Source organism: Sus scrofa, chromosome 6, assembly GCF_054392235.1.
Source record: "Sus scrofa isolate SSC_HxYL_T2T_F1_AM1 chromosome 6, Sscrofa_HxYL_maternal_Yorkshire_Landrace_v2.0, whole genome shotgun sequence".
NCBI classification, from domain to species: Eukaryota; Metazoa; Chordata; class Mammalia; order Artiodactyla; family Suidae; genus Sus; species Sus scrofa.
The window spans coordinates 65,127,157-65,551,749 of NC_139388.1; the positions used below are offsets into that span (position 1 = coordinate 65,127,157).

The window sequence follows — 424,593 nt, forward strand, 5'->3', positions numbered from 1 at the left end:
GGGTGAGACCCAGATCTAAGGCAATCAACACATGGCATTTCTCTGGTCAGAACAATCAGTTCCTAGGGAGTCCAATGGAATGAAGCTTAGGGATTTTTTTTTTTCCCTTCCAATGACTGGAAGAGGTCCGTCTCCATCTGGAGGTGACTTAGGAAATGTGTCAAGAGGAGCTGCTGGAAACCACCATAAAACCACAAGGGAAGCCAGCCTGAGGATGAGGCCGGCACTTGAAGGGAGAGCCAGAGAACCACGGGGAGCCAGAGCTGTGGTTCTGACACCGGGCGTCTGGATCAAGCCCACCCTGATGCCCACACCCTGCCAGACATTCAAAACTGTCCTCATTTATACATGACTGAGTGGCTGCTTTTCCTACCTGCAACGAAGTGCATTTGCTGATAAAAGTGACTGCTTAAAATAAATTATTTATTCTTTGTGAACAGCAGCATCAGGAAGCGTGGGACAGTCAGACGTGCCAGGACCAGTAGCACAAGCACATTAAAATAAAAAGGGTGGTGGAAAGGCCCCAGAGAGAGGAGACTGGGGGAACTCTGTGTATACAAAGCTTCAGGTCAGCCTCAAGAAACTCCTTCAAGTTTAACTGCAAAAATAACTATGAAGAGAGACTCAGCTGCACACTTACTGAATCCAGTGAGGATTTAAACCCGAGTATCAGGCCTGCTGGAATTCACTCCCCTGCCCCTCCCACAAGCACTGAAACCGACGGCACAGCTGGTCCCTGTATCTATCTCACCTGATGACTGCTTAAAATAACGCAGCTCTCCCATCATGAAAAGTTTTATTTAAAAAAATGCTAACAGACCACTATAAGAAACTTTGGCATCCAAAGTGGTTACTGTTCTTACTAACTCTGCAAAAAAAAAAAAAAAAAAAAAAAAAAAAAAAAATCCCTCGCGAAAGACTTGCCAACTTTTACCGCTTATTAGCTTGTGTGTGTGGTGGGGGTGTTCCAGTAAGGTTCAGGGAGACTGCAGGGGGGCTGGGATGTCTGGAAGGCGGAGGACCCTCCCCCCCCCCCGCCCCAGCTCTTACCTGAGGAGGAACCTCACGGACTAACCACGGTGTGTGTGACAAGAGAAGAAATGTCCCCAGGTTCTCTGAAGAAGCTCTCCCCCCCACGGCCCTCCCCCACTTTACTATCGGAACGGAAACCGGGGCCTCTAAACACGCTGAGAGCGCTCACGATTTACTGAGAGCTGGGTCTGGTTCCTGGAGCTCCGGGGAGGTACCAGCCACAGCCAACTTCGCACTGTTCCCAAGTACGCTGGGCACTCAGGAGTTTGCGTTCTGGTTGGATGGTGTTGCGGACGCCCTGCCAGGAAAGCGCGTGCGTGCACCGGGGCCCCTATATTCCTAAATTTTGTGGGGCGGCGGCACCCTGGGTCGCCACGAGGGAACTGCCCCCCACCTGGTGCAAATTCATTGCTAAGGACCCCGCCCACCTGTGCAGATTCCCGGCTAAGGGTCCCGCCCACCTGTGCAGATTCCCGGCTGAGGGTCCCGCCCACCTGTGCGGATTCCCGGCTGAGGGCCCCGCCCACCTGTGCAGACTTCCGGCTAAGGCCCCGCCCACCTGTGCGGATTCCCGGCTGAGGGCTCCGCCCACTGGTGCGGATTCCCGGCTAAGGCTCCGCCCACCTGTGCAGATTCCCGGCTGAGGGTCCTGCCCACCTGTGCAGACTTCCGGCTGAGGGCCCCGCCCACCTGGTGCAGATTCCCGGCTGAGGGTCCCGCCCATCCGTGAGGATTCCCGGCTAAGGCCCCGCCCACCTTGCGGAGTCCCGGCTGAGGGCTCCGCCCACCGGTGCGGATTCCCGGCTAAGGCCCCCACCACCTGATGCAGTCCAGGAGTGGAGGGGCAGCCTCTCTAGGTGTGGATCCTCAGGTGCCGCGTGAGGTTGGTGTTCCGGCTGAAGGTTTTCCCACACTCGCCGCACCGGTAGGGCTTCTCCCCGGTGTGGATCCTCTGGTGCACCGTGAGCGAGGAGTTCTTGATGAAGGCCTTCCCGCACTGCGCGCACCGGTACGGCTTCTCGCCCGTGTGGATGCGCTGGTGCTCGATGAGGTAGGCGCTCTGGCTGAAGGCCTTCCCGCACTCGCTGCAGGCGTAGGGCTTCTCGCCCGTGTGGCCCATCTGGTGCACCAGCAGGGACGACCGGCCCGTGAAGTGCTTCTTGCAGATGTAGCAGGCGTAGGGCTTCTCGCCGGTGTGGATCCTCTGGTGCTGCGTCAGGGCGGAGTTCTTGCTGAAGGCCTTGCCGCACTGGCCGCACTCGAAGGGCTTCACGCCGATGTGCAGCCGCTGGTGCTGGATGAGGTAGGAGCTCTGGCTGAAGGCCTTGCCGCACTCGCCGCACGCGTAGGGCTTCTCGCCCGTGTGGTTGCGCCGGTGCAGCGTCAGCGACGAGCTCTTGTTGAAGGCGCGGCCGCAGTCCCCGCACGCGTACGGCTTCTCGCCCGTGTGCGTGCGCCGGTGCTCCGTCAGGTGCATGTTCTGGCTGAAGGCGCGGCCGCAGTCCCCGCACACGTAGGGCTTCTCGCCGGTGTGCGTGCGCTGGTGCACGATCAGGTGCATGTTCTGGCTGAAGGCCTTGCCGCAGTCCCCGCAGGCGTAGGGCTTCTCGCCCGTGTGCACCCTCTCGTGCTGGGCCAGGGACGAGGTCTTCCGGAAGGCCTTCCCGCACACGCCGCAGGCGTACGGCTTCTCGCCGGTGTGCGTGCGCTGGTGCACGATCAGGTTCATGCGCTGGCTGAAGGCCTTGCCGCAGTCCCCGCACGCGTAGGGCTTCTCGCCCGTGTGGACCCGCTGGTGGATGGTCAGAGACGACCGCTCCAGGAAGTGCTTTCCGCACACGTCACACTGGAAGGGCTTCTCCCCGCTGTGGATGCGCTGGTGCTTCATCAGCGACGAGCTGCGGCCGAAAGCCTTGCCACACTCGCTGCAGTCGTAGGATTTCTTCTCCACGTCCGGTCTGGAGGGTGTCCCGAGGTCCGAGTTCCTCGCGGGGGTCTTTCCCCGCATGGCAGACGGGTGCGCCCCCGCTTCTCCCGGATCCTCCGGCCGGGGGGAGCCCAGGGGGGGCCGCTGGTGAGCGAAGGCCTGCCATTCGCTACACTCGGAGGCCATCCCCCGGGAGGCTGCCGGCCGCCGGGGCCAAGTCCTAGCGTTTCCCCGCGGCGTCTCCACCCCGCCTCCCTGCGTCCGCGCGGCATCGGTGGCGGAACCCCAGCCAGCACTCCCTGCGTGTCCTTCCGCGACCACCTCCACCGATGGTTTGTCTCCGGAAATCTCCTCCTTTGGGTCCGGTTCTTTCATTTCAGGTCTAGTTTCCAAGTCTGCGAGGCAGAGAAGAGAAGAGAATATCCGTGGTTAGTGGGTGGACCTCAGAGCGCAGACGGAGAGGCCAACAGCAAGGCAATGGGCTGACGACGCATGTGGTTGAAGGAGGCGGCATCCACGTAGGAGGTGAGCAGAGAACAAGAAAGCCCCTCTAGGAGTTCTCATAGTGGTGCAGCAGCAGAATCGAATCCGACTGGCACCATGAGGTTGCAGTTCCATCCCTGGCCTCGCTCCGTGGGTTAAGGATCCAGGGTTGCCGTGAGCTGTGGTGTAGGTGGCAGACGCGGCTTGGATCTGGCGTGGCTGTGGCTGTGTCGCTCCACAGATGTTGCTCCGATGAGACCCCTAGCCTGGGAACCTCCATATGCCGCAGGTACCGCCCTAAAAAAAAGTCCCTCTGGGAGCTGGAGGAGGTGACTCCTGAGGGAAGCCCCAGGAGATAAACCGGGCTGGGGGAGGAGGCGGGTCAGAGGGTGAGGATTACCTCCCGGGGTCATCCTGCGCAGCCCCAAGCAGTCATGCTTCTCAGAGCATCAATTTTTACTAGAAATGATAAAAACACATCTTACTTATGCGGCAGCAGCCCCGCTCCGTCCCTCCCCTTGCCCAGTCCTGGAGCCACAGTGCCCAGCGGGGCTGGCTGCAGGCCTCTCCTCTCTGCACACCCACCCCTCCCGGGTAATCACAGCCAAGCGAGTCTCCTATCCCCTCCTAGAGTATCCTGTTAATTTCTATTTCCAGTCTGAGTTCTGGACTCTGTATCACGGACTTAATGGCTTCACGCCTAACATTTAAAAATTGTGGAGTTCCCGTCGTGGCGCAGTGGTTAACGAATCCGACCGGGAACCATAAGGGTGCGGGTTCGGTCCCTGGCCTTGCTCAGGGGGTTAACGATCTGGCGTTGCCGTGAGCTGTGGGGTGGGTCGCAGACGCGGCTCGGATCCCCCGTGGCTGTGCCTATGACGCAGGCCGGCGGCTACAGCTCCAATTCCACCCCTAGCCTGGGAACGTCCATATGCCGCGGGAGCGGCCCTAGAAAAGGCAAAAAGACAAAATAAATACATAAATAAAATAAAAATGGTGAGATCTTATATAAATATGTCATGGAACGTGTGGCACCAAGGACACAGGGGCAACAAAAAGCAGGAGTGGGGCAGCAGCTGTTCCCCGTCCTTTGTTTAACCCCCACCTTTGAGGCCCCTCCCCTAAGTCATCCAGGCCTTCTCCTCCTGCCAAGGGAGTCAGTCGACTTCACCATCTTCCCTGTCCTGTGCTTCCCAGATGTGTGCCCCCTGCCCGGACCCTGAGCTCTGCTGATGAATGTCAGAGGCCTTCCTTTGTCCCTCCAGGATAGGCTATGGCAAACCCAAGACATCTAATGGGAAACCTGTGATTTCAGAACCTCTGTTCCCCACCGCCCCGATGATTAAAAAGGGAGAAAGAGAGAGAGATTCATCAAAGAGACTTAGTAAAATAAGCCTGACCCAGAAGGACACGCACGTGAGGGTCCCAGAGGAGTCAGAGTCACAGAGACAGAAAGTAGATCATGGGTCCCAGGGGCTGGGGAGTGAGGGTTTAATGGAACCAAGCTTCCGTGTGGGAAGATGAAAAGATTTCTGGACATGGAGGGCAGTGATGGTGGCACAACAAGATGAATGTTTTTCTTTTTTGTCTTTTTTTGCCTTTTCTAGGGCTGCTCCCACAGCATATGGAAGTTCCCAGGCTAGAGGTCCAATAGGAGCTATAGCCACCAGCCTACGCCACAGCCACAGCAACGTGGGATCTGAGCCGCGTCTGTGACCCACCCCACAGCTCACGGCAACGCCGGATCGTTAACCCACTGAGCAAGGGCAGGGACTGAACCCGCAACCTCATGGTTCCCGGTCGGATTCATTAACCACTGCGCCACGACGGGAACTCCAAGATGAATGTTTTCTTTTTTTTTTTTTTTTTTTGGTCTTTTTGCCTTTTCTAGGGCCGCTCCCACGGCATATGGACGTTCCCAGGCTAGGGGTCTAATCGGAGCTGTAGCCGCCGGCCTATGCCAGAGCCACAGCAACGCGGGATCCCAGCCGAGTCTGCAACCTACACCACAGCTCACGGCAACGCCGGATCCTTAACCCACTGAGCAAGGCCAGGGATCGAACCCGCAACCTCATGGTTCCTAGTCGGATTTGTTAACCACTGTGCCACGACGGGAACTCCCAAGATGAATGTTTTCAACACCACTGAACTGTACACCTGAAAGTGGCTAAAATGGGAAATTTTATGTGTATTTTACATTTTTTTTAAAAAATGAAAAATTAAAAAACATTATTTTATGGCCACACCCATAGCATATGCGAGTTCCCAGACCAGAGACTGAATCTGTGCTTCTGCAGCGACCTGAGCCACTATGGTCGGATCCTTAACCCATTGTGCCACAGTGGGAGCTGCAAAACAATAAAAATTTTTTAAAAATAAAAAAGATTTATCAGTCATTCTTTTTTTTTTTTTTTTTTTGTCTTTTTGCCGTTTCTTGGGCTGCTCCCGCGGCATATGGAGGTTCCCAGGCTAGGGGTCTAATCGGAGCTGCAGCTGCCAGCCTACGCCAGAGCCACAGCAATGCAGGATCCGAGCCACGTCTGCAACCTACACCACAGCTCATGGCAACGCCGGATCCTTAACCCACTGAGCGAGGCCAGGAATCAAACTCGCAAGCTCATGGTTCCTAGTCAGATTCGTTAACCACTGCGCCACGATGGGAACTCCCAGCAGTCATTCTTGATTCACCCCTTCCCTCCCATCATCCAGAATGTCAAGTGCTGCTATCTATGCAAAATGGCTTGAACCAGACCAAATCTCTCCCCTACCACAATCAACTGCCAATAATGAAGTTGGGCACCACGGATTTCCTGCCTCCACCCTCTGCCCTATACAAGGCATTGTGCACTCAGCAGTCGGGGGTCTTCTGAGTCAGACCCAGCCCTCCAACACCGCCCCAACGCACTCAGAATCAGGGCCAAGCCTTACCACATGGGCCACTCACAGACAGAGCCGGCCGCGTCTCCCAACCTCTCTCCCGCTGCCGGCGCACCCGGCTTGCTTTCTTATCCTCAGGCGCACTTGCCTTCTGGTTCCTTTTTATCCCCTGGTCTGGGCTGAGTTCTTCCTGCCTGGGGCCCTGGCACAGGCTCTCCCCCCAGTATGCTGTGGCTGCTCATCCTCAGGCCTCAGGTAGCTTTTACCCTGCAGCGGGAGGCCTCTCCGTCCCTCCTGCGGCGGAAAGGAAGATACACTTCTGCAGGATGTGGTCCTGTGGTATGGTGTGATGCCCAGAGGAGAGGGCAGATGGGGTGTGAAGGCCTGTGGCGTGGGTGAGGGTAACTTCTCAGTAGGAAGAGGAAAGGAAGGCTGATGGTTTGGTTTGGTTTGGGTGCACGGGGGTCTGGGGCATGCTGGGGACATAAACGGGCAAAGATGGGAGGGGACGGAGTCTCAGCTGTGAAGTCTTTTGGAATAAATCCTAATATGAGAGCTGGAGGCAGAATGCCAGCAAAATCCCACAACTGAGGGACAGTGAAAAAGAGGCAGCCGCGCTTTCAGGGATTAAAACCCTTCAGGAGGTGCGGCAACATGGATGAACCTAGAGAATATTCAATTAGTGAAGTCAGAGGAAGACAAATATGATATGATAGCACTTATACACGGAATCTAAAAAATGATACAAATGAATCTATACAAAACAGAAACTGACAGACACAGAAAACAAATTTATGGTTACCAAAGGGGAAGGGGGATAGGTTTTGATGATGGTTGTACAATTATAAATATAGCATAATTCATTAATAATTAAAATTATTAAAAAAGGGGGAAGGGGAAGTAACAAATTAGGAGTATGGGATTAACAGACACAAACCATTACATATAAGTTAGATAAGCAACTAGGATATATCATATAGCACAGGGAACTATATTCAATGTCATGTAATAACCTATATTGGAAAAGAGTCTAAAAATATATACATGCTTACAAATGAATCACTTTGCTGTACACCTGAAACTAACACAATATTATAAATCAACTATACTTCAATTACAAACTACACATTTTAGGAGAGATCATTTGCAAAAATGCAAGCATCAGCTCTTAACTCATGAAAGGCTATGCGAACGTAGCTGAACGTCAGCCAAATTAGAATGACCTCGCCACGTGGCTGTTCACCAATCAGACTGGCAAGGGGCCAAGTGTCTGATGACGTGTGGCTGGTGACTGGGTGGATGTGGCCTTCACACCCACAAGGGAAATGGTAACTGGACAAGGTCTGCAAAGGCCATTCTGGCAAAGGGCTACAAACATCCAAAATGCTAATCATTCCTTTTGGTCTAAATGTGGATTCTTTTTTCATGGTACTAGATCTCTTGTCCTTTATCGTTTCCTGTCCCATGTTCTGTGTTTCTACAATTGCTTCCGATCACAAAGCAATTCATATCTGTTATTAAAACATCAAACGGCAAAAAATAACATATAAAATGGAAGTCTCCTGCAGTCTCACCATCTGAGTTAACGGTTTGGTGTATGTTTTTAGAACTTTTCATTTATTTTATTTTGCTTTTTAGGGCCACACCAGCAAAATATGGAGGTTCCCAGGCTAGCCGTCAAATTGGAGCTCTATGCAGCTGCTGGCCTACACCTCAGCCACAGCAAAGCCAGATCTGTGCCTCATCCGCGACCTACACCACAGCTCATGATATCCTCACGATCGAACCCTCACGGATACTAGTCGGATTGGTTTCCACTGCACAACAAAGGGAACTCCCATTTTTAGAATTTTTTTCCAGTGCATACTTTAAAAAAAATACAACACATCCTGTGCACGCACACACACACACACACACACACACACACACAAACACAGTTTTTTTCTAAAATATGGCCAAGGAATTCTTGCTGTGGTGCAGTCAGTTAAGAATCTGACTGCCGTGTGGAGATTCCCACTGTAGAGGTGTGGGTTCGATCCCTGGCTTGGTGCAGTGGGTTAAAGGATTTGGTGTTGCTGCAGCTGTGGTGGAGGTTGCAGCTGAGATTTGGGTTCAATTCCATATGCCATGGGTGTGGCCATAAAAAAATGTGGACAGGACAGTGTAACAGGGATAAGATTTCCCTACAGCTTAAAACAATGGGGAGGAAAAAAGGACGAAATACATAAAACAAAGGTTTTCAAGACAATGGACCTCGGGCAACAAAGGGCAGTGATTCCGGACAAGAATTGAAAGAGGCAGGCCCCACGGCTACCTAGCTGAATCGCTGGAGAGTCTGCAGGCACAGGAGGGGAAACTGAGGCAAAGCCCAGCAGGAGATGGAACTGAGAGTTAGAGGTAGGTGGAGTTCACAGGACAGAGTACTGGACAGAAACATGCGGTGAGAGGGCTCTGGAGACCCACAGGGTCCTCCCTCCAGGACGCGGGTTACCTATCAGGACATGCATACACAGAAACCACCCAAGGTGGGAGATGTGGAAAAGCACCCGAAAGGACTTGAAAACAGTAACCAGAGCCGAGGCAGGGCTGGGAACAGTGCCTTCTCACACCAGCCATGGAACTCGCACTACATAAATCACAGGTGTTGGGCAGAACATGCAGAGGGTCTTGTGGAGGTTAAGTCATCCGAGACTGAAGACAAGTCACCAAGGCAAAAATGAAAGCAGATCAGATGACATGGTACTGCTGTCAAGACAGACAGACAAACGGATGGAGCAGAACAGAGTCCAGAATCAGACCCACACATACAGGGACAACTGATTCCCTCCTTCCTTCCCTCCTTCCCACCTTCCCTCCCTCCTTCCCACCTTCCCTCCCTCCTTCCTTCCTCCCTTCCTTCCCTCCCTCCCTCCTTCCTTCCCTCCCTCCTTCCCTCCTTCCTTCCTTCTTCCCTCCTTCCTTCTTTCCTTCCTTCCTTCCCTCCTCCCTTCCTTCCTTCCCTCCTTCCTTCCTTCCTTCCTTCCCTCCTTCCCTCCCTCCCTCCTTCCTTCCTTCCCTCTTTCCTTCCTTCTTTCCCTCCTTCCTTCTTTCCTTTTTAGGGCCAAACCCACAGCATGTGGAGGTTCCCAGGCTAGGGGTCCAATGGGAGCCTATGCCACAGCCACCGCAACATGGGATCTGAGCCACATCTGTGACCTATCACAGCAATGCTGGATCCTTAACCCACTGAGCAAAGCTAGGGATCGAACCTGTGTCCTCATGGATGCTAGTCAGGTTTGCTAACCGCTGAGCCACGATGGGAACTCCAGGACAACTGATTTCTGACAAAAGTGCAAAGGCAATCCAGTGGGGAAAATTCAGTTGAAATGTTTCAGTGGAAAAATTCAATCTTTTCAACAAATGGAGGAAGAACTGGACATCTGTTTGACAACATAAGTGAACTTGAATTAACACTTTGCACCATTACAAAAATTAATTCTAAAGGGACGGTAGTAAAACCTAAAACTATACAGCTTATAGAAGAAAATCTTTTTGGCCTTGGGATAGGCAAAGATTTCAAAGATCTGACACCAAAAGCATGGTTACTAAGGAAAGTAACAGATCAGCTGGACTTCAAATTAAAAACTTCTCTTCTGAGTTCCTGTTGCAGCTCAGCAGAAACAAATCCAACTAGTATCCATGAGGAGGTGGGTCCGAGCCCTGGTCTTGCTCCGTGGGCTAAGGATCCAGCATTGCCGTGAGCTGTGGTGTAGGTCGCAGATGCGGCTTGGATCCCACATTGCTGTGGCGGTGGTGTAGGCCAGTGGCTACAGCTCCAATTAGACGCCTAGCCTGGGAACCTCCATATGCCGTGGGAGTGGCCATAGAAGAGGCAAACAAAAACAAAAACAAAAACAAGTGACTGGATGAACATACTGTGGTCTATCCATAAGGTGGAGTGGAACTCAGCAAAAAAAAAAAAAAAAAAAAAAAAAAAAAAAAAAGGAGTGAACTACAGTACATACAATAATGGGAGTGAAATTTGAAATAATTAACGCTGAGTGAAAGAAGTCAGACCGGAGAGAGCACCTGCTGCATGACTCCATGTATATATGAAACTCTAGGATATGCAGATTAAACCTCAGCGACATAGGCTGTGTGCCTGGGGGTGGAACGCAGTGCAGAGAGGGAGGCAGATGTTATCACGGGGCATGAGAAACGCTGGGGCGATGGGTATGGTCATTTCCTAGGTAATGGTGATGGTTTCCTGGGTGTACACAGATGCTGAAATGCACTGAATGGCCCCAATTAATTGTGCAGTTAGTTGTAGGTCAATTTTACTTCCACAAACGCTGTTAAAGAAATGACATCATACTCTAGTTCTGAAAGTTAGTGGAGTTTTTTGTTTTGTTTTTGTCTTTTTGCCATTTCTTGGGCCGCTCCCGCAGCACATGGAGGTTTCCAGGCTAGGGGTCCGCCGGCCTACACCAGAGCCCCAGCAACTTGAGATCCCAGCCGCGTCTGCAACCTACACCACAGCTCACGGCAACGCCGGATCCTTAATCCACTGAGCAAGGCCAGGGGTCGAACTGCAACCTCATGGTTCCTAGTTGGATTCATTAACCACTGTGCCACGATGGGAACTCCTGAAAGTAAGTGTTTTAACAATAAAGGGACGTTGCTCCATGTCAGGGCCTACCAAGAGGGCTCATCTTTGAAAAGCTGCATGGTTTCCATCATATGCCTACACCTCGATATGTTAGTCAGTCTTGTATAGGTGGCATTTTGATCATTTCTATTTGTTTTTCTTCCTACAGAAAACTATGCACATTTATAGAAAGATTTCTAAGGGCTATATCCCTAAAAATGGAACCATTCAAAATTTGGTTAATAATGACAAACTGGGGAGTTCCCGTCGTAGTGCAGCAGAAACGAATCTGACTAGGAACCAGGAGGTTGCGGGTTCCATCCCTGGCCTCACTCAGTGGGTTTCGGATCTGGTGTTGCCGTGAGCGTGGTGTAGCTTGCAGACCCGCCTCGGATCTCAAGTTGCCCTGGCTGTGGCCTAGGTGGGCAGCTATAGCTCTGATTAGACCCCTAGCCTGGGAATCTCCATATGCCGTGGGCACAGCCCTAAAATTAGGAAAAAAAAATTTAATGCCAAACTGTCCTCTAAAGCACAAAATTATACTCCTAAAAGGACAGAGTCCCTTTCCTTTTATTTACTCTCATAATACAGGCTATTATTCTTTTTCACCTATGTGTATCTCATAAGCAAAAACTTTTTTTTTTTTTTTTGCTTTTTAGGGCCACACCCCAGGTGCATGGAAGTTCCCAGGCTAGGGGTCGAATAAAAGCTACAGCTGCTGGCCCCCACCAGAGCCACAGCAACGTGGGGTCAGAGCAGCGTCTGTGACCTACACCACAGCTCACAGCAACATCAGATCCTTAACCCATTGAGTGAAACCAAGGATCAAACCCGTGTTCTCATGGATTCTAGTTGGGTTCGTTACCACTGCGCCATGACAGGAACTCCTCAACTTGATTTTTAGCTTCGAGTAGCGTGCTTTCAACGTTCTGTGTGGTCAGATCTGTCAGTCCTTTTTCTTATCTCCGTGTGGCCCTCACAGGACAGGCCTGTGGGAAATCAGTGCGTGAAGCTGCGCCTTACCCAGCGAGACCAGGTTCCGCAGGTTCTCCAGCATCACGTCTCTGTACAGGTCCTTCTGGGCAGGCTTCAGCTGCCGCCACTCCTCCCGCGTGAAGTCCACTGTCACATCCCGGAACGTCACTGACTCCTGGAAGAGGAAACCCACAACCCCTCACCGCAGGGCCCTCCTGACTGAGACCTGGCGGGATGGCCAGAAAAGCCAAGACGACTTAGGGAGGGCACATAGGACGTATCGGAAGTGACTCCGACAAGGACCAGCCAGTTTTCTTGGTGCCTAATTATACTGGGGTTGTCCTCTGACAGAGAAATAAAACAAACACGAGGCTCTTCAGAGCCGAAAGGGAGGCGCTGGGATACAGACACGGAAGGTTTAAGAACTAGTTCCTCACAGGAGGGGCAGATGGAAACACCTATAACTGACCCATAATCTGGCCAACACTGTCATGAAGGCATGAAGGAAATTCTCTGAGCAACAGCAGCTTTAGGGGGTGTCTGGGGAGACTTTGGAAAGGTGACACTGAGTGTAGTCTGGGGGTTGGGTCGGCAGTCAGCTCCTTGGAGGGAGATTCTGGAGGGAGGAAGCGCTTGGGTCAAGACCCGAGGTTTCACAGGCAGATTAGACCACTGAGGAATGAGGAGAAGTTCATGAGGTGGAAGCACAAAAGCCTTTCTGGCTGATGCTCTAAGTCCTGGGATGAAATGAATGTGGTTTAGCGAGAGGAGGAGGAGGAGGATGTTGACGGTTATGGGGAAGGTGGCAATGGTACCGATGGTAATAGTTAGGATGGTGGTGGTGGTGGTGATGGTGGGGATGATACTGATGGCAGTCGTGGTGATGGTGGGGATGGTGGGGATGATATTGGTGGTGACGACACCAATGTAATAGTGACGGTGATGGCGGCGATGATGGTGATGATATTGATGGTAATTGTGATGGTGGGGATGGTACTGGTGGTAATAGTGGTGATGGTGGGAATGACAAGGATGTTGGTGGTAATTGTGATGGTGGGGATGATATTGGTGGTAACTGTGGTGATGGTGGGGATGGTACTGGTGGTAATAGTGGTGATGGAGGGGATGACGAGGATGTTGGTGGTAACTGTGGTGATGGTGGGGATGATATTGGTGGTAACTGTGGTGATGGTGGGGATGATGGTGGTGACGACACTGATGTAATTGATAGTAGTGACGGTGATGGCGGTGATGATGGCGGTGATGATGGTGATGATACTGATGGCAATAGTGGTGATGATGATGTTTGCAATTGTAGATCCTAATACCTATCACTTTATGGGCAGCTGCTATGTGCCAGGTGTACTACTGCAAGTGTTGGTTATAGGCTGAATTATGCTCCCTCCTCTTCAAATTCATACGCTGTAGTCCTGCCCCCAGTACCTCAGAATGGGACCTTATTTGAGAACAGGGCCACTGGATGAGCTGAGGTCATACTGGAGTAGGTGGGCCCTAACCCAATACGACTGATGTCCTTATAAGAAGGGGAAATGTGGACACAGAGAAACGCAAACAAGGAGAACACAAGGCAAAAACTGGAATTGTGCTGCCAGAGCCAAGAACCACTGGAAGCTGGGAGAAAGGCCTGAAATTGACCCTTCCACAGAGACTTCACAAGGAGCATGGCCCCACCAACACCTTGATTTTTGACTTCCAGACTCCAGAACTGTGAGAAAATATATTTCTGTTGTTTTAGCCTCCCTGTCTATGGTACTTTGTGATGGCAGCCCTAGCAAACCAGTACACCTGTCCTGCTCACTACTATTTCCGTGTTTAGTATATTGCCTGGCATACAGAAGGCACTCAATGAACAGGTCTTTGTTTTGTTTTTCTCTTTAGGGCCACACCTGTGGTATATGAAGTTCCCAGGCTAGAGGCGGAATTGGAACTGCAGCTGCTGGCTGCAAGCTGCACTGAAAACAATATGGACAATCCTGAGTGCCTCAGAACTGACCCCTTACAGCAAAGGATGAAGGAGGGCAAGCAGCAGGGCCCGCCCGCTTCTTCAAGGTTGGGGAGATGCAGAAGTCAGAAGTCAGATTTAGCCCCAATTGCACTGAACCTGAGTTCTTTGCATGTGCATGTCTGAGGCCACTTATTTCAGTCTTTCATCTGTTTCGGTTTCATGTCCAATGGCACAAACCAATTCACCACAAAGAAAACCTCCCCAAGGATTTCCTGTTGTGGCTCCATGGTAACAAACTCCACTAGCACCTATGAGGACGCAGGTTTGATCCCTGGCCTCAGTCAGTGGGTTAAGGATCTGGCGTTGCTGTGAGCTGTGGTGTAGGTCGCAGACGCGGCTTGGATATGATATGGCTGTGGCTGTGGTGTAGTCAGGCAGCTACAGCTCTGATTTGACCCCTAGCCTGGGAATTTCCATATGCTGCACCTGTGGCCCTTAAAAATAAAAAAGAAAAAAGTTCATTGTTAACATCCAAATGAGCAATGGAAATAAAGGAAGAAAATATACGTGATGTGTGGCCTGTGGATGGAGGAGAAGAGACAGACTTGACTTTAAAAATATGATATGCTTTTGAACTTAAACAATATGGAGTTCCCATCATGGTGCAGCAGAAACGAATCCGACTAGGAACCATGAGGTTTCGGGTTCAATCCCTGGCCTCGCTCAGTGGGCTAAGTATCCGGCATTGCCATGAGCTGTGGTTTAGGTCACAGACTCAGCTCAGATCTGGTGTTGCTATGGCTGTGGTGTAGGCCGGCAGCTCTAGCTCTGATTAGACCCCTAGCCTGGGAACTTCCACATGCCGTGGGTGCGGCCCTAAAAAGACAAAAGACTACATATATAAAATAAGAAAAGCGAAGCTGGGAAGTATAGTTGCCACAAATATTTCCATACACATTTATTTATTTTTTCTTTCTTTTTGGCCGCACCGTGGCATGTGGAAGTTCCCAGTCCAGAGACTGAACCTGTGCCACAGCAGTGACCTGAGTCATAGCAGAGACAACACCAGGTCCTCAACCACTGAGCTACAAGGGAACTCCTATATACACTTCTTTAAAGTCTTCAAGAACACTAAGATTCTTGCAGAATGGCAAAGCACAAGATAGATCATTTAGCCCCTTGCAGAAATGGCTAATATTTTCTAAAAATGAAAGTTCATTTATATACATACAATGTTACTCAGAAAAGATCTTGTGACACCATTTGTAACCTATCATGCTTAAGGTTTATACTATTTGTCACATATATTCATTTATTCACATGGCCATTTATCATTTATATCCAACTTCCACAATAAATACCCAACGACCATAAATAACTGGAGACAAATAAATATCCAACAACAGGGGAACCACTAAGTAAGCCAAGTAAGATGTAAGCCCCAAGACAAAATTTCTATGGAGTCACTAAAATGGATCTACCAAGGGGTTTTTAACAATGTGGAAAAATGCTCAGCATGAAATCTTTGATGAAAAAGCACGATATAAAAACTGCTCAGCCCGGTGATTCTTATATTTTTGTCTTTTTATTTTTATTTTAGGGCTGCACTCACAGCATATGGAGGTTCCCAGGCTAGGGGTTGAATCGGAGTTGTAGCCACCAGCCTACGCCACAGCCGAGGCAATGCTGGATCCTTAACCCGCTGAGCGAGGCCAGGGATCGAACCTGCGTCCTCATGGATACTAGTCAGATTCATTTCTGCTGAGCCATGATGGGAATTCCAAGGGTGGTGCTTATTTTTGCAAAACAACGTGTATCCAGGGAGAGAGAGACACACACCAATATTCGAGGGTGGTTATCTTCTCGGATGAGATCAAGAGTCATTCTGACCCTGTTCTCTATGTTCTTCTGGATTTTCTAAGCTTAATGATCATGTATTTCCTTACCAACTAGGAATTTTCTTTTACTTTTATAACTGATTATTTATAGCATTGAAAAATGATTTTTTAAAAAGTCAAACTCACCAATATGAGATGGACACTGAGATGCACTGATTATGCAGCCCAAACAGGTGGTGTTATAAAGGTTTCAAAGTCTATGGAAAGCCAAAACACAAAACAAAACAAAAAAACTCCAAGATAAAAGTGGCAGAGCCAATGCTGGGTCAATTGTTAAAAATAATCATCAGAGAAGGAAGACAAATGAATACACAAATAATCCCCAAGGTTATTTCTTGGTAGAGGCATAATGGGTGAATTATATTGTCTTACCTATAGATTACTGGATTTTCCCTATTTTCTATAGAGATCGCATATATGTATATATTTTATTATGAAACATTTCCGGCATAAAAGCAAGTTTAGAGAAAAATACAACACACAGTCACATAGGTACCACCCATTTAAAACACCATCAACTTGTTCCAGCGAGTCTTGTACTTTTACTGCCTATGTGGCCGTTCATATGGGACACTTAGTGCTGTCTGCCCACTTGGAAAGGACACGTGTCAGCACAACGCTGCCTGGGCATCTCCGGAGGGACCCTTGAACACTTGATATAACACAGTTACAGTGTCACTTTCTAGGTGCCCTCCTGTGTCTCCTGTGGGCCCCAGGGCAGAACTGGTCACTCCCCAGCTGGCCTGTGCTCCTTGGTCAACCAAAGCCAGTGTCAGGGACAGTGCCGGAGCAGGCAGAGTGGACGGGAGCACCACCGTCCCTCCTCAGGGTGGACACAGGCCCCGGAGGTGGGGACATGGGCCCTGGGTGGGGGCTAGGGGTCAGGAGAAGCCCAGCCCCTTGGGCTGAGCCGCTGGAAAGGAGAGAGAGGCAGCTTGACTTACCAGGGCCCCGTCACTCAGCAGCTGGGTGGCCATCCCTGCACTGCCGACGGTGACCGGGGACGGCAGGCTGTGGTCGAGGGGGAAAAAGAGGGAGGCAAGGTGAGAGGCCCGCCTCACAACGCAGACAGGACAGACAGACAGACACACACACACACCTGTAGACAGGCAGGAGGGAGGGACACGCACACACGGCAACAGCAAACACTCAGGGTGCTTACCGCCTGCAAAGCACTGGACCGAGGTCTCTCGCTTAATCTCCCTAACGCCCCTGCAAGGTGGGCACGACTTCCACTCGTCCCATTTCACAGATGAGGAACCTGGGGCCAGTCACCCAAGACTATACAGCTGGGGCGGGAGCAGGGCAGAGTTCGTCCTGGGCAGTGCATGCTGTCTCCCAAGTGCACGCCTAGACACCCACGCACAGAAACTACACACACACACACACACACACACACACATTTCTCTCTTGCACTCCCATGAGATGGTGAGAGCAACAGGACCTTCCGCCTTCTCCCAGCCACCAAATCCAGATACCTTCCTTGGGTCTAAGTGCTGGCCCAGGGCTCCACCAGACCCCCCACCAACACTGCCCCCAACCTCCTAGTTTCAAGTAACACATACAGGTAAAAATCTTAGAGTTGTGCGGTGCACAGAAGAGTTGGTACATTTCAGCTGTTAGCATTACTGTTGTCGTTAGTGGAGAGTTTCCCAAGGAGTGGGACGTAGTCCTGTGAACTCTCAGCCGCAAAGCGCGGAGGCCCCAAAGGAACTCAGGATCGTGCACCCCAGCTTCTCTTCCAGTTCTCTGACCGCTCAGAAGTCCCAGCAGCAGCTAGAGCGTGCTAATGGCCCTCTGGCCCTGGTCACTCTCCCCATTGAACAAAACAAATGCAGAGCTCAGGACCCCAAATTATGCAGACCATAACATCTAGTTAGGATTGCCTGGCTTTGCTTTCATTTGTTTTAATGTGTTTCTCCTTTTTAACAGCAACACCCAGCTTCTATTCACAGCAGTCACACTGAGCGTACTTTTAAATTAAGCTGGTTTAAGTTAAAAATAACACCAAAAACAGTGAGCCAATTTAATAAAAGACAAAGTAAGGAGTTCCCACTGTGGCAAGCAACTGGACTTGGTGGCGTTTGTGCAGTGCCAGGATGAAGGTTTTTTCGTTTTGCTTTGTTTTGCTTTTTGGGTTCGCACCTGCGGCATACACAAGTTTTCAGGCTAGAGGTGGGATCGGAGCTACAGCTGCCAGCCACAGCCAGAGCAACTTGGGATCTGAGCTGTGTCTGTGACCTACACCACAGCTCACAGCAGCGCTGGAACCTTAACCCAATGAATGGGGCCAGGGATCGAACCTGAATCCTCGTGCATATGAGTTAGGTTCGTTACCACTGAGCCACAATGGGAACTCCTGAAGGTTTGAGTCCCAGCCTGGCACAGTGGGTTAAAGGAGCAGATGCTGCCACAGCTGCAGCATAGATCACAACTGAAGCTCAGATCTGATCCCTGACCTGGAAACTCCACATACTGCAGGGCAGCCAAAGGTGGGAAGAAAAAGACAAAGTAAAATATAAGACAGGGGCCCAAGTTAGGGCATATTTTTTGAGTTTAAGACATGCTGATTCAGGAGTTCTCGTCGTGAAGCAGTGGTTAACAAATCTGACTAGGAACCATGGGGTTGTGGGTTCGATCCCTGGCCTTGTTCAGTGGGTCAAGATCTAGTGTTGCTGTAGGTCGTGATGTAGCTCGGATCCTGCATGAGTGTGGCTCTGGCATAGGCCAGCGTCTACAGTTCCAATTAGAGCCCTAGCCTGGGAACCTCCATATGCCATGGGATGCGGCCCTAGAAAAGGCAAAAAGACAAAAAAAAAAAAAAAAAAAAAAAAAGACACACTGATTCAATCCTGGTTCACAGTGACCTGCCAGGACTTGCATGCCTCTCATGACAGGGAACTCACTACCTGTGTCACCAACACCTCTGATTGGAAACAGTTTATTTCTGCTATAAGCCAAAATAAATCTTCAACTCCTCATCACCTTGAAAAACCCCAGTCCTCTCCTACACAAAAGCCCTTTAGCTACTGCACCATTTCTCAAAGTGCCAGAATCACTAAGGATGCTTACCAAAATATTTATAATACAGAGGCTAGGCCCCTGCCCATACCCTCTGAATCAAATCATCTGGGATGGGGCCCCAGAATCAGAATTTCCAAACAAGCTTCCCAGGTGATTCTGATGCTTCTAAAAATCTAAGAACCACTAGCACAAAGAATAATCTTTTTGAGGCCAATGGCCCCACCTTTCACAAGCAAAAAGCTAGGTAATTTTAACTGCATGGGATATAAGCGATTTTAACTGCATGGGATATAAGTGATTTTAACTGCATGGGGTACACATAAGAATAGGCTGGTGCACATAAGAAGACTTCAGAGCAGCTGTTCCTAGCTGGGGTGATTCTGGACCTCCAGAGATATTTCAGTGATGTCTAGAGACATTGTCATTGCCACAAGTTGGGGGAGGGGTGCTGCACGGGCATTTAGTGAGAGGAGGCCAGGGATCCTGCTAAACATCCTACACTGCACAGGACAGCCCCTACAGCAAAGAATGTCAATGGTACAAAGGTTAAGAAGCCCCACTCGAGACCACAAAGGATCTCAAAGGCGGGGGCTTATGTCTCTCACACTTCACCTCCGTGAACCCCAGAGCACTGTGCCTGGCCCTCAGCAAAAGTGTCCTCCAGCTTAAAACTCTCCAGTGGCTAAGCCACAACATTAAAAACCGCACACTGTCTCCACCACTGCCCACGAGGCCCCCTCCTACTCTACTCCCGTCTCCAACACTTGGCCCCAGGTACACAGGCCTTTGAATCTGCTCCTCCTTTTGCCAGAAATGCTCTTCTCCAGCTGGCTCATTCTGTTAGCTCACATGTTACCTCCTTGGAGAATTCTCCCACTCCCAGGGCCCCGAGCTCCTGCAGCAACCACCCCCCAACTTTCACCATCTTCTTACAGCCCACATCATGGCTGATGATCACTGATGACTGCTGTTGATGTTGATGATCAATGATAACCACTGCCCCGGGAGGCAGAAATGATCAGTTTTGGACTGTGTTTCTGGCATCTAGGATAACACTGAGCTGAGTGAATGAATAAGCCAACTTTTATCACAGGCCTCCCACACAGAGATGAAGGAACAGGAGTCACTCAACATCTCTGGAAAGTGAGCTGGCCGTACACAAACCCCCAAATCCAGCAGCCCTGTTCCTAGGACTCTGCCCATAGCAACAAAAGCTCAGTGTGAAAGGTTATATATGGAAAAAAAAGATGTTTATTATAGCACTGTTCCCAGAATCCAACCAAACCGATAAACACACACACCAAAAAAAATGGAAGTAAAGCATAAATACCCCTCAGTAAAGGAATGTCAAATAAATGGTGGGACATCCATTGTATGAAGTATCAGGTCCACTTAGACAATAGGAGTGGAAGTTCCCTAGTGGTGCAGTGGATTAAGGATCCAGTGTTGCTGCAGCTGTGACACAGGTCACAACTGTGGTGCAGATTCGATCCCTGGCCTGGGAACTTTTGCGTGCCGCAGGTGCAGCCAAAAAAAAAAAAAAAAAAAAAAAAAAGAAAAAAACAGAGAAAAGAAAACAGGAGTGGGTTCTGCATCTGCTGACATATCTGCGATGTCACAATGAGAAAAGCAAATTGTTTATTTTTATACCTAACTTTAACCCCTCTATATAAAAATGGGCCAGCATGTGGTGCGTGTTTCTGTGCAGCGTTCTTAAGCTTGGGGAAGGCCATGGAATGGTGGACACCAGATGGTGCCTTGAGGGGTTGGAGGGGGAATGTGACATAGGCATTAATAATTTTCCTTTGTATTCCTTTGATGGTTCTCCTGGGTGCTTGACTTCCTATTAAAGTCATAATTTTTAAAAAAGAATTTAATTTTTAATTTTTTAATTTTTTTTTTGTCTTTTTCCAGGGCCACACCTGCAACATAAGGGGGTTCCCAGGCTAGGGGTCCAATTGGAGCTGTAGCTGCCGGCCTATACCATAGTCACAGCAACGTGGGAAATAGAATTTAATTTTTTAAATGTATTCTGACAGTCTCTTCAATAAGGGGTGCTGGGAAAACTGGACTGACTATATGTAAAAGGATAAAATTAGAACACTCTCTAACATCATGCACAAAAATAAACTCAAAATGGATTAAAGACTTAAACATAAGACCAGATACTTTTTTTTTTTTTTTTTTGGTCTTTTTGTCTTTTCTAGGGCTGCACCTGCAGCACATGGAGGTTCCCAGGCTAGGGGTCTAGTCGGAGCTATAGCCACTGGCCGACACCAGAGCCACAGCAACTCGGGATCGGAGCCACATCTGCAACCTACACCACAGATCACGGCAATGTCAGACCCTTAACCCACTGAGCGAGGCCAGGGATCAAACCTGAAACCTCATGGTTCCTAGTTGAATTCGTTAACCACTGAGCAACAATGGGAACTCCAGACCAGATACTATAAGACTCTTAGAGGAAAACAGGCATAACAGTCTTTGACATAAGTTAAGGCAATATTTTTTTGAATCCATCTCCTGGAGTAACGAAAATAAAAACAAAAATAAACAAATGGGACCTAATTAAACTTAAAACCATTTGCACAGCAAAGGAAGCCACAAACAAAACAAAAAGACAACCCCCAGAATGAGAGAAAATATTTGCAAAGAAGCAACCAACAAGGCATTAATCTCCAAAATATACAAACAACCTATGCAGCTCAATATTGAAAAAACAAACAACCCAAACAAAAACGGGCAGATCTAAAAGACACTTCTCCAAAGAAGACATACAGATGGCCAAAACCCACGTGAAAAGATGTTCAACATCACTAATTATTAGAGAAACACAAATCAAAACTACAATGAGGGACCACCTCAAACCAGTCAGAATGTCCATCATCAAAAAAAGTCTGCAAATAATAAATGCTGGAGAGGGTGTGGAAAAAAGACAACACTTCTACACTGTTGGTAGGATATAAACTGGTATGACCACTATGGAAACAGTATGGAGGTTCTGCAAAAAACTGAAAATAGAACTTTCATGAGATCCAGCAATCCCACTCCCGGGCATCTATCTGGACAAAACCATAATTCAAAAAGATACATGTATCCCAATGTTCACTGCAGCACTACTTACAACAGCCAAGACATCAAAGCAATCTAAATGTCCATCGAAAGAGGAATGGATACAGATGTGGTATGTATTCAAAATGAAATACTACTCAATCATAAAAAAGAACAAAACAATGTCATTTCCAGCAACATGGATAGACCTAGAGATTATCATACTACGTGAAGTAAGCCAGATAAAGATAAATATCATGATATCACTTACATGTGGAATCTAAAAAAATGATACAAATGAACTTGTTTACAAAACAGAAGCAAACTCAGAAAACAAACTTAAGATTACCAAAGGGGAGAGGTGGAGGGAGGGATGGACTGGAAATTTGGGACTGGCATATGCACACTACTGTATATGGAATGGATGGTCAACAGGAACCTGCTGTATAGCACAGGGAACTGTACTCAATATTCTGTAATAACCTATATAGAAAAGAATCTGAAAAAGAATGTATATCTGAGTTACTTTACTGTACAGCAGAAATTAACACAACATTATAAATCTATACTTCACTTAAACAAACAAACAAACAAAATGTATTCTTTCTGGACTGGCGATCTCCATCTGACTCCCATCCCTGCACTGTGAAGTCAATACTGGATCTGGCTGGATAGGGATGTGACCAGAGCCAACTTACCTAGGAAGTAACTTATCTGTAGAGGCTCAAAAGAATGTCTTAATTTCTTTAAAATCATTTTTTTTTTAAAGAGGTGGATCCAATCCAGCCTGGATTATACTTGTTTTTATATCAATCATAAACTATACATTTTTTAATTAAAAAAAAAGAGGGGAGCCCACAAAGGCAACAAAGGCACAGAGAAATGTCTGAGAAGTGACTTGCAGGGGGTTGATGACTGTTGAACACATGTGGCCTGAGATCTGTGTGGCTGCAAAGCCAGTGGCTCCCTCCTTCCTCTCCTTCCTCGAGTTTTCTGGCATTTCCTTCCTTCCATTGTTTCTAAGGGTAAGGTTCCCATGAGGGGAAGAAAAAAAAAAAAAAAAAAATCCTTCAACTCTGTGTCGGATGAGCTGAAAGGAAAAAAGGATTTCCCATTTGTCTGGTGGCTAAGCGTGGGAGCTCTGGAACCCAGACGCCTGGGTGGCGAGTTTGGTCACTCACTTAAATCACTGAGCCTTGGTTTCCCCATGTGTGAAATGCGGATGATGAGGTCCTTACCCTGGAGTTACTGGGAGTCTTATAAATGAGGTAGTCCCCACAAAATGCCCAAAATAGCACAATACACAATACACATTCCATAAACAAATCAACCCTGGTCAGGAGGTTGTAGGGGTCTCTGATCCTCATTTAAGAAGACTTTTGAGAGGCAATAGAAGAAACAGCCTCCCCATCCCCTATCTTGTCACCCACACACTTCCTGCCCCCTCAACCTTCCAGATTCTCCCATGAGCCAGAGAAGGCTCTGAGGGGCAGGAAGAGGCTGGGGAATCTGAGGACCCCAGGCCAGGAGACCTGCTGGGCAGATGAGACAGGGGGACACCTGGATGACATCCTCACTCAGAGACACTGAGGACAGAAATACAGGCAGACACACGCACACAACCAATGAAGGATGTGGACATAGGCAGTCACCCAGAGACAACCCCTCACAGGGACAGGCAAGACTAGACACAGAGTACACCCACGGAGACCAAGGCTGGTAGGCTCGCTCACACACACACACACACACACACGGGATATTCCTCGGCCTTCACAAAGAAGGAGATCCACACAAACAGATGTCAAAGGTTCAGTCTCGGGCCAACACACGTGCACACAGGTTCACCCCCTTCTGCATCCCATGAGACTGTCGGGGTAAACTTCCTGCACGCCTCTTCACAGCCCTCTCTCTGAGCCGGCACGTCTCCCCTCAGGCCGAACATCCTCTCCTCAACCCTCAATTCCCTCCCCCAGAGCCTTCACATCCCTCCCCACGCCCCCTCCCCTCGGTCTGCAAGCACCTGCCTCTCTCCTCTCCTCAGTCCATAATCCCCTTTCCTGAGCCTGACCGCCCCTCCCCTCAGTCAGCACGTCCCCCGCTGGCCCTCACGCCCACCCCTCAGTCAGCACGTCCCCCGCTGGCCCTCACGCCCTCCCCTCAGTCAGCACGTTCCTCGCTGGCCCTCACGCCCACCCCTCAGTCAGCACGACCCCCGCTGGCCCTCACGCCCACCCCTCAGTCAGCACGACCCCCGCTGGCCCTCACGCCCTCCCCTCAGTCAGCACGACCCCCGCTGGCCCTCACGCCCTCCCCTCAGTCAGCACGACCCCCGCTGGCCCTCACGCCCTCCCCTCAGTCAGCACGACCCCCGCTGGCCCTCACGCCCTCCCCTCAGTCAGCACGCCACCTCTCCGCCCTGCCCGGGGCCGGACTCACCAGCGCTGCTCTGTCCGGACAACGACCGGCGCCCTAGGCCCTCCGGGTCGCACTGCGCCTGCGCGGTCGGGAGGACTACACTTCCCAAAAGCCCGCGCGCCTCCGCCTCCGCTCAGGCCTCAGCACCCACGGAGCCGAGCAGGCCCGAGCCCCGACCGCGCGCCTCCATCTCCCAGAGGCCCCCGCGGCAGCGGAACCACGGCCAAACGGGATGGGGGTGTGGCTGGTGATTGAGGGAAGGAAGGGGAGGAAGAAGGAGAAAAAGCGGAGGTGGGGAGGGATTGCTCTGGGAGGGAGGGGGGACCATACTCCGGACTTCCGGGCTGGACTGAGGGACCATCCTGGGCATCTTTTCCTTTTCTTTTTCTTTCTTTCAGAAAACTCCCCTATTTTTATTATTATTTTTTGGCACATCCACGGCATGCGGGGTAAAGCAGTGACAATACCAGATCCTTCACCCACCGAGCAGCCAGGGAACTCCGCGGGCAACCTTCTTGAGTGTGATAATCATGCTGATTTGTAGAAAATTTATAAAGCATACAGGATTTATAAAGCATACAGAGACAAGAAGTAGCAAGTCATCATAAGAAAAAAAAAAATTCCCCTTTTCTGAGTTTCCTATATGCCAGCTCCTGTTTTTGGCTTTTTATGATTTTTGAACCACGTATTTAATCCTTACAATTAAGCAACTTTCCAGACGAGGACAGTGGTGCCTACAAGGGAGGTGGCACCAGAGACCAGTTGGGGAGCTGGGGTAGGGATCTGGCTTCCTGGCTGGGACTCTTACACCATAAACCACAAGGCCAAGTACAAAAACACTTGCTGAATGTTTGAATGGCCACAAAAATGGAAACAGCAGCTAGTCTTAAATGGTGATTATGACTTTAAATATTTTATTTTGAGATAAATATAATCCACATGCAGTTGTAAAAAACACAGGAACTGGAGTTCCTGTTGTGGTGCAGTGGAAACAAATCCGACTAGTATCCATGAGGTTCGATCCCTGCCCTCACTCAGTAGGTTGGGGATACGGTGTTGCCATGAGCTGTGGTGTAGTTTGTAAACCTGGCTTGGATCCAACGTTGCTGTGGCATAGGTGGGCAGCTGTAGCTCTGATTGGACCCCTAGCTTGGGAACTTCCATGTGGTGTGGCTGTGGCCCAAAAAGCAACAAACAAAAACCACTTATAGGAAACATTTATGCATTAATGTGGTACATTTGTTACAATTAATGAATCAATATTGATATATTATTAGTACCTAAACTCCATAGTTTACATTAAGGTTACTCTTTGTGTTGTACACTTATGTGGGTTTTGAGAAATGTATAAGAATATGTATCCATTACAGTAGTACATAGAATAGTTTCACTGCCCTAAAAATGTCCTGTGCTGCACCTGTTCGTCCTTCTTCATCTTTATGAACCCCTGTTATTTCTATCTCCATAGTTTTGTCTGTTCCAGAATGTTCTAGAGTTGGGATCAGGTAATATATAGACTTCCAGAATGGCTTCTTTCACTTAGAATTTAATATGCATTTAAGGTTCTCCATGGTTGTTTTTTTCTTGTTTTTTGTTTTTTGTTCTTTTTGCCATTTCTTGGGCCGCTCCCGCAGCATATGGAGGTTCCCAGGCTAGGGGTCTAATCGGAGCTGTAGCTACCGGCCTACACCAGGGCCACAGCAACAACGGGATCCAAGCCGAGTCTGCAACCTACACCACAGCTCACAGCAACGCCAAATCCTTAACCCACTGAGCACGGCCAGGGCTTGAACCCACAACCTCATGGTTCCTAGTTGGATTCATTAACCACTGAGCCACGATGGGAACTCCAAGGTTCTCCATGTTTTCTTTAAAGCTCATTTCTTTTTATCATTAATGTTATTAAATTAATAATATTTATTAGTATTAGTCAACTAATAAGCTATTGCATGTGCCACAGTGTTTTTCCATTCATCTACTAAAGGACATCTTGACTGCTTTCATAAAACTGCTAAAAACATCCATGTGCAGCTTATTGTGTGGACACGTTTCCAATTCGAGTCAATACCCACGAGTGTGGTTGCTGGATGGTGTGTTAAGCCAATGTTTAGCCTTGTAAGACACTGCCAAATTGTCTCCCAAAGTGCACTCCCACCAGCAATGAATGAGAGCTCTGGCCCCCCCACATCGTCGCCAGCATTTGTATTTTGATTGCTTTTGGATTTTTGCCATTTTAATAGGTGTGAGGTGGCATATTTGTTTTGAGTTGCAGTTACCTAATGACATATGATACTGAGCATCTATGCCTATTTGCTAACTGTATATCTTCTTTGGTGAGGTGTTTGTTCAGATTCTTTGCCCCCCCCTTTTCATAGTCAAGAAATAGATTTATTAAGATAGGAGGCTTGGAGTTCCCATCGTGGCTCAGTGGTTAACGAATCCGACTAGGAGCCATGAGGCTGCGGGTTCGATCCCTGGCCTTGCTCAGTGGGTTAAAGATTTGGCGTTGCCATGAGCTGTGGTGTAGCTTGTAGACGTGGCTTGGATCCCGCATGGCTGGGCCTGTGGCGTAGGCCGGTGGCTACAGCTCCGATTGGACCCCTAGCCTGGGAACCTCCATATGCTGAGGGAGCAGCCGTAGAAAAGGCAAAAAGACAATAAAAACAAACAAACAAAAAAACCAACCAAACAAAAAAAAAAAAAAAAAAAAATAGGAGGCTTGTGAGAGATGTAAGCAGGCAGGCAAGGAGGCTCTCTCCTTTGCCCATTTTTGACCTGTTGGTTTCTTGTTGTGTTTTAAGAATTCATTGTGTAATTGGGATGAGTCCTTTATCAGACACATGTTATGTCCCTCATCTGCCTACAAAATGTTGAGGATTTAAATGAAAACTAAGTTCCTGGGAATGGAGGAGCCACAAGGTGGATGGGCCCTGCATCCCCTTCATTGCCTGGTAAACTTTTGCTGGAATAAGAAACATCTCAGGGACCTTAAAATCTTGTACTGCAGACTGGCTCACCCCACCCCCGCTCACCAATTCACATATTGAAGCCCTAAGCACAATACCTTTAACTGTGTTTGGAGCTCGGGTCTTATTTATTCATTTATTTTGCTTTTTAGGGCCACACTTGCAGCATATGGAGGTTCTCAGGCTAGGGGCTGAGTCTGAGGTGCAACTGCGGGCCTCCACCACGGCCATAGCAGCTCCAGATCCAACTGCAGGCCTACACCACAGCCACAGCAGCTCGGGATCCAACTGCGGGCCTACACCACAGCCACAGCAACTTGGGATCCGAGCCAGGTCTGTGACCTACACCACAGCTCATGGCAGCACCGGATCCTTAACCCATTGGGCAGGGCCAGTGTTCAAACCCATGTCCTCATGTATACTGGTTGGGTTTGTTACCACTGAGCCACAATGGGAACTCCACGGAGATCAGGTCTTTAAAGGCGTGACTGACTGACCATGAGCCCATTAGGGTTGATCTTGATTCAGTCTGACTGGTGTCCTCAAAAGAAGAGATTAGGACACAGACACACACACAGGAAAGACCATGTGAGTTCACAGCAAGAAGCAGCTGTCTGCAACCCAAGGAGAGAGGCCTCAGGAGAAACCAGCCCTGCTGACACCTGGATCTTACCTTTAGAACTGAGAAAACAAATTTCCGAGTGTAAGCCACACAGTCTGTGGTATTTTTTATGGCAGCCCTCCCAAGCCAGTGCATCTGGGGAGGTGGAATCAGAGGCCCTGTTGGCGCTGCCCAAGCCCTGAGGCCCTGTGGGTCTGAAGTTCCTTTTCAGGGCACAGTCACCATCACCACCTCACCCAGTGGCTTCCCAGAAAGAGGAGGTCTGGGAACCAGATGCCTTTCCCAGTGGGTGAGTGTGTATATGTGTGAAGGGTGAGTGGGCCCAAAGGAGGGTGGACAAATTACTTCTAGAGCACCTGGCTCAGGATCCAAGATTCCAGCCAGCAGTGTGGGAGTATGGTGATGCTGCAGGTAGGTCTGTGTGTCCAGGTGTCCTGTACCTCCAACCATTCCCCCAGATGTCTTGGCTGACATGTTCCCAGGTCATGGGCACAGGCTCCATAAATGGGCGTCCCCCCCCCGCCTTTTTTTGGATGTGCCTGTGGCACGCAGAAGTTCCAGGCTAGAGATCAAAAACCCATGCCACAGCAGTGACAACACCAGATCCTTAGCTGCTAGGTCACCAGGGAACTCCTTCTTTTAGATTCTGATAACTTTTCTTTGTCACTTTCTGAAGGTCTGTAACAACTGGCAACTTTTTGTGCATTGAGCTATTTACAAAATATTCATGCATCTTTAAGATTACTTCTTCTTGGGTCTTGTTCTCCAGACCCTCATTCTTCTTGTTCTATTTACTGAGGCGCCATTGTCAGGATATACACATTTTAGTTCCCTGAAGAAGGAAATACTCAACAGATTTTTAAACAATAGTTTCAACACCTAAGTTTACCTAATTGACTGATTTTTATGGGCCCCAAGACAACTTTACACTAGGTTTATGTATGTTCAAAACAATGTTTCTAAATTATTTTGCCCATTTTGATGTTAACGTTCATTTTAAGCCACTTATGCCTAATTTACTTGTTGAGGCGTTTTCTCCTTTTTCATTACCTTTTCTTTAAAAGCATTTAGAATTTGATTAAAGGCTCTTATTTCCTCTGAAAATATTATATTTTAAAATGACAATAATGATTTAATTAAAGTCTCAGGAATACTGGGTAGAAAAAAATCCCCAATGGTGCTAGTCCCAATTTGAGTTACTAGGGAATTGCTGGTACATCAGACTGTCTCCTTTTGGGAACTGAATTCAAAATGTCTGGTAACAAGAACAACAGCCCAAAGATGACCACTCATTGCCCTAATGAGGAGTGTTCCAGAACATTCCATCAGGTTCCATGCACCATGGATACAAGGAGCACAAACACTTCCTGTGAAGGCTACTTGTGGTGTGCACAGTGGGACTTGTTCCTACTGTAATCTAGAAACATTGATTCCCTCAGTGTATCTATCACATGGCTCCTGTCCAAAAGTCAGGTCAGTTTTTCTGGGGTAAATTGCGAGAAACACTTCTCAGCTGTCACCACAATGTCTCTCGAGTGGCTCTGGTGTCTCCCCCTCTTCTTATAAGGCTACCAGTTCTTTCAGATTAGGGCCTTACCCTTGTCACTTCATTGTGTGATTAACCTTAATTTCCTCCCCAAGCTATATCTCTCCAGAGTCACAATGGGGTTTAGGGCTTCAACATATGAATCTTGGAGTGGGAGGAATACAATTCAGAACTTTCCACCACTTAACAATAAAATATGGAATTTAACCAGCATCCCACCTTAGCAATCCACAAAAGGAGTCTCCCAATTTGGTTTTAGGCTATCTTAACCCTATGACTTCGAACAGTGTAAGACATCTTTCAATAAGATCATACAAAGAACCTCGCTTGCTAGTACTTCGAAGAGTTCAAGATCTGAGTTTTAAATTACCCAAAGCAGTTAGATACCAGCAATGATCATATATACTCTTTGGACTCAGCATTCCTCCTCCTCTTGAAACTGTCATCCAGTACCCTAGACCTCTACTCATCTCAGGTGACAACTAAAAATAGTTCACTTGGGTGTCTGTTGGGTATCATCAGTTTGTACTTTCCTAGGCTAGAAAAGAAACAGGAGGCTTACCTACCTCATCTCAACCAAACACCAATCCCTAACACCTACAATCTTCCAAAGATTGACAGTCTTCATACAAAACAATGACTTGGTTAAGTTTCTTTGACTGCAAGCCAATGAGCAATATAAGCAGGAAACGAAGTACTGAAAGGATAGTGGGTGGTTTGAGGAACTGGAGCCTGAGAAAGCACAAGCACTAGGGTGGCTCCAAAGATCACAAGCACGAGGACACCGGTACCATCCCTTTAGAGAACAAATCCAACTGCCTTTCAAACTCCAGAGAGAATCTGATTGATCAGTTCCTCCAGAACCGTAAGACAGAGTATGGCCAGTTACTCGAAAGAGAAGAGACAGTGTAGTCAAAAGGAGGAAAGGAAAACGGGGCAGAGAAAACCAGAAAAACATGTCCTTTTTGGAGTTCCTGGTGTAGCTCAATGGTAACAAAATGATTAGTATCCATGAGGATGAGGGTTCTATCTCTGGCCCTGCTTAGTGGGTTAAGGATCCAGCAGTGCCATGAGCTTTGGTGTAGGCTGCAGATGCAGCTGCTGTGGCTGTGGTGTAGGCCGGCAGCTGCAGCTTCGATTCAGCCCCTAGCCTGGGAACCTCCATGTGCCTAAAATAAAAAATCAAACAAACAAAATCGAAAACAAAAAAATGTACTTTTGGTTTTATTTTTGATATCATGATTATGAGTTTATACTAGAATACAGGTCTGAAAAAATTCTTTCCATTTAGAATAGCACAGCTATCTTTTATGGCTACATACATATTTTTATTTTTTCAATAGCTGCATATAATTCTATTGAATGAATACAGCATAGTTAACTTATCCATTTACTCTGTACCCTAAGCCTCTAAGAGTTTATCATTTTTAAAAATTTGGGGGAAGTTCCCATCATGGCTTAGCGGAAACAAATCTGACTAGCAGTCATGAGAATGCAGGTTCGATCCCTGGCCTTGCTCAGTGGGTTAAGGATCTGGCATTGTTGTGAGTTGTGCTGTAGGTTGCAGACACGGATTGGATCTCAGGTTGCTGTGGCTGTGGTGTAGGCCAGGAGCTACAGCTCCCATTCTACCCCTAGCCTGGGAACCTCCATATGCTGTGGGTGCAGCCCTAAAAAGCAAAAAAATAAAATAAAATAAAATAAAATCTACTTTTGGTTTCATTTTTGATATTATGAGTTTATACTAGACTAGAATACAGGTCTGAAAAAATTCTCTCCATTTAGAACAGCACAGCTATCTTTTGCAGCTATATACACACTTTAATTTTTTCAACAGCTGTATATAATTCTATTGAATGAATACAGCATAATTAACTTACCCATTTACCCTGTACCCTAAGTTCCCATTGTGGCTTGGCGGAAACGATAATTAACTTACCCATTTACCCTGTACCCTAAGTTCCCATTGTGGCTTGGCGGAAACGAATCTGACTAGCATCCATGAGGATGCAGGTTCGATCCCTGGCCTCACTCAGTGGGTTAAGGAAGACAAAATATTTTTGCCATTACACACTTACCTACCTTCATACACTTTGGTTTCTGAGGTGTGTTGACTCAAATGGTCTATACATACAGCACTTTTAAAAAATTTATTTATTTATTTTCAGGGCTGAAATGGAGCTGCAGCTGCCGGCCTATGCCACAGCAACACAACATCCGAGCCGCATCTGTTAAGAAAGGCAAGGGTTTGAACCTGCATCCTCACGGATACTAGTTGGTTTCTTCACCCGGTGAGTCACAGTGGGATCTCCTACATACAGTAATTTATACGACAGACAATGGAACAGCCTTGTTTTTCACACAGTCACTCACACTGAGTATTATCACTCTTCTATGATTTAAAATCAACCTGTTGGGGAAAATAATAAAAATATCATTTTGCATTACCTTGATTACTAATGATAGTGGGTAATTTTTATTAGCTGTTTTTATTTCATCTTCTTTAAAATGGCCATTAGCTCTATCCATTTTTCTTTCTTTCTTTTTTTTCTGTCTTTTTGCCTTTTCTAGGGCTGCTCCCGCGGCACATGGAGGTTCCCAGGCTAGGGGTCTAATTGGAGCTGCAGCTGCCAGCCAATGCTGGATCCTTAACCCACTGAGCAAGGCCAGGGATCGAACCCGCAACCTCATGGTTCCTAGTCGGATTCGTTAACCACTGCGCCACGACAGGAACTCCCCTGTCCATTTTTCTGAGTTGCAGTGTTACTACAGCTGATGTGTAACAGTGCTTTGAACATGGTGGATTATTGCCCTTTGTTATATCTGTTGCAAACATTTTCTTTCAGTCTCTCACTTATCTATTAACTTTGACTCTGATGTTTTCCACACAGAAATGTTACTCAGTTTAACGTTAGCTCCTGGGTTATGTGTAATAGTTAAGAAGGCCTGTCTCAAGCTGAGGTTATAGAAATACTGTTTTTCTTGCACGTTAATATCATACATTTAGATCTTTAACCTATCAGAGCGGCATCAGTGTGCAAAGTATAGATCTGTTTTTCCAGAGAGCTAAGTGTCCCACAGCCATCTGACCAATCTGTTTCAACTCTGAACATACTAAAAGCCATTGAATCATATATTTTATTTTGGCCATACCCACAGCATGTGGAGGGTCCTGGGCCAGGAATCAAACCCACACCACAGTAGCAACCTGACCCATAGCAGTGATGCCAGGTCCTTAACCCACTAGCCACCAAGGAACCCATTTAACCTATTTTTTATTTTTTTGTCTTTACTAGGGCCGCACCTGTGGAATATGGAGGTTCCCAGGCTAGGGGTCTAATCGGAGCTGTAGCCACCAGCCTTTGCCAGAGCCACAGCAATGTGGAATCCGAGCCACATCTGTGACCTACACCACACCTCATGGCAATGCTGGATTCTTAAACTAGTAAGCCAAGGCCAGAGATTGAACCCGCAACCTCATGGTTCTTACTCAGATTTGTTAACCACTGCGCCATGACGGGAACTCCTCTATTTTTTAATATTAAAAAATATTTAACTTTTAACATCTACACTCATAAGCTTACTGCAATATGTATGTTCTTCTGTTTTGGTTTTAATCTTGTCAGTCTCATAGAATAAGAAGGTGGGAGGCTTGACTGGATTTATTTTATGCTCCAGAACAATTAAATATCCCAGGAATTGTCTCTGATGCTTTTCCATAGGTGAGAGTGTTGAACTACCTTTTGTACTTTATTTCATGGCTATTAACCTATTCACATTTTTGAGCTTGTTCATTTTAGTTCTTTTTAAATATCCTCTGGTTAGTCCTACATTCTACTGAATGCTTTTGTTCTAAGTACCAGGTAAGGTGAGACTTCCTCATCAACAATGCTGGATTTCCTTATATTCATACAAAGAGAGGAGCAAGCCACCATGTTATCCTGTATATCATAAAATCTTTCAATTCTGAATGTGTTCATCTTTCCTACCTACTAGGAGAGTAAAAAGTTATCTGCTCTAAAATTTGTAGGCTTCTTAGTCTCGACCTGCTGGCGCATTATACTTGCAGCTGAATATCACTGTAAGGCAACATCCACCTTAGTGACACTAATTACAAGCCAAGGATTGCATGCTAAACTCTTTAAGTGGATTACCTAACATTCCTTCTTTCCTTTTTTGTCTTTTTAGGGCCACATCCACCTCATATGGAAGTTCCTAGGCTAGGGGTCAAATTGGAGCTGTAGCTGCCGGCCTCCACCACAGCCACAGCAACGTGGGATCCGAGCCACATCTGTGACCTACACAACAGCTCACGGCAATGCTGGATCCTTAACCCATTGAGTGAGGCCAGGGATAGAACCTGAGTCCTCATGGATACTAGTCAGGTTCATTACTGCTGAGCCATGACGGGAACTCCCACCCAAATATTCTTCAAAACAAGTGTTTCAAATGGAAAAGTTACACGAATATAGATTTTTACAAGATTAAGCTGGCCACAGTGTTAAAAATGCACTTGAGCAGGAGGGAAAATGGTTATAACACTATGCAGAAATCCAAATGAGATGGCTTCGTCTTCGACTATGATAACGGGACAGTCATAGAGGTGTTTATAAAATTGAAACTAGAGGACTTGGTGGTATGTGGGTGACGAGGAGGGAAAAGATGACTCTCCAGGATGAATTCGCTGATGGTGAGCAAGGTGCACACTCTGTCTGAAGGCTTTTCCACATTCTTTACATTCATAGGGCCTTTCTCCAGTATGAATCCTCTTATGTAGTGTCAGATGGGCAATCTGGCTGAAGGCTTTGCTGCATTCTTTACACTCATAAGGTTTCTCTCCTGTGTGAATCCTTTGATGCAGAGTAAGGGATTTACGATGGCTAAAGGCTTTCCCACAGATGTTACAGTCATAAGGTTTTTCACCTGTGTGACACCTTTGGTGACAGATGAGCGATGCCCTCTGTCTGAATGCCTTCCCACATTCAAGACACACATACGGCCTCTTGCCAGTGTGGAGTCTCTGATGTTGAACAAGATAGGAGCCATCACTAAAGGCCTTCCCACATTCAATACATTCATAAGGCTTCTCGCCGGTATGGACTCTCTGGTGTTGAACAAGGTGTGCAATCTGGCTGAAGGCCTTGCCACATTCCTTACATTCATAGGGTTTCTCTCCAGTGTGTATTTTCTGATGCTGTGCAAGGTGTGCATTCTGGCTGAAGGTTTTGCTGCATTCCTTACATTCGTAAGGTTTCTCCCCAGTATGAATTCTCTGATGATGGGCGAGGTGTGTGCTCTGGCGAAAAGCTTTCCCACATTCCTTACATTCGTAGGGCTTCTCTCCAGTATGAACTCTTTGATGAAGAGTAAGTGAGCCACTATGGCTAAAGGCTTTCTCACAGATAGTACATTCATAGGGTTTCTCTCCTGTATGAATTCTCTGATGTACAGTCAGGGATGAGCCATGGCTAAAGGCCTTGCCACACACATTACATTTGTAAGGTCTCTCTCCAGTATGAATTCTCTTATGCTGAATAAGTCCTATGTGATCAGTGAAAGCTTTCCCACAATCAATACAATCAAATGGTTTCTCTCCAGTGTGACAATACCTCCGGTGACGTATAAGAGAAGCATTCTGCCTGAAAGCTTTCCCACAGTCAATACATTCATAGGGTCTTTTTCCAGTGTGAATCCTTCGATGATGAGCTAGGGATGAACAGTCACTAAAAGCCTTCCCACATTCGATGCATTCATAGGGTTTCTCTCCAGTATGAACTCTCTGGTGTTGAGCGAGATGTGCGAGCTGGCTGAAGGCTTTATTACACTGCTTACATTGATACGGTTTCTCTCCAGTATGAACTCTCTGATGCTGAATAAGATGAGCATTCTGGCTGAAGGCTTTCCCACATTCAGTACATTCAAAGGGTTTTTCTCCTGTATGGACTCTCTGATGTTGAGCAAGGTGGGCACTTTGGCTAAAGGCTTTCCCACATTCAATACATTCATAGGGTTTTTCTCCAGTGTGAATTCTTTGATGAAGAGTAAGAGTTGAGATTTTGCCGAAAGTTTTCTCACAGTCATTACATTTCAAAAGTTTCTTTTCTCCATAGACTTGTTTGTGTTTTTTAACAAAGGAATGTGTTTTTAAACTTTTATCTGTGTCAAAATTATATATTCTCTCTTCAATAGGAAGTGCCTGTTTTATATAAGATAATGTACTCAGATGAAAAATTGTCCCAGATTTGTTAGACTGATCTCCTTTCTCAATAAAGGTATTCATATGAATGACTGTCTCTTGCCTAAAATGTGTCTTCTGACTTATCAGCTCCCTCTTAAGCAGGTCTTCACATTTCCAGTTTTCTCCTAATGTGGAATATTCAAAGTCATAGCTTGGAAGTCTTTCCATTACCACTGCCTGGGATAATTTTTCCTCAAAGATTTCCTGGTCTGGAGATAATTCATTTGTCATCCACACATACTCCAAGTCTGAAAGATATTAAGGAAACAGATGTCTCCTTTATTTAATGCTGAAAGAATGGAAACTATCAAACGAAACCTTGTGATTCAAAACGGTGAAGCCAACAAAGGTACATGTTTTTGACAGTTCTTAAAGTTAAGCATTGGGACAATCCTCGCATTTCTGGAATAAACCCTCCTTGGTTATGGTATATTATGTCAGCACGACTCTTTATTTAAGATATTGCACCAATATTCATAATTGATTTTGTCTCTAATTCCCTTTCTTCATTGCTATTTTGATAATATCTTGGTATCGAATGGTATGCTGGGAGTGCCCACTGTGCCACAGTGCGTTAAGAATCTGACTGCAGTTGCTCAGGTTGCTACAAAGATTCAGGTTTGATCCCTGACCTGGCACAGTGGGTTAAAGTAACTGCAGCTCAGATTCAATCCCAGGTCCAAGGAACTTGCATATGTTGTGGGTGTGGTCATAACATTTTTTTAAAAAGTAATGCTGTCTTCATATACAGTTTCTTTTATAGTTCTCCTTTTCATTCTCCATCATGGAACACTTTAACAATGTTGATAATTTTCCTTATAGGCTTTATAGAATGTATTTGTGAAACTATATGGGGTTGTTGCTTCTTTTCTTGGGGAGGCAGTTCTTAAGATGCCCTTCTATATTTCTTCAACAGTAACTGGCTTGTTTAAATTTTCTATCTCTGGTGTCAGCTGTGGTAATTATAATTTCTTAAAGTATCATACGTTTCATCCAGGTTTTCATATTATTTAGAGAATTGAGTTTCAAAAATAGATTCACATGATTCTTTTAAGTACTTAGGCATCAGTGGTTATTTACCATTTTTTTTCTTGTGTTTTCTCTCATTTGTCCTGACAGTTTATATATAGTGTTGGCTTTCTAAGGAACCATAGATTTGATTCGTTTTCATTAGGTCTACTGTTTTCTAATTCATTTATTCCTACTTTTATCTCTAGCAGTATAAATCACCATATATAACTTATTCCAGTTTCACTGAGATTCACTTTGTACTTTTTCTAACATCCTGAATTGGATCCTTAATTCATTTATTATTTGCTAATGTACATCATTAGGGCTACAGGTGACCTACCAATATCCACTTCTTGAAACTTTGAGAACTAAAAGCACACTACAGACCAAAGAATAAACTTACCTCACTGGAAGCTCACTTCCTTACAATATATGTCTATAGGCTCTTACCTAGCTTTCTAAACCAAAAAAAAAAAAACAGCTTTCAAGCATTACAGCAAAAAAAATTAATAAAATAAAGAAAACAAACTGAGCTGAAAATCCCAAGTACAATAAAAGTGGGGAGATGATGGACAAGAAGGAGGTAACATGAGTGAGCTAATTTCTTCATCTTTCATATAGGTGTCAGAAGATTATGTTTTGAATCTCAAGTGGATAAATATTAAGATACAATTTAAAAATATATAAAGTCATAAAGTTAATTACTCACAGAACTAAAAACTCAAATTCAAGGGGTGGGATGGTATGACAGGGGGAAAAAGACCTTAACAATAAAGCAAAAAGAAATAATGATAAGAAACACCATAGAATTCCTGTCGTGGAGCAACAGAAACGAATCTGACTAGGAACCATGACGTTGCGGGTTTGATCCCTGGCCTTGCTTAGTAGGTTAAGGATCCAGCATTGCTGTGAGCTGTGGTGTAGGCTGCAGATGCAGCTTGGATCTGGTGTTGCTGTGGCTGGGGCGTAGACCAGCAGCTGTAGCTCCGATTAGACTCCTAGATTGGGAAGCTCCATATGCCACGGGTGTGGCCCTAAAAAAGCAAGCAAACAAACAAACAAAAGAAACACTAAAGAGAAGAATAAGCTATATAACAAGCTATAGTACTTGTTAACTTGATAAGTCACATTTTCTTTTCTTTTCTTTTTCCTGGCTGTCCCTGAGGCTTAGGGAAGTTCCCAGGTCAGGGATCAAACCTAAGCCACAGCAGTGACAATGCTGAATCCTTAACCTTGAGGCCACAAGGGAACTCCAAGTGACATTTTAAAGAAAGGAAACTATTTAAACGAGTTTGAAAAACTGAACACAAATCTGTCTAAGAATTCAGAGATGAAAGTCAGGGATGATTACAACAATACAGTACTTGAGCAGAACTAGATAAACATCAATGGAACATAAAAGAGTTCAGAAATAAGACTGGGAAATCTGCAGGAAATCAATAAAGGTAATGGTGGTATGGCTACTAGTGTGGAAGAGAAGATATACTTAAAAAACAGTGTTAGAACAAGAAGTTTTGGAGTTCCCGTTGTAGCTCAGAAGAAACGAGTATGACTAGTATTCATGAGAACATAGGTTCGATCCCTGGCCTCGCTCAGTGGTTAAAGATCTGGCATTGCCGTGAGCTGTGTCAGACATGGCTCGGATCTGGCGTGGCTGTGGCTGTGGCACAGGCCGGTGGCTACAGCTCTGATTCAACCCCTAGCCTGGGAACCTCCATATGCCTTGGGTGCGGCCCTAAAATGATCAAAAAAAAAAGAACAAGCAGTTTCAATTTGGGAAGGACATTGACAGGTATTTTCCAGTTAAGTATCAGAGGGAAGAAATACCTTTAAAATTGTTTTCCCAGTTCTAGTTCTCCTGTACTTACCTGGGCACAGGCCTCCTGTCGTCTCACCTGTCACCATCCAGGGCTCTTTACCTTGCTCAAGTAAGGAGATAACATCTGGTTTAGAAATGCAAAGACCTGCATAGAAGAGAAAATAAGAAAATTATCTCTGCGGTGGATATTCCAGGGCTATGACACAGTAAAATGGTACGGAGAGAAGAGAAACACGGTAGGAAAACGCCGATAAAGACGTGAAGGACTACAGAGGTGGAAAGACTTCCACGGGGAGGTGGGAGGACGAACACATTCTTACCCAGTGAAACCAGGTTCCCGTAGTTCTCTAACGTCACCTTCTTGTACAAAGTCCTTTGAGCAGGATTCAGCCATTCCCACTCGTCGTGGGAGAAGTCTATGGCTATATCCGTGAATGTCACCGAATCCTGAAATGACACGTATAATCTTGCTCAATCAGTGTACATGCCCTGACTTAGCTACTTCTAGGGTAAAGGATTATTATCATTTAGGAAAACAGAGCTGTGTGTCATTGCACTGGGGCGGGGGGGTCCTAAATGACCCAGGTCAGGTAGGTAGTTACGGAACAACTTTTCTGCCTGGGTATATTGTATATATTAGGAGAAAAGGAAAAAATATGATAGCCTCTGCTCTTGAAGCATTTTATGGTGTGAGAAGATATTCTCACATGAAAAAAATAAACGTTGACTGCATTCGAAACAGTATAAGCAAGCACTAAATTATTTTACCTATGTTGGGCGCTAGCTCACTTTTCTTTTTTGGCTGCCTTATGGCATATGGAGATCTTGGTGCCTTTTCTACATGGAGAAACTGAAGAATTCTGGGACTGCAATAGATAAAGTTTCAAGGAATGATGCTGACCTGAGGAACATGACTTCAATTTCCACAATATATTCTAAGAGATCTTAGATATTCAGAGAAGTGCCTACAAAAATGAGAGAAGAAAAATGCCTAGCCAGATTATTATTATTATTTTCTCTTTTGGCTGCTCCATGGCATACGGAGTTCCTGGACAAGGAATCAGATCCGAACCACAGTTGCAACCTACACGACAGCTGCAGCCTGTCACAGCTGCAGCAATGCTGGATCCTCCTAACCCACTGTGTGGGCCAAAGACTGAACCTGCATCCTGGTGCTGCAGAGATGCTGCATCCCATTGTGCCACAGCAGGAACTTCCATATTACTAACTTTTTTGGCCATGCCCATATCATGCAGAAGTTCCCAGGCAAGGATCAAACCCTCACCACCGCAGTGACCTGAGCCACAGCAGTGACAATGCCAGATTAACACAATGAACCACCAGGGAACTCCCATATAACTCTTCTTTTTGAAACACAAATATATATTTGGATTGGGAAACAACTCATTTGGCAAGTTGTTTTTTGATAATCTGCTGAGAAATTTCAGGAAAGATTATATGAGGTAAGCACATAACAAGCAATGTGTGTTTCATTATAGGGGCTGAATTTTTACCAACCAGGAAGGTAGTTCTCATTTTTTCCATTTCGTTATTTGTGATTTCAGTTACATCAACATTTACAAACAAATTTTAAATACATACCAGAATAAAACCGGAGAAAAAGTTTAGATTATTTCAAAGAATTCAGATTCTGGCACTGATTAGCTGGGCGATCTTTGCCAAGTCAACTAACTCCTGTGTGCCTCAAGATTTCCCACCTAAAAAGTGGGAATAATTTTAGTACCTACTTCACAGCAGCACTGTGAAAATTAAATGAAGTAACAGGCACAGTACCTCGCTAAATATTCAAGAACTGTTGGAGTTCCCATCGTGGCACAGTGGTTAACAAATCTGACTAGGAACCATGAGGTTGCAGGTTCGATCCCTGGCGTTGCTCAGTGGGTTAAGGATCTGGCATTGCCCTGAGCTGTGGTGTAGGTTGCAGACGTGGCTCAGATCCTGCGTTGCTGTGGCTCTGGTGTAAGCCAGTGGTTACGGCTCTGATGAGACCCCTAGCCTGGGAATCTCCATATGCTGTGGGAGCAGCCCTAGAAAAGGGAAAAAGACAAAAAACAAAAACAAAACTGTTACCTATGATAACAGTGAAAGAGAGATGGGAACGAAAGAGGAGGAGGCCAGGAAGAGGTGGAACTTTTGGTTTAAGATTGCAATGAAAGTCTTACTTAAACTTGATTTATTTCAGGATGCTGTAATGGTTAAGGACATAGTCTGTGAAGTCAGACCAGCTATGTTCACATCCTATTCCTGTTCTGCTCAGCAAACCTAAACTATTAGTTTTGTTTTTAACCACTGAAGATATTTTTTAATAATTCAAAAGAACAGCCTACTGCACTGACATATAAATAGTTACCATTTCTACTGCATTTCCTTCATTCCTAATGTTCCAAATTCCCTCCGGTACAATTTCTCCCTGAAAAACTTCCTTTAGCAATTCTTTTAGAAATCTGTCAGTGAAGTTTCTTAGTGTTCATCTACATGAGAAACTATTTCACCTTTATTCTTGAAGGCTATTTTTACCGGACATAGAATTCTTGGCTGACAATTCTCTTCTGTGAGCATTTTTTTTTTTTTTTTTGTCTTTTTGCTTTCTTAGGCCGCTCCTGCGGCATATGGAGGTTCCCAGGCTAGGGGTCGAATCGGAGCTGTAGCCACCGGCCTACGCCAGAGCCACCGCAACTCGGGATCCGAGCCACGTCTGCAACCTACACCACAGCTCACGGCAACGCCGGATCGTTAACCCACTGAGCAAGGGCAGGGACCGAACCCGCAACCTCATGGTTCCTAGTCGGATTCGTTAACCACTGCGCCACGACGGGAACTCCTTCTGTGAGCATTTTAAAAAAGTTGTTCTACTTCCTTCTGACTTCCATGGTTTCTGACGAGAAATCCAGAGTTATCCAAATTACTGTTGTCCTGTAGGCTTTGTTTTTCTTTGGCTGCTTTTGAGGGTTTTTTCCCCTCGTCTTTAATTTTCAGCAGTCTGATTATGGTGTTTCTGGGCAGGGATTCTCCGAGTTTATCACACTGGAATTTGCTGAGCTTCATAGATCCACACATGTACCTCTTTCACTGAGGTTGAGAATTTTTTTCCTTTTTTGCTTTTTAGGGCCGCACTTGCAGCACATGGAAATTCCCAGGCTAGGGGTCAAATAGGAGCTATAGCTGCCAGCCACAGCCACAACCACTCGGGATCACAGCTGCATCTGCAACCTACACCACATTTGCAGATGTTGCAACCTCCCAGCAACACTGGATCCTTAACCTAAAGACAGGAATCAAACCCGAGTCCTCATGGATACTAGTTGGATTTGTTACCGCTGAGCCATGACAGGAACTCTCTAAAATTGAGAATTTTTCAGCCATTATTTCTTTCTTTCTTTCTTTCTTTTTCTTTTTTTTTTTTTTTTTTTTGTCTTCTTGCCATTTCTTGGGCCACTCCCGCGGCATATGGAGGTTCCCAGGCTAGGGGTCGAATCGGAGCTGTAGCTGCCAGCCTACGCCACAGCCACAGCAACGCAGGATCTGAGCCGCGTCTGCAACCTACACCACAGCTCACGGCAACGCCAGATCCTTAACCCACTGAGCAAGGGCAGGGATCGAACCCGCAACCTCATGGTTCCTAGTCGGATTCATTAACCACTGAGCCGTGACGGGAACTCCTCAGTCATTATTTCTTCAACTTTTTTTCTACCTCACTTTCTCCTCTTTTGGGGGACTTCAATGATAGAAATTTAAACATTTGGTATTGTCTTAAGGGCTCTTGAAGCTCTGTTCATCCTTTTTCTCGCTGTTATTCATTAGATGGTTCCTATTTATCCTCAAGTTCACTAACTCTCTCGTCTGCCATCTCCATTGTGCCATTAAGCCCATCCAGTGAGCTCAGGTTATTAAACATTTTCATTGCTTTTTCATATTTTCTATTTCTTTGCTGAGACGATCTTTTCATTTGTTTCAAGGATGTTCACCTTTACTGGTTGGAGCACTTTCATGACAGCTGCTTTGAAGTCTTTATCAGGTAATTCCAACATTGGTGTCCTATCAGTGTTAGCATCTGGTGACTACCTTTTCTCCTCTGAATTGAAATTGTCCTAGTTTTTCATTAGCTGAGAATTTTGGATTGTACTACCAACACTTTGGATATTAGGAGACTCTATGTCTTATTTAAATTCTATGGAGATTGTTGGCTGATATTCTGTTCAGGATGCAAGTTCTAACCAGTCTTCTGCGGCTGTGGTTTTAACAGCAATCCCATTTTCAATGCCTCTGCATCGATATGAACCTGTGTCCTACTTATACCCCACTCGGTGGCCAGCCCGAGATGTAGACAGTGGGATTCCTTAGTTCACGTCTCACAGACACAATATGCTCTTTAGAGTCAGATACCTGCATGAGCAGCTCAGAGTAAGCTGCTTAAAAGCTCATAAACCACCTCAGGTTGACTTTCTCCCTCTCCAGTACTTTGTTTCCCAGGGGGCTCCCCTTTTCAGTCCCCATGAACGAAGCAAAATGATTTTTTTGGGGGGGGGATACACCCATGGCATGCACACGTTCCCAGGCCAGGGATCAAACCCATGCCATAGCAGGGACAATGCTGGATCCTTAACCCACTGAGCCATGGGGGAGCTGCCCCCCTTTCCCACTTCTTGAGCCTAAACTAGAAGGTTTCTCCTCCTGTTGTTTCTATCCATACCAACTCCCACTTCTAATCCTGTGCTTGCTGAATCCATACTTAGATACTGGGAGAGAAAAAAATATATATATACACATTGCAGGTATGGTGGGATTTCATATTTGGGGTTTATTTCCCCATCTGCCTATATACTTTTTAGAGACTTCAAATTACTGCTCTATGCATTCCGTCCTCATTTCATAGTGGCTTTCAGTGGGAATGACAGGAGCAATGTTCTCAGCCCATCTTACCCAGAAACAGGACTTCCCCAAATTCAGTGCAAATTATTCTTATTTTTATTTCTTTATTTTTATTCTTTTTTACATCAGCAGCATATGGAAGTTCCTGGGCCAGGGGTAACATCAGGGGTGAGGCATATGCCACAGCCATGGCAACATGGGATGCAAGCCACATCTGTGACCTATGCTGCAGGTTACGGCAACGCCAGATCCTCAACCCACTGGGTGAGGCCAGGGATTGAACCCACCTCCTTACAGAGATGTCGGATCCTTAACCCAATGAGCCACAATGGGAACTCCATAGGAAGTCCACTCTCCACCTGCAGCAGTGATCCCACCGTATAAATAAATGTTTTCTACCTTTGCATTTGTTCAACAGACCATAAGCTCTCTGAGAGGGGATTTAGGGACTAGGCAGATCGTGGAGCTCGACACTCCTCTAAAGATGGTATTTCTGTGTTGTCAGAGACTTATGGAAAAAAAAACTGAGCACAAGGGAGGGCCTGACAGCGGGTTATTTCTTGAGTGAAAAATAAACAACGAATGGGAAAAAGAGGAAACTCTATGAGAGGGCACTGGGCTGTGTGCGTCTACCCACAGTGCCATCACTCCTCAGAAAGAGAGGACCCAGGAACTCGGCCCCAGAGTGCAACAATTTTCAGAAGGAAACAAACATTAACAAATCCTGAAGAGCAAGACTATATTTTAGGAGGAAAAAGGGACTACTAACCAGGGACATGGTTTTAAGAAGTTCAATTCCCATCACCACCTCTTCTTCTCGGCACCTCATGTGGAGAAGGGCTTTACCCTGAGAGGGCACAGCTGGGGGGAGGAGAAAGGATTGGTGAGAGACTGAGTAACTCTAGCAATCACAGCCTGGAAACTTTTCCCTTTCCTTCCCTCTGATCTTCCCATATCTGTTCCCTGCCCTCACAGTCCAGCCACTCACTAGGAAACCTTTCATTTACAGTTGGGGCTCTGCACTGCTCTGGATTTTCAGGCTGAGCACAATCTCTCTCTCGATCAAAGACACCCATCCTTTCACAACAGACATGTCCTAGGCATGCTGCAAATATCACTACCCTGATCTGACCTTCACAGCTGTCAATGAAAATAGGGACCATGGCCACTACCGCACACATGAAAGTTCTGGAAAATGAACTTGTGCACAAGTCACAAGCTTGTAAACAACTACTCAGGATTTGTAAAAAGTCTATGAGACATGAAAAAAGCCATCTTCCCCAGAAAGGGGCATTACCTTTGTTACAGCAGTCCAGGTGGCTTGCAGAGAGATGGACCAAAACACCGTCAGGAGACCCAGGTTCTCATTTTGCTGTGTGACAAACTATAGTTCGGAAGAAGTCCCCTGTCCCCCGCTTTCTCCTGAATTCCACTGCTTTGGAAAAGCAGTATTATAATGATGACGATGCTAAGAATCAACACCTATAATGTGGCAGGGACTATAGCGAGTGCATTACTATGAGCGCACTCAACCTTATAATAGCCCTGTGAGGTATAGGTCACCATTTTACTTAACAGAAACTGGGTCAGAAAGTTCAAGAAAAAAAAACAAAACAAAACTGCAAAGCGGAGGTTTGGGATCTGAATTCGCGAACTTATTTAACCCCCTCAGGGTCAGTTTCTTCAACTGTCAAAAGTGGTTAACGATACCTACCTCAAGCAGTTGTGGAGGGGATTGCATGAGAGCTGGGACACAGGGGACTCTGGATCAGCCCGTCCTGGATGTGAAATCCTGGCTCCTCCACCTACTAGTGATCACTTGTCTTCTCTATTCTTCAGTGTCTCATCTGTAAAAAGGAGATGAAATGGTCTCACTTCAAAATGTTGCGAGGTTTGGAGTTAACATCCCCCAAAGGTCTTAGGACTGGGTCTGAGAGTTCCCGTCATGGCTCAAGGATGAACGAACCTGACTAGTATCCATGAAGACGCAGGTTTGTCCCTGGCCTTGCTCAGTGGGTTAAGGATCCAGTGTTGCCGTGAGCTGTGGTGTAGGTCGCAGATGCGGCTCGGATCCCGTTGTGGTGTAGGCCAGTAGCTATAGCCCTAATTTGACCCCTAGCCTGGGAACCTCCAAATGCCATGGGTGTGGCCCTAAAAAGACAAAAAAAAAAAAAAAAAAAAAGAGAGAGAGAGAGAGAGAGAACTGTGTCTGGCCTACATTGTGCACTTAGCAAACGTTAGCTTTAGTTACTGCATGCAATAAAACAAGCTAAGCACAATAAAGCTATGAGCACTGCTTCTCCCCCCCCCCCACTTTTAAATTAAAATAGTTGATTTACAGTGTTGTGTTAATTTTTGCTCTACAGCATAGTGACCCAGTCACACACACACATGTATATATTATATTATATACATTCTTTTTTATACTACCTTCCATCGTGTTCTATCCCAAGAGATTGGACATAGTTCCCTGTGCTGTCCAGGGAACTTCATTACTTATCCCCTTGCTCTTTATTCACTCTGGTTGGGAGAGTGCGGGGTGGCGAAAGACAGAGAAGTGTAGCAGTTTTGTTCATGTGTTAAAAGGTGACTAGGCCACAGAGAGGCTGGGATCCCATAGCACTTCCAGATGAGTTGTGAATCTGGCTTTCCTCCCAAGTCCCATCCTCCAAGATATATGGGGCAGGCCTCTAACAAGTTAAAAAAAAAATTAAATACTGAGTTCTTTCTTGAAGAGCAGCAGAGCACTCAGAGGTAAGGTTCTCATGCGGAATGCTCTCCCCTTTGGGTGTTTGGAGCTTCCCACCCAGACCAGAAGGAGACCCTGGATAAGTCAAGACCCTTCCCTGAATTCAGCTCCATACTCCGGCCAGGGGTGACGTCCAAAATCTTTGGTCCACCGGACTCTGAGGCCAGGGACGTCCTGCTGTAGCACTTGGGCCCAGGAGCAGCACCCCGAACCTTAATTTCCACTCCTACAGACACACCGAGGTTCTGTCACTCTTACCTCTATACTCAGTCCTGTGAACTTGGGGACGTGGCCCTACTTCCACACCTTCCAGGTGGGACTGGCAAGAATGCTCCAGAAGCCGCAGCGCCCCAACCAGGCACCTTCTCAGGCTTCGAGGGCTCTGGGTGCTTGAGTCTTGTGTGTGTGTGTGTGTGTGTGTGTGTGTGTGTGTGTGTGTGTGTGTGTGTGTCCGCCGGAGAGGAGGAAGAGGGAGGAAGTGGGGGTGGTCTCGGCCGGCGGTGTTTCCAGCTCTCGGGCAAATTCCTTCATTCGTTCCAGGACAAGCCGCTCCTCACATGCAGCTGGGACGTGCAGGTGCACAAAAGACAAGCGCAGAAACACAGGCCCCAGACTCACACTTGACTCATCCTCGCCCCCCAAGTCACATATTACACATGTACCCGACTTCTCGTCCCAGTCACACTCACACACACACACAACGCACCGCCACAGTCAAGCCACACGCGCGTGTTCAAGACGTCCCCTCCCCCACGTGCTCAGACAGCAACGCCGACCACTCGGCGCCTCCCCCGACCCCGGGGGTACCACTGCCACCGCGCCACTTGGGCTTTCTCCTCCGAACCTCAGCTCACGCCCACGCTGCAAGTCCTCGCCGGAAGTGGGCGTGTCCCCCAGCGCAAGGGCCCCTGGGAAAGGTAGTCCCCACAGGGGCGGTGGCGGCTTTCGGAAATCAGGCGGTGAGGCTGCCAGGCAGGGATCGTCTCCCCGGCTTGGTGACCACTGCCTTCTGTTCCCTGTTGTTGCCTCCTGGTCCGAACTAGAGCCGCCTAGAAGCTTTTCAGCCCAAACTTTGGGTCCCAGAAATTCCAGACACTTCCCTGCTGAGAGCCGAGTCACAAGGGCTTCTGGGAGCCGCCGCCGGCTCGGAGTGCGCAGGCGCATTGAGCTGGTGGAAAGCTTTGGAAATGGGCGGAGCTTAGGCGAGGGGTGCCTAGGGGGCGGAGCCTACAGGATCTAGGCGCGTGGGAGTTTGGATTTTGCCTCCCTTGTGCACTTGGGGCTGTGTGTGTGTGTGTGTGTGTGTGTGTGTGTGTGTGTGTGTGTGTGTGTCTGTGTGTGTGTGTGTGTGTGTGTGTGAAACCTGTCTTGTTTCATGCCTACCAGTTGTTTCTCTCTGATAAAATCTACTCTCCAGCCCATTTTGTCTCTCGCTGCTAGAATGAGGGTCCTTTGAACATACACCTTTGAGTCAAGGTTAGCGTCGTATTCCCAGTGGCTGTAAGAGTTTTTAACACATAGTAGATGCTCATTTTTAAAGAAATTACTTCATTTAGCATGGCGGTTTCATCCTGACACAGCTGTGCGGAGACTGGTCCACACACCCACGTCCAGACTCTAGCTTTCCGGGATCCAGTTTCCCGCAGACTTCATGGACTCCATCACGAAGTGAAGGTCTGGCTGTGAAGACGCCAGCTCTCAGGAATCAATGTTTGCATTTTTTTTTTTTTTTTTTTTTTGTCTTTTTAGGGCTGCACTAGCAGCATATGAAGGTTCCCAGGCTAGGGGTTGAATCCGAGCTGTAACCTCCGGCCTAAGCCACAGCCGCAGCCACAGCCACAGCAGTTGCTGGGTCCCAGCCGCATCTGCGACCTACACCACAGCTCAGGGCAACGCCAGATCCTTAACCCGCTGAGCGAGGCCAGGGATAGAACCCTCAATCTCATGGTTCCTAGTCGGTTCGTTGACCGCTGAGTCTCGATGAGAACTCCGCCCAAGTGTTGCTGGTTTTTTTTTTTTTTTTTTTTTTTTTTTTTTTTTTTTTCGTCTTTTTGCCTTTCCTAGGACCGCTCCCGAGGCATATGGAGATTCCCAGGCTAGGGGTCGAATCGGAGCTGTAGCCACTGGCCTTCGACAGAGGCACAGCAAGGTGGGATCCGAGCCACGTCTGCAACCTACACCACAGCTCACGGCAACGCCGGATCGTTAACCCACTGAGCAAGGCCAGGGATCAAACCTGCAACCTCATGGTTCCTAGTCAAATTCGTGAACCACTGCACCACGACAGGAACTCCTGCCCAAGTGTTTTTAATTAAAACAAAACCCTAGTGTAGTTTCATCCCTGGGGATCAAAGATTAAATGCAGTGACAATATCAGATATCATTGGAGTTCCCTTGTCACGCAGCAGGTTAAGATCTGGCATTGTCGCTGCAGCGGTCCAGGTCGCTGTGGCATGGGTTTGATCCCTGGTCTGAGAATATCCCTATGCCACAGGTGTGGTAGGAAAAAAAAAAAAAAAAATCAGAAATCAGGACATTTGTAAGGTTACCTACCGAGGCTTATTTTGACCATTTCACTTTATTCTCGTGATTGAGTGCTGCCCTGTAATTCAGCTATTACACATACCCCAGTTGAGTACACTTCCCACATGGAATCACTCTCATGGGTCCTGGTCCCTAAAGGAGACAGAAGGAAATGTTTAGTGTGTTGCGGTTTTGTGTCAAAAGAACATGGAAAGACTACTGGACCCTGACAGGGGACCTTGCAAAAGGAGCATGGACATAAATTATCCAAGCAGGTTAATAAAAACTCCTGTATTCTTTCAAGTCCTTGTATATTTCAAATCCTCAAAGTTTCAAAAACCGTGTCCTAGGACTTCCCGTCGTGGTGCAGTGGAAACGAATCCGACTAGGAACCGCAATGTAGCAGGTTTGATCCCTGGCCTTGTTCAGTGGGTTAAGGATCCGGCGTTGCCATGAGCTGTGGTGTAGGTCACAGACGAGGCTTGGATCTGGTGTTGCTGTGGCTGTGGCGTAGGTTGGTGGCTACAACTTCGATTAGACCCCTAGCCTGGGAACCTCCATATGCCACGGGTGCGGCCCTAAAAGACAAAAAAACAAAAACAAAAACCTGTGTCCTAGATTTCTGATGCACAATAAAGGATAAATTTCTGGATGAGATTAATTTATCTGTCTGGATTTCTAACTGTAGGTCATTTTAAATTCAGAGTTTGGTTATCAAGAGCGCAGTAATAGTGGAACTAGAAAAGCAGACCGGAGTTTTCTGTCACCAGATGTATAGCAAAGAGAATTCGTGTGGGAGGGGAGTTCTTAAGGTGTGAGAGAGAAAATCAAATTTTCTAAGATGCTTGAATCTTTTGTGATGGTCCCAATCCAAATGGGTTCAGATCTTTCCCAACACTTCACGTCCAGGTGGCAGGGTTGGGAATTCACTAAGTACCACAGCTCTGCAAATACCTGGATCTGCTGCTGCATTTGGCTTTCAGCAACTGCCAGCCCTGGGGTTAGAAGTGTTAGGATGTCTCCCAACACAGTCACAGGAAGGGTCTGATTTCGATGCCTTCCTTAATGTCAGAATTTCAAATGGTCTCTCACAACTGTATCATGATATCTTTTCCTAATGCGAAACAGGATTACAAGTTTCTCTTTCAATCTTTAATGCTTTGCTTCTCTAAATCCAATAATCATCCTCTAGTACCAATTTTTATGAGAATACAAGATGTCCCTAATATAGAATCAGAAGTTAAATACTGGAAGAATACCAGGTGCCTCAGAGATTTAAAGAACTGAGCAGGAGTTCCTGTTGTGGTGCAGTGGTTAACGAATCCGACTAGGAACCATGAGGTTGCGGGTTCAGTCCCTGGCCTCGCTCAGTGGGTTAACGATCCGGTGTTGCTGTGAGCTGTGGTGTAGGTTGCAGATGCGGCTCGGATCCTGTGTTGCTGTGGCTCTGGCATAGGCTGGGGGCTACAGCTGATTAGACCCCTAGCCTGGGAACCTCCATACGCCTCAGGAGCGGCCCAAAGGAATAGCAAAAAGACAAAAAAAAAAAAAGGAACAAAAAACTAGGATGCTGGGAAGCAGGAATCATTTTAATGGGTCAGATAGGTAGAGATGCAGAAATCTTTAGGATGCTGCCACAAGCTGACTTAATCCCACCTATTTCCAATCCAGCAGTGATATTCCACATCCTTAACAGATGGTACAATAAGGGGCCCAAATGATCAAGATGAATCCTGACTAAAAGAAAACATCCATTGTGGCCACACATAAAGCCTAATATTGGCCCTGTGTCGCCAATCAAAACGCAAAGAATGAAAAACCTGATTGGCTTAAATGGAGCCACATGTAACTGGCAGTTCACTAGAACAATACAGAATGAAGAAAGGCAAACTGCCAACAAAAAGCTAGGAAAAGTGTGTGTTAAAGACAAAAACAGATTTCAGTATACACACATATTCAATATTAATTTTTACTTTATGACTACAAGATGGTTTTACACATACGGTTCTGCAAATCATGTATTTCATTTAATACATTGTGAATGGACAATACTCCATAGGAGCAAATGTAGATCTTTTTTCTACTAACTGGATAATACTGCATTGAAAAAAAAATCACAATTTAATCAATCAGCTTGGCGAGACACTGAAATCCTTATTCGCCACTGCTAAAACAGTTTTGCAGTAAACATGATTTATACCTGTCTATTTATTCCAATGGGGTAAAAACTCTTAGACCCAGAATTTGTTTCAAAAGGAACGCACATTTACCATATGGATAGGTCATGCCGTACCGCCACCCTAAACAGGAGACAGATCTACACTGGGAAGGATGAACAGCTTCCTGTTTGCCCACACTGACACCGGTATGGGCTATTACCCACATTTTAGGTTTCAATCCAGGAACCCAGATCTGTTTTAAATTCGTAATTTTCAGATCAACAAAGAACCTAACAAATGTTCTTTGAAGTCTTCAGCCAGGACGGGCCTATTCCCCCCCTTCCCGTTTTCCATGTGTAACAGCTCTGTGTTCCTAAATGACAGAGTCTTTCATACGGGTTGTGTGTATTTTCCGCCAATTGTTTTACATCTTTTTGGCAGGTTTCGCCATACTGAAGTGTACCTCTTTGTACTGGCCGGCTTATTCTCTTCCTCGTGTTTTCCGGAGCTCCATGTCCTAGTCAGGAAAGCCTTTCTCCTTTCTGTATCTGCCTCTGACACGTTACTTCATAATTAGAGCTGCTAAATACAATCGTATTATATTTCTGTTAGCTCGAGGTATGCTTCTCTTCTTTTGGAGAGCAGATAATCAATTGTTAAACATCATTTCCCCAACAATGCAAAACAAATCTTATTACATACCCGAATATTTGTTCAAATGTCCTGCTATGTTTGCCAAATCCTCCTTCCTTGTTTTGTTTCAAATCAAACTGTCAAAGCAATCATATCCTATTGGGATTCTGTTGTAAATGACAAGCACAGAATTCGGGGTTTTTTTGGCTGCAGTGTGCAGCGGCTTGATGTGGGATCCTGGTTCTCAGATCAGGCACTCAACTGGGCTACAGTGGTAAAAGCGCCAAATCCTAACCACTAGACCACCAGGGAACTCCCAACAATTTACAAACATTTCAACAGCATTACCTCATCTAGAAAAATAATGTATTTCTTCTTTTGTTGACGTATTTTCTATTGTTCGACAGTTTAATAATATCTTTCCACCTCTATTCGTAGACTGCTTTATAGATTTCCTTGCTATTGATGGGAGACTTGTATTATCCTCATAGAAATAAGTACAACCTTCTGCGTATTTTTCTCTGCATGAGAGCAGGAGTTGGCTTCTCTGCACCAGAAGGGGAAGTAAATATCAGGTTTTGCAGACAGGACCATCTCTGCTGCAGCTACTCAGCTCTGCCACCAGGGACTGAAAGCAGCCACGGGCAGTACGTAAACACACCAGCATGGCTATGAGCCAATAAAATTTATTCATGGACACTGAAATTTAAATTTCATTATTTTCATAAACTCTTTTCACCTGTTCCTCTATTGAAGTAATTTTTAAAAATCAGATCATGGGCCACATAAACAGTCAGTGAGACTGGCCGTGCGTCACAGTCCAGATCAGTTTATCACAATGTTAGCGGTTCCTCGAAAATTTAATGGAACTCACTCACAAGCCCAGGTCACTTTCAGTGATCAACACTGGCAAAATTTTCTAATTCTTGAGTAACATGTCAGAAGGGTTTTGTTTGTTTTGCTTTTTTTAGGACTGCACTCACAGCACGTGGAAGGTCCCAGGCTAGGGGTCAAATCAGAGCTACAGCCACAGGACAACACCACAGCCACGGCAACATCAGATCCGAGCCGTGTCTATGACTTAACACCACAGCTCGTGGCAACACCGGACCCCTGACCCACTGAGCGAGGCCAGGGATCGAACCCGCATCCTCATGGATACCAGTTGGATTCACTTCCGCTGTACCACAATGGGAACTCCCACATGTCAGAAGTCTTAACTCTTGCATGTAAACCTTACCTTTTGCTAATTGATTCGGTTCTTTGGTTCTGGGTGGCCTACTCATCTGAGTTCTCTACACACTTTCTAGTAATTTTCTCACCAAGGTCACAGCACCCACACTTATGCATATAAGTGAAAAGCCACAACACTGATTTGACAGTACAGAATCAAGTTTTAAGTCAACAAAGGCACAGCCTCATTGACTATCTTGAAACTCCTGCTCCTGATCTAAAATTTGGTTTCTCCTAGCTTCACTCTATGCATCATTTTCAGTCAAGAGTTAACTATGGCAACTTTCCGATGTCCAAAAATAATGTTTTTAAAAGAGCTAATATTACTGAACACTTAGTATGGACCAGCCATTGTGCTACACACATCTTGCGCATGAACCGATTTGAAGGATCTCAACTAAGTTCCCACCCACATGAGGAGTGAATGAGTTTCATGTCCACACAAAAAAACCATCATTCTGACCGCAACATAAACAACCAACTTTTACGGGACAAAAGCAGAACGATATGAAGAACAGAGAGACGAGCTTTTCCGCTGCTGCGGCAGGGGCTCGTGATGCTATGGTGGTGGGAGGGAGGGTGGATTCCAGAGAAACTTGGGTACCAGATCCACAGGGCTCAACGTGGAGGGTACAGAAGGGCGTGTGGAGGCCCCCCCAGGGTGCGCTCTCTGGTGTGCGGAGTGGGAGGCCTGCCTGAAGGCCTTCCTGCTTCTCTTGGGGCCGTGGGGTCTCTCCCCCGTGTGCACTCGTTTGTGCTGATTGAGGTGTCCGATCTGGATGAAGGTCTTCCTGCACTCCTTGCACTCGTACGGCTTCTTTCCAGAATGAATTCGCTGGTGGACGCTGAGGGACTGGCGGTGGCTGAAGGCTTTGCCACACGCGCTACATTCGTATGGCTTCTCCCCAGTGTGACTCCTTCGGTGACAGATGAGGGACGATTTCGTCTTGAATGCCTTCCCGCACTCGAGGCACTCGTAAGGCCTTTGTCCAGTGTGAAGCCTCTGATGCTGAGTGCAGGATGAGTTATCCCCAAAGGCCTTCCCACACTCCATACATTTATAGGGTTTCTCTCCAGTGTGAACTCTCTGGTGCTGAATAAGATGTGTGGTCTGGCTGAAGGCCTTCCCGCACTCCTTACACTCATAGGGCTTCTCCCCTGTGTGCGTTTTCTGATGCTGTGCGAGGTGAGCCTTCTGCGTGAAAGCTTTGCTGCACACCTTACATTCATAGGGCTTCTCTCCAGTGTGAATCCTCTGATGGGTGGCCAGCTGGGAGCTGATGCTGAAGGACTTACCGCACTCCCCACATTCAAAGGGCTTCTCTCCAGTGTGAATCCTCAGGTGGCTGGCAAGGTGTATGTTCTGCCTAAAGGCTTTGCCGCACTCCTTACACTTGAAAGGCTTCTCTCCAGAATGTACCCTCTGGTGCTGAGTGAGTGACGCATGGTGGCTGAAGGCTTTTCGACACACGTCACACTCATAGGGTTTCTCTCCAGTATGAATCCTCTGATGGACAGTCAGGGATGAGCCATACCTGAAGGATTTGTCACACACATCACATTTGTAGGGCTTCTCTCCAGTATGAATTCTCCTGTGCTGATTGAGTCCGATGTGGTCACTGAAGGCTTTCCCACAGTCGATGCAGTCAAAGGGTTTCTCCCCGGTGTGGTAGTACCTCCAGTGGCGGATGAGGGATGTGTTCTGTATGAAGGCTTTCCCACACTCGATACATTCGTAGGGCTTCTTGCCAGTGTGACACCTCTGATGCCGGGCAAAGGACGAGCCATCGCTAAAGGCCTTTCCACATTCATTACATTTATAGGGCTTCTCTCCAGTGTGAATTCTCTGATGGACGGTGAGGGATGAGCTCTGGGTAAAAGTTTTCTTACATTCATTACATTTGAAAAGTTTTTTTCCTGAATAGATTCCTGCATGCTTTATTACCACTGAATTTTGGGGGAAAGCTTTTTTAACTGAATCACGACTGTGAACTCTCTCTTGTGAAACATCCAAATGGAACCATCTTCCAGATTTGTTATATATACGCTCTCTTTCCTTAGAGAGGGTTTTGTTATGGGTGACAGGCTCTCGCCTGAATTGTGTCTCTTGACCTACCAGCTTCCTTTCAAACAGACCCCCAGAATCCCAGCTTCCTCTGAAAGTGGAACACTCTAGGTTATTAGTGTTTGAAGTTCTGTCTGTTACCACTTCAGCAAATGAATCCTGCTTTGGAAGTAATTCCTGGGTCTCATGTATAGACTGTTGGCCTGAAAGATAAAAGTAATAAATAAGAAACATTTTCTTTATCATATATTAGGAAAAAAAGATAAGCTACGAAAAGGAAAACTGTGAAGACTCATTGTTAAATTAAGCCCTAATGCAACACTGTGCACCTCCAAACCTCATAAGCATGCAATCGACAACGCACCTGAAGAGACCTCAGACTAATCGCATATAGGAACCTAGGAGAGGTGAGTAGAAAAAAAGTTAAGTATATGTGGAATCAGTAACATGTCAGCAAAGTGAGGAATTGTTAAAATGTTCGGCAATCCCAGCACCTAAAACTACAGCCTATGACACACGCTGTCTTTACTACCCTCTCACCCCCGTCTACGCAGCTTCAAGGCCAGGGCAGTCAGCACATCGCAAAAGCTGTTCCAGGAAGCATGCCAAGCACAAAAAGACAACGTATTCTACAGCATTCATTAGTGCAACTCGAGATCCTCATACTAAGCGAAGTTAAGTCAGAAAGAGAAAGACAAACACTGCACAATATTGCTTATATGTGGAATCTAGAATATGGCACAAATGAACCTATCTACAAAACATAAACAGACTCACAGACATGGAGAACAGACTTGCCAAGGCGGAGTGGTGAGGGAGTAGATGGATGGGGAGTTTGGGGTTAGTGGATACAAACTACTCCCTTTAGAGTGGATAAGCAGTGAGGTCCTCCTATACAGCACAGGGAACTGTATCCAGACTCCAGATACAGACCATGATGGAAGATGGGATGAGAAAAAGGATGTACGTATACATGTATGACGGGGTCACTATGCAGTACAGCAGAAATCAGCACAATATTACCAATCAACTATACTTTAAGGAGAACAAAACATTCTTTAGGATGGCCTGAAAGCCCAACCTCTCCTCCATAACCAGAAACAGTGTTCTTGTCAACCATATCTTATGTGACTCATTTCAACAAAACCTACATTGCCCACTGGCGGCTAAAGCCCAGAAGGCACATGAGATCACGTCTACATTTACCTGCTTGCTCCCACAAGCGTGACGAAATTCTCCTGTCTTCTTCGGCTACTCACTAGTGGAGAGGGCCTTCAATTTCATTTTTCATTTTTTTTGGCCCTGCCCACAGCATGCAAAGTTCCCAGGCCAGGGACTGAACCTCCTAGGCCACCAGGAAACTCCTAGTTTCTCATTTTGAAGAGATTTCTTTGATCAAAACAGTGAGTGTGGATATTACATTTAATTATATTATACACACTAATGAAGAAGCGTATGTCTTATCTCAGACTATCATCTTGCAGGGAGGAGGAGTGAATATGCCTGAAATCCTTGTGCTAAATCACTCAGCATGTTCCGAAAATTTGTGCAAGTAGAGTTATATATAGATACACAGAGATCAAAGTGAACCTGGGAGATGACGCAGAAAGTGAGATGTGTCGGGAAAGATGATCTTAAAAAAGGGAAAAGAGGAGTTCCCGTTGTGGTTCAGGGGTTAATGAACCTGACTAGTATCCATGAGAATCAGGTTCGATCCCTGGCCTTGTTCAGTGGGTTAAGGATCAGGTGTTGCCGTGAGCTGTGGTGTAGGTTGCAGATGCGGCTTGGATCCTGCATTGCTGTGTCTGTGGCGTAGGCTGGCAGCTGCAGCTCTGATTGGACTCCTAGCCTAGGAACCTCCATATGCTGCTGGTGTGACCCTAAAAAAACCCCAAAAACGGGGGGGGGGGGGGATGAAAGCATTTTTTAAAATGACATCTAGATGATTAATGAGAACCTACTGTAGAGCAAAGGAAAATCTACTCAATAGTTTGTAACCACCTATATGAGAAAAAAGAATGAATATAGTTTTATGTATGGCTCATTCACCTTGTTGTGCACCTGAAACTAATACAATATTTTAAGTCAACTATACAGCAATAAAATTAAATTTTAAAATAAAATAATAAATAAAAGAATAATGAAGCACCAACATAAAATGACACCTAAACACCAAAAGCTTTCCTCCTTAGATCAGCAACTATCCAATGATGTCTTCTCTCACAACTTCTACTCAACACTGCACTGGAAATCCTAGCCAAAGCATTTAGAAACAGACATAAAAGGCATACAAATTAGAAAGGGGTAAAACTATCTGTAGATGACATGATCCCACATGTCTTTAAAGTTTCTTTAGAAAACCCTAAAGAATCTACAAGAAAAGTATTAGAGCTAATTCATCAATTTATCAAAACTGCAGAATATGAGATCAACACACAAAAATCAGCTGTATTTCCATACACTAGGAACAATCTGAAAAGGAAATTAGGAAAATAATCCCATGAAAAATAACCCCGAAAGAGTAAGTTATTTAGGAATAAAGTTACCTAAAAAGGTGCAAGAACGTACACAGAAAACCGCACGACTTTGCTTAATAACATTAAGACCGAAGTAAATGGAAAAACATCTTGTGTTCACGGACAGGACGACTCAGTGGCGTGAAGTAACAGAAAGACCCAAACAAATTCACTGTGTGGTACAAACAGGAGAAATACATCTATTAATAAAAAGAAAAAAACGGAGTTCCCGTCATGGCGCAGTGGTTAATGAATCCGACTAGGAACCATGAGGTTGCAAGTTCGATCCCTGGCCTCACTCAGTGAGTAAAGGATCCAGCATTGCCATGAGCTGTGGTGTAGGTTGCAGATGTGGCTCGGATCCCGTGTTGTGTGGCTCTGGTGTAGGCCGGCGGCTACAGCTCCCATTAGACCCCTGGCCTGGGAACCTCCCCATCTGCCACGAGTGCAGCCCTGAAAGGACAAAAAGCCAAAAGAAAAACAAAAGAAAAGAAAAAGAAAAAAATCAAAGTTAAAGCTTCTGTAAATGATACCGTCCAATCTGAAATATTAGATAGTGAGAAACATCACATGCAAATCTTTCAAGCCACAGGAAACTGGGAAAAAATACATCACCTTTATAAAAGAGGATTTACATTCATGCTTTATAAAGGCAAGGAAAACAGTCCCAACAGAAATATGGGCCGTGGGCATGAAGAAAATAATCTCTAAAACAAATCTAAACGGATACATTCCGAACATCATAAGTGGTCTGTGAGATAAAACCTAAACAAAACTCAATATTCAACCAACAGCTTGGAAAATACTAAACAAAACCCAAAATAGTCATTACTGGTGAAGCTGTCTGAAAACAAGTACTCTCATATATTGTTTGCTGATAGTATTGGAGCCTGCCAAGAAACTTCAAAAACATATACAATTTCATCACGCAAAGAAACATAGACAAACGGGATGACTGTTTGTTACAGGCAAAAACTGGAAAAGACAGGAACGTTCAAATGTCTTCAACAGTAAATTACTTAAGCAAATTACAGTATTTAAACAGACTGTAATCCCAGACTGCCACTTTGAAGATGCAGTTTGTTTCTTTCTTTTTTTTGTCTTTTTGCCATTTGTTGGGCCACTCCTGCGGCATATGGAGTGTCCCAGGCTGGGGGTCGAATTGGCGCTGTTGCTGCTGGCCTAGGCCAGAGCCACAGCAACACAGGATCCGAGCCACGTCTGCAACCTACACCACAGCTCACGGCAACGCCGGATCGTCAACCCACTGAGCAAGGGCAGGGACTAAACCCGCAACCTCATGGTTCCTAGTCCGGTTCGTTAACCACTGCGCCACGACGGGAACTCCTGAAGATGCAGTTTCTGTCTAGTTCCTTAGATATGAAGAGAAGTTATCAGAAAAGTAGTAATACAGTTTCACAATGTTAAAAACTCCAATCAAGACAGAAACTCTTATTACCATATGTGAAAAAGTTTGAGATCATACATTAAGAGAAAGGATTTGACCACATTTCCGTAACAAAAAAATAACTTTAGGCCATCATCTTTCACCCAGTAAGAGGCAAAACATTTCCACAGAAATACTCACTGCTATGATGCTGCAATTAAACCTACACGTGTAGCTATCTGCTCCTCGTGAGTCCACTAAAAACAAAGACAGCTCGGAGTTTCTTTTGAGTACTCGTTATTGTCACTGCGGTGGTTGTGGTTTGATCCCTGGCTGGGGAGCTTCTGCATGCCAAGGGCACGACCAAAACAACACGGGGAGGTGGTGGGTGGGGGAGCTCTCAGAGCCTAGCAGATGTCCATTTCCAGGGGTACAGCCATCCCCCCAAGGCACAGTCTTCACTCACACAAAGGTGCCTACTCTAAGCCTACTTTTAATTCCAAGAAATGTGATGTAAGCTAACTGAGCAGTGGCACGTGTTCATCAGGGCTCGAATCAAGGGCCTGAAGTTGCTTTGTTTACAAATCATTATTTTTATTCCATTCTATTCTATTTTGCTTTTTAGGGCTGCACCCACAGCATGTGGAGGTTCCCAGGCCAGGGATCCAACAAGAGCTACAGCTGCTGGCCTGCAACACAGCCACGGCGACATCAAACCCAAGCCGAGTGTGTGACCTACACCACAGCTCATGGCAATGCTGGATCCATAAGCCACTGCACGAGGCCAGGGATCAATCCTGCAATCTCAGGGTTCCTAGTTGGATTCATATCCAGTGTGCCACAACGGGAACTCCTACAAATTGATTTTAGAGGTCATGATTTTCTATTCTTTTCCTAGACAGGTGACAGTATTATACTTTTTTTTTTTTTGGCCACACCCATGGCATGTGGACGTTCCCAGGCCAGGGACTGAACCCATGCCATAGCAGCAACTTGAGCCACTGCAGTGACGCCAGATCCTTAACCCCCTGAGCCATCAGGGGACTCCAGCATTACACTTCCTAAAAACCATTATTTTCAGAAGTTTCTTTCCTTCCTTGTATATCGGATGAGGAAGATCCGTCTGCTCTCGTCTTGGACGGAAACAAGGCCGTGTGGGGTCTTCTCCTTTGCCTCTGTGATGCCGCAAGGGGCATTTCGCAGGCTCTACTTCCTGCGAGTCGCCCGTGTGCATGTCTCACCTCCTCCACTACGATGACCACCTGAGGGTCTGCGGCGCAGTGGAAACCCTCTTTCTCCCGCCGCCTGCTAGCGCCCAGCAGAGGGGCTCCCTTGAACAACTTCCATTCCCGGTTCTTACAAGAATGGATGCATCTCATCACCAAGATCAGACCTTTGGAAGCCAGCTCAAAAGTACCCTGGGGCAGGAAGAGGTCGCTGACGGAAGCGTGGCCAATCCATACCAGAGACCGAGTACAGGAGCAGCGCTACAGGGGGTGGGGGGAAGGCTGAGAGCCCTGAGCTCAGCCTCCTTCCAGACCTGAGGACGGGGCGCAGCCTCTGCCGGGAAGGTTACACTCTAAGCTGCCATGGCCTTTCCAGCCCAGGCCGCCCACTCACCTGAGGACAGGCCTCTCGCCAGCTCTCGCGGCAGCCTCCAGGGTGCCTTTGCGTGCTCCAGCAGCGAGACCAGATCCGGCTCAGACACACGGTGTCCTGCACGTGGGAAGAGACACGGGCCCCGGTCAGCTCCTTGCCATTCCTAACTGGACAACCGGCTCCTTGGCTCTGATGGGAAAGTGTTCTTTCTATGACAGGAGAGCCAGGGAGACACGTGGATAAGGGTCTGAAAGACTGAGGATGATGCTTCAAGCACGAAGAAGACACTAACTCTCAACTCCACAAATGTCATGCTCTTAGGAATCGCGAGTAAGGAATTCCTGCTGTGGCGCAGTAGGCTAAGGATCTGGTGTTGTCTCCGTGGTGGCACAGGTTCAATCCCTGGCCTGGTGCAGTGGGTTAAGGATCTGGCATGGCTGCGGCTGTGGTGTAGGTCACAGCTGCGGCTCAGATTCGATCCCTGGACTGGGAACCCCCATGTGCGGCAGGGGTGGCCAAACAAGTAAAAAAAAAAAAAAACAGGAGTAAAAATTCAACCCAGAGCTTTAGGAGACACCACCCAACACATGCACAACTCAAAACGGAGGAAGGAAAGGGGGCGGGATCCTGTCGACTCAGATTTGGGAGCGAGACGTCCTTACCCGCTGGCCGAAGACCGTGGTGCTCCCACACGGCGTCCTTACGGAAGCTCTTCCGAGCAGGGCCTGGATGCGGGGGGAGGTCCAGGTCCACGCTTGTGACGGTCACCACACCCTGAAATGGCACAAACATGCTTTTCATCCAACCCTGCTCGCGAACCCGCAGAGGCTCTGGGGGAGGGAGCTGTGTCCACGCGCTGTGACGGATGCCCTGTGCCAAGAGGGATCCAGGTCACACAATGACTGAGCCACTTATGTCATGTATATTTGGGGGGAAAAGAAAGAAAAACAGGGGAAACTGTTTCTGCCACGTGGAGTCTAATTTTGTGGAGGAGGACAAACTGACACAGGAAACGAATGTTCTCAAGCTCACTGGAGGCCTCCCCACCCTCAAAACAGGCTGTGCGATGAGACCGGCAGGGCTTTTCTCTCATGTGAAATCTTGGGTTGAGATCCTGGCTTAGGTTTTCTCACGCTCATGATCCTCCAAATGTTTCTGATCTAAACACATCTGTTTGTGACTCTCTGTGACCCAGTGTCCCCCCGGCTTTTCTCATAGGTATCAAGACTGTGGGTCCTGGAGTTCGCGTTGTGGCTAGTGGAAACAAACCCAACTAGTATCCATGAGGACGCAGGTTTGATCCCCGGCCTCGCTCAGTGGGTTAAGGATCCGGTGTTGCCATGAGCTGTGGTGTAGGTTGCAGACGGGGCTCAGATCTGGTGTCGCTGTGGCTGTGGTGTGGGCCGGCGGCTACAGCTCGAATTCGACCCCTAGGCTGGGAACCTCCACATGCCGTGAGAGCGGCCCCAGAAAAAGGAAAAGACGGGGGTCCTCTCGGGGCGGGGGTGGGGTGGGGGGCTGCTCTGTCCTGGACCCCCAGGGAACTTGCCCCACTCGGAAGAAGGGTTTCTGTGTGAAAGACACCGCGTCCTCCTCGAAGTGCCCCGCTGGAGATCTCGCAAACCCTATCTGAACGTGTCTCATGCCCGCTTCTGTCCTGACTCACCGCCTGCTGCTCCAACAGAGCGCGGTAGCCCCAGTCGCACCCTAGCGCGGGGCCCTCGAGACCGCGGTTGGCGAGTCTCTCCACCAGCACCGCCTGCGATAACTTCTCTTCGAAGCAGCTCTTCTTTGAAGACGCCTCCTTGGCCTTTGGCACAGCTTGTGGGTCTACAAGATATTTTAAAGAAAGTATCTTTTTTGTGTATTAGTGTGAAGACATTTTCCAAAATGGAATTCAATGAATTAAAATCCTCAAAAAACCCCAAAAAACCCACATTACTTTGAATCGTTTTGATATGGCCAACTGGCCTTCCAGTCCCCAAACTGTGGACCTTTCATCCTCAAGGACACGATGTGAACTTTCGCAGCTAAACGCTCGGCAAGGAAAGCATGTCGTGTTAGTGGAGAGAGAGGCTCACGAAGTGCCCGAGAGGAGACGCCTCACGGAGATTTCAACTAAGATAAAACGTGGCCAATACAGACAAAGAAGGGGCCGAGGCCACAGGAGGAAACACCACACCATCCTTAGTCCAGCTCGAGGAAGCCTCCCTTTGATGCTTTCTCCATTTAGCAAAAACTTCTTCTCTAGCTCTTTTTTCTTCCCTTAAATAATGTCTCTCTCTCTCATTAAATTTTTTTTTAATTTTTAACTTTTTTTGTCTTTGTGCCTTTTCTAGGGCTGCTCCTGCGGCATATGGAGGTCCCCAGGCTTAGGGGTCGAATTGGAGCTGTAGCCACTGGCCTACACCAGAGCCACAGCAACTCGGGATCCGAGCCGCGTCTGCAACCTACACCACAGCTCACGGCAACGCTGGATCCTTAACCCACTGAGCGAGGCCAGGGATCGAACCCGCAACCTCACGGTTTCTAGTCGGATTCGTTAACCACTGCACCATGACAGGAACTCCGTCTCTCTTTTTTTAAATGACAATGCTAACTACCCCGTGTTCAGATGCTAGTCTTAACAGTGCAAGTCTTCAAAATTGACTAAGGTCTCAGCGAGAGAGGAGGGAGCAGCAGCAGGAAAAAACCAGTTCCGCCTCGGAAACCTAGCTCAGAATGTGATTTAGTACCATGATAAGGGGCAGGCCTTCCCCCCAAACACCATGCCGTCTCTCCCGGGCCATGGGATGAGCCTCGTGAGCGTGGCAATCAGTTAAGTGTCCTGCTGGTACAAACTCTTCCTCTGAAGTGCGATGTGAACAAGGAGGTCCCACGAGAGTCCCAGTTCTTTAGAAACTGTGTCGCATCCAGGATTCCAGCAACCTCCAGAGACATCTGTATCCTGACTCTGCCTCTGGTGGTATTAATTGGCTGTTCCAGAAATAATGCTGTGGTGGGAATCTCTGGATTCCCCAGCGGAATGAATACCACGGCACCAACATTCCCTCCAATCACAATCAGTGTTCTTTCCGTGTGGGAGCCAAATGGGGCTGTCGGCCTGAACCCAGACTGCTCACGGCCCACGCAATCATCTCCCGACCCCTGACCCCTACTCCTCCTCTGCCCTCTCACCCTCCCGCCCAGGCTCTACTCTCGTACCTCGGTTTCCCTGGCTCAAGTCGGACATGACTGTTTTCTCCCTCTTAGGTCCCTGCCGACACCTGTGCTACGGAGGAGGGCACAGCCACCGCACTGGCGGGCACAGCCCGGCCCCGGCGCCCCTGGGACGGCCGGCACCCGGGTGACAGCCTCGCGCAAAGCTGACCCACAGTAAACACCGGTCAGGAGAAGGCCGTGAGTGAAAGTCGTATCATCAGAGAGATGGGACCGTAAAAACCACGGCACAGTCAGCCAGAGGTTCTTCTGGAGCAGAGGGGACTGTGAGAGCCAAGAAGCTGCTGGGAAAAGACGAGGGTACGTTTGGAGGGAGCAGAGGTGGAGGAAGAGCTGGAGAAGGACAATCTGGACAGCTCGGCCGCGATTCCCCCTCCGGCCAGAGGCTCAGGAGGAGCCTGGGGAGGGTCCCTCGCGTCCGAGGGGGCGGGGCTGTGCCGCAGTGACCTGGGCTCCCCTGCGCCCCCGCGCTCACCTGGGCACCCGCCGCCTGGCAGCTTTCTCTTCACCGTCCAGGGCTCCTTCCTCTGCTCCAACGAGGAGATCATGTCGGGCTTAGAGCTGCAAAGCCCTGGAGAGGGAAGAGCAAAGGGGCTGCGGTCAGGCTGGGGCTCTTCCCCGGCGTGGAAGAGGGCGGAGCCGGGCGGGGAGATACGAGAGCAGGACCCTCACCCAGCGAGACCAGGTTTCTGTAGTTCTCCAGCATCACGCTCCGGTAGAGGCTCCTCTGAGTCGCGTCCAGCCAGGCCCACTCGTCCTGGGAGAAGTCCACGGCCACGTCCCCAAAGGTGACCGAGCTCTGCAAGGACAAAGCCCCGTCCGTGCTGGCGCAGGGCACATGCCCCCCAGGGCCCACGTCGACGTCAGGACCCCCGGTTCCCGGAAGGTTTGGAGCCAGGGCCTTGAGGAAGGGAGGGCGAGTTGAGAGAGGCCGCAGGGCTGGGCCGTGATCCAGTCTGACCGGTGGTCTTTCTTGAAAGACAAAGAAGAAACCAGGGGCGGCGGAGTCCAGAGGGGAAACCAGGTGAGGACACAGCAAGAGGGGAGCGCCTGCGAGTCGGGAAAAGAGGCCGCAGGGGGGACAACGCCGCCGACCCCTCGATCATGCACAGCCTCCAGGGCCGCGAAGGGTGCATGTGCACACTGCCAGGTGCGGGGCACTGTCCTGGCAGCCTCTGCAACCCCACACAGGGCTCCGAGGATACCGTCTCTTCTCTCTAGGTAAGACATTATACGTGGGAGGAATGCTCTCCGGTGACCTGGAAATCTAGGCAACTGATGGACAGCTGACCTCATCGTGGCATCCTCTACAGAGAAACACTGGGAGAGAGGGAGGGAGAGCGCGAGCATGCGCCAGAGCCCCTACCTGTGGAGAGGTGGCAGTTTTGTGCAGGTGAAAGAAGCACGCACAAGAGAAATGCGTGACTCTGATTCTAAACAATAAATAATGGAGCCACGCTGTCACGTGCACGGTAGGTGCCAGAGCATTTTCCGCCACGGACACAGTCAGGCGGCCTGGACCAGCACGAGAACAGGAGACCAGAGACGCTGCTCTGGACAAGACCCCCAGTGTTCTCCTCCCGCACTGCAAGTAACGTAAACCCTCCTTCTCTCAGGAAAACAGCAGCGACAATGACAATGGGGAAATAAACCTGGAGGTGAACCTCACATGGCTGAACCGCATGCTGAGGTCTAAGGGCTTCCGTTTACTTTTTTAATGGGGGGGGGTGTTCTATTGACTTTTAGGGTTCACTGCATGTTGAATGTTCACCGAAAACAAACATGGGAGCTCCCACTGTGGCTCAGCGGGTTAAGAACCCAACACAGTATCTGTCCACGAGGATGTGAGTTGTGGGTTTGATCCCTGGCCTTGCGTAGTGGGTTAAGGATCCAGTGTTGCTGCCAGCTGCAGTGAAAGTTGCAGATGCGGCTTAGATCTGGTGTTGCTCTGGCTGTGGATTAGGCCTTAGCTGCAGCCCCGACTTTTGATTAAGGATCTGGTGGTGCTGCTGCTGTGGTGTGGGTTCCATCACTGGCTAGGAACTTCTGCATGCCAGGGGGGTGGCAGAAGGGCAGCAAGGAAGGAAGGACGGACTAAACCAAGAGAATTCTTTTTTCTGAAATAAAGATGGGTGTATAAGAATGAAAAATACAGTAAAGGTTTTAATTAATAAGATGCCTTTGAGAATCAAGGTGTATTGTGCAACATAGGAAACACAGCAAATACTTTATAACGGTTATAAATGGAGTATAACCTTTACCCACTGTGAATATTATGTTGTCCACTGAAACACATAAAACTGCACATCGAGGAGTTCCCATCGTGGCTCAGTGGTTAGCGAATCCGGCCAGGAACCATGAGGTTTTGGGTTCAATCCCTGGCCTTGCTCAGTGGGTTAAGGATCGCAGACGTGGCTCAGATCCTGCGTGGCTGTGGCTCTGGCGTAGGCTGGTGGCTACACCTCCGATTCCACCCCTAGCCTGGGAACCTACATATGCCGCAGGAGGGGCCCAAGAAATGCCAAAAAGACAAAACAAAAACAAAAACCCCACTGTACATTGAATATACCTCAAATGATAAAAGAATCAATGTGCCACCTGGGAGAAGCAGGGAGCATCGAGGAGGCAGGCCTGCTGCTCCTCCGCCCGCTGATGGCGGGATTTTATGTAGCAGCTTGTGATTTTAGTCTACAACGTGGACACACGCCAATGTATCTTAAACATTTAGTCAGTCCAACTCTGACCCCCGGCATCTGTGATTAACAGAGGGTAGGTTTCAGTGAGTAGCATCCTTGGTATGATGTGTGTGTGTTTCTTTTTTAATGGCTGTCCCTGCAGCATGTGAAGTTCCCGGGCCAGGGACTGAATCCCAGCCACAGCTGTTGCAGTGCCGGATCCTTTAACCCACTATGCAGGGCAGGGATCAAATCCATGCCTCTGCAGCGACCCGAGCGGCTGCGGTTGGATTCTTAACCCACTGCACCACGGTGGGAACTCTGCCTTGGGATGTTCAAAGCACAGACTCCATCAGTAAGCAAAAAAGTCCAACCACCCTAGAGGCTGAGCTCGAGACTGACCGCTCAGCTGCTCGAAACCTCAGCTACTTACGTAAGCCCTGTGTCTCCGGTGCCCACGTGTAAAAGGCAAAGAGCGACAGAACCAACCTCACAGACCTCGACGGGTTAAGCAGCGCTCAGAACCTGCCCTGCACATGCTCCGTGAACACTGGCTCTGCTGATGCTGACCAAAGGCTCAACCTTCCCATTTAAAGGCCGACCTCATTCTGCTGGAGATGAGGGTCACTCTGGGGTTTGGTCTGTGTCTACTGACACACTACCGCGTGTTCTTTAACTCACACCAACTGTGAAGACATTTTTAACGGAACCGTGTCAAGACAATTCAGAAGGGCCCACACACCCCGGAAACACCTGGTTAACACGTGCGGGAAGCAGCCAGGAACTGCCTGGTCCGCCTCGAGCAGAGCCGTGCTCACAGGCCTTTGAAATTTTACACAGGGGAACGAGAACACAGTCACACAGGACCATCAGTCACGCTTGCGGAAGGATCTGCCTTCACTTGGGGAAGCTGTTGGGAGCACTCTGAGCAGAAAGTGAAATGACAGAACCGGCTCCTCTGGCTACCGAGTTGGGAAGTGACCTCGAGGACCTTGAGAAGAAGGGGCCTGGTGTACATTAACGAGGACCAAGGCAGTGGTGGGCAGGGTGCCAATCGATAGATTCTGGGCACAATTTTCTTTTCAGGGCACACCCGTGGCATATGGAGGTTCCCAGGCTAGGGGTCGAATGAGAGCTGTAGCCGCCGGCCTACACCACAGCCACAGCAACGAGGGATCTGAGCCGAGCCGTGTCTGTGACCTACACCACAGCTCATGGCAGTGCTGGATCCTTAACCCACTGAGCAAGGCCACGAATCGAACCTGTGTCTTCATGGATACTAGTCAGGTTCATTACCGCTGTGCCACAACAGGAACTCCCTGGGTACAATTTGAAAAGTGCTGACAGGATTTGGAAAGGGACTAAATATGGGAGGTGAGGGCAAGAGCGGAGACCAGGATGACAGCACAGGTTGCGGCCTGAGTAACTGGGAACAGGAAACTACCACAACCTGAGACAGAGACAACGGTGGGAAGGGCTGGTTTAAGGGGGAACCTCAGGAACTTGGGTCTGGATGTGCTGGATCTGAGTTACCTTCTCGACTTCCAAGTGGAGGAGTCGAGTCGGACAGAGAGGCCTGGAGCTCAGGGGAGAGGGTAGGGCTGGAAAGGTGGACTGGGAGAAGCCAGTAGGTGGCTGGTCTGCACAGACAAGATCAGGCTGACCTCCCCAGGGGACGCTGAGCCAAGACGCTCTGTTCTTCTTCAAGGACAAGAACAGAGCCAAGAAAGAGCCCAGAGGTACGGCGACAGCTGTAGGTCAGGAGGATGAGGAGGAACTGGCCATAAAGCTGAGGAGTGGGGGGTGGGGGGTGGCAGTTACCTGTTTTTGTAAGTAAAGGAACACAATGCCACCCAATGACTTGCATGTTGCCTGTGGCTGCTTCGGCTCTGGAAGGCAGAGTGGAGCTGCTGCAGCAAAGACCTCACAGCCCGCAAAGCCTAAGATTTACTACCTGGCCCTTAACGGTGAATGCCTGCCAACCCCTGACTGTTTCAAACTCCAGGGACAGTCAAGAAAAACTGAGGACTGGGCACGGCCTTTGGTAACGGGGAGGTCACCAGTCACCTGCACAGTCTGGGCAACTGGAAGCTGGCTCAGGTATTTATGAGCTGCCTGTCACCTACTGAGGAGACACAGCTGAAAGAAACAAACAAGAACAGCATACTAGGAAGCCACACAGTCAGGTGGGGAAGAACCCCAGGGCGGCTGTTCCCTCTTCTGTCGGCCAAACCTCTCCTCTCCCTTCAAAACACAGCTCAGAAATCACCTCCCCGGTAAAGATCCCCCACTGTCCCCCACAGGCGACTAGAAAAAGGAGCTCCTCCAGCCTGCTCTTACAGTACCTGGTCCCGGAACTCATGCTCAAAACCGTGCAAGAGCCCAAGGCTTCCCACCAAAAGGCGGTGAGCAACTAGGGAGAAGCTACTGGCTTCTCCAGGGGATGGAACAAAGACACCACCAAACAAACCAGGCCCAACACAAGGGGCTGTCCTGCATGCGACAAGGGTACCTTTCCACTCCATCAGAGTCCCTCCGGGAAAAGCTGCACAGGGAAGGGCTGAATCATTTCCTCTTCTTTTGTTTTTGTTTTTCATCTTTGGCTGCCCCGTAGCACACAGAGCTCCCGAGCCAGGAATCAGATCTGAGCTACAGGTCTCCAGAGCGACCTACATTCCAGCTGCAGCAACGCCAGATCCTTAACCCCCTGTGCCAGGCTGGGGATAGAACCCTTGTCCCAGCACTTCTAAGATGCCAGTGATCCTGCTGAGCCACAGTGGGAGCTTCTGAATCAGTGGGGAACGAACAGGGAATGGGATGAAGAGGAAGCAGGGAGGGAGGCCCTGGGCTGGCCCTGTAGCTGGCCACGCACCAGATTGGGAGGAAATGGGAACAGGCTCCCCCAACAGGTCTCTTAAACTGAAAGCTTTTTTTGGCCTTTTGCTTTTTTAGGGCCACACCTGCGGCATGTGGAAGTTCCTGGACTAGGGTAGGGGGTTGAAGCAGAGATGCAGCTGCCCGCCTAGGCCTCAGCAACACAGGATCCCCAACTCTTTTGAGTGAGAGGCCAGGGATCAAACCCACATCCTCCTGGATAGTAGCTGGGTTCTTGACCCTCTGGGCCACAAGAGAAACTCCAAACTGAAAACTTTCACAAGAAGATAAACATCATTAAGTCCTGAGAAGCAGGCTTGCATTCCAGAGAGGAAAGAGGAAATGCCAACCCACCTGGGACGTGGTCTTCCGTTCAATTCCCCTTGCTGCCGCCTCCTGCCTGTGCTTCCTTTCCTGGAGGAGGACAGTGTCCCTGGAAGGCAGAGCTGGGGGAAGAGAAAGAAGGAGCTTGAGACCAGGCCTACACCACGCTCCCTTCTTGCTGAGTCTTAAAGGACAGCCATAAATCAGGAAGGAAGTCAACAAGCGGAGAGTCAAATGCTCTGACATGAGCGGGATAGGACCAACTTTGAAGGGGCAGCTGGGAAATGGTCACTTCTCTTCCTTAGGGGCTGCCACTGGTGGGGAGGCGGGATTCTTCTCTCAGGGAGCACTGAAAACAGGGAGGTGTCCAGTCAGGGTGACCTCCTAAGCTGACTGATGCTCTCGGATTAAATTTTCAAACCTCTGGCTGCCCCTGTCCACCAGCCCCAGACACTAGGGATGCCATTCACCAGCACTTGGGCCCCGAGAGGCCTCCTGCCCCAGACCTCACCCTCCCCACACTCTGAGATTAATCCGTCCCCGTCCACCCGCCCCGCCACCTGTCACCCTCACCTCTGTTCTCAGGCCCCGTGGTCGCCGCTCCTCGCTGGCCCTTGGATGTGAGACCATTCCTCGCGCGCGGCCTTCCCCGGGCAGGACGGGCGAAAGCAGCCGGGGTCCCCGCGGTCCGGCCTCGGTCCACCCCGTGCTTTGTGCGGGGGGCGCTTCGCCGCTGCGGGGACCCCAGCTCTCGGGCACCCGCGCTCGCCGCCCCCCGCATGTCACCGCCGCGCGCGCACAAGCCCCCGGTGTCGCAAACACAGCCCGGAGGCCGGGCACGCCCGGCACCCGGCGGGCCCCGTGCGGCCCCGCGCCGGGCCGGCAGCCGAGCCCACAGCGCAGCTGGGCCCGCTCGAACCTGGACCGCGCGCGCCGCCGCCGCCGGAAGTGGGCGTGTCCGCCCGCCGCGGCGCCCTCTGGGAAACGAAGTCCCAGCGGGCGTCGTGGCGACGCCCAGAGAAGCGCGGGCGGTGAGACGAAGGCCCTCCGGGTCCTACACAGCACCCGTCTGCTACGCCCTGGGCGGTTGCTCCCGGCCCTTCTGGACCGCAGCTGCCTGGGTGGTTGTCCACACCGGAACCGAGCCTGGCCGGAAGTACAGACGGCCCCACGAGACGGAACCGCGCCTCAAGGGCTTCTGGGAGTCGCGGCGGTCTTGGAGTACGCAGGCACCGTTGCAGGGTGGGGGCGGGGTTTGGGGAGGGGGGCGGGGCCTCGGGGCCGTGATAATTACCTGGGCGGGGCTCGTACCCTGGTTCTTGGAGCCCGCTTCTCCAAGGTGTCCCCCAACGAAGTTGGGGTAGGCGCGGGGTGGGGCGGGGGGTGAAAAGCAATCTTGGAAGTAGGCAGGGTCCACAATGTGATCGTGATGGGGTGTATATGAACACAGCCTAATTTCGTGTGTCTGCTTTGCATCCCACCTTTGACCTCCAGTGGGTCCTCTCTCCTGGATACAGGGGGGTCTCCCACCTCCCACACCAGTCCTCTAAATGCCACATCCCGGGGTCCAGCAGATCTGCGCCTTGTTCCCCCAAACTCTCCTCCAGGCTGGCTCTTTTCTGTCATTTGCTTGACATGTCCTGGGAGAGAGCTGCCAACCTGGCAAATACCACCAACCTCTTGTCAAGGAAAAGAATCAACAATCTATATAATAAGAATAGTTTTATTTGAGCCAAACTGAGAAGGAATGCCGGGAAAAGAGCCTCCCAGATTATTCTGAGAAACTGCTCCAAGAGAACCATGGTTTTCAGCAGTTGTATATATTGCTAGAAAAAAGTCAGAGATAGGGTTTCTTCAGTTTTTCAGAAAACAAACAAAAACAGACCAGCATGTTTACAGTGAGTCACGTGGCTTTGGAACCTGAAAAGGTAGTCTGAGGGATCCCAGGATGGGAGGCATTTAATCTTTATTTACTTACTTATGTATTTTTTGGCAGCACCCTTGGCATGTGGAAGTTCCTGGGCCAGGAATGGAATCCCAGCCACAGCTGCAGCAACGCCTGATCTTTAACCCACTGTGCAGGGCTGGGGATGGAACCTCGCTGCCTCAGAGACAGTGCTGGATCTTGCTGCACCACTGCAGGGACTCCTTAATCTTTATTTTTAACGTGGACATTGTTCTGGTCAATGTGCGCTTTTCTTTAATAATTAAAGCTGATGTACAATGTATGTTTGATAAGCCACAATCTATTTTAGTTAGTATAAAATTGAAGTTAAATCATCTATTAGGCAGAATATCTTCTCAGACCTTTTAAAATCCCCTCCAAGGAGTTCCCTGGTGGTCCAGCAGTTAAGGATCTGGCATTGTCACTGCTGTGGCTTGGATCACTGCTCTGGCCAGGTTTTTGTCTTTTGTCGGGAGCCATAAGGCTGCTCCAGTAAAGAAAGCAAAGCCACAGTCGGCACCTGCATGAGGCTTGTCTGGTTAGCAGAGCTACAGACAAGCTGAAGAAAGAAGAAGGATTGCGGATGCGTGAGGCTTGTCTGGTTAGCAGAGCTACAGACAAGCTGAAGAAAGAAGAAGGATTGCAGAGCAATCCCTTGAAAGACATCGGCTCCAGGAAAATAAAAATGATATCCCCTAAAAAATATGTTAATCTATTTTTCTGTGTTTATCCTTCCTTTTCTATCTCTATTCACAGCTTTCTTACTGCTAAAGATTTGCCCTGGGTATGTAAAACACTTGAACCAAAACAGAATGAAGTTATTTAAACAATGTAATGGAAAAAGCCTTTGTTTTGGAGTAACAATTTATGGCACCTATTTTGTGAGAGTATACAGGGGAAACATGATTTCAGTCCCTTTACTTAAAAAGAAGTTTGGGGCTGGGAAAATGTTGTTTGGCCTATAAATTGCTATTTTCTATAATAGATATATTTTTTAACAGTGTCACTTCTAACTTTCATCCCTTGTGGGGGCATTTGTTAATTTTTGGGTATAATACTCCTTTCTATTGAAATTGGTGGTTTGGAACTTACGTAAATCAGCACAATAGGTTAAATGCTTAGCTTGCTGGCGCCAAATAAATTGTGGTTTTAAGAATGCCATGAGCCCAAGGCTTTCATGCGTTTTGTTAACTACATACACCTTTAGTTAAAGAATGTTAGGTATCATAGTTCATTACTTATTAAAGCTTTGTTCTTAATATAGAATAGAATAGCTACTGTTGTTGACCTTTTAAGAAAAATACAGTGTGAAACTTTAAGTTTGTAATCTTGAAGGAAAATCTGAAGTTGAAAGGAACATGTTTTAACCTTCTTTTTTTGTATCTCGGGTGGAAGGAACAAAAGAGCTTTAAATCAAATGTTAATGTCAAATCTTACACAAAACCTAATTGTGATAGGGTATAAAAACTGATGCTTTTCATTTAATAAATTGGGTCATCTGCAGCATGCAGCTGAGGAGTTGGCTCCAATTCTTTCCGCGCCGTTTGTAGCCCATCCTCTCCTTCGGCATTCCCTGGCTGCTGGGGCTGGACCTCGGCAGTCTTTTTAGGGCTGCACCCACGGCATATGGAGGTTCCCAGGCTAGGGGTAGAATCAGAGCTGTAGGCGAGGCCTATGCCAGAGCCACAGCAACGCAGGATCCACCCGCGTCTGCGATGTACAACACAGCTCATGGCAAAGCTGGATCCTCAACCCACTGAGCGAGGCCAGGGATTGAACCTGTGTCCTCATGGATGCTAATTGGGTTTATTAATGCTGAGCCATGACAGGAACTCCTCTGGCCAGGTTTTGATCCCTGGTCTAGGAACATCTGCATGCCATGGGCATGGCCAAAAATAAATAAATAAATAGCACTAAACCTCAGACTCTCTTCCAAAGACTTTTAATCAAACAAACAAACAAAACCCCTCCATAACATTCATCATTATCTGAGTTGGCTGATGCCTTTACTCACTTACATATTTAGGGCTGGTCTTATGAGTCATTCAGAGTTTTCTTTCTTTCTTTTTTTTTTTTAAACTTCTTGCTTTCTGAGCAGCCTTTTTTTTTTGTTTTGCTTTTGGCCATGCCTGTGGCATGTGGAAGTTCCTGGGGTAGGGACTGAATCCATGCCTCAGCAGCAACCCAAGCTGCTACAGTGACAATGCCAGATCCTTAACCCATTGCCCCACATGAGAACTCCCTAGAACTTTTTTTTTTTTAAATCTATTTTATTGAAATACACTTCATTTACAACATTGTGTTAATTTGTGCTGTACAGCAAAGTGATTCAGTTATACACATACATATATATTTCTTTTTCATATTCTTTCCATTATGGTTTATTACAGAGTATTGAGTATAATTTCTGCACTAGACACTAGGACCTTGCTGTGTATCCATTCTATATGTAATAACAGTTTATGTCTGCTAACCCCGAACTCCCAATGCATCCCTCCTTCCCCCCACCTCCCCCTTGGCAACCACACGTCCCTTCTCTATGTCTGTGAGTCTGTTTAGTAGATATGTTCATTTCGTGTCATATGTTAGATTCCACATGTAAGTGATATCATGTGGTATTTGTCTTCCTCTTTTTGAGTTACTTAGTATGATCATCTCTAGATCCTTCCACGTTGCTGCAAATGACATTATTTCATGATTTTTTTATGGCTGATGAAATATCCCACTGTACATATATACCATATCGTTATCTATTTCTCTATAGTTGACACTCAGGTTGTTTCCATGTCTTGGCTATTGTAAATAATAATGCTGCTATGAACACAGCAGGGCATTATCTTTTCAAATTATACTATTGTCTGAACATATGTCCAGAAGTGGGCTTGCTGGATCACATGGAAACTCAATTTTCAGGTTTTTTTTTTTTTTGTTTTTTTTTTTCCTTCAGGAAACTCCATACTGTTTTCCACGGTGGCTGCACCAACTTACATCCCCAGCAGTGAAGGAGGGTGCCCTTTTCTCCACACCCTCTCCGGCATTTGTTATTTGTAGACTTACTGATGATGGCCATTCTGACAGGTGCAAGGTGTTACCTTGTAGTTTTGATTTGCATTTCTCTAATCATTAGTGAGGTTGAGTATTTTTTCATGTGCCTGTTGGGCATTGGTGTATTTTCTTTGGAGAAATGGCTATTCAGGTCTTCTGCCCATTTTTTCAATGGGGTTGTTGGTTTTTTTGCTTAATGGACATTTTATTTTATTTTTTTTATTCAAACTTTTTTTTTTTTTTTTTTTTTTGTCTTTTTGCCATTTCTTGGGCCGCTCCTGCGGCATATGGAGGTTCCCAGGCTAGGGGTCTAATTGGAGCTGTAGCTGCCGGCCTACGCCAGAGCCACAGCAATGCAGGATCCGAGCCACGTCTGCGACCTACACCACAGCTCACAGCAACGCCGGATCGTCAACCACTGAGCAAGGGCAGGGATTGAACCTGCAACCTCATGGTTCCTAGTCAGATTTGTTAACCACTGCGCCACGACGGGAACTCCTTAATGGGCATTTTAAACCTCCTTTTCTGTTGATTCTGTGTGTGTTCTTTCCCTTTTTGTTTTTCCTTTTGTGGTTTTATGAGTTCCTTTTATTTTATGCTGTATTACCTTCTTTTTGGTTCTTGCGAATCTGTTGCATGTCTTTAACTTGTGGTTACCCTGCTTCTCAAGTATGCTAACCCCTTCTTGTATTTACTTACTTTACATGGCTATATGGGCTCGAAAACTTTCTAAAACAAACAAGAATCTACATTTTCTTGCTATCCTCACCCACATTTTATGATTTTGATGTCCTCTTTCACGTCTTCATGGTTATCCTCGGGCTGATCATTGTGATTCTCACTTTCACAGAATTAAACATTTTTAAAAGTCTGTGTACTGCCTCATTTAGGTGATCTACCTTCCAATTGTGATTTTCTCTTTCCTATAGATTCTTGCTGCTTTTCTAAGTTGGAAAAGACTTTTCAATACCTCCTTTAAGAAAGGTTTAGTATTACTGTATTCTTTTCGTTTTTGCTTGTCTAAGAAATTACCTCTCCTTCTATTCTAAACGATGATTTTGCTGGATAGAGTATCCTAGGTTGCAGATTTTTTCCTTTCAGACATTAAATCTATCTTGCCACTCCCTCCTGGCCTGTGGTGTTTCTGCAGAGAACTCAGCTGATAGCCTTGTGGGGGCTCTTTGCTTTTCTCTTGCTTTAGAGTCTTCTCTTTTATGTCCACCATTTTAATTGTAATATGCCTTGGTGTGCGTCTCAGTTCATTTTGCTTGAGACCCTCTCTGCTTCCTTTATCTGACTTTAGCTGTTTCCTTCTTTAGGCTTAGGAAGTTCAGCCATAATTTCTTCAAATACATTTTCGGTACGCTTTTTTTCTTTTTTCTTTTTCTTTTTTGTCTTTTTTCTATTTCTTTGGGCCGCTCCCGCGGCATATGGAGGTTCCCAGGTTAGGGGTCGAATCGGAGCTGTAGCCACCAGCCTACGCCAGAGCCACAGCAACGTGTGATCCGAGCCACATCTGCAACCTACACCACATCTCACGGCAACACCGGATTGTTAACCCACCGAGCAACGGCAGGGACGGAACCTGCAACCTCATGGTTCCTAGCCGGATTTGTTAACCACTGAGCCCCGACGGGAACTCCCTCGATACGCTTTTCTTTTTTCTCCTCCTGGGATCCCTATTATGCGTAAATTGGAATGTTTTATATTATCTCATAGGACTGTATGCTGCTTTCCTTTTTCTTTTTTTTTTTTCATTTGGCTGTCTGCTGTTCTTATTGGGTAATTCCTGTTATTTTATCTTTCAGATCACTTTTTTGTTGTGTATTATTTAATCTATTTATTGCGTTTTGCTCAGCTTTTGCTCAGCAAATGAATTTTCTAGTTTTTCTTGGTTCCTTTTTATAGTTCCTAGTTTTTTTTATAGTAATCTGCATTTCTATTGATAGCCCTTAATTCCTTTGATATTTTCATTATCTGACCCCCCTTTTCTTTTTCGGCCACACCTGTAGCATATGGACGTTCCCAGGCCAGGGATCAAGTCTGAGGCACAGCTGCAACCTATGGCTGTGGTAACGCTGGATTTTTAACCCACTGTGCTAGGCCAGGGGTCAGACCCATGCCTCAGCAGTGAACCGAGCCACTGCAGAGACAATGCTGGATCCTTAACCTGCTGCACCTCATTATCTCCTTTTTGAATTCAGTGTCTACTAGACTGAAGAGGTCTGTCTCATTGTTCTTTCGGGGGAATTCTCTTAATCTTTTAATTGGGAATGGTTGTTTCATTTCACTTATATTTCTCTTACTCTATGAGTTTAGGAGAAATGGTTATTTACTCCTCTCTTGGAGGGCTATTTGTATGTGGGAGCATTCTTGTGTGGCCTGTTTGGTTTTAAGTCTTTTGGTGCTGGGGGTTGTTCTTAGCATGAATGCCTGCCTTGTCCGTCTTCAGTGTGTGCTGGCTCTTATCCTCTAGACTAGTGTTGTGATGACCAGAGCCTGCACTGGATATTAAACGGGGCCTCTTCTTTCCTCTGAGGTTGTCACTGCTCTCTCTGAAGCAGAGTCTGTTCTCTAGTTGGCAGGGTAGAGGCCCCCAGACCCGCTTTGAAGCTGTGATGTGAGGTAGGTAGAATTAGAGTGCTCTTCCTGTGGGAGAAGCCAGTGAGTACTCCTGCACTGGAGCTGTCCACCAGGGAGTGAGCTGTGTGGCATTGCCTGTTCTGTACACTCACAGAGTGTTGTTGGCACTACCTGTAGCTTCACCTCCATTGTGGGAAGGCAGGTGTCCCGGCCCTGGTGTTCCTCTGGTGCTGTGTTTACCAAGCCACCAGTGCAGATCCACAGGCGCAGATCCACTGAAGTCAGGTACAGGACTGCAACAGTCGCTTACCTGGTCCTGCCGTGGAAGCAGCCCAGACCCCAACCCAGCCTGTGTGTGTGTGTGCACACACACCCGCGCACACGTGCGTCCACAGGGCCCACAGCTGCAAAGGGCAGATCCATCCTGGCTAGGGGAGCACCCATAGTCCAACTGGATGTCCCGAAGGGGCTGAGATAACAAAAGCGGCAGCAGTGACGTAAATCTGAGGTTCGAACATCCCCTGGGGATCAGCTCTGATTTCAGCCTGCCTCCACAGCGGCCAACTGCTGGCACTACTGTGCTCCCTGAGCTTGTAGCATCGGCTCTGAGAAAGGCTGCTATGGTGGCGCCGCCCCACCCAAAATCAAACGAGCCTAGTCTGAGCTCCAGGACCACCTGGCAGATGAAAACATTAAATGCACATTCAGGGTGATTTGTTCTGGGACAATAGCTAATGGACACAACCGTTCTAAGCCAGGACTTTGAGTTGTGGGGGAAGCTGGAGAGAGGAGCTGTTTCCTCATACTGAAAAAAAGACTGGGGCTCTATATTTCTTTTTAAGATCCTGATCCCTGTTATCATGCCCATTTCACCAAAGGGCTGAACTTTTTAAATTAAATGTGTCAAACAAATGTCTACGTAATCATAACATCGACAATCAAAAGGCCAGCCGGGGACCCACAGACAAGTCTCTGGGTCTACTTTCATGGGTCACAATTACAATTTTGGACCAGGGAGGCAGTGGCGGGGAGCCTGGAGGACGAGGGGTCCAGTCTTGTGCCTGTGTGACCTCAGGCATTCCGTGGAGCATCTCTGAGCTTCGGTGTCCTTGGGGGGCACATGGGGATGGTGGGACAGGTGCTCCCTAGTGCCAGAGGGTAAACATGAGGAGAGAGGCTCAGCAGAGCGCCCGCCTATAGGAGCCCCTGGTAGGTGTCAGCCCTCATTCTTAGGCTGGTCCCCCAGTGTCTGCAGCGTTGCCACTGTCAACGGGCTCCTCCTCGGGCGAGCTCGGGTGTGGAGGCAGGTGCTGCTGCAGCTGGGCAAAGGTGTCCTCAGCCTTCTTGTCAGCATGCATCCTCTGGTGTCGGATGAGCGCGGAGGAGAAGCCGAAGGCCTTGCCGCAGCCGCTGCACTCGTAGGGCTTCTCCCCAGTGTGCACGATGTGGTGCTGGATCAGGTAGGAGCGGTTGCTGAAGGCCTTGCCACACTCAGGGCACGCGTAGGGCCGCTCGCCCGTGTGTGTCCGCCGGTGCAGCGTCAGTGAGGAGCCCTGGCCGAAGGCCTTGCCGCAGTCCCCGCACCGGAAGGGCTTCTGGCCGGTGTGGACCCTGCGGTGCTCGGTGAGGGAGGACGCGTGGCTGAAGTGAGCCCTGCACTCCAGGCACTCGTAGGGGCGGGCGCCCGTGTGCGCCAGGTGGTGCTGCGCCAGGTGCGAGTGGTTGCTGAAGGCGCGGCCGCAGTCCCGGCACGCGTAGGGCCGCTCCCCGGTGTGCACGCGCCTGTGCTGGCTCAGGTGCGACACCTGCGTGAAGGCCTTGCCGCACTGCGTGCACGTGTAGGGCTTCTCGCCCGTGTGGATGCGCCGATGCTCGGCCAGTGAGGCGCTCTGGCTGAAGGGTGCGCCGCACTCGGGGCACGTGTAGGGCTTCTCGCCCGTGTGCACGCGCTGGTGCTGCGCCAGGTGTGCCATCTGCGTGAAGGCCTTGGCACACTGGCCGCACGCGTAGGGCCGCTCGGCCGTGTGTGTGCGCTGGTGGCGGATGAGTGCGGACGAGAAGCGGAAGGCCTTGCTGCACTGCACGCACGCGAACGGCTTCTCGCCCGTGTGGATGCGCCGGTGCTCCAGCAGGGACGAGCGGCTGCGAAAGGCCTTGGCGCACTGGCTGCAGACAAAGGGCCGCTCGCCCGTGTGCACGCGCCGATGCTGCGCCAGGTGTGTGGGGCGCGTGAAGGCCTTGCCACAGTCTGGGCATCTGTGCGGCCGCTCGCCCGTGTGCATGCGCCAGTGCGCCGCCAGGTAGGAGCCCTGGCTGAAGGCCTTGCCGCACTTGGAGCAGGGGTAGGGCCGCTCGCCCGTGTGCGTCCGCCGGTGCAGCGTCAGGTGCACGCTCTGGCTGAAGGCCCTGCCGCAGTCGGGGCAGGAGAAGGGCTTCTCCCCCGTGTGCGTTCTCTGGTGCAGGGTGAAGGCCGAGCAGTAGCTAAAGGCCTTGCCGCAGTCCCCACACTTCCACGGCTTTCTGGGGCCCCCGCCTGCCTCCTCTGGGGTGCTCCTCAGATTTGGGCTCTTTGTTGGTGCACCGCGCCTCTGGGGACGGTTGTCAGCCTGGGTAGCGGGCGGACTCAATCTGGTTCCGGGGGTTCCACCGGGTTCCTCATGCGTGACGAGGAAACCCCTGGTGGGGTCTTCCCTGGGGGTCTCCTGTCTGTCCTTGAACTTACCATCCTGTTTCTGGGTCTCTCCCAACACGGAACCCCGGGGGACAGTGTCAGTCAAGAGTCCTTCCATCCTGGTTTCCCTGAGCTGCTGCTTCAATTTCACATCTTCCTTATCATATCTGAAAGAAAGAAAAAAAAAAGGCTTGTCACCTGTCCTAGGCTGAGAGAGGCTCAGCGCGGTGTCTGACAGTCCGGGGGAGATCACTCTTTGCGGTGGGGGCCGTCCTGTGGGATGGTGACCAGCATCCCTGGCCTCTACTCACTGGATGCCAGCAGCACTCCCATCCCCAAGTGCGACAACCAAAACTATCTCCAAATCCTACTGTTACAGGTTCTACCGCTTTCCCCAAAAAGATGTGTTGCAGTCCTAACCTCTGGTTCCTGTGAAGGTGACCTTACTAGAAAACTGGTCCCTGGCCATCCTTGGTGTCCCTGGCCATCCTTGGTGCCCCTGGCTTGGGGCTGCATCACTCCAACCCCATCTCTGTCCTCACGTGGCCTTCTCCCCTGTGTGTCTGTGTGTATCCTCTCCTCTTGTAGAGACACTGGTTGTTGGATCTAGGGCCTGCCCTACTCACACCAGTACAACTCACTTACCTGATGACATTTGCAACGTAAGATGACCTGATTCCAGCACTGTCACCTTCCAAGGTTCCAGGTTGCTAGGGCCGGAATGTTTGGGTTCCCCTCAAATCCATCTGCTGAATGAAGCCTTAACCCCTAGCATGAGGGTACTAGGAAGTGGGGCCTTGGGGAAGTGCTTTGGACATGAGGGTGGAGCCCTCCAGATGGGATCTGTACCCTTACAAGAGAGCCTGCTTCCTCCTCTGCTTTCTCCATCCTGTGAAGATGCCACTAGAAGGTGGCTGTTTGTAGCGCAGGAAGAGGATTCTCACCAGAATGCTCACCCAGCTGGAGCCCTGATCTCCGACGTCCAGCCTCCAGGACTATGAGATAAGCATCAGCTATGGGAGCCCCAACCCCCTAGTCTGTACGTTTTTGTTATTAGCAGCCTAGGCTGCCTAAGACCCAGAAGGGCATGACTTCTGGGAGGACACTCAAACTCAGATGCTCAGGGTGAGGAAGCCGGCTGCCCAGGGCCTCCGAGGCTCACAGGGCCATAGAACAGGGTTCATGTCAGCCCCTGGGACCAGGCTCCTCACTGGGTGACCCCAGGCACTGCAGGGTTACCCAGTCTGTGTTTTGTATATTCTCAGTGGAGAAGGGGGATCTATTTTCACATGAGCCTCAGCACACAGATGTTCCCAGAACCGCTAGATGGCTGTGGTGCATACAGCAGGCTCTCTGCTCTGGGCTCAGTCCCCGGGAAGGATGGGCTGAAGTAGGGGCCATCCTGGGGACCATCCTCCACTATCATCCCCCAAGCCACCCTTCCCTGAAAGACCCCATTAATGTGCATCTAGAAGGCCCTAAGTCTGCCCCGGGGGGGCATAATGCATTCCACTACCTATAGCCCCCCATCCACACCTCCACCCGCCTGTGCAACCACCTGCCAGCAAAGTCACCTTCACAGGCTGTGCCTGAGCCTCCCTCCAAAGGCCCTGAGCGCTCCTCATCCCCAGTGAGCTCCCCACCCCACCCCCAGCAAAGACGAGCTGGAGACGGGAGTGAGCAGGTATGTGTGGCACACAGTACGCAGAGCAGGTATGGGAAACCAGCCAAAGGTTCCACGGGTGGGTGGGCCACAAGTCCGGACCACGAGGAGAGGTTCGTTTTAACAAGCACACAGAGTGGGGCAGCCATCAACAGAGCGGTCCTGACTGTCAGGCTGAAATCAGCAGTGCTCCATCCTGGTCCAAAGCCCAGCAGCATTAGCGCCACCTTGACAAATGCAAAGTGCAGACCCCTCCCCAGGCCTAGTGACTCGAACCTGCCTGCCTTTTTTTTTTTGTCTTTTTGCCTTTTCTGGGGCCACTCCTGCGGCATATGGAGGTTCCCAGGCTAGGGGTCCAATCGCAGCTGTAGCCACCGGCCTACACCAGAGCCACAGCAACGCAGGATCCAAGCTGTGTCTGCGCCCTACACCACAGCCATGGCAATGCCGGATTCTTAACCCACTGCGTGAGGCCAGGGTTCGAACCTGCAACCTTAAGGTTCCTAGTCAGGTTCATTAACCACTGAGCCACGATGGGAACTCCCCTCAAACCTGCCTGTTCACAAGAGCCCCAGCTGGTTTTCAGGCACAGGAACACCTAAGAGGCATCGGTCCTGGCCACTCTGAAGCCAGCCTGGGTACATTATTATATTGGCCAAAATAATCAGCACCTGTTGAACACAGAGCTCCATGATCAGCACCCTTTAGCCTCTTTCATTCCTCAGCGAGGCTCCCAGAAGTGGCAACACCGGGCCTGTGGCCTGGCTCCAGAGCTTGTTCTCTTCCTCTCTCGCCTGCTTACAATCACAAAGGGCTCCACAAAACCACACTCCTCCCACGGCCTGCACGGCATCTCCCCGACCTCAGCCTCTACAACACCCACCCCTGCTCTGGGCTTGCCCTGCCCCAGCCAAGGCCTCCTCCCTGTTCCACAAACACTCCAGGCATGCTCCTGCCACAGGGCCTTTGCACTGACTGTTCTATCTGCCTGGCACATGCATCCACCAGTGCAGGCCTCACTGTGAAGACGGCTGCTCAGTGGAGACTTAAAGGAAATGACGGAGAGAGCACTCCCGGCCATGCGCACAGCGGGTGCAAAGGTCCTCAGGCAGGACCATCACAGGGTGAGAGAGGAAAAGCAAAGGGTCGGGGGGCTGGAGAAGAGTGACCTGGGGGGAAAGAGGGGAGATTAGGTAAGTGAGGGCCAGACCATGCAGGGTCTTTGTGCGGAGGTGAGAACTCTGCTAGTGGGAGCCAGACCGGGCCAGTCCCAGTTCTAGTGCCACCTCCACAGGCAGCCCTCAGGATTGAGTGGGGCCGGACTGCTCAGGCAGTGGTACCCACCTCGCAGGTTTGAGAGGATCAGGCCCTGTCCATGTGACTCTGGCTGTGGCCCCTGTCCTGGCAACCATGCCTCAGTGGGTCCAGTCAGCATCAGTGGGAGAAAGAAACAGGGACCCATGAAGATGCTGGGGTAGAGGCAGGTGGGTGGGTGGAATACGGACTCAGGGTATTTCCTCTGTGTGTGTGTGTGGCGGGGGGGGGGGAGGTAAGTGGATTCAGGGCGGGGTAAACCTGGGCGTGTCAGGTACACAAACAGGCCACCGAAGGGGAGACACAGACATGCTCAGTGGCAGACACACAAATGGAGTTGCACACAATGACACCATGGGGGTGGGAGTTACATCACCCCCCTCCTTGGCACTCTCATGGCCTTATACAGTCACCCATATGCTGTGGCAGTCTTCCCCACACAAGGAGGCAGGCAGTCTGGCACACCCACACAACTCCAAGCGCACCTGCCCCAGGCACACACACAACAAAGTCACACAAGCCGCTCTGCTCGACAGGCAGGCTCTGCCTGGGACATCACCCACAGTGGCAAACCCGGCCACACACACAGTCACGCAGCAGGCAGAGCTTCACACATGCCCAGAGCCACAAGTGTGCGGGGGCTCCAGACACACACACACACAGAGCAACCCCATGCTCTCAGTGTCTCTCATAAACACCCCGTGCACAGCCTTCCACATGCCGTCACACTCAGGCACACTCATACCATCCGGCACACCAGCCAATCCATCTACATTGCTGCACACCAAGAACAAGTTGCACACGTGCCCAAAATCACACATAGAGGACCCCAAATACCTAACACACACTCAAATTCATAGGCACAGGCCACCTGGGTCAGGCACGTGCAAACATACAGTGACACCTGGGTACGGACTCACACGAAGTCACAGGCACAGGTGCACGGGCTCAAAGTTCTGGAGTGATAGCTCACAGTGACGGGCGGACCTACACACACAGCGACACAGTTACACGCCCGCACCGGCACAAAGCAGTGGAGAGGCTCGAGGGGCGGGCCTCGCAAGCACAGGCACAGGGGGAGTCGAGGACGCACCTCGACACACAGACACGAGAGCACCCAGGCGCACACGCACTCACGCATGCGCACACCACACACCGGCGCGCTCGCCTCGGGGACCAGCTCCGAAGGCCGCTGGCGGCTCCCGCCGGGCCTGGTGGGCTCAGGTCGCCACAGTCTCTCGCCCTACCCGGCCCACGCGGACCCTCGGTGACCTCTCATTCTGTGGTGGTGCGGACGCGCCCGCCACTCAGGTCAAGGTGGCAGCCGTTACAGAAGAGCCCAGGCGCCAGACCGACCCAGAGAATTGCAGCCGGCTCCGGGAGCCCAAAGACTACAACTCCCAGAAGGCGCCGCGCTGCGCCTGCACAGAGACTCAGTTCCGCTGTATGGGCGTCCCTGAAACTACAACTCCCAGAAGGCCATGCGTCTGACTGGACTCTGCCTTCACGGAGCCCGGGGGAGGGCAAGGAGGTTGGGGGCGGGTCTTGGGCTGGTCTACCCCGAGCTCCGTCCACCACGCCGGGGCGCGATAGTGGGCGTGGCCAGTAATATGGAGGCGGGGCTCTTCTTCCTCAAGGAAGGGGCGGAGAGGAAGTAGGTATGAGAGACCCTTAGGATCAGAGAGGCTAAGTGAGTCACCCTGGGCCACACAGCACAGAAAGGGCCAGAGCGGGAGTTTGCAATCCTATTATACATGTATATATGCAAAGATCTTTCAACTACTCCTCAAGTGATGTAATTTCCAGACCTTTGCTGTCCAGGTCAGCCATTTTCACTCATAGTTACTCTCATGTTTATCATATTAAAATATATTCTCAAGTATAGCTTGAATCTCTATTCTTGGTAAAAAGACGTCCAAGGTTGGCAAGTAGTTGAATTGCACCTTACATGTATTTAGCCAATCCTCAGCTGAAGAACATTTATGTGACGTCCACATTCTCTTTGCGGCAAATGATGATCCTGTTGACATCTGGTTTTTCTCAGTTTTAAAAAAAGGTGATAAAATAAACAGAATCAGTCAGGGTCCTCCAGAGAAACAGAAGCAGTTGTGTGTGTGTACATCTATATCCATACACATATGTATTGATATCTATCCGTTGTCTATTATTTATCAAGAGATTGAGATTTCTTTTAAGGAATTGGCTTGCACAGTTGTGGGAATGGGTCAGTTTAGAATTTGTAGGGCTGGCCAACAGCTGGAAACACAGGGAACAGATGTGGCCGTCCTGAGACAGAATTTCTTCCCTGGGAAATCTCAGTTGTTGTTCCTAAGGCTTTCAACGGATTGGATGAGGCCCGCCCCACATTATCGAGGGTTGTCTTAAAGCAAACTGAGGTTCAGAGTGAACCTCTTTTATTAATTAATTAATTAATTAATTAATTTATCTTTTCTAGGGCTGCACCCATGGCATATGGAGGTTCCCAGGCTAGGGGTCCAATTGGAGCTGTAGCCGCCAGCCACAGCAACGCCAGATCTGAGCGGTGTGTGCAACTTACACCACAGCTCACGGCAACGCTGGATCCTTAACCCACTGAGCAAGGCCAGGGATCGAACCCGAAACCTCATGGTTCCTAGTCGGATTCGTTCACCACTGAGCCACAACGGGAACTCCGAAGTGAACCTCTTTTACAGAAGAACTTCAGAGAGACACCTGCATCTGCATTTAATTCAATCCCTGGGTACCAGAGCCTGGACAAGGTGGCACATCAAACTAACCATTTCAGGAGTCTCCTGCAACATGGGTAGAAAGGGATGTGTAGACAAATGAGAGAGCAAAACAGACAAGATCACTGTGAGCTCTCAGGATAATCAGAAAAATCATCAATCATCTCCCCCTCACTTTTTTTTTAAAGGGTACAGGCCAGATGTCACATGCACCCTGTGGTAGATGGAATGACTGGCCAATGGGGACCTGCTGTACAGCACAGGGACCTCTACCCTATATTCTGCGATAATCTATATGAGAAACGAATCTGAAAGAGAATAGATGTGTGTATATGGATCACTGAATCACTCTGTTGTACAGCAGAAATTATCACAACCTTTTAAGTCAACTATACGTCAATAAAACTAAAAGTTAAAAAAAGGGAAATGAGCCAAATGTAAACCAGGGTAAATACAGTTTTGTTCTTGGTCCCCTCTAAAGACACTGCGAAGACACGCCCACACTCATTTCTCAAACAAGGTGGTGCCAAGCTTTGGTGAACACGTGAGGGCACTGGGACATCACAGAAGGAAAACTAAAACTCAGAGCTGGTTTTTTCAAAATCAGAGGGAAAACGAGATTTCATGGATGCTGGTCAGATTCGTTTCTGCTGAGCCACAACGTGAACTCTGGAAAACAAGATTTCAGCAGAAGGCTGAGAAATGAAGTTTTAGGCCCCCTCCCAGGGGAATAATTCTTGCAACAGGGCTCCTGGAAGCTCAAGGAACACACTTGAAATGGACACGTTTATCCGAATGCAGTTTTGTAACGAAAGGGATACAGTTTTCCAGAGATCACCCTGTCCCCTGTCCCCTGGCCTGCCCAGAGCCTGGGCCCAGCCTGTGGGAAAGAAGAAGAGCTAAAGGTTGTCATGATGACGACGAAGCTGCGGATGGCAAGGCAGCCTGGGTCCAGGAGTGGCACCTGCTTCCGCCTCTGAGCATCATGACGTTATGTTGTCTTGAACCTTTCCCACCCGTCGCTCTGCCTGGCCCCCCCCCCGGGGGGGGGGGGCTTTCCCGTGTGGCCCCTCTGGGCAGGGCGCACACCCCTCCCTTGAAGGTAACAAGGTGTCTTTTAATGACCATCGTTTCCAGATCTGTTTACCGCTATGTGTGAGGTTTTGTGATCTGTGCACTTAGGTACCTGGTTTCGTGCACCCTCTGGGAGAGCCCAGGCACACCTCTTCATCCTGTGTCTCTGAGTGTGTGTGGTTGAAGGGGAGTTTGGAAGATGACTCTTTTTTTTTTTTTTTTTGCCTTTTCTGGGGCCGCTCTCACGGCATATGGAGGTTCCCAGGCTAGGGGTCCAATCAGAGCTGTAGCTGCCGGCCTACACCAGAGCAAAGCCAGGTTGGAGCCACGTCTGCAACCTACACCACAGCTCACGGCAGCACCGGATCCTTAACTCATGGAGCAAGGCCAGGGATCGAACCCGCAACCTCATGGTTCCTAGTCGGATTCATTAACCACGGCGCCACGACGGGAACTCCAGGGAGATGAGTCCTTGAACAACCAAGCTGGAGTTTCAGGCCCCTTTCCCTGCCCCATGTGTACCTTATTAGGACCCTGCCCAACCCCCAGATGCCCAAGCACGAGGTGGAGAGAAGGCAGGCCTGGCATCCTCCCCCTGGGACGTGCCCAGAACACCTCTCCTTGGATGTCTGGAGTCAGGATGGGTGTGATGAGGGAGACACGGGCTCAGGACCCCACAGGCAGGAGACCTCTCCCCTCCGAGCCCAGGGCTCTCATCTGTCAGAGGCAGACCCTCCTAAGACCCCCTGACAGGCAGGGCTGCTGGGCATGGCCTGCGTGTTCCACTCTGCGCACAGGCATCCTTCCAAAGAGGGGATCCGAGGAGGAACCCAGCCCACACTCCATCCCCAAGCTGGGTCCATGCCCGCGTGGCCTCTGTCCCCCGGGGCTGAACTGAAACTCGGAGACAGCGTTTTGGCTGAAGGAGCGAAAAACAGGTTTATTGATTTGCCAGGTAAAGGAGGCCACCGCAGTCCAATGCCCTCAAGACTGTGCCCTCCCTGGGGCAAGATTAAGAGGTGCTTTTATAGTTTGGGAGCAGAAAATAGGGCCTCAGGTAAGGATGATGGGTCGATGTAGATTTTCATTCTTCTTCAAAGTTGGTATGGAGTGGCCCCAGGACTGGTTCTGCTGGTCCTTCTCTCTGGTGTTCATTTGTTGGGGGTTTTAGTTCTTCAGAAGGACTCAAAGATACTGTTACATATATTCTTGGAGGAGGAACTAGGACCCTGCCCCAAGGCTGTTGTTTCTTGACGGCTCCTCCCCTGTTTGGATGAGCAACTGTCTGAACCCGTCCCTATGAACTCAGGGAAGGGCATGGAGGCTGAAGCTTGTTCCCTAAAAACAAGAAATGGGGGGACACAGAGAGGCTGTGTGCCCGGGATCCCCACAGGGCCCTGCTTGGTTTCATCAGGGCTGTGGGAACCCCGCCAGAGCGTTGTGTTGTACAGCCGAAGCCCTACAGCCTTCCCAGGCCATGTGCACACTTATCATAATTTGGGGAAAAGTCCTATTAAATAAAAAAAAAAACCCAAACACTTAAACAAAGGACACAAGACAAAAAAATAAATAAATAAAAAATTTAAAAAAGGACACAATGAACGTCTTTGCAGAACAGATACTGACGCACAGACTTTGAAAAAACTTATGGTTTCCAAAGAAGACAGGTTGGGTGTGTGTGGGGGGATGCACTGAGGGTTTGGGATGGAAATGCTATAAAATTTGTTTGTGATGATTGTTGTACAACTATAAATGTAACAAAACTCATTGAGAAATTAAAAAAAAAGAAAAGAAAATTAGAAAAAAAAAAAAAACAGACATATTCCGTACAAAAGTATCTCTTTTATTTTCTCTGGTCTAAAATTTCCCCCAGTTTTTTGGCGATATACTTGGCATATAACTTAATGATTTGGTACATGTATACATTATAAATGAATCACTACAATAAGTTTAGTTAATATCCATCGCATCCTACAGTTACAAACTTTTTTCTTGTGATGGGTACCCTTAAGATTTATTCCTCAAGGCACAGAAGGCTAAGGACCTGGCACTGGCACTACAGCAGCTCTGGTTACTGCTGTGGCACAGGTTCAGTCTCTGGCCGGGGAGCATCCACATGGCACAGGTACGGCAAAAAAAAGAAAAAAATTTCCTCCCTCTCACCTGAAGGAATGCCCTGAGTTCATGAAGGGCTGTGCAGTTGCTAGATGGCACCCTTGACCTGTGCCAGTATGTAAACAGGTTAGTTTTTTAAAATGCAAGCTTTTTTGTTGTGAAATATGATGCACAGAAGTAGATAAGATCTTACCATGCAAAGAATTATATTCAGTAATCTGATGTAACCATACCCCTGTCGAGTCAAATCGTACCTTTTCTTATTTCCAAAGACATTTTCATGCATCTGTCCTCACTTCCCTCTCTCTTCCCCAGAGCTGTGGGCACGGTCCCCGTGTCTAACACTGCGATTCTGTTTTGACTGCTGTTGGACTTTATATGTGTGGCTTCAGGCGCTAGATGTTCCAGAATATTTTGTTGAACACATTTCCGAGATTTAACCCTGGTTTGCCTGCAGGGACCACGTGGTCACTTCTATTAGGGTTTTTCTTTTTTTGGTTAAATTTTTTACGTATTTTGGTGTTCCTGGACCTTGATGCGGTTTTGGTTTGACGCTGCTGCAAACGTTCCTTCCTAAGTCTCATCGCTCAAGTCCACACGTTACTGCGCATTAATATACGTGCAGGGGAGTTCCCATCGTGGCGCAGTGGTTAACGAATCCGACTGGGAACCATGATGTTGCGGGTTCGATCCCTGGCCTCGCTCAGTGGGTTAAGGATCCAGCGTTGCTGTGAGCTGTGGTGTAGGTTGCAGACCCTGCTCGGATCCCGCGTTGGTGTGGCTCTGGTGTAGGCCAGTGGTTACAGCTCCGATTCGACCCCTAGCCTGGGAACCTCCATATGCCGCGGGAGCGGCCCAAGAAATAGCAAAAAGACAAAAATATATGTGTGTGTGTGTGTGTGTGTAGGAGAGGGATTGCTCTGTCATCGAATCCGTGCGTGTTATTCTTTAGCAGGTGCTGCCAAATGTATTGCTGCAGTCGACCCTTTTACACCCGCAATGATAGCGAGTGAATGTTACCCTTTATCGGCCGCTCCAGAACCAGGCGGTGAGCGCTGTTTGGTGGTGGTTGTACGGGAGGGTTTGCAGTGAGCGCTCCTCATGTTTTTCTTTTGCATTTTCCTGACAGCTACCGAGTTTGTGGGTTTTCATATCGATTCAATAGTCTCCCTTCTGATGGTCTCGTTTAAGGTGTTTCCCCCTCAATATTTTCGACTTTAGTTTTTTCCCCTCTTTTTCTTCATAGAGGTTATTTTTGTGTTCAAGATATGGGCTCTCTTTGAAATATATGTGTTGCGAATAATTTCCCAGACTATCGCCGGCATTTTCATTGCCTTCGTTGTGGGTGTATGCATGTGTGTGTTTGTGTGTGTTGATAAAGGCAGTGCCTGGTTTTAATATAGTCAAGCCAATCACACTGGTGTAGAAGTCGAAACAGCCACCAACAGAATGTGTCTCCTACTGTCTACTAAAAGTTTTATTGATTTTTCTTTTGTTTTTTTGCCTTTTCTAGGGCCACTCCTGTGGCATGTGGAGGTTCCCAGGCTAGGGGTCTAATCAGAGCTGTAGCTGCTGGCCTACACCAGAGCCACAGCAACACCAGATCCGAGCCAAGTCTGTGACCTACACCACAGCTCACAGCAACGCTGGATCCTTAACCCACTGAGCAAGGCCAGGGATTGAACCTGCAACCTCATGGTTCCTTGTTGGATTCTTTAACCTCTGAGCCACGATGGGAACTCCAAGTTTTATTGATTTTGAATTTACCTTTCCTTCTTCCTTTAGAGGGAATGTAATTTTAAGGATAGTTTGAGATGGAGAAAATTTCATGTTTCCTCTTAATAGTGGTGAATTGATCTGAGACCAGTAATTGAAATAGCTTTACTGTCTTCAGTCTCTGCAAAGCCATTTTCTCCTCTAAATGAAATAAACATCTGTGTGTTGGCTCGTGTCTTTACTCTCTCTTCTAGCTCATTGGTCAGATTTCCTTATTGTTAATGTTGGTGGCTTTGAGATAAGCATCGCTTTCTGCTAGAGCTGGTCCATTATCTTCCCATGTACATTTTATTTTATTTGACTTTTTAGGGCTGTGCTGGTGGCATATGGAGGTTCCCAGGCTAGGGGTCGACTCAGAGCTGTAGCCACTGACCTACACCACAGCTCACAGCAACCCTGGATCCTTAACCCACTGAGCGAGACCAGGGAACGAACCTGCATCCTCATGGATGTTAGTCAGATTTGTATCTGCTGAGCCACGACAGGAACTCCCCCACATACATTTTAGATTCAATTTGCCTTGTTTCACACATATGCATATGCTTACACATACATTTGTGGGATTTTGTGATGGCACAAGATCTATAGACTCATACATATTAAAATAAAAAGTGAAACTTACTGACTTCTCAAACGTATAACCTGCTTCCATTTATGTAGGTGCTCTTTAATTCTTCTTCTTCCTCTCTCTTTTTTTTAATTTTATGTTTTATTTTTAGGGCCTCACTTGCAGCATATGGAGCTTCCCAGGCTAGGGGTTGAATTGGAGCTGCAGCTGGTAGCCTACACCACAGCCACAGCAACACGGGATCTAAACCCCATCTGTGACCTATGCCACAGCTCATGGAAACACCAGATCCATAACCCACTGAGTGAGGCCAGGGATTGAACCCGCATCCTCATGGGTCCTAGAGGAGTTTTGTTACTGTGGAGCCATGATGGGAACTCCACACTTTCTTTTTTGTGATGAGCGTTCCTGGAAAGTTCTCTCTCAGCAAATGCCCAGTGTTTAATACAGTAGGAACCACAGCCATCATGCTGTTCATGAAATTTATAGACTTTTTCATCCCATCAAACTGCAACTTTTAATCAACCACGCCCTGTTTCCCTCCACCTCCTAGACTCTGGTAACCACCGTTCTATTATCTGCTTCTCTGTATTCATTTTTTTTAAACTTCCATGTACAAGTGAGATCATGCAGTTTTTTCCAGGAAGATTTGCTTTTGTTTCTTTGGGGACCAGCCCACCAAACAAACAAACAAATGCATACACACACACACACACACACACACACACACACACACACACACAAACAAAATTTCCCCTAAAAGCAAACCAAAACCAAAACCAAACCTACATTCAACTTTCTGCAAAAAGGGACTTTGAAAGCTAATGACAGAGTCTGACTTTGCCAAGACCAGCTCAGCAGGATGGGGCTGAAGAACGGGTGCTGTGGAACTTAAGGAAAAAAGTTAACATAAAATAAAACAAGACACAGAAACAGAGACAGTGAAGGTGGGAACCAGGGGACTCAAGTTCTCTGGGACCAAGAGCCCCGCCTCAAGAAAACACACCGCTGTTATTTTACTTTTTTGATGAGATCACATGAGGAGGGGCTATAGGTTGATACTCAAGCAAGAAGATTGGAAAAACATGTCTCATGACATGGCTTCTTCAATTTCTTTGGATAGGCTGAAGCCCCAAGCTCAGTGATATGCTGTCTCAAGGTCACAAGCAGGCTGACCAGCCCTCCTGGTTTGCCCAGCTTTGTTCCTAGAACCCAGGACTTTCAGCACTGAAACTGGGCAAATCTGGGAAAACCGGGCTGTCTTGCCAACTCTTAAAGGCAGAGGGACCTTGGTTTCCTTTGCCCAATGCTCGTTTTTGTCTGAGTGCATCCGTGGTCCCAGGTCTCGTTTATGTCTCACTCTATCACAGTCGCAGAACGGTGGTGTCGGGTGGCCGAGTGCCGTGACATTCTGGCTGTTCCACAGGAGGACAGCAGCCCAGCTCCTGCATGTCAAGGGCTGCTTCTCTGTCTCAGACTAAAATCCCCTGCAGACTTCTCTCTCTAAGTCTGTGAATGCTTTCTGGGCCACAAGCTGGATGGCTCTGTCCCTTTCAAGCACAAGAAGTATGATTCTCAGAAAGACCCTATAATGGATCTGTGCTATAGGTGGGACGACAGCCCCACACCCGGACTGTGAGTTCCCATCTGGAGTCACCTGCATGCTCATGGCGGCAGATTCTGATGGGAGGGAGGGATCCACTCACATGAAAGTTTTCCTCTAATGACTCTGAGGGATGCAGAAAGATTTCTTTTTTCCAACGTCCCAGTCCGATCTTTGCTAACAAGCACGGTTCCCCAGGTGGTGCCCAGGAACCTCCAGAGATGCAGGGGGAAGAGACTCCAATTACTCAGTGCTCCCTGCATCCTCAGTTCTCCATCCAGTCCCATGGGGCTTTCAGGAGACTCTGGGAGCCTGAAGGGCAAAAAGGCAGAGAGAGGGAAATGGAGCATCTTTCAGGGAGCCTGCTTGAGAAAAAGCTTAGATCCACGATATTTCACAGGGGCCCTTCGGATTTGCTTTCTTATTCTCCCCAAAGGTGCAGAGAAGCCTGAATCCTCTTTGTGTGTGGTGTCCTCGTGGAAAGCATGGATGAAGTTCCTGGATTAGACTCTACTGGATCCAGGTATGTGGTTGGGTATTGGGGAGGTGTGGGAAGAAGCTGGTCTAACTGATTCAGTTTTATCCATCCATCCATCCATCCATCCATCCATCCATCCATCCATTCAACCATCCATCCATCTCCAACCATCCATCCATCTCCATCCATCATCCATCATCCATCTCCATCCATCATCCATCTCCATCCATCATCCATCCATCCATTCAACCATCCATCCATCTCCAACCATCCATCCATCTCCATCCATCATCCATCATCCATCTCCATCCATCTCCATCCATCATCCATCTCCATCCATCATCCATCCATCCATCATCCATCCATCCATCTCCATCCATCGTCCATCATCCATCCATCGTCCATCTCCATCCATCATCCATAACCCACCCATCTCCATCCATCTGTCATCTGTCCATCTAGTCATCCTTCATCCACCCATCATCCATCCTGTCCTCTCTGCCTGGTGTCCTCTTCCCTCTCCCTCTTGGCCATGCCAATAGGGTCATATTTTTTTCTCCCAACACTCTCCCATCACTTCCTTGGGCAGCATTTCTGCCCCCTCAGATTAAGGCAGAGTCACTTTTGCTCATGTCAGAATCCCAAGTTCCTACAAGGGCTACATAGATACTTAGTTTTCCCACTGAATTCCCTTCTCCTAGTATAGACATCCCCTCTCATCCCCTCAAAGGACAGCATTCAATATGGGTGTCAGGTCAAAGGAGCAGATAAAGCTGTACACCCATTTCCTCCCTCATGTTAAAAAATTGTAGCCTATTCACTGTTCTCTTCCTCACTGTTGCATCCTAATAATTGCCTGAACCTAACTCACTCTCCTGTCCTTTTTATTTAAGGATATATTAGAAATCTATGTGCAGCACTGTAAACGTTTCCTTATTCTTTTCTTTTCACATATTTTCTGTGTTATGGATGGACCCCAAACCCATATTTATAGATACTGAGATAGTTTTTCATCTTCTGGGATATAACCTAGCATTTATCTTTTAAAAACACATTGGAGGAGTTCCCGTCATGGCTCCGTGGTTAACGAATCCGACGAGGAACATGAGGTTGCGGGTTCGATCCCTGACCTTGCTCAGTGGATTAAGGATCTGGCATTGCCGTGAGCTGTGGTGCAGATGTGGCTTGGATCCCGCGTTGCTGTGGCTCTGGCATATGCTGGTGTCTACAGCTCCGATTGGACCCCTAGCCTGGGAACCTCCATATGCCACAGGAGCAGCCCTAGAAAAGGCAAAAAGACAAAAAAACAAAACAAAAAACAACACATTGGAAAACTGTCCTGTTTACCTCTCGTTTTGCACACGTGATCACATTGGTACACAAGTTCCTAGGAGTTGCAGAATTTGATAAAAGATACAATGCACTTATGGATCGTCATGGAAGGGAGAAAAGTGGAAGCAGAACAAGGTCTTTCGACATTCCAGGGTGTCCCAAATCCTGTGAAGGGGCGATTAGAAGAGATTTGTGTTTATTCAGCATCCAGGATGGACCAGGCAGGTTTCTCCCTTACTATTCTTTTCTCATTCAATCTCCCAACTCTCCTGCCTGCATGGTGGGGTAATTCTCCCCATTTCCCAGATGAGGAACTGAGACCATGAACAGCGAAGGGACTTGGGGACGATGACACGGATTCAGGAGCATGGCGACTCTCTGTGTGAAGGAGGTGCCACGGCAGCCTCCTTGGGGACCTTTTGCCATAAGATGCTCAAATTCCTCAAGACCAGGAATCCCTGCCCTGTTGGATAGCCGTTTCACCTTCAGTTCCTGTGATATTGCCCTGCAGGTTTGAGGGTTACTTTATTTACATGCTCTTTGTCTCTATCCTGTCACCACCACCACTGATTGGAATTATTTGGTGTTTGGACACCTTAACTTATTACTAGGTCTCTGTACCTAGAGCAGACTCATGGGTAATAAACACTTGTCAAAGAAATGGGTGAGTAATGGTAGTTAGGGCTTGCTCTTTTCTTTTCTTTGTCCTTCAAGTCTCCACTTTGTTCTTAGTATTTTTCTTTTCTTTTCTTTTCTTTTCTTTTCTTTTCTTTTCTGCTTTTTTATGGCCGCACCCACAGCATGTGAAAATTCCCAGGCTGGGGGTGGAATCAGAGCTGTAGCCGCTGGCCTGCGCCACAGCCACAGCCACAGCCAGGCCACATTCGAGCTGCCTCTGTAACCTACACCACAGCTCATGGCAACACTGGATCCTTAACCCACTGAGTGAGGCCACGGGTACAACCCGTGTCCTCACGGATACTAGTCAGATTCGTTATTGTTGAGCCATGATGGAAACTCTCTTAGTGTTATTTAAAATATCTGGCCATGTAATTTCACTTCTCAATGATTACCCTAAGGAAAAAATTTTATAAGCATGTCAAGATGTATGTATAATAATAATTGACAAAAATTTTTATTGTAAAAATTTTTTATTATAGTTTAAAAATGTAAATAACTGAAAATGTCAAAATTAGGGATTAAATATGTAAACCATGCTACACCTATCAATGCTTGGAACATAACCTGATTTGAAAGCATTATGGAAAATCGATTCATTTGTAGGAAAATGTGTGAGCGCTAGCTTCATAAGTGAAGAAAAGTAGTTTCAAAATTAAATGAAATATACATTCCTGTTTTGCTTCTGTGTGTGTATGCATTTGTGTGTTTGTATTTCTAGGTTTTTGTGTATGCCAAGAAGTATGGTGTAAATGAGCTATAGTAAATTATGAATGTGTCCATAGTGGTAAAATTGGCCAATTAGTTTTATTTAGTTTTATCTTTGCAGTATTTTTTCTATTTCTGAAAAGTGTAAACATGATTAATTAAACATTGAGGATAATTAATAATATAAAGTGTTGCCTTCTTTTTGAACCTACCATATGCCAGCTTCTATGCTTTTTTTTTTTTTGTCTTTTTGCCATTTCTTGGACCACTCCCGCGGCATATGGAGGTTCCCAGGCTAGGGACTGAATAGGAGCTGTAGCCACAGGTCTACACCAGAGCCACAGCAACCGGGGATCCGAGCCGCGTCTGCAACCTACACCATAGCTCACGGCAACGCCGGATCCTTAACCCACTGAGCAAGGGCAGGGATTGAACCTGAAACCTCATGGTTCCTAGTCGGATTTGTTCACCACTGTGCCACGATGGGACCTCCATGTGCTTGCTATTTCTTAACCTTGCTTGTGTATAATCCCCCCAATGTTGCTGTGAGGAAGTCTTTTTGTTTGTTTGTATTTTGCTTTGCTTTTTAGGGCCATAGGTGCGGCATGTGGAGGTTCCCAGGCTAGGGGTTGAATTGGAGCTCTAGCTGCTGGCCTACACCACAGCCAGAGCAACGTGGGATCGGAGCCGAATCCACAACCTACACCACAGCTCATGGCAATGCTGGATCCTAAGCCCACTGAGCGAGGCCAAAGATTGAACCCCTGTCCTCATGGATACTAGTCAGATTCGTTTCTTCTGCACCATGATGGGAACTCCCCAAGGAGGATTCTTAAATCATTCACTTTACAGACGAACTCAGGAATCTGAGTGAGTTTTCCAAGTTTACACAGCGAAAGGACAGAGCTGGGATTTAAAGGTGGGCTGTTGTGACAGCTGATGTCTCATCCAGCCCTCTCTCCATTCTGCTTGCGGTTATAGGGATCTAAACGCGTTATAACTCATAAAACTGTAGACCAAGAAGATCAGCTTTATGTCTGTTAATTTGTAACCCGATATTTTTACTTTGGTTCTTTTAAGGAATTCACAAATGAGAACAGTAGGAGGAAAGCAAGCCATCTGTTTGTTCCACACTGGGGAGGAAGGGGAAGCAAGCAGGGTTTGGTGAGGTGACGACTCCTAAATTCCCATATGGACACCCCTGAGCCCGATCGGCAGGTGAATCAGGCCAGAAGGAAAAGCTCTACAGCTTTAGGAAGATGCTAAATGGAAGCCGACACATGTTTCTGCATCCCAGAGGCAGTGGTGAGCCAAGGAGAATCCTGATCTGACGAGGGCAGGCCTGCGTCCCAATCTCCACATGATTTTAAATGTTTTCGTTGCTAGTGCGGGATGAAAGCATAAATGAGAGCCCAACCTAACACCCTCGTGCTACTCTTTTTTTTAAAAAAATTGCTCAGTGAATTTTATTACATTTATAGCTATACAGTGATGAGTGCTGCTCTTTCTTTTAAAGTTTTATTGGAATTTAATTGACATACAATGTTGGGTTAGTTTCAGGTGTGCAGCAAAGTGAATCAGTTATACCTGCACATGTATCCATTCGGTTTCAGATTTTTTTTCCCTGTTCCCCATATAGGTTATTACACAGTATTGAGCAGAGTTCCCTGTGCTATGCAGTAGGTCCTTGTTACCATCTATTTTACATGTAGTAGTGCGCATTCATCAATCCCAACCCATAATTTATCCCTTCCCCCACCCGTTTCCCTTCAAATTTTTCTTTAGTCCATCACCTCTTTGAGGGCAGGGTCTGTTTTCTTGCTCACCTGTGATGTTCCATTGCCTGGGGTGGAGTTGGGCCTGAATTAACATCTACTCAAAAGCATGTGTTGAAGGCGTGAGTAAATCTCCTAAAGACGCAACGAATGAATCCATCCATAAATGGACTTGGGATAGAATGACTCAGCTCTAAATGCATGCACTAAATAACCCGTTAACCAGCACGTACAGGAGGCAGCGAATGAAGGACTCAATCCATCTGACACTCCGTCAGTCTACGCATCAACAAATGGTAATACGATTGGATGAGTCAGTGAGGGTTCTGAATGGCCACTTACATTAAGCACCATGCCCAGCAAAGGACATGGTAACGCGGGGGTGAGGACGTGGTGACCTTTGCAGCTGTGCCCGGGAAACCATGAACGGTGGTGCCTTGAAAGTGTGAAACTGTGTTTATCTGAAGTTGCCTGTTTCTGAATGACCCCTTAAGAGGATCCTATTCTCCCGCCCAGCTAGGGTTTCAGAAGGAGCATGAGCACCCAGAACAGCACAGGGGAGACCTTCGTGCTGCTTGGGCTGTCCCAGCACCCACGGGCTCAGGCTGTCTTCTTCTGCCTGCTTCTCCTGTCCTATCTCGTCACTCTTTTTGGGAACAGCCTCATCCTGCTCCTGATCTGCTGGGATCCCCAGCTCCACACGCCCATGTACTTCTTCCTCAGCAACCTGTCCTTCCTGGACGTATGTTACACCTCATCCAGCGTCCCCCAGGTTTTCATCAACTGCTTGGTGGCCCTTCCCATCATCTCGCTAGGACCATGCTTGGCCCAGATGGCCACGGGACTGTACCTGGGTGTCGTGGAGTGTCTCCTGCTGGCTGCCATGGCCTATGATCGCTCTTTGGCCATCGGTGACCCCCTGCGCTACTCTGTGCGCATGGGGCCCCGGCTTTGTGGCCTGCTGGCCAGGACCTCCTGGACGGCAGCCTTCTTGTTGACGGTGGTCCCTGTGATGACCATGCCCTTGGAGTTCTGTGGTCACCAGGTCATCAAGCTCCTGGTCCTGAGCTCATGGTCCTGCTCAAGCTTGCCTGCTCTGACCTGCATTTCTACAAGTCACTCCTGGTGGGCACCAGTGCCCTGACCCTGCTGGTCCCTCTCGCCTTCATCGTGGCCTCCTATGGAAGGATCCTGGTGGCAGTGCTGCGGCTGCGGTCCGTGGAGGGCTGAGGCAAGCCGTTTTCCACGTGTGGCTCCCACCTCACAGTGGTGGCCCTCTTCTATGGCACAGCTATCTCCATGTACATGAGGCCCCAGGACAAGCCCATCCACTATCAAGACAAGGTCGTTTCCATGACCTACGGCGTCCTCACCCCCATGATGAACCTCCTCATCTACAGCCTGCAGAACAAGGACATGAAAGGGGCCCTCAAGAGACTCCTGGGGAGAAGGACTGACCTCTAAGAGGTCGTATGGAGGGGAGAAGAGATAAGTTAACTTCATCGATTGCTGACTTGAGGCTGTGAACTGTATCCTTGCAACGATACTAGGAGGAGGTGTTACACCTTCTCTCGAACGCACAAAAACTTTTAAAAAATGCAATCCTATCATCCGAAAGTCTACAAACAATAAGGGCTGGAGAGGGTATGGAGAAAAGGGATCCCTCCTGCACTGTTGGGAATGTAAATTGGTGTAACCAGTGTGGAAAACAGTATGGAGATGCCTCAGGAAACTAAAAATAGAATTATCATTTGATCCAGTCATCCCACTCCTGGGCATCTATCCAGAGAAAACCAGGACTCGCAAAGACACATGTACTCCAATGTTCATTGCAGCACTATTTGCAATAGCTGAGACATGGAAACAACCTAAATGTCCATCGACAGAGGAGTGGATCAAGAAGATGTGGTACATATACACAATGGAATATTACTCAGCCATGAAAAGGAATGAAATATCGGCATTTGCAGCAACATGGGTGGACCTAGAAATGATGCTAAGTGAAGTCAGTCAGACAATGAGACACCAACATCAAATGCTATCGCTTACATGTGTAATCTAAAAAAAGGACACAATGAGCTTTTTTGTAGAACAGATACCAAGTCACAGACTTTGAAAAACTGATGGTTTCCAAAGGAGACACGTTGAGGGTGGGGGCATGGGCTGGGGGTTTGGGATGGAAATGCTATAAAATTGGGTTGTGGTGATTGCTATACAGCTCTAAATGTAATAAAATTCACTGAGTAATAAAAAATGCAGTCCTATACTAGTTCTTCTGTGGAAGTGAAGCAAAAACCAACTGGGCAGTAACGAGGGCAAGAGCCTAGGTTCAGTGTGTGTGTGTGTGTGTGTGTGTGAGTGTGTGTGTGTGTGGTTGTGTGGGGTGTGGACAAGAGGGGGACTGCCCCCAGAAGTTCCCAGTGGCTAAAGGGGAAAAGGAATGACCTACTCTGCCACCAGGGTTCAGGGCCCAGGGGCCAGCCCCCTGCAGGAGCTGTGACTATGGCCTCCTTTGTGGCCTTGGTGGCTCACTCTGGGAAGCTAAAAACGGTGTGTGTATTTCAGAGGCACTGATCTTGCTGCCTTTATGGCCCCTGCCAGCTAGTCCTTTCCTGCCTGGCATTACCTCTCTGCCAAGAGCTGTGAGAGATCAGGGATTTAACCTACTTACAAACTAGTCTATTCAGTGGATGCTGGAAAAAGACACGAGGATCCTGGGTCAGAGACAGAGGCCTCTAGTACTCAGGCCAAAGCAGAACCCAACACTTCAAGTTCGTTTGCTCCAGTTACCTGTGCCCTCGAAGTCCCACAGGGATGATTGAAAAGAGCTTATTACAGAAAAGAAAATCATAGACTTGGAGAAAAGACTTGTGGCTGCCCCGGGGGGGAGAGTGAGGGAGTGGGAGGGATCGGGAGCTTGGGGTTAACGAATGCAAACGATTGCTCTTGGAATGGATTAACCATGAGAGCCTGCTGTGTAGCACTGAGAACTATGTCTAGATCCTGACATCACAACACAGCAGTGGGAGGAAAAAGTATGTATACATGCATGTGTAACTTGGTCTCCGTGCTGTACAGCAGAAAAACAAAATCAATAAATTTTTCTAGACAAGAGCTTATTTGGGAGAATTTTGTGTGTAGCCGTCTGCCTTCTAGGAGACGAGCTCTGAGTGTAGAGGCTGTAACTCTTTTACAGTCAACAGAAGCAAGGTTGCTCTTTTGGGTAGAGGTTCTTTCAGGCTGTGAAATTCCTCATTGCAGACAAACCCTGAGAAATGGCCTGGGTAAAAAGAAGTCAGGTGGCGGTCCTGGCAGACCCAGTAAGAACTTGCATCCGTACTCACACACCAGTAATTTTTTCTTTTTCCAACACCTCCCTTTCCTCTGCAGTCCTCTCCTGTGTGGTCTCATTTGGTAAAGGTGGAGGATTGAAGCACCCAGCGTGGCAGGGACTAGCCCAAAGACCCACCACTAGGGCGGGGTACAGGCAAGACGGAGACCTGTTCATCTGATGTGCTGCCTCCCTGCAGCGTGATACCATAGCTGCGTAATGCAAAGAAAAGGACTCTGGCCCTTTCCCTTTATTCTGGGCACGGTTTCCTTTTATCCTGGCCTCGCTGCCTCGAGACTCTCTCCTACCACAGAGGTGTCACTTTCCCCATTGGGAACAGGATTGTGAAAATCATAACCATAGCTGGTGTATTTAACTATTGTTGGGTATCAAACTCTCCAAGTTACTTGACGTCACTGTTTCCCAATCCATCAGTTAGGATGGATCACCTCTATAGCAAAGATTGGTACTTTGCGTCCATAAAGCAGGCAAATATTTTCCTGGTTAAGCCCTTCACGTAACCTGCCCAGCTTCACCATTGACTAAGATTTCTCCTTGGAGCTGCAAGGACATTGAGTTTATAGATTCAGTGACAGTGAAGGGAGGCAGGTGATGCTTACCAACTTGTGCCAGGGTGACCTCAGAGCATATTTATGGAACAAACTGGGGTCAAGAGCCATTGTTTTATAAAGAGGAAGAAAAGGCCCCAACCAGGGACATGAAGCAACTTCAGCCACACATGAAATCTGTTTATGAATTTATTCCACCACTCGACCATCACTTAACATATGTCACAGGATAGGACCCAGGCTGGTTACTGAGGTGATAGAGCACAGATAATGCTCTTATAATTCCCGAATTCATGATGCCTTATGGCGTGTCTGTGGGTGCAACACTGGTTATTATAACATTTACATGCTCATTTCCCCAATTTTAGAACAGTTCCTGCATATATAATGTCTTTTAAAAATTGCTTTTGGCAACCCTGAAAAATCATACTCTTTTGAAAGATGGAGAAGGAAAAATAAAACAGGGGAAAAGAAGGGAGAAAGAGAGAGAAAATGCAATGGGAGAGAATGGCAATGGGAGAGATTGGCAAAGAGAGAGAGAACGGTGCATTCTGAAGGAAGGCGATTCCGGGAGAGAAATGAACAGGCAAATGGAAAAACTCGGAGAGAGAGAGTGCAAAAGACACTTCGATGCAGCAACTGACAAGTGAGTCAGAGAGACAAGCAGAAATGAAACAGAGTGAAGGACAGACATGAAGTGGCAGGGGGACCGATGAAGACATTTGGAGAAACCACAACAGAGAAAGACTGAAAAAGGCAGAGATATAGACACAAAGAGGGCTGGGAAACAAACAAACAAACAAAAAAAACTGACACAGATGTGGGGATAGAGAGAAGAGAACTTCAGAGAGAGAGGAATTGAGGGCTATTTAGGGAGCTGAACAAGGAAAGAGACAGGAAGGTAAGACAATGACAAAAGATAAAGAAATAAGCAAGGCTCCTGGCATCTCCCCACCCCGCCAGTCTGCCTTCAGTTCCCACATCCAGGGAGAGCAGGCAGAGCTCCCGGGAGAGCTCAAGCCAGGCTGTGCTCTTGCACCGAGGTCTCTCCACCAAAGCATCATTAGTGACGGCCAACTGGGGTTCCAAATGGGAGCCCAGAGTCCTGACCTGAGGCTTGGTCGGAGCAGGGAGTCTGGTGGTGGCTTCTTCCAGTCCCCTGGGACAAGGGTTCTCCTGGGAACCTGTGAGAGCACTTTAATTCTTCCTGTGATGGGGCCAGTTTGCCACCCTCTCAGCTTCTGAGCCCAGGTGCCAGGAATCCAGACGTGCTGCGCATCCTTGCTCTTGGGGAGCCATCTGACTGGCCTGCTATGGGGAGGAGCTGGAGCTTCGAAGCTGCTTCATGGTGAAGGAGGACATAGGACACTTCTGAGTGGAGGTGAGTCTGTGGCAGGTTGTGGAATTTGGGGAGATCCACATGCAGGCAGCCTGGTGTTTGGTGCTCCAGAGACCCCAATGTGCTCAATTATTTGTGTGTGAGGGCATGTGGGAGGGCAATTTGGGGGGCACAATGTGCCCCATTTTGAAGACTTTTGTGACCCAAAAGGCAGACACTCCTCCTCCCCCCCCCCCGCCTTTTTAGGGCCAAACCTGTGGCATATGGAGGTTCCCAGGCTAGGGGTTGAATCAGGAGCCACAGCCACAGCCACACCAGATCTGAGCCACGTCTGCGACCTACACCACCGCTCACAGCAACACCAGATCCTTTAACCCACTGAGCGGGGCCAGGGATTGAACCTGTGTCCTCATGGATGTTAGTCAGATTCGTTTCCACTGAGCCATGACAGGAACTCCGGCACACGCTACTTCCGCTTGCACCTCTTCTGCTGCGCTTCACCTGAACCCACAGCTTCTATACGTCTTTCAATGTGAGGTCATCTGCTTATCTCAGATCTCCGTCTCCAGCCATCACCTCCCTCTCTGCAGCCCCGGATCCTGCAGACAACTGCCTATGGAGAGAGTATTTATTTTTGGACTCCCAAAGTCCTAAAATTCAATAAGCTCCCCCCTCCCCCCAGTCAAGTTCCCTTAATACGTGGGAGTATTTGGAGAATAAGGATTCTTAATTTCAGGTGCATTTCATTTTTTAAGCACAGCTTAGTGCATGCATAGAACTCACAGCTTTTCTCCAATGGCTTCAGGTTTTGCAAACTGATCTTGTGCCCTCTGATTGCTACTCTCCGTGGTCTTGTTCCTACATGGTCTGGCCCATGTTGACCTCTCCAGCTTCATTTTTTTTTTTTTTTGAAGGGGGAGGCTGCCGTACCTGTGGCAGGCAGAAGGTCCCAGTTCAGGGATCAAACCCCCACCACAGCAGTAAGTGGAGCCACAGCAGTGACCCTCTGATTCTTAACCCATGAGGCCACTAGGGAACACCTCCATCTTCCTTCTTATCCTTCCCTTTATTTATGGCACTCCAGCTACTGGCATTCTGTTGTACCCCAAGCTTATTCCTGCCTTAGCACCGTTGCATTTGCCATTTCCTCTACCTCACATGCTCTTTAAAAAAATTTATTAGAATATAGTTGACTGTCAAAGTTGTGTTCATTTCAGGTGTACAGCAAAGTAAATCAGTTACACATATAAGTACACCTGTTCTTTTTCAGATTCTTTTCCCACATGGGTGGTTACACAGTATCGAGTAAAGTTCCCAGTGCTCTACAGTCCGTCCTTCTTACCCATCTATTTTCTATGCAGAAGTGTGTGCGTGTCTTCCCACAGCCCCAAACGCTCTTTCCGCAAGCGCTCAGGCTGAGGTATTCCTCAGGACATGGCTCGCATGTCAGATTCTCTGGTCTCTGCTTTAAAACAGCCCACCTGATGATCACACTCTATCATATTACACTCTAGTATTTCCTGCGTCACCGGTCGTCTCTCTCTGAAAACATATGATTGTTCGCTTGCTCGTTGGTTATCTGCCTCCCTAAGGGCAACATACGTTCTGGGATAGGAGAAGCATCATTTATCAGCCCCCCCCCCATGAACCCCAGGTGCCAGCACAGTTCCTCGTGCTTGTTAAGCAAAGAAATGCTTGAGGGGTTGGAGAGCAAATAGGGAAGGTTTAGAGGTTGAAGCACAGGTGGGGGTGCTAGGGGTGCCCGAAAAATAGTCCCAGGTAGGAAGGGCCTCGTAGAGGTGTGGAGGAATTTCCACCTTGTCCGGAGGCCAAGGAGACCCACGGGGGACGTTCGGGTTGGGTGGGGATATGATCCAGTGTGGTGCTTCTCTCCTGGAGAAGGAGAGTTAAGACAGATGGACAGGCAAGAAGCGAGGCGCCCACCTTCTCCTTTCCCCCCTCCCTCTCCTTCTTCTTCCAGCTGCACCTGCACCACATGGAAGCTCCCAGGCCAGGGGTCTAAACGGAGCTTCAGCGGCCAGCCTACACCACAGCCACAGCAACGTCCGATCCGAGCCGTGTCTGCGACCGACACCACGGCTCACGGCAGCGCCGGATCCTTCACCCACGGCGCAAGACCAGCAATGGAACCTGTGTCCTCATGGATGCTAGTCGGGTTTGTTAATCACTGAGCTGCGACAGGAACTCCAGGATTTCATTCTTTAAAAAATCTTACAGAATTTCTGATTTTCAGGGGTGTTACTGACATTTCAGAAACACAGTGCTAAAAGAAATCCTAAGCATGCCGCGGCATCTCACAGATTTTATGATATTGACATTCTGTTAAAAATTATGCATAACTTAATGGGAGGCTCCAGGACCATTAGGCATTTAAAATTAGAGCTATGGTATCCACAGTTTGAAAATGTCAGATTTGGGGACCATAGTCTCCAAGAGTACTTTAAAACGAGAATAAAATTGACACCGTAGCCATCTGAAGAAACACTATATGATTCGGGATTTTAACAGATAGGTACATCTGGAGATCTGGACCACGTTGAAGATACATCGAATAACTCTGAAATGAAATGGAGATGTGCCAGTCTGGGTCATCCTTCCATCTCCAGCGCCTAACACTGAATCCAGCCTGTGACGGGCACACAGGCTGACCCTCAGACTCTCCTAACAAGCATCTGGATTATTATTATTATTATTTTTGTCTTTTTGCCTTTTCTTGGGCCACTCCCTCGGCATATGGAGGTTCCCAGGCTAGGGGTTGAATCGGAGCTGTAGCCACCAGCCTACACCAGAGCCACAGCAACACGGGATCTGAGCTGTATCTGCAACCTACACCACAGCTCACGGCAACGCCAGATCCTTAACCCACTGAGCTAAGCCAGGGATGAAACACACAACCTCATGGTTCCTAGTCGGATTCACTAACCACTGTGCCATGACGGGAACTCCAGCTCCTGTTCTTCAAGAAGCTTGTGAGTTAGGTATAGTTCCTGTCCTCATCTAACAAAAGAGGAGACAGAGGCACAGAGGGGCGACGGCATTGTTCTCCATCAGGAGCAGACTCTTTACAGAACCACTCCAGGCCAGAGACACCCTTCCCCTGCCATGGGGAGGGGAAAGGGCCCTCCCAAGACAAAGGGAAGGCAACGTGCAACATCAGCACCTGGACACGCAGCCGGTTTTGTAACAATGTAGCAACCTGCATCGTGGATCTATAACTGTTCACTCAGAAATTACAGAATGTATGTTACCTTAAAAGGGGGACAAAGGGACCAAAGAGTAAAAGGAAAAAAAATCACGGAGGGTCGGAGGGCATGTAAGACAGCGCCCTGCCGCGTTCGGGGCTCAGCCTTTGGATATGAACCCACTGAGCCAGTGCCCACATGAATAAATGCTGCTCCCTGACAAAAAGGCCTCAGTGTCCTGTCTCCCTGTATGTAAGTCCTACAACACCCCCACCCCAGCCACTATCCTCCACTCTTAACAAATACGCACGAACACAACTTCAATGCCAGGCTCTGGCATCAGCCGTGGGGGTGTGGTCAGCTGGGAACAAGACCAGCATAGATCGCCCTCTTTTTTTTTTTTTGTCTTTTTAGGGCCACACCCAAGGCGTATGGAAGTTCCCAGGCTAGGAACTTGCCTACGCCAGAGCCACAGCAATGCTGGATCCAAGCCACCTCTGCAACCTACACCACAGGTCATAGCAACACCGGATCCTTCACCCACTGAGCAAGGCCAGGGATCAAACCTGTGTCCTCAGGAATCCTAGTCAGATTCCTTTCCGCTGAGCCACGACCGGAGCTCCCGCCCCGACTCTTGAGGAAGGGCACCATCCACAGAGTTCCTGGGAGAGGAACCGGCTAGATTTCTCTTCTGTCCACTGCCTGCCCTGTGCTTGACCACTGCAGATCCGGTGCTGCCAGAGGAGGAGCAGAGACCAGAGTCCTGAGCCGGGCTGTTTCTGCAATGAACTGACTCCTCTGCTGGTACTGGGGAGAGAGAAGGGGGACGGTGGGGAGAAGGGGGGTCGGGGAGGAGAGAGCATAGGAAGGGGAGTTAAGACAGGGAGGGGGAGAGATGACAGGTGCTGGAGAATAAGGGCTAGGCAGAGGGAAAAGACGGAGAGAGCTAGTGGTAAAGCCGGGAAAAGGAAGACAAGGGTAATTAGAGAAATGGGGAGAAACTAAGGAAGCAAGGAGTTCCCATCGTGGCGCAATGGTTAATGAATCCGACGAGGAACCATGAGGTTGCGGGTTCGATCCCTGACCTTGCTCAGTGGGTGAAGGATCCGGCGTTGCCGTGAGCTGTGGTGGAGGTTGCAGATGTGGCTCAGATCCCGCGTTGCTGTGGTTCTGGCGAAGGCCAGCAGCAACAGCTCCGATTCAACCCCTAGCCTGGGAACCTCCATATGCCGGCGGGAGCAGCCCAAGAAAAGGCAAATAAGACCAAAAATAAAATAAAATAAAAAATAAAACAACTAAGGAAGCAAGAAAGGGAAGAGGGAGAGAGGAAGAAATGAATGACCCAGTGAGAGCTTGCCCGGCGGCCGGCCAGAGACGGGGTGGGAAACAGAGGCAGAAAGAGGAGAGATGGAGGGGGAGGGAGAAGGAAGGAAGCAAAGGGGCCGAGGAAAAGGCCCGGTGCCGCACCCTCGCCCCACTAGGGGCTGCAGTGGGGCCTCACAATTGGGCTTCTCCCCCAGGATGGGCCCGGCTGCCTGGAATGAGACGCGGACCTCAGACTTTGTGCTGCTGGGGCTGTGGGCCCCGCCATCCCTGCGGCCCTTGCTGTGGGCGGCACTCCTGGCGGCCTACATGGCCACGGTCCTGGGCAATGGCACCCTCGTGGGACTGATCGCGCTGGACCGGCGGCTGCACCGGCCCATGTACCGCCTTCTCGCCCACCTGGCACTGCTGGACACCGCGTACGTGAGCACCACGCTCCCGCAGGCTCTGGCGCATATGATGGCACGCCGCCCCGGCACCCTCTCCCCGGCGCGCTGCGGGGCCCAGCTCTACGTGGGCATCTCCCTGGGCAGCAGCGAGGCCATCCTCCTGGCTGCCATGGCGCTGGACGGCTACCTGGCCGTGTGCCAGCCCCTGCGCTACACGGCGGTCATGATGCCGGCGCGCTGTGCCGCCCTGGCCACCACCGCGTGGGCGCTGGGCTTTCTGCTGTCGGTGCCCAACGCCGCGGCTGCGCTGCGCCTGCGCTTCTGCCCCGGGAGGCCCCCGGTGGACCACTTCTTCTGCGAGCTGCCGGCTGTGCTGAGGACCGCGTGTGCGGACACCACAGCCAATCACATGCTGGTCTATGGCTTGGGCACCCCCATCCTCTTGGTGCCGTTGGCCTTCATCCTTGCCTCCTACGCTTTGATTCTGGCGGCCGTGGGCAAGCTGCCTTCTGCCAAGAGCCGCCTCAAGGCTCTGTGCACTTGCAGCTCACACCTGGCGGTGGTGGGTCTCTTCTATGGCACGGTAACTGCCATGTACCTACGCCCCCAGGGCTCCAGCGCCCTGCCTGCCAAGCGCCACAAGCTGGTGGCTGTTTTCTATCTTGTCATAACTCCTGTCCTGAACCCACTCATCTACAGCCTTCGGAACAGCGAGGTCCATGCGGCAGCCTGCTATGCCCTCGCCCGCCTCCGGGGGTTCCGCACTGCCCTGGGTTGAGCGTGGGGAGCTGCCAGCACAGAGCTAGAAGCTTCCTCCTGGCTGTGATCTTGAACAGTACATGTCACTGGACCTCTCTGAATCCTTGAGTGCATTGTCTATATGTGCATAGGTCATATTGTCTCTGTGCATAGGTCAGGGGCCCACCAACATTGCTGTAACGGGCCAGAACGTAAATATTTTTTCAGCTTTGCCAGTTATACCTGCTCTGTTGCAACTGCTGAGCTCTGCCACTGCAGCCTGGGAGCCTCATACAATCTGTGAATGAGTATAATTGTAGGGGTCAACGTCTCTGAGAAAGAATGGACATGGGTATAGCATGGCTGATCGACTTTGCTGTACACCTGAAACCAATGCAACACTGTAAGTCACCTAGACTCCAAATTTATTTAAAAGAAAAAGAAAAAAAAACTCTTCAGGAATGCTGAGATTTGAATTTTATATAAATGCTCACTGATTACAAAATAATCTTCTTTTGATTTTCTTTTCAATCATGCGAAACCTTTTTTTTTTGTTTTTTTTGTTTTTTTTTTTTTTTTTTTTTTTTTGGCTTGAGGGTCACAGGCAATGGGATAGGGGCGTAGTTTGCAGATCCTTGATGTGGGATGAAAGACTGATCCAAAAGAATCAGTGGCAGGATGAAAATATGTCCAGTATGGACTTTCATTTTTTTTTTTTTTTTGACCCCAGCCCCATGTAAGACATTCGTTGTCACTCAGATATAATACATTGCCCTTGATGTAGAATTTACGGGCCAAGCTTTTTCAATAAGGACTTTGCGTGTCATCACTCACGCTGCAGAATAACCTGATGATGTAGATTAGACTGTGATCCTCCTTTCACACATTTAAAGGGGGGGGGATGAAGGCACAAGTAAGTCGTGTCACACATGCAGCTGGGAGGGGACGCATGAGAGTCAAAGGCGGGCAGTTTCCAGAACCACGTGTGACAGCATGGTTGCACCTGGTGTTACGCAAAGTCACCTGGAGAAAGCCAAGGCTGTGTGACCGCCCTCATGTGTGGGATCTGAAACTGACCTGGGTGTGGACAGGGAGGAAGATACAGCAAGACTGATTCCACATGGATGGGGCGTGGATATACATGGAGAAATCGATCCAGATGTGAGCAGAGAGAAAGGAATATGGATGTAGGTATAGATAACGACATGGGCATGGCTGAAACGTCACCCATCCTTCAGTCCTGGGACACCGATATTCTCTGTTCTACTCCATTTTGTTTTGTTTGGTTTTTTGGTTTTTTGTTTCTGTTTTTGTTTTTTGTCTGTGCCTGTGGCATGCAGAAATTCCTGGGCCAGGGATTGAACCCAAGCACAGCAGTGACAATGCTGGGTCCTTAACCTGCTGAGCCACCCGGGGAAATCGTGGTCTATCCCATTTCTAATACTGTTTGTGACTTAATAAACTGACTCACAGTTGGTAAAGCACTTAAATAGGCACCTGGCACATCCTGGGCAATCAACAAATGGTTAAGTTCACTCATTCATCCTACAAACACATATGGCGCCCTCTCAATATGATGGGGCTACTGCAGGGCCTGGAGAGGTGGCATTTTGGTCAGGCACGCAGTTATAACATACCGAGAACATTTCCAATTTTTTTTTTAATGCATTCACTGGATGTGGAAATTCCTGGGATAGGGATCAAACCTGCATCGCAACAGGTATCCAAGCCGCTGCAATGACAACACTGGATTCTTAATCCACTGAGCCACCAGGGAGCTCCTGGAGAATGTTTCTGGAGCCAGGCATTGTGCTAGTCCCCTAGAAGTAGGAGGTATATTGATCATTACCACACACACACACACACACACACACACACACACACACACACCATTAGGAGGTAGGAACTATTTTATGCCCCTTTTATAGAAGGGAAAACTGTATGTCATGATGTTCAAACCCTTTGCCCAAGCAAGCAAGGCGGGGAAGACTGGTTGCAAAGGTCACACACCCAACCGCTGTCATCAACAGCTAATACTTTCATTTTCTATAATAAGGCCCTTAAAATGGGTATTTTTATGGTTGAAGTGTGGCAGCCCTAGAGGAAAGAGCATGAATCCTAAGCACGGAGCTCCTTTCAGCTCCCCTGACATAACCAGGAGTCATGGGGGTGTGGGGAAGGGTGGCATGGCCATGATGAGACATGAGGGTGGGGGTGTGGGGCGCTGGGGGAATTTGGGGGGCTCAAATGCCAGCGTGAAGAACGTGGGCTTCTTATGTGAGTGATAGGAGCAGACAGAATCCAGCTCCTCTGGGATATCCTGGAGGCGGGAGGTAGGAAGGACCATGGGATAGAGAAGCCCAGGAGGAGGGAAGAGGGACCACAACCTCCAGGGAAGTGGAGGCTCCACGGTCCCCACTTCCCTCTGCCTGCACCTGGCACACCAGCATGGAGTTAGTAATGAATTCTCTGTGGGCTGAGTCCTCAGAGCCCTCATTCCGTGGCCAGAGCTGAAGACTGAAATCTCTGTTTCCTAGTCAGGCCCAGGAGCATCTAGATCAAGAGGGGTTGTTCTGTGCTCCAGACAGATCAAGAAGAAGGTGAGTGGGTCTTCGGCAAAGAGGAAGGGGTCCAGGGGGGAGAGGACTGGGGCACGTCTGCCTACTTGTGTGATGCTGGGCCCATCACAGCCCCTCTGCCAACATTGGGGATAATTTGTAACAGTGCATCATGGCCTTGTCATTCTTCAGTGGTGATGATGGTGGTGGCGGTGGTGACAGTGAGGGTGATGGTGATGGGGATGAGGATGAGGATGATGTTGATGGTGGTGGTGCTGCTGCTGCTGGTGGTGGTGATGGTGGTGAGGATGAAGATGATGTTGGTGGTGGTGATGGTGAGGATGATAGTGGTGGGGTGGTGATGATGGTGATGAAAATGATGGTAATACTGTGATGAGGATGGTGGTGATGGTGAGGATGATGGCGGGGTTGGTGAGGATGAGGGTGATGGAGATGAGGATGATGGGGATGAAAATGATGGTAATACTGTGATGAAGACATGGTGATGATAAGAAAGGGGCAGCAGTGATGGACATGGGGATGGAGCAGGGATGCTGATGGTGGTGATGATGGTGGTGGGGGTGGTGGTGATGATGGTGAGGATGGTGGTGGTGGTGGGGGTGGTGAGGATGAGGGTGATGGAGCTGAGGATGGTGATGATGGGGACGAAAATGATGGTAATACTGTGATGAGGACGTGGTGATGATAAGAAAGGGGTAACGGTGATGGATGGGGTGGGGATGGAGCAGGGATGCTGATGGTGGTGATGAGATTGATGATCATGGTTATTGAATGTTCACGGTGTTCTCACGCTGGTACATGATCTCAATGGATTCTCATGACCATCTCATGGGGTGGACACCTTGGGTTTCTTTCCATCCGATTGGCTTTGCAGCCAGCTTCCTGAAACTTTGGGGGGCATGTACACTTTGCCTGGCCTTTCTTCTCCACCAGCCCAGAGCCATCAGTGTTGTTACCTCGCCTTCTCAGGTGAGGGATTGGAGGCTTCACCCAGGTTAATCCACTTGCCCAAGGTTGCACGCTTATCTGACTGGACTGTCCTCACCCTCACATGTGGTGGAAGAGTTAAGCTCTAACTCTAGCCTCCCCTACCAAGCATGCCCCCATTAATAGTGTTTCATTAAACCTCCATTTAGGAGAATAACTTCAAGGCAGAAGGTCCCTTTCCTGTCCAGAGGTGAGTGTCTTAGGTGCCTCTGGGGCTGCGTGGAATGAGGCGCTGGGTTAACAGAGGCCGTTGTCATTCTGCAGCCTGTATTTGGTTCACCCCTGCCACGGCCAGGGTAGGGGTAGGAGGCTTCAGAGGGACATTAATAGCCAGTGTCTGGAAATCATATGGCAAGTGGAATCATTCCACGAGAGGGTGTCCTCAAATATAGACTTCACCTCGATGTGCCAGGAACTGAGGATTCAGTGGCAACCCAGGCAGAGAAGGTCCCTGCTTCAAAGGGGATAAGGTTTTGTAACCTCGGGAGTTCCCGCCATTGCTCAGCAGTTAAAGAACCCGACTAGTATCCATGAGGATGGGGGTTTGGCCCCTGGCCTCGCACAGTGGGTTAAGGATCCAGCATTGCTGTGAGTTGTGGTGTAGGTCACTGTCACGTCTTGGATCCCGAGTTGCTGTGGCTGTGGTGTAGGCTGGCAGCTGTAGCTCCAATTCGACCTGTAGCCTGGGAACTTCCATATGCCAAGAGTGCAGCCCAAAAAAGAAAAAAAAAAAGAAAGAAAAAAAAAGTGGTTTGTAAGCTCTTCATATCTTGTGGACCCAGATAAAGAAATTGTGAGCCCTTTACTAGATAGAGAATATTTCTATTGGTCCAAGAGACCAGTGGTCAAAGCGCCTGATATACTCTTCCAGTTTTACCAGGATTTTAATGATTTCTGTCTCTAAATTTCTATTTCTCTCTGTTTCGCTCTGTCTCCTTTTTCCTCTCTGTTTCTCTTTCTCTCTGCCTGTCCCTCTGCCTCTGTCTTGCTGTCACTCTTTCTCTAAGAAACATGGAATTAATTACCTGAGGACCAGCAGCCATTGTTTGTAAATGAGACCCTGCCCCCCCACCCTGGGCGAAGTGTGGATCCTTTTCTCATTAAAGACACTGACACACAAGTGCAACCAATGAGAAGCAACGTGGCTGAGAGCACATGTGAAACATGACTGCCCTCTCAGCCAACCCAGACCTCCTGTTAAAAGGCAGATTCTTTTTTAAAATCAGATGAATTTATTAGGGTAGATGTAATTTACAATGTTAAGTCAATTTTTGCTGTACAGCATAGTGACCCAGTCGCATATATACACATATGTATGTACACACACACACACACACACACACACACACACACACACACACACACACTCTTTTTCTCCTATTATCTTCCGTCATGGTCTCTCCCAAAAGACTGGATATAGGTCCCTGTGCTGCACAGAAGGACCTCATTGCTTATCCACTCTAAATGCAAAAGGCTGTGTTTCTAAACAGTTTCCAGGTGACTCTAACCCTGCCTGCTGCCGAGCACAGCCTGAAGAGCCAGGATCTAGGAAATCCTGTTAGAGCCCTAGCAAAACCTCTTAAACCACCACCAGCCACTCCTGGCCAAAAGCAAGAATGAGGATGATCAGGAAAGACCTTGAACCCAGACCGAGGGTGTGGCTGTCCTCTTGGGCAGTCACCCAGGCCAAGGTCGGAATCAGCTGACCTCCCCGTGAGCTTCGGGGAGCTGGCAAGTTGCTTAACGTTTTGAGTCTCTGAACAGCCAAATGGGCCTGTGAGTACTTAGTTTGAAGGACTGTCACGAAGATTCCATAACGGCGGTAAGTTGCCTAAAACAATGCCTGGGACAAAATAAGGCCCATATAAGGGCTTGGTACATATAATATTGAGTCCTTCTCTTTCCCTCCGTGGGCATAACCGCCAGCCTGAAGGTTCATCTATGTCATTCCCAGGAGGACAAAGAAAATGAACAGGGATTTCACAGAAAGAACAGTAGATTTTGCTGAGTTTAGACAGGATGGGTGTTGGGCAGAGTTTGGAGGTGGGCCTGCTGTAGCAGTTGTTTAGGGGGTGAGTATTATAGGAGAAAGATTCTAAAAACTGTCAGAGTGTCAGACAGTATTGTATTAAAAATAAAGTCAGGGAGTTCCCATTGTGGCACAGCAGAAATGAATCCAACTTGTATCCATGAGGACTTGGGTTCCATCCCTGGCCCTGCTTAGTGGGTTGGGGATCCAGGGAGCTGTGGGGTAGGGCACAGATGAGGCTCGGATCCCGCGTTGCTGTGGCTGTGGTGGAGGCCGGCAGCTATAGCTCTGACTTGACCCCTAGCCTGGGAACTTCTATATGCTGCAGGTGTGGCCCTAAAAAAAAAATCAATCAGTCAATCAATCAGTCAATCAAGGAGTTCCTGCGTGGTGCCGTGGGTTAGGTATCCAGCAGTGGCTTGGGTCATTGCTGTGGTGTGGATTCCATCCCTGGCCTTGGGAACTTCTGCGTGCCATGGATGGGTGTGGTCAAAAAAAAAAAAAAAAAAAAAAGGAAGAAAGAAAAGAAAATCAAGAGTCCAATGGCAGCAGCAAGAGGCACAGTCAGTCCCTCGTTTCCTCCAGGAGTTACTTGCACTTTCCATAGATCTGACGATACTGCCCCAGACAGGGATTCATTAAATGGCTGAGTTCTTTATAAAACAGATGCAATTTATAAGCTGCCTTAGATTCACCACCAGCAGCGCCCCCCAGCCCTTGCCTCCCCCCATGCCACTGTCTTGTTACTTTTTTGCAATATTCAGAGACAGTGTTTCTTAGCCTTAAGTGTAGCTCAAACAGAAGGAGGTCCCAGCAGTGCATTTTTCCTTAAATAAAAAGCCATTTCCATGCTGGTGTTTCTTAAATTTCTTTTGACTATGAGAACTAGGTAGAAATAGTTTACTTCCTGGGTAAGTACACAGACACACAGATACACACACACACACACACACACACACACACACACACACACACCTGAAAGGGAAGTTTCATGAACCAATTCTCACCCTTACTATGTACTGTCGACTTAAAAAAATATGCACAGCCTAAAAGTGGAGAGATAAATTTTTTATTTGGGGCAAAATGAGGACTATAGCCTGGGAGGCAGCATTTCAGATAACTCTGAGAAACTGCTCTAAAGAGATGGGGGAAAACTCAGCATAGACCTGATTTTGGTGGAGGCGGGGGTGGTACATGCATTGAAGCACACATTTGCTAAAGGCAGCTGCTGGTGGTCTCGTGAAGGTTATTGGTGGTCACAAGGAGCTGAGGCCCCGTGAAGAATTTTAGTGCTTTTCTAGATACGAGGAGATGCAAGAATTGGGCTCATAAAATCTCCTGAAAAAATCTCACTCTCAGAAGACTTGTTCTGCCTGTTTTCCCAGAGCACAGAGGGCTTCCCTCCTGGTCTCCACCCTGAGCTCCGTTCAGGGGTGCTGAGGGCCAGCAGTGGCAGTGGCTCAGGATTCAGTCCTTGTAGAGGTGGGTGGCAGGTGCCAAGCTCCAGCTCACAGTATCATGATCTCATTTTTAAAAATGTACCCTACTTCGTCATAAGAACGCGGGCCACATCCTACTAAATTTATTTCATCATCTATTAGTGGATCACAACCCGGATTTTGGAAAGTACTGCTCTGTGGCACAGAAAGAATCCATGCCTTCTTTTCAGGTGCTGGGAAATTGGAGTGAGAAGGCATAGCAGGAGGCAGCAATGTGCCCTGATGTACCACCTCTTCTTCATTTAATGGGTCCAACCAACATTAAAAAATTCAGATAGAATAGATAGATCCAAACCAAACAGAATAGAACACACTGTGTGGGGAGAAAGACCATTATTTTTGTCTTCTGTTTACTGGAAAAGAGGCAACCATTTAAAGGACCAGATTTTACGGAGCACCTACTGTGAACCAGGCAGAAGTCCTCATGGATGTAACACTCCGTGGGGCAGACAGATAATAAACAGGTGAGCAAATAAACGGGCCATTTCAAAGGTGCTTTCATTTTATTTTTGTCTTTTTTGCCATTTTCTTGGGCCGCTCTCGCAGCATATGGAGGTTCCCAGGCTAGGGGTCGAATCAGAGCTGTAGCCGCCAGACTACGCCAGAGTCACAGCGACGCGGGATCCGAGCCGTGTCTGCAACCTACACCACAGCTCACGGCAATGCCAGATCCTTAACCCACTGAGCAAGGCCAGGGATCGAACCGGCAAACTTGTGGTTCCTAGTCGGATTCGTTCGCCACTGAGCCATGATGGGAACACCTCAAAGGTGCTTTTAGGAATGAGATGATGGCACAGAGAGTGACTGGCATATGTCCATGTTGGGGTGTGGGGAGGGGCTCCCTTAAACCAGGTTATTGAGAAACAATTTCTCACAAGGAGGAGCATCCTAGCTGATATTTGAAGGAAGAGAGGAAGCAGTTATACAAACATGCAGTAACCTGTGTGTCTCAAGAAGCAGTAATAACAAGTGCAAAGGCCCTGGGGTGAGGAGAAAAGGCAGATATTCGTGGATCGTGAGTAGGTCTTTGAAGCCAGACTTAGCAGGAAGCTCAGCAGAAGAGGATGGAGAGGTGGCCAGGAACCAGTCCACACAGGACCCCGTAAAGGGGAAACAGTGTCCTAACACCCAGGAGAGGGGATGGCAGTGCAAAAGCCCTGAGGCAGGACAAGGCCTTGAGGGTGGGCGGGGCTCCGTGGAGCAGAGTCAGAGGTGGGCGGGGCTCCGTGGAGCAGAGTCGGAGGTGGGCGGGGCCAGGCCCGCCAGGGCCTAGAGGACTCCAGCAAGGCCTTTGGGGTCCCTGCCGCGTCCACCGGGTCTGCAAGGCGCGCCCTGAGTGTGACGGGGTCTGACTTGCCTTCTAATAAGATCCCTCCCTGCTCTGCAGAGCGCGCCCTGTCGGGTCAGCGGCCAGGCAGGCGCCCCTTCCCACTTCGTGGCTGCTCCTCACCTCTTCCCTCCCGCAGGCCGCCTCGTCCCGGGGGGCCGGCTCCCCACGCACCCCTGGGTCCATGCCTGCGGCCTGGGCTCCCCCGGGCGCCCCCGCTGCCCCGCCCTGGGCCAACCTGAGCTCGGCCGGCCAGTTCGTGCTGCTGGGCTTCGCGCACGTGCCCGCGCTGCGGCCGCCGCTCGCCGCGCTCTTCCTGCCCGCCTTCCTGCTCGCGCTGCTGGGCGACGCGCTCATCGTGCTGCTGCCCGCCCTGGACGCCGGCCTGCGCGCGCCCATGTACTTCTTCCTGCGCCAGCTGGCCCTGGTGGAGATGTGCTTCTCGCTGGACGTCGTGCCTCGGCTGCTGGGGACCCTGCTGCGGCCCGGGCGCGGCGTGTCGCCCGCGGGCTGCGCCCTGCAGCTGCTCCTGGTGCTGTCCTGTGTCTCGTCTGAGTGCTTCCTTCTGACGGCCATGGCCTGGGACCGCTACGTGGCCATCTGCAGGCCCCTGCGCTATGGCGCCATCGTGAGCCCGCGGCTCTGCCATCGGCTGGCCGCCGCGTGCTGGCTGGCGGGCGCGCCCGTGGCTCTGGTCTTCACCGTCTGGCTGTTCCGGTTCCCCTTCTGCGGGCCGCGTGGCATCCGCCACTTCTTCTGCGACATCGCCCCTCTGCTGAGCCTGGTGTGTGCCGACACCAGGGTTTTCGAGGACAACGTGTTGGTGGCCACGGTGCTGGTTATCATGGTTCCCTTCTGTCTGATAGCCACGTCCTACGCCCAGATTCTGGCCACCGTGCTGCAGATGCCGTCGGCCAGGGGGCGCCGCAAGGCCCTGTCCACCTGTGCCTCCCACCTCATCGTGGTGGTTCTGTTTTATGGCACCACGGGGGTCATCCACCTGCGACCCAAGGCCAGCTACTCCCCGGAGAGCAAGCAGGTGGTGTCCCTGTCCTACACCCTGGTGACCCCCATGCTCAACCCCCTCATCTACAGCCTGCGGAACAAGGAGGTGAAGGCTGCCCTGGGGCAGGTGTGTGTTCGAGGTAGAGGGACGCATATTCCAGGAGCAGTCTGATTCCAGAGCCTTTCATCCAATGCCTGGCTGGTCTTTAGACACCTCTCTATGCATCATACTGAATTCTTTCTGTTTCTCCTTGGATTCCCTGCTTTGCAACAGCACCAGCATCTCCCTAATGGCTGTCTGCAGCGGAGCCATCATTCACGCACTTGCCTTTGTTGAGTAGGGTAAGTTTCTGTTCCTGATAGTGGAGCATGATCCGTACTTGTGTTTAAAAGCACGGTAAGGAGTTCCTGTCATGACTCAGTGGAAACACATCTGACTGGCATCCATGAGGATGCAGGTTCGATCCCTGGCCTTGCTCAGTGGGTTGGGGATCCAGGGTTGCCATGAGCGGTGGTGCAGGTCCCGTGTTGCTGTAGCTGTGGCATAGGCCAGTGGATACAGCTCTGATGCTCGACCCCTAGCCATATGCCGTGGGTGTGCCCCCTCCAAAAAAAAAAAAAAAGTAGTGAAAGCACAGTTCCTGTGGAAGTGGCAAATACAAATGCAGGACAACCAGTTAATGTGAATTGCTGATAAGTTTTGAGTACACCTGTGTCCCGTGCACTATTTTTTGCAGTTACTTTTTAGTATATGTCCTTCTTCCTCATGGTGGAATGATATTCCATTTTGTGTGTGTGACATTTTCTTCATCCCTGTATTCGCTGATGGACATCCAGGTTGTTTCCATATCTTGGCTCTTGTGAATAATTCTGCTGTAAACATGGGAGTGGATATATCTCTTCAACTTTCTGTTTTCATTTCCTTTGGATGTATAACAAGAGGTGGAATTCCTGGATCATATGATAGCTTCATTTTTATTTTCTGGAGGACTCTCCTACTGTTTTCCATGGTGGCTGTTGCACCCTCTGTAGCGATATTTGTATACAAATGTTCATTTTAGAATTTTTTAGAATGGTAACAAAAAAAAGTGAAACAACCTAATTTTATAACATTGGGATTGGTAAAATAAATTATGGTGCCTAATATACAGTGAAATACTAAGCAGCTGTTAAAAAGTTATGAGACAGACCTGTATGTAGAGATACGGAAAGATGAACCATGATTAGGAGTTAAACAAAGAAATCATAAAAGAACTTGCATAGTATGATCCCATTTGTTAAAAACAAAAGTATACATACAATAATACATATATAAATCAATAGCAGCTCTTTTCTATTTTACCTACAAAGAGCAGATTTGAAATGGGAAAGGGAATGTTTACTTCCATAAGATTCAAACTTCTTATAAAAAGAAAATATTAGTTTCCTAATATTGAAACACTTAACAACTTCCTAACTGAAACACTTAACAACTTCCTTCAAGTATTTTGATACCTCTCCAATCTTTTTATTTTGGTAGAAAATCCATACCAAGCCCTTGACTTTTTTAAAAAAAAATTCTATTGGAATATAATTGATTTACAAAGTCGTGTTAATTTTAGGTGTGCAGCAAAGTAACTCAGTTTTACATAGACATACATTCAAGCCCTTGCCTGTGAAAGCATGAAGATATCACCTAAATTCAGCAGAAAATACATAGCTATAGGAGAAATATTTTCACACAGCTAGTACCTGACATTATTAGGATTTTAAACCCTGTCTGCCACTGAAGCTCTAAGTCTATGGTTACCTGATTTATATATGTGGTTTGCCGAATGAACATTCATTTTGTCTTTCCTTCCTTCCTTCCTTTCTGTCTGTCTGTCTGTCTTTCTTTTTTTCTTCTTTCTTTCTGCAGCATATGGAAGTTCCCGGGCTAGCTGTTGAATCGGAGCTGCAGCTGCCAGTCTATGCCACAGCCACAGCAATGTGGGATCTGAGACACGACTGCAACCTACACTACAGCTCATGGCAATGCCAGATCCTTAACCTACTGAGTGGGGCCAGGGATGGAACCCATGTCCTCATGGATACTAGTTGGGTTCATTGCTGCTGAATCACAAAGAGAACTCCGAATATTTATTTTCTTGACCCAACTTGCTGAGCTGAGTCAGCTCTGTAAGCCCCTGATCTAAAGACATCCAACTAGCTCCAGGCAGCTTTAAACAAAGGGGGTTGGGATCCCAATGGGAAGTGGGGTCTCAGAGAGATACCTGCACATCTGTGTTTATAGGAGTATTACTCACAATAGTTAAAAGGTGGAAACAAATGACAGATGAAGGGATAAACAAAATGTGGTCTCTCCATACCATTGGATCTTAGTCACTTTAAAGAGAAAGGACAGGAGTTCCCGTCGTGGCGGAGTGGTTAATGCAGCCGATTGGGAACCATGAGGTTGCAGGTTCAATCCCTGGCCTTGCTCAGTGGGTTAACGATCCGGCATTGCCGTGAGCTGTAGTGTAGGTTGCAGATGTGGCTTGGATCCTGAGTTGCTGTGGCTCTGGTGTAGGCTTGGCAGTTACAGCTCTGATTCGACCCCTAGCCTGGGAACCTCCATATGCCACGGGAGCGGCTCAAGAAAAGGCAAAAAGACTAAATAAATAAATATAAAGGACATTTTGATCCAGGCTACAACCTGGATGAACCTTGAGGACATTAAGCTCAATGGAATAAGCCAGTCACAGAAAAAGATACTGTATGATTCCACTAATATGAGTCAGATCCATAGAGACAGAAAGTAGAAAGGCAATGTCCGTGGGAGGAGGGGATAGGGAGTTAGTGTTTAGTGGTTACAGAGTTTCAGTTTTGCAAGACGAGAAGCGTTCTGGAGGTGGACGGTGGTGATGGTTGCACCACAGTGTAAACGAAGCTCATAACACTGAGCTGTACACTTAGAACCTGACTAAAATGATGGCTTTTATGTTATGCATATCTTATCAATTAAAAATCCATAAAGTAAAGAAGAGGGGATAAAGGGGGCTCATGGTAGCTTTTCCAAACAATGCAACCTCAGAAGATGACTCATTTCTGCAGGAGAACATGACACAAGAGAAGGTACACTTGGCTGATGGATCGGAACAAGACAAGAGACAGAAATATGAAAGGAAACTGGGTGTTGCAGGCATGAGGAGGAGTCCACATAGTGTAGGGACATATAATGTAGACCCTGAAATGTCACACTAAGGAATTCTACATTCATACAGAAGCCTCAGAGGAGAGTGTTTAAGAGAATCGTGCAAACGACCTGGCATGTGCTTTTTGTACATGTGGAGTGTTTCTGGTGCTGAGTGAGGCTGATCTTCAGAGTCTTTCCCAACCTTCAATTCAGTTAGTACATTCTCCTGAAAGTCTCCTGTAAGTCCCCATAACTAGACTAGTCCCCTTCCTCTGCTTCCTCAATTCCTAGTCCTCATCTAGTTCCATATTCACCTTGATGACAGACCTTGGACAGAAGTGAAGTCTGATTGGTTTTTGTGTTCCCAGCATACAGAACACATTCTAACACACAGTAGGGTATCAATGCATGCTTATTGACAGGGCCTAAAGATGGATTCTAAATTAGGGGTGGCTTTGCCCTCTTCCCTCAAGCCCAATTGTAATTCAGAAAAAAGAAAAGCCTTTCCCTTCTGTCAATTCCACAGAGATTAGGGGAGGGAGGCCTCAGAGATCCTTAGCTTTGTTTAAGCCGGTTTCTCTGCACGTTGGCATGGAGGACAGAGGCGGCGTGGCAGTGCCCAGACAACACCAGGTCAGAGTGTGTGCCAGGTGAAGACGTGAGGTGGGTCTGGCGGGAGCTCCTGCTCAGCACCATGGTCAGCGCCTTCCAGGTTGGTGTGAATTCAAGGAGCTCTCCCTGTCTTCCGACTACTGAACTCTCCGGTCCCATTCCCGAAAATTCTGTCCCTGAGTGCGAGCTCAGACCATCTGGTCACTGGCCAGAGACACGCAAGACTCCTCTTACGTGAGCTATTCAGGTAAGGAGTCTGGGTCGTTCACCTGCAGGGGGCAAAGGAAGGACTTATCCAGATGAGAAGAGAGGAAATAGTACTGGCAGCAGTCTACCCTATGACAGATGCTTTGTGAGTGTTTTCCTGTATGACCTCCATGAAGTATCTCAATAATCCTATAATATCATTACAAATACAGTTCCTCTTTTATGGATGGAGAAACTGAGGGTCAGTAAGAGGAGTAAAAATGCTAGATTTGATACAAGTAAGCAGTAGAGGATTTGGAATTGGAGTTCAGGTGCCTTGTATTCTAATGCCTGAATTCTCTCTGCCATACCGAGATGTCTCTGAGGAATGGTTGAAAAGGAATGGCTGGAAGTTTCTGTTAGGGCTAAGTGGTTTAAAAAACCGACTAGGAACCATCAGTTTCGATCCCTGGTCTTGATCAGTGGGTAAATGATCCTGTGTTGCCCTGAGCTGTAGTGTAGGTTGCAGATGCAGCTTGGCTGGCATTGCTGTGGCTGTGGTGTAGGCTGGCAGCTGCAGCTCCGATTCGACCCCTAGCCCGGGAACCTCCATATGCCATGGGGTGCGGCCCTAAAAAGGCAAAAAGACAAAAGAAAAGGAAAGAGAAAATGAATGGCTGGGATGGGAACTGAAAATCTGAGCAGAAGTTTTGAACTTGCAGAGTGACTTTGATTAAAGTGTAGTCACATCTTTGCACCTCCGCTGGTGAAGTTCCTTTCCCTAGGTGGCTCACACTCTCTGCTTTTTCTAACCTTAATAATTCTACAAATCCTTCAAGGCTCAGTTAAAACGTCAGACCCTCTGCATGCAAACTATGGCATTTAGAATGGATGAGCAATGAGACCCTGCTGTACAGCACAGGGAAATACATCCAATCTTTGGGGGTAGGCCATGATGGGAGATAATATGAGAAAAAGCATACACATACGTATATATAGGTATGCCTGGGCCACTTTGATGTACAGCAGAAACTGGCACGACATTGTTAATCCACTCTACGTCAATAAAAATAGATTTTAAAATGTCAGACCCTGTGTGAGGTTTTCCCAGTCCTTCCTTGTAGAAATAAATACCCCTTCATCAAACTCCTACTCTGCCTTGCTATCCGCACGACTGCCTGCCTGGATTATGCTAACTTGCCAGCCCTGAAATCCAGTTTGGAGGCTGGGCCAAAGGTTGGCTTCATTGTTTAGACTCAAACATGAGCAACTTCTTCCTCATGGAGAGGCAGCCACGTCCGAAGAAACGATCCCTGGCTTCAGTATCAGGTAGACCTGCACTGGACAGCAGGATTTGCCAGGAACTATCTGTGTGACTTGGTCAAGCTTCTTCCCCTCTCCAAGCTTTAGTTCCTCTTCTGTGATGTGCAGTACATAATCTTCACTCACAGGATGGTGAAAACATTTATTAGTGAAGTAATGTGTACCTCTTGAAATTATTAATTATTAATTACATAATAATTAGTCATTATTATGATAAAGGATCATATATATTTTTTCATGCCATACTATTTATTTTTTTAAATGATTTCTATTTTTTCCATTACAGTTGGTTCACAGTGTTCTGTCAATTTCTCCTGTACAGCAAAGTGACCCAGTCACACACACACACCCCTATATACATTCTTTTTCTCATGTTACCCTCCATCGCGTTCCATCATAAGTGACTAGATATAGGTCCCTGTGCTATACAGAAGGATCTCACTGCTTATCCACTCAGAATCCAAGAGTTTGCATCTATTAACCTCAGGCTCCCAGTCCTTCCCACACCCTCCCCCCTTGGCCACCGCAAGTTCGTTCTCCTAGACCATGAGTTTCTTTTCTGTAGATAAGTTCATTTGTGCCAGGTTATAGATTCCAGATATAAGTGATATCATGAGGGATTTGTCTTTATCTCTCTGGCTTCTTCACTTAGTATGAGAGTCTCTAGTTCCATCTCATACAATTTAATAATAATAGATAACATTTATTGATTACCCCATGTCAGAAACTTGGCACATGGCAACACTTTTGAGTACCCTGTAAGTACTAAAATAATTCCCACCTTGCAAATAAAGAAACTGAAGTTCCACCAGGACTTTGCCCAAATCTTGCAGTTATTTGGTGGAAGAGTAACTATTCAGAGCCAGGTCTATTTGACTCTTATTTAAGAGTGGAGTTATTACAGAAGTTGTGATGAAGATAATTATATCCATCTTTTTTTTTTTTTCCCCAGAAAAGGCTATCGAGGGTGGGACAGGCTATCTAAATGTGTCCAAGTTTAACCAATAAAGAAGAATAATATTGGAGTTCCCGTCATGGCTCGGTGGTTAACAAATCTGACCAGGAACCATGAGGCTGCAGGCCTCTGTTTTTTTTTTTAATTAAATTAAATTAAATTAATTTTTTTTGCTTTTTAGGGCCTCACCCATGACATATGGAAGTTCCCAGGCTAGGGGTTGAATCAGAGCTACTGCTGCCAGCCTACACCACAGCCACAGCGATGTGGGATCTGAACCACATCTGAGACCTACACCACAGCTCACGGCAACACTGGATCCTTAACCCACTGAGCGAGGCCAGGGATCAAACCCACACCCTCATGGATCCTACTTGGGTTTGTTTCCACTGGGCCACAGCAGGAACTGCCCACATCCGTTCATCTCTGTATCACCACTGTGCTGAGTGCATGTTGATGCTACAGACACATGTGCCAAGTACATGTTGAGAAAGTGAATCATGGAAGAAAAAAGCCCCATGGGGAGAGGGAGACACCGAGGGAAGAGGGCCGTTGAGGGGTTCTTGTCTGGAACCAAGAGGCGCTCCATCATTCAGCACTGAGGGGTTTGTCTGAAGAGCCCTCTTCAGGGCCACCGGCAGTTTCGACTTTGGTTTGGGGCAGATGTAACCTCTTTGCTTCTGGACTAGGGACAGCACCACCCACTACTGGATCAAAGAGAACAGACGTCAGTGGAGCCTGAAAGTGTGTTAATCCTCTTGCTTCATTTAATCATGTCTGAGGTTAGACGTATAATCAAGGGGATTGATGCCCAGAGCAGGGAAGTTACCAGGTAAATATGACCCTAGAATGCAGCTCTTTACCTGTAAGTTTTTTTTTTTTTTTGGTCTGTTAGGGCCATTCCCTCAGCATATGGAGGTTCTCAGGCTAGGGACTGAATCAGAGCTACAGCTGCCAGCCTACACCACAGCTACAGCAATGCAGGATCTGAGCTGCATCTGTGACCTGCACCACAGCTCACAGCCATGCCAGATCCTTAACCCACTGAGTAAGGCCAGGGATCACATCCTCATGCATCCTGGTCAGGTTTGTTACCACTGAGCCATGATGGGAACTCCCCATAAATCATATTTAATTGAGCATCAGCTTCATAATTTGCTGAGGGACCTTGAGCACAAGGCTTTTACTCTCCAAGTCTCTGGTTCTTCATCAGTAGAATGGGACTAAGAGGGCTGACTGTTTAGGATCATTGGGATGATGAAATAGGATCCTACCTATAAAGTCTTTGTCCAGGACCCCAAAGATGATATACTTGCAGGTACTTTGCACCTGGTATTTTGGGAAACTCAGATGCATTCTATGTAATCGTATCATCAACTGCAACCATTGTGTCTGTGTAGATATTTTCAATTTCCTCCTATAAAAACTGAGAATGTCAAACTGAGAGCCTTCAAGTGGCCCTTCTAGCCCTAACATTCCCTTCCTAGAGCAGAAGAATAAATTTCTTTTCCTCTTTGGCCAAAGTGCTTCAAAAAAATAAAATGAAAATTTTACCCCAGGAGTTCCCGTCGCAGCTCAGTGGAAACGAATCTGACTAGCATCCATGAGGATGCAGGTTCTACCCCTGGCCTCGCTCGGTGAGTTAAGGATCCAGCATTGCTGTGAGCTGTGATGTGCTGTGGCGTAGCTGTGGTGTAGGTCACAGATGTGATTTGGATCTGGCATGAGTGTGGCTGTGGCGTAGGGTGGCAGCTACAGCTCCAATTTGACCCCTAGCCTGAGAACCTCCATATGCTGAAGGTGTGGCCCTAAAAAGACAAAAAATCCTGCTTTTGTTTAGCATCCAAGGAAAAATTTACCACAAATCCCAAGAGAAAAGGAAGAAAATAATGAATATGGATCCAGTCACACCTGGAATGTCAAATCTATATTTTCTACTTACTTTTGGGAGGTCTTGTGGAAACTAACTGACTCTCTGATCCTTAGTTTCTAAATCTGTGAAATGGCAATATTAATGCTTACATCTCAGTGTTGGGAGGGGGATGAAATGTGAATAAAAATCACCTGACACAGCATCTGGCATCTGGTGAATGCGGCTACATGGGAATTATTGTTATTGCCAATCTCCACTCTGGAGCTCAGGATGCCAGAATTTATTTATGAGCCAATGGGGATTCAGAGAGTTTAAGTGACGTTCTCGAAACCCTCTTAAGGGGAACGTGGCATGTCGTGGATTGAGACGTGCCTGTGTTATTCCAAAGAAGGTCCCCATAAAAGGCAGAAGACAGACGAGGAGTAAACATCATCTGTGCTGTGCAGTTGGGACGGACGTGGCTGCTAGGCTGTGCAAAGAAGGCTTTGTGGAGGAGGTGAAGCTTAAGGTAGCTCCCTAACAGACCAAGGGCAGGTTTCACGAACAATACCACCTCATTGGCACTGGCGGGTAGTAAAATCAGACAGAACCTACTTGAAAACCCCCAGCGCTCTCACTTCATACTGGTAGCCTCTGGGAACCACAGTTTCTTCACCTTTACCAATAAGGGAAGTGACACCTCCTTTGCTTGGTATGGAAAGTGAATGAAGTCTTTTGTTCCATGACCCTAACCTGAACGTAGACACACATAACACATGTTATCTCCATCTTTATAACAAGAGATTTGCGGGGGAGAAGGCTGGAGATAGCCTTCTCTAGAGGAAGTCAGGAATCAAATGTCTATTTGCTTGTTTTAGAAAATTACACAGCTAACTCTTTTCTCTAATAGATGGTAAATCCTATCAATGCATGTCTTAAAAACAGTAGAGGAATCTCAGATTAGGGAGATGAGGAATATTCTCCACTCTAAGATACCCAGGAAAACCACTGAAATTCATGGGAAAATTGTTGCTTTTTCAGAAAATGTCCCCTAATTTTATCAAAAGTAATAACTCTTTTGCATAGAACTTAATGCTTCCATTTTCTTAAGCAATCTCCATAACATCTCATGGGAAGCAATATCATCCTTCCCATTTCACAGAGGAAAAAACCTAAGTCTTGCATAAATCAAGCAACATGCTAAAGATGGTAACAAGCGGACAGGCTAGGATTTCTGATCCCAAGATGGGTATCTTTCTAACCACCCTATATTGACTCCCTTCCAAATCACCAACCATCAGAAATTGAAGGGAAGGTCACCTAGGCAGAGTCCCACCGCTCCCAGCCAACTCCTCTGTCATTTGTTGCTGCATCTCCCAGAAAGTGTGAGGCCCATAAATCCAACTTTGATGTACCATGCACTGAGTAAACATGCATTGAGTAGCTGTAAGATACTGGAAACACACTCTCTTGCTAGATACCAAGAATAGAGCTGTGAGCAAGGCAGGTCCTGTTCCCTCCCCCAGGCTTACAATCCAGTTGGAGAGACCTGGAAAGATGGAACAAACAGACAAGTAATTTAAAAGAATAACAGTGTCTCTGTGATAGAGAGATAGAGAATAATGACACAGGGCTTGATAGCAGATTTTCAAGGAAGGCTTCTCTGAGGATATGACATTGAAAAATGTATGCCAGGGCTGTCAGGGATTCCCAGAAGTAGGAAAAGCACAAACGGGGAGAAGAGTGTTCCAGACAGAAGGAATGTCACGTGGGAATTCTTCAAGACTTGAAGAATCTTGGATCATTGGAAAGAGGGAAAGGGTACACATGGGGCTTCAATAGATGGGAGGAGAGGAAATATGACATGGCTCGAACCTGAAGCAGCTTGCAATGCTCAGAAAATTGGGGGGCTTGAAGGGCATGATAAGGAACATGATGTTTATTCTAAGAATAATGGAGAGAATGTCAAGTGTTCTAGGCAGAGGACTGACCCTGTATGATATATGATTTTCAACGACTCTACCAGCTGCTACGTGGAGAAGGATTGCAGAGGCAAGAAGACGAGATAAGGGGTTATTTCATTTACTTAAGAGAGATGATGGCTTGGATCTGGGGTGAGGCAAGAGGTAGAGAGATAGATGTGTGAAGTCTTTGTAGACGTATTTTGTTCTTAGATGGAGAGGTCCCTGAAGGTGGGCAACATGACCAGAGTCCAGGAGTTTGTCTTGCTGGGCTTGTCCACAAGGTTGGACATAAGGGACGTCCTGTTTGTCATCTTCCTGGCCCTCTACCTGCTGACCCTCCTGGAGAACACACTCATCGTCTTCCTCATCTGCAGTCACACCGACCTCCACAAGCCCATGTACTTCTTCCTGGGAAACCTGAGCTGCCTGGAGATGTGCTACGTGTCAGTGACCACGCCCAGCCTGCTCGTGGGGCTGTGGACGGGACCCTTTCACATCTCCTTCACAGCCTGCATGACCCAGCTCTTCTTCTTCATCTCTCTCATCTGCACGGAGTGCACCCTCCTGGCCTCCATGGCCTATGACCGCTATGTGGCCATCTGCCGCCCACTCCACTACCCACTGCTCATGAGGCCCCAGGTCTGCCTGAACTTGGCCATGGCCTCATGGATTGGTGGGTTACTGGTCTCAGTGGCCAAGACAACATGCATCGCCAGCCTGTCCTACTGTGGCCCCAATGTCCTCAACCAATTTTTCTGTGATGTCTCCCCTCTGCTCAACCTGTCCTGCACCCACGTGGCCCTGACGGAGCTGGTGGACTTCATCTCTGCCATTTTCATCCTCTGGGGTTCCCTCCTGGTGGCCATAGCCTCCTACTCAGCCATTGGGCTGACCGTGCTCCGCATGCCCTCAGCTGCCGCCCGCAGCAAGGCCTTCTCCACCTGCGTGTCCCACCTGGTGGTGGTGGGCATCTTCTACTCAGCCACCCTCTTCATCTACGCCCGTCCCAGCCGCATCAAATCCATGGACCTCAACAAGGTCCTCTCTGTCGTCTACACGGTGGCCACGCCCCTGTGCAACCCCGTCATCTACTGCCTGCGGAACAAGGAGGTCCAGGCAGCGCTGCAGAAAATGCTCCACTGGCGCTGAGGCTGCCTAGCATCAGACATGGGAGAGGTCTCAAGTTACCATACTTTATGTTCACATACCAAACCTTTCATCTTTAAACATGTACAGTTCCGTGGAGATTTAGTGCATTCACAGAGTTGTGCCACTGTCACCATTATCGAATTCCAGAATAGTTTCGTCACCCCCGAAAGTAACCCCTATGCACTAGAAGTCACTTCCCATCCCCTGCCCCACCCCCCAGCGCTAAAAACCACCAATCTTCCTTCTGTCTCTATGGATTTGCCTGTTTGGACATTTCGCATAAGTTTAGTAATATATAGAATTTTGTGTGGTCTCTTTTGCTTAGCATCATATTTTCAAGGTTCATGCATGGTGTAGCCTGTGTCAGTATGTCATTCCTTTTTATGGTTGGATAATATTCCATTATATGGGGAGTTTCCATTGGGGCTCAGCAGTTAAGAATCCGACATGGTGTCTGTGAGGATGCGGGTTCGATCCCTGGCCTCACTCAGTGGGTTAAGGACCTGGCGTTGTTGTGTGCTGTGGTGCAGGTCTCAGATGTGGCCTGGATCCCAAGTTGCTGTGGCTGTGGAACAGGCCATCAGCTACAGATCTGTTTGACCCCTAGCCTGGGAGCCTTCATATGCCACAGGCCTAAAAAGAAAATAAATTTCCATTTTATGGTTACACCATACTTAGTTGCCTATTTGCCGGTTGATAGATGTTTGAGTTGTTTCTACTTTTTAGCTATTAGGGATAATGCTGCTGTAGACATTTGCATATAACTATTTGTGTGGTAAACAGTTCTTTTCCCTCGAGTATGTACCTAGGAGTGGAATTTCTGGGTCATATGTTTATGCTATACTTCATGCTCTAAAGAACTATCAAACTGTTTTCAAAGCATTCAGTATCTTACTTCAACAATATAGGTATGTCAGGGTAAGGAGCGCCATTATAAATGGCCATTTATGGATGAAATAACACAAACGATTCTAATAAATCCCCTTAATGCTCAGGAAAAAATGGTAGTTACAATCTTGTACCATCCCTGTATCAGATCAGGAAAAATTCAAATGATTGTTAATAGCCACAATTGATGTGGCTTTGAAAAAATAGGGACTCTCTTATATGGCTGGTGGTGGAATAAATTGTTAAAACATTCTTGGAAGACAATCTGGTATCTCCTATTAAGATTCGAATTGTGCCTACATTTTGACCCTGAATCTCCACATCTGCAGATATCTCACAGGGAAATTAAAGCACTGATCTGTAAAAATACATGATAAATATGTTTATTGTAGCATTGTTTTAAGTGGGCCAATCTGGAAAGAACATGACTGTTCATCAATAGCATAATGACTGAGTAAATTACCATGCCCGCATATTATGAAACTTTATGAAGCCGTTTTAAAAAATTATATCTCTATATTGGCATGGAGACCTAATATAGTTATGGATCAAAATGTAAAACATTAGAGTAAATTCTAAATAGAAATTTAAATTTAAAAATGTGAAATATAAAAATTCTAGATGTCTTCATATGTTTGCTTAGATTTATTTTGAGAATGCACACTGCAAAATTAATTTTTTTTGCAATTTTCAGTAATCATGAAAAGTTATTATCTGATATCAGTACAATGTTTCTGGAGGGCAATTTGTCAATATGCAGTAAAACCTGAATGTCCCTGGGCTTTGAAAGAGTATCATTTTAAGGATTTTTTTCCCAAGGAAATAACGGGATGCCTACAACAACACAACTGTGAGAATATTTATTGCATTTTGCTCTTTCACTGGAGCACTGTTGGGAGAAACCTCCATTCAACAATAGAGGAGTCAGTAAAACAAACTGCAGGGAGTTCCCTTCATGGCTCAGCTGTCAATGAGCCCGAGCAAGAGCCACGAGGATGTGGCTTCGATCCCTGGCCTTGCTCAGTGGGTTAAGGATCCGTTTTTTGTGTTGCCCTGGGCTGTGGTGTAGGCTCAGGTGCGGATCAGATCTGGCGTTGCTGTGGCTGTGGTGTAGGCCAGCAGCTGTAGCTCCGATTGGTTCCCTAGCCTGGGAACCTTCATATGCCGCACGTGGGTGCAGCCCTAAAAAGGCAAAAGACAAAACAAACAAACAAAAACAAAAAACTGCATCACAGCTATGCAATAGAATCCTACCATGCCACAAAAAGTGAATTTTGTAAGTATATTTACTTCCATGAAAGGTGTCAGTTATATATCATGATGTGGAAAATTCAGGTTATAAAACAGCATGGACAGTGTAATTACATTTTGACTTTTTTTTCATTTTTTAGTTTTATCGAAGTATAGTTGACTTACAATGTTATGATGTTTTGATTTTTATTGCACTGTGTATATATGTATATACACATTGAAAGAATATGAGAGAATTTGAAAACCAGCACTATAAAATGCTAATGGTGAAGACTTTGCTTTCATTTTCGTGTCATTATATTTTGTCGAAAATTTTTGGTGGCAAGTATATATTGCTTTTAAAATGAAATTATTGTTCAATATTAAAAAATCACTTTAATCTCTCCCTTCTGTCCATGAGATAGAGCCAAATGTGACCCCCATTCTGCTTTGTGTTCAGTTTCCTTCTGCCCCACTGACTGACACAGTGCCCAGAAACACTGGGAGCTGTTGGGTTTCCAGTTTTCTTTTTTGTTGTTAAAGTGTAGCTGATTTACAGTGTTGAGTCAGTGTCCTCTATGTAGCAGTGTCCTCTATGTAGTTGCTCTATGTAGCAAAGTGACTCAGTCATATATATACATACTTTCTGTATTTTTTCATACTCTCTTCCATCATGTTCTACTCCAAGAGACTGGATATAGTTCCCTGTGCTATAATATAGGATCTCATTGCTTATCCATTCTAAATGTCATAGTTTGCATCTGCTAACCCCAAACTCCCCATCCATCCCATGCCCTCCCCCCATCCCCTTGGCAACCCTGAGTCTGTTTGCTATGTGTGTGAATCTGTTTCTGTTCTGTGGAAAGGTTCATTTGTACCAAATTTTAGATTCCACACAGAAGTGATGTCATAGGGTATTTGTCTTTCTCTTTCTGACTTACTTCACTTAGTGTAAGAATCTCTAGTTGCATCCATATTGCTGCAAGTGGCATTATTTTGTCCTTTTTTATGGCTGAGTAGTATTCCATTGTATACATGTACCACATCTTCTTATTCCATTCCTCTGTCGATGGACATTTAGGCTGTTTCCATGTCTTGATTACTGTCAATAGCGCTGCCCAATAGCACTGCAATGAACATAGGGGTGCATGTATCTTTTTGAATGAAACTTTTGTCTGGATATATGCCCGAGAGTGGGCTTGCTGGATCATATGGTAGTTCTATATTTAGTTTTCTAAGCACCCTCCATACTGTTTTCCATAGCCGTTGTACCAATTTGTGTTTCGTACAGCTTTCTTCTTTCCGCCTCCTTCTCTGTTCTGTGATCCATTTCCTTCATGGAATCACAGCTGCAGTAGACGCCTGATATTTTCTTGACACCACATCACCTAAAGAGGTGTCTTTTGTGATACACCCTAATGTTCCTAGGGAGAAGCACTACCCCACCCTCCATCCTTATGGCTTGAGTGAGCTGGCAGCCTCTCCTCTTAGCTCTAGGGGAAGGCAGGTGACACCAGCTGGCCAATCAGAGCATTGTAACCCCCTCCTCGCCGCCCCCCCAAACACGTGACACCACACCAGCTGGCCAATCAAAACATTGCACAGAACATTGCTCTCCTCACAGCCCTCCACCCCAATGGGAACTCCTAGTGAATTTTTGTGACCATTTTAAAGGGTATTCTGCTAACCATGGTCAGGTGGAAGGGGCCAGTTTTGAACTTTGCGTGGCACCTCATTTCTTTGCAGGGACAGAGAAATGAGGTCTGGAGAGTCTCACCCTAGGAATTAAATAATTTGGTCTGGAAGTGACACAATGACTTGGTGGCCAGGAGCACTCAGGTGATCCTACCCATGTAGCAAAGAGCCCAGAAAGTGCAATCATCTGTGTGCCTGGAAGGCAAAGGGCTGGAAACACCAGCGAAGATAACTAAAGACTATCTCAATATCAATAGCATGAAAAAAAAAAGATAATTGTTGTGTGTCCAACGTGTGTGACTATAAAATTTGGCAAATATTGGCAAATTGTTTCCCAAAAACACTGCTCAGTCTGCATTTCCACAGCAGTCCTAGAGGGTATCTTTCCCCCACATCCAACCGACACTAGGTTTTCTCAAAGGATTTCTTTCTTTCTTTCTTTCTTTTTAATTTGCTATGTGGAGGTGCATTTATTGAGCTCCATTTCTTTAGTAGTCATGGACATTGGACATTATTCTATAGTTTATTGGCCATTTCTATTGCATTTTTGGGGGATGAACTTTGGGTTATTTGTACAAATAGTCTGGAATAGATATCATTGTATGTCAGCTTTTGCCCACATCTTCCACTTTCTTCTCCAGGACAAATTTCCAAAGAAGAACTGGTGGATGTAAGGCCATTCAGATCTCAAGGCTTTTTGCATGTATATCAAACAGCCCTTCTAAAATGTACTAACATATACTCTCACCAACAACCCCAGAATATGCTCATTGCCCTTGAGGCTCTGTCAGCATGAGTTTTTATTACTTAAAATAAACATGAAAAATATCTTGTTACAATAAGTCATTCCATAGAAGGTAATTCTTTGAATTTCAGTTTTCCCTTGTAACATGCTCATTTACTCAGTTATAAAGGTAATACATGCTTATTGCAAAATATTCAAAGATATAAAATAGGAAATATGGTCTCATGCCTCCAAACAAGGCTAATAACTCTTTGATATGTACCTTTTCAGATTCCTTTCTAGGCACAGGTTAACACAAATAACCACTGCAATTAGTTTATTTATTATTATCATTTTACAAATCTTTGACATACTTTCATAGTGCTTCTTTCATTTTTAACTCAACAACATACTGTCTCCTCATGACAGTACCTGCGGGTCTGGTTTGTTGTTGTTGTTTCGGTGGTGCCCTCGGCATGCAGAAGTTTCCAGGCCAGAGATCAAACCCAAGCTGCAGCTGTAACCAGAGCCACAGCAGCGACAAGGCTAAATCCTTAGTTCATTGAGCCACGAGGGAAATCCCTGCAGGTCTGGTTTAATCGCTTTAATGAATGTGTGTGATTTCATACTATGCACATAACATAATATATTTAAAAAATAATTTCGTATCAGTGGACATTAGTGTTACTTGCAAAATTTTCCAATAAAATTTTTATTCCAAATTACAATGTTGCAATAAAAATTCTTGTGCTTACACTTTGCATTACACACACATACACACACACACACACACATATATATATTTTGTCTTTTTGTCTTTTTAGGGCCACACCCATGGCATATGGAGGTTCCCAGGCTAGGGGTCTAATCAGAGCTGTAGCCCTGGCCGCCACAGCCACAGCAATGCAGGATCCAAGCTGCGTCTGTGACCTACACCACAGCTCACGACAACACTGGATCCCCAACCCAGGGATTGAACGCTCAACCTCATGGTTCCTAGTTGGATTCATTAACCACTGAGCCACGACGGGAACGCCACATTTTTTTTTTTCAGTAGGCAAGGAGTAAATTTGCATGTCTTGGGTTACTGGAGAATCTTTTTGTAGGTTATCAGCCACTTAAATTTTTCCTTCAATAACTTCCTATTCATGACCATTTTTCTTTTGAGGTGCTCATATTTTTCTCCTTTATTTTAAAAAGTCTTTATACATTATGGCGTGAATATCTTCTTCTGGGTTTCTATCTGCCTTTGAAAGTCGTGTGTACATTTGGCCATGAACGTTTTAAAATCAGGAGCAGGAAACGTGAGCGCTCCCTGAGGAGACTCGGCGCGGGTGGAGGGTTTTCTGGAGCGCTGCGTGGACCTCCCTGTTCCGCAGGCAGTAGACAATCGGGCTGCATATGGGCGTGGCCACCGTGTAGATGATGGACAGCACCTTGTTGAGGTTGGTGGGTTCCACCCGGCTGGGGCGGGAATACACAAAGAGGACCACTGAGTAGAAGATGCCCACCACCACCAGGTGGGAGGCGCAGGTGGAGAAGGCTTTGCAGCGGGCGGTGGCAGAAGGCATGCGCAGCACAGCCCTCCCGATGGCGGCGTATGAGCCCAGAGCAATCAGCAGTGTCCCACAGAAAGTGAGGATGGCAGAGATGAAGTCCACCAGCTCCGTCAGGGCCACGTGGGTGCAGGACAGGTCGAGCAGAGGCGAGACATCACAGAAGAAGTGGTTGAGGACATTGGGGCCACAGTAGGACAGGCTGGCGATGCATGTTGTCTTGACCACTGAGACCAGCAGCCCCCCAAGCCACGACGTCATGGCCAAGCTCAGGCAGACCTGGGGCCTCATGAGCAGTGGGTAGTGGAGTGGGCGGCAGATGGCCACATAGCGATCATAGGCCATGGAGGCCAGGAGGGTGCACTTGGTGCCGATGAGCGATATGAATAAAAAAAACTGAATTATGCAGACGGCGAAAGGCACATGGCACGGACTGGCTCTCAGCCCCACGAGCAGGCTGGGCATGGTCACTGACACGTAGCACATCTCCAGGCAGCTCAGGTTTCCCAGGAAGAAGTACATGGGCTTGTGGAGGTCGGTGTGACTGCAGATGAGGAAGACGATGAGTGTGTTCTCCAGGAGGGTCAGCAGGTAGAGGGCCAGGAAGACGACAAACAGGACGTCCCTTATACCTTGCCTGGCAGACAAACCCAGTAGGATAAACTCTTGGACTCTGGACATATTGGCTAAGTCCAGAGACCGCTCCATCTACGTCAGAAAGAGAAAGATTGACAGAGTCATGGTCCATGAAAAAAATAAATGGGTAAAGGGGAAGAGCATATATAGTTAGGGCTCCTAGAGCCAGCGTAGCTTTGCTGAAGCCTGATGGTTGGACTGTTGTCAGAAGCACCATGAGCAGCAACTGGGAAACTGAAAAACTGGAAATGGAAAACTCTACACTGTACTTACTACACCTGTGATCATTGGCAAGATGCTCAGCCTTTATGTCCCTCCTCCCCCTTATCTATCTGTTAGATGGAGGTGAAGCCTATATCCAGGTGGTCCTTAGCCCTTGCGGATATTAAATATGGCAATAGATGGAAAGTGCTTTATAAAGCAAGGTGTAATTGTTCTGTTACTTTTTATGACTTTAAGTGATGTCTTCCTTCTTTTCCTTTTCTTTCCTTTCCTTTCCTTTCCTTTCCTTTCCTTTTCTTTCTTTCTTTCTTTTCTTTCTTTCTTTCTTTCTCTCTCTCTTTCTTTCTTTCTTTCTTTCTTTTCTTTCTTTCTTTTCTTTCTTTTCTTTCTTTTCTTTCTTTTCTTTCTTTTCTTTCTTTTCTTTCTCTCTTTCCTTCCCTCTCTCACTCTCTTTCTTTCTGAAAATTGTCCCAGGACCCCAGAAGTTGTCAGCACTATTTTCAATAAAGGTAGACTCACAATTCCCTTATTCTGAGACATATCCCTCTTTTAATTGGGTTGAATTTCTGGAGGCAATTTACTACTGTGTCTTAGAGAGAAGACCAGCTATAATGGTGTCTCTAAAGAGACCAGTGAGAAATGTCTTCCCTGAATACTTCTAAACACAACCCCTTCCAGAAAGAGAACATTTTTTTTAAGGAAAGAAACTGCATATACTTAGCATCACTTATGTGCCCCTACCCTGTACTGCACTTTTTGAACCCACTTTTTGAATCAGGCGATTGACTGATTTTCACAACCCTGCAAAAATCGGCATTATTTTACCAGTTCATATACAAGACGGTCCTGAAGCTCGCAGGCAGTAAGTGACTTTTCGAAAAGGATGGAGTTGTAGAAATTGGGGTCCTTTGCCTTTGCTGCTAGTATTGGGGATTCATCTTGCATTTTAGGTGACTAAGACATGGAGATTATTCTGTTTGGACCTACATCTGACTTATCACTTATATATATTCAAATATACTCCATATTTTCAGGTGCCTGAAATCAACCAGTGAGCAGAACTCATGTCCATGAGCTCTTGAAATTTATATTCTAGGTAGTAAGGGATAGAGAAGGCAAATGAAAGATAAATAATGAATTTCAGCAGGAAGTGCTGAGGAGAAAGCAAAACAGGATGGTTGGCATCTTCTGAAGGAGGCCATTTTAGGGTGGGCACTCAGGGAAAGAGCTTCTTTCAGGAGGGTAGTGACGTTTGAGTATATTTTCAACTAATGAGAAAGATAAGTGAATGTTGAGCTGGTGGAAGAGCATTCTGAGTGGAACAAGCAAAAGCAACTGCAAAAATCTTGTCAAGAAGGAGTTTAGCATCTTCCAGGAAAATAAAAGCCAGTGTAGCTGAAGGGTAAAGACGTAAGAGGAAGGGAAGAAATCAGCGTTCTTCCATCCATATGAGAAAAATCTATTTTTAGGTGGCTTCATCGCTCTTCAATTCATTCTGAGTCTCTCCTAGTGCTCCAATCTCTTTCGACATTCCCAATGCAAATTAACTTTCAGAGATTATTGGAATAATAGAATGGAATAAAGCCCAGAAACCGACCAAGCATAGATACAAACTTGATTCATGACATAAATTGTATTGTAGACAGGTGAGGAAGAGGACAGCCTTTGGAAGGAATGGTTCTTGAATAATTAGTTATCAGTATAGAGAAATAAAAAGAGGATGAAACCCTACATCACATAGCATGCACACACACAAAAAATCAATTTCGACTGGGCTAAAAACATACATGCGAAGTGCAAATCTCTGAGATTTTAGAAAAAAATACAGAAGCATGTCTTTTCAACATTGGACAGTTTAGAATACAATGACAATAAGGGGAAAGAATAAAAAACTTTTCCACTTTAAAATGTAAAAATTAGAGTGGATAAGCAATGAGATCCTGCTGTACGGCACAGGGAACTATATCTGTCACTTATGATGGAACATGATGGGAGATAATGTGAGAAAAAGAATGTATATATGTATGTGTGACTGGGTCACTTTGCTCTGCAGTAGAAATTGATAGAACGCTGTAAACCAACTATAATGGAAAAATAAAACTCATTAAAAAGAAAAATAAATAAAATTTCGAAAATTAAGATCATTAAAAAATTCTGATCACTACAAAATATTAGAAGAAAACTAACAAACTGGAAAAAATACACTTGCCATATGTATAAGTGAAGAGGGATTCTTGGGTGGGAATTGCAGAGAAATGGGTCAATTGATATGCAAAAATTTTTAGCAGAAAAATGGGCAAAGTTCTGAATGTGTATCTTACCAAAGAATGTTAGTCACTAGAAGTGTAAAAATATGCCCATCTTATTGGGAACCAAGGAAATGGAAATTAAAACCAAAATTAAACACCATTTTACAGCTGTGGAATTGTGGAATTCTGAAAACATAAAGTTTAACAATGAGAACTTTCATACACTACTGCAAGGAGCCTGAACTGATTCGAAAACTTCAGAAGACAATTTGGCATTATCGAGTAAATCTGTCCTAGAAATTCTACGTTCAAGCGTATCTCTATCCAGAGTAATGTTCATAGCAGCACAGTTTTCCTGGCAAAAATAAAAACACATAATGTAAACATCTCAAGTGTCCCATAATAGGATTGATATGTGAATTGTGATCTCTTTATAGAATGGGGTACTCTCCTGCAAGTAAATAAATGGATCAGAACCACATCTAACATCATCAATGAATCAACCTTAGAAACGTAATGAGAAAAAAAAAAGATGTTCATCTCAGTGGGCAAAGAGTGGTAATTCCGTTTATAAGAAATGAACCCTTGCAAAAGCTTAAGGAATACGTTGTTTAGAGATAAAAAGCCATGTGGCAAAATAAAGTAGGCAAATGTTGGGTCCCAAATTCAAGATAGTGGGGAGGAATGGGCTGGGGAGGGCACGCAGAGACGATAAATGGTCCGATAAATGGTCGTGTCCTTCTTCAAGTGGTGAGTGAATACAGGGCATTCACTGCTCTGTTATTTTTATACGCTCCTCCTGTGCTGCATATTTTCTTTTGCACCTACTGTTTATATAAAAGCCATGCTCAAAAGGACCTTGTGTATGTGTTAAAATGCACGTACCTGTACACCAATTTTATGCATGTTAATTTTTAAAATGAAATTTAAAGGAACTTTTCTCATGCCAACATCCTTCTCTAGAGGTAACGACTCAACGGTTTCCTGTGAGTCCTTCCAGAAATAGTGCCAGCATATTCCTGCACTTGTATTTTTATGTACCCCTCCTTAAAAACATAGTCCAATTCACACTTCAAGTATGAGTTCCAAGATCTCTCCGAATCAAATACTGTGTAATTTCTCCCTTGCTTTAGTGCCATTTCCCTCATTCGTTTTAGTAAAAAATGCTCCTGGAAGAGTCTCGCCATGTCCAAATTAAGGAAAAATCACCATGCTTCCAAGTGTGTTGGTTTATGCAAAGATAGATGAGATCACTAAAATAGTCCCCTTCAAGTAACAGATGGAAAAAATGTTAAATAATACAATGGCAGTAAATTATTTGTAGTTAATGTTGTTTTTTAATTACAGGGATGCAGTTTTGCCCAAGAGGGGAGATATGTTCTCGGTGGAAATTTTCATCTTGGTATTTTGGCACAGTGCTTCATTTTTCAGAGGAGCATAGGGTTGAGGGTGGGCGTCCTCGCTCTGAGTGGCTCAGGTTGGGCTGCCCTTGGACTTGAGTAAGTGTTGAGCCGGGTGGACAGGACACTGTCCTTGGTCCTGAAAACGAATGCCTGCCACCACTTCCTGCCACGGACTTGATGTCCTTCTTTTCCCGGGTTTATCTCTGTTCCTTCTTCTGCCTTTCTTTCCTGTCTATGTACCCCTGTTCAGGACTTAACATCTTCGTGAAGGCTTTGCCCCTCTGATAAATTCAGATGCCTTAGAATGTCCCTGATTAAACTGCTGAAGAATGGATACATGTACCGAAAAAAGCACTGGGCTCTTTGCGGATGATTCAAAAATTGGGAGTCGATTCCACAAACACTTGTCAGAAGACCTGGCATGTGGTTATCACCCACCTGGCTTTTGCCCCACAAGGAAACTTATGACCAACTTGCTAGCTGGGTAACTGAAAGATTCTTAATTTCTTGTAGCCTGAGTTACCTATTACTGAAATGATAATACTTCCACTAGGAACAAAAAGATACTGTCTGATGATAGCTTTCATATTACCTGTGTTCTGTGTATGAAAGAATTTAGACGCAGTATAATCTAGTGTATTTCCCATGGCCCACAGTAAGAAATACATTTTACATTGTGACCTAGTCACAATCACACACACATCCCATATAAATCTAGAAACTTAACAAAAACCACTTACCCTTATTTTGAGTCCTTTCAATATTTTCTCCCATATTCTATGCCATGTGATTTTAAAGGCTAGTGTGGACCTAAGACACGTATTTCATGAGCCTTCGTGAATTACTGGCATGCAGGTTAAGAGAAGGTCTTTGGAGTCAGACAGAATTCGTTGTAACCTGGGCTCTCTCTGACTTAGACAAAGACTGAACCTCTGAGCCTCATGTCTTTGTCTTAAGTATGGAGGTAACAACTCTGACTTCTTCAGACTGCCATGGGGATTAAGTCCAAAATAGCCTTTGTGGCACTCAGGTAGTGTCTGGCACCCTTTGGGGTGACTTTGGGCACCTTATAGGGGTGGGGCTTTTCCTGGTGCTCTCTCTTTTCTGTTCCAAATTAAATGATGCTATTTTCTTACCTCTTGGTTAAAGGAGACAGGTCCTGCTTGTCCTTCCTCAAGGAGACTCTGGGGATAACAAACATTCAGCGTCTGCCCCTGGACGCACGTGAAGACAAAGCATTGTCCAGTGTAGTCGAGGATCTCAGGACTGTTTGGAAGACGTTGTCTTTGGTCCTGATTGACGAGCTCACTGCCTCTCCTCGTTTCTCCATCTGTGTGTTCTAGGCGCTGCCAGGAGCACGCTGCTCCTTCAGCCAGCTGAAGAAAAAGGACAAGTTTAAATCCAAAGGACGGACCTTAGAGGACTGTCCTAATCTCTGTGGATTTAGAGACAACTTTGAAGGGAAAATTTTCGCAAAATTGTACTGGGGCTTGGGAAGGTGACTAAGAACTAACAATGGCTCCGAGGCTGTACTCATGCAGCTTGGAACCTCTCAACCATGACAGGACTTATGATGGATACTGGGATTGCAAAACTGAATGAAATTAATTCCTGCTCTCAAGGTCCTCCCAGAACACGGGGAGGTGCTGAGCCTGAAGGAGACCTTTGTACCATATTATAATATCATAAGAGGTGAAGAACCCATGGGTTTTAAGAAGAGGGGAAGCTGGAGGTCTGGGAAAACTTATCATAGGAGGAATATAAGAGTTCTGTCTCTCAGAAGTGTTACAACATAACTTGTTTGATACAAGAAACAGATAAATAGAACACTCTTCCAGCTCACATAGAAAATTAAAAATTCCTTTCCCCAGTGCCTTCTGAATACCTTAGCTCCCTAAGCTGGCATCCAACATTCAGTATTCTGTATATGTGACATAGTTTTTCTTCTCTATGCTTTGGGCTTCATACCAAACAGCTCTTCTATCTATTCCTGGAATTCCCAATGAATATTTGGAGGGAACCCTATCCATGTATTATTTTTCATTATTTCTCTCTTTCGTGCAACCAAATCAAATAGATAGGCTTAGAAGTAAAGTGCCCATAACTCTAGTGTAGAGTTTTTTTCAGGACCAGCAAAACCATCTGTTCACATTATGCCATGTTCAGAAAACAATGAAAAATATTTTGAGCAAATGGTATGGCCCACATCCTCACCAGTATGTATTTTTTTCTCCCATCTTTTGAGAGAATCAAAGTTAAAATACTTTCACACGCTCATGAATGTACCTCGTGTCTCTTCCCTATTCTCATACACGCACACCCCAAACAGTGCATTTTGTACGTCTCTGCCCATGCTGGTCCTTCTACCCAGCCTGTCTTTTCCCTTCCCCTCCACATGAAATTTAATTCATCCTTCAGGCTCATTTCCACTGACTTAGAGATGTGTTCCCCCACTTCCTCCTTTTGCAGACACCAAGAATTAACCCTTTGCCGCCAGTCAGAGAGCAGTGTTATAGAGTGAAAATGTCATGATCCCCAGTGGTTACCCAGAAACGTGGTGGAATGCCTGGGCTCCAAACCAAGGGAGAGAAATGCTCTGGGAGTTTGGAGCATGAATACCTGATCTTGAATTCCTGGTCTGTCATTCAGAGGTGGCGGGACTTTGCCTCCACCCCTCAGCCTCTGTGTCTCCCTCTGTCATGGGGTGATGACACATAGTGAAGAGTCGTCTTGAAGATTAAACTACCTAGTGCCTGTAAATCGCCCACTTGTCACTGTTCCTAGACCCGGTAGATGGTTAGTGAGTGGTAACTACTGCTGGCACTAACACAGGTGCAGTGGAGATCACCTGCACATCTCAGAGATGAAGGAAAAGTTAAATTAACAGGGATGGGTACCCATCTATCACAGTGATAGACACACAGTAGGCAGTCATGAACGCGAATTCTTTTTTCACTTATGTCTAAAAACTGCTTAGTTCTGGAAACACATAATTATGACTACCTTGATTCTCTCACAACTAACCTGTGATTCATTCAGAGAAGGGTCTTCATATTTTATTTCTGTCTTCTTTCTTCCTTTTCCTGCCCATGGCATGAGGAAGTTCCCAGGCTAGGGATTGAACCCAAGCCACAGCAGTGACAACACCAAGTCCTTAATTGCTGGGCCACCAGGGAACTCCTATTTCTGTATTCTTTGCAATGTAATGTTTGTTGATTGAGGGGGAATAAGACTAAGACTTGGACCTTGACTCCTAGAAAGTTTTCCTTAATGTGACTTGTTTTAACTTTGAAATACTTGACCGTGAACCATATAGGGATGTCTGGTGCAAAGGTGGTGAGGGTGGAAGAAGAGTCTGTTAGAGGTATGGCGCAGTCAGGTCTCCAAGGAATGGACCATAATATGTTTAACAAGTCCTTTATTCATAAACATTTGTGTAGTTTCCTAGCTTTTGCCAGTACAAACACTGCCGGTCAAAAAAGTCATACACAAATGAGTATATACTCTGGAACAGATAAGAGCAAATCTGTGGTGAAAAAAGTCAGAAAACTGATTACCTCTGGCAGAACTAAGAGAAAAGGAGTAAGAGAGAACTTTCTAGAAAAAAATAAATGTGCTGCATATTTATGGGGGTGTTGATATACACATTCTTCAAAAAATATTGACTGACGTCTAAGATTTGTGCATTTCATTATAAATAAATTTTATATACAGAGTGGAAAACAAATATTATGCTCTAGTTAGTAGAGTTGCTTTTCAAAGAGGTATGGGTTAGAAATTCTTCAGTTATTTTCCTCTGTTTCAAATTGTAAAATAATGTCCTTGCTTTTAGGAAACAAACACTAAAGCATGTACAAATAAATGGGCAAAATATCTCTAAATCACTTTCAAATAATTTTGAAAAAAATGGACATGAGAGGAAGAAAGAGAGAGAAAATAAGAAAATGGAGAAAAACTAAACAATTTGTGACAATGCATAAAATATATCAGAGTTTTAAGTACTCTTGCAACTTTTCTGTAAGTCTGAAATTGTATAAAAATTAAAAGACAACAAACAAAAAAATAAAACTAAAGGAATCCATAGTTGGTCATGATTTTGCTTTAATACATAAATCTCTACCATGTTTCCATGTGACACTAAAAATCTGCTTCTTTTCATTTCACAGCCAGATGTTCCTCTCAGATGAAGGTAATATGATGTATTGTATCCATTCATTCGTTTGATGGACACTTAGGTTATTTCATAGCCAGATGTTCCTTTCAGATGAAGGTATTAAAATGTATTGTATCCATTCATTTTTTTGATGGACACTTAGGTTACTTCTAATTTTTTTCATTACAAAGATACAAGGAATATCATTGCACATATTATCTCTCTTCACTTGTAGGGACAAATAGAGACACTTGGGAAATATTTGTCCATCTTCTAGGAATTGAATGTGGGATTGTTATATCTGTGTGTCTCCAATTGCTAGCAAACTTGAGCATCTGGTCGTGTGTGTTAATGACGCAGTTATGACTCATCTGTGAGGAGTTGCTTTCTCCTGGACATTGCCCACTTTTCTCAAGGGTAATTCAGCATTTGCTATTGATGGATATAAACTCATGTCTACTAGATGGGAAATACATTTCTCCTGCATTTCCTTTGCCTTCAATATCATTATGGTGTTTGGGACCGTGAAAAATTTAAGTCAGACTAACGTCCCAAGACCAGGATCAAGGCCAGTGGAGGGTTTTCTGCAGCACTGCATGGACCTCCTTGTTCCGCAGGCAGTAGATGATGGGGTTGCACAGGGGTGTGGCCACCGTGTAGATGACGGAGAGAACCTTGTTGAGGTCCATGGATTTGATGCGGCTGGGACGGCAGTAGATGAAGAGGGCCGCTGAGTAGAAGATGCCCACCACCACCAGGTGGGACGCGCAGGTGGAGAAGGCTTTGTGCCGGGCAGCGGCCGAAGGCATGCGGAGCACGGTCAGCCCAATGGCTGAGTAGGAGGCCAGAGCAACGAGCAGTGTCCCACAGAAGATGACGATGGCAGAGATGAAGTCCACCAGCTCCGTCAGGGCCACGTGGGTGCAGGACAGGTTGAGCAGAGGGGAGACATCACAGAAAAATTGGTTGAGGACATTGGGGCCACAGTAGGACAGGCTGGCGATGCATGCTGTTTTGATCACTGAGACCAGCATCCCCCCAGTCCACGATGTCATGGCCAGGCTTAGGCAGACCTGGGGCCTCATGAGCAGTGGGTAGTGGAGTGGGCGGCAGATGGCCACATAGCGGTCATAGGCCATGGAGGCCAGGAGGGTGCACTCCGTGCAGATGAGAGAGACGAAGAAGAAGAGCTGGGTCATGCAGGCTGTGAAGGAGATGTGAAAGGGTCCCGTCCACAGTCCCACGAGCAGGCTGGGCGTGGTCACTGACACGTAGCACATCTCCAGGCAGCTCAGGTTGCCCAGGAAGAAGTACATGGGCTTGTGGAGGTCGGTGTGACTGCAGATGAGGAAGACGATGAGTGTGTTCTCCAGGAGGGTCAGCAGGTAGAGGGCCAGGAAGGTGACAAATAGGACGTCCCTTATGTCCAACCTTGTGGACAAGCCCAGCAAGACAAACTCCTGGACTCTGGTCATGTTGCCCACCTTCACGGACCTCTCCATCTGTGGAGAGACAAAATTTGTTGACATTCTAGTTTCTACGGAGGCACAGTAGTAAAAAAAAAAAAAAATGAGAAAATGTTCATGGTGCCTGTAGAACCCAGGCACCGAACACCCAGCTTCTCTTGGAAATGGGCTGTTACAGAGAAAAATGCTTTCGTTACATGAGATAAAGGCTGAGCATGAGAGCAGATGATCTTGGATACTCTAATTGTTCTTCTTAGTAAGTCTAGGTCTTTAACCAAACAACTGGACTGACTGAAAACTGGGATACCACTTGCCTCCCAAGGTTTTTACAACAAATTAAATGAAGCATTTGATGGCAAGTTGCTCTACAGAATAAATTAGAATGGTTGTCATTTCTATTCTGAAAGAGGTTCTTTCTGAATTAACTTTTCCCTCTTTTCTACATGCTACGCAGGAATTTAGGCGTATTCTATAAATCCAAGACAGGAAGCTCTCTCTTTCTGTGAAAATGCTTCTCTTCCCGTAATGCAATCTTATATTCTAGATTATATTATGCTCAGTTACCGTGTTCAGTAAGGACGAAGGGGCAGCTTCCTTCCTGCGTTGGATTCCCACAAACGTGCACACACCTTTCAGCAGAGGGTTGAAAATGTAATTTATGTACCCAATCTGTGTAATCACATACAGACATAAGCATTATTTCTCCACTGTTATACTTAAGGAACTTGAGGCTCACAGAGGAAATTGTTACATAAACTGGGGCACACAATCTATTCTTGAAAACTTCTATAATTCCACTGAGTCCACAAGCCAGTAACATGCCAGAAATCCTAGTTATATTTTTATTCTATGCCAAAACACAGCTACGAGACTCAGACAGGTAAAATCACTTGCCCGAGATCACACAGCCAGGAAGCACCAGGGTCAAAAACAGCCGAGTCGCACTTCAGTGCTATGCCAATTCCACTGCACCACATTGCCACGATCAAGGCTGTGGAGCCCCAAAGCCTTTTTCTCCTGAGATACAGAGAGCAGAGAGTTGGCAGATAACTCAGCGACAGAGTCCTTCTGTCCATAGGGTATAAATTACAGAAGCCAATCAGTGACATTCACTGGGCTTCCATTTCTATGCTAGGAACATGGAATACACAGGTGACCGGGATGCATTTGGTCTCTGTGCAGGGGGAGCTGACTTCTTGTGAGAAAGAGAGAGAACAGTTTCTTGTGGACCCAGCCTTTCAGGCCCCTCTCCGTAATGACCACGCGCTGTGACCACGCGCTGATGCATCCTCTCGTTTGGCATCACACTCTGTCTTTTTCGCCAAAATTTATTCCTTCGCTAAGAGAGGCATCAGTTTCCGAACATTTGTAAGTGAGCTCTGGATCATCTTGTGAAAACCTACAGTATCACTTGTTCTTGGCATGTTGTCACATGTCTGTTGGAGAAAGTTTCAAAGTTGTGCAAAAAATCACCAAATCATCGAAGGATTTACAAACCAATACTCTCATTTTCCAGTATACTGTGCAACCTGGCCTTACATGCTCTTATTTCACACTTATGGTAAGTTTTATCACCAAATTTCTATCAGGTCACTATAGGTAATTGTTAACATCCATTTTTTTCTTTTTTTTCTTTTTCTTTTTTTTATTGCCTTTTCTAGGGCTGCTCCTGCGGCATATGGAGGTTCCCAGGCTAGGGGTCTAATAGGGAGCTGTTGCTGCCAGCCTACACCACAGCCATAGCAATGGGGGATCCAAGATGCATCTGCAACCTACACCACAGCTCACGGAAATGCTGGATCCTTAACCCACTGACCAAGGCCAGGGATCGAACCCACAACCTCATGGTTCCTAGTCGGATTCGTTAACCACTGAGCCACGACTGGAACTCCTGTTAACATCCACTTTTAAAAGACTGTCATGTCTGCTTGTCAATGTATAGATCGTTATAAGGACTAAGATTTATGTAATATAAAAATAGAGGTATATGATCAATGGGGGAAATGAATCCAAAGCATCAACTAGTTTAAACCAAAGTGTCAGGCAGTTCTTTGATCTTTTATGGGAAAACTGCCAATTAGGTATGCAGTGACCATGTTTGTGGCAAAAGTGCTTGGGCAAAGATGTCTACGGCAAGGCTTGTATGGAAAACCCATGCATTGAAGCTGGGTTTAGAAGCACAAAAAGCAGAGAGAGATGAGGATGGAGAGGTGGTCAAGGATCAGTCCATAGAAAACCTTGGGAATGTCATTTTCCCCAGTTATTTGCCACAATTAACAATGCAACAAAAGTTCAAGTGTTTCTTAAGACCCTTCTTCAAAATAGTATTCCAGGCGCTGTGCCAAGAATTTTCCATGTTATTTTATTGAGTTGTCTCAAAGAACTTTAAAAAATGGTATCATTATCGTTATTTTTCAAGGATGATGACTGAGTTTCAGAAAGTAAAATGTCTTGCCTCCTTAATATTTCAGAGACTCAATGTTTGAGTCAATACTATGTGAGAATTGCCATCTTACCTCATAGGGTTACTGAGAGGACTGAATAAAAATATAGCCACATATATAGTTGCTGACTGTACAACTTCAGACTTTTTACCAAAGTTCATACCAAAGTTGGGTGGATATGCCTTTATTTTTTTCCCCTTTTTAAGGCCTCACCCATGGCATATGGAAGTTCCCAAGCTAGGGGTTGAATTGGAGCTGCAATTGCCAGCCACATCTCCAGCCACGTGAGATCTGAGCTGCATCTTTGACCTACACCCAGCTCGCAGCAATGCCAGATCCCCAACCCACTGAGCGAGGCCAGGGATGGAACCCACCTCCTCATGGATACTAGTCAAATTCGTTTCCGCTGTGCCCCAAGGGGAGCTCCTTGGATCTATCTTTTGTCCCTGTAAAGGTCTAAGCATCAGTACGGGCTGATGGGGGCTGTCCATGATGCTGAACATGAGCTTCCCAGGAAACTGGGTTTCCGTTCTTTGTATTAGGATGTTCTGACACTAGAAGAAAGTGTTCTGGCTGAGGAGAGACTGCCTTCCCTGGGCTAACCAACTTTGAGAGATAGCTAAGAGCATGTATTCCTTATGCAAACCAACCCATCCAGGCCATACCTCAACTATCTGGTCCTTGAACCCCAGCGGGCTGTTCCTCTGCCCGAGTCATCCCAGGTCCAGGCACCAGGCAATGAGGCGCTACCCCTCCAGTCCAAAGCCTGCCAAAATTATGCAAACCAGCTCATGCTAAGTTCTCTTCTTGGTCCTGCCTTTAACCCCAGAGACAGTGGTGGCCTAAGTTCTTCCCTCGCTCTCGTCTCATGACACCCCTCTCTTTCCCAAGTGGCCCTGTACAGTGAGCCTCATGTCTCTAGGACCCGGGAGTGTAAAACTTCCTTTTTTCTGAGCATCTCTTCTCTCTCCTCCTATGGCCACACCTGAATGACCATCTCATTAAGGCAAACAAAACCCTAGCTCTGTGGTCCTAGTTAGGATTCGACGTAACCTTTTCATGTTCCAGTTGTATGTGCATCAAGAATAGGGGAAGCAACTCTACCTTGAAATGCGTAACTTCTGTGAATGAGGGACAGAAGAGTGTTATTGTTAAATCTTGGGCCCAGAGGTACACAGAATTGGATTTGAACCCTGTTGTCCTAATGACGCTCCTAACTTCTCTCACGAGAAGACAGATTCTGGTCTTGGAAAAGTCTGCTTCCACTCCAGTCCACAAACATAATCAAGTAAAGGCTTTGCTCAAAGAGGCAGTGCACCAGGAGAGGCAGGGTCTAGCCTCCAGGTGTTTGGACACTGAAAACTTTCCATCGGCGTGACTGAAAGAAGCATAAGTAATCCATTAGCCTCTATTCCTAATTTGTAATGTAGGAATCATTTTCTTTCGCTTAGAATTAATCAATTCCGTGTAATAGTAGCTACTATATACCAAATCCCTTGGGATGGTATAACATAGTGGTTAGAAGCCACTTCGAAGCCAGATGTTCATGCGTTTCAGGATAGCTCTCCCTTACTAATGGGATTGTCTTCAAGAAGCCACTTGACCTACTTACCTAGAGAAGAAATGTCCAGTAGAGCATGTTCATATGCTCTATAGAGATAGGTCTAAATTAGTTAGAGTTGGTACAGAGAATGCCTTGGGTGTTCTAATGAGAATGGTTCTTTCTATTGTTCCTCGTCTGCACCCACAGAGAACGTGTCCCCTCACTGGATAGCTGAGCGACAGTAGGTGCAGACGCCTTCTTGCTGATGCTGCACCTGGAGAAGGCGCCGATGTCCAGGTGGATCTGACTCCTGCCCAGAGGAGGAGAGTCCAGGGAATGGAGGACTTGCCTTTCAGTCCATCTGGAGAGGACCTGCCCCTGGTCTTGAATGAGGCATTCACTCTAACGAACCCCTTACTCTTGTTTTTGTCTGCAGTTCAGGATGCTCTGCATTGCTGAGCTGACTAGCCTCACAGTGAGAAGGAGGCAGAGAGGCAGGCTTAAACTGGAGCCCTGGACCTCAGGGACCCCCGCTGGTCTCTGTGGATTAGGAGGAGAGGTGGAGTGGAAGATGTTTTTTTCCTGATGTGCTGCAGAGGCTTGAAGGGAGGGGGAGCCGAGAAAAGTCAGTCTCGGAGCCACACGCAGTGGGGGTCATGCTGTGTTCTCTGGTTTCTTCCCAAATGCCTGTCCTTGTGCTCAGAGCCTGGAGTATAAAGATGAGAAACTGCTCTGCCCTTCCTTTATCCGATCCTGGGTTCTGGGGAGCACAATAACATGGAGCCCCATGTTCATAACCTGCTCTGAGAAGCACTAATTCATCTGAAGACCACAAGAGAGGGTCTTCTGGGTCTACGTACACTCGTAAAATTAAAAGTTAATAAAGAATATAAAAGAAAAGTATTTCATACTGTATTTTACTGAGTATTTTATTTAGCATACACATACCAGCCAAATTTCCAGGTCAAAATATACAAATCTATTTATTTTTAGTAGCCCAAATGCTCTTCTTAGAATGAATGAGTTATGTTGAATTCATGCACAGGATGGACAGGTAGGTTGCTTCTGATTTTTTTTCTTAATCTTTTTAGGGCCGCACCTGTGGCATAGGGAGGTTCCCAGGCCAGGGGTCTACTTGGAGCTGTAGCTGCTGACCTGCACCATAGCCACAGCAACAGGGGTCCGAACCACATCTGGACCTACACCATAGCTCACAGCAAGGCCACATCCTTAACCCACTGAACGAGGCCAGGGATTGAACCTGCAACCTCATGGTTACTAGTTGTGTTCATTAACCACTGAGCCATGATGGGAACTCCTGTTTCTGATTTTTTATTACAAACAAAGATGCAAAGAATGTCTGTGTACATATCAATCTCTACTTCTGGGGGCAACAGACACATTTGTGAAATATCTACCAATCTTCTAGTGATAAAAACGGTGGGATGGTTAAATGTACATTTCCTGTTTTACTAATGAAGTCAAGCAACTTGTCATGGGAATTACCAGTCAGTTATCATTCATTTTCAATGATTTGATTTCTCATAGACATTATTCGCAATTCTCTTTGGTAGATAAGATTTTTGCTATTGCTTGTTACAAAACTCACTATATATTAGGTGAGAAACATATTCCTTTAGTATTTAACTTGTTTTTCTTTTCTATTTTTAGGGCCACACCTGCAGCATATGGACGTTCCCAGGCTAGGGGTTGCATAGAGCTGTAGCTGTGCTGGCCTATACCACAGCCACAGCAATGCCAGATCTGAGCCACAGCTGCAACCAACACCACAGCTCATGGCAGTACCAGATTCTTAACCCTCTGAGTGAGGCAAGGGATCGAACCCATGTCCTCATGGATGCTAGTCACGTTAGTTACCATCATGCCACCAGCAGAAGTCCTAACTTGTTTTTCAATATTGCTTATGGTGTTTCAATCCATGAAATGTTTTATTTAGGAGATGTGGGGTTACTGTCCCAAGACCAGGATCAAGGCCAGTGGAGGGTTTTCTGCAGCACTGCATGGACCTCCTTGTTCCGCAGGCAGTAGATGATGGGGTTGCACAGGGGTGTGGCCACCGTGTAGATGACGGAGAGAACCTTGTTGAGGTCCATGGATTTGATGCGGCTGGGACGGCAGTAGATGAAGAGGGCCGCTGAGTAGAAGATGCCCACCACCACCAGGTGGGACGCGCAGGTGGAGAAGGCTTTGTGCCGGGCAGCGGCCGAAGGCATGCGGAGCACGGTCAGCCCAATGGCTGAGTAGGAGGCCAGAGCAACGAGCAGTGTCCCACAGAAGATGACGATGGCAGAGATGAAGTCCACCAGCTCCGTCAGGGCCACGTGGGTGCAGGACAGGTTGAGCAGAGGGGAGACATCACAGAAAAATTGGTTGAGGACATTGGGGCCACAGTAGGACAGGCTGGCGATGCATGTTGTCTTGGCCACTGAGACCAGTAACCCACCAATCCATGAGGCCATGGCCAAGTTCAGGCAGACCTGGGGCCTCATGAGCAGTGGGTAGTGGAGTGGGCGGCAGATGGCCACATAGCGGTCATAGGCCATGGAGGCCAGGAGGGTGCACTCCGTGCAGATGAGAGAGATGAAGAAGAAGAGCTGGGTCATGCAGGCTGTGAAGGAGATGTGAAAGGGTCCCGTCCACAGCCCCACGAGCAGGCTGGGCGTGGTCACTGACACGTAGCACATCTCCAGGCAGCTCAGGTTTCCCAGGAAGAAGTACATGGGCTTGTGGAGGTCGGTGTGACTGCAGATGAGGAAGATGATGAGTGTGTTCTCCAGGAGGGTCAGCAGGTAGAGGGCCAGGAAGGTGACAAACAGGACGTCCCTTATGTCCAACCTTGTGGACAAGCCCAGCAAGACAAACTCCTGGACTCTGGTCATGTTGCCCACCTTCAAGGACCTCTCCATCTGTGGAGAGACAAATAAGTTTGTTGACATCCTTGTTTCTGCAAAGACACAGTAAACAGGAAAAATGTTCACGGTGCCTGTAGAATCTAGGCACCGAACACCCAGCTTCTCTTGGAAATGGACTGTCATACAGAGTGATGCTGTAGATTTATGAGTCAAACTCTGGACAGGCGATCATTGTTTTACTCTGGTCACTCTTCTTACTAAATCTGTGTCCTTACAGAGTGAATTTTCACAGCAAACAGAAGGAAGAATAACACTGTTCGCCCATGAGTTTGATACAATAAACAAGGCATTGGATGGAAATTGCTTCAGATAAGAAATAAGAATGGTTATTTGGGTTCTGAAAAAAAAAACAGTTTTGAGACCAGTCTTTCCCTTTCTTTTTACACTCTGCATAGGAATTTAGGAGTTGTCTATCCATCTGAAGAAGAGGAAGACTCTCAGGTCTCTTGCTCAAAAATGTCATTCTTGTCTTAGTGTGAATTTACTTTGAGAATTGTATTAGACTGTAGGTCATCATGACATTGATCAAGCAGGGCAAAGAGGGAGGAGTTCCTGCGAAAATTGACGTGTCCTTGAGCCAAAGGTTGGTAATGTCATTTGCTGTATCCATATGCGTGATCACATAGTCCCATAGGCAGTATTTCCTTAGTGATACATTTCAGGAAGGACGGAGTTTATGTAAATTGGGGTGCAGAGTCTCATAACTAACACATCTATGATTTGTCAGTACCTATGATGCATCAGGAAGCTGCCACACAGCCTAGTTACATTCTCTGGTTCTATGTATAGGGCATGTATGGAGATCGCACAGGTAAATTCACTTTCCCAAGACCACACAGTCAGGAAGCAACAGAACAGGAGGAAAACACAGCTGGGCTTGACCTCAAGTCAATTGCACCACATGGTTACAATCAAGTGTGAACAATTTTTGATACTGTGACATGGAGAATAAAGAGCTGGCAAATAACCCAACTAGAGTCCTTTGGACTGTAGGGTTTTGGTTACAGAATTCACTCAGTGACTGTTGTTGTGCTTCCCTTTATGTGACAGGCAATGGGAATACCTGGGATTGCAAGGCAGATACATCCCTGTCGGCAGTGTGCCAGTTTCTTGTGAGAAAGAGACAATGAACAAGAGAGCCGATGTAATGGCAAGGCCATCTAGAAGGGATTAGAGTTATGATGAAATATGTGCAGGACCCTGTGACAGGGCATGGAAGACAACAGAAGCTAAATGCCTGAGGATGTAAGATAAGAGCTGAGGGACCCCCAACATGGAAAGCAATGGGGAAGGCATTCAGGACAAATGAAATATCCCCAAACCCTTCAACCGCTTGTCATGGACCAAGTTTTCCAGGCCCTTCTCCATAATGACCACTGTTTTGCACAACGGTAAGGGATCCCATCAACATGCCTCTGCCTGGCCATTTCTTCCTCGACCCACTTAAGTGGGTGATGTTCAAAATTTCAACCACCGCACTTGATCCCGAGGCCCCAAGATGATCTGACAGCTGTCGGGTCAGTGTTTATACCAGTGAAAAGAGGCAGTAGGCATCTCTCTCTCTCTCTGTATTCTCGTTAGTAATAGGCATTCTATTTTAAGCCTCATCCTTTTTTCGGCCACGCCCACAGCATGCAGAAGTTCCTGGGCCGGGGACATACTTTCTGCACCACCAAGCTTCATTAATAACGTATCTTGAAATGAATCCCGTTTGAGCATGGAGTTGACCTCATCCCTTTAATAGAGGAAGAATATTTTCTTACGTGGACGCTTCATGTTCTGAAGGGTCTCCCCAGCTCTCCCAAGGTCACAGGGCAGGTCTGATCTGTCCGTTAAGTCCCAGACCCCAGCACAGAGCCTGGGGTAATGACTACGTTTCAGCGAAAATAAAGGAGTCAATGGAGAAGCAGTAACAGGGAGGCGTGTGAATGCAAAGACTACAACGCATTTTGGGCTTCTCCCTGGGTGTAATGGGGACACAGGGAGGGTGTGATGATGGTTTAGGATTCACTTAACAAACACCAACGGCTGAGGGCACATTCCCAACACTGACTGAACACTTACCACGCACCACCCCTGGTACTGAGAACATCCGTGTATTAACCCATTTATTCTTCACAAACCCTCTTGGGATTGAGAACTTCCAGCACCAGCTCACGGGAAAAGGTCTGCCTTGGGCACTAGATGGGGACGTGTCTGTTCCAGTGAGGCTCAGCTTTACAGGTGGAAACAGCCTTTATCAAGCCAAGTCTAAATGTCAATATAATTCCAAATTATTTTTTATCCATGAGTTATTTTTTAACATGTATGTTAGTTTAGAAGGAGATACAGTGTTGAATAAGAATCCATTCTCGGAGTTCCCATTGTGCCTCATCGGATTAAGAACCCATGAGGATTTGGGTTCAACCCCTGGCCTCGCCCAGTGGGTTAAGGATCCAGCGTTGCCACAAGCTGTGCTGTGGGTCACAGATGCAGCTTGGATCGGGTGTTGCTGTGGCTGTAGCTGTGGCCAGCCGCTGCAGTTCTGATTCGACCCCTAGCCTGGGAACTTCCATATTCTGCGAGTGCAGCCCCCAAAAGACCAAAAAAAAAAAAAAATCCATTGTTGCTCTCCAGAGAAAGTTGGGTCACAATGTTTTCTGTCTCTGTTGCTTTGCATATTTTGTTTAACCTCTTTGTGCCTCAGTTTGACGTTATTCAAATTTTAGGTAACCATCAATCCCTCGAACACCCTAATTTCTCTGCTGTTGTAACAGCGACGATAGTGGTTAAGCTTAGCCTCAGAGTCATACAGAACTGGGTTTAAATCCCCTTGTCCTGAATGACACTCAGAATTTCTCTCCTTAGAAAACTGACTCTTGATGGGTAGAATTCTTTAATACTATTTAATTCCACTTCACCTCACTAATATTTATCATGTAAAGGCTTTGTGCAAAGAAGCAGTGCACCAGGAGGGGAGGGCATGCAGACATGAACGACCCTGGGTTTCAGCCTCAAAGCGTTGGAGAACTTTGAAGCCGGGTAGCTCCAGGAGAGGTATGTGATCCAGTTAAGCTTCCCTGGCCTCCTTTGCAGTTCAGGAGCCATTGTTTTCCCCCTAAAATTAATACATTCTAGGGGGGGATAAATTAGGAGTTTGGCATTAGCAGACACACATCACTGTAAACAAAATAATAACCCACAAGGATCTATGGTACAGCCCAGGAAAATCTGCTCAATAGTCTGTAATAACCTATGCAGGAAAAGAATCTGAAAAGGAACGGCTATATGTGTACATAGAACTTAATCATTTGCTGGACAGTCGAAATGAACATAACACTGTACATAAACAACACTATAACATAAAATACGACTTAAATAAAACCTTAATGAGTGCCATGCTCTGGGAGCTACTGCATGAGAGTCCTCTTTGGGACGGTAGGATGTACTGGTTAAAAGCAAGGACTTTGGGGAGTTCCCGTCGTGGCGCAGTGGTTAACGAATCCGACTAGGAACCATGAGGTTGCGGGTTCGGTCCCTGCCCTTGCTCAGTGGGTTAACGATCCGGCGTTGCCGTGAGCTGTGGTGTAGGTTGCAGACACGGCTCGGATCCCGAGTTGCTGTGGCTCTGGCATAGGCCGGTGGCTACAGCTCCGATTCGACACCTAGCCTGGGAACCTCCATATGCCGCGGGAGCGGCCCAAGAAATAGCAACAACAACAACAACAACAAAAAAAAAAAAAAAAAAGGAAGGACTTTGAACGAAGACAGACACAAAGGATCCCTTTCCACACCAATTGCATGGACCTCAGCAAGCCAGGTGTCCTATCCGTGCCTTGTAAACGACCAGGCAATCTGGGGTAACTGCTAAGTGAGAGGTAAATCAGCTGCTTTATCTAAAGTTTTTAGTGTCAGTACCTGGAATGCCTTAGGTGTTCTAGAAAAGAAAGTTCCTTTCTGTGCCGCTTCTCATCACCTTCACCGAATAGCAGTTGACCTCCTCATTTGATGGCGGAGGGACAGCAGGCACAGACCCCTTCTTCCTGACACTGCACCTGGAGCAGGCTCTGATGTCCAGGTGGACTGGGCTCCTGCCCAGAGGAGGAGAGACCAAGCAATGGGGGACTTGCCTGTCAGTCCATCTCAGAAGGACCTGCTCCTGGTCCTGAACAAGGCACCCACCCCTCCCACCCTTGTATATCTTTATAGCTCTGGTAGCTCTGTGTTGCTGAGCTGACTAGCCTCACAATGAGAAGGAAGCGGAGAAGCAGCCTTAAACGGGATCTCCAGACCTCAGAGACCTCCCCTGGTCTCTGTGGATTTGGTGAAGAGGTGGAGTGGAAGATGGTTTTTTACTGATGCTCTGTGGAGCCTTGAAGGGAGGGGGAGCCGAGGAAAGTCAGTCTCAGAGCCATGCTTAGTTCAACTATCAGGCATTGACGGATCTCTTCCCTAATGCCAGGCCCTGTGCTTGGATCCTGGGGCATGGAGATGGGTGAGAAACTGTTCCCACAAGTAAAACTAGATCCCTTCAAGTGTAGTCTCTATGCTGAAGCGAAGGAACTTCTCTGAATTATCTACTTAGAGTTTAAAAACTTCTTAAGGAGCTTGAGAGAAGAAATAAAGTAACGCATGTTTGAGGTGAGCTATTGGAGGTGAAGCCAGTAAATCAGTCACTAAAGGAGACAGAACGCCAACCCAAAGTGGCTTAAGTAAAAAGTGAATGTATTGGTTCATGTAAGAGGAATTCCCGAGGGCAGAACAGACTCCAAGCATTCCTGGAATCAAAACCTCAGCAAAGTCATTAGAAACACATCCCTGCCGTTGGTTCTGATTTTCTGTGCACTGACTCCATCATCCAGCAGGAATTTCCCTGTTAAACCAGACACTCACGGGCATCTACAAGCTTGCATCTTCATGGCCCCAAGTCTCCGGACGAAGATGTTTGAGCAAAAATCTCAGTGACTGGCTCTCTAAGGTAGATTCTAACGTTCTAAATTCCTTACTATTTTCTGTATTGATGTTGTTGGTTCCTCCCACAAATAGAGGGTGTACGTCCTTGCCCCGAGACTTTGGATTTGGCCATGTAACTTGCATGGGCCAACAACGTTTTATCGGGTGTGACGTCACCAAAGCTTGGAAAATTCATCGCACAGTTGGGTCTTCTCACGCAGCTATTATAATGAGAAAACTCATACTGGACCTAGGCCTCTGGTCCTAGGAGAAGAAGGGGAAACGTGGGAGCCAGTATTCTCTAGCTAAGCCAAGCCCACATCAGTCAGCACTCAGTGGCATAAGCAACGCTAGCCAAGATAAGAAGAATCCGCCTGACGACTCCAGCCTAGACTAGCTAGCCCTCAGCTGGCTGAAGATTCAGGAGGGTAAATACACGTTTGAAGACACTGCATTTCAGGAGTTCCCGTCGTGGCACAGTGGTTAACGAATCTGACTAGGAACCATGAGGACGCAGGTTCGATCCCTGGCCTCGCTCAGTGGGTGAAGGATCCGGCATTGCTGTGACCTGTGGTGTAGGTCGCAGATGCAGCTCGGATCCTGCGTTGCTGTGGCTCTGGTGTAGGCCAGCGGCTACAGCTCCGATTAGACCCCTAGCCTGGGAACTTCCATATGCCGCCAGAGCAGCCCTAGAAAAGACAAAAAACAAACAAACAAAACAAACAAACAAAAAAAACGACACTGCATTTCAGGATGGTTTTTATGCAACATTTTTGTGCCAGTCACAGACTCTCATTGACCCACATTAGTTCCATTTGCCACCACTTCCAGATAGTTGTGGTCAGGGACTGAACACTCTGTCAAGAGCCTTTTCTTATAAGGGTGGAACTGGCCCCATCACGACTGAAAGAGGGAGCATTGTGGTTCCCAGGGGAAAGAAAAAGTCAGAGTGCACTATATACTTGTACATAGAGCCTCTGCAAACACTGACGCCAACAACTCTGAAAGTGGTCCTAAGGAGGTCCCTCACGGGGTCCAGACCCCAGGTGATGGCAGCACACCCGCCGCAGGGCAGCCTTCACCTCCTTGTTCCGCAGGCTGTAGATGAGGGGGTTGAGCATGGGGGTCACCAGGGTGTAGGACAGGGACACCACCTGCTTGCTCTCCGGGGAGTAGCTGGCCTTGGGTCGCAGGTGGATGACCCCCGTGGTGCCATAAAACAGAACCACCACGATGAGGTGGGAGGCACAGGTGGACAGGGCCTTGCGGCGCCCCCTGGCCGACGGCATCCGCAGCACGGTGGCCAGAATCTGGGCGTAGGACGTGGCTATCAGACAGAAGGGAACCATGATAACCAGCACCGTGGCCACCAACACGTTGTCCTCGAAAACCCTGGTGTCGGCACACACCAGGCTCAGCAGAGGGGCGATGTCGCAGAAGAAGTGGCGGATGCCACGCGGCCCGCAGAAGGGGAACCGGAACAGCCAGACGGTGAAGACCAGAGCCACGGGCGCGCCCGCCAGCCAGCACGCGGCGGCCAGCCGATGGCAGAGCCGCGGGCTCACGATGGCGCCATAGCGCAGGGGCCTGCAGATGGCCACGTAGCGGTCCCAGGCCATGGCCGTCAGAAGGAAGCACTCAGACGAGACACAGGACAGCACCAGGAGCAGCTGCAGGGCGCAGCCCGCGGGCGACACGCCGCGCCCGGGCCGCAGCAGGGTCCCCAGCAGCCGAGGCACGACGTCCAGCGAGAAGCACATCTCCACCAGGGCCAGCTGGCGCAGGAAGAAGTGCATGGGCGCGCGCAGGCCGGCGTCCAGGGCGGGCAGCAGCACGATGAGCGCGTCGCCCAGCAGCGCGAGCAGGAAGGCGGGCAGGAAGAGCGCGGCGAGCGGCGGCCGCAGCGCGGGCACGTGCGCGAAGCCCAGCAGCACGAACTGGCCGGCCGAGCTCAGGTTGGCCCAGGGCGGGGCAGCGGGGGCGCCCGGGGGAGCCCAGGCCGCAGGCATGGACCCAGGGGTGCGTGGGGAGCCGGCCCCCCGGGACGAGGCGGCCTGCGGGAGGGAAGAGGTGAGGAGCAGCCACGAAGTGGGAAGGGGCGCCTGCCTGGCCGCTGACCCGACAGGGCGCGCTCTGCAGAGCAGGGAGGGATCTTATTAGAAGGCAAGTCAGACCCCGTCACACTCAGGGCGCGCCTTGCAGACCCGGTGGACGCGGCAGGGACCCCAAAGGCCTTGCTGGAGTCCTCTAGGCCCTGGCGGGCCTGGCCCCGCCCACCTCCGACTCTGCTCCACGGAGCCCCGCCCACCTCTGACTCTGCTCCACGGAGCCCCGCCCACCTCTGACTCTACTCCACGGAGCCCCGCCCACCCTCAAGGCCTTGTCCCGCCTCAGGGCTTTTGCACTGCCATCCCCTCTCCTGGGTGTTAGGACACTGTTTCCCCTTTATGGGGTCCTGTGTGGACTGGTTCCTGGCCACCTCTCCATCCTCTTCTGCTGAGCTTCCTGCTAAGTCTGGCTTCAAAGACCTACTCACGATCCACGAATATCTGCCTTTTCCCCTCACCCCAGGGCCTTTGCACTTGCACAATTCTATCCCTCACCCCCAGCCGTTGGCACTGTTGGACTTTCTCATCCTCCGGGTCTCCACTGAAGTATCCCCCTTTCGGGGTACTGGCCCTGATAGCTAGAAACAATGTAAGGTGCCACCTCGTGCACCGTCTACACAGTCTGGAGTTAGGTGGACTTTAGTTTGTCTTCCATGAGGTCTCTTTCTTCCTCGGGACTCGGTACCCCATGCAAGTGGACATCTTCCCACCAGATGCCCAGTATGACCTGTTCTTCTTTATGTGATGCTGTAACTTCTCTCTCCCAAGAGTTTTCGCAAAGAATGAGTGAAGTGGCACGCAGCAATTCTCAGCCCTGGGGCTGGCATGCAGGAGGAGCTCAGTAAGCATGGCCGAACACGTCCACGGGCCTCCATGTGTGTGGAAGGAACCCCACCCCCTACCGTGTCGTGTCTCTACTCCTATGGCATACAGGGTGAAGCTTAGCCACGCTGTCAGGGTATCCAGCCCCCCTTTAGGTATGGCCGCCCTGTTCATTCATTTATTTCAGCCAGAGGGTACCCACTGCACCGGGCACTGTGGCAGGCGGTGAGCTGGGATTTGGAGATGAATAGCAAAGTCAGACCTGTTTCTGGACCTCAGGGTGCTTTGGGTGAACAGAGGGGTGGCTTCCTCAGGAGGGGAGCAACAAGGTTTTTGCATAAAAGCCTCCCAACCCTGGTCTCATGTCTAGGTCATATTAGCTGCTCCATCAACAGTTAACTGCACACATCACCCCCTGTCCATGATTTTAGCCCCAGCACCTAATACAATGCTCGGTCCATAGCAGGTGCTGAACAGATATTTATAGACTGGTGAACATCTATAGGCAGTTACATTCCTCATGATCTAGTTCAATGTCTGGCAAAATAGAACTCGCTCAAAAATACCTGTTGAGTGGAATGGACGTTCCTTTGTGCAGCGAGGTAAGGATCCAGCGTTGCTGTAGCTGTGGCATGGGCTGCAGCTGCGGTAAGGGTTCAATCCCTGGCCTGGGAACTTCCACATACTGTGGGTGCAGCCAAAAAATAAATTGTTGAATATGTAAGGAGCAGATTTTTCTCATTTCTTGCTGTGCCCTTCTGCGTAGATGCATCCTTCTCATAATTTCCCCAGGTCCTCACTTCCTGCTCCTTTCTGCCTCACTCTGGCTGTTCCCACTCTTTTCCACAGAGCCCTAAAGCCATGCCAGTCTCAGCAGACAATGTGGTATCTGGCTACGCTGCCGAACAGTGGGAGCTGGAGTCAGGGTTGAAACTCCACATCTGCCCCATTTATTAACCCTCCCGTGCCTGCAAGAAAACTGTGTCCCTTCAATGCCTGCCTTCTGATCTGTAAGTAGTTTACATAGTTTTTTTTTAAAAAACCTCTCTATCTCAGGATTGTGGATGAAGAAAATTAAGCCCGGGGGATCAGTGTCTTCTTTCAAGTCAAGGGGGAACTGGCACTCTCACAATGAATAACTTTCCCAAAGTTGTCATCTGGTAAACAGTAGCCCGAGAGTCATGCCTAGTCTTTTCACATGCCAGGTTCACACCCTTAGTTCTTTCTCTTTTTTCTTTTGGTTGTGCCCACGGTGTGCAGAAATTCCCAGGCCAGGGATTGAACCCGAGCCACAGCTGCAACCTGAGCCACAGCAGTGACAACAGCAGGTCCTTAGCACTCTGAGCCACCAGGGAACTCCCTCACACCCCTACTTCTTGAAGTTGGGGATGTGTTTAAAAGAACAACCGTGTACACTGATTGGTGGTCTTATGTTGTGCCATCTCCATGACCAACACCCTGGCCTAGGCCATGATCGTCTTCCATGTAAAGGATGTCCTGCCCTTCTGCTTCCATTCTCACCAGCCCCAGCCCTTCTCCACCAGAGCCTGTGACTATAGTTCTCCGGAGGAGCACAGAACATCGTTCCTGCACCAGACTGGAGACTCTGTACCCATCTCCTGGTGGACACATTTTGGATTCTTCGTCTGGTATCTGAACCAGCAAGCGTCCCCATCACCTCTCCAGGCACCTGTATCTGCCTCCACGCTTCTGAAGATTTCTCCCTCGTCTTGTTTATTCAGCTGATATTTATTGACTATTCTGGTTTCAGCGAAGTAACGAGGCTTCTCTGTAGGGACCTTTGGGGCCAAGGGAGGAACCAGAGAGGGGCAGTCAGCTACAGTAATCCTGGAGAGGAATGAGAGCGTCTGGGGCTGGAGCGGTGAGGACGTGGGTAAAATCTGGGGGTGAGTCCGTAGCATCCCTGGTGCCTTGGGCAGGAGGGGTCTGAGGGGTGGAGGATGGGGCGGAGCCAAGGTAAACCCTAGCTGTTTGCCCACAGCAATGGGATACCGCCGTTTACGGAGGTGGAAAGACTCGGACATGGTCAGGTTTGGGGTGGGGGTAAGAAGAAGGAAGTTTCGGCTGGGGGATGTGAAGTCCCCCCAAGCTGGGTTGCTGTGGAGAGGGTGGGTGGACAGCACTGGGGTTCAGGTGCAAGCTTCGGGATGGGGATGAGCACTCGGGCACCGTGAGTGGAGAGAGGTCTTTCCGTCACGGATTGGATGCGCTCCCTCAGAGAGACGTCGATGGTGTAACGTCTCCAGATTTCCGCTTCCTCCTCAGTGGGGGGGGGGGGGAGTCCGAGAACCTACTGGCACCAGTGCTGTCATTGTGGCCTCAGTGCCACTGGGTGAAGTGCTGTGATTGTCACCCTCCTTTCGCGTATGAGGAAACTGGGTCACGGACGTTGAGTGACTTGGCTCAAGGGGATGAGGGGGCACGGATCTCAATCCCCAGCGTCCATCACCAGGATAAGCTCTATACTGTGTGGCCGCTGCACATGTCAGGTAACAGATCAGCGAGTAATGCATTAGCTCCCTCCCAGACGCCCGTCCGACTTACCCCAAACCCACACAGCACCCCCTCCTCCTGCCTCCCTCAGTCCTGGCGGATGTGGCCATCCATGGACCCCTCAGATTTGCACTTACCCAGTGAGACGTACCTTGTCTTCTTCCTCTGAGTCCCGGGGGTCGTGAGCGAAGCTCACACAGCACTGGGTTCAAACTCCTTCCTGATTATGAGCAAGGACTTTTGACCCTCTGAACTCCCATTGCCTATGAAAGAATAATATGTATGGAAAAAAAATCAAAGAAAAAAAGCAAACCAAAAAAGAAAAAAAACAAAACAAAACAAATACTATGTAGGTATTGGATCTTTCAATACATCCAATCCACAGGGTCTGGAGAATCCAATGAGTTTGCTTGGAAGACGCTAAACAATGCCATGGAAATCCTGGCTTGGAAAAACTAACCATTGGGCAATAGCCAAGAAGACATGTGTGGGTTTTAGATAAATGAGATGCTGGCTCTCCCATAAAATGTTAATTATTTTTGGCCCCAGAAGTTCCCAGGCCATGGACGGAACCCGCACCACGGCAGTAACCAAAGCCACAGCAGTGACAGCGCTACCCCGCTGAGCCATCAGGGGACTCCACAATTTTAATGTTTTTAAGGAAAATGGGATCCTCTGCTATTGATATGCTACTCAGTTTCATCCCCTGTCGAATGGGTCAGACCTTGGTACCTTCCTCATGATGGTGACTAAGAGTCAACCCAGATGATCTGATAGAACAAACTAGAGTTCCCATGTGGCTCAGCCGGTTAAGAACCTGACACAGTGTCTGAGAGGATGCGGGTTCAGTCCCTGGCTTCACTCAGCAGGTTGAGGATCCAGTGGTGCCACAAGCTACGATGTAGGTCACAGATGCGCCTCGGATCCAGTGTTGCTGTGACTGTGGTGTAGGCTGGCAGCCACAGCTCTGATTCGACCCCTAGCCTGGGAATGTCTATGTGCCATGGGTGCAGCCATTAGAAAAAAAAAAAAAAAGAAGAACAGGCTGGCATCTAGCAAGAGCTCAATGGTAGTTACTGTTATTACTAACCATTAAAAATAAATAGTTCCAGACATACCTCACTGGCTGTGTGACGTTGGGGCAATTTTGTCCCTACTCAAGCCTTCACTTCCACACAAGCGAATTGCAACTAGGAATACTGACCCCCCTTGTTGTGAGGCAGATTTTAGTCTCTGGTGATATCTGGGCATGTCTCAGATATGGCTCCTGCACTGCTCTCACCACAGGGAAATCAGAGCGGAATCAGAGCGGCACAGAGCCAGGGCTCTTGACTTTCATGCACAAAGGTGTTAAGGCAGGGAACTCAATACACATTTGATGAGCTTCCCGCTACCCCCCTCATGGTCATCCCACTTTAGAAGGTTTGGTTTCCGCAGGTGACCTCGCCCGCTTCCCTTCTGTGATTCTGGAGCCAAGACCAAGGCAGCATCCCCACTGAGTAGCTTTTAAGCCCTTACTTGCCTGTCTTTCATGACAGGAAGCTTATCACCCCGTGTGACAGCCCCTCCATCCTCAGATCTTCAGAATGACGATGAAGACCTTCCCACCAGCATTCGCACACATGATTGACAGGACTGTAAACTGGAGTAGAGTCTTTGGAGGGTGTAGTGGCAATATCTGCCCACTCAAACCCTCAGGAAAGTGTCTTGGCCCTGCGGTTCTCCTAGAGGACTTTATCCTTCTCATAGACTTGCATGTGCACTCAAAGGCTAATTCAAACAGAGCAGTATTTCTAAGAATATAAGACTAGAAGAAACCTGATGTCTGTCGGGCCTGGGGAAGCACATTACGGTGTATTCCTACAGTGGAAAACTCGACCGTGACGTAGTAGAAAAGGGTGCAAGAACAGTGTTCACACACAAGGTGCAATTGCATTTTGAAAACAAAATTGCAATTGGCTTTTAATCACAATTTGCATTTTAGCGTCTTTCATCCATGGGATGTTTTTCCATGTTAATAAAAATGTTCAGGAGTTTCCGTCATGGCTCAGTGGGAACGAATCTGACTAGCATCCATGAGGACGCAGGCTTGATCCCCGGCCTCGCTCAGTGGGTCCGGCATTGCCGTGAGCTGTGGTGCAAGTCGCAGACCCAGCTCAGATCTGGCAATTGCTATGGCTGTGGCATAGGCCAGCGACTGCAGGTCTAATTCGACCTCTAGCATGGGAACCTCCATAGGTTGCGTTGAATAAATTAAATAAAAAGTCTTAATTCAGGTCCTGCCAAGTAGCAAGCACTGAATTAGGGCTGTCTTGCTGTCATCATTAGCACGACCAAGTTGTATTCAATTTTTTAGAATCTTAAAGAATGCTGCAGTGGGCATCTTTGTAGACAAATGGGTTTGTTTTATCTTTTTAAATGAGTTTTGGTAAAAAAGAATTAAGAGAGTGAGAAGGAGGAAGTGAGGAATGAAAGAAGGAAAAAGGGCGTGAGAGAGGGAGAGAGGGAAGAAAGGAAGTAGAGAGGGAATTAGTTTATGGTTATCGAATATAGAGTTTTTGAAGAACAGCCAATGCTCTTCATTTTCAGACCAGAAAAGTGAAGCTCAGAGAGGGTCAGTCTGCCCACATGACCCAACAGTCTTTCTCCTACCTTCCTCCTCCTACCATCACTCCGTTCTGCAAGGTTACCTTCCAACAATGGATGAGGCAGGAAATGAAGCCCAGTCAGTGAACCTCACCGACTCACACAGCAAAGCATCCTGCCCCTGGTTAGATCCTCAGAAGACCCACCCTTTTCTCCCTGAACAACCAAAGATGCTCTGATGCCAAAGAGGATGAAGTTGACATCCCAGCTCCCAGTGCGTCCACAGCTCAGGGGCTTGGCTGGAGGCGGGGCTCCATGAGATATCAACCTCTGGCCAGGGACCTCGAGGCTGTCATTCTCCCTGAAGATCTCAGCATCAGGGTGGATTATCCACCTGTGTGCCCAGCTCCAGGGAGTGGTGAGACACTGCTGTTCTCTCCCGCAGCCCCTCGCCTGACACAGCTGGAGAGGATCCACCTCCCCATGGTGCAAAAGCCTAGTTCCAGCCCACGCCGGCTTGATGTTGGCAAGCATTGGGTCCTCTCCTCCTTTTCTGGTGGGAGTGCAGATGGATACGGCCACCCCGGTGGGAGAGCTGATAGAAGCAGGTTAAAATTAAAACCTGTCAACACCCACCCCCCACCAATCCTTGCCTTCCCTAATGCAAATCAAACCCTCAAAGAGATACCATCTGTCAACAGAACCACCACTGTCTGGGTGGGTTTTCTTTTTCTTTCTTTCTTTTTTTTTTTAATCAAAAATACAAGGGATAACAAATGCTGGTAATGGTGTGGAAAATGTTATTACTATCATGATTTTTCCAGGAAGAGAAATGAGTGAGCACCAAGATTCTGAGGCAGGAGGGCCTTTGCAGGAGATGAGGAAAACATCAGATACATGTTATAACACCTTGGAGGCCACAGCGAAGCTTCTGAACTTGGGGGTACCGTATTTCTGTTATAATGGGGAGCAGTGCAGAATTCTAACCCAGCGAATGATATAATCTGATGTTAGTTCCAGCCGAGTTATTTTTGTGACGTGGATTATGAGAATTGAATGAATTATGTATGTGAAACATGTATCCCTGGGGTTGGCACATGGGGATGCTCAGTCAGCTGCAGTGGACGTGTTACTGTCTAGCTCCCCTCTCCAGGCTGGGGGCTCCTTGAAAATAGGGTCTGCATCGCATTTACCTCTGTGTTCCCAGTGTCCGGGAGAGCCTGGCACAGTGTAGGGTCTGTGTGTTACAGTCTTGGGTTGCAGAGTTCCCATCATGGCTCAGCAGAAACGAATCCTGTTGGTATCCATGAGGCTGCGGGTTTGATCCCTGGCCTCACTTAATGGGTTGGGGTTCCAGCATTGCTGTGAGCTGTCATGTATGTCACAGAGGCAGTTTGGATCCAGCGTTGCTGTGGCTGTGGCTGTGGCTGGCAGCTGTAATTCTGATTTGACCCCTAGCTGGGGAACTTCCATATGCCATGAGTGAGGCCCTAAAAATAAAAAAAAATAAAAAAGAAAAGGTCTTTGTTAAACAAACACAGACTCTGTCAGGAGCAGAGGGCACCTGGGCCTCCGCATTTCTACTGGCAGAGGTCTCAAGGGGCCCCTAAAACCCGCATACTCCTTTTGAGAACTCTGTATTCACTCCCTCTCTGCCTCCAGACTCGAAACCTTGCCATTGCTTCCTGCCTTGAAACTTTCAGGATGCAACTTCTTGGGTCCTTTGCCACTCAGCAGATAAAATCAGGTCTCCTGGGTCGTTCCTCATTCTTCGGATGCTAAGCCCCTCCCAGATCCATGGGCGGAGAGGCGGAACGCTAGGCATTACCTCTCCTCCTTTACAGCCTTGGCAAGTGGGTAGAGTTGAAGCTGCGGTTTTAGCCATGCCTGTAGCCGGCCATGCCTCCTTCACAATCATCAACACTGAACCTGCCATGGGCTTCATGCAACTTGTTTATTGTCTTTCTGACCAGAATGTGAGCTCCATGAGGACGGGGCTTTGGTCCATTTTGTTCACTACTGTAACCCCAGTGCTCAGAGGAGTGCTTAGCACATAGTAAGCCCTCAATAAAGATTTGCTGATGGAATTGGTCAATAGCTAACTTAAGCCAAAGTATTGACTCTATCGGAAGTCTCTGCGGTGGCCGGTAGAATACATGGAAAAGCCAATTACGCTTCAGAAAACAGAGAATTGAGGCAACTCCAAGGACCCTAAGACCACATGATTCTCTGTTGGAATTTTCACAAAGAATTGGCTCCAAGCGTTTTCCATGCTTGAGCCACAGGAGGGGATAATGGATTGGCCACCTCTTGGTCAAAGAAGGACGGGGTGCCATGGTTGGGTTATCTCACTGACAGAGCACAGTCCCCTGTCCCCATAAGAATACGTTCAGCTGCAAGATATCAGGGGTCTTTTGAAAGTGGCCTAAGTCATAGCATGAGAAGATAAGCCATGGATCGAAAAGAAACACCTCAAAAGACACATCTGATACAGCACTGCTATCCAAAATATACAAAGAACCCTTCAAACTCAATCATAAGGAAAAACAACCACCCAATTTAAAAATGGGCAAAAGACCTTAATAGACACCTTACCAAAGAAAATATACAGATGCCAAATAAGCATGTGAAAATGTCCTGCATCATATGTCTCAGGGAAATACGTGTTAAAACAACAGCAAGACACCGCTGCACACCTATTAGAATGACAAAAATCCAGGACACTGACAACAGGAGTTCAATGGATAAGTAAACCGTGAGAGCCAGCACTTAAATTGTGCACAGGTGGGCCAGGTACATTGTACATGCTGTATGCATGTTGCTTTAGTTCTGATAACACCACTGTGGTCTGGTTATAATCATCGTTACCGTTTTGCAGACAGTAAAAACTGAGTCACGGAGAGGATAAGAACTGGATGAATGCCATCACCCGGTGAAAGGGGAACCAGGGTTTGGACTCTTATAGTCTTGTTTCAGAGACCGTGTAACCATACTATCCTCCTGATTCTTGAACCAATAATGAGTTTATTGCCTCTTAGGGTTGCCAGATAAAATATAGGACACTCACATTTAAGTTGCATAAAATCAACAGACTTTCCTTGAAGTAGAATTATATGAATATTTTAAAGTATGTTCCCAATATTGCACAGGCCATACTTAGACTTTCTAAAAGTTTATTTACCTGAAACTCCAATTTAACTGGGCATCCTGCACTTTTATTTATTTATTTGGTGTGGGGAAGGAAGATATTTATTTATTTGTTTATGTATTTATTTACAAGGTTTTATTGAAGTGTAATTGATTTACAAGGTTGTGATAATTTCTGCTGTATAACAGAGTAATTCAGTTATACATGTACACACAGCCATGCTCTTTCAGACTCTTTTCCCACATGGGTTATCATAGAATATTGGGTAGAGTTCTCTGAGCTATACAGCAGGTCCCCATTGACCAATCATTCCATATACCTTAGTGTGCCTATGCCAATTCCAACCCCCCAGTCCATCCCTTTCCCCCTTCCACAATCCTTTGGTAACCATATGTTTTTTCAAAGCCTGGGAGTCTGTTTCTGTTCTGCAAATAAGTTCATTTGTATCTATTTTTAGAATCCACATATAATTGATACCATATATTTGTCATTCACAGTCTGACATACTTCACTTAGTATGCTAATTTCTAGGTCCAGCCGTGTTGCTTCAAATGGCATTATTTCCTTCTTTTCATGGCTGAGTAATATTCCATTATCTATATGTACCACCTCTTTATCCATTTTTCTGTTGAGGGATATGTAGGTTGCTTCCATGTATTGGCTATTGTAAATAGTGCTGTGATGAACGCTAGGGTGTATGTATCTTTTCAAATTATGCTTTTCTCCAGATAGATGCCCAGGAGTGGGATTTCTGGATCATATGGTTGTTCTATTTTTAGTTTTTTGAGGCACCTCCATACTGTTTTCATAGTAATTGTACCAAATTACATTCCCACCAACAGCTGCACTTTTATTTGAGAAATCTGGCAACTCTACTTCCTCGAGTTTGCTATAGAGAGGTCGTTCCAGATTCGTTAATTCAGTGTAGCCATGATATCAGTGCTTCGCATTCACTTCTCTAGGTTTCTCCCCATGGTAATGAAACGGCTGCCAGTGCCCTCACGTACCCCGTCCTCACAGAACAACACCCATAAAACATCAAGGAAGAAAAAAGAAGGGAGGGAGGGGGATAATGTGGACTCTAGTTTCTCTTCCTGCCTCTTCATACAGGGGAAAGTCTTTCCAGTGGAGCAGCATCGGACTTCCCCTTCTATCTCATTGGCTGGACAGGACCACGCCCTCACCCCTAAACCAATAGCACTGGTTTTGGCTAATACGAATTCTGATTGACTTCCCAGAGCTGAGCACCCCGGTCCGTGAGTACCTTGCTTCCTAGCAATGCACTCGATCAGGGCTCTCTTGGCAAAGAAGCACCTGCCACTGCTTCAGTTATAATTGCTGCCTAATAGACCACCCCAGACTTAGAGGCATAAAACAACCCTGTTAACATCCTCCTGTTCTTTGGGTCAGGAATTGAGACAGAGCAGAGCAGGTTGGGCTTGTCTCTGCTCCTCAATGCCTGTGGCCTCAGCTGAGAAAGCTGAAGTCTAAAGAGTGGTGTCTCCTCATAAAGCAGGAATGATCTAGAAGTGTCTGTACCCATGTTTGGGTTGTCATCTGATTGTCAGGCAGAGCTCCTACATGTGGCCTCGATATGTCATGTATCCATGTGAACTAGTTTGGAAAGTCTCACAGAAGGACAGCTAGGCTAGGAGCGAGGAGCAGAGGAGACCAAGCACAAAGCAGGAGCTGTATCAAATTGTATGACCTTGGACAGTCATGGGGTCACGTCCTCTGCAGTCACAATCCCTCTCAGATTCAAGGGAAGGAAGCAAACATAAAAAGCAATTGTCTACCATTGCATGCTAAGCAAACACCTGTCGAAGGAGAAGCGGAGGAAGAGAGGAAGGAAGATGCGACCAGTCATTCTCTCTGCTTTCTTAAAAGCTCCTTAGAAGCATCCAGCTTGAGCCCCTATCCTAGAAGAAACCCCTTCCAGTTCTCTCTTACTGGGCCACCCCATAGTTTCCCTTCCCTGGCACCTGCTCTCTCAAGTTGCAGCAAGTTCCGTAAACTTAACTCCTTTTTTTTTTTTTTTTGGACAGCAGGTTGTTTCTGGTGGCCTTTGGTTGGTGGAGTTGAACAGTCCCTGTGTCTTGGGATGGCATGATCACTTGTGAAGGCTGGGGTTCTATGGTCCTGTTTCTCAAGCCTTAGCGCTCACACACTACACAAAACCATCTTCCTTGGGGAAGGTGAAGCAGCTGGTAGAAATCCAATCCTTTGTGGACAGTTAAAAAGAGAGGACCTCAGTTTCCTGCTGGTACCTTGTAGTAGATAGAATAAGGGGCCCCACAGAGATGTCCACCTGCCAATCCCCAAACCCAGGGGTATGTTACACTGCATGGCCATCGGGACGTGGCAGGTGTGGTTGATGATCTCGAGATGGGGAGAGGATGCTCCGTTACCCAGGTGGGCCCAATCAATCGTGAGGGTCCTTGTATAGGCGAACAGGGGGTGGGGGTGATGGGACGGGGAGGGTAGGAGAGACAGAGAAAATGGGATGACAGATGCAGAGGTCTGAGTGAGGCAATTTCTGCCTTTGAAGGTGGAGGAAGGAACCAGGAATAAAGGAATTTGTAGGTCTCGAAAAGCTGGGAAAGACAAGGAAGTGGTCTTTCTCGCAGAACCTCCTCTAGAAGGAATGGTACCCTGCCAACGTCTGTGAAACAGCTTTTCAGATTTCTGACCACCTGAACTGTAAGGTAATAAATTTGCTTTGTTTTATGCCACCAAGTTTGTGGTAATTTGTTATAGCAGCGATAGGCAGTTAATGCACTCTCCCTAGTAAGCAGGACTTGGGGCAGAATGCTCTCTCGTTTGGCTTGGGAAGCTTGCATGTTGTTCTCCAGAGGCGAGAGCAGTGGGTTGTGTTTTAAATGATAAAGAATTTGCCCAAGAGGCAGGTGGAACAGTGTCGGCTTGGGAGAATTCCTGTTTGGGAAGGTGAGGTGGATGTAAAGAAAGGAACAGATGTTAGGAGGTGTTGAAGGTTAAAGATGGTGAATTTTTGAGCCGTTTATTGAGACCAGGATTTGCAGGGCACCTGGGACAGCAAAATGAATATAGAGCTGCAGTGAGTGAACAAGCTAAGAAATGGGGGCCTGGAGGCCTGGATAAGGAGTTTGAGTGTTGTCCCTAGGGCAGAGGGGAGTCGAAGTACATCAATGATAAATGTAATTGTTGGAAATTTTTTTTCACAGTGACCAACATTAGTAATTGACTGTGAAAGAGTCACTATTTCTTTTAACTAATGTTTGGTTTTAAAGGTTTTCAATTTTGAAAATACTTGAAAGAATAGTTCAGCGAACACCGACACATCTCTCAGTGATTTGCCAATTGTTAACACTGTACTTCATTTTTTTTTATTTTCCTTTTTTTTTTTAGGACCACACCTGAGGCATATGGAGGTTCCCAGGCTAGGGGTCGAATTGGAGCTACAGCTGCCAGCCCACACCACAGCCACAGTAATGGCAGGATCCAAGCCGCATCTGCAACCTACACCACAGTTCACAGCAATGCCAGATCCTTAACCCAACGAGTGAGGCCAGGGATCGAACCCACCACCTCATGGTTCCTAGTCGGGTTCATTTCTGCTGCACCATGACAGGAACTCAGTAGGACTTTTTTAATCCACTCTAAATGTATGGGCTGCATCTATTTTCATTTTTAATTTAATTTTTATTTATGTTGGGGTGTAGTTGATACATGTTTTTGTTTTGTACAGCAAGGTGATTCAGTAATACATATACATATGTCCATTATTTTTCATATTCTTTTCCTATATAGATTATTACATAGTATTGAGTAGCGTTCCCTGTGCCATTCTGTAGGTCCTTGTTGATTATCTATTTCATATATAGTAGTGTGTATGTCTACTAAACTCCTAATTTACCCTATCTTTCCCCTTCAGTAACTGTGTTTTGTTTTTGAAGTCTGTGAGTCTCTATCTGTTTCATAGATAAGTTCATTCATGTCATATTTTAGATTCCACGCATAAGTGATATCAGTCTTTCTCTATCTGACTTACTTGGTATGATAATCTATGTTGCTGTAAATGGCATTGTTTCTTTCCTTTTTATGGCTAATATTCCTCTGTGTGTGTGTGTGTGTGTGTGACATATTCTGTATCCATTCTTCTGTTGATGGACATTCAGGTTACTTCCATGTCTTGGCTATTGTAAATAGTGCTGCAATAAACACTGGGGTGCATTATCTTTTGGAATTAGGATTTATTACAGATAATGCCCAGGAGTGGAATTTCTGGATTATATGGTAGTTCTATTTTTAGTCTTTTACGGAACCTCTGTACTGTTCTCCGTGGTGTGTGTACCAGTTTACATTCCCACCAGCAGTGTTGAAGCTTCCCTTTTCTCCACACCTTCTACAGTATTTATTGTTTGTAGATTTTTGATGATGGCCCTTCTGACTGGTGTGAAGTATTGCTCATTGTTACTTTGACATGCATTTCTCTAATAATTACCAATGTTGAACATCTTTTCATGTGGTTTTTGGCCAACTGTATGTCTTCTTTGGGGAAATGTCTATTTAGATCTTCTGCCCAGTTTTTTTTTTTTTTTTTTTTAATATTGAGCTGCATGGTATGTTTGTTTATTTTGGAGATTAATGCCAGTCACTTCATTTGGGAATATTTTCTCCCATTCTGTAGGCTGTCTGTTTTGTTCATGGTTTCCTTTGCCATGAAAAAGATTTTAAGTTTAATCAAGTCCCATTTGTTTATTTGTTTGTTTGTTTTTACGTTGGTATAGGAGGTGAATCCAAAAATATGTTGCTTGGATTTATGTCAAAGAGTGTTCTACCTATATTTTCCTCTAAGAATTTTAGAGTATCCAGTCTTACATTTAGATCCTTAACCCGTTTTGAGTTAATTTTTGTGTATAGTGTTAGAGGATGTTCTAATTTCATTTTTTTTACATGTAGCTCTCCAGTTCTTCCAGCACCACTTATTGAAGAGACTGTTTTTTCTCCGTTGTATATTCTTAACTCCTTTCTTATAGATTAATTGACCATAGGTGTGTGGGTTTATTTCAGGGCTTTCTATCCTGTTCTATTGATCTATATTTGTGTCATTACCATTTTGTTTTGATTACTGTAGCTTCATAGTTTAGTCTGAAATCGGGGAGCTTGATTCTTCTAGCTCCATTTTTCTTGCTCAGGATTGCTTTGGCTATTCAGGGTCTTTTGTGTTTCCATACAAAACTTAAATTTTTTTGTGCTAGCTCTGTGAAAAATGCCATTGGTAATTTGATAGAGATTATGTTGAATCTGTAGATTGCCCTAGGTAGTGTAGTCATTTTGACAATATTGAGTCTTCCAATCCAAGAACATTATGTATCTTTCCATCTATTTGTGTCATCTTTGATTTCTTTCATCAATATCTTATAGTCTTCAGAGTACAGGTCTTTAGCCTCCTTAGGTAGCTTTATTCCTAGATATTTTTTTGCCTTTTGATGTGATGGTAAATGTGATTTTTTACTTAATTTCTCTTTCTGATCTTTTGTTGTCAGTGTGTAGAAATGTAAGAGATTTCTGTGTATTAATTTTGTATGCTGCAAGTCTACTGAATTTATCGATGAGTTCTAGTAGTTTTCTGATAGCATCTTTAGGATTTTCTATGTATAGTGTCACATAATCTGCAAACAGGACAGTTTTACCTCTTCTTTTACAATTTGGGTTACTTTTGTTTCTTTTTATTCTCATATTGCCATGGCTAGAACTTCCAAATGTATGTTGGGTAAAAGTGGACAGCCTTGTCTCATTCCTGATCTTAGAGGAAATTCTTTGAGTTTTTCGTCAATGAGTATAGTGTTAGCTGTGGGTTTGTCATATATGGCCTTTATTACGTTGAAGTATGTTCCTTCTATGTCCACTTTCTGGAGAGTTTTATCATAAATTGTGTTGAATTTTGTTAAAAGCTTTTTTGCATCTATCAAGCTGTTCATATGATTTTTATTCTTCAATTTGTTAATGTGGTGTATCACACTGATTTACAGATAATGAAAAATCTTGCATCCCTGGAATTAATCCCACTTGAGCATGGAGTATGATTCTTTTAATGTATTTTTGGATTGGGTTTGTGAGTATTGGGGATTTTTGAATCTATGTTCATCAGTGATATTGATTTGTAATTTTGCTTTTAAAAAAATATGGCCACACCTGTGATTTATGGAAGTTCCTGGGCCAAGGATTGAATTTGAGCTACAGCTGCAGCATGCTTCAGCAATGCCAGATCCTTTAATCCATTTCATGGGGCTGGGGATCAAACTGACACCTCTGCATTGACCAGAGCTGCTGCAATCAGATTCTTAACCCACTGTGCCACAGCAGGAACTCCTGTAATTTTCTTTTTTTGTGATGTCTTTGTCTGGTTTGGGAGCAGGGTGATTGTAGCCTCATAGAATGAATTTGGAATTTTTCTTTCCTCTGCAACTTTTTTGGAATAGTTTCAGAAGAAAGGTAGTAACTCTTCTCTAACGTTTGGTAGATTTCACCTACGAAGCCATCTGGTCTTGGACTCTGCTTATCGGGCGTTTTAAATCACAGACTCGATTTTAGTGCTTGTGAATGGTTTGTTCATGTTTCCCCCTCTTCCTCGTTCAGTCTTGGGAGATGGCACCTTTGTAAGAATTTGTCTACTTCTTTTAAGTTGTCCATTTTATTGGCATATGGTTGCTTGTAGCAGTCTCTTACGAGCCTTTGTATTTCTATGGTGTCAGTTGTACATTTTTCTTTTTCATTTCTAATTTTGTTGATTTAAGCCCTTTCCCTTTTTTCTTTTTTTTTAACATACTTTTTTTTTTTTAAAAAAAGCATTGTTTTCCATCATGGTCTGTCTCAGGAGATTGGATATAATTCCCTATGCTATGCAGCAGGACCATATTGATTTCAGCTTTTTTTAGTTTAGTGAGTCTTGCTTTTTTGCCCAGCATGTGATCCATCCTGGAGAATGTTCCATGTGCACTTGGGAAGACTATGTATCCTGCTGCTTTAGGATGGAATGTTCTAAAAGTATCAATTAAGCCTATATGTTCTAATATGTCACTTAAGGCTCATGTTTCCTTATTGCTTTTCTGCCTGGATGATCTGCTCATTGATGTGAGTGGGGAAGAAACATCTTACTGTCATGAGTTGGCTAGGGGTGTGACTTGCATTTAGTGGATGGTGGCCAGGGATGCTGCTGTATATCCTACAGTGCACAGGAAAGTCCCCCACAACAAAAAATTGTCCAGCTCCAAATGTCAGTAATGCCATCGTTGAGAGACTCTGCTCTCATATATAGTCCACTTTTGTTAAACCAGCTGAAATTTAGAAAACTACTCACCTCTAAATACTTCAGCAGGCTTCCCTAAGAACAAGGGCATTCTACATCATAACCACAGTAATATTTTTTTTTATGTCCACACCCACATCATATGGAGGTTCCCAGGCTAGGGGTCGAATTGGAGCTGTAGCCTACACCACAGCCACAGCAATGTCAGAGCTGAGCCGTGTCTGCGACCTACGCCACAGCTCATGGTAATGCTGGATTCCTTAACCCACTGAGCAAGGCCTGGGATCGAACCTGCATTCTCATGGATGCTAGTCACATTCATTTCCACTGAGCCACACTGGGAACTCTACACAGTAATCTTTCTTAATATTTGTACAAGTCTATACAAGCTGGTTTGTATAAAAATTTCTTTATTCCAATAATGCTTTTTAACTGTTTCTTCCAGTCATCCAGAATGTGATCAAGGATCCACATTGCATTTAACTGTCATGTTTGTTTAGTTTCTTCTAATCTAGGATCATTTTTGTTTCATGATAATTTAGTTTTTTAAAGAATTTAGTTTATTTTTTAAAAGAATTTAGTCAGTTTTGTTAGATTCAGGATAAATATTTTTGGCAATAATAGTACATCGGTAATATTGGGTCTTTTTTTTTGTATAGCTCATTTGGAGACACAGGATGCCATTTTAAAGGGATCATCTCTTGATTCCCTGAAAATCCCATTCCATGCTCCATCAGATAACTCTCTCCTCTCACATCTCTTTGCTTCTAACTCATTTTATCTCCCTCTCCATTCCATTGTTGGTCTCTCAGCCCATTATGTAAAATAACCTCCTCTCCTTCTTCCCTATGTTCTCTTCCATCAGCTGCATCCTCCATTCTTTATCCATGCCTCTTTTCTCCTCTGTTGTCTGTCATCCCCACTCTTCCTTGTTTTCCTTACTTGTCTCCTCATGTCCCCATTTCTCCTTCTCCTCAATTATTTTTCCTCCCTCTTCTCCATGTCCCTTCTCTTTCCTACCTTGTTCATCCTCTCTGCCCTTCCCCCTCTGCTCTTTTACCTTCCTCCCTTGGGCTCCTGTCAGCTTCTGGCTTACAGAGAACATTCCTAGTTACCTGCCCAATATCCATTTCCCCCTTCTCCCTTCCTAACCAGCCCCACTTTTGCTCAGCCAGTTATGCACCCAGCCCCTAAGGTGGATTTAGATTCAAACCTATCCTGGAAATCTCATTGTCCATTAACTAGTTCATTTAGGGATCACCATGTGATCCAGTAACGGCCAATGAGACATAAGGGAAAGTTTGCTGGGAGCTCTTGGGAAAGCTTTGCTCTCTAACATGTGGTGAGAAAGATCACTTGCCTCCTTGCCTGCTTCTGTCTTGCTTCTGATAATTGTCATGAGCTTTGGTACCACAACAGCCTCAAAGGAAAACCAGGAAGAGATCCCTGAAGATGGAAGACTGGAAAAAGGGGCTCCAGGGTCCTGGATGGCTTTGATGTGTTACACTTGAAAGGAAATTTAAGGGAGTTTCCATTGTGGTTCACTGGGTTATGAACCCGACTGGTATCCGTGTAGATGTGAGTTCGATCCCTGGCCTCACCCAGTGGGTTAAGCATCCAGCATTGCTCTGAGATGTGGTGTAGGTTGGCAGCTACAGTTCTGATTCGATCCCTAGCCTGAAAACTTCCATATGCTGCAGGTGTAGCCCTAAAAAAAGAAAAAAATAAGGAAGTTTAGGAGACAGGTAAACTATATGCTGTGTTTTGGTCTTATTAGAACACATTCAGAAGAGTGTTTAACCAGCTATCAGAGCATCCCATGGCCCAGATTAATTGACACATATTTTATTCAGGTTTGTTAAGTTTTTACCTAACGTCCTTTTTCTATAGCAGGATCCCACCCAGGATCCTCCAAGACATTCAGTCCCTAAGGCTTCTCCGGCTCCTCTTGGCAGTGACACTTTCTCAGACTTTCTTTGTTTTGAGTGAGCTTGACAGTTTTGGAGATGACTGCTCAGGCATTATTGTAGGATGCCCCTCTGTTGAGATTCTTCTCGTGATTAGACTGGGGTTATCCCTCTTTCCATGTGTGACAGCTGAGAAGGCTCTAGGCATTGCCAGGTGTCCACGGGGAGCAAAGACTCCCCTGGGAACCTCTGCAGCAAAGAAACAAATCAGACCATTTTGGGCACGTAACAAGTTTTCAATCAAATGTGTGTTGTGTGCTTGGCACCGAAGGTGCAACAAGGGAACCGGTCACAGCCCTGTGCTCACCCGTGGGCCCATGTGACAAAGAGGATGTGTTCATAGAGCTGGAACACATCCAGCTAAGGAGTGACCGCCCTCAGCCACGTGGGAGAAATCTTCTCCTCTCTGGCAACTCTGGGATGTGTTTTCTCAGCACAAAGACAGAGTCGCTGGCCCTGGGGAAGAAGGGCCTGCCGCCTCCTCAGCTTCTCTGCTAATGAGTTCATCAAGTCAAAAGTTTGTCTTCCTAATTCCCAGGTCAGTCTCTGCTCGCCTGCTCCTAACGAGCTCAGAGGCCACAGTCCCCAATGGCTTTGGAAGGTGCAATGGAGAATTACTCCAGTTCTGCCTGGTTCCTCCAGCTCCAGCCCCCAGCCCCACGCCTCCAGGGTGGAGGGACCTCTCTGGGTGCTGGGTGCATTCTCAGAGTTCTCCTCCTCGGGGATCCAGGAGTTTCAACTTAATGAAGCTTTTCGTAGCCGTAAAAGGATGGGTAGTTATGAGGAGCTAAGTCGATGTGGGGCTAATGGAATTTCCAACTTGTGTGAGCAGGTGAGGGAAGTCTCACCAGACACCAGGACTTTCAGAGGGAGGCTGGTTGGGGTCAGCTGGAATTGGCACCTGATGTTCTTCAGTTATTTTATCTCTCTGTAGACACTAGACATTCAGCCCAGGAGCAGATGCTGAAGCTGTGTGCTTTGTCATGTCAGTGATTTCCTGAGTGAGAACAGCCAGCTCCGTGGCTTTATTTGACATTAATATTTTGATGACTCCCCCAAATGTACACCTCCAGCCCTGTCCTACCCTCCCAACCCCCCATCCCAGGTATCCCTCTCTGACTCAGTTTCTGCCACCCTCTCGGGCAGTGGTTGTCCCTGCCACATCGTGGGAACCCCAATGAGCCCCATGGTTGCCCCAGAAACTAGAGGGTATCCCCAAAATGTGAAAACATAGAGTAGAATTTATAAAAAAGTTTTGGTTTCAGAACGCTTATATACCTCAAAAAGTAAGTGGGAGTTCACTGGTGGCCTAGTGGTTAAGGATTTGGCGTTTTCACTTCTGTGGCTCAGATTGCTGCTGTGGTGTGGGTTTGATTCCCAGCCTGGAGACTTCTTCATGCCATGGGAGTGGCCAAGAAATATGCTGATGACCCCAAGGAGCTTTTGTTGCATAGATTTTATCCATCCATATTAGCTAAAAGGGAAAACTAAAATTGAGAAGTTTTAAAAACTTACCAAGTCATCTAAGAATAGCAACAATAAAGCCATTATATGTTAACACAAATAGCATATTTTAAGCAAATGTATTTTTCGAAACAAAATAGATTTAGTGGGAAGAGTAACATTGTCCTCTTATAAGGATGTTTAGCAATCTCATCATGTCTGACTTAACAGAAGGCAGTTGTGTTCACACGTCTACTTCTTCTTTTTTTTTTTTTTTCTTTTTGCCATTTCTTGGGCCATTCCCATGGCATATGGAGCTTCCCAGGGTAGGAGTTGAATCTGAGCTGTAGCCACCGGCCTATGCCAGAGCCACAGCAACGCGGCATCTGAGCCGCATCTGCAACCTACACCACAGCTCATGGCAACGCCGGATCCTTAACCCACTGAGCAAAGCCAGGGATCGAACCTGCAACCTCATGGTTCCTAGTCAGATTCGTTAACCACTGAGCCACGACGGGAACTCCGCACATGTCTACTTCTGATTTCAATCTGTTGCAATGGGTTGTTTCATTGAAGCTGGTCGGGAAAGCCCAGCTTTATATACATTATTGTTGGAAAAAGTAGAACTAACATGATAGTCTTTTTAGGTCAGTTTGGATATTCTTCTTTGACACTGTATTAACACATAAAATGGTGGTTTCTTTTTTAAAATTTAATTTTATTGGAGTATAGTGGACTTAAAATGAGTATAGTTTCAAGTGTACAGCAAAGTGAATCAGTCACACATGTAAATATATCCATTCTGTTTTCCCGTGTAGGTTATTACAGTCTATTGAGCAGATTTTCCTGGGCTGGACAGTCAGTTCTCCTGAGCCGTCTCTTTTGTGGAGAGTTGTGTATGTGTTATTCCCACTCTCCCAGTTCTTCCCCCAGTGGTTTCACCTGCGGCAACCAGAGGAGGCTGGGTTTTGAAATCTGAGTTTGTTTCTGGTCTGTAAATAAGTTCATTTGTGTCCTTTTTAAAGATTCCATATGTAAGTGATATCACATATTTGTCTTTCTCTGTCTGACTTACTTCGTTTGGTATGATAATCTCTAGGTCCATCCATGTTGCTGCAAATGCCAACATTTGATTCTTTTTTCATCCATTCCTCTGTTGAAGGACATTTCAGTTGCTACCACACCTTGGCTCTTGTATATAGGGCTGCAGTGTACACAGTGGTGCGTGTTTATTTTCAAATTATGGTTTTCTCCAGATAGATGCCCAGGAGTGGGATTGCTGGATCATATGGTAGGTCTACACTTAACTTTTTAAGGAGCCTCCATACTGTCTTCTAAAGTGGTTGCACCCATTTACACTCCCACCAACAGTGTGGGAGCGTCCCTTTTCTCCACACCCTCTCCAGCATTTATTGTTTGTAGATTCTGTGATGCTGGCCACTCTGACTGGTATAAGGTGGTACCTCACAATAGTTTCGATTTGGATTTCTCTAATAATTAGTGGTGGTGTGCATCTTTTCCTTTGGGGTTTTTTTTTTTTTGGTCATTTGTCTGTCTTTGGAGAAAAGTCTATTTAGATCTTCTGCTCATTTTTTAATTGTTTCTTTTAAATATAAAGCTCCATGAAATGTTTGTATATTTTTGAGATTATTTCTTTTTGTCATTTTTATGATTTTTATTTTTTCCATTATAGTTGGTTTAGAGTATTCTGTCAATTTTCTACTGTTCATCAAAGTGACCCAGTCAACCTCCCTCTCTCTCTCTTTCTCTTACACACACACACATATACATTCTTTTTTTACATTATCCTCCATCCTGTTCTATCACAAGTGGTGGAGATTAATTTCTTAATTAATTTCCATGTGGAATCTGAAACCACATTGATGAAGGTTTATACTCTGTTACATTAAAATCCATTGGCCTCTCTGACTTTCTTTTTGAATGGATCTTCCACCAGTGCATGGTCATGTAACAGCATGCCTTGGTCATGTGGGAGAAAAAAATTAGTTCATTGAGCCATGTATATTTTCCAGATGTTGACACTTCTTATTCTATAATATAAAAGAATCACATTCAGCAACGTCACCATCAGCCTCATCAGCAGCGCTCTGAGAGTTCTGATCTTGACGATGCCCTGAGAGGTGTGGGGACCTCCATGGGTCCCCAAAAACATAACAGAAAACATAACAATGGGGTAGAATAGAGAGCTGGGGACAAACACAGGCAGATACGGACTCCTAACCTGTCGTTGTGTGTCTCCAGGGCCTCAGAGGTCTCCACTTGGCACTCACATGTCTGTTTAATCCCTTCCGCTTGAGTTTCCGCTTGAGTCTGGCCTGGACCTAGAGACTGGAAGGGAGGGCAATGTCACCAGCCAGAGCAGGTCGCAAACGCCAGGCAGGGCACTCTGTCTTCCTCTCTTGCTCTCTCTGAGACAAGAAAGCTGTTGTGAGCTGCACTGTGGAGAGGCCACAAAGCCAGGAACTGAGGGTGGCCTCCAGCCAAGGGCCAGAGAGGGACCGAGGCCCTCCATCCAGCATCCCAGGGGGAACTGAATCTTGCCAATGACCACATAGGTTATCTTGGAAATGCATCCTTCACCAGTTCTTCCTTGATTTCATCTTTATGAGAAATCATAAGCCCATTTATCTAAGCTGTGCCCAGATTCCTGACCCACAGAAAACATAAGGTGATACTGTGTTGTCTTAAACCATGGAATTTTGGAGTCATTTCTTATGCAGCAAAAGATCACTAATACATACTAATTCTGTACTTGAGGAACAAAAATAAGATCTAGTCTGGTTTCTTCTAGTCCAGGCTAGGCTAGTCTTTTTAGGGCCACACTTAGAGCATACGGAAGTTCCCAGGGGTTGAATTGGAGCTGCATCTGCTGGCTTACGCCACAGCCACATCAGTGTGGGATCTGAGCTGCATCTGCGACCTGCTCCACAGCTTGCAGCTGTGCCATATCCTTAACCCACTGTGGGAGGCCAGGGATCAAACCTGCGTCCTCATAGATACTAGCCAGGTTCTTAACTCTCTGAGCCACAGTGGGAACTCCACGAGGTCTTATTTTACACCACATGCGGAAAGTAAATTTCAGGTATGTTAAAGGGATAAATGTAATATATAAAGCTTAGACACAGAAGAAGAAAATATAGATTATTTTGTAATGTCCACGTGGAAATTTCTACTTAAGAAAGGTGTAAACCCTGGAAAGAAAACCATAAGCTGATATGACCGTATAAATTGTTGAACTTCAGTATGATAAAAACTATTCTAAAGGAAAATGTTTAGGTCAAGAGCCTGGGGGAAAAATTGTACAAAGGATCAATATCTGTAATATTAAAAATACCTACAAATCAATAAAGAAAATCAAATCATCCAATAGAAGACATTTTGTGTACAAGCATTTCACAGAAGAACACAAGCATGTGACCATTTATGTAATAAGATGACCAGTCTCTCTAGAAACCGTAGGGATGTAAAGTAAAACAAAACAAAACATGATGATTTTTGGCCAGCAGATACGCAAACAATTAAAACTGATATATCCACTATTGGCTGGAAAGAAAAAAAGTGATACTCTTATACAGTTGGAATATACTGAGAAAAGTTGTGTTTGCTGACTGTGCATAATTAACGGGAGTTAAAAGGTGCATTCTCTTCAGTTTAACAATTTCACTTAACCAAACGTGTTCTATACATGGATGTAAATAGAGTACATTCTGCCTCGTGGCTCGACGCAAGATCAAAACACAAGGATCAGTAACTTATGTGAATCGCAGTAATAATGACCTAGGAAATGTCATGGAAAATGAGAGCCCATCTACAAGAGCCACCAAAACTCTGAGTTAATGAGAAAGAACAGAGCTATGCAAAACTTCCATGAAGAACAAATGTTGAAGATTTTATGAAAGACATAAAATAAGATGTCCGAGAAAGGGGCAAGGATGCTAATGGTAGAATTGTTCATCTTGGCAAAAAATGCCTAAAACAACCTAAAAGTCCACCCGTTTAGGGGTGGCTACACTGATTTCTCATTCGTAGAGTGGGATATTCTGTGGCAGACGAAAGGAGTGATGTATTTTTTTGTGACCCCTATTGATTCAACAAGTGTATCTTTAAGATGAGAGAAGCAAAAAATGAACCTTGCAAAACAATAGTTCTTGGGAGTAAAAGGTATTAATAACGCTCAGTAACATGAGTTATCACGGCTTTGGCTCTTACCAGAACACTCTGGAAAGGTCATAATCAGACCGCATGGCTGATGCCCTACTTGTCAGCCTTCTTCTCAGCCTCCGGGGGACAGAAAGTTCCCAGAGGTGACCTTGGATGAATTCCCAAGATGAGAGAGAAACAGGCATCAGGAGATGCCATGGCTTGGAGCCAAAGCCACAGATGTGAACCATGCTGGCCCATCTCCAACACTGTCCTTGCCTGGTGCTTATAACAGAGGATTCATTCTGGAGCAAGGAATCTGGCTTGGAGCTGTATCACCTCATCCCCTTGGAGGAACTGGCCTGCCACCAGCCCAGCGCAGCACCTCGGAGAGGCTTGGCCTCACCTGCTGCTCAGGAGGAGCGGTCAGGACACCCAGCCAGGTAGGTCTGGCGGCTCCAGGTTTCCGAGTGGCTTCCACCTCATCCCTGGGATGACCGGAGGCAACAGAACACTGATTAACACCTGCGGTTATAGGGATGGTCTGCCGGTTTGAACCCCACCATTGCCACTCCCTGGCAGTGTCACCTTGGCAAAGTGCTTAACCTCCCTGTCCCTTGGTCCTTCTGTCTGTACAAGGTGGATGATAAAACAGTGCCTGCCTCCAGCCGTGGTTGGGAGCAGTAAGGGGGTTGTACGGGACGTGCTCAGGGTGGCATCTGCCTCTCAGGAAGGGATATTTAAATGCGGGTTATCGTCTCCGGGACTGAAGACTGAGTAGTCAGAGAGGAACCCGGTGTGTTGACATTTGGGAGCCAGATACTTCTTTGCTGTGGGGGCCTTCCTGTGCACTGTAGGATGCTGAGCAGGCACCTGCTAGATGCAAGGAGCATCTTTCCCAAGGTGCAACAACCACAAATATCCCAGATTCCACCACATATCTCTTAAGAGAACACAGTCATCCTTGTTTGAGAACTGCCGGTGTGAGTGAGCTCCCCGTGTGTGGAGGCATGTAAGCCAAAGCTATGAGACTGTGGGGCGGGAATAATGGGAATGACATTCATGTGTTTGCAGAGAGGCAGTTCTCAGAATCTCATCCTACCCCAGAAGTGATGCTTCTGTGCCACTCCTTAGGCAAGACTGTTTCTCCCATTGGCCGATGGCTCAAATCCAGGGTCTCTGCCCCTCTCCACCCCTTCAGAGTATGTTGTTTGTGGCACTGTTATTTATCTCCATGAAGAAGTAATACCACATGGCTCTGATAAGCATAGACCCCTCCATTTGGAGAAGCCAATGAAGACACACAGTTTTTGTTAGAATCAGGCATTGTTCTAACAGCTACACATGTTCTAACTTCACTCAGTCCTCATTCCAATCCCATGGTGGAGGCATGGTTCTCCTCCATGTTTCAGACAAGGAAACCAGAGCGTAGAGAGGTTCAGTAACCTGCCTAAGGTCCCACAGCCAGGAAGGGGCAGGGCTGGGATTGAACCCAAGCAGCCTTTCTCCGAGTCTGGGCTGTAAACCGTGACACTGCTCCCTCTTGGCTGTGAGTAGCAACGCTGGCGACTTTCAAACTGGGTTTTTTCATGGAGGGATCCTGCCAGCAAATGAAACCTGAGCTGATGAACCAATAACAACTTAAGAGATAAGCACGGACCTGGCTCCGCCTGAAGGAAAGGGGTCAGATGCCTTCCAGACAAGCCCCCATGCCTCGGTGGCCCCCGAGGGCTCCATGGAAGTTCGGATGTGTCTTTGCACGTTCTTGGGTTTGCAACTGAGAAAGCTGGAAGAATGATAATGACAACCAGGACGGCTGATGGTTGCATAACTCATATGTTGCTACCAGGCAGTGTGATGCACAGTCTCACTTCCTTCCCAAATGACAGCATACACAAGTGCCACATTTTTTAAAAACTGAGTTTGGGAAAACATACGAGTGAGATGAGAAATGCGTGTCTAGTGAAGACCAGATGAATTGGTCAAGGTGTAAGGAATTCAATTTTGGAGCAGGGCAAAATCTGCCAGCTGTATTCTGTCGGAACACTGTAAATCTCTATCGTGGTAACGGATGTTGTCACATGTCTTTAATTAGCTCTTCGTGGGATGTTCGTGCATATTTCAGCTTGTCCCTGAGCGAACTGTCTGAAACGCTGCCAAGTGTGATGTTTTCTCTGCAGACACACAATATGGTAAATCACAGCAGACTATTCCATTTAGAATGGATGAGCAATGAGGTCCTGCTATACAGCTCAGGGAGCTACAGCCAATCTCTTGGGGGTAGACCATGAAGGAGGATAGTATGATAAAAAGAATATGTATATACATACATATGTATATATGTGTGTATGTATATAGGACTGGGTCACTTTGCTGTACAGCATGAATTGGCACAACATTGTAAACCAACTATAATTTTAAAAATGAAAAAAAATAATAAATTGCAGTTAGCAAGGAGTGTTCATCCATTTAGCCTTGAAAACCCTCTGGCACTGGCACCTGCAGGGTGCTGACGGAAACACCGGCCCGTGTGTTTCCCCGGGGACCTGTGGGAAGGGCGAAGGGGAGGAAGGGCATTAGCCGTGTGACCAGGCTGCTGTTATAAGTTTTCCTCTGATGCGGGAAGGCTCCACTTCTTCCTGACGTCGAGGGAGAATCTGCTCAGAAGAGGAGGGGGACCGAGTGGGAGGAAAGCTACTTCACCCCGTAACACATCACCTCCCATGCAGACCCTTCAACAGCGCACACTTCTCCTCCTGTGCTCTTAGAAACCCAAAGTCCAGAGGGGGTCTCCCAGGGCTGAAATCACGTTGGGGGCAGGGCTGCCCTCTTTCCTGGGGGGTCCCGGGGGGAGAATCCGTGGCTTTGCCTCTCCTGCATTCCTTGGCATGTGGCCTCTGGTGACACCCCCCCCCCCCCGCGCCCCGCTTCTGTCTCACTTTCCTCCGACTCTTGGCTTCCTTTCCCATGTAATGGGTTTCAGCAGTCTCTTACTCTGCGAGGGCTGCCGTAACACAGTGCACCCACCGAGTGGCTTAAAAATAACAAATGCATTCTGTCACAGCTCTGGAGGCCAGATGACCAAGAGCAAGGGGTGGGCAGGAGAAATCTCGCTTGCTTCTCCTTGCTCCAGGTAGTTTTGCGGCAGCCTCTGGCGTTCCTTGGCTTGCAGCTGCATCACTTCAGGCTCTGCCTTCGTTGGCACGTGGCCCCAGCCGTACTGGATGGGGGTCCTCCTGCTCTGGTGCCGCCTCGTCCTACCTAATTACCTCTGCAACAACCCGATTTCCAAATAGGTTACATTCGGAGGTACTGGGGGTAGGACTGCAGCCTGTCTTTTGGGGAGAAACACGATTCAACCTGAAACAACTCAGGTGACCCAGGATAATCCACCCCCATCTTGAAAGCCCTCAACCTCATCACATTTGCAAAGTCTTTTTTTTTTTTTTTTTTTTTTTTTTTTGCTTTTTAGGGCCGCACCTGTGGCATATGGAGGTTCCCAGGCTAGGGACAGAATCAGCTACCGCTGTCGGCCTCCACCACCACAGCAATGTGGGATCCAAGCCGCAACTGTGACCAACACCACAGCTCACAGCAATGCTGGATCTTTAACCTACTGAGTGAGGCTAGGGATAGAACCCGAAACTGCATGGATCCTAGTCGGATTTGTTAAGCACTGAGCCACAATGTGAACTCCTGCAAATTCATTTTTGCTCTGGAAGGTCAAATATTCACAGGTTTCAGGGGTTAGGATGTAGGCATCTTTGAAGGGGGTGTGTTATGCTACTGCTGAAGTGAGGTTGCTTATGTCCCATAGGAGACCACCAAGATTCAGCCAGGAGTTTCAGGCCAGCATCCAGCTGCCAGGAGCTGCCGCTCCATCGCAGCGGAAGTGAAAAATGGCAGGGGGCTGACGGAGGGAGAGAAAAGAAAAGGGTAGTAACACTTTCTATTAAGAAATATAAAACTAGGGAATTCCTATTGTGGCGCAGTCGTAAAGAACCCGACAAGTATCCATGAGGACGCAGGTTTGATCCCTGGCCTTGCTTGGTGGGTTAAGGATCTTGCATTGCTGTGACCTGTGGTGTAGGTTGCAGACCCAGCTCAGATACCACGGTGTTGTGGCTGTGGCATAGGCTGGCAGCTGCAGCTCTGATTCGACTCCTCGTCTACTTTTTAGGGTGTGGCCCTAAAAAGTAAGAAAGGGGAAAAAACAAGAATAAAAATATATTTTCAGCCTATTTTACTACCAGAAGCTCAGGGACCATGAAGGAACAAACATTTACAGAAAACCCTGAATAGAATAATGGTCAACTTTTCTTGGAAGTTCACCATATTCCAGGTGTTTTTTTTCTTTTTAAATTAAAATGTAGTTGATGTACACTGTTGTGCCAATGTCTTCTGAACAGCAAAGTGACCCAGTCATGCATATATATACACACATTCCCTTTCTCATATTATCTTCCACCATGGTCTATCCCAGGAGACTGATACAGTTCCCTGTGCTGTACAGTAGAACCTCATTGCTTATCCCAGGTGTTATTGTAAGTACCTTCTTCCATCACATTGTGTGACCTTCCTGATACTATAGTATCCCATTCTACAGAGGGGGAAACTGAGGCTTAGAGACATTAAGGTATTTGTCTAAGGTCACACAGAATCCAAACCCAGACTGGCTTCTTACAAAACATTATTTTTTATTTTTTCCCACGGTTTCAGTTTTAATTTATTCTTATTTACTTATTTATTTATTTTTGTCATTTGTCCTTTTTTTAGGGCTGCACCCACAGCATATGGAGGTTCCCAGGCTAGGGGTCGAATTGGAGCTGTAGCTGCTGGCCTACACCAGAGCTACAGCAACGTGGGATCCAAGCTGCGTCTGCAACCTGCACCACAGCTCACAGCAATGCCGGAACCTTAACCCACTGAGTGATGCCAGGGATGGAACCTGCATCCTCATGGATGCTAGTCAGATTTGTTTCCGCTGAGCCATGATAGGAACTCCCTAATTTATTCTTTTTAAAATGATTTTTATTTTTCCATTATAGATGCTTTGCAGTGTTCTGTCAAATTTCTGCTATACAGCAAAGTGACCCAGTCACACATACATACATACATTCTTTTTCTTACATTATCCTCCATCATGCTCCATCCCAAGTGACTAGATATAGTTCCCAGTGCTGTACAGCAGGAAAAACATTATTTAAAAAAAAAGTTTTAAAAGTGTTATTGTGGTATAGCTGACTTACAGTGTTGTATTAGCTTCAGGGTTACAGCAAAGTGAATCAGTTATGCATATACATATATCTAGTCTTCCCTTTCCCATATAGGTTATTATAGAACAAAAACATTCTATTTTTTGTCTTTTGTTGTCGCTATTTCTTGGGCCGCTCCCGCGGCATATGGAGGTTCCCAGGCTAGGGGTTGAATCGGGGCTGTAGCCACCGGCCTACGCCAGAGCCACAGCAACGTGGGATCCGAGCCGTGTCTGCAACCTACACCACAGCTCACGGCAACGCCGGATCATTAACCCACTGAACAAGGGCAGGGACCGAACCCGCAACCTCATGGTTCCTAGTCGGATTCGTTAACCACTGCGCCACGACGGGAACTCCACAAAAACATTCTTAAACATGACTTCCTTGCTGGGTACCACCTCCTGTGCTGGATGCTGGGAAATAAAAAGATGAATAAGAAGTGGTCCTACCCTCAGATGTGTGTGGGCGGGCTGGTCACAGTCTAGTGATGGAGATAGGTCATTTGCAGACCTCGGGCTGCACATAACTAAGAGGATACATAGTAACCCACATGGTAGGACCAAAAGTCTTAAACTCGTGCCCTCACTTGATAGACACAGGGTTTTAAATTTGAATGAACTGCCAGTATATAAGAGGCAAATGTTTCATATTAAAAAAAAAAAAAACCCTTGGAATTCTGGCTTCTCTTGAAAAATAGCAGCGAGTCTGGCATCTTGGTTGACCAAAGACAGTGGGCAAGAGCTTGGAGCAGCTCCCTCCTTTGACTAGAATCCTTGCCTCCACAGTCCCCACCCTTCCCTATTGTGTCCCTCAGCCAGGGTCACGCATGATGTCTCTGCCTGGCGTCTGGTGGTGTCTGAGTGTGAGATCTCCAGGGAAGACTGGTCATGCTCAGGTGTTTAGTGGAGAGTTGTTTGAGCATTGCTGCCAGACTTCCTCATCTTTCCTCCTAGGTCTGTTGTTGCATTATTCTCATGCCCCGCTCCTCCAGCACCCTCTGCTGTTCAGGCGCTTTTTCAAAGACCAAACATGACCAATCTCACGGCTGTACCTGTCTTTGTCCTCCGGGGATTCGCAGAGATCCCTGAAATACAGCTGCTCAGCACTGCCGCCTTCCTTCTGGTGTACCTGGCTGCGATTCTGGGGAACATCTCCATTGTGGCCGCTGTGAGCCTGGACGCCCGCCTGCACACACCCATGTACTTCTTCCTCAAACACCTCTCCCTGGTGGATATCTGCTCCGTGTCCACCACCCTGCCCCGGGCCCTGGTGGCCACCCTGCTGGGCTCTGGGCAGATTTCCCTCCCTGCATGTGCATCCCAGCTCTTCGCCTTTATCTGCCTTGGGTCCACAGAGTGTTTTCTCATCACCTGCATGGCTTATGACCGTTGTCTGGCCATCTACCGGCCCCTGGTGTACAGGGCAGCCATGAGCCCCCGGACCTGTGTGTCCCTGGTGGTGGTGGCCTGGGGCAGTGGGCTCCTCTACTCTGCCTTCCACACGGCCAACACCTTCTCCCTGCCCTTCTGTGGCCCCAACGTGATTGACCACTTCTTCTGTGACATCCTCCCCCTCATGCGCCTCGCCTGTGCAGGCGCTCGTGCCCACGCGGCTGCGGGACTTGCAGCTAGTGGCTGTGTCATCATAAGCTGCTTTGGCCTCACCGTCCTGTCCTACGTCCGTATCTTGGCCACCGTGATTCAGATCCGCTCAGTGGCTGGCCGCTGGAAGGCCTTCTCCACGTGTTCCTCCCACCTGGCCACGGTTCTCCTGTTTTACGGCACCGGCAGCTCTGCCTACATGCAGACCCCTGCACGCTACTCTCCGCGGCAAGGCCGCCTGGCTGCCATCTTCTACTCCATCCTCACCCCCACCCTGAATCCGCTGATCTACAGCCTGAGGAACAAGGACATGAAGGGATCCCTGCGGAAGCTCTGTCTTCAGGGCCATCTTAGGGTGTGGAAGGGACCCAGAAATCCAGCCTCACAGGGTTTTCCTTGTGGTCCTGGCAGGAGTGTTCCCATCTCCAGACACCATGAGGACCACACACAGTAACCCCCAAATTTGGCCACAAAGTTGGATGATGTTTGGTGCAGGAGGCTCCAGCATACCTCTGGATAAAATGGAGCTACTTTCAAAGTGCTTTTAGTTGAAGCAAATGGAACTGTTTGTACGCAGGGGAAGAGAGGACGCCAGGGAGCAAAGCTGGACCTCAGTATCTGTGTGGTTGCATTCTCGGGTTCAACTAACTGTGGAGTGTGGAGTATGGTTACAGCCCCTGGTTGGTTGAACGCTGGTGTGGAGGGAGGGCTGTGGAGCTTGAGCAGCCTGAGATTTTTTTTTATTAAAGAATAACTGATTTACAGTGTTGTGTCAGTTTCTGCTGAACAGCAAAGTGACCCAGCCATACAGATATACATTCATTTTTAGTATTATTTTCTATTATGGTCTAACCCGAGAAACTGGATATAGTTTCCGGTGCTATAAGTAGAACCTTGTCTTTTGTCCCCCTGGAGCATCCTTACATTTTGGTGTACTAGCAGGTCCTGGAACCAATCCCCTGTGGATACCAAAGGGCAAACATAGTGGGGGGGTGGTTATTCCATTGAAAAGCCCACTCCAGGAGACTGAGTCCACCAGGGGCTCTCCGCTCAGCTCATCTGCGTCCACAGGCCTCCCACAAGTGACCACACTTTGGCCTGCTCGTTGTGATTCTGATGTTTAGTGGTACACATTTTCCATCTAATATTTGTCCTTATGCAAATCAGTGACTTCATCAGAAGAAGCAGCTGTTCCAGAAAGAAAATTGTCCATATTATACTTGCAGAAATATGGTCTTGATGTGGTTCCTTGAAAGAGAATGTCAGAGGTCCTTTTTTTCTTTCTGTAATGTTTACCTGATAGCACTGTATTGGTTGAGTTTTGGGTTCAGCTGCATAAACTGAGACCAAACACAGTGGCTTAAATAATACAGAAGGTTTTTTTCTCTTTCCTTCTACGTGGGTGTCTCTATGCCAGAAAGTCATCCTGAGACAACATTCCTCCTATCTCACTGCTCTGCCATCCACTACAGTCTCCTTATCCACATGGTAGGCAATGGCTCACTAGCATCTCATTCACAATCTAGCTGCAGGAAGGAAGAAGAGGGAAAGCAGGATGCTTTTAAGATGTGACCTGGAAGTTGTACACATCACATGGATGTTATGTCATCCCATTGGCCACTGCTTAGTCACATGACCACACTGACCTGCAAAGGAGGTCTCCAGCTGGATTGCCATGGGTCCAGATTAAACTCTAGGAAAAAAAGGAGAGAGGAATATTTAGTAATTTTTTTGTATTTTGTCTTTTTTAGGGCTGCACCCGCAGCATATGGAGGTCCCCAGGCTAGGGGTCTAATTGGAACCACAGCTGCTGGCCTGCGCCACAGCCACAGCCACGCCAGATCCAAGCCGCATCTTTGACCTACACCAGAGCTCATGGCAATACCAGATCTTTAACCCACTGAGCAAGGCCAGGAATGGAATCCACAACCTCATGATTCCTAGTCAGATTCGTTTCTGCTGTGCCTTGACAGGAACTCCGACATTTACTAATTTTTAATCATTCCTTCACATCTGATATCTTGATGAGCCACCACTTTTAAATTTAGCCCTATCATCATTCTTCCAATTCTTCCCTTTTCTCCATATACAACATATCATTTTTTACAAAATTCTCTTCATTTTGTAGGTGTGGAAGGTAAGTTCAGATGGCTTAGCCAATTTACCCAAAGATCAGAGTGTTGAAAAAGGATTCAGTGTTTTTACTCCAGAGCCACTTGGGGTTCTCCTTTTATATTTTTATTTTTTTATTGCAATGATTTTTAATTTATATTTTATGTATGTATTTTGTTTTTAGGGCTGCACCTGCAGCATATGAAGTTTCCCAGGCTAGGGGTCAAATAGGAGCTACACCTGCCTGCCTACACCACAGCCCCTGTGACCTCCACCTCCACCACAGCTCACAGCAACACCGGATCCTTAACCCACTGAGCGAGGCCAGTGATTGAACCCACAACCTCATGGTTCCTAGTCGGATTTGTTTCCTCTGTGCCACGACGGGAACTCCAGGGTTGTCCTATTTTAAAGGGGAGGGTTCTATATAGAGATTGGATTGCATTTTTCTAAGACTTTAAAAAAGTCTTATTTGGTTGAGACACTTCATTGAGACTTTTTAGGAGAGGGTTGCAGTGCTTCCGGCATATCCTTGAGAGTTGAACAGTCTTTGGTGGTTACTGGGGTGTGGCAGGCACTTACCACTGAGTCACATTCTGGTGTATTCCCTTCTCCTTGAGTGTGGGAGGAAGCTGGATTTAACTTCAGCCAACAGAATATGGCAAAGATGATGGGCAAATGTCATGCCCATAATTACCTGAGATATACTCTCTGAAAGAGAAAACGCCCAGGGCACTTGGTGTAACTGCAGATTCCCGAGTGGCCAGCTCCCTATCAGCTCCAAGTCGCCTCATCGGAAGGACCTTCCGTGACCCTCCCATACAAAGAGGAACCCCTCTAGGTGATTCTTGATCCCCTCATCCTGTTGTATTATCACCATTGCATTTATCATCCTTCTGAAATTACCTCGATTTTTCAGTCTCCTTGTTCTGCCCTGAGTCCCCCACCCTTGTCCTGCACATTGAATCCCCATGAGAGCCGGGCTCTCTTCTTCAATGCTGTATCCTATGCATGTGATACAGATAGTGTCTGGCACACTCTAGGTGTTCAGTGTGTATTTTTTTGAACAAATATGAAGCTGAACAACAAAACACAAAAAACAGAGCTTCTCTGATGTAAGCTGGGGTCCAGGGCTGGGATCCCTGAGCCTTGGTGGTTTTTTACCTTCCTCTGCATGAGCATTTCTGCAGCATTTTCCTGGGATCTTTGGGCTCCACAAATCCATTCAGACACCCCTTTCTGAATCAGGTTAATACATGCTAGGAAATCAAATTAATCCATTAATATAATTAATTATATTCTAACTAATTCTAATTAATCAAATTAATTATAATTGATTATAATCTAATTAATTCATCCCACTAATTGGAAGATACTCTGTTATGTTCCAGTAGGAAAGAAAAAGACACTGCCAATCAAACCACGATGGCTCATCAATAAAACACACCCTGGGAGTTCCCGCTGTTGTGCAGCGCAAACAAATCTGACTAGTGTCTATGAGGATGTGGGTTCAGTCCTTAGCCTTGCTCATTGGGTTGGGGATTGGCGTTGCTGTGAGCTGTGGTGTAGACTGGCAGCTGTAGCTCTGGTTCAACCCCTAGCCTGGGAACTTCCATATGCCATGGGTGTGGCCCTAAAAAAAAGCAAAAAAAACCCCAAAAAACAAAAAACCCACCCAAAAACCAAGAAACCCACACACCCTGATTTCAAGGGTTAACATATACTCAGCCTTCAGATCACAGCTCAGAGATCACTTCCTTATCACGCTCTGCTGGCTGCTGGCCAACCTTGGTCATTTTTCCTTCTGAATTCAACACTCTGATTTCTCCAAAATACGCATTGCAATTTTTTTTTGTCTGCGCTCTCAGCATACAGAAGTTCAGGGGACCAGGGATTGAATCTGTATGGTGGCAGTGACAACACGGGATCCTTAACCCACTGAGCCGCCAGGGAGCTCCTGCATTGCCCACTTTCAATTATTGTGTAATTATTTATTTAAGATTCGTCCACCACACTAGAATGAAAGCTGAGTGAAGGTAGATATTACATTGGCTTGTTGACCCTCTTGAATGCCGTGCTGGTAAACCAGGTCTCTGAAAAAAAAAAAAAAGTAACATTTGCCATTTTCCTGGAGTAAATAATCTCACCACAGCTGATGTCAAGCTCCTGACAGCTTAACAATTTATTTGCAACATTCTTGAATGTTTAACAGGTCTTGTGATTGGGGAGGAGCAGGTTCCAGCACACAAATGACATGGGACCAGATGCTGTCTGCTCACAACAGAAGCTCAGACAACTCATAGGTGAAGGGGTAAATTGTCGTTGAATCACGTTGAGGGACTGTGTATCAAGTACTTTTAACTTAATGCCTCCACACACAGCTCTTTACTTCTCCTCCACACCTGCACAATCACCAATGTTCACCCCATTTGGTGGTCTTGCCATCCGTGGGCCACTCAGCACAGAACCCTAGAAGGCGTACTGTGTGGTCAGGCCACTCAAGGTGGCAGCTCTCTTGCTGCCTGCACATCCCCTGCCGGACCACCTCTTCACACACGACCACCTCTTCACACACGCCCTACTCACGTGCCAAGGCCCCAGCAGGTGATTGTTCTCAACAAAGGGGCGAGAGGGGCAAGGGTCACTGCTGGTTTCCCTGGTAACCAATGAGCCAACCTGAGGTCAATTCCCCTATAATTGGCACTCGCCCCTGCCCCACGAGAATGAAGCCTGCCGCCATGTTCTCCTGGCCTGTCTGCCTGCCGGCTGCTGCGCAAGGTGGGGTGTCCCTCCAGGACCCTGCTTTAGACGTGTAAGCCCCCCAATCCATGAAAGCATTGATGTGTCTGCGTTCTTTCTTCGATCTTGGAGCTGGGCAAGCATGGGGCTTGTAGGCTTGAGGGGTGCGGCCAACAGACCAAGGAAACACCTGTGAGTGGTGAGAAGTCAGGAAATACCGGAGGTGGGGGCCGTCCGCGAGCAAGTTGGGGCCCAAAGGTCTCAGGGTGATCCTGAAAGAGGGGTGTGGGAATCCCGGGTGGATATCCCCTAGGATGTGAGGCCCTGTGGTGGCGGTTGATCAAAGTAAATCTCGGAAATTGAGATACAGAGAAGTCATTCTGGCTTCTACATGAGTAAACTTGAATTTTATGCCAACTAAAATTCCTGTATGTGGCCTAGCAAACATACATTGTACAGCTGCTCTATTTAAGGAAAAGGCACCTTGACCAGGATTAAAGTCCATGGTTAAAATATTTTTAAGATTAAAGGCCCCTCTTCCTGGGAATCCAGTTTTGGTCCTCTTTTCATGATTAAGCCTCCCTCCAGGTGTGAAGGTCATATCGAATCTCTCTGTATGTGCTGGTCTGGTTTTTTGTTTTGTTTTTCAGTGTTGAAATAATGTAACCTTGAGATGTTTAATGTTGTTTGTTCTGACAAGATAGAAAACTGGGCTGAAAACCCTGCCTTGTCTGGAGCAGCTTCTCAGTCATCTTAAGAAGATGGCTTCTGGGCTGGTCCTCAGTTTGGCTCAAATAACTCTTTCCTATTCTTTCTGTAGATTGTTTATTGATTGTTTTCGTTAACATTGCTTGGTGTAGTTAGCAGGATATCAGAAAAGCCCACCTGAGGTCCCCTGCACACTACTTGGGCCCAGTGCTCGGTACTAAGCCCGGCACCTGGGGCTCCTCCAGCATCACACCACCCTTCATGAGCTTTGATGAGTCTTTCCTGATACTCAGATCTCCTTGTGTTAAGTGATGGCCCATGACTTTGAGTTGCGCAGTTACCTTAAGACATGGAGTGGTGAGAGGATGCTGGTATACTTCGTAGGCATATGATCTAGAAAGACATTTCTAGACAAAGGACCTGGAGGGAAGTTATTAGGCAGGAGGGCATTTTATAGTGAACTGGGTTGGCTGACTTTTAAAATGTGGCATAAATTTTTTTTTTGTCTTTTTGCTATTTCTTGGGCTGCTCCCGTGGCATATGGAGGTTCCCAGGCTAGGGGTTGAATCGGGGCTGTAGCCACCTGCCTACGCCAGAGCCACAGCAACGCGGGATCTGAGCCGCATCTGCAACCTACACCACAGCTCACGGCAACGCCGGATCATTAACCCACTAAGCAAGGGCAGGGACCGAACCCGCAACCTCATGGTTCCTAGTCGGATTCGTTAACCACTTCGCCATGACGGGAACTCCGGCGTAAAATTTTTTTATTAAAGTGTAGTTGATTTACAGTGTTGAGCCAGTTTCTGCTCTACAGCATAGTGACACTGTCATACATATAAATACATTCTATTTCTCATATTATCTCATATGGTCTATATCAGGAGATTGGATATAGCTCTCTGTGTTGTACAGTAGGACTTTATTGTTTATTCTAAATGTAATAGTTTGCATCGACTAACCCCAAACTCCCTGTCCATTCCACTCCCTCCCTCCTCCCTCTTAGCAGCCACAAGTCTGTGAGTCTGTTGCTGTTTTGTAGATAGGATCATTTGTGCCATATTTTAGATTCCACATGTAATTGATATCACATGATATTTTTCTTTCTCTTTCTGACTTAATCCACTTAGTATGAGAATCTCTGGTTGCATCCATGTTGCTGCAAATGGCATTATTTCATTCTTTTTATACCTGAGTAGTATTCCATTGTGTATATGTACCACATCCTCTTAATCCATTCCTCTGTTGATGGATGTTTAGGTTGTTTCCATGTCTTGGCTCTTGTGAATAGTGCTGCTGTGGGGTGCATGTGTATTTTTGTATGAGAGGGTTTCTTTTCTCCATATACACCCAGGAATGAGGTGGCTGGGTCATATGGTACTTCTCTTTTCAGTTTTATGAGAACCTTGTATGCTGTCTCCGTAGTTGTCAGACCGATGTGCATTCCCACCAAAAGTGAGGAAGGTTCCCTTTTCTCCACACCCTCTCCAGCCTTTGGAGACTTACTAATGATGGACATTCTGACCAGTGTGAGGTGGTACCTCATTGTAGTTTTAATTTGCATTTCTCTAATAATTAGTGATGTTGAGCATCTTTTCATGTTTTTTTTTTTTGTCATCTGTTTATTTTCTTTGGAAAAAAAGGCCTATTTAGGTCTTCTGCCCATTTTTCAATTGAGTTTTTTCTTTTTGTTCTTGCTGTTGTTGAGGAATTTTGGAGTGAACTGGGTTGGCAGGCTTAAAATGTGGCTTAATTTTTTTTTGAGTTGTATGGGTTGTTTGTATGTTTTGGAGATTAAGCCCTTGTCGGTTGCATCATTTGCAAAGATTTTCTCCTATTCTTTGTGTTGTCTTTTTTTTTTATGATTCCCTTTGCTGTCCAGAAGCTTTTGAGTTTAATTAGGTCCCATTGGTTTATTTTTGTTTTTATGGTCATTATTCTAGGAGGTGGATCAAACAAGATGTTGCTGTGGTTTATATCAAAGAGTGTTCTGTCTATGTTTTTCTCTAGGATTTTACACTGTCTCGCCTTACATTTGGGTCTTTAATCAATTTTGAGTTAATATTGTATATAGTTTTAGAGGATGTTCTAATTTCATTATTTTATGTGTTGTTCTCTAGTTTTCTCAGCCAGTTATTAAAGAGACTATCTTTCATCCACTGTATGTTCTTGCTTCCTTTGTTGTAGATTAGTTCACCATAGGCGCATGGGTTTATTTCTGGGTTTTCTATCTTGTTCCACTGATCTATATTTCTATTTTTGTGCCCATACCATACTGTTTTGATTTCTATAGACTTGTACTATATTCTGAAGACAGGAAGCCTGATTCCTTCAGTTCCATTTTTCTTTTTCAAGATTGCTTTGGCTATTGGGTTTTTTTTTTTTGTGTGTTTACATACACATTTTAAAATAGTCTATTTCTATGAAGAATGTCATTGGTAATTTGATAGGTATTGCATTGAATCTGTAGATTGCATTGGGTAGTATAGTCATTTTGATAGTATTGATTCTTCCAATCCAAGATCATGGTATATCTTTCCATATTTTTGTGTGGTCTTTGATTTCTTTCAACAGTGTGTTATAGTTTCGTGGCTTATAACTGAATTTAAATTGAACTTTAAGTTTGCACTTGATAATGAAATTAAACTAAAAGAAAATGGAAATTGTGCTTCTAAAGCCTCCCAGCTCCCAGGCAGGGAGCCACCCAGTGGGAACTCCAGCTGGTTTCTTACAATTGGTATGGAGCCAGTACTTGCAGGTACTTATCAAACCATTAATTGCCCAAGATGAAATTTTTTGGACATTCCAAAACTTTTTTTTATCTTTTTCAGCTGTATCTTATGGAAGTTCTTGGGCCAGAGATCAAATCCAAGCCACTGCTGTGACCTATACCACAGCTTCAGAAACACCAGTTTCTTAACCCACTATGCCACAGCAGGAACTCACCCAAACTGATTTTTGCATGCAAAGCTAAATACAGCTGGCTTGATAAAACATATTTCCAAAATTCTGACCTTGAGAGAGAAGTACTCCTAGGAGAAAGTTTGAAGTTATAACTTAGCGTGGTCTTGAAATGCAAACACCACTCACATTGTCTGAGACTGTAGCTTTGGCTCAATTAGTAGACTCTAAAACCTTTTTTAAAAAAGCCTTTTAAAACTCAAGTAGAAACTCTATGAGGTCTCAGTCTGTATCTCTATCTGGATGTATATGTGTCTGCATATACATTATAAGGTGGTATGTTTCTAACTCCAGATGATCTTGTCAATATGAATTTGTAAAAAAGCTCTATTTAATTGACAGAAAAGTAAGTGCTTAAAAATTAAATAGTTCTAAATGTAACAAAAAATTAATCCAAATGTTTAAAGGATCACATGGTTAAGAAATGAAAACCAGCCAAAGTTGTTGGTTTGATTGATAAAGACATGTCTTTAGGGTCATCAACATTAAGTATAATACTTTTATTGTTCCTAGGTTTACTAAAAGTCAGTCAGTTCATGCTATTTCTGTTAGAAAGCTTGTCGGCAAGAAAACTAATTGGTATGATAATATTTTCGTAAGTAATAAAATAGAGGTGGGATTCAAGTTTTTAGGTGAACTCTTTGAAAATGATTGTTTTAAAGTATGTCTACTTAAAATTAGTTTCTCCAGATGTTTGGTAACTTGAAACTTAAGCATTTTGCTAAATTAAATTCAGTGATGGGAATTCATCGACTATCCAGATCATTTCCAATTAATATAAAAATACTAAAACATTCATTGCTAAGCAGGTGTAAATTTAACATGTTTGGGTTTATTAGACACACATCTTATACCAGATTAATAAGAGAAGTTATTATGCTATTTGAAAAATGTATGTTTTTAGAGGTGATGGGTTAGAGTCTTAAGTTTGCTAATGAGGAAATACTGGTATGGCAGAGTCAGTGACTTCTTTTTGTGCATTTAATTTTATGGAATATACCAGACTTACAATGTTTGTTAGTTTCAAGTGTACAGCAGAGTGCATGAGCTGTACATGTAAATGTATTGATTTTTCCCTGTATAGGTTATTACAAACTATTGAGTGTATTTTCTTGTTCTATACAATATGTTCTCATTAATCATCTGTTTTATACAATGGTGTGTATGTATTATTACCACCCTCCCAATTCTTCCCTCCCCTCAACAGATTCACCTAGGTAACCTTAAGATTGGTTATGAAATATGTGAGTTGGTTTCTGTTTTGTAAATAAGTTCTTAGATCATTAGATTCCACATATCATGGATGTATGTTATTTGTCTTTGACTTAGTTTACTTAGTGTGATAATTTCTAGGTCCATCCATGTTACTGCAAATGACATTATTTCATTATTTTTTATGGCTGAATAATATTCCATTCTATATATGTATAACATCTTCTTTAGCCATTCCTCTGTCAATGGACAGTTTAGGTAGCTTCTTTGTCTTGGTTTTTGTAATTAGTGTTGCAATGCACATTGGGGTGCATGTATCTTTTTTTTCTTTGCATTTTTAAAGTTTTATTGAAGTATTATTGATTTACAATGTTATAATTTCTGCTGTACAACAAATTGATTAAGTTATACATTATATACATCCATTCTCAATCAGACTCTTTCCTCACACAGATGATCACAGAATATCAGGTAGAGTTCTCTGTGCTGTACAGGAGGTCCTAGTTGGCCAATCATTGCATATACTTCAGTGTGCATATGCCAGTCCCAAATCCTCAGTCCATCCTTCCCCCAGCCTGTCCCCTTTGGTAACCATAAGTGTTTCAAAGTCTGAGTCTATTTCTATTCTGGAAATAAGTTCATTTGTATCCTTTTTTTATATTTCACATATAAGTGATATCATATGATATTTGTCTTTTGCTGTCTAACTTAGTATGATAATTTCTAGGGCCATTTGTATTGATGCAAATGGCATAATTTTGTTCTTTATTGCTGAGTATATTCCATTTTATACACACACACACACACACACACACACACACACACACACACACACACACACACACATATACTACATCTTCTTTATCCAGTCCTCTGTCAATGGCCACTTATTCTTGACTGTTGAAAATAGTGCCACAACGAACACTGGGGTGCATGTATCTTTTTCAATTATGTTTTTTTTTCCAGATACATGCCCAGGAGTGGGATTGCTGGATCATATGGTAGTTCCATATTAGTTTTTCAAGGAACCTCCATGCTGTTCTCTATAGTGGTTGTACCAATTTACATTCTCACCAACTGTGTAGAGGGTTCCCTTTTCTCCACACCCTCTCCAGCAGTTATTGTTTGTAGACTTTTTTTTTTTGTCTTTTGTCTCTTTAGGGCCGCACCCACAGCATATGGAAGTCCCCAGGCTAGGTGTCTAATCAGAGCTGCAGCTGCCAGCCTACACCACAGCCACAGCAATGCCAGATCTGAGACCTACATCACAACTCATGGCAATGCTGGATCCTTAACCCACTGAGCAAGGCCAGGGATCGAACCTGCAAACTCATGGTTCCTAGTCAGATGTGTTTACACTGTACCACAATGGAAACTCCTGTTTGTAGACTTTTTTTTTTCTTTCATCACTTTATTTATTTACTTATTTTTTTCCCCCACTGTACAGCAAGGGGGTCAGGTTATCCTTACATGTATACATTACAATTATATTTTTCCCCCATGTAGACTTTTTGATAATGGCCATTCTTATCTGGTGTGAGGTGTATTTCATTGTAGCTTTGATATCTCTAATAATTGAGCATTTTCTATGTGCTTTTTTTTGCCATTTTTCTGTCTTCTCTGGAGAAATGTCTATTTAGATTTTCTGCCCATTTTTTAATTGTGTTTTTTATAAAAAACTGTGTGAGATGTTTGCATATTTTGGAGATTAATCACTTGTTATTTGCTTTGTTTACAAATATTTTCTCCTATGAGTTGTTTTTTCATTTTGATGATGGTTCCCATGCTGCGCAGAAGCTTTTAAGTTGAATTAGGTCCCATTTGTTTATTTTTGTTTTTCCTTATTCTAGGAGGTGGATCAAACAAAATATTGCTGTGGTTTATGTCAGAGTGTTCTGCCTATGTTTTCCTCTAGGACTGTGATAGTATCTGGCCTTATATTTAGGTCCTTGATCTGTTTTGGGTTTGTTTTCTGTATGGTGTTAGAGAATGTTCTAATTCCTTTTTTTTTACATGTAGCTATCCAGTTTTCCCAGGATCACTCATTTGAAGAGAGTATCTTTTTTTCCATTGTATATTCTTGCCTCCTTTGTCACAGATTAGTTGACGATATGTGCATGGGTTTATTCCTGGGTTTTCTATCCTGTTCCACTAATGTATATATTTCTATTTTTGTGTCAGTACAATACTGTTTTGATAACTGTAACTTTGTAGTATAGTCTGAGGTCAGGGAGCCTGATATCTCCTGTTCTGTTTCTCTTTTTCGATATTGCTTTCCCTATTCAGGATCTTGCGTATTTCCTTACAAACTAAAAATTTTTATTGTAGTTTTGTGAATAATGTAATTGGTAATTTGATAGGTATTGCATTGAATCTGTAGATTGCCATCCGTGGTGTGGTCATTTTTGACAATATTGATTCTTCCAATCCAAGAGCAAGGTACATATTTCCATCTCTTTGTGTCATCTTTGATTTCTTTCATCATGTCTTAGAGTTTCCAGAGTACAGGTCTTTGTCTCTAGGCAGGTTTACTCCTCAAGGTATTTTATTCTTGGGGTGCGATGGTAAATGGGATTGTCTCCCTAGTTTCTCTCCCTCATATTTCATTGTTGGTGTATAGAAATCCACTCATTTTCTGCATGTTAATTTTTAATTTTGTATCCTGCCACTTTACCAAATTCATTGATGAACTTTAACAGTTTTCTGGTAGAATCTTCAGGATTTTCTATATATAGTATCATGACATCTGCAAACATGATAGTTTCACTTCTCCAATTTGGATTCATTTTATTTCTTCTCTGACGGCCATGACCAAAACCTCCAAAACTATGTTGAATAACAGTGGTGAAAGTAGATGTCCTTGTCTTGTTCCTGATCCGAGCAGAAATGGTTTCCATTTATCACTGTTGAGAGTGATGTTTGCTGTGAGTTTGTCATATATGGCCTTTATTATGTTGAGGTAGGTTCCCTCTATGCCCACTTTCTGCAGAGTGTTTTGATCAGAAATAAGGGTTGAATTTTGTCAAAAGATTTTTTTTCTGCATCTATTGAGATTATGTAGTTTTTATTTTTCAGTTTGTTGGTGTGGTGCATCATGCTAATTGATTTGCAGATATTGAGTCATTGAGTCCCTGGGATAAATCCCATTTGATCATGGTGTATGGTCCTTGTAAGATATTGTTGGATTCGGTTTGCTAATACTTTGTTGAGGATTTTTGCATCTATGTTCATCAGTGATGCTGGCCTGTCATTTTCTTTTTTGTGTGTTTGGTATCTTTGCCTTGTTTTAGCACCAGGGTGATAGCGGCCTTGTAGAATGAGCTTGGGAGTGTTCCTTCCTCTGCAATTTTTTGGAAGAGTTTCAGCAGAAGAGGTGTTAACTCTTCTCTGAATGTTTGATAGAATTCGCCTATGAAGCCATCTAGTCTTGGACTTTTGCTTGTTGGAATTTTTTTATTTTTTAACCTTTTTTGGGGGTCTTTTTAGGGATGTACCATGGCATATTGAAGTTCCCAGGCTAGGGTCAAATTGGAGCTGTAGCTGCTGGCCCTATGCCACAGCTACACCAATGCCAGATCTGAGCCATGTCTGCAAACTACACTGCAGCTCTTGGCAATGCCAGATTGTTAACCCACTGAGTGAGGCCAGGGATCAAACCTGTGTCTTCACGGATACTATTTGGGTTTGTTACTGCTAAGCCACAATGGGAACCCCTTTGGAATTTTTTAAATCACAGTTTTAATTTCACTACTTCTGATTATTCTATTCATATTTTCTTTCTTCCTGGTTTCATCTTGGAATGTTTTACCTAGTTACTTGATTTTTCAGTAAAGATTATGGTTTTTAAAGGGCTTAAAATTATATGTAAGTGAAGTTACTAAAATAACAATGGAAGCATTTAATTTTGTAAAAAAGTAGATTTAACGTGGTTACAGATAAGAGAATGGAAAATATTTTGGGGAAAAAAGAAATAATTTTCTTAGATCTTTTAATTTCTTGATGAAAAAAATCTCAAACTAGGATTATGAGGAATATTATATCGTATAAGTAGCACTGTCAAATAAAAGGCAGCATTAGGCCTTTATGTTATGTGTATGAAAGTATTTTAAGTGTTCCAGTGGGGATATGAAATTCCTGGAGATCTTAGGTGTCCTGACATAACATGTTACCTGCCATCAAAATTGAGGCTCGAACTAAATGGGCTGAACCCAAACATTAGGGTCATGCCCTCGCTGACTTTCATTACAAAGGTAAACACAACAGTCTGTGTTATGGCCCATGTAGACCAAGTCCATTATGCTTCTACAAAATTAATCCTTCCTAAAAAGTGACCGATGAACTCATTTTATGGGACAAATAATTAAACATTTGTGATGTTTGGTCAATAATGCAGCATTTTCACTGTACTTAGCATCCCTGTCTTCTGACTCTTAAAAAGAACCAATGGCACTATCAAATTGAAATTGGCAGTACTTTCTAATTTTTTATTATGATTGACTTAGACTGTTCTGTCAATTTCTTCTGTACAGCAAAGTGACCCAGTCATACATGTATATACATTCTTTTTCTCACATTATCCTCCATGATGTTCTATTACAAGTGATTATATAATTCCCTGTGCTGTACAGCAGGACCCCATTGTCCATCCACTCCAAATGCAACAGTTTTCATCTACTAACCCCAGACTCCCACTCCCACCCACTCCCTCCCCTCCCCCAGCAAACAAAAGTCTCTCCTCCAGGTCCATGATCTTTTCTGTGTTGTAGGAAGATCATTCCTGCCGTATTTTAGACTCCACATAGAAGTGATACCATATGGTGTCTGTCTTTCTCTTTCTGACTTAACTTCACTCAGTATGAGAGTCTCTAGTTCCATCCATGTTGCTACAAATGGCATTATTTTGTCCTATTTATGGCTGAGTAGCACTCCATTGTACATATATATGTACAACATCTTCCTGATCCATTCATCTGTTGATGGGCATTTAGGTTGTCTGTATATCTCAGCTATTGTGAATAGTGCTGCAATGAACATATGGGTGCATGCATTTTTTTCAATGAAAGATTTTTCCAGATATATGCCCAGGAGTGGGATTGCTGGCTCATATGATAGTTCTATATTTAGTTTTCTGAGGTACCTCCATACTGTTTTCCATATTGGTTGTAGCAATTTACATTCCCACTAACAGTGAAGTTCTCTTTTCTTCACACCCTCTCCAGTATTTGTTATTTGTTGACTTGTTAATGAAGGCCAACTGGTGTGAGGCGGTACCTCATGGTAGATTTGATTTGCATTTCTCAATAATTACTGATGATGAGCATTTTCTCATGTGTCTGCTGGACATCTATGTGTCTCCTTCAGAGAAAGGTCTATTTAGTTCTTCTGCCCATTTTTCAATTGTGTTGTTTGTTTTTTTGCTCTTGAACTGTATGATTTGTTTACTTTGGAGAGTAAACCTTTGTCGGTTGAATCATTTGCAAAATTTTTCTCTGATTCCATGGTTTGTCTTTTCATTTTTTTTTTTTTTTGTCTTTTTGCTATTTCTTTGGGCCGCTCCCACGGCATATGGAGGTTCCCAGGCTAGGGGATGAATCGGAGCTGTAGCCACCGGCCTACGCCAGAGCCACAGCAACGCGGGATCCGAGCCGCGTCTGCAACCTACACCACAGCTCAGGGCAACGCCGGATCGTTAACCCACTGAGCAAGGGCAGGGACCGAACCCGCAACCTCATGGTTCCTAGTCGGATTCGTTAACCACTGCGCCACGACGGGAACTCCTGTCTTTTCATTTTTTAAATGGTTTCCTTTGCTGTGCAGAAGATTTTAAGTTTAATTAGGTCCTATTGGTTTGTGTCTTTATTGTATTTATTCTAGGAGGTGGATCAAACAAGATTTTGCTGTGATTTACATCAAAGAGCTTTCTACATATGATTTCCTCTGGGAGTTTTATAGTATCTGGCCCTACCTTTTAGATCTTTTATTCATTTTTCAGTTTATTTTTGTGTATGGAGTTTATTTTCATGTATGGTATTAGAAAATGTTCTAATTTCATTCTCTTCCACGCTGTTGTCCAGTTTTCCCAGCACCATTTGTTGAAGAGACTATCTTTCCTTCACTGTATGTTCTTTCCTCCTTTGTCATAGATGAATTGACCATAGGTGTTTGAGTTTTTTTCTGGGTTTTCTATCCTGTTTCACTGATCTATATTTCTGTTTTTGTGCCACTACCATACTGTTTGATGACTATAGCTTTGTAGTAAAGTCTGAAGTCGGGGAGCCTGATTCCTCCAGTTCCATTTTTTCTTTTCAATATTGCTTTGGCTATTTGAGGTCTTTGTGTTCGCACACAAATTTTGAGATAAATATTTTGCTCTAGTTCTGTAAAGAGTGTCATTGGTAATTAAATAGGGATTGAGTTGAATCTGCAGATTGCCTTAGGTATATTGTCATTTTGACTATGTTGATTCTTCAATCTAAGAACATGGTATATTTTTCCATCTCTTTGTGTCTTCTTTGATTTCTTTCATCAGCATCTGAGGGTTTTCAGAACAAGTCTTGTCCCTTTAGGTAGATTTCTTCCTAGGTATTTTTTTTTTTTGATGCAATGGTAAATGGGATGGTTTTCCTAATTTCTCTTTCTGATCTATCATTGTTGGTATATAGAAATGCATTCAATTTCTGCATGTTCATTTTGTATCCTGTGACTTTACCAAATTCATTGATCAGCGCTAATAGTTGCTGCTAACATCTTGAGGATTTTCTAGGTATAGTGTCATGTCATCTGCAAACAGTGATAGTTTTACTTCCTTTCCAATTTAGATTCCTTTTATTTCTTTTTCTTCTCTGATTGCCATGGCCAGGACTTCCAAAATTATGTTGAATAACATTGGTGAAAGAAGGCATCCTTGTCTTGTTCCTGATCATAGTGGAAATGCTTTCAGGTTTTCACCATTCAGAATGATGTTAACTGCGGGTTTTTCATAAATGACTTTTATTATATTGAGGCAGTTCCCCTTTGTGCCCACTCTCTGGAAAGTTTTTATCAGGAATGGGTGTTGAATTTTGTCAAAGCTTTTTCTGCATCTTGAAATAATCATATGGTTTTTATTTTTTGGTTTGTTGATATGGTGTATCACATTGATAAATTTGCAGATATTGAAGAATCCTTGCATCCCCGGGATAAATCCTATTTGATCATGGTGTGTGATCTTTTTAGTGGCAATACTTTCAAAAATATTCCATCTCTGTGGCACAAAGTTATTTTGCTAATGCTTCTCAACTATAGATCCATGCCTTTTGGCATATATCAGCTGTCTCCTGTGAAATAATCACAGGACAGTCTATGTGATTATATGAAGGTAAATATGAACTAACCTTACATTTTTAGATTACGTTATTGTCAAGGTCTTATTAAAACAATTAAAATGAAAAAATTAGCAGCTAACACCTTTCAGAGTGAGCTCCTTGGAAACGAAGGCCTTAAGGATCCTGGATCAGAACATGGAGATTTTTATTGGGAAAGACATAGAATAAAATATTCTTGGCAGCCACGTGAAGATGAACCTTACCAAGTATTATTAACCAATCCATGTGCTGATAAGTTAGAAGGTGTAGACTCATGAATTCACATTTCTCATTTAAAAACTTTCCCTTTTACCTGAATGCATTTCAATCCCTATGAATGACATCCACGGTTTGTTTGTTTTTTATTGAAGTATAGTTGCTTTAGTGTTGTGTCAATTTCTGCTATACAGCATAGTGACATAATTATACATGTATATACATTCTTTTTCTCATACTATTTTGCGTCATGTTCTATCCCAAGAGATTAGATACAGTTCCCTGTGCTGTACAGTATGACCTCATTGCTTATCCATTCTAAATGTCACAGTTTGCATCACCCTACCCCAACTCCCAGTCCATTGCACTCTCTTCCCCTCCCCCTTGGCAACCACAAGTCTGTTCTCTATGTCTGTGATCACCCCAGTATCAAGGGACAAATATTTAGATCACCCATGATTTGTATTGAAATATTTATGATCAAAAGGGGGAACTGATAAAAGAATAGTTTACATATTGAAATATAGTTTACATATTGAAGAATAGTTTACATATTTAAAGTCATTATTGCTTCTGCATGAGTTATTTTGAATTTTAGGCTAACATAGGCTGTTGGTCAACTATCGTACATGCATTGTACATCTGCTTTAACTAAGTAAAGAGCACATTGACCAGGAGTAAAGAAGGTCCATGGTTAAAGATTAAATGCCCCTCATCCTGGGAAGCCAATTCTGGTCCTCTTTGCATCTGGAGGTAGAAACATAAATACATTTATAATGTATACACAGATGCATATATCCAGATAGAGACAGAGACCTCATAATTTTCCTGCTTGAGGCCTTCTTCTTCTCCCTCTTTTTTTTTTTAAGGTTTTAGATTCTACTAATTGAGCCAATATTTCAGTACAAATCATGGGTGGTCTATGCACTCACAATAACAAAGAAACTCTTTAAAAATGCGTTTTCCTTGGAGTTCCCGTCGTGGTGCAGTGGTTGACGAATCCGACTAGGAACCATGAGGTTGCGGGTTCGGTCCATGCCCTTGCTCAGTGGGTTAACGATCCGGCATTGCCGTGAGCTGTGGTGTAGGTTGCAGACGCGGCTCGGATCCTGCGTTGCTGTGCCTCTGGCATAGGCCGGTGGCTACAGCTCCGATTCAACCCCTAGCCTGGGAACCTCCATATGCCGCGGGAGCGGCCCAAGAAATAGCAACAACAACAACAACAACAAAAGACAAAAAGACAAAAGACAAAAAAAAAAATGCGTTTTCCTCTTGGGGTATACCTTCTCCAATCTCCAATGATGAAGGTACCCACTTCACTGGGCAAATCGTGCAAGCCTTAAGGACAACAACAAAAAATCATCACAAACTTCTTCAAATTGTCATTGTCACTGTCTTCCCAGTCATCAGGCAAGTTCAACAAAACTAAGGGGAAAACTAGACTCTAACAAAGTAAGAATTAACAGCACGAGATTGAATGAATTGAGAAATTATTATTCTTATGAATTTCAATCTGAAATATTATCACATTTTAATCTCTGTTTTTCAGAGATAATGGAACCTTTTACTTAAACTGATTATGACTTAAACCATTTGGTAAATTATGCTTTTGTAAAGAGGACTGAAGCATTTACCTTTTTTCTCTACCTGATCCCTCTAGAATGTGGAAACTCATAGCTTCCTAGCAGCCTTATTTTCAGCCTAAATAAGGAAGGACACTTCCTAGCAAATGCAGGAACTTCAAGATGTTTTGTAACTTGAGGAAAGGAATCCACATAAATCTGTAGATGTTGTAGGTGTAATCTCATGGCATGGTTTTCTTGGCCTTAAGAGGCCTTTTGAAATTCAATTTGGGATCCCTTGCAAAAACATGCAGCAAAGCCAAATTTATTTTTTATTGGGAACATGAAACTATTTGTCATTTATTTTATCTTCTAAGAAATTTGAGTATAGGTGACCCACAATGCTATGTTAGTCTCAGGTGTACAGCAAAGTGAATCAGATATATCTCTTTTTTTTTTTTTCTTTTTAGGGCCATACTTGTGACATATGAAGGTTCCCAGGCTAGGAGTCAAATGAGAGCTGTAGCTGCCGGCCTACACCACAGCCACAGCAGTGTGGCATCTGAGCCAAGTCTGTGACCTCTACCACAGCTCATGGCAACACCAGATCCTTAACCCACCGAGCAAGGCTAGGGATCGAACCTGCATCCTCATGGACGCTAGTCAGATTTGTTGACTGCTGAGCCACAGTGGAAACTATACACACACACACACATATATGTATATCTCCATTCTTTTTCAGATTCTTTCCATATAGGCTAACACAGAGTAATGAATAGATTTCCCTGAGCTACATAGTAGGTCCTTGTTACCAGTTGATTTTGTACATAGTGGTGTGTATATGCCAGTCTTAACTTCCCGATCCATCCCTCCCCACATGTTTTCCCTTTGCTGACCACAAGCTCTGTCTTAAAATCCTTGGGTCTGCTTCTGTTTTGTGAATAAGTTCTTTTGTATTATTTTTATTAGATTCCACTTATTACTGATACCATATTTATCTGACTCCACTTAGTATGATAATCTCTATGTCCATCCATGTTGCCGCAAATGGATTTTTTATTGTCAAGTAATATTCCATTGTATATGTACCACACCTTATTTTTTCTTTTTCTGTATTTTCTTTATTTTTTTAAAGTTTTATTGAAGTATAGTTGATTTACAATGTTGTGATAATTTTTGCTGTACAACAAAGTGATTCAGTTATACACACACATTTTCTCTTTCAGATTCTTTTCCTGTATGGAGCATCACAGAATGTAGAGTTCTCTGTGCTAGCCTGCAGGTCCTAGTTGGCCAATCATTCCATATACCTCAGTGTGCATATGCCAGTCCCCAAACCCCAGTCCATCCCTCCCCCCATCACCTGTCCCCTTTGGTAACCATAAGTTTGTTTTCAGAGTCTGAGTGATTCTGTTTCTTTTCTGCAAAAAAGTTCATTTGTATCCTTTTGTTTTTTAGATTCCACATATAAGTGATATCATAGAAGTTCATCTTTCACTGTCAGACTTACTTCACTTAGTATGATAGTCTCTATGTCCATCCACATTGCTTCAAATAGCATTATTTCATTTATTTTTTATGGCCGAGTACTATTCCATTGTATATATGTACCACATCTTCTTTATCCAATCCTCTGTTAATGGACATTTAAGTTTCTTCCATGTTTTGACTACTGTAAATACTGCTGCAGTGAACATTGAGGTGCATATATACTTTGGAATCATGGTTTTCTTGAAATAGATGCACAGGAGTAGGATTGCTGGATCATAGGGTAGTTCTGTATTTAGTTTTTTTAGGAACCTCCACACTATACCTCATTGTGGATGCACCAATTTACATTCCCACCAACAGTGTAAGAGGGTTCCCTTTTCTCCACACCCTCTCCAGTATTTATTATTTGTAGATATTTTGATGGTGGCCATTCTGTCTGGTGTCAGATGATATCTCATTGTAGTTTTGCATTGCATTTCTCAATAATCAGTGATATTGAACACTTTTTCTTTTTTTTGGCCATATGCCTGTTTTCTCTGAAGGAATGTATATTTAGAGCTTTTGACCATTTTTTTCAGTTTCAAATATATATTTAAATACTGAAAATTCCTTGTTTAATTATTTAAACTTATTAAATGTTTGTTGTTTAAATTTTTCCAATTATCTATTTTTATTATAGTTGATTTATAATGTCCTGCCAATTTCTGCTGTATAGCAAATTGACCCAGTCATATATATATATATATACACACACACATATATATACACATACACATCCTTTTTCTCGAGTTACCTTCCATCCTATTCTGCTCTAAGAGGTTGGATATCGCTATATGGATATAACTCCCTGTACTGTATGGTAGGACCTTATTGCCCATCCATTCTAAGTGTAATAGTTTGCATCTACTGAACTCCCAAACTCCTGGTCCATCCCACGCCCTCCCCCACGGCAACTTCATCTCTTCTCTATGTCCGTGAGTCTGTTTCTGTTTTGCAGATAGCATCATTTGTTCCATATTTTAAATTCCACATGTAAGTGATAGCTTATGGTACTTGTCTTTCTCTTTCTGACTTACATCACTTAGCGTGAGAATCTCTAGTTGCATCCATGTTTCTGAAAATGGCACCTTTTTATAGCTGAGTAGTATACATGTACCATTCGTCTGTCAGTGGGCCTTTAGGTTGTTTCCATGTCTGGGCTCTTGTAAAGAATCCCGCAGTGAACATAGGGGTACATGTACATTTTTGAATTATAGTTTTGTCTGGATATATGCCAAGAACTGGAACTTCTAGATGACGTGGTTGTCCTACATTGAGTTTTCTGAGGAACCTCCATACTGTTTTCCAGAGTGGTTGTACCAGTTTACATTCCCACCAAGAGGATAGGAGGGTTCCCTATTCTCCACACCCTTTCTAGCATTTGTTATCTGTAGACTTAATTTTTTCTTTTTCACATTCTTGTCGTGCATAGATTATTACAAAATACTGGGTGGAGTTTTCTGTGCTATACAGCAGGTCCCTGCTGTCCAGTCATTCCGTATACCTCAGTGTGCATCTGCCCATCCCAAAGCCCCAGCCCATCCTCCCCACAACCCTCCTGTCCCCGTGGGAACCACAGGCTTTTCAAAGTTTAGGAGCCTGTTTCTGTTCTGAAAGTGAATTCGTTTGTATCCTTTTTAAGATTCTACATATGTGATATCATATGATAGTTGTCTTTCCCTGTCTAACTTCACTCAGTATGATAATTAATAGATGTGAACTATTGCATTTGGAGTGGATGAGTAATGAGATCTGCTGTCTGGCACAGAGAACTCTATCTAATCACTTGTGATGGAACGACAACCATCATAATATATGTATATGAATGACTGGGTCACTTTGCTGTACAGCAGAAATTGGCAGAACATTGTAAACTACAATTTAAAAAATTTAAAATAAAATGTGCTTTCCTCTTGGGGAATACCTTCTCCAATCTCCAGTGATGAAGGCACACATTCACTGGCCAAATTATACAAGCCTTAATATCAGCAGCCAAAAAGAACCTGGAAAATCTTTCCTGAAATCGTCACTGTTACTCTCATCCCCAGTCATCAGGCAAGTTCAACAAAACTAATAGAAAAACCTGACTCAAGCAAAATAAGAATTAATAACATGGGATTGAATGAATTGAGAAATTAGTTCAGACGAAAGTCTTAAGAATGCTATTTCTGACTTTTAATTTTTGTTTTCCAGAGATAAGGGAATCTTTTCCTTAAGCTGATTATGACTTATAGCCATCTGGTAAATTATGCTTTTGTATTGAAGCAGTTACCTTTTCTCTCTCTCTGATGCCTCTAGAATTTAGAAACTCTTGGGTTCCTCACAGCCTTTCCAAGGAAATAAGGTCACTTTCTGGCATATGTAGAAACTTTAAGATATTTTGAAGCTTGAGAAGTGTGGAATCCATCTAAATATGTAGATATGGCAGGTGTAATCTAATGGCATAGCTTTTCTGAGTTTGAGAGGCCTTTTCCAAACTTCATTTTAAATCTCTTATGGAAAGTTCCAGTAAAGCCAAATTTAAAAGAGCCCACATGATCAATTACAATTATGTAAATTATAAGGCCAAATGTATTAAAATCAGACATATTTTGTGAAAAGATCATTTTAATTTAATTATTTTAGTTAAAAATGAGGATAGTTTAGAGAAAGTGTGTCTCAATGATATAGCTTTGTGAATACTAATGTCTTATATATATATACTGAGGGTTCGTTTGTTTTGTTTCGTTTTGTCTTTTTAGGGCCGCACCCATAACATATGGAGGTTCCCAGGCTAGGAGCTGAATTGGAGCTATAGCCTCTGGCCTACGCCACAGCCACAATAATACCAGATCTGAGCTTCACCTGAAACCTACACCACAGCTCATGGCAACACCGGATCCCTAACCCACTGAGCAAGCCCAGGGATCAAACCTGCATCCTCATGGATGCCAGTCAGATTCATTTCCTCCGAGCCATGATGGGAACTCCTATACCGAAGTTTTGTATTTAGTACTTATAGGATACCTATTTGTTGTGTGTTCCAATATTTTAATGTCCAACTGAATTATTAAAAGCATATTCTAAGCTTGTTACTGAAGCTGATCACAGGAATCTGTCTTTGGATGAACTTGAAATTCCCCATAACCTGTACCTAGAGTGTGATGCACACCTGAAAAGACACCTTTTAAAGGACTCTCTCTCCAACTTAGATGGAAGGACCCTTCTCAGTTACTCTTAAGTGACACACACACTCAAACTGATGGGTATTGACTCTCAAAGTTGCATTTACCACTTAAGAAGGGCCTCTGTGCTAGGTTAGTCTAGAGAAAGAACTGCTGACTTCAACCAACCACGACTGCATTTTATTCATGTATTGTCTTCTTGCTCCAAGGAGTAACTTACAGGAAACGCCCACTGACCATGCTGATCTAACTTAGTTTACAGGCGGGTCCTACCTAAAAGATAAACAAGGACAGTATCAAGCTGGATATGCAGTAACATGCTGAGTGGTTATAATTGTAAGTCCTTCTTTACCAGAAGTGAATTCAGTACAACAAGGTGAATTCATTGCTTTAGTGGAGCTTCTCAATAGCTAAAGACCAGATAGAAAATAATTATACTGACAGTCATTATGCCTATGGAGTGGTACATGACCTTTAGAATATTATGAAACAATGAATTTTTTAACCTCTTCAGTAGAGCTTATAAAAAATGAAAAACAGTTTGCAGAGTTACCCATTGCTGTACAATTACCAAAAGCGATAGCAATGATTTAAACACCGGGACATTCTAAATCTGAGGTTACGGACGCTAAAGAAATCAGCGTGCCGATGATGCCACCAAGCAAGCAACTTCAACAAATCGATCTGTCCAGTCTCGAGGATGTCCGTGGCTCGCTGTGAATCCCGTGAACCCAGTGAAGGATTCCGTTTGCAGGCTCAGGAAAGTGCGGCTGAAGGAATGCCCATTGTGGTTCAGTGGGTTAAGGACCCAGTGTTGCCACAAGCAGTGGCACATGTCACAGATGCTGCTTGGATCTGATGTTGCCCTGCTTGTGACTGTGGCATAGCCAGCAGCTGCAGCTGTGATTTGACCCCCAACCCAGGAACCTACATATGCCATGGGTGTGGCCATAAAAAAAAAAGAAAAAATTGCCACTGAAGAAGATAAAGACGAAAATAAAAAGGGGAGATTTTTAAACCCCATAACACAAATATTGTCTGTGCTGACATAAAACCTAGACTGCCTCTTAGAGCCCAATTGCTGTTGCTCCAACATGTTTCCTAACTCACTGGGCACCTGAAAAAAAAAAGATTCTGTGGGAAAAACACACTTTTGGAAAATTTCTCCCTTGGTGGCTCATGAGGTTTGTATATGCTCATTGTAACATATGTCCTCAGTAGAATCCTGGAAATTCACTTCAGGAGTCACAAGCAATACCCCTTCCTAAGGGACTCTTTGAGGTATGAACTTTGTCTAAATGCAGTCATCTCAAGGAAACACACACAGGTATCTTAGTAATCGTCTGCATATTTTCACCCCGGGTGGAAACTTGTCCATGCCGAAGAGCCATGGCTTTAAGAGGAGGTGAATTTTTAACACAGATAATTCCTATTTAGGAAATTCCTTCTGAATCACACCTTGACTGGGGAGCTCATTTTACTGGACAAATAATTAAATCTCTTTGTGACGTTTCACCAATAATGCATCATTTACACTGCACACATGACCAGTCTTCAGGGTCGCTAGGTCTAATGGCACTATTTAAACGCAGTTGGCAAAACTTTCAGAAGCTCGTGCTTCTCAGCCTAGATCTATACCTGTGAGTAAACACCGGCTGTCTCCTTTTTCATTCATAACAGGGCAGCCTATGGGATTAGTTGAAAGAGTATAAGAACCATCCTCACTCCCAAGAGATAAGTTACATTATTGTCAAGGCCTCATTAAGACACTCGAGGAAGATGAAGAATACGTAGCTAACTCCTTTCACAGCGAGCTCTTGGGAGATGAAGACTTGAGGATCACGTGGAGCTCCTGCTGAGGCGCAGCAGAAGGGAATCTGGGTGGTATCCAGGAGGATGCGGGTTCGATGCCTGGCTTCGCTCATTGGGTTGGGGCTCTGGCGTTGCCGTGAGCTGTGGTGTAGGTCGTAGACGTGGCTCGGATCCCACGTGGCTGTGGCTGTGGTATAGGTCGGTGGCTGCAGCTCCGATTAGACCCCTAGCGTGGGAACTTCCAAATGCCATGGGGGCCAGCCTAAAAAGCAAAGAAGAAAAAAAGACTTAAAGGATCACGTATCATGACCTGGAGATATAATTTTTTAGAAAAGACGTAAGATTCATTGCAGCCACTTTGGGAGGGGCCCTTACCAGTCACGACTATCTGATCTCTGTGCTGCTCAACAAGACGGCATAGACTCGTGAATTCAGGTCTCTCACTTAAAACTTGCCTTTGTATCTGAATGGACTTCGTCCCCTGTGTCTGACACCCAGTTTTTGTTTTTGTTTTTGTTTTTTGTCTTTTTTTAGGGCTGCGCCCATAGTAGTATGATAACTATTGCATACTACTATGAGATAACCTAAGGGTTGGCTTAGGTTTTCTACTGGCTAGACAAGGAGGTCTTTGTGCTGCTGCTCATGCTACTCGTTAGACTTATATTAATCCTCTGGAGAAGTTAAGCTGAGTCCAGAAAAAAATTTTTCCAAAGGCAAAATGTTTACAAGAAGTAAGAAATACTGATCCTTTAAATGACCTCCCTTCAGGAATAGACTATTTTTCCCTCTTTACAAATAATAATCATTTTCATAATATATTATTTTTTTAGCTACCAAGCTACTTACTGTCTCATGATTTGCTTTAAGTCTATTTTTTTTTTTTTTTTGGCTTTTTTAAGGCTGTATCCATGGCAAATGGAAGTTCCCAGGCTAGGGGTTGAATTGGAGCTGCAGCCCCTGGGCTTTGCCACAGCCACAGCACTGCTGGATCTGAGCCGTCTCTATGATCTACACCACAGCTAACAGCAATGCCAGCTCCATAACCCAATGAGCGGGGCCAGGCATCAAACCTGCATCCTCATGGATCCTAGTTGGGCTCGTTAACCACTGAGCCATGAGGGACCCCCTTAAGTCTACTATCAATAAAAGAACAAGTATAATGTTTGTGTGACAATGTGATATGGTTGATAAAATGCATAGCCTGTGAAAATGCTTCTCTGTAAATATATCTCTGTGCTTATCCATTGCATTCAATTACCTCCCCCCCAACAAGGATAACTATGCATCTCTATTCCTACAAAGAGGAAAGAGGTATAACTAGCGCCAAGAGACAGGATGGACACAGGGCAAGAGCAATGACCACTCCAGACTCCAAGGGACAAATATTTTTTCCCTTAAATTTTTTTTATAACTCAACTGAATTTATCACATCTGTAGTTGTATAGTGATCATAACAATCTGATTTCACAGGATTCCCATACCACAGCCCAAGCACATCCCCCCACCCCCCGAACTGTCTCCTCTGGAGACCATAAGATTTTCAATGAAGGGACAAATATTTTGATCATCAGTGATTTCTACTGAAATATTTATGACCAAAAAGGTGTAATGTGTAATATAAATTTTCACACAGTGTGATACAAGGAAGTCATTCTGGCTTAAACATGAGTTAACCTGAATTTTGTGCTGACTAAAGTGGCCTGTCTGTGGCCTGTCATAATACATTGTACGTGTTCTTGTATTGTTTAAGGAGAGGGCACATGGACCAGGAGGAATGAAAATCCGTGATAAAAATAAAGCTTAGACTTCCCTCTTGCTGGAAAGTCACTCTGGTCCTTTTCATGATTAAGACGCCTTTCCCGGAAATCTTGTTCTGGTCTGGTTTTGGTTTTGCTTTCTTTTTCCAAGTTGAAGAAATGTAGCCACAACTTGTTTAGTGTTCTTCGTTCTGACAAGATATAGAACTGGAATGAAAATGCTGCTTTTTCTGGAAAAGCTTCTCTGGGTCTTCTGGGAAGAGGGCTTCAGAGCTAGTCCTTCATTTGGATCAAATAAATCTCTTTTCAGAGTTCCTGTCATGGCTCAGTGGAAGCAAATCTGAATAGCATCTGTGAGGACACAGGTTCAATCCCTGTCCTCGCTCCAGTGGGTTAAGGATCCAGCATTGCCATGAGCTGTGGCGTGGGTCTCAGACACAGCTCAGATCTGCTTGCTGTGTCTATGGTCCAGGCCAGCAGCTGTAGCTCCAGTTTGACCCCTAGCCTGGGAACCTCCATATGCTGTGGGTGTGGCCCTAAAAACAAAAAAAACTTTTTTCTATTTTATTCTGGATTGTTTATTGATGATTTTTTTTACACTCCTTCATATGATTAGCGGGATATCAGAAAAGCCCACTTGAGGTCACCTGGAGTTTACTTTAGACCAGTGTATGTACTGAGTATGGCCTCTTGAACCCCTCGGGCTTCACACCATCCTTCAGGTGCTTTGGTGAATTTTTTCTGATACTCAGATCTCCTTGCATTGTGATGGTCCTTAACATTCATTTGAGCTGTTGCCTTAAGACTTTGAGTGTTAAGAGGATGCTGGTGTATTTCCTAGGTAAAAAACCTGGAAGAAATTTCTAGACAAAGGACCTGGAGAGGAGTTTCCATCATGGCTCAGCAGTCAATGAACCTAACGAGTATCCATGAGGACATGGGTTTGATCCCTGGCCTTGTTCAATGCGTTAAGGATCCAGCGTTGCTGTTAGCTGCGGTGTAGGTTGCAGATGTGGCTCTGATCCTGTGTTGCTGTGGCTGTGGTGTAGGTGGGTAACTAGAGATCCAGTTTAACCCCTAGCCTGGGAACCTTCATATGTCGCAGGTGAGGCCCTAGGCACACACACACCAACCCCCCAGCCCCCCCAGAGAGAAGTTCCTAGGCAGGAAGGAGTGGAAGGAAATGTTGAAGTGAATTGGGTTGGCTGACTTTTAAAGGTGGCTCTAAGTTTAAATTTAATTTTTGATTTGCAATTGATTATTAAATGAAACTAAAAGAAAGCAAGAGACGGTGCCTCCAAAATCTCCAGCTCCTGGACAGGGAGCTACTCACTAGAATTCCAGCTGGTTTCTAAAATTGTTTTAGAACCAGTAATTGCCCAAGACGAAATTATTTTGACATTCCAAAACTGATTTAAAAAATTTATTATTTCCCCAATACAATTTTTTTTCTACTGTACAGCATGGTGACCCAGTTTCACATACATGTATACATTCTTTTTTCTCCCATTATCATGCTCCATCATAAATGATTAGACATAGTTCTTAGTGCTACACAGCAGGATCTCATTGCTAATCCATTCCAAAGGCAATAGTCTGCATCTATTAACCCCAAGCTCCCAATCCATCCCACTATCTCCCCCTCCCCCTTGGCAACCACAAGTCTATTCTCCCAAGTCCATGATTTTCTTTTCTGTGGAAAGTTTCTTTGTGCCATATATTAGATCCCAGATATAAGTGATATCATATGGTGTTTGTCTTTCTCTTTCTGACTTACTTCACTCAGTATGAGAGTCTCTAGTTCCATCCATGTTGCTGCAAATGGCATTATTTTGTTCTTTTTTATGGCCGAGTAGTACTCCATTGTATATATATGCCACATCTTCCGAATCCAATCATCTGTTGATGGACATTTGGGTTATTTCCATGTCTTGGCTATTGTGAATAGTGCTGCCATGAACATGTGGGTGCATGTTTGTTCTCAAGGAAAGTTTTGTCTGGATGTATGCCCAAGAGTAGGGTGGCTGGGTCATATGGTTGTTCTATGTATAGATTTCTAAGGTACCTCCATGCTGTTCTCCATAGTGGTGGTACCAGCTTACATTCCCACCAACAGTGCAGGAGGGTTCCCTTTTCTCCACACCTCCTCCAGCACTTGTTATTTGTGGACTTATTACTGATGGCCATTCTGACTGGTATGAGGTGGTATCTCATGGTAGTTTTGATTTGCATTTCTCTAATAATCAGTGATGTTGAGCATTGTTCCAAGTGCTTGTTGGCATTCTGTGTATCTTCTTGGAGAAATGTCTATTTAGGTCTTTTGCCCATTTTTCCATTGATTGATCGGCTTTTTTGCTGTTGAGGTGTATAATTCTAGAGATTAAGCCCTTAGCAATTGTATCATTTGAAACTATTTTCTCCCATTCTGTAAGTTGTCTTTTTGGTTTCCTTTGCTGTGCAAAAGCTTTTCAGTTTGATTAGGTCCCATGGGTTTATTTTTGCTCTTATTTCTGTTGCTTTGGGAGACTGACCTGAGAAAACATTTGTAAGGTCGATGTCAGAGAATGTTTCGCCTATGTTCTCTTTCAAGGGTTTGATAGTGTCTTGTCTTATACCTCAGTCTTTAAGCCATTTGGAGTTTGTTTTTGTGCATGGTGTGAGGGTGTGTTCTAGTTTCATTTTTTGCATGCAGCTGTCCAGGTTTCCCAGCAATTCTTGATGAAAAGACTGTCTTTTTCCCATTTTATGTTCTTGCCTCCTTTGTCAAAGATTAATTGACCACAGGTGTCTGGGTTATTTCTGGGCTCTCTATTCTGTTCCATTGGTCTGTCTGTCTGTTTTGGTACCAGTACCACACTGTCTTGTTGACTGTGGCTTTGTAATTATGCATCCTGCTTGGTTTTTTTCCCTCGGAATTGCTTTGGCAGTTCTGGGTCTTTTGTGGTTCCATATAAGTTTTTGTTCGCTGTAATTTTTTTTTGTCCTTTTGCCTTTTCTAGGGCTGTTTGCCATGGCATATGGAGGTTTCCAGACTAGAGGTCTAATCGGAGCTATAGATGCCAGCCTACACCAGAGCCACAGCAACGCAGGATATCTGAGCCGCATCTGTGACCCATACCACAGCTCACAGCAATGCCGGGTCCTTAACCCACTGAGCAAGGCCAGGGATCGAACCTGCAACCTCATGGTTACTAGTTGGATTTGTTAACCACTGGGCTATGACGGGAACTAATTTTGGATTGTTTGTTCTAGTTCTGTGAAAAATATAATCTGATTGGGATTGCATTGAATTTGTAGATTGCTTTGGGTAGTATGGCCATTTTTACAATATTAATTTTTCCAACCCAGGAGCATGGAATATCTTTCCATTTTTTTTTACATCTTCTTTAATTTCTTTCATTAATGTTTTATATTTCTCAGCATGTAAGTCTTTCACCTCCTTGGTCAGGTGTATACCCAGATATTTGATTTTTGGAGGTGCAATTTTAAAGGGTATTGTATTTCTGTATTTTCTAATTGTTAGTATACAGAAATGCGACTGATTTCTGAATGTTAATCTTATATCTTGCTCCTTTGATGAATTTGTTAATCAGTTCAAGTAGTTTTAGGGTTGAGTCCTTGGAGTTTTCTCTTCTTTTTTTTTTTTTTCTTTTTTCTTTTTTGTCTTTTTGCCTTTTCTAGGGCCGCTCTCACGGCATATGGAGGTTCCTAGGCTAGGGGTCGAATCGGAGCTGTAGCCACCGGCCTACGCCAGAGTCACAGCAACACAGGATCCGAGCTGCATCTGCGACCTACACCACAGCTCATGGCAATGCCAGATCCTTAACCCACTGAGCAAGGCCAGGGATTGAACCTGCAACCTTATGGTTCCTAGTCAGATTCGTTAACCACTGCGCCACGACGGGAACTCCTGGTTCCTGAGCTTTTTCATCTTGCTTGTGTTTTTCTTTTTCTGTGAATTAGGGGAAGCCAATCTGTAGTTTGGAACAGTCCAGGGCGGGCTAACAGGGCAGCTCCACTGGGGCAGGCGTGGGTGCCAGGAGCACAGCAGGTTGGTGGGGCTGGTCAGCATGGGCAGGTGTGGGTGCATGGCAGGCCGGTGTGTTGGGTCCGTGTGGGCCAGCCATGGGTTGCTGGGGTGCAAGGAGTTTTCTATGGCAGCCCACCCCTCCTCCTCTCCCCCTCCCATCAGTGGTGCCTTGTCTCTCCTGCGGGCGGACCTTCTCCTGGGTTTCTTCTTCCATGGCTTTCCACTCCCCAGCCCTTAGCGTACCGCTCCCCCACACCACTCCCAAGTCCCTTAGGCTGTCTTCACACCACCAACCCCAGCCCACTCCCAGGGACTGACCTCCAGAGCCTAAGTCTCAGTGCCCAGCCCTCACCTGAGCATCTCAAGCAGTGGTGTCTGTGCCAGTGGTTCAGATGACCTGTGCGTCTCTTGATCTGCTCCAAAACTGATTTTTGCATATACAGTTAGTTACAGCTGGCTTGAGAAAACATCTTTCCAAAATTTTGACCCTTAGAGTACTCCTAGGAGAAAACTGGAAGTTATAACTCTGGGCATGGTCTTGAAATGCAAACACAGGCTGCATTGCCTGAGTAGAATCTAAAATCTTTGGATCAATTAGTAGAATCTAAAATCTTTTTTAAAAATGAAGAAGAGACTTTTTACAGCTTAAGCAGGAAAACTGAGATTTCTGTCCATGCCTATATGGATGTTTGTGAGTCTATGTACATGTTATAAATGTGATGTGTTTCTGTTTCCAGATGATCTTATCAATGTGAATTTGTAAAAGAGCTCTACCTAATTGTCTTAAAAGTAAGTGCCTACAAATTAAGTATTTCTAAATGCAACCAAAAGCTAATGCAAATATTTAAAGAATCATGATACCTAGGATTTATTTTCAAGAAATGAAAACAAGCCCAAGTTGTTGGTTTGATAGATGCAGACACATCTTTAGGGCCATAAACGTTAAGTATAATGTTTTTATTCCTAGGTTTACTAAAAGTATCTCTCTGTTAGAGCCATGCTATCTCTGTTATAAAATTTGCCAGCAGGAAAATTAACTTGGTATGATAACATATTCATAAGTAATGAAACAGAGATAGATGGGGTTCAAGTTTTCAGGTGAACTCCTTGAAAATGATTGTTTTATGGTACATTGACCTAAAATTAGTTTCTCCAGATATTTAGTAACTTTAAAATTTAGTGTTTTGGTAAATTAAATCATAGGAATTCATTGACTGACAAGATTGTTGTGGTCCATGCATGCAGGTTGGAAAACGAATTTTCTAGATTCACAGTGGGGTGAAAAGAAAGGTAAGTTTAAAGAAATAAGAGATGCTACTAGTGCAACAAGATGACTTCCTGATAATCAGGGAGAGTTGACTCCAAGCTCATGGTCATATCTGTTCTTATAGCCCAGGGAGAGATGAGAGGTCTTGTGATGCACCTGCAGATCTGCTGATTGGTTGGTGAAAGAGGGGTCTTAAGATGTACTTGCTGGTTGGTGGGAGGTGTGTAAGGCCCTATGGGGTGGGGTGAGGTGTGGGTCACATACCTTTCTTCATAGGGGTAGGGAGGAGTGGCCCAGGTTGCTCAAGGTAAAGGAGGGGGCATTGCAATAAGATGGGTAGGGTGATAGGGGTCTGGTAATTTTTGTCTTGGCCAGAGGCTTGAGTTGTGTCTCCTTGAAGAGGCCTTGAAGTCCCACAAAGATCATTTCCAATGAAGATAAAAATAGTGAAACATTCATCACTAAGCAGGTATAAATTTACCTCCTTTGTCTTCGTTAGAGAAAAGTTAAAAATGTTTATGTTTATTAGATGCATGTTTTATACGACATTAAAAAGAGAAGTTATGAGAAAAATGTTAGTGGTTTTTATTATGTTCTTAAGTTTGCTGATCGGGAAATACTGGTATGTCAGAGTCAATTACTTATTTTTTAAATTTAATTTTATGGAGTATGTTTGACTTAAAATGTTCTGTTTCAGGATACAGCAAAGTGAATTGTTCATACATATATTTATTTATATCCATTCTTTTTATCCATATGTATATATTTATATCCATTCTTTTTTCCTGTATAGCTTATTACAGACTATTGAGATTTTCCTATGCTATACAGTATGTTCTCATTAATCATCTATTTTATACAGTAGTGTATGTTATTCTCATCCTCTGAATTCTTCCCTCCTTCCAGTGGTTTCATCTGTGATAAACATAAGATTGAATTTGAAATCTGTGATTTTGTTTCTGTTTTATAAATTGTTTGAATCATTTTACTAGATTCCTCATATAAGTGATATCCTATGATATTTGTCTTTGTCTGACCTACCTCACCAAGTATGATAATCTCTAGTTCCCTCCATGTTGCTGCAAATGCCATTATTTCAATGTTTTTATGGCTAATATTCCATTGCACATATGTGCCACATCTTCTTTATCCATTCCTGTGTCGATGGGCATATAGGTTGCTTCCATTTCTTGGCTATTGTAAATGGTGTTGCAATGATCACAGGGGTGCATGTATATTTAACAGATTTTTAATTAAAGTATAGTTGATTTGCAGTGTTGTGTCAATTTTTGCTGTACAGCAAAGTGACCCAGTCATACATATACATACATTCTTTTTTTCATATTATCTTCTATCACGTTCTCTCAGAAGAGATTGGAAATAGTTCCTTGTGCTATGTTATCTCATTGCATATCCCCCCTTTTTTTTGTCTTTTTAGGGCCACACCACAGCATATGGAAGTTTCCAGGCTAGGGGTCGAATTGGATCTGTAGCCACTGGCTACACCACAGCCATAGCAACGCCAGATCCGAGGCACATCTGTGACCTACAGCACAGCTCATGGCAATTCTGGATCCTTAACCCACTAAGTAAGGCCAGGTATTGAACCTGTGTCCTCATGGATGCTAGTCAGATGTGTTTCCACTGAGCCATGACGGGAACTCCCTGCATATCCATTCTACATGTAATAGTGTCTATCTATGAACCCCAAACTCCCAGTGCATCCCACTCCCTCCCCCTGTCCTTTGGCAACTAAAAATCTATCCTGTAAATGGGTTCATTTGTGCCATATTTGAGATTCCACATGTAAAGGAATATCATATAGTATTTGTTTCTGACTGACTTCACTAAGTATGAGAATCTCTACTTGCATCCATGTTGCTGTAAATTGCATTATTTTTTCTTTTTTTATTGCTGAGTAGCATTCCATTGTGTATGTGTATCACATCTTTATCTATTGCTGTCAGTGAACACTTAGGATGCTTCCATGTCTTGGCTATTGTAAATAGTGCTGCAATGAATATTGGGGTGCATCTATGTTTTTGAATTGTGGTTTTCTCTGAATAGATGCCCAGGAGTGGGATAGCTGGATCATAGGTACTTTTATATTAATTTTTTAAGAAACCTTCATACTGTTTTCTGTAGTGGTTGTACCAATTCACATCCCCACCAACAGTCTCTGAGGGTTCCCTTTTCTCTACATTCCCTCCAGCATCTATTATTTGTAGACATTTTGATAATAGTCATTCTTAGTGGTGTGAAGCGATACCTCATTGTTGCTTTGGTTTGCATTTCTCTAATAATTAGTGATGTTGAACATCTTTTCATGTTTTTTTTTTTTGCCTCTTCTTTGGCGATGCAATATCACATGGTATTTGTCCTTTCTCTTTCTGACTTAATATTACTGACTCTAGTTGCATCCATGTTGCTGTAAATGGCATTATTTCATTATTTTTTATGGCTAAGTAGTATTCCATTGTATATAGGTGCCACAACTTCTTATCCAGTCATCTGTCAGTGACATTTAGGTTGTTTCCATGTCTTGGCTCTTGTGGATAGTACTGCAATGAACATGTATCCTTTTGAATTATAGTGTTGTCTGCATATATGCCCAGGAGTGGAACTGGTGGATCCTATGACAGTTCTATATTTAGTATTTTTACTAACCTCCATAAAATTCTCCATAGAGGTTGCACCAATTTACATTCCCATCAATAGTGTAGGAGGGTTCCCTTTTCTCCACACTTTTCCAGCATTTGTTATTTGTAGACTGATTAATTATGACCATTCTGACTGGTATCAAGAGGTCCTCATAGTTTTGATTTGCAATTCTCTAATAATTAATGATGTTGAGCATCTTTTCATGTGCTTACTGGTCAACCATATGTCTTCTTTTTAGAAATGTCTATTTAGGTCCTCTGCCAATTTTTTGATTGGGTTGTTTGTTTCCCAGCACCACTTATTGAAGTGACTGTCTTCACTGCATTGGAGCTTGGATTTATTTGAGAGCTTTCTATACTGTTACACCAATCTCTATTTCTGTTTTTGTGCCAGTACCATATTTTTTTATTATTATAGCTGTGTAATATAGTCTGAAGTCAGGGAGCCTGATTCTTTCAGTTCCTTTTTTCTTTTTTTATAATGAATTTTATTATATTTAATGGTTGTACAACCATTATCACAATCCAATTTTAGAAATTTCCATCCCAAACTCTGAGTCCATCCCTTCCCCCCTGCACCTATCTCCTTTGGTAACCATAAGTTTTTCATGGTCTATGAGTCTGTTTCTGTTCTGCAAACAAATTTATTGTATCCTTCTTTTAGATTCTACATATAAGTGATATCATATGATGTTTTTGTCTCACTGTGTGACTAACTTCACTTAGCACGGTAATTTCTAGGTCTTTCCATGTTGCTGCAAATGCCGTTACTTCATTATTTTTCATGGCTGAGTACTATTCCATTGTATATATGTACCACGTCTTCTTTTATTCACTCCTCATTCAATGGATTGCTTCCATGTTTTGGCTGTTGTATATAGTGCTGCAGTGAACATTGGGGTACATGTATCCTTTTAAAAATTTTTATTACTCAATGAAGTTTATAACATCTGTAGTCATACATCAATCATCACAACCAAATTTTAAAACATTTCCATCCCAAATCCCCAGCACATCCCTCCTACCCCCAACCTGTCTCATTTGGAAACCATCAGTTTTTCAAAGTCTGTGCATCAGTATCTGTTCTGCAAAGAAATTCATTGTGTCCTTTTTTTAGATTCCACATGTCAGTGATAGCATTTGATGTTCATGTCTCACTGTCTGACAGACTTCACTTAGCATGATAATTTCTAGCTCCATCCATGTTGCTGCAAATGCAATTATTTCTTTCCTTTTAATGGCTGAATAATATTCCATTGTGTATATGTAACACATATTTATCCACTCCACTGTCAATGGACATTTAGGTTGTTTCCATGTCCTGGCTATTGTATATAGTGCTGCAATGAACATTGGAGTACATGTGTCTTTTCAAATCATGGTTTTCTCTGGATAGATGCCCAGGAGTGGGATTGCTGGATCAAATGGTAATTCTGTTTTTAGTTTTCTGAGGCATCTCCATACTGTTTTCCCCAGTGGTTGCACCAATTTACATTCCCACCAACAGTGTAATAGCGTTCCCTTTTCTGCACACCCTCTCCAGCATTTATTGTTTGTAGATTTTTTGACGATGGGGGGATAGATATATCTTTTTTTTTCATCTTTTTGTCTTTTGAGGGCCGTACCTATGGCATATGGAGTTTCCCAGGCTAGGGGTCTAATAGGATCTGTAGCCACCAGCCTATGCTAGAGCCACAGCAACACTGGATCCTTAACTGTCTGAATGAAGCCAGGGATCAAACCCGCAACCTCATGGTTCCTAGTCAGATTTGTTTCCACTGTGCCACAATGGGAACTCCACATGTGTCTCTTTGAGTCATGGTTTTCTCTGGATAGATTCCCAGGAGTGGGATTGCTGGATCATATGGTAATTCTATTTTTAGTTTTTTGAGGAATCTCCATACTGTTTTCCATAGTGGTTATACCAATTTACAGTCTCACGAACAGTATAAGAGAGTTCCCTTTTCTCCACACCCTCTCCAGCATTTCTTATTTGTAGACTTTTTGATGCTGGCAATTCTTGCTGATATACAGTGGTACCTCTTAGTAGTTTTGATTTGCATTTCTCTAATCATTAATGATGTTTTGAATATCTTTTCATGTGTTTTTTGACCATCTATATGTCTTCTTTGTAGAATTGTCTGTTTAGATCTTTTGCCTATTTTTTGATGGGGTTGTTTTCTTAATATTGAGCTGCAGGAGGTGTTTATGTATTTTGAAGATTAATCCCTTGTCAGTTGCTTCATTTGCAAATATTTTCTTCCATTCTGTGGATTGTCTTTTTGTTTGGCATTTCCTTTGCTGTGCAAAAATTTTTAAATTTAATTAGGTACCATTTGTTTGTTTTTGTTTTCTTTACTCTAGGAGGTGCATCTGAGATGATATTGCTGAGGTTTGTTTTGGAGAGTATTTGTCTTTTGCTTTCCTCTTAAGAGTTTTATAGTATCCAGTCTTATAGTTAGGTCTTTAATCCATTTTGAGTTTATTTTTGTGTATGGCATTAAAGAGTGTTCTAATTTCATTCTTTTACATGTAGGTGCCCAGTTTTCCCAGCACTGCTTATTGAAGGGACTGTATTTTCTCCATTGTGTATTCTTGCCTCTGTTATCATAGATTAATTGACCATAGGTGTGTGGGTTTAATTCTGGGATTTCTATCCTGTTCCACTGCTCTATATTTCTGGTTTTGTGCCAATACCATACTGTTTTGATTAATATAGCTTTGTAATATAGTCTGAAATGAGGGCTTCTTCCAGCTCCATTTTTCATTCTCAGGATTGCTTTGACTATTAGGGGTCTTTTGTGTTTCCAAACAAACTTTAAAATATTTTGTTCTAGTTCTATGAAAAATGCCATTGGTAATTTGATAGAGATTGCGCTGAATCTGTAGATTGCCTTCAGTAGTATAGTCGCTTTGACAATATTGACTCTTCCAATCCAAGAGCATGATATATCTTTCCATCTGTTTGTGTCATCTTTGAGTTCTTTCATCAGCATCTTATATGGTTTTCAGAATACAGGTCTTTTCTCTCTTTAGGTACGTTTATTCCTAGGTATTTTATTCTTCTATATGTGATGGTAAATAGGATTGCTTCCCTAATTTCTCTTCCTGATCTTTCATTGTTAGTATATAGTAATGCACTTGATTTCTATGTATTAATTTTGTGTCCTGCAACTTTACCAAATTCATTGATGAGCTCTAACAGTTTTCTGGTAACATCTTTAGGCTTTTCTATGTATAGTATCATGTCATCTGCAAACAGTGATAGTTTTACTTCTTCCTTTCCAATTTGGATTTTTTATTCCTTTTTTTTTTTTTTTTTGATCACCACGTCAAGGACTTCAAAACTATGTTGAAAAGTAGTGGTAGAATAGACATCCTTGTCTTGTTCCTGATCTTAGCAGAAATTCTTTCATCTTTTGACCATTGAGAATGATGTTAGCTGTGGGTTTGTCATATATGGCCTTTATCATGTTGAGGTATATTCCCTCTTTGCCCGCTTTCTGGAGCATTTTTGTCAGAAATGGGTGTTGGATTTTGTCAAAAGTTTGTTCTGCATCTGTTGAGAGAATCATATGGTTTTTATTCTTCACTTTGTTAATATGGTGTATCATAGTGATTGATTTGGGGATATTGAAACATCCTTGTATCACTGGGATAAACCCCACTTGATCATGGTGTATGATCTGTTTAATGTTTTGCTGGATTCAGTTTGCTAGTGTTTTGTTGAGGATTTTTGTATCTATCGTCATCAGTGATACTGGCCTGCAATTTTTTTTGTAGTAACTTTGTTTGATTTTGGTATCAGGGTGATGGTGGCCTCATAAAATGAGTTTGGGTGTGTTGCTTCCTCTACAAATTTTTGGAATAGTTTCAGAAGGGTAGGTGTAACTTTTCTGATGATTTGAGAGAATTCACCTGTAAAGACATCTGGTCCTGGACTTTTCTGTGTTAGAAGTTTTAAAATCACAGTTTCAATTTCAATACTTGTGATTAGTCCATTCATCTTTACTGTTTCATCTTGGTTTAGTATTGGAAGATTGTACTTTTATAAGACTTTGTCCACTTCTTCTAGGTTGTCCTTTTTTTGTGGGGGAGGGGGCGGTGCCACATATGCAGCATATGAAAATTCCCAAGCTAGTGGTCAAATTGAAGCTACAGTTGCTGGCCTAAACCAGAGCCACAGCAACACAGGATCTGAGCCATGTCTGTGACCTACACCACAGTTCATAGCACACCAAATCCTTAACCCATTGAGTGAGGCCAGGGATTGAACCCATGTCCTCTTGGATACTATGGGGTTTGTTTCTGCTGAGCCACAATGGGAACTCCCTAGGTTGTCCATTTTATTGGCATATAGTTGTTTGCAGTAGTCTCTTAGGATCCTTTGCTTTTCTTTGATGTCCATTGTAACTTTTTTCTCATTTCTAATTTTATTGATTTGAATCCTCTCTTTTTCTTAGGAGTCTGGCTAAGAGTTTATCAATTTTGTTGATGTTTTTAATGAACCAGCTTTTAGTTTCATTGATGTTTTTTCCTATGGCTTTCTTTCTGATTCATTTATTTCTGCTATGATCTTTATGATTTCTTTCCTTCTACTAAGTTGGGGTTTTGTCTTTTTTTCTTTCTCTAGTTGCTTTAGGTGTAAAGTTAGGTTGTTTATTTGAGATTTTTCTTATTTCCTGAGATAAGATTGCATTGCTGTAAACTACCCTCTCAGAACTGCTTTTGCTATGTCCCATAAGTTTTGGATTCATATCTTCATTGTCACTTGTCTCTAAGTACCTTTGATTTCCTCTTTGACTTCTTCAGTGATCCATTTGTTGTTTAGTAGCATATTGCTTAGCTTCCAGGATTTTGCTTTTTGCTGTTTTTTTCCTTTTTGTTGATTTCTAGTCTTACAGCATTTTAGTCAGAGAAACTGTTGGAAATAACTTTTTTTTAATTTACCAGGGCTTGTTCTGTAGCCCAAGATGTGATCTATCCTAGAGAATATTCCACATGCACTTGAGAAGAATTATATTCTGCTGCTTTGGGATGGAATATTCTGTAAATAAATAATTTATATGGTGCTGGGTGTCATTTAAGGCCTGTGTTTCCTTGTTTTTCTGTCTAGATGATCTGTCCATTGATGTAAGTGGGGTATTAAAGTCCCCCACTATTATTGTGTTGCTGTTGATTGCTTCTTTTATGGCTGTTAGCAGCTGCCTTATATATTGTGGTTCTCCTATGTTGGGTGCATATGTACTTACAGTTGTTGTGTCGTCTTCTTGAATTGATCCTTTGATGCTTGTGTAGTGTCCTTCTTTGTCTCTTGTGACCTTCTTTTTTTTTAATTTTCCCACTGTACAGCAAGGGGATCAAGTTATCCTTACATGTATACATTTTTCCCCACCATTTGTTCTGTTGCAGTATGAGTATCTAGACATAGTTCTGAGTGCTACTCAGCAGGATCTCCTTGTAAATCTATTCTAAGTTGTATCTGACAACCCCAAGCTCCCAATCCCTCCCACTCCCTCCCCCTCCCAACAGGCAGCCACAAGTCTATTTTCCAAGTCCATGATTTTCTTTTCTGTGGAGATGTTCCTTTGTGCTGGATATTAGATTCCAGTTATAACTGATATCATATAGTATTTGTCTTTGTCTTTCTGGCTCATTTCACTCAGTATGAGAGTCTCTAGTTCCATCCATGTTGCTGCAAATGGCATTATGTCATTCTTTTTTATGGCTGAGTAGTATTCCATTGTGTATGTATACCACATCTTCCGAATCCAATCATCTGTTGATGGACATTTGGGTTGTTTCCATGTCCTGGCTATTGTGAATAGTGCTGCAATGAACATGTGGGTGCATGTGTCTCTTTTAAGTAGAGTATTGTCCGGATATGTGCCCAAGAGTGGGATTGCAGGGTCATATGGAAGTTCTATGTATAGATTTCTAAGGTATCTCCAAACTGTTCTCCATAGTGGCTGTACCAGTTTACATTCCCACCAACAGTGCAGGAGGGTTCCCTTTTCTTCACAGCCCCTCCAGCACTTGTTATTTGTGGACTTATTAATGAGGGCCATTCTGACTGGTGTGAGGTGGTATCTCATGGTTGTTTTGATTTGCATTTCTCTAATAATCAGCGATGTTGAGCATTTTTTCATGTGTTTGTTGGCCATCTGTATATCTTCTTTGGAGAAATGTCTATTCAGGTCTTTTGCCCATTTTTCCATTGATTAATTGGCTTTTTTGCTGTTGGGTTGTATAAGTTGCTTATATATTCTAGAGATTAAGCCCTTGTCAGTTGCTTCATTCGAAACTGTTTTCTCCCATTCTGTAAGTTGTCTTTTTGTTTTCTTTTGGGTTTCCTTTGCTGTGCAAAAGCTTTTCAGTTTGATTAGGTCCCATGGGTTTATTTTTGCTCTTATTTCTATTGCTTTGGGAGACTGACCTGAGAAAATATTCATGATGTTGATGTTAGAGAGTGTTTTGCCTATGTTTTCTTCTAGGAGTTTGATGGTGTCCTGTTGTATATTTAAGTCTTTCAGCCATTTGGAGTTTATTTTTGGGCATGGTGTGAGGGTGTGTTCTAGTTTCATTTTTTTGCATGCAGCTGTCCAGGTTTCCCAGCAATGCTTGCTGAATAGACTTTCTTTTTCCCATTTTATGTTCTTGCCTCCCTTGTCAAAGATTAATTGACCATAGGTGTCAGGGTTTATTTCTGGGTTCTCTATTCTGTTCCATTGGTCTGTCTGTCTGTTTTGATACCAGTACCACACTGTTTTGATGACTGTGGCTTTGTAGTATTTCTTGAAGTCGGGGAGAGTGATGCCTCCTGCTTGGTTTTTGTTTCTCAGGATTGCTTTGGCGATTCTGGGTCTTTTGTTGTTCCATATAAATGTTTGGATTGTTTGTTCTAGTTCTGTGAAAAATGTCATGGGTCATTTGATAGGGATTGCATTGAATCTGTAGATTGCTTTGGGTAGTATGGCCATTTTTACAATGTTGATTTTTCCAATCCAGGAACATGGAATTCCATGTTCCATTTCCTTACATCTTCTTTGATTTCTTTGATTAAAGTTTTATAGTTCTCAGCATATGGGTCCTTTACCTCCTTGGTCAGGTGTATTCCGAGGTATTTGATTTTGTGAGGTGCAATTTTAAAAGGTATCGTGTTTTTGTATTCCTTTTCTAATATTTCATTGCTGGTATACAGAAATGCAACTGACTTCTGAATGTTAATCTTATAGCCTGCTACTTTGCTGTATTTATTAATCAGTTCAAGTAGTTTTTGGGTTGAGTCCTTAGGGTTTTCTATGTGTAGTGTCACGTCATCTGCATACAGTGACAGTTTTATCTCTTCTCTTCCTATATGGATGCCTTTTATTTCTTTTGTTGGCCTAATTGCTGTGGCTAGGACTTCCAAAACTATGTTGAAGAGCAGTGGTGAGAGTGGGCATCCCTGGCTTGTTCCAGATTTGAGTGAGAAGGCTTTCAGTTTTTCCCCATTGAGTATTATATTTGCTGTGGGTTTATCATAAATGGCTTTGATTATATTCAGGAATGTTCCCTCTATACCCACTTTGGCGAGGGTCTTGATCATGAGTGGATGTTGGGCTTTGTCAAATGCTTTTTCTGCGTCTATTGAGATGATCATATGATTTTTGACTTTTCTTTTGTTAATGTGGTGTATGACGTTCATTGATTTGCATATGTTGAACCATCCTTGTGAACCTGGGATGAACCCTACCTGGTCATGGTGTATAATTTTTTTGATATGTTGTTGGATTCGGTTGGCTAAGATTTTGTTGAGAATTTTTGCATCTATATTCATCAAAGATATTGGGCGATAGTTTTCTTTTTTGGTGTTATCTCTGTCTGGTTTTGGAATGAGGGTGATGGTGGCATCATAGAATGTCTTTGGGAGTACTCCTTCTTCTTCAACCTTTTGAAAGTGTTTAAGGAGGATGGGCACCAATTCCTCTTTATATGTTTGATAGAATTCGCCTGTGAAGCCATCTGGTCCTGGACTTTTATTTGTAGGGAGTGTTTTTATGACTTCTTCAATTTCATTTCTAGTGATGGGTCTGTTCAGTTGGTCTGTTTCTTCTTGATTCAGTTTTGGCAGGCTGTAAGATTCTAGAAAATTGTCCATTTCTTCCAGATTGTCAAGTTTGTTGGCATATAGTTGTTCATAGTATTCTCTTATGGTTTTTTGCATTTCTGCTGTATCTGTTGTGATTTCTCCTCTTTCATTTATAATTTTGGTTATTTGAGTTCTTTATCTCCTCTTTTTAGTGAGTCTGGCCAGGGGTTTGTCAATTTTGTTCACCTTTTCAAAGAACCAGCTCTTGGTTTTATTAATTTTCTCTATTGTTTTTTGAGTCTCTATTTTATTGATTTCTTCTTTGATCTTTATAATTTCCTTCCTTCTGCTGACTTTAGGCCTTTTTTGTTCTTCTTTTTCTAATTCGTTTAGGTGGAGTGTTAAGTTGTCAGTTTGGGATCTTTCTTCTTTTTTGAGAAAGGCCTGTATCGCTATAAATTTCCCTCTGAGCACTGCTTTTGCAGCATCCCATAGAAACAAGTAGCCGCACATGCGGCATATGGAAGTTCCCAGGCCAGGGGTCGAGCCACAGCCACTGTAGAAACAACTCCGAGTAGTTATGTTGTGAGCCACATGGGTAGTCTTCTTGCGACCTTCTTTATTTTAGTCTCATTCATCTGCTACGATACTACTACTTGAGTTTTCCTTTGACTTCCATTGGCATTTAATACCTTCTTACATCCCCTCATTTTCAATCTGTATGTGTCCTTAGGTCTGAAGTGAGTGTTTTGTAAACAATATATATTTGGGGAGTTCCCGTTGTGGCTCAGTGGTTAACAAATCCGACTAGAAACCATGTGGGTTTGATCCCTGGCCTTGCTCAGTGGTTTAAGGACCCGGTGTAGGTCACAGACAACTCTGCAATCTGATCACAGGGAGCTATGAGCTGTGGTGTAGGTCACAGATGCAGCTTGGATCCCGTGAGGCTGTGGCTGTGGTGTAGGCTGGCGGCTACAGCTCTGATTCAACCCCTAGCCTGGGAGCCTCCATGTGCTGCAGGAGTGGCCTTAGAAAAGGCAAAACGGCAAAAAGACAAAAAAAAAAAAAAAGCCCAATATATATTTGGGTTTGGTTTTTTATCCATTCAACCAGTCTGTATCTTTTGGTGGAACATTTAATCCATTTACATTCAAATGTAACTATGGATAAGTATGTACTTATTGCCATTTTCTTAATTGTTTGGTATTAATTTTAGGTTTTTTTCTTCCCTTTTGTGCTCTTGTGATTTGCTGATTATGTTTAATGTTGTGTTTGGTTTGCTTTTTTTTAATGTGTGTGTCCATTGGTTTTTTTTTTTTTTTTTTGGTTTATGGTTCCCATTAGATTTTGATACAGCAACCTATATATGTACAGAATTATTTTTCATCACTTATCTCAATATCAAATGCATTTTTAATGTTCAGCACTTGTCCTCTCCTCTTATTTTTGCCAGTTTTATATTATCTTTGTCTTTACAAGTGATTTTTCTCATTTGTAATTTTCTTATTTCCAAGTGTGGGCAATTGAAAATGTGTCTTGTTTCTAATTTTTTTTTCTGCCTAGAGAATTTCTTCAGTAGTCATTGTAGACGTCTTCTGGAGGTGCTTAGTTCTCTTAGCTTTTGTCTGAAAAGCTTTCGATCTCTCTGTCAAATCTGAATGAGAGCCTTGCTGGGTAGAGTAGTCTTGGTTCTAGATTGCTCCCCTTAATTACCTTAAATATATCTTGCCACTCCGTTTTATCAGGTTGCAGAGTTTCTGCTGAAAAGTCAGGCGTTATGCTTATGGCAGTTCCCCTATATATTATTTGTTGCTTTTCCTTTGCAGCTTTTTTTTCCTTTTTATTTAATTTTTGACAGTCTGATTAGTATGTGTCACGCTGTGTTTCTCCTTGGGTTTATCCTGTATGGGATGCTCTGTGCTCCCTCAACTTGAGTGAATGTTTCCCATATTAGGGAATTTTTCAGCTGTAACCTCTTTGAATGTTTTCTCAGGCCCTTTCTCTCTCTCCTCCTTCTGGAACCCTTATGGTGCAATGGTTGGTGTGTTTAATTTTGTCCTCGAGGTCTCAGACTCTGCTCAGTTCTTTTCATTCTTTCTCCTTTATTCTTTTCTGGGTCAGTGATTACCACCACTCTATCTTCCACCTCACTTATTCATTCTTCTGCCTCCATCATCCTGCTATTGATTCTTCCAGTGTGTTTTCCAGTTCAGGTATTGTGCTCTTCATCTTAGTTTGCTTGTTCTCTAGAACTTCTAGCTCTTTGTTAAATATTTCTTGTAACTCCTCAATCTATGTCTCCATTCTTTTTCCAATATCTTGGATCATCTATATGGTCATCACTCAATTCTTTTTCAGGTGGATTGCTTCTGTCCTCTTCATTTGGTTTTGCTTGTGTGTTTGTCTTGTTCCTTTGTCTGAAATTTATTTTTTTTCATCTCATATTGTGTAACTTTCTATGTCTATGATCCCTTTGATGGCAGGTGTGTAGATGCAGCAGCCGATGCCAGTCCTGCAGATCTCAGGAGTGGGGGTGGCTCACGTGTACCCAGAGCACATGATGGGAGCCATGGTGCTGTTTACCAAATGTCCGTCTCTTTATGAACATTTCAACTTACTGTCTTACTTCTGACTGTATTTTTGCCCAGTGTTCAGGATGGAAAGAAAATTCTTTGGTAAAGTTGTCACCAAGAACAACTCCAGCGGGGGCGGGGGGCAATCTAATGAATTATTGGATCTATCATCAAATTCCTTGGTCAAAACAAGACTGATGTTAGCCTCTAGAAATTCCTGTCTCCAACATTTCAGATGTCCCTAATGTAAGCACTTACCGAGAGAGACCTCCCTGTGGCCTAACCTTTCAGGTTCGAATTCGTCAACATGTTAATATGCCCATACCTTCTCTGATAAATCCTCAGTTCTAGAGATTATACGCAACTAACTCTAGGACCCCTTCACTCTATTGGTTACTTAATTAACAAATCTTAAAAAGCATAATTATGCCAGTAACTTCCTTATATCAAATACCACAAGCATGGCTTGCGAAAAGCTTACAGGAGAAATGCCATGGTTTAATACTGTATTAACAGAACTTCCAATTAATGAGGCTGTCAGTGAGAGCACTCTGGGAGGGGTCCCAGGCATTTTCCCCAGGGGTATTGGAATTGACCCCCTTTCATGTGCATCAGAGTGCACGCAGATGTCCAGCAGCTGGCACATGGAAGGCCCATGCTTATTGGGACATTAGGTCACCCTGCTGTGCATATGCAAGGAAAGAGATGAACCTTCTTCCTCCTTCCATTAAAGTTAAAAGGTGTATGTTAGGAGTTCTCCTGTGACGCACTGGGTTGATGATCTGGCATTGTCACTGCAGTGGCGGGAGTCACTGCTGTGGCACAGGTTCAGTCCCTGGCCTGGAAGCTTCCACATGCCATGAGCACAGCAATAAATAAATACATAAACAAGCAAGCAAGATACTAAGATACCCGGTTCAAAGGTTTTTGGAAATCTTATATCCTAGAACAGAACTATACAGAAACATGAGTGTGCTCAGAAATCAATCGGCCACCACTGGTCAGATAGCTAAAGGCAAAAAGCCTGGCAGCACAAGCGATATACCTAAATTTCTTTGCCCAAGGAGCATGAGATAAGATTTCTTAGATTTTCTACTGGCTGAAAAAGATGTTTGTTCAATTGCTCATACTACTCGTTACACCTTTATTAATACTTCTGGAGAAGTAAGACACACCTATAAAAAAGCAAAACAGTTACAAGAAGTATAAAAAACTGACCCTGTAGGTGACCAGTTTAACTCCATTCAGGAACGGACAATTTTCCCCTCTGCCTTACAAGTAATTGTCATTTTCATACATGTATAGTATATATATATAATATAATATATATAATTCTTAGCTATCAAGCTACTCATGATATGTATCACTGTTTGCTTTAAGTCTGCTGTTAAAAGCACACCTACAATGGGAGTTCCCATCATGGCTCAGCAGTTAATGAGTCTGACTAGCACCCATGAGGATGCAGGTTCAATCCCTGGCCTTGCTCAGTGGGTTAAGGATCCAGCATTGCCATGAGCTATGGTGTAGGTCACAGATGCGGCTCAGATCCTGTGTTGTGGCTGTGGCATAAACTGGCAGCTACAGTTCCGATTTGACCCCTAGCCTGAGAACCTCCATATCCCACAGGTGCAGCCCTAAAAAAGCACATACACAAAAAACCACACCTTCAATGTTTGTGTGACAATTCGATATGGTTATTAAAATGTATAATCTATGAAAATGCTTCCCTGTCAATATATTTGTGGTTATCATTCAGTCAATTGCTGCCCTCATGAAGATAATTAGGTAACTATCTTCCTAAAAAAAAGGAAAGAGGTGGAGTTCCCTTTGTGGCTCGGTGGTTAACAAATACCACTAGGATCCATAAGGATGGGGATTTGATCCCTGGCCACGCTCAGTGGGTTAAGGATCTGGCATTGCCGTGAGCTGTGGTGCAGGTCACAGATGCATCTTGGTCCCGCGTGGCTGTGGCTGTGTTGTATGCCTAGAGAACCCCTAGCCTGAGAACTTCCATGTGCTGCAGGTGTGGCCCTAAAAAGCAAAAAACAAAAAACAACAACAAAAAGAGGTGTAGCACCAAGGGACATGATAGACGTGAGGTGGTAAAAATGACCACCCCAGTCTCAGGGACAGATGTTTTAATCATAATACTTTCTATCAAAAGATTCACAATTGGGGAGTTCCCGTCGTGGCACAGTGGTTAACAAATCCGACTAGGAACCCTGAGGTTGCGGGTTCGATCCCTGGCCTTGCTTAGTGGGTTAAGGATCCGGTGTTGCCGTGAGCTGTGGTGAGATGTGGCTCGGATCCCGCGTTGCTATGGCTCTGGCGTAGACCGGTGGCTACAGCTCTGATTCGACTCCTAGCCTGGGAACCTCCATATGCCGTGGGAACGGCTCAAGAAAAAAGGCAAAAAGACAAAAAAAAAATTTACAACTGGAAGGGGTGGAAATTGATAAAAGATATATATATATCACTATATATTGTGATATAGTGAAGTCATTCTGGCTTCTACAAGAGTTAACTTGTATTTTATGCTAATGAAAATAGCCTGGGAGTTCCCATCCTGGCTCAGCAGTTAATGAACCTGACTAGTATCCATGAGGATGCAGGTTCCATCCCCGGCCTCACTCAGTTAAGGATCCAGTGTTGCCATGAGCTATGGTATAGGTTGCAAATGTGGCTCGTATCTGGGGTTGCTGAGGCTGTGGTGTAAACTGGCAGCTGTAGCTCTGATTCAACCCCTAGCCTGGGAAACTCCATATGTCACTGGTGCAGCCCTACAAGAGAAAAAGAAAAAGAAAAATAGCCTGTTTGCAGTCTACCACACATACATTGTACATTTGATTAAATTAAGAGCACGTTAATCAGGGGGAGGGAGTGGGAGGGATGGGGAACGTGGGCTTATCAGACACAACTTAGAATAGATGTACAAGGAGATCCTGCTGAATAGCATTGAGAACTTTGTCTAGATACTCATGTTGCAGCAGAACAAAGAGTGGGGAAAAATGTAATTGTAATGTATACATGTAAGGATAACTTGATCCCCTTGCTGTACAGTGGGAAAAAAAAAAAGAAACAGATTCACAGATATAGAGAATAAACTAGTGGTATCAGAGGGGAGAGGGAAGGGGGATGGGAAACATAGGGGAATAGGATTAAGAGATACAAACTACTATGTATAAATAAATTAGATATGTAGCAAGGATATTTTGTATGCCACAGGTAATTATTGCCTTTACCTTGTAATAAGTTTTAATGAAGTATAATTCCAAAAAAAAAAAAAAAGAGCACGTTAATCAGAAGAAAAGCATGCCCATGTTAAAAATAAAGATTAAACGCCTCCCTTTCTGGGAGCCAATGCTGGTCCTTCTCTGATGCTAAGACTCCCTTCCCAGGTGCCAGGGCCATGCTGATTCACTGTGTATGTGCTGGTGTTTTTGTTTTTTGTTTTGTTTTAACATTGAAGAGGTGTTATCCTGACTTGTTTAATGTTCTTTGTTCTCACAAGATATAAAACGTTGCTGAAAACTCTTTTTTGGAGCAGCTTCTCAGATTTATCTGGGAAGATGGCTTCTGGGCCAGTCCTTCATTTGGATCAAATAAACGTCGTCTATTCTTACGGTAGATCAAATAAACATCTTCTATTCTTTTTTTTTAAATTTTTCTTTCTTTTTTTAAATTACTCAATTGATCATATCTGTAGTTGTTTAATGATCATAAAAATCCAGTTTGACAGGATTTCTATCCCACAACCCAAGCACATCCCCCCACCCCCGAAACTGTCTCCTCCGGAGACCATAAGTTTTTCAATGTCTGTGAGTCAGCATCTGTTCTGCAAAGAAGTTCCATCTGTCCTTTTTTCAGATTCCACATGTCAGTGAAAGCATTTGATGTTGGTGTCTCATTGTATGGCTGGCTTCACTTAGCATGATAGTTTCTAGGTCCATCCATGTTGCTAAAAATGCTGGTATTTCGTTCTTTTTGATGGCTGAGTAATATTCCATTGCATATATGTACCACATCTTCTGGATCCACTCCTCTGTCAATGGGCATTTAGATTGTTTCCATGTCTTGGCTATTGCAAATAGTGCTGCAATGAACGTTGGAGTACATGTGTCTTTGCAAGTAATGTCTTCTATTCTTACGGTAGATCAAATAAACGTCTTCTCTTCTTACAGTAGGTTGCTTATTGGTTATTGGCATTAACATCACTTGGTGTCACCAGCAGGATATCAGGAAAACCACCTGAGGTCACCCGGAATCTACTTTGGATATCACTTCGTACCAAGAATGGGTCCCTCGAGTCCCCCTAGTTTCACACCACCCTTCAGGTGCTTTGGTGAATTTTTCCTGATATACATAGCTCCTTGTCTTAAGTGATGGTTCACAACTTTTATTTCAGGTGTTACCTTCAGGCTTGGAGTCTGAAGAGAGTGCCAGTGTATTTCCTAGGCAGAGGATCTAGGGGTGAGTCTCTAGACAGGAAGGCATGGATGAATTTGGGGGCAAATTAGGTTGGCTGACTTTTTAAAATAACGGCTTAAAATTGGAAATTAAAATTTCGTTTTAGACTTGAACTTGATAATAAAATGAAAGTAAAAGAAAGGAGGAGATTGTGCTTCTAAAGCCTCCTGGCTCCCAGACGGGCCACTACCCATGAGATTTCCATCCAGCATCCACAGTGGAGTCAGTTCTTTTTTTTTTTCCTTTTTTCATGTTTTTAAGACCACACCCATGGCATATGGAAGTTCCCAGGCTAGGGGTCTAATCAGAGCTGTAGCTACTGGCCTACACCACAGCCATAGCAACTCAGGATCCAAGCCACATCTGCAAACTTGACCACAGCTCACAGCAGTGCTGGATCCTTAATCCACTGAGCAAGGCCAGGGATCAAACCCACATTCTTATGGATACTAGTTGGGTTTGGTAACCACTGAGCCATGGCGGGAACTCCTCTTCTTCTTTTTTTTTTTTTTCTTAATTCTTGCAAGTCTTTTTCTAACCCTAAATTGGCCAAGATGAAAATATTTTGGCAATCCCAAACTGATTTTTGCATGCATGCACAATAAAATAGAGATGGCTTGGTAAAACTTTTTTTTTTTTTTTCAAAATTCTGACCTTGAAGGAGAAGTACTCCTAGGAGAAATCTTGAAGTTAAAACTCTTAGCATGTCCTTGAAAGGCAAACGCAACTCAGGTTGCCTGAGACCACGGTCTTGGCTCAACTTGTAATTTCTAAAACCTTAAAAAGAAGAAGGCCTTTTATAACTCAAGCAGGAGAACTGTGAGATCTCTGTGTCTAGCTGGATGTATGAATGTCTGTGTGTGTTATAAATGTGATACGTTTCTACCTTTAGATGATATTATCAGTATGAATTTGCAAAAGAGCTCTATTCCGTTGACTTTAAAGTAAGTGTTTTACAAATTAAATAGTTCTAGATGTAACCAAAAACTAATCTAAATACTTAAAGGATCACACAATCTAAGATTAATCTTTAGGAAATGAAAAAAAGCCGAAGTTGTTGGTTGATGCATGCAGACATGTCTTTAGGGTTATTAAGTGTAAAACTTTTGTTGGTCCTAGATTTACTAAAGCCAGCCAGTCCACGCCGCCTTTGTTATAAAGTTTGTCAACAAGACAATGAACTGGTAATATTTTCGTAAGTAATGAACTGGAGATAGATGGGATTCAGGCTTTTAGACGAACAATTTTAAAATGATTGTTTTGCAGTATATCTACCTAAAATCAGTATCTTCAGAAGTTTGGTGGCAACTTCAGCATTTTGCTGTGTTACATTGAATAATGGGAGTTTATTGACTATCCAGATCATACCAATTAGGATAAAATGCTGAAACATTCATGACAAAGCAGGTCTAAATTTACCTCCTTTGTCTTATTTAGAGAAAAACTAAAGACGTTTGGGTTGATGAGACACACATACCACATTTAAAAGGGAAGTTCTGTGATGTGAAAAATGTATGTTTTTAGAGGTTGTGGGTTATATTCTCAAGTTTGGTAATCAGGAAATCCCGGTATGACAGAGTCGATTACTTCCTGATTTTCAGTAGAGATTAAAGTTTTTTTTTAAGGTTAAAAATTATGTGGAATGAAGTTACTAAAATAATAAAAGTGTTTCCGTAAAAAAAAAAAAAAGTAGCTTTTATGTTGGTGATAGACAGTAGAAAGAATGGAATCGTTAATTTTGGGGGAATAAAGGAGAAGTAATTTTGTCATAGAGCTTGTTATTTCTCGATGGAAAAAATATTTTAAATTATGGGGTATGTTATATTTCATAAGTAGCATTGTCAAATAAAAGATAACAACATGAAGAGTTTACATAAGTATAGTAACTGTAAGTGTTCCAGAGGGATACGAAATTCCTGGAGATCTGATGGGTCCTGATGTAAAAAGTTATCTGTCACTGAAATTGAGGCTCACACTCAAAAAAGTATTTATGTGCGTGTGTATATGACTGAGTCACTTTGCTGTACAGCAGAAATTGGCACAACATTGTAAATCAACTTTAATTTAAAAATTAAATTTAAAAAACCCTGAGGCTCACAGTAAAGGGACTGCCCCCAACATTAGGGTAATGGACTCGCTGACTTCCATGCGAGGGCAAACAGAATAGAATCTCTAAGGTTTATGGCCCATGTAGAGAAAGTCCATTCTGCTTCTCCAAATTCATTCCTCATGGTTGGAATTTTGCCATCCTGATGTCCTTGTGATAAGCAACAGTTTGCTCCTAAATCAGAAATTGAGATGGGTAAATAACAGCTGTCAATTAAACAGAGCTATGGGAAAGCGGAGACGGCCCCTTGGCTCTTCCCAGCTCCTTGGCAAACCCTATTTGGGGGGGGGGGTCATCATTTCTTTTTTTTTAAAGTATTATTGAAGTATAATTGATTTACAAGGTTGTGATAATTTGTCTGCAACCCCCCCTTTTGTCTTTTGTCTTTTTAGGGCTACACCCATGGCATATGGAGGTTCCTAGGCTAGGGGTCAAATTGAAACTGTAGCCGCCAGCCTGTGCCACAGCCACACAGGATCTGAGCCTTGTCTGTGATCTACACCACATCTCATGGAAACGCTGGATCCTGAACCCACTGAGCAAGGCCAGAGATGGAACCCACATCCTCATGGATGCTAGTTGGGTTTGTTAATCACTGAGCCACGATAGGAACTCCAGACCCCATTTTTATTTGATAGGTTAAAGCCTTCCCTGGCTGCAAGGTTGATGCTCTTACAATGACAGAGAAACTTATTTTATTATTTTATTTATTTTAATTATTTTATTTATTTTATTTTAGTCTTTTTGCCTTTTATAGGGCTGCAGCCGCGGAATATGGAGGTTCCCAGGCTAGGGGTCAAATCAGAACTGCAGCCGTCAGCCTACATGGGAACCAAGCCACGTCTGTGACCTACACCACAGCTCACAGCAACGCCAGAGCCTTAACCCACTGAGCAAAGCCAAGGATCCAATCCACAACCTCATGGTTCTTATGATATATCTTCTGGATATTGATGTTTTATATATACTAAGTTTTCATATTTACTGCCTACATCCAAGGTGCCTCTTTGTTGAATGTCCCATTATTGTCCACTTTAACTGAATTATTACAAGTGTATTCTAAGCTTGCTTCTGAAGCTGATCACAGGAATCTGTCCTTGGTTGAGCATCAGATGCCCTGTTCTGTGCATCCAGGAGACGATGCATACCTGAAAAGCACTGTTGACGGACTCTGCCTCCGACTTAGAGGAAAAGCCCTTTCTCAGGTGCTCTTAAGTAACACACAATCAAATTGCAGGGAAGTGACTCATGAAGTTAAATCTCCCATTTAAGAAGGGCCTCTGTGCTAGACTCGTCTATAGAGAGGAGCACTGACCTCAAACCACCACGACTGCATTGTACTAGTGGGTTTATCTTCCTCCTTCTTGAGGTGACTTGGAGGAAACTGCTGTTGACAACGCCGATCTGACTGGGTTTACAAAGGGTCCCACTGAAGTGATGAACAAGGGTGCTATCGAGCTGCACGAGCAGTAACACCCGGAGTAGATATAAATGAAAGCCCCCTGTGGTTTTTTTTTTTTTTACCAGATATTAAGTCAGCACAACAAGGTGAATTCATTGCTTTAACCTGAGGTTGTAGACTAGTGAAAGACCAAATAAGGAATATATATACTGACAGTCATCATGCCTTTGGAGTGACACATAACTTAGGAATATTGCGCACAATGAGGATTTTTTAACATCTTCAGGAAAGCCTATAAAAATGGAAAATACTCTTCAGAATTATTAAATGCTGTAAATTCCCAAGAGATACAGCAATGATTAAAACACCAGGACATTCCAAGTCTGAGACTATGGATGCTAATGGAACTCAGCTTCCTGATTCTACTGCCAAGCAAGCAACTTTATAACTAATGTGTCCAGTCTCAAGAATGTCCACTGCAGACTTCCCATTGTGGCTCAGTGGTTAACGAATCTGACTAGGGATAATGAGGTTGAGGGTTTGATCCCTGGCCTCGCTCAGTGGGTTAGGGATCCAGCGTTGCTGTGAACGTGGTGTAGGTTGCATATGCAGCTTGGATCTGGCGTTGCTATGGCTCTGGCGTAGGCTGGTGGCTACAGCTCTGATTAGACCCCTAGCCTGGGAACCTCCACATGCTGCAGGCGTGGCACTAGAAAAGACAAAAAGACAGGAAAAAAAAAAAAAAGAATGTCCATTGCTCTCTGTTAACCCTTTGAACCCAAAGAGGGATTTTCTTCTACAGCTCAAGAAGTTGCCACTAAAAAAAAGAAACATGTTATAATAGAGATTTTTAACCCTGTCACACAAATACAGTTTGGACCCAATAAGAGCCCTGTAGTACCTTTTGGAGCCCAACTGCTGTTGTTCCAGCATATAAATTCTCTTAACTCATTGGGCACGTGAAAGACTATGAGTCAAATGGTATGTTTGGAAACTTTATCCCTTGGTGTCTCATAAGGTATATGCTTGCTGTAATATAGTCTAAATACAACCCTGAAAAATTTCAGACGTCACTTTCCCTTCCTAAGGTCACTTTGAGATATGACAGTTGGTCTTTGTCGAAATGCCACCATCTCAAGGAAAGAAATGTATCTTGGTAATGACTGGCATGTTTTCACACTGAGTGGAGACTTCTCCATGTGGAAGAGCCATGGCGTTAGCAGTAGGTGGGTTGTTCTTAGAAGAGATCTTCCTGTTTGGGGGATTCCTTCTAGACTTCAGTGACTGAAGAACTCATTCTACTGGGCAAATAGTTAAATCTATGTGTGACGTTTTGTCAATGATGTAGCATTTTCACTGCACTTTTGATTCACAATTTTCAGTACTGGTAGAAAGTATAATTACACTATCGAAATGCAATTTGCAAAACTTTAAGAAACATTTCATCTCTCGTGGACCAAAGCTCTTAAAGTTTCATGGAAGTATAGTTGATTTACAAAGTTGTGATAATTTCTGCTGTACAACAGAGTGATTCAGTTATACATGCACACATGCATTCTCTTTCAGATACTGTTCCCATATGGATTATCACAGAATATTGAGTAGCGTCCCCTGTGCTAGACAGCACGTCCCCATTGGCCAGTCATTCCGTATATCATAGTGTGCATATGGCAACCCCAAACCCCGGGTCCATCCCACCCACCACCCACCCCCTGCAGCCTGTCCCCTTTGGTAATCATAAGTTTGTTTTCAAAGTCTGCGAGTCTGTTTCTGTTCTGCAAATAAGTTCATTTGTATCTATTTTTAGGTTCCACATGTAAAAGTGTTATCATATGATGTTTATATTTCACCATCTAACTTTGCTTAGTATGATAATCTATCTCTAGGTCCATCCATGTTGCTACAAATGGCATTATTTCATTCTTTTTTCGTGGATAAGTAACATTCCATTGTATATATGTACTACTTTATTATTGGTTCCTTGGTCGATGGACATTTAGGTTTCTTCTATGTCTTGGCTATTGTAAACAGGGCTTCAGTGAATATTTATGTGCATATATGTTTTTTTTTAATTTTTTATTATTTATTTATTTATTTTTTATTATTTTGTCTTTTTGTCTTTTTTGTTGTTGTTGTTGTTGCTATTCCTTGGGCCGCTCCCGCGGCATATGGAGGTTCCCAGGCCAGGGGTTGAATCGGGGCTGTAGCCACCAGCCTACGCCAGAGCCACAGCAACGCAGGATCCGAGCCGCGTCTGCAACCTACACCACAGCTCACGGCAACGCCGGATCGTTAACCCACTGAGCAAGGGCAGGGACCGAACCTGCAACCTCATGGTTCCTAGTCGGATTCGTTAACCACTGCGCCACGATGGGAACTCCGCATATATGTTTTTGAATTATGGTTTTCTCTGGATAGATACCAGGAGTGGGATTGCTAGATCATATGGTAGTTTTACTTTTAGTTTTTTGAGGAAACTCCATGCTGTTTTACATAGCGGTTTTACCAATTTACATTCCCACCAACAGTAGAGGAAGGTTCCTTTTTCTCCACTCCCTCTCCAGCATTTATTGTTTGTAGACTTTTTGATGACAGCCATTCTTGTTCATGTAAGGTGGTACCTCTGGTGGTTTTGATTTGCATTTCTCTGATAAATTAGTGATGTTGAGCATCTTTGCATGTGCTTTTTTGCCATCCATTTGTCTTCTTTGGAGAAAGGTTTATTTATATCTTCTGAACATTTCTAATTTGGTTTTTGAAAAATATTGAGTTATATGATTTCTTTGTAAACTTTGGAGATTAATCCTTGTCAGTTGCTTCATTGGCAAGTTTTTTCTCCCATTCTGTGGGTTATCTTTTCATTTTGTCTATAATTTCCTTTGCTATGTAAAAGCTTTAAGTTTAACTAGGTCCCATTGGTTTTTTAATTTTATTTTCATTATTCTGGGAGGTGGATCTGAGAAAATATTGCTGTGGTTTATATCAGAGAGTGTTCTGCCTAATTTTCCTCAAAGTTTTATAGAATCTGGTCTTACATTTAGTCCTGTAATCCATTTTGAATTCATTTTTGTGCGTGGTGTTAGACAGTGTTCTAATTTCATTCTTTTGCATGTAGCTTTCCAGTTTTTGCAGCACCACTTATTGAAGAGGTGGTCTTTTCTCCACTGTATGTTCCTGCCTGCTTTGCTACAGATTAGTTTACCACAGGTGTGTGGGTTTATTTCTGGGCTTTTTATCCTGTTTTTGTGTCAATACCCTACTGGTTTGATTACTGCAGCTTTGTAGTATAGTCTGAAGTCAAGAAGCCTGATTCCTCCATCTCCATTTTTCTTTCCAAGGATTGCTTTGGCTATTTGGGGTCTTTTGCATTTCCATACAAATTTAAAATTTTGCTGTTCTAGTTATGCAAAAAACACCATTGGTAATTTGATAGGGATTATAATCAACCTGTAGATTGTCTTGGGTGTTATAGACATTTTGAAAACACTGATTTTTCCAATCCAAGAGCATGGTATATCTTTCTATCTGTTTGTGTCATCTTTGATTTCATTCACAGCATCTTATGGTTTTCAGAGTAACTTTTTATTTTGGTCTGTTGTTTCTTTGGGTAGGTTTATTCCTAGGTTTTGTATTCTTCTGATGTGATGGTGAATGGGATGTTTTCCCCATCTCTTTGTGGTCTTTCATCTGTTTGTGGACTTTCATACAGAAATGCAATAGACTCTGTGTACTAATTTTTTATCCTGCCACTTTACCAAATTCATTGAAGAACTGTAACAGTTTTCTGGTCATGTCTTTAGAATTTTCTTTTTTTTTTTCTTTTTTCTTTTTTTCTTTTGTCTTTTTGTCTTTTCTAGGGCTGCACCTGCGGCGTATGGAGATTCCCAGGCTAGGGGGCCTAATCGGAGTTGTAGCCACCAGCCTATGTCAGAGCCACAGCAACGCAGGATCTAAGCTGCATCTGCGACCTACACCACAGCTCACAGCAATGCTAGATCCTTAACCCACTGAGAAAGGCCAGGGATTGAACCCACAACCTCTTGGTTCCTAGTTGGATTTGTTAGCCACTGAGCCACGATGGGAACTCGTGGATTTTCTATGTATAGTATCATGTCATCCATAAACAATGATAGTTTTACTTTCTTCCCAATGTATATTCCTCTTATTTCTTTTTCTTCCCTGATTGTTGTGACTAGGAATTCTAAATCTATGTCGAATAAAAGCGGTAAGACTGGTCATCCTTATCTTGTTCCTGATCTTAGTGGGAATTCTTTTGGTTTTTCACCAATGAGTATGAAGTTAGCTGTGGGTTCATCTATTACGACCTTTATTCTGTTGAGGTAGGTTCCCTTTATGGCCACTTTCTTTTTTTTTTTTTTTTTTTGTCTTTTTGTCTTTTTGTCTTTTGTCTTTTTTGTTGTTATTGTTGCTATTTCTTGGGCCGCTCCACGGCATATGGAGGTTCCCAGGCTAGGGGTTGAATCGGAGCTGTAGCCACCGGCCTACGCCAGAGCCACAGCAACGTGGGATCCGAGCCGTGTCTGCAACCTACACCACAGCTCACGGCAATGCCGGATCGTTAACCCACTGAGCAAGGGCAGGGATCGAACCCACAACCTCATGGTTCCTAGTCGGATTCGTTAACCACTGCGCCACGACGGGAACTCCCTATGGCCACTTTCTGGAGGGTTTTTAACAAAAATGGGTCTTGGATTTTGTCAAAAGCTTTTCCTGCATCTATTGAGATGATGATATGCTTTTTATTCTTCCATTTGTTAATGTAGTATATCACACTGGCTAATTTATAGATACTAAAAAGTTCTTGGCATTTCCTGTTGTGGCTCAGCAGTAATGAACCTGACTAGTATCCAAGAGGATGCATGTTTGATCCCTGGTCCTGCTCAGTGGGTTAAGAATCCAGCATTGCAGTGACCTGTGGTGTAGGTTGTGAACGTGGCTCAGATCCTGTGTAGCTGTAGCCATGGCATAGGGCAGCAGCTGTAGCTCCCATTCGACCTGTAGCCTGGGAACTTCCATATTCTGCAATTGCAGCCTAAAAAAAAAGAAGAAAAAAAGAAAGGAAAGGAAGGAATGAAAGGAAGAAAGGAAAGAAAGAAAAAGAGTGAGTTCTTATATCCCTGGGACAAATCCCACTTGGTCATAGCATATCATCCTTTTAAAGTATTCTTAGTTTTGGTTCACTAGTATTTTGTTGAGTTTTTTTGTTTGTTGTTTTTTGCTTGCTTTTTATGGCTGCACTCATGCCGTATGGAGGTTCCCAGGCTAGGGGTTGAATGGGAGCTACATCTGCGAGCCTACACCACAGCCACAGCAATGCAGACCCAAGCCGAGTCTGCAGCCAACACCACAGCTCATTGCAATCCTGGATCCCTGATCCACTGAGTGAGGCCAGGATCAAACCTGCATTCTCATGGATACTAGTTGAATTCATTTCTGCTGTGCCAAATCATGAACTCCTTGTTGAGAATCTTTGCTTCTGTTGTTCATCAGTGATATTAGCCCATAATTTTCTTATGTTATTTTTGTCTGGTTTTGGCATCAGGGTGATGGTGGCCTCATAGAATGAGTTTGGGAGTGCTCCTTCCTTGGCAATTTTTTGAAATATTTTCAGAAGGGTTGGTGTTAACTTCTTTTGCAAATCGTTGATAGAATTCACCTATGAAGCCATCTGGTCCTAGACTCTTGTTTGTTGAAAGTTTTAAGTCACAGTTTCAATTTCAGTTCCTCTGTTTGGTTTGTTCATATTTTCTATTTCTTCCTGGTTCAGTTTTTGGAAGGTTGTACTTTTCTGAGGATTTGTCCATTTCTTCTAGATTGTCCAATTTATTGGCATATAGTTGCTCAGAGTAGTCTCTTATGATCCTTTGTACTTCTGTGGTGTCTGTTGTAACTTCTTTTTCAATTTCTAATTATATAGATTTGAGTCCTTTTTTCTTTGATAAGTCTGGCTAAGGGTTTATCAATTTTTTGATCTTCTCTATTGTTTTGTCTCTATTTATATCTGCTCTGATCTTTATGATTTATTTTCTTCTACTAATCTGGAACTTTGTCTGTTCTTACTTCTATAGTTTCTTTAAAAAAAACTTACCCCTTAAGGGATGGAAAATATATTTGAAGAAATTATCAATGGAAACTTCCCAAATCTAAAGGATACTGGGTTCAAAATACAAGAAGCACAGAGGGCCCCAAACAAACTGAACCCAAACAGACCCACACCAAGACACATCATAATAAAAATGGCGAAAGTTAGTGATAAAGAGAGGATCCTAAAGGCAGCAAGAGAAAAACAGAATGTTATCTACAAGGGAACCCCCATAAGAATATCAGCTGATTTCTCTACAGAAACACTACAGGCCAGGAGGGAATGGCAAGAGATATTTAAAGTGCTCAAAGGAAAAAATATGCAACCTAGAATACTCTATCCAGCAAGAATATCATTTAAAATAGAAGGGGAAATAAAAATTTTTCCCAACAAACAAAAACTTAAAGAATACAGCAACACAAAACCCAGGTTAAAGGAAATATTGAAAGGGCTTCTCTAAACCAAAAAGAAAGGAAGGAAAGGGAAGAAAAAAGAGAAGAAAAAAAAAAAAGAAGAGGAAGAACTAGGACTGAGGAAACTGCAGTCAGAGAGCAGTCACTCAAATAACCCAGCATACAGATTTAATCATGAACATGCTTCAAACAAAATAAAATTAAAAAGAAAAATATTAAAAAGTCATCAAAACCATAAAATGTGGGCAAGGGATGTTAGGAAATAAATAACCCTTTTTGTTTGTTTGTATGATTCTCTTCTTAATTTTAATATAGTAATGAAGTGTTTGAACTTACAGGACCATCAGGCTAAAACACACAATTATGGGAAGGGGTTAGCATACTTAAAAAACAGGGCAACCACAAGCCAAAACCAAATATTGCATTTGCAAAAAATGGAAAAAAAAATACACTCAAGCAGATAATAACAGGAGACCATCCAACCAAAAAAAAAAAAAAAAAAAAGAAAGGAAGAATGGAGAACCATAGAATCAACTGGAACACGAGGTTCAAAATGGCAATAAATAATCATCTATCAATTATCACCTTAAATGTCAATGGACTGAATGCCCCAATCAAAAGACACAGAGTGGCTGAGTGGATAAAAAGGCAAAAACCTTCAATATGCTGCCTACAAGAAACTCACCTTAGGACAAAAGATACATATAGATTGAAAGTGAAAGGGTGGGGAAAAATATTTCACGCCAATAGACATGACAGAAAAGCAGGAGTCGCAACGCTCATATCAGACAAAATAGACTTTAAAACAAAAGACATAAAGAAAGACAAAGGAGGATGCTACTTAATGATTAAGGGATCCATCCAAGGAGAGGATGTTACTATCGTCAGCATATATGCCCCAAATACAGGAGCACCCAGATACATACATCAAAAATTAACAGACATAAAGGGAGATATTGATGAGAATACCATCATAGTAGGAGACCTTAATACCCCCCTCACATCAATGGACAGATCCCCTAGACAGAAAACCAATAAAGCAACAGAGATCCTAAAGGAAACAATAGAAAAGTTAGAAAAGTTAGACTTAATTGATATCTTCAGGACACTACATCCAAAAAAAGCAGAATACACATTCTTCTCAAATGCTCAGGGAACATTCTCAAGAATCGACCACATATTGGGACACAAAGCGAATCTCAATAAATTTAGGAGCATAGAAATTACCTCAAGTATCTTCTCTGACCACAATGCCATGAAATTACAAATCAACCATGGGAAAAGGAAAGAGAAAAAACCTACTACATGGAGACTAAACAACATGCTACTAAAAAACCAATGGGTCAATGAGGAATTCAAGAAGGAAATTAAAAACTACCTTGAAACAAATGATAATGAAGACACAACCTCTCAAAATCTATGGGATGCTGCGAAAGCAGTGCTCAGAGGGAAATTTATAGCAATACAGGCCTTTCTCAAAAAAGAAGAAAGATCCCAAACTGACAACTTAACACTCCACCTAAACGAATTAGAAAAAGAAGAACAAAAAAGGCCTAAAGTCAGCAGAAGGAAGGAAATTATAAAGATCAAAGAAGAAATCAATAAAATAGAGACTCAAAAAACAATAGAGAAAATTAATAAAACCAAGAGCTGGTTCTTTGAAAAGGTGAACAAAATTGACAAACCCCTGGCCAGACTCACTAAAAAGAGGAGATAAAGAACTCAAATAACCAAAATTATAAATGAAAGAGGAGAAATCACAACAGATACAGCAGAAATGCAAAAAACCATAAGAGAATACTATGAACAACTATATGCCAACAAACTTGACAATCTGGAAGAAATGGACAATTTTCTAGAATCTTACAGCCTGCCAAAACTGAATCAAGAAGAAACAGACCAACTGAACAGACCCATCACTAGAAATGAAATTGAAGAAGTCATAAAAACACTCCCTACAAATAAAAGTCCAGGACCAGATGGCTTCACAGGCGAATTCTATCAAACATATAAAGAGGAATTGGTGCCCATCCTCCTTAAACACTTTCAAAAGGTTGAAGAAGAAGGAGTACTCCCAAAGACATTCTATGATGCCACCATCACCCTCATTCCAAAACCAGACAGAGATAACACCAAAAAAGAAAACTATCGCCCAATATCTTTGATGAATATAGATGCAAAAATTCTCAACAAAATCTTAGCCAACCGAATCCAACAACATATCAAAAAAATTATACACCATGACCAGGTAGGGTTCATCCCAGGTTCACAAGGATGGTTCAACATATGCAAATCAATGAACGTCATACACCACATTAACAAAAGAAAAGTCAAAAATCATATGATCATCTCAATAGACGCAGAAAAAGCATTTGACAAAGCCCAACATCCACTCATGATCAAGACCCTCGCCAAAGTGGGTATAGAGGGAACATTCCTGAATATAATCAAAGCCATTTATGATAAACCCACAGCAAATATAATACTCAATGGGGAAAAACTGAAAGCCTTCTCACTCAAATCTGGAACAAGCCAGGGATGCCCACTCTCACCACTGCTCTTCAACATAGTTTTGGAAGTCCTAGCCACAGCAATTAGGCCAACAAAAGAAATAAAAGGCATCCATATAGGAAGAGAAGAGATAAAACTGTCACTGTATGCAGATGACGTGACACTACACATAGAAAACCCTAAGGACTCAACCCAAAAACTACTTGAACTGATTAATAAATACAGCAAAGTAGCAGGCTATAAGATTAACATTCAGAAGTCAGTTGCATTTCTGTATACCAGCAATGAAATATTAGAAAAGGAATACAAAAACACGATACCTTTTAAAATTGCACCTCACAAAATCAAATACCTCGGAATACACCTGACCAAGGAGGTAAAGGACCCATATGCTGAGAACTATAAAACTTTAATCAAAGAAATCAAAGAAGATGTAAGGAAATGGAACATGGAATTCCATGTTCCTGGATTGGAAAAATCAACATTGTAAAAATGGCCATACTACCCAAAGCAATCTACAGATTCAATGCAATCCCTATCAAATGACCCATGACATTTTTCACAGAACTAGAACAAACAATCCAAACATTTATATGGAACAACAAAAGACCCAGAATCGCCAAAGCAATCCTGAGAAACAAAAACCAAGCAGGAGGCATCACTCTCCCCGACTTCAAGAAATACTACAAAGCCACAGTCATCAAAACAGTGTGGTACTGGTATCAAAACAGACAGACAGACCAATGGAACAGAATAGAGAACCCAGAAATAAACCCTGACACCTATGGTCAATTAATCTTTGACAAGGGAGGCAAGAACATAAAATGGGAAAAAGAAAGTCTATTCAGCAAGCATTGCTGGGAAACCTGGACAGCTGCATGCAAAAAAATGAAACTAGAACACACCCTCACACCATGCCCAAAAATAAACTCCAAATGGCTGAAAGACTTAAATATACAACAGGACACCATCAAACTCCTAGAAGAAAACATAGGCAAAACACTCTCTAACATCAACATCATGAATATTTTCTCAGGTCAGTCTCCCAAAGCAATAGAAATAAGAGCAAAAATAAACCCATGGGACCTCATCAAACTGAAAAGCTTTTGCACAGCAAAGGAAACCCAAAAGAAAACAAAAAGACAACTTACAGAATGGGAGAAAACAGTTTCGAATGAAGCAACTGACAAGGGCTTAATCTCTAGAATATATAAGCAACTTATACAACCCAACAGCAAAAAAGCCAATTAATCAATGGAAAAATGGGCAAAAGACCTGAATAGACATTTCTCCAAAGAAGATATACAGATGGCCAACAAACACATGAAAAAATGCTCAACATCGCTGATTGTTAGAGAAATGCAAATCAAAACTACCATGAGATATCACCTCACACCAGTCAGAATGGCCCTCATTAATAAGTCCACAAATAACAAGTGCTGGAGGGGCTGTGGAGAAAAGGGAACCCTCCTGCACTGTTGGTGGGAATGTAAACTGGTACAGCCACTATGGAGAACAGTTTGGAGATACCTTAGAAATCTATACATAGAACTTCCATATGACCCCGCAATCCCACTCTTGGGCATCTATCTGGACAAAACTCTCCTTAAAAGAGACACATGTTGGAGTTCCCATTGTGGCATAGTGGTTAGTGAATCCGACTAGGAACCATGAGGTTGCGGGTTCGATCCCTGGCCTTGCTCAGCGGGTTAAGGACCCGGCGTTGCTGTGAGCTGTCGTGAAGGTTGCAGACGCGGCTCGGATCCTGCATTGCTGTGGCTCTGGCGTAGGCTGGTGGCTATGGCTCCGATTCGACCCCTAGCCTGGGAACCTCCATATGCCTTGGAAGCAGCCCTAGAAAAGGCAAAAAGACAAAAAAAAAAAAAAAAAAAGTGACACGTGCACCCGCATGTTCATTGCAGCACTATTCACAATAGCCAGGACATGGAAACAACCCAAATGTCCATCAACAGATGATTGGATTCGGAAGATGTGGTCTATATACACAATGGAATACTACTCAGCCATAAAAAAGAATGACATAATGCCATTTGCAGCAACATGGATGGAACTAGAGACTCTCATACTGAGTGAAATGAGCCAGAAAGACAAAGACAAATACCATATGATATCACTTATAACTGGAATCTAATATCCAGCACAAATGAACATCTCCTCAGAAAAGAAAATCATGGACGTGGAGAAGAGACTTGCGGCTGCCTGATGGGAGGGGGAGGGAGTGGGAGGGATTGGGAGCTTGGGCTTATCAGACACAATTTAGAATAGATTTACAAGGAGATCCTGCTGAGTAGCACTGAGAACTATGTCTAGATACTCATGTTGCAACAGAAGAAAGGCTGGGGGAAAAATGTAATTGTAATGTATACATGTAAGGACAACCTGACCCCCTTGCTGTACAGTGGGAAAATTTTAAAAAATTATAAAAAAAAAACTTACCCCTTAAATGATCTGTTTAGTTGGCTTCCTTCAAGAATAGACAATTTTCTCTCTGCTTTACAAATAATTATCATTTAATAATATGACTCTTTTCTTTGCTCTCAAGCTACTCATGATATGTATCACTATTCCCTTTAAATGTACTGTTGATAAAAGCACATGTAATTTAAATGCATGGCTGATGCACTTTGCTGTACACCTGAAAGTAATACATTGTAAGTCAACTATAGTCCAATAAAATTTAGTTAAAAAATCAAGCATATGTTTCCTTGCCAATGTTTTGTTTATCTGTGCTTATCCATTATATTCAATTAACTAACCCTTCCGTGAGGATAACTAGGTAACCATATTGCTAAAAAGAGGACAGAGTTAGAACTAGCACTAGGGATTAGATGGACACAGGGCCCCCTGGCCTCAAAGGAGAAATATTTTGATCATCAGTGCTTTTTGTTGAATGACTTATGATCAGTCGGGGATATTGATAAAAGAAATTTTCACATATTGAGATACAGGGAAGTCATTCTGGCTTATACATGAGTTAACTCGAATTTTGTGCTAACTAAAACAGCCTGTTTGGGGCCACTCATACATACTTTGTACATCCGCTTTAATTATAAGAAAAGGTCATATTGACCAGGGGAAAGGATATCCAGGTGGAAAGTAAAGGTTAAAGGTCTCCCTGGGATGCCAGTGCTGGTCCTCCTTGGCTGAGGAGACCCTCCCCAGGTGCCAAGACCATACTGACTCACTGTGCATGTGCCGGCCTCTGTTTTGAAACACTGAAGAAATGTAATCTTGACATGTTTAACATTTTTTGATAAGACCTAAAACTGCTGAAAAACCCATCTTCTCCAGAGCAGATGGCTTCTGGGCTAGTCCTTAGTTTGGCTCAAGTAAAGCTCTTTTTATTTGTGTTATAGATTGTTTGGTGACTGTTTTTGTTAAGCTTGCCCTTGATGAGTGATGACCACCAAGAGATCCTGAGGACAGTGGTCCCCAGAGACTCTGCTGTTGACTCACAATGAGTCTCTCGTAATTGGTTAAGCTAACTCTCTAGAAAGAAGTGGTGTTTCTCCTCTTGTGTCTTTGAAATGTAAGTTATCTGTGTGGGCTCTCAGGAACTTTAAATAAATCACATATGATCTCTAAGGGAAAAAAGACTTTCTTAAGATTTTATAGAAATAGTTATGTTTTGGGAATGTCTATCCACTGCAGTCTCTTCAAATTGTGGTAACTTGAAACTAAACTAAATGAAGAGAGTTTATTAACCATCTGGGTCATTCAAATAGAATAAAATTTTGGAACATCGATTGTTGAGCACTTCTAAGTCTGCTCACTTTTGCATTCATAGGAGAGGAAGACTAAAGCATAACCTTTCCAATCAGGAAATGCTAGTGTGACAAACAGTTCACAATTACTTGCTTCTTAGTTTTTGCCAGAGATTAAGGTTTTAAGGGTTAAGATTATAATCAGTTATAATTCAAGTTACTGTAACCAAGTTTCTTTATTGATTACATGGTATCAGGTGTTTAACTGTTCCTTTTGAAGTCTTCTGTCATTCATAGATAGTTACTGTTATGCTCTAATGCTCTTGCAAAAGACCTTCAAGAAGATTCATAGGAAGGACCTTCAGACAAGCACAGGTCTCTGATAAATTTCAGGTCTTACTGCTGAATTGGATAAAAAATTAAAGAATTTGGAGTTCCCTTGTGGCCAGCAGTTAAGGATCTAGTATTGTCACTGCTATAGCTTGGGTCACTGCTATGGCATGAGTTCACTGTCTGGCCTAGGAATTTGCGAATGCCATGGCTGTGGCCAAAAAAATAAAAAGAAAGAAATTAAAGAATCGTAATGGAAAAACTGATGGCTTTATAAGAAGTTAACAAAAGGACTGCTTACAAGTGAATCAGTAAATGTGGTTATAATTTTTATGGTCTTTGTCTGCAATATTAGTGGATTTGACCTCTGTTTTCCAGATATAAAGAAGTTCTTCCCCTCAAGGTAGTTATGATTTACAGTATTTGGGGTCACTGTTTACTGCCTAAGACTCACTCCCCAGATGGCTCTTTGCTACTTTGTTATATTATTGTAAAGTTTGGATATGCTAATGTTTTATCTGAAGCGTATCACAGCAGTCTATCTTTGAATGAATGTCAGTTGCCTCACGACCAGCACCAGGGAACTATGCATGCTCAAGGACCCTTTTCAGGTATTCTTTTTTTTTTTTTTTTTTTTTGCCTGTGGGTTTATTGTTCTTTTTTAAATAAGCTCGCTTGTATCTTCTTTTCTTTTAGATTACACAAATAAGTGATATCATATGGTATTTGTCTTTGTCCGGCTTATTTCACTTAGTGAGATGATCTCTAGGTCTATCCGTGCTATTGCAAAGGCATTATTTCATTCTTTTTATGAGTGAGTAATATTCCATTTTATATATGTACCATACCTTGTTTTCTTCCTTACATGTTATTTTTATTTTTTATTTTTTATTACTCAATGAATTTATTACATTTATAGTTGTACAATGATCATCACAATCCAATTTTAGAGGTCTTCCATCCCACAACCCCAGCACATCCCTCCACCCCCCAAACTGTCTCCTTTGAAAACCGTTTTTCAAAGTCTGTGAGTCAGTATCTGTTCTGCAAAGTTCATTGTATCCTTTTTTCAGATTCCACATGTAAGTGATAGCATTTGGGGTTGGTGTCTCATTGTCTGACCGACTTCACTTAGCATGATAATTTCTAGGTCCATCCATGTTGCTAAAAATGCCGATATTTCTTTCCTTTTAATGGCTGAATAATATTCCATTGTGTATATGTACCACATCTTCTTGATCCACTCCTCTGTTGATGCACATTTAGGTTGTTTCCATGTCTTGGCTATTGCAAATAGTGCTGCAATGAACACTGGAGTACATGTGTGTTTTTGAGTCATGGTTTTCTCTGGATAGATACCCAGGAGTGGGATTGCCGGATCAAATGGTAATTCAGGTCTTTTGACCATTTTTCCATTGATTGATTGGTTTTTTTGCTGTTGGGTTATATAAGTTGTTTATATATTCTAGAGATTAAGCCCTTGTCAGTTGCATCATTTGAAACTGTTTTCTCGCATTCTGTAAGTTGTCTTTTTGTTTTCTTTTGGGTTTCCTTTGCTGTGCAAAAGCTTATCAGTTTGATTAGGTCCCATGGGTTTATTTTTGCTCTTATTTCTGTTGCTTTGGGAGACTGACCTGAGAAAACATTTGTAAGGTTGATGTCAGAGAATGTTTCGCCTATGTTCTCTTTCAGGGGTTTCATGGTGTTTTGCCTTATATTTAAGTCTTTAAGCCATTTTGATTTTATTTCCATGCATGGTGTGAGGGTGTGTTCTAGTTTCATTGATTTGCATGCAGCTGTCCATGTTTCCCAGCAATTTTTGATGAAAAGACTGTCTTTTTCCCATTTTATGTTCTTGCCTCCTTTGTCAAAGATTAATTGACCACAGGAGTCTGGGTTATTTCTGGGTTCTCTATTCTGTTCCATTGGTCTGTCTGTATGTTTTGGTACCAGTACCACACTGTCTTGCTGACTGTGGCTTTGTAATATTGCCTGAAGTCTGGGAGAATTATGCCTCCTGCTTGGTTTTTGTTTCTCAGGATTGCTTTGGTGATTCTGGGTCTTTTGTGTTTCCATGTAAATGTTTGGATTGTTTGTTCTAGTTCTGTGAAAAATGTCATGGGTCATTTGATAGGGATTGCATTGAATCTGTAGATTGCTTTGGGTAGTATGGCCATTTTTACAATATTAATTTTTCCAGCCCATGATCATGGGATATCTTTCCATTTCTTTGTATCCTCTTTAATTTCCTTGATTAATGTTATCTGGTTCTCGGCATATAAGTCTTTCACCTCCTTGATCTGGTGTATTTTTTTTTAATGTGTTGTTGGATTTGGTTTGTGAATATTTTGAGAATTTTTGTATCTACATTCATCAAAGATACTGGCTTATAACTTCCTTTTTTAGTGGTGTTTTTATCTGATTTTGGTATCAGGGTGATGGAGGCTTCAGAGAATGTAGTTGAGCGTGTTCCCTCCTCTTCAGTTTTTTGGACAAGTTTGAAAATGATTGGTATGAAGTCTTCTTTTTATGTTTGGTAGAATCCACCTGTTGAGCCATCTGGGCCTCAACTTTTGTTTGTAGGGAGTTTTTAAATTACAGATTCTATTTCATTTTTAGTTTTTGGTGTTCAAGTTATATGTTTCTTCTTGATTCATTGTTAGAAGGCTGTATGTTTCTAGAAAGTTGTTCATTTCCTCTAAGTTGTCAAATTTGTTGTCATATAATTGTTCACAGTAGTCTCTATGGTTTTTTGTATTTCTGTGGCATTGGTTATTATGTCTTTTTCATATTTTATTTGGGTTTTCGCTCTCCTTGATGAGCTTGCCCAGATGTTTGCTAATCTTGTTTACCCTTCCGAAGAACTAGTTCTTGGTTTCATTGATTTTTTTTCTGTTGTTTTTAATGTCTACTTTATTGATTTTCTCTCTGATCTTTATTATTTCCTTCCTTATTCTGATTTAGGTTTTGTTTGCTTTTCTGTTTATTTCAGGTGGTAGGTTAGCTTGTTTATATCTTTTTTTCCTTTTTAGGGCTGCATCTACAGCATATGGAAGTTCCCTGGCTGGGGGTCAAATTGGAGCTGTAGCTGCCATCCTATACCACAGCAAGACTAATGTTGGATCTGAGCCATGTCTATGTCCAACACCACAGCTCACAGCAAAGGCGGATCCTTAACCTACTGAACAAAGGTCGAGATCAAACCCAAAACCTCATGAATACTAGACAGGATCATTACTGCTGAGCCACTATGGGAACTTTCAGGTTAGCTTGTTTGAGACTTTTCTCATTTGTTATTTTTTTTATTATTTTCAGGAACGCCTGTATTGCTTTAAACTTCACTCTGGAAACTGCTTTTGCTGCCTCCCATAAATTTTATATTGTTGTGTTTTCATTGTCCTTTATCTCAATGTATTTTTAAATGTCCAATTTGATTTCATAGTTGAGCCACTGGTTTTTTAGTATCGTGTCATTTAGTCTCCATGTAATTGGGTTTTATTCTCTCTTCTTACATGGTTGATTTCTAGTTTTGTTTCACTGTGGTCAGAAAAGATGCTTGAGATAATTCCCATATTCTTAAATATGATGAGGCTTGTTTTGTGTCCTAGTATGTGGTCAGTCCTAGAAAATGTTCCATATGCACTTGAAAAGGATGTGTATTCTGTATATTGGTGAGGATGTAATGTTCTGAAAGCACCAGTTGTCTAACTCTTCTAATGTATCATTTAGGATCTCTGTTGCTTTATTGTTTTTCTGTCTAGAATATCTGTCCATTGATGTGAGGGAATGTTAAAGTCCCCTACTATTACTCTATTTCCATTAATTTCTCCATTTATGTCTGTTAGTATTTATTTTATGAATTTGTATGTTTCTATATTAGGTGCATATGTGTTGAAGAGTGTAAAATGCTTTTCTTGTATTGATCTTTTGTATCATTACATAGTATCCTCCTTGGCATAACTCACCCAGATTTCAGACAATATCACAAAGCTACAGTAATCAAGACAGTGTGGTACTGCTACCAAAACGGACGTACAGACCAGTGGAAAAGAATAGAGAACACAGAATAAACCCAGACACCTATGGTCAATTAATGTTCAACACGGGAAGCAAAAATATAAAATGGGGAAAGGACAGTCTTTTCAGCAAGTGGTGCTGGGAAACCTGGACAGCCACATGTAAATCAATGAAACTGGAACATACCCTCACACCATGCACAAAAATAAACTCAAAATGACTTAAAGATTTAAATATAAGACAAGACACTATAAAATTCCCAGAAGAGAACATAGGCACAACATTCTCTGACATCAACCTTACAAATGTTTTCTTAGGTCAGTCTGCCAAGGCAATAGAAATAAGAACAAAAATAAACCAATGGGACCTAATCAAACTGACTAGCAAAGGAAACCATTAAAAAAAAGAGATAACCTATGAAATGTAACTGACAAGGACTTAATCTCTAGAATATACAAACAACTTACACAACTCAACAGCAAATAAAAAACCCAATCAAAAGATGGGCAGAAGACCCAAACAGACGTTTCTCCAAAGAAGACATACAGATGGCCAACACAGGCATATGAAAAAATGCTCAACATTACTAATTATTCGATAAATGCAAATCAAAACTACCATGAGATACCACCTCACACCAGTTGGAATGGCCATCATTAACAAGTCAACAAATAGCAAATGCTGGGAGGGGTGTGGAGAAGAGAGAACCCTACTACACTATTGAAAGGAATGTCAATTGGTAAAAAAAAAAAAAAAAAAAAAAAAAAACACTGTGGAAAACAATATGGTGTTTTCCTCAGAAAACTAAATATAAAACTACCATATGATCTATCAACCCCACTCCTGAACATTTATCCAGAAAAAATATAGTTCCAAAAGATATATGCACCCACATATTTATAGCATCACTATCCACAATAGGCAAGATGTGGAAGCAACCAAAATGTTCATTGACAGATGAATGGATTAAGAAGATATGGTATATATATACAATGGAATACTACTCAGCCACAAGAAAGAACAAAATAATGCCATTCTCAGCAACATGGATGCAACTAGTGATTATCATACTAAGTGAAGGAAGTCAGAAAAAAACAAATACCACGTGATATCACTTAAACATAGGTTTATTTGTGCCATTAGATTATTTGTGACATTAGATTCTATCTACAAAACAGAAACAGACTCAGACATAGAAAACAGACTTGCTCCAATTAAAAGACACAGAGTGGCAAAATGGATTAAAAAAACAAGACCCTACAACATGCTACCTACAAGACACCCACTTGGGGGCAAAGGAGACACATAGATTAAAAGTGAGAAGATGGAAAAAGATACCTTACAAAAACAGACAAGAAAGCAGAGGTCACAATACCTATAGCAGAAAAAATAGACTTCTTAAAAAAATGAGGACACTATGTTTTTATTTTATAATTTTTATTTTTTCATTATAGTTGATTTACACTGTTCTGTCAATTTCTGCTGTACAGCAAAGTGACCCAATTATATATTTTTTTCTCACATTATCCTCCATCATTGTAAGGAAAATGAAGGGGAAGCAAGTGGGAAGGAAACAAGTGGAGATAATTTCAACAAAGCCAGATCACCTTTATTAGGCAAGACGGGGCTACTGCATTGAGGGTCGTCAGGAGGTTTGAATATATAGGGAGGCTAAGTATGGAAATTTTTTTTTTTTTGGCGAGGAGGTCTGTTTCTCGTCCAGATTGTTTTATCAGTTAAAGGTTAATGAGTTAGGTCCAGAGGAACAAGTTTCTGGGCTTGGACAATCGGTGTTTCTCTGGCATTTCCCTTGGTGTTTTTGGGAGTCAGTCTTCCAGAGAGAAAGGCCATTAAAGCGAAAAACCCTTCCTTCAATCATGTTCCATCACAAGTGACTAGATATAGTTCCCTGTACTAATCAGCAGGATCTCATTGCTTATCCACTCCAAATGCAATAGTTTGCATCTATTAACCCTAGAATCCCAGTCCATCCCGCTCCCCCTTGGCAAACACAAGTCTGTTCTCCAAGTCCATGAGTTTCTTTTCTGTGGAAAGGTTCATTTGTGCCAATTATTAAATTCCAGATGTACATGATATCATATGGTATTTGTCTTTCTCTTTCTGACTTACTTCACTTAGTATGAGAGTCTCTAGTTCCATCCATGTTGCAGCAAATGGCATTATTTTGTTCTTTCTTGTGGCTGAGTAGTATTCCATTGTGTATATATACCACATCTCCTTAATCCATTCATCTGTCAATGAACATTTAGGTTGTTTCCATGTCTTGGCTATTGTGAATAGTGCTGCAATGAACATGGGGGTGCATGCATATTTTTCAAGGAAAGTTTTGTCTAAATATATGCCCATGAGTGGGATTTCTGGGTCATGTAGTAGTTACATATTTAGTTTTCTGAGGTATCTATGTACTGTTTTCCATCTTAGTTGTACCAATTTACATTTCTACCAGCAGTGCAGGAGGGTCCCTTTTTCTCCACACCCCCTCCAGCGTGTTATGTGTAGACTTGTTAATGATGGCCATTCCGACTGGTGTGAGGTGGTATCTCATGGTAGTTTTGATTTGCATTTCTCTAATAATCAGGGATGTTAAGCATTTTTTTCATGTGCTTGTTGGCCATCTGTATATCTCTTTGGAGAAATGTCTGTTCACGTCTTTTGCCCATTTTTCCATTGGGTGGTTGGTTTTTTTGCTGTTGAGTTGTGTAAGTTGTTTGTATATTCTAGAGATTAAGTCCTTGTCAGTTACATTTCATAGGTTATCTCTTTTTTTTAATGGTTTCCTTTGCTAGTCAGTTTGATTAGGTCCCATTGGTTTATTTTTGTTCTTATTTCTATTGCCTTGGCAGACTGACCTAAGAAAACATTTGTAAGGTTGATGTCAGAGAATGTTGTGCCTATGTTCTCTTCTGGGAATTTTATAGTGTCTTGTCTTATATTTAAATCTTTAAGTCATTTTGAGTTTATTTTTGTGCATGGTGTGAGGGTATGTTCCAGTTTCATTGATTTACATGTGGCTGTCCAGGTTTCCCAGCACCACTTGCTGAAAAGACTGTCCTTTCCCCATTTTATATTTTTGCTTCCCGTGTTGAACATTAATTGACCATAGGTGTCTGGGTTTATTATGTGTTCTCTATTCTTTTCCACTGGTCTGTACGTCCGTTTTGGTAGCAGTACCACACTGTCTTGATTACTGTAGCTTTGTGATATTGTCTGAAATCTGGGTGAGTTATGCTACCTGCTTGATTTTTGTTCCTCACGTTTGCTTTGGCAATTTGAGGTCTTTTATAATTTTACATAAAATTTTTCATTATTCTAGTTCTGTGAAAAATGTCATAGGTAATTTGATAGGGATTGCATTGAATCTGTAGATTGCTTTGGGGAGTATGGCTGTTTTAACTATTCTTCCAATCCAGGAGCATGGGATACTGTTCTATTTCTTTGAATTATGTTTAATTTCCTTGATTGATGTTTTATAGTTCTCAGCATAAGTCTATCACCTCCTTGTTCACATTAGTTTATAAGTATTTGATTTTAGATGGTGTGATTTTAAAAAGCATTTTTATTTTTATATTCCTTTTCTGATAGTTCTTTGTTAGTATACAGAAATGCAATCAATTTCTGAATGTTAATCTTATACCCTTCTATTTTGCTGAATTTATTATTTCTAGTAGATTTTGTATGGAGTCTTTAGGGTTTTCCATATAGTATTATGTCATGCATATAATGACAATTTTACCTCTCCTCTTCCAATTTGGATGCCTTTTATTTCTTTTGTTTGTCTGATTGCTGTACCTAGCATTTGCAATACTATGTTGAATAAAAGTGGTGAGAGTGGGCATCATTGTCTTGTTCAAGATTTTAGCAGGAAGGCTTTCAGCTCTTCTCCATCGAGTATTATATTGGCTATGGGTTTGTCATAAATGGCTTTTATTATGTTAAGGTATGTTTTCTCTATACCCACTTTGGTAAGAGTTTTTATCATGAATGGATGTCAAATGCTTTTTCTGCATCTATTGAGATGATCATGTGATTTTTGGTGCCAGTACCACACTGTCTTGATACTGTAGCTTGTAATATTGTCTGAAATCTGGGTGAGTTATGTGGTATAGGAGAGTGTTTGATTTGCATATGTTTAACCATCCTAGTGAACTGTGGGGATGAATCCCACTTGGTCATGGTGTATAATGTTCTTTTATGTGCTGTTGGATTTGATTGGCTCTAATTTTTTTGAGAATTTTTGCATCTATATTCGTCAAAGATACTGGCCTAAGATGCCTATTCAGTAGCTCTAGATTTCTTCCTTGCTGAAAGATCACAGCTTTGTTTGGGGATTTGTAGAACCACAGGCTCAAGACAGCTGAGCTCCGTCTCCAGGCCCATGGAGGCCAGTAAAAATAAAAATAAAAATCATTTAAAAGTTAAAAAAAAAGGGAGTTCCCGTCGTGGCGCAGTGGTTAACGAATCCGACTAGGAACCATGAGGTTGCGGGTTCGGTCCCTGTCCTTGCTCAGTGGGTTAACGATCTGGCGTTGCCGTGAGCTGTGGTGTAGGTTGCAGACGCGGCTCGGATCCCGCGTTGCTGTGGCTCTGGCGTAGGCTGGTGCTACAGCTCCGATACGACCCCTAGCCTGGGAACCTCCATATGCCGTGGGAGTGGCCCAAAGAAATAGCAACAACAACAACAAAAAGACAAAAAGACAAAAAAAAAAAGTTAAAAAAAAGATACTGGCCTATAATTTTCTTTTTTGTAGTGTTTTTGTCTGGTTTTGGTATTTAGGGTGATGTGGCTTCATAGAATATCTTTGGGAGTGTTCCTTCTTGAATCTTTTTTGGAGAAGTTTGAAGCATTGGTGTGCATTCTTCTTTGTATGTTTGGTAGAATTCACCTGTGAAGCCATCTGGTCCTGGACTTTTATTTGTAGGGAGGGGTCTTTTTAAATTATATATTCAATTTCATTTTTAGTGAATGGTCTGTTAAAATTATCTGTTTCCTCTTGATTCAGTTTTGGTGGGCTGTATGTCTCTAGAAAGTTGCCCATTTCCTCTAGGTTTTCAAATTTGCTGCCATATAATTGTTCATAGTATTCTCTCATGCTTTTTGTATTTCTGCAGTATCCATTGAGACTTGTTCTTTTTTCATTTCTTATTTTATTTGGATTCTTTATTCTTCCTGGAAAGTCTGGCCAAAGGCTTGTCAGTTTTGTTTACTCTTTCAAAGAACCAACTCTTTGACGTATTTTTTTAATGTTATTTGAATCTCTATTTTATTAATTTCCTCTCTGATTTTGAGATTTGCTTTCCTGTTCTGACTTCAGGTTTTGTTTGTTCTTTTTCTAATTCTTTTAGGTGGTAGGTTAGGTTGTTGATGTGTGTTTTCTCTTCTTTTTTGAGGAAGATCTGTATTGCTATGAACTTCCTTCTAAGAACTACTTTTGTGGCAGCCCATAGATTTTTTATGTTCGTGTTTTCATTGTTTGTATCAAGCTATTTTTTAATTTCCTTTTTGATTTCCTCATTGACCCCTTGGTTTCTTGTTATTTAGTCTACATGTAGTCAGTTTTTTTCTAATTTGTTTCCTGTGGTTGATTTCTGGTTTCAGAAAAGATGAAGCATCAGAGAAGATGCTTGATATAATTTCTATACTAAATTTGTTCAGATTACTTTTGTGCCCCAGTATATTGTCAGTCATTGAGAATGTTCCATGCACACTTGAAAAGAATGTATATTTGGGGTTTTTTGGATGTAATCTCCTAAAAATATCAATTAAGTCTAACTGTTCTATTATGGCATTTATGATCTCTGTTGCCTTGACTTTTTGTCTAGAATGCCTGTCCATTCATATGAGTGGGATGTTAAAATCTCCTATGATTGGAGTTCCCATTGTGGTGCAGTGGAAACAAATCTGACTAATATGCATGAGGATGCAGTTTCAATCCCTGGCCTCACTCATTGGGTCAGGGATCCAGCGTTGCCATGGACTGTGGTGTAGGTCTCACATGTGGCTTGGATCCCATGTTGTGGCTGTGCTATAGGCCAGCAGCTGCAGCTCCGATTTGACCCCTAGCCTGGGAACTTCCATATGCCATATATGTGGTCCTACAAAAAAACAAAAAGTAAAATCTCCTGCAATTATTGTATTCCCATACATATATCCTTTTTATGTCTGTTAGTATTTGTTTTATATATTTGGGTGTTCCTATATTAGGAGCATATATATTTATGAGTGTAATATCCTCTTCTTGAATTGATACTTTTATCATTAAATAGCATCCTTATTTTTCTTTATGGCCTTTGTTTTAAAGTCTGTTTTTTCTGATGTGAGTATTGCACCTCCTACTTTCCTGTCATTTCCATTCACATTAAGTATCTTTTTCCATCCCCCTCACTTTCAATTTATGTCTCCTTTGCCTCGAGGTGAGTCATTTGTAGACAGCAATTATAGGCTTTTTTTTTTTTTTGTCTTTTTGCTATTTCATTGGGCCGCTCCCACGGCATATGGATGTTCCCAGGCTAGGGGTTGAATCGGAGCTGTAGCCGCCGGCCTATGCCAGAGTCACAGCAGCGCGGGATCTGAGCCGAGTCTGGAACTTACGCCACAGCTCACTTAACCACTGCACCACGATGGGACCTCCAGCTCTTTTTTTTTAATCCGTTCTTCCACTTTATCTCTTTTGACTGGAGTATTCAGTCCATTGACATTTAAGGTAATTAATGATAAACATGTATTTATTGCCCATTTTCAATCTTGCTTTCCAGTTGATTGTGTTTCTCCCTTGTTTCCCACCCCCGCCCCATTGGATGATTTCCTTTTATTTTATGCTTGTGTTCTCTTCTTTTTGGAATTTTGTGTTTTTGATTTGTGGTTGACCTGTTTTTCAAGTGTTAACCTTTTCTTATATCTGCTTGATTTAGACTGATAGTCACATAGGCTCAAATACATTCTTTAAGAAAGGGTCTACATTTTCTTACTCTCCTTCCCCACACTTTACGATTTTGATGTCCTTTTTTACATCTTCATGTTTATCCTTTTGCTGTTACTCGCATTTATCATTGCTTTCACAAATGTTTTTTCTTTCTTTCTGATCTGTGTACTGGCGTATGTATAAGTGATTGCTTTCCAATCGTGATTTCCTTCATCCTGTATCTTCTTACTTCTTTCCTGTTTAGATGAGATTTTTCAGTATTTCTTCTCGAATGAGTTTAGTATGGTTATATTCTTTCAGGTTTTGTGTGTGTGTGTATGAGAAATTCTTAAATTCTCCTTCTATTTTAAATTTTAATCTTGCTGGTTAGAGTATTCTATCCTGCAAATTTTTCTTTATTAGAACTTTGAATATATCTTGCCACTCTCTTCTGGCCTGTAGCTTTTCTGTCAAAAAAAAATCAGCTGATAGCCTTATGGTTGTTCCCTTGTAATTAACTCTGTTTTTCTCTTGCTTCCTTTAGAATTTTATCCTTATCTTTAACTTTTACCATTTTTATTATAAATGTCTTAGTGTAGGTCTGTTTGGGTTCAACTTGTTTGGGACCCTCTGTGCTTCCTGTATCTTGATATATGTTTCCTTTATATTTGTAAATTTTTCAGCCACAATTTCTTCAAATATATTTTCAATCCCATTTTCTTTTTCTTCTCCTTCTGGAATCCCTATTATTCATAGATTGGCATACTTTATCCCATGTATCTCTTTATTGCTTTGATTTTTTAAATTTGGTTTTCTGTATGCCGTCTTGATTGAGTGATTTCCCTTCATTCTATTTTCCAAGTCACTTACTCATTCCTCTTCATTATTCTTTCTTCAGTTCAATGCCTTTAACTCAGCTTTCATCTCTGCAAATAAACTTTCTGTTTTTTGGCTCCACCTTATAGTTTCTAGTTTCTTTTCAAAGTAATCTGTGTTACTGTTGATATTTGTGCTTAAGTCCTTCAGTATTTTCATTACCTCCTTTATGAACTCATTGCCCATTGGACTGCAGAGCTCTGTTTCTTTGTTTTCTGGTGACTTCTCCTGTTCTTACAACTGGGAGTCCTTTTTCATTTTGCTTATATTTTTCTTACTCTGTGAGTTAAGGGGCAAAAATTGTCTACTGTAATCTTGGAGGGCTATTTACATTCAGGAGTGTCCCTGGGTATCTTGTGAGGGCTTACTGTGTTTCTGGTGTGAGGGCTGCTTTTGGTTTGGATGCTTGCTTTCTCTTTCTTCAGAGTATACAGGCCATTTTCCCCTTGACAGGGAATGTGGAGTTGTATGGCCTGCACATGCTTCCTGGGAGATGGGGGCCACAGGCCCCACCTGCAGGTGGCATCTGATCCTGGGCCCTCAACAGTGTCAGTGACTCTCAGGTAGGGTTACACCCAGAGCCTGTGGCAGTGGCAGGGGGGTGTGTGTTCCAAGGGAGTTGAGATTTCATTTTGCTTATATTTTTCTTACTCTGTGAGTTAAGGGGTAAAAATTATCTACTGTAATCTTGGAGGGCTATTTCTCAGTTGCCCATAGTAGACATTTTGCAAATTTTATTTACCAGAAACAGAGTCAGTACAACAATTCAAATAAATTGCCTTAATTCTAGCTTGTCAACTGGCTAAAGATGAGGCAGCAAATATTTATACTGACATGCATTATGCTTTTAAAGTGGCAAACAATTTTGGAATGCTATGAAAACAATGAGGTTTTTAAACCTCTTCAGGACAACTTATAAAAAGGTCAAAAAAGAGATTTAAGAGGTATTAGTTGTTACACAACTGCCAAAAGAGTTAGCAATTATTAAAACAGCAGGGTATTCCAAATCTGACACTATAGAAGCTGATTTCTGAATGTTAATCTTGTATCCTGCTGCTTTGCTGAATTTGTTGATCAGTTCAAGTAGTTTTTAGGATCTTCTATATATAGTATCATGTCATCTGCATAGAGTGATAATTTTACCTCTTCCAATTTGGATATTTTTTATTTCTTTTGTTTGTCTGATTGCTGTGGCTGGGAATTCCAATACTATGTTGAATAAAAGTGGTGAGTGGGCATCCTTGTCTTGTTCCAGAGTTTAGCAGGAAGGCTTTCAGCTTTTCTCCATTGAGTATTACATTTGCTGTGGATTTGTCATAAATGGCTTTGATTATATTAAGGTATGTTCTTTCTATACCCACTTTGGTGAGAGTTATATCATGAATGAATCTTGGACTTTGTCAAATGCTTTTTCTGCATCTATTGAGATGATCATGTGGTTTTTTACTTTTCTTTTGTTAATGTGGTGTCTGACGTTGATTGGTTTGCATATGCTGAACCATCCTTGTGAACCTGGGATGAATCCCACTTGGTCGTGGTGCGTGATATTTTTTATCTGTTGTTGGATTTGGTTGGCTAATACTTTGTTGAGAATTTTTGCGCCTATGTTCATCATAGATATTGGCCTATCATTTTCTTTTTTGGTGGCTTCTTTGTCTGGTTTTGGTGTTAGAGTGAGGTGGCATCATAGAATGTCTTTGGGAGTGTTCCTTCTGCAACCTTTTGGAAAAGTTTAAGGAGGGTAGGCGCCAGCTCCTCTTTGTATGTTTGGTAGAATTTGCCTGTGAAGCCATTTGGTCCTGAACTTTTATTTTTAGGGCATGTCTTTATTACATATTCAATTTCATTTCTATGACTTGCAAGGAGATTATTGCTACTGGAAAAGACATCAGGTAAAGGACTCGCAGCCACCTTGGAGGGAACAGTATCAGGCCTCTTCTAAAGGAACCAAAGCTGTTTTTGACTTCCAACTAAGGCCAGCACTACCAGACAGGATGGGAAAAAGATGGCATCTGAAGGAAATAGCTGAGCCAAGATGCCAGACCAGGTCTGTGTACTGACTCCTTTGGCAATTGCTCATACTGGTGCTTGTGAGGCAAATACACTTCTTACACGCAAACAAGTGTAAGTTTCAAAAATCAGTCCCTTTGCTGGTTTTTGACCAGTTACCTTTGTCCTATACAACCAGATTTCCTGGTGGATTTCACCTCCCCAACACTCTTAACGGAATGGCCCTCCAGAATTTCTTTTTCTACTTTATCGTTTTTACCGGGGCGGGGGGAAGTGCTCCCACTGCATATGGAGGTTCCCAGGCTAGGGGTGGACTCAGAGCTACAGCTTCCGGCCTACACCAGAGCCACAGCAACGCGGGATCCGAGCTAAGTCTGTGACCTACACCACAGCTCATGGCAACCCCAGATCCTCAACCCACTGAGCAAGGCCAGAAATTGAACCTACATCTCATGGATGCTGGCCAGATTCATTTCTGCTGAGGCACAACGGGAACTCCTTTTTTTAAAAATCTTTTTAGGGCCACACCCATGTCATATGGAGGTTCCCAGGCTAGGGGTTGAATCAGAGCTGTATCCACTGGCCCTATGCCACAGCAAATGCCAGATCAAAGCTGCATCTGCAACCTACACAACGGCTCATGGCAACACCAGATCCTTAACCCACTGAGCAAGGCCAGGGATCAAACCTGTGTCCTCATGGATACTAGTCAGATTCATTTCCATTGGGCCATGATGAGAACGCCCCAGAAGTTTCATTTTATTTATTTATTTTTATTTTTTATTATTATTTTTTTTTTTGTCTTTTGTCTTCTCTAAGTCCGCTCCCATGGCATATGGAAGTTCCCAGGCTAGGGGTCAAATCGGAGCTGTTGCTGCAGGCCTACGCCAGAGCCACAGCAACACGGGATCCGAGCCACGTCTGCAACCCACACCACAGCTCACAGCAACGCTGGATCCTTAACCCACTGAGCAAGGCCAGGGACTGAACCCACAACCTCACGGTTCCTAGTCGGATTCATTAACCACTGAGCCACGAGAGGAACTCCCCAGAAAGAAAATCTAGCATCAGTCAAGATAATGTTACCGCGAATATCACTAAATGAGACCACTTTTACATGGCCAATTAATTATGCCTGTTCTGGCCTTAAATATATCTTATTTTAGACACTAAATATTGGGTATATCCTAAGAGGACCCAGTGGATTTATGGAGCAGATTGTGCCTTGGCCCTCCCCAAATTGGTGAGGGAGATGCAAAGTTAGTTTCCCTTGATCTCAAGATCACTTACAGTCCACCTTGGAAATAGCCCCTGCCAATCTGTCCATTTTCCTTTAGTGCAGGTATGTTGGTTTCTGTCAGTCTTCTAATGGCAAGACCACTTGGCCACAATATTTGTAAACACACCTCATGACCTATGAAGAGTCAGATTTCTGCTCTGAACAATCCTCTTCTTGGTTTCCCAGAAATACTAGGGAAACCGTTTTGTTCAGGAGGATTTTGACTTAAATCTTTGTTAATGACATTGTTGTTTCTACTCCCAATTTAAATTATAGTTTGTGGGGAGTTCCCTGGTGGCTCAACGGGTTAAGGATCCAGCATTATCGCAGCAGTGGCTTGGGTCGCTGCTGTGGTGCAAGTTCAATCCCTGGCCCAGGAACTTCTGCTTACCATGGCATGGCCAAAAGAAAAAAAAAAAAGAAATTACAATTTGTGAGACTTACAGGGTGATAGTTGCTTGCCTTTCACTCGGTGTGTCATCTTCTTGCATTAGGATAATAATGTCTACATGACTTGGAGCTATAGATCACCTCTATAATTCTCTATAAAATAATGGCCATACACAATGCACGCATGAGGAAAACTGACCTAGGTCCCTTACTGGACAAGCCAGAATTGGCTCTCAGTCCTTGCCAAACATTCTGCTAGTTAGAACCTCTGGAAGGAGAGAACAGGGCTATTAGGACCCTGCATTGACAGAGGCATGACGGACACTGGGGTAGGCACGCAGCCACTCTAGCTTCAAGGGACTAAATATTTGATCACTTAACACTTTATATTGAAATATTAATGATCGACAGAAGAAAACTGTAAAATCAAATTCATATTTTATGGCAAGATAAGAAAATATAAAGAAAATATAAACATAAAGTACTTTAATTTTTTTTATTATAGCTGATTTATAAGGTGCCAATTTCTGCTCTACAGCAAAATGACCCAGTCATATATACATACATACAGATACACGGACACATTCCCTTTCTTACACCATCTTCCCATCCCAAGGCGCTGGATATAGTTCCCTTTGTTGTACAGATGGACTTCATTTCTTCCTCATTCTAAATGTCATAGTTTGCATCTGCCAGCCCCCCGTACCACTCCCTTACCCGTCCCTCTTGGCAACCACAAGTCTGTTCTCTATGTCTGTGAGTCTGTTTCTAGTCTGTAGATGGGTTCATCTCTGCCATAGTTCAGATTCCACATAGAAGAGATATCATACGGTAGTTGTCTTTCTCTTTCTGACTTATTTCACCTAGTATGAGAATCTCTAGTTGCATCCATGTTGCTGGAAATGGTATTATCTCATTCTTTTTATGGCTTTAGTATTGCATTGTGTGTATGTACCACATCTTCTTCACCTGTTGATCTGTCAGTGGACATGTAGGTTGTTTACATGTCTCAGATATTGTGAATGGTGCTGCTATGAACATAGGGGTGCATGTATCTTTTTGATTGTTGTTTTGTCCAGATGCATGCTCAGGAGTGGGATGGCCAGATCATATGGTAGTTTTATATTTAGTTTTTTGAGGAACCTCCATACTCTCTTTACACTCCCACCAACATTGAAGGAGGCTACCCTTTTCTTCACACCCTCTCCAGGATTTGTTATTATTCATGAATTATTCATGATGGACATTCTACCTGGTGTGAGGTGGTACCTCTTTGTTGTTTTGATTTACATTTCTCTAATAATTAGCGATAAACATAAAAATTCTTCTCTACCGTTTCGCCTCCTCTCTCCCCTAACTGTGCTTTCTGTATCTACATTATACATCAATGAAACCACCCCCATCAGCAGGAGTACAGGCAGAACCATTCTCAGAGTTGAGATGCTCTTCTCAGGTTATAATCCTCAAATTTGGCTCAAATAAGATTTTCCATTTCTTTCTTATACTGGATTGATTTTCCATCCACATAACTCATGTGCAGCAAAACTTAATGGAATTGCCTCTTGGATTCATATTTCCCCCTTGAGAAGAGCCTCTGCCTTGGACTGGTCTATAACATCATACGGATCTAATTGAATTGCTTACCCAGTGTTTGTCTCACTGAAAGTTATTGCTTTATTTCTAACCACTCTGTCGTACCCACTGTTTAGGATAGGAAGATAATTCTCTGATGGAGTTGTCACAGAGAATAACGACTCACAATGTACTGCTCACTTGAGGTCTATTTCTGAAATGACATGTACAATGCTTGCATGACAATTAGGCATCATTGTAAAATTTATGACCTATAGAATGTTTCCCTAGTAACATATCTCTGAGCTTGTTCATAATATCTGATTTGTTTTTCCCCAATGTGGGTAACAAGGCAAATAAAAGAAGGACTAGCCATGAGGGACATGCTCTGGGCTTAGGCAGCTTCTTGAGCCACCTCAACTTCATGGGACAAATATATATTTTGATCATCAGTCCTTCCTTCCTTTCTTCAGCCATGCCCACAGCATGTGAAAGTTCCCAGGCTAGGGAATGAACCTGAGCCACGGCAGTGACAAAGCTGGATCCTTAACCCATGGCATCACAAGAGAACTCCCATCAGTTCTTTCTCTTGAAATATTTGCAATTAAAGGGGAGAAATGATGGTAAAACCTGTATATGTTGATGTGTGATGAAGCCATTCTGGCTTATAAGTGGTTTAACTTAAACTTGACTGACCCTAGTGGCCTATTCTGTGGTCTATCGAATGTGTATCATCTCTCTGCTTTGGCCTTGAGGAGGGGACACATTTGAAAGTCGAAATGAAGTAGCTGTGGTTCAGCCATCCTAGGGAAAACTAGGTGGCCAAGGCATATGTGATTTCAGATCCATTCCTGTGTGGCTGAAATGTTAAGTTTGCTGAACTGTATTGCAGACTGGGACAAAAACCACAGGTGGGTATGATCTTATCTCAGAAGCCAGGTACTGCTTGTATTCTGCTCAGATCTCATGATCTCCCCTGTGTTGTGCCTGTTAGATGTCTTACATTTCATCCCTCACCTGAGTGGAGGAAACTTATCGGAGAACTGAGAAGCAGCAAACATCTTGGCTGAGAAATGAGTCTAAGGCTGGATCTTCAGCGAGATGCCATTGTCGTCTAACTCCGGACTTCAGTGAAGAATCGACCCAGCCAGTGCAACCATGTGGGGAAAATACTGCCAGCATCTTCCTGTCCTGTGTCCAGTACATCAGAAGGACCCCAGCTGGTGACGTTATTGTACAACTGACTGCCGCCAAGCACCCCTGGTCTACTCAGTGTGGGATCGAATAGGCTGGCTTTGGACACACAGGTCCACCTAGCGGGTTAACTGGTTTTTGTTTGGAAAGACCTAGGGGTCCACCTGTCAGGACACTCACATCATGAGAGGTGGCAGACCTGTGCTGTGACTGCTGACTCCTGCCTAGGCTACCAGAATGTTTACTTTAGAGCTGGGGCCCTCCCCTCCCCTGGGGGTGTCTTTGGGTTCATGGAAGCAAGGGGTGGCCTTACTTTCCTTATAACCAGACAGGACACTGCTGTCAGTGACTCTCTCTCCATTGACCAGCAAAGCACATAGCTCCAAAATTTGCCCACATCCTGGCAAGTCGCTCTTCTGAGCGTAGGGGTATCTTACTCTTGATACTCTTGCTTCTGGTGTCCATATGGGGTTTGTGGTATCTGGTTGCTCCCTCCCCCTTACCACACACCTGACCTCAGGGATATGGGAGAAAGGTGGACCAAGATTGGAAGGGTGGGGCCGGGTGTGTAGGGGAGAGGTATGTGGTCAGGCCACTCAAGGTGGCTATTCCCTTGCTCCCGGTACCCCCCTGCTGGACCAGTGCCTGCTTCCCCCGCACACCCGTGACTGACCTTCCTGCACACTTGCCCAGCAGGTGACTGTGAGCAGAGGGGCGAGTGCCTCTGCCGGTTTCCTTGGTAACTCATGAGCCAACCTGACATGCTTCTCCCCCCGTCCCACAACTGGCAGTCTCCCTACCCCCCATAAGCAAGAACCACCACTGTGTCTTGCCCAGTGTCCTCTGTACACGCTGGGGAGTCACTCTAAGACCCTGCTTCAGACGAGCAAGTGCCTCCGTCCATTCAACCACTGGTGTCTCTGCTGCTGACCCTGGGTTCACTCTTCTGTCTTGGAGCTGGACAAGCACAGGGCTTGCAGGCCTGAGGGACAGCCCAACATCACTCTGATCCCTTCTGCCTTAGCTGTTCCTGTTACACTCCACATCCAATAAGCCCATGAGTCTTGTCACTTCCACCCTCTGTGTTTATCCAAATCCAGCCACTTGACACCATCTCACAGCCATGGTCACTGGGCTCAGACCACGACACAGCCTCCCCCCCTAGTCTCCCTGCTTCACTCCCACGCCCCTGCTCCACCCAGAAACCAGAGGTCCTGTCACGGCTGTAGCTCTGTGTGCATACCCATGTTCCAGCCCTCTAGTGCCTAGTCACTGCCTTGGGCTCTCCGTGATCAGAACCCTGCCCCCTTCTCCAGCCCTCTCTCCCCTGCATCTTTTTTTTTTTTTTTTTGGCCACACCTGTGTCATGTGAAAGTTCCCAGGCCAGGGATCCATCCCACACCACAGCAGAGACCCAAGCCCCTACAGTGACAATGCCAAACCCCTCACCCACCACACCCCAAGGGAACGCCCCCCTGCATCTTTTACCCCACACCTGTGCTGGCATCACCACAGTTCTTCAAACACATCCGTCTTCTCCACTGCTTCTTGTTCTTTGTACCAGGAGGGAGGAAAGGCTCTGGTTTCTCCCTGTGAAGCCGTATTTGCTAAGCCCTCAAGGGCAAGTGATTTTTTTAAAAATTGAAGTATGGCTCATTTACAATGTTGTTAGGGCAAGTGATTTTTTTGGGGTGTCAGTGTGCAGTCACAGTAGTGCGGTCCATATGTCACTGCGATTTATGAAGGAGTACAATGGTGGGGAGAGCAATTTTGTGAATGAAATTGTAAGTAAGTGTGTGTGTGTGTGACTATGGGTTGTTTCTGATTGTGATGTTGTCTGTGATCCAGTGCAATTTTTTGTGTGGAGAAGGTATAGTTTGTTGTGTGGGATTATGTGTGACTGAGTGGAATCTGGGGTCTGTGATGGGGTGGGAGTTCCATGTGACAGGGAATGTGGTGATTTGGTGTGTCTCTGTGCAGTGAAGTGTGACAGACATCACTTATGTGGTAGGTGACTTGGTGTGGCTGCTGTGATGTGCAATGACATGTAGGCTGGATATCTGTGAGAGGGGCTCACTCGTACTTGCCTGGGGAACCGAGTGGTGTGTGTGGTGGTGGGGGGGGTGCTGTTGGATTATGACAAGTATGTCTAAACCAAGTGGTCACACTTCAGTGGCGAGTTTGTGTGGCCGTGTTCCTCTGACAGTGTGTGATGGCTAAGGGTGTCATTGGCCCCTTTGTGAGATTTCTAGGGTGCCTGTGAGGTTTTGTTGATGGAATGACTTAGGGGGTGGGGGCCGGCTGAGGCGAGGACATCTGGGCTCAGCCCCGAACAATGAGCTGGAGGAAGGGCACTGGGAAGAGGCAGGGCAAGGACAAAAGGGAAGAAAGAGCCTGGGGTGCTGGAGACGCAGCAAGGCAGTCTGCACATCCCGCCTCCTGAGGACTAGACTTGAACCTGACATGCTTCCACCTTGTTCTGCTGGTCAACACAAGCCATGTGGCCAGACCCAAAGTCAAAAAGCCCAGGGTGAAAGGTCACTATGTGGCCAAGAGCATGGCTGGAAAGAGTGGGAAGAATTGGGGCCAGTAATACCATCTGCCACGCTAACTGGCTCAGGTCATGTGCACCACTGCCCTACGGGTAGATTCTATTCTTATCCCCATTTCTCACATGAGGAAACAGAGGCTCAGAGGGTGTAGCCCTTGCCCAAGGTCATACAGCTGGTGGGTCGTGGTTCACAGAGGGGATTCAAACCCAGGCACTCTGGCTCAAGTTTGCTCTTAACTGGGATCAGGCCACAGGACACAGTGGCCACTCACCTGTTCCTCTGACACCAAAAGGGGATGGAGCTGCTCCTAAGTCTGAGGAGGGGCTGGCGCAGTGTGTCTCATGGCTCTTTCCTCCCCACCTCCAGGCTGGGTCTCAGGCTGCCCCAGGAGAGGTTCCCTGAAGAGGAGGAGGGATGGCTACTGGGATTCTGACTGAGCCCCTAGGTAAGCTGGCCTTTGCTTCTCTTCCCTGGACAGGATACCACTCCTAGTGTTATATAGGGCATGTGTGCCCAGCACAGCAGTGGTGATGGTGGGCATGACCCATTTGTTAAGACTTATTGCAGACATACTGTGTGCTGGGCCCTGCTTTAGGCTCAGTTCTTAGATGGGATGCTGCTCCTACTGTTGTATGGGGTGTCTGCCCAGCACAGCAGTGGTGATGGTGGGCATGACCCATTTGTTAAGGCTTACTGCGGACACACTGAGCGCTGGCCCTGCATTAGGCTCTAGGATGCAACTCTGAGTGAGGCCCAGGAGGCCTCTGCTTGTGTGGACACCAGGAATGGTGTAGGAGACAGTTAAACACATAAGCACAGATATTTCAACTGGTGATCAGCGATGGGGAGACAATCAGAGGGTGGAGGAAGAGAGCAGAGCCAGAGGGCACCATTCAGAGAGGCAAACACCGGGCCCTCATTCTCTGATGACCATTGTTGAGTCTTGCAAGGGTGCCCCACTGGACAGAGGGATTGCCTGTCTGCCACGGACCCCACTCCCCTTGCAGTGTCCCCCGCAATGAAGTCACATTTCACTTGTCAACAGAGAATTACTTCTGTCAGAACAGGGAGAAATGGCAGCAAAATGGAGAAGGGCCATGCAATTCCAGAAAAATAAAAGGAAGCTTTCAGCTAGCCCGTTCTGTTCATTCCCCATACCTTGTGGCCCTGTGGGCACGTGAGCAGGAGATCCCCCGATGAGCGTGTGCATGTGTGTACACGTGTGTGTGTGTGTGTGTGTGTGTGTGTGTTGGAGGGTGAGGGGTTCTCCTGTGTCAAAGTAGGGAACACAGCCGATCTAAGTATGACTTGCTCCAGCCTCTGGCCACTTTTTAGGAATCCATGCTCAGCACTGTACGAACTTGCTTTTTTGAGGGTTTTTTTTTTTTTTTTTTGGCCACACCCACAGCATATGGAAGTTCCTGGGCCAGGGACTGAATCCAAGCCACAGCTGTAGAAGAATGAAATCATGACATTTGCAGTAACATGGACCTAGAGATCTTCGCACCAAGTCAAGTAAGCCATAGAAAAGCAGTCAGATCACTTACACGTAGAATCTTTTAAAAGGATACAAATGAACTTATTTATAAAACAGAAATAGACCCACAGAGAAAGAAAAATAAAACCTTTAGTTACCAAAGGGCAGACGGTGGGGGAGGGATAAATTAGGAGTTTGAGATTAACGTATACTCACCACTATATATAAAAGAGATACCGACAAGGACCTACTGTACAGCACAGGGAACTCGACTCAGTTTCCCATGATAAACCATCATGGAAAAGAATGTAAGAATCAATATATAACTAAATCACTTTCCTATGCAGCACAAAGTAACACAACATTGTAAATCAACTACACTTCAGTTAAAAATATTTTAGGGGCCACAGTCTTTTTTTTTTTTTTTTTTTTTTTTGTCTTTCTGTCTTTTCTAGGGCTACACCCATGGCATACGGAGGTTCCCAGGATAGGGGTCTAAATGGAACTGTAGCCGCTGGCCTACACCACAGCCACAGCAATGCGGGATCCGAGCAGCATCTACGACCTACACCACAGCTCACGGCAATACCGGATCCTTCACCCGCTGAGTGAGGCCAGGGATTGAACCTGCAACCTCATGGTTCCTAGTCGGATTCATTAACCACGGAACCATGATGGGAACTCCGAGTCCACAGTCTTTAAGGCATTAGCCTGCTGTGGCCCCTTTGCCTGGCAAAGGAATAAAGCTGTACTTTTCTCCTCCCCACCAAAAATAAATTTTCTTTTTTTTTTTTTTTTTTTGGTCTTTTTGCTATTTCTTTGGGCCGCTCCCGCGGCATATGGAGGTTCCCAGGCTACGGGTCGAATCAGAGCTGTAGTCCCCGGCCTACGCCAGAGCCACAGCAACGCGGGATCCAAGCCGCGTCTGCAACCTACACCACAGCTCACGGCAACGCCAGATCGTTAACCCACTGAGCAAGGGCAGGGACCGAACCCGCAACCTCATGGTTCCTAGTCGGATTTGTTAACCACTGCGCCACAACGGGAACTCCCAAAAATGCATTTTCAATATTTTTTTAAAAATTGACTTTAAGGTGATTATCCGTGATAGTGTGGGTGGGCCTCTTTCAATCAGTTGAAGGCCATGCAAATGAAACTGTTCTTTCCCAGAGAAGAAGCCATTCTGCCTTAAGACTGCAGCACTGGAGTTCCCCTGTTGCTCATCAGGTTAAGGACCTGGTGTTGTGAAGGATCACAGCCAAGGAATGTCCCATCATGTGTATGTATTACATCTTCTTTTCCCTTCATCTGTTGACAGATATTTATTTAGGTTGCTTCCACATCTTGACAACTGTAAACAGTGCTGGGGTCTTGTACCTTTGCAAACTCTAGTTTTCTCTGGATATATGCCCAAGAGAGGGGTTGCTAGGTAATATGGTAACTCTAATTTTAGTTTATAGGGAACTTCCATACTGTTCTTCATAGTGGTTGTACCAATTTACATTCCCACCAACAGTGTAGGACGGCTCCCTTTTCTCTACACCCCCTTCAGCATTTGTTATTTGTGGACTTACTCATGATGGCCATTCTGACCACTGTGAGGTGATACCTCATTGTAGTTTTAATTTGCATTTCTCTAATAAATAACGATGTTGAACCTTTTTCATGTGACTTTTGGCCATCTGTATGTTGTCCTTGGATAAATGTCTAATTCCTCTGGCCACTTTTTTGATATTGAGCTGTATGAAATGTTTGCACATTTTGGAAATTAATTCCTTGTTGATTACACCACTTGCAAATACCTTCTCGCATTCAGTAGGCCCTCTTTTCATTTCATTTATGGTTTCTTTTGCTGGGCAAAGGATTTTAAGTAGGTCGAATAGGTTTAGTTTTGTCTCCTTTATTACTCTGTGGGGTGGATTTGAAAAGATGCTGCTGCTGTTTATGTCAGAAAGTGTTCAGTCTGTGTTTTCCTTTAGGAGTTGTACAGTATCCCATGTAATATATAAATACATTTAGGCATTTAATATATTTTGAGTTTGCTTTATGTATGGTGTTAAAAGAATGTTCTAATTTCATTCTTTTACATGTAGCTGTCCAGTTTTCCCAGCACCATTTACCAAAGAGACTGTCTTTCCTCCACTGTATGTTCTTGTCTCCATAGATTATAACTGACCATAGGTGGGTTTATTTCTAGGCTTTTTTTTTTTTCTCCTGTTCTGTTGATCTCTATGTCTGTTTTTGTGCCAGTACCATACTGTGTTGATATACTTTGTAGTTTAGTCTGGGGTCAGGAAGCCTGATCCCTCCAGCTGCCTTTTTCTTTCTGAAGATTGCTTTGGCTATTCAGGGTCTTTAGTATTTCCATACAAAAGTTAAAATTTTGTCCTAGTTGTGTGAAATATGCCATTGGTGATCTGACAGGGATTGCACTGAACCTGTAGATTGCCTTGGGTAGTCCAGTCATTTTGACAATACTGAGTCTTCCAATCCAAGAGCATGGTGTATCTTTCCGTTTATTTGGGTCATCTCTGATTTCCTTCAAATATCTAGGTCTTTTGACTTCTAGATATTTTACTCTTTTTGATGCAGTAGTAAATGGGATTGTTCCTTAATTTATCTTTTTTTCTTAGTGTATAGAAAAAATTAATACAATTTCAGTGTATTAATTTTTCCTCCTGCAACTTTGCTGAATTCACTGATGAGCTCTCACAGTTTACTGGTAGCATCTTTAGGATGTTCCATGTATAGTATCCCGTCATCTGCACACAGTGGCCATTTTATGTCTTTCCAATTTGCATACCTTTTATTTTTTTCTTCTCAGATTATGACAGTTAGGACTTCCGAGACTGTAGGACAAGAGTGGGCATCTTTGTCTTGTTTCTGATCTTAGAGGAAATGCTTTCGGTTTTTCACCACCAAGTATGATGTTAGCTGTGGGTTTGTCTACGTGGCTTTTATTATGTTGCAGTTATGTTCTGTCTCAGCCCACTTTCTAGAGAGATTTCATTATAATGGATATTGAATTTTATCGAAAGCTTTTCCTGCATCTCTTGAGATGATCATGTGGTTTTTATTCTTCCACTTGTTGATGTGGTGTATCACACGGATTGATTTGCAGATATTAAAAAGTCCTTATGTCCCTGGGATACATCTCACTTGAACTGTGGTATTTGATGTTTTTAATTTATTGTTGGATTGGGGTTGCTAGGATTTTGTCGAGGATATTTACATCTCTGTTTATCAGTGGTATTGGCCTGTAATTTTCTTTTCTGTGATATCATTGTCTGGTGTTGGTGTCAGGGTGACGGTGGCCTCACAGAATGATTTTGACCATGTTCCCTCCTAGGCAGTTTTTGGAATAGCTTCAGAAGGTGTTAACTCTTGTGTAAACATTTGGTAGAATTTGCCTGTGACACCCACCATCTGGTGCTGGACCTTGGATTGTTGGGAGTTTTTAAGTCACAGATTCAATTTCGGTACTTGGAAGTGGTCTGTTCTTATTTTTTTATATAATGATTTTTTCCATTATAGCTGATTTAGAGTGTTCTGTCAATTTTCTACTGTACAGCAAGGTGACCCAGTTACACATACATGTATATATTCTTTTTTCTCACATTATCATACTCCATCATAAGAGACTATAGTTCCCAGTGCTATGCAGCAGGGTCTCATTGCTTATCCATTCCAAAGGCAATAGTTTGCATCTATGAACCCCAAATTTCCAATCCATTCCACTCCCTCCCCGCCTTGGCATCCACAGAAAAGAAAATCATGGACATTTTCCTGTTTTCTATTTCCTCCTGGTTCTGTCTTGGGAGATTGTACCTTTCTAAGAACTTGGCCATTTCTTCTAGGTTGTCCATTTTATGGACATGTAATTGCTTGTAGTAGTCTCATGGTCCTCTGTATGGCATCAGTTGTAACTTCTCTTTTTTATTTTCTATTTTATTGGTTTGGGCCCTCTCCCTTTTTTCTGGATGAGTCTGGCTAAAGGCTTATCCATTTTACCTTTTCCAAGAACAAGCTTTTAGTTCCACTGGATGTTTCTGTTGTTTTCTTAGTCTCTAGTTCATTTACCTATGCCCTCACATTTATGATTTCTTTCCTCCTGCTAATCTTGGGTTCTGTGTGTTCTTCTTTCTCTGGTTGCTTTAGGTGTGAGCTTAGAGATGAGATTTTCCTTGTTTCCTGAGGTACTAAGCTTGTGTGGTGATAAACTTCCCTTTTACAACTGCTTTTGGGAGTTCCCGTCATGGCTCAGTGGTTAACAAATCTGACTGGGAACCATGAGGTTGCAGGTTCGATCCCTGGCCTCGCTCGGTGGGTTGAGGATCCAGCATTGCTGTGAGCTGTGGTGTGGGTGGCAGATGTGGCTCAAATCCCTCGTTGCTGTGGCTGTGGTGTTGGCCAGTGGCTACAGCTCCGGTTGGACCCCTAGCCTGGGAACCTCCATATGTGCCATGGGTGCAGCCCTAGAAAAGGCAAAAAAACCCAAAAAATTTTAAAAAACTGCTCTTGCTACTTCCCATCATTGTGGATCAGTTTTCATTTTCCCTTGTTTCAAAAATAAACAGGTATTTTTGTTTATTTCTTCAGCAATCCATTGGTGGATTAGTAGCATATACTGTGTAACCTCCACAAGTTTGTGTTTTTCAGTTTTTTTCCTTATAGTTCGTTTATAGCCTCACAGTACTGTGCTCAGAAAAGATGCTTGATGATGATTTTAATTTTCTTAAATTTACCAAGGCTTGCCTTGTGGCCCAGCATGTGATCTGTCCTGGAGAATGTTCCATGTGCTCTTGAAAGGTATGTGTATTCTGCTTCTTATGGGTGGAATATTCTATAAATATCAATGAAGTGCAGCTCGTCTTATATGTCATTCAGGGCCTGTGTTTCCTTACTGATTTTCTACTTGAATGCCTTTTCTGCTGATGTAAGTGGAGTGTTAAATCCCCCACTATTCTTGTCACTGTCATTTTCACCTTTTATGTTTGATAACATTTGCCTCATATACTGAGGTAATCCTTTGTCGGGTGCATGTGTATTTATCATTGTTGTATCTTTTCTTGGATCGAGCCCTTGATCACCATGTGGTGTCCTTCTTTGTCTCTTGTCACAGTCTTTGTCCATTTTCATGCAATACCTTTTTTTCCAGCCCCTCACTTTCAGTCTCTAGATCTGAAGTAGGGCTCTTTTAGAGAGCTTTTTAGATAGATGGATGTGGGTCTTGTTTTTGTGTCCATTCAGCTGGTTTGTCTTTTGGTAGAGCATTTAGCCCGATTTGCATTTAATTTTTGATATATGTATGTCTTTATTGCTGTTTTGTTAATTATTGATATATGTATGTCTATTGTTATTTTGCAAATTACTTATATATGTATGTCTTTATTTTGTTAACTGTTTTAGATTTGTTTTTGTAGGTGTTTCTTTTCTCTTGTGCTCTAATGATTTGAGGACTGTCTTTCGTATTGTGTTTGGATTCCCTTTTCTTGTGTGTGTCTATATAGATTTTTGATTTGTAGTTGCTATGAGGTTTTGATAGAGCAGTCTTATATATGATGGTTTTAAGTCATTGGTCTCTTAACTTCAAATGCATTTTAAATATCCTGTATTTGTACTCCCCTCTCATAATTACTAGTTTATTCAGTTTTTTTGTCCTTTTAGGACCACACCTATGGCATATGGAGGTTCCCAGGCTAGGGGGCAAATCAGAGGTGTAGCTGCTGCCTATGCCACAGCCACAGCAGCACAGGATCTGAGTTGCACCTGCAAACTACACCACAGCTCATGGCAACACTGGATCCTTAACCCTCTGAGCAAGGCCAGGGATCGAACCCCCATTCTCATGGATGCCCGTCAGATTCGTTTCCGCTGAGCCAGGACAGGAACTCCACAATGACTACTTTAGATACCATATTTGTGTGTGGATGCTTTCCTACCTTTAGTGGATCTTTGCTTTTACCAGTGGGCTTTCCAATTTTTAATTTTCTTGTGTCTAGTTATGGCCTTTTCTGCCTAGGGAAATTCCAGTAGCATTTGTGGTTCAGTTGAGTGGTGCTGAATTCTTTTAACATTTGCTTGTCTTTAATGCCTATGAGTGCTCTGTCAAATCTCAACATGAGCCTTGCTGAGTATCCCCTTTTATCACTTTACATGTGTAGCACCAGTCCCTTCCACACTGCAGACTTTCTGCTGAAACATCAGCTAATAACCTTATAGGGATTCCTTGAATGTCTTTTGTTGCTTTTTCCTTGTTGCTTTTAATATTTTGTCTTTAATTTTTGCAAATTTGTATGTGTTGGAATGTTTTTCCTTGGGTTGGTCCTTTATGGAACTCTTTGCACTTAGATGTGTGACAATTTTCTTTCCTATATTAGGGAAGTTTTCAGCAATTAACCTGTTTAGATATTTTTTTCCAGCCCTTTCTCTCTCTCTTCCCTGGGAACCCTATCATGCAAATATCAGTACATATGATGTATCTGAGGTCTCTTAAACTTTTTTATTTTGTCCTACAGCAGGGCCTTCCACTCCTCTGTCCTCTGTCCTCCAGCTCACTGATCCTTTTTTATTGCCTCATTTTTTTCTCCTGTTGATTCCTTCTAGTGCATTTTTCATTTCAGTTATTTTATTCCTCAACTTTGGTTGGTGGTTCTGTTTTCAAACTCTTAAAACCTTGTGACTTTTCATTCCATGTATCCATTCGTTTCCTGAGTTCTTAGATCATCTTTACAGTCATTATTCTGAACTGTTTATCAGGTAGAAAGCCTGTCTCCACCTCAATTAGTTGTTCTTTGTGTTTTTTTTTTTTTCTTCATCTGGAACATATCCCCATGCCATGACATCTTGTCTCAGTTTCTGTTTTCAGGTATGTAGGTTAGTGATGTTTCTCGACCCTGGAGAAGTGGCCTTCAGTAGATGTCCTGTATGTCCCGGCAATGAGCATTCCTGTCATCACCCGGCGGCAAGGACATGTGCTCCCAGGGTAGGTGCTGACCTGCCTTTGCTGGATCAGGTCCGTGGGCTGCTGGATGGTCGTTTTCTTCCTTGTGGTGTCTGCTTCCTGGTTGGTGGAGCTGGTCTGGAGGTTGTGTCAGCTTCCTGGGGTGGGGGAGGAACCAGTGCTTTCCCACTGGTGAGTGGACTTGCCTTGGCCCTCTGGTAGCAGGGCTGCATCAAAGGGCATGTCTGGACGTTGTTGTGGGCTCAGGAAGTCATTAGGCAGCCTGTCTGCTGATGGGTGGGGCTTTGTTCTCACCCTGCTGGCTGTTCGGCCTGAGACATCCCAGCACTGGAGCCTCCAGACTGTTGAGTGGGGCCAAATTTTGGTTCAAAAATGGCAGCCTCTAGGAAAGCTCACGATAATATTGGCGAGTACCTGTGCCACCAGTGTTTCCACAGTGAGCCAGGGCCATCTCTGGTGTGCCCAGGAGACTCTCAGAGCCAGCAGGTAGTTATGGCCCAGGCTTCTGTTGAGTTGCTGCTTTTGCCCTGGGTCTCAGAGTGCAGAGACCCCATGTGTGCCCTCCAAACATGGGGTCTATTCCCCCAGTCTGGTGGAGCCCCTGCTGTCCTTTCAAGCCAAATGCTCTGGAGCCTCCTTCTCCCACTGCCGGATCCCCAGGCTGGCAATCCTGGTGTGGGCTCAGAACCCTCACTCCTTGGGAGAAAGTCTGTGAAGTAGTTGTTCTTGGGAGGTGGTTGAGATTTGATTATATCAGGCCTGTGCCCTTCCTCCTGTCTTGTTGGGTTTCTTTATGTCTCGGGATGTAGAATATCTTTATTTGTAGGGGGCTTTTTTGTTGGTTTGTTTTTGTGTTTATAGGGCTGCAGCCACGGCACATGGAGGATCCCAGGTGAGGGGTTGAATCAGAGCTGTAGCCACTGGCCTACACCACAGCCATAGCAATGCCCGATCTGAGCCGCATCTGCAACCTACACCACAGCTCATGGCAATGCTGGATCCTTAACCCATTGAGCGAGGCCAGGGATGGAACCTGCGTCCTCATGGATGCTCGTCAGAGTCATTTCTGCTGAGCCATGACAGGAACTCCTAATTTGTAGGATTTAGCCTTATTTTAATCAATGGCTGTTCAGCAGGTAGTTGTGATTTTGCTGTGCTCATGAGAGGAGGTGAGTCAGTGTCCTTTAACTCCATCCTCAAAAACTTTTAGTGAGTATCTCTTGTAGTAAGTAAATATTTATGTGTAGTTGAGCCATCTTTCCAGTGTTGCTTCTATTTAACAAATTTACCCAAGTCAAGGCAAGTGAAGCAGCCTCATCCAGAGGCACCTGTAGCTGCGCAGGACGGGCCTGACAGTGCAGTCACCAAAAAGGCCAGTCTGCCTGCTGGACCCATCCTGTTCTCTCCAGCTGCCCAAGTGAGCATGGTCTTGCTTCCTCCGCATGAGTCTGGGGCCCCCAGCTCTGCCAGGTACTGGGGGTGGGGGCAATTCTAACCAAAGGAACTACTGTTATCAGATCTTTTGATTTTTCAGGGTTTTTTTTCTAGTATAAAATACTCACATTTTTATATTCCGGCTCTTGTTATTTTAATAGCTGATTTAAAAAACTCAACCACAGAACACTTGTGGGCTATGTGTGGCCCACAGGGCCCTTCTGAGGCATCTGAGTTACTATGGGCCAGACCCTCTGCTAAGTGCACAGCGGGTTGCTCAAGAACACGCAAGTAGAAATTGGTGTTGGATTGAATCCAGGCAGACCTGTGTTGATTGACTCTCAAGCCACGCTGTTCCCTAGCCTGGAGGTCTAGTTTGTGCTTCTCACTGTGTGGTCCCTGGGCCAGCAGCGTGCCCATTACCTGGTGCAGCAGGCCAAGGCTGGCCCCGAAGAGATCAGTTCCTAATCCCTGCAACCTGGAAATGTTACTTTTGGGAAAAGGGTCTTTTTAGTGTGATTAAGGATCTTGAACTAGAGAGGTTATCTGGGACTGTCTGGGTGGACCCTAAATGCCATTACACATATCCTTATGAGGGAGGCATAGGACGATTTGACACAGAGGAGAAGGAAATTTGATAGCTGGAATGATTCGTCCAACAAATGAGGAGTGCTGACAGCAGAAGCTGGAGAGGCATACTGAGCAAGGTTCGTGTTCTGGCCGAAGGTCCTCGCACTCTCACTGCATCCACAGGGCTTCTCCCCCAAGTGGATTTGCTGGCTCCGAGTGAGGAAGGACTTGGAGCTGAGGGCTCTCCTGCACTCAGGACAGCATAGCGCCTTTCCCTTCTGTGAAACTGCTCAGGCGTCACTGGGACTGGAATCTCTTGGAGGCTGTTTCCTCTGCAGGCCTTTATGAAGTTCATGTCCATAGACACTTTCTTTTGGGGTCTGATTTTCGGTGATGGCTCTTCAGAGACATTGTACCCTGAAGGTGTCTTGTTATTGGGTCAGGAAACCCAGTCTAAAACTTTTAAAAAATGGAAATTCCCAAAAGATGAGATTCAGGACACTGAAATCAAGAGGTGGCTACTCTATTGCAAGTTGGGGTGGTTAGTCTTTAGTCAGGCTCTATCAAATGCTGGCTAGGTGCTGCTGGGGAGGTATTTTATAGATGGGGTGAACATTTACGAATCAATTGACACTAAGTAGAAGATGGTGGAGTGTAAGGACAGAGGCCCCACCTCCTCTCATGAGAGCAGCAAAATCATAGTGAACTGCTGATAAAGAGTAGAACATACCAAAAAAGATATTTTACATCCAGAGACGTAAATAAGAAACCCACCAAGATGGTAAGAGGGGCACACTTGCAATATAATTACAACCCCCCCACCAGGAGGAGTAACCCACAAACTGGAAAACCATTATATTGCACAAGTTCTTCTATATATAGGAGTGAGAGTTCTGACCCCATGTCAGGATCCCCAGCCTGGGGGTCTGGCAGTGGGAGAAGGAGCCTCCAGATCATTTGGCTTGAAAGGACAGCAGGGATGGAGAGCAGGGGCTCCACCAGACTAGGGGAACAGACCCCACTCTTGGAGGGCACACATGGGGTCTCTGCATGCCGGAACCAGGGCAAAAGCAGTGACTTCGGAGGAGCCTGGGGCAGGACTACCTGCTGGCTCTGAGGGTCTCCTGGGGAGACAGGGAGCTGCTGCGGCTCATCTGGGGGCCACAGACCCTGGTGGTGGAGATATTGAGGCATATTCATCTGTGTGAACTCTTGCTGCAGGCCAACATTTTTCTTGGGTCATTAGCACCAACACCTGACCTCATCCAACTGTCTACTGGTGCCAGCGCTTGGGTGCCTCAGGCCAAACAACCAACAGTGTGGGAACACAGCTCTGCCCATCAGATAAGCTGCCTAAAGACTTCCTGAGCCCACAGCAACGTCTAGACATGCCCCTTGGCATGGCGAGGGCCAAAACCCAGCTCCACACATCAGTGGGCAGGCACCAGCCCTTCTCTCCACAAAGCCTCCACAGGCCTCTAGACTACACCCACCTGGGGGCAAACACCAGAAGAAAGAAGACTACAGTCCTGCAGTCTATGGAACGGAGTCCACAAATACTAGTCAGAACCTGTCCCGGGAGTAGCTGGCCCCTGGCCGTTGGGCGGTGAGAGGAGGCACAGGTCCTCTGAAGAAGGCCACTTCTCCAAGGTCGAGAAATGTGACTAACCTGCCACACACCTAAAATACAAAGAGAAATTTAGATAAGATGAGGGCAAAGGAATATGGTCCAGATGAAGGAACAAGAAAAACCCTAGAACAATTAAAGTGGAGACAGATAGGCCATCTACCCGATAAACAGTTCAGAGTAATGCTCATAAAGATGATCCAGGAACCTGGGAAAAGAACAGATGCACAGAGCAGGCAGTCCCAAGAAGGTTTTAACAAAGAGGAAACATAAAACAACCAACCAACCAAAGTTGAGGAATAAATGAGAAACACTAGAAGGAATCAATAGCAGAACAAATGAGGTAGAATGGATCATTGACAGAATAGTTGGTGGAAGGCACTGCTGCAGACAGAATAAAGAAAAAGGGATGAAAAATGAGGACTGCTTAAGAGAAACCTGGGAAAACATCAAACACACCAACATTCACCTTATAGGAATCCTAGAAGAGGAAGTGGAAAGGGCCTGAGGAAACATTTGAACAGATAATTGCTGAAAACTTTCCTCACATGGGAAAGGAAACTGTTACCCAAGTCCAGGAAGTGCAGAGTCCCATACAGGATTAACACACTGAGAATACGTAGTAACCAAATTTCAAAAATTGAACACAAAATATTAAAAGCAGTATGAAAGACATAACAAAACGTACAAGGGAATCCCCATAAGGTTATCAGCTGATTTTTCAGCAGAAACTCTAGGCCAGAAGAGAGTGGCAAGATATATTTAAAGTGATGAAAGGGGAGTTCCCAGTGTGGCTCAGTGGAAATGAACCCAACTAGTATCCATGAGGATGTGGGTTTGGTCCCTGGCCTTGCTCAGTGGGTTAAGGATTGGATGTTGCCTCGAGTGGTGCCGTCAGTTGCAGACCCAGCTTAAATCTTACGTTGCTGAGGCTGTGGTGCAGGTCAGCAGCTGCAGCTCAGATTCAACCCCTGGCCTGGGAACTTCCCTATGCCACACCTGTGGCCATAAAATAAAAGTGACGAAAGGGAAGAAACTCAACCAAGCGTAGTCGTCCCAGCAAGGCTCTTGTTCAGATTCAGTGGGGAAATTGGAAACATCACAGACAAGCAAAAGCTGAAAGAATCCAGCACCACCCAACAAGCTTTACAACAAATGCTAATGGAACTTCCCCAGGCAGAAGAGAAAAGGCCATAACTAGAACCGAGAGAATTATGAACGGGAAGCTCACTGGTAAAGGTAAAGGTACCGTAAAGGTAGGAAGCCATCCACACACAAACTGATAGGGAGTTAAAAGACAGAAGTAACAAAATCATCTGTATACCATGAGCAACAAGCAGTTAAGGGGTACACAGACCTATTAGATGTAAAATATGGTACCAAAACCAGTAAGTGTGAGGAGAGTACAAATACAGGATATTTAAAATAGATTTGAAAGTGAGAGATCATCAACATACAGCAATTGTGTGTGTGTATAGACTGCTGTACCAAAATGCTGTAACCCACAAACCAAAAATGTATGATAGGTAAAGGAATCTAAAGACAGCACTGAAAATAGTCATCATATCACAGAGAACAAAAGAGGAAAGGAATGAAAGGCCTATAAAGATAAATCTGAAACAGTTAATAAAATTGCAGTAAGAACATACACATGAATAATTACCGTAAATATAAATGGAATAATAACCCAGCCAAAAGACACAGACTGGTTGACTGGATACCAAAATAAGACCTACATATACGTTATCTACAAGAGACCCACTTCAGATCTGGAGACACACATGGAATGAAAGCGAACGGAGAGGAAAAGGTACTCCATGCAAATGGAAATCTGCATGGAAACCTGGATTGGCAATACTTGCATCAGACAAAATAGATTTTAAAATGTTTACAAGAGACAAAATAGACTTTAAAAGGCTTACAAGAGACAAAGAAGGACACCACATGGTGATCAAGGGCTCGATCCAAGAAAAGATACAACAATGATAAATACACATGCACCCGACAAAGGATTACCTCAGTATATGAGGCAAATGTTATCAAACATAAAAGGTGAAAATGACAGTGACAAGAATAGTGGGGGATTTAACACTCCACTTACATCAGCAGAAAAGGCATTCAAGTAGAAAATCAATAAGGAAACACAGGCCCTGAATGACATACAGATCACATGCTGGGCCACAAGGCAAGCCTTGGTAAATTTAAGAAAATTAAAATCATCATCAAGCATCTTTTCTGAGCACAGTACTGTGAGGCTATAAACGAACTATAAGGAAAAAAACTGAAAAACACAAACTTGTGGAGGTTACACAGTATATGCTACTAATCCACCAATGGATTGCTGAAGAAATAAACAAAAATACCTGTTTATTTTTGAAACAAGGGAAAATGAAAACTGATCCACAATGATGGGAAGTAGCAAGAGCAGTTTTTTAAAATTTTTTGGGTTTTTTTGCCTTTTCTAGGGCTGCACCCATGGCACATATGGAGGTTCCCAGGCTAGGGGTCCAACCGGAGCTGTAGCCACTGGCCAACACCACAGCCACAGCAACGAGGGATTTGAGCCACATCTGCCACCCACACCACAGCTCACAGCAATGCTGGATCCTCAACCCACCGAGCGAGGCCAGGGATCGAACCTGCAACCTCATGGTTCCCAGTCAGATTTGTTAACCACTGAGCCATGACGGGAACTCCCAAAAGCAGTTGTAAAAGGGAAGTTTATCACCACACAAGCTTAGTACCTCAGGAAACAAGGAAAATCTCATCTCTAAGCTCACACCTAAAGCAACCAGAGAAAGAAGAACACACAGAACCCAAGATTAGCAGGAGGAAAGAAATCATAAATGTGAGGGCATAGGTAAATGAACTAGAGACTAAGAAAACAACAGAAACATCCAGTGGAACTAAAAGCTTGTTCTTGGAAAAGGTAAAATGGATAAGCCTTTAGCCAGACTCATCCAGAAAAAAGGGAGAGGGCCCAAACCAATAAAATAGAAAATAAAAAAGAGAAGTTACAACTGATGCCATACAGAGGACCATGAGACTACTACAAGCAATTACATGTCCATAAAATGGACAACCTAGAAGAAATGGCCAAGTTCTTAGAAAGGTACAATCTCCCAAGACAGAACCAGGAGGAAATAGAAAACAGGAAAATGTCCATGATTTTCTTTTCTGTGGATGCCAAGGCGGGGAGGGAGTGGAATGGATTGGAAATTTGGGGTTCATAGATGCAAACTATTGCCTTTGGAATGGATAAGCAATGAGACCCTGCTGCATAGCACTGGGAACTATAGTCTCTTATGATGGAGTATGATAATGTGAGAAAAAAGAATATATACATGTATGTGTAACTGGGTCACCTTGCTGTACAGTAGAAAATTGACAGAACACTCTAAATCAGCTATAATGGAAAAAATCATTATATAAAAAAATAAGAACAGACCACTTCCAAGTACCGAAATTGAATCTGTGACTTAAAAACTCCCAACAATCCAAGGTCCAGCACCAGATGGTGGGTGTCACAGGCAAATTCTACCAAATGTTTACACAAGAGTTAACACCTTCTGAAGCTATTCCAAAAACTGCCTAGGAGGGAACATGGTCAAAATCATTCTGTGAGGCCACCGTCACCCTGACACCAACACCAGACAATGATATCACAGAAAAGAAAATTACAGGCCAATACCACTGATAAACAGAGATGTAAATATCCTCGACAAAATCCTAGCAACCCCAATCCAACAATAAATTAAAAACATCAAATACCACAGTTCAAGTGAGATGTATCCCAGGGACATAAGGACTTTTTAATATCTGCAAATCAATCCGTGTGATACACCACATCAACAAGTGGAAGAATAAAAACCACATGATCATCTCAAGAGATGCAGGAAAAGCTTTCGATAAAATTCAATATCCATTATAATGAAATCTCTCTAGAAAGTGGGCTGAGACAGAACATAACTGCAACATAATAAAAGCCACGTAGACAAACCCACAGCTAACATCATACTTGGTGGTGAAAAACCGAAAGCATTTCCTCTAAGATCAGAAACAAGACAAAGATGCCCACTCTTGTCCTACAGTCTCGGAAGTCCTAACTGTCATAATCTGAGAAGAAAAAAATAAAAGGTATGCAAATTGGAAAGACATAAAATGGCCACTGTGTGCAGATGACGGGATACTATACATGGAACATCCTAAAGATGCTACCAGTAAACTGTGAGAGCTCATCAGTGAATTCAGCAAAGTTGCAGGAGGAAAAATTAATACACTGAAATTGTATTAATTTTTTCTATACACTAAGAAAAAAAGATAAATTAAGGAACAATCCCATTTACTACTGCATCAAAAAGAGTAAAATATCTAGAAGTCAAAAGACCTAGATATTTGAAGGAAATCAGAGATGACCCAAATAAACGGAAAGATACACCATGCTCTTGGATTGGAAGACTCAGTATTGTCAAAATGACTGGACTACCCAAGGCAATCTACAGGTTCAGTGCAATCCCTGTCAGATCACCAATGGCATATTTCACACAACTAGGACAAAATTTTAACTTTTGTATGGAAATACTAAAGACCCTGAATAGCCAAAGCAATCTTCAGAAAGAAAAAGGCAGCTGGAGGGATCAGGCTTCCTGACCCCAGACTAAACTACAAAGTATATCAACACAGTATGGTACTGGCACAAAAACAGACATAGAGATCAACAGAACAGGAGAAAAAAAAAAAAGCCTAGAAATAAACCCACCTATGGTCAGTTATAATCTATGGAGACAAGAACATACAGTGGAGGAAAGACAGTCTCTTTGGTAAATGGTGCTGGGAAAACTGGACAGCTACATGTAAAAGAATGAAATTGGAACATTCTCGGAGTTCCTGTAATGGCACAGCGGAAACGAATCCCACTAGGAACCATGAGCTTGTGGGTTTGATCCCTGGCCTCGCTCAGTGGGTTAAGGATCTGGCATTGCTGTGAGCTGTGGTGTAGGTTGCAGACGCGGCTCAGATCTGGCATTGGTGTGGCTGTGTCATAGGCTGGCAGCTATAGTTCCTATTAGACCTCTAGCCTGGGAACCTCCATATGCCACCAGTGTGGCCCTACACAGCTAAAAAACAAAAAACCCAGAATAGAACATTCTCTAACACAAAACAAACTCAAATTGCATTAAATATCTAAATGTAAGACAGGACACTGTACAATTTCTAGAGGAAAACACAGGCAGAACACTCTCTGACATAAATAGCAGCAGTATCTCTTCAGACCCACCTCCTAGATTAATGAAGAAAAAAACAAAAATAAACCAGTTGGACCTAATTAAACTTAAAATTTTGGGCACAGCAAGGAAAACCAAAAATAAAGACAACCCATAGGATGGGAGAAGGTATTTGTAAATGAAGCAGCCAACAAGGGATTAATCTCCAAAATACACAATGTACACATGCAGCTCAATATCAAAAAACAACCCAATCGAAAAAGGGGAGATCTTAAAAAGACATTTCTTTAAAGAAGACAGACAGATGGTCAACAGGTACATGAAATAGATGCTCGGCATCACTAATTATTAGAGAAATGCAGATCAAAACTACAGTGAGGTACCACCTCACGCTGGTCAGAAAGGCCATCTTCAGAAAGTCCACAAATGACAAGTGCTGGAGGGGGTGTGGAGAAAAGGGAACCCCCCCCCCCATACTGTTGGTGGGAATGTAAGCTGGAACAACCACTGTGGAGAACAGTATGGAGGTTCCTTAAAGAACTAAAAAATAGAACTACCATTTGACCAGTAATCCCACTCCTGGGAATATATCCAGATAAAACTCTAATTTGAAAAGACACGTGCGTGCATTCCAGTGTTCACTGCAGCACTATTTACAACAGCCAAGACGTAGGAGCAACCTAAACATCCATCGGCAGATGAATGGGTAAAGAAGATGGGTATATGCACATAAGGGAACTTTAGCTATAAAAAAGAATGAAATGATGCTATTTGCAGCAACATGGATGGACCCAGTGAGCCAGATGTCAGATATGGGTTTGTATGTGTATTCTTAAAAAATGATACAAACGAACTTATGTACAAAACAGAAATGGACCCACAGACATAGAAAACAAACTTATGGTTACCAAAGGGTCAGGGAGGAGGGGCAGACGGGGAGTTCGGGATTAACCCATGCACACTAGCATGTACGAAATAGATAACCAACAAGGACCTACCGTACCAAGCAGGGAATTCTACTCCATATTCTGCAATAACCTGTGATGGAAAATGATCTGAAAAACGTATAACTGAATCATTTTGCTGTACACTTGAAACCAACACAACATTGTAAATCAACATAATGTTTAAAAATGTTTAAAGGAAAAAAATTCCTCTCCCTCCTCTTCGCTACACCCCCATTCTACTTCCCTGGCTCCTTAGGTGGATGAGTTTGCATCCCACAGAGGTGATTCTTTGTAGCTCAGGCCCTTTCCTGGCTTTATTCCAAGCTGGCCGTTTTACCTGAAAGGCGAAGTGGGCCAGGTACTATGGCAATGGGTCCTGTACTTCCCCCCTCCTTCGGGGTCCCACCTGGAGGAGACCTGATTATCCGGTGGCCTGGGCACCTGCCCTGGACCCAGAGTGGGTGTGGGGCTTATCCCTCTGGGGTGGTATTCACAGGAACATGCACCTGCACACATCCACACGCAAGCCAACTCCGCGGTCCTTCTCTGCCTTTTCCTCCAATAGCATCTCTGGCTCCCAACTGCTTCTGAAGCCTGGGGTTTGGCTGGCTTGAATGCAGGCAGTGGGGCAACACTGAAGTCACCCAATTCCTGGGATGTGGGCTTTTTGAGAAATATAACAAAAAAAAGAAAAAAGAAAAACCCTATACAAAGAAAATCACAACTGCAACATTATGTAGAAATAACTAAGGACAATTTATGAGAACAAAAGCACAAAACTTCACTGGATAATATAAAAGTTTGAATACATAAAAGGACCATATTCCTAGATGCTAAGATTAAATGTAACAATGTTATTTATCCCTAATTCATTTATAAGTTCAATAATCAGCAAAAGGCTGTTCTTAATTGGTAAACAAATTTTCACCTGGAAGAGTAACAAACTTTTTCATATAAATATACATACAGATAAGTACATTTCTTAAAGACACAATGATTGAAGACTCATATAAAAGTTTAAAAGAATATAGATCTCAGATAAAACAGGGTGTCCAAGTGGATGATCCTGACACAGAACGTGTATTATATCATGACTGTGTGTATCCTTTACTAATATTGATGTTGGGGCAATTACCAATGGGGAATAATTTTCATTTTCATAAAATACATCAAATTGAAGAATAAAGTATTTTACGGATAACTACAGGATAAAACAATGTTTAGTGGTTAAATTTATGGACAAAACGACAACAAAATGAAGACAAAGATCCTTACTATATAAAGAGATTGTACAAACTGATAGATACCAAAGCCACATATATGATGCAAAGAGAAGAAATATAATTGCTTAACAAGCCTAGAGGAAAACATCCAACCTCCTTCAAAAAAGAACAGCAGTTAAAGTGAGATAACCGTTCCCTTATTAGCAAAGGTGAAAGGCACTCTTAATCCATAAAGCTAGCAGGACTGGAGGGGACGCACACCCTCACGTGTTAGCAGCAGGGCTCACCCGTACAGCGTTTTCCAAAGATTTATCAGGAACCTTAAAACAATTATTCCCCTTATGACACGGTAATCCCCCTTTGGTGAAATCTAAAAGAATCCTAAATTTGGAAAAGTATTTTAAGCACCAAAATGTTTATTACAGTATCATTTACAATTATGAAAAAAATCAGAACTAAAACATTCAAGTGGAGGGAGGGCCACAGAGAGAAAGCTCTGGGTGTGATGTGCAGCTGTTAACAAGGTGAAAACAACAGACGAGGGGGTGACAGAGCAGTGTGTAAGGTGTACGACTGGGTAGAAAAACAAGGTGTTACTACATGTGTGGAATGATCACAACTACATGAAAACTATGAAATACCTTAAAATAGGCAATATAGCCACATGTGTAAGTAGGGAAGAAAGAAGAGGTACCATGAAAATGAGACCACTTCCCCACCACGCCCTAGAGACAGCCACCCTCATAAATCTACCATTTTTAAATTATAGGAAAACCGAAATGTTAGCGGAGGCCATGGTGTATGTGGGGGATTGGCGAGGTAGGGGGCAGGGCGGAGGAGAGAGAGCTACCGTTCTGGAAAACAAATTGGTTTTAATGAGCCAAGTATTGCTTTAAAACACTAATGCTTCAGAAACACACACTTCAAAAGGAAAGTGAGTTCATGCAAATTAGTAAGAACAAGCGCAAAGGCACAATAGCTAAACGGGCAAAGCCTAGATGATACACAAAGTTTAAAAACCTGTGGAGTAAAAATTCATTAGTAAGCAAAGAATCATTTTTTTGGCTTATCAAATAGGCAAACATTTTTAAGTAATAAATACCCAATGCTGGCAAAGGTGTTCAAATCCTTATTTATACCAGGCATGGTAGAGACAGGTTTCTTGCATATGCAAACTGCTCAGTTTGTCTCATCTGCCTGGCGGGCTGTGCTGAGAAAGATTTGACGCCGTCTTCAGGTTCCGTGGACCCAGAGCGAGTGTAATTGATGACCAACACCTGCCACTGACCCAGGAGGAAGACCCCTTATTTCACAGCCCCCTGAGCTGGGGGTTGCGACTGGCCCTACAGAATCCAATTCGGCACCCCCTTCCGAGAGCCACAGAAATGGCTCACATCTCATCTAGTAATATCACTTTCTGGAAATCTATCTGAAGAAAATAACTATAAATACAATGCTTTGTTAAAACTTTATATAAAAATTAGTCATTTTAAAGTTGTCATTACAAAATCAGACAAAAAGAACTTCAAATTTGTGGTAAGTATATGAAAAACCCTTACTCATAGAAAAACGTGTATAGAAAATACTAAAATATGATCAAATGTGTCTGATGTGCAGCTGCGGTTTACAGCTATGGTTTATTAACTATCACTAAGAAAACTTTAAAAATGTCCACTAGTTACTGAGTGTTTACTATGTGCCAGGTTACACTGATGAGCTTTTCAATAGTTCCAGGGGGAGGCAGTGTTACCACATTTCCTAAGAAAATGAGGCTTAATCGGCTTCTACGCAGGGGCTGGATCTGGCTTCAGCTCAGCCTGGCTGCACAGCCCATACTCTCCCTTCCCTGCCAGGCAGCTCTTCCACCAGCGAACACAACCGCAGTCCTGGGCTGGTATGAATGAGAGTACCCTTGGGAAACCTGTTAGTCTTTGCTTTCTGAAATTTTAATGTGCTTAATATTATTTAAAGAGGAAAAATAAACCTAATAGAACTGTTAAAATGAGGGTCTGAACAAACTATTTCATCTGGGGCTCTTTCCAGGCCCAAAGGCAGTCCTGTTATCCCTTAAGATGGGTTCAGAGTGCAGATTCTTCAGAGAGAAAGCGTGTGTTGGGGAGAGTTGAGTAGTTTAGTTGTTCCCAAGGAAAAAAAAAAATCAGCATAACCTTTAGACCTCGAGGGGAGAAGGCCAGGCGCATCTCCAAAGCCTTCAAGGTACAGGAATCTTTTGGCCCAGAAATTGCACAGCAGGGGACCTCCCCGTGGGAAACAACCATATGCAGACATCAGAGCAAACTGCCCAGGGAGATGCCAAGACCTAGAAGAGGACGGGGAAGCGGAACCACGGTGGCAAAGGACACATTACAGGCACCGCACAGACATCCCATGGGCCCAGTCACCATCTGCCAGCACACAAAGCTGCCATGATATTACTGTGTCCCTAGGTGTACCCTACATCCCTGTGACTTATTTATTTTATAGCTGGAAATTTGTACTTTTTGCTCTTCACATATTAGGCCTCTCCCCCCAACCTTCTATAATACTGAATTATAACTAAATAAAAATGAAAGGTTTTCAAAGGAATAAAACGACAGCAACCCCCGTTTCCAAGCCTAGATGTCTAGTGAAATAAATCTGGCCACATCTATGCAACCAGATGGCAGACAGTCTTGAAAGAGGGAACCAGAGGGCATATTTGTGAATATGCAAAGACATTCGTGATACATCAGAATAAAAGTTACACCTTTAAAACAATGTTAGCATATGATTCTGTTTCTTAAAAATCTTTATTTAAAAACCACATAAATCTATACATAGGAAAAAATGGACAAGTTATATCCCTTTTAGCAGCAAATATGTCTGGGACAGGGAAATACAAATATTCCCCCCAAAACCCCACCAAAATGCAAATACAAATTCTTAAATTTTCTTAAAGGAATACATATAACTTGCATAATCACCAAAGAATGCTTAAAACGAGTGTTTCTAAATTTTTAGAAATTAACCTACGTGTGAGCGCGGTGCCAAGCTGACCTATTAGAACTGGGTGGGGCCAGCAGGGAAGGAGAAGAGCACCGTCCCAGGGTGTCCGCTTGGGAGGCCACGGGGGCTGAAAGTCCACGCAACAGGCTGAGGTAACCACCAGCACAGCTCAAGTGCGGCAAGTAACATACGGAGACGGAGGCCTGTGCATGTTCCATACGCACCAAGTGGACCAGGGGTGCCGGGCAGAGCTGACTACCCATCTGTCACTGCCGCCGTCCGCAGCACGAAGGAAGCAGCGCACAAGGTCAAGTGTGATGCTCCCTGCCTTTCTCGGGTTTAGGCTCCTTAAGAAGCCCTGGCCCGGGGTCCCCAGCAAATGGCCCACACCAGACCCCCGAGAAGTCTTCACCACCTCTTAAGTCAAGTATCTCAAGGCCAGGGTGGAGTGATGGAAGGAGGCACGTAGAGAAAAGTCTAGAAGCAATAATGAAGAAAGAACTAGAGCAGCTGGACCAGGAAGAATACAGTGATGGTGAAAATTTTGAAACCTCTTCACCTGTGAATGGAGCAGCGCTAGGAGAATGACTTTAAAAGGCTGGGTCTTCAGAAAAAGCCAGCACCATGGGCACCCTGACAGGATAGGATATCAAGTACAGAAAACCACCTGTGAGTTCTTGCCAAAAAAAGGTGAAGAGAAAGCTAAGTCCCCAGAGTTGAGAGGTAACGTTCATTCACAGAAAATACAGGGGAAAGAGGAAGAGGCCTAAGGATACCACAGAAAGCAGATACAGTTCAAAGGGGGGACACTGCACAGAACAACTGAGCCACTTCCTCCAGCACCGCATAATCACATAAAGGTGTAAAGCAAACAAAAATGAGGGCCAGCATGATGGTGGCCAGGGCGGGAGGGGGGCGGGGGACGGAGTCATCACCGAATGGATCTAGAGTTTCAGCTGAGCAAGATGAAAAAGCCCTGCACAGTAACATGACTATACTTAACACTACTCAACTGCATGCTCTAAAATGTCTGAGACGGTTAATTTTATATGTTTCTTACCACGACCAAAAATCTTTTAAAAGAGTGCTTCTAAATTAGAAAAAATAAACCTGAATATAAAAAGTGTACCAGAGTTCCCTGGTGGCCCAGAGGTTAAGGATCCAGCTGTCACTGCTGTGGCTCAGGTTCCATCCCTGTGGGAACTCCTGCATGCCACAGGTGCAGCCAAAAAAAAAAAAAAAAAAAAGTATCAAAAGTGTTGGGTATATTAGGAATTGGGTGGGGAGAAGAGGGTAATATATTTACATTATTCTTGGGGTCACAGGAGGCATTTAAAAAAAGTGAAAGGAGATTGCTTTAGATTAAGAGAGACTCAAGAAATCACACAACCAAATGCAATCCATGGGCCATGTTTGGATCTGGATTCAAACCAACTGTAAAACGACATATTGGAAATGACTGGGGAAATCTGATGAAGGTCTGAGTAAAATGCTTTTTCAAGTTGATTTAAAACTCTCCTTTTTAAGTAGATATATTTAAGTTAAGAAAAAGATGACACAATTTGAAAGACGATATGTTACATAAATAATAATCCAGGTACAGTGTATACTTAGCAAAAATGGTGAGGGAAGAAGTGAAGTGAGAGCTTGACAAAGGCCTGAGGAAACCTATGACCCTGCGGAAAGAAGATTCCACAAGATAATGATGGGTAGAAATTATCATGAAGGCATGACACAGTTTTTCTGGAGGTGAAGGGAGAGAAATTAAGGAGGGTGTGACATTAGAAGTGATCAGAAAAGGATGGGATCTTGTTGAAAAGGCACAGGAGCCAACTTGGAAGGACTCCCAGGGCCCAGAGCTGGAACAATTCATACAGAAATAAATAGGGGAGGCATTAATTACAGCCCATAGATGAAATAAGTATTCAGGAATCCATAATGACATAAATAAATTACTGAATAAACAAGGAAGGCCACTCATCCTCACAGGAGAACTCCAATTACTAAATGCAGAAGGAACGAGGGAAATAAAAAATCACCATTACAATAATCAGAGGGAAAATGCTATAGGTAAGATCCACTTGCTAGGTGCTAGAACAGGCAAACTTTTGAGGAGAAACCAGATACTTTAACAGTCTCTAAGTTTTTCCTGTACGATGTTTATTAATTACAGAGAGGAAAAAATAAAATTTAACAAACATCATCAACAATAAGACATATCGACATTATGTCCCTCTGTGGTAGGGGCGGCAGGATCAGAAAGCAATTTCTGATTGGAGGGTGGACTGTGTGGAGAAAAGGCAGGGCAGTGAATAACAAGAGCAACGACCCACCCTTCCCGGCAAGAAGTCAGGCTCTGGGACTCTCAGTCCAGCTGGTTCCCAGGCGTCTTTGCATTGGACCACCGTTCAAGCCAGCAATGGAAAAGTTCTACATTACAGCAATATGGCACCTAAGAGGTTTTTAGTGCAACTCGAGGCTTACCTTTTAAAGAGTGAAGCATGTCCAGAAGAGAATTAGGATTTCAGGTGAAGATGGCTGTGTTGATGACGCAAGAACCCAAGAAAAGCAGAAATACTGTTTTCAAACAGGATTGTTTTAAAGGAAGGAGGGGAACAAATGAAAATAATACACCGTAAACCCTCAAACAATTACAGAAAGCTATGAAAAAACTCTCCTTGATCAATAGCAGCATCATAATCTACAAGACTAATTATAAGAAAGCGCTTAGCAAAAATGTACCTCCCTGATCAGTGTCTCAAAAATTCATCACCTCATCCTAAATCATGAGAGAAACGGCTAACAGAACTTCGCCTTAACAAAGCTTTCTGAACCGCTGATCCTGATCTGATTTCATGTGAAACCACGTTGGGAAGACGACTCTTGTCAGTAAGTACAGTACTGTACCTTTTCTTAAAGAGGATATGGCAGGAATTTAAAAAAAGAAAAATCTAGGTTGAGCATGAAGGTAGAAAATAAACATCTCATTGATTCTCAAAACCAAACCAAACCTAGGTTCAGTTCTTGCCCCATCACTGACACCCTAGGTCAAATCAAATGACAACCTGGAGTTTCAAGTTGGCTATAATTATAAAAACAATAAATTTCCTCACCCTAGGTATACTGCAGCATTCCTTAAAACATCAAGTAATATGTATGGCAATGTTTTGTAAGCTCTGAGTTACTATGTAAACATATTCCCGATTACTTCTGGATAAATCCATACAGGGACACGTCACAGATCTCTTTACCAAGGCCTAGGCTGATAACCTCCCGTGCGGTAAAGATACTACATGTAAACACTTCTACACAAACTTAGGCAACAGAATTCCTGTCTGGAGCCCAACTGCCAGTCACCAGCTTTTTATCAGGATGTCAAAATTAAGGACACCACCAAAGAAGGACAAAATCCATTAGTTTCTTTCCTATGCAACAAAAATATTCTCTGTAAGGTTTTCTGCCTGAGTGACTCCTTTTGCAAGAAGACTATTCTACCCTCTTGCAATCATTTGCTGCCTTCTGACCACACCCTGATGAATTCCCAAGTTGTTAACAAGGTGTGAGGAATGATGGGAGACCTCACATTCAGAGCACTGAAAGGGTCTCTCTACAGGAGAAAGCCAAAGATGTTGAGAACGTTCTGACTGGAGGTTTTTCAGGAGTAACTGCACTCAACGGTCTTCTCTTGAGAATGGAGTTGGTAGTGTTGAGTGAGGTAGGAGGGTCGGCCGAAGCACTTCCCACACAGCTGACACTGGTAAGGCCTTTCTTGAGCATGGATGCGATAGTGCTGAATGAGATGTGAACGCCGACTGAAGGCTTTGCCACAGTCACAACACTGACAGGCTCTCTCCCCGACATAGTCATGTTTCCGCTGGTATCTAATCAAATGGGGCTTGTTGCGGGGCAACCCAGGTGGGAGGGCTTTTGCTGCCTCATGGGCTTTGAGATGTTGAAAAAGATGCACATCTTGGATAAAAGCTCTGCCGCACTGGACACATTCATAGTAGTCCTCCTGACGGTGAACTCTGAGGTGGCCACAGACGTCGGCATGCGGGGCGAATGGCTTTCCGCCTTCGCTGCGTCCAGGGCACTTCGCCCCCGAATGAGCCTGCTGGAGTCTGGCGAGGGAGAAGGCTGCTCCGCTTGGTTGGCGTTCCAAGGGCTTCTCCTCACTGTGGACCTGCTCATTTCTCTCGCAGGCCGACTGGGTCCCAAAGCCTCTTCCACAAAGTTCACATTCGCTATGTTTGGTCTCTCGGAGGAGAGACCCTCTGTCCACCAGCTGCGGACTGGTGCAAATTCCAGGAGCAGCATGTTCCTGGGGGTCCTTTGCTAGAAGAATCTCTGATTGTTTGGTAAGATCTGAGCTTCTCTCAAACTGATCACCACCACGGCTTCTTTCCTGATCCAGACACCGGGGGTCACTCACTGCTATAGGAGCCAAAAGTTTCTCTTGGTTGGCCTGGTGCACATCTGATGGATCATCAGAGGACTCCTGTACACACGGGAAGTTACCTGCCTCTGAATCCCCCATTCCTGCCCCCGAGGGAGATTTTTCTATAGGCAGGCTTGGCTCTGGAGTTACATCTTTGGCTTCAGGTTTTTTCTCCCAATCTAAAAGAAATATAAAAGTTCCTCTATTTTTTTTTACTCAGAGAGACACATCATTATAGTAGAAACAGAAGAAAGAGACCAAACATAAACGGCATAGTTTTTATGGAGCTTTGAGAGTTTTCTGGAACCCTAAGGAGAGAATGGGAGGAGGACAGAGGGACGGTAAGCGAGGAAGGGTGAGGACAGGGCAGAAGAGAGACCACCCAGGAGCACCGCACGTTGACCAAGATGCCGAGACACAGACGGGGGATGAGGAGGAAAGCTGGGCTTGGGGTTTGTCTGCGTCTTCTAGACCATGCTTGGTAGGTCACAACCACTCTGAGAAACTATCGGCTGTGGCCATACCAGGACGCCACTTGCCAAGTCAACGTGGGAGATACCGTGCACGTTAAGCAGGTTCCACTCCTGTAGGACTCTTCGAAACCGTTAATGGGCACCTCAGATCCCAAAGATGGGCAGTACAGTGTGCAGCATTTCCCTAACTGATGTCACCATGGAATACTGTTTCTAAGAATGCCTCCTCCCAGAGGCTGCAGGACCACTGGGGAAACCACAGAGTAAAGAGGTCAACAGCCTCTGCTGCTCAGAATAAAGCAAAACAGACTCTCTCTTCTTTGCTTCCGATCTCCTGTCCCACCCTGTCTCTTCAACTCAACATTTATTAAACGTCTACTTCGAGCGAGGCATTATCCAATGAGACAGTCAGAGCAAGTGTGTAAAAGGACTCTAATCAAGCTATAAGTGACTACAGCAGAGAAGACGGAGGAACTTACTCCACTTACCAACAGGAAAGGCGCAACCAAGGGGCCGGCATCAGGACTCGTAAGCAGAGAAGGGGTGGCAGGCCTAGAAAACATCCTGAGCAAAGACATAGAACTGCGAAGGTACCTGCTCTGGGGAGCCAGCACACAGGCTGTGACTTGAAATACCTGTGGGAGACGAGGCTGGGATGTGAATTTTGGGCCCGATGGGAAGAATTTAAATGTGCTGCTAAAAGCTCAGGTTTTCCTTTTTGAGGGAAGTAAGAAGCTGGTCAGAAGTTTGTGCCTTCTGAGTTCAACTCCCTAGGTGGGAACGAAACTGAAAACAAGCAAATCAAGTAAAAGACTGGAACTTTAAGAGGCAACGACAAACTCAGGGGTCACATCCCCGCAGACACGCCAAACATGAGCAGAGTACGAGTGAAAGGGCAGAGCCCGAATGCAGATGAGCAAGGCTTCGGCAGAAGAGGGGTCGGGGCCCCACCACCATGGGGCAGATCTCTTGGGAAGTGGTCTCTGAAGACTCAAGCATGGAGGACCGGGAGACCCTGTCTCTTCCCTGGCCCCACGGCCAGTGTCTCAGCCCGTTCTACCAGCCTCTCACCTGACCTCTCCACCATCAAGCACCAGGCTCAGCCGGTCTGCCTAAAGCCCACTTCCCACAGAACAGCCAGAGGGATCGTTCTAGAACAGTGCTGCCCACAGAACACTCTGACGATGAGCATGGTCTCTATCTTGCTGTCTAGCACAGTGGCCACAGCGCCACGTGACTAAGGAGCACGTGAAACGTGGCTGGTGTGAATGAGGAACTAAACTTTAAATTCTACGTCATTTTAGTGTAAACTTCAGCAGCCACATGTGGCTGGTGGCTACCACACTGAACAGCACACTTCTAAGGTGTCAATAATACTACCTTGGAGTTCCCTAGTGGCCTAGCAGTTAAGGATTCAGCACCGTCACTGCTGTGGCTCGGGTGTGATCCCTAGTCCAGGATCTTCCCATGTTGCAGCATAATAGTAGTAGCAGCAGTAGTAATACTGCCTCATTCCCTGGCCCGAAACCTTTCGGCACCATTTTCACATCTCACTTGGAATGAAACCCATATTCCTTAGCCTGTCCCTATGTGGGCTGGCCCACATCGTTCTCCAAGACCTTATCTTGCACCCCTTCCACTTGGGACCATGTAGCTCTTCTTCCTGCTGTGGGAACACCTAAGCTCATTCCAACCACAAAGCTCCTGTACCTGCTCTTCCCCCGCCTGCAACACGGCTCAAGATTTCTACGCAGACCCACTCTTGTCTCACTCAAATCTCCCTCAGTGAGGCCTTTCCTGGTTGCTTTATCTGTAGAACCTAGGAGAGTGCCTGGCCCACCACAGAAGCTTCCTAAGTATCTATGGCATGATTGACTGAATAAATGATTGAAGGAACAAAAAGCAAAGAAGAGATGACAATGGAGGAAACAGATGCAGGAAGGCGTCCCCTTGGTAGGTCCCTGAATCTTGTCTGGGCATCCACTCCTCGGCCTGCCCGGGAAAAGCAGGGAGGGCAGTCGATCAGCACCAGACTGAGCACAGCTCCTGGCTCGCAAATGCCGTGTGACCTGATACGCAACAGTGGAGAACAAGGCAGGAATGTCAAGGCTTCTGGGAAGGAAACTTCCTCCCCTCGAGAATGCTCCCTGGACATCCCTGCTCTACAGACAGAAACGGGAAGGCACAGTTTTGATTTGCTGGCAGAGTGAAGAGAAGATGAAACCAGTGGTCCCTAAAGACATCACTGAACCCCTAAATCCAACCACCCTCAAAGCCCGGCTGACCAGTACCATAAGCTCACCACCCCCTGTGGCTGTGGTTTTCTGTTAACAGCAACTGAAGGAGAGTGATGCTCCTGGCTGAACACGTGGTGACTCAGAGGAAAGGTGAACAGTCTTCATAGAGACGGTAAAAACAATCAAATATGCAATATGCAGCCACAGAGTTTGGAGAAGGTGAAGTTTAGAAGGTTCTTGTCTTTGAGACCTAAGGATGTCAGTGGGAACCTTTGGGAAAGTTTTAGAACAAAGTAAGAGAGAGAGAGAGAGAAAGAGTGTGTGTGTGTGTGTGTGTGTGTGTGTGTGTGTGTGTGTGTGTGTGTGTGTGTTGGCAGAGGTGGGGGTGGAAGCCACACTGTGGGGGAGGGGGGCTAGGGAGGGAAGGGGAAGGGGCTTTGGGGTGTGAACAAGTCTGAGAAGCCACCACAAAGAAAATGGGAGGCAGCTAGAAAGAAGAGCAGTTATCATGCCAAGGTTTTGTGTTTGTCTCAGTTAAGGAGGAAAGACCTCGGATTTCCCGCAGCCAAGGGAAGGGACAAACGAACGCAGGGTTGGGACACTAGAGAAAGCAGAGACTGGCCTCCCTGGAGCTGGGCAGGAGAGAAACTCTTGACTCGGAAGGGATGAGCTTCAGAGAGGAGGTGGGAAGGAGGCCCACGGAGAGTTGAAGCCGTGAGAGCCCCAGAGTTGAGCAGGCTTTGAGGAACAGCCCCCGGCCCCTCCCAGCTGACTGGGGGGTTCCTCCATGATTCCCGTCTCCTCAGGCTCCCCCCACCCCCCACTGCTCACCTTGACGTAGCGTGGTCCTGCTGTCTTCCTCCTCTGCCCATGCCTCCTCCTCTTCCAGCCAGGAGATGATGTCAGGCTTAGGGAACTGGTACCCTGTTGAAAAAGGAGACTCTGTCTTGTACCCACAGGAACTCCTAGTCTGGGTTCTAACGACTCTGAGGGAATTAGAAAACGCAGATTTGTAGAGAAGAGAAATAAAGCCCGTTTGCAGTGGTTTTGCCCTCAGGGGACGAAGGGCCATGACGGAGACATTTCTGACCACCACAACTTACCTAGGGAGACCAGGTTCCTGTAATTCTCCAGCATCACCTCCCGGTAGAGGTTCCTCTGAGCAGAACTAAGGTAGGTTAATTCCTCTGGACTGAAGTCCACAGCCACATCCTTGAAAGTCACCAACTCCTAAAATACCAGACACTCCTAAATGATCGAAATCCAGGAATTATCCCAAAGAGGGAGAAAGGCATCTGATGACAGGAGACTGACCATGCAGCAGACTTTTAAACCAGCAGAAAGTTCCTAACCCAAGTGTTCTAATCCAGAGGTTATAGGGACCTGGAAATATACCCTTCTTTGTCTTGTAGTCTGAGAGAAGTGGCAGTATTTCTGAGACAGCTCCTGCTGCTAACTTCTACAGATTTGGGTTGGAGAAGAAAGATCCTTTAAAGTCACTATATAAACAGAGAAAAGGTGCAAATAATTAAAAGCTGAGCAGTATACCTCAGCCTCAGGAATCAGAGGCAGTTGAATTTAAGTTCTGGCTCTGGTCTTTCTCATAAGCTTTGTTGAGTGTGAACAGGTTAAGCCTCAGTAACTCAGCCATAAAACACAAAGAGGTCATAAATTTGAAGAGATATTTTATCTTATTTATAAATAAGAAAATACATTTCCAAATGACAAGGTATAATTTTATACCCATTACACTGCCAAAATTAAGAAGTCTGATTATACCAAATATTATCTAGCATGTGGACCTTGGGGACCTGTTATAAGATGCTAAAGGAAATGTAAACTGGTAAACCACTTAGGACCCCAAAATTCTACTCCCAGGTATGTTTGCTCACATGTACTTGAGCAAATATGTTCACAGCAGCGCTGCTTCTAACATCCAAAATCTGGAATGTACTTGAACATTCATTTCCCAAAGAAGAGAGAAATATATAACGGTAGAGTCATACGATGGAATCACATTCCAGCAGTAAACACTAACCGCAATTTCATGCAACGATCTTGGTAACCATAGGGTGAATTTAAAAGCAGATTTCATAAGGCTACATCAGACTATGATACACATTTTACTAAGGCACATCTTGTATGTTTTCGTGGGGACACCATGCAGACTGAGGAACATCTGACTTAGACCAGGAGCATTACTGGCTGCCCAGCTCCTAGAGGGGGCATATTTGGCTCACTTGTGTTTTTCATTCTTTTTTCAAAACTCGTATTAGCTGCTACCACCAAAAAATGTGTAGATTTCATATTATTAACGGCATCACATTACCTCAGGGGTCCCTGTGGGCATCTTCATGTGGGATCCTTCACGCAGACACTGTAGGGACAGAGAGCTACTCTCAGGAACGGATCATCTAGAGCAGTATTCCTCAACCTTTTTTTTTTCCTTATCTCTCCCTCAAGAATATTTTTAGACGCTTTTTTCCTATTTCACTCCCCATGACTTTTTTTTCTGTTTCTAAAGGAAGGCCAGCATATTAATTTTCTCTAGGTTTCAAAATGTGATTTAGAGAGTAGAAGATGGCGGGATAGCAGGACCGGAGCTCAACTTCTCTCCTAAAACAACAACATTCACAACTAAAGACTGAGCAGTCTCCACCCAAATGGACCAGAAACCTTAAAAAGGATCCCCTACTCCAGAAGAACAAGAGGAGGCCACATCAAGAGGTAGAAGGGGCGATTTCACGATACAAACAACCCCATACCTCCTGGGTGGGAAGCTCCACAGACTGGAAACTAACTGGTTCACAGAGACTCACCTACCGGAGTGAGAGTTCTGAGCCCCACATCAAACTCCCACGTGTGGGGACCTGGCACTGGGAGAAAGAGCCCCCAGAGCATCTGGCATTGAAGGCCAGTGGGGCTTGTTCGCAAGAGCTCCACGGGACTGGGGGAAATAGAGACCCCATTCTTAAAAGGCGCACACAGACTTTCACGTGCACTGAGTCCCAGGGCAAAGCAAAGTCTCCAAGGGAATCTGGGTCAAACCTGACCGCAGTTCTTGGAGGACATCCTGGGAAAACAGGGGTGAATGTGGCTTGTTGTGAGGGACAGACACTGAAGGCAAAGCTCTCGGGATTATTCAGCAGCGGCCCTTTTCTGGAGGAGGCCATTTTGGGAAAATCTGGCCCCACCCATCGGCTCTGAGAAGCCCCAGGGCAAACAACAATCCAGGTGGGCTCAAAGCACCACCCCTCAGTAAACAGGCTGCCTGAAGACCCCTCAGGCACACAGCTGCCTCTAATCCCATCCAGAGACTAAGCCCCACCCACCAGAGGGATTAGAATCGGCTCCTCCCACCAGGGGGCAGGCACCAGCCCCTCCCATCAGGAAGCCTACAGCAGCCCCCCATACCAACTTCAGCCACAGGGGGGCAGACATCAGAAGTAAGAGAGGCTACAACTCTAGTATCTGTCAAAAGGTCACCACACCAAAAACCTATCAAAATGAAAAGACAGAGGACTATAACTCAGATGAGGGAGAAAGAAAAAACCCCAGAAAAACAGCTAAGCCATGAGGAGATTCTCAACCTCCAGGAAAAAGACTTTAGACTGTTGATGCTGAAGAAGATGCAAGACATTGGAAATAAACTGGAGGCAAAGATGGATAACTTACAGGAAACACTGACCAAAGAGATACAAGATATACAACTTAAAAAAGAGAGATGCAAAACACAGTAACTGAAATAAAAAATTCACTAGAAGCAGCTAACAGCAGAATACAGGAGGCAGAAGAACGAATAGGCAAGGTGGAGGACAGATTAGTGGAAATTACAGATGCAGAACAGAAAAGAGAAAAAAGATTTAAAACAAATGAAGAGAGACTCAGAGAACTCTGGGACAACGTGAAACACACCAACATCCGTATTATAAGGGTGCCAGAAGGAGAAGAGAGAGACAAGGAGACAGAAAAAATATTCCAAGAGATAATAGCCAAAAACTTCCCTAACATGGGGAAGGAATCACTCACTCAAATCCAAGAAGCACAACAAGTACCATATAAAATAAACCCAAGAAGGAACAGCCCTAGACACATACTAATCAAACTGACCAAAATTAAAGACAAAGAGAAAATCTTGAAAGCAGCTAGGGAAAAGAAACAAATAACATACAAGGGAACCCCGATAAGGTTATCAGCAGATTTTTCAACAGAAACTCTGCAGGCCAGAAGGGAGTGGCATGATATACTCAAAGTGATGAAAGGAAAAAACCTCCAACCAAGATTAAAGGTTCTCGTTCAGATTTGAAGGAGAAATCAAAACCCTCTCAGATAAGCAAAAGCTGAGAGAATTCAGCAACACTAAACCAGCCTTACAACAAATACTAAAGGAACTTCTCTAGGCAGAAAAGAACAAGAGAAGAAGGAAAGGAAAAAGAGCAGCAAAAACAAATCCAAAGTAATTAATAAAATGGCAATAAGAACATACATATCAATAATTACCTTAAATGTGAATGGACTAAATGCCCCAACCAAAAGACATAGACTGGCTGAATGGATACAAAAACAAGACCCATATATATGCTGTCTTCAAGAGACCCACTTCACTTCTAGGGACACATACAAATTGAAAGTGAGAGGATGGAAGAAAATATTTCATGCAAACGGGGATCAAAAGAAAGCTGGAGTAGCAATACTCATATCAGACAAAATAGACTTTAAAATGAAGAATATTTTCAGGGACAAAGAGGGACATTACATAATGATCAAAGGATCAATCCAAGAAGATGTTATAACAATTTTAAATATCTACGCACCCAACACAGGTTCACCACCATATATAAGGCAACTGCTAACAACCTTAAAAGGAGAAATTGACAATAACACAATCATAGTGGGGGACTTTAACACCCCACTTACAGCAATAGACAGATCAACCAGATAGAAAATCAATAAGGAAACATAGGCCCTGAATGAAGCATTAAACCAAATGGACTTAATAGATATTGATAGGACATTTCATCCAAAAGCAACAGAATACACATTCTTCTCAAGTGCACATGGAACATTCTCTAAGATTGACCATATCCTGGGCTACAAATCCAACCTCAGTAACTTTAAGAAAATTGAAATTATATCAAGCATCTTTTCCGACCACAATACTATACGACTGGAAATCAACAACAAGGAAAAAACTACAAAAAACACAAACACATGGAGACTCAACAACATGCTACTAAACAACCAATGGATCACTGAAGAAATCAAAGAGGAAATTAAAAAATACCTAGCAGCAAATGACAATGAAGATACGACACTCCAAAACCTATGGGATGCAGCAAAAGCCATTCTAAGAGGAAAGTTTATAGCAATACAAGCCCACCTCAGGAAACAAGAAAAAGCCCAAATAAACAAGCTAACTTTACATCTAAAGAAGCTTGAGAGAGAAGAACAGACAAGATCTAAAGTTAGTAGAAGCAAAGAAATCATAAAGATCAGAGCAGAAATCAATGAAATAGAAACAAAGAAAACCATAGAAAAGATCAATGAAACGAAAAGCTGGTTCTTTGAAAAGATCAACAAAATTGATAAACCCCTAGCCAGACTTATCAAGCAAAAAAGAGAGAGGACTCAAATCAATAAAATTAGAAATGAAAAAGGAGAAGTAACAACGGACACCACAGAAATACAAAGGATCATAAGAGACTACTATATGCAACTATATGCCAATAAATGGAAAACCTAGAAGAAATGGACAAATTCTTAGAAAAGTACAATCTTCCAAGACTAAACCAATATGAAATAGAAAAGATGAATGGACCCATCACAAGAACTGAAATTGAAACTTTGATTAAAAAACTTCCAACATGGGAGAGGACAAGATGGCAGAGGAGTAGGGGGACACGCTCACCCTCTCCCACAAAACAACAAAAAAAAGCACATCTACAGAATAAATGACTCGCACAGAACAGCAACCAATCGCTAGCAGAGGAACCTAAACTTCAATAACGGCAAGAGGTTCGTGACATTACTGTGCAGAACTGGAGAAAAGAGGAAAGTGAGAGAAGGTGAATCCGAGCGGGACGGGTGCTCTCGAAAGGGAACTGAGGAGGAGAAAGGGATCCCACACCCTAGAAAGTCACCTACTCGGGGGAAAGATCAAACTAACCAGAGGAATCTCCAGATGCAGAGAAGAGTGTAGCAGTATGTTGAGGTACTGAAAAGCCGATCAAGAACCCAATGGACCATCTGAACTACGGGCACAGTCACCAAAAATTGAGACGCCTGGGTGGGGGCTGGGCACCTAGACCTCGGCTCCAGAGGTTAGTCCCGAGAACGGGCTGGGGGGGGGCGGGGCAGAGCGGAGACTGCTTGGGAGGTCTAGAAACCAGTCTGTCAAGTTTGACGGGGCAGAGACTGCCTGGGAGACTAGAAAACAAAGCTGTCGCAGAGGAAGGGAGCAATACTTTAGGGGCAGGGAAGTGGAAAGCCGCATCAGAGGGAACCTGGGAGAAGAGCCTGGTCTGCACCCGTGCTGGGGAGGGGAAAGAAAAAGGGGTGGGTCCCCATAGAATACTCCTCACGCCACAGCAAGCTTACAGCCCAATAACTAGCAGAAAGCTGTGCTTCCCAGTGCATCCCCTCCCCCCACCCCCACCACCCCCTACACTCTCGCCGGACATGCGGCTGCCTGCCACCTGGGAGGGCTGGCCTCAACAATTGCCTGAAGCCTACCACCGCAGGGGCTGTCCCTGCACAGGCCTGCTTGCCCTTTGGAGGGGCTACACTTCCGCAGAGCAGCACCAAACACCACCAGCCCCCGAGAAAAGGCCTGCAGCCCAGAAAAGCTAGAACAAGCCTAGCCAGGCCGTGAATAGATCGGCCTAATTCTCAGACGGTTTTTCTGAGTCGGGCTGCCCCACGGAGGAGCCTCTTGGGTTTCCAGCGGCCCTGCTACCCGCCCAAGCCCCCAGGGAGCCCTAGTGGATCAGCTGCATAGGACTGCCAGCTCCAGGCAGGACCCCCTGCAGCCCAGAAAAGTTGCAACAAGCCTGGCCAAGCCTGGAAAAGATCTCAGACGGTCTTTCTGAGTCGGGCTGCCCTGGGGAGGAGCCTCTTGGGTTTTCAGCAGCCCTAATAGCCACCCAAGCCCTCAGGGGGTGCCCCACTCCCACAGAATAGCTGCTCAGCACCACAAGCCCCATGGAGGAGCCCCTGCAGCCCAGAAAAGCTGCAACAAGCTTGGCCAGACTGTGAAAAGATCCACCTACATTCTCAGGCCGTCCTTCTGAGTTGGGCTGCCCTAGGGAAGAGCCTCTTAGGTTCTCAGTGACCCAGATAGCTGCTCCAGCCCCCAGGGGGTGCTGCACTCCTGAGAAACAGCTGCCCAACACCGCCAACCCCCTGCAAGAACCCCACAGCCTAAAGACACCAGAGCAAGCTCTGCCTGACCAAGTGAAATCTGCTACCATCGTGGTGTGGACCTCCCAGTCCTGTCTGCCCTCAGGAAGTCCATCTTTGCTTCAAAGAAACACTGTTAGCCCCATAAACACTCCAGAAAAGCCACACTGCCTCAAAAAAGATTGACCAACAACGCCAGTCCTCAGGAAATATTCCACAGCAGTGACAAGGCAAACACTGCCCGATAACAGAGAGTACAACTCCCTCAGGAGAAAGAAAACGAGAAAGATGAAGAAGCTGAGAAACCACCCCCAGTGAAACCAACAAGAGAACTCACCTAAAACAGTCAACAATGAAACAGATCTATACAGTCTGACAGACCTGGAGTTCAAAAGAGAAATAGTGAAAATACTGAAGGAATTAAGAGAAGATATGAACAGAAATGGATATACCCTCAGAAAGGAACTAGAAAATATAAGGAGGAGCCAAGAAAAACTAGAACATTCATTTGCAGAGATGCCAACTGAACTAAGGGCAGTAAAAACCAGAATGAATAATGCAGAAGAACGAATCAGTGATATGGAAGAGAGAATAATGGGAATCACTCAATCCGGTCAACAGACAGAAAACCGAATCAAAAAACTGGAAAGCAATATAAGAGACCTATGGGATAATATAAAGCGGGCCAATCTACGCATAATAGGAATTCCAGAAGGAGTAGAAAAAGATAAGGGAATGGAAAATATATTTGAAGAAATTATCGATGGAAACTTCCCAAATCTAAAGGATACTGGGTTCAAAATACAAGAAGCACAGAGGGCCCCAAACAAACTGAACCCAAACAGACCCACACCAAGACACATCATAATAAAAATGGCGAAAGTTAGTGATAAAGAGAGGATCCTAAAGGCAGCAAGAGAAAAACAGAATGTTATCTACAAGGGAACCCCCATAAGAATATCAGCTGATTTCTCTACAGAAACACTACAGGCCAGGAGGGAATGGCAAGAGATATTTAAAGTGCTCAAAGGAAAAAATATGCAACCTAGAATACTCTATCCAGCAAGAATATCATTTAAAATAGAAGGGGAAATAAAAATTTTTCCCAACAAACAAAAACTTAAAGAATACAGCAACACAAAACCCAGGTTAAAGGAAATATTGAAAGGGCTTCTCTAAACCAAAAAGAAAGGAAGGAAAGGGAAGAAAAAAGAGAAGAAAAAAAAAAAGAAGAGGAAGAACCAGGACTGAGGAAACTGCAGTCAGAGAGCAGTCACTCAAATAACCCAGCATACAGATTTAATCATGAACATGCTTCAAACAAAATAAAATTAAAAAGAAAAATATTAAAAAGTCATCAAAACCATAAAATGTGGGCAAGGGATGTTAGGAAATAAATAACCCTTTTTGTTTGTTTGTATGATTCTCTTCTTAATTTTAATATAGTAATGAAGTGTTTGAACTTACAGGACCATCAGGCTAAAACACACAATTATGGGAAGGGGTTAGCATACTTAAAAAACAGGGCAACCACAAGCCAAAACCAAATATTGCATTTGCAAAAAATGGAAAAAAAAATACACTCAAGCAGATAATAACAGGAGACCATCCAACCAAAAAAAAAAAAAAAAAAAAAAAAAAGAAAGAAAGGAAGAATGGAGAACCATAGAATCAACTGGAACACGAGGTTCAAAATGGCAATAAATAATCATCTATCAATTATCACCTTAAATGTCAATGGACTGAATGCCCCAATCAAAAGACACAGAGTGGCTGAGTGGATAAAAAGGCAAAAACCTTCAATATGCTGCCTACAAGAAACTCACCTTAGGACAAAAGATACATATAGATTGAAAGTGAAAGGGTGGGGAAAAATATTTCACGCCAATAGACATGACAGAAAAGCAGGAGTCGCAACGCTCATATCAGACAAAATAGACTTTAAAACAAAAGACATAAAGAAAGACAAAGGAGGATGCTACTTAATGATTAAGGGATCCATCCAAGGAGAGGATGTTACTATCGTCAGCATATATGCCCCAAATACAGGAGCACCCAGATACATACATCAAAAATTAACAGACATAAAGGGAGATATTGATGAGAATACCATCATAGTAGGAGACCTTAATACCCCCCTCACATCAATGGACAGATCCCCTAGACAGAAAACCAATAAAGCAACAGAGATCCTAAAGGAAACAATAGAAAAGTTAGAAAAGTTAGACTTAATTGATATCTTCAGGACACTACATCCAAAAAAAGCAGAATACACATTCTTCTCAAATGCTCAGGGAACATTCTCAAGAATCGACCACATATTGGGACACAAAGCGAATCTCAATAAATTTAGGAGCATAGAAATTATCTCAAGTATCTTCTCTGACCACAATGCCATGAAATTACAAATCAACCATGGGAAAAGGAAAGAGAAAAAACCTACTACATGGAGACTAAACAACATGCTACTAAAAAACCAATGGGTCAATGAGGAATTCAAGAAGGAAATTAAAAACTACCTTGAAACAAATGATAATGAAGACACAACCTCTCAAAATCTATGGGATGCTGCGAAAGCAGTGCTCAGAGGGAAATTTATAGCAATACAGGCCTTTCTCAAAAAAGAAGAAAGATCCCAAACTGACAAATTAACCCTCCACCTAAGTGAATTAGAAAAAGAAGAACAAAAAAGGCCTAAAGTCAGCAGAAGGAAGGAAATTATAAAGATCAAAGAAGAAATCAATAAAATAGAGACTCAAAAAACAATAGAGAAAATTAATAAAACCAAGAGCTGGTTCTTTGAAAAGGTGAACAAAATTGACAAACCCCTGGCCAGACTCACTAAAAAGAGGAGATAAAGAACTCAAATAACCAAAATTATAAATGAAAGAGGAGAAATCACAACAGATACAGCAGAAATGCAAAAAACCATAAGAGAATACTATGAACAACTATATGCCAACAAACTTGACAATCTGGAAGAAATGGACAATTTTCTAGAATCTTACAGCCTGCCAAAACTGAATCAAGAAGAAACAGACCAACTGAACAGACCCATCACTAGAAATGAAATTGAAGAAGTCATAAAAACACTCCCTACAAATAAAAGTCCAGGACCAGATGGCTTCACAGGCGAATTCTATCAAACATATAAAGAGGAATTGGTGCCCATCCTCCTTAAACACTTTCAAAAGGTTGAAGAAGAAGGAGTACTCCCAAAGACATTCTATGATGCCACCATCACCCTCATTCCAAAACCAGACAGAGATAACACCAAAAAAGAAAACTATCGCCCAATATCTTTGATGAATATAGATGCAAAAATTCTCAACAAAATCTTAGCCAACCGAATCCAACAACATATCAAAAAAATTATACACCATGACCAGGTAGGGTTCATCCCAGGTTCACAAGGATGGTTCAACATATGCAAATCAATGAACGTCATACACCACATTAACAAAAGAAAAGTCAAAAATCATATGATCATCTCAATAGACGCAGAAAAAGCATTTGACAAAGCCCAACATCCACTCATGATCAAGACCCTCGCCAAAGTGGGTATAGAGGGAACATTCCTGAATATAATCAAAGCCATTTATGATAAACCCACAGCAAATATAATACTCAATGGGGAAAAACTGAAAGCCTTCTCACTCAAATCTGGAACAAGCCAGGGATGCCCACTCTCACCACTGCTCTTCAACATAGTTTTGGAAGTCCTAGCCACAGCAATTAGGCCAACAAAAGAAATAAAAGGCATCCATATAGGAAGAGAAGAGATAAAACTGTCACTGTATGCAGATGACGTGACACTACACATAGAAAACCCTAAGGACTCAACCCAAAAACTACTTGAACTGATTAATAAATACAGCAAAGTAGCAGGCTATAAGATTAACATTCAGAAGTCAGTTGCATTTCTGTATACCAGCAATGAAATATTAGAAAAGGAATACAAAAACACGATACCTTTTAAAATTGCACCTCACAAAATCAAATACCTCGGAATACACCTGACCAAGGAGGTAAAGGACCCATATGCTGAGAACTATAAAACTTTAATCAAAGAAATCAAAGAAGATGTAAGGAAATGGAACATGGAATTCCATGTTCCTGGATTGGAAAAATCAACATTGTAAAAATGGCCATACTACCCAAAGCAATCTACAGATTCAATGCAATCCCTATCAAATGACCCATGACATTTTTCACAGAACTAGAACAAACAATCCAAACATTTATATGGAACAACAAAAGACCCAGAATCGCCAAAGCAATCCTGAGAAACAAAAACCAAGCAGGAGGCATCACTCTCCCCGACTTCAAGAAATACTACAAAGCCACAGTCATCAAAACAGTGTGGTACTGGTATCAAAACAGACAGACAGACCAATGGAACAGAATAGAGAACCCAGAAATAAACCCTGACACCTATGGTCAATTAATCTTTGACAAGGGAGGCAAGAACATAAAATGGGAAAAAGAAAATCTATTCAGCAAGCATTGCTGGGAAACCTGGACAGCTGCATGCAAAAAAATGAAACTAGAACACACAAAAATAAACTCCAAATGGCTGAAATACTTAAATATACGACAGGACACCATCAAACTCCTAGAAGAAAACATAGGCAAAACACTCTCTGACATCAACATCATGAATATTTTCTCAGGTCAGTCTCCCAAAGCAATAGAAATTAGAGCAAAAATAAACCCATGGGACCTCATCAAACTGAAAAGCTTTTGCACAGCAAAGGAAACCCAAAAGAAAACAAAAAGACAACTTACAGAATGGGAGAAAACAGTTTCGAATGAAGCAACTGACAAGGGCTTAATCTCTAGAATATATAAGCAACTTATACAACCCAACAGCAAAAAAGCCAATCAATCAATGGAAAAATGGGCAAAAGACCTGAATAGACATTTCTCCAAAGAAGATATACAGATGGCCAACAAACACATGAAAAAATGCTCAACATCGCTGATTATTAGAGAAATGCAAATCAAAACTACCATGAGATATCACCTAACACCAGTCAGAATGGCCCTCATTAATAAGTCCACAAATAACAAGTGCTGGAGGGGCTGTGGAGAAAAGGGAACCCTCCTGCACTGTTGGTGGGAATGTAAACTGGTACAGCCACTATGGAGAACAGTTTGGAGATACCTTAGAAATCTATACATAGAACTTCCATATGACCCCGCAATCCCACTCTTGGGCATCTATCCGGACAAAACTCTACTTAAAAGAGACACATGCACCCGCATGTTCATTGCAGCACTATTCACAATAGCCAGGACATGGAAACAACCCAAATGTCCATCAACAGATGATTGGATTCGGAAGATGTGGTCTATATACACAATGGAATACTACTCAGCCATAAGAAAGAATGACAATGCCATTTGCAGCAACATGGATGGAACTAGAGACTCTCATACTGAGTGAAATGAGCCAGAAAGACAAAGACAAATACCATATGATATCACTTATAACTGGAATCTAATATCCAGCAGAAATGAACATCTCCTCAGAAAAGAAAATCATGGACTTGGAGAAAAGACTTGTGGCTGCCTGATGGGAGAGGGAGGGAGTGGGAGGGATCGGGAGCTTGGGCTTATCAGACACAACTTAGAATAGATATACAAGGAGATCCTGCTGAATAGCATTGAGAACTTTCTTTAGATACTCATGTTGCAACAGAACAAAGGGTGGGGGGAAAAATGTAATTGTAATGTATACATATAAGGATAACCTGACCCCCTTGCTGTACAGTGGGAAAATAACAAAATTTTAAAAAAAAAGAACTATATTCAATGTCCCATAATAAAACATAAAGGAAAAGGAAAAAAAAAAACAAAAAAAACAAAAAACTTCCAACAAACAAATGTCCAGGACCAGATGGCTTCACAGGCGAATTCTTTTTTTTTGTCTTTTTTTTTTTTTTTGCCATTTCTTGGGCCGCTCCTGTAGCATGTGGAAGTTCCCAGGCTAGGGGTCTAATCAGAGCTGCAGCCACCGGCCCACGCCAGAGCCACAGCAACTCGGGATCCGAGCCGCGTCTGCAACCTACACCACAGCTCACGGCAACGCCGGATCGTCAACCCACTGAGCAAGGGCAGGGACCGAACCCACAACCTCATGGTTCCTAGTCGGATTCATTAACCACTACGCCACGACAGGAACTCCCCCACAGGTGAATTCTATCAAACATTTAGAGAAGAGCTAACACCTCTCCTTCTGAAACTATTTCAAAAAATTGCAGAAGAATGGATACTCCCAAACTCATTCTATGAGGCCACCATCACCCTGGTATCAAAACCTGACAAAGATTCCACAAAAAAAGAAACTACAGGCCAATATCACTGATGAACATCAATGCAAAAATCCTCAACAAAATACTAGCAAGCCACATCCAACAATACATTAAAAGGATTGTACATCATGATCAAGTGGGATTTATCCCAGTGATGCAAGTGTTCTTCAATATCTGCAAATCCATCAGTGTGATACACCACATTAACAAACTGAAGAATAAAAACCATATGATCCTCTCAATAGACGCAGGAAAAGCCTTTGACAAAATCCAACACCCATTTCTGATAAAAACCCTTCAGAAAGTGGGCATAACGGGAACCTACCTCAACATGATAAAGGCCCATATATGACAAACCCACAGCGAACATCATTCTCAATGGTAAAAAGCTGAAAGAATTCCCGCTGAGATCAGGAACAAGACAAGGATGTCTGCTCTCACCAGTACTCTTCAACATAGTTCTGGAAGTCCTAGCCACAGCAATCAGAGAAGTAAAAGAAATAAAAGGAATACAAATTGGAAAGGAAGAAGTAAAACTATCGCTATTTGCAGATGACATGATACTATAGCTAAAGAATCCTAAAGACTCTACCAGAAAACTGTTAGAGCTTATCCACGAATTTGGCAAAGTTGCAGGATACAAAATCAATACACAGAAATCAATAGCGTTTCTATATACTAACAATGAAAAAGCAGAAAAGGAAATTAGGGAAGCAATCCCATTTACCATCGCATCCAAAAGAATAAAATACCTAGGAGTAAACCTACCTAAAGAAACAAAAGACCTGTACTCAGAAAACTACAAGCCACTGATGAAAGAAATCAAAGATGACACAAATAGATGGAAAGATATACCATGCTAGTGGATTGGAAGAGTTAATATTATCAAAATGATTATACTACCCAAGGCAATCTACAAATTCAATGCAATCCCTATCAAATTACCAAGGACATTTTTCACAGAACTTGAACAAAATATTTTGAAGTTTGTTTGGAAGTACAAAAGACCCAGAATAGCCAAAGACATCCTGAAAAAAAAAAATGGAGCTGGAGGAATCAGGCTCCCGGACTTCAGACTATACTACAAAGCAACAGTCGTCAAAACTGCGTGGTACTGGCACAAAGACAGACATATAGATCAGTGGAACAGGATAGAAAGCCCAGAATTAAACCCATGCACTTACAGCCAACTAATCTATGACAAAGGAAGCAATACTATACAATGGAGAAAGGACAGCTTGTTCAATAAGTGGTGCTGGGAAACCTGGACAGCCACATGGAAAAGAATTAAATTAGAACACTCCCTAACACCATACACAAAAATCAACTCCAAATGGATTAAAGACCTAGATATAAGACCAGACACTATCAAACTCCTACAGGAAAACATAGGCCAAACACTCTCTGACATAAACGACAGCAACATCTTCTCAGATCCACCTATCAGAGTATTGACAATAAAAAGAAAAATAAACAAATGGGACCTACTCACTCTTCAAAGTTTCTGCACAGCAAAGGAAACCCTAAACAACACAAAAAGACAACCCACAGAATGGGAGAAAATCTTTGCAAGTGAATCGACTGACAAGGGATTAATCTCCAATATTTATAAACAACTTCTGCAGCTCCATGGGCAGAAGATCTAAACAGACAGTTCTCCGAAGAAGACATACAGATGGCCGAGAAACACATGAAAAAATGTTCAGCATCACTCATTATTAGAGAAATGCAAATCAAAACCACGATGAGGTACCACCTTACACCAGTCAGAATGGCCATCATCCAAAAGTCTACAAACAATAAGTGCTGGAGAGGGTGTGGAGAAAAAGGAACCCTAGTACACTGTTGGTGGGGTTGTAAATTGGTGCAACCACTGTGGAAAGCAGTATGGAGATTCCTCAGAAAACTAAACATAGAACGACCATTTGATCCAGCAATCCCATTCCTGGGCATCTATCCAGAGAAAACCACGACTCGCAAAGACACATGTACTCCAATATTCATTGCAGCACTATTTACAATAGCCAAGACATGGAAACAACCTAAATGTCCATTGACAGAGGAGTGGATCCAGAAGATGTGGTACATATACACAATGGAATATTACTCAGCCATCAAAAAGAACGAAATACCAGCATTTTTAGCAACATGGATGGACCTAGAAACTATCATGCTAAGTGAAGTCAGCCATACAATGAGACACCAACATCAAATGCTTTCACTGACATGTGGGATCTGAAAAAAGGACAGACGGAACTTCTTTGCAGAACAGATGCTGACTCACACACATTGAAAAGCTTATGGTCTCCGGAGGACACAGTTTGGGGGGTGGGGGGATGTGCTTGGGCTGTGGGATGGAAATCCTGTGAAATCAGATTGTTATGATCATTATACAACTACAGATGTGATAAATTCATCTGAGTAATAAAAAAATGAAAAAAAATGTGATTTAACAGAACATTAAGGAGCACATTTAAAAAAAACATCACAACAGTATCCTATGCCTAGAAGAGCTGCCATTTTTTCACATATACAAAGGAGCACAACAGCATAAACCACATGAGAATTGTCTTAAATAAGCCAAAAGGAGAGAGAAAATGGAATACTAAACAATGAAAAATTAATTCAAGAGATAGGAAAAGAGGGAACATGTTAAATATTTAGTATCTGGGGTGGTGAGAAATGTGACAGAGGAAAATAAAGCCTGGGAGGGGAATACAAAAAATCAGAAGAAAAATTGTTATACGCAAGCCAGGAAAAGGCTCCATCAGCTAATGTTTCTATACAGATTTTGAGAAAATGAGGGTGTTGTTTGATTAAAGGGGAAGGTAAGAAGTCAGGAAGCCGAGGTCCCCATCTAAAGAACTCAGAAGAAAGCCTGACCTGCGATCTAGCGGATGGCACACTGTCACACTTCTCTGCAGCCTCCTTTTGGTGTTCTTCAGTGTTTCTCTGTTCTGCATGGAGAGAGTCCTGAGCAAAGACACCTACAAGGGAGAAAGGAATGAACATGGAAGTCCAGTCTGGCAGCACCCACGCCACCCAGTCCTGCCATGAGGGGAAGCAGCAGTCCTGGCCTTCCTACGCAAGAGGAAGTCCACAGAAATCCTTTCTCAGCTCAACACAGCAAGTTCCAGAAAAGAGCTCTGGTTATCTCCCACCTCTAAACCCTTCCATTGCTTCTCAGTCAGTGCCTTCCCAATAAAGCAGAAGTTCCCTCTTTATTTACATCAGTGGCCCTAGCCTCACTGTCCATTCAGTCACCAGGGAACCTCAGTTTCTCAATCATAACATGAAAATAATAACATTGATACTGCTAAGGGCTCCTGTAGGGATTACACATTACATACGTAAAACACACAGCATGCATTTTGAAAAATGGCAACTCTTATTAACAAGCTTTTCTAACATCTTTTTCATTCTCTGATCTAGAAGACAACCACCACCTTCTCTACAGAAACCTGAACCCTGAAAGCCTCCCTTGCCTGTAGTCTCTTCCAGAGTGAACCTTTCATTAATGTTGTTTCTTTCTCATATCCTTTCCCCTGAATCCAGCTCCAGCAAGAGCTCTGTGCCTTTGGCCAAGTTTAAAACCTCTGCAGGACAATATCCCCTATGTCCACTGGAGGCAGTGTCCCACCACGAACAAGAGAACAGACACAGGGCCTTCCCTTGCAGCGGCTCACTGCAGGTTAAGGATCTGGTGTTGTCACTGCTGTGACTGGGTCACTGCTGTGGTGCAGGTTCAATCCCTGACTTGGGAACTTTCGCATGCCATGGGTGAAGCCAGAAAACAAAAAACAAACAAGAATACAGACACTGGAGCCAGCCACCCAGGTCTGAATCCTGACTGCTAATTACTATTTGTGGGACCAAGGGTAAGTTCTTCAATCTCTTTGTGCTTAGTCTCCTCATTTATGGAAAGAGGGCAATACTTACCTCAAGAGTTATTAAGAGAAGTAAATTAATATTATAAAATACAGGGACTATAGTACATTTTAAGTGCCTAACATGTTCACTATTAGCATCTTCGAAATTCTTTTAAGGAAATGCAGGTACACAATGGATTAATCATAATCCTTAATTCACGATATGTCAGCATTCAGCCATGCACGACCCTTATGCTTATTTCAGATTTATTTGTTTATATTTTGAAATGTAATTAGCCCACTCCACCAGCCCGCACCCCAGGATTGTTCCCTTGCCTTTCTCTTCTTTTCTCTATACACCCAAACAATACTTTATTTTTAGTATCAGTTTTATTCAAAGCACTGTTAAGAGTGAATGGATTTCTTCTCTCACAACTACAATGCCCTCACTCCAATCTAGTAACGTGAGTTTCCAGGAGACCAGTAAAATTTTGACAGACCTTAAATTTCCAGGCCTCGTATCTCCCACATTTTATGCCCTCTTTTCTTGCCTGAGTGTGTCTTTTTGGTTTGTGTTGACACTGCAAGTTTAAGCTCAATAAGAAATGTGGAGGGGAGGAAAACAAGAAGGGGTACTCTCAGAAAAACAATAAACATTAAAAGCAAATCCAAACCCCAAATTGATTTCATTTCACACAAGCTTAGGTAGATTAGCCTGGATTGTAAAAATTTATTCATTCATTCAACAAATTTTTCTTCAGTTCCCTATTACATGCTGGTTCTACAAATGCAAATAGCTAGTTGCTTCCTTCCTCTCTCACCTTTCTCCTCACATGCCTGGATCAAGTTTGCCACCAGGTTTCCTGCTTCCTTGCTGCTCTTGGGCTGTTTTGACCTCACCCAGGTCTGAACCTCCTCTGGCAGGGTGTTCAAAAACTGCTCCAGCACCAGTTGCTCCATCATCTGCTCCTTGGTGTGGGTCTCCGGCTGCAGCCATTGCCAGCAGAGATCTTGTATCTGGCTCAGAGCTTGGTGAGGCCCAGTCACTGACAGGTACTGAAAATGCCTAAACTTTTGATGAAAAACTTTCAGAGCCCCTGGGTTTCTTATGGAGATAACTTCTGGATTCTCTTTTTGCTCATGTAGATGAATGAGCTGGGAATTCGTCAAGATATCCAAAACCTCTGTCATATGCAGCATCTTTAAAGTTTGGCCCTGCAAAGGATGGAGATACTCTAGGAGGCAGCCTGCTTCGGAACACACTGTTGTGGAGGATGGTGGGCAAAGTTGTATCAGATGGAGAAAGGATTCAGGAACCTCAGTACCTGCGAAAATTACAGAGACTCACAAATGGCTTACACAGTTAGGACTGGACTGCAGAGGTTATCTGAAGCAAAGGAAGTCAGCTCATTTCACACAAAAGCCTAAATGAGCATTCAGACAGATTCAGACACCTACAGAGAGGATGATTCCTTAGTCACATTCCCAGATGAAGACCCACAGGCACAAACCAGAAATATTTCAGAAATGGCACTGAAGGGAAAGGGGACTTAAACCACAAACCACAATGAATTGAAATAACTTATGAATCACATAAGAATTTCATTTTTTAAAAAAGAGTTTAAATGAGTTAATAAAGAATGAGGAAAGATCATTACAATACAAACATCCTCAAAAGGACTGGATTTGTGTGTTTGTGTGTGTACACAAATATATATAAAGAAAATCATACAAAATATATAAAGAAATCATACAAATCAGTAAGAAAAAGGCAAATAAAACAAGAGCAAAGAAGTTAAAAGATTTGAGCAGGTACATACAAAAGAAGAAAACTATATGACCAAAATATATGAAATCGATTTCATTAGTTTCCAGAGAAATATGAATTAAAACCAGAATGAATATCACTATACACCCTCCCGAATGTTAAAAAAATTTTTAAATCAGACAATTGTTAAGTGTTCAAGACAAACCCACAGTAGAATGATATAGCCATGGAGTGGAAATTTAAACAAAGAATATAGATCTTGCTGTTGAGTAAAAGAAACAAGGCTCAAAAAAAGAAAGTCATGATATGAGTCCATTTACATAAAGGTAAAATACAAGCAAAACAAATCTAAAGTGTCATAAATTAGAATAGTGGTTACAGCTTGGACTGGGAGCAGCGGTAATGACTGGGAGGGGGACAACATAAGGGTTTCTGGAAAGCTGGTAATGTTCTATTTTTTTTCATCTAGGAGCTCATGATGACACAGTGCGCTTGTTTTGTGAAAACAGCTATATACTTATGGTTGTGCCCTTTTCTGTATTACATTATACGTAAAAAATTTAGCTGTGTTACAGATCTAGGTTCTAACATTAAGTGAAAAATCAGGAAACAAATTTGAATATAGGATATATACTTAACCATATAAATCACATTAAAAAAAAAACAACCTTGGAAAGTAAACCAAAATATTGCAACAGAGAGTTGTCTATGAGCAGTGAGGATATAAATTATTTTTACTGGTGATTGTGTACCTTCTCTCTCAAAACTACTTTCTAATTTCAAATATTCTACAATGAACCTTCTAACACCTAAGATAAGGAAAATAAAAAATATTTTTTTCTATTAAAGCTGCATTCACTCTATGAAACCACAAAGAAGACTGCCGCTTGGGGGAAATATTTCTTTTTTTCTTTTCTCCTTCCCATTAAGAAGGAGACATATTTCTAAGACATATTTTAAGTTTTTCTGTTTAAAGGCATTTTTGTTTTTCATTATTATAAGTCACAATGCATGAACATCACTGAAACTAAGTAACTGTCCACATCTTTACTATTTCCCTTATAGGATAGATTCCTAAAAGTGAAATTAACTAGACAAAAGGTATGAACTTTTTAAAAAGTTCTTAACACAATCTTCCAAAATTTCCTCCCAAACGCTTCCACTATTTTCCTGTTCCAATCTCAATATATAAGATTACACACCAGCAGGAGCAAGATGGCAGAGGAGTAAGACGCAGCTCTCACCTTCTCCCACAAACACACACACACACACACACACACACAAAAACCCATCTACATGTAGGACAATTAGCACAGAACTCTACTGAAGGCTGGCATAGACCTTACACCTCTGAAAAGGGGAAGAAAGCCTCCACATAACTTGGTAGAACAAAAGGAAAAGAGAGAGAGAAGAAAAAAAGGTATCAAGATGGGACCAGCACTCCTGAGAGGAAGCTGTGAAAAAGGAAAGGACTCTGCACCCTGGGAAGACAGTTAACTGATGGGGACATCGGCTGAGACAGAGGGAACCTCAAAGCCTCAGAGAAACGCACTGCAACCGGACTGAGGAGGGCAAAGCAGAGAGAGAGCCACATCGGTACCAGTGCCCCCAGACACCACAGCCTGAGACCCTCAGGCAGGGGCAGAGCGCTGAGACTCAGGCTCTGAGGTCAGTTCCCGGAGAGGACTAAGAGTGGCTATATGGATATAGCCCGAGGGGCTAGGGAATGGTGCACCACAGGCTGAGAAGCAGAGCGCCACACCCAAGGGAGCAAAGGAAGAGGCCTGGGCCTGCAGGAGAAGAGAGACACCACTGTTGGGGAGGGCCAGAGAAGGAGGGGCATGACCACCAGAGGAATTCCTTTCTCTGCACACACATGGGCTCTCAGGCAGCAGGGCACCTCTTGCATGGGCTCTGGAGGCAAACGCAGTCATCTCAGACTCCAGAGGTAAGCATGGACCACCACCAATAGGGGTCCATGAACAGACACCACCTGTGACCCCAGTCACCTCAAGCGTCTTCACAGAAGAGGGCAATGCAACTGAGTGCTACCCGCTGTTGCTCTCACTCCCCTGGGAACGCACATGTTCTGCTGTTGCCACTGCCAAAGGCTCTGGGCGCCACCTACAACTGCCCAGGGTCACTGCTGCTTCCCAGGGCCCTATAACCAGAGCAGCCTGCACCACACCCCAGGGGTCCTCGCCACTGTCAGGGGCCCAGCAACCAGGCACTAGCTACTAGACCTACCCATTGCCTCCATCTCCCTGGGAGCATGCGCAGGCTGTACACCAGCACACCCCCACCAAGGGGATAACAGCCTGCACACACTGAGAAAAGAGACAGCAAGCATCCAAACTAAAGGCAGCCCTCACGCCAAAAAAGACAGTAAGCTCTCACAAACTACCTAGAGCTGCTATCGCACGTAAAGAGCCTTCCAAGACTACAGTAGTTGCTTCTCCTAAACTCACAGAATAAGAAAAATATAAGCAAAATGAAGAAGCTCAGGAACCATTCCCAGGTTTAAAAAAAAAAAAAAAAAAAAGGAGACTTCCCCTGAAGGGCCAAACAAAGAAACAGACCTCTGCAGTCTAACACACGCTGAGTTCAAAAAGAGGATAATGAAAATTCTGAAGGGATTAAGAGTGGATATGAAAGAATTAGAGCAGATATGAACAGTAATGCAGATTACTTTAGAAAGGAACTAGAAAATAAGAGGAGCCAAGGAAAATTAGAAAATTCATACTCAGAGACGCAAGCTGAATTAAAGGCATTGAAAAGCAGAATGAATAAAGCAGAGGAACAAATAAGTGTCTTCCAAGATAGAATAATGGAAATCACCCAATCAGAACAGCAGACAGAAAACCAAATGGAAAAAACATGAAGCAATATAAGATATCTATGGAGTAATATAAATTGGGCCAATCTACACATAATAGGGATTCCAGAAGGAGAAGAAAAAGAAAAATGGATTGAAAACATATTTGAAGAAATTATGGCTGAAAACTTTCCAAATCTAAAGGAAATAGTTATCAAGATACAGGAATCACGGAGGGTCCCAAACAAGTTGAACCCAAACAGACCTACACTAAGACATATTACAAAAAAATGGCAAAAGTTAAAGATAAGGAGGGGATTCTAAAGGCAGCAAGAGAAACACAAAGAGTTAGTTATAAGGAAACCTCCATAAGGCTATCAGCTGATTTCTCTACAGGAACACTACAGGCCAGAAAATAGTGGTAAGATATATTCAAAGTTCTGAAAGGGAAAAATCTTCAGCCTAGAATAACTCTACCCAGCAAAAATACCATTTAAAATAGGAGAAATAGGGAGTTCCCTTCGTGGCTTAGCAGTTAACATACCCGACTAGGATCCATGAGGATTTTGGTCTGATCCCAGGCCTGTCAGTGGGTTAAGGATCTGATGTTGCCATGAGGTGTGGTGTAGGTCGCAGACATGGCTCAGATCCCTTGCTGCTGTGGCTGTGGCTGACACCTGAAGCTCCAATTCAACCCCTAGCCTACGAACTTCCACATGCCATAAGTGCAGCCCTAAAAAGCAACAAAAAAAAAGTAGGAAAAAAGGAATTTCTCCAACAAATAAAAACTAAAAGAATACAGCAATACTAAATCCATTCTGAAAGAAATACTGAAACATCTGTCTCCTCTAAATAGGAAAAAAGTAAGAAAATATATTATGGAGGAAATCACAGTTGGGAAGTAATCACTTAAACCTGTATGCAGATCTAAAAGGGAAAAAACCTATTTGTAAAAGTGACAATAAACACAAGGAACAACAAAAGGGATAAACATGAGGATGTAAAAAAAGGAAATCAAAATCATAAAATGTGTAGAAGGAAAGAAAGAAAATCTAGACTGTTTTTTTTTAGAATGTGTTTGAGCCTATATGACCATCAGGCTAAAAAAGCAGATGTAGGAAGGAGTTAACATATTTGAAAAACAGGGCAACCACAATCAAAACCAAACAATACGTTCACAAAAACAAAAAAGGAGAGGCCACAAGCATAAAATAAAAGGAAATTATCCACCCCAAAAAAAATGAGAAACATAGAATCAATGGGAAAACAAGGTTTAAAATAGCAATAAATACATATTTATCAATAATTACCTTAAATGTCAATGGACTGAATGTTATAATCAAGAGACATATAGTGGCAAACTAAATTTTAAAAAAAGCCTACAATATGCTGCCTACAAGAGACTCACCTCAGGGCAAAGTGAAAGTGAGGGGATGGAAAAAGATATTTCATGCAAATGGAAAAGACAGGAAAGCAGGAGTTGCAATGCTCATATCAGACAAAACAGACTTTAAAACAAAGGCCATAAAGACAAAAAGGACACTATTTAATTATAAAAGGATCAATTCAAGAATAGGGTATTACATTTGTCAATATACATGCCCCTAATATAGGAGCACCCAAATACATATAACAAACACTAACAGATATGGAAGGAGAAATTGATGGGAATACAATAATACTAGGACGTTTTAACACCCCACTCACAGCAATGGACAGATCCTCTAGACAGCAAATCAATAAGGCAACAGAGATCCTAAATGACACAATAGAAAAGTTACACTTAATTGATATTTTCAGGACATTACATCAGAAAAACTCAGAATATACATTATTTTCAAGTGCACATGGAACATTCTCAATGATTGATCACATACTGGTGCACAAAACTAACCTCAACAAATTTAAGAATATAGGAGTTATTTCAAGCATCTTCTCTGACCACAATGGTATGAAACTAGAAATCAACCACAGGAAAAGAAATGAAAAAAAAACTGACTACACAGAGACTGAACAACAATAAGAAACCAAAAAGTCAATGAGGAAATCAAAAAGGAAATTAAGAAATAGCTCAATACAAAAAAACAATGAAAACACAACCTTACAAAATCTGTGGGATGTCACAAAAACAGCTCTTAGAGGGAAGTTCATAACAATACAGGCCTTCCTCAAGAAAAAGAAGGAAAATTTCAAACAACTTAACCTACTACCTAAAAGAATTAGAAAAAGATGAACAAATAAAACCTAAAGTCAGCATAAGGGAGGAAATCATAAAGATCAGAGATGAAATTGACAAAATAGAGATTCAAAAAACAATAGAAAAAAATCAATAAAACCAACAGCTGGTTCTCTGAAAGGGTAAACAAAATTGACAAACCTCTGGTCAGAGTCACCAAAAAGAAAGAACCCAAGTAAACACAACAAGAAATGAAAAAGGAGAAATCTCAGTAGATAATGCAGAAATCAAAAAAAAAAAAAGAGAGAGAGAATGCTATGAGCAATTATATGCCAACAAATTTCACAACCTAGAATGGACAACTTTATAGAGACATACAGCCCACCAAAACTGAATCAAGAAGAAATAAATAAACCAAACAGACCAATTACTAGAAATGAAATTGAATATGTAATAAAAACACTCCCTACAAACAAAAGTCCAGGACCAGATGGCTTCACAGGCAAATTCTTCCAAACATACAAAGAGGAATTTATACCCATCTTTCTTAAACTTTTCCAAAATGCTAAATAAGAAGGAACACTCCCAAAGACATTCTATGAAGCCACCATCACCCTAATACCAAAACCAAAGATACTACCAAAAAGGAAATTTATAGGCCAGTATCTTTAATGAATATAGATGCCAAAATTCTCAACAAAATTTTATCCAACCAAATCCAGCAACACATAAAAAAGATCACACACAACCAAGTAGGATTTACCCCAAGTTTATGGGGATGGTTCAACATACAAATCAACCAATGTCATATACCACATTCACAAAAGAAAATTCAAAAACCACATGATCATCTCAATAGATGCAGAGAAGACATCTGACAAAATCCAACATCCATTCATGATAAAAACTCTTACCAAAATGGTTATTGAAGGAACATACCTTAACATAATGAAAGCCATTTATGACAAACCCACAGCAAATATAATACTCAATGGAGAGAAACTGAAAGCCTTCCCACTAAAATCTGGAACAAGACAAGGATGCCCACTCTCACCACTTTTATTCAACATAGTATTGGAAGTCCTAGCCACAGCAATTAGAAAAACAAAAGAAATAAAAGGTATCCAAATTGGAAAAGAGGTAAAATTGTCACTCTATGCAGATGGCATGATACTATATATAGAAAACCCTAAGGAATCCACACAAAAACTACTCGAACTGTTCCATGAATTCAGCAAAGCAAAAGGATACAAGGTTAGCTTCAGAAATAAGTGGCATTTCTGCATACTAACAATGAAATATTAGAAAATTAATATAAAAATAACTTTTAAAGTCACACCTGCAAAAATTAAATACCTAGGAAATAACCTGACCAAGGAGGTGAAAGGCTTATATGCTGAGAACTGTAAAACATTTAATCAAGGAAATTAAAGAGAATTCAAAGAAATGGAAAGATATGCCATGCTCCTGGACTGGAAGAACTGATATTGTTAAAATAGCCATACTACCCAAAGCAATCTACAGATTCAATGAAATCCCTATCAAATTACCTATGACATTTTTCACAGAACTAGAACAATCCAAAACTTTATATGGAACCATAAAAGACCCAGAATTGCCAAAGCAATTCTGAGGAGAGGGGGGGAAAAAAAAAGCAGGAGGCATCACTCTCCCAGACTTCAGGCAATATTACAAAGCTACAGTAATCAAGACAGTATGGTACTGGTACCAAAACAGACATACAGACCAATGGAACAGAATAGAGAACCCAGAAATAAACCCAGACTCCTAAAGTCAATTAATCTTCCACAAGGGACACAAGCCTATAAAATGGGAAAAAGACATTCTCTTTAGCAAGTGATTCTGAGAAAACTGGACAGCTGCACATAAATCAATGATACTAGACCTACCCTCATGCCAGGCACAAAAATAAACTCAAAATGGCTTAAAGACTTAAGGACACCATAAAACTCCTAGAAGAGAACATAGGCAAAACATTCTCTGATATCAACCATACAACTGTTTTCTTATGTCAGTCTCCCAAGACGACAGAAATAAGAACAAAAGTAAATCCAGGGGAACTAATCAAACTGACAAGCTTCTGCGCAGCAAAGGAAACCATTAAAAAAAAGACAATGTACGGAATGGTAGAAAATAGTTTAAAACAATGCAACTGACAAGGGGTTAATCACCAAAATATACAAACAATTCATACAACTCAACAGCAAAAAAAAAAAAAACCAAACAACCCAACTGAAAAATGGGCAGAAGACCTAAATAGACATTTCTCCAAAGACATATGGATGGCCAACAGGCACATGAAAAAATCTCAACATCACTAATTACTAGAGAAATGCAAATACAAAACTACAATGAGGTACCACCTCACACTGGTCAGAATGGCTATCATTAATAAATCAACAAATGCTGGAGAGGGTGTGGAGAAAAGGGAACCCTTCTTCACGGTTGGTAGGAATGTAAATTGGTACAACCACTATGGAAAACAGTATGGAGGTACCTCAGAAAACTACCCTATGATCCAGCAATCCCACTCCTGGACAAATATTCAGACAAAACTATAATTCAAAAAGATACATGTTCATCACAGCACTATTCACAAGAGCCAAGACATGGAAACAACCTAAATGTCCATTGACAGATGAATGGATTAAGATGTGGTACATATACACAATGGAATACTATTCAGCCATGAAAAGGAACGAAATAATGCCATTTGCAGCAATATGGATAGAATTAGAGATTATCATACTAAGTCAGAAAGAGAAAGACAAATACCATATGATATCACTTATATGTGGAATCTAAAATATGGCACAAATGAACCTATCTACAAAACAACCAGACTCAAGGACATAGAGAATAGACTTGTAGTTACCAAGGAGGAGGGAGGAGGAAGTGGGATGGATTGGGAGTTTGACATTAGTGGATGCAAACTCTTAAATTTAGAATGGATAAGCAAGGTCCTACTGTATAGCGCAGGGAACTATACCCAATTTCCCGAGCTAGACCATGACAGAAAAAGTATTTTTTTTAAAAAGTATATATATATATATATATATATATATATATATATGACTGCATCACTTTGCTGTACAGCAGAAATTGGCACAACATTGTAAATAAATTATACTTTAATAAAATAAAATAAAATTTAAACTAGTGACAAAAGCAGCTAATACAGCAAACACCTTTTTAACAAAGTCCGAGTCCCTAAAAAATGTATGAATGGTGGTAGGTTCCTTGTTTTCAGAGTAGGGAAGAACTTGCAGAGAAGTGGGGAGGAGAGTGTTGTTGGAAGAAGGGGGTGGAGACCAAAAGAGGTTCTGGCAGGCACAGGCTATATGGTGGGAGAAGGAAGCAGAGACTGAAGGTAGCAAATAGAAGAGAGGGGCTGAGGAGAGAAAAAGAGCAAAGCAAAGCAAGGCTGAGTGCAGGAGCAGAGCAGAGGAGGAGCAGAGCAGAGGAGGAGCAGGGCAAGGTAAAGAGGAAGAGCAGAAGACCCGAGGGGCCAGTCTGGGAAAGGAGGGGTGTGGCCAGGGTAGGGGGGAGGCACACAGAGAGCAGGGGCAGGACTGAAGTAGAGGAGGAGCAGAAAGGAGAAGCGGGACTAAGGAGAGTGAGGAGAGGAAGGGGTTCTGGGTCAGGATAGAGGGGAAGGACATAGAGGGAAGGGGTGGGACAAAAGTCTAGGAGAAGGTGGGACAGAGCTGAGGAAGAGGCAGGGGCAAGGGGAAAAAACAGAGAGGAGGGGGTGCATCTGAGGCAGAGGGGACCGATGCAGAGTAGGGCTGAGGTAGAGCAGCAGAAGTGGGGACATTACTGAGGTACAGGGAAAGGAGGGGAGAGATGAGGCGGCGCCAGAACAAGAGGACAAACAGAGAGGAAGGGTTAGGGTCAGAGGTAGAAGGGGAACTAAGTAGTGAAGGAGCGGAGCTGAAGTAGATAAGCGGGGTGGAGCTGGAAGAGGGACAGGGCAGGGGGAGGGACAAAGGTTGGGCCTAGACTGAGGGCCGGGCCTTGAAGGGAGAGGTGGGGGATTAAGGGGAAAGGTGGTTCTGGGTGCGGGGGTGAGGGTCCTAGAAAAAGACAGGAGGGGCCCTGGAGGGGAACGGCAGGGCTTCTCAAGGGCGAGGGAGGGTGTTCCGAGGAGGAAGGGTCTTGAGAATTTGGGAGAATCCTGGAGGGGGATAGGACCTGGGAGATCCTTGAGGAGGAGGGTGGGGGTCCGCAATGCTGAAGGGAGGTGTGCTTGGGGGAGGAAGGAGGCGTCCTTGAGGAGAGCAGAGGTCCTGGAGGCGAAAGGAGGGTATCTAGGGGAAACAGGGGCGTCCTTGAAGGGGAGGGGAGGGTCCAGCAGGGGAAGGGTAGGGAGGCTGTTCTTGAGACCATTCTTGAGGACAGGGAGCGGGGGGCGTCCTTGAAAGGGAGGGCGGGGTCCACTGGGGGGAGGGTGGGGAGGCCCTTCTTGAGGAGAGACCATTCTTGAGGATGTGGGGCTTGGGGGGTGTGTCCTCGAAGGGAGGGTGAGGTCTTGCAGGGGGAGGGTGGGGAGGCTGTCCTTGAGCAGATACCATTCTTAAGAACAGGGGCCGGGGGGGGGGGGGGTGTCCTCGAAAGGGAGGGCGGGGTCCACTGGGGGGAGGGTGAGGAGGCTGTTCTTGAAGAGGACACTGGGCCTGGGGGGGTGTCTCCGAAGGGGGTGGCGGGGTCCTGCAGGGGGAGGGTGGGGAGGCCATTCTTGAGGAGAGACCATTCTTGAGGGGCCTGGGGGGGTGTCCCCGAAGGGAGGGTGAGTTCCTGCAGGGGGAGGGTGGGGAAGACGTTCTTGAGGAGAGGGGACCTGGGAAGGTGGGTGTCCTCGAAGGGGAGGCCCTTCTTGAGGAAGGACCATTCTTGAGGACATGGGGCTTGGGGGGAGTGTCCTCGAAGGGAGGGTGAGGTCTTGCAGGGGGAGGGAGGGGAGGCTGTCCTTGAGGAGATACCATTCTTGAGGAGGACAGGGGGCGGGGCGGGGGGGGTTGTCTTCGAAGGGGGTGGCGGGGTCCACTGGGGGGAGGGTGGGGAGTCCATTCTTGAGGAGAGACCATTCTTGAGGGGCCTGGGGGGGTGTCCTCGAAGGGGAGAGCGGAGAGGACGTTCTTGAGGAGGACATGGGGCCTGGGGGTAGGGACATTCTCGAAGGGAGGGCGGGGTCCTGCAGGGGGAGGGTGGGGAGGGCGTTCTCGAGGAGGGGGGCCTGGAGGGGGGTGTCCTCGAAGGACGGACGGGTCCCGCAGGGGGAGGCAGGGGTCTGGGCGCAGGCCCGGTCCCTGCAGAAGGCGGAGGAGGGCACTGGCCCGAGGCCCGGCGTCCTCCTCAGGGCCGACCTCCCAGCGCCACCTCGGCCCCTTCCCCTCAGGGCCGCCCCTTGGCCTCTCCTTTCCCGTCGGCCTTCCTCGCTCAGCGGCGCGGCCGCGCGGCGTCTGCTCAGGGAGGCCCGCGCCTCCCCCGCCGCGAGCCTGGCCCTCGCCCCGCGTTCCCTCCCGCCGCGTCCGGGCCGGGCCGCCACGCGCCGCACACACACGCCCAAAGCCGCGCGCTCACCTCGCCCGGTGGACCGCCTCGCCTGACTGAACCGCTAAGCTTCGGACTTGGCGCCCAAACCCGCGGCGCATGCGCCGTGAGGGGTCTGCGCGTGCGCCCTGCGGAACGACCGGAGCGCCGCGCGGGAAACGCAGGCCGCTTCTGGATGACTCCGCTGGGGGGCGCGCGAAGACTAGGCCGGACGCGGAGGGCCTGCTTCCTTAAATTGCTTTCGTAATTCTTTCAATATTTAACAGTTAAATGTTTTTAAGTTAATAAACAGTATGCAATGAAAACAAGTCTTTTCTGACCGCGTGTGTGCCACCCACCAAATCTGCATGCCATAAACCACATACACCCAGGTAACCCCATAATTATTTGAATATTTATGAGTGATTATATTGAATAATTATGAAAGCATGAACATGTGTCCTAACACAGTTTCTTTATGTACATATAATTATACAGAGATATATGCATATGTATATGTGTATATACATATGCACATTGTACACATATGTGTAGTTATCACTGATACATATTATAAATATACCTGTACTGTAATATGTATTCAGTACATCTATCTGTAATATAAACAAACATATTTTTATAAGTAAGAATTTTTAAAATGTAATATAACCTATGACACACAATGATATATACTGTAACACAAAATGTGTACCTAAGTAATTTAAATGCATATATAATTATGATACATATGTTCACTATTATATGCAATTATATACTTTTAAAAATATATGTATTCTTATGTTTGCAAAAATACTCAGCCTCATTTCCTCCCTTTTTTATACAAAAAGGGGCAGACTTTACACATTGTTCTGTGCCTTAATTTCTTTATACTTACCAGCATATCTCAGAGAGCTTTTCATATCAGTACAAAGAGAATTTGCTCACCATTTTTGAGCATCAGTTTGGATTTTGTTGTATGGTTGTGACCTGATTTATTTAACTGTTCCCAAACTACTGCATGGTTGAGTTGTTTTCAGCCTTTTGCTACCAGTATTCAATGCATAATCATGACCTTCAACAGTTCTGCTGGTATGTAAATATGCTGGGAGGTTAAAACCCCTGGAGTAGAATCACTGAAGCGAAGTGCACAGGCGTGTGTCCTGTGTCCTGCGAGTGAACTTGCATTCTCAGTGCTATAAGATGCTTTTTTCAAATTTTCCAAAATGAGGGTCAAAGAACTCAAGGTCGTTCTAGTTTACATTCCTCTTTTCATGAGCAAGGTAAAACATGTCTTCCTGTGTTTAGGAGCCATTGGTATTTAACTAAAGGACATTTACCAAGGGTTCAGCATAAATGGGAACTATACTGAAACATGTGCACGAATTATTTTATGCATGAGGAGGATGAGGATGATATAATGGCTATCATTTCTTGACATGGGACCTTATACCTAGCATGTGCGCACGTACACACGCACACAAAGACACACAACTCAAAACGAATCACAAACCTAAGTGTAAAACCAAAACTATTAAACTCCTGGAAGAAAACATAAGAGAAAACCTGTGACTTGAGGTTTGGTGATGGCTTTTTAGCCACACACATGCAGATTCTCAAAGTCAAGCCCAGTCTCACAAAGTCAGAACACAGAAACTCCAGGTGTGGCCGACTCCCCCAAATTGCCCCTCTGTGTATTTTATCTGGAAACCTACCATCTGGAGGTTAAACTCTCTTGAGCCTCAGTTCATCCCTCCTGAATAAAAGGACAGTAAGTTGTTAGGATCAAACATGACTACCTATGTGTGTAGGGAAAGAAAAAAATTGTCCTCTGACCTCTTAGGGTCCCCAGGTGGGTCTGAAAATTAACTAAGACAGATGAACAGGAGGAAAGCTTACAAATTATTGTAATGTAAGTTGACATAGCTCAGTGGTCTGGAAGGCTCAGGGCAGGTCAGCTCATGGCGGGTTCAGGACGTTCTCAGGGACCCCGGGTCACGAAGAGAGCAGGAACAATGGGCTTGGAGGGGCTCGGGGACACACAGCGAAGCCCCTGCCTCCCCACCTCACGCAGGGCCCGGGTGCGTGCACCGCTGTGCAAAGCAGAGACACGCGTGGGCACAGCCTGAGAAGCATACACACCCTGTTGCCATCCCCACCACTGCCGCTAGGTGTCCTTAGAGACCAAGGTAAAGTCCCTGCCCGGAGCAACAAGAATTTCAAAATCTTCAAGGCTCTGCCTCCCCTATGCCAGCAAGCCCCACTCTGCACGTGAATTCACCTGCGCCCAGCTGTCCTCTCAGGACTGAGAGCACTGGCAAGCCAAGACCACGTCTCCTTTTAAATTCCATTGCCAGCCGCCAGAACTGGGCTGCTCGGCCGACGGCCGATCTCAGTATGACACAATATATTTTCAGAAAGGTGATAGACGCAGAGTGGGATCTGTTATCTAGGAGGAGCTGAAGCATACCCCACCCCCAAGAACAAGAGCTAATGATGGAGGCGTTGCTTCCTCTTCAGTCTGCTCTATTATCCAGTACAGGATCCGCTAGTCACATGTGGATATTAAACACTCGAAATGTGGGTAGTACACACTGAGGCGTGTTTTAAGTATAAAACACACACCAGGTTTCCAAGACTTAGTGTTTAAAAAGGATACTGTAAAATTCTCACTGGCATCTTTTCATAGCGATTCCATGTTGAAATTATATTTCAGAAGTTCATGTTGTGGCTCAGCAGTAATGAGTCCAGCTAGTATCCATGAGGACGTGGGTTCAATCCCTGGCCCTGCTCAGTGGGTTAAGGATTCAGCATTGCTGTGTGCTGCAGTGTAGGTGGTAGACACAGCTCAGATATGGCTTTGCCATGGCTGTGGCGTTGGCCAGCAGCTGCAGCTCTAATTTGACCCCTAGCCTAGGAACTTCCATAATGCCACAGGTGTGGCCCCCCAAAAAAGAAAAATTATGAAAAAGAAATTCTACTTCAAATATGTTGGGCTAAATAAAATGTATTGTTAAAATTCATTTCATTTGTTGTATTTTAATTTTTAATGTGCCAATTTAAGTTGTAGTAGTTCTCCTGCGGAGAAGGATCTGGCATTGTCACTGCAGCAACTTGGGTCACGGCTATGGTGCAGGTTCTATCCCTGGCTCAGGAACTTCCACATACGTGGGCATGGCCAAGAAGGGGGAAAAAAGTTTTAAAATTACATATACAGCTCACAGTAGTTTTCAGTATATTTCTGTTGGAAAGCTGGCCAAGAAGTCAGCAGCCCTACAGGATGGCTCTGCTCCACAAGGTCATCAGGACTCAAGCTTCTTCCAGCACAAAGCTCCACCATCATGGTGCAGGTTGGCACCTGGAGCTCCAGCAGCTGCAGGCATATTCTAAGCAGCAGGACAAGAGAAGATGAAGAAGGAGCAAAGAATGTGAGCCTGCCATCTGATAAGGACGGTACCTACCCTTACCCCTCACCAGCCAGACCTCAATCAAATGGGCTTCCAGTGTAAGATGTAAGAAATGCTATATAGGCAATTGGGTAGATTCCACTTCAGGGCTACTATGAATGGAGCTGTTATGAAAACCCTTTTCTTTTGAATAGCTCTTTTTTTTTTTTGAGTAGATATGTTAATACTTTGGTTTTGTTTTTTTAATAGAAGTACTGTTGATTTACATGGTTAGTGCCAGCTTGCAACAAAGAGATTCAGTCACACATTTCTATATGTGTTTTTTCATATTCTTTTCCATTATGGTTCATTATAGGATATTGCATATAGTTCCCTGTGCTATACAGTAGTGCCTTGTGGTTTATCTGTTTTGTGTATAGTAGTGTTTATATGTTAACCCCAAATTCCCAACCTTCCCTCCTCCCTTCCTCTTTGCTAACCACATATATGTTCTGTATGTCTGTGAGTCTGTTCCTGTTTCTTAGATAAATTCATTTGTATCATATTTTAGATTCCACATATAAGTATTTATCTTTCTCTATCTCACTTACTTCACTTTGTATGATAATCTCTAGGTCCATCTATATTGCTGCAAATGGCATGATTTCATTCTTATTTATAGTATCCCATTGTGTATATGTACCACCTCTTCTTTATCCACTCATCTATTGATGGACCTTTAGGTTGTTTCTATATCTTGGCTATTGTAAATAGTGTTGCAGTGAGTATTGGGGCACATGTATCTTTCCAAATTATAGTTTTCTCCAGATATATGTCCAGGAGTAGGATTTCTGGATAATATAGTAGCTCTATTTTTAGTTTTTGGAGGAAATTCCATACCGTTCTCCATAGTAACTGCACCAATTACATTGGTGTAGGAGGTTCTAGGAACATTCTTGTACACATCTTTTGGCGAGTAGAGTATGACTTTCCATTGGGACTGGAGCATGTATATGTGCAGTTCTCTTAGAGGCCAGCCATCAGTTTTCTCTCCTAAAGAGCTGCGCCAACTCATCCTTCCAGAAAAATGCATGAGGGTTCCAGGGCTTCCACACCCTCACCAACTCATATTTCTTCTTTAGTCATTCTGATGGATGTGTAATGGTACCCCTGGAAGCTGGTTTTTGAAAACAAAATCTTTTAAAGAAATTTCTCAAGCTGGAGAGGTTATAAATATCACTTAAATTAAAATTTAGCAAGTAGAAGCTAGAGTGAGAAAGACGCTTTTTTTGTGAATACATCTTGTTACTACTTGGGATTCTTATAAAATGTGTGTATTATCTTAAAGTGAAAACTCTATAGTATCCTATATTCTTTTTTTTTTTTTTTTTTTTGTCTTTTTGCCATTTCTAGGGCCGCTTCTGTGGCATATGGAGGTTCCCAGGCTAGGGGTCGAATCAGAGCTGTAGCCGCCAGCCTAAGCCAGAGGCACAGCAACAACGGGATCTGAGCCGCCTCTGCAACCTACACCACAGCTCATGACAACGCCAGATCCTTAACCCAATGAGCAAGGCCAGGGATCGAAACCGCAACCTCATTCATGGTTCCTAGTCGGATTCGTTAACCAATGAGCCATGACGGGAACTCCAGTATCCTATATTCTTGAGGTGCATAAGCTGATGGGTGATAATGTTGCTACCCAGAAAGGAGCAGATGCTCTCCTAAGTAGCAGAGGCTGTAAACTTGTGCTCATCTTAAAACCAGCCCGCACTACAAAAAACAAAAGCAAAAGCAAAAAGCCTGCCATAATTATTAAATCCTGAAGACACCAATACATGTATACAAGGAGGAAAGTGAAAAGATGCTGGCTGCAGCAATAACAGAAATACCCCAGGAAGGGGCACTGCAGGTGGCGGGAACAGCCAGAACCAAGGCTGAGTCAGGGTTTCTGTTGCTTGCAACCCAAGGAGCCTGATACAGAGGATGCAGGACAAGGAAGAAATGAGGACGAGAACGTGAGAGTGGAAGATTCTCTCGGGCTGGAGGAATGGAAAAGCTTTCCTGGAAGGAAATTTCTCCTGCAGACTAATCCCATCTCCCTAGGGGCTTATGGGATGGATTTCCCATAGAGATTGGCGTGCTGTCCCTCCTGCTCACATGTGGGGGGCGTGGCTGACATTGATTCCATATCACCTCGCTAGGGGGATTCGGGGGCCTCTCGTTCCTTGACACCAGGCTCATCTCCTTGCTCCAACCTGGTGATCAACTTTGGTTTGAAAAACTGATGCCCTATTCCAAAGAAGGAAAGAAGAGTTAGGTCTCTCCCAGAAGGCATCCCAAAGCAAATGTGTGCATAGAAAGAAGACAGACAGTGTGAGACAAGAGGACTGTCCAGGGAACGTGGGCAACACCCTCCCCAGCCTCCACACCCAGTCTGACCTTCCCCCACCTTCCACCACACCGGCTCAAATTTCCATGGATGAGATCCAAATAGTTCCCAAATGGCAGAGCCCACCCCATACAGCACCTCAGCTGATCAAACTATTCCTGGTCACAATGACCACTGTAATTGGTTAGCTGTAGTCATGTGATGAACTCAGATCCAATCAGGGTAGGTCAGACAATGGTGGGAGGGGGGAATACAAGCAACAAAATACCTTTCCTTTTGCAAGAGATGGCACTCCTGGGGCTTCAACATCACCCAAACCTCAGTTCAAGAGACCAGTTCTGGGGTGGAGCTCATGCTTCTGGAAGGTTTTGGAACCAACAGACCACCAAGCTCTCATGGACCCTGTCTGAACTAGGGAAGGATGTCCATACTCAGCGAGGCAGGAATCCCATGGTTCTTCATCATCACATCTTGTACAGATCCTTCTGAGGTGGCTCCGGCAGCTGCCATTCCTTCTGGGTGAAGGACAAGGCCACATTCTTGGAACTCACTGGTTCCTGTAACAAGTTCCTGAAACTTGTACACTGAGGGATGGGCCCCCCGCCTGGCCCAAGAGAGGATGTGAACATCCAATGGAAGCTGGGGATGTGATCACAACTCTGCATTGTGGTAGCTTGCACACATGGCCCCCGGTGTCCACCCTGACTCCTGTCCACACCCTTTAGTATTCAAGTCTGCAGCGCCCTTCCGTTCTGAATCTGCACTCGGCCATGGAACTTGCTTTGGCCAACGGGATGCTGACAAAATGTGATTCAGGCAGAAGCTTGGAAAGGGCTGGAGAAACTGGCATGGATTTCTCTCTTGGGCAACTCCCCCTGCCATGAGGATGACCAGGCCCAGGCCAGCAGCTGGAGGAGCAAAGGTAAGTAGGGCAAGGCCACGTCTCTGTAGTCCCCCAAGAGAAGCCAGCCTAGGTGAGCTGACGACCAGCATCTGCCAGGCATCTGGAGGAGCCCAGAAACACCACTGGAGCCACCTCCTGACCCCTGTGTCTGCTGCTCCTGAAGTTTGAAAACTAAAGGGTGTTGCCCAAAGAAATAAAAACAAAAATAAACAAATGGGACCTAATAAAATTTAACAGCTTTTTGCACAGCAAAGAAAAACAAACAAAGACAACCTACAGGATGGGGAAAAGTAGTTGCAAAGAATGTAACTGACAAGAGCTTAATCTCCAAAATGTACAAGCAACTTATACAACTCAACAACAACAACAATTGAAAAATGGGCAGAAAACTAAATAGACATGTCTTCAAAGACTACATATGAATGGCCAGTACATACATGAAAAGATGCTCAACATCACTAATTATTAGGGAAATATAAATCAAAACTAAAATGAGCTACCACCTCACACTGGTCAGAATGGCCATCATCAAAATGTCTGCAAATAACAAATGCTGGAGAGGGTGTGGAGAAAAGAGAACCCTCCTACGCTTTGGTGGGGATGTAACTTGGTGCAGCCACCATGGAGAACAGTGTGGAGGTTCCCCAGAAAACTAAAAATAGAGCTACCATATGATCTAGGAATCCCACTCCTGGGCATATATCCAGGCAAAATATAGATACATCAAAAAGATACATACAACTGCATGTCGTGGTAGCACTATTCATAAAAGCCAAAACATGTAAACAACCTAAATATCCATCAGCAGAGGAATGGATAAAGAAGATACGGTACATATTTATACAATGGAATACTACTCAGCCATTAAAAAGAACAAAATGATGCCAGCTACATGGTTGCAACTAGAGATGTTCATAATAAGTGAAGTCAGAAAGACAAATACCATATGATACTACTTATCTGTGGAATTTAAAATGAGCCTACCTGCAAAACAGAAACAGACTCATAGGCAGAGAACTGACTTGTGGTGACAAGAGGGAGAGAGAGGGAGTGGGGTGGATGGGAGTTTAGGGTTAATAGCTGTGAACTATCACATTTAGACTGAGGTCCTCCTGAACAGAAGAGAGAACTATATCCAGTCTCTTGAGATGGACTGACAGTACAAGGGAATGTTTATGTATGACTGGGTCACTTTGCTATACAGCAGAAATTGACACAACATTGTAAATCAACTCTAATTTTTAAAAAAAATTTAAAGTATGTTGCTCATTTCTACCTAAGTTCACCCTGAAATGCATTCAGAATGAAGACCATGGTGAGACACTCTAGACTCTGGGGAAAGTGGCAGAATAATTAGATATTTTCAGGAGAAAATAATGTGAACCAAGATTCTTCCAACTTTCCTTACTTAGAAAAGCACTAAAATCATTGATGGAGAAGTCTATACTTCATGGCCAACCTGGTCCTGAGGTGTGTGTTTGACTGCATGGACCGTCTTCTCCAAAATCACATAGAAACTGATCTCCTACTTACCTGTCCTGAGCACGTCCTCAGAGCTCTCTGAGAAGCCATCTCCTGAAATATATCCCTCAGTGAGTCTCCAAATAAAACGGAAACTCACAGCTCTCACCTTATGCAACTTTACATCAGTTGCCAAGACCAGTAGATCTTATTACTCTTAAGCGACGTTATTTTGCTAAACATAAAGCTACAAGCACATGCCAAGTATGTGTGTGCTATCCAAAGAGGTGAGTGAGGAGATGCTCTGAGGGCTGGAAGAGGCTCACACAGATGTAAGACCATCTGGGAACCTCCCAAGTCCCCATCTGTGAGGGAGAGACCAGGATGGTTCAGGGCACAGACTCTGGAGCCAGCCTGCCTGGGTTTGGACCTTGGCTTGGCTACTTAGGATCTGTGTGACCTGAAGTAAGTGACATGAGCTCTCTGTGCCTCTGTTCTCTTAGCTCAGAAAGACAGATAATAAGAACCCATCCCGTGGTTGTGAGGATTAAGTGGATCAAAAGGTGTAAAGAAATTAGGAGTTTCTTCTTTGTCTAGTGGTTAAGGATCTGGCACTGTCACTGCTGTGACTCCAGTTCCATCTGCAGCCTGAGAACTTCCACATGCCACAGGAGTGGCAAAAAATAAAGTGTAAAGAGATAGAGAGTCGAAGATTAAAATTATTCTCGCATGTAGTCATCACAGCCTGGTGCTTGGGGTGAGTTAACATAACAGACCAGGTCGATGGTGGACACAATATCCAGTCTCCTTTGCTGTAACAACAGAAGCTATTAGGTGAGCACATGATTGCCCAGCTAAGGACTACACTTCCCAGCATCTCTTGCAGCTAGATGTGGTCATGTGACTGTGTTCTAGCCAATGAGGGTAGAGGAAAAGTGATGTGGGCATCTTGCAGGAGTTGCCCTTTGAAGGACTCAAGTGTGTCTTCCCCTTCCCTCCTCCCCTCCTGCCCATGACCCAGGAAGTGGACTGGATGTGGGGGTGAGCCCTCTCCAGACACACGGCACACACAGACCACCACCACCACTACTTCCGTTTATTTAAGCAGCTGTATTTGGGGGTTTACATCACAGGAGCCCAGCATGCATGGTTTGGGGGTGCCCAGTCAAGAGCAGGAAGCAGAGGGATCTCAGGAATTAGGAAGCAGAGACAAAGCTGAGACAGCACAGGGGGCACTCCCACACCTTGACTTCACGAAACTCCAGAACAGGCAGAGGAACGAAGGTGCAATTCGAGTCAGGCTTGGAAGGTTCAGGAGGAGCTTGGGCATCCAAGTCAGAGTCATCTTGCTCCACAGAATAGGTGAAGCAGACACTTGGCTGGGAGGAAAGGGAACAGAGGAGAAAGAGGAGAATGTTAGTGTCCACTAGAGACATTTGGGGTCAGACCATTCTTTGCAGGGTCGGGGGTGGGGGGCGTCCTGTGCATTTCAGGATGTTGAGCACCGTCCCTGGCCTCTGCCCACAAGGTACCAGAAGTTTTATCCCTTCAGGTGTGACAACTAAAAATATTTCCAGACATTGAGGGTGTCCCCTGGAGGATAAACTGCCTCTGGTTGAGAATCACTGCCTGATCCCACACTTCTGTGCTCTTGGTTAGGAGAAGATAGAGACTTCCTACCTCACACATTCATGGCCATGGGACCCAGGCTGAGAGATTTAGGATTCTCCATGCCCTCAGCTGAGGGGGGGCTCAGTGGGCACAGGGCCTAAAATGGACCAATCAGAGCGCTCTCTGCTTCTAGGTTACTTGGTTCATCTACAAGTGTCTTCCCACTGATTTCTTATTAGTCAATTGCATGAACAAAACAAAAATGAAAAATTATGCAGTGGAAAAATGGGACAAGCATCTTGGCCAAGTGGATGAAAACACCCACCACCAACGATGGCAGACAGACCTCATGTGCCTTTATTGGGTGCAATAAGAGGCAAAGAAATGTTGAGATTTTCCAGATTAGAGAAAACTAAAGATGTCTTATTAAGGACAACAGCTGGTGTTGAAGGTCAAAGAATGCTAAAAACCATTACATAGCAAATGAACAAAATGGGTGTATGGACAGTCGATAAGATGAAAATGCATATCAAGGCTACAAACAGGAAGTTTACAACAGTCCCACACTTATATAAGAGAATATTCTATTTCTAAGTCGATACACATTGAGGAATAGAGAACACGGTAATTGAAAAAATGTTAAAATTGGTGAATTCGAATGATCTTTATACTGTTTTGGCAAAATCCGTGGCTTCTAAATTCTGTAATAAGAAAATTTCTGGAGTTCCCGTCGTGGTGCAGTGGTTAACGAATCCGACTAGAAACCATGAGGTTGCGGGTTCGGTCCCTGCCCTTGCTCGGTGGGTTAACGATCCGGCGTTGCCGTGAGCTGTGGTGTAGGTTGCAGACGCGGCTCGGATCCCGAGTTGCTGTGGCTCTGGTGTAGGCCAATGGCTATAGCTCCGATTCGACCCCTAGCCTGGGAACCTCCATATGCCGCGGGAGCTGCCCAAAGAAATAGCAAAAAGACACACACACAAAAAAAAAAAAAGAAAGAAAGAAAGAAAATTTCTAAAGAGTCCTCCCTGGCACTGTTGCAGGCACTAAGAGGAAGACGTCCTTAGGCGCATCCTAACCCTGTGCCTCCCCTGACCTCTCCCCTCTACCCCCCTGGCTCCTATCCGAGCCCCTCCAGGCGCCCCTCCTGCATTTTAAGAATCCCAGAGGTGGAGAAGATGCCTTATTGGTCAATATTGAGTCACATGGTCAACCCTGAGCCAATCACGGTGAACATTGCCTGCTCTGATTGGCCAAGGGCACACCTGGAGCCTTGCGGATGCGATCAGACTCATGTAAGTAAATGGAAGCCAGGTGTCTCCCACGAAAAATCAAGGGTGTTAACAGTGCAAGGAGGAATGGGTACAGGTGGTAAAGCCTCCACAGCGACCACTCCCTCATTCATTCCTTCGTTTATTCAGCTCATATGTTCTGTGCTCCAGAGATGCCTCATTGAGGGCCGAGGAGGTTGCTGCCCCCACAGTGCTACTCTAGTAAGGAACACGGATGATAAACGGACACAAAGTATGCTCTCAGGTAGCAATAATATCTCTGAAGAAAACCCAGCAAGGCAAGGAGTTAGGAAGGGATGAAGAAGTGTCCAGGGGAGGCTTCCTGGAAGAGGTGACATCCAGCAGGTACTGGAATTATGAAAGAGAAAGAGGAGGGGAGGGGTCGCATCCTCAAGAAAAACCACCCCCCCGCAAGATGCGGCCACATCCTGGGGAGAACTAGGGGTACCCAGTGCGGCAGAGGGGTGGTGCATGTGCCTGACCTCTCAGAACCCAGGGCCTCTGGTCAAAGGGAGGAAGCAGGCAGGCTCACCATCGGGCAGATGGGCAGCACTCGGAATGACATCCTCCCCTTCATTCTGGGGGGCTTCTTTGGCGGCTCCTCGGGGGTCGCAGAGAGCAGGGCTGAGGGAGGAAGACAGACTCATGAGATCCTCTTGCCCTCTGAGGCTTAAAACTCCCTAATGGTAACATTTTCATCACGAAACCAGAGGCAAGAGCTAACATGGGCACAGTACTTGCTATGTGCCAGGCAGTCCTTAAAGGGTTTTACACAGAGTAGCCTGTTTGGGTGTTCACAAGACTCTCAAGATGCTAACTAGGTTCATCCCATTTTCATATGAGGAAGCTGAGGCTCAGACAGGTAAGGACACTTGCTGGAGGTTGCACAGCAATGCCTGCAGACATGCGCTAATCGCATCCCCAAGGCCCACAGGGATCAGACAGGGAGTGTCAGTGAGGGGAGGGGCTGGAGTAAGACAACAGGGGTGTCCAGGCCACAAAGAGGAGCCCAGGTGGCTTCCAGCTCCCAGGAGACACCCCTGCAGCCTCCGAGCCAGGGAGCAACAGGACCCACTGACATCCGGTGATGTGGGGGGCTCCATCCTGGGTGCCCCTCGGGGCCCTCCCTCCCCACGAGGAGCCACTGGGAGAAGCTGGGGCTGGGGCCAGGCTGCAGGGCCACCCCTTGCCCCCCAGCCCAGCCCTGGAGACCCTCCCCACTCCCCCCGCCCACAGCTTTCCACCCAGGGGTCTCTCACCTCCTTTCTCAGGTGGCTTGGTCTTCACCTCCTCGGTGGGGGTGTCCTTGCCCTCGATGGTGCTGAGAGGCAGCATCATGACACGACAGGCCTTCCCTGTGGGCAGGAGACCAGGGCAGGGAGTGCCTGGGCTGAGCAGCCAGATGGCCGGGGGTGACCCAGCCCTGCCCTCACATGGGGGTGGACACGGGCAGCTATGGCCCCCAAGTCCTCCGGTCCCCCCATCCAAGGGCAAGCGTCGGGTCCCTGAAGGGGCAGCTCAGCCGACCGGGTATCAGAGGGCCTCTGGTGTCTGGCATACAGCAGGCACTCAGTAAGTGCCCTCCTGGCCGGCACTGCCAGGGCCGCATGCCAGCCCTGTCCTAAGGCTCCGGGGCAGCTTGGCCACGTGGTTCAGACCAGCACCGCCCTTGCCTGGCCTGGGCCCCCTTCTGGTCCAGGAGGCTCAGTGACTGCCTCTCAGGGCTGCTGGGAAGGGGAGGGGGCTGCTCGGTGGACCCCTCCCCACAGCCCCTGGGGAGGGGCGGGCCCTGCAGGAGGTGCTTGGCAGCAGGCTCAGCTGTGGGGTCCTGGGACCCTGCCTCCTCCCCAGGTTCACCCCGGGCAGGACTTGGCCAGTGTGTGTAGGGGAGGGGGGGATTGGGGGGATTCCTGCCTGACAGTCAGTGGCTGAGAGGTCTCAGGGGTCAAGTTTGCCAAATTTAACATCATCGTGACAATAAATCCACAACAAATGGAAACTGGAGTTTCAGATGCACAAATCACTTTTTAAGTAAAAGTAGGCTTCAAACACCTCATGGGTCATGTCTACGTTAAAAATCATTTTTAGGAGTTCCTAGCACAGCTCAGGAGAAACGAATCTGACTAATATTCATACGGACGTAGGTTCCATCCCTCGCCTTGCTCTGTGGGTCAAGGATCCCACACTGCTATGGCTGTGGTGTGGACCAGTGGTTATAACTCCGATTTAACCCCTAGCCTGAGAACCTCCATATGCCACAGGTACAGCCCTAAAAAGCAAAAAATAAAATAAAAATAATTTTTATATATTTTTAGTTAATTATGTTTCAATATAAGCAAGTCCCATGAAATATGTGGGACATATTTATACTAAAAGATAATTATTTATTTTAAATTCAAATTTAAGCAGGCGTCCTGTATTTTCCTTGCAAATTCTGATTTAGGGGTTGTTTATCCTCTTGTGAGCTCAGCTTTCTCCTCCATGAAAATGAGGAAATAAATGATTAAACATGAGGAAAACATATACATACACACACAGAGATCCTCAGAACACATTTTTTTTTTTTTTTGGTCTGTTTAGGGCTGCACCCATGGCATATGCATATTCCCAGGCTAGGGATCAAATCAGAGCTGTAGCCACCAGCCTACACCACAGCCACAGCAACGCAGGATCCGAGCTGCACCTGTGGCCTACACCACAGCTCATGGCAATACCGAATCCTTAACCCACTGAGTGACGCCAGGGATCAAACCAGCATCCTCATGGACACAAGACAGGTTCATTACCACTGTGCCACAATGAGAACCCTCCTCTAAGCCTTTTAAAGAAGCAAAAGACCCATCACGGACCCTCACACATCATTCTGCAAACACAATGTGCATCATATATTGGGAACAGCAGACAATTACCTACACACAAAATTGTAAGAAACGTATTTTCAGATGAACATCAAGGAAACCACAGCATTAGGACACAAACACACCTGCAGCCACACTCCAGGGAAGCTGAGATACCCACCTCACTGGGGTGGGGGGCAGACCTGCTTTTCGTACTGGTCACCCTGCTCACACGCGGTTGTGGACACACACACACAACTGCAGACACACAAGCTGAAACTACACGCCATCCTCTCCAACACAGTTGCCCTCCGCCTGGCCCTCCGAGCCCACCCTCCGTCCCACCCAGGCCCCTCCCCAGAGCCTGCCCCACTCGCACGCACCCCCAGCACAGCTCCCAGCCCCCACCCGCAGCCACGCAGACGCCCAGCATCACTGGGGGCTCAGAGCAGTTTTCCCAGCGCCCTTCTCACCTGCGGCTCTTCTTGTGGGTCCTCGGTGAGCCCCCAGACACATCCCGAGGGCCTTCCTGTCCTTCCCTGTCCCTCCCCGCCTCCCAAATACCCTCCGGACTCCCCCGCCCCTGCCCCGTCATCTTCCCAAGTCCTGTGGGACCAACTCGGGAACCGGCCCCCATCGCCCCACTGACTTCTCCAGGGTCCGCAGCACCCGCATCCCTCCTGCCTCCTTCACCAAACTGCCAAGTCCCCAGAGCTGCCCCTCCCATCCCCTAAAGTCTGGGGAGCAGGACCCAGGCTCCCCTGGACCAGTCCTGGACGGAGTCCCCGCCATCCTCTACCCCAGACACCTGCGCTTCCTCTGCCCCATCCAGTCTCCCCTCCTCCCAGCGGCCAGCGAAAGCCTAGAACCCAGAGATGCTGAGAGGTTTAAAAGGGTGCGAGGTCGCCAGCCGTCCTCAGCTGAGACACAGGCTCCTCAAAGAGCCCCACTCCGCACAGCATCAGGTCTCTGGGACTCCCTGGCAGCAGTTTCCAGCACCCCATGGGCCCGAACGCACCGACACATCCTCTCTGGGCACCTCTGTCTGCAGCACCATCCCCACCCCCCACGCCCCGGCTCCAGTGCTGCACCCACACCGCGATGGGACACCCTCTTCAGAGCTGTGGCCAAGACACTGACCTCCAGACCCAGGTTCTCTCCAGGCTGCCGGGCAGGAGCGGATGCGCTTGCTCAGTGTCTGTTCTGGGCCACCGCCCACGGCTGCCTCAGAAGATTCCCATGGTAGCTGTGGAAGAATCACTCGAGTGAGGTGATCATTCTCCCGCACAACCCGCACCCCCGACCCCACCCCGTCCCCAGCAGCAACACAGGCATCAGAGTGTTCCCTGCAATTTCACTGTTCCTGTGTATGGGGTGTTGTGGGAGGCGGGGGGGTACGTACTTCCTCCTCCTCACGGGTTAGAAAAACCGATTTAGATTCATGGGCACATTTTCAGTGGAAGAGAATCAGTTTTGCAGGTAATAAGACCAAATCGTATTTCTTAAACTTGTTCTTCGAATATGGAGAAATGCATGCCACGTACATATGGAAACACAGGTATTTTCTCACAGCAGGGCCACATCCTCACTTTCTGGGGGCTTCACTGTGTGATAATTCTGATAACTTAGGAGATGCAAACTGGTCCTGAGACAGAACCTTCTGGGATCATGGACATGCCCTCAAACAGTACCGATACGGTGATCACTGTTCACGTTTGGCAACTGAAACCTGCCTGGAGAAGCTGGGAAACGGTGTTTTGAATTTTACTTGATTGATTCATTGACATTGAAGTAGCCACAGGCAGTTAGTTAGTGGTTACTGTGCAGGAGAGCAAGGAAACTACACCTGAATTGCTTCTCAAAAGCACGACCTCAAGTGCCTCGGGATGTGGTGTCTTGAGAAGAACATGGCCTCATTTCAGTGGTGTGTCAGAGATCTCAGACTGCCCTGCACCTCGTTAGGGGAAAAGGGTAAAAAAAAAAAAGCCGCAAAGACCCCACAAAACCCCCATCAATAAGGCACAGGATGAGACCCTGGACTTCAAAATTGGCGGTCCATTAGGAGGCAAAGGAAGGCTGAGGAGATTTTTTCCAGCTTAAAGAGAACTAAAGTCTCATTACTAAGCACAATACCTGGCCCTAGAAGGGATCTTGTATAGCAAGAAACTTGTGAAGAAACATGCTAACAATCAGTCAATTGGGACGATCTTTATGCTGTTTTTGCAAAATCTGTGACCCTTACATTCTTTTCTAATACAAAGATTTATAAGGAGTGCCCTGTGGCACCGTCGCAGGCACTATTAGGAAAGATATTCTTGCTGGCATCCTCTGGCTGTGCTTCCCCTGACCTCTTCCTTCGCCCCCCACCCCCGTGGACCCTCCAGGCTCCTGTCCTGCCTGTGAAGAGCACCAGAGATAGAGACATCGCCTCATTGGCCAAGGCTGAGTCACATGCCCAGCCCTGAACCAATCACGGTGAACCTGGGCATTGGCTGTTCTGCAGGAGCACACCTGGAGCGGGTTTGAGGATCGGATCAGATCCATCCTAAACACATCCAGACAGGTGGTCCCCCCCTAAAGCAAGAGTTCAGCAAGAGATGGGGGATTGGATCCAGGTGGGCAAGGCCACAGCTGCCTGCCTCCCAGGGACCACTCCCTAATTCATTCCTTCGTTTATTCAGCCCACGTGCATACAGTGCCTGCCCTTCATCTGTCACATGCTGAGGGATGTGTCACCGAACAATAGAGGCAGTTCCTGCCCCCACAGAACTACTCTAGTGGGGGAGACAGATGATAAACAGATGCAAGACATGCTCTCAGGTAGCAATCATTACGCTGAAGAAACCTCAGCAAGGAAAGAGATTAGAGAGCAATGGGGCAAAAGTGAGAAAGGGGGGCTTCATGGAGGAGATGATAAAGGGAGCGGTGCTCAGAATTAAGAGAAGGAGGCAGGAAAGTGAGCAGCATCCCCAAAGAAACCATCCCCGCAGGATGGAGCCACACTCGAGTGGTGGAGTAGACAAGGCGGCATCCAGCCCCCCGAGGGTCTCTGCTGGACCGAGAGGGTGGATGTGCCTGACCTCTCAAAACCCAGGGGCCTCTGGTCAAAGGGAGACTTACCACAGTACAGAACGGCAGGAATCTGAACGACATCGTTCCCTTCATTCTGGGGGGCTTCCTTGGCGCCTTATCGTGGTTCTCAAAAAACAGGACTGTGGGGGGGTTAGGGAGGAAAGACTCATGAGATCTTCTTGCCCTCTGAGGCTTGAGAAACTCAAAAATAATAAAATCTTCATCATGAGACCAAAACCAAGGTCCATTGTGTTGGATACTGGCTATGTGCCACATACGCTTTTTAAATTTTAAACATAAGTAGCCTGTTTGGGTGTTCACAAGACTCTCAAGATGCTAACTAGGTTCATCCCATTTTCATATGAGGAAGCTGAGGCTCAGACAGGTAAGGACACTTGCTGGAGGTTGCACAGCAATGCCTGCAGACATGCGCTAATCGCATCCCCAAGGCCCACAGGGATCAGACAGGGAGTGTCAGTGAGGGGAGGGGCTGGAGTAAGACAACAGGGGTGTCCAGGCCACAAAGAGGAGCCCAGGTGGCTTCCAGCTCCCAGGAGACACCCCTGCAGCCTCCGAGCCAGGGAGCAACAGGACCCACTGACATCCGGTGATGTGGGGGGCTCCATCCTGGGTGCCCCTCGGGGCCCTCCCTCCCCACGAGGAGCCACTGGGAGAAGCTGGGGCTGGGGCCAGGCTGCAGGGCCACCCCTTGCCCCCCAGCCCAGCCCTGGAGACCCTCCCCACTCCCCCCGCCCACAGCTTTCCACCCAGGGGTCTCTCACCTCCTTTCTCAGGTGGCTTGGTCTTCACCTCCTCGGTGGGGGTGTCCTTGCCCTCGATGGTGCTGAGAGGCAGCATCATGACACGACAGGCCTTCCCTGTGGGCAGGAGACCAGGGCAGGGAGTGCCTGGGCTGAGCAGCCAGATGGCCGGGGGTGACCCAGCCCTGCCCTCACATGGGGGTGGACACGGGCAGCTATGGCCCCCAAGTCCTCCGGTCCCCCCATCCAAGGGCAAGCGTCGGGTCCCTGAAGGGGCAGCTCAGCCGACCGGGTATCAGAGGGCCTCTGGTGTCTGGCATACAGCAGGCACTCAGTAAGTGCCCTCCTGGCCGGCACTGCCAGGGCCGCATGCCAGCCCTGTCCTAAGGCTCCGGGGCAGCTTGGCCACGTGGTTCAGACCAGCACCGCCCTTGCCTGGCCTGGGCCCCCTTCTGGTCCAGGAGGCTCAGTGACTGCCTCTCAGGGCTGCTGGGAAGGGGAGGGGGCTGCTCGGTGGACCCCTCCCCACAGCCCCTGGGGAGGGGCGGGCCCTGCAGGAGGTGCTTGGCAGCAGGCTCAGCTGTGGGGTCCTGGGACCCTGCCTCCTCCCCAGGTTCACCCCGGGCAGGACTTGGCCAGTGTGTGTAGGGGAGGGGGGGATTGGGGGGATTCCTGCCTGACAGTCAGTGGCTGGGAGGTCTCAGGGGTCAAGTTTGCCAAATTCAACATCATCATACAGTAAATCCACGGCAAATGGAAATTTCAATTTCAGAGACAGAAAGCATTTTTGTATTATAGGTAGGTCCCCAAACCCTGCATGAAACATGTCTATATAAGAAAAACATTTATTCAATATACTAAATAATATTTAACTATATATGTTCCGTGAAATATTGGGACACTCTGATACCCAAAGGTAATTCATTATTTATCTGATATCAAATTAAACAAGTGTCCTGTATTTTACCTGCAACCTCCAAATCAGGGGTTATTCAATCTCTTGTGCTGTCCGTTTTCCCCTCCACAAAAATGAAGAAAATTAACTATTAATCACGAAGATTAAATATGACTAAATAGACACACACAGGCATGCACACCTTCAGAACACCCGATCTGGTAACTGAGAGCCAAACCCCTTGCTCTAAGCCTTTTTAAGAAGCAACAGAGGCAATCACAGCTCTTTACACGCAATCATACAAATACAAGGTGCTTCAAATAGCGGGAACACTTGCCCAGGGACACACACACAAAATTGTTAAACACACATTTTCAGATGAACATGGAGGAAACCAGGCATCAGGACACAAATATCTGCAGACACTCCCCAGGGACACTGAGCCGCCCACCCCTCAGAGGGCAGACCTGCTTTTCAGTCCTGAAGGCCCTTCTCACACGCAATTGTGGGTGTGCGTGTGCGCGCGCGCGTACACACACACACTCAGGACACGCACAACTGCAGACGCTCAAGCTGAAAAAAACAAGTCACCCCCCAACACAACTTCCCTCTGGAGGACACCCGGGCCCCTCCCCCAGAGCCTGCCCCCCCCGCCGCGCCCCCCTGGGCTCCCAGCCCCCACCGGCAGCCAAGCAGCGCGCATAGAATCCCTGGAAGCTCGAGAGCTGTTTTCCAAGAGACCTTCTCTGCCGTGAATCTTCATATGTGCCCTCAGCGGACCCACCAAGCATCCGGAGGGGTTGCCCCCAGCCCACTGAATGGCGCTTTGGGGTCCTCCCCAAATCATGCTATGATATTCCGTTCCAACAACTCTTTACCTGGCCGCCCTTATCCCCAAAGGACGCCTCAGGTTTGCTGAACACACACACACACACACACACCGGCTTCTCCATCCAACTGCCAAGTCCTCAGGTCTGTCCCTGCAGCCCCTGCACGCTGCGACCGCCACCGACGCTCCTCCGCCACCCGTCCCAGACGGAGTCCCCGCTGTCCCCCACCCCAGACACCCCACCTCCGCCACCCCTCCCGTCTCCCCCCTCCCAGGGGCCCCAGACATCCCAGTACCTGCAGCCGCCCCCCGCTGCCGCCCCGGCTCCAAGGGCGAGGACCCCGACTGTCCTGGGGGGGGGGGGGAAGCGGGCTCCTCAAGCAGCCCCACTGCGCGCGAGAGACCCTGTCTCCGGGGCTCGCAAGCAGCAGCTCCTGCGCCCCAGCTGCTCTGAACCCACCCGCGCAGCCTGGTTTGGTGCCACTGCCCTCCGCGCGCCCGGACCCTGCAGACCCACCCGCAGCGCCGCGCCCCGCGCTGCGCACTCGCCCCGATGGCGGGGACCCTTCGCAGCTGCAGCCTCAGAACTGACCTCCGGACCCGGGTGTTGTCTGGGCCCCTGGGCGGGAGCGGGCGAGCGGGCTCAGTGCCTGTGCTCGGCGCCTGCACCAGCCTGGCTCCGGAGATGCCCCAGGGACGCTGTGAACAAACTCGCGCGAATGAACGGGCCCGAGTCGCTGAGCGACACGCGCAACCCCCCCCCACCCCGCCCCCAGCACGAGTCAGGTGGTTCAGACCGTCTCTGACACCAGCACAGGCGTCAGTGTTCTCTGCAATTTGATTATTAGCAGGGAGGGTCGGGGGCCTCTTCCTCCTCGTTCCTTGGTGCTTTAGGAGGTTGCCGCGGGCACATTTTCAGGGGAAAAGAATCGATTGTGCAGGTAATAAAGGGAGGTAGCATTTCTAAACTTGGTCTGCGAATGGGAAGAAACACATGCCACCCACGGAGAAACGCATGTATGGAGCGTGTGCGCTGGACCCCAACACCAGATCTCTTTTACACTGTGTGTCACAGTCACAACAGGTCCAGGGTTTCCCTCCTTTTTCTAACCATTCTCACGCTTGCACAAGTATTGACTTTAGTTTGGCATCTATAAATCAAGGTCAGTCTCCTTTTTTGTCAAGAGCGCTATGCCAAATATGTTAAGCTTTCTGGGGTCTGGTCTGTGTCACAGCCATGTGGTTGTGCATGAAAGCAGCCCGGATTATAAGAAAGGAATGCATGCAGTTGTGCCAACAATCCTTATTTACATGAGAGGCTGTGGGCTGGGTGCCCATACCCTGCCCACCCCTGACCTGGGGGATTTTCTGTGACCCCAAGACACCCAATCGGCCCTGAGGACAGAACCTTCTGTGGCCACGGATATGCTCTCTATCTGCCCCATCCAGTATGGTGCCCACTGCCCACATCTGGCCATTGAGTCCTGTCTGGAGAAGCTGAGACTGGGCTTTGAATTTTGGTTAAGATTGATTCATTGATACCGAAGTAGCCACAGGCAGTGAGTTCATGGTTACAGTGCAGGGGGTGCAGGGACACGACACCTGAACTCCTTTCTAAGTGGAGTTCCCCGTAGTGACACTATTGAGGTCTAATGCCCGTGCCTTCTTTGTGCAAGAGTTCTTCCTGGTGCATCGCCCCATGTTTAGAAGATCCTTGGTCCCTCTCCATTAGACCCAGGTAGCACCATCAAGCTGAGACAACCAGAAATATCCCCAACGTTGTGGGGAAGTTCCAGGAGGGGGTGGCGGAGCCTCAGCCCAAATGAGAACTTCTGGTCTACCAAAAAATTTCTAAGCAGACATGAAGGAAATCTCAGCCACCTAGGTTCCCCTATTTTGCCTGCTAGGGGATTTTGGTGTGCATTCCAGCTAAAGGTCCTTTCACACCTCATGAGATTACTGCCGTTTTCTACATGACTTTTCCAGCGGAATGTGAGGGAGGAAGCCAGCCCCAAGCTCCCCCACCGGTGGTGCCTGGACCCAGCATCCTTGCACTTTGGATTTTGCAGAGACGCTAAGGGTTGAACCATCGGGGAAAGCTTTCCCACACTCAGGAAACACATGGGGCTTCTCTCCAGTTACCATGCTCTGATATCTCTGCACACGGACTTACACAGGAAAGCCTTCCCTCGTCTCTCACACCGGTACCTATAATCCTCCTTGAGGCTTGTCTGATGCTTGAAAGGGCCTCTTGGCTAGTGAAGTCTCCCCCACACTCCTGCTTCCCTCCAAGGTGCCTGGCTGGTGAATCTCTTTGGTTCTGACTGGTGAGATACAATGGAAGCTGGGGATGTGATCACAACTCTGCATTGTGGTAGCTTGCACACATGGCCCCCGGTGTCCACCCTGACTCCTGTCCACACCCTTTAGTATTCAAGTCTGCAGCGCCCTTCCGTTCTGAATCTGCACTCGGCCATGGAACTTGCTTTGGCCAACGGGATGCTGACAAAATGTGATTCAGGCAGAAGCTTGGAAAGGGCTGGAGAAACTGGCATGGATTTCTCTCTTGGGCAACTCCCCCTGCCATGAGGATGACCAGGCCCAGGCCAGCAGCTGGAGGAGCAAAGATAAGTAGGGCAGGGCCACATCTCTGTAGTCCCCCAAGAGAAGCCAGCCTAAGTGAGCTGACGACCAGCATCTGCCAGGCATCTGGAGGAGCCCAGAAACATCACCGGAGCGACGTCCCAACCCCCTTGAAATTTGCCAATGAGAGGATGTTGCCCAGCAGGCACGTCTACCTAAATTTACCCTGAAAAGAGTTCAGAGTAGAGATCATGGTGAGAACTCCAGGCTCTGGGGAAAGGGGCAAGAAAGGGGCCTTAGACAATTACATATTTTCAGAAGAAAAATAATGTGAACCAAGATTTTTGCATCTTCCCTTACTGAAGTCACCGATGGAGAAGTCTATACTTCATGGCCAACCTGGTCCTGAGGTGTGTGTTTGACTGCATGGACCGTCTTCTCCAAAATCACATAGAAACTGATCTCCTACTTACCTGTCCTGAGCACGTCCTCAGAGCTCTCTGAGAAGCCATCTCCTGAAATATATCCCTCAGTGAGTCTCCAAATAAAACGGAAACTCACAGCTCTCACCTTATGCAACTTTACATCAGTTGCCAAGACCAGTAGATCTTATTACTCTTAAGCGACGTTATTTTGCTAAACATAAAGCTACAAGCACATGCCAAGTATGTGTGTGCTATCCAAAGAGGTGAGTGAGGAGATGCTCTGAGGGCTGGAAGAGGCTCACACAGATGTAAGACCATCTGGGAACCTCCCAAGTCCCCATCTGTGAGGGAGAGACCAGGATGGTTCAGGGCACAGACTCTGGAGCCAGCCTGCCTGGGTTTGGACCTTGGCTTGGCTACTTAGGATCTGTGTGACCTGAAGTAAGTGACATGAGCTCTCTGTGCCTCTGTTCTCTTAGCTCAGAAAGACAGATAATAAGAACCCATCCCGTGGTTGTGAGGATTAAGTGGATCAAAAGGTGTAAAGAAATTAGGAGTTTCTTCTTTGTCTAGTGGTTAAGGATCTGGCACTGTCACTGCTGTGACTCCAGTTCCATCTGCAGCCTGAGAACTTCCACATGCCACAGGAGTGGCAAAAAATAAAGTGTAAAGAGATAGAGAGTCGAAGATTAAAATTATTCTCGCATGTAGTCATCACAGCCTGGTGCTTGGGGTGAGTTAACATACAGACCAGGTCGATGGTGGACACAATATCCAGTCTCCTTTGCTGTAACAACAGAAGCTATTAGGTGAGCACATGATTGCCCAGCCAAGGACTACACTTCCCAGCATCTCTTGCAGCTAGATGTGGTCATGTGACTGTGTTCTAGCCAATGAGGGTAGAGGAAAAGTGATGTGGGCATCTTGCAGGAGTTGCCCTTTGAAGGACTCAAGTGTGTCTTCCCCTTCCCTCCTCCCCTCCTGCCCATGACCCAGGAAGTGGACTGGATGTGGGGGTGAGCCCTCTCCAGACACACGGCACGGAGCACCAGGACCCAAGGACCCAGGCTGCCCAGCTCCACAGGATGGCAACCCCCGGGCCCTGGGGGTTTTACACACAGACCACCACCACCACCGGAGAGACATCTACTTCCGTTTATTTAAGCAGCTGTATTTGGGGGTTTACATCACAGGAGCCCAGCATGCATGGTTTGGGGGTGCCCAGTCAAGAGCAGGAAGCAGAGGGATCTCAGGAATTAGGAAGCAGAGACAAAGCTGAGACAGCACAGGGGGCACTCCCACACCTTGACTTCACGAAACTCCAGAACAGGCAGAGGAATGAAGGTGCAATTCGAGTCAGGCTTGGAAAGTTCAGGAGGAACTTGGGCATCCAAGTCAGAGTCGTCTTGCTCCAAGGAATAGGTGAAGCAGACACTTGGCTGGGAGGAAAGGGAACAGAGGAGAAAGAGGAGAATGTTAGTGTCCACTAGAGACATTTGGGGTCAGACCATTCTTTGCAGGGTCGGGGGTGGGGGGCGTCCTGTGCATTTCAGGATGTTGAGCACTGTCCCTGGCCTCTGCCCACAAGGTACCTGCAGCTTCAGCCCTTCCGGTGTAACACGCCAAAATGTTGCCAGACATTGAAAGTGTCCCCTGGGAGATAAACTGCCTCTGGTTGAGAATCACTGCCTGACCCCATGCTCCTGTTCTCCTGAGTGGGGAAAGTTAGGGACCTTCTACCCCCCACACTCCATGGCTGTGGGACCCAGGTTGAGCGATTTAGGATTCTCCATGCCTGCAGCTGATGATGGGGTCAGTAGTGGGCACAGGACGCAAAGTTGACCGATCAGAATGCTGTTTCTAGGTTCCTTGGTTCATTGGCAAGTGTCTCCCCACTGATTTCTTATAGTCAGTTGCATAGAGAAACTAGAGAGTGGGCAGAGGTGAAATGGGACAAGCATCTTATTCAAGTGGATCAAAATGATCCACTAGTGATGCCTGACAGACCTCTTGTGCCTCTAGATGGCATGTCCTGAGAAGTCGCTGTATCACTTAGGTGGTATTACAGAGATCACAGCTACCCTGAGTCTCCTTAGGGGGAAAGGCGGGGGGGAATAAACAAACAAAATCTCAAACCATATGCTGCCAAGTGTGATTCTGATCTTCAAAACTGTCAGGGTCATAAGAGGCAAAGAAAGTTTTTCCAGCTTAGAAAGAGCTAAATATACATTATTAAGTGCAATAGCTGGCCCTGGACCAGACCTTGTATTAGAGGACAAAGAATGCAAAAAAAAAAAAAAACCAGGATGTAGCAAATAAACAAAACTGGATTATGGGCAGTAGATGAGAGGGTAGTGTGTATCAGGGTTGATACACTGAGACTGCACATGCGAGAGCATAGTCTTATTTTAAAGTGATAAAGATTGAGGACTATGTTCATATGTATGTCAATATACACACGTGTGTATATGTACACACAGTATATACTCATATATACATATACACATGTACATATATAAAGTAAAAAATGTGAAAAATCGGTGAGTAAGAATGATCTCTATAATGTTTCTGCAAAAGCCATTACTCTCACATTCTTTCCTAATTAGAAGATTCCTGAAGGCACCACCCTGGCACTGCTGCAGGCGCTAACAGGAAAAATGTTCTTCCGAGCATCCCAAGCCTGTGCCTCCCCGACCTCTCTCCTCTGCCCCTTGGGCTTCCATCATCCCCTCCAAGCCCCAGGCCTGCCTGTTAACCATCCCAGAGATGGCTCAGAGGCCTCAAGGCCAAGGCTCATCGGCCAAGGCTGAGTCATGTGCCCAACCATGGACCAATCACAGCGGACATAGGCATTGCCTGCTCCTATTGGTTAGGGGCACATCTGGAGCCCATTTGCGCATGGAATTAGATCCATCCAACGAGCATAGAAACGGGGGGCAGGGTCTCTCAAAAAAAGCAAGGGTGTTAAGAGAAGAAGGAGGAATGGATACAGGTGGTCCAAGCCTCAGCAGGGACCACTGCCTTAATTCATTTCTTCATTCTGCCCAACTGTATACTGTGCCTGCCCTTCCTTATACTGGTTTTGTGCTCCAGAGGAGATTCCTGCACCCACAGAACTACTCTAGTATAAGACAGATGATGAAACACAGATATAGGGCATGTCTCAGAGAGCAATCATTACTCTAAAGAAAATTCATCCAGGAAAGAGGTCAGAAAAGGAAGGAGGAAGGAGGGCCCAGGGGAGGTTTCCTTGAGGAAGTGACAGTCAGCAGATGCAGGAATTACCAAAGGAGAGGGGAAGGGGCGGCATGACCAACAAAAACCACCCCCCACACGATGGAGCCACATCCCAGTGGGGGGACTAGGGGCACCCAGCCACCCAAGTGTCTGCTGGGCAGAGGGGTGGTGCATGTGCCTGACCTCTCAGAACCCAGGGCCTCTGGTCAAAGGGAGGAAGCAGGCAGGCTCACCATCGGGCAGATGGGCAGCACTCGGAATGACATCCTCCCCTTCATTCTGGGGGGCTTCTTTGGCGGCTCCTCGGGGGTCGCAGAGAGCAGGGCTGAGGGAGGAAGACAGACTCATGAGATCCTCTTGCCCTCTGAGGCTTAAAACTCCCTAATGGTAACATTTTCATCACGAAACCAGAGGCAAGAGCTAACATGGGCACAGTACTTGCTATGTGCCAGGCAGTCCTTAAAGGGTTTTACACAGAGTAGCCTGTTTGGGTGTTCACAAGACTCTCAAGATGCTAACTAGGTTCATCCCATTTTCATATGAGGAAGCTGAGGCTCAGACAGGTAAGGACACTTGCTGGAGGTTGCACAGCAATGCCTGCAGACATGCGCTAATCGCATCCCCAAGGCCCACAGGGATCAGACAGGGAGTGTCAGTGAGGGGAGGGGCTGGAGTAAGACAACAGGGGTGTCCAGGCCACAAAGAGGAGCCCAGGTGGCTTCCAGCTCCCAGGAGACACCCCTGCAGCCTCCGAGCCAGGGAGCAACAGGACCCACTGACATCCGGTGATGTGGGGGGCTCCATCCTGGGTGCCCCTCGGGGCCCTCCCTCCCCACGAGGAGCCACTGGGAGAAGCTGGGGCTGGGGCCAGGCTGCAGGGCCACCCCTTGCCCCCCAGCCCAGCCCTGGAGACCCTCCCCACTCCCCCCGCCCACAGCTTTCCACCCAGGGGTCTCTCACCTCCTTTCTCAGGTGGCTTGGTCTTCACCTCCTCGGTGGGGGTGTCCTTGCCCTCGATGGTGCTGAGAGGCAGCATCATGACACGACAGGCCTTCCCTGTGGGCAGGAGACCAGGGCAGGGAGTGCCTGGGCTGAGCAGCCAGATGGCCGGGGGTGACCCAGCCCTGCCCTCACATGGGGGTGGACACGGGCAGCTATGGCCCCCAAGTCCTCCGGTCCCCCCATCCAAGGGCAAGCGTCGGGTCCCTGAAGGGGCAGCTCAGCCGACCGGGTATCAGAGGGCCTCTGGTGTCTGGCATACAGCAGGCACTCAGTAAGTGCCCTCCTGGCCGGCACTGCCAGGGCCGCATGCCAGCCCTGTCCTAAGGCTCCGGGGCAGCTTGGCCACGTGGTTCAGACCAGCACCGCCCTTGCCTGGCCTGGGCCCCCTTCTGGTCCAGGAGGCTCAGTGACTGCCTCTCAGGGCTGCTGGGAAGGGGAGGGGGCTGCTCGGTGGACCCCTCCCCACAGCCCCTGGGGAGGGGCGGGCCCTGCAGGAGGTGCTTGGCAGCAGGCTCAGCTGTGGGGTCCTGGGACCCTGCCTCCTCCCCAGGTTCACCCCGGGCAGGACTTGGCCAGTGTGTGTAGGGGAGGGGGGGATTGGGGGGATTCCTGCCTGACAGTCAGTGGCTGAGAGGTCTCAGGGGTCAAGTTTGCCAAATTTAACATCATCATGACAATAAATCCACAACAAATGGAAACTGGAGTTTCAGATGCACAAATTTTTTAGTTGAAAATAGGCTTCCAGCGCTGCATGGGTCATGTCTACATTAAAAATCATTTTTTATTTATTTCACTACATTATGTTTCATGATAGGCAGGTCCCATGAAGTATTCGTGATGTGCTTATATTAAAACACAATGGCTTATTTATCTGAAATTCAGACTTAAGTAAGCATCCTTTCTTTGAGGTGCAGCCTCTGATACAGGGAGTATTTAACATCTTGTGCTGTCAGCTTTGCCCTCCATGGAAATGAGGAAAATTAATGATTAAGCATAAGGATTATATATCATTACATAGACACACAACCTCAGAACACACTCTGGTATCTTGGAGTCAGACCTCTCCCTCTAACCCTTTCAAAGAAGAATAAGACCCATCACAGACCCCTCACACCTAATCCTGCAAACACAGGCTGCTGCAAATAGTGGGAACCCCCTGACAGGTCCCTACACACAAGATTGTAAGAAACCTGTTTGCAGATGGACACTGAGGAAACCAGGGCATTAGGACACAAACACAACCGCAGACACCCCCAAGGGAAAGTCTTGAGAAACCTGCCACGCAGGGGGCCAGGCCTGCCTGTCAGTGCGGATTGCCCTCCTGAAATGCATGTGTGGACATGAGAGCGCACGCGTGCGCGCACACACACACACACACACACACACACACCTGCAGATGCACAAGCTGAAATTACACACCCCCTCCTCCAACACAATTTCCCTCTGCCGGGCCCTCCAAGCATCCCCCCCCAGTCCACCCAGGCCCCCCCCATAGGAGCGCCCCCAGGAGACCCCGGCCCTACGCACAGCCACACAGCTGTGGGAGGAATTCTTGGAGGCTCAAAAGCTGTTTCCCAAGGGCCCCTCTCATCCAGGAACCTTCTCAAGTGCCTCAGCGAGCCCCAAACACATCCCCAGGGGCTCCTCTTCCCTCCCCACCCCTCAGACTGCCCTCTGGACGCCCCACAGGATCATTTTCCTTATTCTATTTGGCCAGTTTGCTACCTGACCCCCTGACCCCCACCGACCTCTCAGGTGTGCAGAGCTCCGCTCACCTCCTGCCCCACCCCCATCAGATCACACGGTCCCCAGGGCCGTCCTTCCCAACCCCTAAAACCTCAGAACCAGGACCAGGCTCCTCCTCCATCTGTTCTGGAGGGAATCCCCGCCACCCCGTCCTCGCGACAGCCCAGCCCCTTATCCCCTCGAGCCTTCTCTCCATCTGGGGCCCGAGAAATCCTAGCACTTGCAGACACCACGGGGCTCACGAGGGTCTCAGGACTCTGGCCGCGCTCAGGGCAGACATGGGCTCCTCAAGGGCTCCACGGGGCGCGCGCACCGTCGGGTCTCAGGGGCGTCCAGGCAGCGGCCTGAATGCACCTGCATCTCCCGGCTTGGCGCCCTCCCGCCTCCCAACGGAGACCCCACAGCGCTCTCCGAGCTGCACCCCACCCCCAGGACTGACCTCTTGACCCGGGTTCCCTCTGGGCCGCTGGGCAGGAGCCGGTGGGCTTGCTCAGTCCTTGTTCTGGGAGACCAGGCAGGGCTGGTTCGGAAGATGCCCACGGAATCTGGGGACAAACCCGCGCTGATGAGCCGAACCGACTCGCTGAGCAACACGCACCACCCCCACCCCGACCCCAACGCAGGTCAGGTGGTTTAAAGGGTCTCTGACACCAGCGCAGGCATCAGAGTTTTCACCGTCATTTCATTATCAGGGGGAGGGTCGGGGGACCCTTCCTTCTCCTCCTTAAGAGAAAACAATTTAGAAGGCCGGCTCCGGCCGTTTGAAGTGGACGCGAATCATTTGCGCAGGTAATAAAGGCAGGTAGCATTTCTAAACTTGGTTTGCCAATAGGAAGAAACGCATGCCACCCACGGAGAAACACATGTATGGAGCATGCGCACTGGACCCAACGCAAGCTCTCTTTCCGACTCTGTGTCACAGGCCCAGTAGTTCAAGAGTTTCCCTCCTTTTTTTTTTTTTTTTTTTTTCTTTTTGGCCACCTCGTGGCATATGGATGTTCCCAGGCCAGGCACCGGATCTGAGCTGCAGTTCTGACCTACGCTGCAGCAGTAGCAGCATCAAAGGATCCTTTAATACTGTGGGGCCAAGGATTGAACCTGTGTCCTGGCGCTGATGCTGCAGAGACGCCACCCACCCATTGGCACCACAGTCGGAACTCCTCCCTCCGACCATTCTCTCACTTCCACCTGAATTTACCTGAATTTGGCATCTATGCAAATTAGGATCAGCTACCTTTTTTTCAACTGTTTCATGGCAAATATTTCAGAATTCGGGGCCCTGGGGCTCTGTAGGAGCTTTTCCAGTTTGCACGGGAGCAGCTGGGAATATAAGTGAGGAATGGGTGTGTCTGTGCCAACGAGCCCTTATTGCCACAACAGGCTGTGGGCTGGGTGGCCATACCTGCCCACCCCTGACCTGGGGGATTTTCTGTGCCAGCTCCTTCAGGAGATAAAGCTGAGATGTTCCTGTGAAAAGCATAGTCTGTGCAGTAATGTGAACAGATATACATCCTTTTTTAAAGTTGTATTTCATGAAAAGCTGAATCCTGTGAATTGAAAGAGTGTAATATACAAATAGCAATAGAGTCTTGATATAGTTGCAAAAGTTTAAACAACATCCTTCCAAAACAAAAAACAAAAAAAAAACCCTCCTGAGCCTCGGTCTTCTCGCCTATAAACTGGGATCATTTTAGTTCCTGCCTCACAGAACTCTGGGGAAGGTAAGTGAGGCCGTCCATGCAGAGTGCTCAGCACATACCTGACAGGTGGAACATATGCAGGAGATGGTCGCATTCACCTGACTGTACCAGTATCCAATTGGTTAATCTGCCCCAGGCAGAGGCGGTGTCCTGGGCAGGGTACTGGCCACCCCTGAGTCTCCAAAGGCCCAGGGAACCTCCCGAGGAGCCCAGAGGGTCTGCAAGGCTCTCTTGTGAGAGGCTCCCTTTGGCTGTGCTCATTCCGTCCCTCTCAGCACCGAGCCCACACCCTCACTTCCTGGGGGCTTCACTGTGGGACAACCTGATACCCCAAGACACCCAATCGGCCCTGAGGACAGAAACTTCTGTGGCCACGGATATGCTCTCTATCTGCCCCATCCAGTATGGTGCCCACTGCCCACATCTGGCCATTGAGTCCTGTCTGGAGAAGCTGACACTGGGCTTTGAATTTTATTCAAGATTGATTCATTGACACTGAAGTAGGCACAGGCAGTAAGTTCGTGGTTACAGTGCAGGGAGGGCAGGGAAATGACACCCCAATTCCTTCTCGATTGCAAGACCTCGAGTGCCTCGGGATGTGGTGTCTTGAGAAGGACATGGCACCCCTTCAGTGGTGTTCCAGAGATCTCAGACTGCCCTGCACCTCGTTAGGGGAAAGGGGTGAGCAATAACAAGACATCAAGACCAACAACACTCATAAAAAGAAAATGTAGGATAAATATATACAATATAACCATCAATCCAGGGCGGGGTGAGACTCTGGTCTCAAAACTGTCTCAGAAGAGGCAAGAAAAGGTCAAGGAGATTTTCCAGCTCAAGGAGAACTAGGTATATGTTACAAGCACAGTAGCTCATCCTAGCTGGGACCTGGAGTTGGAGGGGGGGAAAAGCCAAAAAGACAGTGTGTAGTAAATTCACAGAGCAGGACCACCAACAGCAGAGGAGAAGGAAGTGTGTGGCAGGATTAAAGCCCACAGGTGATGGGAATCCCACGCTTAGGTAGGAGATGATTCTCTTTCCCAGGCAATGCACACGGAAGTATGTATATGCATCTTGAGAAAACAAAGCACGAAATAGGAAGGTAATCGGTGCATTTGGAGGATTTCTGTACTATGTGTGTAAAATCTTTAATTCTCACATTCTTTCCTAATAAGAAAAGTTTTTAAAGCCTCCTCCCTGGCACGGTTGCGGGCAAGGATAGGAAAGATGTTCTTGGGAGCATCCTGAACCCGTGACTCCCTTGACCTCATCCCTCACCCTCACCCCCGCTTCCTGTCAAGGAGGTTCCAGGCTCCTGTCCTGCCTGTGAAGAACCCCAGAGATAGAGAAGATGCCTCATTGGCCAAGGCTGAGTCACATGCCCAGCTCTGAACCAGTCACAGTTAACCTGGCACTACCTGCGCTGTTTGGTCAAGGACACACCTGGAACTGGTTTAAGGACAGGCTCAGATCCACCCTAAGCACACGCAGACAGGTGTCCCCCAAGAAAAATCAAGGGTATTAGCAGAAGAAGCAGGAATGGATTCAGGTGGGCAAAGCCACAGCTGCCTGCCTCCGCGGGGACCACTCCCTAATTCATTCCTTCGTTTATTCAGCCCACGTGCATACAGTACCAGCCCTTCCTGTCATCTGTCACCTGCTGAGGGATGTGTCACCGAACAATAGAGGCGGTTCCTGCCCCCACAGAACTACTCTAGTGGGAGAGACAGATGATAAACAGATACCAGACATGCTCTCAGGTAGCAATCATTACGCTGAAGAAACCTCAGCAAGGAAAGAGATTAGAGAGCAATGGGGCAAAAGTGAGAAAGGGGGGCTTCATGGAAGAGGTGAAAATAGAGACGAGCTGGGAATTAGGGAAGAGAAGGGGGCAGGAAAGTGAGCGGCACCCCCAAGGAAGCCATCCCCACAGGATGGAGCCGCATCCTTTGGGCGGGGGGGACATGGGGCACCCAGCTCCTGCAGTGTCTCTGCTGGGCAGAGGGGTGATGCGTGTACCTGACCTCTCAGAACCCGGGCCTCCGGTCAAAGGGAGGAAACAGGCAGGCTCACCATTGGGCAGATGGGCAGGAGTTTGAATGACACGGTTCCCTTCATTCTGGTGGGCTTCCTTGGCGCCTTCTCGGGCTTCTCAGAAGGCAGGGCTGAAGGAGCAAGAAAGACTCATGAGATCATTTCGCTCTCTGAGGCTTGAGAAATGCAATAATAAAATCATCATGAGACCAGTGACAAGAATACCTGTGCAGTGCTTGCTCTATGCCAGGCACTCTTTTAAGATTTTTAAAGGTATTTAGCTTATTTGGTTGTTCCTAAAAACTCTCAGTTAGCCACGCCATATCATCCCACTTTAGAGATGAGGAAATCAAGGCACAGAGAAGTTAGGGCATTCACTGCAGGTTGCACAGCAGTGCCTGCAGGCATGCGCTAATCGCATCCCCAAGGCCCACAGGGATCAGACAGGGAGTGTCAGTGAGGGGAGGGGCTGGAGTAAGACAACAGGGGTGTCCAGGCCACAAAGAGGAGCCCAGGTGGCTTCCAGCTCCCAGGAGACACCCCTGCAGCCTCCGAGCCAGGGAGCAACAGGACCCACTGACATCCGGTGATGTGGGGGGCTCCATCCTGGGTGCCCCTCGGGGCCCTCCCTCCCCACGAGGAGCCACTGGGAGAAGCTGGGGCTGGGGCCAGGCTGCAGGGCCACCCCTTGCCCCCCAGCCCAGCCCTGGAGACCCTCCCCACTCCCCCCGCCCACAGCTTTCCACCCAGGGGTCTCTCACCTCCTTTCTCAGGTGGCTTGGTCTTCACCTCCTCGGTGGGGGTGTCCTTGCCCTCGATGGTGCTGAGAGGCAGCATCATGACACGACAGGCCTTCCCTGTGGGCAGGAGACCAGGGCAGGGAGTGCCTGGGCTGAGCAGCCAGATGGCCGGGGGTGACCCAGCCCTGCCCTCACATGGGGGTGGACACGGGCAGCTATGGCTCCCAAGTCCTCCGGTCCCCCCATCCAAGGGCAAGCGTCGGGTCCCTGAAGGGGCAGCTCAGCCGACCGGGTATCAGAGGGCCTCTGGTGTCTGGCATACAGCAGGCACTCAGTAAGTGCCCTCCTGGCCGGCACTGCCAGGGCCGCATGCCAGCCCTGTCCTAAGGCTCCGGGGCAGCTTGGCCACGTGGTTCAGACCAGCACCGCCCTTGCCTGGCCTGGGCCCCCTTCTGGTCCAGGAGGCTCAGTGACTGCCTCTCAGGGCTGCTGGGAAGGGGAGGGGGCTGCTCGGTGGACCCCTCCCCACAGCCCCTGGGGAGGGGCGGGCCCTGCAGGAGGTGCTTGGCAGCAGGCTCAGCTGTGGGGTCCTGGGACCCTGCCTCCTCCCCAGGTTCACCCCGGGCAGGACTTGGCCAGTGTGTGTAGGGGAGGGGGGGATTGGGGGGATTCCTGCCTGACAGTCAGTGGCTGAGAGGTCTCAGGGGTCAAGTTTGCCAAATTTAACATCATCGTGACAATAAATCCACAACAAATGGAAACTGGAGTTTCAGATGCACAAATTTTTTAGTTGAAAATAGGCTTCCAGCGCTGCATGGGTCATGTCTACATTAAAAATCATTTTTTATTTATTTCACTACATTATGTTTCATGATAGGCAGGTCCCATGAAGTATTCGTGATGTGCTTATATTAAAACATAATGGCTTATTTATCTGAAATTCAGACTTAAGTAAGCATCCTTTCTTTGAGGTGCAGCCTCTTATATAGGGAGTATTTAACATCTTGTGCTGTCAGCTTTGCCCTCCATGGAAATGAGGAAAATTAATGATTAAGCATGAGGAAAACACGCACATACACACACACACCCTCAGACCACACAATCTAGTAACTTAGAAACCTCTCCTCTAAGCCTTTTGAAGAAGCAAAAGACCCATCACAAACCCTCAACATAATCCTGCAAATACAAGATGCATCAAATCTTGGGAAGGGCAGCGATACACACACACACGCAATTGTACAAAACAGACGTTTTTAGATGAACACGGAGGGAACCAGGGCATTCGGACACAAACACACCTGCAGAAACACACCTCCAGGGAACGAGACACCCACCACTCGGGGCAGGCCTGCTTGGCGGTACGAATGTCCTCCCCTCTCGCGGTTGTGGACCCGCAGCGCATGCACACACACTCGGAAAACACACAAGCCGAAGTAACCCATCACCTCCTCCAAGACAGTTGCCCTCCGCCTGGCCCTCCGAGCCCACCCTCCGTCCCACCCAGGCCCCTCCCCAGAGCCTGCCCCGCTCAGATGCGCGCCCAGCACAGCTCCCAGCCCCCACCCGCAGCCACGCAGACGCGCAGAATCACTGGCGGCACAGAGCAGTTTTCCCAGCGCCCTTCTCATCTGCGACTCTTCTTACGTGTCTCCGCGAACCCCAGACACATCTCGAGGGGCTCCTCGCCCCTCCCCGCCCCTCAGACTGCCCTTTGGACGCCCCACAGCATCCTTTTCCTATGTTCTGGCCAATTCGCTGCCAACTGACCCCTGACCTCTCAGGTGTGCAGAGCAACCCCCGCCCCCCGCATCACCTGCCTCCTGCATCCAACTGCCAAGTCCTCAGGTCTGTCCCTGCAGCCCCTGCACGCTGCGACCGCCACCGACGCTCCTCCGCCACCCGTCCCAGACGGAGTCCCCGCCGTCCCCCACCCCAGACACCCCACCTCCGTCACCCCTCCCGTCTCCCCCCTCCCAGGGGCCCCAGACATCCCAGTACCTGCAGCCGCCCCCCGCCCCCGCCCCGGCTCCAAGGGCGAGGACCCCGACTGTCCCCCGGGGGGAAGCGGGCTCCTCAAGCGGCCCCACTGCGCGCGCAAGGTCGGGTCACAGGGGCTCCAGGCGGCAGCTCGGCGCCCCGTTGCTCCGACGCACCCGCACCCGCTCGCTGGGCGCCTCCTCCCTCAGCGCGTCCGGACCCCGCAGCCCCGACCCGCCGGCCCGCCCCCAGCGTCGCGCCCCGGCCCTGATGGCGCAGACGTGCCAAGGCTGCAGCCTCGGAACTGACCTCCGGACCCGGGTGCTGTCTGGGCCCCTGGGCGGGAGCGGGCGAGCGGGCTCAGTGCCTGTCCTCGGCGCCTGCACCAGCCTGGCTCTGGAGATGCCCCGGGGACGCTGTGAACAAACTCGCGCGAATGAACGGGCCCGAGTCGCTGAGCGACACGCGCAACCCCCCCCCCACCCCGCCCCCAGCACGAGTCAGGTGGTTCAGACCGTCTCTGACACCAGCACAGGCGTCAGAGTTTTTCGCTGTAATTTCATTAGTACGGGGGAGGGTCGGGGGCCTCTTGCTGCTCATTCTTTAGAGAAAACAATGCAGAAGTTCGCCACAGGCAGGCTGTAGGCGGGCATGAATCGATTGTGCAGGTAATAAAGGTAGGTAGCATTTCTAAACTTGGTCTGCGAATGGGAAGAAACACATGCCACCCACGGAGAAACGCATGTATGGAGCGTGTGCGCTGGACCCCAACACGAGATCTCTTTTACACTGTGTGTCACCATGGCTCAAGAGTTTCCCTCCTTTTTCTAACCATTCTCACACGTTCACCTGATGAGACTTGTTTGCCATCTATTCAAATCAGAGTCAGTCACTTGTTTGGTCGAGCGTTTCATGGCGAATTATTTTAGAATTCTGGCCAGAGGTCTCTCTCCAGCAGCCACTCCAATTTGCATGGGAGCAGCTGGGAATATAAGTGAGGAATGGGTGTGTCTGTGCCAACGAGCCCTTATTGCCACAACAGGCTGTGGGCTGGGTGGCCATACCTGCCCACCCCTGACCTGGGGGATTTTCTGTGCCAGCTCCTTCAGGAGATAAAGCTGAGATGTTCCTGTGAAAAGCATAGTCTGTGCAGTAATGTGAACAGATATACATCCTTTTTTAAAGTTGTATTTCATGAAAAGCTGAATCCTGTGAATTGAAAGAGTGTAATATACAAATAGCAATAGAGTCTTGATATAGTTGCAAAAGTTTAAACAACATCCTTCCAAAACAAAAAACAAAAAAAAAACCCTCCTGAGCCTCGGTCTTCTCGCCTATAAACTGGGATCATTTTAGTTCCTGCCTCACAGAACTCTGGGGAAGGTAAGTGAGGCCGTCCATGCAGAGTGCTCAGCACATACCTGACAGGTGGAACATATGCAGGAGATGGTCGCATTCACCTGACTGTACCAGTATCCAATTGGTTAATCTGCCCCAGGCAGAGGCGGTGTCCTGGGCAGGGTACTGGCCACCCCTGAGTCTCCAAAGGCCCAGGGAACCTCCCGAGGAGCCCAGAGGGTCTGCAAGGCTCTCTTGTGAGAGGCTCCCTTTGGCTGTGCTCATTCCGTCCCTCTCAGCACCGAGCCCACACCCTCACTTCCTGGGGGCTTCACTGTGGGACAACCTGATACCCCAAGACACCCAATCGGCCCTGAGGACAGAAACTTCTGTGGCCATGGAAATATTCTCTATCCAGACAGTGGTCACATCTGGCCCATGACACCTGCTTGGAGGGGCTGAGAAACGGTGTTTTAAATTTTACGTAGGATGGAGTCATTTATACCAAAGTGGCCACATGTGGTTTGTTACGGTTACGGTGCAGGAGGTACGGAAACCACTCCTAACTTCCTCTCAAATGCTATTCTCCATAGTGCCACTATTGACATTTGCGCAAAAGGTCTTCCTGGTGCATTGCATCACGCCTAGAGGATCCTTGGTCCCTCTCCATTAGAGCCAGGGAGCACCACCAGGTTGGGACAACCGGAAATATTCCCAACGTTGCGGAGAAGTTCCAGGAGGGGGCAGTGGAGCATCACCCCAAATGAGAACTTCCGGTCTATCAAAAAACTTCTGAGCAGATATGAAGGCAATCTCCAGCCACATAGGTTTCCCCTATTTTGCCCGCTCTAGGGATTTTGGTGTGCATTCCAGCTAGCAGCCCTTTCGTGCTCAGAGAATTTACCAACTTTTCCAATGTGAATTTTCTGGTAGAGCCTCAGGGAGGAGACCTGCCTGATGCCCTCCGCTTTGGGTGCATGAACTCAGTTTCCCTGAAGTGTGGATTTTGCAGTGATGGCGAATGCTAAAGAAATGTTCATTATTCTAATTAATCATGTAAATATGGAGGGAATCCTACTCAATGGGAGACAGATACCAAACTGAAGAGTCAACTTATTCTCGCATGTAGTCATCACAGCCTGGTGCTTGGGGTGAGTTAACATAACAGACCAGGTCGATGGTGGACACAATATCCAGTCTCCTTTGCTGTAACAACAGAAGCTATTAGGTGAGCACATGATTGCCCAGCCAAGGACTACACTTCCCAGCATCTCTTGCAGCTAGATGTGGTCATGTGACTGTGTTCTAGCCAATGAGGGTAGAGGAAAAGTGATGTGGGCATCTTGCAGGAGTTGCCCTTTGAAGGACTCAAGTGTGTCTTCCCCTTCCCTCCTCCCCTCCTGCCCATGACCCAGGAAGTGGACTGGATGTGGGGGTGAGCCCTCTCCAGACACACGGCACGGAGCACCAGGACCCAAGGACCCAGGCTGCCCAGCTCCACAGGATGGCAACCCCCGGGCCCTGGGGGTTTTACACACAGACCACCACCACCACCGGAGAGACATCTACTTCCGTTTATTTAAGCAGCTGTATTTGGGGGTTTACATCACAGGAGCCCAGCATGCATGGTTTGGGGGTGCCCAGTCAAGAGCAGGAAGCAGAGGGATCTCAGGAATTAGGAAGCAGAGACAAAGCTGAGACAGCACAGGGGGCACTCCCACACCTTGACTTCACGAAACTCCAGAACAGGCAGAGGAATGAAGGTGCAATTCGAGTCAGGCTTGGAAAGTTCAGGAGGAACTTGGGCATCCAAGTCAGAGTCGTCTTGCTCCAAGGAATAGGTGAAGCAGACACTTGGCTGGGAGGAAAGGGAACAGAGGAGAAAGAGGAGAATGTTAGTGTCCACTAGAGACATTTGGGGTCAGACCATTCTTTGCAGGGTCGGGGGTGGGGGGCGTCCTGTGCATTTCAGGATGTTGAGCACTGTCCCTGGCCTCTGCCCACAAGGTACCTGCAGCTTCAGCCCTTCCGGTGTAACACCCCAAAATGTTGCCAGACATTGAGGGTGTCCCCTGGAGGATAAACTGCCTCTGGCTGAGAATCACTGCCTGACCCCATGCTCCTGTTCTCCTGAGTGGGGAAAGTTAGGGACCTTCTACCCCCCACACTCCATGGCTGTGGGACCCAGGCTGAGCGTTTAGGATTCTCCATGCCCGCAGCTGATGATGGGGTCAGTTGTGGGCACAGGGCCTGAAATGGACCAATCAGAGCGCTCTCTGCTTCTGGGTTCCTTGGTCCATCTGCGAGTGTCTCCCCAGGGATTTCTTATGAGTCAATTGCATCAATAAAACAAAAATGAGAGAGATTATGCAGTGGAGGAATGGGACAAGTATCTTGGCCATGTGGATCAAACTCCTGTCACCAACGATGGCAGACAGACCTCATGTGCCTCTAGATGGGACGTCCTGAGAAGTCGTGGGATCACTTAGGTGGTATTCCAGACATCACAGCTACCCCAAGTCTCATTAGTAGGAAAGGGTAAACGACAACAACCCCCCCCCAAAAAAAAAAAACAACCCATCAGTATGGGGCAGGGGGTAACTCTGGTCTTCATGATTGTTAGGGGCATAGGAGGGGAAAAAAAAGGCTAAGGATGTCTTCCAGCTTAAAGACAACCTTGCATTGGAGGAAAAAGAACACCAAAAAGACAGTATGCAGTAAATTATCAAAACTGGAATACAGACAGTAGATGAGATGAAGGCGCATATTGAGATTAAAAACCCCAAGCTTACAACAGTCCCACACACACATGTGTGAGAATATTCTAAGTGGACACACACTGAGGAGTATACCTATTTCTCTCAGAGAAAACATGAAACTAGAAAAAATGTTAACACCTGGCGAGTTTGGATGATCTTTGTGATGTTTTTGGAAAATTTTGATTCTCACATGGTTTCTTCATAATTTTTTTAAAGACTCCTGCCTGGCACTGGTCCAGGCACTAATAGAAAAGGTGTTCTTTCAAGAACCCTGACCCTGGAGTTCCTGTCGTGGCGCAGTGGTTAACGAATCCAACTAGGAACCATGAGGTTGCGGGTTTGATCCCTGACCTTGCTCAGTGGGTTAAGGATCCGGCGTTGCTGTGAGCTGTGGTGTAGGTCGCAGACGCGGCTCGGATCCCGCATTGCTGTGGCTCTGGCCCAGGCTGGCGGCTACAGCTGATTAGACCCCTAGCCTGGGAACCTCCATATGCCACGGGAGCAGCCCTAGAAATGGCAAAAAGACCAAAAAAAAAAAAAAACCCTGACCCTCTGCCTCCCCCGACCTCTCCCCTCGCACCCCTAGTTCCCATCAGAACCCCTCCAGTCTCCTGTCCTGTCTGTTAAGAATCCCAGAGATGGGAGTTCCTGCTGCGGCACAGCGGGATCAGAGGCACCTCTGGAGCGCTGAGACACAGGTTCCATCCCTGGTCCAGTGCAGGGGGTGGGGGATCCAGAACTGCCACTTAGGTCACAACTACTGCTGGGATCTGATCCCTGGCCTGGGAATTTCATCAGCTCCTGGACCACAGCAGGTGGGGGGAATATCCCAGAGACAGAGAAAACTCCTCATTGGCCGAGGCTGAGTCACATGCCCAGCTCTGAACCAATCACGGAATCATAGTGAAGCTGGGCATCTCCTGCTCTGATTGGTCAGGGGCACACCTGGAGTTGAAATGAAGCTGGGATCAGATCCATCTAAGGGCAGGGAGGCAGGTGTTCTGCCCAAAAAATCAAGGGTTTTACCAGAAGTGAGTGGATAGCATCCAGGTGGGCAAAGCCACAGCTGCCTGGCTCAGCAAAGACCACTCCCTAATTCATTCTTTCATTTATTTGGCCCGAGTTGGTACAGTGCCTGCCCTTCCTTATATCTGTTGCGTGCTCGAGGGATCTGTTCTTGAACAAGAGAGAAGGTTCTTGCCCCCACAGAACTATTCTAGTGAGGGAGACAGATGATGAATAAGCAGCTACGAAGCAGGCTCCAAGTAGCAATGATTACACTACAGGTGATTGACAAGGTAAAGAGTTAGAGAGAAATGGGGCAAAGGTGAGTAAGGGAGGCTTCATGGAGGAGGTGACATTGGAGCAGAGGTTGGAATTAGGAAACTGGGGAGCATCCTGAAGGAAAACATCCCTTATAGGGTGGAGCCATATCCTCAGTGCTACAGGGGCGTCCAGCCACCCAATGGTCTGCTGGGCAGCGAGGGTGGTGGATGTGCCTGAGCGCTGAAAAACCAGAGGCCTCTGATCCAAGGTAGGAAACAGGCAGGCTCACCATCTGGCAGAACGGCAGGACTTTGAATGACATTCTTCCCTTTACTCTGGGGGGCTTCTTTGCGGGCTTCGCACGGTTCTCAGAAGGCTGGGCTGAGGGAGGGAGACAGACTCATGAGATCCTCTTGCCCTCTGAGGCTTGAGAAACTCAAGAATAGTAAAACCTTCCCCATAAGATCATTGATGAGACCTGACATGCATGCAGTCCTCCTTATGTGCCGGGCGCTGCTGCAAGTTTTTACGGGTTTTCCTTTATTTGGTTGTGCAAAATGACCTCTGGGATGGCTGCTATCATCATCCCACTTTACAGAAGGAGAAACCGAGGCACAGAGTTTAGAGGAGCTGCACAGCAGGCTGCACTGCAGGCATGTGCTAATTGCATCCCCAAGGCCCACAGGGATCAGACAGGGAGTGTCAGTGAGGGGAGGGGCTGGAGTAAGACAACAGGGGTGTCCAGGCCACAAAGAGGAGCCCAGGTGGCTTCCAGCTCCCAGGAGACACCCCTGCAGCCTCCGAGCCAGGGAGCAACAGGACCCACTGACATCCGGTGATGTGGGGGGCTCCATCCTGGGTGCCCCTCGGGGCCCTCCCTCCCCACGAGGAGCCACTGGGAGAAGCTGGGGCTGGGGCCAGGCTGCAGGGCCACCCCTTGCCCCCCAGCCCAGCCCTGGAGACCCTCCCCACTCCCCCCGCCCACAGCTTTCCACCCAGGGGTCTCTCACCTCCTTTCTCAGGTGGCTTGGTCTTCACCTCCTCGGTGGGGGTGTCCTTGCCCTCGATGGTGCTGAGAGGCAGCATCATGACACGACAGGCCTTCCCTGTGGGCAGGAGACCAGGGCAGGGAGTGCCTGGGCTGAGCAGCCAGATGGCCGGGGGTGACCCAGCCCTGCCCTCACATGGGGGTGGACACGGGCAGCTATGGCCCCCAAGTCCTCCGGTCCCCCCATCCAAGGGCAAGCGTCGGGTCCCTGAAGGGGCAGCTCAGCGGACCGGGTATCAGAGGGCCTCTGGTATCTGGCATACAGCAGGCACTCAGTAAGTGCCCTCCTGGCCGGCACTGCCAGGGCCGCATGCCAGCCCTGTCCTAAGGCTCCGGGGCAGCTTGGCCACGTGGTTCAGACCAGCACCGCCCTTGCCTGGCCTGGGCCCCCTTCTGGTCCAGGAGGCTCAGTGACTGCCTCTCAGGGCTGCTGGGAAGGGGAGGGGGCTGCTCGGTGGACCCCTCCCCACAGCCCCTGGGGAGGGGCGGGCCCTGCAGGAGGTGCTTGGCAGCAGGCTCAGCTGTGGGGTCCTGGGACCCTGCCTCCTCCCCAGGTTCACCCCGGGCAGGACTTGGCCAGTGTGTGTGGGGGAGGGGGGGATTGGGGGGATTCCTGCCTGACAGTCAGTGGCTGAGAGGTCTCAGGGGTCAAGCTTGCCAAATTTAACATCATCATGACAATAAATCCACAACAAATGGAAACTGGAGTTTCAGATGCACAAATTTTTTAGTTGAAAATAGGCTTCCAGCGCTGCATGGGTCATATCTACATTAAAAATCATTTTTTATTTATTTCACTACATTATGTTTCATGATAGGCAGGTCCTATGAAGTATTCGTGATGTGCTTATATTAAAACATAATGGGGAGTTCCCGTCGTGGCGCAGTGGTTAACGAATCCGACTAGGAACCATGAGGTTGCGGGTTCGGTCCCTGCCCTTGCTCAGTGGGTTAACGATCCGGCGTTGCTGTGAGCTGTGGTGTAGGTTGCAGACGCGGCTCGGATCCCGAGTTGCTGTGGCTCTGGCGTAGGCTGGTGGCTACAGCTCCGATTCAACCCCTAGCCTGGGAACCTCCATATGCCGCGGGAGCGGCCCAAGAAATAGCAACAACAACAACAACAGACAAAAAGACAAAAGACAAAAAAAAAAAAAAAAAAAAAAAAACATAATGGCTTATTTATCTGAAATTCAGACTTAAGTAAGCATCCTTTCTTTGAGGTGCAGCCTCTGATACAGGGAGTATTTAACATCTTGTGCTGTCAGCTTTGCCCTCCATGGAAATGAGGAAAATTAATGATTAAGCATAAGGATTATATATCATTACATAGACACACAACCTCAGAACACACTCTGGTACCTTGGAGTCAGACCTCTCCCTCTAACCCTTTCAAAGAAGAATAAGACCCATCACAGACCCCTCACACCTAATCCTGCAAACACAGGCTGCTGCAAATAGTGGGAACCCCCTGACAGGTCCCTACACACAAGATTGTAAGAAACCTGTTTGCAGATGGACACTGAGGAAACCAGGGCATTAGGACACAAACACAACCGCAGACACCCCCAAGGGAAAGTCTTGAGAAACCTGCCACGCAGGGGGCCAGGCCTGCCTGTCAGTGCGGATTGCCCTCCTGAAATGCATGTGTGGACATGAGAGCGCACGCGCGCACGCACACACACACACACACACACACACACACACACACACACCTGCAGATGCACAAGCTGAAATTACACACCCCCTCCTCCAACACAATTTCCCTCTGCCGGGCCCTCCAAGCATCCCCCCCCAGTCCACCCAGGCCCCCCCCATAGGAGCGCCCCCAGGAGACCCCGGCCCTATGCACAGCCACACAGCTGTGGGAGGAATTCTTGGAGGCTCAAAAGCTGTTTCCCAAGGGCCCCTCTCATCCAGGAACCTTCTCAAGTGCCTCAGCGAACCCCAAACACATCCCCAGGGGCTCCTCTTCCCTCCCCACCCCTCAGACTGCCCTCTGGACGCCCCACAGGATCATTTTCCTTGTTCTATTTGGCCAGTTTGCTACCTGACCCCCTGACCCCCACCGACCTCTCAGGTGTGCGGAGCTCTGCTCACCTCCTGCCCCCCCCCATCAGATCACACTGTCCCCAGGGCCGTCCTTCCCAAACCCTAAAACCTCAGAACCAGGACCAGGCTCCTCCTCCACCTGTTCTGGAGGGAATCCCCGCCACCCCGTCCTCGGGACACCCCAGCCTCCTCCGTTTCCTCCCTCTTCCCTCTTCCTAGCGGCCAAAGAGTTCCTTGGACCTGGAGTCCCCTCAAAGGATCTGGGGAGCCCAAGTGCCCTCAGGGGAGACACTTCGTTCCCTCAAGGCACCCCACTGCGCACACTTCAGGGTCTCGGGGGCTCCCAGGCAGCGGCCGGCGCCCCGTTGCCCAGAAGTCACCTGCCCCTCAGCCCTGGGCGCCTGGTCCCTCCCCTCGGCGACGCCCGGGGCGCCACCCCGCCGCCCTCCTCCACCCTCCCTGCGCCCCTCCAGCGCCCTAAGGGCTCAGACCCTTCGGAGCTGCGGCCGCGGGACTGACCTCCGGACCCGGGTTCTGTCGGGGCCCCTGGGCAGGAGCGGGCTCAGCGCTCGTCCTTGGTGCCGGCGCAAGGCTGGCTCCGGAGATGCCCCGGGGACGCTGTGAACAAACTCGCGCGAATCAACGGGACCGAGTCGCTCAGCGACGCGCCCACCGCCCCCCCCCACACACACACACCGCCCCCAACACGAGTCAGGTGGTTGAAACCGGCTCTGACACCAGCACACGCGTCAGCGTGGTCGCTGTTAATTTCATTACGGGGGGGTGGGGGTGGGGGTCGGGGGCTCTTCCTCCTCGTTGGTTGGAGAAGCCAGTTTAGGAGGGTGTCGCGGGCCGGGTTCAAGGGTCTGGGAATTCGCGGTGCAGGTGATAAAGGGACTCAGCATTTCTAAACTTGTTCTACGAATAGAAGGAAACCCGGGCCACATACACGGAGACACGCATGCATTGAGCATGTGGGCTGGACCCAAAGGCAAGATCTCGTGTCCACTGTGTGTCCGCCACAGTGGATCAAGAGTTGCACCCCTTTTTCTAACCTTTCTCACGCTTTCACTTGTATTTACTTCAGTGTGGCATCTATTCGATTCAGTCCTTTTTCCGTCAAGGGTCTCACGGCAAATAGGTTAGGATTTGGAGGCCATCGGGGGTGTGTGACAGCTGCTCCAGGTTGCAGGAAAGCAGCCCAAACGATTCCTGAGGAACAGGTGGGACTTGTGATCATTCTGATAACCCACGAGATGGAAACCAGTCCTAAGACAGAAGCTTGTGGGACACGTTTCCCGCCTGCACTCTCTGGAACAGTAGCCCGGCGCACATGTGGCCCCTGAAACATGCCTGGAGCGGCTGAGAAACTGTGTTATGAATTTTATTTAAGATTGATCAAAGCAGCCACAGACCATTAGTGGTTACTATGCTGGCGAGCAAGAAAATGACACCTGAATTTCTTCTCAAATGCAATTCCCCCTAGGGACACCGCTGACATTTGGGGCTGGAACATTCCTCATGCAGGCAGTTGTCCTGGTCATTTGCAGGAAGTTTAAGGGATCCTTGCCCCTGACTCTGAGCAGCTCGTAGCACTGCCCAGTCGCAACAAGGAGAAATGCCCCCCAGTATTTCGGAGAAGCTCTGGGAGAGCACTGAGGGACATACATCGAAGGAGAAACGTTGGTCTACCATCACGTCACGGACAGGGCTCATTTGCCGGGCAGTGTGGATTTTCTGGTGGCAATTAAAGGATGAGCTTCAGCTTCGCCAGGCTGGCACTCTCCACTGGGAGGCTTAGGGTGGGCAGGAGGGTTGTGTGGCCACTCAGTGCCCTTGCCTCCTCAGAACTGTCCTTCCCCTGTGCTGGAGTTTCTCAGCCTCCACACTAGTGACTTGTGGGACCAGGTCCTTCTTGCAGTGGTGGGTGTCCTGTGCATCGCAGGATGCTGAGCGCTGTCCCTGGCCTCTACCCACAAGGTACCAGCAACTTCAGCCCTTCAACTATAACAACCAAAATGTGTCCAGACATTTGAAGGTGTCCCCTGGGGGACAAGTTGCCTCTATTGAGAATCACTGCCTGATCCCATACTTCTGATTCTGTAGTCAGGGAAAGATAGGGACCTTCTGCCCCACACCCCCACAGTCATGTGACCCAGGCTGGGACAATTAGGGTCTTGCATGCCCTCAACTGATGACCAGTTCAGTGGTGGGCACAGGACCCAAAATGGGCCAATCAGAATCCTCCTTTCTTCTAGGAGTTTTGCTTATCTGTGTCACCCAATGATTGCTTATTAGTTACATGGAGAAATTAAAAAAAATCAGCAAGTATTCATTGAAGAAATGGAACAAGCATCTTGGCCAAGTGGATCAAAATTTGCATCCCCAGTGATGGAAGACAGAACTCACGTGCACTGAGATGTGATGTCCTCAGGAAGACATGGTATCACGCAGGTGGTGTTCCGGAGATCATAGCCCACCTTGAACCCCATTAATGGGGAAAGGCTTTTCAAAAACTCCAATAAACCGAGAGTAGGGGCAAGGTGTGACTCTGGGCTTCACAATGATCAGTCCCACAAGAAGCAAAGGAAGGCTGAAGAGATTTTCCAGCTTAAAGAGAACGAAAGACACATTACTAAGCACGATACCCGGCCCTAGATGGGATCTCGTGTTGGAGGAGAAAGAACGGCAGACAGTATGTAGCAAACGCACAAATCTGAAATCCAGACCAAGATAAGATGAAAGTGTATATCGAGATTAAATACACCAAGGTTACCACAGCCCCACCCTTATGTAAGGGAATATTCTTTTCTAAGGCAGCACACACGGAGGAATACATATATGCCACCATGGAAATGGGGAAAAGGTAAAAATCAGTGAAAAGGAATGATCTTTGTACTATTTTTGTAAAATTTTTGATTTCCACATTATTTTCTAAGAAAATTTTTTCAGAGGCCTCCCTGGCACTGCTGCAGACAGTAATAGGAAAGATGTTCTTTAGGGCATCCAAACCCAGTGCCTCCCTGAACTCCCCCCCTTGCACCCCTGGTTGCCATGAGGGCCCCTCCAGGTTGGCATCCTGCCTATTAAGAATCCCAGAGATGGCACAGAGGCCTCAGGACTAGTTCTCATTGGCCCGCGTTCAGTTGCATGCCCAGCCACGGACCAATCACAGTGATCCTGGGCATTTCTTGCTCTGATTGGTCAGGGCACTCCTGGAGCTGGTTTGAGGATGGGATCCGAGGCATCCAACATGCGTGAAGACAGGTGGCTCCCCAAGAAAAATCAAGGGTGTTAGCAGTAGAAGGGTGAGTGGATCCAGGTGGGCAAGACCACAGCTGCCTGCCTCAGCAGGGACCACCCCCTAATTCATTCCCTCATTTATCCAGCCCACATGTACACAGCACCTGCCCTTACTGTCATCCGTTCTATGCTCCAGAGATGTGTCACTGAACAACAGAGGAGGTTCCTGCCCCGACACAGCTACTCTAGAGGGGAAGAGAGATGATAAACAGATACAAGGTAGGCTCTCAGGTAGCAATAATAACTCTGAAGAAAACTGGCAAGGCTAGAAGTTAGGAAGGGATAAAGACGTGTCCAGGGGAGGCTTCCCAGAAGAAGTGACGTTCAGCAGATGCAGGAATTATAAAAGAGAAAGAGGGGGGGAGGGGTCGCGTCCTCAAGAAAAACCACCCCCCACACGATGGAGCCACATCCCAGTGGGGGGACTAGGGGCACCCAGCCACCCAATTGTCTGCTGGGCGGAGGGGTGGTGCATGTGCCTGACCTCTCAGAACCCAGGGCCTCTGGTCAAAGGGAGGAAGCAGGCAGGCTCACCATCGGGCAGATGGGCAGCACTCGGAATGACATCCTCCCCTTCATTCTGGGGGGCTTCTTTGGCGGCTCCTCGGGGGTCGCAGAGAGCAGGGCTGAGGGAGGAAGACAGACTCATGAGATCCTCTTGCCCTCTGAGGCTTAAAACTCCCTACTAGTAACATTTTCATCACGAAACCGCTGACAAGAGCTAAGGTGTGCAGAACTTGCTATGTGCCAGGGGCGCTTTTAAGTCTTTTAAATGTATTAGCTTATCTTGTGGTTCATAATAAGAATCTGTGAAATGGCTGCTGTCATCATCCCACTTTAGAGATGAGGAAACCCAGGCTCAGAGAGGTCAGAGAGGCTGCACAGCAGTGCCTGCACCCCGAAGGAACAGACAGGGAGTGCCAGCGAGTGAAGGGGCTGGACTAAGACAACAGGGCTTCAAAAAGTAGATTCAAACAGCACGGGACACATCTACATTAAAGTCATTTAAAATTTATTTTACTAAATTCTGTTTACATGTAGGCAAATCCCATGAAATACCTGTGACACACTAAAGGGTAATTAGTTCATCTGAAATTCAAGTTTAAGTAAGCCTTCTGTATTTTACCTGCCGCTCCCGGTTGAGGGGTTGCTTAACTTCATGGGAGCTCAGCTTTCCCCTGAAAATGAGGAAAATAAATTATTAAACATGAGGATTAAATATGATTAAATACACACATGCTCCCTCAGAACACACTCTCTGGTAACTGAGAGTCAAACCTCTTTCTCTAAGTCTGTTTACGAGGCATAAGATTGCAATCACATGCAATCCTGTAAACACCAAGTGCTTCAAATAGTGGGAACACCTGACCATACACACGCACACACACACACACATGACCTTGTGTGTTTTAAGCACAGATTTTCAGAACACTGAGGAAACCAGGGTGTTCACACACAAACCCCTCTGCAGACACACTCCAAGGATGAACACCCACCATACAGCGCAGCAGGCAGACCTGCTTGTCAGTGCTGGTCACCCTGCTCACACGCAGTTGTGGACACACACACACACACACAAAACTGCAGACACACAAGCTGAAACTACACGCCATCCTCTCCAACACAGTTGCCCTCCGCCTGGCCCTCCGAGCCCACCCTCCGTCCCACCCAGGCCCCTCCCCAGAGCCTGCCCCACTCACACGCGCCCCCAGCACAGCTCCCAGCCCCCACCCGCAGCCACGCAGACGCCCAGCATCACTGGGGGCTCAGAGCAGTTTTCCCAGCGCCCTTCTCACCTGCGGCTCTTCTTGTGGGTCCTCAGTGAGCCCCCAGACACATCCCGAGGGCCTTCCTGTCCTTCCCTGTCCCTCCCCGCCTCCCAAATACCCTCCGGACTCCCCCGCCCCCGCCCCGTCATCTTCCCAAGTCCTGTGGGACCAACTCGGGAACCGGCCCCCATCGCCCCACTGACTTCTCCAGGGTCCGCAGCACCCGCATCCCTCCTGCCTCCTTCACCAAACTGCCAAGTCCCCAGAGCTGCCCCTCCCATCCCCTAAAGTCTGGGGAGCAGGACCCAGGCTCCCCTGGACCAGTCCTGGACGGAGTCCCCGCCATCCTCTACCCCAGACACCTGCGCTTCCTCTGCCCCATCCAGTCTCCCCTCCTCCCAGCGGCCAGAGAAAGCCTAGAACCCAGAATAGCCCCACTGCTCAGAAGGGTCTGAGAACCCAGGGCAGCTGCAGTAGATCCTCCGGTTCCTCATGGGCCCCACCATGCGCGGAAGATCGCGTTTCAGGGGCTCCCAGGCAGCACCTCCTGGGTCCAAAGGCCCCGAACGCGTCAGCACAGCCTGGCTGGGCACCTCCACCCTCTTGGGACACCCTCAGGGCCCCCGCTGCCCCCTCCCCGCACTGCTCGGGCCATGATAGCAGGGACCCTTCCGAATCTTCCATTCAGGACTGACCTCCGGACCCGGGTTCTGTCTGGGCCCCCGGGCACGAGCAGGCGGGCTCGCTCAGTGCCTGTCCTTGGTGTCCGCGCAGGGCTGGCGCCAGAGATGCCCCGGGAAGCCGTGGCCGAACTCGCGCGATAGAAAGTGGCTGAGTCGCTCAACGACAGGCACAAACCCACGCCACCCCACCCCACCCCCACCCACACCCCCAACACAGGTCAGGTGTGTAAAACAGCCTCTGACACCAGCACAGGCGGCAGTGTTTGGCTTTAATTTTGTTTGGAGGGGAGGGTTATTATTCAATAAAGACAGACACCTCTTCCACCAGGCACTGTCCCTGTCACTGCGGGGTTCATAGGGGGTCTCAGAATCGGTGCCCTCCCCCAGCGGCCCTCCCTCCCAGGGCATGACCTCTTGCCCAGGACTCACAAGCACACCCCTCCACGCAGGGGGACCCCTTCCAACACTCAGAGACACCACTCAGAGCCCTACTTGTTCAATTTAAGACCCACTTGTAGATCCTCACACACACACACAAATGGGCAGCAACACACCCACATGTTCAGCAACACTTGGGCATGTTCACACACACGCACGCACGAACACACACGCTCACACACGCACACAAATGTGCAGACACACAGCTTCAAATACTAGGCACGCCCAGACCCACACCCACTCAGGACACACACATCTGCAGGCTTAACTCTCAAAGGGCCCCCTCCCAGACCCCCAGGCCACCTCGGCCTGACACCCCAGGGTCCACCCCCAGCCTCACCCGGGGCCACCCCCCCAGAGGTTCCCCCTCTCAGATGCCCACTGGGGCTCCCCTCTTGGTCTCCCCTGACTCCTACTCCCAAGGGCTTACTTTAAATCTCAGACTCACTCCCTCAGCCTTGTAGGTCTGCTTGAAAAGCCTGACACCTACTATCAGATCAGACAGACATGCAGAAATCCACCCACCGAAATACATCCCTGGGAGGTGCAGCATTCCTGGACATGAGGGAATGGGTGAGTTTGAAGGCAATTTGTGAAGGCAGATGGCTACAGACGTCAGTTATACATTTGTAGATTGAATGTGCCCTCTCCTCTCTTGCCTTGTCTCACTTGAGTGTAACAACAGGTCCGAAATGAACCTTTATCATCCGCTTCTCCCCTCCCAAATCATCCCCACCTTGGGACCAGTGGCTCAAACCAGAATCCATGGAAACATCCAAGACACCTGCCTCTCCTCAGTCTTCCACATCCCACCCCGAGCTAAGCCTCAGCTTAGCCTTCTATATATGCATCCTGAAGCCACCCACTTCTGTCCCTCCTGCTGTCCCAGTCTGCTCCTGGATGCTGTTACTTCTTGCTTTGGTGACCCCATCAGCCTCTAAGTGGTCTTTACGTTTCTAACCCTTCTCCCCTGTCCGCCACAGGGATTGCTTGATCTTCCTGGTTAAATTCTGCTTCAAAAAACTACAAAAGTGACACACACTGCAAATATTTTTTTTTTTAAAGAGAAGTGTATCTTCCAATCCTGCAGATTATAACAGCCTCATGGGGATCCTTCACTGGGATTGATTCAGAAGCTGTGGCAGGGAAAAAAAAAATCTTTTTCCCCTAGGGTTGTGATGCTGGGACACCTGGTTGCTGGTTTTGCCCCATCATGGACAATGCTTCCGTCCAAGAATGGAAAACAAGGGAAACTATGCAGGGAAGACCAGGGGATGACGGAGAGGCAATGGAGTCTTACTGCAACGAGTTCTCCAGTCCAACCTCTAAAGTTAAAGAGAACATCAAGCAAAGAACCTCAGGTGCATGAGTCAATAAATGCCTTTTGTTGCTGTTGGTTTCACTTAAGCTAGTGTGACTTGGGCTCCTGTTACTTGCAAGCAAAAGGAATCTGATGAATACATACAGAAACATTCTCATTTGTACTAGAAGAAACCCCACCACCAACCCCCTCCTTCCTGTGCAGAAATATCTCACGGGCAAGAGGAAGACCCTGCCACATGTGTCCCCCCCCCCCCCCCAGAGTCCCCAGCCCTACTCCTGAGATAATTTTCAGGAGGAATTCAGACACAGAGTCAACATTGGCTCCATCTTAAAACCGCACTAGATCCTTGGAGATCTTCACCTGTGTGCTATTTACCTTCACCCCAGTCTATCTGGGGGCCACCCCAGGCTGCCCAAAGCTGCAGAAAAATGCTCTGGAGGGCATGAAATCCATCCAAGGGGACTGGGTCTGTCTCCACCCCAAGCTGCCCCTGGAGCACGTGCAAAGCCACAGGCTCAACGTGGTGGTGCTGCTTTCACCTCCTGTTGCCCAAAATCACGTGGAAATTGGGCTCCCTCTCTACTTTTGTGGAGCACCTCTTCCTAACTCTCTGAGGTGCTGTCTCCCGGGCAGCAGGCCTCAGGAAGCCCCCCCAGCTCAGTCCAGGTTTGGCAACCAGGAAGGGACCTAGAACCCACTTTCTTCCCCCTGACCTCTACGAAGATCCAGAGGCTTGGCACCAGCAGTGGCCTCTTGTGACGGTCCACCTCCCGTGTGAATCCGGACGCATTTGGGGGAGTCTATCCATGGTCTCAGATCTCCCAAATATTGGCTAGTGGTTCTGAGTTTCATTGGTGGCATGTAATAGGCACCTATCTCCCCAGGTAAAAGAAGGATGATGTCTCTCCGCTGAAAGATTTTAGGGCAGGTAGGTGGAAGGACGTCGGGGGAAAGGTGTTCCCTCAGCCGAAAGTTACTGAGGGAGCATGGTTGAAAGACAGGGATCTGTCTTAACAGGGTGATGAGGCAGGAGACTGACTTAACATATTTCCTAAATGAGGGGGCATCGGAAAGCCAGCCTCCAACGAAGACCCAGCCAGGTTCACATGCCGTATCAGAGCTTGTACCTAAAAGCACACACTTAATTGGGAATCGAAGGAATTCTCACCCCTGAAAATAGCCAAGATGGGGCTCTGTTGACATTTCAAAATTGGTTTTGCATAGCCAGACAGAGGAAACTGGCTTGGTAGAATACTCTTTCAGAATTCTAGCCCTGAAGGCACAAGTCCTTCTGGGAAGAACTTGCATTTCTCAAACCATGTTTTTGAGATATAAATGTTTTACCAGCTCTCTCAGGAATTCTTACCTTGCTCTTATCTAAACCATCTCCAGTTCTGGAGAGTGAGAGGGGAAAAGGGAAATGAGTCCTTTTTAAACCCAAGCTAGGAAATGTAACATATTGCAAATGCTAATTGTAAAGTAGTGAGTGTTACATTGCAATACCTGACACATAACTAAATTTGAAAATAAAACTATGGGATCTGCTGTTGTGTTTAACTGTATGTTTCTGTGTACGTTACATTTTCTTCTGTTCAGTAGGTTGTCCATTTTGCTGATGGTTTCGTTTGCTGTGCAAAATCTCTAAAGTTTAACAAGGTCCCATTTTTTAACTTTTGCTTTTGTCTCCTTTGCCTTAGGAAACAGATCCAAAAACATACTGCTGTGATTTATGCCAAGTAAGGCTCTACTTCTCTTCTATGAGTTTTATGCTTTAAGGTCTTACATTTAGGACTTCAATCCATTTCAAGTTTATTTTTGTATACGGTGTGATAAAATGTTTAATTTCATTCTTTCAAATGTAGCTGTCTAATTTTCGCATCACCACTTATTGAAGAAACTGGCTTTTTGCCTCTTTTGTTGTGGATTAATGGAGTATAAATGCGTGGGTTTGTCGCTGGGATCTCTATTCTCTTTCATTGATTGAGGTGTGTGTTTTTGTGCTAGTCCTATATTGCTTTGACTATTGTACCATTGTAGTGGCGTCTAATGTCAGGGACTGTGATACCTCTAGCTTTGTTCTTTTCCTCGATATTCCTTAGACAATTCAAGATATTTTGTGTTTGTGTGTGAATTTCAGGGTTGCTGTAGTGCTGTGGAAATGCCATGGGTATGCTGAGAGGGATCGCGTTGAATCTCGAGCTTGCTTTGTCCATCACGGGCATTTAGCACCATTAGTATTTCCAGTGAGGAACACGAGGTATCATCCCATATCATTGTATTCTTTTCTTTTCTTTTTTTTTTTTTTTTTTTTTTTTGTCTTTTTGCCTTTTCTTGGGCCACCCCCGCGGCATATGGAGGTTCCCAGGCTAGGGGTTGAATCAGAGCTGTAGCCGCCGGCCTACACCACAGCCACAGCAACGCGAGATCCGAGCCGCGTCTGCAACCTACACCACAGCTCACAACAACGCCGGATCCTTAACCCGCTGAGCAAGGCCAGGGATCGAACCCTCAACCTCATGGTTCCTAGTCGGATTCGCTAACCACTGAGCCATGACGGGAACTCCTGTATTATTTTTAATTTCCTTTATCAGTGTTTTGCAGTTTTCAAATTATAGTTCTTTCACTTCCTTGGTTAAGTTTATTCCTAGGTGTCTTATTCTTGTTGATGTCATTTTAAACAGGATTACTTTTTTGCTTTCTCTCTCTCTCTTTTTTATTTTATTTTATTTTATTTTTTCCTTTTTAGGGCCACACCCATGGCATATGGAGGTTCCCAGGCTAGGGGTCAAATTGGAGCTACAGCTGCCAGCCTACCCCACAGCCACCACAGCAGTGTGGGATCTGAGCCACATCTGCAACCTACACCACAGCTCACGGCAACGCCATATCCTTTACCAGGGATCAAACCTGCAACCTCATGGTTCCTAGTCGGTTTCGTTTCTGCTGTGCCAGGACAGGAACTCCAACTTTTTTGCTTTCTCTTTGTGATAGATCATTACTATTGTATAGAAAAGCAGCAGATTTCTGTATTTTCATCTGTAATCTTCAACTTCACTGAATTGGTTTTAATAATATTTTGGGGTGAAGACTTTAGGGATTTCTGTACATAGTATCATGTCATCTGCAAAAGGTGACAGCTTTAATGCTTCCCTTCCAATTTAGATGCCTATTATTTTCTTCTCTTACCTGACTGCTATGGCAGGAATTCTAAAACTATATTAAATAGCAGTGGCGAGAGGGGCATCTTTGCCTTTTCCCAAATTTACAGGAAATATTCTCACCTTTCCCTGTAGAGTATGAGTTAGCTTTGGGTTTGTCATAGATATCCTTTCTTCAGTTGAGATATGTTCCCTCTAAACCCACTTTCATCACAGATTTTATCATGAATGGATGTTGAACTTTGTCAAATGCATTTTCTGTGTATATGGAGATAATGAGATTTTTATCCTTCCTTTTGTTAATGTTGTAGAGCACACTGATTGATTTGCAGATATTAAACCGTCTTCGAATCCTTTAATTAAATCCCACTTGATCCTTGGTTACAATTCTTTTTATATATTGTCAAATTCAATTCCCTAACATTTTGTTGAGGATTTTTACACCTGCATTAATCAGAGATGTCGGCTCGTACTTTTCTTTTCTGTGGTGTCTTTGATTTGGGAGCCACTATTCATATTACTGTTTGGGATCCCCTCACACAGCCGATCAAAAATTTCCTCTGGGAGTTCCCGTCATGTGCAGTGGAAGCAAATCCAACCAGGAACCACGAGTTTGCAGGTTCAATCCCTGGCCTTGCTCAGTGAGTTAAAGATCCGGTGTTGCCATGAGCCGTGGTGTAGGTTGCAGACGTGGCTTGGATCTGGTGTTGCTGTGGCTGTGGCGTAGGCCGGTGGCTACAGCTCCGATTCAACCCCTAGCCTGGGAACCTCCATATGCCGCGGGAGCGGCCCAAGAAATAGCAACAACAACAACAAAAGACAAAAAGACAAAAAAAAAAAAAAGAAAAGTGATCACATCATTGACTTAGATGTCACTGCCTGTTGACTAACAATGACCTTCTGCCAAGATGCACATGCACTGCATGGACCTCCTTCTCCAAAATCACATAGAAACTGACCTCCGCACCTGTTGTGAGCAGGTCCTCAGAGCTCTCTGAAAGGCTGCCTCCTGGGCTATACACCTCCGTCAGTCCCCAGTAAAACGGACTCAGAGCTCTCTTGTTATGCACTTTGGCAACAGTTCACCAGTCCTGTGGATCCTGTTGCTGTTAAGTGGTATTACTTGGGTAAAGATAAAGCTACAAGCACATGCCAAGTATGTATGCGCTATCCAAGGAGGTGAGTGAGTGGATGCTCTGAGGGCTGGAAGAGGCTCACACAGGTGTAAGGCCATCTGGGAACCTCCCAGGTCCCCATCTGTGAGGGAGAGACCAGGATGGTTCAGGGCACAGACTCTGGAGCCGGCCTGCCTGGGTTTGGACCTTGGCTTGGCTACTTAGGATCTGTGTGACCTGAAGTAAGTGACATGAGCTCTCTGTGCCTCTGTTCTCTCAGCTCAGAAAAATATAATAAGAACCCATCCCATGGTTGTGAGGATGAAGTGGCTCAAAAGGGGTAAAGAAATTAGTTCAGTGCCTACCACGTGGTCCCTGCTAAAGAAATGTTCGTTATTCTAATTAATCGTGTAAATATGGAGGGAATCCTACTCAATGGGAGACAGATACCAAACTGAAGAGTCAACTTATTCTCGCATGTAGTCATCACAGCCTGGTGCTTGGGGTGAGTTAACATAACAGACCAGGTCGATGGTGGACACAATATCCAGTCTCCTTTGCTGTAACAACAGAAGCTGTTAGGTGAGCACATGATTGCCCAGCTAAGGACTACACTTCCCAGCATCTCTTGCAGCTAGATGTGGTCATGTGACTGTGTTCTAGCCAATGAGGGTAGAGGAAAAGTGATGTGGGCATCTTGCAGGAGTTGCCCTTTGAAGGACTCAAGTGTGTCTTCCCCTTCCCTCCTCCCCTCCTGCCCATGACCCAGGAAGTGGACTGGATGTGGGGGTGAGCCCTCCCCAGACACATGGCACAGAGCACCAGAACCCGAGGACCCAGGTTGCCCAGCTCCACAGGATGGCAACCCCTGGGCCCTGGGGGTTTTACACACAGACCACCACCACCACCAGAGAGACATCTACTTCCGTTTATTTAAGCAGCTGTATTTGGGGGTTTACATCACAGGAGCCCAGCATGCATGGTTTGGGGGTGCCCATTCAAGAGCAGTGGGAAGTGGAGGGTCATGAGACTTAGGAAAGGCAGAAAATGCTGAGGCAGCACAGGGGACATTCCCACGCCTGGATTTCCTGGTACTCTGCAGCAGCCTTCGGAGGGGAGGCGCATCTTGTGCTAGGTTTCGGAGTTTCAGGAGAAGACTTCGGTTCAGAGTCAGAGTCATCCGTTTCCAAGTAAAAGGTGAAGCAAACACTTGGCTGGAAGGGGAGAGAACAGAGAAAAAGGAAGAGAGTCTTACTCCCCTGCGGAGCCCACGATCCCCAGGTGTGGGGGCTGAGCCTATGGAATCAGGGTCAGCCCACCTGGGGCTGAGTCCCTCCGAAGGGGCCACGTACAGCTGGGGATCCTGGGGCAGGAGACCTGGCTTCTGCCTCAGTGTACACTCCTGTATCATGAAATATCAGGAACTGCTCCCGCAGAGGGGAGCATGAGGACTGGACAGGGGGACCCAAGAAATGGAGCTGAAACAATGTTTGCCGCTTAGTGAGAGCTGAAAACCCGGGAGCTGTGACAACTTTGGTTTTGCTAGTTTCTTAAAACCATCTGCTTTCCTAAAAAATTAAATACTTCCTTCCAAGATAAAGCCTCTCCCATGGTACTGGCACTTGGTAAGCGACACGGAGCTGTCGTGGTGTCTAGGAGGACCCTTCTACCTCCCGGTTATCTGGTGCTTAGTCTTCTGCGTGAATGACGTGGCAGGTCCCCTTTAATTCTCATGAAGTGGCCTCTGTCGTTACTTCTCCATCTTCCAGACAAGGACAAGGAGGTGGGGAGCCCCACGAACATGCCCACTCATGACAATGGAGAGATGGGGTGTCAGGGAGTCAGGATTAGGAGTGAGGATGGACCCTTCCCCAGGGACGGACATCTCCCACCATTTACCTGACAAATGCTTATATTCCAGGCCCCACTGTAAGGAAGTATAAATGTGAGCTCACTTTATCCTCATGGTAATTCCCAGGAAGGGTGTTCTTACTGCTCTATTTCACAGGTGAGCAAACTGAGGCACAGAGGAAGCTAAGGTGTGCCCTTAGCTTCACTAGCCTGGCACTCACAGCTGGAGGCTTAGGGTGGACAGGAGGGTTTTGTCACTGCTCAGTGCCCTCACCACGTCAGAACCAATCTTCCCCTATTCCTGGGTTCCTCAGACTCCACGGTAGTGAGCATGTGGGACCAGATGCTTCTTGCAGTGGGGGGAGGGGGCTTGCATTGCAGGGTGTTGAATACCATGCCTGGCCTCTGCCCACAAGGTACCAGAGCATCACCTCTTCAGACGTGACAAGCAGAAATGATCCCAGATGTTGGAGGTGTCCCCTGGGAGGTAAACTACCTCTGGTTGAGAACCACTACCTGATCCTGTGCTTCTGTTCTTGTGGTTGGGAGAAGGTAAGGACCTTCTACCCCACACACTCCATGGCCACGTGACCCAGGCTGACAGATTTAGGGGTTTCCACGCCTCAGCGGATGATGGGTTCAGTCATGGGCACAAGGGCGGAAATGGGCCCATCAGAATGCTCTGTGTTTCTACATTACTTGGTTCATCTACAAATATCTCTCCATGAGTTCTCATTGATTAGTTACATGTAGAAATAACAAATCAGAAAGTATTCAGTGGAGAAATGGGACAAGCATCCTGGCCAAGTGGATCGAAATTCGTATCCCTGATGATGAGAGATGGGCCTGCTGTGTACTGGGATGTGATGTCCTGAGGAAGACATGCCATAACCAAGCTGGTGTTCCAGAGATCATTGCTTACCTGAATCTCATTAATGGGGAAAGGGCAAAAAAGAAAAAAAGAAAAACAAACAACAACAATTAAAAAAAAAAACAATAAACCACGAATATGGAGCAAGGTGTGACTCTGGACTTCAAAATTGTCAGTGCCATAAGAGGCAAAGGAAGCCTGAGGAGATTTTCCAGCTTAAAGAGAACTAAAGGCACATTACAAAGCACCACACCCGGCCCTAGAGGGGATCTTGTGTCGGAGGAAAATGAACAGCAAACAGACCATAGGTAGCAAATTCGCAAATCTGGCATGAGGGCAGTGAGGAGATGAACGTGTGTATTGGGATTAAATGCAGGAAGGTTACCACCCTCCCACACTTGTGAAAGAGAATGTCTAAGTCCATACAGACATACATAATGAGAGGAAACCTGGACAGAGAAAAGGCTTAACAATCGGTGAATGTGTTTATCTTTCTACTGTTTTTGCAAAATCAGAGACTCTTACCTTCTTTTCTAATGAGAAGATTTTTTTGAGTCCTTCCTGGCACTGCGGCAGGCACTAATGGGAAAGGCGTTCTTCCCAGAACCCGAACCCCGCGCCTCCCCGGACTCTGCCCTCCACCTCCCTGGTCCCTTCACAGCCCCTCGCGTCTCCCCTCCTGCCTGCCGGGAACCCCAGAGATGGATCAGACGCCTCATGGCCAAGGCCGAGTCACATGCTCAGCCCCGAACCAATCACAGTGAAGCCGGGGGCATTGCCTGCTCTGATTGGTCAGGTTACACCTGGAGCTGGTTTGAGGCTGGGATCAGATTCATCCCAAGTACGTGGACGCAGGTGTTTCCAGGATAGAACAAGGGTGTTAGCAGAAGGAGGAATGCACTCGGGTGGGCAAAGCCAGAGCTGCCTGCCTCGGCAGGGACCACTCTCTAATTCATTCCTTCATTTCTTCAGCCCGCGTGTATACAATGCCTACCCCTCCTTATATCTGGTCTATGCTGGAGGGATCTGTCACTGAGCAACCAAGGAGGGTCCTGCACTCACAGAACTACTCTAGTAGGGGAGACAGAAGATGGACAATAGATAGAAAATACGCTCTCAGGTAGCATTAGTAATGCAGAAGAAATTCAGCAAGGCCAGGCATTAGCCCCTGATGGATAGGAAGTGTCCAGGTGGAGGCTTCGTGGAGGAGGTGACATTGGAGCAGAGGCTGGAGTTAGGAAAGAGGAGGCAGGAAAGAGGGCAGCATCCTTGAGGAAACCATCCCCCAGAGAATGGGACCACATCCGGGGCGTGGGGCAGACAAAGGAGCAACCAGCCCGCAAAGGATCCACGCTGGGCAGAGAAGGTGGTGCCTGTGCCTGACTATTCAGAGCCCAGGGGCCTCTGGTGGAAGGGAGGTAAGAAGCAGGCTCACCAGGGGACAAACCGGCACCCGTCTGGCTGACATTCTCGCCTTCTTCCTGGAGGACTTCCTTGGGCGACGACGAACCTTAGGTTTCTCAGAAGGCAGCGCTGAGGGAAGAGGAAAGAGTCATGAGACCGTCTTGCCCTGTGAGGCTTGAGAAACTCCGCCGTAATAAAGTGTTTATCGTGAAAAATACTTGGACAAGAGCTAGTATGTGTAGAGTACTTGCCATGTTCCAGGCACTCCTTTGAGTTTTTTTGTTTGTTTGTTTGCTTGTTTGTTTTTTGTCTTTTTGCCTTTTCTAGGGCCGCTCCTGCGGCATATGGAGGTTCCCAAGTTAGGGGTCGAATCGGAGCTGTAGCCACCAGCCTATGTCACAGCCACAGCAACATGGGATCCGAGCCGCATCTGCTACCTACACCACAGCTCACAGCAACACCGGAGCCTTAACCTACGGAGCAAGGCCAGGGATCGAACCTGCAACCTCATCGTTCCTAGTCGGATTCGTTAACCACTGCGCCATGACGGGACCTCCTCTTTTGAGATTTTTAAATGTGAGCAGCTTATTTGGTTGTGCACAATGTCTCTCTGAGATGCCTACCATCATCATCCCACTTTAGAGGTGAGGAAACTGCAGCTCAGAGAGGTTAGGACACTTGCTGGAGGTTGCACAGCAGGGCCTGCAGACCAGCCTGAAATGGTGTCAGGTCCACAGGGAACAGACAGGGAATATGTGGAGACAACGGGGTCCCCTGTGCTCAACAGGAGGGACAGCTGATCTGCAGCTGATAGGGACTGCAGGGGATGCCTCTCCGGGAAATAGCCCAGTTTTCCCAAGAAGACAGATGTCTCCACTCTGAGTGAAATTTCCTCGTATTTCAAAACTGCCAACAAATCTTGACATATTCTTACAAACTCCGACACGGTTGCAGGAAATGAAATTTGGTCTCTCTAGGAAAGACCATTCAACCAAACTCTCCAAACTGCAAATGCACCACCACCACCCCCATGCAGCCATTCCCCCTTTTAAACATTCCCTGGATATACTCCCCAGAGTGCAATATGACCCAACCATAATCCTATTTCTACTTGCCTTTACTGTCATCCTCAAAGACTGGGAATAACTCCCAACACCCACCTTCGGGAACCTGGTTAAATGAATTGGGGTGTAGTATAGACAGACCAGGGAATACTAGGCAGCCAGAAAATAAACCTGGCATCTTGTGGGGAAGGGTCCCTGGAGATGGACGGTGTGCAGAGCAACTTAGGTCAAAGACCCCAAAGCCAGATGGCCAGGGTTCAAACCCCAGCATGAGCTAATTATTCACATGTGTCACCCCCTGAGCTTTCCCACCTGCAAAAGGCAGAGATTACCGTTCCCACCTCCCAGGGTTGTCATGAAGCCTGAGTGTCTGGCTGCTTGGAAAGCACTGGGACTGTGACCGGAACATAGCCAGTGCCAGATCATATCAGAATAAATGAAACAAGACGACAGGGGAAAGGAAAGCGGCATCCGTAGTACCCACAGCAATCAGACATAGACACACAGTTACAGATGCACACACATTCTTGTCTGGCTCAGTGAGCACAGAACATTCTGGAAGACCGGGCAAGAAGCTGGGAAGTAGCTCCCTCTGCTAAGGGTAAGTATTAGCCTGTATCTGTTTTTGCAGTTTTTACAGGCAGCCACAGTTGTGATGAAATACATGGAAAAACACACAACATCCATGGGCTGGTTTGGATGTTGAACCACCATATATCGGATAGAATGACTTAGTGCCCCCAGGGCCCTCCCTCCCTGGGAGGAGCCAGTGGGAGAAGCTGGGGCTGGGGCCAGGCTGCAGGGTCACCCCTTTCCTCCCCCCAGCTGAGTCCTAGAGCCCCCCTCACTCACACCCACTCCCTTTTCCACCCCATGGGTTCTCACCTCTTCTCTCCGGCGGCTTGGTCCTCACCTCCTCCGGTTCCTGGCTCCGGATGGTGCTGAGAGGCAGCATCGTGATGCCACAGGCACCCCCTGTGGGCAGGAGACCAGAGCAGGGAGTGCTTGGGCTGTGCAGCCAGATGGCCGGGGGTGACCCAGCCCTGCCCTCACATGGGGGTGGACACGGGCAGCTATGGCCCCCAAGTCCTCCGGTCCCCCCATCCAAGGGCAAGCGTCGGGTCCCTGAAGGGGCAGCTCAGCCGACCGGGTATCAGAGGGCCTCTGGTGTCTGGCATACAGCAGGCACTCAGTAAGTGCCCTCCTGGCCGGCACTGCCAGGGCCGCATGCCAGCCCTGTCCTAAGGCTCCGGGGCAGCTTGGCCACGTGGTTCAGACCAGCACCGCCCTTGCCTGGCCTGGGCCCCCTTCTGGTCCAGGAGGCTCAGTGACTGCCTCTCAGGGCTGCTGGGAAGGGGAGGGGGCTGCTCGGTGGACCCCTCCCCACAGCCCCTGGGGAGGGGCGGGCCCTGCAGGAGGTGCTTGGCAGCAGGCTCAGCTGTGGGGTCCTGGGACCCTGCCTCCTCCCCAGGTTCACCCCGGGCAGGACTTGGCCCGTGTGTGTGTTGGGGGGCGGATTGGGGGAGATTCCTGCCTGACAGTCAGTGGCTGAGAGGTCTCAGGGGTCAAGTTTGCCAAATTCAACATCATCATACAGTAAATACACAGCAAATGGAAATTTCAATTTCAGATGTACAAATAATTTTTTAGTTTAAGTATGTCCAAACACTTCATGGGACAATCTACATAAAAAAATCTTTTTTTATTTATTTGAGCAAATTGCGTTTAAGTATAGGCAGGTCGCATGAAATGTTTTGGATACACTTACACTAACAGGTAATTCACGGTTTATCTAAAATTCACATTTAAGTAAGCATCCTGTATTTTACCTGCAACCTCCAATTCAGGGGTTACTTAACTTCTTGAGCTGTCGGATTTCCCCACCATAAGAAGGAGGCAATAAATGATTAAACATGAGGATTAGATAAGATGAAGTTCAGGTCAAGGACCTAAAACATGGTCTGACACAGAGTCAGACCTTTTATATGTCGATTCTGATTTTATTATTATTGGTGGAGCATCAGGAGGCCTCGTCCCCCACCTCGTCTCCCACACCGACCTTCCCTGCTTCACTGGACCTTCCAAGCCGGCCTCTGACCCCTGAGCTCCCCCAGTGTCCCTCCCCCACCATTCCTGGCCCTGGCTCTGGGCCAGGTCTGCCAGGGAAGACAATTTTGGAAGAAGAAGATCCCCAGGTCACAGAGCTTCAGGCTCCCGAGCAGCTGAGGCAAGTTGCCTGTTTCAAGTGTGGCTGGGGAACGGGGGCTGGTCCCACAGGACCACAGACCTGCAGGGACCCTGCAGGAAGGCAGTGACCCCCTCGGAGACTCCTGCACCCTCCGATTCTCCATGTCATTCTTCCAAAACCTTTGAGACACCTTTTAGCCCACAGGCCTACTTGGAAAAAAAAAACAAAAAAAAAAAAACAAAAAACCTCAGGCCCACCAGCAAATACACACGCGCGTGGGCACACACGCAGGGCACACACACACACCTGCAGACCCACAAGCGAAAACACAGGTCATTCTCTCCAACACGATTTCTCCCTGGGGCTGACCCTGAGAGCCCACCCCGGTCTCCCCCATTCTCATCACGGAGAAGCTGCCCCTCCTAAGATGACCCCCCCCTTCCCCGTGAGGCTTCCAGGGCCTGGCCTGGCCCCAGCCAGACAAGAGCCCACAGACTCACTGGAGGCTCAAAAGCCCCCTTCCAATCTCCTTCCTGCGCAGCCTCGGCAGACCTCCAACCCCTCTGAAAGGCTCCCCACCCCAAACTGCCCTTCGAACTTCCGGCTGGACGTCTCCAAAATGACTTTCCTGTGTTCTCTTTGGCCAGTTCTGTACCTGATCCCGTGAGCCTCAACCGACCTCTCAGGTGTGAGACTCCCACTCGCCTCCCGCCTCCTCCATCAGACTCCGCAGTCCCCAGGGCTGTCCCTGCCACCCCTAAATCCTTGGGACCAAGACCCAGGCTCCTCCTCCACCTGTTCTGGAGGGAGTTCCCCTAACTCGGGCTCGGGATGCCCTAGCCTCCTCTGTCCCCGCCAGTCTTTGTTCCGCCCAGTGGCCCCAGAAATCCTCAGACCCAGAGCTGCCCCGTGGCTCAGAGCTGCAGATTCTCTTCGCCCTCGGGGGAGAGTCGCACTCTTAAGGGCCTCACCACGTGCGCAGGATGGGGGCTTGGGGGCTCCCAGACAGCAGCTCCTGCGTCCCAAGGCCCTGAACGTGCCCTCGGGGCTGACCCCGCAGCGCCATCCCAAGCTGACAGCGGGGACCCTTCAGAGCTGCAGCCGCAGGACCGACCTCCCCACCCGGATTCTGTCTGGGGCCCTGGGCAGGGGCGGGCTCCCTGCTAATCCCAGGCACCCGCGCAGGGCTGGCTCTGGAGATGCCCCCCGGGCCGCTGTGGACAAACTCAGGAATGAACGGCACTGCATCCCCCAGCAACACGCACAATCCCACCCTCCCCACTCTCAACACAAATCAGGTGTTAAAACAACCTCTGATACCAGCTCAGGCATCAGCGTGTTGGCTGCCATCTCATGATGGGGGAGGGAAGGGGGCCTCTTCCTCCAGGAAGGCCCCCAGCCTCCCCTCACCACTGGCCCCCATCACTCAGGGGTTCCTGCGGGGCTCAGAATCCGTCCCCTCTCCCAGCAGCCCTCCCCCACTGTCCAGGCTGGGCCTCCCAGGGAAAGGCACCGGAGATCATGCTGCAGAGACACAGGAGCCTGGGGACCCCTCAGGGGCGGGTGGGGGACAGGTGGGTCCTACACAATCGTCACACACACAATGACGCCCCCTCCCGCCACTGACCTCCTGCCCAGGACTCACAAGCACACCCCTCCACGCAGGGGGACCCCTTCCAACACTCAGAGACACCCCTCTGGCTTCAGAGTCCCACTTGTTCAAATTAAGACCCACTTGTAGATCCTCACACACACACACAAATGGGCAGCAACACACCCACATGTTCAGCAACACTCGGGCATGTTCACACACACGCACGCACGAACACACACGCTCACACACGCACACAAATGTGCAGACACACAGCTTCAAATACTAGGCACGCCCAGACCCACACCCACTCAGCACACACACATCTGCAGGCTTAAATCTCAAAGGGCCCCCTCCCAGACCCCCAGGCCACCTCGGCCTGACACCCCAGGGTCCACCCCCAGCCTCACCCGGGGCCACCCCCCCAGAGGTTCCCCCTCTCAGATGCCCACTGGGGCTCCCCTCTTGGTCTCCCCTGACTCCTACTCCCAAGGGCTTACTTTAAATCTCAGACTCACTCCCTCAGCCTTGTAGGTCTGCTTGAAAAGCCTGACACCTACTATCAGATCAGACAGACAGACAGACATGCAGAAATTCACCTACAAGCTCGGCAACACCCAGGCATGCACACACACGCGCACACACGCACACGCACACGCACACACACACATGCACACACACACACTGCAGTCACAGACACTCCTGGAAAATCAGAGACACCCCCCCCCCCTCAGCTTGAGGGCCTTTTGGAAACAAGACCAACTCACGGATACACACACATAAACCTGCAGATTCAGATTCACAGAGCTTGAAACAGCAGACAACCCCGGCAGACACACACAGACACACACACACACACGCACACAGTAACTTGTAGAAACATATTTTCAAATGAACATTTTGGGCAGCAGGGCATAAAGACACGCAAACATCTGCAGAGACGTTCTGAAACGGAAAATCATCCTCCAGACCCCGATCCCCTCCGGCTGGCCCTCCAAGCCCACCCTCCGTCCCCCCCAGCCCCCTCCCCCAGCGCCTGCCCCTCCAAGATGCGGGTCCCCCACATGCTCCCAGCCCCCACTCGCAGCCAGGCACCGGCGCGAAAAATCACTGGAGGCTCGGAAACCCTTCTCCAAGCGCCCGGCTCGCGAGCCTCCGCCAGCACCCCCAAAAGCCCCCGGAGGGGCTCCGCGACCCTCCCCGTCCCCCAGACTGCCTCCGGACGCCCCCCAAAATCAGGAGCCTCGGTGCTCCTCGGCCACTTCAGGGACCGGCCCCCATCCCCAACTGACTTCTCCGGTGTCCCGAAGCACCCCTTCCCTCCTGCCCCTCCATCAAACTACACAATCCCCAGGTCTGCCTCTCCTACCTCCTAAAATCTCGGGACCAGGACCCTGCTCCTCTTCCACCTGCCCTGGAAGCAGACCCAGCCATCCCCGAACCCGGATAGCCCAGTCCTCCTCGGTCCCCGCCAGCCTGCTCTCCTCCCAGTGGCCCGAGCGATCCTCGGACCCGATTCGCCCCGCAGCTCAGGAGGGTCTGAGGACTCTGGCCGCCCTCAGGGGAGACGCGAGCTGCTCAAGGGGCTCAGGCGCGCGCGCACCCCTGGGTCTCCGGGGCTCTCCGGCAGCCGCTCCCGCGCCCCATCGCCCAGGACGCACCCGCACAGCCGGGCTCGCGCCGCCGCCCTCCCCGCGGCGACCCCGCCGCGCGTCCCGCCGCCCCCCGCCCCGCACTGCGCACTCGCCCTGATGGCGCAGCCCCTTCGGAGCGGCGGCCGCGAGGCGCACCTCCCGACCCGGGCGCCGGCTCGGCGCGGCGCTCCGGGCCGGGCCGGGCCGGGGGGCGGGCGGAGGGCTTCTCTCCCGCGAGTCTCGCGGGGGTCCTGACCGTGAGCCGGGACCCCCGCAGGGCCGGAAGCCGAGCCAGGAGCCGCCCGCGGGCGCGGCCCCTCCCCTGCCCGCGGGGAAACTCGGGTTGAAAGATGCCGACAGTGCCCTCGAGTCTGAAAAGTTGGGCTGCTGGTTCCGATGTGACTGCCAGGAGGGTATGCGGATTGGGAGTCCTGGTCCTGGCCTTCCTCCCTGACCCCAGCCACCCTGCACCCCTGTCCCTGTCGCGGGGCTTGCCAGGGGGGCCTCGGGGAGCCATCCCCCCCCTCCACCTGCGCCTCCTGCCCTGGACCAGGTCTTCCAGGAGAAGGGAAGCATGGGTTGCCTGGGGAGAGCAGCAGGTCATACTTCTGCGCAGCAGAGGCCGAAGGGCCTGGTTGCCCCGGATCACGGTGGGGGGTCCTGAGGGCTGGGGGCGGGGGGCTGGGCCCCACAGAACCTTCCGACGCACGGCGACTCCAGGCGCATGGCGCTCCCTCTCCCAGACGGCCTCACACTCACTGCCAATTCACCAAGGCTTACATCCAACCCCCAGCCCCTTCCCCTCAACCTTCTGGGCCTATTTGGAATAGTGGAGACCCTCTTGGCAACCGGCACCCAGTTGCAGAAACACGCGCTCGCCTGACACTCTGTGTTAAGGGCGGTCCCTACCCTGACCCCTCACTGGCCAGACCTTCATCAAACCGACTCCCAGAGACAGGAGGTGGGAAATGGGTCATTAGTGCAGGTAGAAAGACCCCTGCAGAAATTCCGAGTTTAATACCCTCAAGAAAGGGCAAACCGAGGCAGGAGAGCAGTGGTCTCTGCAAGACTGCTGGAACCACCAGCAGAATAAATAAGACGTGGGCAAGAGTCTGACTTCCTTTCTTCCAGCCCCACCAAGTTCCCACCAAGTTCCCACCTCAGAGTAATCCCTGCTAGCGTTCAGTGATTTCTTACATATTTATTTGTTGAAAATTTCTCATCTGCGCCTTCAGAGATAGAGGTTTATTTATTCATTTGCATGCTCAATCATATTTTAATGTATGTTTAATTACACATGCACATGCATGTGTATATAAATAAATATATTTTATCTGCCACTAGCCATCTGTTTTTTTTTAACACAAATGGTATCTTATGATATGCACCCTTGCTTCTGTTCTCTTTTTTTAAACTAATGAAATCTTGCTGTATCAGTATATACAGAACTGCCTCATTCTTTTTTTTTTTTTTTGGCCACGCCCTTGGCGTGTGGAAGTTCCTGGGCCAGGGATCAAACCCAAGCCACAGCAGTAACAACTGCTGGATCCTTAAACTAGTGAGCCACCAGGGAAATCCCTGCCTCTTTCTTTTCAACAGTGGTAGACTATTCGCCTGCATGATGACTTGGCCATAAGGTGTTTAACCCAGTCTCCTAAGGATGGACACTTGGGTGGCTTCTACAGACACTACTGGAATGCCTTTTCTGGCAAATATGTCACTATACACAACTGGAAGTTTATCAGCACACGTTTAAGAACAGAAAGGGTTGCATCAGAGTATATGCCTGCTTTGGGTTCCCTGGTCGCTCAGTAGATTAAGGACCTGGCATTGTTACTGCTGTGGGTCAGAGTCCACAATCTGTCATTGTTACTGCTGTGGGCCAAAATAAATAAAAATAAAAATAAAAATAAATAATTAGTATATGTGCATTTCAAATTATGAGCAGCTATTGCCAAACTGACCTCCACAAAAAGTACCAGGTGAAACTCCAACTAAATGCATCTGGAGAGGCCGAGTCAGCATGTGAACATGTTTTTTAATCTTTACCAACTTCTGGTGAGAACAGGGTCACAAGCAGGTTCATTTCTTTACGGTGAATTATCTTTTCATCTATCTTGCCAATTTTTGATTGGGTCATCAGTCTTTTCTCATCTCTTTGTAAGATTTCTTTACATGTTAAGGATACCGACCTTTTCTCTGTCATGTGTACTGAAAATACTTTGGGTCAGTTTGCTCTTCTAATTCTGACCTTGTTTATGCTGCCAGTAAAAGGTGTTGGAATAAATGAAAGAGTCACTTAATGGACCATCACATTCCAAATATGACCTGCAGATCAGAACTCACTGAGCAGTGCTAGACTCCTGGACCTGAGGGAAGGGGCGAATATTAAGGCGATTTTTTAAAAAACAGACAGACAGTAAGGTCAATATTTGTAGATTTAATGCACACTCCCTGCACTGGCCGACACTTCCTTGATTTTAATCCAACTTAACCAAAGTAAAACCCTCCCGAGCCTCGGTCTTCTCACCTATAAACTGGGATCGTATTAGTTCCTGCCTCACAGGACTCTGGGGATGGTAAGTGAGGCCATCCATGCAGAGTGCTCAGCACATACCTGACAGGTGGAATGTGCCCAGAGAGGGTCGCATTCACCTGACTGTACCAGTATCCAATTGGTTAATCTGCCCCAGGCAGAGGCGGTGTCCTGGGCAGGGTACTGGCCACCCCTGAGTCTCCAAAGGCCCAGGGAACCTCCCGAGGAGCCCAGAGGGTCTGCAAGGCTCTCTTGTGAGAGGCTCCCTTTGGCTGTGCTCATTCCGTCCCTCTCAGCACCGAGCCCACACCCTCACTTCCTGGGGGCTTCACTGTGGGACAACCTGATACCCCAAGACACCCAATCAGTCCTGAGACAGAACCTTCTGTGGCCACGGACATGCTCTCTATCTGCCCCATCCAGTATGGTGCCCACTGCCCACATCTGGCCACTGAAGTGTGGCTGGAGCAGCTGAGAAACTGTTTGGAATTTTATGTTTAATTGGTTTACATTGAAAGGTCTTTTTGACAAAAACTTTCTAATAAACTTCAAATCATATCACTGAACTGAGTCAAAAAGGAAAGAATTTCTTTTTTTTTCTTTTTTCTTTCTTTCTTTCTTTTTTTTTTTATGGCCACACCCACAGCACATGGAAGTTCCTCAATGCCACAGCCATGGCAACGCTAGATCTGAGCCCCATCTGCAACTGACACCACAGCTTGCACCAACGCCAGATCCTTAACCCACTGAGCAAGGCCAGGGATCGAACCTGCATCCTCATGGAGACATTAGGTCCTTAACCTGCTGAGCCACAATAGGAACTCTAGAGAGGAAAGCATTCTAATGGAAAACTGAGGCTTCATACACTGTGTTAACAGAAGATCAAAATCAAAAGGGATTAGTTACATAGGACTCAGTGAGTGGATGAATGCGGTGTTAATTTTTTAAGGCTTTTTGTCTGAAATATGGTTTTTAATCTTTGTTTTCCAGGTATGAGGGAACATTTCCCTTTCAGCTAATTATAGTGGCAATTTAGTAAGTTATACCTCTGTAAGCAGAATCAAAACATTTATCTTTTCTCTCTCCCTGATGCTTCCAGAATTTGGAAACTCTTACTATTCTTATTTTTATGGCAATAGAGTCACTTGCATACGTTCTACAAGGATCTAGTCTCCTCATAACAGGACATAATTGGAAACATTTGCTCTGTTACCATGGCTTTGGCTGGCATGTCATACTTAAGAACATGCAAAGAATTGGATATGACCAGACAAGTTTAAAGATCCAAGGTGGATTTTATGGAGCCAGCAGCTCCCTGGAAAAATAACCTGGAACCTTGCTCCAGAGTTCCCGGTGACATGAGCAGGTAAATTAGGAAGGGCACCTCCTGACAGGCACAGAATCTCAAGCTATGTTGGAGACCCTGAGACAAGACGAAACCACCCAAGTCCTCTGCGTGGCTTTCCTGGACTAAGAGGCCTCTCATCGATTCAATCTGAGATTCTTTTTTTCCTTTTCCTTTCTCTTTTTACAGCCACACCTGTGGCATATGGATGTTCCCGGGCTAGGGGTCTAAGTGGAGCTGCCGCCATGGCAACACCACATGCATGTCGCATCTGTGATCTACACCGCAGCTTGCAGCAACCGCTGGATCCTGGACCCACTGCGTGAGGCCAAGAATTGAACCCACATCCTCGTGGACACTATGTCAGGTTCTTAACCCACTGAGCTGCAACAGGAACATTTCAATTGGAGAGTCTTTATACATAAGTTCCAGCAGAGCCAATTATAAAAATCAAATGTGGTCAATTACACTTAAATAAAAAAATCAGGCCATACTTACTGAAAGCAGACTTATTTCTCAAACAATTAGTCTTGACTGGGCTACACTGGTCAGGAAGGAGGGTAATTTTAGAGAAAAAATTATGTTTCGGTGCATATTAAGTTCTAGTGTTTTTAATGGTATTTGAAGTTTTATGTTTACTGCCTAAGACTCACTTCTTGAATGGTTCCTTGTTGCTATGGCACGTTAAAGTTTAGTGGAACCATTAAAGGGACTGCCTAAGTTTGTTTCTGAAGCTTATCCCAATAACTTATCTTCGTATGAAGAATGGATGCCCCATGACCTGTGACCAGGGGGTTATCCTTACTGGAAAAGGCATCATTTAAAGCACTCTCTCTACCCCAGACGGAAGAACGCTTATACCACCTCATACCCAGTGAAACTAAAGAGCATTGACTATTGGATCCGATTTACCCCTTAGAAAGAGCCCTGCAGCTGACGGATCTTGGGAAAAGACTGTTGATCTCCAACTCACCTTAAAACAATGCTCAAACACAGGAGAAATTAAACTCGGGCGAAAAGCAGGTGGCATCCACGTAATCAGCTATTCCGAGGTGCGAGACTTGACCCTGTATGATTATTTCTCCTGTTTTTTGATTGTGGGGATGTTTGCATGTGAATGAAATGTGTTTCTATCATGAGCACAATCCGAGGCAGAGTTTAAAAATTACCCCGGTGGTTGGCTTTATGATCCATTATGGACACCCAGCACCACTAGTTTACTTTGGTGGATTTCTCCTCTCCCAGGCTCTAATTGGATGGCCTATGAGAAATTTATTCTAGAAGAAAAGAGCTATACTTCTGCTGGAGCCGTTATTTTTTTAATTGAAATGCAGTTGCTTTATAATATTATATTAGTTTTGGGTGAACAACAGAGTGATTCAATAGTTTTATAGATTCTCCTCCATTTGCAGTTATTAAAAAGTAACGGCTGTGTTTCTCTGTGCTGTACAGTACATTCTTGTTGTTTACTTATTTCATACACTTGTTTTTACTTATGTCTCCTCATCCCTACTCCTACCTTGCCCCTCCTCCCCCAGGGGCAACCCTAGCTTATTCTCTACATCTGCGAGTCTGTTGCTATTTTGTTACATTCATTTGTTTGTTTTATTGCTTAGGGTCCACCTATAATAGTATAGAGTATTTGTCTTTTTCTGCCTCATTTATTTCTCTAAGCTTAAGACCTTCCAGGTCCACCCAGATTGTTGCAAACAGCGGGATTTCATTCTTTTTATGGCTGCGCGGTGTTCATTTTCAGGTTAGTGCAATGCCAATACATAATTTCTCTTAATGATTGATAAGCATTGCACAGGGACGAGGGACCTGGTATATACTGTGCTGCAGCTAATGGAAGTGCTTGCCGTAAAGATGCACTTATGTCCCTACTAAGACTGCTAGGCAGGTTACTTGCATTCTGCCTCCTCACAAGACTGTCGTTTCTTGCATTAAGAATTGTGTGACTGAGCCTCCAATAAATATCATGATGACTAGAGCAAATTCCTAGTTCTGTGGGAAATCAAGGATGGCAACAGAGTGACTGCAGGTCTGGGAAGAAGCAACAGGAGGAAATCACTTCCCGGACCTCAACAGTCGAGTAAGGTGGGAGGGGCAGAGATGTTTAAGGCGACTGTTAACAGAGCCTCGTCCACAAACAGCACTTTGAATGGCTTATGAATTAAATCCGCAGCTGACCTAGGAACAAACCTTATGAGCACCACAGTAGAAACTGGGTAAGAAATGCCTCCCAAACCTTGGTTGCATCTATTGCCAAGAAGAAGGCACTGCCAGCAAAAGAAGGTAGCTGCCCCATCCAATTCTGCAGACTTCACAGTGGTGGCTGATCTACACCCCCCCCCCAAAAGGAACTGAGGGGACGATCAGGAGGAGGCGACCCAGGGTCTGGGAAGACAGGCAGGACAGGCGTTTTCACGAGAAAATTTTAAGAACCAATATTCTTGTATCTCCTCCTACTGAGAAAAGCACTGAAGCTTTTACCACGGTGTGTGCTTCTCTGCATGGACACCTTCTCCACCACCACATGGAAGCCCACCACCTACCCATCTCCTCCGAGCCGTTGCTCGGTGCTGTCAGAAAGCCTGGCTCCTGGGCTGTGTTCCTCAGTGAGTCCCCCTCTAAAACGGAAACTCATAGCTCTCATGCTGTGTGTTGTTATTTATCTCCACAAGTGCTGTGGATTCTGCTGCTGTTGCTGTAAGTGGCATTACTGTGGCTATACGTGCACATGCAAAGTACATATGCATTACCTGAACAGGTGAGTGGATGCTCTGAGGGCTGGAAGAGGCTCACACAGGTGTAAGGCCATCTGGGAACCTCCCAGGTCCCCATCTGTGAGGGAGAGACCAGGATGGTTCAGGGCACAGACTCTGGAGCCGGCCTGCCTGGGTTTGGACCTTGGCTTGGCTACTTAGGATCTGTGTGACCTGAAGTAAGTGACATGAGCTCTCTGTGCCTCTGTTCTCTCAGCTCAGAAAAATATAATAAGAACCCATCCCATGGTTGTGAGGATGAAGTGGCTCAAAAGGGGTAAAGAAATTAGTTCAGTGCCTACCACGTGGTCCCTGCTAAAGAAATGTTCGTTATTCTAATTAATCGTGTAAATATGGAGGGAATCCTACTCAATGGGAGACAGATACCAAACTGAAGAGTCAACTTATTCTCGCATGTAGTCATCACAGCCTGGTGCTTGGGGTGAGTTAACATAACAGACCAGGTCGATGGTGGACACAATATCCAGTCTCCTTTGCTGTAACAACAGAAGCTGTTAGGTGAGCACATGATTGCCCAGCTAAGGACTACACTTCCCAGCATCTCTTGCAGCTAGATGTGGTCATGTGACTGTGTTCTAGCCAATGAGGGTAGAGGAAAAGTGATGTGGGCATCTTGCAGGAGTTGCCCTTTGAAGGACTCAAGTGTGTCTTCCCCTTCCCTCCTCCCCTCCTGCCCATGACCCAGGAAGTGGACTGGATGTGGGGGTGAGCCCTCCCCAGACACATGGCACAGAGCATCAGGACCCAAGGATCCAGGCTGCCCAGCTCCACAGGATGGCAACCCCCGGGCCCTGGGGATTTTACACACAGACCACCACCACGAGAGAGACATCAATTTCAGCCAATTTAAGTGTCTGTATTTTGGGATTTTACACCACAGTGGCCCAGCATGCACGTTTCAGGAGAGCGTGGTGTAGAGCAGGAAGCAGAGGGATGTCAGGTATTAGGAAAGGCAGAGGATGCTGAGGCAGCACAGGGGACATTCCCACGTCTGGACTTCCTGATACTCCTCACCAGGCTTCGAAGGGGAGGCGCCATCTGAACCAGGTTTCCAAGTTTCAGGAGGAGACTGCGGATCAGAGTCAGAGTCATCCGTTTCCAAGTAATAGGCGAAGCAAACAGTTGGCTTAAAGCAAAGAGAAGAGAGAAGAAAGGGGAGCACGTTACTGCTGAGGGTGGAGCCCACTCTCCACAGGGTGGGAGCGGCTGGACTCAGAGCGAATCTACCTGGGGCTGAGTTCCTTCCGAAGGGGCCATGTACAGCTGGGGGTCCTGGGGCAGGAGACCTGGCCTTCTGCCTCAGTGTACACTCCTGTATCATGGAATATCAAGAACTGCTCCCACAGAGGGGAGCATGAGGACTGGACAGGGGACCCAAGAAATGGAGCTTAAACAATGTTGGCTGCTTAGTGAGAGGGTTTGGCTTCCCCTCGGTGCCTTCACAAAACCATCCTTCCCCTATTCCCAGGGTTCTTCGTCACGGACAGTTGGGGTCCAGATCCTTCCCTGAAGGGACAGGCATCCTGTGCATTTCAGGATGTTGAGCACTGTCCCTGGCCTCTGCCCACAAGGTACCTGCAGCTTCAGCCCTTCCGGTGTAACACCCCAAAATGTTGCCAGACATTGAGGGTGTCCCCTGGAGGATAAACTGCCTCTGGCTGAGAATCACTGCCTGACCCCATGCTCCTGTTCTCCTGAGTGGGGAAAGTTAGGGACCTTCTACCCCCCACACTCCATGGCTGTGGGACCCAGGCTGAGCGTTTAGGATTCTCCATGCCCGCAGCTGATGATGGGGTCAGTTGTGGGCACAGGGCCTGAAATGGACCAATCAGAGTGCTCTCTGCTTCTGGGTTCCTTGGTCCATCTGCGAGTGTCTCCCCAGGGATTTCTTATGAGTCAATTGCATCAATAAAACAAAAATGAGAGAGATTATGCAGTGGAGGAATGGGACAAGCATCTTGGCCATGTGGATCAAAACTCCCGTCACCAACGATGGCAGACAGACCTCATGTGCCTCTAGACGGGACGTCCTGAGAAGTTGTGGGATCACTTAGGTGGTACTCCAGACATCACAGCTACCCTGAGTCTCACTCCACAGGGAGATGGTAAAACAAACAAACAAAGAACGAAAAACAATACGCTAGTAAAGGGAGGGATGACTCTGATCTTTAAAACTGTGAGAGCAGTAAGAGGCAAAGAAACGTTGGAGAAATTTTTCCAGATTAAGGAGAACTAAAGACACATTACTAAGAACAATAGCCCAGAATGGGGAAAAGAATGAAAAGAAGAGAGTATGTAGCCAATTCGCAAAGTAGGAATTTAGATAAAGATTAGATCAAAGTGTGTATCAGGGATAAAAGCTCATAGGTTACAGGAGTCTCAGAGTTATGCAGGAGAATATTCACTATCTTAGGTGCTAAAAACTGAGGAATATATATGTCTATCCATCTGCACATACACATTAAGGAGATAAAGCGAACAGCAAACATGTTAACAACTGCAGAGTTTTGTAAAATCTGTAACTCTTACCTTCTTCTCTAATAAGAAGAATTTTTTTTAGAGTCCTCCCTGGCACTGCTGTGGACATAGGAAAGATGTTCTGGCCGGCATCCCAACCCTGTGCCTGCCCCGACACCCCCGAGATAGAGACGTCGCCTCACTGGCCAAGGCTGTGTCACATGCCCAGCCCTGAACCAATCACGGTGAATCCAGGCCTCGCCTGCTCTGTGGTCAGGGGCACAGCTGGAGCTGGTTTGAGGACGGGGTCAGATCCACCCTAAGCACACGCAGACAGGTGTCCCCCAAGAAAAATCAGAGGTGTTAGCAGAAAAAGGAAGAACGGATCCAGGTGAGCAAGGCCACAGCTGCCTGCCTCCGCAGGGACCACTCCCTAATTCATTCCTTCGTTTATTCAGCCCACGTGCATACAGCGCCTGCCCTTCCTGTCATCTGTCACCTGCTGAGGGATGTGTCACTGAACAATAGAGACGGTTCCTGCCTCCACAGAACTACTCTAGTGGGGGAGACAGATGATAAACAAATACCAGACATGCTCTCAGGTAGCAATCATTACGCTGAAGAAACCTCAGCAAGGAAAGGGGTTAGTGAGGGATGGGGAAGAAGGGTCCAGGGAAGGCTTCCTGGAGGAGGTGACACGGAAGCAGAGGCAGGAATGAGGAAAGAGAGGGGGGCAGGAAAGCAGGAAATGTCTCTAAGAAAAACATCCCCCAAGAGATGGAGCCACATCCTGGGGAACAAGGGGGACCCAGCCACCCAAGGGTCTCTCGGGGCAGAGGGGGTGGTGGATGTGCCTGACCTCTCAGAACCCAGGGCTTCTGGCCAAGGGAGGAAACAGGCAGGCTCACCACAGGGCAGATCGGCAGGAGTTTGACTGACATCCTTCCCTCCTTTTTGGAGGAGTTGTTCGGCGGCTCATCCGGCTTCTCAGAAGGCAGGGCTGAGGGAAGACAAAAGAAGCATGAGACCCTCGGAGGCTTGAGAAACTCAAAAATAACACAATCCTCATCATGAAACCACTGACAAGACCTAGCATGGGGAGGACTTGCTATGTGCCAGGCGTGCTTTCCAGATTTTAAATGGAAGGAGCGTATGTGGCTGTTGATGGCGACTCTCTGAGATGCCAGCGGGCATCACTGCATTGTAAGATGAGGAAGAGCCAGGGGAGAAGCCGGGGCCAATCTGCAGGGCCACCCCTTCCCCCCAGCCCAGCCCTGGAGACCCTCCCCACTCCCCCCGCCCACAGCTTTCCACCCAGGGGTCTCTCACCTCCTTTCTCAGGCGGCTTGGTCTTCACCTCCTCGGTGGGGATGTCCTTGCCCTCGATGGTGCTGAGAGGCAGCATCATGACACGACAGGCCTTCCCTGTGGGCAGGAGACCAGGGCAGGGAGTGCCTGGGCTGAGCAGCCAGATGGCCGGGGGTGACCCAGCCCTGCCCTCACATGGGGGTGGACACGGGCAGCTATGGCCCCCAAGTCCTCCGGTCCCCCCATCCAAGGGCAAGCGTCGGGTCCCTGAAGGGGCAGCTCAGCGGACCGGGTATCAGAGGGCCTCTGGTGTCTGGCATACAGCAGGCACTCAGTAAGTGCCCTCCTGGCCGGCACTGCCAGGGCCGCATGCCAGCCCTGTCCTAAGGCTCCGGGGCAGCTTGGCCACATGGTTCAGACCAGCACCTCCCCTGCCTGGCCTGGGCCCCCTTCTGGTCCAGGAGGCTCAGTGACTGCCTCTCAGGGCTGCTGGGAAGGGGAGGGGGCTGCTCGGTGGACCCCTCCCCACAGCCCCTGGGGAGGGGCGGGCCCTGCAGGAGGTGCTTGGCAGCAGGCTCAGCTGTGGGGTCCTGGGACCCTGCCTCCTCCCCAGGTTCACCCCGGGCAGGACTTGGCCAGTGTATGTGTGGGGAGGGGGGGATTGGAGGGATTCCTGCCTGACAGTCAGTGGCTGAGAGGTCTCAGGGGTCAAGTTTGCCAGACTGAACATCAACTTTTTTTTTTTTTTTTTTTTTTTTTTGTCTTTTTGCTATTTCTTGGGCTGCTCCCGAAGCATATGGAGGTTCCCGGGCTAGGGGTTGAATCGGAGCTGTAGCTGCCAGCCTACGCCAGAGCCACAGCAACGCAGGATCTGAGCCGCGTCTGCAACCTACATCACAGCTCACGGCAACGCCGGATCGTTAACCCACTGAGCAAAGGCAGGGACCGAACCCGCAACCTCATGGTTCCTAGTCGGATTCGTTAACCACTGCGCCATGACGGGAACTCCTGAACATCAACATTTTAACAAATACACAACAAACTGGAATTTGCTCTCCCAGCACAGCCCCCAGCCTCTCTGGGCAGCCATGCCAGTGTGCAGAATCACTGCAGGCTCAATTCACTTGCCCAAGCATCCTTCTCTATGCTGATCATAAGTGTCTTCTGGGGCCCCCCAAAGTCTCTGGGAGGGCTCCCCACCCCCCTCCCTAGTGTCCCTCTGGACCCTAACCAAAATCATTTCCTATGTTCATTTTGGCCAATTCTGTACTGGGCCCCCTGACACCCAAACGACCTCTCCAGTGTCCTCCGTGCCCTCCTCAACTCCTGCCTCCTCCATCAAACTAGGACGTCCCCAGGACTGTCCCTCCTGCGCCCTAAAACCCCGCCTTCTCCTCCGCCCTCTGGACGGAGTCCCAACCATCCCGAACTCCGAACTCCTCTGCCTCCTCTGTCCCCTCAACTCTCCTCACAGTGGCCAGAAAATCCTGGGACCCAGAGCTGCCCTGTGGCTCAGGAGGGTCTGAGGATTCTCTTCGCCCTCAGAGGAGACGAGGGACCCTTGGGGTTCCGGCGTGCGCAGGCGCACCATCGGCCTCAGGGGCTCCCAGGCAGCAGCTCTTGTGCCCCATTGCCCTCCCGGCCCTGAGCCTGCAGCCCCAGCCGGTTGACTGGCCCCAAACTGACCCCCACCCTTCAGAGCTGGGGCTGCAGGATTGACCTCCCAACCTGGGTTCCGTCTGGGAGCACAGGAGCGGCCGGACTTCCTCAGGGCCCTGTCCTTGGCGCTGCCCCGGGCCGCTGTGGACAAACTCAGGAATGAACGGCACTGCATCCCCCAGCAACACGCACAATCCCACCCTCCCCACTCTCAACACAAATCAGGTGTTAAAACAACCTCTGATACCAGCTCAGGCATCAGCGTGTTGGCTGCCATCTTATGATGGGGGAGGGAAGGGGGCCTCTTCCTCCAGGAAGGCCCCCAGCCTCCCCTCACCACTGGCCCCCATCACTCAGGGGTTCCTGCGGGGCTCAGAATCCGTCCCCTCTCCCAGCAGCCCTCCCCCACTGTCCAGGCTGGGCCTCCCAGGGAAAGGCACCGGAGATCATGCTGCAGAGACACAGGAGCCTGGGGACCCCTCAGGGGCGGGTGGGGGACAGGTGGGTCCTACACAATCGTCACACACACAATGACGCCCCCTCCCGCCACTGACCTCCTGCCCAGGACTCACAAGCACACCCCTCCACGCAGGGGGACCCCTTCCAACACTCAGAGACACCCCTCTGGCTTCAGAGTCCCACTTGTTCAAATTAAGACCCACTTGTAGATCCTCACACACACACACACAAATGGGCAGCAACACACCCACATGTTCAGCAACACTCGGGCATGTTCACACACACGCACGCACGAACACACACACTCACACACGCACACAAATGTGCAGACACACAGCTTCAAATACTAGGCACGCCCAGACCCACACCCACTCAGCACACACACATCTGCAGGCTTAAATCTCAAAGGGCCCCCTCCCAGACCCCCAGGCCACCTCGGCCTGACACCCCAGGGTCCACCCCCAGCCTCACCCGGGGCCACCCCCCCAGAGGTTCCCCCTCTCAGATGCCCACTGGGGCTCCCCTCTTGGTCTCCCCTGACTCCTACTCCCAAGGGCTTACTTTAAATCTCAGACTCACTCCCTCAGCCTTGTAGGTCTGCTTGAAAAGCCTGACACCTACTATCAGATCAGACAGACAGACAGACATGCAGAAATTCACCTACAAGCTCGGCAACACCCAGGCATGCACACACACACGCACACGCACACGCACACACACACATGCACACACACACACTGCAGTCACAGACACTCCTGGAAAATCAGAGACACCCCCCTCAGCTTGAGGGCCTTTTAAAAACAAAAAAAACCACTTGCTCCTCCACAAAAAAACAGATTCACACTTCAAACAGCAGGTAAACCACACAGACACACACACAAACTTGTGGAAAAATGCATATTTTCAGATAAACGCATTGGTCACCAGGGTATAAACACACAAATATGTCTTCAGCCACATCTCAAAACTCAAAATCACCCTCAGGACACAGGAAGCCCTCTGGCTGACCCCCCTGGGCCCACCCCAGAGTCTCAGCCAGGACCCACCACCCAGAGGCACCCCTCCCGCTCTCACATGTAAGCCTTGTTCTGTTCCCAGCCCCCACCCACAGCGGGGCACCTGCCAGCAGAATCCCTGAGCCATTCTCCAAGAGCCCTTCTCACTCACGAAACTTCATGTGCCTCCTCTGCCAACCCTCAAACGCCTCCTGAGAGGCTCTCCGCAGACAATGTGCCCCAAACTGCCTCGTCCATGCCCCAGCAGGCCAAGTTCATAACTTGTCCCCCTTACTCCCAACTGACCTCAGTGCCCCGAGGCCCCCCAATACTGCCTGCAGCCTCCATCAAATCAGCATGCCCCTCACATAGTTAAGACGTGAGCTGCCCAATTTTAGACCCATGATCAGACTCTGCTGCAATCACACACCCACACAGACACACACCTAAGTACCCACAAACTCCACCTGTCAGACCCAGCCACGCTTAGGCCGTCTGACAAAAACGCACACCCTTGGCCACAACCACGCAGAGTCAGAGAGACCAGACTCCCACAGCAGCCTCACAAAGTCAGAATTCTTGGTGTGCTGGAATCCCACAGACGCTCCCTCCCTGGGACAGACAAGGCCACACACTCCGAGTCAGTCCCACGCACCCCGACACCCCCAGAGCCCCCCACCTTCCCTAGCACATTCACCTGCTGGCTAGTCACTCACGCCCACCCCCTCCCTCACACTTCACCCTCGGAGACACAGCAAGACAGGCAAGGGTGGCCGAGGACCCTGCCTCTGTCACCCTCATTAGCGCGCAGCCCAGCCGCCTTGCCTCCGCCGACCCTCTGCCCCACACCCCACTGGCAAACCCAGAGCTCCCCTCGCCCAACACACACACACTCCCCCTCCCCTGCGTGCCCCCTACCCACCGCCCATCCTCCCTGGCAGCAAACTCACCGCTCAGCTCGCCGCCTGCCTCCTCTCGGAGCCGAATGAGGGTGGGCGGAATTCAAACCTGGACCAAAGTGTGCCGAGCGCCGCCCACCGAACTACCACTCCCAGAAGGCACCGCGCCTCGCCGTGCCAGCCTCTGGGTGTCTGCTAAGGAGCCGGAGCCCGGGTGGAGCGCGAGGACCGCTGGGAAATGTAGTCTCGAGACCGAAGGGGGCGGTTCCAGGGACCCTAGAGCGGTGGAGATGGGTGGACCAGGTGGCATGCCCCACTCCTTTCACCCCAGCATTGGGTTCCTGCAGACTGGCAAGGGGCAGACTTCACGCTCCGCATCTCAGCCCCTTACAAGGGAGCAAAGCAGCATAGGTCCCCAGGGACCCCGCCCCCAAAATTCCAGCACCCCTCGGCAGCTTTTGCAGCCAACAGAAAGGTACCACAAATGAGAAGCAAAAAAGCAAAAAAAAAAAAAAAACTGCATTCGACATGATCGCAAATTCATGCTGCTTATAGATGAGAGTAATTTTCAAATACATTTAAAACAGTACTTTTAAAAAATCATCATTTCTGAACGTTGGCTGTTTGGTGATATTAAGAAATTATTTTAAGCATAATACTGGCATTAGGAAGAGTTTATTTTTAAGAGTCGTTATCTTTGGCAGATATATACTGGGATTCAAGGATGGTTTAACATATACAAATCAATAAATGTGATACACCACATTAACAAACTGAAAGATAAAAATCACACTTTCCTCTCAAAAGATGCATAAAAAACATTGGACAAATTTCAACATCATTGATTAAAAAACTCTCAATGAATTGGCTATAAGAGAAATGTACCTCAACTTAATAAAGACCATACATGACAAGCCCACAGCTAATACTATATCAATGTTGAAAGTTTGAAAGCTTTTCTTCTAAGATCAGGAACAAGATGTGGACGCTCACTCTCGCCAGTTCTATCCTACATAGTACTAAAAGCCCTAGCAAGAGCAATTAGGCAAGAAAAAGAAATAAAAGGCATTCAAATCAGAAAGGAAGAAGTAAAATTGTCTCTGATGATATTCAAACAAAAATCCTAAAGACTACACACACACACACACAAAAAAAAACCTTGTTGAAACTAATACACAAGTTCAATAAAGTTTCAGGATGCAAAGTCAACACTCAAAAAGCATAGCATTTCCATATACTGAAAACAAACTATCTGGAAAAGAAACTAAAAAAAAAATCTTTGTATAATACCATCAAAAATAATAAAATTCTTAGCAGTAAATTTAACCAAAGGGGTGAAAAAACTGTATACTGAAAAATATAAAACATCGATGAAAGGAATCAAAGGCACAAATAAATGAGAAGATATACCATGTTCATGGATTGGAAAAATTAATATTGTTTAAATGTCTATTCTACACAAAGCGATCTTCAGATTCAATGCAATACCTATGAAAATTCTATGACATTTTAACATAAACAGAAAAACAATCCTAAAATTCAGCTGGAACTGCAAAAGATTTTACTAGCACATACAATCTTGAGCAAGAGAAGCAATGCTGAAAGCATCACATTTCCTGATTTAAAAAATACATTACAAATCTACAGCAATAAAACCAGTAGAGTACAGGCATAAAAACAGACATAGAGCAACAGAACAGGATAGAGAGCCAGAAATAAATGCATACAACCTTGGTCAAGTGATCTTCAACTAAGGTGCCAAGGACACACAATGGGGCATAGATATACTCTTCAATAAATGGAGCTGGAATATACAGTTTTGGATATAACTGAATATCCAAATACAAAAGACTGAAATTGGATCTTTATCTCATACCATATTAAAAAAAATTAAAAATGGATTAAACACTTAGAGGTAAGACCCGAAACCATAAAATTACTTGAATAAAACACATCAAGAAAGCTGCTTGACATTAGTTTTGTCAGTGGTTTTATTGGATATGACACCAAAAGCATAGGCAACAGAAACAAAAATAGACAAGTGGGACTGTATCCAACTAAAAGAAAACAGCAAAGGAAACAATGAGGAAACGTAAAAGAACCTGTGAAATGGGAGAAAATATTTGCATATTTGCATTATCACCTAATAAGGGGTTAATAGCCAAAATATATAAGGAACTCATACAACTTCGTAGTCAAAAAAAAAAAAAAAAATCCAGTTCTAAAATGAGCAGAGGATCTGAATGCACATTCCCCAAAGAAGACATACAAAGAGCCAATAGGTATATAAAATAATACTCAACTCATTAAACATCAGGGAAAGGCAAATCAAAACAATGAGATAGCACTTCATGCCTGCTAGGATGGTTGCTATTTAAAAAGACAAAAGAGGAGTTCCCATCGTGGCTCAGTGGTTAACGAATCCGACTAGGAACCATGAGGTTGTGGGTTTGATCCCTGGCCTTGTTCAGTGGGTTAAGGATCTGGCGTTGCTGTGAGCTGTGGTGTAGGTCGCAGACTCGGCTTGGATCTGTTGCTGTGGCTCTGGCGTAGGCCGTTGGCTACAGCTCTGATTCGATCCCTAGCCTGGGAACCTCCATATGCTGCGGGAGCAGCCCAAGAAATGGCAAAAAGACAAAAAAGTAAATAAATAAAATAAATAAATAAAAAGACAAAAGCTAACTAGTGTCAGTGAGGATGTGGAGAAAAGGGAACTCATACTCTTGGTGGGAATGTAACCTGATACAGCTACTAAAGAAAGCAATATAAGGATAAATACTGCATGATCTCAATTATATGCAGAATCCAAGAATGTCAAACTCTTAGAAACAGAGTGTAGAATGGTGGTGGCCAGTGTCTGTGAGGTGCGGAAAATGAAGGGATGGTGTCCAAAGGATACAAAGTTTCAGTTATGCAGGATGAATAAGTTCTAGTGTACAGCTTGGTAACTTTAAGTTAATAATACTGTATTATAGACTTTAAATGTGCTAAGAGAGTAGATGTCTTACAGAAAAGAATGTAACCATGTGAGGTGATGAATATGAAATTTATCTTGATTGTGATAATCAATTTTGAAATGTTTATGGATATAAAAATATCACGTTACACCTTAAACATACACAACTTTTATTTGTCAATTATTTATTAAGGTGGAAAGACGACAAACAAAAAGAAACTAACACATTAGGTGCTTGGGAGGGTAGCTGTGGTAATAATAGCAAAAATAACTGCTGTTTATGGAAGAGTAGCCGGGGCAATGAATTTTTTTTTTTTTTTTTTTTTTTTTTTTTTTTTGCCTTTTAGAGCCACACCCGTGGCAGATGGAGGTTCCCAGGCTAGGGGTCTAAGCAGAGCTATAGCTGCTGGCCTACACCACAGCCACAGCCACACCAGATCTGAGCCTTGTCTGAGACCTACACTACAGCTCACAGCAACGCTGCATCCTTAACCCACTGAGCGAGGCCAGGGATCAAACCTGCAACCTCATGGTTCCTAGTCAGATTTGTTTCCCCTGCACAAGGATGGGAACTCCAATTCTTAATACTTCTGAACACAGGATTCCATGTTTTAATTTTGTAGTGAACTCCCCCAAATTAGGCAGTTAGTCCTGAATAGGTAGGATTTTCTCCCTGTTTGGAAGGAAAGGAAAGCACAGAGCTGGAAAGGAGAAGCTAGAAAACAGGAAGCTGAGATTTGAACCCAGGTTGGCTCAAGGGTGGGCGCTCTCAACCACTGTGATGTGTTTGAAGAATAGCAAGGATGGTGGCTGGAACCCAGGGCAGAAAACAGATGACCTGAGAAAACCTTTGGAGTTTCAGTCTGGGAGGACTTCTCCACCCCTTCCCCAGATCTAGGGGGGCTTGATGGAAGGGGGCATCCCTTCCGAGTCCAGGACTGCATTGCTGCTTGGAGAGGTCCATGCCTCTCACCCAAGAGGACTCTGCCCACCATGTATTTGGATCATGTTTTGTTTTGCTGTTTCTACCATTCAGCCACTCCATGGCTTTTGAGTGAGGAATTTAAGCCATTTACATTTAAAGTAATTATTGATATATTAAGACATAGCATTGCCATTCTATTATGTTTTTTGAACATGAAGTAATTACTGTTGTATTAAGACACAGTGTTGCCATTCTGCTAAATTTTTTGACTTTTTCAGTAGTCCTTTTGTTCCTTTCCTGGCCTCTTGCTGTCTTCTTTTGTGATCTAATGATATTATGGAGTGATCAACTTTGATTTCCGTTTTCTTTATATCTTCCTATCTGCTACAAGTTTTTAAATTTGTGTTCACTAGAAGGCTTACCTAAAACATCTTACAGCTTTTAAACTAATGTCAATGGCATTTGTACTTCCTCTACTACCCCACACACTTTGTTGTTGATATCACAATTCACGTATTTTTATATTGTGCATACACTCTTAGGTACTTATAGTTATTTTTAATGTTTTTGTCTTTAAACTTTTATATAAGAATTGAAAGTGATTTTCACGCCCTGAGAGCATTCGAGTATTCTGTATTTAACTATGCACATACCTTTACCAGTGAGTTTTAAATTCATATGCTTTCATGCTGCCAAGTTTCGGAATTGCGACACGACAAGAAGCGACGACAAACTAAGCAGGGGCCAACCTCAGTTATCACCATAATCTTCTTTTTGCCTCTTTATCTAGTGGTGGGAAGAGCCCCAGGAGGCTGCAGCACAGTCTCAGCCTCTAGTTGTATGGAACTAGTCTATCTCCTGCTGCAAATTTTCCCTTGGGTGGTAAAACTCCTAAATTAATAGACTCCCTGGTGGCAGGAACAGAAAAGAAGAATTTTCAGAATGGGTTACTTAGATTTAATGGCAAGAAGTACAGCTGTTTCAAGTCTTTGTTCCTGGACTTCAGTGTTCCAGCTAGGTAGGTTTGGGGCATGAGTCACATTTGACAAACAGCTTAGTGTCAGATGGTGGTATTTCTCATTGGAGATCATGGCTTAGTTTTCCTTAGGATATGCCACTGTTTTTTAGGAATCATACAGGTACGTGGGGGTATACATCAGTGAGAAGAGAAGTCCTTGGTTACCAGCAATGTATTGCGGTGCAGTCCGGTGATTCAGGAACACCCCCAATCTTCACTGCTCCCTGCATCTACACCTTCCGTCCTGTGGCTTTAGAATTCCTCTCCTAAAGACGGAGAGCATTCCCCACCCGACACGCCTTGCGTTGGCAGCACTGACTGTGTATACAAGCTCTGAGTCTAGGCTCCTATATGTCTTGGTGTTTTCACTTGTTCTCTTGCACTCTGCCACCACCAGAAGGAGGTGGTCCACTGGTCTCAGAAGGATGGGAGATGCGAAGATAGGACCTCCCCTGCCCCCCCCCACTATAACTAGCTGATAGTCACCCCCACCCCACCCCACCCCACCCCCGCCGCCCAGGCATAGGAACAAGCCCAGCCAAAGCAAGCAGAGCCACCTTGACAGTCCTGAGCGGATCCCAGACATGTGAGAAGCAAACACATACGGTGTGTCATCAAGGTTTTGTGGTTGCTGGTGCCGCAGCATCACTGTGTTGCATGGCTGCTACGTGTGGTCCCCAAGTCATGTGTGAAGCCCACAGTCAGCCCACAGATGTTGAGAAGAGGCCTGTGGGGAGGGAAATCCAGAGCACATCACTGTTCCATAAAATACTGCCCCCTTTAGGATGAGAGGGGCTTGGCGTGATCAACCGTGGCCCCACATGTCTGGCTGTGGGAGGGTGGATAGAGCACAAGTCCTGGCTTCATTGTCACACATGCCTCCCCAGGGGAGGCGTGGCTTAAGCCAAGTGAAGAATTTGGAAGGTGTAACTAGGTGATGTGGAGTCCAGTTCTCAGGAGCTGGCTTGCCTGCAGACAGCATGTTCCTAGTGCTTCAACTTGCAAGGTTCCCATCCCCAAGAATTAGTGATTGTTTAGCTGCACCATCCACAGGTCCTTGGAAGGTTTCTTTATCAGCAATGGTTTAAGTGTAAGGTGGAAGCGTCATGTCTAACAGAGCCCTTCCTCAAGGGCCCCTGGACTCCAGTGACATTCTCTGTCTGTAACCGGGACTCAAGGAGGTTGTAACTTCGGCATTGTGCCCTAGACTCTGTCTCTCAGACCTAGACTTTGGCTTGTTATACAAATCATGGGGGGGGGGGCGCGGGGAGCATCACACCCATGAATCTGTCAGACCCCCCTTTTCCTGCAACCCCAGGATCTGATTACACCAGCCAGGCTTCCTATGAGAGGGGGCCCCCATTTCAACACTGGGGTTCTGCCCATCACCATGGACACCAGAGAGCATTTCCATGGCTGCCCCTTCCACAGGCAGCCCCCTCAACTGCCTCTTGTGCTGGAGCGGGGTGGCCAAGTGAGGGTTTTAAAGGGTTCGGAGCTCGAGTGTGGTCTCAGTGTGCCCAAGCCTCCCGGCTCCCACCATTCCAAGGCCCAAGATCCTTGGAATGGTGGGATCATTAGGGCCGCCCAAGCTTTTCCTCTTGGGACTGAGGCAAGGCTATGGAGTCAGCTGACCAAAGCCGGGGATCTGCAGGTGTTTGTGGAAGCCCTCTGCACCTTGAATCTTGGCATTCTTCATAGTCTTTGGATTTGTCTGCGATGGCCGCTCAAGCCCTCTTTCCCAGGAAGTAGTTGACCCCGGATGCTGGACCATGGGCAAGTTGGGGGGTGGGGGTATTTCCTGCCCCAAGGCCCAATACAGGATTCCAAACATCTCAATTCCCCTGGGGGTCTGTGGTCTCCAACCCATTCTCTGACTCCGTTTCTGCATCAGTTAGGGTTCTTCCGGGTTGTAACTACGTCTTGGCCGAGGAGAGCGAGTAAGGAATAGCCTGGAGAGGTACTGAGCATGCAGAGATCCCAGGCGAGGACTAAACACTCAGGCCTCAGGAAGGACGGTTATGACTGCGGCTCGGGTTCTCTCTGGAGCAGGAACTGACACAGCTGTCAGGTGCTGCCCCTGCGATGCCGTGTCCATGCCCTCCTGCTCAGCAGCCTGCCCGGCACCAGGCCCAGCCTTTGGACAGGTCGCCTTCTCACGATTCAGGGGTTCCCAGGAAGCGGAAAGGGTTCTGGGCTGGTGGAAACAGCAAAAGCTGTACCAGCAGCAAAGGCAGAAGGGAGGGTTTCGTTAAGGATGTGGGAGTTCTTAGGGAACCAACGGGAGGCAGTTTGGCCAGAATCCATAAGGCGCTGGGGTGGAAGCATCTGGAACCAAGCCCTCCCTCTGGCACCTCAACTGGTTCATGAGCTCCAACCTATGCGACCACCAGGTAGGCCTCAGTCTGAATCTGACTGGTCACTGGGGACTGCTGAGCACCAATCTCCCTGAGTCCAGGGAGGCACCAGACCTCAGAATAAACGCGCTGGCAGAAGCATGGCTATCCCCGCAAGTGCAGTGGGTGCGCGGGCGGGTGAACTCCTGCAGCGTGGAGGGGCTGGTCAGCGACCCACAGGG

General features: G+C 46.0%; 17 protein-coding genes and 1 pseudogene across 78 annotated transcripts; 5 read left to right on the forward strand and 13 right to left on the reverse strand.

Annotated features, from left to right (window-relative positions):
- Nucleotides 1–402: 402 nt before the first annotated feature.
- On the reverse strand, nucleotides 403–24,377 carry ZNF71 (zinc finger protein 71). Of its 11 annotated transcripts, XR_014804967.1 has the most exons (6): nucleotides 24,297–24,350; nucleotides 16,730–16,796; nucleotides 15,912–15,982; nucleotides 11,970–12,096; nucleotides 1,657–3,354; nucleotides 403–1,591 (listed from the first exon to the last, which is right to left on the reverse strand). XR_014804967.1 is itself a non-coding variant. In XM_084958503.1 (5 exons), exons 4-5 carry the CDS (start codon nucleotides 12,001–12,003, stop codon nucleotides 1,886–1,888), a joined length of 1,503 nt encoding a protein of 500 aa, XP_084814629.1. In that variant the 5' UTR covers nucleotides 12,004–12,096; nucleotides 15,912–15,982; nucleotides 16,730–16,796; nucleotides 24,297–24,350; the 3' UTR covers nucleotides 403–1,885.
- A 6,245-nt stretch (nucleotides 24,378–30,622) lies between these two features.
- On the reverse strand, nucleotides 30,623–47,281 carry ZNF470 (zinc finger protein 470). 21 transcript variants are annotated; one of them, XM_084958527.1, is made up of 8 exons: nucleotides 46,961–47,281; nucleotides 45,334–45,518; nucleotides 45,082–45,214; nucleotides 44,665–44,802; nucleotides 44,137–44,228; nucleotides 38,798–38,924; nucleotides 38,527–38,622; nucleotides 33,853–35,895 (listed from the first exon to the last, which is right to left on the reverse strand). In XM_084958527.1, exons 5-8 carry the CDS (start codon nucleotides 44,194–44,196, stop codon nucleotides 34,031–34,033), a joined length of 2,148 nt encoding a protein of 715 aa, XP_084814653.1. In that variant the 5' UTR covers nucleotides 44,197–44,228; nucleotides 44,665–44,802; nucleotides 45,082–45,214; nucleotides 45,334–45,518; nucleotides 46,961–47,281; the 3' UTR covers nucleotides 33,853–34,030. The 21 variants fall into 21 exon arrangements, with proteins under 21 accessions (NP_001431352.1, XP_084814653.1, XP_084814662.1 ...); XM_084958536.1 differs by having other exon boundaries at nucleotides 44,665–44,799; nucleotides 46,961–46,987; XM_084958537.1 differs by having other exon boundaries at nucleotides 44,665–44,687; nucleotides 46,375–46,987.
- A 2,926-nt stretch (nucleotides 47,282–50,207) lies between these two features.
- ZFP28 (ZFP28 zinc finger protein) lies at nucleotides 50,208–233,611 on the reverse strand. 12 transcript variants are annotated; one of them, XM_084962197.1, is made up of 9 exons: nucleotides 69,897–70,273; nucleotides 69,354–69,445; nucleotides 64,123–64,249; nucleotides 63,926–64,021; nucleotides 61,898–62,061; nucleotides 60,894–61,005; nucleotides 60,253–60,348; nucleotides 55,094–55,127; nucleotides 50,208–54,932 (listed from the first exon to the last, which is right to left on the reverse strand). In XM_084962197.1, the coding sequence occupies exons 1-8, from the start codon at nucleotides 70,102–70,104 to the stop codon at nucleotides 55,105–55,107; spliced, it is 918 nt and encodes a 305-aa protein (XP_084818323.1). In that variant the 5' UTR covers nucleotides 70,105–70,273; the 3' UTR covers nucleotides 50,208–54,932; nucleotides 55,094–55,104. The 12 variants fall into 12 exon arrangements, with proteins under 12 accessions (XP_084818323.1, XP_084818322.1, XP_084818321.1 ...); XM_084962196.1 differs by having other exon boundaries at nucleotides 60,253–60,440; XM_084962195.1 differs by having other exon boundaries at nucleotides 64,123–64,351.
- Nucleotides 76,127–83,945, reverse strand: ZNF835 (zinc finger protein 835). 4 transcript variants are annotated; one of them, XM_021095092.2, is made up of 2 exons: nucleotides 83,792–83,945; nucleotides 76,127–79,734 (listed from the first exon to the last, which is right to left on the reverse strand). In XM_021095092.2, the coding sequence occupies exons 1-2, from the start codon at nucleotides 83,821–83,823 to the stop codon at nucleotides 78,126–78,128; spliced, it is 1,641 nt and encodes a 546-aa protein (XP_020950751.1). In that variant the 5' UTR covers nucleotides 83,824–83,945; the 3' UTR covers nucleotides 76,127–78,125. The 4 variants fall into 4 exon arrangements, with proteins under 4 accessions (XP_020950751.1, XP_013854319.2, XP_020950749.1 ...); XM_013998865.3 differs by having other exon boundaries at nucleotides 83,701–83,945; XM_021095090.2 differs by having other exon boundaries at nucleotides 83,465–83,945.
- LOC100739828 (olfactory receptor 13H1-like) lies at nucleotides 97,913–98,841 on the forward strand (annotated as a pseudogene).
- On the forward strand, nucleotides 107,341–108,309 carry LOC100739859 (olfactory receptor 2A7-like). The gene has a single exon (XM_005664908.1). It carries the CDS (start codon nucleotides 107,341–107,343, stop codon nucleotides 108,307–108,309), a length of 969 nt encoding a protein of 322 aa, XP_005664965.1.
- On the forward strand, nucleotides 113,442–143,561 carry OR10AM7 (olfactory receptor family 10 subfamily AM member 7). Of its 2 annotated transcripts, none has more exons than XM_084962250.1 (2): nucleotides 113,442–113,657; nucleotides 116,830–118,656. In XM_084962250.1, exon 2 carries the CDS (start codon nucleotides 116,875–116,877, stop codon nucleotides 117,865–117,867), a length of 993 nt encoding a protein of 330 aa, XP_084818376.1. In that variant the 5' UTR covers nucleotides 113,442–113,657; nucleotides 116,830–116,874; the 3' UTR covers nucleotides 117,868–118,656. The 2 variants fall into 2 exon arrangements, 1 of the variants encoding a protein (XP_084818376.1); XR_014806766.1 differs by lacking the exon at nucleotides 113,442–113,657 and adding an exon at nucleotides 140,643–143,561 and having other exon boundaries at nucleotides 116,628–118,037.
- LOC100624006 (olfactory receptor 6Z7-like) lies at nucleotides 127,952–128,890 on the forward strand. Its single transcript, XM_003356097.3, has one exon. It carries the CDS (start codon nucleotides 127,952–127,954, stop codon nucleotides 128,888–128,890), a length of 939 nt encoding a protein of 312 aa, XP_003356145.1.
- LOC100623905 (olfactory receptor 6Z7-like) lies at nucleotides 134,717–135,691 on the reverse strand. Its single transcript, XM_003356096.1, has one exon. The coding sequence runs from the start codon at nucleotides 135,689–135,691 to the stop codon at nucleotides 134,717–134,719; it is 975 nt and encodes a 324-aa protein (XP_003356144.1).
- LOC100623415 (olfactory receptor 6Z7-like) lies at nucleotides 144,210–145,148 on the reverse strand. The gene has a single exon (XM_003356091.1). The coding sequence runs from the start codon at nucleotides 145,146–145,148 to the stop codon at nucleotides 144,210–144,212; it is 939 nt and encodes a 312-aa protein (XP_003356139.1).
- Nucleotides 151,088–152,026, reverse strand: LOC100623819 (olfactory receptor 6Z7-like). Its single transcript, XM_003356095.4, has one exon. The coding sequence runs from the start codon at nucleotides 152,024–152,026 to the stop codon at nucleotides 151,088–151,090; it is 939 nt and encodes a 312-aa protein (XP_003356143.4).
- LOC110261379 (olfactory receptor 10A7-like) lies at nucleotides 157,978–159,599 on the reverse strand. Its single transcript, XM_021097578.2, has 3 exons — nucleotides 159,568–159,599; nucleotides 159,242–159,383; nucleotides 157,978–159,018 (listed from the first exon to the last, which is right to left on the reverse strand). The coding sequence occupies exons 1-3, from the start codon at nucleotides 159,597–159,599 to the stop codon at nucleotides 157,978–157,980; spliced, it is 1,215 nt and encodes a 404-aa protein (XP_020953237.2).
- LOC100624276 (olfactory receptor 10C1-like) lies at nucleotides 189,292–190,317 on the forward strand. The gene has a single exon (XM_005664909.3). The coding sequence runs from the start codon at nucleotides 189,292–189,294 to the stop codon at nucleotides 190,315–190,317; it is 1,026 nt and encodes a 341-aa protein (XP_005664966.1).
- Nucleotides 233,612–299,685: 66,074 nt separating the features above from the next.
- Nucleotides 299,686–337,023, reverse strand: ZIM2 (zinc finger imprinted 2). Of its 2 annotated transcripts, XM_021095100.2 has the most exons (7): nucleotides 336,996–337,023; nucleotides 325,454–325,957; nucleotides 323,647–323,750; nucleotides 309,378–309,425; nucleotides 308,152–308,278; nucleotides 307,880–307,972; nucleotides 299,686–304,517 (listed from the first exon to the last, which is right to left on the reverse strand). In XM_021095100.2, the coding sequence occupies exons 2-7, from the start codon at nucleotides 325,830–325,832 to the stop codon at nucleotides 303,556–303,558; spliced, it is 1,713 nt and encodes a 570-aa protein (XP_020950759.1). In that variant the 5' UTR covers nucleotides 325,833–325,957; nucleotides 336,996–337,023; the 3' UTR covers nucleotides 299,686–303,555. The 2 variants fall into 2 exon arrangements, with proteins under 2 accessions (XP_020950759.1, XP_084818362.1); XM_084962236.1 differs by lacking the exons at nucleotides 307,880–307,972; nucleotides 308,152–308,278; nucleotides 309,378–309,425; ... (1 more) ...; nucleotides 325,454–325,957; nucleotides 336,996–337,023 and adding an exon at nucleotides 305,300–305,446.
- Nucleotides 337,024–346,162: 9,139 nt separating this feature from the next.
- Nucleotides 346,163–357,114, reverse strand: LOC110255329 (uncharacterized). Of its 9 annotated transcripts, none has more exons than XM_084962256.1 (8): nucleotides 356,672–356,860; nucleotides 355,619–355,670; nucleotides 354,673–354,768; nucleotides 353,939–354,030; nucleotides 351,959–352,064; nucleotides 349,241–349,336; nucleotides 348,514–348,605; nucleotides 346,163–346,460 (listed from the first exon to the last, which is right to left on the reverse strand). In XM_084962256.1, the coding sequence occupies exons 3-8, from the start codon at nucleotides 354,749–354,751 to the stop codon at nucleotides 346,278–346,280; spliced, it is 648 nt and encodes a 215-aa protein (XP_084818382.1). In that variant the 5' UTR covers nucleotides 354,752–354,768; nucleotides 355,619–355,670; nucleotides 356,672–356,860; the 3' UTR covers nucleotides 346,163–346,277. The 9 variants fall into 9 exon arrangements, with proteins under 9 accessions (XP_084818382.1, XP_084818387.1, XP_084818385.1 ...); XM_084962261.1 differs by lacking the exon at nucleotides 356,672–356,860 and adding an exon at nucleotides 356,488–356,578; XM_084962259.1 differs by lacking the exon at nucleotides 356,672–356,860 and adding an exon at nucleotides 356,425–356,578.
- Nucleotides 357,115–360,519: 3,405 nt separating this feature from the next.
- On the reverse strand, nucleotides 360,520–372,275 carry LOC110261076 (uncharacterized). Of its 7 annotated transcripts, none has more exons than XM_084962251.1 (7): nucleotides 372,129–372,275; nucleotides 369,864–369,959; nucleotides 369,142–369,233; nucleotides 365,808–365,913; nucleotides 363,581–363,676; nucleotides 362,854–362,945; nucleotides 360,520–360,822 (listed from the first exon to the last, which is right to left on the reverse strand). In XM_084962251.1, exons 2-7 carry the CDS (start codon nucleotides 369,940–369,942, stop codon nucleotides 360,640–360,642), a joined length of 648 nt encoding a protein of 215 aa, XP_084818377.1. In that variant the 5' UTR covers nucleotides 369,943–369,959; nucleotides 372,129–372,275; the 3' UTR covers nucleotides 360,520–360,639. The 7 variants fall into 7 exon arrangements, with proteins under 7 accessions (XP_084818377.1, XP_020950788.1, XP_084818378.1 ...); XM_021095129.2 differs by lacking the exon at nucleotides 372,129–372,275 and adding an exon at nucleotides 371,841–372,048; XM_084962252.1 differs by lacking the exon at nucleotides 372,129–372,275 and adding an exon at nucleotides 371,660–371,747.
- A 2,437-nt stretch (nucleotides 372,276–374,712) lies between these two features.
- On the reverse strand, nucleotides 374,713–384,210 carry LOC146402499 (uncharacterized). 2 transcript variants are annotated; one of them, XM_084962265.1, is made up of 4 exons: nucleotides 380,799–380,920; nucleotides 378,193–378,288; nucleotides 377,472–377,563; nucleotides 374,713–375,015 (listed from the first exon to the last, which is right to left on the reverse strand). In XM_084962265.1, exons 2-4 carry the CDS (start codon nucleotides 378,269–378,271, stop codon nucleotides 374,833–374,835), a joined length of 354 nt encoding a protein of 117 aa, XP_084818391.1. In that variant the 5' UTR covers nucleotides 378,272–378,288; nucleotides 380,799–380,920; the 3' UTR covers nucleotides 374,713–374,832. The 2 variants fall into 2 exon arrangements, 1 of the variants encoding a protein (XP_084818391.1); XR_014806773.1 differs by lacking the exons at nucleotides 377,472–377,563; nucleotides 378,193–378,288; nucleotides 380,799–380,920 and adding an exon at nucleotides 384,117–384,210 and having other exon boundaries at nucleotides 374,875–375,015.
- Nucleotides 384,211–392,997: 8,787 nt separating this feature from the next.
- Nucleotides 392,998–414,939, reverse strand: LOC100522375 (uncharacterized). The gene is made up of 9 exons (XM_021095131.2): nucleotides 414,833–414,939; nucleotides 413,126–413,221; nucleotides 412,705–412,796; nucleotides 410,284–410,465; nucleotides 403,279–403,430; nucleotides 402,929–403,216; nucleotides 398,145–398,234; nucleotides 396,227–396,324; nucleotides 392,998–393,283 (listed from the first exon to the last, which is right to left on the reverse strand). The coding sequence occupies exons 1-9, from the start codon at nucleotides 414,936–414,938 to the stop codon at nucleotides 393,101–393,103; spliced, it is 1,287 nt and encodes a 428-aa protein (XP_020950790.2). The 5' UTR covers nucleotide 414,939; the 3' UTR covers nucleotides 392,998–393,100.
- Nucleotides 414,940–424,593: the final 9,654 nt, after the last annotated feature.

Excerpts from the sequence above, each read along its gene's own strand:
- ZNF71 (XM_084958502.1), bottom strand. The coding sequence starts at position 16,762 with ATGGCCACCCAGCTGCTGAGTGACGGGGCCCTG. Across the intron at positions 12,097-16,729 it reads TGCTGAGTGACGGGGCCCTG|GAGTCAGTGACGTTCCGGGA; the intron begins GTAAGTCAAGCT and ends TTCCTCTTCCAG. Across the intron at positions 3,355-11,969 it reads GCGGAACCTGGTCTCGCTGG|ACTTGGAAACTAGACCTGAA; the intron begins GTAAGGCGCAGC and ends TCTGCCTCGCAG.
- ZNF470 (NM_001444423.1), bottom strand. The coding sequence starts at position 44,196 with ATGAGGTGCCGAGAAGAAGAGGTGGTGATGGGAATTGAACTTCTTAAA. Across the intron at positions 38,925-44,136 it reads TTCTTAAAACCATGTCCCTG|GATTCGGTGACATTCACGGA; the intron begins GTTAGTAGTCCC and ends GTGTCATTTCAG. Across the intron at positions 35,896-38,526 it reads GACAGGAGGCCTGTGCCCAG|ACTTGGAGTATGTGTGGATG; the intron begins GTAAGTACAGGA and ends AATATCTTTCAG.
- ZFP28 (XM_084962187.1), bottom strand. The coding sequence starts at position 70,104 with ATGCGGGGGGCGGCGAGCGCGGGTGCCCGAGAGCTGGGGTCCCCGCAG. Across the intron at positions 64,352-69,353 it reads AACGGAAGACCACGTCCCAG|GCCCTGGCTCCAAACCTTCC; the intron begins GTGGGTTGGCAT and ends CCCTTCCTCAAG. Across the intron at positions 64,022-64,122 it reads CAGAAACCTGGTCTCGCTGG|GGCTTTGCAGCTCTAAGCCC; the intron begins GTGAGGGTCCTG and ends TTCCCTCTCCAG.
- ZNF835 (XM_021095090.2), bottom strand. The coding sequence starts at position 83,685 with ATGCGTGAGTGCGTGTGCGCCTGGGTGCTCTCGTGTCTGTGTGTCGAG. Across the intron at positions 79,735-83,464 it reads ACCTGTGCCTGTGACTTCGT|ATATGATAAGGAAGATGTGA; the intron begins GTGAGTCCGTAC and ends TCTTTCTTTCAG.
- LOC100739859 (XM_005664908.1), top strand. The coding sequence starts at position 107,341 with ATGGGCCCGGCTGCCTGGAATGAGACGCGGACCTCAGACTTTGTGCTG.
- OR10AM7 (XM_084962250.1), top strand. The coding sequence starts at position 116,875 with ATGCCTGCGGCCTGGGCTCCCCCGGGCGCCCCCGCTGCCCCGCCCTGG.
- LOC100624006 (XM_003356097.3), top strand. The coding sequence starts at position 127,952 with ATGGAGAGGTCCCTGAAGGTGGGCAACATGACCAGAGTCCAGGAGTTT.
- LOC100623905 (XM_003356096.1), bottom strand. The coding sequence starts at position 135,691 with ATGGAGCGGTCTCTGGACTTAGCCAATATGTCCAGAGTCCAAGAGTTT.
- LOC100623415 (XM_003356091.1), bottom strand. The coding sequence starts at position 145,148 with ATGGAGAGGTCCGTGAAGGTGGGCAACATGACCAGAGTCCAGGAGTTT.
- LOC100623819 (XM_003356095.4), bottom strand. The coding sequence starts at position 152,026 with ATGGAGAGGTCCTTGAAGGTGGGCAACATGACCAGAGTCCAGGAGTTT.
- LOC110261379 (XM_021097578.2), bottom strand. The coding sequence starts at position 159,599 with ATGAGAAAGTCCAACAGTGCCAACGGCTGGGG. Across the intron at positions 159,384-159,567 it reads AACAGTGCCAACGGCTGGGG|GAGAGGGGATGGCAGTGCAA; the intron begins GTGAGGGATAGA and ends CCTAACACCCAG. Across the intron at positions 159,019-159,241 it reads TCCGTGGAGCAGAGTCGGAG|GCCGCCTCGTCCCGGGGGGC; the intron begins GTGGGCGGGGCC and ends TCCCTCCCGCAG.
- LOC100624276 (XM_005664909.3), top strand. The coding sequence starts at position 189,292 with ATGACCAATCTCACGGCTGTACCTGTCTTTGTCCTCCGGGGATTCGCA.
- ZIM2 (XM_021095100.2), bottom strand. The coding sequence starts at position 325,832 with ATGCTGCATATGACAGAGGTTTTGGATATCTTGACGAATTCCCAGCTC. Across the intron at positions 323,751-325,453 it reads CCAGGCATGTGAGGAGAAAG|GTGTCTTTGCTCAGGACTCT; the intron begins GTGAGAGAGGAA and ends TCTCCCTTGTAG. Across the intron at positions 307,973-308,151 it reads CAGGAACCTGGTCTCCCTAG|GGTACCAGTTCCCTAAGCCT; the intron begins GTAAGTTGTGGT and ends CTTTTTCAACAG.
- LOC110255329 (XM_084962255.1), bottom strand. The coding sequence starts at position 354,751 with ATGATGCTGCCTCTCAGCACCATCGAGGGCAAGGACACCCCCACCGAG. Across the intron at positions 352,065-353,938 it reads TCCTGCCGTTCTGTACTGTG|CTACCATGGGAATCTTCTGA; the intron begins GTAAGTCTCCCT and ends ATTCTTCCACAG. Across the intron at positions 348,606-349,240 it reads CAAGCCACCTGAGAAAGGAG|CCCTGCTCTCTGCGACCCCC; the intron begins GTGAGAGACCCC and ends TTCCTCCCTCAG.
- LOC110261076 (XM_021095127.2), bottom strand. The coding sequence starts at position 371,284 with ATGGGTTACTTCGGCTTGTGTGTTTTCCGAGTGTGTGTGCATGCGCTG. Across the intron at positions 363,677-365,807 it reads GAGGGAACCCGGGTCAAGAG|GGAAGGCCTGTCGTGTCATG; the intron begins GTCAGTCCTGGG and ends TCCTGCCCACAG. Across the intron at positions 360,823-362,853 it reads TGCTGCCCATCTGCCCGATG|CCAAGTGTCTGCTTCACCTA; the intron begins GTGAGCCTGCCT and ends CTTTCCTCCCAG.
- LOC146402499 (XM_084962265.1), bottom strand. The coding sequence starts at position 378,271 with ATGATGCTGCCTCTCAGCACCATCGAGGGCAAGGACACCCCCACCGAG. Across the intron at positions 377,564-378,192 it reads CAAGCCACCTGAGAAAGGAG|CCCAGCCTTCTGAGAACCGT; the intron begins GTGAGAGACCCC and ends TCCCTCCCTCAG. Across the intron at positions 375,016-377,471 it reads TCCTGCCGTTCTGCCAGATG|CCAAGTGTCTGCTTCACCTA; the intron begins GTGAGCCTGCCT and ends CTTTCCTCCCAG.
- LOC100522375 (XM_021095131.2), bottom strand. The coding sequence starts at position 414,938 with ATGCAGTGCCGTTCATTCCTGAGTTTGTCCACAGCGGCCCGGGGCAGC. Across the intron at positions 398,235-402,928 it reads TGCGGGGGTCCCGGCTCACG|GGGGTGCCTGTGGCATCACG; the intron begins GTCAGGACCCCC and ends TCCTGCCCACAG. Across the intron at positions 393,284-396,226 it reads GGGTGCCGGTTTGTCCCCTG|CCAAGTGTTTGCTTCACCTT; the intron begins GTGAGCCTGCTT and ends CTCCCCTTCCAG.